This window comes from Dromiciops gliroides, chromosome 4 (assembly GCF_019393635.1).
Source record: "Dromiciops gliroides isolate mDroGli1 chromosome 4, mDroGli1.pri, whole genome shotgun sequence".
Classification (NCBI taxonomy): domain Eukaryota; kingdom Metazoa; phylum Chordata; class Mammalia; order Microbiotheria; family Microbiotheriidae; genus Dromiciops; species Dromiciops gliroides.
In genome coordinates this window covers 711311-1209188 of record NC_057864.1, presented here as the reverse complement: position 1 = coordinate 1209188, position 497878 = coordinate 711311, and the positions used below count along the sequence as shown (strand labels likewise).

At 47.5% G+C, this 497878-nt stretch overlaps 4 protein-coding genes and 1 non-coding gene across 14 annotated transcripts; 1 reads left to right on the top strand and 4 right to left on the bottom strand.

Moving 5' to 3' along the window:
- Window positions 1–23137: 23137 nt before the first annotated feature.
- PIGK (phosphatidylinositol glycan anchor biosynthesis class K) lies at window positions 23138–131978 on the bottom strand. Of its 5 annotated transcripts, XM_044004862.1 has the most exons (15): window positions 131815–131978; window positions 125205–125300; window positions 124845–124955; window positions 113299–113425; window positions 112715–112833; window positions 102760–102813; window positions 99119–99210; window positions 88806–88941; window positions 82961–83072; window positions 80981–81077; window positions 79608–79725; window positions 79394–79504; window positions 74902–75074; window positions 54309–54393; window positions 23138–23540 (listed from the first exon to the last, which is right to left on the bottom strand). In XM_044004862.1, the coding sequence occupies exons 5-15, from the start codon at window positions 112796–112798 to the stop codon at window positions 23424–23426; spliced, it is 1179 nt and encodes a 392-aa protein (XP_043860797.1). In that variant the 5' UTR covers window positions 112799–112833; window positions 113299–113425; window positions 124845–124955; window positions 125205–125300; window positions 131815–131978; the 3' UTR covers window positions 23138–23423. The 5 variants fall into 5 exon arrangements, with proteins under 5 accessions (XP_043860797.1, XP_043860798.1, XP_043860799.1 ...); XM_044004863.1 differs by lacking the exon at window positions 113299–113425; XM_044004864.1 differs by lacking the exons at window positions 124845–124955; window positions 125205–125300.
- A 1445-nt stretch (window positions 131979–133423) lies between these two features.
- Window positions 133424–328698, top strand: AK5 (adenylate kinase 5). Of its 2 annotated transcripts, none has more exons than XM_044004421.1 (14): window positions 133424–133864; window positions 142041–142227; window positions 149528–149623; window positions 155385–155554; window positions 155666–155779; window positions 189673–189864; window positions 245373–245463; window positions 257658–257728; window positions 298792–298834; window positions 299473–299517; window positions 313062–313225; window positions 315142–315261; window positions 317559–317735; window positions 327453–328698. In XM_044004421.1, exons 1-14 carry the CDS (start codon window positions 133805–133807, stop codon window positions 327519–327521), a joined length of 1599 nt encoding a protein of 532 aa, XP_043860356.1. In that variant the 5' UTR covers window positions 133424–133804; the 3' UTR covers window positions 327522–328698. The 2 variants fall into 2 exon arrangements, with proteins under 2 accessions (XP_043860356.1, XP_043860355.1); XM_044004420.1 differs by having other exon boundaries at window positions 149456–149623; window positions 327453–328697.
- Window positions 328699–333183: 4485 nt separating this feature from the next.
- Window positions 333184–426659, bottom strand: ZZZ3 (zinc finger ZZ-type containing 3). Of its 4 annotated transcripts, none has more exons than XM_044003850.1 (14): window positions 426534–426652; window positions 406644–406791; window positions 397222–397360; window positions 384698–386235; window positions 350655–350793; window positions 348119–348266; window positions 347912–348027; window positions 347473–347544; window positions 347281–347382; window positions 343926–344021; window positions 338119–338271; window positions 335982–336116; window positions 335229–335329; window positions 333184–334328 (listed from the first exon to the last, which is right to left on the bottom strand). In XM_044003850.1, the coding sequence occupies exons 4-14, from the start codon at window positions 386182–386184 to the stop codon at window positions 334184–334186; spliced, it is 2694 nt and encodes an 897-aa protein (XP_043859785.1). In that variant the 5' UTR covers window positions 386185–386235; window positions 397222–397360; window positions 406644–406791; window positions 426534–426652; the 3' UTR covers window positions 333184–334183. The 4 variants fall into 4 exon arrangements, with proteins under 4 accessions (XP_043859785.1, XP_043859789.1, XP_043859786.1 ...); XM_044003854.1 differs by having other exon boundaries at window positions 347912–348024; XM_044003851.1 differs by lacking the exon at window positions 406644–406791 and having other exon boundaries at window positions 426534–426659.
- A 12282-nt stretch (window positions 426660–438941) lies between these two features.
- USP33 (ubiquitin specific peptidase 33) lies at window positions 438942–492751 on the bottom strand. 2 transcript variants are annotated; one of them, XM_044001332.1, is made up of 24 exons: window positions 492611–492751; window positions 480542–480674; window positions 478645–478698; window positions 478196–478258; window positions 473610–473765; window positions 471926–472031; window positions 467318–467387; window positions 465290–465403; window positions 458580–458658; window positions 457221–457632; window positions 456290–456415; window positions 455576–455691; window positions 453722–453894; window positions 453525–453619; window positions 452013–452046; window positions 451346–451391; window positions 450907–451087; window positions 448202–448328; window positions 446155–446324; window positions 445801–445882; window positions 444493–444601; window positions 442537–442639; window positions 440787–440855; window positions 438942–440081 (listed from the first exon to the last, which is right to left on the bottom strand). In XM_044001332.1, the coding sequence occupies exons 2-24, from the start codon at window positions 480635–480637 to the stop codon at window positions 439924–439926; spliced, it is 2739 nt and encodes a 912-aa protein (XP_043857267.1). In that variant the 5' UTR covers window positions 480638–480674; window positions 492611–492751; the 3' UTR covers window positions 438942–439923. The 2 variants fall into 2 exon arrangements, with proteins under 2 accessions (XP_043857267.1, XP_043857268.1); XM_044001333.1 differs by having other exon boundaries at window positions 453525–453595.
- Window positions 462330–462436, bottom strand: LOC122726910. The gene has a single exon (XR_006352901.1). It is a non-coding gene; the product is annotated as a U6 spliceosomal RNA (small nuclear RNA).
- Window positions 492752–497878: the final 5127 nt, after the last annotated feature.

The following is a 497878-nucleotide window of genomic DNA, read 5'->3' as shown; positions in this document are numbered from 1 at the left end:
TCCAGACCATAGACCAAGTGCATTTACTACCTTGGTGCTTGTAGCCTACACCAGCAAGAAAACATCTGGATCAGCCTCCCAGTAATGTTCACAGCACATGTGATGAGGACAGACCTCAGCAGGGACTACCCGGCCAGAATCATTCACCGAAAACCTCATCAGATAGTTCAGTTGTAGGACGCCATATGCCTGACAATTCAGCCACGGTCAAAATCCTTTCCCAGTAAGGCTTTCCAAGCTTCAGAGGGTCTCCCAAAGGGGAAAAGGGAACAGATGTTACTAGTGTCTCCACTACATACCCTTGAGGGGAGATGGGTTTCAACAGAGCTGATCTCAAAGGCTCTAGCAAACACTATATCCACAATGTCCAAACCTGGACTGAATCCCAGTACATCTTGACTTGTCAGGAAAGTGGATTTCAGTTCTACCCACTTACTCCTCTGCCCTTTTCCTCACCAAGATGAGGATTCAATTCTTCTCTGGTAATCCCAGGGAGGGGGTTGTGCAGATGCTAAAGCGATCCAATTCAATCACCAGGAAAAACAAAGGTGATCTCATTGTGACTGTGACGACAGCATTCAAAGCTGCCCTTACTGCCTCCTGGAACTCGCTGGTTCCATATTTAATGGGATGATAGAATTGTACAGGAATAAGCTACATATCCCAGCCCCCTCTCACACGTCTCCCCTGGAGCCACGCTAGCAAGAGCTTCAAATAAACATTGTTTAAAGTGTATGAACTTCTGTCAAATAGATATATGGGCCACCTTTCCCATAATTTGAAGACACTGAGCTTCTGCTTGGGCTGAAACGATTCCTCTGCCCATTAAAAAGCTGTATCGATGACTCAATGGATAGAGCATGGGGCCCAGAGTCAGGAAGACCCAACTGCAAGCCCAGCCTAGCTTTGAGATCCTGGGCATCTGCCCCAGTTTCCTCATCTGTAGCAGACTTGGGATGACAGTAGCCCCTACCTCCTGGGTTCATTTTGAGGATCAAATGAGATCCCATTTGTAAAGCATTTCACAAACCCAAAGGCACTCCATCTAAATGTGACCTGTCCTTTATTATTCTTATTTTCAAAGACAGAGCTGTGAGTTGCATTGAGGAACCATACCCACCATCACAACAGCTTAAGAGCTTAAGAGCAAGATGCCATGGACAGTCATAAGGAGCTTGCAATTTGGAGTCCAAAGATCCTGGGCTCAAATCCCCACTCAGTGACCTTGAGGCCCCTTAACTGCTCTGGGACTGATTCCTCTTCAGAAAAGTGAGGAGAGATGACGTCTAAGCCCCTCCCACCTCTAAGTCACAGAACACACTAGAATGAAGCCCCAGGCTTTCAATGTGGATGTTATCTTAATAACAGGACTTCCTGCTCATGCTTAGAGACTGCTTTAATGTCTGTGGAGCACATGACATACATCGTCTCTTTATAGCTTCACAACATACCTGTAAGGCAGGTACTGAAGGTGTTATTTCTCCTGCCTGATGGATGGATGGATGGATGGTGGATGGATGGATGGATGGATGGATGGATGGATGGATGGATGGATGGGTGGGTGGGTGGATGGGTGGATGGGTGGATGGGTGGATGGGTGGATGGGTGGATGGATGGATGGATGGATGGATGGATGGATGGATGGATGGATGGATGGATGGATGGATGGACAGGTGGATGGATGGATGGACGGATGGACAGGTGGGTGGACGGATGGATGGATAGATGGATGGATGGGTGGATGGGTGAGTGGGTAGGTGGATGGATGTATGGATGCATGGGCCAGTTGATAGAGCCTTTATTAGGTGCTTACTCTATGTCTGGCACTGTGCTAACCATTGGAGGGATAACAACATGGTCTCTCCTGTCAAAATGCAGACTTTCTGGTAAAGAAAAGGAGACAAGATCTTGAGATGGAGTTGAAAAAGTGGGGGGGGGGCAGGGGAAGGAGGCTAGTGAGAGGAGCTGCTGACCAGAGAATGAGCCAGAAGTAAAGGGAGTAGTGCACCTGGGGCTCAAGAAGTGAGGCTCCAAGGCAGGAATTCAGAGTAGAGTCATACCCTTATATGTAAGGACATTGAAGTTCAGAGAGGTATGTGACTTGCCAGTGGCCATCTCATAAATGTCAGAGGAAGGATTTGAACCTAGGTCTTCCTGACTTGGAATCTAGACTGCTCTGCAACAACTTGGTACTCTCCTCCTTCCTAGGATTTCGAATCACAACACAACCAATTTCTGAAACTCCTAGATTCCCTTTGATGAGGAGCTAATAAAGACCTTTTCGAAAGGAGAAACTGTGGGCCTGTGAGCCATCCCAGTGTGGCCATGGATTGTGTGATCCACTTAAAAAGCCAAATAAGTAGTACCCTCACTGGCCATTTGACGGGCTCAGCAGAATGCCACCGAACCTCCCTCCGCCAGGGCCAGCCTTCATTCTGCTCCCTGTCATTAGGCACTTGTTCAGTGCAATGAGAATCATACCACGCATCTTACAGACATCAGTGGCTTGCTCCAAGCTCTGGGCACTTCCATCATGTGTCTGCCTTTCTCTCCCCTGTCCCTCATGTCTCTGCTCTTCAGAGCACAGACACACTGCAGGGGCCACGCAGATAGACAATTCAAGGCTTCTGCTATTTCCATGCCAGGATGCGAGGCTGTAACTGGTGCTCAGCCATTAGGGGCAAGGGAACAGAAATTCACAAACAGAAATTCATCACTCCAAATGGCTCATAAAAGAAGAATCTTGCGTTTCATATTCGGCAGTAAAGAGTAGCCCAAGAAAAGTTACATTAAAAGGACATTAAGAAATAAATATTCTGTATGCTGCATGGGAATTTAGCGGTAGGGTTCCCATCATGGTTAATGGGTGTTGGGCTACAAAATCCCTGTGTGTCTCCACCCCAGTGTTTACTCCCCCGGGCCTGATGGAAGGCAGCAGACATCAAGGCTGCCAGGAACATAACCTTTCCAAGCTAGACTTCCCTCTGAAAACAGGGGCACCCACGCACAAAAGCAATCTGCAACTGTAGCCTGGGGAAGCTTTAGGAATGGGCTCTTCACCTGCTTTGTGTTCTGAACCCCTTTGGGAGAATAACATTTTCAAATGCATAAAAAAGGGTACAGGAAACCAGTTATGTGCAACCATGCTCTCAAAAGATTTGCCAAAGAGGTTCACGGACCTAAGGGTGAGATTTGCACTTCAGGTCACGGATCCCACACTCCGGGCCTTCTAGTCCTGCCCTCTCGTTTCTTATGCCATGGGTGCAGAGCTGAGCTGGGCTTCCCCAAATACTCCTGGAGACACATTGACCCGGGAACTGTGCTATTATTCCCATTACACAGAGATGAGAAAACTGGGGCTTAGCGGGGAAGTGATTCGCTCATGGTGGCGCCGGTGTTCAGGCGTTCCCTTCAAATGTGTGGGCAGCAGATGGAGCCCTGGACTGGAGTCAGGAATCACCGTTGGAGCCCTGCCTGAAATACCCTGGGCAAGTCTCTTAGTTCTTTGGGCCTCAGTTTCCCTGCCTATAAAACTGGGACTGAAGACCTCTTCCAATCCCAGGTTGATCCAGTTCCATCGACTGAACAGTGGGAACCTCTGAATTTATGAAGTTGTTTTGTTTCCTAGAAACAAACCTGGACCCAAGACTTCACTGGGTGCAGAGACCTGCCTGCCTACACAGACGGGAGGCACATGGGTATAAGGAACGAGCTGGCCCAAGGACCCAGAGCCAGGATGGGTGTCGTGAGGGCTGGGACCCGAGTCTTTCTGACCTCTCTACTGACAGCACCATGTGGCCTCCACTGCTGCTTGGGATGCACCTTATACCCATTATCTCAGTGCAGCCCAGGAAGAGGCCACTAGAGCCACGGTTGCCCCATTTCACAGATGAGGACACTGAGGCCAAAGGGGCTTCTGGGCTCATCTGCTGTCACTCAGAGGCAGCCGTCGACCTCTGGAGCCTCCATTCCGTCCACACTCCATCCTCTAGCACAGGCTGGCTCTCTTCAAACCCTCTTGGTGGCTGAGATAGCTGAAGAAAGGGCTGAAAGGAGTTTGAAGGTCATCTGGTCCAACCGTAGCTGACAAGAATGAGGCTCAGAGCTTCAGTGACTTCCCAAGGCCACACAGAGCCAGTGACAGAGAATCCGTGTTCTCTCCCAAGACTGTGGCAAGTGCCAGTTCCCCTCTGGAGTGACGTGGATGCACAAACGTGCTTCTAGAAATTCAGCTGGGACCAGGCTGAAGTAGGAGAAAAGGCCCTAAGCACCGTTAAAGGGCATCACCACTGGGCCCAAGCGTGTCTGCAGATACTCCAGGTCAACAGGGAAACATGGGGTGAGCTCAGTGATGTCGTCAGCCCTTCCAGACCCAGACAGCCTCGCAGCTACAGCCCTGAGCACTCAGAGATCAAGGCACTGGCCTAGGGTCACTCAGCTAGTCTTGGAGTCAGGATTTCAACCCTGGTCTTCCTGCCTGTAAGCTCGGCTACATGCCACATCCCACTGCTGCCTCTGTCAGCTAGACACACACGTGTTACATTTGTACCTAGTATACAAATATATGTAAGTGTATGTGTATGTGTATATTTCCAAATCCATACACATATGTGCATATATGTATGGTAATTACACATATATATATATTATGTATACATATATGCCTAGAGGTGTCTGTGAATATATATGCCTATAAAGTGAAGATAGAGTTTGAGAATGTCTAAATTGCTCCCTTGAAAAGGGTGTTGGCATGTGGCGTTCATACATTTGGAGTTTTCCAGGCAGCCCAAGGTGTCTCTTCTCTCTTGCCCCACTGGAATCCCATGAACCTGCTGCCTCTCCCCTCCTGCCTCAGTGTCTTTTTCCAGAGTGTTTAGAGGCAAGAGTAGTAAGTGTCTCCCAGGCTGCCTCCCTCGTGGGGGGGGGCAGTTCTGAGGAAAGGGGGCCCCATTAAAGTAATGGCAGTGAGAACAGTCAGGGCAGGAGAACCCCAGGGCTTCATCCACACTGGGCAGGGAAATTTCAAACAAGACTGCCCAATTACAGCAGGCTGCACCAGAAGGGGCTTAGAGGTAACCCTGACGGTCCCAGTATTTGTGAAGACGAGGTGTGTGTAGGAGCCATCTTCATCCTTGGGTGAATGAGCCCATAGAAGGGAAAAACGTTTGAAAGATCAGGGATTATCGTCCACGTGCCACATCTGACATTTGTTCCATGTGCTCTCGTGGGTTGTCTTTGAACATCTCCATCTTGTGCGTCCGACCAGACTGGAAGCCCTCTGAGAGCAGGGACCGTGTCTTTTTGCCTCTTTGTATTCCCAGTGCCTAGCACAGAGCTTGTATACGGTAGGCTCTTAATAAATGTCTGTCATCAATGAACATTTCTGAGTCCTGGCTAGAAAGTAAATGTTTGGACAAAAACAAGCAACAGCTTCCATGTCCTTTTTTTTTTTTTTTAACCAAGCAGGGAAGAGGATAAGGGGTTAAATGATACAGTGCTGGAAGTTACAGCACTGGAAAGAATTAAGTGGGCTTGTGGGGTTGATCCCGGGACCTGTTCTGTGCTTAATCAACACAGCAGACCTAGAGAGGGGTGCGTGGGCCTGCAGCCAAACTCATTAAGTTTGCCAACAGGGGATGTTCTCACACGCCCAGGAGCAAGGTTCAGTGAGCTTTGCGTTGTCTGTGCTGCCGAGCAGGTCTGGGACAAATGAAATCTAATGCTGACGAATGTAATACTGTATATGGGACACTGAAAAGCACTTGAGACTTGTTCTCCCGAGCTGCGCAGAGAATGTGAGCCAGTGTCCCTGCCAGGGCAAAGCCAACTCCCATTGTTGACGCCCATCCAAGGTCAACCAGAACTGCTCTGTCTGGAGGATTAGAAAAAAAAAATCCTGTCCTCCTGAGACAACCAGTTCTTTCTCTTTCATCAGCATGAAGAAGGCTGGAGAGCCCCTCAGGAGAATATCCAGAGAAAAGAAAGTTTGGAAGAGATGTTTGTGTGCATGCATGTGTGTGTTTCTGTGTGTCTGCATGGTGTGTGTGCCTATGGTGTATGTGCATGTGTGTGTGTGTGTTTCTGTGTATGTGCTTCTGTGTGTGTGTGTGTGTGTGTGTGTGTGTGTGTGTGTGTGGTGGGGTGACTAATACAAGTACTTGAAGGGATGTCTCACGGAAGAGAGATTCACTGTCACCTGCTTGGCCCCAGAGGGCCCAACCAGAATCAGGTGTGGGTGTGAATGCAGGGAGACAAAATTAGTCTTGACATTTGGAAGAACTTTCCAGGCATTGGAGCTGTCCACTCCTCAGTGAAGGAAACAGCCTTCCAGTAGTGGGCCATAGGAGAAATGCTTGTTCCAGTGAGGGCTGGATTGGATGACCTCTGAGGATGACCTGGGATTCTGCAGGGGCTTATGGGAAGGGGCACTCAAGAAGATTCCCTGCCCCCCCCCAGCTCCAGGTGCCAAGCTGCCCTGGAAGACATGGCCAGCCACCTATTATTGATGAGGCGCTACCGGGTACAAAGATTGAGAGCTGGTGTCAGAGCCAAAGAAGGAGGTTCAAGTACTGCCCTTGACACATTCTGGCCCTGTGACCCTGGGCCAGTCCCCTAACTTATTAGTGCTCTAGGCAGCTCTCCCTAAAGTGCAGAGGGGGTGCTTACCTGGATTGGCAAAACAGGTTTCCTCATGTGGGAGGGCTGGTCCTCAACTTATACCACAATGCCCTATTAACTTTGAAAGATGCAATGAGAGGCAACGTGGAGTATAGAGTGGGGTGGCATCTGGAAGACCCAAGTTCAAGTCTCATTTGTGACCTATCCTGGCTGTGTCATGTTGGGTGAGTAACTTGCCCTCTTAGCACTCCAGGTAACTAAGACTCTAAGATGTGGGAAAGTTGCCAGCCTCGTGGAGGGATTTTCCTCCCCAATGAGTCCCTTATCACCAACGAAATCTCTGCCTCTAAGCTACTGAATCAAAGGAGACTTGGATTATGGGAGAGGTTATAAGGAGAGTCTCCTTAGTTCAAAGTAAAAAGGGGGAGGGGACAACCAAGCAGGAAGCAAAGGGGGAGCCCCACCAGGGGTGATGAGAAGCACATGGTGGGCATGAAGGTAATAGGGTGTGGTAGAAAAAGCACAGGTGTTGGACGCAGAAGGTCTGGGTTTGAATGCTGCTGCTGACTCTGATCGCTTTGACCAACTGGTGGCCCTGGGTTCCTCACTTGCCCTCTGGCCTGTTTTCCCCATCTGTGGAAGGAGAGGGATGGACTGGCCAACCTCTGGGGTCCCTCCAAGATCTGAAGGCAAGACTGCCCCATGACCAACAACAGACGATTGTGAAGATGCCAGGGAGAGAATGTGTGACCCAGAAAGAAGGGCTCTGGCCCCAAGGTAAGAGTAAAGGCTAGCTTGAGATCAGCCCACGTGGTATCCAGGTTGGATGAAGGGTTCCCACCCCCCACACACACACCCCACACTGCCTCCTCTAGCTTTCTAGTGCAACAAGCAACAGTACAACTATACAACACAAATAGACAATGAGACTACAAAAGAGCTCTCCGGCACCTTCTCCCTATCAGCCAGTTCTGTACTCTGCTCCTCCAGCACACATGTTCCAGACCATCACATACCATCCCCCTCTTCCTGGGCACATCCCAGCTTACCAGTGCCCCCTCACATGGGGCAGAGATGCAAACGAGCAGAGAAACCCCAGTGACCACAGCCTCCTGCAGCTTCCTGGTCTACCTGAATGTCATTGCTATTCACGTAGTCCATGACTGCGGAGAGCCTGCTGCTGTCTTAGAGAGGAGCCTGGCCAAATAAATTCCCCATATGTTTTTCATATGAGAAGCTGCCAAGACAAGTCTCCCACCTCGTGCATAATTTTTAAAAGTGAAATGCAGGACTAGGTGTCATGTTGTTGGTTTTAAATGAGCGTTCTAGCCTGCCAAGCTATTTTGACACTTAATTCTGTCAAAATTGTATAGGATTCTTTGAGAGGGAACAAAGGACAGCAGTCTGAAGACCCTCTGATGACTAATATTGGGCAAGGGAAAAACCCAAATGAACAGGGAGACATGCTACCCATAGAAAGGCTGTCCAGTGCAAAGTCCAACTGGAAGAATGGATTCCCTATCAGTCATCGTCCTGGTTTTATTTAAATTTTGGTTTTGAAATCATCTTCATTTCCAAAGGTAACCCCCCAGCAAGTCATCCTTTGTAACAAAGAATTTAAAGAGTGGGAGAAAGGTCATTTAGTAAAACTAACTGGACCCTAAAGTGGGTCTGGGAGTGTGGGAGGTATTTCACACCCAAGGTCCCCCACCTCTATAAGGAAGGCAAGAGGTGGGTTGTTTTTTTTTTTTCCTTTTTCTCTTCTCTTCTTCAGGAATGAAAATGACCATTGCTATTGACAGAGCATCCGCTTCAATGGGGGTGGGGGAGGGGAGCGTTCATTCTGTTTACATGTCCCATCCCTCCTGTATCTTGGTTTCCCAACTCGGCTTCACTCTGCAGAAGTTCATATAAATCTTCTTATGTTTCTATGAATTATTTATATTTATTGTTCCTTGTGGGACCATAATAGTCCATTACATTAACGTACCACAATATGTTTAGCCATTCCCTAATTGATAGACATCTACTTTGTTTCTAGCTCTCTACTAGAGAAAATGCTTTGGACTACCTTCTTTGGGGTAGATGCTTTAGCAATGGGAGCTCTTAACCAAAGTGGGTGGACATTTGATTCACCTTCTCTGAGTTGTTCCAAATTGATTGAAATGTTTGGACTAATTCCCAGCTCAACCAATACTGTATTCACGTGCCTGTTTTTCCATAATCCCTCCAACATTGACTGCTCCCATTTTTGGGACATGTTTGACAGTTGGCTAGGTGTGAGTTGTTTTGATTTACATTTTTCTTATGGTTAGAGACTCAGAGCAAAGATCAAAATTAGAAAAAAGAAGGAAGGAAGGAGGAAGGGAGGGAGGGAGGAAGGAAGGAAGGAAAATAAGGAGGAAAAAGGTGCAGTGTCCAATTGAAACTAACCCTGAACTATTTAAACAGGTAATCAAGCATCAGAAATAAGTCATGGAAGGGGCATCTAGGTGGCACAGTGAATAAAGCACAGGCCCTGAATTCAGGAGGGCCTGAGTTCAAATCCAGCCTCACACTTGACACTTACTAGCTGTGTGACCTTGGGCAAGTCACTTAACCCCCACTGCCCCACAAAAACAAACAAACAAAAAGAGTCTAATAAGTCATGGAAAACAGAAATGACATCGACATAGGCTATAATAATTTTAACCAGAAGTTTAAGCAATGTAAATTAATTGTCTTAAAAAATGAAAGCAGGGGGCAGCTAGATGGTGCAGTGGATAGAGCACCGGCCCTGGATTCAGGAATACCTGAGTTCGAATCTGGCCTCAGACATTTAACACTAGCTGTGTGACCCTGGGCAAGTCACTTAACCCCAATGGCCCACCAAAAAAAAAAAAAAAAAAAAAAAAAGCAAAGAAGTCCAAAAAGGACCTTAGTGAGCAAGCATCCTACTTACTTGCCAAACAGAGAAAGGCAGCTAACAATGGGCAAGAGCTCAGAAATGTTTGTACAATCTTCTAAAGAAAGATATCACAAGATTAGGAGTGGTATCGTCTCAGAAAGTAGGGAGAAATAATGAAAGGTAAAACCAGCTTTAAAAAAACACTTTCCAAGCTATCCAACTAAGCAGAGTCATCCCAAGGGCATGCAAGGAGATGAAAATGGGAAGAAGACTACAGGCAGAAAAACATGGGAAAGGCTGGCCAGAAGCATTGGGGGGGAGGGGAGGGAGAAACCAACAACCCCTTTCCCCCTTAAAGAGTAGAACGGCCACACATGGGCCCTAAGTGTCCCCAGTGTACTAATAGAAGAGGCAGAAATTCCATGAAAAGAGAACAAAGGACAAGTGCTCGCAGAGAGGAAACTTGTGCTGGAAGTGACACAACTGTGTCGGCACTCAGGGATGCATCAGCAAGGCAACTGAAGGGAGAAGATGGCAAAGACACAGAAAATACTCAGACCTTCTTGTTGAAGAAAAGGGAGCATGAAGTCAAGTCGTCCTCAGTAACGGTGTCACTGAGAAACCCCATTGTTTTCACTGTATAAATTTTTCTCCTGGTTCTGCCCCTTCACCCCACATCCAGTCATAGAAATCTTCTGAGGGTTTTCTGAAAGCAACCCCTTTCATCCTTTTTTTTTTGCAGGGCAATGAGGGTTAAGTGACTTGCCCAGGGTCACACAGCTAGTGAGTGTCAAGTGTCTGATGCTGGATTTGAACTCAGGTCCTCCTGAATCCAGGGCCGGTGCTTTATCCATCGCACCACCTAGCTCCCCCCTTTCATCCTTTCTTATGTCATATATATGTACCTGCCAGAACTTGTTCAGCCATTCTCCAGATGATGGGCACTTCTCAGATCCCCATTCTGTCCCACCTCAAAAAGGGCTATACATATTTGTGGCCATCCTTAGTCAGAGTTCGCTTTCAACACCAATTAAGTCAGATACTTTTCCTTAACCCCCCTTTCTCATATTCCCCACTGTATTCCTCGTCCCCTCTCTTTTCAGTCTTAAGATTATCAAGACATAACAGAAACTGACCCAGTCCTTGTCTGTCCTCAGACACTAGCTGTGTGACCCTGGGCAAGTCCCTTCCCCCTGTTTGCCTCAGCTTCCTCATCTGTAAAATGAACTGGAGAAGGGAATGACCAACCTCACCAGCATCTTTGCCAGGAAAACCCCAAAAGGGTCCCAAGAGTCGGACACGACTGAAACAGCTGAGCAACAACAACAAAACAGCAGCGCACTTGTGTGCCAGGCCTGTGCTAAGGACTCCTCATGACAATTCTAGGAGGTCAGTGTTTTGTGATCCCCATTTTTACAACTGAGGAAACAGAATTAACAACAAAGCAATTTACCTCAAGTGACTTGTCCAGGGTCCACAGCTAGGCTGGAGTCTTCCTGACTCCAGACCCAGTGCTCTGTGCACCGTGGTGCCCCCAGTGGCCTCTATTTGGCCCATTCTAATTTTCAGGGAATGTGTTGCCTGGACATGGTTTTGTGCCTCTTGTGCCAGCCAAGCCTTTCTTCCACGGTGCTCATTTCTTTTCCCCTCACTTCTCTGTCAGACTGTCCCCATCATATCATCCACACCCTGATCTTTTATCATTGGTTCCTTTCCTGCCGCCCACAAACACCCCCTTGGCTCTGCTATCTGTCTGTGCCAGCCAGAGCTGTGTCTCATGCTCCCCCCACCCCCCCACCCCCATAGATAAACTCCTTGAGAAAGACTTTTTCTCTTCTTCTCTCACTCTTCCACTCTGCCGTCTGGCCTCCCGCCTCAGCCCAACTGACATCGGCCTCTCCCCTGACACACATCATCCCTAATCTTGACAGCCTGGGGAGGACAGACCCACGTCGGGGAGAGCCCAGCAGCAGGGGAACATTCCCTCATTGGCTCTGAGGTCAGCACTGTCTGCCATGGCTTACCCAACCATCAAGGAGAAAGGAATCACCACAAGTTTGGCCTTGTAAGGGCCAAATTTTCATTGGGCGGCTCGCCATAATATTGGGGTTCAGAAAATAATGAGAGACCTCTAGGCCCAAAGTTTCCTCCCTTCCAAACTGCCTTTTTCAGTTATTTCTCCCAGACTAATAAGAAAGGAGATTAACAGCCTCTTTTCTACAAACCAACTAGGTTTTATTAAAGAGAACAAAATTTACAACACAGGTGAAGTTAATAAAGCCAGGGACAATGAGGAAGAGAAAATGAATAAGCTCCCTGGCTCTAGCAAAGACTGACTCGAACCCCAAACTTGCTTGCTGCTCAGCTAGCTCAAAGAGCTGGCCTCACGTCCACTCACCACCTGGGGTCCGTCGTTTTTCAATGAGAGTCAGCTGTTCAGTCCCTCTCTGGTTTGCTCCAAAGCTCTCTCACCCCAGAATGAATGTCTCTTCCCTTCCTAGTTCCTCTCTACCTCCCCCAAAGGGAAGGGCCTTCAAGCTGATTGGTTGAGAATGGTCTCTTGCTGACGGCAGTAGTACACCAACACAGCACTCAGGGCTGGCCAGGTGTGGCCTCCATCCAATCATCCTTAAGTAGGTACTTAGTCAGTTTCTCATTCTCACCCAATTGAAACAATACTAAATCAATCAGGTGGGGCCCCTGGGCATCTGCCAAATTCCATTATTTTATCATAGCCTGATTCATTTTTAGTAACCCTGCCCAGGCCCCACTGTCCTCTCTCTCAGGTGGCTTATTTGGGTAGATCTAGAGGCTCCTGGTGACCACATCCAGGAGCCTTTAGAGGCACTCCTGCTGCTGATGGGAGCTCTGGACTCCTTCCACATGGCCCCAGGAGGTCATTCATTGGCCTGGAGACTGGAGTTTTTCTAGACAGTGAGGTGGTCCCCTTGCATCTCCTTGCCCATCCCCACATGCTTCTCCTGCCCCTTCCCAGGGTGATGGTGGTGATGATGGGCAGTGAGGGGCTTCACACACAACTCTTGAAGAATAATGACAGAGAACGACAGGAACTCGGAGACACTCACCCAAAACAGGCATCTGCCCCTGTTGCTGACGCTCAGCCTCCCTCTGCCCAAATGCCCCCAGGGACCAGAACGTGCTGGTGGGTTTTTTTTTTATTTATTTTTAGTGAGGCAATTGGGGTTAAGTGACTTGCCGAGGGTCACACAGCTAGTCAGTGTTAAGTGTCTGAGGCCAGATTTGAACTCAGGTCCTCCTGACTCCAGGGCCGGTGCTCTATCCACTGCACCACCTAGCTGCCCCAGAACGTGCTGGTTTTGAGGAAACTTTCCTGTTATTGGACAGTGCCAGTGAAGTTGGAGAGTGTTCTGGCCCCTCTGAAATCTACCTGCTGCTGAGTCACCAGTTCACAATGTGCAGACAGACGGCTCAGTTTTCCAGAGCAGCTGTTTTCTCGTGTCCTTGCTGTTCTCTCCACTGCCCTCCTTCAGACCCTCCCCAATTCTCACCTGGACTGCACTAACAGCCTTCTCATCGGTCTCCCCGCCTCCAGCCTCCAGCATCTCCTATCCATGGAATGCACAACTGCCAAGGGGAAGCTCCAAAGCACCGACCCTGTTCAAGGACGCCTGCGGCTCCCCACTGTCCAACTGGCATTTACCAAAAGCCCTTTCCGGCCCGGCCCCAGGCTCCCCTGCATGACTGAGCCCCTCACTCTCGATTCTAGCCCACTGCCTGACTTGCTCTTTGGCAGACTCGACCTTCTGTCTCTGTGCCCCGCCCTGGAAGGCTCTCCCCTCCTGCTACCTCCTGGATTGCTCAACCCCTCCCAACACTCAAACAGGTGTTGCTGACTCCAGGAGCCAGAACCAGATTCCTCTCGGCTCTGGAGATCTTCCCAGGATGGCTCTGTGCTTGACACACAGATAAATGACAGGCAGAAGGACCGGTGGCTAGATAGACAACAGATGGATGGATAGATATAGAAATGGTGATGATGGATGGATGGTAGATACAATGATAGACATAGATATGATGTTAGATGGATGGGCGGATGAACAGATAGATGATAGATACATAGTTATAGATATGATAGGTGATGGATGGATGGATGGTGGCAAGGTTGTGAGGAGACCAGCTAAACAGAGCATTTAATGTTTGAGTCACTGGAGATGGAAGCCACACGGCCAAACCTACGCTGTGGGGACATCACTGGTGAATGTGTACATGGGCTGGATGGGGAGGGAGGGAGACCAATTCCAAAGGCAAAAACAAAACCGTGCTGGCCTTCAAGGAGCTTGTTTCTACTTATACATGTAGGTAAATATAAATGGGGTCATTTAAAGCGGAGAATCAGAAAACCCCCAGTGAGAAAACACTGAGTGAGCTAAGCCTGAAAAGGAGAGGGGGCTCATAAGAGGCAGAAACGTTGAGGGGTAATTCCGTGAAGGCATAGAGGTGGGGGGTGGGGGGAATGTTGAACTAAGGCCGCCGCTGGGAGCCCAGCTCTCAAAAGACCCTCTAGCCTCCTGGGTCTCCATAGAGGCAAGAGTTCATCAGGAAGAGAAATCGTGGCTTGGCTTTTCTTTCTTACACACACACACACACACACACACACATTTCCAATAGCAAAGCCATTAGCACTTATGGAGAGAGAAAAGTACTTGGTACAGTTGTGGATAAGAATATGTCATTAACAAAGCAAGATGGCGACTGGTAAGCTGCCCTTGCTCTAGAACTGGATAAAACCATAACTGGTAAGAAGTCACACATTTCTGTTTATTTCGACCCTGTGAGGGCTGAGAGGAGAGAAGGTCTTCAGTGTCCTCTGGATCTCTCTGGGGGAGTCTGGACCCAAGGAAAACGCCTTCCTGGAACCCTGGGCTGATGCATCCACGGGTGCTGTTAACTCACTCTGACTAGGGAGCACTCTTTAACCTCCCGGGGAGGAAGCTGCAGTCATCCCTGCATTGATGTCCTGGGTGGGGTAGATAAGCTAACCAAGCAGCCAGGTGCCTCCTGTCGATTTAGCCTGTGGAGGGGCCACGGGAGATGTGGTTCCTAATATCAAACAATAGGCAATCTCTTGTGGAGCACCCTAGGATGGAGGCTCAGCCCTGTGCGAGTGAACATTTTAATCACTGATGCTTGTAATACTTGCTGTTCAGTCGCATCCGACTTGATCCCATTTAGGGTTTTCTTGGCAAAAATACCAGAGTGGTTTGCCCTTTCCTTGTCCATTTTACAGATGAGGAAACTGAGGCAAACAGGGTGAAGTGACTTGCCCAGGGTCACACAGCTAGGAAGTGTAGGAGGCTGCATTTGAACTCATGAAGATGAGGCTTCCTGACTCCAGGCCTGGTGCCCTGTCCACAGCACCTCATAGCTGAATCTTAGCTAGCATTTATACAGCAGTTTGGGCTGTTAGGTGGTACACTGGATAAAGTGTTGGGCCCCACTGCACCTTCCAGCCGCCCAACAGGCCATGCTGGGAGGCAGTGGGTGATCCCTCCTTAGCGTTCATTAAAGGGCCTTGCAGCGTCCTCCCAACCCTGAGATTCAATGCTTCTTTGAGAACAATATGGGTAAGGACAGAGGTTCAGGGAGGATGACCTGCATTTCTGCTGAAGGGGGTGGGGGGGAAGGATTTCAGGCTGCGGGAGAGAGGAGGCTCGTGGGTAAAGACTTCTGGGGTTTATTGGAACACTCCGAATTCACGATTTCCTGAACTAACAGACAGGCTGCCATGAGTAGACACTGGCAGGGTACAAATACCAGAGGCTCACGGTGACCTCCCGACGGGTGAGTCAGTCAATGAGCGAGCCTAGAAAAGTCAGCTTCGCTGACCATGGTCCTTGAAGGCCGAGCCTCTGGATCACACACTCAGAGCTGTGTATCCTCAGCATCCTTCATCCCAAGCAGCCTAGGCTGGGGTCAGGTTAGTTCTGGGGCTCCTCCTGATGCGAGAAGGTGCCCACTCGCCTCAAAAAGCAGAGACAAGGGACGTCTCTCCCTTCTGCCGCTTTTGGGCAGCCACAACCCATCCCCATGGGGTAGTTGGCACGGAGATCCCACGTAAGGACGGGGGCTTTCGTTCCACACAATTTCCTGCTCCGAGATCACCTCCTTTAAGGGCCGAGAAGGTCCTGAGTCAGATTCCCAGCATCAGCTTCATCACTCCGTCCAGTGGGCGGGCCCTGCTGAGGACCAGGGGCACTGCACCAGGCCCTTGGGCAGCTGGGTTCTCCCTCCTGGGCATGAGAGGAGGCTCCTCCGTATTCTGTGGTTCTCTCGTCTCCCAGCAGGCATCTTCTTTGTGGAGATTCAGGGTGTCGCCTGTCGTCAGCTATGAAAACTTAATGCTTTTGACGGTGTATGTGAAAAATATCTTTTCTCTCATGAATTTAAAAATCTATTCTAATTATTCTATTGCTCCAGTGATGTGTGTTTATTTTATGTATAATCAACGCATTTTTAAAAGTACTACGGCGAGGCAACATTTATTGTGAAGAGTTTAGAAATACACAGGTCAGAAATTCAAAATGATGATTCCCATAGTAACTGTAACTCTGTTACACACGTACATTATGGAAGCGATGTTATCAACAAATACCATGGTGGGATATACCCAAGGAGCAAAAGCAGGCTGAGTTATGCTTGCGGTGGGAATCATCATTTCCAACTGGCCGCGTCTATATAAAAATAGAAACCATAAATGCATTCTTTTTTGCATTCAATTCTAATTTCACTCGATCCAATTTAATCAGTTTTGCGTTCAAAATACATTTTCCTCCCATCAAGCGCCATCATCTTTAAACCCACACCATCTTGTTTCCTTATTCCCGGGAGGTTAATCTTGCAGGTGGGTGTGCCTTGATCCGCTCCCCCTCCCCCAAATGCCAGGTTCTCTCTCCAGGGTTGCATTTATCTGTCTCCTCACTCTGAAGGAGACAAGAGCAGAGGAGGAGGGTGACTAAGCCAAAGAGAATACAAATCACGCTGAGGAGCCCAGAAATGAAAAGGGGGGCAATAGGATGTGGATTTTCCCCTTGGCTCTTCTCTGGCAGAAAGAAAACGCTGGCCAGCTGCCAGGTCCTTCTGGTTAGGGTTCAGGAACATTTTTGATGGCATGTTTAACCTAGAGAAGAGACGGCTTGATGTGGACAAAAGAGTCTTCGGCTATTTAAAGGACAGACAAGTGGAAAAGCAAAAAGACTTGTTTGGATGGTTAGAGGAAGCTAAGTGGCATCGTGGGTAGAGGATGAGACTTGGAGTCAGGAACTCGAATTCAAATGCTGCCTCAGACACTAACGAGCTGTGTGACCTCGGGCAGGTCACTTTCCCTGTCTGCCTCAACGTCCTTATCTGTAAAATAAAGGTAAGAATGGCACTGCCCCCACAGCTGTGGCGAGCATCAAATGAGTTTGCTTTGCAAACCTTAAAATACGCTCTCCTCACCATCCCTGGCCCCACCAGTGGGTGCCAGCTACTGGGAAGTCAGTTTGGGCTCAGTCAAAGGACTTCCTCACCATCTGAACTGGCCCAGAGTGGCCCAGACTGACTGCCTCTGGATGACTCCAGGACTGCCGAGATGACCAACCACGCGTCCATTCTTACGGAAGAGATTCCGTCACCAAGTCCAAGAGCCAGTCTTTCCCCCTCCCCCTTTTCCTATGCTAAAGAGTCAGTTAATGGCAGGAACAATATTATTTTGAGGTTCAAGAATTCAACTCTCTGATAACACTTCACATGCTGCTGTGTTTGAGCTTTATCTACCTCTGAAATGAGGAGAGAAGTGGCAAGAAGAGGCGTCGCTGGCAGTCTTCTCGCCTCCTTGCTTGGAGCTGAAGGGAGCTCCCCCCCCCCGCCGCCCCCGTCACCAGGGGACCCTGCTCTGGAGCGATTCACTGACCTTCACCACCAGCACCTCTCATCACTCCTTTGGGTACATGGCCTTGTCCCCACATTGAAGGGAGCCCCACCTCAGGACCAGCTCCCACTGTTTGTGAATCGTAAGAGAGATTCTCTGTTCCTGTCAGTGCAGAAAAGCATCTTCTTCCACAGGACTATGACAAGAACCACTGGGAACGATGCTAAGAGTTGAATGGGATGACGGGGTCCCCGAAGCCCCCCCTGGGCTCCCCCCCCCCTTGGCTCCTTTACCTGAGGTTCTCTCTTAATAGCCTGTGAGCTCCTTAGGGAAGGGACTGTCTGGTGGCTTCTTCTCGCTGTATCCACAGCTCGGCTCAGCGCCTGATACACAGGAAGGATGGGCTCAGTGCTTCCTCTTTCATTCATTCATCTGCGGAGGGCTTTATAACCAGCATCTACCCGGGTCCTCGCAGCGGCCCTGCACGCTGAGCGTTATTGGTCCAATTATCCTTGTTTCACAGCTAACCGACTGGGAGCAGGCACACAGTGGGCACTTAATGAATGCAAGCTCGGTGAGATTCAGAGAAGTGACTGATCCAGGCTCACACAGCTAGTAAGAGGGACAGACAAGGCTCAAACCCTGGTGTTCCTGACTCCAAGCATAACAAATGGAATGTCCCTTTCTCTGTATACCTACATTTATTAAGCACTATGGGCCAGAGCATCTAAGTGGTGCACTGGACAGAGCGCCAGGAGTCCGGAAGATCTGAGTTCAAATTTGACCTCAGACACCGACTAGCTGTGTAACCCTGGGAAAGTCACTTCACCCCATCTGCCTCAGTTTCCTCGACTCTAAAGTGGGGACCCTGGAAAAGGAAAGGGCAAACCCCTCCGTATCTTTGCCAAGAAAATCCCAAATGGGGTCACAGAGAGTCAGACAGGACTGAAGGACGATGTGCTGGGCACTCACGCTCCAAAGAATGGAAGAGCCCCTCTTCTCAAGGAATTCGGTCTCTTGGGGGAGGGAACGTGTTCACAGATAGTCCATGCAGAATGCCTGTGTAGAGGACCCCGGGGTCGGGGCACCGCCTTCACGCCCTTTCCCTAAGGTTCCGCTCGGCTCTGGAACCATGCATGTAGACCGGCCTGGGTCAGCCCGGGAGGCTCCCTTGTCACTCATCCCATCCCTGTATTCTGGGGGATGGGCTTCAAGCTTAGGTTGTAGCTTTCACTGAGGGTCTCCCCAGGAGGCCCGAGAAGAAAGGCACTTGGTGTATAATGTCAATAAGCTATGGGACCGAGAATTTATTCCCTGTTCCTGGTGAGTCATTTTTCAATCGTGTCGGCCTCTTCCTGACCCCATTTGGGACATCCTTGGCAGAGATCCTGGAGCGGTTTGCCATTTCCTTCTCCAGCTCATGTCACAGATGAGGAAAATGAGGCAGACGGGGTTAAGTACCCTGTCCAGGGTCACACGGCTAGTCCCTGTCTGAGACCGGATTTGAACTCAGGTCCTCCTGGCTCTAGGGCTGGCACTGTCCACGGCCACCTAGCTACACGAAAACAAAAGCCAAGACTCCCAGCAGGCAGTGATCAGCCTCGAGCGGTCAGTGACTCAGAGTCTGCCAGGGGCCGGAATTCCAAGCACCAGGCCATGATGCAATCTTGGCACCAGCATGTGGCCCGGCCACATCTCCCCTTGATTCTGCACTGTCCAAACAACTCCCGACGTCCAGGGAAGAGCCTCCGGTGAAGAGACTCTGGGCTGAGACCTCAGGCCTCTGTGGTCCCCAGGCCACTTCTACACTGGACCCCTGGGCTGAGAAGGACGTCAGGTCGCCTGCTCCGGAAAAGAGCGGGAAGCAGACGAGGCACGAATGGACCCAGGGGCACGCTCACCTTGCTGCATCCTGGGGCGTCTGGGAGTAATCAGAGGGCTGGGGCAGGGAGGTTCGTAACAGCAATAGCACCCACTTCTACAGCACCGACCTGCTCGCAAAGAACTTTATAAATGACATTTTATCCTCACGGAAGCCCAGGAAAATGCCATTAGGAACCTCATTTTACAGAGAAGGAAACTGAGGCGGCCAGAGGGAGGGAGGTGCCATTATTATCCCCATTTTGATGAGGAGGAACCTGGGGCAGAGGTGGAGTGACTTGCCCAGGGTCACAATAGCTAGGAAGTGTCTGAGGCCAGATTTGAACCCAGGTCTTCTGGCTCCAGGTTCCCCTGCTCTACCCACTGCACTGCCCAGACTTCCCATCACGAGCTGCCTCTGCCTCTTCCCCTCCCCAGCACTCTGCCCCGCCCCTCAGCTGCTGTGATGGGGGGTGGGGGGACCCAGGAGCCTGGCCAGGGTCTGCCTCCTGATGCCACGCTGCCAGCTCTTTCCCAAGCTGAGTCCCTCCCACGGATGTTCTGCCAGAAGCAGGGATGCCCGCTGCTCAGGTGCCCTATTCAAGCCTGTTCCCCACAGAAAATAAGTCCAAGGCAGAGGGTCAGAGAGGACACCAGCCGCTGAGGAAGGTGGAGCAGAAGGACCAGGAAACGGCCTACGGGAGATGGAGGCTGAGGTGACTTGAGGGAAACGGCTGGCCCAGCGGATGCAAGTGAGGAGGGGGGCGCTCTAGGCTTGGGGGATCGAAGACAAGGGCAGAGATGGGTCTCGAGTGCAAGGAACCCTGCCCACGAGTTCCCACTGCACAAGTCTGGGCATGAGGGAGGGGGCCCTGAGAGGGGCAGTGGGAGGGGACCGAGGCCAGGGAAGGCCCAGAACCCGAGAGACTGGAAGAAGGGCGGAGGGGCAAGGGCTGAAAAGGGACTGAGAGGAGGGGCGGCGGGAGGCGGGCGTGGAGGAGCTGTGGGGGAGCAGGTGCTTCCCCCGCGGGCCCTGAGACTCCCGTGACCCGACAGCCTTCGAGACCCCTGCTCCCCTGAGATTTCCCCTTGCCAGACAGAGGGCAGGCTGCTAGAGGGCAGAAAGTGCCTTCCTCTCCTGCCTGCACACCCGGAGCACAGCCCAGGGCCCGGCACACGCCAGGTGCCCGACAAAAGCTTCTCCCCTCACTTTCTTAGTATATGGAGAGGTTTTCAGCCAAGAGGATCATGGGCAGGGGGAGGCGTGAGGGTCTGGGCAGCTGGGGAGACACAAGCGCAGTGCCCGGTGCCGTAGGCGCCCAGTCACAGGATGCCACAAGCTGATGGTGGGCACGCCGGCTCCAGCCTGCGATTTCCCGGCTCCGTGCAGCAGCGCGGGGTCAGCTGTCGTCCTTTGTTCTGACAGAGGACCAGAAAGGCCTCCCTACGTCGGGGTCAAGGTACCCTGTGTCCGACTGGGGCCGACCAGACCAGCGCGAGCTCAGGGTCGGCACCAATAGTCCAAGTGAAAAGGCCCGGAGGAGGCCGACGACAGATCAAGGACTGGGCTCCGGCTTGAAGAAAAAGCCCACGTGGTCTGCCCGCTTTGTGTCAGGCGCGGGAAGGGGCAGAGCCCACCTCTTCACTGGGAAATAGATGAAGGGCAGCTAGTGTGCAGCGGGTGGAGCCCTGGGCCTGGAGTCGGGAGGACCCGAGTCCAAACCTGACTACAGACATTCACTAAACATGGGACCACTGGGCAGCCACTTCACCCCGTCTGCCTCAGTTCCCTCATCTGTAAGATGAGCTGCAGAAGGGGATGGCGTCTGCCAAGAAAGCCCCAACTGGGGTCACGAAGAGTCAGGCAAGACTGCAAGGACTCCACCTCAATAAAACATGGCTGACTGGATGGGTGGGCCTCATTCAAAAGAAATGGGAGCGGCCGAAGGGGGAGTTAGTGGGAGAGGCCTGGGATAGGAGAAAAGAGGAATCCTGGGAGCCAGCCCCGCAGTCCGTGACCATTCATTCATCCATCAGCAGACATGCACTGAGGGCACACTACCACATGCCAGGCCCAAGAGCTCACAGCCAAACACACACAGAACCAGCGGAAGGGGCTGGGGTTACCGGGGGTGGGGCAAGGCTTCTGGAGCGAGCCGCCCGCGGGATTTGGACCACCAGGCCCGGGGAGCTCCCCTTGTAAGGGGTCCCAAGGATGGGAGAGACACTTTTCTCCAATGATGCTAAAACAACGTTTTACACTTTTTCTAGGACTGGAGTTGCAAATTCTACCCAATCCAATCCACATTAGCCACACGTGGGCGGCTTGTGCTGGGCCCACAGCCGTGGCCCTGGAGACTCCGATAACCAGCTCGAGTTCTTGGACCATTGTAAGGGCAGCAGACACAGTCAGGAGGAACCGATGCGAGGAAAGTGGGATCCCGGGAAGGGGAGGGGGCGGGGCCGTGCTAGAGCACGCAGACACCTGAGCTGGGTTTTGAAGGAATCAGGGTGAGGGTCAGGGAGGAAGGAAAGGCTTCCAGCTGACAAGGAGTGGGGGGAGAGGAAGGAGCAGACCCCACGACCGCCAAGGAGTCACTACGGTGAGAGGCGCGAGGACGATGGAGAGTCACAGTGAGCGAGGACGACCTGTGTGACACAAATGGCAGCATGGAGGGGGAGAGGGACGACGAGGAGGGCAGGGTGATGGGGAGGGCAGCTGGGGGTTAGCCGGGGTGGAAGGGGCCTGAGAGAAGACCAGGGAGCGCCTGGAGCCAGATTGGAGGGGGGGGGGCCTGAAGAGCAGGATCAGTCCAGACCAGGAGTCCTCTCTTGTGGCCTGGGGTGGGGGAGAGCACTGAGAAGCTGTGAATGTACCCAGCATCTGGCCACCGGTGGCCATGACGCATGAGGGCTGAAGGACAGAGAGCAGGCCTGGGGAAGGGCAGGGATGAAGACCCACTCCCAGTGACCAATCATCATGAGGGATCTTCGGAGACACCGCTAAGTATCCGGAATGCTCCTGAGGAACTCCCAAGATGCCCGGAGGAGATGCCCATTCAGGAACTTCTTGAACTGCCTCTTCCCCAGGCCAGGGGTGCAGGGGGCACTGGCACAGGGCTGGCACTGTGGCTTGTGCCAAAAAACGCCTGGGGTGGTTTTCAGGGGCAGAGACGGCACACCCAACATAAACGGCGTCAAGGCTCAATCCCAGGGGTGCCTCCCATGGGGAGAAGCAAGAGCCTTGCTAGGGAAATGCTCCTGTTTACCTCTGAGACACACTGGTGCGGGCCTCGGGAAGCAACTCAGCTCCTCTCGGCAGCCCTCTGGAGACCATACAGTGAAGGAGAGGGGCCAGCCTGCCCTGGGAAAAGGAGGGAGCCCACACCAAGAAAATCCCCAGGCCTGGGCCTGACCCTCTGGAAGGTTGTAGCTCAGACAGCCTTTTTCCTTTCTGCTAAGCAGGAGGCAGTATGGCCAGGGGGTAGAACCCTGGCTCCAACCATCAGGGACATGCTTGGGGGTCCTGTCTCTGAGGCTTACCATCTGTGCGACCTTGTACAAATCAGCCTCTACACTGACCCACAGGCCTTTCCAGCTCTCCACGGACGCTCCACCAAGCAGGCAATGCCCGATGTGCCGAGAGCCCACACAGTCACACTTCTTTTTTTTTTTTTTGTGAGGCAGTTGGGGTTAAGTGACTTGCCCAGGGTCACACAGCTAGTAAGTGTTAAGTGTCTGAGGCTGGATTTGAACTCAGGTCCTCCTGAATCCAGGGCTGGTGCTTTATCCACAGCGCCATCTAGCTGCCCCCCACACAGTCATACTTTAACGAACAATCGAGCGTGACTCCCATTGACTAAAGATCTGTTAGAACCAGATGAGGGAGGAAGGTTAGTTTTCACATTTATTAATAAATCCAAAGTATTTCACACTGAAAAGTTACCATTGTAAACTATCAACCAAAACATGATTTACTCACACCGTCTTTAACACAGGAAATGAAAACTTCTTTAACAGCAGTCCGTGTTTCAAGCAGGGAATTGTTTTACAATGAAACACACAAGTCAGAGTGCAGAGATCCTCCTAGACCCTCCTCCCCCTTTCTCTAAGGTGCATGAGAACGGCCTTCCTCACTGTAACCTTCTTCAGCAGTCCGCCATCCCTCTAAAACACATACTTCATGTGCTTGATGCCATAAGTCTTGAAGAACACCATGAGGATGAGTGCCCACAGCCCCAGGATGAAGCCTCCTGGTGGATGCCAGTCCTTCTGCTTGGGTTTCTGCAAAGGAGGACAACATGGTGACGGTTCACAATGGGCACAGCATGCAACATTGAACTAATATTCAGCCAAGTCTTAGAAATGAATTTTATATCTAGAACATCTGCGGCCTGGAACTGAAACAGTAAAATAATCCAAACAGTTCTTAATGAAGTAGTCTCCCTACTAGAATAATGATAACAGATTGTGAAACAGCTTTCCCTTCTCATCCCTCCTTGGTCCCCAAGTTTAATTCATTAAACTCATTTAGGTATTGTTACTTTTAGTGTCTACAAAAAGCACTTAAATGAAAACATTAGGAACTACCAGCAATTCCTTTTTATTCTTTTTTTAAGTAACAAACATTTTTATTTATAATTTTGAGTTACAAATTCTATCTCTCCTCCCCTCCCCTCCCCTCCCCTACCCCTCTCTGAGGGGGTAAGCAATCGGATTTGGGTTCTACATGTATGATTATGTAAAACATTGACATTTGTCATTTTGTACAAGAAAACTTGATTAAAAGAAAAAAATGAAAGAAAGTGAAAGATAGCCTGCTTCAGTCTGTTCCATCAATATCAGTTCTTTCTTTGGAGGTCGATAGTCTGCTTCATCATGAGTCCTTTGGGACTGGCTTGGATCATTGTATTGTTGAGAACAGTTAAGTCAGTCACAGGTCTTCATCACACAATACTGCTGTCTCTGTGCACAATGTTCTGGTTCTGCTCACTCCACTACACATCAGTTCACACAAGTCTTTCCAGGCCTTTCTGAAATCATCCTGCCTGTCCTTTCTTATAGCACAATAATATTCCATCCCCATCATAGACCACAGCTTCCTTAGCCAATCCCAGTGGATGGGCATCCCTTTGATGTCCAATTCTTAGCCACCACAAAAAGAGCTGCTAGAAATATTTTTGTACAAATAAGTCTTTTTCACTTTTGAGGGGTGTCTTTGGGCTATAAACCTAGCAGTGGTATTGCTGGATCAAAGGGTATGCACAGTTCCATAGCCCTTTGGGCATACTTCCAAATTGTTCTCCAGAATGGCTGGATCAGTTCACAACTCCACCAACAGTGGATTAGCGTCCCAGCTTTCCCACATCCCCTCCAACATCCAATATTTTCCATTTTTGTTATATTTGCCACTCTGATCAGTGTGAGGTGATACCTCAGAGTTGTTTTAGTTTGCATTTCTCTGATCAATAGTGATCTAGAGCATTTTTTCATATGATTGTAGATGGTTTTAATTTCTTTGTCTGAAAACTGCCTGTTCATATCCTTTGATCATTCATCAATTGGAAAATGGCTTATATTTTTATAAATTTGACTCACTTCTCTATATATTTGAGAAATGAGACCTTTATCAGAGATATTTGTTTCAAAAATTCTTTCCCAGTTTTCTGCTTCCCTTGTAATCTTGGTTACATTCATTTTGTTTGTGCAAAAACATTTTAATTTTATATAATCAAAATGATGTATTTTACATTTTGTTTTACTCTCTTTAGTCTTCTTTAGTCCTAAATGCTTCCTCTACCCCATAAATCTAACACATAAATGATTCCATGCTCTCTTAATCTGCTTATGGTATCATCCTTTATGTGTAAATCATGTACCCATTTTGACCTTATTTTAGTATATGGTGTGAGATGTTGCTCTCTACCTAGTTTCTGCCATACTATTTTCCAGTAGCAAATGAATTATTTGCCTTCTTAGACTGGGATTTAATTAAGCCAGATCAGCCCAAACAGGCCGAGCTGCAACTCTCCCAAGCACTCAGGCCCTTCAAGGAAGGCCATGGGTCACCCGCCCCCTTTCATCTTTCCTGTGGGGATGATGGGGGGTGGGAGGGGCAGCCCCAACTAGAGATGACAAAAATGGTCTTTCCAGTGACAAGCTCTGCTCCTCCTGTACCAGGCACCAAGATTCTGACCCTTGGGTTGCTTCTGTCAGAGCCAGACCGCAAACAGCAGGCAAAGTAGAAGCAAACCCTGGCCTCAGTTTTCTGCCACAAGTGACTTCATCCCAAAGGAATGGAGAAGTTTGTGGGCATCTGTCAGATGACCTTTGGCTCTTTTCCCTACAGCTCTTTTCCCATCCAACTCCTGCCAGGATGCCCCTTCCTCCTTCCACTGCCCCACAACATGAGATGTGTTGCCCAAAGTACTAATTTGGAACCCACAATTTAAAATATTTGACAGTGAAAAGGCTATTTTTGTTTTAACAGGGATGAAGAACACAACAAACTGCTTAATAAAATGAAAATCCTACTCTCTACCTCGTTAACTTGAAAGCAAAAACAAGATTCTTCTTCATGGAAAGATGGAAAGATGGACGGCCATCAATGAGCTGACCTTTTCTCAGCACCCTGGTTCATTCTGCACAACAGTCATCTTATCCCTCTCCTTCTTGTCTCAAATTTAATTTTTAACTACCTGATTTTCTATTTGATTCAAATTCTTGTGGGTAGAAATGCTGGGGGCAATATGATGCACTTTACTTCTAAATCAGAACCTAGATCAAGCTCCAAGGCCTTCTGGGTGGTTCTTTCAATTCCACACAAAAGGGATCAGAGAGGAATCACATGGCCCATGGCCTTGCTAGGACCGTGGCTTCACGGATCTTGGAGGCACCTGGGTGTTTCCATGTTGTCTCTCTCCTCAGAATACGGGCTCCTGGGAGGCAGGACTGGTTTTGCCTCTTTCTGTATCCCCTGCACTTAGCTCAGGGCCTGACACACAGTAGGTGCCTGTTGCCTCGACTTTCTCTCTGGATACACCAGAGCCCCTGGAACTCTGAGATTAACACAGTAAGGATGATACCTGACACAGACTCTTGCCTGACCAGGGGAGAGCCACAGGATGCTGCGGGGTAGGGGTGGGGGGTGCAGCAGGAGGCCACGAGGCGGCAGAGAACTTTAGCACCCACGAGCCAGCGAGGTGACTGGAGTGGAAGGCACTCCCACAGCATCTGCACAGCAAACATCTCTAGCAGATCACAGAGCGTTCCTGCGGCGCCTTCCCACCAACGAGAGGCTACTGCTGTCTGAGAGAACCTCTGTTCAGAATCACCGGTTTTTCCACCCAACAAACTCATCCAAGACCCAGGTTTTCAACATTCTCACACATGTGCGCACACACACACACACACACACATGCACACACACATTCTGACGCATGCACGCGTGCACACGTACACATTCTCACACATGCACACACGCACACGCACACACACACGCACACACTCTCAACAGGCAAAGAAAAGATTTCCTTAACACACGAGCGTCTGTAACAGAGAAGATGGTAAAGGAAATATTCAACATAAAAATGCATCGACTGCTTCTGCCATGACCCCGCCTGGTCAGACTTATGTCATCAAGTCCAAACTTTAGCTCTCAGGGGTCGAGAGAGGGACCAGAACCAAGACTAAGCTATGATTTTACTGGCCTGGGGAACACCCAGGCAAGGGAACTCCCTCCACCAAGGGAGGTGAGAACCTTCTCTCTAAGCCCTTACAGTGTGAGGGAGCTGCCTGAGGCACTAAGAGGTTAAGGGACCTGCCCAGGGTCACACTGCCAATCAAGAGTCAACGGAGGGGGCAGCTAGGTGGCACAGTGGATAGAGCACTGGCCCTGGAGTCAGGAGGACCTGAGTTCAAATCCGGTCTCAGACACTTAACACTTACTAACTGTGTGACCCTGGGCAAGTCACTTAACCCCAATTGCCTCACCAAAAAAAACAAAAAAACAAAAACAACAAAAAAAGAGTCAATGGAGGCTTGAAGGGTGTGAAACCTGTCCTCACACCCAAGGACTGCCTGCTGTCTGTCCCGTTACCCATGTTTTCTTCCCATTGTTCCACCATTGCTTCACTCAGGCAGCTTTATAGAGTGCTATCCTTTTCCTCGTCTACAAAATGAGGGGGAGGTTAAATGAGAGGATTTTACAGTCTCACTTCCAACTCCAAATCAGTGGGTAAATAAGCATTTGTTCAAGGCCTCATGCAAACTACAGGGAGGATATGATGACCTTCCTGACCTCAAGCAGCTGATGATCCAGGTGGGGTGGGATGGTCGGGTGGCCAAGGCCTGTAGGCATGTGAATGGATGACTGGCTCCCATGGGGCACAGTGATTAGAGAGAATTCACCAGACCAAAGGAGAAAGAACAAAAATAAAGAAGCTGACACTGTGACTAACTGGGTAAAAGGAAGAAATCTGGATTATAAGGAATTCTTAACACTGAGGTGGGCTGCCGGGACACCCCAGAATCTCTCTCTCCTTTCAGTCCCACTCTTTTAGAAGGACCACAAGACCGCACTCTATGGATACGTGGATCACAACAGTATCATACACTAGGCCGTTGGCGGCGCTGTGAACTGACCCAGACATTCCGTAAATCCATGCCCCAAAAGTCCTAAGCAGGGCATACCTTTAGACCCAGTGACTGCACCAAAGAATCAGGAAAGGGACCCATAGGGTCAAAGGCCAGAGCATTCTTTGTAGTGACAAAGAACTGGAAACTAAGGGGGTGGGTTCCTCCCAGTCCCAGAATAACTAAGCAAAGGAAGTCTGAGAAGGAGATAGAGTCCGATGTGCTCCTTAAAAACATCCCAGGAAGGTCACAAAGAAACCTGCTCAGATAATCAATGAAACTGTAATTTCTACAAGAACAACACTGTAAACACGAAGCGCTTTGAGAGACTTAAGACAAAGCGATGGCCAACCGAGCTACCCGCCTTCGAATTCACAGCCTGAGACAAATCATTTGGGACATGATCCAAGGCAGGAATCTGATTCGATTGCCGGCGCGTATTTGTTAGAGGGGTTTTCTTTTTCTTTTTCCAATGGGAGGCGGTAGGAAGGGAAATAAATGCTAACAATTTCTCAGACCTCTCCAAAGATAGGACGCATTTTCTAACACGTAATAACTAGAACAATGATGAGGACATAGCAGGCTCTCAATAAATAATTTCTTACTGACAAATAGAGGTGAAAATACTAAAGTGATATAAAACTGGTCACTGAATTGATTTTCCTGTTTGAAGCAAATTTTTAATTTAAATGTATTTTGGTTCATTAAAGTCACTGATCAAAAAAAACTTTAGTATAAAGCATACACTACTTATTGAATGTTAGTAGATTCACTTGAGTGATACCATTCACAGCAAATATCCATGCTAATATATCCATGTGCTTGACTACTGGAACTTGAGATGTGAAGCCCTTTTCCAACGTCTAGAAGATCCTGCACAGGGCGCTGAATCCTGATATCCTTACTCTCATGTAGGGAAACAAAAGAAATAAAGGAGTTTGGGGTCCAATGGAAAGCCCAGGCCCTGGTGCTCCTGAAGGGACAAGGAAAGGAATTACCAGAGCAGGTTCTACACACACATCCAGAGGCAACGAGAACCAGCACTGGTGGGATATTTGGTCATCATCGTGTTGCAGTACAAACGATGCTAAACAGACCATCGTGAACATAAATGCTGTTTGTTCCTAATCTTTGTTTCTGAGGCTCTAAGAGGAAGTGACCGTCCTGTGAAGGCCTTGATTCCACTCAATAGACATAGGCTCTGATATGTGGCGGAAACAGAGATGGCCAAGGAGCAATACGGGAAAGTCCTTGGAGAAGAAAGTGCCTTGGAGAAGAAGGGCAGAGAAGGGCCAAAGCCTTGCAGATTACACAGAGGCCCCCCCTTTTATCCCAGCAACACTTACTTCAGTAAGAAGTTGGTGGTGGGCACGGTGAGGCCTAAAGAAGACAATGATCCCAAAGCAGAAGGGATTGTAGCAGCAAGAAAAGACTTGTTGCTGATGTGGGCCTCATCTCTGAATAAGCTATTGTGAGAAAATAACTATTAGTAATGAATTTCTTGGGGGGGGGGGCCCATAGATCAGTTTCAATCCTACACACACACGCCCCCCCCCCCCACCTCCCAAGAAAGTCCAATTCTTGACTGGGACAAGCCCAAGGGAACAAAAAAATAATGGGGATGATTCTTTTGTCGGGCTCAGGGAACTGATGGATTAAACCACACCCAGAGACTGGCCTTTGCCCTGCAGGGAGGGTCTCTCTCCCCTTCTGTCATCAGCAGAGTTCATTTTAATTGGCCCACCCTCAACTCACATCAACCAATGGAACTGAATGACGCTAACCAATGAGCTTCGACCGATGGATAATGGCCCGCCTCTGTCTACAGAGGATCAAACCCTTGGCCACAGAGGCTTCCTCTGGCTGGGGCTGCTGCTGCTTGGTGTGTGCTCTTCCTCTTAGGATCGGGTAGGTTCTGTAGGGCCTCTAAACTCTCCTCGAGCCCACGTGCTGTTTCTCTGAGACAGCCTGGGTCTTCTGGGGCTTTTCTCCCGCTTGGGCTAACTGCCACACAGTCAGTTCTTTACTGGTACGGATATGAATTAGTAATAAATGCTTACTGCCAAAACAGGTGCAATAGTCATTAATATACAAATGGCAATTAATTTATAAAATACAGTAGCCACGATGTTTTTTTAAACACACTATGGGGGCAGCGAAGTGGTGCAATGGATAGAGCACCGGTCCTGGATTCAGGAGGATCCAAGTTCAAATTCAGCCTCAGGCACTTGATACTTACTAGCTATATGACCCTGGGCAAGTCATTTTACCCTCATTGCCCCGCAAAAAAACCCAAAAACAAAAACAAAAAACTCACTGTGTAGTTATAGCACTAATTTGTCAGAACTTAGATCAGAATGATTTGAGAGAGACAGAGAATACAATGTGACTTACAAATGAAATGATTCAGCCCGGAATGGTTTAAGTGATAATCAAGAGAGGGAAAAGTCAGCAGAAATGACAATGACACTGATTCTTCTCATTTCACGATGTGAAGCATCTGCCACAACCAGGAGACCAAAAGCCAACAAGCTGGATGAAGAGATAGAGGAGATGCAGTCCAGGGTTCGAGTTCAGGAGGAACGGGCCGGTTGGCAGGTAACATTATGCTGATTGCACCAAGCCCCCTGTTGTTGCTGAGTTACTTTTTGGTCTTAGCCAATGCTCTGTGACCTCATTTAAGGTTTTCCAGGCAAAGATAGTGGAGTGGTTGGCCATTTCTTTCCTTTGCATACCTATTTTCTATACCTCTATACCTGGGGGCCCAAGAGGAAAAAGTGTAAGAAGCCCTGGTTTACATGCTTGTACTCTTACTCATAAAGGAAAATAGCCAGGATATGTGAACCTGCCATTTTACTTAAAAGACCTCTCCAGAAGCCGGGTAGAACAATTCCTCCAAGATCTACAAGTACTGTACCGAATTGAAGATGAGGACTCCTCCAGTGGTTTCACAGCGATCTGCTTCACACTCACTGACTCTGTCAGAAGGGCTCTTGATCGCTGTGGACTCTAGCCCACCCCCAAAAGGAAGCCTCCTGTCACCTGTCTCACAGGGAGCCATCCAGCCTCTGCCCGAAGACATCAGAAAGGGGGAGCCACTCACCGCCCCCAGAGCTGGTCCTCCCCCAAGTCTGCTCTCCACCAGGCTAACTGCCCCGGATCCTCATTTGTCACAACCATCACACACAGCCAGCGTCCATCTGGTTAAGTCCATGAGGTTCCCACCCTTGAATGTTGATTTCCTCAATGGTGGAGCTCCAAGCTAAGCATGCCCCCTGGTCTGCTGCACCCCTCTGAATGCAGCCCAAGGGGCCTTTTGCTTTTTGGATTGAGTGTCACATTGCGTGAATGGCCCAGAGTGAGCTTGCAGTCTGTCCGCTCACAGTTATCTTTTGCCCCTGCTGTTGGACACGCCGCCACCATCTTGTATTTGTGAAGCTGACTTTGGAGCCCAAGTGGAGACTTTGTATCGATCCCTATGAAATTCCATCTCATTAGATGAAGCCCAATGCTTTCTCCTGCCAAGATCTTTTGGGATCTTGACCGTGTCGTCCAACATTAGCTCTCTGGGGCCATAATCTAAATCATTGAGGAAGAAGTCCAATAGCCCATCAAACCACACCACTGACGACTTTGAGCTCGGCCATTTAACCAGCACCAAGCCCATACCTGTATTTTCACTAATTCTCCATCTCTTCCACAACAATAGCATGAGATGCTTTATCAAACACTGTTAGAATCTGAGTGAGCTTTATTTACAACACACACACACCCACCGTGATCCAGCAGTTTATTAACCCTGTCAAAATAGTCAGCAGACATTTATGAAGCACCCACTATGTGCCTGGGACTGTGAAGAAAGGGACAGGGGACGGAAGGGGAAGGAGAGGGGAGAGGAGAGAAATGAGGCTAGGAGGGCATGATGTGTCTATGACAACTATGTTGTCGTCATTACTCCCCTTTCCAGAGGTTCACTTCCCATCTTTTTTTTTTTTTTGGTGAGGCAATTGGGGTTAAGTGACTTGCCCAAGGTCACACAGCTAAGTAAGTGTCAAGTGTCTAAGGCCAGATTTGAAATCAGGTCCTCCTGACTCCAGGGCCAGTGCTCTATCCACTGCACCACCTAGCTGCCCTTGCCCCAACTCTTTTAAGATCCATCCTAGAATTTAAGTGAATCATGATGTCAGACTCACTGGCCCAGACTCTGTCAACTCTCTCACTTTCCTTTTTTGAAAACTGAAAAGATGAGCTTCCACATCCCAAGGTACTTCCACTAGCTAGCCCCCAACCACAGCTCTGCAATTGCATCTGCCAGCCGTGTCATTCCGGGACACTATTAATCTGCAAAAAGCCCTGATGTCTAAAGATGGCCCTCAGAGATCAGGGGTCCAGAGGAGGCCTAAGGAAGCTGAATGCCTTGCTTGCTGGCCCAGGTAATCTGTGGCCTCATTAGCCTACCTGGAATCCAGCCTCCCACTGAATTCCTTTGCCAAGGAGCATCCAGGCTTAACTTCTGAATCACCTACTCTTTCAGACGTGCTCATTTCATTGATCTTCTTGAGTTATCAAGCCCTTTTTCTTGGATCTGGGACAAAATGGTAAAGCAATGTAGGACTTCAATTGAGCCACTGAGCTTTAAAAGCCTCTGGTTTTCTATGGAATTCTATTCCATTACAGAATTTAAAGGAGCTGGTGAATAATTTGACCCTGGAATAAGCAGTGGGGACATGGGTTTCCAGCTAATGCATTTCCCATGAAATTTCATGCCAAGCTGGATCACAGTATGGATAACACCATCTTGACTTCCGAATCCATGGACACAATAATAATCTGTTCAAAGCTGACCAGCACTGGAGGACCACTGGGTGTGTTATTAAAAAGAATTTAATACCAAGCCAGCAAAAGAAAAAATAGCTAATAACAATGAAAATACATGCTCAGTGAATCATTCTGAAGATAAAAGATTGTAAAGAGAGAAAGAGCAAGTAATATTGAATGTTAAACTGGGCACACTTGAACACCACCACGATGCAGGTTTACAACTGACTTCTTGGTTCAAGGCTGGAGATGCTGGCCTAGCTAAGCTCCAAGGGAGAATCAGCATCTCTCCAAATAACATCCAAACTAGACAAGCATGTGCTGAGTGCGTCCTCTGTGCTGGCGCAGTGTCGTGGCCACAAAGGGCATGAATTCCACGGGGCAGGGGCAGCATGTACACGTGACATCCACGGAGCAGGCATTCTCTTGGGAAGGTTGGGGCTTCCTTCAGGACCAGGTGCCAGAGAGAACACTGGCAAGCAGCGGATCAGGGAAGAAGACATGGAAGAAGGGATAAGGGTTCTGAAGGATGGAAACGAGATGTGACATGCAGAAGCACAGGTGCCATCCTGGGCTTGGGCGACCGCATGGAGTTGAAGTGATAGGAAGGAAGGCTTTAAAGACGGGTTGTTGCCAGCGACGGGAGGGAAGGACTCTTGTTCGAGTAAGCCCCCCTCCCAACTTAGACATTTTGTGGGCCATGGGGATGGGAGAGGCTCCAAGCCATCTGGTTTGAGTAGCTGGGAAGATGGTGGCCCCTCAAAAGCAGTGCTGAAGTTTAGGGAAAGTGCAAATTGAGGGGAAAGATTCTCTTTGGGGCACAATGAATTTGAGGTGCCAGAGGGACACTCAGCTAGAGCTGTGGGAATGAAGTCCAGGCAGATGGGCAGGATTAGATAAATAGATTGGGAAGTCCCCTGCATGGAAGGGGAGAGCCTTAGAATTTTTAAAATGCATAACTTTTTTTAAAGTTCCAAGGGCACCAAAACTTCACTCTGAAGCTTTGAGAACAGTTACGGAGAGTAGCTGAGCTACAGGTCTGATCTGCGTATGTCAAAAAAGAAAGAAAAGAAATGTGAAATCATTTTGTTCTCTCTTCCCCTACCCTGATGACAGTAACTCGGTCATTTTGGAAACTGAAAATGAAGAATTCCTTTCTGCCAAGCCACAGGTGTGTGCCCTCCTCCCGAACCCTCTGGCTCGATTCTGTTTCGATTTATCCCACACAGGCTCACCTGTGTGCTCTGGGTTTCCTCACTAGGATGTTAGCTCCTTTGTGTGAGGCCCGAGCACAGGGCCCAAAGCACTGTGGGTGCTTAATAAATGCTTGCTAACTGACTGATAAGAAACTGGTCAGACAGACTTTGTTAAGCAATCTAAGAAGCGAGCGCCCAGGATGAGGACCACCGTAGCCTCCCAGAATCTGGAGGTCTTCTGCCTGCCTTGGGGCAGAACCTGCTTGGATGAGTTACTGCCCACAACTAGGATTTGAGTTCTTCTGGGAGCCAGGACTCCATGAATTTTTCTGTTTGTATCTGGTTTCATGCGTTCATTCATTCTCTTTATCTCCTTCCACAAGTTAAAAAGAACACACACAAATAAGAGCACAAAAATCAAAGCTCAGGCTCCTGAATCTACTACGTGTGGCAATAACAAGGGCTGGGCCTACCTCTCCTGGTGTGTGTGTGCGTGTGTGTGCGCGTGTGTGCGCAGGAGGGGTGGGCAGGGGAGAATGACACTAGCCCCCAACTTCCAAACCTACCTGCTCACTATTAAGCTTCCAAAATCAGGTAGAGCATTTAAAAATTAATTCAGTTCTGACAGTGTGCCTTCCTTGTTATTTCTTCTCTTGTTAATGGAGGGAGGAAGATATGAGAGAGAGAGAGAGGAAGGAGAGGAGAGGAGAGAGAGAGAGAGAGGAAGGAGAGGAGAGGAGAGAGAGAGAGGAAGGAGGGGAGAGGAGAGGAGAGAGAGAGAGAGAGAGGAAGGAGAGGAGAGGAGAGAGAGAGAGAGAGGAAGGAGAGGAGAGGAGAGAGAGAGAGAGAGAGAGAGAGAGAGAGAGAGAGAGAGAGAGAGGAAGGAGAGGAGAGGAGAGAGAGAGAGAGGAAGGAGAGGAGAGGAGAGGAGAGAGAGAGAGAGGAAGGAGAGGAGAGGAGAGAGAGAGAGGAAGGAGAGGAGAGGAGAGAGAGAGAGAGAGAGGAAGGAGGGGAGAGGAGAGGAGAGAGAGAGAGGAAGGAGGGGAGAGGAGAGGAGAGAGAGAGAGGGAGGAGAGGAGAGGAGAGAGAGAGAGGGAGGAGAGGAGAGAGAGAGAGAGAGGAAGGAGAGGAGAGGAGAGAGAGAGAGAGAGAGAGAGAGAGAGAGAGAGAGAGAGAGAGGAAGGAGAGGAGAGGAGAGAGAGAGAGGGAGGAGAGGAGAGGAGAGAGAGAGGAAGGAGAGGAGAGAGAGAGAGAGAGGAGGAGAGGAGAGGCGACAGAGAGAGAGAGGAAGGAGGGGAGAGGAGAGAGAGAGAGAGAGGAAGGAGAGGAGAGGAGAGAGAGAGAGAGAGGAAGGAGGGGAGAGGAGAGAGAGAGAGAGAGAGAGAGAGAGAGAGAGAGAGAGAGAGAGAGAGAGAGAGAGAGAGAGGGGAAGGAGAGGAGAGGAGAGAGAGAGGAAGGAGAGGAGAGGAGAGAGAGAGAGAGAGAGAGAGAGAGAGAGAGAGAGGAAGGAGAGGAGAGGAGAGAGAGAGGAAGGAGAGGAGAGGAGAGAGAGAGAGAGAGAGAGGAAGGAGAGGAGAGGAGAGAGAGAGAGAGAGGAAGGAGAGGAGAGAGAGAGAGAGAGGAAGGAGAGGAGAGGAGAGAGAGAGAGGGAGGAGAGGAGAGAGAGAGAGAGAGGAAGGAGAGGAGAGGAGAGAGAGAGAGAGAGAGGAAGGAGAGGAGAGGAGAGAGAGAGAGAGAGGAAGGAGGGGAGAGGAGAGGAGAGAGAGAGAGAGAGGAGAGGAGAGGAGAGGAGAGAGGGAAGGGGAGAGAGGAGAGCGAAGGAAGGAGAGGCAAAGAGGGACAGAGGGAGGCAGAGAGGGTGAATTACATGGCGACAAGGCATCGCAGAGCACTGGGCACACTCGGCTAAGGGCTGCGGGGAATACGATTCAAAGGTGAGAAATCGCTGGGCCCTGCTTTCAAGAAGTTTGTTCTCTAATGGGGAAGGACAATGTATGTCTGGGGGGAGGGAGGGGGGTATGGGAGGTCAATGTGGGTGCATCTCTGTGCTGCGGTATCTTAGACCACATGACAGCTCCCAGGACTCCAAGGTCAGGCAGGCCTGGGCAGGCTTGCAGGTGAGTATCTCCTCTTCCCCTCACCCACCACAAGTACAAGGCGGCATCCCCAGACTTGGCCTTTCAGGCAGATCATTCACCAGACTCTGGAATAAAACACCCTCCAATTCAGCCATGAGCCAACTTTTCTCAAAAGATCTCATTCCTCGGATTCGATTCCATAACCACCTCACTGTACACATGACTGCATAATTAATGAACTCCCTTGTGTAGTTAAAGTGACCATCGTTAGGAGACAGAGTCTGCAATTTGTGGGTATTTCAGGTGTCTATTGACCGAACTTGAAAGGCAGCTAAATAGTACAACAGACTGTTGGACTTGCAGTGAGGAAGACCTGGGTTCAAATCTTGCCTCAGATCCTTCCCGGCCATGTAACCCTGAAGAGTCTGAGTTTCCTGATCTATAAAATGGGGATAACACTAGTAGCTCCCTCACAGGGTTGTTGTGAGACGTGGAGAATCTGAAGGGCTCTGTGAATGCCGGCTCTCACAGCTATTACTATCATTGTCCTCATCGTTGACCTTCCATCTAGTCCCCTTTAGACAGAGGCAGCCCCTCCCCTGGGACAAAGTGCCTGTCCCGCTGATGCTGCTCCCAGGAGTCCTTTCACTCATCCACATGAACCTCAGCCTTCATGCAGAGAGCCTCTCTGCTGGATCCCACACACATCTGGTTTGTGCCCGGCAGGTGGCACTCTGAGCCCCTGCCTTTTCTCATCTCCTTAGCACCCAGCACCCAGCAGGCACTTCATACAGGCTTGTGGCTGGGGCGATGTCATCCCTGGACGCTGAGGAGCAGGCGGCAGACATCCTTCATGAAAGCCGCAAAGAGGCTGGAAGGCCCTGGCTCTGGCCCACGCTGATGAGAACTGGGGATGACTCGACGCTGCCCACGCCATACGACGTTATCAGAAATGTATCTTCCCCTTGAGACACGGTGGCCCCAGAGGGCTCCCTCCTCTCTAGGTCAGGGCATCCCCTCCTTGAGCATTACTGTTGTTGTTTGTCCTTCGTTCCCGACGGGGACCATGACATCGGGAGGGGATGTCCTGACTTGCGCCGAATTGAATTGAAGAGAGGCAGGGCTGGGCAGGGTCATCAGCCTCCCTCTCTCCTCCAGAGCCATCGGGGTCCAGTGGCCAGAGAGAGAGCAGGACGATGGTCTTCAAACAACCACCGCTGACGTTCTCCAGTCTGTCTTCGATTCTTTTACTGACAATGAAGTAACAGAGCTGTCTGACTGTGACACTGGCAACGACAGTTACCCTTGAGGCGCATGGCCCGAGCCTCCCCCCAAAATGGCTGATTTGGCACAGGGAAGGTGTTTGTTCCATAGGACAAGCCCCTACCCCCTAATAACAGCTAGGCTACACACGTGACAAAAAGCCAACCACATCACAGACAAACACTGAAGAGCGGAAGGGCCGCCAATGATTGAAATGCCTGATATTTTGAATTAAAAGGCAGGTAGCTTAGCAACAGTGAACTTCCCACTGTGAGAAGTACTTAGTCTCTCACTGTGGATGGGGCGAGATGCACATCATTACATGAAACTTCAAAAACCAGTTAGCAGAGCACGGTTCCAAGTATTGTAATTAAGGTAAGGATGAAACTAAGGATTTTGAAATTAAATGAGTCTATGGGGAAGCTGATGGAAACTGTCCAAGGTTTTCAATAAGGCCTTTTCATAAAGCATATAGAACGTAAAAATGCTATTAAAATGGATTTTATAGAAAGAAAAAATGATCAAGCAAATGTTCTAAAGGTACTGCTAGAATTAGTTAGAAAATAATGTTTTTTCACTCTCCACTGTTGAATCAGAAGGAGGTTATTAGAATTTCCACTCTACATATTTAACAAACAAAAAGCAACTTCCATTTATACAAGTCTGGGTTGAAAAAAAACCTGGCAAATGTGAATGAGTAAGAATGAACGAACGAACGAACGAACAAATGAATGAAGTGTTTGGTAAGTCCTGACTGTGCGCCAAGCACCAGAGGCATAAAGAGGAGCACTGAGCCATCCCTTCTCTCTAGAAGCTACAGTTCTGGAGGAGCAAACAATGACTACCCCAAAGTCCCGCTTTCAGGCCGCCGATTCATCGGCATCACCTTGTGACTCTGGTTCAGTAGGATCAATACGTGATGGGCAACACCATGCACATGTATGAAAGCTGTCTCGAACAAAGAGAACTGAGTGGAGCCTCAGTAAGAATAAAAATAAACTCCTTTTCTCCCACCTCGATGACATTAGTCATTTTTCTTCATCAAACAACGGCAGGTGTGACTGAAGCACACGCATTTTGAAGTGGGAGCCCGCACATGGTGCAGACACAGCCGAGGCTCCAAGCCACGGCGGGATCAGCAGGAGCAGGGCCTGACTCGCCAGGGCAGGAAAGATGGATGTGATGGCGGCCCTCCTGACTGGACTTCAGTAAAAACACGTGATGAGGGTGAAGGACGGGCACGACTCCCGAGGAAGCCTGAGGGCCCTGGGAGCTCACGGGAGGTGAACATCCGCCAGGTGAGGACAGAGCAGAAGGAGGTGCCTCCAGTGTCCCAGGGGTCACTGTAACTGGTGGCACAGATGTGGGAAGGTGAGAGGGGGCAGAGGGCAGGGGCCGCTGTTGGTGGAGTTGTGGACTGGCCAGGCCGTTGAGGAGAGCATCTTGTCCCCTTGATCCTGCTCTTCCGCTCCTCAGCCCACACCATCATGAGAGCATAGAGAGAATGCCTCTGCACCCACAGAGACAAAAATGATCGATTGTTATGGTTCATCTGTTTCAGTCATGTCCGATTCTTGGTGGTGTTCTTGGCAAAGGTACTGCAGTGGCTTGCTACTTCCTTCTCCAGCTCATCTGACAGATGAGCAAACAGAGTGAAGTGCCTTGCCCAGGGTCACACAGCTAGTAAGTGTCTATGGCTGGATTTGAATTCATGTCTTCCTGACTCCAGGCCCAGTGAAGCTTAGAAAACAACAATCTCCAAAGAATTTGGGATAAACATCACAAAGCGGGTAACAGAGAGGCATGAGGTAGGTATGAGCAGACTGCGCCAGGAACCAAAGAACAGGAATACAAGACGTCCTCCAGGAAGTGCCTCATAGGAAGAGCCAATGAAGTGGTCATGTGCTACGGTCTGGTGATGACCAGTGAGCATCTGGGGGGCTCTGGAAGGAAGGCCTCCCATACAATGGGTGGATCCCCTGTGTCAAACGAGTCTTACACACGGTGACCCCGGAATTAGTCACAACCTTTATCACTGGAGGGAACTTCTTTTTTTTTTTTTTTTTTTTTTGCGGGGCAATGGGGGTGAAGTGACTTGCCCAGGGTCACACAGCTAGTAAGTGTCAAGTGTCTGAGGCCAGATTTGAACTCAGGTACTCCTGAATCCAGGGCCAGCGTTTTAACCACTGCACCATCTAGCTGCCCCCGGGAACTTCTAATCAATGAGAACACAGACCCCCTTTGAATAATTTAGTAGAGAAAGTTACATTGTTAAGTAAAAGGTGCTTCTCAAGATGGAAGCATTTTTTACAATATTTAAGAACAAAACCCCAGGAAGAGTAAGAAATATCAACATCAGTAAACATAAGCACTAAATAAGTATTTGCCAAAGGATCCGTGATGTTCAATTCACTGGCTGAAACTCCATCCATCCAACTTAGTCCCATCTGCATTTATGCTCGATGTCTTATGGATATTCTGTAAAAATAATTGCTACTTGATTTTGTTTTTGATTGTCTGATTTAAAATGTAGAACTAATCAAGATGGAATAGAGAGCAGCTCAAAATAAATATCTCTATATATGGCTAATTAGATCAAAATAGGAAGCCTCCAATACGGCTCAGAAAAATGAATTCTATTAGGTCACCTATATGGCCAATGGGTTAAAAAATCACTATTACCGAGCAACTGGTGGCACAGTGGATAGAGCACTGGCCCTGGATTCAGGAGGACCTGAGTTCAAAGCCAGCCTCAGACACTTGACACTTACTAGCTGTGTGACCCTGGGCAAGTTACTTAACCCTTATTGCCCTGCAAACAAACAAAACAAAGCAAAACAAAACAAAAAAACACAAGCAAACAAACAAAAAACCACTATTATCCCTGTTAACAGGTGCAGACCCTCATCACCTCAGGGCTAGGGCCTGGGCTCTGCCCACCTCCAGTCTCTCCCCACTCCCTACTCACCGCCCCACCCACCCACTCAGCAAACTCCAGTGGCTCTCTACCATCTCCAGGATCCAGTACAAACCCTTCAATAGGTCTTCAGGCCTTCATAACCTGCCCCTTCCTCCTCTTCCAGGCTGCCTAAGCCTCACTCCCCACCACATACTCTCCTACCGGGTGACATTGGCCTCCTGGCTGCCCACAAACAGGATCCTCCATCTCTCGGATCTGGATACTCTCTCTGGCCGGCCCCAGGCCGGAACACTCTCCCTCCTCTGCTCTGACTGCTGATGATCAAGAAGACATTTAGGACCTTCTGTCCTTTGGGCTGGTCTTTGGAAACCGCTTTTCCTTTTCTTTTCTTTTTAAAAATGTAGCAAACATTTTTATTCATAGTTTGGGGTTCCATTTTTAATACCTCCTTCCTACCCTCCCCTAGCCCCTCCCAGAGGAAGCAATCAGATATGGGTTCTACATGTATGATTATGTAAAACATGACCAGATTGGTCATTTTGTACAAGAAAACTCAATTAAAAGGGGAAAAAATGAAAGAAAGTGAAAAAGAGCCTGCTTCAGGCTCTGCTCCGTCAATATCAGTTCTTTCCTGGGAGGTTCCATCATGAGTCCCTTGGGATTGGCTTGGACCATTGTGTCATTGAGAAAAGTCAAGTCATTCACAGTTCTTCACTGAACCATATTGCTGTCTGTGTGTACAATCTTCTCTTGGTTCTGCTCATACATGTTCATACACGTCTTTCCAGGCCTTTCTGAAGTCATCCTGCTTGTCATTTCTTAGAGCACAATCATATTCCATTGGGGGCAGCTAGGTGGCGCAGTGGATAGAGCACCAGCCCTGGATTCAGGAGGACCTGAGTTCAAAGCCAGCCTCAGACACTTGACACTTACTAGCTGTGTGGCCCTGGGCAAGTCACTTCACCCTCATTGCCCCGCAAATAATAATAATAATAACAACAATGATGACGACGACAATGATGATATTCCATAAGCATCGGATACCACAGCTTGATCAGCCATTCCCCAGTGGATGAACATTCCCTTGGTTTCCAATTCTTAGCCACCACAAAAGGAGCTGCTGTCAAATTTTTGTACAGACAGGCCCTTTCCCTTTTTCTGGGTCTCTCTGAGATAGAAATATTGATAATGATCTCTAAAAAGCCTTCCAGGGATAATAGTTTCTTCCAATTTCTCCCCCTACCTTTTATACAAAGCAGAGAAATCTGTTTAAGGGGTGCTCAGGGTTGGGTTCTGTTTACAGCCAATTCCTCAGTAACTCCTCTTTGGCACAAAGTGACCAAGAGACCAAACTTTCCTCCATTTTCCAAAGTTTTACACAGCTGCATTTCTGTGGTTTGAAAACCGCTCTAATTAATTCCTGAAATGTCAACCCTTTGGGATAGGTTGTCTGAAAAGGATGCTAACAGTGGCCAGATATTTGAATCTTGCTTCACAAGTGGTTTGTAGAGGCATATGTGCAACCTTCTTAAATCTAGCTGCTTCCCCCTTTCCCTCTGTAAGAGCAAATGGTCAAGTGTGGACAAGCACAGGGGTAAAGAATATAAGAGTGGAACTGGTCCTCTTGTTTTGGGACAAACTGAGAGAGTCTGGCGTACTTTGGGGAAAGTGGCACCATGTGTGATGATGATGTACCACCAAACATTTTTCCTGAATTTTTTTTGAGTAAAAGATGAAAATAAAGTTTAAAACCAATTCTAGTTTGGATGAAAACATTTAAAATTAAACTGTTACCAGTTAGGAAAAAAATCTGAAAGAAAACTCAAAAAGGTCTGCTCCTTCTCAAGCTCTCTCACTTCTTTGTCTCTCTTTCTCTGTAGAAGCACCGGCAGAAACACTCCCTGAAAGAATCTTTTAAAAATTGCCTTCACTGTCCACTGTATTCTGCAGTAAAGCAGGTGAGTTATATCTGAAGGAAGTACACATAGAGAGTCAACCTTGGGAGACAGGAGAGTTTTACATGGGAAACAAACATCTTCTATCACTTTCTGTTCCTTCAACCCTCAAAAGGATGGAAAATTGGCCTACACAGGAAACTAGAAAAGACGGCAATTTCCATTGAGTTTAGTATCCTTCATTCTAAAATAATAAAAGATGGGATTTTCCTGCTGTGGATGCTAAGTGAAGGCCTCAGACTGCCACCAAACTCCATCACCTATGTGCAGGCAGAGAAGATGGGAGGCAGGAAACAAACCTTTTATCGAGAGATGAGCAGTTGTTAAAGTTCGAAATCTGAGATTCCTAGAAATTAGGTTAATGTAAGACCACAAAAGAGATTTTGAGGAGTCTTTCTTGAGATAAGCAAGTATATCCTGCTCCATAACACTCGCTATAAGATGTTAAGTCAGAAATAAGAGCCAGGATTCCTCCTGAGAAAGTACCTGATTGTGACTTCATCTGATTGCTTAGAAATGCTCAGGACACCGTGAGCGAGCCGAGCACTATCTTGGCAACGGCATGAGATGCGACTGTAGCGGGGAGGTCTTTTGCCCTATTCGGCTCTGTCTGCTATTCACTGAAACCGTAGGCCAGGAATGCATCTCACGATGCTATCACCAAAGAGGAAAGCTCCCGGGGCATGTGAATTGTACTTTGTAAACTGAGTTGTTTTACACACACTCTGGCTATTGAAAGGGACCCTGAAGAGGGTGCTTCTGGTGAGCCCTGTCTCCTGAAATTATGTCTTGGTGCATCAAGGTGGAACTTATTTTCCTATCAGTGCAGAGCTTTTGGACCCTGGATTCAGGATCGAGCTATCATAGATGATCAGTCAAAAATGCAAAGACTTGATAAATTGTGAAGAACTTTCAGAGACCCCCCAGCTCTTTAATATTTTTTAGTGGTGCTATATGGTTGGCAAATAATCCCAAGAGGAGTGGAAAGATGTTTGGCAGGCATCATGGTACCAATGAAGACTTGAATTCAAGCAATGGTCTGAGAGGAATCACAGGCCTAGAATCTTAAGGGAAATGGGGTCTTTTTTGAAGGAGGATTGAAGGAAGAATGGAAGCTCAGGCCTAAAGGTATTATTATCAAAACTACCCGCTACTTGTTTAAAAAAAATACACCAGAAAAGTAGATCAATGGTACTTGACCAGGTCAAGAAGAATCAGGAACAATCAAACCGAGCAGCCCAATATTTGATAACCCCTCAACAAATGACACAGGGAAGGGTGTCTTACTTGACAAGAACTAAGAGGAAAGCTGCAAAGAAGCTTGATCCCAAAGGGTTCAGATGAGTGCCCTATGCTGTATACCAAAATAAGCCCCAAATGAAGACGTGATCTCTGTGAAAATAGTCACATCATTAAAACCTAGAGGAAAACAAGAGAACCCGCCTGTTATGCCTGCATCTCTGGGATGATTCTTAACCCAAAGAGGGTCAGGGATGAGCATAAGGGATACAACAAACAATCTTGATTACAAGACACTAAAAAGACTCAGCAACAAGAGGTAAAAAGAAACATTCCATTTAAAATAACTACAGTCAGTTTAAAAGATGAACACAATTGAAAAACACTTTTTACACAAATAAAGACATTGAAACAAGTAGAGAAATATTCATTGTTCATGAGTAGGCTGAGTCAATATAATAAAGATGATAATTCTACCTAAATTTACTTATTAGGTGCCGTGCCAATCAAACTACCAAAGAAATACTTTATAGAGCTAGAAAAAATAATGACAATTCATCTGGAATAATCAAACATCAAGAATGTCAAGGGAATCAATGAAAAAAGAAATGTGTAGGAAGGTGGCCTACCCGGACCAAATCTCAAACTGTATCACCAAAATAATCTGGTACTGGCTAAGAAATAGTGGTACATCAGTGGAATAGACTAAGTACACAATACATGGTAGTAAATGGCCATAGTAATCTAGTGTTTGATAAATGCAAAGACCCCAGCTTTGGGGACAAGAACTAAACATTTGACAAAAACTGCTGGGAAAACTAGAAAGCAGATTAGAAGAAACTAGGCACTGACCAACATCCCACACCACATACTCAGATAAGATCAAAATGGATAAATGATTTAGACATCAAGGGTGATAGCATAAGTAAATTAGGGGAGCATGGAATATTTTACCTGTTAGATCTAAGAGAAGAGTTTATGATTAAACAAGAGATAGAGATACAGGATGTAAAATGGATAATTTTGATTATATGAAATGAAAAGGCTTTTGCAACAAATGAAACTAATATAGCCAAAATTAGAAGGAAAACAAGAAACGAGAGAACTTATAGCAAATTGCTCTTATAAAGGCCTCATTTCTGAAACATAGGGAACTCAGCCAAATTTATAATATATATATGAGCCATTCTCCAATAGCTAAATGGTCAAAGGATGTGAACATGCAATTTTCAGAAGAAATCAAAGCTATAAATAGACACATGAAAATATGCTCTAAATTGCTATTGATTAGAGAAATACATAGTAAAACAACTCTGAAGTACCATCTATCTCACACTTGACAGATTGGCTAACATGACAGAAAAGGAAAATGACACGTTGGAGGCGATGTGGAAAAACTGAGATACTAATGCACTGTTGGTGGAGTTGTGAACTGTTATAACCATCCAGGAGAACGATTTGGGACTGTACTCAAAGGGCTCTAACTGCATATATCCTTGGACCCACAAAAGCACTATGAGGTCTGTGTGCCAAAGAGATCAAAGAAAAGGAAAAACACCTATATGTACAAAAATATTTATAAGAGCTCTTTGTGTTAACAAAGAGTGGGAAACTGAGGGGATTCCCATCAATTGGGGAACAGCTGAACAAGCTGCAGCATATGATTGTGACAGAATACTGCTATGCCATAAGAAGGGACAAAGTGGATGATTTCCGAAAGAACTAAGAAGACATAAGAACTGATGCAAAGTGAAATGAGAAAAACTAGAACATCACTGTATATAACAGCAATATCGTAAGAATGATCCACTGTGAGCTGTGAACTGATCCAACCATTCTGGAGAACAATTTGGAATTTTGCCCAAAGGGCTATAAAGCTGTGCATACCCTTTGACCCAGCAATACCACTTTGGGGTCTTTTTCCCAAAGAGATCATGGAAAATGGAAAAGGACCCACATGTACAAAAATATTTATAGCTGCTCTTTTTGTGGTGGCAAGGAATTGGAAATTGAGGGGATGCCCATCAACTGGGGAATGGCTGGACAAGTTGTGGTATATGAATGCAATGGAATTCTATTGTGCTGTAAGAATTGATGAGCAGGAGGAATTCAGAGAAACCTGGAAGGACTTGCATGAAGTGATGATGAGTGAGATGAGCAGAACCAGGAGAACATCATGCACAATATCAACAACATCACACGTTGACTAACTGCGATAGATTAGATTCTTCTCACCAATCCAACAGTACAAGAAAGTTCCAAAGTTCTCATGATGGAAAAGGCTCTCCAAATCCAGAGGAAAAAAAAAAGGAACTGTGGAATATGGACACTGATTAGACCATACTATTTCTTTTGTTTTTGCTGCTGTTGTTTTTCTTTTTTGAGGTTTTTCCTTTTTGCTCTGATTCTTCTCATATAACATGACTAATGCAGAAATATGTTTAATGTTATTTTATATATATATATATATAAAACCTGTATCAGATTACCGGCTGTCTAGGGGAGGGGGGGAGAGGAGAAAAACTTGAAATTGGAAATCTTATCTAAACAAATGTTGAACACTAAAATAAATAAATCATTAAAAAAAAAAAAAAGAATGATCCACTGTGGAAATTGGCTACTCTGATCAAGATAATGATTCAAGACAGTTCCAAAGGACCTATGATGAAAAATGAAATCCACCTCCAGAGGGAGAACTGACAACTACTGAATGCAGATTGAATCATACTGTTTTTTACTTTATTTTTCTTAGTTTTTTTTTTTTTGGTCTGTGTCTTCTTTTGCAATGTGACTAATATGGAAGTATGTTTTGTATGACTTCGCATGAATAATGAGTATAGTATTGCTCGACTTCCTTCAGAAGGAAGGAGGAAGAGGGAGGAAAAGAGAATTTAAAACTCAAAATTTTTTAAAAAATAAATATTTTTAAAAATTAGATGTAATTGGGAAATAAAACTATATTAAAAAGAAAAAACAAGACACTTAAGAAACTCTGATATAACCAAAATCAACACAGCTAGGCCAAGAAGAGAGACACAAGTGCAAAACTGTAACACTGCATTAAATACCACTGTTCCAAGTCTGACAATCAAGCTATTCAGGAATTAACCAAAACACATGACTGCAAGTCTTTCTCAGAGATAAGCGTCTATATGAAAACATGCTCCAAATCACAATGAGTGATATGTGAAATGTAAATTAAAACAACTCTGTAGTTCTACCTCATACCAATCAAGTTGGCAAAGATAACGAAAGACAGAAATAGTTAATGGACTACATGGGGGAAAAGGCGCACTAAGAAATTGTTGCTCATGCTGCAAATTGGTCCAATCACACTAGAAAACAAAGTGATGAAACTGTTCAATTTAAAGATCCCACAAGTCAGGGAGAAGGTGAACGTAGCCCATTGAGGGTAAAGACAAAAGGTCCCAAATGCACCAAAATATTCATCACGACACTTAATGGTGGGTGATGCCCACTTAAGAAAAGGTTGACCAAAGTGTGGTATTATATGAATAGAATGGACTATTTGATCTGTAAGAAAAGGAATGTGAGGAATTGTGAAAAACAAGCAGATTTCAATGCCCTATGGAGAGTGAAGCAGGATCAGAAGAGTATCTAAATGAAAAGAACAGCACAGGGAAGGCAAATGTGTCCCTGAAGTAGCCTTCGCTGACCCTGTCAAAGAGATGAGGAAATGTATCTCCTCCGTCCCTCAAGGAGGCACAGGCTTGAGGGTGCTGCCTGCAGGTCCAGACAGATGGGGTTTGTGCTTAACCGTCTCTTGGTCACAAAGGAGGGCTGCCTGGGGTGTGGGGTGGGATGGGGCAGAAGAGCATATGAGGAGATGAGCACAAGATACACCAATCAAAAGCACCAATAAAATCTAAAATTCCAAGCAGCTCCTTAAAGATCCTAGAAATGAGACTCAGTGCCTGGAACATGCTAATAAATGTTTGTTCCCTTCATCTTCTACAACCTTCTCCATCCCTTATTTGGTCATGAACTCATCCACTACCCACAGATCTGGAATGTCACTTCTTCCTTCTCTCATTTTTCTGATGTCACCTTTCTTGACTAATGAATTTCTCTCTGAGGCTCGTCTCAGTATATGGTAGAAGGTACTGGTTCATACTGAGTTTCCTCCAGGCTGCCTCCCAGCTATCCCAACACTTTCTAAGAGTTCTGGGTTCTTGAAGACGGTTTGGACAGAGCACGACGTCTGGCAGTTTCAATCTTGCTGGGAAGAGTTTGAGCATGGGCCTGGTGATGGACCACACCATCCACGTATAAATGGGGAGGCCTGTCATAGGATGATGGCCACTTGGTCGTGAATAAAGAAACATTTTAGAACAGTCTCCAATCCCTTTCTGCTGCAGCAGTGATAGTAGCAGAAATGGAGGCAAAAAACTGCCAAGCAGCAGCCAGTCCCCAAACCAAGTGTAAACATGACCTTACTGTAAATGTGAAATCTTCATGCAGTGACCAACCACTACTAAAATCGTATGTGGATATGACATCTTCACTGTGAATTAAAATTTAAAAGTATGTTGCAGCCAAGTGGAGGGGTAGCTCACACATCCAAACACACTGAGAAACATTGAATGTGATAGCTGGTCATTTCCTATTGCAGTGTTAATAATTAATATTTGCAAACACACTACAATGAAGATAACTGAAGCTTATAAACCAACATCTCCTCGGAGGATTAAAACAAATAAATAGAAAAATTCTTCAAAGGCCTTGATAAATTCCTTCAAGTTAAATTAGCTCCTTTTTTCTAACTTAGGGACTTGAGTGTAAAGGGGGGCAAAGGAGTGGGTAGTGAAGAGTGTGTGGGAAAGTAGGGTCCACAAGGAAAGAGTGAGAGGCAGAGACATAGTAACTCAGAGAAAAGCCTCACACCTCCACATCATGAATAATTTCTTAAGAAAAGAATCCAAAGGCGCGGGGCACCAAATTCCCTCAAAGAGCATCACAAAAAAAACAGAACTTATGTTTTAAAGGCAAGGAAACCATTCATTTTCAGTGGGAGAGTCATTCCTGAATCAGCTACCTATATACATTCAGATCCCCAACTTGTTAGAAAGATAATTCAAAGCGATGGAAAAAATAATACTATGGAGAAAAAATAGGCAACATAAACTTCAGCCAAGTTCAACCTGCCAACCAAGTTATGGGCTATTTCTGGTCTTGCCCTGCTTGCCAAGGGAATCTCAGAAGTGACCCTAATTTGCATTTCTATTGCTATCAGTTATTTGGGGTATTTCCCCCAAGTTTGCTGATAATTTCAATCAAGCCCATTCGGATCTATTAAACACCCATGATCCCAGGCCTGGTGCCGTGCAGGCCCTTGTGAGGCTCCTAAGCTTCCAGGACGTACAGAGAGCATCACAAACAAACACGAACAAAACAGATCCAAGTGAACCTTGGGGGGAAAGACACTTGCTGCTATGGAGAGAGGAAAGCTCTCCTGTAGAAGATGAGTCTTGAAAGGAACCGTGGACTCCAAGAGGTGGAGGTGAGGAAAAGGTGAATCCCAGGCATCCCTCACAGCCCGTTTGGCCAGACTGTGGAGGACAAGGAGGGGAGCACCAAGTAACCAGCCTGGAAAGAGGGGGGCCAAGGCCAGCTGGGGAAGGGGCACAACTGAGCTTAGGTTTGTCTCTGGCCGCTAGAGAGAGGAGACTCCATTCCCTGGAGTCTCCAGCACCCACTCGACAGTGGCACACTCAGGGTGCACAGGAGGGCAATCACGTGGGAGGCTGTGGGAGTAAAGAAAGGGGCTGCTGGGATAAACCGGGTCTATCCTGGCTGGCAGCTGTTGGAGAGGCTGGGAATCACGGGGTCTGTGGTGGGAGTGAAGGGGAGGAGTCTGGAATGATTCCAAGAGCCTGAGTGAGTAGGAGGCCACAGGAAAGGTGGCCTGGGAAGGAAAGAGGAGATGCCTCCAGGGCACAGAGTTGGGAAGGCCCCAAAGCAGGAGAATCGGAGGTAGGGAGAGAAGAGAGAGGCGTCTGCATGAGGAGGAGAGATCCCAGCGAGGACGGGGCCCAGGGCAGCCGCCCAGAGGCCAGAATCCAGCCAGTCTGCTCGTCTGCCTCGGAAAACTCCTTGTAGCTTCTGACGACAAAGTACCCCTTTTATGGGCATCAATAAAACACCCAATAGGTCTGTCAAGCCCAGACAAACACCTGAACTGGCCTCTTGGACTCTCTTCAATGACCCTTTCCTTAGACATAGAGAACCTCTCTATCTTTAGTGAGTCCCTTTCCACCGGCTTACACCTAAGTCTTATCATTTCCAGTCAGTTTGAGGGGCTTGACGGTAACGTAAACTGAGGAACCATACGGAGAAAAAAGAAGCAAACTGCCTAAAAACCCACGGGGCATGGACACGAAAGAGGCCACGCCAGGCCGTGGCCCGCATTCCCCTCCGCGCAGCGCCCCCAAGTGGGTACTTATGGAGCTTGTGCATGTGGATGGCATCTCTGTTTCAATGTGATAGATGGCCCTCTGAGAAATTTTAGGACACCTCGGGATAAAAGCAGCTCACTTTCATAACTACAAAAACTGTCATATTTAAAAGTAATGTAAAACTGTATATCACCCACACCATCTTATCCAAATAAAATCAGACTTAAGTAATCAGAGAAATATGAATTGTGTATGGGTAGGCAGGGCCAATATAGTACAAATGACAATTATACCTAAATTAATCTATTGATTCAATGCCATCCCAATTATATTGCCAAAAAATCATTTAACTCAGTTGGAAAAAAATAATAAAATTAATTTGGAAGAACAAAAGGTCAAGCATATCAAAGGAACTAATGGGATAAAAAGGAAGGAGCTTTAGCAGTACCAGATCATATTATAAGGCAGTGCTTATCAAAACTATCTGGTACTGGCTGAGACTTAGAAAGATGGATCAGGAGAACAGAGTAGACATACAATATACAACAGCAAATGACTATGGGAACCTTGTATTTGACAAGTGTAAACACAAGTTTGGGGAATAAGAATTCATTACTCGGTAAAAACTGTTGGGACAGCTGAAAAGCAGTCTGACAGAAACTGGTCACAGACCAATATCTTACACCATTTACACGATAAGACCAAAATAGATATATGACCTCAATATAAAGAGAGACATTACAAGAAAATTAGAAAACCATGGAACACATTACCTATCAGACTTATGGACAGGAGAGGAATTTATGAATGAACAAGAGATAGAGAGCATTGTGAGGTATAAAGTGGATAATTTTGATGACATTAAATTTAAAAGGGTTTATACAAATAAAATCAACATAGCCAAGATCAGAGGGAAAGCAGAAAATTGGGGGAAGGGGGAATTTTATAGATACTTTCTCAGATAAAGGTCTCATATCTCAGCTATATAAAGAACTTTGTCAAATCCATATGAATACAAGTCATTCTCCAATTAATAAATGATCAAAGGGTATGAACAGGCAGTTTTCCAATGAAGAAATCAAAACAATTTATAAGCATATGAAAAAATGCTCAGGGCAGCTAGGTGGTGCAGTGAATAGAGCACCGACCCTGGATTCGGGAAGACCTGAGTTCAAGCCCGGCCTCAGAGCCTTGACACTTACTAGCTGTGTGACCCTAGGAAAGTCACTTAACCCCAAATGCCTCACCAAAAAAAAAAAAGTTCTAAATCATTATTGATTAGAGAAATACAAATTAAAACAACCTTGAGATATCATTTTACACCTATCAAATTGGCTAAAATGACTGAAGGGAAAAGTAAGAGATGTTGGAGGAGATGTGGAAAAATTGAGATACTAATTCACTGTTGGTGGAACTGTGAACTAATCCAACCATTTTGAAGAGCAATCTGGAATTGTGCCCAAAGAGTTGTTAAACTGCCTACACCCTTTGACCCAGCAATACCACCACTAGGTCTCTTTCCCAAGATGATTAGGGGAAAAAGGAAAAGAACTTGTTTGTTCTAAACTGTTTGTAGCAGCTCTCTTTGTGGTGGCAAAGAACTGGAAACTGAGGGAATGCCCATCCACTGGGGAATGGGTAAACAAGCTGCGGCACATGACTACGATGGAACACCACTGAGCCATAAGAAACGATGAGCTCCAAGACCTTGGCAAAGCAGAGATGGACTTGCATGAAATCACGAGTGAAATGCGTAGAGCCAAGAGAAGGTTGTGTCCAATAACAGCAATATTGCTTTGAGCGACTAAGCTGCGTTTCCAGGGGTGACCCGTGCTCCAGAGAGGGCAACGCAAGAGGTGGAGAGAGGCCGTCCAGTTCTGGGGTGAGGCCAAGGGACAACAGAACACAAATGTCTGACAAGAAGGTGCCAGGCACAGTGAATGGAGACCAAGGACAGTGACTGCCCAGGGCCAGAAGGTAGAGAAGGGAAGCAGGGAAGAGGGGGAGGGGAGGCAGATCAGAAAAGGCAGGAAATGCAAGGGAGGCCCCGGAACTGAAGCTCCTTATCAGGGACCTGGGAGATGAAGACACCCACAGCCATGCTGGACGTGTTTGAGCCGCTTTCACAATCCCCTGATTCTGGGGAAAGAGGAACCCTGTCTCTCAGAGGCCAAGCACAGTCTGTCCCTTTCAAATCCTTACCTGATCTTACTTTATGAAAATCAACAACCGCTACGCGATGCTAATGACCTTTTTATTTTAACAGATTAAAGTGAAATGAACCCAAGAATAGACAAACAAATGTAACTGAACCCATCTGTTGGCCATTTCTTAGCAAAGACACAAAGAACAGTGTAAATTTTCCATTAAAAAGTGTCATCTTTCCGTCATAAAATCCATATCTTAATTCTAAATTTAAGCTATTAAGGAAGAGCTGAGTGGTTTGAGTTTAAAATTAATGGCTGTGAAGTAACTGTAAAATTTAATTATATTGAAAATTGTGCGTTTCTTCTCCCATCTGTCTCCCTGGGACAGTCCCCCAAAACAATGACTTGACTTGCTCCCTCTGCCTGCTGAGGCAAGGCCTGTGGGGAAATACCAGCTGGAGAACACTCTGCCCCAGTTTATAAAACCTCGAACCAAGCTCGCAGGAGCTGGAAGCCTGACCACTAGAAGAAACATCCAGAGGGAGGGAGACACGGCGAGTTGTGAACACCACCATGGCTCTGCTTTACGGGATGAGTAGGCTGAGCAAGGTGGGGGAAGTGAGCGCAGGGAAAGGTTCTGAGTCCTGTGACAATGAAAGTGCCAAAGCTTCAAGGGGAAAGAGCCTCCTTCTTGTCCAAGTGGGAAGTTTCACGTCATGGGCAGAAGGCTGGCATTGAAGTCCCAAAGGCTGAGTTCAAGTCCTACTGCTGAGCCGTGTGCGCCTTGGCAAGACGCTCACCTGACTGCACGGGACTGACGGACAGCTTGCGATCTGCGTGCACTGATGAGGCCTCCACTCCTTTCTGCATTCCCACTCTGCTCTCCCGAGAGTCCCAGAGAGCCATCCTGGGAACACGGCGTTCAGAGACCAGCATGTGCGGGGAAGACGGCATGTAAGCCAGCGCCCCTTGGTCCCAAAGGTGCCAGGGCTGTCAGTCGAGAGGAGGCCATAACTTAGCGGCCCGCCTCCACCTCCGTGAACTGAACCTTTAGAAGAAAGAGGGCGAAATGTCGCCTTCGGTCAAAGGCCTAATTCTAATATGGTGTCGTAGATGTCAAAATTCTTTAAAATACTACGCTCCACTGCTGGAAGGCAAAAACAGTGAGCTGGGATGTGGGACGCACCGGACGGCCCTCGCAGTCTACGCGGAATGGATGCGGTGCCTCGGGCTGTGAAGAGGCTGCTGACGTTGCAGGTGGGCTGGTTTCCCTCCCGGGGGCCCCTGCACCAGTCCTGAACAGCCCCACATTGCTCGCTGCTGCTCACTCACACAGTTAAGGACACACTGCCTTGCCAGCCACTCTGCAGCTCCCCCCATTTGTGAACAGTCAGCCAAGAAGAAAGAATTTTGAGGGTGACATTTGCCGGCTGTTGGGCCATCCAAAGCACTACAATAGCAGGGAGTTCCTGACATATAAACTGGACTTGATTTCCAACCCGAGTGTCTTCGCAAGGTACAAATTTCAGTCAAATGTTGCCCTGCTGGTCTCTATGTGTGTGTGTATTTTTAATTCCACAAGACACACTCTTAAAAAGAACACCCAGACTTAAAACTCTACAAGAGAGCCTGTTTCCTTTAAGAATTGGACACAGGCATGGCTTCTAGCAAACACTCAGCTAAAAAACAAAATGCTGGCTCACTGGTGATATTTGGGGAGACCTGACAGTACTAATCAAGAACCACCAGAGTCTGCAGAACTCTGGCGCAAAGACTTCTCGTTTGTCCTCTTGGCCCACAAGGTGAGGTCCAATGGCCATAGCCACAGTAGTCAAGAGGATGTTGAGAATTACGAGCACATCGGGCCCAGCAGGGCGGCAGCTAAGGACTGTTCAAACAACAGTGAGGGCCTAAGTCCCAACTCCAAACAGGGCGCTTCTTTCAGTGATTACGGCTATGCAGACAGCGTGGCAAAGTCACTAGAACTGGAAATGGAAAAACTGCCGGCGCTGCATTCACAGTTCTCCTTTACAGGGACTGATAATGGGGAGGGCAATCTCACCCTAATGACCATCTCTGGGCTATTCTACCTAGCCATTTAACAAGCACCATGCATTGGGCTTCCAAGTGAAAGTTTCTGGAAATTGAGCTTTGTTGTTTCGAAATAAATACAAAAGACAGGCTCACTTGGGTCTCGGCCTGTTTCGTATGGTCAGGCAGCGAGAGATCTGGCATTACACAGTCCCAGCTGAATCCTGGGCTCAGAATGGTGCTGGCCTAACGAACAGAACCGACGGGTGCCTTCAAGCAGCGCCCCGTCTTTTCTGAAAAACCTAACAAAAGCAGCTGTCTGGTCTATTTCACAAAGAGAAAGCATCAGACCAACCTGGTGAATGATCTGAGCCACTGGAAGCTGCTCCGCGTAATTAAGAGGCTCCATTACTTCCTCATCCTTTTGGCATTTGAGGTCGCTGGGGAAAGATGTGAAGACACAAACATGAGGTCAATGCTCAGACACATGAAATACTAACATTAGACAATGCAGTGTTAATATAACTTGCATGCTGGCTATTACTAAATTCAAATCGAATGTCAATGCTCACACCGCCCTAATTTTTAAAATTCACTGTTTATCGAACATCTCTGGAAAACATTAATAGCCAGTGGAACCTTCTGGCTGCCTCCTTCTCATCCTTCCTGTCCTCTATGGCCCCCAGCTCCTCTTCAAAGTTCCACATTAGTTACATGCTGCACCCATCACGCACCCTGCCACATGCAACCCCAGCAGGACGCTGGTATTAAAGAAACAGGTTTTGGTTTCAGAGGAAAGTCTTAAGGACATGAGAGGCAAAGGTAGTTTGGCCTGTTCTCCTCCCGGGCCCAACTCATCCAGCAGATGACGGGAGAAATGAAGAGAGTCCTCTAGCATATTTGGTGGATCCCTTGTGATAAAATGCAGGGACGTCATAGACAAGAGTCTAAGAGGATGAGCAAACATAGGCGGGTCTCAACCTGCATTCACAGGAGGAATCAACACATGGGATGTGACTGGGTTATAGATCCATCTCAGTGTCTGACTCTATGATCATGAGATGAGTGCAGATCCCATGGGATCTCCTGTTGGATCTACTACCGAAAGCATCAGAGGACGCCTCTAGGGCGAACCTACACTTGAAAACAAATACACTCTTCAATTAAGTGATTCTATGCAGTACATCCTATCGTTCTATTTAAAAGAATTTCTTAGTGAAAAGATCCCGCTGTGAAATAGCCAACAGAGTACGAGGCTGGAGTTGTCAGCACTCTCCCCAAAATAAAGATCATTCTGATCAAATTTTACGTATTCTTGGCCTTACTGGATATTGAGAAAGGCCCTCAACAGAAGAAAAACACTCGAAAGTGATTGTTTTTCTTTTTCAATGGATTTTATACTGATTTGTCAGGTCCCCAAACAATTTTTTCCAAGGTTCACGGAAAAATTAATAATGCAACACAACACAGTCCAGTCCTTGAGGTCCAACCTATAGGGAAAAGAGATTATACCTCTTTCTGAGAAGGAATAAAGATATTTAGATCAACAAGTCATTAGGAGACATGAATGAAGAATACTTTCTATTACCGACTAGAAGTTAAACTACTGAACGTATAGGCATGTGCACTATGTAAAAGCTAATGAAGGAACACCTCCTCCGTGCCAGGTACCGTGTGGGACATGAGATACAAGCATAAAGAATGAGCCAATCCCAACATGGAAGGTGCCACCAGCTTTCAGAACTGTATTCTACCACCCCAATGTCCTAAAAACCACCAATCTTTAAGGGGTTCTATTGCCATATATGAAGCTGCCACAGAAATTTCATTCCGAAACTCGTTATCGGTAACATTGAAATGTATGCTACCCATGAGCATTTGTGGCCACTCAACTACCTTTCTGTCCAACCGGTTACAGCTCATGGGTTCTCCTCAGTGAAGGAAGAATGGAGTTGTTGGAATCTGTCTCTGCACAGGCCCCAAGGCAATAAGCAGCCTCCCTTCATAGGACGGTGGGTCCCCCTGACTCCCAGTCTTCAGAACAACCACCGACAGACCACCATGAAGGAGACTACATCTTCTGCACAAACACTCAAGAACTCAGTAAGCTGCTTCAGCCTAAGTCACAGAGCCTCAGAGTGAAAGGGAGCTTAGAGGTCTCTGGTATAACCTCGACCTGACCAGAGATCGGCCAGGACAAGGCAAGCCAAGGCAATGAGTATTTCGGGCTGCCCGCCTGTACGAGTGAGGCCCTGTGACCACTGCATCGGAGCACCTCTGTGGCACTCTGCAGATGTTTGTGGCACTTCTCTGGGCCATCTCTGCACTGGTCCTTGTCTCCTCCTTCCTTGATTCCTGAAGGCTTTCCTATCAGGAGCCATTCTGGGAGAACACATTTTCTCCCTGCCCCTTTCACCAGAGACCTAATCAACAACGTCAGGTAGGACTGGGCATCAGTGCCGAGGCTGCAAAGCGGTTTTCTCTTTGGATTTATTTTACTACGCTGTCCTGGTTTCGGGCTCAATGCCATGTTACCATGACCATAATCCATTTCACCAACTCTCAGTGGTGCCTAGTATCACAATGACGGGATTGGAGCCGGGAAGACAGAATGGGAGCAACAAAGGGAGCTACAGAAACACTGAATCTGGAGTCCGAGGGCGTGGGTCCAGCTCCCGGCTCTGTGATTCCCCAGCTGGGTGAGCTCAGACAGAAAAGTCACTTTTCCTCCCTGGCCCTCATTCTGCTCCTCTATGCACGTAGAAGGCTGCACTGGTCAGCCCTAAATGTCCCTCCCATCACTAAATCTGGGAGGTTATAATCCTCTCCCATTCAGTCCTTGTCCACCTTCGTGGACACTCAGTGCCCTCAATCTCACCTTTTTGTCCCCATCAAAACCTGACTTCCATAATCCTCTGTTCTTGGGTATGAAGGCCTTTAGCCAGGATTCTCCATCCTGAGGCCTTCAACGTCCTGGGCACATCCTCTATGGAGGCTTTATGGTAAGAGCATGGACAAAAGTGACACAGGATAAGCTGGCATGGAGATTTCTGCCCACACTAATGAAATCACGGATCAAAGTATCAAAGTAATTTATAAAACTGCAACCTGACTTAATAATATAGCATGAGGGCGGAAGAAGGCAGAGTAATGATTTCCAACCAACTGCACTTTCTCTTGCAGTCCTTGGGAGCAAGTGAAGGGCAAGACAGAGAAAAGATAACCCATCCCCCACCACCACCTTTTCGAGGAGCATTTTAAACAATCGGTCCAGCTGACTGGAAATTGATTTTCTCTCTCTTCTCTTCCTGCTCTCTGGTGATGATGACAAACACTACGGTGGCCAACAGGGCAGTCAGAGGAGCAGGATTCAAATCTCCAGCCCCCCACCCTCCTCCTGCCGGCATTCAACCTCGAGCAAACACTTCACTTCGTGGTGGGGTGGGGAGTTTCCTCAGATGCAAAAAGCAAGGTCTGCACTCAGTGGCCCCCAAGGGCCTGCCGTGAGGATTTGACCGTGGCCGGAAGGACGAGTGAGCACAGAGGAGCCAAACCACCCTTCTGAGCCCTAAGTCTTTGTGCCATGGGCTTGTCGATGAGGTGTGTGGGGTCCGATGGGGAACGCCCTGGGGTGCATGGGGAGAGCCAGCTCTGAACTCAGACCGCCGCAGCAGCAGAGACGGCACCTGTGTGTGTCCCGTGGAATTCTGAAGCTCACAGTGGCTCAGAGGTCATTGTGATTTCTTCCACTCAAGCTCTCCTTGGACTGTGGGCTCTGCATCCCCTCCCAGGGGAGAGGCCTGTGTTAGCACAGACATACAAAGGAAAGAGAATGCCTGTCCTCCAGAAGCCTGCATTCCAAGAGGAAGAGGTGACACGCAAACAGGACGGTGGCCACGGAAGGGAAGGCACAGAAACTTCCATGGGGCCACAGGCGACTCACCAGAAATGTCTCATTCAGAAGTCATTCAGAGAGTATGAGGCAAACCATGGAGGGAAGCACAAGGCCGGAAGCTGGTCTGGGGCCAGCTCGATGGGGCAGATCAGGTGAGCCTGAGCTAACAGACTCATCAGTTAGGACAAACCAGCCCCAGGGGGTGGTTCAAAAGCTGAGGGAAACTCATCCTGGTCTGGAGAGGTCTAGTGGTTCAGAGAACAGAGCAGTGGCTGGGAGGTGGAGTGTGGCCTGGGAGGACAGGGTGGTGCGAAGGCCGTTGGGGGACAGCCAAAGTCACCCAGGGCCTGGGCATGCACACGGATGAGTAACTACAACGAGTACACAAAAGTATCCAAGTAATTTCAGGAGAGACAGCACAATAACAACTGGGGAGACTAGGAAAGGCCTAATGCAGGAAACCAGGAACCCCATCCAGTGCTGAAAGGCCTCCATCAGCTCCCATCTGACTTCTAGGCAGGCTGGTTGCTGTGTATACAGAAGGAGTCAGCCAGCAACTACCTGGGACTTCCACCCTCATGACGGCTCAGAACCAAGATATCTCTCCCTGACTGCTCTTCCCGCCTCGATGAACCCCAGTGATATCTTAAAGCTTCAATCCTCCCCTCCCTCCAGCACAGAGGTGAAAGCTCAGGATGTGAATTAATTTTTGGCTTCCATTTTGTTTATTTGTCTCTCCAGTTACCTTACCAGACCTCTTTTCTTCGGCTGTTTTACAAATTCAAGGTTGCTATGGAAACATGTGTCCTCCTTGCTCTGTAAAGCAGGTCTTCTTGAAAACCTGCAGCATTTTAGTGGTGGTCTGGGTGGATCTTCGGTCTCGTCTTTTCCAGTGTCTGACTTTCATATTAATGCCCTGGACAGAACTTAGCTCTTTGATGCCATCAGTAACCCCTGCTTTTCAACACTGCACATTTTGAGGCTCTCTTCATTTAACGCTACCAACCAACAGGCCAAGGTCCCAGCACTACACCACGATGTGGAGAGTGTTTTATCGCCTGTTGTAAAAGCAGGCGCCAATACTAGAAACAATAACAAAGTCGGACTCGGAGGCCTCATTCCAGGATGCAGCGAAAGCCACAGGCAGGACGTCCTATCATGGTGGGAAGGGCTAGACAAATCCAAGAACTAGCAGAGAGGTGTCCCACCAAAGCCCGGCCAGTCATGGTGATGGACTGCTGTTGACTAAAATGTCTGGGGCTTTTGATCAGTCAAGGGAGTAGAAAGATGGCGGTCAGAATGCCTGAAGCATTGGTGACGGAATCACTCGGCTTTACGCCGGTCTCTACTCTCAGGCTTTTCTCAGAATACCACTAAAAAGGAGATGGTCAAACTATAATCACCCTTACTTTACAGATGAGGTGAGTTGGGTGCTGAGACTCCCCCAAGACCCCCAGGGACGCCCAGGAGAAACAAACCCTCTAACAAGCCCAACACCACACGGCCAGGGAGTGTCAGAGTCTATCTGGAAGCCGATCTCTTCACTCTGAGTCCAGAGGAGAGGGTTTAAACAAGAGGACTGCCTACGGTTTTAGATGCTGCAGAAATCAAGGGTGACTAGGACAGGAAAAGGCCAGATGCCTAACGACCTTGGGACAACTGCCTCGGTGTCCTGGTAGGAGTGTAGACACTAGAATGAGTGGGTGCTGAGACAGCCCGAGAGGAAAGTGTAGACTGCTCTCTTGAGGCGACCGGCAGGGAAGGAGAGAACAAAAATCAGATGGGGGGGTGAGAGTAGTAGAGTCGTGGGTGTCGGCCTGGGGTGTTTTTGTCTTGGTCTGTTGTGTCTCAGGGTAAAGGGCCATATTTGTAGGCTCAGAAGAGGAGGAGACACGGAAGATACAGAAGTGAGGCAATGACGGATGAAGCCAGGTTCCAGAGGAGATAGGACTACGGTCTAGGTTAATGGGACAGCTGTGGCCAATAGAAATGAATGCCCCTTCTTCCTGGGGCAGGAGAGGCTGGCAGGTCCCAAAGCACCCTTTGGGAGTTAGGAGGCGTATAGTATAGACTGGTGATTCAAGGAGCAGTATCAGGGATCTTAGCTTTAGGGCCTCAGCCAGAGATAAAGAAGCCAAGGCCCAGAGAGCCTCAGAACCAGGCTCACAGTTCTGATTCGGACTCAGCTCCTGAGACACCAAAATCCGGCGTTCTGGATACCTCAGACACAGGGCACCAGGATTCCAGGTGAGCGTCTGAGTTTCCTGGGCACCGCTGTCCCCATTTTCTGGCTGAGAAAACTGCAGCCTTGCCAGCTTGGAGCCTCCCTGAGGCCGCGTGACTATTCACCAGACAGACTGTGGGGCCTCCCCCTACCTGAACAGGACGTCTCCCGTCCCTTCTCCTTGTTCCCAAGGCCTCCCCCTAGTTCAGACCATCGTCGCCTCTCCCCTGTTGAACCAAATTTCCACACAGATGTCCCAATGGCATTAGCAAGGCACAGGCCAGTGCACATCCGCGGGGCTGCCTATGGCCTCTGGGGCAAACCGAGGGGGCCTTGTGCCCTGGCTCTGACCGTCCTCTGCAGGCTCCTCAGACACGGCCGGCTCTCCCTCACTCTCCGGTGTGTCCAGGCCGGCCTTCCTGTGGCTCTCCATACACACCACTCACTCTGCCTACTCTGAGTCTCAGCAATGGCTGGTCCTGGGTCCAGCCCAACCATCCCTGCTTCTCACAATCCCAGGTTCCTTCCAAGGACAGCTCTGGCACTGCCATGAGGAGGAGGTCTCTCCTCACCCCCCAGCTGTGTGTGTATGGGGGGGGGCGGGGAATGGATGCCCCCAAACTGTCTCATATCTGCTCTATGCGTGCCTAGGTCATCGGCACCTCCCTCCCTCCCCCAAAGGATGGAAGCTCTTTGAGGTCGGGGCGTCTTTATTTTTGTCCTCCCATGCCTAGTGCCCGGCGCACACTTCACACCCAGCAGGCTTCTGATGAACGCCCATGGCATAATGGTAGAACGACTGTCGGAACCCTGAAGCACGAGCGCCATCTTGTGGCATCTCAGGAGGCTGCGGCTAAGGTCCATCAAAGCTCAATCAGCTTTCAACCAGAAGGCACAGAGGGGCAGTGAGGTGGCCCAGTGGGTAGAGCGCTGGCCCTGGAGTCAGGAGGACCCGAGTTCAAATCTCACCTCCAACACACACTAGCTGTACGACCCTGGGCAGGTCCCATCCCCCCTAGTGCCTCAAACATCCGGAGTCATCTCCGGTCATCCTGATGTAGATCTGGCCACTGAGCCCAGATGGCTGAGGAGGGGGGAGTCTGGAGCCCCTGCAGAGCCCTGCCTCCCTTCAGACCAGTTCACCGCGAGTCCCGGTCCTCTCCAAGAACAAAGGACAAACAACAGCAACAACACTGCCAAAGGGGAGGTCCTGGTCCTTGCCAAGGCCACCTCTGCAAGGACACTGGGTCTCATTCCCTCCCACCTCCTCCATCCTCCGTCCTAGTCTGACCTGGCTGCCAGCGGCCTTGGTTCTCAGCCACACCCTCCCTGGGGGGTGGGGCACTGTGGGACAAAGACCTCTTGCCCCCATTCTGACTCTCTCTGCCCTGCCCCCACCCCTTTTCAGCGTCATTAGACTAAAGCCCCTGGAGGGCAAAGACTGGCTTTCTTTGAGGAGCATCTGTACCCCCAGAGCTGAGCATGGAGCAGCTTTGCCAGTGGGGATGGCTTCATGAGCTGGCGGTCAGTGCACCAGCCTTCAGCCCAAGGGATTCTTCTGCAGCACAGACCTGACGCGGGATGAACCTCCTCGACCAACCCCAAGGGCTGGCCCCCTCGTCCAGTCCCAGGGGACAGCACTCCCCTGACCCCACCGTCTCCGCACCTTTGCACTGGCCATGTCCTGGCCCAGAGCGCCGAGCCGCCCCTCCTCGCCTCTGCCTCTTATTTCAAGGTCAATCTCAGGCACCGCTTTCTGCATGAAGCCTTCAGTGACTCTTCCTGCCCAAATGCCCTGAAGTTCACTATGGGTTGTATGTATCCGTACACATGTATAATGCCCGTGTGTAGCTGTCAACTTTAGATTCATGCTATATATAGATACACACGTATTCTCTCTCTGAACTTGAATATGAACTCACTGCAAACAGGGACCGTCTCACTCTTTGTACTTGTATTCCCACCCCACCCCAGCGTAATGCCTCGTATTGAGCACACGATCAATTCAATTCTACAGTGCCTGAGTTGAGAGAAAGACAGGAACTGCTACAAATGGCGGTGGGGGGGGGGGGAGGTGTTGATAACCAGAATAACGGCACACAACGTGACAACAAGAACTTAAGATGAGTCAACACTGAAAGGCACCTGCAACACAATTAAATTAAACATCTAGCGTCAGCTCTTGGAGTCGGATGGTGCGACGCCCTTCTCTTTTCTCAGCAGAGATGGGAAGGGCTCCTTTGTACCACTGGTACATTCTATATGTGGGTTTGGGGGCTGGAATTTCCCAGGAAACAAAAAACAAAAGTAAGAGCAAGGGAAAGGACGGGCTTAAAGAATCTCGGAGTCCCTGCAACCCTGGGCTGCCCTGCCCTTCCTATTGCCCATGGCACCAGCACTTTGCCCCCTGAGAGGGTCTGACATGCGGACTCGGTGGGAACAGAGGCCCTGGCTCTGATTACATCACACCTGTTTCCAAGGGAAGAAAAGAAAACAAAATATGGCCAAGTCAGATGCTGAGGCCCCGGGGCTCACAAAAACTCTGGTAGAAGGGCCCAAGTTCTGCTGCATTCTCCCTCTCTGCGAAGACCAGGCTCGGGCCATGGCAACAGAGGGCCTATCAGAACACTGGCCACGTCGGCCACGTCAACCACGTCAGCCACATCGGCCACATCGGCCACGGGCCGAAGGACTGTTAACCACAGCGACTCTCAAAGATCTCTGGAAGTTCTGAAGCACCTCCAAAAAGATCTTTCACATACTGAAAATAAATTCATCAGTCACTTGACATCAAACATACCTTTATGCTTCTCTTACGCTAGGGCCTTGGAATGCATCAGGGCCGCTATGAACACGTGTCATTATTACACCAAAATTATTATTATTAAATGTAGTTCATTTAATTTACATGTGAAATTAATTTAATTGTAATTAAATCAAAAAGAGCCATCCAATTAGTGAGTTACCAGGTCACAGGGAGTCTACTACAGCTGTTTGCTTAAAGGTCCAGGTGTACTCCATAATAACCGGGGCCATCCACTGTTAAACTGCTAATGATTCTGGAAGAAGCTCAGCTGCCACTTGGTTTTCCTCTGCACCGAGCCCAGGAGTGTTCTGTGAAGCATCAATAACTCAGACCACTTGGGGGAGTGGGGAGAGGACTCGTGCATCCTGGCTTAGTCAAGTCTTCACTGTTGCTCTTCATGACCTTGTTTGAGGTTTTCTCATACTGCAGAGGTTTGCCATTTTCTCCTCCAACTCATTTTATATATGAGGAAACTGAGGCAGACAGGGTACCATAGCTAGAAGTATCTGAGACGAGATTTAAACTTAGAGAGGTGAGTCTTCCTGACACTAGGCCTGGCACTGTTTACTGTGCCATCCAACTGCCCTAGTTTAGCCTGCACTTGGCACCAAAAGCACTGGGCCAGACATGAAGGAGATTATGACTAGACATATTCTTTAAAAAACATATAAAATTCATTCTTATATAGGGAACTGCACTTCCACACTGACTGTCATCTGGAGGAACTAAACTAAGAACATTTGGCTTTAATTAATTAATCTTAAAGTATTATGCTTAGGGTTATGCCCATTTACATAAAAGCCCAGTCTGCCCTTGGTCAATGTAGCCTCTTCAAGACTCAATATAGAACTCTTAAGCAGTCAAAGTAAGCATTAAAAATAAAATAATTTGAATTATCTAAATTTAAAAGCCCTTTGCACAAACAAAAGCAATGCAACTAGTCTAAAATGAGAAACTAGCAATTGTAGGGAAATTTCTGAACCAAAGACTTATGATGAAAATATAATATTCTACATTTATAAGGAATTGATACAAACATGTAGGATCAAGAACTGTTCCCCAGTGGGTGAGCCAAAGGATGAAAAGAGTTTTCAGAAGCAAAGCAAATGTTCCAGAACCACATAGGAAAATGTTCTCACTCACTAACAAAAGAAATGCACACACAATATCTCTGAGATTTCTTCCCACATACAGCAAATTATCAAAGATGATAAAATGTAGAAACAATCAATGTTGAAGGGGCTATAGGGAAAGAGGCAAATTAAAACAATTTCAGTGGCTGTGAATTGGGCCAATTATTCCAGGAAGCAATTTGCAATAAAGTGAGAAAAGTCCCTCATCTTTTATCCCCTCTGACACAGCCACCCCACTAGTGGGCATATAGTCTAGAGACATCAGTGACACAGAGGAAGGACTCATGCATTCCAAAACACTCACGGCAGCATTCTTGGTAGTAGCAAAATAAGTGAAACAAAGTAGGTGCCCATCGAGGGAGAGAGAGAACAAACTGTGTTACATTTATGTAATTAAATAGAAGAAACTATGAAAAAGAGGAATTCATAAAAACATGGTAAGACTTGCAAAAAGTGATAAAGCAAAGCCTAGAGGAAAGCACATATAACTAAGATAACACAAATGAAAACAGCACAAAGGGGCCACTGAACTCAGATTAACTGCAACAGTTCTGGAGAATAAATGACGAAACACAAGCCAATGACACATTCTGTAAGACATGGCTTTTCTTTGCTACAATGGAGAGTTCATGCAGGTGGCACATTGGGAAATGGCTGATGTTTCAAAATGTCAGCAATTATTAGATAGAGGAAAAAACAGGCAGAAGGAGAGGGAGGGAAGGAGGGAGGGAGGGAGAGACAGAGACAGAGAGAGGGAGGGGGAGGGAGGGAGGGAGGGAGGGAGAGAGAGAGAGAGAGAGAGAGAGAGAGAGAGAGAGAGAGATTGAGACTGACTTTGAGAGAAAGCAGTTGCTCCTAGTAACAAAAAACAAGTCATACCAAACCAACCCAATTTCCTTTTTGGGTACAGCTTTGGAGGAGGTAAAGAGAAGGGCACAGACGTTGTCAAATGTGTCAAGTGTTTGGCTTAACCCAGCAAACAAGCCCAAACTAGGTCAGCAGATCTATAAGGAGCAGGGTCACTGCAAACTTGCTGGGTGATCCTTGGACCCCAGACCCTGAACCACATGTAAAAGATGGAGAACATTCTTCCCGTCTCTGATATGCAAACACCTATTCCTTCTCTCCCCCTCCTCCCCCCGACCCCACTCCCGACTCCCCAGGACCCTGTGCCTCCTCCACACACCTGCTTGTTTTTCATATTTAAATGTTTCCCTGCATTCTGAGCAACTCCAAGTCTCCTCATAGGAGTCTTTGGAACAAGATGCCAACCTGGGCTAGATGACAGCGTGTAGAGGCTTCATCATGAGGCAAACAACCACTACCACAGTCAAAGATTATTGGCCAACGGGCTCTCCTGAGAGTAAAATGGCAGCACTGTGGCTTCAGCAGGAGAAGAGACTTCTATTGGTGACTAAAATAGCCTTCGACCCTATACAGCAAGATGCTCACACTAAACATTGTTACCACAACACCATTAGCCTTTGCTTAGGCAATGGCCCCACTGTGTACGGACCATACTTTTGGCACTCAGTCAGTAGACATTTATTATGTGCCCGGCACCATGGGCCAGGAATTGTGCTGAGGGCTGGGGATCCAGCCATGGCTGGCATCCCATCCAAAGGAGTTCAGATGGTGAGACATAAAGAGATGACCATCTGGGGGCCCTCATTAAACGAAGACATTGGGAGGAATGCTTGGCTCCACATGCCAAACACATTTATAAACCCAAACCCGTTTTCCTCACTGACCAATGATAATTTCAGAAACATGCACCTTCATTTCTAGTCCAACCTTGGTCGGCAGTTATTACTGAGGAGAATATCTTCCGTCCTTGTAGCTTTTCTACCGTGTCAGAGAAGTAAGATTTAAGCAATTTAACCAAGAAATGAAACGTTCTTTTTAAATGTAAATGATCATCCTCCTCCCCTTAAAAGTGATCTGTTTTGTCCATTAAAATCTAGCGTACTGGGTGCTCCTGAAGCAGATGTGCAGGTCGACACAGACCAAAACGCTTTCCCCGTTTTTTTGAAGCACGAACAATAGGCAGGGCCAAGGATCTTTTTCTCTGGTCAACAGCATTCAGAAACACATCTTCTATTCAGCCTCCAACAGCTCAATCTCCCACCTTTGTTTAAAAGGATCTACTCCAAGTGTCTGGAGGTTTGATGCTACTGCCACCCTCTGGCCAAAAGTGCTCTCGCAGATGTTTCTAGGGCCTGATCAGGTCAGAAAGCTAGGTCCTATCAACAAGTCTGACAGTCTGAATGAAGGGCAGCCATCTTCATGTTTGCTAGCAGTCTGAGTCTCTCGGCACCCTCCACCGGATCAAAGCGGTTCATTCACTCTTTCAGGACACTGCGTTATCACCCGGAAATCGACCCACCAGTCCACGCCCCAATGGCATGACGAGTGTCACAAAGCCACGGAGAGGCCCCTGCAGGCACATCCCCTAACCACTTCGCAGACTGGGGGGGCCGTGGGAACATCTGGTTTTGCAACATTTACTCTTCTGGAAAACAGACTATGTGGGACATTTGCTTCCAAAAAAGAGAACTCAAAGTCACTTTGTCTTCAGAATGTTGGTAGCTCCTTGAAATTAGTAATGCCTTGTCATTCTCTCAAGATACCAAGAGCTGAGAATTGTGGCCTTTGGCATCAAAGTCTCTGCAAATCCCTGTTCATGATTTTTAGCATGGCACTGAAGTGCTACGACAATCAGATCTCAATTTGCACCTTCACATCCATTTTGTTCATTTTTTAAAGTCACAGTCAACTATGAGTAAGACCATTTAGGGACCATAAGTAACAGACTTAAAGAAAAGTTGCCCAGCTGCCTCTGAAATCATTCAATTGCTCAAACTCATATTTTTTTTTTAAAAGTAACAAACAGCTGTGCAAGTAACAAAATCAAGAATTATTCAATGATCGATTTTTGATATTTTATAAATCAAGTAAGTGCATCGTGACAGTTGCTTATTCAATGAAATGGATAAATAAATGTAACTGAAGCTACATGTGGGAATGACAATAGGATCCAAATGGCCAGTGGCTGAGCTGCTGAAGGAAGACAAGACAACTGAGAGCGTGGACAGTTCATTCCTTGGAAAAGCAGGGTAGTATTCAGAAAATGGAAAAATCGGCCAGCTCTTATTCGGACACGTTCCAATGGACACGTTAGACATCGTCCATCGAGTTTTTCGGCCCCACCTTCAAATCTATTTCCACTGAGTTTCCTTTATATTTGGTGAGAGAGATTCTGCGGTGTTTGAATCCCTCCTATTGGCATTAAGCAAGTCTGCAGGTGACCTTGAATGAACAGTGTCCCATTTGAATTAACCAGCAGCAGCTTCTAACAGCACCAGAGCATTTCTCCTGGAGCTGCATCTGCCCCTGGAGGGCACTGCTAGCTTGGAAAGTGTCACAGAGCTGGGAGGGGGGGGACCAAATAGAGATTGCTGGTGTACTCCGTGCTGACACTGAACCGGGAAGGACTAAATCCATCTATCCAGCTGGTCATGAATGAATCCAATTGTATTCTGTCTGGTCTATACCCCTCCACCGTCTCCCAAAAGCTTTGTCACAATCTGGGTAAATGCTCAGCTTAGCATCAATCATGTCAAGGAAGGACATGGGGTAAGTCTGGCAGGACTTCTTCTTGGAGAAACTGCCATGCTGGCTCTTTGGAATGCCCCCTCCCCTTAACAGATTTCTGCCAAGCCCTGCCCAGAGTTCTCCCAAGTGGTCCACAGTTAGCAAACGATTCTATTCCCTTTTTTGGAAAATTGGGACAATCAATGTCTGCCCTTCTCTCATTCCGTGGGGCCTCCCACTGGGGGCACTGAGCAGGAATCCTGCAGGTTCCAAACAGGGAGCCTGTTCTGCTGCTGCAGGATCAAGACAGCCACCAACAGGAGCCCTGGCGCTGGACCAGGACACAGCCGCCCGGGAGCGCCTCCTCTATCACTGGGTCAGCGTCATCCGCACAGGTGTCCACCGTTCAGCAGGAACATGTGGAACACGTGGAACACGGAAGATAGTGTCAGCTGCTTTGAAAATGGCGTGTCCATTGGGTGTGTGGAATGTTCTCTCTTCTTCCTCTTTTAAAATTACTTGTTATAAGGGTTTGCTCTCCAGGAGGTAGGGGATAAGGGACATCTGGGTGGTTTTTAAAGATACTGATGAAAATCTTTTTGGAAAAACGGTTTCATTTGAATAGGAGCTGTCAGAACAATATGTCTGTCTCTCTGCGCTCCTGTCCTGATTTTAAAGGAATCCCAGACCAGAAGATGACAGTTCCCTCCAGTTTCTATGACTGTATTCGACTCAATCAGGAAGAGGTTGGTGGGTGACAATCACAAGAAGAAAATGCAGGGTCTCCCCACTCCCTCATTCCACAATAAAGGGCACCACAGTGGAAAAGAAGGAAACCCATTCCAACAGTTTTTAGGAACTTCAATAATATTTAACTTAAAATTACTCTGCCTGGTCCTCATCTCAAACTTAGTAAATGTTCCCCAAAACTCAGTCGAGAAGCATTCATTAAGCACTTACTATGTGCCTGGCACCGTGCCGAGTAGCTCCCAATCCAGGGCGGAGACAACAAGCAAACAAGTATCTACAAACAAGACACACAGAATTCACAAGGGCTGCGAAAGGCTTCCTGGAGAAGGTGGGCATTTGGCTGGGCCTTGAGAGAAGCCGGGGAGGTCAGGGGTCAGAGCAGGGGCGGGAGAGTGAGCCAGGCCCAGAGCAGAGAGCTGGAAGCACCTGTTCACCGGACAACCAGGAGGGGGGGGGGCACTGGATGGGAGAGTACGTGCCACAGAGAAAAGTCAAAGACGACTGGGGAGATGGGAGGAGCTGGATAATGAAGGGCTTTGCCTGCCAAACAGAGCACTCTGTATTTGATCCTGGACCTAGGGCAGCTAGGTGGCCCAGAAGACGGAGGGCAGGACCTGGAGTTAGGAAGACCTGAGTTCAAATCCAGCCAGGAAAGGTAGGAGGAGAATCAGGAGGAAGAGAGGGGTGTCCTGAAAACCTAGACAGGAGAGTGTCCAGAAGGAGACAGTGACCAACAATGTAAAAGGAAGGAAATAACAAGAAAATGCCAGGACAAGCACTTTCCCAACCGTTCTAAAGATGTTTAAAAAGGGATACTAATAACAGCAAGATTTAAAAAGTGCTCGAAGAAAAGAGCGCTGGGCCTGCAGTCAGAAAGACCTAGGTTCAAATCTGGCTCCAGACACTGACTAGCTGTGTGACTCTGGGCTTGTCACTTCACCCAGTTTGCCTCCCTTTCCTCATGGGTAAGATGAGCTGGAGAAGGAAATGGAAAACCACTCCAGTATCTTTGCTGGGGCCCAAATGAATGACAACAGGACGTGAATTCACAAACAGAGGCCTTGAAGTGGACAGAGGAGCACAGCTAAAGCCAGGGTGGGGCAGCTGAGTGGAGCTGTGAGGCGGCTTCAGCAGCCAGATGCTGCTCCACCCTCATGCGTGAGATGGACCAAAGGAGAGCAGAGTCCTGCGGTATTTGGGGGAGACCTAGTCCCTACATGCGCTTTCCTTCCGTTAAGCTCAGCCACTGCCCAAGAAGCTTCAAAAAGCCTTCCCAACGCAGTTAAAGCCAGTTACAGGGGACGCCCTGCCCTCTTCCACTAAACACACATCACAAGATGAAACTCATCACCTTCCAACATGATCTTTGAAAACAAAAGGACCACAGGAAGCGGTCCCAGCAGCTCGGGAATATGTGCACACAGCAAATACTGGCCAGCTCGGCATTGATTTGTAACCAGCGGAAGCAAAGGAGCAGGTTTTTAATTTGGTGGGAAGTCATGGGAAAAATCATTACCGGCAAAGCACTCCATGCCCACTGGGCTCTGAAGGGTCCGAGGAGCGCTCATTTTTAGAACGGAAAGCAAGAGCACAAGAGTGGGCAGGCTGCGGAAGGCTTGACCTGGATTTTTAACCCTCCCCTGCCCCAGATTCTGCCAACTATGCCCAAGCTCGGGACACGCAGGAGGAGAAGACGTCCTGAGTCTCAATCGAAACCCAACGGAAAATCTGCTCCCTCGAGGGCCACCTCATCCCAAAGAGGGAAAGGGAAAAGCAGATTATTTAACATCACTCTCCCAGGTTAGAGGAAGTTTATGGAGACTCTCAGGAGCCCTGAGGGCCCATCTAGGCCTGGCCCAGAAGAGACTGGACCCACTCCACCTCCAGCCCTTGTCTTTTCACACCAGCAATTCCCTCTTAGACATTTGGAACCAAAATCCCAAACTCAGCACTTCCAGAACAGAATCCCCCAAACCCATCCCTCTCCCAAGCACCCCTGCTACCCTCCCAGTCATCCAGATGAAGCGCTGCTGCTCTTCTCACTTAGGCACCTCATATAACCAATCCTTCTCCACTTGTCCCCCTTCCACGGTGACTACCCCAGAGTAGGCCTCATCCCATCTTGCCTAGACTCTTCTCTCCTACCCCAATCTATGTTCCAGACAGCTGTGGAAATAACTGTCCTGAAGTGCAGGTTAATCACGCCAGGCTCCTGCCCAGTGATCGAGGTCCCAGCCCCAAGAACCATCTACCCGGCCCTTCAAAGCCTGTCCCTTTCCCTTCTTTGTGGGCTTAGCCCTCCTCCATGAGCTCTACACTCCAAGCCCCCTGACCCACTTGGCCGTTCCTCACCCCGATGCTCCACATCCCATCACGGTGGCTTTTCATGGGCTGGTTCACACACACACACACACACACACACACACACACACACACACACACACACACACCCATTTGCTGGATCACTCCCTCCTCACCTCTACCTCCTTATACCCCAAGGTCACATTCTGGAGGAGACTTTTTCTATCTTCCCCCTCTAAGGAGACTTTCTCTACACCCTCTGTGTACCCCGTTTGAGGGCAGGGAGAGACTTGTTTTGTCTTGGTCTCCCCAGCACTTAGGACTGTGCCTGGAACACAGAAAGTACCTACTAAATGCTTGCTGCTCAATGACCTAGACAATGAGCCCTCTGCATCAGGCCAGAATCGGCTTCTTTGTGACTCCCGACCATCACTTCTATGGAGTCAAGGACAAGCCTCCTTCCCAGCAGGCCTCAAATGATGGTGGGCTTATGGAAGGGGAGGAGAAAGAAAGATCTCAATGAGGAACATGACCCGGCCTCACAAAACAAGTCCTTAGAGCAGGACTTCTCACCTAGGCTGTGGCCGGGCCCCTCTCAGGGAAGCCAAGGGAAGCTTCTCAGAGTAATGTTGTTGAATGCATAACAGACAGTTATCAATGGAGGAAGACGCCCCCCCCCCCATTGAAAATGCTGGCCTCAAAGGGTCCCTCCCAGCCCCACAGGAAGGCCATCCACTCTTCCCTGACCAGTTCTGATGGTTCTCTAACTATTCTCCAGTGTGGAACAGCACAGGGTAGCGGGGGTCTCCAGCGGTGCTTGTCGTGTTTACAGAGGAAACATGGCATGGGGAGGGGGGGTCCTCCTCAGCCCCAGCATCTAGCCTTCAGTAGCAAACACCTAGAAGGTTTCACCTCTTCCTCCTTTCTACATCATCCTCTTGCTTTTCAGTCCCTTACAACATGGCTCCCAATGCCAAGACAGGACCAAAGCAGAAAGAACATGGAGTGGTGCGGGAACACCTCGGGGCCAGGCCACAGGAAGACCCACATTCAAGTCCAGACTCAGGCTCTTGCTCAGTGGGTGACTTCACTGCCTCCAGCTTCAGTTCCTTCAAATGCAGAATGGGGATAACAACAGCACCTCCTTCCCAGGGCTACTGTGAGGCTCCAATGAGATCTTAGCAGTAACCACCTGGCATACAGTCAGCGCCACATCAACGTAGGCTGCCATCACCATCACCAACAATCCCTTGACTCTTCGGTCTGCCGGCCTCTTCTCACCGCTGCCCGCTGATACCCCTGTTCCCTTGACGACTCCCCCCAAAGGCTGCCCCCCCAAATGTCTTTCCACGATGGTGCGTGTAATCTGCAGACATGATGCCCAGCATCTTCCCTCTGTGCTCCCGTACCAGTCCTCTCTGCCCACAGAATGTGAGCTCCTCCCAAGCCTCTAGCACAGCGCCAGGCGCACAGCAGACACTTCAGAGATACATAGCGATTAACTCCCTGAAGCACCAGTGCTCTCTGCCCTTGCTCCCACAGCTCCCAGTCAGGGGCTCACCTCATCCCTCCCCTGCTCAAAAGCCCCGGGGGCTCCCCACTGGCTCCCCGGGGGCTCCCCACTGGCTCCCCGGGGGCTCCCCACTGGCTCCCCGGGGGCTCCGAGGCAGACACAAACCTCTTAGCCTGTCCCTCCACCATCTACACTCTAGACGCCCCTCTAGCCTTGTCTCAGCCTCACTCCCCTCTCACAAACTCTATGTTCCAAGCAAGCCACACTGCCCAATGTGCCCTGAGCTCCATCCTCCCTCCTCCCAGCATGCCCCTGGGCAGGCCACGACCCTTGCCTGGAATGCCATCGCCTCTTCCCTTTCCCCTCCCCACGATCCTCTCCCTCATCTCCACCAGTGGTCACTGCGCTCTCTCTTCGCCAAGTCATCACTCTGTACGAGCCTCATTTGTGCGTCTAAAATGGCCACTTGGTAGAAGGGAATGGGAGCTCTTTGGGGACAAGGCCGGCTTTGTGCCTGCCTCTCTATGCCCAGGGCCTGGCCGACAGTTAATGAAGGTCTGCTGAACAGAACTGAGTTAGAAATGGCGTGGACCCAAACCGTTTCGTGTTATTAAGTACACCCCACAGAGGATCTAAGAGGTCGCTATGCCTTAGACGCAGTCAGGGGCGCCCCTCACGGGTCAGAGAATAAATGCAATGACTTCGAGGATCCTGTAGAAAGGAGAGCCATAGAGACATCCCACTTTAGGACACTAGAGGGCGCAATGACCCAATAATACTGACGTCTGGCTTGGAGGCATTTGGTCCCTCCCTGGAGTCAGGATGAAGCTCCTTGATGTTGGTCTGTTTTCACGACCTGTGCATTTACAACCCAAACTTTCACAGGAAAACACCCCATTCCTCATCCAAATCCCAGTGCTCGTCTGGGTCTCCTGAAAAAGCCCAGATTAAGAGGCAACCAGCCCCTAGCCCTGAGTAATCGTCCCAGTGCCGCCATTGTGAATGGAGGGAGAAGAGGAGGGGCGATCAAAGGCAGGCCAGGGAGCCAGGAGGGCAGACAGGCGGAATGATTCAGACAGACTCCAGGCCGTGCTCAAGGAATCCTGCATCTTCTGATTTGTATTATTCAACGGGAATTTTAAAATGGCTCGGTAACATGCACAGTAACTGCATGTTTAAATCAGCTATTTGCTACAGTTAATAAATATTTTAGTAGTTTTTAAAGCAAATTGGAAATTATCTACACACCATAAATGTTATAACTAAAGTTTCTACTGCCCACACAAAATCTATTTCTGAGAACATGGAACTATAGGGAATAGAAAAGCCAAAACTTTATTTCAGACATTCAAAATGTGTAACAAGAAATAACTGATCGTGGTCATTTAAAATCTTACTAAGAATGCTCTGTGCTGCTTCTTTTGTTTTTAATCACTGCAAATGAACACCAATGAGAGACAAGTTTAAAAGAACTGTAAGAGTCATGAACTAGTTTTAAAAAGATGTCTTCAACACGCAATCTAAAACTTTTCCTTGGAGAAAAATTCCTAATAAGAGATACACCAGACACACAGAGCACAGCTTCACGGTGAAATGTGTGGAGTCAAATTACAATCAGAGACGTTTTTACTTCACTGGCTGTTTCAATACTCCTACACAACCACTTTGCCTTTAAGATACCATAGTAACAATGAAAAAATTCAATCCACAGGAATCGGCAGCCTGGGAAATAAGCGTCATCATCTCGTCACTCACCTGAAACTCCATCGTTACCAGTGGCATCTTAACTACTGAATCCAAGGGCCTTTTCCCATCCCCAACCCTCTCTCTTGCTCCCGATGCTGCAGAATGCCCTCTCCCCCCTTAGCCTGGCTCTCTTCCACATGGACTCTAGGTGCCCCTCCAGCCCTGTCTCATACTCACCGCCCTTCGCACCCCTGGCGCTGGCCTGACCGCTCCCTCTAAGTTTCTTTTGCAGGCCTGACATCCGTATCTCACTCATTAACTGTGGGCGCCCCCCCCCAGCTCTATCCAGGGCCCTCTCCTTCTCCCTCTCTACACACTCCCAAGCCCCCATGAATTCAATTATCTTCCTCCTCCTAGATCGACCCACACATAGCCCTCTCTGGAGCTCCAGCCCCACCCATCACAAACTGCCCACTGGCTGTTTCCAACTGCTTGCCCCAGAGACATCTCAAACTTGTTCACTGTCTTTTCCCTTAACCCACTGCCCCCGTGTCTGTCAAGGACACCCCATCCTTCCAGTCTTCCCAGGCTTCCCAATTTGGTGTTCTGTCTGACTCCTCTCTCTCCTTCACTCCTCATGTCTAAGCAGTTGCCAAATCTTGTCATTTCTATCTCCATGACACGTCTTTGCACGGGTCGCTGTCCCTCACATCTGGACTGTACTCACCCCCTGTCCATCCCTCAGAAGCCTCACCTATCAGCTGAAGCCTTTCCCAATGCCCCCGGCCAGTACAGCCTCCCAAGAAGCCTTAGACTTACTCAGACCCCCAAGCTCCCATCTGTCTCTGTATGACAGAAGAGAGCTCTCTGTCCCCTGCTTAGGAGAACCCTTGTACACAACCTGCAAGAATGAGCTAAACGGATACCCGAGAAAACCACAGGTTTTCTTCTCACCTGCAAACTGCTGTTTCTTTGAGGCTACCAAATGAAAATAGACTCGATGAAGCTGGAAAAGGCTTCGTTCATAAGCAAAGTAAGATCAATACCTGTACCCCATGGAGCTCAAATCCGGTTTCAGGGAAACAGTGTCCGTGGTAATTTCCACTTTCCTCACACTTCCAAAGAAGTCCGTTATTAGCACGTTCTGAGGATTTCTCTGAAAAAGATCCGTCCGATGTCCAGGAGTCGAAACACATAAGCTTTTGGGACACACCTGAAACTGGAGAACAACAGGAGCAATCAGCACCATCACAATCACTTGCACTTGTCGCACTGTTTCTGAGCCCGGCCGGGCCTTCCCAACCCGGCAGATTTCATGGGCGGAGCTGGCATGGGGGCAGCTCCCTCGGGGACATCCTCCTCAAGGCCCTATTCGTGTTCCTGACCTGGGTCCAGGGTTAACTGGCCTGGCCTCTGACCGGTCAGACCTGGGAGGGGAAAGGCCCCAAGGGCATCCCTGACCTTCCCGTCTCCAAGGTCACCTCGCTGTGAGCCAGGAGCACTTCACTGGAGCTAGTCTGCTCTGGTCACCTACAGGGCCAGGACATCAGCCAGGGCTGCTGGGACTAGGGCTGCCCTGAAGGAGAAGGCCACCTTCTCCCGTCTGACCCACTCTTGACCCATTCCACAAGCGGCTGTGAGCTGTGACCTCACTGCGGGTGAGCCTGGTCCCGTCCCTTCTGCCCCCAAGTCCTCCACGGTGCCCTGGGCCTGACAGGAAAGGTCCAGATTTCTCGGCCTGGAAGCCGCCCAGGCCTGCAGGGGCTTACACACTGGAGAGCTGGAGGTCGGCCACGGTCAGTCGCCATTTAGGGCCTATTCTCACACGGGAGGCACTTCGTCCACGTACGCCTCTCCTGTGTTCCAGCCTCTCCTGTGTTCCAGCCTCCCTGCCGCCGGCTCCCTCACTTCTCACGTGGCTTTTCCTCCCCAAAGCCCTGACTCAGCCCCTCAGAAAACAGCGAGCTTTGCTCCCACGGCCCGACACAGACCTTTGTGGACGCCTCTTACTCACTCGCTCTGCACTCGGGTCTCGTGGCTCGCCACACTCAAGACCAAGGCTGTCAGTGTGGCCCCCTCTCCATGGTCTTTCCCTTGTTCTCCACGGACCCAGCTCCTGACACAGTCTCTCCTCCGGGGCAGGGGAGGCTTGGACCTTCTTCATGCCCCATTTGCTTAGCACAGGGCTGGGCCCACAGGAAGTGTTCAATCAATGCTTATGAACTGACATCAGGTTGGACAAGTCACATCCTGCCTACCTGTCCCCTACAGACAACAGACCCCTCCCCACTGTCAATGAAGTCCAGACAGATGGACCAACAACTGCTACCACAACCCTGAGGACCATCCACTGGAAAACATTTATTAAGCATCTACTATGTGCTGGGTACTACGCTAAACTCTGGGAACACAAAAAGACACCATCGGGGCGGCTAGGTGGCGCAGTGCATGGAGCACCAGACCTGAAGTAAGAGGACCTGAGTTCAAATCCGGCCTCAGACACTTGACACTCACTAGCTGTGTGACCCTAGGCAAGTCACTTAACCCGCATTGCCTCACCAAAAAAAAAAAAGACACCATCTGCCCTCAACCTCAAGGAGCTTATAATCTAAGGAGGGAGACAGCAGCAAACAAATAGGCACAAACACACTCTCTACAGGATAAACAGAAAATAATGCACATCCCTTGTGTCTGTGTGTGCGCCCAGCATTCCTCCGGCCAGCGTCTCCAGGGTCAGGGAGCCGTGACCTTTCTTTCTGTCTTTGGATGGTACCAGCCAAATCACTGCACCAGAAAGGCCTTCAAAAGTGGTTTTCCCTTATGGTGATGCTACAAAAGTCAACAACATCGAGGCACTGGTGCGAGGCATTCAGGGTTAAAAAGAAAAAAAACTAAACTTTGCAATATTCCCCACTTGTACAACCTAGAGGATGAGAGAATGAAGATCAGGAAGGAACCTGCCTACTTTATCGAGTAAGGAAAATGAGGCACAAGGAGGACCAACCCCATCACAAGGTCGATGTGTTGACTTGTGCATGAACTGGACTTCAGTGAGGCAGAGCTGCACAGGGAGTCAGGGGTAAGGAGCCTGGAAAGGCAGAGGGGGGGTGCAGATAGATAATGAAGGGCCCTGAACACCAAACAGAATATTCTGTGTTTGATTTTAGCGAGGACAGGGAACCCCTGGGCTTTACTGAGCCTTCCCCACTAGCAAGTGCTGACACAGAAACTACACCCATGTGAATTCCGGTTCCCTCGTTTTCTAATAAATATTTCAAAAAGCAAACGTTACTAGTAGTACTAACTACTAACAAAGAGGTCTTTTTGAATCAAAAACCAACATGTTTGATTTCTCTGTTTTGCCTTTTACCCAATCGAGAAAGGCAGAGAAAACAGTGGCTTTCCCTGTGATTGAGTCTAACACCCTATGTCAACCACTCTCTGGATCATTGTATAACAGGAACCTAAAAGTGGTGAGAGCCGACTGCCTTCTGATAACTCTCAGCCATTCCCCCAGATGTGATTATTAGAAGCCCCGAACAGCTCCTGTCACTATGTTTCTGGGGTCACTGCCTTGGCGTGGGCGCAATCTCAAATGTACTTTATAGTCAGTGGGCAGGGTCACTACGAGGCTCTCTTACCCACCCAGAGCCTTTCTGAGAAGCACTTAGAGGTCAGAGTCTCCAATGAGGCAGCATCAGGCAAGCTGATCGAAAGTACATTGTTCATCTCTAGTGCCCCAAAAGTGCTTAATAAACACTTGCTGACTGAATGACTGACCCCTCTGTCCTCCTGACGGTACCAACTTTTGCCTACAGCCCCCCCCCCAATTCTGGAATTACGGTGATATTAATTTTAATTACTCTCCTGGAAGAACATAATACTGAGTATTTGCACCCACTGAACCCTGGAGAAATTAGAATGTAACAGGATCAAGCAATGTCGAATGGTGACACAGACTCTGTATTCCAATTTCATTAACCCAAGAAACCGCTTGAGTCCCCTCTAGGCGGGAGGGTCAGCATGTGTGCGCACACATCTACAGCACCTTTTGGCTGCTTTGAAAAATGGGTGTGCACAAGTGTGCATACAATGTGTGCATAAATATCTACGAATGGATGGATGGACACTACATGTGTATGAAGAAGTCAACTACTTTTGTAGAACAAAACTGTCAAGGAATTTTCGAAGCGCTCAGCATTGAGGCTCTCTTTGCTCCTGAAGCAAAGAATGGGCTTTCCGAGCCCGTTCTAAAGCTCTACTCATTGAAGCCGGAGTCTCCATGCCACCTCGCCCCGAGATAAAATGATGCAAATTCTTTTTTATGAACGTCACCGAAATTATTTTTAAATTAGCAAAATAATGATACCACAGAAGCACAGAAGGAACCCAAAGAAAAACAAGAGTGTTCCGAGTTCAGGAATGTAGGTGTCTACTATGCACATAAGCTCGTCTACTCTCGGAACAATGATTTATTAGAGCAATGCATCTGAAGACCAAGCTGCTGATAAAAGCCTATGACCATGTGAAAGCTAAATCTTACACCCACACACAAGGGGAAGGGAGTGTGGCTAGACAGCGACTGTGCTGAGCTAAGAGCTGGGAGGGAGGGTGGGGGTGGGGACAAGAACACTAAGCGAGCTCAGGCTGCAAGAGACATGGACAGAGCAGTCCAGAAGGGAGGGGGCACTGCGCTCCTCTGCCCTGGACAGCTGGGTTCTGCTCTGGGTGCCGCACTTCAGGGAGCATGCTGAGAAGCTACAAAGTGTTCATGGGAAGCGTCTAAGGATGATGAAAGGCAACATGCTAGCGGGAGATACTCAGCCAGTAAAAGAGAAGACTTGGGCAGGGGAAGGGGAAGCCCCCACTCGGACGGCAGTATCTGAAGGGCTGCCACGACTGCCTGGCTCAGGGCAGAGCCTCGGCAGGCAGCGGGGGCAGCCAGGGGAGCTCAGGGGTGCCCCAGGACAAACTCTCCATTCAAGTGGGAGGCCTGACGGGGCAGAGTGAGGCCCACCTTCATGCTCCTACATTGTTCCATCAACCCTCTTGCTAATGCCACATCATGGCCTCCGCCACAGAAAGGCTCCTCGCTCCCTCGAAACTCCATCTTCCTGGCCTAGGCTCCGTGGCACGTGAGTCTCAGGCAAGGGCCTAGTGGCCCGTCAGCGCCGCCTCCATTGGCAAAGGCTGGAAGAAGCAAGGACGCTTCTTTTTTCTTCCATACCCAACACTGAAAGACATAGATGGGATGAACAGGACTGGCTGGGAGCCTGTGGGATCTCTGGATGGAGGAGCTATCCTAGGTCCTGGAAGGGGCGCAGCAGACATCCTCCAGGCCCAGTCCCGGGCTCTGTGGAGCCCAGGGCCCGTCAGAGGCGGGGACACCTGCACAAAGCGCTCCCACACTTAAGAAAGGTCATCCAGACAGAGTGTGCCAGGCGACGTCCGAGGGGAAAGCCATCCGAGAGGCCTTCTGAAGGCCTCTGGGCCTCAGCGGGCAAAGGCCTGCGAGACCACCCGTGGAGATATACTTACAAGATCGTTCATGTTGGCTTGGCTGGCCGGATGGATTTCTTCTAAAAATTCCAGGACGTAAAAGGTGTATCTGTCCATAAGGTGGACTCCAATGGCGAGGTCAGGCTGATGCTGGACAAAGGAGAGAACAAGAAGCGTTGGCACCTTTCCCGTCTGATGGCGGCAGAGGTGCCGAAGCACAAAGCCAGGCCCGGGGGCGGGAACAGGTACTCACCGAGAGGGAGTCTTCTCCTACTTGGCTACTGGCGAGCGCCATGACGTTGGGGGAATAGAAGCGCTCGTACATGGACGCTCCTTGACAAGTGTCGATAATAAACAGCATCTCGTGGTAGCTGAAAGACAGGAAGAGGCGTGTTTGGGGGAGGTGTCTCACAACTTCCTCTGCCCTCCACTTTCACCCTGGCCCAGGCTGCTCCAGTCCATCAAGCTGATCCCCAACTACCTTCCCTTTCCTGCCAAGACTCTGAGTCGATCAACACTGATTAAACACTTACTGTGTTCGGGTCCTGGGCTAAGGACCAGGGATACAAAGAAGAGCGACAGACAGTCCAGTCCCCACCCTCAAGGAGCTCCCGGCGAGGGGGGGCTGGGACTGGGGAGGGAAGATGCTCTGAGGTGGGCGAGCTGCCCAGTTAATGGCATCTGGCAGAAGGATGAGTTTCTGGAGGAGAGCAGCCAGGTGCGAAATAAGGAGGAGAATGCCCTGGGGGCTGCCACATCTTGATGATTCCGTACCAGCCCCACCATCGCCATGATCAAACATCTACTATGGACTTGGCACTTTTAAGATTGTAAAGCATTTCACAAGCAAGTCACTGCCCCTCAGCCTGCCTCAGTTTCTTCATCTGGAAAATGGGGGTCATAGCAGCACCTGTCACCTAGGGCTGTTGGGAAGTGCACGTTGGCTTGATAAACTTTAAAGCGCTCTTATTCAAGCAATCGCCCTGCCTCTTTATGTGTCCTGGGCTCTGTGGCCACAGAGAGACCCTCTCCCAATCACCCTCAGGGACTCCCTATGACCTAATCAAGTCAGGCACCTGCCCAGGGTCTGGAACCCTGTCTCACAGCCCTCCTCCCCTGCACAAAGCTGCCCTTCCATCAAACCGTCCCCGCCATCTCCCGGTCCCCTCCAGTTCTTCCCTTTCCCCAGGCTTTGCTCACCACAGCTCTTGTGACTAGAGGGGACCCTTCCATAAAATGTTTCCCTTCCTTGAAGATCTGACTCAGACCCTGGACTTCTGAGCCAGACCTTCTCAGGGCGTTCTGAAGGATCAGATTATTTCTAATCTGTATTCTTCTTATTATTACTGAAATGCCCGCTGTGCCAACCTCCCAGAGGACCAGGGCACTTCCATCCGGCATATTGGTCAGAGCTCCCTTAACAGAGTGAGCATGTAACAAGCCTTGATTGAATTTATTTAAAAACTCACTCCAACGAGACACCCATCTAAGGGAGAACACGGGCCCAGGCTCCCGGCGGGGCCCAGTGCAGCCTCCCCGTCACTGCGTGACCTGGAACAGAACTGTAGCTCAGCATTCCTATGCCATTCTACTCAGTTTATCTCAGGAAAATCAGTGATCTCTCACCGTCTCTTCTGCCACATCTGTTCAAACGCATCAGCGAGCTCAACATTGGTGATTTCTTCAGAGTCCTGGAATTTCAAGAAGCCATTCCCACCGTGGCCTTGTGGGAAAAGAAGACAGTAAATTCCTGGACATGTGTGTGTGCATGTGTGTGTGTGTACATGTGTGTGCATGTGTGTGCGTGCATTTATTTTTTTTAAATAACAGGGAATTCACAGCCAAGACTCTTTTCTATGATTAATCGATGGGCTTTCGGATGTCCTTTTTGCCCCCAAAATAGGAAACTGCAAGAGGTGAACTGGATTTTCAAATTTTCATGCAGAAGGGAATAAAGATGGACAAGTAAATTATGAATTTCAGATCCCAAATCCTGAAATTACTGCCTTTTATGCTCAGTGTAAAGAAAACATACTGCCAATTGTGCTCAATTTAAAGAAGATGTGCCAAACAAGCAAAAAAAAGTACAGCAAACCCTCTTCTCTCACTGCACCCCATCACAAAATCAGAAGGGACTGCCCAGGGGCAGGGTAGGATGCCCCAACAGATTGGCAGATGGCCAAGTTCTAGGAAAGATGCCTGTTTGGAGGTACGTGCCAGGCACTGGGCACTGGGCACATCACAAACATCACCTCCATAATGATGTCTAAAGATGATCCCCAGAAGATTGAGGGGCCTGGATGCAGTGCGATAGGGCCTAGGCCTAAAGAGGGGGCGGTAGGGAGAGGGACGGGAAGAGCCAGGCCTCTGCAGCCTTGTCACATAAAAGAAGGCCTGGACAAGTTCAGCTGGCTTCCAAGGGCAAAGCTCAGAGCAGCAAAGAAGTTTTAGACGTGGCCGGTGCACAGAAAGCCACCAGCAGTCAGGCCTGGCCAAAACCAGAACGGGCCATGTTGGGAGGACGTGGGCTCCTGGGCTGTCAGATGCTGAAGCAAAGGCTGGCTCCACTTGTTTGCAATGTCACAGAAGAGATCATGGCCAGGGCTGCCCGGAGCCCCACGGCCTCAGAGGGCCCTCCCGCTCCTAAGAGGCCACCATTGTGCTCTCCTGGGAGGCCACCAGCCACAGATGGCACACTGGGCACCACAAGACGCCGCCAGGGCCAAGATTCCCGGGAGCCGAAAGGGGCAGTCTTGTTTTCAGCGCAAAAACGCCCGTGTGGGTTATCTGTAACCATCCAACTCCCCAGGATCAAAGGCGTGGGCATCATGTCTCCCTTCAAGGCCTAATGCTCGGGAAGAACGACCGCTTGTCCCATACGCTGGAGTGGGAGCTTAAAGCGCACAAAAGGCTAATGGCTAACACGAGGTCAGTAGGTCACCCTGCTCTAACATAAGCCATACGTACTCTGACCTGAAAAGTCTGTGTAGAGTATGTCAGTCGCTCATTCCCCAATCTGCTTCCTGCAAGTTCTATATTCTGAATAAGGAGCTGACTTAAAATAAAGAATGCCTTACATTGGGGCTGCTAGCTGGCACAGTGGATAGACAGCCAGCCCTGGAGTCAGGAGGACCTGAGTTCAAATCCGGCCTCAGACACTTAACACTAGCTGTGTGACCCTGGGCAAGTCACTTAACCCCAGTTGCCTCACACACACAAAAAAAAGAAGAAGAATGCCTTACATCACAGCAACATCATACAGAGTGACTGGATGAGAAATGATCCAAGGGATGGGTTAGCTCAGTAGCTCAGACACTACTTGGCTGAGTCAAAGTGTTTCACGTTCTGTTAAATGGGTTCACTGCTCCCAATCTTGTAAAAATGAAAAGGAGAAAATGGCAAAGAATGCCTTCTCAGCTTAGGGACAGAAATTCAAATAATTATGCACACATAAAGACACTGTAATACACAACTGTATAATAGCAAATTGATACTCAAAATGTAGCTATTTTTGAAGTCGTTTTCTATTCTGATAAAATTCTTGCCCTATGAGTTCAAAGAGATTCAACACAATCGACTCAAACCCACTTGAAATCCTTGACTTACCCGTCATATAAATCAGAATATTGCTTCTATCATCAGAAAGAAGACGTTTGGATCGAGGAGTGCTAGGCGGGACTCTCCCTGTTAACACTCGCAAAAAATTCTCCACTGTCACCTGAAAAATATAGATGTAAACTGGACCATTTCTAGCCCTAGAAAATAAGCCTAATGATTTTTTCTTCCCTCCTGCTTTTCTGCACTACTACTTTATAATATTATAATATTTATAATATTAATACTGATAAAATTTACTTTTAAAAGTATCCTTTCTTTTAGTCACTTAAGATATAGACATTTAATAGACGGCATCACCATCTATTTTATAAAACTTCTAAAATTATTGACCAGTGACTCTGGGGTACCAAGGAAAAGCGGATAAAGCCAATCAAATATGCAAATCACATGAAAAAGAAGCAGGGTGAGTTTGAAGAAATGCCTAAAACCACCTCTGAGCGATTCATCCACAAACGCCCACGTCTCACGACACGAATCCTCCCAATGCTTTCCTTACCATGGTGAGACCCAGAATCCCACAGGTAGATCACAGAGAGGGCTGCTGACACGAAGCTCTTCAAACGTCACGTTAGTCATTCATGCAATAAACAGGATGGGGAACATTTCCCTTTGGCTTCTCGATGCATTTATCTGCCCCTCCACAACACACACACTGTACAAACCCCACTAAGAAGAAGCCAGGAGGGGGCAGCTAGGTGGCACAGTGGATGGAGCACTGGCCCTGGATTGAGGAGGACCTGAGTTCAGATCCGCCCTTGGACACTTGACACTTGCTAGCTGTGTGACCTTGGGCAAGTCATTTAGCCCTCATCACCCCGCAGAGGAGGAAGAGGAGGAGGAGGAGAAGAAGAAGCTGGGAAGCCCCCCCAAGGGAGCACATGGAGAGACAGCAGTGGGAAAAGAGGGGCTCATTTCCAGAGGCCTGACCCAGGGCTTATGTCACAAAAAACGGGCCATCACATCACAGATGCTCCCTCAGCAGAAGCGCACACAGGAGAAATGCAGCTTCAGGAATGCCTGGAATCCACTCTTGGAGGGAGGCCACCCAGTCAAGGCCAGAGAGGGCCAGCAGGCTGACCTAACTGGCTTGGCACCTCTTTCACACTCCGCCCTAGAGCTGCCTCCCAAAGCCCCGGCCAAGACTACTGGCTGACAGGGAAGACGCTATCCAAAGGCAGAAGCAGAAGCCCCAGTCAGACACTCCTGTGACCATTCGTGCTGGCCCCCAAAGGGAAAGGCTTCAGTAAGCGCATGCACACAGCTTTGGGGGCTTTCTTTCCTGAGGATGGCTCACCAGGGGCGAGCTGCTCTTCTCCTGCATGGAGGTGACTGGGCCTCCCAAGGCTCTGAAAAGCCTTGCTGGCATCTGTTGCCCTAAGCCCCAGCTGGCTTGGTACATGGGAAGTGAGCAGAATGGATGGAATCAGCATTTAGAAAGCACCTACTATGTGCCGGTCACCATGCAGAGCATTTTCCAAACAGCATCGCAGTCACCTGGCCAAGAACTGTTCTTAGCCAGCACAGGCTAAGAACAGGGGAGCTGCCTGGGTCTGGAGAGGGGCTCTCCAGACAGGGAAGAAATGAGAATCTGCCAAGCCCAGGTTGGCAAGCTGGGCCTTGAGCTCTTGGAGGATTCCAGAAGGGAGGGGCTTAACTTCGGGCCCAAGCGTGTGCTCACCACACACCTCCTCACTGATCCGCTGACTGGTGAGCAGAACAAAAGGGAGAGATCACCGAAAGCCGGTTCAGCTTCTTCAAGGACAGAGCAAACCCAATGAACACACCTACTTCTTGTTACAGGGCCAGGGAGAAGCAGCTGACGTATCAGCCATGAGATGCTCACACTCGGCCTGCCGACAAGAGGCTCGATGATGGGATGATGGAGCGGATTGGAGACTGGCCCAGCGACGGCCCACAGAGAGCCATCACTAAGGGTCTGACGTTGCCTTGGGGACAACCCCACAATTAAAATACCAAGGAATCAGAACTATCTTTACCAAGGCCTCCTTCAATGTTTGCGTGGTACATTTACTGGGGTACAAAGTGGGGAGAGGGACCAGCCCGCCCAGCTAACAGGAAGCGGGACAGGATGGAGAGGATGCATGCAGGGAGCATGATGGGAGACTGAGGCAGCAGGCAGGCAAGTCGAGAGGCAAGAACCAGAGAGGGAACGGTAAGTTTTGAGCAAAAGAGAGACATCAGAACTGCTGTCGGAAGTGTTTTGCCTCCCGTGTGGAGGATGACTTAGGTGTGGGCAATATGCAAGAAAAAGCAGTGAGGCAGAGCTCCAAGTCAAGAGCCCTTTATTAAAGGGTCCGTGGTCCCCTCTAATGAAGTGGACCTCAGATTTTCCTCTCAATCTGAGATGCCCCTGCGCCCCAAGACCTGATTTTTATAGGGTTTGATACACAAATATGCAGAAGAGGCATGGTAAAACACAGACTCTCACTGGCTGATAGACCTTGTTCCCGAGGGCCAAAAATGATGCATTAGCAAGGGAGGACCAGGCTGGGTGAAACATCCTGTTGACTAAGTGCTCACAAGATGGGCAAAGCAACAGTCATCTCCAGTGACCAAGCGGTCAGAAGATGACCGCCTGCTCATGCTGGACAAGAGAGAAGGTCCACAGGTACAAAAATAAATCAGGGGGTTTCCCAAGGCCTCGAGGACTCCCGCCCACGCTGGGGCTGGACATGGAATTTGAGGGATCTTTGTCAACATTCTTGTGGCTGCCCAAGTGAGCGTCATAACTGGCAAACAAGTGGTGAAGGTGGGATAGAGTTTGAGGCCTTAGCTAATTATCCCTATGTGATTGATGCAAAATACCCAACTGATTAATACTGGCTGGAAGAGCACTGGGGTCCAGTGAATCATTTCCCATGTAGGGAAAGAAAGAGAAGCATCACAGCATGATTGCGATTGCCTGGACAAAAAGTGCCGAGGAACTCACCGAGGGTGTTAGGCATCTGAGTGGCAGGGGAATGTACAATCAACCAGTCACCCTTTATTAAGAACCTGTGGTGTAAGAGGTGCTGTGACAGGACCCTGGATGCCACTGGGAGGTCAGGCAAAATGGATAACTGGGCAGATGGAGAAAGGCCTCTGAAGGAGGCAGGACTTGGGGTCATCCTGGCCAGGGGACAGGGGCTGGGGGTAGGGGGGGAATGGGGCGGGGTGCAACCTCCAGGGTTACAGGGGGTCCAGGCAGGGGGGCAGCCTCATCCAACTACAAGGAACAGCGAGAAGGCCTCACCTGGCTGGTAGACAGAGAGGAGGCATAAGTGGTATCAGCCTACAGTGGCAGATTGGGGCCCGTCTGCCGAGGGTTTTAGATGCCACATGGGGGCTTTCCATTCACCCCAAAGGCAGCGAGGTGACCTGTGCATCGTCAGACTCCACAGGAGGCACACCAAGCTGGGGCAGTGGGAAGGAGCAACTGAAACCTGAGGTGAGGGATCACTTGGGCCAGATGTGGCGAGAGTCTAGAGAGAAAAGGGGTGATCGATATGGAAGGAGCTAAGCACAGGGTGCACTTGCTGCCACTTACAGAACCCTCAGAGGGGAAGTGTCTGGCCAGACTCTGAGCCAACCAACCAAAGGGAGCAGAAACAGGGAAGGTGGGAGAGCAGGGCAGGGCTTGAACTCTTATAGACCATCCCCTGGGAATGGACTTCGGCCGGCAGGGGAACCTTCACCAAGGACGTGTGGCAGGAGCACAGACGGGACGAGACCACCTCGACAGAAGAGGGAGGCGAGCCTCGGACAGAGCCCTGGGGAGCAGTGACCGACCCTGCAGAAAACGCTGAGAACCGGTGGTCCGGCAGGCAGGCACAAACCGTGAGAGGCCAGCGTGGGGCCAGACGTTCCACACTGCCCAGAGGTCAAGGAGGAGGAGGACGGGGAGGGGGAGGGCTGCTGGGTGTGACAAGAGCTAAAGAGATCGCTGGGGACACCAGAGAAGGTATCTTCAGTGGAGAGATGGCTAGGGGTGAAGTGGAAGGAGGGAGTCACCCTTACCAGGCATTCCAGGCATAGGGCACAGCCAAGGCAGAGGCCCTGACCACACCTGAGGGACAAGAGGCTAGTCCAGCTGGGCCAAGGGGCCTCCCAGACCATAAAGGAGAAGGGGTGGGGGGGCAATCGAGGGCCATGGACTGGTCAGACTGTACCGCAGGAGCGCTGCGGCGCACGTGTGAAGGAGGCACCAAAGGAGGCCTGCAGGGAAAGCAGCCAGGAGAGAGACTGGAGGGGCCCCTAGGAGACAGGCGCAGAGCACGGGTGTCCAGTGGAAGGAACACACCTGATGACCAGAGCAGAGGCGAAGGGGAGGAGGGAGGATGCAGAGGGCACTGAAACAATGACCCCCTCTTCTCTTTCCTGTCGAACACGGGCAGGGGCCTCTGTTGAACAGAAGGGGGAGGGGATATGAGTGGCCTGTGGACAGCGATGGAGGGAAATGAGCCACGGAGGACCGGGGCCCAAGCGACACAGCTGTACGGCCTCCTCCAGCCAGGCTCAGCAGTACCTGAGCAGGGGCAGAGAAGGCGGGTAGAGGGGCAATGAGCTGTGACCAGATGACAGGGCAAGGCCTTCAGGGGCTCAGGCGTCATAAAGCAGAACTGGCCAGAATGAGGGTGGTGGTCTGGGAAGGCAGCGGGACCACTGCTGCTCTCACTGAGGACAGAGGAGCGCTTCGGGGGCACGAGGCACAGCTGCAAGCCCAACGAAGGGACGTGGCCAAAAGAGAATTTCCAAAGTATGAACTGAGGAGACAGAACGCTTCCTGGGTCTGGGGCTGGGAGAGCGAATGGCTACAGGTAACTCATCCACCAAGAGGCAGGACCAGCAATAAAAGCTGGTGACTGGAGACAGGCAGATTTCACATCAGCGTGAGAAAGATCTGAAACACGAGAGCCGGACAAGGTTCCATCTTGCTGGGGGCAGAGGCTGCAGACCAGTCACCTGCTACACAGGAGAGGTGATGCCCGTGCAGGTGGCCAGAGGCCTCTGAGGAGCCATCCAATCCTCATTTCTGGGGATCTCTCCAGAAGGGCTATGATTTGTATTGTTGAAAGTCCTTCCACAGACAAAGGCATGGGATGGATCCTTCAGACACCTTCTTTTGTGCCGTCAATCTAACAGAAATTGAAGAAGACATCTGGACTCGATGGGAATGAAACCTGCTACTGCTGACTCGCCGTGGGCTGGGCATCTCGAGAGCTGGATTCTGGTCCTGACTTGCTAGTGTAAGGAGCCAGCCACGTAACACTGGGCTAAGTTCCAAAGGTCGACGGACCTCAGCGGCTCCAAGATCCCATGTTCAAGGAGCCTCATTTCCTAACTTAGGAGCCCAGTTCCACGCAGTGTGTTCCCTTATTCTCTGCAGATACACGGCTGCTTTTTAGCCTCCCTCGAAACAAGACTTAATCATTCCAGACTACAAAGAGATGCACATGTACACTGCTTAGCATAACAAAATATTAGAGAAATACTAGCTGGCTGGTGCTGATACCCAGCATCCTTAAAACTCAGGGGAAATAAAATGGATTTGGTTTCAACATTCGAATGGATTATTTTCATTATAAGTTCATTGAGTATGCACAGAAAATAACTTCAAGCTAATATGATAATAAATTTTGATCCGTTGTACTTGTGTACCCAGCCCTCAAACAGTGAAGACTTCCTGAAGTGCAGTGGAAGAATCAAGTGTGAATCTGGTACGGATTCTGTCCAATCAGCGGAATTAAAAACTAAGAACATATGAAAAACAATATAAATTTACTGTTCATTAAAAGGATTAAAAATGTTTAAGTATGTTTCTAAAACCATTTACCTCATAGCTTCTATAATCAACTTCCACATCATCTCCATAAACGTTCAGTTCCATGTTTTTGTGACTAAACACGGTTGCCGGCTTGGGGTTTCTGGAGTTGCACGCCATGTCATCAGCAAGCATCAGAACAATGTGGCTGGAAGAAACAAACAGAATTCTAACTCACATCCCACCGGAGAAAAAGACTGCAAAAGTCAGTTTTATCAGCAAGGGGATGCCCATTAAGTGGGGAATGGCTGAACAACTTGTGGAATATGATTGCGATGGAATATTATCGTACTCTAAGAAATGACAAGCAGGATAGCTTCAGAAAAACCTGGGAAGACTTACATGAAATGATGCAAAGTGAAGTGAGCAAAACCCAGAGAACATTGGCACGGTTACAGCAATACTGTACAATGATCAGCTGTGAAAATCTTAGCTACTCTGATTAAGACAATGAACTAAGATAATTCCAAAGGATTCAGAATTAAAAATGCTCTCCACCTCCAGAGAGAGAACAGATGGACTCTGAGTGTAGATTGAAGCAGACTTTTTTCACTTTTTTTGCAATATGGCTAATGTGGACATAAGCTTTGAATGACTTCGCATGTATAATCAATATCATATTGCTTGCCTTCTCAACAGGTAGGGGAAGGACTAGAGGGAGGGGCAGAACTTGGAATGCAAAATTTTTTTTTGGGGGGGGGGTGAGGCAATTGGGGTTAAGTGACTTGCCCAGGGTCACACAGCTAGTAAGTGTCAAGTGTCTGAGGCCAGATTTGAACTCAGGTCCTCCTGCCTCCAAGGCCAGTGCTTTATCCACTGTGCCACCTAGCTGCCCCTGGAACACAAAATTTTTAAAATCAATGTTTAAAAAAAAAAGGCTGACTATGGAAAAAGCAAACAGATGACAGCAAGTATGTATGTAGAGAGGAGACCCGAGCTGGCAGCAACACCGTTTTGTTGATGCTGAAGAGAGAGAGAAAGAAAGAAAAAAGGTGATCAAGAGGTCACCAATAACTACCACCCTCTGGGCTTCCTCACCCACCTCCACTGTGGTAAAAATTATTTGTGGTAAAGATTAATGTGGAAAGTTTTAGCTGAATCATTTGGGAGGGGCCACACCTGGCCCACGCTGGGATTATGTATGCTACTAAGAAGGACCTCCCCTTTTGGGGGAGGAAAATGCCAGACTCGACCGGAAGGGAGGGAACTTCCGGTAGGAGGGGGTGTTCAAAAGGCTCTCGGTCTTTTCGGCGCTCGGCTCGGTGGTGGGGTGTTTCGCGCTCCGTCTTGGGCGTGCTGGTTCTCGGCCCGGCGGGCAGTTCTAGACCGGTGAGTTTTATGAAGGAAAACCCTAAATTCCTTTGAACTAGCTTAACTGGGAACTCGCTGGGATCGCATGGGCTACGCTTAGAGTTAAGACTGTCCGTCTGTAGTTCTATTTCCTTATTTCCCTAATCGGTTCCACCTTTGTGGTCCGATTAATTCCCAAGCAGTAAAGCCTGATCCTTTATGAACTGAAGCTCAGAGGCTGCTTCTCTTATTGGCCTGGGAGGAATATATAAAAGGGAAAGTTCAAAGGGGAGATCAATGCTCCATATATCCAATTTTGGCCCTCACACCACACAATCCTAGTGAGGTCGTCTCTCCCTGAATCTAAGGCACCCTCCATGGGAGGACCCAGAGGAACAAGCAGGGTCTCCCAAGAAATACACCAACAGACCACATCGCTACCATCTCTCAGTACACTGAAAGATGGTAGACAGCATGAGATCATCATGATGCTACTGTTTGTTGCTGGCTGATGGCTAAAAAACACTGGATTCTGACAAATAAAACACCACCTTCAATAAGTCCCTCGAGCCTCCTGTGCCCTAAACGGATTTGGTCTCAAATGCAGACAATTCTTTAATTCAAGTATTCTTGGCCCAGGTGAGCTAAAGAATACACAGAATACACAGAAGAGCGCCCCGCCCCCCACCTTAGTGAAAGGCCCCCTGTTCATGCACTGTGGATTCAGAGGAAGGAACTAAAGAAATTCCAAGGGTGGGAGGGAAGATGCTAGAGGTGCCCAATGGCGGCCTTCCATGACCTTTGCACACAGAAAAGGGGTAAGGCCCCTTGCAAAGGGCCAGTGAGCAGAATTTGCTGCAGTGGGTAGAAGTTACTAAAGCAAACTTAGGCTTGAGATGGAAGAGTTTCCTAACAATTAGAGGTATCTCCAAGTCAAAGTCTAGGTGGCCACTCTTCAGGGTACTTAAGAGGGGAATCTTTTTAGGCACATGCCAACTAACATCCCTTCCGGCTCCCCATATCGGGGAGCAATGAGAGAGGGCATATCGAAGACTGGAGTGTCCGGGGATGCAATGCCCTGAAAACAGCACAAGAGTAAGAGGGCTACTATGTGAGGAGAAGGTTCCAGAGAGCACAGAGAACACAATTAGGGAGCAAACTTTCAAAACTTCAGCTAAATCAATATCAAAAGTAATTCTCATTGCTAACAGATAATAAACACCAGTGGGCATGAAATAGGACAACTGTTCAATCATTCAACCATAAAACCGGGCAGCCCAAACAGGGAATAAATTAATGAAGCATGTGTGATTAGCTTCAAGTAGAAAATGTTCTGCTGCATATGTTCAAGATACATTAAAGTTCAAAACTGAAACATGATTTTCTTGAAAATTGGCTAGAATTTTATTTTGAAACAAGGACTGCCAAATTCAAAGATCATCTCTTCAGCTGTTTCTGACTCATACTAACAAAGGGATATAAAATGATCCTTTCATAATAAAAAATATATCTTCTCCCTTATATATCGAAGCTGCTTCTATTGGAGGCTTAATTCTCAAAGAAGGGCAATTTAAATTGACCCTGACATTAAAACAAAAAGAAAGGGCAAGCTTGGTCCATTTCTGACCAAGACTTCCATCTTGGTACTGGATGGCACCTCAGTATCGACAGCACCATGGAAAGGGTCTTCATTCCATTTCAAGTGATTAATGACTCACCTATGTCCTAAATGGTGTCTCCAGGCCACAGTGCCAACATTATCTGTAGTGTGTTTTACTCACTACTATCTCCACCAAACCATCCTATCACATCTGGCCAGATGATGCAATAAGATACAATAAAGAAACCACTGAAAAGCATTTCAAGCAGGCTTCAGATTCTGATAGAAAATACATGCAGAGTGGGGCAGCTAGGTGGTGCAGTGGATAGAGCACTGGCCCTGGAGTCAGGAGGACCTGAGTTCAAATCTGGCCTCAGACACTTAACACTTACTAGCTGTGTGACCCTGGGCAAGTCACTTAACCCCAATTGCCCCTCAAAAAACAAAAACAAAAACAAAAACAAAAGAAAGAAAATACATGCAGTGTATATGCAAAACAAGGCCTAACGGTGGCTTTGGGTCACATTATCACACGATCCTGCTCTTCAAAAGAGAGAGACTGGCAGGTTACAAGTAGAGTGAATGGGGCAGAGGCAAAACCTCAAATCAGAACCTTATCTTTGGCCTCAGCACCAAACTAATGAACTAAGCTACAGAAAATCATTGGAAAACACACAGACCGTTCAGACATTTGGAGATCAGGAGGGCTGCTAAGAAATGAAATTTACAAAGGTAAACATAGTATAATTTCTTGGCATTAAAACATTTTGGTGGTGAGTTAGACGCTCTCTTAAGGGAAGGGCTACTGAGGGAAGTGAGCAGAACCAGAAGAACATTGGACACAGTAACGGCAACATTGTGTGATGATCCCCTGGGACAGATTTAGCTCTTTTCAGCAATACGATGATCCAAGACAACTCTGAAGTGCTTATGATGAAAAATGTTATCAATCCCCAAAGAAAGAAATGATAAAGTCTGAATACTGATCGAAGTATACATTTTTTACTTTGTTTTTCTTGGGTTTTAATTTTGGTTTATGTTTCTTTTTACAACATGACTAATATGGAACCTATATCAAATTGCTTGCCTTCTTAATGAAGGGAGTGGAAAGGCGGGAGAGAATTTGGAACTCAATTTTTAAAACAAATGTTGAAAATTGTTTTTACATATAGTTGGGGGAAAATAAAACACTAAATAAAAAAACAAATAAATACTAAATAAAATAAAATGTTTTGGTGGGTATGGGCTAATTTGAAAGTAATGCAAATTACAGATAATTACAAGTTCACCTTGGCCCCTGTAAAGACAGGAGTTTTTCTAGTCAACTGATGTTAATTACAAACTCATTCTAGCTGGTGTGCTGGTAAATATTTAACAACAAGCTCTCTGAAAAATAAAATAAAAACATGACACATTTTGAAATGTAAGCTGCATTATTAACATCTTCTCTATCACTTTCTGAAGTCTCAACAATGAGCAAAACAATCAACCAAGCCCTAATTTGCAGAAAGGTGTAAACACTCAAAATACACATTTTGTTAAACATTTCCCCATTAGTCATGTTGTGAAAGAAGAACCAGAACAAAAGGGGAAAATTACAAGAAATGAAAAGACAAAAAACAACAACAAAAGTGAAAATAGCATGCACTGCATTCAGACTCCGTAGCTCTTTCTCTGGAGGTGGAGAGCATTTTCCATCGTGAGTCTTTTGGCATTGTCTTGGATCATTGCATTGTGGAGAAGAACTAAGTCTATCATAGTCGATCATCACTCAATGTTGCTGTCACTGTGTACAATGTTCTCCTGGTTCTGCTCACTTCACTCAGCATCAGTCCACTTAAGTCTTTCCAGGTTTTTCTGAAGTCTACCTGCTCATCTTTTCTTACAACACAATAGTATCCCTTTATATTCATACACAACTTGTTCAGCCATTCCCCAGTTGATGGGTATCCCCTCAGTTTCCAATTCTTTGCCACCACAAAAAGAGCAGTTACAAATACTTTTGTACATGTGGGTCCTTGTCACATTTTTATGATATCTTTAGGATACAGATCCAGTGTTGCTGGATCAAAGGTTTGCACTGTTTTATAGCCCTTCAGGCATAGCGCCAAACTGCTCTCCAGAATGGTTCAATCCGTTCACAACTCCACCAACAATACATTAGTGTTCCAATTTACCCACATCTTCTCCAACATTTATCATTTTCCTTCTCTATCATATTAGCCAATCTGATAGGTACGGGTTGGTAGCTCAGAGTTGTTTTCATTTGCATTTCTCTAATCAATAGTGATTAAGAACAATTTTTCACATGACGATAGATAGCTTTAATTTCTTCATCTGAAAACTGCCTTCATATCCTTTAACCATTTCTCGATTGAAAAATGACTTGTATTTTTATAGACTTAACTCGGTTCTCTATTTATTTGAGAAATGAAAGGTGCTTCCCAGATTTCTGCTTTCCCTCTGATCTTGGTTGTGTTGGTTTTGTTTCACGACCCATATTTCATCAGTCACTCTTCTGATCCGGGTCAGGCATGCTCTGCCATGCTCGTAGCCACTGTGCAGGCAGCACTTTGTCTCACTGGTAAAGAGAGTTTTCCACCTTTGCCTTTTGTCTGTTTCAGCTTTGGAGGAGAAAGTATTGATTATAAAAAGAAAATCCCACTATGAAGAGAGAACTGTTGAAGTGAATGTTTGGGAAATTTTCCATTGTTGTGTGATTCTTTTTTTTTCCACCCTGAAAACAATGTATACCACCTGTCTTTCAACACACTTTAGAAACTTGGAGACAGAATCTTCTAACTTATTTACAAATCTTAAAATGAACAGTTTCAATGAGTTTTTAGGCCATTTGTTTAAAATACAAAATGCATTATCTTCCAAACAATTTATAAGAGCAACTGATAAACACTGGGGAAAATGGAAATTTACCAGCCAAATTCTAACAAAAATCTTTCCAGAATTGAAGGATAAGATTGAAAAATGAGTATTATGATTTACTAAATGCAGCCAGCGATGGACTTCTTCCATTGGATCCGTGTATCTTCATGAGGTATCTTCTTCAGCTATGACAACCTTTAAAACCAAGTACTGAAATGAAAGAAAAACTTTCTTCCTCCTTATCTCTGCCTCCTGACTCCCTCCAAGTCCCTGCCAATATCCATCTTCCACAGGAAGCCTTTCCCAATCCCCTAACTAGCAGTATTTCTCCTGTCTGTGGCTAGTCTGTACAATGCTGCTTGCATATTGTCTCCCTCATTAGACTGTGAGCATCTTTTCCATCCTGATTACTTAGCACAGTGTGTGACACTGGCTTAAAAAATACCTATTGACTGACTGACTGACTGACTGGATCACACAGCTGCAACCAAAGATTTCCATAAACAACAGGATACACAATCATATAACTCTCATTGAAATCACTGCTAATATTTACTGCAGATGTTTAACCAGTAATTAATTGATTTCAGTGTTTGTATTGAATGCATTTCGCCTTTAACTCATCATTGTCCAGGCATTTGAAAACAGACAGACACATATTCGAGGGTGCTGGAGACTTCTGCACTCCATCATGCCACCTCTCGGACAGGTTGATTAGAGTGACATAAAAGCTCATGCACGGCATAACAGTAATAAGCACTGATGATATTACATCATCATAGTGACAGCTTCGGCAAAGCACTTTACAAATTTTATCTCACCGGATCCTACCGATAACCCTGTGAGATGAAGGCTATCGTTACCCTCATTTTACAGTTGTGGAAACTGAGGCAGACAGAGAGGAAGTGACCTTCCCAGGGTCCCATAGCTAGGAAATGTCTGAGATTTGAACTCAGGTCTTCCTGACTTCCAGGTCCTCACCTCACTCCTTTGAAAACAGCTAAAAGCCAATGCATCTCAACTGAAAAGGAGAGAGAGAGAGAGCACACAATTCTTTGGGACACACCACCCAAAATGTGTGAGCACCTGAATGGATGTTCTCCCAAGGAGGAAGGACCACAAGGACCAGGGCAGCTGGCCCGAGGACCACCGCCATGCCCACTTGCCCTCTGCCCTGGTGCCCACTTTGAGGCTCTTTCCTGAAGGTGGTGGCTCACCAGGAGACAGAAACCAAGGAGGTGCTGGGGCAGCGTGGCAAAGCCAAGGGCTCCCATGCAGATGACAATCGCAGACAGAGCAGCGAGAAGAGCAGGGAAATAGCCAGGAGAGAAAAACAAGCACCAAGTGTGCACATCTTTGTGTCTGGGAGGCTGCTGAGTGCATCTGCACGGAGCCCCAGCCCCGGCCTTCCTGGAATCCTTGAGGCTTGCTTAGCGCAAGGTGAGCACATAGGGCATGCCTGCAGACAGACTGACCAGAGGCACTGACAGAGCACCTTTACTAAAGTGCCAGGCACTTTATCAGCCAGAGAGCTAAATATGACCTCACCAAAAGCCTGGGAGGGAGGGACAGTTATCATCTCCATTTTACAAATGAGGAAACTGAAGCAAGCAGCGTGCCTCACCTAGGGTCACACAGCTAGGAAGTGTCTGAGGCCCCATTTGAACCCAAGTCTTCCTGACTCACTGCCCCTAGCCAATCCACTGCTCTTGGAAGGTGAGGAAATTGGACCAAATTCATCTAAGTTCCCTCCAAGGACAAATCAAGGTCTGATATGATTCTTCTTTGTCCTTGTGCCTACAGGCCAGAGCACAGGGCCTGGCGCACTGGGGGCTAATCAACGCTTCCTGCTGATGAACTGATTTTCCCTTGTGTCCCTGTGTCCTCGTGGTCTGACTATCAAAAAGCAATTCTCCCGAGTGGAGAGCGACCAACTGACACTCAGCATGATGGCTGGAAACGCCTCCTCGGGAGGGGATCTCCATGCTGGTCTTGTTCCATAGCCCTAGACTGAGAGGCTTTCAAAATGCTGGCCTGGACCCCGGGGGCACCGAGGCAATGACTTTCCACTCAGCCCCTTCCTGACACAGACAAGCTCTGCGAAGTTCCCTGGCCAGCCACCACTGCTTCCATCGGCCACAAGAGCGGTGCCCTCTCTGCGGTAAAGGTGTCTCCTGGAGAGCAGGCGACTTCTCATTTCACGTCCATCTCCTGGGCCACACTCAGCTTAAGATCTGGGGTCGGCCACGCAGTGCTTAATAAAGGTTTACTGGCCGACGGACTGAGCTCATAGCACAGGGTTACGCCGTCCTATGAGCCTAGGCATCGTTGTGGTCGTTCAGTCCTGTCTAACCCCGTCGGAGGTTTCTCGACAGAGGTACTGGAGCGCTCGGCCATTTACTTCTCCAGCTCATTTGACGGATAAGGAAACTGAGGCAAACAGGGGGAAGGCACTTGCCCAAGGTCACACAGTTATGAAGTGTCTGAGGCAGGATGTGATGTTTATATAAGTCTTTTAACTAAGAAAACACAATTTTTTCCTACATTCTTCTGAGAACCTCATTTCCTTTTCTATAACCGATAGGCTCATGCCAAGACTGATCTTTCCAGGATATTATAAATTATCTCTTGTATATCTTTAGCTGCATTCAATACATTATGCCTTATGTGTTCACTGTGATGGCTGTTTGAGCGCTGTACTTTCCAAGTTTCACATCAAAGTATGATTTCTACGAGAATATAAATTAATCCTGACCTCCCCCAGCCCAAAGGCTTTTGAAACTTGGAATATGGCCCACAGTTTCTAGATGCCAGGAGAACTATGACATGGCATAAAAAATAATGATCACTAGCAAAAATGAGGTAGAATTCTTCTCTACCTGCTCTCCCATCTACCGCACCAACGGGCTGGTTGGTTATGTAATCTTTGGAAGCAACAGAAAAGAAAGTGGATTTTAATTGATTTTAAAGGAATCGCTACAACAAACCCGAATCCCATCATGCTTTCTCTCTAAGCAAAGACTCCCCTCATCCTGGCTGCAGCTTGAGAAGCAAAAGGCCAAGGGAGTTACTCCATCAATCAGCCCCACCTGAATGTAGACCGCCTCAGACGGATGGCGCTCTGCAAGAAGGAGCTATTTCTGACACAGCACCGTCTTTCAGGTACAAGAGAAATCCACTCCAGTACGTTTATCTCGTTCCCGGGACCCAGCCAGATTCAATGGGCACAAAAAGCAGCCGCAGTCACGTGCCTCGCTTGAGCGGCCTTATGTGATGCTGATGAGACTGAAGAGGCCATGGAGTAGGGGCTCAGAAGGCGGCACCTCCCCGCCTCCCTGCTCCCCTCAACACGGCACTCGCTTGGCTTGCTTTTCTCACGCGGGGCCTGTGAGTGTCAGTACAAATACCATCACTCCCACTGCACCCAGGCGCCTCTCCCGACCAGCCCTCCTCTCCAATCCACTCACCAGGGCTCTTGCCACAGGGCCCCGAGGCTCCCTCCATTCGGGTCCTTCACCTGGCCTACGACCGTGTAACTCCTGCTCGGGCTCCTCTGTTTGCCACTTAAATTAATAACAGACGATGCAGAAGTACCTCCAATGAGCCAAGCAGCATGCCAGGGAGATACGTTTACACAGAACAAGTCCCAACTCTCAAGAAGCTTCCATTGCAGTGGAGACAGCGGGAAGGTGCAGGAACGCATACAGAACGTGATCATCTAACAGCCGACGCTTCTTCTGCACTTACTACGTGCCAAGCAATGCATTGTGTGTTTCACAAATTATAAGTGGCTTGTGCAGGGTCATAGAACCAGAAGTGTCTAAGGTTGGATTAGAACTCAGGTCCTAGGGGCAGCTAGGTGGTGCATTGGATAAAGTACCAGCCCTGGATTCAGGAGGACCTGAGCTCAAATCCGACCTCAGACACCTGACATGTACCAGCTGTGTGACCCTGGGCAAAAGTCATTTAACCCTCACTGCCCTGCCAAAAAAAAAAAAAAAAACTCAGGTCCTCCTTGCTCCAGGCCCAGGGCTCTGGGCCCAGAGAGCTACACCCGTCTCCTCGCTGTTATCAACTAGAGGCTTGGGCCATTCCTCTGTGTTGGGCCCACTGCTTCACTGACTCCATCTGGCCCAGGACGCACCCCTCACAGCTTCCACAGGGCAGTCACATGAGCTGCCTGCTGGTCCCCATAACCCCATCTGCTCCTCTGCCAGGTCCACCCTGCATCCCTAAAGGTTCTCTCCTCACTGCTCCCCTTCTGAATCCCCCTCCGGTGGGCGCTCAGCCCCTCCGCTGAGGGTTATGGGGGACACAGGAGCTGGCCAGGCAGGAGACTGACCCCTGCCCTTTGGGAAGATGGCCTTGGCAGCTGCTGGAGGCTTCCGGAGGCCAATGAGCTGCCTGGGGCCTCCCCCAGCTTTCTCCGAGTCCAAACCTATGTGGGATGCCACGGTGCCTTTTTTGCTTTATCTATTTCACCCCAGGTTCTGTACCCACTTTAAGGACCCAACAGCAAATAGGGACCTTTGATTTATCTCAGATGTTCTCTCACCTGTCAGGAATGCCGAGTCTCTTGACACTTCTATAAACAGAGAGGGTGTTGGCCACATGGCGATAATTGAACCAGAATCTTGAAGTGCAGACCTGAAGAGTCAAAGCAAAAAAGGTGATTTTTAAAAACGAAGATGAGCCCTAATTTGTTCTTACTCAACAGGAGACAGATGAGATGCCAGAAGATAGAGCATGTCTCTATCTGTACTTGATGTCAAGAAATGGAAAGAAGGGAACATCCCCCAACTGAGAAATGGTCAAAAGATATGAATGGGCAGTTTTCAGATGAAGAAAATAAAGCTATCTATAGTCATGCGAAAAATTGTTCTCAATCACTATTGACTAGAGAAATGCAAATGAAAACAACTCTGAGGTGCCACCTCACACCTATCAGATTGGCTAATGTGACATAAAAGGAAAATGACAAATGTTAGAGGGGATATGGAAAAAATGGAATACTGATGCATTGTTGGTGGAGCTATAAACTGATCCAATCATTCTGGAGAGCAGTTTGGAACTATACCCAAAGGGCTAAAAAACTGTGCATACCCTCTGACCCAGCAATATCACTATTAAGTTTATAACCCAAAGATATCATAAAAATGGGAAAGGGGCGGGGGAGCAGCTGGGTGGTGCAGTAGATAAAGCACCAGCCCTGGATTCAGGAGGACCTGAGTTCAAATCCAGCCTCAGACACTCGACACTTGCTAGCTATGTGACCCTGGGCAAGTCACTTAACCCTCATTGCCCTGCCCCTCCCCCCCCCAAAAAAACAAAACAAAATAAAAATGAGAAAAGGACCCACATGTACAAAAATATTTATAGCAGCTCTTTTTGTGGTGGCAAAGAATTGGAAACTGAGGGGATGCCCATCCATTGGGGAATGGCTGAACAAGTTGTGGCATATGAATGTAAAGAGATACTATTGTGCTGTAAGAAATGATGAGCGGACAGATTTCAGAAAAACCTGGAAGGACTTAAGTGGAACCGATGCTGAGTAAAGTGAGCAGAACCAGGACAACTTTGTACACAGTAACAGCAACATTGTGGGATGCTAGGCTGTGACAGACTTGGCTCTTCTCAGCAGCACAATGACCCAAGACAATGCCAAAGGACTCATGATGGAAAATGCTTCCACCTCCAGAGAAAGAACTGTGGAGTCTGAATGGAATTCGAAGCCAACAGTTTCCACTTTTTTTGTTGTTGTTTCATTCCTGTGGTTTTCCCCTTTATTCTAATTCTTCTTTCACAACATGACTAATGTGGAAATATGTTTAACATGATTGTAATATACAACCTATATCGAATTGTTTGCTGTCTTAGGGAGGAGGGAGAGAAGGGATGGAGGGAGAAAAATGTGAGACTCAAAAATCGTAAAAAAAATGAATGTTGAAAACTAAATAATAAATAATCTTTTTAAATAATGGGGAAAAGAGAAAGAAAGAAGAGACAATGAAATCTGTTCTCCAGAGAAAGAGACATTGAAAATAAGCATCACAGGGTATTAAACGGAAACAAAAAAATCACTGGAGATTTTACTCAGGATGCGTCACTGCCCAATGATTTGTGAATCTGAGCTGCCTGTTTCTGCACTGAGGATGGGGATTGTGGTTTAGCTAAACTTTCTATGGTCCCCAACACAGAGCACAAGCATAGTGAGTATAGAAATTTCTAGGACTCTCTGACGTCCTCATTTCTCTGAGATTTCAAGTCCTGAGAATGCAAAGGGGAAGAGCCAAAACAGACTTGCTGGAATTGATAAACCCAAATTTTAATTCCTAAAAATCTGATTCCTAAAAGCTCCTGGAGTACTAAGAAGAGTAGCTGCTTCACACCAACGAAGAGAATGACCTCGCCAGAATCTCAGTGAAATAAAAGGGGGTGGGGGGGGGAGTAGGAGAGGAGGGGGCCCAGAAGAAGCAACCCAAGGAAGAAGGGAGAGGAGTTGTGAAGGCAAACTGGAAGGAGGCCAGGGTGCCCAAAATGAAGGAGGAGAAGGTGCCAAGAAGTCAGCTTTGGGAAGCACGATCCAATCAAGGGGTGACATCTAAAGTAAGGGGAGAGCCGAAAGGTACCTGTCTGGCCACCCGGGAGAGGGCCAAGTAGCCAAGTACTCTGCGTGTGGCTGAGAAGAACAGGGAGGAGCCAGAGGGATGGAGAAGAGCAAATGCCCTGATTTTACCCAAAAAAGGAACAAAAAGAGTAGCAACCTGAAGGTCAATGAGTCTGACTTCAATCCACCACCACCACCCCCTTCCCTGAAATTCTAGAGCATGCTATTAAAGGGACAGGATGGAAACAATGGTTTATCAATAACAGACTACACTTCTTTCCTTTGTGGCAGGGTTCTTAAACTGACCTATTAGGGAAACAATATAAATATAGTTTGCCTAGATTTCAGAAACGTGTGCAAAAGATGGAGAAAGGTTGGCTAGGAGACGGCATTATTAAGTACATTCAGAACTGGCTGCTCTGTAGTAATTCACATCATGTCTCCAGGGAAGACTTTCTTGTCTATTTTGCAGCTCAATTCATCAATCCATAAGCATTGATTAAGCACCTACTCTATGCCAGGCCCTGTGCTAAGGACTAGGAAGGAAAGCGAAGGATCCTGACAGGCTGGAATTAAGACAACATGTAGCAGGGATGGATGTCAAAGTCTCCTACTTTGGTCCAAAAACCGAGAATCACCAGGACAAAACGGAAGAGGTGCGGCTATCGCTTCATGGGGGGAGAAGCCTCCAAAGTCCGTATGGATCCGGAATGTCAGACAGGGCCCACAAACGCTGGGCTCAGGAAAGCCCCGCCACCCAGCCCTAGGGAGGCTGTCCTTTGGTGAGTCTGTCAGGCCCCAGAAAGCGTCCGGGATGATGAGTCTGGGGTCCATACGGGTCTGTGACCTAGGGTTCTTCATATTTTGATGACTGTCTTTCAGTGTAATTCATCTCCATGAGCCTCTGGCTGCCCGGACCACCCCAAGTATCCACGACCCAAAAAGTGACGACCCTGCTGTGTTCAAGGGCCCAGAAGGGAAGATGCTGAGGCACCTGAGGGCTGCCTCTGAGGACCTAAGGGTGCCACCCAAAGGGGAACAAAGTTGCCCTGCTCGGCCCAGAGAAAAGAGCCCAATGGCCATCACCCCAAGTGGGCTGCCCTAGAGGGGCAGGAGGTGTCCCCCCGTCCTGAGCCTAGCAGCAGCCTCCTCTGCAGGGAGACGCTGGACAGGGAGGCCCACCCCTGGAGTCTGGTGAATGGGGGAACCCATCTGGGCTGGACCTGCTCTGCCCCCTCAGAGAGCCTGCACATACTGACCTTTGATGGGGGGGTGAGGGGGGCAGCTGGGCCCCCTCCCCCAACCAGCCCCACCCCAGGACTGCCGTGCTTCACGGAGTGGGGTGGGGGGGCCTAGAGGCAGGGAGGGGGGGCCCAGGGTATGCTAGGGGGCCCAGGGTATGCTGGGGGGGCCCGGGGTGTGCTGGGGGACCCAGGGTGTTCTGGGGGGGCCCAGGGTGTGCTATGAGGGCCCAGGGTGTTCTGGGGGAGGCCTGGGTGTTCTGAGGGGTCCTGGGATGTGCTAGCAGGGCCCGGGGTGTTCTGGGGGGGCCCAGGATGGACAGAGGGGCCACGCAGGGGCCTCCTTACCAGCACGGCCCAGTTGTTGGTGTGCCCGCTCCTGAAAAACTGCTCCGCCCGCTCCTGCCACAGAGAGAGAGGAAAAGGGTAAGTCGGGCCCGGCCGCGGGCACTCAGAGGGGCCAGGCAGGGCACTGTGGGTCTAGAGGCACAGGCCCTGGGTTCAAATCCTCCTTGGGGGCTTTCGCAAGCACAGGTGAGGCTGCTCCGTGCCTAGCTCTGGGGCACAGCTCTCGAAGCAGGTCCAGCCTCCAGACCAGGCCACAGCCAGAGGAGGGGGAGCCCAAACCCACAGTGTATCCAGGTGGAGCCTACTATGTGCAGGGGAGAGCCCCAGGGAGGAGGGGGAGCCCTGCAGGGGGTGGGGGCTGGGGCCCACCTCAAGGGGCATGCCCTGCTCCGAGGAGGGGTCGCCCTCCAAAAGCTGGGAGGGGCTGGGGGGACCCAGGGGTAAACTGAGGCCCGGGAAGATCCCACAGCACCCACCCACCCCTGGGCGGGCTCCTGGGGGAGGGGAGGCAGGGGGCATGGGTTGGGCCCCACTGGGTGCCAGACCTGATCCCGCCCCCTTTTACAGGGGAGGAAACTGAGGCCCAGCTACTCACTGAATGGGACTTCTGGTCTGCACACAGCAGGCGCCTAATAAAGCCCTGCCCCCTTCTGGGCCCTGCAGCGCCGGCCCCGCCCTGGGCCTCAGTTTCCTCCTCTGCCAAAGAACTGAAGCCTCTCAAAGCGGGACTGGAGCCCAGCGGGGAGGCCCCGCCCCCGGGAGGCCCCGCCCCCGGGAGGCCCCGCCCCCCAGCAGCCGAGGCGGCAGCGCCCTCCCCGCCCCGCCCCGCCCCGCCCCTGCCCTCTCTCCTACCTCAATGGGCTTGTCAGCCGCGCCCCCGCAGCCCGGGGCCAGCAGCAGCAGCAGCAACCCCAGTCGCAAGCCGAGGCCGAGGCTGAGGCTGAGGCCGGCCGAGGCCGCGGTTCCTCGGACGGAGCCGAGACCACTGTGCGCCGCCATGCTCCCCGGCTCAGGCCTCCGCCGTGCGCCTGCGCATGCGCACGCGCCCTAGCCCGGCCTGTCAAGCAGTGCGCCTGCGCACTGCCATTCTGTAGCACCCGCCCTAGCCAAGCTGCGGCCCGACCTTGGGCGTGGCCGTAGCCTCAGCCTTCACCGCCCCGCAGCGCGCCCCCTGTGGTGAGTAGGGAGAAGTTCAGCTCCGAGCCCGAAGAAAAGCAAGGTTTCCCCCAAGCAGGGGCTCTCTCCCTCTCGCCAGGCTGCCTCTAGCAGAAGGTTATGGCCGCTTTACAGACACTGAGGCCAGGACGGAAAGGGCCCGGCTCACGAGCACGAGAGAATGGATGGGCTGAGGGGTGGGTGAGTGGGTTGGTGGTTGGATGGATGGATGGATGGATGGATGGATGGATGGATGGATGGATGGATGGATGGATGGATGGATGGGGCTTTCCTTCACACTCAGGATCCTCAGGGTGCTGGCCACCTTGAGATTACAATGGATCAAGTTGGACATAGGGGACTCTCCACTCAGGGTCCCCTTCTTGCCCCCCAACCACCATTCCCTTTTTTCCTTCAAGTTCCCATGGCACACATCAATTGGGGAATGACTGAACAAGCTGTGGTATATGAATGCAATGGAATACTTTGTGCTGTAAGAAATGATGAGCAGGCAGATTTCAGAGAAACCTGGAAGGACTTAAGTGGACGGATGCTGAGTGAAGTGAGCAGAACCAGGAGAACGTTGTACACAACAACAGCAACATTGTATGATGATCAACTGTGATAGACTTGGCTCTTCTTAGCAATACAATGACCCAAGGCAATCCAAAGGACTCATGATGCTCTCTACCTCCAGAAAAAGACCGATGGAGTCTGAATGCAGATTGAAGCAGAATATTTTCACTTTTGTTGTCGCTTTTTTGTTTTTGTTCTTTTTTATTCTTTCTTGTGGGTTTTTTCCTTTTGTTCTGATCCTTCTCTCGCAACATGACTAATGTGGAAATACGTTTAACATGATTGTCATGTTTAACCTCTATCAGATTGCTTGCTGGCTTCAGGAGCGGGGAGGGAAGGGAAGATGGGAGAAAAATGTGGAGCTCAAAAAATATCTTTGCGTGTAATAGGAGAAATTTTTTTAAAGATAAAATCAAGTTAAATTTTTTAAGAGTCCCAGGGCACAGAGGCGCCCCGCTTTGGCCCCTGTTTCATCAGGTTCAGCTGAACAGGTATAAAGAGAGTATAAAGAAAGACTGGCCTGTGCCCCCTCCATCCCATCCCAGGGCCAAGTGCCCAGGCAAGAGGCAGGATCCCCATCAGCCAGAGCCTGGATGTGAGGCTGTCACAGCCACTGCGCCCTCCTAAGTGTCCACACTCCAGGAAGAGTCAGACCAGAGAGGGGAGGCCCTGGCCTACCTGGCTGGGCAGTGGTCAGTCGGCTCCTGAGCCCTGGATTCTCCTCTCCTCTTTTTTCCCCTCTCTTCTCTCCTCTTCTCTTCCCTTCTCTTCTTCCTCTTCTTTTTCTCCTCTTCCTGGACCTCCCTCTGTGAAGGAATTAGGATCCAATTCTCATCTTCTGGCAGACAAACTGCACTGGTCCCACAAGTGGAGAGTGCTTCTGGTGTTCAGTCTCCCCACTTTGCAGAGGGAGGCCTGGCCCACTCAATTCAGCTGCCGCCTAGGGTCTCCCTTTGCTCTGGGCCGACTCAGCTGTGCTACCTCCTCTTCCTCCTCTCCTGCTCCATCGGCCTCAGGCTGCTGATCTCCATCACAACAAGGACTGCCCCCACCCCCCCATGTCCTATGGCGGATTAGAGTCCCACCAAGGCCCAAAATGATTCTGCTGGCAAGGTTCAAGGGGGTGCCCTCTGGGTGGCAGGTGAAGGGCAGTTCAGGGGACTGTAGAAGAAAAAGGAGAGTTCAAAGGGCAGAGCTCATCTCAGTGGAGGCCCCTGCACAAGCCATGACAAGCCCAGCAGAGAAAACCCTCCCAACTGTCACTGACTCCTGAGCTCTGGGCTGCTCTCAGGAAAGGAGAGGCTTTCAAGTCACAGCCCTCCATCACCAAGTCTGGTCATTTCATCCTCCCCTTCACATCCCTCCTCAGTGAGACAGAGGCTTCCTACTCCCTCCAGGGCCAGGTATACAGTTCAGACCCCCTGTCCCCCTCCTCGCTCTGACTGCCCTCTACCAACTCTGCTCACACACAAAACTCCCTTCTTTCACGTCCGTACAGTTGCCCTGCTTGGCCCCCATGCCCAGAAACAGGCTCTACCTCCTTCTGCCTTTTACTTTCCCCAGTTTTCTTCCAGACTCACCTCAGATCCTTCCTTCTGCAGGAGCCCTTCCCAAGCCCCTAAGCTTCTAGGCCCTTCCCCTTTGAGATGACCTTCCATAGAGTTGGCATACTTCTTTGTGTGTCCAGTCATACCTAGACTGTGAGCGCCACAAAGGCAGGGAAAGTGTTGGGAGGGGAGGGTCTCTGTTTCCCCGGGGCTATCGCACAGTGCCTTCATTGAGTAAGCATTTAATACATGCTTGTAGAATAATTTAAAGTAACCATGGTTTTCCCAGTGGGTGTAGGACAGGATGTCAGGTAACCATGGAAATGGAGCTCAGAACAGCTAGAACAGGGCATGCTGGACTAGAACAGGGAGAAGTGAAATCATACGTGGGAAACAGCCAAGGTGCACTGGAGGAGAGGTCACAGGTCCAGTGGAGGACACATCAATCATGCCCTTGGTGACCTTGGCAGTCTTTCAGTATCCCAAGTATAACTTGCCTCGGGACCTGTCTGTACCTTCATGCAGGTGTCCTGGACACATGGTTCTCCAGGGATATAAGAATCCTATGAATTAGTATGATGAGGTCCACTTGGGGCAGCTAGGTGGCCCAGTGGATAGAGCTCTGGCCCTAAAGTTGGGAGGACCTAAGTTCAAATCTCACCTCAGACACTTACTAGCTTGTGACCTTGGGCAAGTCACTTAACCCCAATTGCCTTAAACATCCAGGACCGTGTCCAGGGGTCCTGATATATATCCTGCCACTGGGTCCAGGTGGCTCTGGAGGAGAGAGTGAGGCTGATGACCTTTCACAGCCCTCCCTCACTTAAAGCCAATTCACAGTAAGTCATGATGCCCATCATGGTCCTCTTTGAGAACAAAGGACAAACAACCACATTATACCCATCAAGTGTGTGTGTGTGTGTGTATTTGTGAGGCTGAATTCAAGATTCATGGGAGAGCTTCTGTTATTGCTTTATTTACATTGTCATTTAATTAAAATGCCCCAGTTACCAAGGATGCCATCTGGCTGGTGAGGGAAAACTAAAAACATGTCAGTGGGGGATGTGAACAAGAAGGTAGGTGCCAGTTTGATTCAGTCCCCCGTTTTATATATGAAGACAGTGAAGCAAATAGAGGTGAAGTGCATGCAGTGCACCTCAGCTTCCTCAATTATAAAAGGGGGTGATCATAGCACCCAAATCCCACAGTTGTTGTAGGGATCCAATGAGAGAATAATTGTAAAAGTGCTTAGCACTTTTATCCTGGCACACAGTTGGCACTTAATAATTGCTTATTCCTCCTCCATTACAAAATGCAGAGGGTCAGGGTGAGGGTAACTTGCCCCCTTTATGCTCTGCAGACAAACAAAGAGATTACATCCAAAACATTGGCATGCATGATGTCCCATTAGACCTGTTTCTCTGGCTTATTTCAAAAACTCAGCAGGTGCTGGGTGCCTGGTGGATCCGCATTCTCTCAGAACAAGCATTCACACTCAGACTAGATGGTCCTTGAGGTCCCTTACAGCATAGAGACTCTGAGTCCCCACCACTCTGCTTAATTTTATTAGTCAGCCAAGAGCACACGTAGTTTAGTGGAAAGGCATTGAATGAAACAGTAATAGCTACAGAACTCTCCCCAAAAGAATCCTGAACCCTCACCCCCACAGATACATCTGCACCCAGTGAGAAGCACAGACTTCACACGCTTGTGGGGAGCCTGTGTGATCAGGCCCGGGGCAATCACAAGCACAGTGCAGCACGGTCAGGCCTTTCCTGGCCAAAGGTTTCCAGAAAGCCCTGGGCTTGCCCCTTCCAGCTCCCCTCAAGGCTGGTGACCATATCTCCATGGGCTGGCTCCTGGACATGCGCACAAGTTTTTTATTAGGTGATATATAGCAGATGGAGCACCTTCCGAAGCTAGGATTCAACCCTCTGCACCACAGGGACCCCAATTCCACCTCAGCTGTGTCCTTCTCTGCTATGCCCACAGCCATTTGCCCTCAGAACCCTCTGTCCCGCCATGTCACAATATCTCTCTCCAAGCCCTGTCCCAGTGTCTGGACTTCCACTATGAACCACCTTGGTGGCAAAATAGCCCCCAAATCAGACAGCATTTGGGCCCTCCCCTTTGTTCTCAGCTGGGAGCCCAAAGTCTGTCAAAACCAAGAGTAATCATAAGTCCACCCATCTTCTCAATAAGCCTCTCCCTCTGGACCAGAACCCAATCACTCTGTCACCTTCAGCTCCTCCAGCCTTAGGAGGAGACTCCTAGTTGGGAGCTGGGGCTGGGCTCCTGCAGGGCAGGTGAAGTGCACCATGACCCTGATCCCCTCAGCACACGGAGGCTGCACTGGCTTGTTGAGATGCTCTTGCCTCCCAAGGGTTTGGCAGCTGGGGGGAGGCAAGAGAATGGAAGTTTATGTCTACAGGTACAGACACACCCACATATTGTATGTCTACATAGACGTGGGTCTGTCTAAGCATCTAGTTAAACACCAATTGGCCCTTTCCTCTCGTCTAAGTGCACACAGCTAGAACTAAGATTTATTCCTCTGGCCAAGTCTTCAGAAATAAAATGTCTACATCAATTCTTTAACTTTCTGTCAGAGACCTTCCAAATATTTCCACCACAGCTTCTTCTCAACCCAGAATTGTTTATAACTGTGCTAGCACATGGGTCTGTCTTTGCACTTGCTGCCATACATTTCTGCTGGTGGATATTCCAATAGCACCTTTGCCCTTGATTTCTCCATGATTTCCCTTTGGGGGGATCTGTCTTTTAGGAGCAGAGGGTTAGTGGCTTAAAGAGTATCAATTTAGACCTCACAGTTCACCTCTTCCAACCTCCTCATTTTGCTTAGGGGGAAATTCACATATGGAGGGTGACTTGACTTGTACTAGGTCACAAAATAGTGAGAAGAGGGCTAGGATTTGAACCCAAGACTTCTGATTCCAAATTCACCAGTTTTCTCTCACCATGAAGGGAACTGGTTTAATCAAGGGCAAGCCCTCCTAATTTTCTGTTGTAAGAAGGTTGTTCTGTGCTTGAGTTAACACCAAAAATGCAAGGTTCCATATTAATGTTAATTCACACTGGTCATGAAAGGCCAGTGTCTTCTGCTGTGGTACCTGGAGAGGTGGTGGTGGTGAACTCAAACGCTGAGGAGAAGTGAGGGGAAGGGAAGCCCTTGAGCACCACAAACATGAGCAGACTGATAGACGCATGCAATGATCCACCTCTCACCCAGAGACTGTGAATGGTTTGTACCAGGTCCTTGAGAGAAAATAATGGGATTTGGCAGACACCCAGGGGCCCCACCTGAAGACTGATTTGGAATTGATTGAATTGGCTGAGACTGAGAGACTGACTGAGAACCTACTTAAGGTTGATTAAATCAAGACCACACCTGGCCGCCCTTCCTGGGGCGTTGTTCTCAGAGGCTTCGGACTATGACATCAACAGGAGGACCCCCCTCCCCATCAACCAATCAGCTTGAAGGACGGCCCCTTCTGAGGGAGGGGGACAGGAAGTAGGAGGTGAGGCTGGTTCCAGCTCTAGTCTCTTTTGTTCCTGGTCCTGCAGTTGGTGGCAGAAAGGAAAGGAGAAGAAGGAGACAATTCTGGATCCTAAGAGACATCAGCTTTTCTTTCTGTACTTTCTGATCGCCACATGTTCTCTCTTTACTAACTTCTAATATACTTCAATAAATGCTTAAGACCCAAACACTGTTGCTGAAGTTTCTGATTTATAAATCCTAGCTGGTTCCTCCCTGGGGGGGCGGTGAGGGGGGGGGGCGCAGGTGAGGACACAAACATTGGATTTTACTGGTCACATCCTGAAGTGGCAGATGAGGCACCCACACTGCCACTGCCTCTCCCCACCTAAGAGATCAGGGATCTCCGAGTGATTGCCTGTAGTCAGGAAGCCTGACCCCAGCCGTGGGCATGGGTGGAACTGAGAACACACGGACAGCCAGGAGGAAAGGAACCCTCCGATGCCCACGCAGTCTTCTTGGCCACTATCGTGAGGGCCAGGCCAGCGAGAGACTCGGACCCACGTGGATCCCCAGGCGGACTCCTATCAGTCCTGACCACATGACCTTGTCGTTTCTAGACCCAGGCCCTGGTCATGTTCCACATAAAAGATCGGACAGAACAACCATTTAAGAGCTTACTATGCGCCAGGTACTTCCAAGGGGAGAAATGTGAGCTGTACCCACCGCAGAAGAACCAAGAGGTGGGGGGAGGGGTCTACTACATGTCAGGAGAGAGGTAAGAGGGTCAGGTGAAGGAGATGGGTGCATTCAACCTGGAAACAAGAAGTCTGGGGTAGGGGCGGGAGCCTCGCTGTCTGCAAGGATGCAGCTTCATAGAGCAAAGCGAGGAGAGATGGGCGGGCATGACAGCCAGGTCCTCTTCTGCCTCTGGCTCTGTGGGCAGATGTCGGTCTCTGGAGCATGCACAGATGTCCCCCCCACCCCCCATTCCAGCCCAAACCACCATGTGGAAGCTCAGGGTTAGCCTCATTTGTCCAGGATAAAGAAATTGGGGCAGTGGAAACACACCAAGGACCAGAGAACACAGAACAAGAGTTAACCAAGGCCACACCAGGGAACCGGATGGTAGAGAGAACCACCAGCTTCAGACTCGAGACTCAAGGAGCCAATTCTTGAAGCCCAGCAGACAGCTGTACCTGAGAAGAATGTCACCAGGATCCTTAAAGAGAGAGCCGTGCTCCCGGGAATGCACTGGGAGGCTCTGCTTTGTACTCACGTGCCTCCTGATGCTTTTACTTTACATTTGAGCCCACCCTTTCCACAGATAGCGTCTGGGAAAGGGCACCCCAGGCTTGGGGGGTAGGATGGGGGAAAGGGGGATTTAGACCAAGTGTTCTCATCATGTCACATGGGTAAATACCTTTTCTGCAGATGAATTGTTTGTCTGGCTGCTGGTTGGTCAGGAGCCCACTGGTGGGAACCCAGGAGCACCAGTGCTCAAAGTGCAGTGTTCACCACCAAGCCACCTCCTCACGCTGGAACTTCCTGCAGCCCCTGTGGCCTCCTCATGCTGGAACATTCCAGTCCTGCGTGCCCCCTCTTCCATTGGTAACTTCTCAGGGCCTCTGTTTTGAGGAGGGACCCAGGCTCCCCTTCCAGCTCCCCCTGGGATCCTGGGGGGCCCCTCCTCCTCTTCACCACCATCAGCCCATGAGGATATAAGCTTCTTGAGGGCAGGCCTGTCTTTGTACCCCCGTGCTCAGCTCGGCTCCTGGTGCAGAGTAAGGGCCGAATCATTGCCTCACTCGGCCCCCACAATCGTGCCACCCTGGGGAGCCCAGGTGGGGAAAGTGACCTCCGAGGAGGGGCTCCACAGGCGAGGGCTTCGCAGAAGCTGGAGCACAGCACAGCTGGAGCAGGCTGGGAGTCCCTTCTGTGAAGGGCCTATGGGCACAAGCCGAGTGACTCGTGTTTGGTGGGTCATGGACAGGCCTCCAACACCGGAGCTCCTCCAGCCCACTGGGAGATGGATCTCGCAGCAACAAGTCTGGCTCCTTCCTGAATAGCTGCAGTGTTATGGGAGGGGGGGGCAGATGGCTCAGTGGGTAGAGCCCATTCTTCTGGAAGAGGCCACCCGATGTTATCATACAGGAGGGCCATGCCCAGTATTCTTATACCCTCTTGCTCATTAGACACTAAGGAAAATGAAGCTCCTCGCAAGTCAGTAGAGCTGGGCTCACATTTCCAAGAACGCCATCCACACAACCAAGATGCCCTGTCTCACACACACACACACACACACACACACACACACATATACCCCACACACCACACAAATATACACACCACATACTCACACATACACACTCTTTAAAGAATGAATTAAACTATCCCATCAGAGAAATAAAAGTGATGCTTAGTCAGAAGCCAGGGAGAGGCGGGGGACCGGGCTACTTCTTGAGGGAACAGAGAAAACTCAGATTTGTCCCGTTTATTATCTGGAGCCGACAGCACAGAACAGGTTGTCAAGAAAAATGGCACCCAACGCTGGTATGGGAGGTTTGCTCACCTCGGCCATGAAGAGCGCTCTGGGCCTTCTATTCACATGGTGCTGAATGGAAGGCTCCAGGAGAATCTCCTCTGCCAAAGGCAATCAACAAGCATGACGCAGCCTCTGTTGTGGGCCGGGTTCATAGAGGCACCATTTCCCCAAGCCTGGGAAGCCGCTCTCACTGCAGAGCTTTTCACTGAAGCCTCCTGCTCCTGCCCCTGCCCCTGCAGGGGCCTCGCTCTGCCCTCCCAGGCCCTGCAAAGTTCAGAATAAGGGCCCAACTTTTCCTGGTAGCAAAGGACTGGAAACCAAGGAAGTGCCCATTGATTGGATGTGATGCAGGAAAAGCAGCAGAACATTGCTATGCAGTGAGAAAGGAGGAAGTCTAGGAAAATCATGAGATCATGAGATTGCTGCAAAAGCTGCCCGGGTCACTGCATCACTTGAAGCCTGTCTGAAAAAGGAGGGGGTTTGGACTCAATTCTCCCCGAGATCTCTTCAGGATGCTGTGGTGCAGCACTCAGAGGAACAGGCTCCCAGGAGCCACGGGTCCTCAAGTCAAACCCTGCCTCTGAAGTGTATCACCTGGGGGGCCTTGGGCCAATGACTTCTCACCTGGAGAATCACCTGTTGGATTCCACAGCCTCTGAGGATCTTCCTAGCTCCAGAGCAGGGCTTCTCCACCTCCTGGAGCGTGGGGAGGTGGGGCATCTGATGCTCCCTCTGGACCTGCCCAGTATCACGTCCTAAATGCATAAAGGAAGATATATAGGAACATAAAGGGTAACTGTGCAGATACAGTTATCAAAGTGTCTTTTCAAGCTAGTCACTTAAGTGAGAGGCTTTTTTCCCCCAGCTATCCATGGCAAAGTTAACTCTTTGTAAGACCAAGTAGATGGTGCTAATAAATCAAAACAATTGCAAATGCTACCATCATTTTTTTTTTTTTTGCGGGGCAATGAGGATTAAATGACTTGTCCAGGGTCACACAGCTAGTAAGTGTCAAGTGTTTGAGATCAGATTTGAACTCAGGTCCTCCTGAATCCAGGGACGGTGCTTTTATCCACTGCGCCACCTAGCTGCCCCACCCCCATCATTTTTTCTGTCTGATAATCAGCCTAAGTCGAAGTGTGGATTCTATTTTCTAGTAATATCTTAGTAGGAATGATACAAATGTACATATTATTGTTATCACCTGGAATGGCTCTAACCTTATCTGACATAATCCCATCTCCAGCTGGGGTGCCAGGCTTTCCAGTAGCAATTTTTCAATTTTCCAAAGTTCTTATAAGTGCATTTGATTAATTTCGGTACTTTCTGAATGTAAGTTGATCTTGCCTGTAATGCAATAGAAAGTAATGAAAATTCTTCAAGAATTCTTCAATCATTAAAGCAAAATCTTGCAAGAAATCCCTGTTAGCTCATCTCTGCCAAAGCAGAATAAGGAGAAGGAGCAAATGTCTGTACACCTAGGTGACCCAGGCCACTGGGTGGTAGCAGCTCCAACTCTACACCCCTCCCATCTTGGTCCCAGGACTGGAGAAAGTTTAACCGTTTTGGTGTTGAGATCTCTAGCTGGAGCTTCTAGGCCAGCTTGGTTTTTGTTTGAATTCTGATATATAGGATATGTTTTATCCAGAAATGTGCTCAAACGATCCACTGGTTTTACTTCCAATTCTGATCACCAACTGACCATTGATTTCAGCAGGGCCAGGCGGTGATTTGAGAAGCATTTCCTGACTCCTTCGGAGCAACTCCAGACTTTCTTGCCAGCATGATTCGGCACCATCAGAGCAAAATGCAATTAAGTTTGCTTTAAAATATCCATGATTAAAGCCACAACCCACTTAAAGGACACAGCAACGTCCTGAAAACACCTGCTGTGGAAGACATCAATTCTTTGAAAGCAACAGATCCCGCTGCCCCTGCATGAGTTAGCTGAATAGCCCACCAGCTGTGCTTTAAGAACTGTGTTAAACTGTGTAGAACACTAACTTCACCAGTTTAACAACTGGCTCTTCAGATTCCTGAAAATGTCAACAGCAGCTCTGTTCAGCCACTCCAACCCACTCCACCACACCATTCGCCTAGTCCTGGACAGATAGAGTAGATCATGCTACTGATTCACACTGAGACTGTAGTCCACTAAAACCCCAGGATTGTTTTCCAATGCCTAGCCAAGCATCCTTCACCTGCTACTTCAAAAGTGGATTTTTTTGATTCTGGCATGATTTTACATTCATCCTGTTCAAATTTGATCTTATTAGGCTTGTTCCAACATTTTAACCTGGGGAAGATCTTTTTGAATCCTGATTCTGTCCCCACACCATCTGCAACTTTATGAGTACTGCTTCTATCCGAGTCATTGACAAAGCCATGACACAGCACAGGGAGACCTCCCAGGACCCTCAGTACATGCTGGCTTTTTTCTAGAGCCAGAGCTCTAGAACTCAATGGCTCCTGCTGCATTTTCTCTCCTGCTGCTTCAGAGAAAGAGGCTTTGGGCCCAGAGTGAACCTGTCTCCTTGGTAATGTTGACTAATTGGCCAGGAAATAGGTCCACTCTCCCATCTCATTTTTCTTGTGAAGGAACAACAACTGGTTCAAAGTTCCACCCTCAAAACTAAAAGGTTTTCCTTTGTGTTCTCTTTACTCACTACCACAAGTTTGCCCTGGGGCTGGGGGGCACCTGATCCCCTCATTCTAGATGTGGGAGGAGAGAGTCATCCTAGGTGGCATAGAGGGAGGAGGGGGCACTAGGATTCGAACCCAGAGCCTCCTACTCCCGAGGCAGCCTCTTCAGCACCCTGAATTTCATAAGGAGCCTTTGTTGTTCTGTGTCACTTTAGGGCTGCTGAAGGTGCTGAGTCTTGTGGACAGCGGGCACGGTGACTCTCCAAAGCACTCGGTGCCCTCCAGGCTTGTCTGGCTCATCTGGGCTCGGAACAGTGGCTCAGGTGGGATCTGGGTGGAAGCTGGGGCTCCTACCCAGCATGGAAGTATGCACGGGCTCCTGAGCTGGGGGCTCCCCTCCACCCCACAACCATGAAGTCCCTGAGAGGGATATAGGGATATGCCCCTCTCGGCCTAGTGATCAGATCTCAAGGTCTTAGAGGCCCCTCTCCCTCTCTCTCTCTAGAGCTCAAAAAGAACAGGAAGCTACTATTTCCCTGCTAAACATAGGCATATCAGCTTGAAAGTTGCCTCATAGGGTCTGCACAAAGACATTATGCAGACATGACAGAATGTTTGCTGAAATGGGAAATTTAGGATAAGTTGCAAAATAACCTATGGCTGGACCCCTAAGGTTGGAGCACTCTGACCTAGGAGAAAGATTTATCGCTGAACATATAGTTTCAACCTAACTACCGCATCCTGCTTAAAATAGATGTCTGTAAGGGTATAAAAACTGCTTGGTTCTTTATCTCTGCGTGTCACACCTCCTGGCTGCCCCAGTGAGTGTGGTGCACCTTTCTTTAGAAAGATATAAAGTCTGTGCTTTGACCTCTTTTCTCCTCGAGTCTCGATTATGGGGTCGGTGGGTGTATCTCCCATCCCACTCATCCCCATGCCTGGTCTGGAGGGCGCCTGACTCCCACCTGTGAGTCTGTGCCCAGGCCCCCTCTTATCTCTCCCCTGAGATGCCCATTGGACAGCGGACCAGACATGCCAGAGACAGCTCCAGTTCCACACATCTGGCCTGACTCCCCAAACTGCTCTGGATCTGCAAGGGTGCCCTAGCTCTCCCAGGAGCCCCAATTCATAACGTCGGGGTGGGCATCGAGCTCTCCCTCCCCCTGGGACACTCTGCACATCAATCAGCAGCTGCCACATCTTGCTGAGCCTCCCTCCATGACCCCTTCTTCCCATCCACATACTCTCCACCACGGTTCAGATCTTAGTCACCAGCTTTCTGGATTATTGCAATGGGAACCTAGCGGATCTCCCTGCCCCAAGTCTTCCGCTCCAACATGTCCCCCACATAGATGTCATAGGAGTTTTCTTTAGCCACAGATCTGCCTGCATTCCTGCCCAACACCACCCCAAAGCAGCCTGGCTTCTGCTGCCGCTTAGCCAGGGCTGTGCTGGAGCCGGCTCTAAGTGCTTCATGACAATGAGCCCTTGCGCAAGAGCATTTACAGCTCAGTCAAACTCTAGTGATCACTCGGCATCTAGGAAGGAAGAGGAGCGAAGGTGCATGGAGCTCCGTCACCCCTCACTGTGCCTTCTCCCAGGCTGTGCCCCAACCTGGAAGGCACTCTGTCTTTGGTCTCATCCCAAAGTCCCTCTCTTCTTTTGTGGTCCAGCGCCAGCACCATCTTCCACATGAAGCCCTTCCTGATGCCCACCACTGTCCCCACCCTTCCTGCTAGACAACTTGGAGTTTAACTTTGAATGTATTTTGTATCTATTCACTTTATGTTTATGCTGGAAAAGTCAACGTATGTCTTTGTTGTGCTCTGATGTCACTGGTAGGAATTGTCTCATTCTTTGACCTTGTATCCCTGGCACCAAGCCCAGAGACTGACACCACAAATGCTCATTGATTGAGTCAGTTAATAAGCTCCTGCTCCTTATTAAGTTTGGTGGCGTGTTATTTTTACTTTCTCTGTCAACTAGAAAAAGAATAAAGCCCAAGTGAACAACAAAACAAACAAACAAAAAGAATGGGCAATGCCTGGTGGCCAGTGTGTCCATCCACACCTGCCAGGCCCTACAGACCTGTGTTAGATTAGGATGCGTGGAAGCAGCCCAGGCTCAGAAGGTCTGGCTGGGTTACAATCTATCCTGCCTGAGCAAGCGCCTCAGGGACTTCAGTGAAGGAGGCAGTGGAGATGAAAAGAGGGCCTTGCCAGGCACCTGGGCTTCCTTCCTGTCCTTCAAGGACCAGCTGAGCTAAGGTTCAAGAGACCGGCCCCTCCCCATCGGGGTGACAGGGTGGGGTGAAGGGGCATCCGGAGGCCCTAGAAGTTTTCAAAGATCGTCTGCCAAATTGTACCAGGGTTCTGATATTCATAGGCCAAAGGAGAAACCACACAAGGAAAGTAGAAGATTCTTGAGGCATCGAAATATTGAGCTCTGAATTCTAACCTTGGATAAGTCATTTTCCTCTCTCAAACCTGTATGATTTTGACCAAGTGAATTTTAAGTAAAATTTTCATGATGGTCTGTATGATTATTTCTTTTTTCTGTATCATTTTCCTTTTTGATACTATTTTTAGTGGCACATTTTTCTTTTTAAATTTTTTTTAAATAAATTTAATTTTTTGCTCAATTACATGTTAAAACCAATTTTTTAATTTCTGGGGGTTTTTATGTTTTAAGTTCCAAATTCTATCCTTCCTTTCCTCCCCTCCCCCTCTGTGAGAAGGTGGGCAATCATGTAAAACATTTCCATATTAGTAATTTTGTACAAGACTCAGATAAAAGGAAAACTGCGTCAGTCTGTATCCAAACAATATCAGTTCTTCTCCTGGAGGTGGGTCGTGTGCTGCATCATGACTCCTTTGGGATGGTCTTGGGTTATGTTATTATGAGAATAGTTAGGTTCTTCATAGTTGATCATTGTTACAGTGTTGCTGTTACTGTGTACATTGTACTCCTGGTTCTACTCACTTCACTTTGTATCAGTTCATGTAAGTCTTTCCAGGATTTTCTGAAATCATCCTGCAGCACATTTTTCTTACATCATGTTCAGTCCCAAACATGTCCCTTCACCATCCCTAACTACTAAGCCAGGTCTTCTAACAAGATTTAAAAGTAAAAGGAGTGAAAAGGGAGCTTAACAAAAGCAAGCAACACTTCTAAGATATCTGGGGCCATATGCAATATTTCACAGCAATGGTATCCAACCTTTCCAAAGAAGTTAGGGAAGAATGTCCTGTCATCTCTTTTCCAGGACCACATTTGGCCATCATCATTTCACAGCATTAATTTCTTTGAGCTTTGGGTTTTCTTATTCTTTCCATTGCAGTCACTGTGCATATTATTGTCCTGGGTCCAAATCAGGTTGGCTTCAAATGAAACATGATTATGGTGGCTTTAGTAGAAATAGGTGGAATTGGGCTTGATTGTTTGATTGGTTCCATGGATATAGTGCTGGACCTGGGGTCAAGAGAACCTAAGTTCAAATCCGCCCTCAGACACTTACTAGCTATGTGACCCTGGGCAAATCATTTCACCCTGTTTGCCTCAGTTCCTCATGTGTAAAATGAGCTGGAGAAGAAAATGACAAACCACTCCAGTATCCTTGCCAAGAAAATCCCAAGTGGGGTCATGATGAGTTGGATACAACTAAACAGCAATAAAAAGGTATTTTGTCTGGCTCTGTAATGTCATTGGTATCAGAACCCTTCTACCAACTGGTCTGCAACTTGGAGCCCTAGAACAGTTGCCTGGGACCTGGAGAGATTAAACAATTTCCCCAGGGCCCCACAGCCAGAAATAAGGCCAGGCTTGAGCCCAGATCCTCCTAACTCCAAGATGGGCTTTCTGTCTACTGTACCACACTGCCTCTTAACAGGTTGAGTAGTCATCATCGTGGCAGAATTGGGCAAGGTAGAAAGATTCCTGCCAACTGATTCCTTTAGAATTAAAAATGATCATGGCCAAACCCCAGGGGCCAGACCTTTGGGCTTACTTGCTGAAGACAAGGTGACATAGGTCACTGGAAATAGGGCAAATCAATAATTCTCAGTCCCATCTGGTTCTTCTGTCCTCATGAAGATCTGGCTATAATGTCTGGACCATGTGACTGTTTCACAAAGAATTCAATTCTTCAGACCTTATATGGGCTAAGCTATTTATTTCAATAATGACTTCTTCTATTAAGGAACCGCTCATCAAACTATCCAAGGTGATACTAAGACATCGAAGAAGATCCAAGACACCTAATTTCTTTGCTTCTAATTTCTGGCACAACTCCCCAGTGTTGGGGAGCAGGTTCTCTGTTGTTTCTTTCTCCATGCTCAAAGATTCCCTTTTGGTCATTAGAAGAGTTGACATATATTCATAAACCAACTTCTGACAACTTTTAGGGAGATTCTTTTATTAATGAATGCCATCAGTCAATTAGCAATGAAGACAATGTGGTTTCTGTGAAAATAAGCCCTGATCATCACATTTAAAAGTCGGAGAGACTTGAAGACTAGCTCATCCGAATACCTCAGACAGTGATGGAGACCCTAGAAGGCTTGCCTTAGACAAACAACAATGCAGTGGTGAATCTCCATCTTGGCTTCGGGTCTTCTCACTCCTAGACCCGGGCTGGCCTTCGGAAGATTTGATGAGCCAAGGATGAAGATCTAAAAATCCATTCCTCTGAGTCAGGGCCCAAAGACACCTAATGAAAGCTAGGAGGTATATTTTCATCTGAAACTTGTGAATGTGATTAAGAGAGAATTATTCTAAAATGGAGGCAGAAGGAGAAAACTGACCACATGCAGACAGTAAACCAGACAGCACAGAGAACAGCAAGTGTGACCCAGGGGAAGCTAGCAGTATAGGTGCTAAGTAACTCAACAGGAAATAAAAACTAGGATGTTTCTATATCTCTGATGCAGGGTACAAGAACCAGGTAAGACGAGGGGAAGACCTCAACCCAAGGAGGCAAACTTGACCTCCATGAGATGGTGGAGGCATGAGGGAAGGAAGGTGTGGTAATACGAAGTCCGTGAATCAGAAGGGGAGGCATGAGCCCATGGGGGAGCAGAGTGGGAGGAGTAATGTGGTGATGAGAACAGACCACAGGGCCTTCATCCGAAGGAAGGGAGGAGGTGGGCTTCCGGAGGCTATGGCTGCAGGGGCATGCAGGCCTGGTGGGTGACTCCAGCTGCCCCAACATCTACTGAAAGAGGACTGATCTTCAGTTGCTGTTGGTGATACTTTCATTCTGGGTCTGGTTTTAACCTATAAGAACTGGTTAATCTGTAAGAACTGTGAGCACCACCTTAATACTCAAAGATGTATCTTAGGACCACTTGGGGGCATCTCACAGAGGGAGTTAGAGTTTGACTGGATGACCTTTGAGATCCCCCCAAACTCTGCCATTTCACACAGCAGAGAAGTTTCCTCAGACCCCTTATTTGCTCCTGGCCTAAGGATGAGGCCATGAAATCGGATTCTGTTTGCATCCCATCCTTCAGGACCCTAAGCTTGACCAATGCCCCCAGGGTCCCTGCAGAGGCCTTGCCAAACCCAAAGGCACAAAACCACACTCAAGGCCCTGTCATCACTATTCTCCCCCAATGATTGCTTCTCTGTTCCATTTTGCCCTAGAACGGAGGCTCATGATGTGTTAAAAATATACCAAATTGTCCACAATTTCAGTGGAACGGATGACTCACATTTTGAATCACATGAAGGGAGATGATTCTAAGTCAGCCGTGAAGTTACTGGTTCCAGAATCATTTGCCACACTTGCCTTCTCCGCTGACCTGGCACACAAGTGGTGTCCCCACCCCCTCAGATCCATAAGCATCCTGTAGTGGTCATTGGCTTAGCCCGATAAGGTCCCTCTCAGATTTCTGTATTTTATTTCCTCTATTCTAAACCGAGGAAGCTGTATTCCTGTTAACCAAATCAGTTCCTGCTCTCCTGCTGGATGCCCTGACAAGGTGATCTTTAGAGCACCCACATCCCACGTCCCACCCATCAGTCGTGAGCAGATTTGACAAGCCAGTGGCCGAGGGGAGAGAAAAGTGACTCTTCCCACTTTAGAAAAGGAACATTTCACAAAACACCCCAAGTGACTCAAGGCCTCTGAAGAACAGGGTCCATGGGATCAGAGAATCTCTAGTCCAGTCCTTCCTTTGCAGATGGGGAAACTGAGTCCCAGGATGAGGAAGAGACTTGCTCAAGGCCACTGAGGCATCAAGAATTAGAACGGGAGCCTTTGGCTCTTGCCACTGTATCCTAATGGAGACAGAATGGAAAAAGCAGCCAACATTTTTCTATGAAGACAGGGTCTGCACAGCCCTTTAGATGTGCTCTCTCGCCTGAGCCTACCAAGGAGAGGCTCCATCGGTTAATCCATTATCCAGGTCAGGAAGCTGAGGCTCAGAGAGGGTAAGTGTCATGTCCATGTTCACTTGACTTGGGATGCCCTAACTCCTGGTCCAGAATGTAGGGCCTGGTAGAAAATGTCCAAGATTTGTAGTTGGACAACCTGCGCCCCTACTATACCTCTCTAAGCCTGATTTTCCCTATCTGTAAAATGAATGAGCTGTACTGGATGGCCATGCTAGGAATTCTGATGCAGTACATTTAGAGCTGTCTACTCCTGGTGAAATTACACACATAGACTTGTATACACACGCACACACACACACACACACACATGAGAGAGAGACAGAGACAGAGATAGAGAGAGAGAGAAACAGAGACAGAGACACAGAGAGAGAGACAGAGACAGAGACAGAGAGACAGAGAGAGATAGAAACAGAGACAGAGTTAGAGAGAGACAGAGAGAGGGAGAGAGGAGGAGTGACAGAGACAGACATAGAGACAGGGACAGGGACAGAGACAGAGACAGAGACAGAGACAGGGTGTGTGACAGAGAGAGGGCATGCTTTTGTGCATGGGTGGCTGGAAGCTGGATACCCTTGGTTAGTGGCATTTTCCAGTATTTGGAAATAATAAATGATAACTTTTATGAGGGAAAAGAGCAACATGTTTTGGTGGAAGAAAAGTTGCATTATTGGGTACCACCACTGCCTCACAGCATGAGGATGGAGGAGACCTTTGGAAGTATATACCTAATTTGCCATTTGAATATATGGTAGTTGGTTAGAGGATTTTTAATAGAAAAAGCATGAATCCCAGAGACCATTTTCTAATGCAGACTATACTGCTAAACCCTATCTGACTCTGCCAGCCCAAGCCAATGGGAGCAAGCTTGATCCATTCCAATCCTCTCCAATTGTCATGGTCCCTTCCAGCTCCCTCTGTGAGGTCTAGGCCACACAGATCAGCTCCCACAGCCTTAACAATTGGCCAATTATCACCTTTTCAATAAAACAGAGCCCACTGGGCCCATCTCCTCTAGAACCCCAGGCTTGGGCACTTGCTCTGCAGCTGCAGCCCAAGAGCCCCATGAAGCCTATAGCTGGACCCTCCTCTATGTGATAGTGCCCCCAGTTAGAAGAGAGCATCCTGAGGGCAAGCATTGTGGCACTTCTCTACCTATGTCCCCTGAGTAAATGCAGAAGACTTGAGGCACAATTCTATTTGTTCATTTATACTTCTGCATCTAAGTCATGGACCTGGGGCCTCTACATGGGAAAGACCCCTGTCACCTAATGATCACAGGGAAGCAAATGTCCTCTACTCGCCTAATTCATACTGTGTCATTTCCCATGGTAGACACAGTGGATAATGTTTTATTTTAGAGGTAAAATTACAGGCAAAGAAAGCAAGATTTGCATTTAAAACTTTGCCCCATACCCAATGCAAGGATTTCTGACTTGTAATGGCTGTCCATTTCATAATAATTTTTCAAAATGAACGTGTTCTAATAAATCAGGCAGTTGTGCCACTGAGGTTTGCCAAGAGATATTTACCCATTTTCAAACCCAGTCACAGATTACTGTTATTCTTCTACATAATCTAAAATGTTAAAAATAATGTGGGAATTTGGCAGATGCTACATCCAGAAATCAATTCAATTAGTGTGTCAGCTGTGGCCTCATTTCATTCCTTTTACTTGTATCCCCAGTGACTGGCATACAAAAGGCACTAAATAAATACTCTGGATTAATCAATTAATGGATTGACTCCACTTCAACAACATCTATTAAGAGCCTGCCACCATGCAGCCCTGGGCTAGTGATGAGAACCAAAGACAAAGACCAACCCTCCTGGCCCCCACAGAGCTTACATTCTGATTAAGAATCACTGCCATCCAACACTAGAACTCGAGTCCAATGTGGATACCAGTGACCCACCTCCTTTCAACTGAAGTTCAACTCCAGCGACCCATTGGAGTGTGGAAATGACCATCAGCTCTTGATGACTATGGCCAAAGAAGCAACTCTCTGCTGGACCCAGCAAGTTGATGGAGTTTAAGTGGAGGCTTAATGATGTCCATGGACCAAGCTGGTTAGATGGAGAAAGGCTGCTCCCCATGATGACTCTCAGTCACAACTCCTGAAGGACCTCTACTAGTCAATCAACAACTATCACTAATGATGCCCCTACTCTGTACCAAGCACTTATCATGTGCTTCAGATACAAAGACAAAGATGAAACAGTCCCTGCCCTCAGGGAGTTTGGGTTCTACTGGGGGCAACATACATATACATCTAACTACATACAAAATGTGTGCAAGATCTAAGTTATGAAGGGCACGCCATCTGCACAGGCGAAGGAGCAACTGCACTGTCCAAATCCAAGCACCTGGAAGTGCTGGAGCATGTTCTTGGAGAACGATTTCACTCAGAAACACAGGGTGATCCTTGTCATCCTTGGATTACGGTGCAGTTATTAATTAAATAATCATGGGCAAATGGAAAAGACAAAAACAGTAGCAGATGTTAAATTCTGGAAAGTTTGATGACTCCTGACCCAACGTTCAGGAACAGCTCATTCTCTTCTGTTTCACTCATTCTTGCCTGATTAATGTATCAGTCACTAATGTGCTGCACATGAGGCATGTGCTGGGGGTGGGGGACGGGGAGACTGTAAATGCACAAAAGGCCATAATGAGGCTCTTGTGTCCATAGGATTCAGAAATTGCTGGCCCCATGTACCCTAGGACAAGCATCTGACCAGGATGATATAAATAATAATGCAATGAATTAGAATGTATCATGTATAGTCCATTGGAAGAATACATTCATTTCGTATTAATATATTCTCTGGACTTGGTCTGAAGACCCAAAAGCAGTTGCTCCTCCTGAGCATTCATTGTAAGATTGTCCAGAACCACAAGGACGAAGCAATTGATGTGTGGTTAGAGAACCCAGCTTTGAGTCCTGGTTCTGCAGTTTACAAGATGTGCAAGCAGGGGCAGCTAGGTGGCACAGTGGATAGAGCACCAGCCCTGGATTCAGGAGGACCTGAGTTCAAATCCACCCTCAGACACTTGACACTTACTAGCTGTGTGACCCTGGGCAAATCACTTAACCCCCATTGCCCCACCCAAAACCAAAACAAAACAAAACAAAAATCCTGTTAAAAAAAAAGAAAAGAAAAGTGCAGAGATGAGAAGTGGAGTGTGTGTGTGTGTGTGTGTGTGAAGGGCAGAAAGGAGACAACTTTGCCTGGAGTTTGGAAAGAGAGCAGGAAGAGGAGTCATTTAGAAGGCAGCAAAGGTGGGCTGGCGCCAGGTGGGGAAGGGGTTAGAAGCTTCTGTTTGATCCCAGAGGTACTGAGGAGCCCAGGAGTGTATAGAGCAGGAGTGTGCTGGTGAGGCCTGATCCGACACAGAAAAGCAATCCTGAGTTATGGAAATTGTCAAGGACAGTCGTGCCTTGAGCCTCGGAAGGAGAAATGGCCAGACATGGAAGCCAATTGGGGTGAGGAAAGGGGATCAGGCAACACTCAGTAAGAATGAGAACCTGAAAGCTCAGATACAGGATGCTTTTGGGGAGACTGATCATGGGATGCTTCGGAAGGGTTGGGTTTTAGGTGCTTGTGGGGGATCCAATAGGACACTGGGGAGGCAGGCATGGGGATAGACAGAGGCACTTGGGAGTAAATGACAGAGATGGGAATTAAACCCTCAGGAGGCGATGAGGTCACCAAATGACCTGGATACCTTGTCTGAGCTCCTGTCCTCTTCAGGTAGATTGAGGAAGGCTGGAGTTGGCCAGACTTCTTGGGGTATGGAATGCTAATGCCAGTGCTCGGCCATTTGGTCCTCGTCATGCTGAAAGCCAAGAACATCATAATGTCTCTGGGGAGTCCCAACCTTGTATTTCTCTAGCCAGGGGGGAGCTGCCACAAACCAAGAGTCGGAAATGAAAGTTGAGGAACCCTTCTCAAATCTTCAAGGAGCATCTCTGATAATAGAGCCCCCCCCCACCAAAAAAACCACTCTCAACCAAAAGGTTCTTCTCTTTCCTCAGGGTGAGACACACAACTGGGAGGTCCATGAAGAACTCACACGGACACTTACTGAAGGGAAGTAGTGTCAGACAGCATGAAGAGCCGTGTCCTGTGTCTGCAGATGACTTTGCCACCTCGCCTGATCTCTGGGCTTTGGTTTCTTCACCTGCGAAATGGGTACAAGAGTAATTGTCCTCCCTACCTGACACAGATGAGGTGAGTAAAAACTCCTTCTGAAAGGGCCATGTCCATCAGAGTCATCGGTGAAGCCATTAATGCCCAGGAACACAGGCCTAGGACTAGAAAGGACTGCAAAGGCTCTCCAACCTTTGACAGGGGAGGAAACTGAGCACAAGGTCACAGAGGCTGGAAGTCAAAGGCCAGGATTTAAACCTAGCTCCCCAGATTCCAAAGTCCAAAGGGCAGCTGGGTGGTGCAATGGCTAGCACCATGTCTGAAGCCAGGCAGATCTGGGTTCAAATCCAACATCAGACACTTTACTGGCTTTGCAACCCTGTTTGGCTCAGTTTCCTGATCTACAAAATGAGCTAGAGAAGGACATAGCAAACTACTCCAGTGTCTTTTCCAACAACACCTCAAATGGGATCATGAAGAGTCAGACATGACTGAAAAAAGACTGAACAACTGTGAACTCCAAAGCCATTGTTTATTCCATTGTGTTCTTCTGCCTCCCCAAGTGTGGTCTACACACAATTCTCATTGAAGCTGTTTATTTATTTTCCTACTGGCTGATAATGACATTGAACATTGTTCTGGAGGATAAAGAGATGGGTAGGTAGGCAGAGAAATAGAGTGATAGACAAGATACCTAGGTAGGTGACAGATAAATAGATAGGTGATAGATGGTAGAGTGATTAGATGGATGGATGGATGGATGATACTGATAGAGACAAGCATTTTAAGCACTTGCTATGTACCAGATACTGGGACAATCCTTTGTGGTACAAATACAAGCAGAACAGTCCCTGCCTTTGGAGAATTTATGCTCCACTTGAAGAAGGCGACACAGAAGTGGGAACTGGAAAAGGGGCTCAACAGCTGACGTGTGCCTTAAAGGGATCAGGGAAGGGCCCCTACAAAATAAGACAAAGCCGATCAAAGCCAAAGGACTCAGGGGCAGGGTCCAAGTCGAAGTAGGGGATGGGTGGTCTAGAGCAGCCAGGAAGTGTAGACAAAATAAGCCGGTATCTTTCTGCTGTGTTTAAGGGGTGTTCATAGGACTGTAGTCTGAGCCAAACCAGTGTCCACTGGACTACCATCCTGATGCCACAATGCCAGGAACTCCCACAATTCTTTGAGCTGAGACCCCCAAAAGCCCTGGATGGGTCAAACGACTGCTTTAACAAATACATTGTCTTGGGGTTTTACACAATCAGAATGAATTTTTCTGGTCACAACTTTATCCTATTGTTCTTGTGCATATTCGATCTTCCTTCTACCGTCTAGACAGAATCCCCATGAAAACCTGTAATTGGCTGTTTGTTTCCAGCAGAGGTTACCACCTCCTCAGTCAGCTGGAGGGGCACTAGGCCCAGTAAACACTTAGAAATTTCTAATGGGACAGCAGTCCTGTGGAGATGTCTACATGGTAGTAGAATGTTCAAAATGGTTTTAGAAAACTTTTATCTCTTGTTTGTAATTCTGCTGTACTCAAAAGCAGAAGTGATACGCCTGTGTAAAATATTATGACTTGGCGCAGCCAGGTGGCACAGTGGATAGAGCACTGGCCCTGGAGTCAGGAAGACCTGAGTTCAAATTCGGCCTCAGACACTTGACACTTACTAGCTGTGTGACCCTGGGCAAGTCAGTTAACCCTCATTGCCTCACTAAATATATACAATATGACTGATGAGTCCATAATAATGAATATTTATAGTAATTATATTATTGGAATTTATATGCTGCTAATATAAAACTTACAAACCGTTATCATATACATATAGACTTACAATAATCAATAAATGAGAATTGATTAGGGGCTTATGATCTGTGCTTTTACTTTTTAAAAAAATATTTTTATTCTAAGCTTAATGAACACCAAATAAAATGGGGTTTCCAGATAAGTTATAGGATAGAAAAAGAGGGCAGTATTTGCACTATAGCTCTCTGCTCTGTACAGTTTGTCTAAAAAAAGATGCAGAATGAGCTCAGCCAGTGGTTTCAAAGCCATCCTACTCTACTGTGGTCCTTCCTGGCCCTCCTGGTGTTCTATATCTGCATTAAAAAAAAAAACCATGTGTCAGTTCCCCTCTTTCCTTTCTCTTCTTTCTTTTTATATCCCCCTGAACCTTCTCAGCCCTGTTGGAAACAACCAAACAGCAGGATGTATCTGTCAGTCGTGGTTCTATATACTGACAATGCAGCATATGGAAAATGAAGTGATCCTTCCCCTTAGCCAGTTTACATTCTAAAGAGGAAGACAGTGTAGACCTATTTAATTGTGAACAAAATGTATAAACGATAAGAACAAGGTAAGGAAGGGACCTCGTGCTTTTGAGGAACAAAAGAAGCCTTGTGAAGATCACAATGGAGCTCAGCTTGGACAGTAACAAGGTGCGTTCCAAGCCTAGTCCAGAGGGAGCAAAGAAGAGGGCGCCCTTGCTTGGCGAAGACCAAGAACACAATATGACATCAGGCCCAGGGTCCTAGATGCAGGGCGGGAGTCAGCCTGTCGTCCGCCTTTGCTCGCCCTCCACTCGTCTTGGTTTGGGTTGAATTCGGTTGAACTGACTTGAAAAGACAAAGGACTCATGATGGAAAATGTTCTCCAAATCCAGAAAAAAAAAAACAACTATGCAATCCAGATGCAGATTGAATCATACTATTTCTATTGTTTGTTGTTGTTGTTGTTGTTTTTCCTTTTTTGCTCTGATTCTTCTTTCATAACATGACTAATCTGAAATATGTTTAATGTGATTATACATACATAACCTACATCAGATTACTTGCTGTCTTGGGGAGGGGGGAGGGAAAGGGGGGAGAAAAAATTGAAACCAGAAATCTTATAAAACAAATGTTGAAAACTATCTCTACATGTAACTGGAAAATAATAAAATATTTATATGGAAAAATAAATAAATAAATAAACCTGTATTTATTTGACTACAATAAGGCACTAGGGAAACTCCTCTGAAAAATATGATGTCTAGAGATAGAGGCATGTTCTTCAGCCACTAAATCAGGACAAAGATGAGTCCATTCATAAGCTAGCTGGTCAGCAAACATTTATTAAGTGCTTGCTATGTGTGGGCCAGTGGAACACGCTTAGGACACAAAGAAAGACAAAAAATGAGTGCCCATCTTTCCCATCCTTATTGTGAATGGCTGATGGGGGTGGGGAGGGAGAAGGGGGAAAGAGGGGGAAATGGAGGGGGGAGAAAGGGGGAGGGAGGGGGAGAGAAAGGGGAGGGGGGAGGAGAGAGCAGGCTAGCACAAAACGTCAGAAGAAAGCAAGGCTGCTTTGTTTATTATTCTTCCCCAGTTTCAAGAATCCATGATTTCCTTGGCTCTGCTATTCCTTTCACCAATGCAAATAGTTGCTGGATTGCCAAGAGGACAGTATATGAAACTATGGATCTTAGCGGCTGTATCAACTCACCCTCTCTGGTCAGAGTCTAATATTCACTGTACTGCCTGTATTTGGGGTGTACTGAAATGGAAGCATTCATGAGCAAGAAGGGGTATTTTTGTAAAATAAAACCAAGACCGGACCTGTGATTTCATTGACATAGGAAATGGTCAAATGAGGAAATTCCCTTTTCCATGCAACCCTGCATTTTCTCTGCCCTCCTAGGTTCAGGGAGCTGCCTGGGCAGCAGGAGGCTAAGTGAGTTGTCCCAGACTAAACAGACAGGCTATGCCAGAGGACAGATTCAAACCTAGTTCTGCCCAACAGCAAAGCCAGCTCTCTGTTTATAAATGTATTTTTTAATAAGTTTCTATTAATATCTTGTTTTTTACATTACCAGAATTTCTACCTGCATCATTTCTCATCCCCTCCCAGAAAGCCATTTCATATAACATTTTAAGAGGAAAAAAAGGAAGAAGAGAAAAAAAGAGCCAAATTGATCACCACATCTGAAAATATATGCAATGTCCCAGACCCATGGACTTCCCATTCCTGCAAAGAACTTGGGTAAGGACACTTGTCCCGTCTCTTTGGGGTTCAGCTTGTTCTTTGTAATTCTGCAACACTCACTTTGGGTTGCTTTCTGATTTTTTTCTTTGTATTTCCATTGTTGGAACCATTGTGCAAATTGTTTTCTTGGTTTAGTTCCAATCACTCCAAATCAGATCGTGTAAACCTTTGCTTGGTTTTCTGTATTCATCCTATTTGACATTTCTTACAGATCTTTGATAATCCATTACATTCATGGACCACATGAATTTGTTTAGCCTTTCACCAGTCAATAGGCTTCTACTTTGTTTCCAATTCTTTGCTACCACAAAAATTTTTTGGTGTTTATGGCACCTTCTTCTTATCAATTACTTCCTCGGAGCTTAAGCCCACTTAGAACCTCTGGGTCAAAGGATTTGGACATATTAGTCACTTATTTGAATAACTCTAAATTGCTTTTGAAAATGGTTATACCGTCTTCATCCACAGCTCCACCAACAATGCATTTGTGTGCCTCTCTTCCTATAACCTCTGTGACATCAACTATTCCTTTCATTGCTAATATGCTGGGTGTAAGGTGAAACTTCAGTGCTGTTTTGATTTTCATTTCTCTTATTTATTTGCAGGATTCTTTCATAGGATTATGAATACTTTGAAATTCTTCTAGTACTTAAAAACTTAGACTTGCTCCCTCTAGACCTCCTTCGTACTTATTTGTGTACATGTACCTCCCAATTAGAATGTAAGCTCACTGAGGACAAGTAGTCTATTCATTGTCTTTGGGTCCCCAGTGCCTAGCAGAGTTCTTTGCCCATAGTAAGTACTTAAACACGTTGTTGAATTGAATGAAACTAGAAAGTTGCAAAGATCTATATTTAGGCTTGATGTAAGGAAAAAACTTCCTATCAACAAGAATGATCCACAAATAGAATGCATTGCCTTGGAAAGTAGTGGGTTGGCAGACATCAAACAATGTTGGACATGATGACCACTCATAGGGAATGTTGTGGAGGATCAAATTAGAGAAGAATTGTAAAGCACTTAGCACAGTACTTGGTGCATGGTAGGTGCTTACTAAATGTGTATTCCTTTATCTTTTCCATGGATGGGTTGGACTAGAGAAAGGCAGAATGGTATGGAGAGATGTAGCATGTTGGAGTGGATGGAGTCCAGAAGATCTACATGAGTACAAGACCTGCCTGAGACATTGCCTAGCTGTATGACCCTGGACAAGTCTTCTCACTCCTCTATGCCTGAGTTTCCTCACCTGGAAAATGGGGCAATTGGACTAGATACGCTCTCAATTCTCTTCCAGTTCCATGACTAGATGTTCGACTCTATAAGATGGTAGCACTTCAGGAGGTTTGGGGCCACCTCTGGCCCAGTGGTCTCTTCAAACTCTGCTCAGCTGGTTCCAAGAAAACCAAGTATTTTACATGGTCTATACTCACAGCTTTCACAGCCTCGGAGGGCATAGTGGCACAGCCACTGAGAGCCCAGGGTCACAGACACACTCACCTGAAGGATTAGAAGTCTTAAATGATGAGCATAATTATTCAAAAGGGAAATAGTCAACAGTATGCCAATAAATGTTTAACAACAGGCTCCCCCCAAAAAAAAAGTAAGTTTAACACACTTTAAGAGTGTTATTTATATTAAACACTTGTTCCCTTCCCTTCCCCCAGAGATCTAAAGTTGGAAGTTACCTCAAAGGCCAATAGTTCAAATCCCCCTCCTTTTGTAGATGAGAAAACCTAGGCCCCTTAAGTTCAAGTGACTTGTCCAAAGTCACACAAATAGTGTCAGAGGTGAAATTTGAACTCTGGTCCTCTGACTGGTGTCTTGAGCCAGTGTCTCTATACTAGGCCACCAAAATGCCGTTATAGCCACTCCCTATCTCCACTCCAGTCGGAGGGTTAGCTCCTTATTTCTTTGTATCCTGTTGTGCCTAATACAGTGCCTGGTACACAGAAATCAATCAAATTCTGATCGAGTCGGTGGAAATGTTTGTCTGACCCGAGACAGAGTTCTCCCCACTGGCTGACGGCTCCTAAAGCTATCAGTGCAAGAACTCGAGGCTAGAGGCTGGACGAGGCCAATGCTCTGATGCCGGCTCCATCCCAAGGGCCCAGAAACAGCACAGGTTCCATTTCAGAGCGTCAGCTGACTTAGAGGCTCCGAAAGGTCCAAAGGCTTCTTGTCGGCTGGGCAAGTTCCCAGCTAATTAAATCCTTGCTCTCTTGCTCTCTCTCTTCCCAGGTAGAAAAGCCTGGTCTGTAATTAGGGAAGAGAAAAATAGCGGCTGTTTCGGAGACTGGGGGCTGGGAGGGACGAGAAGGGCGCCAAAGCTATAGGGGATCAAGGCTGGATTGGACACCCGCTGCAGGGTAGCTGCTGGGGGGCGGGGTGGGGGGAGAAAGGGGGAGGGAGGTTATTCTCGGATCTCTCTGCCATTTACACACGCACGTACGCACACACACACACACACACACACACACACACACACACCATACACACGTTCACGTCCACATAACTAACTCACCCTAATCCTGCACATCTCCGCATCTCCGCTCAGAGACCTGGGCAAAGCTCAGTACAGGCGGATGAAAGAGAGTCATTTTCCGCACTTGGGGTGAATAGCTCAGAATCACAGCAAGAGTCTCCTTGGGAGCTGGAAACAGGACCCCCCGCCCCCCACTCCCAAAGCCGACTGGAGCCAGTGGCTCGAGGAAGACGCGGCCAATTGCTAGAGGTGCCTACACGCCCCCCGCCCCTTCCCCCTCCCCCCCCCCATCTGCCCCCTACCCCTCTGGGGGCCAGGTTCACGCGCGGCTTCTGGACTGGCCTCACTGAGCCCCGGCCGCACCTCACTCCCCCCTCACTCCTCCCAGATTCTTCCAATGGCTCTCTCTGACGTCACGACCATTTCTCCGGCTCAGGGGAGAGTTTTCCCCCCAGTCCTACGGCTCAGGAATCCTGGACCTCTCTAGTGCTAATGACTTGCTGTGAGAGCCGCAGAGCCTTTCAAACCACCGGTCACCAAAGGAGAGCCAAAGGCGGGCTGTTGGGAAGCCCTCCCCTGGATCCCCTAGATTCCTCGCCTAAGATCTCCCGGGAAACCCTAAAATCCCTGGAAGAGGAGCTGCAGTCCCAGTGACCGGCCTTGCTGAGCGGGGAGGGGGGTGGGGTGTTCAGAGCGTAGACTGGGGGAGCAGCAGGTTCTGGGAGCTCGGGCGGGGCGCAGCGTGTGACTCAGTTTCCTTTTTTGGCACGTTCTCTTCCCCGCCAAGTCCGGGGTCAGGACTCCCCTGGGACTGCAGTGCCCAGAAAAGGTCCACCCTTCAGCAACTGCTTCCCAGAGGAGGGTGTGCCTGAAGCCTTCCCTTCCTCTCCTCCTCTTCCTCCCCGCTCCTCCACCCCCGCACTCCGTTGGCAGCCAGTTTGGGGCTGTCTGCACGGCGTGACTGGCTTCCCGCAGCAGGCAGGAGTTTGGGGAGGTGTGAGCTGCGGCTGAGGTGGAGAGCTGTGTGCTGCCATCCCTGTCTCTGCCTCTGCCATCCCTGTCTCTGCCATCCCTGTCTCTGCCATCTCTTTCTCTGACATTTGTCTCAAACAGCCTTGCCTCTGCCTCTGCCTCGCCTCACCTCTGCCCCGCTTCTCCCCAGCGAGAGAAGCTGCCAGGGACTGGGGAAGCCACTGCAGCGCGGACAGCTCTCTCCCAACTCCCTGAGGCCTCAGCTTAGGGGATCCGGAGGGAGGGAGTGCAGAGCGCAGGGGCGGCTGGGGCAGTTAGGGGGAGACCACGGACTGAGCGTCTGCAGACTCAGGAACAGGAGAGAGAGGAGAGGGGAGGGGAGAAGAGGAAAGAAGAGGGGAGGAGAGGAGAGGAGAGGAGAGGAGAGGAGAGGAGAGGAGAGGAGAGGAGAGGAGAGGAGAGGAGAGGAGAGGAGAGGAGAGGAGAGGAGAGGAGAGGAGAGGAGAGGAGAGGAGAGGAGAGGAGAGGAGAGGAGAGGAGAGGAGAGGAGAGGAGAGAGGAGAGGAGAGGAGAGGGGAAAGGAGGAGGAGAGGAGAGGGGAAAGGAGGAGGAGAGGAGAGGAAAAGAGAGGAGAGGGGAGGAGAGGGGAGGGGAGGAGAGGAGAGGAGGGAGGAGTGGAGAAAGAAGAGGTGGGAGGAGAGACCAGGAAGAAGCTAGAAGGGAGGTGAGGAGGGAGGAGCGCAGGGAAGGGAGAACCCGGCCCCTGGAGGCTCTAGAGACAGATTGAGTGTGGATTTTCTGGTGAGATAACGCGCCCCAGGGAGAAGGGAGAGAGAGAGGGAGAGAGGGAGAAAAGGAGAGAGAGAGAGAGAGAGAGAGAGAGAGAGAGAGAGAGAGAGAGAGAGAGAGAGGAGGCGGCTGCAGCGTGGACCTAGCGCACCAGCCTTGCTTCCTTCATCCTTCATCCCCTTCCTCATCCCGCCCTTCCCGGCGGCAGAGCAGCCCAGCCTCCTGCAGGCATCCCGAGAGCTTGTGGTCGCTCCTCGGTAGAGGCAGCATGAACAGCAACGAGGCCAAGGATTATCTGGCCCGGAGGGAGATCCCCCAGCTTTTTGAGGTAAGGAACTGGGACGGAGAGATGGGAGCCCATGCTTGTGTATGAGGCTCTGCGTGTGCGTGAGCGCGCGCGCGCACGAGCTGGGCTGTGCTGTGCAGTTTCCTAGCACTAGCTCAGGCTCATGGGCGGGGGCGGGGGGGGGGGGTCATCCCCAGTTCCCACAGCAATGCTGGGGATGGCTTCCCAGAGGCACGGCATCCTACCTTCCCCATCCCCCACCTCAACTCCCCACTGCTCAGCTCCTCTCCTCACCCAAGGCTGGGCTGGGAATCTGCATTCTGCAGACCAAGTTTCATACCCAGACCTAGGCTCTCCCTTGCCTTCCTCCTGTAGAACCCCATCCCCACCTCAGGTGGATCTGGTCAGTAGACTGCAGGCGGGGTCCTGGGCCATCTGTCTAGCCCGGGAGATGGGGAGGAAGACGAGTCATTGCTCGGCGCGCACGCACACACACACACTTTGGGCACATAAAGTGGGGGACTAGAGGTATTGCTCTTCTAGGCTGGCCAGAGAGGAATGGTCATGGGGGAATCTGAGTGGGGAGAGGGACAGGAGGAAGTACATCCCCAAATTGATAGATTTGCTGGGGAGGGGAGGGGGCAGTGGAGACCGAGAAGGAGGAGCGGAGCCTTAGCTGCCCTTTCAATGTTCTGCCCCCCCCTAGCGGCAGGGACGGGGGCCTCCCAGGTGACAGCCCGCCAGCCTGCCCTCCCTCCCTCCCTCTCTCTCTCTCTCTCTCTCTCTCTCTCTCTCTCTCTCTCTCTCTCTCTCTCTCCCTCCCTCCCTCCCTCCCTCCCTCCCTCTCTCTCTCTCTCTCTCTCTCTCTCTCTCTCTCTCTCTCTCTCTCTCTCTCTCTCTCTCTCTCCTGCGCTTCTGGTGAATGAATGAACTCCCGAGCACGTTTCCTATTAGCTTTCAGAGGCAGCTGATTTCCCCTGCCAGAGCTCCCTGTCTTCCGCAGCGCCTCCTTTCATTCAGTCTATCCAGAGAGACGAGGGATTGGATTATTTTACAGCCCTTTGCTCTATGTTCAGTTCGCATAATAGCATTTTCGGTGCCAGAGGTGAGAGAGGAAATACTGAGAAAGAGAGAGAGAGAGAGAAAGAGACACAGAGACACAGAGACAGAGAGAGAGAGACAGAGACAGAGACTGAGAGGGAGCCAGTGACAGAAGGGCGTGAAGGACGATGAGCATTTGTCGGCTCCTACTCAATCAAGGGTATTTTATCAAACTCTTACCAGGCGCTCTGGGGAGACAAAGAAAGCCAAACGGTAGCCCCTGCCCTTGAGGGGCTTACATTCTGATGGGGGGGGGCAGAGAGACAACAAGTAAATAACTAGATCCATACAAGATACCTACAGAATAGATGTCGATAATCGGAAAGGGGAGGACATTGGTAACTCACCCATATAGATCAGTTGCTTTTCTTTGCCCAGCCCCCATTTTTTCTCCATATTGGAAATCAAATCATTCTGAAGTCAGACTGATCATTCCTAAAGTAAAAATGGAAGGTAGCCTGTTGCATAGAGCTGATGACTGCTCAGCTGGAGTTGGAATTAGGGTTAGTCAATAAGGGATGACTAGGTGCTGACATTCTGAAAGATGATTGATCAGTAGCAAACATAAACATTTTGAAATTAAAATAGTTAGAACTAGTAGACTGCTCGTAAATAAATGTTTTCTTAAATTGCACCCAAATGTTTATAAAATGGGGCAGAAATATCTGTAAAATGCGACAACCCATCACGATACTTTGTAGGGTGTTTGATTTCCTCCAAGTGGAGAACTCCATCAGCTCTGAGGAAAGCTATCATTTTAGCATCCAAGTCCTAGGGAGTTGCCTGAGGCACACAGGAGGTCAGTGACTTCCCCAGGGGTCCCAAAGAGGATGCTTTAGACCTTAGTCTTCCTGACTTCCCACAAAAGAAGTGATCAGTCAATCAAACAACAAATGTTCATGAAGAATCCACCATATGGAATATTATTGTGCCATAAGAAATGAGAAGCAGGAGGATTTCAGAAAGGACAGGAAAGACTTGTATGAAGTGATGTAGAATGAAGTGAGCAGTTCCAGGAGAATGTTGTGCACAGAGACAGACATACTGTTGGATGAAGAATTGTCAATGACTTGACTGTTCTCGATACAATGATCCAAGACAATCCCAAAGGACTGGTGATGAAGCATGCTACCCACCTCCAAAGAAAGAACTGATATTGGTGGAACATAGACTGAGGCATGCTATTTTTCACTTTCTTTCATTTTTTTCTTTTATTCAAGTGTTCTTGTACAAAATGACCAGTACACTCATGTTTTACATAATTGCACATGTAGAGCCCATATCTGACTGCTTACTGCCTCAGGGAAGGGGTTGGAGGAAAGGAGAAATAGAATTTGGAACTCAAAACTTTAAATAAAAATATTTATTATCATAAAAAAGAATCTACAATCTGCCAGGCACTGTGGTTAGCACAAGGGATACAAAGAATGAAACCCACCATTGTGCCCATCAGCCTGGCTGTGAATCTTAGAGTCCCACCCTTCCTTTTCCTTCCTCTCCAATAGCCAATAAGTTGACTGCAGAGTCACAAAATTGGGGAATAAAAAGGGGACTTGAGGAGCCATTTAGTGCCGCTCCCATGGGAGAGGAATCTGCACTCTAACATACTCGAGGTGGTTGTCCAGCCTCTGCTTAGACACCTCCAAAGTGGGGAGCCTCCAACCCTGGGCTTGTTCATTCTATCTTCCCAGTAAGGATCCTATCCAATCCTTTCTCCACTCCAGAGGATGGGCACCACTCCAATTCAGAGTCTGGCCATCTCTTGCTGCGATTATAGCAACACCCTTCTCATTGGCCTCCTTGCCTCCTCTCCAGTCCATCCCACTCAGCCATCCAAAGCACAAGTCTGACAATATTCCACTGAAGCTTCAGTGGTGCCCCACACATCAAAGAGCTAGCCCCGGAAGGGACTTGAAAAGAAGAATGGCACAATGCCAAGAAGACCTAGTTCAAATTCCAGCTCCACCTGTGTGGCCTTGGGTAAGTCACTGGCCTTCTCCTCCATAACATGAGGGAGCTGTTCTAGATAACCTCCACAGGCCCTTAAGTTGGAACTCTATGCTTCCAGAGGTAACATGTCAAGAAGCTGAGGCCCCCAGCAAGGTCCCACAGACACTAAGTCACAGAGCCAAGGGTGGAGACCAGGTTCTCAGCCCCATCCCAGCTCCTCCCTGCACAGCACCACCTTCCAATAATGTAGGCCAACCCAATAGGATAGTCAATCAATTAGCAAAGATTTATGAAGCACCTACTATGTCCCAGGCCAATGAAATGATATTTGTTTAGAAAATGCCTGCCACATAGTAGGTGCTGTGTCATTGCCCTCCTACCAGAGGAGATAAGATCTACCTATATAAACACATGCAAACTAGATACAAAGTGACGGGGTTGGGGGGAGAAGCCCAGATCAGAAGACTTCCCATGGGAAGGTGATGTGGGAGCTGAGTCTGCAAGAGACCTAGGGAGTCTAAGAGGAGGCAAAGGGGACGCCTAATGACCAAAAAGCACGGAGATGGGAGAAAGTGAGGTCAGATGGGCTGGACCAGAGTAGTGGAGGGAGGGTGCTATTTAACCAGAGGGGAAAGGCTGGTTTGGGCTGGGGGACCAAGGGCTAGGCTGCCAACAGCCAACATTGATCTAGTGCGTTTGGGGGCGCAAAGCACAAGTTGTTTTTCTGTGCACCACCGAGGAGCTGATGTTGCTGCTGTGTGACGGAGTCTTATATTCAACCTGGGTGGGCTGTAGGGATCTCTCTTTGGTCACGGGTCCTTTGCCTTGGATCCTTGAGCTTTAAATATATATTATAGAGATAGAGATCTAAGCTACTTCCTTTGAAATACTATATATCTTATTTTATACAAAACATTCCTCTGAGATGGGGTTCTTGGACTTTCCACGCTGCCGTGGGGTGCATGAAACAGTGTGTGGAGGATGGATGGGAGAGGGGAAGTGAGGCACGGAAACCAATCAGGAGGTGCAACAATCACAGACTTCTCCTCTAGTTGTTTTCTTTTGGGGGGATGAGGTGTTAATGCAGCCAGCATTTTAGAAGTGTGCTCTCCACTTCAGAGAACTGCATTTAGTTTTGATTTTGTCTGACAGTCAACAAGTATTTATCAAGCACCTACTATGTGCCAGGCACTCTGTGAAGTACCAGAGATACAAAGAGGGGCAAAAGCCAGTCCCTGCCCTCAAGGAGCTCACAGTTTAATGGAAGAGATGACATGTAAACAGATACAAACAAGAGAGCGATAGATGCACACAGAATATACACACATACATACAGCTGTGTGTGTGTGTGTGTGTGTGTGTGTGTGTGTGTGTGTGTGTCTGGACACATGATATTTTGGAAAGAATCATCAGAGAAGAGGCGTTGAGGAAGGCTTCTTATAGAAGGTGGAATTTTATCTGGGCCTTGGAAGAAACCAGGAGGAAAAGCTGAGAAGAAAGGGAGGACATCAGTGAAATGTCTGGAGTCCAGAAAAGGGCTGGCTTCTGCCTGGAACAGCCACTAGATTGAAGAGTATGTGGGGCAAAGGAGGCAGAAGATGCCTGGCAAGGGGGGAGGGTCGAGTTATGAAGTGATTGGAGCCAGACAGAGAATTCTGTCTTTGCTGGGGAATGGGGAGCCTCAGGGCTTATTGGCCCCGTGCTTGAAGAAGATCCCATTGGGGGCTGAATGAAGCATGGCCTGCCGTGGGGGAAGGCTGGAGGCCAGCAGGCTCCCCAGCAGCCATTGCAATAGTCCAGGTGGGAGGAGAGGGGCAGCATCAGAGGAGAAAAGGGGGCATATTCCCAACCTGTTTCGGGAGTAAAATCAGTGGCTTTGGCAGAAGCTTGGCTGAGGGGAGGGATCTGAGTGTGTAAGAGATCGTGAGGAGTCAAGGAGGGACTGGGAGGATGGTAGTGCCCTTGACAGCGATGGGGAAGGTTGGAAGAAGGGAGAGTTGGAGGGGAAAGTTCAGTTTGGGACATGTTGAATGTGAGATGCCTAAAGGCCGCCGGAAACATGAGAGTGGATGTTAGGAGACAAGCTGAGGGTCACAGGCATAGAGATGGTGGTTGAGTCTTTAGGAACTGATGAGTCTTAGCAAAGGGAGAAGAGAGAGGTCGTGACAGAGCCTTGAGGGACCCTTGGGGTTGGAGGGCGTGACCTGGGAGGAGATTGAGAGGGAGCAGTCAGACAGGTAGGAGGAAAACTAGGGCCAAGTGGTGTCCGTGTCATTTGCCAGGTAAGAGACTGTTGGTCACGTTGGAGAGAGTAGCTTTGGCTGAGTCCCTGGCTTTATGGAAGATCTGGGCCTTTTATTCAGTCAAATATCCAGCTATCTAATTGAACTTTGCAGTTCTCCCCCACTTTTCCCTTCTATAGGCAGCCTCAGTGGCTGTGTTTGGTAGGTCTCATTTTGGAATATCTTTGTAGTTTTATACCATTCCATCATAGATTTGGAACTGCAAGATATCTTAGCGCCTACCTGAGGAAATGTCTTCATTGCACTGAAGAAGAACCTGAAACTGAGACAGAGAATGCCATGCCAAGACCCTAGGAGGCAAAATTTGAACTGAGATCTCTGACCCTCAGCTCAAACCTTTTCCCACCCTGCCACAAGATGAAAGGCTGTCTTCTCATTGCATTCTTTCTTGATTTTGATGTGATATTCTATCACTTGGAGCACTGTGCTACATGCCTTTGTGTGTGTCTCACAGTGGGGGTTTGCAAATAATATGAATGGTGCAGACAAGGGTTATCCATATCTGTTTCTGGATGTAAGGCTGTGGGCCCCATGTGAGAATAATGCTTATAAATGCATAAAAGAAAATACATAGGACTGCAATGGAAACCAAGGATGTTAAGATACAGTTATCCATCCATCCATCCATCTATCTGTATTATTGTTGTTGTTCAGTCACTCCAGTTGTGTCCAACTCTTTGTGAGCCCATCTGGGGTTTCCTTGGCAAAGATACTGGAGTGCTTTGCCATTTCCTTCTCCAGCTTGTTTTACACATGAGGGAATTGAGGCAAATAGGGTCAAGCAATATATGTATACATTTTAAAAAAACAAGTTCTTAGACCCCAAGAACCCCTGGTAAAAATAAGTGAGTCCTATCTTCAAAGGACCAAATCATATGAGTGTGTGCACAAGCACACCTATATACATGCATACACACACACACACACACACACTCACACACACACATGCACTTGCATCTCCTGGTGTTCCTGGCCACCCAAAGCAGCTAACAGACCTTTGTCCCAGGACACTGACAGAGGGTGGCAGGAGGTATGGCTCTATGGTCACCTGGAGGACTGAAGTATAACTTACCCTACAGGCAGTCCTCACCTGGTACCAGAGTATTAGAAGAATTGTTGCTTTCAAGTCCTGAAAACAGCTCTCCCAGCAGTCTGTCAGATGAAGAGGCAGGGTTCACACCAAAAAGATCACATGTCTTCCCCCTCCTCCCCCTTCATGAATGGCCTTTCCTGAGGAAGTTGGGGTATAGTCATTCATCTCCCCAGTTTTTGCTGAGAGCCTATTAACTATAGATATGGATTTCTCTGTTAGTCCTTCTCTGTTCTTGACCATCTGGCTGTAGCTAGCTACTTTGCTAGACTTTCTCCAACTCTACAATCCAGTCAAACTGACTCCCATTGTTATGCTGCCCCCCCCATACTTGGAGGGTACATCCACCTCACTCAGCCTGAAGGGTGACTCTTCAAAGTGCTGTCTTTCATCCACCCAGCTCCTTCCTCTCACCCTGAAATTACCCATGTCTGGTGGTCTCTTCTATGGCTGTGTGCTTGGTCACCCAAGAGGTCGGGATCCATTCCATTGTGTCATTAGTGGCTGGTCCAAAGCCTGGCACAGACAGAATGGTCTCTGAATAGCTCCTGGCTGAAATGAAGGAAGGAAGGAATGTGGCTGCTGCAGCCATGATAAGAGACCTCCATCTCCCCCTTTTCAGGAAGAGTCTCTTTTCAAGCTTGCTCCAAAAGTCTGGCCTGGCACACGGTGGTCACTTCATGAATGCTTGTCAGCTGGTCAGTCTATTGATTGAGGGAGGAAAAGAAGTCCAGGCTCTGCTCTTGAGGAATGTTTGAGTTTCAGTTGTGTTTAGGAGTGTGATACTCTAGTATGGTATGTGTGCATGTGTGTGTGTGTGTATGTGTGTGCACGCACATTCGTGTGCATGGGAGGGGGAGATAACATCAGTTTTTTATGTCCAAGAGTAATAAGCCAATGTGGCAAAGTGGTCAGAGGGCTAAGCATGAGGGGCACCCGTGTGAGTTGGAGACCCCCTTGGGTAATTCTTAGCGCTCTATGCAGGTCATTGTTATTACTCACATCAATGGCAGGAGTGGATTGAGGCAACAGTTCACCCGACAGGTCACTCTCCCCCATCCCCCCTCAGTTCTCTGCTATAGCCTGAGTCTATCTCACAGACACTTGGAGTGCTAGAGTGTGGGATCATCAGTCTAGAACCACAAGTTATCCTTACAGCCCACAACAAGTTCAAAGAGCCCCTTTTATAGATGAAGGGCACACAAGCAGTCGGTGGCAGAGCAGCGGGTTCAAGGTCCATGTTCCTCCTCTGCTGTCACTGTCTCCCTGCCACAAGTCAAGCCACAATGACCATTTTGGAGACTCCAGTTGTGTTATTTTGAGCCAAGTCTTGTCAAATTTAAAAATCCTTATGAGTTATTATGCTATCTTCCCAAAAGGGCTTAATAGAGGCTGAAATATGGGCACCCAAACTGTCTATAGATTTAAAAAAAATATTGGATTGAGAAATGGCTCATCTGGGGATTGGGGGGAGCTGAAAGAATGAATGAGATTGCCCCATCTTTTTATTTGTACCCCCAATAGCAACAAAAAGGCCAAGAACAAAAGAGAAATCCAGTCCAGATAATCAGCAACTCTGAGAGCTAGATATTCAATCCACAAACATTTATTAAGCTCTTACTCCATGCTGGGTCTTGTGCAAAGCCCTGGGCATGCAAAGACACAAAGAAACAGACCCTAACCCCTGACTTCTACTGGAGTGGATATCTGACCCTACTGAAATGAAGGCAATCACTAACAGATATGTCTGTTCTGTTTGGTCCTTGCTTTTCAGAGTCTGTTAAATGGATTGATGTGTTACAAGCCTGATGACCCAGTAGAATATCTTGAGAGCTGCTTACAAAAAGTCAAGGAACTGGGAGGACCAGAGAAGGTTAAATGGGACACTTTTGTGGGTCAAGAGAAAAGGACATTGCCTCCCCTCAATGGCGGACAGTCCCGAAGGTCATTTCTAAGAAACGGTAATGTATATGGAAACTCTTGGGAGATCTCATGTCTAGCATCCCTTTTAAAACTCAAGCTACATAGCACCTCTTAGCTGTGATGTGATTAATTGGATTTTGTAATGCAGCCTGGACAATTTGGAACATACTCTTATTTTTCTCATATTTCTACAGGAAAACCAAATAGCTGAACTTTTAAAAAATTAATAGGAGGAAACTCTGATTAGATTTTATATTACCGAGACTTTATTACTTTATAAAACCATAGCATGTGGGTAAACTGTCAATTACTCTTAATGTTTCAAATAATATCCTTCTAACTCAATGAATTACACATTCTTAATCATTATGAATGATCCTCAAATGGCTCTGTGATGATCTCATCTGGCTGCCACAGGAGAGGTAGATACAGATCACCCCACCTGTCCATGCCTGCCCATCCTCTGGCTCTTGTCTGTAAGCTTCCCTGAAATGCTGGGAGCCTCCCTCTCACATCAACAAGAGAGCAATGGGTTTGGGGGAAAGGGGGAAGAGCAGCTCTTGGTAATCCCTCAAGACAAGCTCAGCCCATCTTCTCTTCCCATACTACATCTCTTGCTACTTCTCTGGTGTGATTCTTTGTTTGAAATGTGCCACGGACTGCTGTGTCCCCTAATTATAACAATTACATAACAATTCCCAACATTTCATGAAACTGAGCCATGATTTATTCTTATTAATAAGAAGGGTGAATTTAGAGTTGTTGCAGGTATAAACACAAAAAGGAATAAGAGCCTTCAATCACACATTGGTTAAGCCATCCTTTTCTAGGTGTTGGGGGTCATACTAGAGTGTGTGGGCTTTGTTAAAAGTAGTGTCTTCTCACTGTCTGTGTGACCCTGGGAAAAGTACTTCTGTTCCATGGACCATTTCCCCATTTCTGAAACGAGAAGGGCTGTTCTTTGCTGAAGACAGGAGATTTCTTTCACCTTAAATCAAAAGCCTCTGGGCTTCCTAGAGTGCCTATGAAAAATTTCCCATATGCCAGCAATTTTCAAATACCACCACTGGCTCTACTAGCAGTACTTGTAATTAAAGAGTTTGTAGCTGAATAGTAATTATGCAAAGATACACTGGAGAAATAGAAAGTTAGAATAGAAAGCATGAGACTGATTTCTCATTGTTCTATGGACATACCTTACATGTGCAAGCAAATTCTTGTTCAATTTAGCAAACTTTTATTAAGCACCTGCTGTGTGCAAGGATGAAATCATGAGTTTAGACAAACCCTATATCTCCAAAGCATTGCGGTGGGCACAGGGAGAATGGATAAGGCCATGCCCCACTAGGAGCTTCCAGGCTGCCTAACACCAAAGCTCTGCTGTTTCTTCAGATCTCCTGAGGTAGCCACTCATTCCTATGGCATGATTCACTTGAGCTCACTTCAACTCAATTCAATTCAATCTGACAAACATTAAGCCTCAGTTATGTGCTGGGCACCACTTTAGGAGCTAAAGATACAAAGTTGAAGAACTGCCCAGTCCCCGGGAGCTCCCCACCCATCCACACCTTCTCATCCTCTGTGACTCTAGTTGATGTCTTTCTGGAAGTCTGCTACTAGGAGCACTCTCTGTGAAATGAATGCTGCAGAAGACATGCCCAAGTGGGTCCAGCTCAGGTTCTGTCCTGGGATGAAAGCTGTGAAAAAGCCTTGGGAAACCCAAAGCAAAAGGTCAAATAATCCAGATCAATTTTCCCCATGCACTCAGGGCCATTTTAATTCTTGGACTTTTTCTACTCACAAACATGGGAAGGCTGACTTTGGATTCAAGCAGAAGGCAGCCCCAAATTTTATTCGTAGACCAGAGAAGATTCTAATTCTCCACAGAACCAGGCAATTACAAACTGCCTCCAACAAAGAAGCATGGAGGGAGGGAGAAGGAGCCAATGGATTGAATTCAATCTCAGTTTAAATTGGGTCTTATGGAAGCCCCCTGAGTGCTTGATGGTTACCTGTGAGGCCCATTGCAAGGCACTGCTTAGGGGTCCTACTTAGCAAATGAACCTGTGAACAAAGAAGTGTCACTGTTGAGGGTGGAAGAGGGCCTACAGTTTCCCAAAGGACCCTCCTGGTTTCCTGGAGAGCACTTTTTTGGAAACTATAGCTCGGTCACCCATATGCACAGCCTCCTTCCATTTTCTTCAGTGTGTCTTAAAATTCTTGAAATAACTAAAAGGTTTCCTATTAGCACAAAGACAAGCTTTTAAATTGTAAATCAAAATTGCCAGCCAGCAGCAAAGAGAAACCTTGACTGTGCTGAGATCCTTCTAAAAGGCTCCCTCCTGTCCTTGGTTAGGAGGAAACTGGAGGAAGTAAGCGAGGAAAATTATTGGAAAATTTGGGTCAAGTTTGTGGTGGAATGAAATGACCTGTTCCTTCCTAGCCTCTTCTACCTCTGAGTGCTCAGCTTGAATGATCCCAAGGTGCTTTAATTCATGATCCACTTGCACCTTTTCCCTGTAATTGTCCTTGCAGAGTTCTGCATGATTTGGCTAATTAGCTGTCACGGTGGCTTCTATGTCTGGACAATATGGCGCCAGACACAGAAAGAGTAGCTCAGCAGCTGTCTTTTAATAAGTTACCAAAACAAAAACTGGGTTTTCTTATTATCTCTGTTATTGTAGATAATTGTTTCACTCGTTCATCCTGGTAGGACCTGAAGAAGAGTCTCCCTCAGTGGACATAGGAATAGGATGCAATCTGCACTACTGGAGGGAAGATGCAGTTAAACAAGTTCACAATCCACTGAGGGAGACTCTTCTTCAGGCCCTACCAGAATGAACGAGTGAAACAATTGTCTACAATAACGCATTTCCACCAGCCAATCAAATGATGGGCTTCATGGGTCTCATAATTATGTGACACTAAATCTTGAAAAAGGAGAATCCTTTCAGCAAAGCCTAGAAGGTGATTCTGATGTGTTTGGAGCCAACAGCTCTCATCTTCACCCAAATCCTGCTGAACATGGATTACATGTTAACTTGTACCACAGATTGCATTGGATTACAGATTACAGCTCCTCATTTGTGGCCAGGATGTTGCTACTATGTCCCTGCTCTTGGTAGGAATAAATAACTAGACTCCACATCACCTAGAAAGTGAATATGAAATAAAAGTACATTGTGATCAAGTGGAAGCAGAATCTGCACTTGGCGAGACTGCTTCTACCACAGGTGGGATAGTTAGCCACCAACCCAAACCTGTCCTGATGCATCTCAACATAAGTGTCCACTACTTGGCTGCCGATCGTTGCTATTCCTCTCAGGCTCACGCTTCCTGAAGGCTAGGGCAATATAGCACATACCCTTCAGGCATGATGCCTACAACAGTGTTTGTTGTCCAAGAGCCAGCCTGGCTGAGGGTGGAGAAGTCGGTCACTAGATGATTGCCTGCAAGGGATCTTTATTTGTGATCCTGAGACAGATGAAAAAACAACATCAACGTCTCTCAAATAAAATGTGATAGACCAGGGACAAATCATCGGTTAGCTGTTAGCTTAGGGAAGCACCTCACTATTTTTGTACTTAGTTCATCGTGGATCCTAAGGCAAAGGGAATCAGAGCTGCTTACCAAGAATAACCACAGGCCCAAAATGGGGTCTCTCCACAGAACCGGATGATTTGAGCATCTGGCCATCAGCTCAAACCCACCATGTCTAACAGCGGAGCAGCCCTCCTCCTGAATTTCCTGTCTCTGTCAGAGGCACCGTCATCCTCCTAGTCCCTGACATAGAAGATTAAAGCAGGACACCCAGGAACCCCTCAAGCTCAAAGCCCCAGTCATCCTTGATCCTTACCTAACCCTCAACTTTATACCCAGTTGTCTCTGCCAGAAACCTCCTCTCTTCTTACCACAACCACCCACCCACTTCACTGTCTATCCCAAAAGCATTTCTTAGGCTACTGTTTACAAGGTGTTGACTGGTGGAGGGAGATTCCACACTGGGAATTCTCTTCACTGGAGAAATTCCAAGTACAGATCCCTAAGTGAGTAATAGATCAGCAGACAAGATACAATGATCATAGGAGGGAAAAATAACTCTGGGGCTAGAAGTATCATGGAAGGCTTCATAGAGAACATACCATCTGAATTCTAGCCATACATCATCTTGATGCACACATTAAGATAGGACCTTCATCAGGTTACTCTTCAGTTCAAAACCTTTCAGTGTTTCCTGTTTCCCATGCCATGAGGATCCAGGCAAAGCCCTGTTCCTTACTGTTAATTAATGGGTCCTATGAAAATGCTATGTTAGGTGAAATGACATTACAAATGAGTAATTTAATAGGACCAGTGTAATAAATGAGCAGCAGCTGAACAATGTTCTCATAGGATTTTAAAACTTTATGATGGGGGCAGCTAGGTGGCACAGTGGATAGAGCACTGGTCCTGGATTCAGGAGGACCTGAGTTCAAGTCCGACCTCAGACACTTAACACTTATAAGCTGTCTGACCCTGGGCAAGTCACTTAACCCCAATTGCTTCACCCCCCCCAAAAAAAAAAATGAAAACCTTTATGATGGAGTCAAGTCAAGGGTGTGCTGCTAAATGTTTAACAACCTGCTCTTTTTAAAAAGTACACAAGGCATTTTAACATTTAATATGCATTATTAATATTTTCTTCATCGTTTTCTTAAGCTTAGACAGTCAACAAAACAATAAATCAATTCTTGATTTGTAGTGTTTTCTGTTTTCTGAGATGTAAATGCTCACAGTGAACATTTAACAATCTCTGAGCTGGCTCCTGCATCTCTGGGCTCAGGTTTCCCCCAGCTAGTTGTGTGTAGTCCAAAGTGTGGGGCAGTGTGAAAGGGTCTGAGTTTGGAGTCAGAGGAGCTGGTTTCTTGACTACTTCACCTCTTGGACCTCAGTTTCCTCATCTATAATATGAAAGGCATTGGATTCAAAAACATCTGCTTTCCCTTTCCTTAAACTCTCTCAATCCTCCAAACTTCTGCATTTCCTTTATCCTCATCCCTGGAGTTTATAACCTCAGAGACACCCTGACTCTTCTTCCTGGCCCCCAACCCAATGAGCATCCATGGCTTGAAGACTCAAACCTGTTCCCTTCTCTTTATTCACAGATCCACCAACCTAATAATCATTTCCTAATTGTTCTCCATATCCCAGAATTCACTGGGGCCAGCCTTACAAGGCTGTCAAAAGAACCTTCCCAGGGTCCAGATGCTACTGTCATTCTCCTGCCCACAAAACCTCCGTAGTTCCCTATTCTCTCTACATAAAATGCCAACACCTCAGTCTGGTGGTGAAGGCTGGGTCCAATCAGGTTCCAAGCTGCCTTTCCAGCTGCCAGTCACAAAATTCTCTTATACGTCCCCATACACACAGGTGAGTGCACATACACACGGAGCCAACTCAAACCCCAAACCACTGCTGTTTCTTGGATGCCATTTCCCTCCTCTCTCTGTGGCCCCCCCCCCCAGAATGTACTCCACCCTCCTCTCCAATGATCTGAACCATTATTTCCTCCTCCTCTTAGCTCAGGAACCACTTCTTCCGTAAAGCTTTCTTTGGTCCACCAAGCACTGATGCTTTCTCCTTTTTCAATGACCTCGTGTGAGTACGTGTCACATCTTCCCAGGAAAATGAAAACTCCTTGAGGTCAGGGTTCTTGAGACTGGGCCAAGAAGCCTGAGTTTAAATCTGGCCTCAGACATTTTCTAGATGTTTGACCCTGGGCAAGTCATTTCATCTCTACCTACTTCAGTTTCCTCAACTGGAAAATGGGGGATAATAATAGCACCGACCTTCCAGGAATGTTGTGAGGATCAAATGAGCTAATCTTTATAGAGTGCTCTGAACAGGGCCTGGCACATAGTAGTCATCCTTCTCTTTCTTCCTTTTCTTGTCTTCATGTTGCCAGCACCTAGCATGTTGTCCACCACATAGAAGATGCTTAATGAATGATCATAGGATTTAATTTGAGCTCCTTGAAGAGAAGCACTCCAGCTCATCTATCTCCCATCTTCCCTGGGCAATGAGCACTTGGATGTTTATCAAATGAATAAATGAGCATTACCATGCACACTTAAATCCAAATAGGAGACTTAAAGAATATATGAATTAAATAGTGAAAATTAGAATTCTGCCATTTTCCTGTCCCAAGTTGGGATTTTCTCAGCCTAGGGCCCTCCTTCTACCAATGTGGGCTGACAGCAGGAAGACTGAGGAATATGTAATCGTTATCCCAGGTGCAAATTCTTTCCCATCCTTGTGCCCTGCTCTTGCCTTTGTCCTCTGCATCTCTATGGGATGGTACTATATAGAGCACAATGCCAGCCACCCAGTAAGAACTCAGTTGAGGCTCATTGTCGACTGCCTACCACATAAGCATGGCTTCCCCCAACTCTTTATAAATATGTGAAGTCCCTTAAGTGAATCTCCCTGAAGGATAAAAGGCTTTGAGATTCTTTTAAAATAAGGAATTAACCAACCAATCAATTAATTCAAAGAGCTGTAACTAGCCATTCTGACCTCTAGGGCAAACAGCATAAATTACACGCTCTGGATAGCTTTTAAAGGCAAAGACAACTATTGGCATGGAGGCCTTGGGGAAGTTAAAGTGCTGCTGGGGAGGGGTGTGGAAGCCTAAAGAGTCTGGAGCAGGGCTGGGCTCAGCTCCGATGGGTCTGTGTAGAATCCCCCAGACTTCCTATTTCACCTAGTAAATGAGTGCAAATGATAGCAGTGCCCTCTAAATTTTGGTGCCCTGTGATTCAATTTAATAAACATTTATTAAGTGCCTAATATGTGCCAAACACAGTGCTAAGTTCTGGGGCTACAAAAAGAGGCAAAAGATGTCCCTACCCTCAAGGAACTTACAATCTAATGTGGGGGGCATGCAAATAAATATATACAAAGCAAGGCTCTCCACAGAATAAATGGGAAACAATCAGCAGAGAGAAGGCACCAGCATTAGAGGGGTTTGGGGAGGGGCTTTCTGTAGAGGGTGGGATTTTAGTTTCGACTTAACAGAAGCAGGAGAGGTTGTGAGTCAGGGCAGAAGAAGGAAAGCCTTCCAGGTATGGGGACAGCCAGAGAGAATGAATGCCCTATGGTGAGACCCTGATGGCCCCACCCTAGCTGTAGCTATTTGGTTAGCTCTTCTCGGACTTCTTGCCTTGGTGAGAAAGGTTGGAACTGAGCCCTCCTTTCCTGTTTCAAAGTAATCTTACTCTTTTGCAGTGATGCCTGAAAATTCCAATTTTCCTTACCGGCGGTACGATCGGCTCCCTCCAATCCATCAATTTTCCATAGAAAGTGACACTGACCTTTCTGAAACAGCTGAGCTCATTGAGGAGTATGAGGTTTTTGATCCAACCAGACCTCGACCAAAGATCATCCTGGTCATAGGTAAGAACACATGTTCTCTAGCAATGGTTTTTGCGTGTAAAATTTTTTTAACTGTTGGGGGCGGCTAGGTGGCTCAGTAGATAAAGCACCGGCCCTGGATTCAGGAGTTCCTGAGTTCAAATCCGGCCTCAGACACTTGACACTTACTAGTGGTGTGACCTTGGGCAAGTCACTTAACCCCCATTGTCCCGCAAAAAAAAAAAAATTTTAACTGTTTGATCTGAGAAATTATAACTATAGGCTATCTGAAAAACTATAATTGGCCTATAAGTCCCTTCATGGTCGCCATTCTGAAAGAAATTATTAACTGGTTTGCTAATCTGTAAACTTTTAGCTGGTGAAGCTATAGCTGGCTAGCTGTCTGTGGGGCTATAGGCGATTAGCTGTTTAAGCCAGTCTGTAAAGGCCATTTAAAAAATATCCCCCAACTGCTTCTCCCTAATTGATAAGAAAAAGATTAGGAAGCCTCTTTCAATTGACAACAAAAGAGGGTTTATTGAGATGAATCAATTTAGAAATAAGAATAGAAGTAGGATAATATGACCTGACTGCTTTTTAACTTTCTCTCTGCCGCCATGAAATCTCCTCTCATGTCTCTCACCAGTTTGGGGCATTAAGCATTTATTAAAGGATATTAAATATTTGTAAAGAGGCAGAGAGAGACAGAGACAGAGAGAGACAGAGACAGAGAGATGACAAAAGCAGACTCTGCAGGATGTAGCAGGTGATTGGACGTGGGGGCTGAGGGAGAATAAATCAAGAGAAACTTAGAAAGGAGCTGAATGATGATGTGTTGCTACCATTTTAATAGGGGGAGATGAAACAAGTGTCTCTTCAGAACCTTAATGTCTTCAAAGGGGAAACCCCCAGAATCTCCTTTCATTGGGAGGGACCTAAAGGGTCATCCTGAAGACCTTCAGTGAAGGGGATCATGACATCTGCTGAAGCTACAGCCCCTCAACTTTGAGGTGGCTCACTTTGTTAGCAAGATTTTCCCCAATGGCCAGGCTCAACATGGTGCTCACTCTTCTTAGCCTTGCCTGCTGGGACCAAGCAGAATTTGTCTGCTCCCTTTTCCCACTGAAAGCCCTTCAAACGCTGCAATGTGTCTACCACTCAGGCACGAAATCCAAATTCCAATGAACCAAGCTATAAGAGACATCTCTGTTTTCTAAATGGAAATAAAATATGAAACTGCTATTTATTTTTATCTATCATCTATTTAGCATCTCTCAGTTGAGCACATATCTATCTATTATCTACCTTATGTATGTGTGTGTATCTACCTATCTATCTTTCTATCATCTATCCATCAGTCCATCTATTTATCATCTATCTACTTCATATATATATATATATATATATATATATATATATACACATATGTATGTATGTATATGTTTATCTGTCGATATGGTTATCTCTCTATCCATTTATCATCTATCTATCATCTATCCATCTATCTATATGTCTAATTATCGTCTTTCTATGTCTATCTACCCTTTTGTCATATCTGGCTAGCTAGCTAGCTATCACCACGACTTTATGAGTAGGGCATTATGGGACAAGAGGTTAGAAAGGGACCGCCTAGGAAGCAGGAAATTCATAAGAACTGCCATTGTACAATGAACCACTGTTGTTGAAAGTGAGATTTTGTCTTATGGCTAAACCTTTTCAAATCAAAAGACAAAGAAAAGATGACTCATGCAAATCTGGTTTCATAGGTCAAGTCTAACTGAGAATGATTTCTCTATTTCCACCATGGATAAGTGGGCAATAAAACATCTTCAGTGAGTCACCTTTTACCTGGTGAAACATCTCATTGACTTAATGGTATCAACAATGCCCAGATAAAGGCTGTCTGCAGTGGCTGCCCATGAGCTGCCGCTTATTGGGATTTTATTACTACCCTGGGAAATTGGAGTTTGATTCTCTAGGAGAATAACCTCATTCATTCTCAGTTACCAGATGATCTCCATGACATAAACATGGGGACATTTTTAATTTGCTATGAATGTATAGGCTACTCTCATTTATATGCAGAAGACTCTATGTCCTTCCCTTGGAATGCAAACTGCTTGAGAAGATGCCTTTTGGGGATCTTTGGAGTAGCACTGACTAGCACCATGACAGGTCATAATAAGAGCTTTATAAATGCTTGTTGAATGAATGGATGAGATTAATAAGAGTTCAAGAAACACAAATTAACTGGAAAACTTAATGTTGGTGAAATGAAAACCCAGTGAGGGCAGGTCTTGTTTCATCTGAGTCTTTGTACCCTGCCACCTAGTGTGGGGCTGCTCAAACAGTAGGTGCCTCATTGATGCACACTGCATCCCTTAGAGTGCAAAGATAAAAAGCCATCTTCATGACTGCCCTGTGGCTTCTGGGTTCTGTTTTACAGGCAAATCAATTTGCCCCACAGACAAACAAACCAGACTGGAGTCTCAGTTCCCAAAGGCAATGTAGTCTCTCAGGTGTTACAAGACCTGTCACAAACCAAAAGGATTTCATTGAGAAAAGAGAAATCAAGACAGTTATTTTCACAGTGGAGCTTGACAAGGACATTTGTGGCCAATTCCTTCATTGTTTTAGGGTTACCCACAAACACTACATGCATCAATGCTACATTTCTCTTGGCCTAGGTTCCAAAAAACAGCCCTTATTCAGTTAAAGAGACCACAGAGGGGGCGGCTAGGTGGTGCAGTGGATAAAAACACCAGCCCTGGATTCAGGAGGACCTGAGTTTAAATCTGACCTCAGACATTTGACACTGACTAGCTGTATGACCCTGGCCAAGTCACTTAACCCTCATTGCCCCACCCCCCCAAAATTTTTTTTTAAATAAATAAAGAGACCATGGAATGATGTCTGAATGAAGAGGTCTTTTCCTAGGATTTAGCACGTATCTCTCACTGTTGTGAGGATCAAAGGAGAGAGTATTTGTAAAGCCCTTAGTAGGGCCCTGACACATAGTAGGTCGAATAAATGCTTAAGCAGCATCTCCTCTTTGGGGATGAATCTCCATTGAATTCAATGAACAGGTTCTCAACCCTGCCACATACAAGGCACCCACAATCCTCCACCTTCTGAAGCCGAATCTAGTTATGCTGGAATTAATGCAGAAAAACTTCCCAGGAACTACTGGAAAGCATCAGAGACAGGCACAGAAAGGAGCGAGCCGGGGAGTCCACTCATCTACACAGTACCAAGTGGCGGGGAGAGAAGGCTGAACTGCTTCGTGAAGCTATTCTAAACCCATTCAACTGATTGCTTCACCCTCCCACACTGTGCCAGTCACTAATGTGTTCATGTGCGTGCACATGGCCTAGAACATGGAGGAGTAAGGGGGTCTCCTTTGCTTTAACAAGATGGAGCCTGGGATTCCCAGGCTCCTGGAGGCCTTCTCATCCCCCACCCTCATTTCACAGCTAAGAGCTGAGGCCCCAGAGACGTTCAGCGATTTGCTGAAGGTCATTTTCTGGGTTCTTTTTTCTTTTGCTCTTGCTTTCACTTTGAAACAGTAACTGCTGCTTCCTTTGGGAGATGTCTCTGACTCCTCAGTGACTTAAATACGGAGACAGTGTCTCACTGCATAGATCTGTCAATAATCTCACTTTCTGTGGGTAATTAGGGGGATCACCCAGACTCCTCAAACTCAGACAGGCTTGGATGGTAGAGGGCATTGGAACAGGGCAGGACAGCCTCTCAGCGCTTCAAAGGAAGGAGAAACCGAACAGGCAAAGTAGCTCATGGAATTCACATTCTAAGAGTTGCTGGAACATCAGAAATCATCCAATCTGATCCATTTGTGAACAAGGATCCTCTCCCTAATATCCCTGACATGCAATCACCCAGTGATAAGGAATCCAGGGCCCTGACCCTTCCAGGAAGAGTGTCTTTGTCTCTTTGTCTCTCTGTCTCTGTCTCTTTCTCTCATTTTACAGACAAGGAAACAGAGGTGGTGTAGGGAGAAATTGTAGACTTTCCCAGGGTCTCACAGCTTGTTTATGTCAAAGGAGGGATTTGAACTAGGATCTTCCTGCCCCAAGCCCAATGCAGCAGGCAATGTACTATGACGCCTACTTCTATCCACTCCTGGCTGCAGGATATGCAACTGTGGAGAGAGACCTTATCTTCCAAGATTCCCTAACTTTGGAATAACCCTTATCAAGTACTTATCAAAACATCTCCTAATCAAGCTTTGAAGTGAACTGCCACCTAATCAAAGGCTACATCCTTACACACACACACACACACACACATTCTCCCTTTGAGAATGGGCCTTTCTAATCCCTTTTCCTCCAAATTCCTTCCCTGTTTTTGTTGAAATTGTATATAAACCCTTGCAATCTATTGCACGGTGTCCTATGTGGCAATAGGTTGGAGAGTACCCATGATCATGCTAGACTGTCTTCCCTGCTTAATAAAACCTTTCTTTCAATTTTTACAACCATTCTTTCTCTGGTTTCCTTCCATTTTAGGAAGAAGGAGATTTAAATCTTGAAAACTGTCCTGTGTATTCTCCAGTCTTCCCCTTTGGGGAAAGAGAGGTCTAAATTCCATTAAGAGAGTATGTGCCTCAGTTTACACATATACACATATACATACCTCAGAAAAACATTTTGTCCTAAAGCCTCAAAGCCAGCGCCCCAACAGATCTACCGGGCAATGAGTGGGCTTGGTTTTATTGTCAAAATAATGTTACATTGTGGGAGAATCGCCCATTAGGTCTCTGCTGACCCTGAACTACAGAATGCTGTTTTGACCATTTTTCTTGGTCAAAGCTATCACCGTTTTGTTTTGTTGTGTTTTTTTTTTCATTTCAAATCATAAAAGGATAAAAAAGGATTCTTTCAAATGCACTTTATAAAACTAGTTCATGGCTGGCAATGGAGCATCAAGAATGTTTCTCTCTCATGTGATACAGAAGGTCAGAGTGAGCCAACAATGCCCTTTCCATGTCTGTACATTTGATGGGCTCTCAGAGGCACTGCTGACCTCCCTGGCAATTCTGCAGACAGAGCTCTGACTCAGTCAAGCACTCACAGCCCCAACCCTTTCCTGGAGCCTTTTTGTGCCCAGGACAGACTGCACCAAAAGTGCCCTGGATCTATCAGTCAGTCAATCAGTCAATAGGCATTTACTAAATGCCTGTTTTATTTGAGTCACTATGGAAAGTGCTTGGGATACAAAGACAAAAATCAAACAATCCCCGATATCAAGGACTATCATGAGACTGACCCTCAAATTAAGTTTTTAAGACAAATGGAGGGGCAGCTAGGTGGAGCAGCGGATGGAGCACTGGCCCTGGATTCAGGAGGAACTGAGTTCAAATCCAGCCTCAGACACTTGACACTTACTAGCTGTGTGACTCTGGGCAAGTCACTTAACCCTCATTGCCCAGGGGGGAAAAAGACAAATGGACAGGGATCCCAGGATATTACCCCAAAGGAAAGAGACTCTGAGGCCCAGGGAGAGCTCATGGGGGTGGGGGTGGGGTGAGTGGCAGAGAAGCTGACTACCTGATAATTTCCTATGGTATCTAATTATTATTGCTAATTAAACATTAATCTTGGGCTTCTAGGCTTCATTGTGCTATAGGAGTATGATGTCAGTACCCTTTAAGTTTCAGCGCCCTGGGTAAAAGGTCTGATGGCCCCACCTCAGGTATGCCTCTTGCTGGACCTGTTTGAAAAGTACCAGTGTCATCTTTGGCATTGTGACAGCAGATTCCCTGTTCTTTGTTCCTTCCTAACAGGTGGCCCAGGAAGTGGGAAGGGAACACAGAGCTTGAAAATAGCTGAGCGCTTTGGGTTTGAATACATTTCAGTGGGAGAATTGTTAAGGAAAAGGATCCACAACACAAGCAGCAACCGGAAATGGAGCCTCATTGCTAAAATCATCACGACTGGAGAGCTGGCCCCACAGGTACCTCGGCAGCGTCTTGGCTTTGCCCATTGTTGAGTCCCTCCCCTTCCCTCCCCCTCAGCTGAAGACTGCGTTTTCACTCTCATTCCCTCTCTCTCTCTCTCTCTCAAGGAAACCACAATCACGGAGATAAAGCAGAAACTGATGCAAATGCCTGAAGAAGAGGGGATCGTGATCGATGGGTTTCCCCGGGATGTGGCCCAGGCGATATCATTCGAGGACCAAGTAAGCTTTGTTCTTTCCTTAGGCAGGACCTTTCAGCTTTCCTACATAAACTCTGCTCCCTAGATGCAGGGTGCTATTAGGGCCATAGCTTAGCACACACTAACTTTCTTGACCTGCTTTCAAAAAATGAAGCCTGTAAGAGAAAAATAATTCAAGCATATGACCAATGGCTGATGCACCCATCCTTATGTGAATCAAACATCTTTCAACTTTCACCCCAAACATTTCTCTAGCTATTCTTGTCTCCTTATAATGGGAAAAAAGTATGGTTGTGATTAAATTGTCAGGTTATCATTCTCAGAAAAATGGCACATTGCCCAACAATTAACTCTATGTTAATCACAGCATTTCTTACTTATCAAGGACAAGCCATCTTAACTGAATTGTGTGTGTGAGAGATAGAGAGACAGAGACAGACAGACAGACAGAGACAGTGGAGAGAGAGAGAAATTAAATCTATGGAAATCTGTGCAAATATTGCATCCAAGTAACAGACTTGAGTTAAGGAGCAAATACTTCAGTGCTGGTCATTTTATTTTGTATCAAAGCATAGATAAATGGGGGACTGATTTTAACTGAACTGGTTGTTTGACTGAAGTAATTCAACCAATTCAAATTCAAGAAATATTTAGTAAACACAAATGGAGGAGCTAAAAAGGCACCCTAAGGTCCGGCCCTGGCCCCCCAGGGAGCTGATGCCAATAGCTTTGAAGGAATAAGAATGCAGCTCCAGCCACCATTTTCTCTTGACCATAAATTCTACTGATTAAGAGGTCTAGAATTCCATCAGAAAACTATGAAATAGTAATGACTTTGAGTCTCTTCAGACTCATTTCTGTGCAAGACATTTCATTAATCTGATAATAGGTTACTTATATGTCCATTGATAAGACACTGGGATAAAAAGCTGATTTTTGTTTCTGACTCAATTCAGTTATATAGGCACTAAAAAAAGGTTAGATATTCAGTATTAATGTCAAGGATCTTGCCTTTCAGAAGTAAATCCAGGGGCAGCTGGGTGGCGCAGTGGATAGAGCACCAGCCCTGGATTCAGGAGGACCTGAGTTCAAATCTGGCCTCAGACACTTAATACTTACCAGCAGTGTGACCCTGGGCAAGTCACTTAACCCCAATTACCCACACACGCACACACAAAGCAAATCCAGACAGAGTATTTTTAATGTCTCAGCACCATACTGAGAACTTCTCTTCTTCATATTCTAAGCCCTATGACATTAGCAAAGACTGATGCCACAGTGGACCTGGAGTGGCATCAGTGGGTACATTCTGTGGACCAGGGCAGATCACAATCCATCCATAGCCTCTCCTCTTCTGCAGCTCTTGTTCATAACCTCCCAGAAATACCCCAGAAAGTCTCTGTTCACCATCCTGGGGGGCTTCCTCTGGACTTTAACAAAGGGTGGGTCCGGGGGCAGTGGATAAAGCACTGGCCCTGAATTCAGGAGTACCTGAGTTCAAATCCAGCCTCAGACACTTGACACTTACTAGCTGTGTGACTCTGGGCAAGTCACTTAACCCCCATTGCCCTGCAAAAACAAAACAAAACAAACCAAACAAAGGGTGGGTCCATCAGTCACCCTTTCTTCACTTCTATACCCAGCCTTCCTCCCATCCTGAGCAGACATTCCTTGGATGGTACCTATCTTTTCTTGTGTTGTCTCTAATATGCTACAGTCAGTTATAAATTGGCAGCTGCAGACAAGAGCCAGGCAAGAGACACCTCTGGGTAACAGAAAAGGGAGGAGTGGCTTTACTAGAAGGTAAAGGGGGCACAAGGTGTTCCACCAGGCTCTCCTCCTTCTGGTGCCTGGTCACCATGCAGCTACCCCCGTTCCCCCACAGGCCCTCCTGGCTCATCTCTGGCATCTGCTCCTGAAGGAAGCTGTTGGGCATCTGTCTCTCCTCTCAAGGGAAGGTTTCTCCTCCATCCCACTCCCTGTCTCTGCCTTTGCTATTTACTCTGGCTTCCCCAAGTTCTTTTCAATGAATGTCAAGGGTGTTCTGGGAAATCTTCCCTAGGTCATTCTTAAGTCCTTTAGAAACTAGATAATCCCCAGAAAAAGACTGCCCACCAGAAGACAGCCCCCACCTCTCTTTTCTCCATATACAAGCCTTTTGGCAGAAGTTCAAATGTGAGTTGCACACATAAGTATGTACACATATGCTTACATGTACATATCTAAGCATATATGTGTCTGTACATGTGCACGTGTATGTGCTCTCTCTCTCACTCACACACACACACATACACACACACATGCATACTTTTCTGTTTCCCTGGCTAGCAATCCTAATCACTTCTGAGCCCAGGGGTCAGCATGCTGACCTCCTGTCCTCCAAGAAGGTTCCTCCTCTCACACACACAGTTGGACTGGGTTCCCTCCTGGAGGATCCTAACTCATAATGAGAACGATTGAGCCCCCTTCCCCTTTTGATTCCTTACGACCTCCCCCGACCCAGTGCCCTGGAGACACTTTACTTTAGGTTAAGGTTTGGGCTCATCTCTGGGGTCTCTCCAAAGCAGGGGTGGAAAGGTACCACCCACGCAGGGGAGAAGTGTTTATTTTCTCCACACAAAAGGCCCTCTGCAGCTCAGATTGCCCAGAAGGCTTAAGAGAGGATTTAGTAAAGTTGTTTTGCAGTCATGGGGCATGGACAGAAATTTTAGCTAAACAAACAGCAGTGATGACCACTCTTGTACTCCACTGGGAGCTTGAGACTCCAAGAGGGAAGAATCAGACATTTAGGCAGAACATATTTATGAAGCACTTAGGATGGGCCAGGAGCTGAACTGAGTGCTTGGGATGTAAGTATAAGTGCTAAGAGGGGCAGCTAGGTGGCACAGTGGATAAAGCACTGGCCCTGGATTCAGGAGGACCTGAGTTCAAATCCGGCCTCAGACACTTGACACTTACTAGCTGTGTGACCCTGGGCAAGTCACTTAACCCCCATTGCCCTGCAAAACAACAACAACAACAAACAAAAAAAAAAAATAAGTGCTAAGAAAGACAGCTTCTGCCCTCAAGGAACTTACATTCTAAGGGGAGAAAACAGTACCCATAAGGAGGCTCCAAAGTGGGGAGGGGGAAATATACCTTCAAGGGACATGAAGTCAGAAGCAGATCCAGGAGAGGAATGAAGCATGGTGGGCCTGGGTCCATCCCCCAAATGGAGGCCTTGGGTGGAGCTCACCAGTGGGAAAAGGAAGCTGGAAAGAGAGGTGCCCTTTCAGGGTGGGCGAGGATACCTTAGGTGCTGAAGAGAGTCGCAGGGGAGAGGGCAGATCAGGCATAGTGGCCAAGTCCTGGGAGCCAGAGTCCAAATCAGGAGGGGAGGCAGGGTAGTGCAGGTGGCAGGGCTGTTGAATAGGCATAGATATGCTCCATCTCAGCTCTGCAGAGGACTGGTCTTGTCAATCTAGGCCAAAGCTTCCACTCATCCTCATGCCCGTGGGCATCTTTTCTAAGAGCACAGGAGTAGCTTCTGGCAACTCCCTCAGAAGCAAGGCCAGCCCTGGACCTCTTTAGTTCATAGAGGATCTTTCCTCACACCCATCTCAAGATCAGGGATGAGTCACCCAGAATCAAGCAAAAAAAAATCCTGTGAGTGACAGTCAAAAGGTCCAGCCCAGTCTCCCCTAGCTGAGTCTTCCTACTCTTGATGTGTTATGGGCATAGTTGCCACATGGCCAGGGAAGGTAAAGGGTAACCAGCTCTACCCTCTGCCCCTCCAGCAAGATGCCCGAAGAGCACTCATGTGCTCTGCATGTGGAAAGACGATCCCTTGATGGAGGTCCCCTCTTCAAGGTACTCCTCAGTGACCCATAAGGGGATGCTCCACATGTCCAAAGTCTGGCGCCCAGAAATGGGCAGGGCAACTCATGTAGCATTACACCAGGAGAATGTAAGCTCATAGAGGGCAGGGACTGCTTTTCCTTCTGGTTTCTGGAGCCCTAGAACCCAGTGCAATGTCCTGAGTAGAGTGAACACTGAAATGCTTGTTGGGTCCAAATCTCAGCTCTGTCACTGACTACCCATGTGACCCAGAGGTTCCAAGTCATGGAACCATTCTGAGCCTTGGCTCCCTCACCTGTAAAACAGAGACCATGCTGCCTTTTGTACCCAATGTACAGGCCTAGGGTGAGGTCCAATGAGTAAGTGTCGAGAAAGTGCTTTGCCAACCTTCACATGCAATAGCAACGTCAGCGTGAGGAGTCATCCCTGATTCAAGCAGTTTAGGACCGCACAATTCTCAGACCACCATGGCTCCCTTTGGTTTGTCTGCAGTCGTATTATGATAAAGACTTGGAAGAGACATTAGTGACCTAGCGTCTTGACTAAGACTCCATTTGGTCAGTTTGCTGAGGAAATTGAAAGCAAAAAATGGACCAAAGAAAGCCAAGAAAAGTCTTCATTCTGAGTTGTTTCTTTGCTATAGGACTAGTGGACTAGCCACGCCTCACGAAAGACACCAGACTGTGAAGCACAACTGATAGAATTTCATTCTATTCACGTGCTCGAAGTGCCCTTGAGGCAGAACACTAGGTGCTGGGGATGCAAAAGTCTCACACACACACACACACACACACACACACACACACACACACACACACACACACACACAACTCAAAGGTGACCAAGAAGAAAAATTTCAAATCCCCAAGGAGCTGCAGAAGGATGGTCCCACCAATGCACTGTTGGTGAAGCTCTGAACTGGCCCAGCTATTCTGGAAAGCATTTGAAACATCATCCAAAAGTCACTGAATTCTGCATGTCTTTTGACTAAAATGATGACTCTACTAGGCACATACCCCCAAAAGAGGTCAGAGACAGAGGGAAAGGACCAATGGATATGAAAGTTATTTGTAGCCATACTTTTTGTCTTGGTAAAGAGCTGGAAGCAAAGTGGGTATCCATTGATTGGGGAATGGCTGAACAGATCATTCCTATGAGAGTCTTGCCTTATAGTGCACTCTGAGAAATGACAAAAGAGATTGGGAGGGACCTGGGAAGACTGATGTAGCACATAGATTGGGACAGAGTATCAATTCTTCCTGCTTTCTCCTCCTCTCTCTCTTCCTGGGCTGGGGATGGCTTACTCACCCCCTCTGCCACCATGCTGGCAGGAAAGGGTGGTTCCCCAGAAGGAAGCAGCCATGCAGGGTCATTCACTGCTGGGGTTCTAGGGGAAGCCCTGTTGAGGGAGAGTTACATATCCACATGCACAGCTGTAGCTCTCAAGCCCCCACTGGTGTGATTTCCATTTACACAAATCAATAACAATGACACCATTACCTCTTAAACATGAAACATTACCTATAGGGGATAGCAGAAACAACCCAATCAGAACATAACATTTACTCAATAAAATCCAAAAGCAGGAATAATCAAAACAACAGTGCTCCTCTAAACTTGAGTCACACTCATGTGTCACAGGTAGGGGTGGGGGTGGGGATGCATGATGACAGAAACCTGGCAGTGAGGCACACGAGTAGGGAAACAACTCAGGACTCTGGACTGCAGGTCTGGATGTCACTGGTCCCTTTAGCACACAGCTTGGACCATGCATCCCTCTGCATCTTATGAAATTCTCTTTACTGTTGAGGAAAACTACTTATCCATTATTCTCAGGCCATGGAAGGAGAAGCGAGCTAACATGAATGGCTCCCATGGCCACCTTCAACCCTGGCTCTGAAGACCTTCCCAAATCTACTCTAGAAGTTTCAAGGTGTTTCTCTTCTCAAGCCATAAAGGGCAGTAAAGGTCAACAAAGGTAGCGGAAGAGTTCCTTTCAAACTGCCGCTGGCATTAGAGCATGAGGGAACCCCACCTCCAGCTCTGCACCCATGGCAGCTGGCTGTCCTTTCCTCTGGGAAGCCCTGTCCTCCAATCAGATCCATAGCAGCCCTTCTCTCTCAGCTCTCCCTCAGATCCAGCTCTGAGACTCCTGGCTTCTGGGTCTGTTTCTCCAATCTTCCTCCTGCACTTGGTTTCATTGGACCCTGATTCCTGATCAGCTTATTATTTTCTGCCTTCTAATGCCTCACATCAGTGTCTGCTCATGAGTGGAGCACTCTCACTTAGGCAGAGGAACCCCAAATCTACTTTGGGCACATATGACACAAATAAGAATTGTATGATATCTCCTACCCCCAAACAGGTCTTTGATTGGGAGTCTCCAGCAATGAACTCCCAAATCCTGAAAATAATGATACTCTAGTTAGCTGCTGGGAAACAATGCCCTGCAGCTCTTGGTATGTACAGCTACCTCAGAGGGAGGCTGTTCTCCTGCTGGTCCTCTCAGAATTTCCCCCCCGAAATGTTGCTTTTCTCTACATTGCACAAAAAAATGTTTCTTTTTCTGACTCTCCCAGAAAATCAAATGACCACACAAGAAAGGAGCAGTACCTTATGTTTGGGTTAACTGATGTAGAGTGATGTGAGCAGAAGTGAACAGTTTTAACAATGACAATTGTGACCAAGAAAACGACTTTGAAGTCAGTACAGTGACTGGCTTGACTTCCCAAAACTGAGGGCGAGTCATGCTCCCATTGTCTTGTCAGAGAGACAGTCATTTGGAGGCGCGCAATAAGACATGCTTTTTCAGACAGGACCAATGTATAAATTTATTTTGCTTATACATGCTTGTTAGTTAAAAGGGAGGGCTTGGGGTTTTTTTGGGGGGGGGGTTGGGGAGTATAGAATCATAATGAGTAGAAGGAACGTGAAAATGAGGGGTGGTAGCAACACACACACACACACAAAAACAAAGAAAATCTCAGAAGTGAAACATTTTTAAAATACTCAGAATGAAGTTCAGAAGGGGACCCTGATAGGCAGGGCATTGTTGGTCCCAGTATGTTAAAATGAGCTTATACTTTAAAAAAACAAGCTATACGTATGCATCTCTTTCCATTTTTAAAATACGGAAATATTTGTGTTTCTTGGTGTTTTTCAAGTTCATATTAAAAAAAGAAAAAATCTCAGCTATATAACTATAAAAAGAAAGCAACACAACTTCCTGCCCTCAGAAGGCTTGCAGCCTCATAGGGGAGGATTGATTATCACATGTCCATGAGTGACCAGGATAGGAAAAGTGGCATAAACTAGGAGGGAGGGATCCCATCTGCTGATCATGTGTATCTATCTGGAGAACCATAGTAGACGAGGTGGATGCTGCAGTTAGACCTTAAAGGAAGGAAGGGAGTGAAATGCTTCCAAGCGTGTTTGTGTTTGGGTGAGTGGGGGTGGGAACACAACTCAGTGAAGCACTGGGAGGGCAGGAGGAGATGAGGACAAGACCAATGACCATTTATTTGGCCAGCAGTAGGGAATCCGAAAGGAAGTAGTAAAAAAAAACAAAAACCTGAGGCTGGATTGTGGAGGGTCTCAAAAGTCGGGCTCAGGAACTTGTCTCATATCCTGGAAGAAATAGGGAGCCACTGACTATTTCTGAGCAAGGCAATGATTTACCTGTGCCCAGATATGCAGACTCCTATTGGGGCAGCAGCTCTATACAAGCTACTTTGCAGAGGAGACTCAGACAAGGAGTCCAGCCAATAGATTCGTCCAAGAGGGAATGAGGCTCTGAACCAGCTGAGGCAGGGAGATGATGACTTTTTACCCAAAAGTTGGCATGGTGTTTTGAGAGAGAGGCTATAATTTCTGCTCTTTGAAAGGGATTTTCTTATGGGAGTAGACAGGCCTGTGAGTCCATTGGGGGAGAACTATGAAATGTGGGGGGAGGGGAGGGGGAGGAGGAGGTTTGGGGGAGGCAAATCTGTCATTTTTTGGTATAGGGATCTCCCAGTGCAGAAAGCCCCTCTCGCAGTGCTGGTGGAGCTGTCCTGTACACTGAGAGATTATGACGTGCCCAGGTTCCATAGCCAGCATCTCTGCCTTTGGGGCCAAGCAACTCCTATCCAAGCTGGCCAGGACAGACTCTCTCCCTGTGAAATGAATTAGAAGAAATAGTTTGGGGAAGATGGGGGCTTATCACCAAGGGCGGCAGCTAAAAGAACAAGGGATGGAGGATCTGGTATCACATTCTGCCTCTGTGAGGACAGTGAGTCATTCCTCCTTAATCGTCATCTATTTGCTTAATCTTTGTTCCTAATTATTACAGTTAGGGGACTGGGGTGGGTGGTCTTGGGGTCTCTTCCAGCTCCATATCCAATATCCCAGCAGCCCCCATTCCTGCCCCAACGAGCTTCTCCTTGTGGCTTTAACTCAGTGAGAAGATGGTTTAAAGTGGACAGTTACTGGGTTCCAGCCAAACGCTGTGAGTGAATGTGCTGCGTGTCACAAAGCTGGCTGACTGTGTGGTGAGGCCCTTGGTGGAGATGGAAATGTCTGTGCTTCCTCTTGCAGAAGAAGCCAGGATGCAGACTCCCCAGATTTGCATCTCTTATCATTTTACATGTCAGTGTGGGATCTCTCAACATCTAGTTTTTGAGAGGATGAATTGTTTGTAAAAAAAGTTGGAATTTAGCATGTTGTGAGGGGACTTCAGCCGCCCTCCATTTGGAGAAGTTTGAAGAAGTAGTCCTCAAAGCATTGCTTGGGAATTTCAGATTACAGGAGAGTCATCTCTGATGCAATCCACAAACAAGACACTTACGTTTCTTACTCTTCCCTGACAAGTCTGTGCCTTCCCTCCCTCCTCCTCCACCCCCAACCCCCAGCCCCTCAGTGCTTTACTGTTTGAGAAGATCACAGACAGCCTTTTTCCTGAGCTGACTCAGAGCCGAGCTGCTTTGTCCTCAAAGGGTTGAGCAGTTCCTTTAAAATGTCTATGGAAGGGGCAGCTAGGTGGTGCAGTGGATAGAGCACCGACCCTGGATTCAGGAGGACCTGAGTTCAAATCTGACGTCAGACACTTGACACTTACTAACTGTGTGACCCTGGGCAAGTCACTTAACCCTCATTGCCCCACCAAAAAAAAAATCCGTTAATAAAATGTCAATGGAGAGATTTGAAAGAGGCCAGATGGGGGTTGTTGTTGTTTATTCGTTTTTCAGTCACGTCCTACTCTTTGTGACCCATTTGGTGTTTTCTTGGCAGAGATACTAGAGTGATTAGTCATTCCCTTCTCCAGTTCATTTTACAGATGAGGAAAGTGAGGCAAACAGGGTGAAGTGACTTGTTCAGGGTCACAGAGCTAGTAAGTGTCTGAGGCCAGATATGAACTCAGGAAGGTGAGTCTCCCTGACTCCAGGCCCAGCTCTAAGTGCACTGTGGTGATACCCAGTTGCCCTTGAGATGGGGATTAGAAACATTCATTTGATGTAATGATTCAAGTGTTCAATGCCCACCTCTAAAATTTGTGAGCTGCATGATGCTGGGCTAGTCATTTTACCTCTCTGAACCTCAATTTCCCTGTCAAATTAATGAGTTGGAAGAAATGACTTCTTGGGTAACTTTTAGCTTTTGATGTATGAGCTCATAATTTAACCCTTTATGAAGACCTATTATAATTTGTTAACCTTTTAAGAGTGAGGCCCTGTGCTGGGTTCCCTGGATACAAAAAAAAAAAAAAAAAAAAAACGAACCTTCGGTCCATCCCTACTCCTAAGGAGCTGAATTAAATACTTCACCAGACTGATCTTTTCTCAGTGGAAGCGTTAGAAGTTGTTAGGGCTGCAGATGGAGGAGAGATCAAGCCACATCTTGAGGGCACTGGTCTTTAACCTTAACCTGGCAGTGGGAGTTTGATTAGGGAACCTTTAATCACTAGGGTTACAGCCTCTGTTTGGGGTTTGGGGAAGGCAGAGCAGCACAAGGCTTAGGGTGCTGGGGGGTGACCAAACACCTACTGTGTGCCAGGTGCCATGCTAAGTAGTCTACAAAATAATCTCGTCTGATCCTTACAAAAACCCTGAGATGCAGGTGCATTAGGGTCCCCATTGTATAGGTAAAGAAACTAAGACAGAGGTTGAATGACTTGCCCAGGGTCATACAGCCAGGGTGGATTTGAACTTAGGTCCTCCTTACTCCAAGCACAGTGCTCTAACCACTGCAACACATGAGTTTCAAGTAGGGTCTGCCACCTACCACCCAGATGGCCTTGGGCAATTCGGTGAGACACTTGAGTCTCAGTTTCCTCATCTGTAAAATGAAAGGATTTGGACTCTAAGGTCCCTTGCAGCTCAGAATGTATGATTATCTAACCCTACTATGTGCCTTCTTATGAAAGCCTCCTCCGGGAGCTCTGGGCACAGCTTCCTCCTTGGGAGGATTGAAGACATCTCCTGCGGTCAGCCCCTTTTTGCCTTCTTCAGGTGTTGTGGCTTAGTAATCAAGCGTGATTGGTTGGCCTGGGTCTCTTATAGACGAGAGCTGTCCCTTTGGGCTCGGTCTAGAAAATGGCCCCCAGGGAGCCAGACATTTCAAAGACATCCAGACCTCAGTGCTTGAGGGGAAGCCCACAGACACACCGGAACGCTGCCCCCATCCTCAGCACCTTCTCCTGGTACCCTTGCAGCAGAGGGGCACGGCAGCATATATACTGTCTGTCACCTGGGTGACCGGAGAGCCAGCGGCAGGAACAGGTTCCTTCGTGAGGTGGCCCCAGGGGAGGATGAAGCCGTGTGTCCCAGAGTCTGGATCCTGGATCCAGCTGTGGACCGAGGCTGTGGTAGACCTCTCTGCCTGAGGATGACAACTAGGAAGGGGAAGCCCATGTCTGCACACGCTGGGTTCCTGCATCTCCCCTTTGGGAGGACCATGGAGAGTTCCTGACACGCTAACCTTCTTGAGAGGCTGCGAGCACTCCTGGACCTTGAGCTAGAGCAAGAAGCATGGGACTGAGCCATGGTGCCCAGGATGAGAAACTTCAGCTTTGCCCCCTGCTGATACAGTGAGTTATTGGGGGGCACGGGTCCCCTGAGGGGGACCTCCCTTCCGGCAGCTCCAGGCTCATCTTCATTCCAAAGAGGCTCCCAACATTTAACGTGGCCTTAGGCTGGAGAGCTGTGGTGATCCCTCCAATACATAGAAGACTCATCAAAATATTGGGGGAGGCTCTCTAGTAACCCTGGACTAGTTTAATTCTCTGAACTTCAGTTTCCTCAGTAAGGTGGGGATCATAATTGCACTTGCCTTAGGAGGCAGTTAAAGATTCAAACAGATCATCTAGAAAAACTCTTTGCAAACTCCAAAGCATTCTGTAATGTCAGCTGCTATAATTATGATGATTTATCTTAAAGACAAGTCCAAGCCATGAGATGGTGCTAAGAATAGGCACAACTCAGCAGGTCCCTGGGGAAAAGGGGGACCTTTGAGAGAGAAAAGAAAATTATATGAATCGTCCTTTGTGTTTTCTGCATTTTATGTGGGGCAAAATCATGGCTGTGCTATGCCTGAGAAGCATTGTTACCTTGACCGACTAGAGCTCATCCCCCACACAACACACCGTGGAGCCGTAGACCAAGCAATATTGGGATGTTTCCAGAGAAAACTTCTGGCCCAAGGCCAAAGAGCTAGGGAGCCTTGACATGGGTCCCCCAGCTAGATCTGGCCAGGAGCCATGAGGTTAGAGTGCCTCATCACAATCACCATGCAAATACTGGATTTTTACTCCTAAATTCATACATGTGCACATGTAGACATATGGGTATAGACAAAGAGTTCTGTTCTATCTTATTATTTCAAAGGCACTGTCGGTGTGAGAACAGGGAATTGTATGGTCCTTCCCAATTCAGTGTGGGAATCACCCAAGCATGGATTGCTTTTCAAGTCATAGACCAGTGGCTAAAAGATCATCTCTTGGTTTTCGTCTTCTCTGGAGAGTGATCACATCTCAGCATTACCATCTGAAAGGCATTCAAAACTCAATAAGGAAGAAAGCAATGGGCCAGTTCTAAAAGAACCACTAGTTGCTCCAGTCTGGGCTCTGCGAACTCAGATCATCAACATCACAAAAGATTCAGAGAAGGTCACCAAACCAAAGTGCAAAATAAGAAAATGGAAGGAGCCTTCAAGACAGTCTTGAAGCCCAGAAGCCCTGAATGAGCCGAAAAAGATGAGAGATGACAAAAATGCATATTAAGAAAGTTCGAAAAATGATTAAGGAGGAGATAAATCAGTTGCAGTACTTGGCACCGACAGAAAAGTGTGAAGAAAAAACTCTGGCTCCTCCTTTGGCTCAGTCTTCATGAAGGAGAATGTTCTTTAGACAATAGGGAATGAAACCCAAAATACATGAGAAGAAAATGAAAGAGGACCCCAAGTGCTTTCACACAAAGCAGGGTACGCAGGCCCAGACCTATTTCATCTTAGGGGCGGCAACAAAGTGAGATATAGGTGTGATTTGTAAAACAATTGTCAATAATCTTTGAGAAATTACAGAGAACAGGAAAAATTCCAGAAGACTCAGGTTGGGCACATGGTGTCCCAGTTTCCCTAAAGGTAGAGACCAGAAACTACAGACCAGTAAGTTTGGTGTCAATCCCTGACAAGACTTAAGAACACACTGTTTAAAGGTAATTTGTGAGCCCTTAGAAGAAAGCGGTAATCAATAAAAGCCAGTCATGCCAAACTAGCCTTATTTCCCTTTTTGATGGTGTGCCCAGGCGGGCAGATGAGGACGATGCCATAGAAATGGTGTGTGTTGGCTTCATCAAGGCCTGGGACACAGTCTCTCATGATATCCTTTTGCGTGGCCTGGCTGATGATAGAATTAGGTGGGTTCTGAGCTGACTTCACAGTCCAAAGAGTGTGTGTCATTGTCATCCCAATGATGCCCTGGAGGGTAGTTCTTGCTCCTACCCTATTTAGCATTTTTACCCAAATTTTGGATGAAGAGGAAAAGCATGTTTATCAATCTTTGGGGTAAAAAACAAAAAAACTAAATTGGAAGGAGTGGTCAATGCTTTGGGTAAGAAAATGAGGATTAAGAAAGACTTCAATTGGCCAAAATGATGACAAATTCTAACCCTGGGCTCAAAAGTGAGGGTGGGTTGGGGACATCTGACCTTGCAGTGATTCATGTGAGAATATTTGGAGGCTTTAGTTAAATACAAGGATACTGGCCCACAATGTAATTATACCCGCCTCCCCTCCATGGTAGTATTTAAGGAGAGCAGGATGATCCTTTATGGATATGGGATGGAGAAAATTCAGACTCAAAGATCTCTCTAAGGCCCTTTCCAGCTCTAAGAGCCTGTGATTGTCTGATAAGATTCGTTGAGTATTGTTTGGGGCAGAAGGTATGATACCATGGTCAATTAAAGGCATGATAGAAGAGCAATAGAGAAGCTTATTCCTATTCCTGGTGTATCATCCATGTCAAATAGTGAATCGATTTGGCCGAGTGCTTATGAATTTTGTCACTTGTAATGAAGGGAAAGCTGTTAGAGCTAAATGAATGTGATTGTTCTAAGCTTGATTGTTTTAATACCAAAGATTAAGAAGTGTGTGGAGATTCCCCAGGAGATACTTACTCAAGAGTTTATTGAAATTAGTTTAGTTATACATTTAAAGTGGCAAGCTTAACTCAAAAGGTTACAGCCTGTCATTGCCATTCCTTGGTGAGCTACCAAGTTTAGAGCTCTGGGGAGGTTCGATTCAATTTAACCAAAATGTATGAGGGGCCTACTTCATGCAAGGCTCTGTGAGAGACATTAAGGAGACAAAAAAAAACAAAAAGAAAATGACTGTTCATGGATTGTAGCATCCACAACAGATAAACAGATAAGTGAAGGGACAGAACTAACCATGGCTGGCATAGGGATCAGGAGCTCCCTCCTGGAGGGGACACTGAAGACCCCCAAGGAGGTCTTCCTCCCATGCTAACGACAGCTCTTGCAGCAACTAGATGCTGCTGGAGAAAGTCCCCAAGTCACATTGAGGCTCCACTGTGGATTCCTGCTGCCTGGCCTTCACGGAGCCCGGAGTGCAGCTCTGCTTGGCTTCTTGTCCCACGGCACCTGTCCCCAACCTCTTCTCTCCTCTGCTGCTGCACTCCCACAGCCTCATCCTGCCCGGCAGAGAACCTCACATGCTTCACTGAGAAGATGGCAGCTCTCATGTGTGAACGTCTGCCTCTTCCCCACCCTGCCTTTGCTTCACTCTCGGAGGGTAAGGCTGCCCCCTCACCTGGACAAATTCTGACTTAGGCCTTGAGCCCACCCAAGCCCTTCTCCCTTGGAGGATGCTTCTTGGACCATCCCTCTCCTTCCGTCTTCAGCCTCCGATCCTAATGGGTCATCCACACCACCTGTGGCAATGTACAGCATCTACCTCCCTCCCCTTCACCTTGCCACCCCTCACAATAGCTCCTCACTTCCACTGCTGCATTTCTAGGAAGAATGGTCTATACTCTCCCACTGCCACTGAAACCCCTTCCCGTTTGGCTTCTGGGCCCGTAACTTGGTTGACAACTGCTCTCTCTCAGAGGTCACTGATGGTTGCTGAACTGCTAAGTCGGGGGTCTTTGCTTGGGACCGCTCTGCAGCCTCCAGCATGATTCAGTGCTCTGGCAACGCTCACTCTCCCAGCTTCTCTGACTCATCTTTCTCCTGCTTTCCCTCCTATATGGCTGCTCTTTCTCAGGCTTCGTCCCTCAACCATTTTCCTCCTGTTTCCAAGGTGTGGGCATCTTCACCAGCCTCTGTTTCTGGCTCTCTTTTCCTCCACATCCTTTCATGGTGACCATATGTTCTCCTGTAGTTTTTAAGGATCATCTCTCTAAGGATGAACCCCAGGTCTATATTTAGGGTTACAACTCCCTGTTCGTCATCTCGGGATGGTCCCATGAGCACCCCAAACTCGGTGTCCCAAACTGAACTCACCTCCCCCTGCCACTCCCTCCCTCCTCCCGATGTTATTTCTGTAATGCCATCACCATACTCCCAGTTATTCCGGCTTGAAGCTTCACAGTCATCCCTCTTCCCCCATGCCCAGGTCACTCACTAAGTCCTTCATAAATCTCTCTTTTTTCTTTGCCTCGCCACTGGACCCCTTCCCACAGCCATGCTAAGGCATAGGCCTAACCATCTTCCTCTTCTCGAAAAACCAAGGACAAAGTAACACCCTTGGCACAATGCTCTGGCTCTGACTCACTTTTCCAGCCTCACGGACATTATTCACCCTCCCTAGTGGCACACTTCAGTCACAGGAGGCCGCTGACCAACCCTCAGACTCCGGAAAGCCGTCTCTTCAAAACCAGGCAGTCACACAGATCTTGGAATGCAAGCTCCTCTTCCTCCCTCCCTCCATCAGAACCCCATTCCTTCGAGGCTTAGCTCGAGTGTCACCTCCTTTCTGATGCCTGCCATCCACAGGGTCACTGGCACAACCTGATGACATCATAGGCTTACTGTGTGTATATTGTATTCCTTCAGTAGAGTAAAAGCTTCTTGGGGGCATGAATCATCTGCAAATCCCCAGGGTCGGGCAGAATGCCTTGCATATCTTGTTTCTGGCCAAACCTCTGATTTCTTTGGTGTAGTAGAGGCGTCAAACATACAGGCCTGCACACCATATAGCATCCTGATGAAAGGTAACAGGGAAATATTCAACAAGATAAGTAAAAGCACCATAGGGCATAGATAATGTTAACATGTGGTTTTCTAAGTCAGTGGACGAACTTCAGGGATCCTGCTGTACAGTTTAGCGGCCCTGGTGGAGGGAACTCCAGGCAAGGCAATTCCCTACACAGATGCCGATACCCACCGAGAGCCTTTGCTGCCCAGAGCACTGAAGAGTCACATTGAGGCAAGTCTCCCTGACCCCAAGCCTCCTATCCCTTAGGCCTCATCTCCTAGCACACTGCAGGTGCTTAATCAATGTTCAATTGAATTGAACAGTTTCTCCAACTAAATTATATACTTCTGCAGATACAAATTGTCTCATTTTTCTTTGTATTTTCCACTTCTTTGCACATAATGGGTCCTCGATTTTTAAAAAATTGTCTATTTTTGACTGAATTAAGTGTACAATGGCTTTGTTTCCAAGAGTGGGTAGCAGGAAGCTTTCCATTTTTTAACCCTTTTCTGATTGGTGATGCTGATTCACTAAGACACACGTTGCTGAGCTTCCTTATTTCCCAATCCCCTTATGTCTATAAGAGAAAAAGGCCAGACCCTTGAAAACAGCAGACGTGATGGCAGTTTTGTCTCCTAAGTAATCTGCCAAAATAGAAAGCCCAATTCAAAGGGTGGGCTGCTTTCTGACAGGGTGACTGTGTCTCAGCAGTTTTGGTGAAGAGCAGTTGCGTGACTTCAGCCTTACTGTGCATACATGCTCACTTTACTCAGTCTATGCAAATGTCCATGGGCATAACCCATTGTGAAATCTAACAGAACATGTGAAAAGCTGAGCCTAGAAAATGGACAAATCGGGGCAAGGGGTTATCCTCAGGAAATGGGATTCTTCACTTTACAGAGCTCCCCCACCCTTCCACCACAGAGGGGGCTTTTCACCTAGGCTCCAAGGACCTCCCTGGGGTTAAGGAGAGATTTCAGGAAGTCTGAGAACTTGGATAAAAAAAGAAAAAATCTTTTTTCACCAAATGTTGGGCTCCTTTGCAATACTTCTGGGGTGATTTTATGCATCTAAAAATGTTATTCGAAGAAGGGGCCCAAAGAGGCCACCAGACTGAGCGCCCAAGGGGTCTAGGACACAGAAAAGGTTAAGAACCCACTTTAAATCTACTGCTTGTATAATTCATATTGTCAAGGAAGCTATCTCTACAGTATGATTTGTGAGAAGGAGGATTATATACAAAAACATATTCATAAGATAGAATATTACATGGATAGTGACTTCTCAAAGACCAGTTCTCTCTGACCTCCATCAAATACATTGAGCTACACAAGATGTTCGCAGAACAAGCTGTTTCTATTTGTATTCATCAATAATCTGTATAAAATACATTTCCATGGGACTTTAAGGTTTGTGAAGTACTTCCACACATTCAGTCCTCACGACAACCTGACAGGCAGGTGCTATAGGTACCACCACACCACTTACAGGGGAGGTAGGCCTCTGAAATTTCCACCTTTGAGACCGACAAGGACTGGGCTGTGCTTCTTCAGGTGACTGAAGGCAGTTACCAGGTTCTCATCTTTTCTTTGTCAGACTGAGTACCCCCACTTCCTCCAGCCAGTCCCCAGAGAACCTGAGTCGAGGGGGTTGTTGTGCACTACCTGTGGTGGAGCCTTCCAGCTTGTACCGCTCTGATCGGCCACCGTCAGGCATGCCGTCCAACACAGCGACGTCACTTTGGTCCTCGATGAACACAAAGGACACCAACCAACCAGGAGCACGTGAATGTGGCTTCCTTCGTCTTTATCTGGATGACGATCCAACTCTGACACCATCAAATCTGAGCCATCATGTCTGAGGGATCTGTCCAGCTTAGGCCTCTTCTTCAGCCGAAATATCAACCTCTCAGACAATCAGGTGCTTTAAAAGTGGTCGCTGGAGGCACCTGTGATTTAGGGACCCAGAACCAACTGTCATAATGACTCATGTGAGGCAAGTTCCCAGGGACAGCCAGGTGGCATAGTGGATGGAGCACCAGCCCGGGATTCAGGAGGACCTGGGTTCATATCCGACCTCAGACACTTGACACTTACTGGCTATGTGACCCTGGGTGAGTTACTTGACCCTCATTGCCCCACCAAAAAAAAAGAGAGAAATTCCCATTGGAATCTGGCTCCTAGAAACCAAGAACTAGTTCAAGGGCATGGTCCAGAACATGGGCTCTTAAATTCTTTTTGTTTCATGACACCTTTGGCAGCCTGGCAAGGCCAGTGGGTCCCCTCTCAAAATCATGCTTCTTGCCAACATCCATGATCGAAGGAAATGCTAGATTTCTATTAGAGGTTAGTGAAAATAAAGGTGCAGTTTTTCCCACTCACATGCATGGACCCCTGAAATCTCTCCATGGACCCAATCTGTGGACCCCAGATTAAGAACCCCCTGATTCAGAAGAACAAGTCAAAAATTTCAATTCCATCTTCACTGAAGAAACACTTTCTAACCACCTGTTGTGCATGTGCTAAGTTAGGCACTGGGGGCACAAAGAAGAACTAAGACAGAAATAAGTCTTCAAGGATTTTACAATCTAATGGAACCTATGAGACACATGTACAGATCTCTGTGACACACCTAGGAAAACAATGCAGAGGAAAGATCCTAAGAGTGCGGTGAGAATTCTGAAGAGGGAGAGATCTCTCCCAACAGAGGGGATTGGGGAAGGCTTCATGGAAGAGGTGGCTTCTTGGAGGGACTTCAAGAAATCAAAAGGGAAGGGAGACAGGAGGGGAGGGGGTGGGGAATCCACACCAGAATGGATGATAGGATCAGAGACATGGAAGCAAGGGAGGAGGATCTGGGGAACAGCCTGTTTTCTAGAATGAAGGGAAGTGATGTGAAATAAGGCCAGAAAGGGGCTGCATCCAGACTCGGGGGAGCATGGAGTGGCAGGCAACAAGACACCAGGTCTTTGAGCCTGGGAGAAAAGAGAACAGGGCAGAGCATTAGAGGCAGTCATTGCAGACTGGGGAGCGCAGTGGATTGGAAGGTCATGGGTGACTGACCAAGCATGGAGGCTGCGCAGGTGGAATTTGGCGATGTTGAGGCGCTGACAGAAACAAGGCTGAGCAGATAACTGGATGGGGGGAGGGGGGGAGCAAAATGAACCAAAGGTAACTGATCACAGGATCTCAGAATTGAAAAGATGGTCACTCAGTGACCCCTGAGTCCAACCCATCATGAAAGGAGCTTCCGCCCCATCTCAGACCTCTGTTTGAAGGCCTCTTGGGAGGGGGAACCCACCACTTGTCAAGGGAGCCCATTCTGCCTTGGAACAGCTGTCATCACTTCCCCCTCTGCCCCCCCCCCGCCCCCGCCGCCCCCACTGCTTCTCTTTGCTTCTGGATCCTCCCCCAGGGAAGATCAGAACACGTCCACTCTTCCTGCTCACAACAGTCTCCCATGTCCTCCCCGGATCATCTTTTCTCCAGGCTAGACATGTCCAGTTCTTTCAGTCCCCCTCCCCCCTCAGGGACTCAGGACCCCGAGCCATCCTTGTTGGAGGATAGGAGGATCAAATGGCTGGATGGAGGCAGGAGACCAGGGCCTGGGGAACAACCCACCTGGGCTAGAATGTGGCACCCAGGACTCCAACTCTGTTTCTGGGACCTTTCCCTCAATGCTCCAGGATGACTTGTTGCCTGGAGCTCAGTCTCTTGGCCCGCCTTCTCTAAGCTCTAAGCTCCATTGCTTCTCGATGTTGTATGAGGGGATGGTCTTCCACCATCCTTCTCCATAAATTTATATAAACGAGTTTAAATGTGAGTGTTGCCCTTGGTGACAAAATGTCTGCTGGGTAAGTCAAGTGGTTGCTCACTGGGGCCTTTTGGTTTCCACCTTATGGAGCTGATTTCCATTGCTGACACTTCTGCATTGCCTATCCTTGGTGCTGATATCCTTCCTACCTCCACCTCCAGTTTTTTGTTTTTTGTTTTTTGCAGGGAAATGGGGTTTAAGTGACTTGCCCGGGGTCACACAGCTAGTAAGTGTCTGAGGATGGTTTGAACTCAGGTCCTTCTGAATCCAAGGCTAGTGCCTTATCCATTGTGCCACCTAGCTGCCCCTACCTCCAGTTTTTTAATGGCGATCCCATGTCTGCTTGGAGGACTCCAGTGGCACACTGTGTCCTTTCCTAGCCTTTCCTCTGCTGCCTTGGATCCTTCTTGGTCTCTTCTCTGAGTGTACAAAGCCAGTACTTTCTGACTAAGTTATTATCAGTCTTCTTTTCTATGAGGCTGCTCAGTACTTGCAATGTCTAGCACCTTCTGTTTCTTTTCTCAAATCATGTCATAGGCAGACAATTCACCAGTCTTTGGTCTCCTTTATGCCTTACTCCCAAATCACATTTTCCAATGTTTCTTTTGCTATTTTCATATTTCACTTCAACTTTGCTGGAAGTCACTGAGTTCTGAAGCATATATTGACTTAATTTGTAGGGTCTTATCAAGTTTTTGGAGAATTCCTCTACCTCTGCAACATTGTTGACCCCCAGCTAGCATTGTTTTCAAGGGGGTCTCTTCTGCAAACACTTCTCTTGAGCACTGCAGTAGAAGATGCTCAATAGCCCATGAAATGATGTCTCTTATTGTCTTTGAAATAGATGATAATATTAACAATAGCTAACATTGATTTGACAGTAAGGTTTACAGACTTCATATAGGGAAAGTAAGGAAAACCAGAGGGATGGGCAATGTGCTCCATTGATACCCATGTAATGCCAAGGGACCTAGCTAGAGTAAGGATTGAGGGAGGTCTATCCAGGCTGATGGGTAGACCCCAAGTGGAGGAGTCCGTGAGGGACCTTGAACAAGGATCACATTGCATAGGACCAGAGGGTGTGAATGGGTTGTGATCAGCACTGAAGGGAGGACCCACATTGGTGAAGTCCCAGATTTATTAAAGTTTGAAGGTTTCAAAGTATAGACATATATGAGTATGATTACATATGTATATCTACTCAGAACAGGTACCTGATTTCATCAACAACACAGATTCTGGCCTCTCTCTGCTTCAGTAGAGGATCTTTTTGAGATGCCCTGGCCAACATCATCACTAATGTTTATAGACCACTTTAAATTTTGCAAAGTACTTTATATGTATCTTTCAGGTACATGCTACTATTAAACCCCTTTTATAGATGAGGAAACTGAGACTGAGAAGTTAAGTGTCTCACGCAGGACCACACAGTAAATGTCTGAGGAAGGATTTGAACTCAGTTTAGCGAATAGTGGGATCAAGAGAAGGTTTTTAAGAAGGGATCTTCCTAGGTGTGGAAACAGCTTAGGTGCTAGGGAGCAGCAGCCTAGCAGTCAGGAAGACCTGGGTTCAAGTCCTCTCTGAGACTTCTCTGGCTGCATTTCCCTGCAATACACTGCTCACTCCTACCTGTCAGACTGCTCTTTCTCAGGTGCCATTGTGGCTCATTTCCCAAATCCCAGCCTCAAAGCTGGGGGCATCGAATGAGCCTTTATCTTGACCCTCCTCTTTTCTCTCTACACTCTTCCTGGTGACCTCATCAGGGGTTTCAACAATTATCTCCAAGCATATGACTCACAGAACTTTGGATCTAGCCTAGTTTTTCACCTCAGTCTTTCATCAACAACTTCTTGTTTGACACTTTGAAATGGGCAGCCCCAAAACATCTCAAACTCAACATGTCCAAAGCAGACCCTGTTATCATTGAGACATGGTTTTTTGGACATAAACAATGTAGGAACATATTTGACATGACTACGTGGATTTGTTATATGGGCCTTGTTTTTTGCCCCTACCCCACTGGTGTGAAATAGGGATGGAGAGAAACCAATTATTGTTCAATGAAAAATGTTTAATTGTAAAAAAAAAAAAAGGATAGGAATGACATACTCGTAACTAGGGATGGAATGTACTCAATAAAGGCTGGTTAGAATATATTTGCTGAGGGTCTTATAAATCTAATCCTAAAGCCTATAAAATAAAATAAATGGGGAAGAGAGGAGATAGATGTAGATAGAGATATAGATGCACACATGCACATATACATACTAATAGTGTATATGCTATATGTACATAATGAGTATGTATATATGTATGTGTGTGTTTACACACACACACACACACACACACACACATAAAGCTAGACACCATAAAGAGGAGCTACAATAAAGGAAGAATAGCCTTTGTAACACAAAGTTCCCAAGATACAAAACCCAAGACAGGAGTCCACAGTAAGTGATGGTCTCAACTCTCTATACCCCAAATGTAGGCAAAACTCAAGAGAGACCAGTGGTCCTAATCAAGGACCACTGGTGAGATGGTGAGATGAAGGCCAGATTGGAGAGGTATTGAGAAGGAACAAACAGTTCATAGATTCAAGTGTTGGTAAGGAAGAGATCTCTCGTTATTTTGGACAGCACAGTTTCCCGGGAGTGTTGAGTGGAGACTGAGCAGTGAGTACAAACTGGAGGCAGTCTTGCTGTGAAAGGCGGGACAGTCCTAGGTCACAGCTAGTTTAGGAATGGTTTGGACTCTTGTTCCTTCAGTGCATTAATAGCATTTTCTAACCCTCCTTGGAGACAGATACCAAGATCAAGTTGAGAGGATGAGCAAGAAATAGGGTCATGTGGACAGAACTACAGTAAATATATGTCAGCATTTACCCTTCCAGCCTCTTGGCCCCCACCAAAAGCAAGATATCTGCAAATAAAGGGAAAATATGACTAAAACTTTTTTTAAAGTCCTTTAGCATCCATCTGGCAACTCTTTATGTATTAAGACCAGGTAAAAATTTCCCCAATGACATTCCTTCCTTCTTCCTCTTTTTCTCTGAGTAAATCTGCCCTCTGCATATTCATGGGGCTGTCACACAATTTCTCATCTGTTTCATATTCCCATAGCACCAGTTAGTATTTTATATGCCCTGGAATTACATTTTCCTCCAAGAAATAATTTTTAAAGAGCCAGCGACATGTCTGGAACATTTTCAAAGCAGGGTTCTGTGATTTTCTTGGAGTGCAGGGGGTGTTTCCATGGGAAGCTGGCGTTCTAAAAGAAGGCATATTGCTCTCTCTGACAGAAAATCACTTTTCTAAGGCAAAAGGGCTTGACATTTCCCCTTTGCCCTTAGTACCACAATGTAGACTTTAAGTCAGATTCATCTTTGGGCCAAGGCAACATCATTTCAAGGAGAATTTGAGGTTTTTTAGGGTCATAAGTTTCACTGCTGAACCTGCCACCAAGTCCAGGAGTCAGAGCACATGGAGGTGGGCTTATCAAACCGGCAGATGGCATAAAGAGGGAGGAACAGCTGACACAGTAGATGATCAAAACTGGGATCCAGACAAATGTCAGCATCTTGCTGGAAGAATGGGCTGAACCAAATAAGATAAAATTGAATACGAATAAATGTAAAGTCCTAACACTAGACTCCCAAAATAAACTTTATCTGTTAAGGATGAGGGAAATTTAGCTGAGTCACAATTCATAAGTAGCCTACTGTGCCTGTCTAGGTACAGGCATGAGATAGGAAGTAAAGCTGAAGGTCAATGGGTACTTCTTCCCACCTCTGCCTTCCACCTTTGGAATATGGACATTGCTGGTCAAGTGCAGCACGGCCACCCTGTCTCCTTCCACTGAGCAATTCCTTTGGCCTGCTTGGGGTCCTCAGCTGCACCCTTTCAAGGGGCTTTATTTGGGTGTGTGTAGGAGAGAGCAGCTGGGTGGTGCAGCGGATAGAGTGCTGAGCCTGACGTCAGAAAAACTCACCTTCCTGAGTTCAAATCCAGCCCCAGACACTTATTATCTGTGTAACCCTGGGCAAGTCCCTTCACTCTGTTGGCCTCAGTTTCCTCATCTGTAAAAATGAGCTGGAGAAGGACACAGCGAACTACTTCAGTATCTTTGCCAAGAAAACCCCAAATGGGGTCACAAAGAGTCTGAAATCACTGAACTGCAACCACTGTAAATCTCGGGTTTATGATCCTAAGTTATAGAGAGACAGAACGGAAGGAAAACCTTCTCAATAGTTAGAACTCCGCTGAAGTGGAAAAGCCCATCTTGGGAAGGAGCAGGCTTCTTCTTGATGGAGGAAAGGCTGGCTGGTCACTTGCTGGGGTGCTGCTCCCAGGGGTGGACAGCGGAGCACTGAGGCTCCTTTCAACCCAGCATTCAATGGGGCCGCGACACTGAGCATGATTGGAACCCAGAGCTACGGTCTTTAGATCTGAGGGGTTTGTTTTCTTTGGCCTCATCTACAAACCATCATATAAGTGGAACCGGGCCCAGTGAAGCCATTTGTTTGTTTTCATTTTAGTCACTGATAACCCTAATGAATCATGAGCTAATCCCTGCTGTTCACGAATAATCTATCCCCATCCACAGAACGACCGGGCTGGACAGGTTGTCCTTTTTCTCACTGTCAGGATGTGTTTCATCGCCTCTTCCTGCTCTTTCCCTCAGCAACCTATTCCCCTCAAGCTCAGAACATCCTTGGCCTTAATTTTAAATATATTTTCAGAATGCTTGGCTTCTGTTAGACCCTTTGACTAAGAAAGAAAGCATTCACTTCAATTCACCAAGCACCTATCATGTGCTCAGAGGTACTTTCCTCGAGTCTGGGGAAGCCCAGATACAATGAAAGGAGACAGCATTCTCCCGGGACCAGAGGAAGGGAAGAAGGCATCACCTACACGGGACAAGACAAAGAAATCTGGAAAAGGGGAAGAGCACTGACAGTTGAGAGGACCACAGAGTGTATATTGTAGTGAAGGCCCTTCCAGGCGGGGGTTAGACTTGGGGGTCTCTGAGATCCCTCACACCCTGGAGATTCCAGAATTCTTCTCCCTATAAGGCTCATACAGGGGCATCCTTAAAATATAACCAGATAAACCTCTTCCTTCATGGGAACATCTAAGTAGGGTGTCATTCATGGTCCTATCATTCAGATTTCATCTACTAGTGAAAGTCATTTCTGTTTCTGCTTTGACTTGTATTATTGTTCCTGTTTGCTCCCTCTAGTTTCCACTATCCACTCCTCTTAGTAAAGAATAAAGCAATCCTAAACACTGGGCACGAAGAGTGGGAGGAGGATGGGAATGAAAGGGATTTGTATCCTGAGGCAAGGAAAAGTCTGCTCCTCACAAAAAGGCCAGAATAACGTTTTAAAAGCAAAATCCTCGTCAGGGATCAGCCAAGATTCTATCTGCAGTCAGTCAATGCTTCAGTCAATTGATCTGATTCAATTGGAGGAAAATGAGCCAAAGTGGGAGCTAATGCCCAGGAAAGCAAACACCTGGCTCGTCTCTTTTCCCATCATTACTTCACTCATTCATTCAGCCATCCATTCATTTCTTCTTTCACTCAGCAAATGTTTGTTAAATTTAAGAAAAGGTTGGCCTGAAACCGGCTTGTCGTGTCCTTGATCTCAGCATGACAGCAGTACCCATAAACTGTGTGACGACCAGTGTTTGCCTAATGATTTTTCTTGTTATCAGTCTCTCTTCACAAAGCCATTAGGAAAAAACAATCTTCAGCAACCTCCTGGAACTGTTTTATTTATGGGTTATTACTTCTTCAGGGCTGGAAGCCATAGGTAGAAAAAAAACATTAGCTGCTTCAGCCTTTCCAGTTCAATTTCACTGTTCCCCCACCTTCTCCCCCCGCCACACACACACACACACACACACACACCCTTTTTGAAGAGTGCAGGAACATGTGTCCAAGCTCGGCTGTCTCCGAGGTGAGGTTCCCCAGCATTGGCATCCTCTAAAAGTGCCCTCCAGCCACGACAGTGGCACAATTATGGCAAATCCCCATCCTTTCATTGTGTCCAACTCCAGCTGGGAAGCCTCGGGAGTTCCCTGTTTCTGTCCATGAAGTCTGCAGGAGCCTCAGTCTGGCATTCAAGGCTTTCCACATCTGACCTGAACTAATCTTTGTAGTCTCTAGCCTATCTAGATAGATGATCATCACCCCCTTTGGCTGGACCATCTCATCCCTCCCACGTCTGCCCTTAACCAAATCCCAGCCTCTTCCAACTCAGCTGAAAGGTCACACTCTCTATGCTCTCTGTCATTTCACACACATGTTGTTTCTTTCATAATGTCATGTTCTGTGGTCTGTGCTGTCACACATTATATTTATCTCATAAAGTCACACAACATTTCAGAAGCTGAAGAGTAAGCTTGGAGATCACTGGATTGTTATCTCCCATGGGTTCAACAACCGTCCATGCAGATGACTCCCCCAGTCTGTATACACACACACACACACACACACACACACACACACACACACACACCCCTCTCCTAATCTCCCAACCCTTACCACCTGCTGAACATTTACTAAGTGCATGCCCTGTGCCAAGCACTGTGCTAAGTGAGCACCAGGAATCTTGTCCTGTAAGGACCTCGTTCTTTGCTTGTCCACAATGGAACCCACGATTTTTACCCCTCTTCCTAATTTCTTTCCTAATATTAAGGGCTTCCCCATCATAACTGTCACCTGGGCTCTCACCTTAGAAGTCACCCTCTCACCTCTCTTCCTCCCCACCCCACCGAATCAATGCCCACATTTTGTCCATTCTACATCTTCCCTATCCATGCACTTCTCTCCACTCCCCCAGCTGCCTTTCTAAGGTCTGGTACTGCTCAATCTCCTTCCTTTACATTTTTTATTAGTTTCTTTGAAGTTCTTGACCTTTTGTTCTGGCAGAATATTATAAGATAAAATTGCACAGAGATAATGTGAAGACTTGTCCCTGGGTACAAAAGAAATCAACTTCACAAGTACAAGAGTATATGTGTGTGTGTGTGTGTGTGTGTGTGTGTGTGTGTGTGTGTATAAATCACTTGTTCTGAAAAAGATCTGGGTGTTTTAGTAGACCACAAGCTCAAAAGGAGTCTCCACTGTGATTTTTTTTTAAAAAGTGAATGTAACCTTGGGCTACATTCAGAGAGCCAGAGCTTCCAGAGACAGAACAGGATATTCTCATTATACTTTGCCCTTGTCAGAGTGTGGAGTATCACATTTGGAGCAACCAGTTTGACCTGGAGTCCAGTTCAAGTTGGGCATGGACAAGTGATGATTCAAGGGGGCATGAATGCTATCTTCAAGCATTTGAAGCACAGTTATGTGGACAAGGGTTGAGATGAATTCTGTTTATATCTAGAAAACAGAACCAGGAGAAAAAGGAATTGCAAAGAGAAAAACTGGATATAATTAAAGTGTCCAAGAGGGGGGTGGCTGCCTTGAGAGAGAAGGACTTCCCTCATCTTGGAGGCCTTGCAGCAGAAGCAGAGATTCTCCAATGGGTTACCCTTTGGTGCATAGTAGGTTGGACCAACAGACCATGAAAGGCCCCTTTCACTCTCAAATTTCACTTTTGTCCTCCCTTTTCATCATCTACAAAATGTGGGGGTTGGACTAAAAGATCTCTAATGTCTCTTCCTGACACTCCATGAAATAATGACCACTGACAGCTTACTTAATGTGGTACCTCTTCCAAGGCTGTTTGCATTTTGTCATGGGGCATTGGTATTTTTGGCAAAGGAATGAATCTCTAAGGATGAAATGTAAGGCTCTTGAGAGAACTATTTGTGGATAAGCACAGCCATGGTTTGGCTTTTGGAATTCCTCAAACCACATCACTAAGGCTTAAGCTTTTTATACTGGGTTCTGGGGAAGAATTCTTAGCTCTTCACCAACACTGAATTTGGTAACAATTCCAAATCCATCTCTTTCTGTAAATTCCTTCCACCTTCTCATTAACCCTGTTGGGGCAGAGTAGTTAAGCTGGACCCTTATCACAGAATGTCATTTCCCTTGGCACCCTGCTTGCATTCCTCCAGACACCCTCCAGCTCCTCACTCAGTGCCCTTTCCAAAAGATGCCCCAAAACAACCATGATGCTCCCATTGTGGTCTGACCAGTGAAGATCGAGCAGCACCAACCCCTCCCCTGTTCTGGGCATAGTGCCTTTGTAAGTTCCCTCTCAGGTGGCATTAAGCTCTTTCAAAGGAGGGTAACCCAGATGTCAAGGAGAATGGCGTGCATGGAATTCCAGGGCTGGTTCTTAAAATCATGGAGCTGGAAGGAACTACAGAGGCCATGCTTTATAACTTATGGGAAGGAAGAGAGGAAGGAAGGAAGGAAGGAAGGAAGGAAGGAAGGAAGGAAGGAAGGAAGGAAGGAAGGAAGGAAGGAAGGAAGGAAGGAAGGAAGGAAGAGGAAGGAAGAGGAAGGAAGAGAAGGAAGGAAGGGAGAAAGGGAGGGAAGGAGGAAGGAAGGGAGGGAGGGAGGGAGGGAGGGAGGGAGGGAGGGAGGAAAGAGGGAGGGAGGAAGGAAGGATTTGTTCATTGCTTCTCCTGTGACAAACCCTAGAGATACAGATAGAAAAATGTGACAGTTTTCTGCTGGGCAATGAGGATGCTGCCTTCCAAGGTCAGCAATTGCTGTTTCAATTGGAGTTGGCATACTGAATAGAATGCTGGACTTGGAGTCAGGAAAATCTGAGTTCAAATCCCACCTCATCAATCTACTATGTGACCCTGGACTAGTCATTAGCTTTGCTCAACCTCAGTTTCCTCATAGGTAAAAATGGGAATAATGGGAGCGCTTTCCTGTAAGGTTTGTTGTGAAAATCAGATGAGATGCAGTAGGCAGAGTCTCATATGCCCTAAGGTACTCTGGCTGTCTCACCATCTTCTTAATTATATGAACTTAAAGGCCCTGTCGTCTATTTGTGTTCAATCATTCCAGCCCCAAACTGATTTCTTTGGTAGAGAAAATGAAAGCAAAATAGAGTGGAATAACTTCTGTTCTCTGTTGTCCATTTCCATCGTCTCATCTGCCCTGAACATGGATTCTATCTTCTTTGATCTTTAGTTCGATTCAACAAGCATTTATTAAGCACCTACTGTGTGTGACGTGGCATGGTATTACCATACCAAGTATATAGAGAAGTGACCTCAGTATGAGGAAGAGCAGTCTTACCTCTGAGCCATTGTGACCCTGGGCAAATCGCCTAACCTCTCTGCCCCTGTGAATTCTCTAGGATGGTAAGTGGCCATGAAGAGCTAGCCTATGTTGGTAGAAGTGTGTCTTGATCAATGGAGGATTGTTTTGTGCTTCATAAATGGAAGGGGAACATGGAAGGAGCAGGGAAGAGAAAGTCTTATTGGGCAGAGATGAATGTGATAGGGAGGCTACACCAGGGGATGAAGCAGGTGGGGATGGGCCAAAGGAGCACTGCTGGGAATGTGCTCATTTAGGAACAACAACAGTGACCTTGCCTGGATCCACAGCAGAGGCTTCTGAGGCCCCTCCCGCCACTGAGAATCGGTGTGTCGAGGTGCCTTTTGGGCTTTGGCCAGACCTTGCTATTCATCCCCATTCAGAACTGATAAGGGGTGGTATAGTTGACTGTGCAGACTGAGGACCTGCATTCAGTTCCCTAAGGACGGATCACTTCCTGCCGAGCATCCAATCAAATTGAATTGGGCAACGAGGAGAAGAGGTCCTCTTATTGCTTCCTCTACCTGTCAGAGAATGAAATCATTTCCTTTCCTTTAGAAAAAAAGAGTTTCTGATTAAGGGGCAGTGGCACAGTGGATAAAGTGTTGGCCCTGAATCAGGAGGACTTGAGTTCAAATCCAGCCTCAGACACTTGATACCTACTATCTGTGTGATCCTGGGCAAGTAATTTAACCTTCATTGCCCCACGAAAAGAAAAGAAAAGACGAGAAAAGAAAAGAGCATCTCTGATTAACTAACATTTTTCTTGGTCTTTTAGCATAGATGTGTGATTCCATGACTGTAGATAAGACAACTCTGTGGTGAGGACACTCCTTCCCATAAAGGTTAGGGCCTGCTCTATACCTTACAGTCTTGGAAAATTGCCTGGGTTACTTGGCCATGTGTCTGAGGTGAGACCCAGACCCCTCTGACGCCACGTCCTGCTCTATAGCCCCTCTGCCATGCAGCCTGGCAAACGGGAATTTCTAAACAAATGCAGGGTTCTTTGCTAGCATGCTGGTCCCTGAAAAGTCTGGATCTGTCTCCGATCTTATGGTGAGGAATCCTATTAATTAGCACATTTGCCTTGAGGTGCAAAGAACTCTTGGAGTACAGGGAGCAGAAACAGGAATGAAGCTGTGAAAAATGCCCATGATCAGTCTCCTTGTGACAAGAAGCTGCACAAGTGTGGGAGGAGTCCCTTTGCTTTATAAAAGTGAGATGGAGAACAGATGTTTAACTCTGCAACATAAGAAAAATACGATTTTAAAGCTCAGAAAGTAATTGCTTAGTGTCAAAGATGAAGAAGGCAATGTTAAAAACTACCAAAAGGTTTCTATCTAGAAATTCGTTGTATATAGAATTTCTATCCTATTTATGTATATATCTATATCTATATCTATATCTATATCTATGCCATTCAGAGAGAGACAGAGAGGACTTGCGGATAGAAATTAATAGTGGTCACAGACTACATGCAATACATGTATTCGCAGACTGGTCAGAATCCCTCCATAATTACCTCTCTCTGTTCTATTCAACAAATATGGATTAAGCCCCCACTCCGTGCCAGACACTGGACACAGGAAGCAGGTCCTGCAGCAGAGACCTTGCCTGCTGCAGGTTAAGTACAAACCCGAAAGGTCATGGAAGGACGGTGAGAACTTCCGTGCCTGTGGGAATCAGGAAAGACTTTGGAACCATTCGCTCCAGAGGAGCATGCTGCTTCGGTGAGGGAGAACAAGCACTGCGTTCATTTTAGAAATTCAGAAAGGTTTGGCAGATGCCCAGAGGCTGTAGAGTGTGGGGAGAGGAAGAACACGAGATGAGGCTGAAAAGGGGGATTAGAGGTGGATCCCAGATGGTCTTCGAGCTGGGAAGAGAGTTTTTGCATCAGGCACGAATACATCTGTGCCTTGGGCAGACTATGGGGAAGTTTTGAGAAGGATGGATGGGGGAGAAGGAGAAAACCGAAGCAGGGAGACTCGTTGGAATTGTAGGAGCCTCGGTTTAGAGGGACCGGAACTACAGACATCATCCAAATCCTCATGTAACAGATGAGTAAACGGAGGCACAGAGAAGTGAGATAAGCGGTTCAGAGCCCTGGCAAACCCTAAAGTCCCGTATAAATGTCGCCATCGTTCATTATCGTTACTATTATTATTGGCCAAAGCACCACCGAAACGAGGATTAGAACTCGGGTGCGGTAGACGCCACAACTGTCCTTCATTTCACGGCTCCACGCCCCTCAGTCTGGTCCGGCTACCTAGCGCAGCTTAGAGGGAACAGGTCAGAATTAGGGCTCCTGGCCAGGTCAGTGAAGAGAGGACTGGGTGGAGAAGATGATGCCGAGGCAGACACCGCAAAGGGTCCAGCTTGGTGGATGAAGGAGGAAGGTTTGCATCTGCATGACAGAACCGAACCTCAGAAGCCAAAGTGACATAATCCAACCCGTCCCCGGGCAAGACCCCCCATCTACAAAGTGAGGTCCGTTATCTTTGCCAGATTGCCAAAGGGGCCCTTGGTGCAAAAAAAGGTTAGGAAGCCCTGCCTTGCGCTGAGGTAGAGGACAGGGAATTTGGATGGTTACAAAGAGCAACGGAATTTTTTAAAATGCCAATTCCCTCGATTGTCCAGAATGCTTATTACAAGCATAAAAATACTACTCCAGGGAGCCCATTACTGCTCCCTGTATGTTTTTCTTCAGAAGCCATTTACCTTATAGCCGCTAGGTGGTGAAGAATGTCAGGAAGACCTGAGTTCAAATGTGGTATCAGCTGTGTGACCCTCGGGCAGTCACTTTACCTCTGTTTGCCTCAGTTTCCTCATATGTAAAATGAGGATAATAATAGCACCTACCTATCAGGATTATTGAGAGGATCAAAGGTAATAACCTAAGTAAAGCCCTTTTTAGCCCTTAACACTCCATGTTATTAGCTATTTAAATTTAACAAACATTTATTAGAACCTACTATGTGAAAGATAAGAAGTAGTACCCTATAATGAATAGAGAGCTGGACAGGAGGAACTGATTTTAAATCCTGACTATGACCTGCTCTTAATGTTCCCAAAGGAACTCTCTAAGACCATCAATTTCCTTTTTTAATTTAATTTTTTTTTCAATTCACAAGCATTTTTTCTTTTTCCCACTCCCCCCCCCCCAATTAGGAAAAAAGAAAAAGAAAATCAAAACCCTTGTTACAAATATGCATAATCAAGCAAAACAAATTCGTACATTGGTCACATCCAGAACTATGTGTCTCCTCGGACACTGTGACTCCTCCACCTCTTTGCAGGGTTGGGGATGGGGGGGTGGGGAGAGGGCACGTTTCATCTTCACTCTTCCAGACTATTGTTTTCTCATTTAAAGCTCTTTTTCGTTATAATGTTACTGCATGACCTGCGTTCCTAGTTCTGCATCAACCTATACAGGTTTTCTTAGTCTCCTCTGAAACTGCCCATTTCATCCTTTCTTGTGGCATAATAATATTCCATTATTTTCATATACCCTAATTTGATTAACCATTATCCCATAAGTGGGCACCCTCGTAGTCTCTGGTTTGGCTCTATTATGAAAAGCAACCATAAATATTTTTGTACATGTGAATCCCTTTCCTCTTTGTAGTGACTTTGGGGGCACAGTTCCAAATGGCTTTGCAGAATGGCTGGATGAATTCACATTTCCATCAACAATGCATTGATGCTTTTATTTTCCCTGAAGCCCCTCCAACATTTGTCCCTTTCCCTTCTCTTCATTCTCATCAATCCAATGATAAATGGGAGAAAACCAAAATTCCTTGAATTTGCAATTTTCTAAATGTCAATGATTTGAAACATTTTTTCATATGTGCTAGTAGCTTGGATTTCTTCTTTTGGTAGTTGCCTATCTGCATCCTTTGACCATTTGTCAAAGGGAGAATGGCTTTTATTCCTATAAATTTGAATCAATCCTTTATATAGCTTGAAAAGGAGACCTTTCCCAAAGAATTTTTCCCAATTAACTCTTTCCCTTCTAATTTTAGCTATATTGGCTTGGTTTATTCAAAAACTTTTAAATTGTATGGCCTCAAAATTGTCCATTTTATTCTCTTCGATCCTCTCTACATTTACTTAGTCGTAAGGTCTTTCTCCTACCTATAGACGGAAACCTTCGTTATTGCTCTAATTTCAATGTCTGTCATGTATGCACTTGGAGCCAACCTCGAGATATGGTATAAGATGTTGATCAAAATGTAATTTCTGCCAGATTGCTTTCCAGTTTTCCTGGCAGTTTTTGTTGAATAGTGAATTTTTACCTCCAGTAACTTGGGTCTTTGAGTTTATTCTAGGTTTGTTTAGTTCTGTGTGTTGTATATCTAATGTGTTCTACGGATCAATCTCTATTTTTCAACCAGTACCAAATCGTTCAGAAGATTACTGCATAGTTTGAGGCCTGATATCATCAGGCCCCTTTCCTTCTCACTTTTTGTCATCATTTCTTTGAAGTTCATTAGTTTGATTGGTATGGAATTAAATAAAGTGAGGTAGTATTGTCTTGTTTACTATGTTGACTCAGCCCATCCATAAGCAATTCATATTTCTGCAATTATTTAAGTCTAGATTACCTTAAAGAATGTCTTGTAGTTGTATTCATATAGTTCTGTGTTTCTTGATAAGTAAACTCCCAAATATGTTCTACATTTTGTAGTTATTTTTCATGGATTTTTTCTTTCTATCTCTTGCTGCTGGGGTTTGTTGGTAACATATAGAAATATAAAAAATTCTGACGTATAGTAAGCACTCAATAAATGCTTATGGAGCGATTGACTAATTACACTCTCTCTCACATTGGTGCTTTTGCATGGGCTGCCCCCTAGGCCTGGGATACACTCCCTCCTCATTTAGAATCCACGGCTTCTTTAAAAACTCCACTCAAATGCCTCCTCCTACATAGGGCCCTCCCTGACCCCTTCAACTGTTTTCCCTTCACCAAAATTGCTTTTTATTTCCTTGGTATATATTCTCTGCCTCCTTAGAGTTCCAGCATCTGGCGCACACCCAGTGAGCACTTAATGGCTGCTGGTTGAGTTCGGTATTGACTGAGCTTGTGGCGCTTTCCTATCTCGTAGCATAGTGCCTGGTGTATAGCAAGTGCTTAGAAATTACTTGTGGGTTCACTGACTCTTGACGGCCACGGCTGATCTGACCTCTGTGCCCTGACACGAGCTCAGCAGCTGCCGAATCACCACCGTCTGCTGCGGCTTCAGCCTGGAAGCTGAGCTGAGCAGCTTCCACAGTAGGGAGCCGCCCTTGGTGCTGGCCGGTTTGACTAAGACGTGCCTGTTGGTGCTCTCTTCACAGATCTGCAGCCCAGACTTGGTCGTGTTCCTGGCTTGCGCGAGCCAGCGGCTCAAGGAGAGGCTACTGAAGAGGGCGGAGCAGCAAGGCCGGCCTGACGACAACGTGAAGGCTACCCAGAGGAGGCTCACCAACTTCAAGCAGAACGCCTCGCCCTTGATCAAATACTTCCAGGAGAAGGGGCTCATCATGACGGTAAGTGTGTCACGACGAGTAGCGATGCGCCAAAAGTCCTGTGTGGGCCTCCCAACTTCCACGGGCTTTGGGATCCCCTGTGTTTGAGGTTGGTTCCGTCTGATCTACAATCCATCACATGACCAGGGTCAGAGCTGGTTTGTCTGTCCTGGCTTGTCATTACGAGGTGATGATGAGGAAAGATACCTTCTGTGTTCAGGCGACAAGCATTAATTAAGCGCCTGTTGTATGACGGGCGCTGTGCTAAGCACTGATCAGGTTTGAGACAAAGGATGGAAGGTAAACACGCTGACCTAAAAGGATGAGATTCCATGGTTTAAAGACATTCTGCAGATGCTGTTCAGTCCTTTTCAGTCACGTCTGACTCTGTGACCCCATTGGGGATTTTCTTGGCAAAGATCCTGGAGCCCTCTGCCATTTCCTTTTCCATCTCATTTTACAGATGACGAAACTCAGGCAAACAGGGTGAAGTGGGTTGCCCAGGGCCACACAGCTAGTAAGTGTCTGAGGCTAGACTTGAACTCAGGTCTTCCTTACTCCAGGCCAGTCACTCTATCCACTACACTGCCTAGCTGCCCCATGTTCTGGATATGGAGTGCAAAAACCTGAGACTCCACTCCAGCTGGGGAAAGGACGTGCTGGTAAAAGAGATCACTGTCAAAAAAAACGGGCTTTTTTACTGGCCTCGAGGCACTCCATAGCGGTGAGTGACTTGTTCGTTTTTGGCCTAGTTGTCTGAAGGAGTTAATACAGTGCTCAGTATCTACATCATCTTTGAAAATGACTGAGCATAGTCATTGACCCTCCATTTACCTCAGTTTCTTCATCTGTAAAATGGAGATAATAATAGCACCTACTTCCCAGGTTTGTTATGAAGATAAAATGAAATATTTTTATAAAGCACTTGGCACAGTGCCTGGCATATAGTAGGCACTATATAAATGCTAGTTTGTTGTTGTTGTTATAATTATTATTATTATTAACACATTAAAGATCTAGTGATTTGAAAAAGAAAATGCCTGAGCATCACGATGCACGGATTCTATTCTTTCTGTGCCCTGCTGAAGGTAAGAAGGTAGTAGGGAATTCACTTCTGGTTAAATCTGTTAGTGATTGGGGCAGCTAGATGGCGCAGTGGATAGAGCACCGGCCCTGGAGTCAGGAGGACCTGAGTTCAAATCCGGCCTCAGACACTTGACACTTACTAGCTGTGTGACCCTGGGCAAGTCACTTAACCCCCATTGCCTCACTAAAAAAAAAAAAAATCTGTTAGTGATTAACAAGCATTCCTTTTCTCTCCTTCCTTCCTCCCTCCCTTGACCCAACTAAGACATAAAAGAAAACCTTTGTAACAAATACACATAAGCAAGAAAATCCCATTCCCACCTTGGCCGTGTCCAAAAACGTGTCTCCTTCTGGGTCCATCACCTAGCAGGCTTGAGGTTAAGTAGTGACGCTTTAGTGGAATCCACCCACCATCCTCCCGTGTGCATGGGTCGAGGGAAGGGCTATGGCTGTCTCTTCATCTCTGATCCCAGACGGTCTCTTGTATAGCGAGTATTTCCATGATTGATAGAAAGGGCGGCTGCAGCAGAGAGCTACACTAAGGGGGAGGCCAGGTCCTCCCTCGGAAGCACACCGACGTGTGGAATCTTCCCGCATTGTCCCAGAACACCGGGGTGGCCTTAGTCCGGGCAGCTCATCCCAGGAGTTCTTCCTACCCCCCAGAAGCCACAAGGACAGGCCATTGTTCCCCCTGCCCCAAAGTGAGAGGCCGCATGACATGGGGACAAGAGGGCCTGGTTTGACATCAGGGAGACCTGGCTTCAAGTGTTCTCAAGGGAATTAGGCCCATGGGGGGTACAAAGAGTAGTACATGGCACTGAGGAGTTAGCAAGAGCTGTGTTCAAATCCTGCCTCTGGTAACTGCTAGCTATGTCACCCCAAGAAGTCCCCTAACCTCCCTGACTCTATTTTCTCATCTGTAAACTGAGGAGATTGGACTGATCCCCTAATAAATATCTGGTGGTAAATCTCTTGGTTTATATGCCAAGAACTCCCTATGGCAAGGAGAGTCTGCAAAGTCCTTCAGAACGAATCTCATTGGATAACAGATCAAGTACTTGAAGGGCTGCCTTGGGAAAAGCATTCGATTTGTTCTGTTTGGTCTCAGAGGGACGTTTTAATAATTTGGGGGCCGTGGCCTCCTTTGGACGTCTGGAGAACCCAGTGGACCTTGTCTCAGAATCCTCTTTTTGAATAATTGAAGGAAATGCTCAATATCAGGGAGAAGTTGGTGAAAACAAAGGTTAATTTTTATATCAGCCCCTGAATCTATCTAGGGCGCCCTTGGGGGTTCATGAGCCCTGGGCTAAGAATGCCTGCTCTCAGGGGGAGTAAACTTCAAAGGGGCAGACACAGGCTGATGTCAAGAAAGCCTTGCTCACAGCGAGGTAGGAGGGAGCCCCTTCCGTTGATCAGTTTTCCCAGACATTGTCGGGCAGTGAATCCTTATCCCAGTAACTGTGCTTTTTGTGCCTATTGGAGGCTGTTAGGGTTCTAGACTCTTTGGCTTCCGACTGTTGCCTCCTTGGTCCATTGCTCTGATCAATCTCTGGTTTTTAACCAGCACTAAGTGACTTTGAGAATCCCTGCTTTGTTGACAGGTTTTAGCCCCGGAGCAGCTCACTCCCTTCCTTCCCACTTCTTTTCAGTATTTCCCATGAGATTCTTGCTCTTTTCTTTGTGTGAATTTCATTATTTTTTTCTAGTTCTGTAATCTTTTGATAGATTGGTTTGGCATGGAATAAGCAAATTAATTTCGAGAGAATTGTCATTTTATGATATTGACTCGGCCTACCAATGAGCAACTAAGATTTTACCAATGATTTAGGTGTGTTTCTTTCTGTAAAGAGTTGTTTATAGTTGTATTTTTTTAGGTTTTATGTGTATGTCGGTAGGCAGACTCCCAAGTATTTTATATATTTTGTAGTGATTTTAAATAGGATTTCTCTTTCCTCTCTTCCTGCTGGGCTTTATTGGTGTTACATAGAAATGCTGATGAGTTTTTGAGTCGGGGGAAGTGAGCAGAGCCAGAAGAATGATTTGTATGATAACATTGATAATATAAAAATGAACCATTTTAAAGACATAAAATGAAGAGGAACAAAATGAGCAAAAGCAGGAGAACAATTCATGCAGTGAAGGCCACCCTGTAAGACAAACAACTTTAGGGGCAGCTAGGTGGTGCAGTAGATAAAGCACCTGCCCTGGATTCAGGAGGACCTGAGTTCAAATCCAGCCTCAGATACTTGACACTTAACTAGCTGTGTGACCCTGGCAAAGTCACTTAACCCTCATTGCCCTGCACCAAAAAAAAAAAAAACCACCAAAAAGACAAACAGCTCTGGAAGGCATGAGAAGGGTGATTGACCCGTTGACCATCCATAGTCACAGAGGGCTCACCAGGAGCCTCACTCTCCAGCTCCCTGCAGGAAGGAGATGGGCTTAAGGTGGGAAGTGAGACGTGTGTGTGTTTTTGCCAAGAGCCATCAGGTGCTCCCAAGGCACCTGGCCCAGAGCAGGCACGTCATAGGTGTTCATTGACTAACCGCTCACCTTTGGGGAAGAAAAATGATAGTTCTCTAAGAAGGAGAAATGTGAGCGAAGACCCTTTGGCGATTTCATCGATCTTCTCCATCCAGATGCCATTCTAGCCCTTAGTAGATAGGACTTTATAGCCGACAGGATCAGACTATGGAGCCCAATCCCCTTCCTCTATAGCTGCAGCCCCAGAGAGCCCTGAACATTGGTCCCATCTCTGCCGTGAGCAGGACTTTGGACCAAACGCATCCCCCCCTGACTGAGCAGCCACCTCCCCTCAGGACCCTAACCAGAGTGTGGCTCCTCCCACTACATCGGGCCATCTCTACTGAAAGGGGAAACAAATACGCAAAACAATGGGAGGTGTCGGTCTAAGAAGAGTTTCTCCGTGGTGTTCACAGTGGCAGAGAAGGACCCCTTCATCCCACTGTCTACAGGAAGCCTGTCCCAGTCTCCCAGTTCTATTCGCTTCCCTCTGCTATTATTTTCTGTTTACTCTGCGTCTAGCTTGTTTGTACATAGTTGTTTAGATGTTGTCTCCCCGAAGGCCAAGGACCATTCCCTAGCCCTGGGCACAGTGCCTAGCACATAGTAGGTACTTAATAAATGCTTACTGACTGAATGAATGATGCTTTTTTAAACGTTATCCAAAGAGGTGATGTGGCAGATTTGATTTGATAAATGTTTGAAACGTTGTAGTTAAAAATAAAGCTCTGGGTAACGGAAGAATCAAGGAAATCATGGAGGGATTTTTTTTTCTTTCTTAGAAAACTCATTAGCCTGATTTACCCACTTGGTGACAAAAAGAAGGGAGAGCCCATTTGTTCCTGTAGACAGAGATGCACATGCCCCAGGCAGAGCCTGTTTAATTGGGGTTGCCAAGGCTTACCGGCATCACCAGCGGGCTTTGGCAGAGGCTCCCTGTGCCTATCTTGTCCCCACTTACAGCAGATTACTGAAATCCATGCACAGTGGCAAGGAATAATTGGTGTTTTGCTGGGAAGTGAAATGCTTTTGCCTCTGATGTAACAAGTCCACTGGCTGCTGAAGCTTTGAGAGAAAGGCCCTTGATGATGGAAAAGGGACACTGCATTGGAAGGTGCCGAGCCGGTCCTGGGGCTGAGCTCCAGGGCAACTGTGTAGAGAATGGACTGACTATGTATAGAAGATAGATAACATAAACAGAAAGACAGACGGACGGACCATAGACAAAGTAGTTAAACAGAAGGTATTCTGGGAGGGAGGGCACTAGGACTGAGGTTGAAGCACTCTACACACACTGTCTAATTGGAGACTCCACCTTATGGTTACACCCATTTTACAGATGAGGAATTAGAAGTTCAGAGAATAGATGAATGGATGAAAAGGTACTCAGCATGCAAAGAGAAAAAAATGAGACAGGCCCTGCCCTCAAGAAGCTAATATTCTAATGGAGAGTAACATCCCATAAAGGGGAGCCAGAAGGGGTAGGGGTGACTTGTAAAGTAAATGGTTTTGAAATGGGTGGGAAGTGATGCAGAAGCCTGCTTCTGAACAGCATAAATATGACCATAATTAATATTAACCCTTTTAGGACTTAGCTACTTAGCTTTGCAAACTTATGCCCAATTTGTATTCTTCCAATGAGGCTCCCTTTAATATTAACCCAGATTAATGGCAGTCCAGGGCCACCCAACCTATGAAAGTCAGAGGTAGGATTGGAACCCAGACCCACCAGACCAGCCGCATCCAGCACTGCACAGTGCTGCCCTCTGTGTCATCAGAGTCCTGCCCCAGTGAAATCATGGAATGACTGATTTCATAGCTCTGGACCAGGACTAGAACACACAGCGCTTACTCGGTTTGGTCTTTGCCAGTCAAAATAACCAGAAAAGCCAGGTTGGGGTTGGGCTGTTGGAATCTTAATGACATAGGCTAAATCATCGAGGACGCTAGCCATTTTCCTCTAGGATACAAAAAGGAAACACGGAGTCAGCTTGCCTGCTATTACCACGTCCATATGGTCAGGCCCCACAAGAGGGAATCCTGCTGACAGACTCTGAACAGTCCTTGGCTCTGCATCTGCACAGAACAGGGTGTGGCTTTCACCTGTGTCCACCTCGGGCTCTTAGCAAAGACCAGGCTTCCAGGAGCTTCTGGACCCAGGAGGAGTTTTATTTCAAGGATTATCTTTGTACAACCAGGAAGGCTGAAAGGCTTTGGTGGACGCTATTTAATGTCATTGACCAAGGGCAGTGTGTAGTCACTTACCAGCTTGTGTGGGTGGGAGTGTATTAGCTCTGAAGGCTGGTTTCCTTTTATAGGGAAAAACCCTCAGCAGGATGTGTACTGAGTGGTCGTTTTCCCTTTTATTCCCAAAGAGGTTTCTTGCTTTGTCCTGACCAAGCTGGATCCCTATTAGGAGAATTTCAGCTCTGGACTGGGGAGTTCAAGTCTAAAAAGGCAGCCTATCATTTCAAATGATGTAAATGTATTCTAAAAGAGAAAAAGTCCTGGTAGAAATGGGATAAAAGACTGTGGTGAAATGTAATGTTCAGGGGGTCATTCAGAAGTTACATTCCTAACCCTGTGTCAAGGAACTTTGTGGCCAATGGGAAAACCCTGAGTCTGTCCAAGAGCATGACCGAGTGTGGCTGAGCTTGGCTTTTTTGAGTTGTCTATTTTTAATTCTTGGTTTGTTTTCGCTTTGAAACATTCCCTGAAGTTAAATCCCCCGTTTGGTGAAGTTGCTTGTCCTGTGCCTAGAAGCTGGCCACGCTTGACTGAGGGATGTAAGGAGAGGAGGTTGGCCCAGATGACTTCTAAGGGACCTTCTAGATCTAAACCCACCATCCTGGAGTCCTCATAAGGGGTCTGCCCCAACCCATCCACACCCGCCCATCCTGCAAGCCTTTGTCAACGTCCCATAAATCCTATTCAGGGGCCTCCCCGAGAGCTCTCCACCTTTCATGGGTATCAATGGCTCCAGCAGCATCCTGGAAGTTATTTCTCCTTCCATTCGTAACCGGAGCAGTGTGTGCACACTCCCCACCCTCAAGCACTTTCTGTGTGCCTGGATGGTCTGCCAAACACTTTGGAGACAGAGAAAACAGAACCAAACTCTGAGCGTCCACTGGGGAGGCTACATGGGTATGAGTAGGTTCGCATGAGCTGCAGACAGAGGAGAGGAGAGGTCGTGGTTTGCAGCCCTGCAGCAGCCCTGGAGAAGTCCGGGCCTCAGATTCTCAGAGAACCTAGGCATTATTAAAAACCATTGCAATTCCCCAAGGCCACCGAGGCCACTCTCCTCCTCCTGTTCCACAGGGGATCCAGATCATCATCTCTTCACAGTTTGGGGCCAAATTACGCGGCTGGATGGACCAGCTCTATCCAATTATACATTGCAGCATGGACAGGAGGAATTCTCATCCACTTGGGTTTTCCTGTGTGGATAGTTAAGCCATTTCTTTTTGAGATTTTTATTCTAATTTTGGCTCTACGAGAATGTCATCCTCTTGAAACTGTGGGAGTTTCTCAGCTATTTTTCTCCTTTTACCTGTTCATCTGAATTCTGTGGAGTCATAGGACATGGATGCAAATCCTGTGTCACTTGCTCCCCTTGTGACTTTGGGCTTCAGACCTCCCTGGCCTTCAGTCTCCTCATCTAAGAAATGACCCATGAGGTCCCTTCTAGCTCAAGACCTGGGACCCTATGGGCTGCGGTGAGGAGCATTTGGAAGATCTCACCATCTATAGGAAAACCCTTTTCCACTTGGACTCTGTCCTGGCAAGCATCTCTGCTGCTTAGTACTAAAACTCACTGTCCTGCCCTGTGCCTTTAAAATGATGAAGGGGGGTGGGGCACATCAGCTAAAACACCTGAGTTTGAATCTGGCCTCAGACACTTGACACTTACTAGCTTTGCAACCCTGGGCAAGTCACTTAACCCTCATTGCCCCTCCCCCCCCCAAAAAAAAAAATGATGAAACAGCATCAGTAAAGTATCATGGGCTGCCTGTCTTGTGACCCTACAACAGACTGCCTCCAGGGACATCAGCACCAGCCATCTGGAAGACCCCCAGCAACAAATCCTGGGAGCCAGAAAGCCGGGAGGGATTCTGTGCAGGTCTTGAGAAGCACCCACATGGGAGAGAAATATCTCAGAATGAGTGACTGCCCAGAGCCAGTCACTGCAGGCTACTCAGGTGCCCATCCCCCAAACCTCCTACCTGTGCCTCTCTCTCCCCTCCCCCCACCCCTCTGGCACCCAGGCTCATGAGCTGCCCTTGCCCACACCTGTAGCCAATCAGTGGCCAGCCTTCTCGATGATAGTTCCCAGAATCCCTCAGCCCTGCCCCCCTTTGCTCTTCCACAGCTGCTTCCCAGGCTCAGGCCTAGTTGGTTTCTCTCTTCTCCTCTCGTTCATCCTCACTGCCGTTGCCAACTTTGTGTTCCTAAGCACAGGCCGACCCCCATCCCTGCCCTGATCAGGAATGGCCAGTGGTTTCCCATTCCTTGTGGGGTAAAATGAAAGATTCCTCAGCTTGGAATTAAACACCTTTCATGGTCTAGCCCTGGCTGAGTATCCAGGGTCTTCATGCATTTTCTATTCCAACCAAACAGATCTGTTTGCTGTTCCCCAACATGGGTGTTCCATCTCCTGCCCAGAATGCATCTCTCTGAGACTCCTCATCGGCCTAATTGGCCCAACTCAGCTCCCCTCCTCCCCTTCCTCCTCCTCTCCCTCCTCCTCCCCCTCCCTGTTCTCATCACAGTCACTCTAACCACCATTTGACACAGGTGATCTCATTGATTCTCACAACAACCGTGGCAGGGAAGGACTGTTATTATCCCCATTTAACAGATGAGGGAAGTGAGAGAAGAGGGAAGGTTAACAGGCCACGAGGCTGGTTTGAACCCAGGTCTTCCTGACTCCAGTTCCGTCATTCTATCCACCGAGGCACCCAGACACTTACTTCCTCCTGTGGCCTTGATCGATGGTGGTGTCGAACTAAACCATAGAGAAGGAGCCCTGTGGGCTGTACAATGACTTAGAAAACCACACTTTAACATTGCCTACATTCTGTTGTGTTTTTACATAGTTTGTTCAACATTTCCTAGTCACACTCTGTGACCTGTTTGCCACCTCTGTCCTCTCCCTCCTCAAACTATGTAAAAACACCCAAGACTGGTCATCTCTCCATCCAGGATCTGTGTCCATTGACTCGCTGTTTCATCTGTCTTTGCATCCCCAGGCGGTTGGGACTTTATGAATGTTCGCTGGATTCAGTTGGATGGGATGTGATGAAGAGGTACAGGCTAGGGCTCCTGCTGGGGTCTGCACCCTCTTGACTCACCAGCAGGGAGGGAGCTGGAAGAGGTGACTCAGCCACCTCTTACAGGCAGAGTTGGGAAAGCACCAGAGGACAGAGGTGGTGATGAGGTCACCTGCTGGGCTAAGTGCCTTGTCTGGGAGGAATCAGCATGTGGTTTGCCTTGGTTCATTTGGGTATTTACAGAGCCATAAAGGCAGGGAGGGGATGAGGAGACAGATAGCTTCCCATTTGTCCTGTTTTCCTCTTTTTGATGGTTTTTTACCACGAGATCTGTGCAGCTCTACTGGAATCCTGCATTGTGTTGGGAAGTGTGGCCATGCTTGAGAAATTTGGAGTGAATAGGGTGGGGCAAAGCGGAATCTGGTTTGTCCCAGTCAGGCCAACCACTGGCTCTTCTCCATGTGCCGAAGTGTGGATGGACAGGGACTCCATCCGATCTCGAAGGGTGGCAAGGCTGGCTCCCTTTGGTTTGTTGTATCGCCCCCCCAGGGATACCGAATCACAGATTCAGAGCTGGACGGGATGCAGAGGCCACCCCGGCCAGCTCCCCACACCTGGGCACACAGACATAAGTGACTGCTCAGGCTCCGGGAGCTGGTCATTCTCTGAGGTGAAATTTGAACCCAGCTCCTCCTGACTCCAGGTCCAGATGCCTCTGCTCATCGTGTAACACAGCTTCTCCCCAGCCTGAATCAAAAGGTTCGCATGCAAGCACACAGCGAGCAGGCTTTTGTACATGGCGCGGCTTGAATTTCACGTCACAGAAAGCACAGAGATAACCATGAAGGGCTCACAGCAGCACCCCCGGCCCAGTCAGCCTCCTCTCCGGGGGCTGCACTGCCGTCTACACAGTCACCTGGAAGAGAGAGGATCGGGACGTTGTGACACAGCCAGATCCTTCTCCCAGCGGAGAGCTCCCCCCAGCCTCTGATTCTGGTAGCAGGGGCTTCTACTGCTCATCAAGAAATACTCATGCATTGCTTAAGTGTTTGCTGTATTCCAGGCGCCAGATACAAAGAAACGGGCAGAACGGCCCCTGCCCTCAGGATGACCTTGGAGATGAAGGCACCAGCCGCTGGTGGGATCCCGAGAAAAGGACACAAAACCTTCCAGCCTTCAGAGTCCTCGCCATTCTCCTCTTCCTACAGCCCTGACCCCCACACGTATTCATCCATACAGCGAGCCCAGCCTCCTGGCCCTGTCCATGCCTCAGCTCTGGGCATGCTCTCTGGCTCACCCCCTGCCTGGAAGGCTCTTCTCCTCCACTCCAACCACTGACCTCCCTGACTCCCTTTAAGCCCCAACTAAAATCCCACCTATTTTTGTACATCATATTTTTTTTTATTTTTATTGTGACTTGACCAACACCAAATAATATGAGCATTTCCATATACAAAGTAGAACAGGAAAAGATTACATACGAAGTTGTAAATCTATATTAGAAGCATTTTACTTTGCTTTTTAAGTCTTTTTTAATCATAAAAGTATTTTATTATTTCCCAGTTACATGTAAAGATAGTTTTCAACATTTGTTTTCATAAGATTTTAGTTCCAAATTTTTCTCCCTCCCTCACTTCCCTCCCCCCTCCCCAAGACAGAAAACAATCTGATATAGGTTCTATAGGTACAATCACATTAAACATATTTCTGCATTAGTCATGTTGTGAAAGAAGAATCAGAACACAAGGGAAAAGCTCAAAAAAGAAAAAAAAACAACCGAAAAAGTAGAAACGATGTGGTTCAATCTGCATTCAGAGTCCGCAGTTCTTTTTTCTGGAGGTGGAGAACATTTTCCATCATTAAGTTCTTTGGAATCGTCTTGTAAATCCCATCTGCTCATGAAAGCCTTCCCCAGTTCCCAGCGCCTTCCTTCTGTGAATTATTTCCTGTTTATTCTGTATATAGTTTGCTTTTTTGTATTTGTTTGCATGTCTTCCCCATCAGAGTGTAATTTCCTTGAGAGCAGGAAGTGTCTTTTGCCTCATTTTGCATCCTTAGCAATTAACACAGTGCCTGGCGTAGAGCAGGCACTTACTAAATGTTTATTGCCTGACTGGCTAATGACTAAAGAAGGCAGCATTTGAAGTGAGTACAGGCTCAGGAAAAAAAAAAACAACAACACCCAAGACTGGTCATCTCTCCATCCAGGAGCAATAGTGAGTTGTTGCCGTATGAACTTGGGCAGGTTCCCCTACATTCCACATTCATCGCTGACTGAATCTAGGCTCTTCAAGGATAAGCACTCTGAACTCCAGGAGACAATGAGCCCGTCCTGAATGGTTCCCAGCTCCCAGAGCAAATCTGCTGACTCAGTCATTTGTGGAAGGCTTCGGTCAGCTGCCTGTGGGCATGTCGCCCTGGAGGGACTTTTGGGGAGGGAGGGGGGACATGCCATCACTGGCCCTTCCCAATGCTCAGGAAAATGACGTCTGCTTGTTCCAGGCGTGTTTCTGTGGGTTTGGGGCTGATTTGTCATGTGTTCTGAAAGGAGGACGAGGAGGATTCAGCAAATAAAAACTTTTAAAAACCTTCCCCCAGGGCAGCTAGGTGGCGCAGTGGATAGAGCACCGGCCCTGGAGTCAGGAGTACCTGAGTTCAAATCTAGCCTCAGACACTTAACACTTTACTAGCTGTGTGACCCTGGGCCAGTCACTTAACCCCAATTGTCCCACCAAAAAAAAAAAAAAACTTTCCCCAAATCATGTCCAGCCACATTGTATTGTATGACTCTACTTGGCCCCAGAACTCCTCGGAAGTTTCAGAGAGACTCATTTCAGCTCCATGAAGGAGAATTGTCTCAACAATCGGAACATTCCAGAAATAGAGCGGTTTGCTCAGGAGCTCCTATGCCCCCGCCCCCTTCCCCAGCCTTCAGGCCAAGGATGTATGACCATCTGGGGAGCCCTCGGTTCCATTGAACAAGCATTTGGGGCCTTCTTGGGGCCAGGCCCTGTGCTATGCCCTGGGGATTACAAAGACTGACAGGGAAGAATCCCTGCCCTCAGGAAGTTTCCCTTCTCCTGGGATAGTATAAAAGAGATTGTCAGGTGCTCTCGGGTTCCTTCCAGGCCCCTGATTCTGCAAACCAGGAAAGCAGACACAGCCATTCCTAAAGACCACATCTTCCAGTGGCCCTTTATCAACAGATGCTGTTACCAGAGCAATGAGACAGGGTACCAGTGCACAGACCCAGGGTAGAAAGCATTCACTCTGGGAGGCCAGGAAGGGAAGGCGGGGGTGGGAGTGTAAGAACATCGAATGCTATTGAAAAAACAGCACCGTGAATTCCGTGACCCTTTCCGAGTGTTAGCGCGTGAGAGGCACAGAAGGCCCGATCTGCAGCCACCTATTTGTGGTCGGGTGCCCGCCAGGGCTGGGCCGCTTTCACCCCACAGAAGCTGATGAGAGAATGGGAGAGGAGGGTTGGGGGACTGAGCAGAGAAGAAAAGCTATGGAATATCTGCTATGCAGAGTGGAAAAGCAAGTTGTTAGGGAGGAGCAGAATGATTGCATTGCTTCAAGGAGGACCCAGTCGAGATAAAATAACATAAATTTGTAGTGGAACCAATCAGTCTGGTCCCATAAATTCCCCTTCTTCTGAATGATAGCCCAGGAAAAGAAATGTAATGGGGGAAATGGGGTACGGGTTTGGGGTTCTTAGGAATTCCTCTTTAAAGAATGACACCCTCTTGCACACAAAAGCAGTTAGAATAAGGTGGTAGTTTATTTAGGGGCAAGGGAAGGGAAGGGTGGGGGGAGGGAAACCATGAAAGAAATCCTTGGACTTCTCACGGGGAGATAGGCACAAAGCACGTGGCTCAGAGGTACCGATCTCCTTGAGCAGGAGACTGGCAGGTACTTTTATAGAGAACTGATGGGGGTGGACCATCTGCCTGAGGAAAGTTCCTTCAGTGAGGGAGGACCATCCCCCACTGGTAGTGACTGGAGGAACTGGGTGAGGGGTGGCTACCATCTCCCTTCAGGACACAAAGGCCGCAGCCACACCCAAACTTATCTCCCCAGGGTAAGGGAGACCAGAATGAAGGGTGGGAATTCGAAGCTAACTCAGTCCATTTGGTTCCGCTTATCTCTCTAGGCATCTCTGCCCTCTGGTTTAGTTTCTCAAGGAGAAGATTCCTTGATGTGCCCCAGAGAACTTCTGGGGTGCTCTGCACCCCATGACAGAAGTAAAGAAAACTAATGGTTGGAATCCTCTGTGGCTGGGGTTTGGCAGAATCAGAGATGGGACGGGAAACAAGGGATCCAAGAGTAGAAGGGAGTATAAAATTGCATTGCTTCACCAAGAGGTTGAAAAGGGAAGGGAAGAAAGGTACCAGTAGAGGGTTGATGGCCCAGGAAAGAAATGAGTGAAGGGATGGGCGATCTCTCCAGGAGGACAGAGAATAGCATGGCGTCTGGGTCATCAGACCCAGAGGAAGGTGGAAGGACAAAATGCTGGCTTCAGAGAAAAGAATTTCAGGGTGCATGATGAGAGATATGGACGACTCTTGAGATCCCGAGAACAGCCGTCTCTGGGGGATGCTGTCTCAGTCTTCCTGCCTGTCCACCTACACTCCTGATGTTTCCAGTAGGAGTTCTTTTTGCAACACATCCATGAAGAACCGTGATCTTTCCAGACGGTGCCTTGACTACCTTTCTGTCAAAGTGGCAAGCGCACACAGCCCAGCACCCTCTTCTCCTTAATGCTCTCTTCAAGTTTTCGTGATTCTGCTCTCTCCTAGTTCTCCTCCCACCTGTCTGTAGCTGAAGTACAATGGAGTGGGTCAACGTGGAGAAATGTGTTTGAACCATCAGACATCACTTTACCTGTGCCCTCCCTTAATGCTGCCCACGATCGCATTATCTCCCCTGGATGCCATGTTAACCTATTAACCCATGTTGAGTTTGCAGCCCCCTGGCATCTCGAGTTGTTTTTTCAAACAAAATACTCTCTAGCCATGCTCTGCCCCCCCCTCATCTTGTGCTGATGGAGTAGGGTTTTTGAACATATTGTAATTAAGTGAATTTAATGTATCTTTGTAATAAAAACACAAGAGCCCAGCAGGGCACAGCTATTCTGAAAGGCCCCAAGTCAAGGCACCACCAGGCAGTTCACTATTCATATTCACACTGTCCTCCCTATTGTAGGCTGATTGTAGGCTCTCCCAAAGCCATAAGCAGGCCAGATGGTCATGGTGTGTGTGGATGTAGAATTTAGAGGGGTTGTCTTCCCAAGCGAGGGCAGCTTCCAAAGCCTCCCGTCGTAATCAGTGTCCTGCTAGGTTTAAGTTGTCTGCTGCTGAAGCTTTCACGTGGAACATTAGAAGCCATTTTCTCTTTATTAAGGGAAAATTGATTTTTCTCCCTCAGAAATTAGATAAATTTTCTGACCTCTGAGCCCCTTGCTGTTACTGTGTCTCCCCAATGTTTTTAAGATGCCGTAGGATGACTTAACTCTTCTCAGCACTACAGTGATCCAGGACAATCCCAGAGGACTAAGGGTGAAGCCCACTATCCACCTCCAAGGAAAGAACTGATATTGATGGGACACAGACTGAAGCAGGCGATTTGTCACTTTCTTTCTTTTTTTTCTTTTGTTTTCTTAAACAAAATGACTAATAGATAATTGCATGTGTATAATCTATATATGATTGCTTACTGCCTCAGGGAGTAGAGAGGAGAGAGAAGGAAGGAGGGATAGAACTTGGAACTCAAGACTTTAAATAAAATGTTTATTATTATTTTTTAAAGATGCCATGGGATGTTGACATCAATATTAGAGTCACATGGCACATTGAAAGTGAGAAAATAAGAGGTGAATTTTCTCTCCATTTGAGCAACACACACAATGCAGCTACACACCTCCTGAAAGGGACCTGAGCTGAGCTGATTTAATTTTTAAAACTTTTAAAAGTGTTTGCTAAATCACAGGCCATTCTAAAAATAATGAGGTTAATACCAGTGCAACACCTGCTCTCGCTTTTCTTTTCATTAATTATCCATCATCCGATTATTTGGTTGCTCTTGCTTCTTGTAATTTTCTTAATTAAATGATTTCGACCATGGGCTGAATTTTCGATTTTAAAATGGATCCATGCAGGAGAGCAAAATAAAAAAGAAAGATGAGCCATTGACATCAAGGTCCCCTCCAGCTCTAAGTCATGACGCATGATTCTTGTTGCTTCCATTAGAAAGTTCAGCAGCAATCTGCAACGTGCCAAGCCAGATGCTAGGAACTGGGGGTGTCTAGTTGCAAAATAAGAAGCCACATAATGCTTGCCCATGGGAAGCTTCCCCCCACCTTCTTTTTGCAGGAGCTTATCCCCCTGTCATCCCTACTCAGCCTCTTCTTTCCTGCTGCCTGTGGACCTGCCCATCACCTGAGCCAGCACCCCCATCCTCCTCCCCTCCACTACTTCCTTGGGAAAACGGTCTCCTCTGATGGCTCCACTTCTCCTCTCACCCCCTCCCAGACTCTGCATCTGGCTTCACCCTTGGCAGCCACCGGAACTCTTCTCTGATGGCCTGTTCTCAGTCCCTGTTCTTGACCTCTGGCAGCCTGTGGCACTGTGGATCTCCCTCTCCTCCTCTCTAGGTTTCGGGGTGTCCCCTCTCCAGGTTCTCCTTCCCTTTCTCCTTTGCTGCACCTTCCTCTTTCTCCTTTGCTGCACCTTTGGGGTTCTGTCCCCAAAGCTCTGTCTGAGGTCTTCTCTTTTCCTTCCATTCTCCCCCTGCCCCCCTGGCAATCTCATTGGAACCCATTGACCATTGGGTCAATCTGTGCAAGAATTTCAAATCTATAGACACTCGCTCCTGAACCTCAGTCCTGCATCACCAACTGCCTTGTTTTGTTTTGTTTTTGTTGTTGGTGGTGGGTTTTTTTTGGTGAGGCACTTGGGGTTAAGTGACTTGCCCAGGGTCACACAGCTAGTAATTGTTAAGTGTCTGAGGCTGGATTTGAACTCAGGTGCTCCTGAATCCAGAACCGGTGCTCTATCCACTGCACCACCTAGCTGCCCCCCAACTGCCTTTTGGATCGCCCCATAGAATTTCAAACTGATCACGTCCAAAAGAGACCAAACTCCCCCCTCCTTCTCCTCCTCCTGCCCATCATATCCCTGGATACCCAGGCTCACAGCTTCAAGATTCACCTTGCCTCCTCATTCTCAGTCACCCCAAATATGCGATCTGTCACCGATTCTCACTGCTTCCTTCCCATCCCTCACACTGCCATGGCTCCTTGGCCAGACCCTTGGCACTGCCTCTCTCCTGTACTGTCCCAGTGGCCTGACTGGTCTTCCTGCTCCAATCCAGCTGCCAAAGTGACGTTCCTCAAGCACCGACCTGACCACTGCAGTCCTCTGTTATTAAGTTCCAGTGGTTCCCTCCTACCTCCAGGACCGATCTCATCTAAAAGCTTCTGTTAGGGACCCGAAGCCCTTTACGCTCTGGTCCCTCCCCGTGCTACACTGGCTAGCTCGCCCACATTGGCCCCTCACTTCTCCATCTCCCATCTCCATGCCTTTGCATTTCCCTCCCTCCTCACTTCTGCCTCCCGGTTTCCTTCAGGTGTCAGCTCAACCCTCTCTTTTGACAGAGGCTTTTCTTAGTCCCTCCCCCCGCCCCTCTCCTCCAGTGCCTTCTCTGAGGTAACTCCAAATGATACTGTAAACATAAAGGCTCAGGTTTTTTTCCCCATTAGAATGGGAACCCCTTGAGGGAAGGACCTGGCATAGAACAGGTGCCTAAAACATCAGCTTGGCTGCCCTCCTCATGACTGTGTCCACACCTACTCATGGTTTTCATCACATAATAGATCCAGGGCTGGGGAGAACCTCGCTCAGACACTGTCCGGTCCAGCTCTCTCAGGAAACACAAGGCAGTGAAGGGACCTGCTCAGGTAGTTCCCACACAGGCAACAATCGTCTGCAGTGGAACTTGAACCCGGGTCCTCAGACCAGAGTAAATGCTCTCTCCCCTGACAGTGAGTGGAGTTAGAGCGTAATTGATAACTCCTGTCCAGGAGCGGGTCTGAAGCCAGATTTCATAATTCTCATGATAATAATAGCTAATATGTATTTAGTGTTCACTGTGGGCCAGGTGCTGTGCTGAGAGCTTTATAGTTACTATTATTGTCCCCTTTTAACAGGTGAGGGAACTGAGTCAAACCGGTTAAGTGACTTGCCCAGGGCCACATAGCTAGTAAGTGTCTGAGGCCAGATTTGAATTCAGGCCTTCCTGACTCCAGGCCTAGCAGCCTATCCACTGCAGCATGAACCGCCTCAAGAGAAGGTGCTTTCACCAATCAGAAAATTAGACACCCAGAACAGGAAAAAGAGAAGCAGGCAGAGAGGAAGGAAAGGGAGAGACAGAGACACAGAGAGACCGAGGCAGAGACAAATCGAGACAGCGCCCTGGGGTGGAGGTGGAGATGGAGGCAGAAGCCCCTGAAGCTGACCTCCAGATGAGCAGGACCCACGAGAGTGAAGAGACACAGAAGCAGCACAGTGAGCTCGGAAAGTCTCCTGGCTGAGACGCCTCTCGAGCTAAATGTGGCAGCCTAGTTAGCTCTTGGAGACCGATGGCCGCTGCACCACCCAGAAGTCTCTCTGTGTGTAGACGGGGAGCCACGCCTACAGCAATTCGCTTTGTATTTGTCCTTGCTGTCGCCTGGGGGTGGACTTTCTTTATTGGGGGGGGGGGGCTGTCATGCCCAGGCTGGAAGAACCAATCACAGGCTGGAGCGCAATCCTGACCAAGCCCGTTCCTGCTCAGGCAGCTTGGCGGCCGTCCATTCCCAGAGGCTTCCCACTGGACGTAGTGTGGATGCTCCACTGGCTTTAGCTCCACTTCGTGGGAAGACCGAAGGATCCAAGCAATTCACTAGCTCGGGGGGCCTGGCATCAGGAGGGGAGCACTCCGCCACAACCGCCAGCTTTCCAATGTGTCATCTCACCCTTTGGACAAGGCCCAACCACTGGCAGTTCACAGCTCTTTGGAAGCATCCAGGAGCCCATGGTGGCCACAAAAGAAAAATCAAAGGAGAGAGAAAAACAATCTTTTCCTTTTTATCTTCCTTCCGGCCTGGCCTAGAGGAGGAAACTGTCTTGTTCCCTCTGAACATGTCAACAGCTGCCTCTTCCAATGAGAACCTTTGCATCAATTATCTCCTTCAGAAACCCAATGCAGGGGTCAGCACTGAATGTCTTTGGCCCATTTGGCCTTTTTTGGATTCGAGCCAGGCCTTCCATCAAGTCCTGCTGAATGACCTCTCATCTTCATAGCCAGCGCCCAGGCCAGTGAAGTCAGTGCTTACAAAAGATGCTGAAAGCGCCCTGTTATTGTCAGCTGCAGCCGGGCAGAGTCTGCTCACACCAGGTGAGGTGTTCTCTTGGGGACAGAACAGCTAATGGAGCTTCCTGCTAACTGCCAACTCTTTGTCTCTGTTCAACGGATATTCCAGAGACATTCTTTAAAACTCCAAAGCCAGTGTGGTTCTTTGGCACAAGCACCTGTACCTCGCAAACTCCTATTTTCAAATGTCAAAATATGGGAAGAAACCTGAGATTCCTGGAGTCAGGGACCTAGTTCAAATCTCACTGCCTCTATCATGACCTCTCCAGGCCTCAATTCATTCATCTGTGACCAGCAAAACTGCTGTGGGTTTCCCCCCCCCCCAACTGCCCAGGCTCAAGCTTCATCCACCAGATACCAATGGAACTGTGAGACCTGCTCCAAGATCCCTCCAGCCAGAGACCCCCGGGAGCACCTGCACCAGAAGGGCCACAGCACCCATCCCCTTGTGGCACAACCCCAAACCCAGTCGGCCCAGATCCCAGCAGGTCCTTCCCCAGGACATTCCGAAGTGCCGCTAGCACTCACCCATCTAGGGCTCCAAGGCTTGTAAAGCAGTTTGCAAAGATGAGCTCACTGGCCCCTCGCCACAATCCTGCTTGGGAGGGAGGTGCTGTTATCATCACCATTTTACCAATGAGGAAACTGAGGCAGATAGAAAGAAGACAAGCAACTTGCCCAGAGTCACACACAGCTGGTGGCAGAAGCTAGGTTGGAACTTGGATTTTTCTGATTTCACTCTGAAGCACACCACAAAGGTACACGTGGTACTTATGACTTGCACAGTGCTTTACGGGAGCTGGCCTGGCCTGACCCCCTTGAATCCAAGGGCCTGGCCTGGAAGACCTGAGCGGGATCCTGCTCCAGACACTCACTAGCTGTGCAAACCTCCCTAGGAAATTGCTTGTCTTATTCTGTTTTGTTTTGGTTTTGCGGGGCAATGAGGGTTAAGTGACTTGCCCAGGGTCACACAGCTAGCAAGTGTCAAGTGTCTGAGGCCGGATTTGAACTCAGGTCCTCCTGAATCCAGGGCTAGTGCTTTATCCACTGTGCCACCTAGCTTCCCCCTGGAAGTTGCTTGTCCACTCTCAGCCTCAGTGTCCTCCGCTGGACCAGACCATGCAGGGGCTTGGTTTCAGTGGCCTTTCAGGTCCTGCCAACCTCAAGCTGTGATCTGATGAGCCATTTATTCAGGGGCTGCTGGGTGTCAGGCACGGTACTAGGCAGCACCGAGTCAAGGAGGTCATATTCTACCACCATCAGTGAGTTCAGGGGGCTCAGAGCCTAAGCTGGTGAAATCAGGGGTCTGATCCAAGGCCCTCCCATTCACATATAGATAGGCAGGTAGGTGGATAGACAGATGGACAAACAGATAGATGGATAAAGAAATGGAAAGACAGAGAAGCAGACAAATATAGAGACAGCAATGTGTGTGAAAATGTAAAAGGGGTTTAGGTGCAGATATGTGATGTATGTGCTAAGTAATTCATCCTTAAAAACTTGAGGAGATAAAGAGAAAAATAAAACAATCCTAAAGCTTTTCACCTTGAAGAATGTCTCTCAAGCTTTTAGCCTGCTGACACCAGGCAGCCCCTTTGCAAATCGATCATCTTCATTAAGTGGCCTCTCCTTTGGAAGGCCGAGAGCCCTCAGTTCTCTGCTGGCTCTCAGAAGACCTGAACCACAGGGTGTCTGAAGTCCCCTCATCTCTGACATTCTGTGGCTTCTCTGGGAGGAAATGGGGGGCAGTCTTTCTAGGCCATTTTCCTCTTTTTATTTATGACCCCCTTGAATCCAAGGTTTCATGACAGATTGCTACGTCCCAGGGACATTTTGTAAAATATCTTGATGAAGATAGCAGTAACTCTGAAATGACAAACTGAGACGGTTGGACTTCTCTTGATAGCCTGAGAGGCATTGCCTGAAACCAGCTGGCAAAGCCTTCTAGGCTCCATTTGACAGGGTCTCTCTTCCTCCCTCCCTCTATCCCTCTCTCTCTTTCTCTCTGTCTCTCTGTCTTTCTCTCTCTTCCCCTCTCCCCCTTCTCGCTCTCTCTCCCCCTCTCTGTTTCTCTCCTTTTTCCACCCTCTCCGTCTCTCTGTCTCTCTGTCTCTCTCTCCTCCCCCTTTCTCTTGTCACTTTTTTCTCTCCTGCTGCTTTCTTGACAAAACCTTTCAATAAAACCTCCAGTTGCCCTCCATCTGAGTGTAGACCTGGTAGAAAATAGGAACATCTGGTGGCTCACAGACACATCATTCATCATCTATTCTCTTCCGTCTCTCAGTCTATCACAGCAGGAGAGCATGCTGAGGGAGAAGATGAGAGAACTGGATCTAGTTCATTTTACAGATGAGGAAACTGAGTTCTGGAAACCACAAAGACATCTGAAAGCTAGTTCTGAGAGATCTTTATGGGTTTTTAATCCAATTCAACAAATATTTATGGGGGGGCATGACTGAAAACAGCAACATATGCCAGAAACTGTGTTGAGTGAGGGAGCTACAGAGACAAAATAACTAAACCAAGAGAAAATTTCAAAAGAGATTTATTTTAATGGAGGGGATTTTTTTTTGTGTTCAAGGAACACAAGTTAAGTGGTTTCAGTCGTGTCTAACTCTTTGTGACCCCATTTGGAGTTTTCTTGACAGAGATACTGGAGTGGCTTGTCATTTCCTTCTCCAGCTCATTTTATAGGTTAGGAAACTGAGGCAAACAGGGTGAAATGACTTGCCCAGATTCACACAGCTAGTAAGTGTCTGAGGCTGGATTTGAAATTAGGTCTTCTGGCCAACAACAAAAATTGTCTGGGAGTCATCCTCCAGTTGTCTGGGCACTTGGAGGGAGGCCAGCTCTCTCACTGTCCTCTGACTCTACCAGGGAGAAGTTGTACAAAGGATGTCAAGCCCAAAGATATCAGAGGAAGAAGGAAAGGACCCATATGTACAAGACTGGGCACAGCAGCCCTTTGTTATTAGAAAGAACTGGAAGCTGACAGCTGAGAAAATTATGCTCCATGAATATAATAGGGAGAGGAAGGGAATAAGGACTTATATAGCATCTCCTAGATCCCAGGCATGTATGAAGCACTTTGCTTATTTTGTCCCATTTGATCCTTACCACAACCCTGAGAGGGAGGTTATTATCCCCATTTACAGATGAGGAAACTGAGGCAGACAGAGTTAGTGATGTGCCCAGGGTCACAGAGCTAGTATCTGAGGCTAGATTTGAACTTGGGTCTTCCTTATTCTAGCCCCAGTGCTCCATCCACTGCCAGCTGCCTCAATATAATAATATCATTGTGCCATAAGATACAAAGAAAGGGATGGCTTCAGAGAAACGTGGGAGGATTTGTATAAACTGATACGAAATGTATATAACATGATACAAGCAGTTAGCAGAGATGGTGTGCTCAGAGCTTAGCACAGGGCAGGCACTTCAATATTTATTGACTAAGTAAGCAATCAGTGCAATGACCAGACTTGATACCAGAGGACCAGTAATGGAGCATGCCGCACATCTCCTGACAAGGGGAAGGGCCCCAGGGAGCAGAGGGAGGCAGATGTTGAAGAAGATCTCTGGGGGAATTGTTTTGCCTACTATGTATATTTGATACAAAGGTTTTGGTTTTCTTTCCTCAATTTGAGGGAAGAGGGAAGTCAAGGTGTAATGAGGGACTAATGATAAGGTCGCCAAAATGAAAAGGATGAAAAGAAGGTCATTACCACATTTTTGGATGCACAGAAACAAGTTAGTACAAAACAGGCAATCAAGCTGGGTAGGAAAATAACAGGCTGGATTTATTATATCTTTGGAAAGAAAACCCGGCTGGACGCAATCCAAAAGGCATCCAGCCTGACATCCGACCCTCTTTGTCCAGTTATGTGGATGGAAGTGCGTCTCTTCTTTAGGGCTTAGGTTCAGAACTTTTCAAAACCAACAACTTCAGAAAAAACAAGTCAGCAGGCTAGGCTACAGCATAATCGAGGTGGTGATGAACCTTCAGAGAAGGAAACAGCCAGCCCAGAGTTGACCGGGCTTCCTCCAACACCCACCAGGACTGACCGGCCAACAGACTGACCAACCTTGTCTTCTCTTGTTCACACTTTCCTGCCAGATCAGAGTAATCCCAAGTGTATGGTTTGCCCACATTTAAGCAAAGCATTGGACAAAAATCATGTTATTCTTGTGGAAAAGATAGAGATGTCAGCTAAATGAGTGTGCAGTTGGGTGCATGAGAAATTGATTCCCAACAAACCTGCCACTCCTCCCACCTTTTTCTGTCTCTGGGTCTTCTCAATCAATAGATTGATCAACAAGCAGTTGATAGACCCTGAAGACAGAAATGGGAGAAGGCTTGTCCCTCAGGGAGCTTACACTCCACTCAAGGGATCCAATGTGTTCACTAGGCAATGTTTATAAAATGAAAACAGTGGCTGAGGTAAGGAAAGCAGGAACAATGACATAAACAGAGTAGGCACTCTGGAAGATGGCATTTGAGTTGATTTGTGAAAAGGAATGGAGGGTTCAAAGAGGCAGAAGAGAAGAGAAAGTCACCCAAGCATGGGGCACAGCCTGTGCAAAGGCATGAAGGCAGGAAACAGGGTGTCTTGTTAGAGACCACATGTATGACATGTGACTCATGCTATCTCCCACGAAGTAAGATGGCACGGTGTCTGGAGCTCCAGGCCTGGAGTCAGGAAGACCCAAGTTCAAATCTAGCCTCAGACACTTCCTAGCTGGGTTACCCTGGGCAAGTCACTTCACCTCATTGCCTCAGTTTCCTCCTCTGTAAAATGGGGGTCATAATAGCCCCTCCCTCCCATGGGAGATCATGTTTGTAAAATGCTTTGCATGATAATATCCTGGCTATGGTGATTCTTGGCCGTCCCTCATCCCCATCCATTGAAATCCTCCCCAACCATCCCAGAGCACTCCAGCTCTCACTCTTGCAGCAAGCCTTCTTGACTGGTCTCCAGCACTTGACTGGTCTCTTTGCACTCTGCTTGCATTGCCTTGGTGTATTCTACACTCCACTTTATATTCTATTTCTTTCTGTCCACACTATAGTTCCCCCAACACGCACATTTCACGTACCCTCATTAGACCAAACCCTCCTCGAGAAGCAAGATGTCATCTCCATCCTTGTGTCTTCAGCACAGTGCCTGACCAGCCATGCACAGAGCAGATGCTTAATAAGCACTGGGCTGAATCGAACCAGAGAAGACTTGAAGCAATTACTGTATCTAAAGATTTGAAAGGTTGTTATGTGGGATTTGTTCTGCTTAGCCCCAGAGAGTAGAAGCAGGACTAATTAAGACATTACAGTTGGGGTGGAGGTGGGGTATAGGGAAGGCAGGAGGAGAATGTATAGATTCCAACTCCTAAGGAGATACTTCCTGGCAATCACAGTGGTCCAAAAATTGAATGAGCCGCCTCAGGATGGAGCGTGTGTCCCATCACAGGAAGCCTTCCACAGAGCCCAAGAGGCTGAATCACCGCTTGTCAGGGATATTGTGGAGGGGGTCGGACTTCTGATAAAAGGGGGACTAGCCGACCCCCAGGTCTCTGCCAGTCATAATTTGCTATGATTGTGTGGTGCCACATGAGCTGCAGATATCTCAGGAAGTCACAACTCCTGAGTTATTCATGGGAACACAGCAGTTTCCTCGCTAGATTCATTCCATTCAAGGACTTTATTCATCCGCCCGCTTTGCAGATTGGGATCTCAATCACATTCGTGCCAAACATGTGGAAAGACTCATAACTGGATTATTTGTTCCATGTTTACCCGTTATCACTAACGAGGCTGGGCTCATGAATCCAAAAAGCAGATGTGGCTCCCTTTGGAGATTCACGATGCATGCATGACCTTCCACAGTGATCGGGAACCTCATCACAGTCAGCTGGTCTCCATTTGTCCTGTTAGCCAAGGAGGATGCCCTCAGGCTGACTTTTGGTGCACAGCTTCCTTAGATGAACTGAGAGCCAAGAACACCATTTATTCTCCAAACAAGCAGATGTGGCCTCTTTCCAAGTGGCCTTTTAGAATCGCTTCTGCCTGGCATGCTAAAGGCCTGGGCTCAGCTGAAATCCACTTCTTTTCTGTCTGTCAGAGTAGTAATCATTCAGCAGCCCGGAAAGAATAGAAACTAGAGGAATCATTTAGCAATATTCCTCTCAACTCCCATCTTTTCTTTTCAAGAACCCCATTCCCTAAAAAGAAAAGGGGCATTTTAAGAAGCAGAGAAGACCTCAAAATTATGCCTGAGCAAGAGAGAATTACCACCTGATTGTAACATTTGAAGAGCAGACATGAGCAGTCGCTTTTCAGGAGGCTTGGTCAGGGTTTTCTCCTACCAACTAGATGAAAAGAATCCCTCCTGCTCCTATGGCTTAATAACAAAATGTAAAACAGACCAGATCAATGGCCCAGGACAAAATAAGCTCTGCCCAAGAGGAATCCAGCTGGGGGCACGTCGTCATCTTAATAAAAACAGTATTCATCAGTGACAGTCAGCATCCTCCTGTTCTCTGGGTGGGCAATGACTAGGGCTGCCTCATAGGCACCATTCAGTGCAAGGACACATTCAGAAAACACTCTGAAGGTCACCTGGCTGAGGTAGAGTTTCCCTGCAACACCAGCCCCCAATCCAGTGACCAGGAGTTACAACCTTCCACTAAGGGAGATCATTTGTGGAACCTGAAGCCATCCAGTCTTTCAGGATTGTCTGGACAGCATCCAATTCATTTTTCCCCAGGTCTCCATCAGAAAATGTATCAGTACTGACGAGCTGCAACTATTCCTATTAATAGCACTTCTATACTGTTTTTAGTTTTGCAAATTACTTTACATATATTATCCCATTGAGCTTCACAAAAACATTATCTTCTCAGATTTGAAAACTGAGGCTGGCACCAGGGTTAAGTGATTTGCCCAAAGTCACACAGCTAAGAAGTGACCTCCAAGCCCACATCTCTACCCAACTATGGTACTCATCGGGCAGACAGACAGCTTGTGTTCTCCCTCCCATAAGAGGCTTTCCTTGACACACATTCCCCACAAACAAAGTTATTAACACCTGCCGCCATTCTGAGACCACTTTTTGTCACAGTGCATACCGGCTTGTACACACGTCAGCCCTGACTCCCAGGTCCCAGTAGAATGTAGCCTTTGGGTTTTTTTGTCTTTGTACCACCAGTGCCTGGGATATAGAAGACACTTGATAAGGTCTGATCTCTTTGTTGCTTAACATTTTCCATTTCCAATAGTCCACTCTGCACTACTGTTACATGGCCTCCTGGTCAAGGATGCTCAGTGCTCTGCCTCCTAGACAAAAACCATGTTATTCTTGTGGAAAAGATAGAGATGTTTGGTAATGTGAGCACTCTGTCCCCTGGCCTCTTGGGGGAAGATGCTGGCGCCGACTCCCCTCCTGGATAAGTGCAGCCTTGTGGTAGATGTCGTTGGCATCTTTCTCACCCCCTCCAGAGCCTGGCACACTGCCAGGCTTTCAGCAGAGTTGAATAATATTACTATCATCACAAGCATCAAAAATGGGACGCTTCATTGTCCTGTCCCTTCCTCTGCTGATCAAACAGGACGTTTTCTTTCTTTGGGGCCAAATGTCAAAGTTAATCCAAGTCTGAAAATGTTTAACTATGGCTTGAGGGAGAGTAATGCAGGTCACCCAGTGAGCCCTTGTTCTTCCAAGAGAGTGATGGCTCCTGCTTAACAGCTGTTGTTAGGCTGGAACTTCTGCTCTATAAAAGGAATTTCCAGCAGTTCAAAGTTTCTTAAGTCCAGGATTTTGGTAAATGAATCTCTGCTAAGTAGAAGTTTTTGCTGTTGTTGTTTAGACTTGTTACTTTATCCATTTGAGCAGCGCCTGGCATGAAAACTCACTCCATGGACACAAATCACCACTTGTCTATAACTTACGTTCTTAGGGAGTTCCTGAGGGCACGGAGCATTTACATGATATCCTTGGTTCCACAGCCAGTTGGTGTCAGAGACAGCGTTGAAGGTTAAGTTCTCCTGACTCTGAAGCTGGCCCTCTGTCCACTGCAATGCGCTGTCTCTCCTAGTGAGGAACACCTGTATCTAAGACTCTATCCCAGTTCAAAAAATGGTGCCCATTAAGAGTTGCAAAGGAGCTTTGGGAAGACCAAGAAACGCCTGCCACCATTTTAACACTGGCTGCCTTACCTTAGCTGCTGTCAACAGGAGAACTGCTTTACAGCTTGAATAAGATATAAAAGGTAAATAACTTATGAATAATAGATCAGGATCAAGGTTAAGAGGATACAACATTGCTCTGACTGCTTCTTCCCAGGCTTGGCACAAATGTGTCAGCAAGTTCGTTGAGGCAAAGATTTTGGTGTTTTCTTTCATCTGCTTCTCTGGAGTGTCTCGGACATGTAGAGCCCCAGGTAGCTAATAATTATTAATGACATATCCCCATGATGCCAACTGTATAAGAATAGATGGGGTCGAATTCTTCCTCTTTTGGTTTGAGACATCGGCTTGGTGGAAGGCTTAGGAAAGCAAGGATTTCCAGGCCAAAAGAAATCTGTTCTCAATCTTTCTCTTTCTTTTCCTATCTTTCAATAAACCCTTAAAAAAAGGGAAAAAAAAAAGAATAGATGGGGTCGGGCAGCTAGGTGGCGCAGTGGATAAAGCACCGGCCCTGGATTCAGGAATACCTGAGTTCAAATCCGGCCTCAGACCCTTGACACTTACTAGCTGTGTGACCTTGGGCAAGTCACTTAACCCTCATTGCCCCGCAACAACAACAACAACAAAAAGAATAGATGGGGTCTTCTAAGGAGAAGGCATGTACTAGACAAGCAAGCAGAAAGGGGATGATGGCCAGGGTCGAGGTTGGCACTTGGCATCTACGACAACCATGCCAAGGATCGTGGTAAGAGGCAGTCGTGTAAAGCAAAGGAATCTGGAGGTGAGGGGAAGGACTGAAAGATGAATTAGTCATAGGAGAATGGACTCAGAAGGGAAGAGGACCTTTAAGTTTGCTTTAAAAAGATCTGGGGTCTTGGGTGAACTGCAAGCTCACCATGAGTCAACAGTGGCATGTGGCAGTCTTGAAAGCTTACGTGATCTCAGGCTATGTTTGGAGAGGCAGAGCTTTCCAGGAAGAAGGAGGCTGGAGCCTCTCACTAGTCTGTTCTGGTCAGGATGCATCCTGTGTTCAGTAATGGACACCGTAATTTGGGAAGGGCTTTGATAGGAGGGCAATCAAGATGGCGGGAGGCCTTTCGTTTGTGTCATCAAAGAGGAGATGGGGAAGTTGGAGAAAATGGAGGAGAGGGAGAAAGAGAGCAACACCACTACCTCCCATTTTGTCAATCAGCAAACTAAACCATCATGGTGCCGTGGCTCGTGCAGAGTCCCTTATCGAGTCATCACTGAAGCCGAAGTTCAAGTTTCCTGAGAGTTTTCCCTATTCAGAAGGGAAATGAAGAGCAGGTGGCTCCCCCTCACTGGAGGTCTTTAAACAGAAACTGAATGACTGACCACGTAATCTAGAAGGTATTCTGGGTAAAGTCTGGTTACACTTGATGGCCACCCAAAGCAGTTCCAATGCTGAGAAACAGCCCACCACACTCCACTGCAGTGTGTGCTCCATGCACTCCCTAACAGAAATGAAGCCTCACTGGGTCAGGAATGGTCAAGTCCAGAGGCCAAAGCTTCCTAGGTATTTGTTTATTTAGGGGATAGTCAGGCTCTGCGGGGGCTCCAGCCCAGGCTCCGCCCTCTTCTCTTCTCCTCCCCTATTCTGTCCCTTACTGATATTGTTAATCCCCCTGGCTTCAATGATCAGTGCTATGCAGATGATCCTCAGATCTCCTTAGCCTGCCCTAACCTCTCTCCTAACCTCCAGACACCTCTCCCACCGCCTTTCGGAAATCTCAAACTAGATGAGCCCTCGGCATCTCAAATGCAACGTGTCCAAAATAGATCTCATTATCGTTCCCCTAAAAAATCTTCCCCTCCTCCTAACCCACCCCAGTCACTGAGGTTTACAAGCTCAGTGTGGTCCTTGACTCCTCACTCTCACCCCCAATTCAATCTGTGTCCTGCTAATTCTGCCTTCACAGCCCTGGTGTGGACCCTTATCACCCCATTCCTGGATTGCTTCAGCAGCCCACGGGAGAGGGAGGTGCACTCACCTCAAGGCTCCCCTACTCTAGATCATTCTCCATTCAGTTGTCAAAGGAATCTTCCTGAGCCCAGGTCTAACCAAGTCCCTCTCCTACTCAATACATTCCAATGGATCCCTCCCTGTTACTTCCAGGATCGAGCATAAAATCCTCTGTTTGGCTTCTAGAACCTTTTACAACCTGGCTCCTTTCTTCCCTTTTAATCTCCTTCCTTTGTGCCCTCTCCTTAACACCCGCAAGCCAGCAGCGTACACTTTCGCTTTTTTACTGATAAACATGCCCCTCATTAGAAAGCATACTCCTTGAGGGAAGGGGGGGCGCTGTTTTATGTTTAAACACCTGTTAAGAAAACCCAGGACCTAGTAAATTTGTGGCATTGATAGAAAATGAATTTGACCTCAGATCCATCTCAGGAGATGTGCTGGGTCTCTTCTGTACAGATCTGAGCAAGACTCCAGGCATCAATGTCCAAGTCAATGATGACTCTGACATGATGTCCAGTCAGTCAATAAACATTTTGAAGCATCAACCAGATACCAGCAAATGTGCTAAGCGCCAAGGATAAAAGGAAAGGTAAAATGTGGTCCCTGTCCTCAAAAAGCCCAAAACCTAATGGGGAGCCACCATGTAAACAAATATACACAAACAGGGTCTGTACAGGATAAATTGGAAATCATCAACAGAGAGGAGGTGTTCGATTTTATCCTGGACTTGAAGAAAGCCTGGGGGGGGGGCTGAAGAGGGAGAACTTTCCAGCCATAAGGCACGGCCAGTGAAAATATCTGAGTCCGGAAATGGAGTGTCTTTTTTTAGGAACCACCTGGAAGCTGGGGCGGGGCAGTGGTGTAAGATGGATAGAGACTGGAAGGGTGGGGAGGGACCAGGTTGTGAAGAGATTCGAGTGTCACATAGAGGATTTTCTATTTGCCTCTGAAGGTAATAGGAAGCACTGGAGTTCTGAGCAGGGAGGTGACATGCATTTTAGGAAGATCGTTCTGACAGCTGAGTGGAGGCTAGACTGGAGTGGGGAGAGGCTTGGAGCAGGGTGGAGCAAGGGGAGCCATTGAAAATGTTACTGTGGGTAAAGGATAGTAGCATATGCAGACACGCACCACTTCCCTCTCCAGGACATCATCCCTGAGTCTATGCCTACTTCCTTCCCCGATTCCTACTCCACTTTCCACCTCTTTTTTCCCCCTTGCCAAGTGGACTTGCCATTCATTCTCCATGAACTTTAGCTTGAGCTCAGGCCTTTGGCACTTCTCCCTTCCCCACAATGAGGTCATCAGCGGTGTCTCATGGTGCATATTCAGGGAAATCAAAAGGTCTACAAGCCAGGGATAAGTCAGGGCTTTCACGAAGGCCATTTTCCATAGGACCAGAAGGATAATGGGAACCTTACAGAAGTAACCAGACCCACCATGATGTCACACATGTGTAGCCTCTCTTGCCAATTTTGAAAATTGGGTCTAGTCTAAAGGACAAGCACCAAGTAATGGAAAGCAAAAGAGTGAGGTCAGAGAGCAGTTCACATGTTAACTTCTTGGATCCTCTCAACAACCCTGACAAGTAGATACTGTTATTAGCCCCTTTTTACAGTTGGGGACACTGAGGAAGACAGAGATGAAGTAATGTGCCCAGGGTCACCCAGCTACTGGATTCCTAAGGTGGGATTTGAACTCAGGTTTCCTGACTCCAAGTTGAATTCTATCCACTACCGCCCCTGGCTGCCCCAAGGCAGAAAGCAAACACGTCACTGGCTAGGTTAATTAATATACAGGAAGAGATTCCACAGCTAACAATCTGGATTGTGTCACAATATCCATTTTTCTGGGGAAAATGTGAAATTTTATGAATTTGTCCTCTCTCATTGCCTCCTCATCTTTCCTCATTCTCCCCTCCCCGCCCCCAATTTGAAGACATTCTTTTAAAACTTAGAATCATGGGAGCCTCAACAGATTTGGGGGTTGAAAGGGAGCTTAGAAGCTTGTTACTCCAACTTGTGCCTAAAGAGAAATCCCTCCTGTGACTCATGCCAAAAAGGGTCAGCCAGCCTCTGCAGGAGCAAGGGCTACTTCCTAACACCCACTGAGGCAGCCTTACCTAGTCTGGGGACCGTTCTCATTAGCAGGAGTTTCCTCCCAACCTCAATCCTAAATCTGCTTCTTTTTGAGTCTGCCCCACATCACGCCTTGTCCTGTCCCTCTGGGATCAGATGGAATGAGGCACAACCCTCTTCCACAGACCAGCCTTTCAAAGTGCTTGTTAAAATGCAAGCTCCCTGAAGGCAGGGAGCTTCACCTGTCTTTGTACCCCAGCACAGTGCCAGGACAGAGCCAACACACACGACTCACATTTGTACATGTACTTCTTGTCTTCTCCCTTTGAGGGTAAGCTCTTTGCAAGCAGGGGTTGTCCCATCCCTTGTCTTTGCAGCCATGAGATGGGGGGATGCCATGACTCGCACTGAATTGGATTTAAGTGAGGGCTGTGCCGGCTCACTATCCTCACTTTCTCCTCCAGAGCCATCTGGGTCCAATGACCCAGGAGGACTGGCGATGACTTCAGGTATTTATGGCAATGGGGGTTAAGTGACTTGCTCAGGGTCATACAGATAGTAAGTGTCTGAGGTAAGATTTGAACTCAGGTCCTCTTGATTCCAGGGCCAGAGTTCTATCCATTGTGCCACCTACCTGCCCCCAACCCAATAGGCAAGTACTTGTTGATCCACCAATGAACTGATGATGGTGTGACTGAAGACAGCTGCAGTCCCCACCCCAATTCTTCTCCTAGTTCCTTCCATCTCCACACAAGTTCTCACCTTTCCCATTGTGTTGACCCCAGAGTCTCTCCTGCTCGTTGCTAACAAAGGAGCCCTGTCATCTTCGGGACAGCCCATTTCTCATCCACTTGTTTCCTCTTTCTGTTGCTCAGATTTGGATTTTTCCACCTACTTTGCTATAATGGCCCATTAACAGCTCCTATATCAAAATTCGGAGGAGCTGGCATAGTCTGAGAAGGTGGCCCTGGCTTTCGCCACAGACCATTCTGAACTGCCTGCTCTTACCTGTGATAAAATGTCCACTGCATCGTCTCACAGGCAGAGCAGCCTCTTCCCTTGGCCATGTGGTTTGCTCAGATGGCTGCATAGGCCTCCCTGGTGGCACGAGGATTTGGAGGCTAAGATCAGTGTCTAGATGAGAGATATATGACAGAGGGAGAAGGAAGGACGGAGCCCCAGCCCCCCTGGGCAGAGCAGGGCCAGGCGACAGTCTTTCCAGGGTTAGGGGGCAGCTTTCATACTTCCCCTCAAATTCTCCTCCTTTCTCAGTGAGTTATCCCCAGTTAGCTTCCTCTGGTTTGTCTCTAGCACTGGAGCCACAGTCATAGCCTCAGAGATCAAGAGCTGGAGGCCACTAAGTCTAGCACTGCCTGCCATTTTTACTAATGAAGAAAAGGAGGCCAAGGGAGTTAAATGACTCAGCCAAGGTCACACAGGCAGTACTTCTCAGAGGCAGGATATGTACCCAGGCCTTCTGACTCCATGGCTAGGGCTCTGGGGATATAAAGGCAGGTTACTTGTAATCCCCCCATGGGGCTCTTGTGAGGTCATTCTCTGTGTGAGATTATGCGGTGGATGTTTTGTCACAGTGAGACAATTGACAGAAAGTCTTCTGGAAACTTTAAAATACCATGTAAATGTGCATTATTATGATTACCTCAAGGTCTTCCACTAAGCCAGTCACTTTCCTCTCCACTACCTCCAACTCCTCCATGTCTTTCCTGTATCCAGAGCAAATCACAGAACTCTGGAGGGGATCTGAGCAGAGCAGAGCACGGGGGCTACTGATGCTTCCATTCAAGTCAGCAAACACTGATTCAAATCCTACCGCGTGCCGGAGCGCTGAGACTACAAAGACAAGTCAGCTAGTCGGTGCCTGCTGACATTCTGCAAAAGGAAGACAGCCATCAAAGGGGTCGGGAGAATGGTGATCCAGTCCTGGAGTGTATTTGCAAATGGTAGGGATCCAGGCCCTGGTACAAGGCACAACCTCAGTCATCAGAGCCCAGGGTCCTGGGGGCATACATGGCCAAGGTTCCGGGAGGCGGATGACCAGAGCAGGCAGCGAGGCTCCCCAGTGCCTGAGCAGGAATATTGACATATATAGATAGAGATTTACATTACATATGTCCACATATGCACAAACACACACACACACACACACACACACACACACACACATATATATATATACCTACACACTGCCTAGCACGTATAGATGTGTGTCCTCATAGGTGATGTTGATGAGGCTCCTCGTTCTGGACACCAGGCTCCTCTTAATCAAGTCTGGAGCTTCACCGGCGTTTTCAGTTTGCAAACACTCTGTTGACTCAAATAGAGCTCAGGGACCCCTTGCAATTTCCTGGAAGGTTCTCATCATCTCAGTAACTCAATCCCATGTAAAGTGGGGAGGGTCTTACCCTTTCTTTTGGTCTTTGGTGTATGATCTGCCTTGTGTAACAGGAAACAGAGAATTATGGGAGAAATGGTTTTAAGATCACCAGCTACATAAAGCTTGACATTTAAGTAAAATCATTACATACACTTGAACACAGAGAACTGCGAACAAGGAAATCTGCTGAGGCTTAAAAAATGGAATGAAAAGCCTGGACTTTCTTCATTTGGCCAAAGAAAAAGTGAAACCAGCTTGTGCCCTTTGAGTGTGTGGGGGACGGGGTGGGAGGTGTGAAGGGGAAGAGGATGTTATTATAATAGATAGACTAAGTCACGGGCCATGAAGGAAGGAAGAAGCCAAGTGAAAAACCCAGGAGGTCCGAGGAGAATTTGGAGATTCATGAAACAGTCGCCAAGGTTACCAGAGTGTTGGCGATTTGAGCCTTTAGGAAGACTCTAAAGGAACTGGAACATCTTAGCCTGGAGACCGCTGCAGGGCCACCTAACAAGGATTACATCCAGAGACCCAATTAAAATAGTGACTGTGTCTTCTTTATCTTCCCTGAAGACGAGTCTCATTGAATGAGCGACTGGTTCAGGGACGGGGTTTGGCCTTATGCATGAAGCCACTACATGGACATCTTCCCAAGAAAAGACAGACAGACAGACAACATTTCATGGCTTATAGAATGATATGCACCCCCTGCCTTTTGTGCTCTTCAGCTTTGTAGCCCTGGTTACACATATGAAGTGCCTACCTTGTGCCAGGTACTGAACTAGGCACTGGAGATACACAGACAAAAGTGGAATAATGGAGCATCGAGGGAGAAAACACATATAGGCGAACTAGGTGGCAGCTGGGTAGTGAAGTGAGCAGCGCTAGACTTGGCATCAGGAAGACCTGAGAGTGAATCCTGCCATTGACACTTAAATAGCTGAGCAAGTCACTTAACCACTCTCGGCCTCAGTTTCCTCATCTGTAAAATGGGGGTAATGACAACAGCTACCTGCCAGAGTGTTTATAAGGATCAGTTGAGAATATTTGTAGTCCTTTGCAAACCATCAGATGCTCTTCAGACACTGGCCCTTATTTTTCTAAGGTCCGATATAGAAGAGACTCTTGGTAGAGCGGGCTCAGACTGGACGACCTCTGCTCCTTCCCAAGTCGGAGAGTCTGTGACTCTGGAACATGCCCACTCCAGGCCTGATGGTCCCTGATTCTAGGAAGGATCCAAGGAGACTAACTGGCCACTTAACTCCAGACACTTTGGGAACATTAAGATGTTTGCTCTTAAGATGCTGGGCACAGAAAACGAGTCTCTGAGCACCAAGATTTTAGGAGGAGCCAGATCTCTAGCGGTTCCCATGCTGAAAGCTCTGCGTTGCCTGCCCAGCTTAATTGGAGATCATCACAGTGCTGGCCCAGGCTTCTGCAGCAGAGACTGGTGAGCTCTGACCACCTGCCATCCCATTTCACCTGTGGGATAGCTGTGCACAGCCTTCTTCTAGAATACGGTGGATGTGTGCGCAGAAGAGGTTTTTACAGATGGATGCAGACCTCACCCTCACAACCCCTGGACCAGCCTCTGCCTGGGTGGCCACTATCAGCAGGGAACTGTCTGGGCTTTGTCTCAAGGCAAGATGTTGGGAGGAAGTGGAGAGGCACCAAGCTTTTCTCCTGCCACAGTGGAAAGGTCACTTCCTGTAGCAGCAGAGGACCGGCCTCACATTCTTCCTCTAGGGCTTCTACTGAGTGCGTGACCTCGGGCAACTCACTGACCTCCCTGGGTCTTTGCTTCCTTGTCTATAAAAGGAGGGGTCTTCTAGCCCCTCCATACCTATAACCCTAACCCTGCTTTGCCCACTGACCTCCCTGGTTCCCTTCAAGCCTCATCTAAAATCCCACCTTCTATGGGAAGCCTCCCTCAATTCCTCCTAATTCCAGGGCTTTCCCTCTGCTCGGTGACTTCTGCTTTATCTTGGCCATGGCTTGTCGGGTATAGATTTGCTTCCATGTTGTCTCCCCCAGTAGATTGTAAGCCCCTTGAGGACAAGGACTGTCTCGCTTCTCTTTGTATCCCCATAGCTGGTGCTTCCAGAATATTTCCTGAATGAATAAACAGTCTTATTGTCCTGTTCTGGTCAGGACATCTCCTAACCCCATAAGGAAATGCCCAACCTGTCCCTCCCCTCCCCCACCCCCTCAGCGCTTCCCTTTCCTCCCTTCTTTCCAGACAGAATAGTCTCCTTCCACAAACATGATGCTTCCTACAAGGCAGGTTGAGCGATCCTCTAAAGCAACCGTCCCTCCCACAAGATCCTCCAGGGTTTCTCTGGTGTGGAAGAAAGATCATGGACGGGTTCAGAGAAGCGTGGGAAGATTCCTCTGAACTGATGCAAAGTAACCAAGGAAAAACCAGAACCATTTACAACCAAACCACCTGGAAAGACTTAAGAGCTGTGATCACCACATGGTTCTCAAGAGCAATGATGAGGAAAGCTGCCAGAAGGGGGTGGGCTGAGTGCGGCACGACCCGTATGTCTTTGGAAGAGGCCCATGGGGGAGTTACTTTGCTCTGATGATGCCTATTTGTTACAAGGGTTTTGTTTTCTCCCCTTTCCCACATTGTCAGGGTTGGGAAAGAAAGTCCTTATTAATCGGAAACAAAATGTGATTTAAAAAAGACAATGGGACCTCAATGCCAAGGCTTAGAGCAGCTGACTTCCAGGATCCTTTGGAACGCTGAGATTCTGTACTTCCAATCACAAGAGCAGGGCTCCTGAGCCTTGTTCTTTTGCCGGATGCTTTGGCATTCCGAGGAAGCCTGTGCGCCCTTTCTCGGAATGATGCTTTTACGTGCACACATTAAATATGTGGGCTTACAGAGGAATTCTGTTATCGTTATCCTGCAAATATTTGCGAAAATGAGTTTGCAGCTTCCAGGTGGAGAATCCCTTCTAGAGAAACCCTCCCTCTGCCCACGGACTTTGTCTTCATCACTTCCCACATGTCCTCACGAAGCTGAAAGGTCAGCAGGGCAGACTTAGAGCCCAGGGGCCTCAGAGGCATCTGCTTCACACTCCTCCTTTAACAGATGTAGACACTAAGCCCACGAGGTGATGGGTCGGGTCCGAAGTGCCCAAGCAGGACTTTGTCCTGTGGCTCCTGGACCATGCCGCCACTTGTATTCTCCCCAAATTCCCCAGGGGTGTCCCATGTTTCATGTCGAAGGCTGTCAAGGCTGCTCAGAGTCTCCTCTAGAAATGAGAAACTAGCAGAAGTGTCTTTGTGGGGCAGCCAAGTGGCACAATGGATAGAGCACTGGCCGTGGATTCAGAAGGACGTGAGTTCAAATCCAGCATCAGGTACTTGACACTTTCTAGCTGTGTGACTCTGGGCAAGTCACTTAACCCTCATTGCTCCACCAAAAAATAAATAATTAATGATAGATAAATGAATGAGTGAATGAATAAATAAATGAATGAATGAATAAATCAATAAATAAATGAATGTGTCTTTGGGCTGAGGAGGGGGTGCGAGATGAACACAAACACCTAAGTTACCTCTGGCCAGAGGTATCAGCAGCAGCTTGGCTTGGCTAGGTATTCCTCTGAGAAGATGCAAAGTGCAGGCACAGATTCCTCAGCCTTCTGCAAAGGTGGGGCCCTGGGTTCAGCCGGCCCTCCGTGTAGATCCCTGCTCCTCCTCCTGCCCAAAGGCCAGGCTTGAAGGCACAGACTTTGGCGAGGGTGGCCTGTTGGAGCGGCTTTAAATACATGCTCAGTCATGTGATGTATGAGAAATGTGTGTGCATGTATCCATGTACACGTATATGTGTACATGTGTGTTATCTATGTATGTGGGGTGGCAGAGGCAGTGAGAGACACAGAGAGTCTCCATCAGGAAGATGGAAGCCTGTGAGGGCCGGGACTATTTCTTCTTGTCCCTGTATCCCCAGAACCCAGAGCACAGTGAGATTTCAGCACCCCCCCCATAGGCTCTGAGTAGGAAGGGCCCTCGGGGGTCAGCCTGCACAGCCCACACTAGGACAGGAGTCCTCTCCACCACAAGGCTGACAACATCATCAGCACCCTCCTGAGTATCTCCAATGAAGGGAGAAGAACCCCCCCACACATAAATCCCCAGATTGCTAGATTTGGGCAGTGAGGGGTGTAGGGGGCAGAGTCCATAGAATGGGGCCTTGGTGTCCAGACCCTGCCTCACAGGCTCCTTAGTGTGTGGTCTCACACCCAAAATGGCTTCCTCTTCCTCCAGCCCTCCCAGGCCACCTTAGCTTGCACCCTCATCTTCCTCCATCACAGTCCACCTTGTATCACACTTATTGGAGGCATTAGGAGGATGTTGGATTTGGGGGGGTCAGGAGGCCTGGGTTCCAATCCTGCCTCTGCCACTTTACCTTGGATGAAGGCTTTGGGGACAGTGGATGTTCCATTAGACTCATAGTCCTCCCTGAGGACCCTCTCTTTTTCTCATCCCTGCCTCACTCAGCTCCAAATCTGGGCTCCTACTAGACTGGAATCTCTTGGAGGACAGGGCAGGGCCATTCTTGTCTTTGCATCTGGGCCCTAGCACATGGCCTTTCTTACAGTCTTTAACCCTGCAACACACACAGCTTTATTGAAAGTACATGAGAAGCTCATTGGCATCCTCATCTTACCCAAGTCAGTGTTGTTACAGCCTCCGCAGCTCATATGCAAACTTTCCTCGGGGCACCAGGTCTGACCTGGTAGGAACGCCCTTGAACTCCGAGAGGCTGAGTAAGCAGCTGAGCTCTTCTGACGGTTAAATACCAGTTTGCTCTTTGTTGTGAATAAGAGAAGTGGCTTCAATTGGTCCCATTGATTAGCATATGTGGGAAGGGAGGAGAGAGGGCAGTGTAGCTCAATGGAGAGGGCAAGCCAGCTTTGAATCAGGAAGACACAGAAGGAGGGGTGCAGGCAGAGCCTTCCAGGCCTGGGGGGTGGCCAGTGGGGGACACCTGGAGGCACGAGGAGGAGGGTTTTCTTCAGAAAACAGCCAGGATGCCCCCCCATCCCTGGATCGGGGCTAAGGGGGTGAGGTGTAAGAAGCCTGGAAAGGGAGGAGAGGACCAGGTTATCAAGGGATTGAAAACCCAAAGACTGGTAATGACAGGGGAACAATGGGGCTTTCCAATAGTCACTTTGGGGGCTGAGTGAGGATGGACTGGAGTGGGGGAAGACTGAGACAGGCAGACCCCCCCCCAGCAGCCATTGCAATAGTCTAGGCCTGAGGAGATGAGAGTCTGCACCAGGGTGGGGGCAGCATCAGAGGAAATACAGGGGCACATGAATAAAATGTCACGAAGGTAAAATTGACAGGTCTTGGCAATGGATTGGAGAGGGTGGGGTTTGGGTTAGGGAGGGTAAGAGAGAGTGAGGAGTTCAGTCTAGGTCATGAGCCTGGGTGACTAGGAGGAGGATGGCACCTTCCCCAGGAAAGACAAGAAGAAGACAGGGGAAAGATGGAAGAGAGAAGCCAGGAAGTTGTCTGAGTTCTCCCAAATTTCCCTCAGAAAGATGGTGACTTCAGTTTTGGACATGTTGAGTTTAAGATGTCTATAGGAGGGGCAGCAACGTGGTACAGTGGCTAGAGCACTGGCCCTGGATTCAGGAGTACCTGAGTTCAAATCTGGCCTCAGACACTTAACACTTACTAGTTGTGTGACCCTGGGCAAGTCACTTAACCCCAATTGCCTCACCAAAAAAAAAAAAAAAGATGTCTATAGGAAATCTCTTTTAAGATGTTCAGTGGTTGGGTGGAGATGTGTCTGAAGGTCAGGAGAGACATGAGGGCTAGAAGAGATCTGAACATCAGATGATTATTGAATCCTTGGGAGGTGATGAGATCAAGCAAAATACCGGTGCTGAAAAGTGCTCCCCACATCCAGAGAGGACTGATGGATTCTGAGTGCAGACCAAAGCCGGCTTTTTTCACTTTCTTTATTTTTCTTGCTCTTTTGCAACATGTCTTGTGTGGTTTCACATGTATAATTGATATCATAATGCTTTGCCTTCTCAATGGGTAGGGGAAAGGCTGGAAGGAGGGAGAGAATTTGGAACTCAAAAAAAATTTAATGAATGTAAAAAATAATTTTAAAAATTTTGAGAAATAATATAGAAAAGGAAGAAAAGAGGGCCCAAGACTGAGCCACAATTAATAACAAAAATATTTTTTCAAAATAAATAGTATAGAAAGGGGAGATAAGAGAACTTCTAAATGATCTACAATTGATGCCTTCACTTTCTTTCCCTTCATTCTCTTCTTCACTCTCTATAGTCTCCCTTTTGATCTGACATTTGCTCTTTCCTGAGTTGCCTGGAATCTCTTAGTTGTGAAAGCTAATGAAATTTCCTCAGCCATCCTCCTTCCTTCTGGACCTCTCTGCTTCCTCAGACACTGTGGATATCAGACATCAGACATCTTCTTGACCCTCTCTTCTCTCCAGGCTCCTGGGACATTGGTTCTCCTCTTACAGATCATGCTATTCCTTCTCAGACTCATTAAAAAATTTTTGAGTTCCAAATTCTTTCCCTCCCTCCAGACTTTCCAAGGGAGGACCAACAGGATCGTGACGTTACATGAGTATAAGTAGGAGAATCGTCTGAAGAAACCGAGGGCAAGAAACTGAAGGGAAAAAAGAGGAAGATTTTCTAGAAATGTGATGGCTCTTTTCAAGTCTATGAAGGACCAGCATGGAAGAAGGATTAACCTTAGTCTATTTGGCCCCAGAGCACCAAGTGAAGAGGAGGAGGAGGAAGAGGAGGAGAAGAGAAGAGGCAGAAGTTGCTAAGAAGCAAATCTGGACTTGATGTTAGGAACAACTTCCCAGCAGTTTGAGGCATCCCCAAAGGAGATGGGTCCCTGCCTGGCTGCCTGGAGGTCTTCAGGCAATGGCTGGAGGGCTCCTGGATGGGTTTGTGGTAGACTCCTCCAACCCTGGAACTCGGTGATTCTGTAAATCCTGTGATTTTAGGGTTGTTATGTTGTTCAATGAGTGACAGTGACTTCCCATAGACCTCTTCCTGGGCTTGGAGGGTTGGGCTGAATTCTCTGAGCCTTCCTTTAGTTTGCTCTGCCTGGCCAAAGGCAAAATCCCAGCCAGTGCAGCCACAGCAGTGTTCCTGACCATTTGGAGAAGCAGAATAAGTAGGTCATGGTTCTAAGCCAAAGGAAATATCTCTGTGGGAGCCAAAGGCCCTATTGCTTTTGTATACACTGAATTGCCCAAGTAGCTGTTGAGCGCATTCCTTCTGTGGGAACCCAACCTGGTACCAGTGATGCAGGCACCACGTGCTCTCCATTCTACGGTCCTCAGCCAGCAGGCTCTCCTTTTTGCTTTGACAAACAAGGGAATTTTCTTCTAAAGATGCCATGAGAACCCAGAAGCTGCTGTTGTTACTAGCAGGGTTCAGGGTAAGACAGAAGTAGAGCCTTGGGTTGATCTGATAACACAAAGACTTCCAGGAACAACAGTATACCTATTAACTTTTCCAGTGCCAGCCATTCAATAGTATTCATTACACGCCTGCTATGTGCAAGGCACTGTGCTGGATGAGAAGGAATGAATGAAAAAAGCATTGATTAAGCACTTAGGTTATTTGATGGTGTTATTCAGTCTTTTTTTAGTTGTGTCTGACTCTTTTTGACCCATTTGGAGTTTTCTGGGCCTGATGCTCTAACTACTGTGCAACCTAGCTGCCCAACTTGTGATATACAAGGCAGTAACTGAACAAAAATAATTGAATGAATGAAAAATCATTTATTAAGTACTTACATGAAAGGCATTGTGCAAGACAAGAATGAATGAATGAATGAATGAATGAATGAATGAATGAAAAAGCATTTATTAAGCACTTATATATACAAGGCACTGTGCAGGACAAGAATGAATGGATGAATGAATGAATGAAAGATCCTGGACTTTCTCCACCTTTGCCAAGCTGGTGTCAGAGATAGGGTGCACTGCCTCCTGTCTGTCCTGCCCTGAAGGACTTTACATTCCAGTCCTCCCTTCCCTAATTCAGTTCAATTTCACCAGCAATTATTAAATGCCTACTATATGCTAGGCTAGTCACAGTAGCTGACCTCAAGGAGTTTACAGGCTATTGGGAATCTGGTCGACAGCACACTCCCAGCCCTCCCTCCCATGTCACAGGTGTGCCCTTTGCCTTCACATTGGAGCCCTAGGCTTCTGGCACCTCACTGGTATGTTCAGCTCCTCTTCCTTTAGATTGATGATGTGTGCTGGTAGATTTAACAACCATCTGGGGAAGACAGGGATGTAAGTACTTTTAAGTTGAATCTGTGCCAATAACACTTCATCCAGGACTTTCTTAAGTCTGGACAATCAACAAAACAATAGATCAAGGTCTGATTTGTAACCTCTGCTGATTTCCAAAGTGTAAGCGCTGGGAATTTAACAATGGGCAGAGCGCCTTGGAGCTGACTCCAGCTTGCCCCGAATTCCTACCCTTGCAGTGTGACCCTGGGCAAAACACGTCCTCTCTCCACGCTGAAGTCTGCTCAGTTATAAAATGGACATGGCTTTGGAAATCAAAGACACAATGTATATATAGATCTTTGGAAAGCAAGAAGTGTTGTACAAATGTCCGTTACTGTTATTACATGCACAGATGCGTACCCCCCACAAGGGCAGTGTTTCTGTATACTCAGAAGCAGACAAGAGAGGGCTTTTTGCTCTCCTTCACAGCCCTGTTGAAGAGCTCATTCTACAGGGATTCCTAGCTCAGGAGAAATGAGAACAGCTCTGATGTCTATGCCCTCAAATTTATGAACCACTTCCCTCAAAGCAAACCTGAGGTTGCAGAGCCATTATTTCCATTCTGCAGCTGAGGCACCAGAGGCTCAGGAAGGTTAAGCATCTGGCCCATGATCACACAGTTAGTATGGCTGGACTTGAGATATGAACCCAGGCCTTCTGGCTCCCAATCTCTTGATCTTTCCAGGCAGGTTGTCTTGGCACCTTGGCCTCAGTTTCCCCCCTCTGGGGTCCCTGCCAGGTTTCTCTCTTCCTCATTGGCTTTCTCAGGTCTCTCCTCAGCCACACACTGATTGGCACCTGCTCTTTCTTCCTGTGCCATGGGTCACTTCCACCTTTCATGTGCTGCTATGACAGGCCCTAGGTCATGTGCATCCTCCCAGAAAAAGGCCAGAGCAAAGCTTTGGCTGGTGATGGGCTTGGTGCCCTAGCCTTGGACACTCCAGGACCACCTCTAGTGGGATGGAAGACCACACGATGTGTTGCTCTTCCTAGTTCTATGGAGATGGAATCCTAGTGACCAATCCCCACCCCCTGTGTGTACTAACTTTACAGAGAGGTCAGCCCCCTTCTCTCTCTCTCTCTCTCTCTTCTGGGCAATGAGGGTTAAATGACTTGCCCAGGGTCACACAGCTAGTAAGTGTCAAGTGTCTAAGGCTGGATTTGAACTCAGGTCCTCCTGAATCCAGGGATGGTGCTCTATCCACTACGCCCCTTCTCTCTTACTGTGGATTTACAGGGCTATTGCCTTTCCCCTTGCTCCACCCAAATCTTCTGCCTCTCCCCAGCAGCTCCAGGCCCCCACCCCTAAGAGCCTTGGACCGCAGCTCTGGTGCTGGGAAGGAATGCAGAGGCTGAGGAGGTCCAGGGAAATAAGATTACAAGACCCAAATTAGACCCAGGTGGTAAGCATCAAAAGGGAGATCCAAACCCAGGTCTTCTGCCTCCAGAATCAGTGCTATTTCCACTGTGCCCCACCCATAACACCTAGAAGATTTGAGGGCTTAATAAATACTTAATGATCGATTGATGTGTCCACAGCCTAAGATGTAGCTTTTATGAAATACTTGTTGAATTGGATTTGAAGGGAATACAATGGATGGGAGCAGAATGGGTTCTCCAAGAAACATTGTAAAGCTTTGAAAAGAGGAGAACAAGACGATCGCATGGTGGCTACAACTGCTTCACCCAAGACCAACCCTCCACAGCTACCTAGGTGGGTGGCAGCCCCCGGGAGTCTGGAGCAAGGCTCCTGAGTCATTGTCATTGAGGATGCTGTTGTTCCTACCACGCTCAACTTCATGGTTAAAAAACAATCCAGCCCGGGCAGCTCGGTGGCACAGTGGATAGAGCACCGGCCCTGGAGTCAGGAGGACCTGAGTTCAAATCTGACCTCAGACACTTAACACTTACCAGCTGTGTGACCCTGGGCAAGTCACTTAACCCCAATTGCCTCACTAAAAAAAAAACCAAACAAACAAACAAAAAAAAAAAAAACCAATCCAGCCAGGAAGCTGCTTACAGGCATGTTTATGTTCTTTGTATAATGAAACCTTGGTGCTTACAGCTGTTTGCGAAGTTCAAGATAGTAATGATGGGAATCACAGCCAGTGTTTATAGAGAGCTTTAAAATAGGATTTCATCTGATCCTCACAAACCTTATTGCCCCCTTTTTATAGCTGAGGGGACCAAGATAAAAAGAGGCTAAGTGACCTGGCCAAGGTCACACAGTTAATATGGAACTGAAGCTATATTCAAATTCAGGTCTTCCTGATGAAAGAGAGAAGGAAGGAAGGAAGGAGAGAGATCCTTCTAAAAGGGATGGGTTGGACCAGCTGGCCAATGAGGCACCTTCCAACTGATGAAATGACGTACTTAGCCCAGTGCCTGGCACAATGTTGTTGTTGTTGAGTTATTTCAGTTGTGTCTAGCTGTGACTCCATTGAGGGTTTTTTTTGCCAGAGAGATACTGGAGTGGTTTGCCATTTCTATCTCTAGCTCATTTTACAGATTAGGAAACTAAGGCAAACAGGGTTAAGTGACTTATGTAGGGTCACACAGGTAGTATCTAAGGCACATAGTAGGTGCTTAATAAATACTTGTTCCCCTCTTTTCCTTTCCCATATTCTGTGAGTCTGTAAACAGTCCCACCCACCTTATATTCTGTTGTGAGAAAAGAGCTCTCTCTCTCTCTCTCTCTCTCTCTCTCTCTCTCTCTCTCTCTCTCTCTCTCTCTCTCTCTCTCTTTCTCTCTCCCCTACCCCATTTCCCTCCCCCTTCCCCCTCTCCCCTTTCCCTTCTGTCCTCACTCTATTTTCCTCCCCTCTTTCTCTTCTCTCTCTCTTTTCACAGTTAAAGATGAAGCTTTTCTAGAGATAGGGAACATGGGAAAACCTTTGAAATGTAGGTCAATTTTCTTAAAGCCCGTTGGATCCATGAAAGCCTTCAGATTACTTTTATTTGTGTGATGAGGCTACTTACTTCCACTCTGAGGAGAGAGTCAGAGTTCGATCATTGTTCAGAACGTTTTCTTCCTAAGTGTCTGCTCCTCGAGCTTCGCTTGCACTCTGATTTTTGTTCTGAGAGCCCCAGCCCCCACTCTGCAATGGGAAGCCAGCTCACAGGAAGCATGGGAAGGCTCACTCCTGAGTCGGGGTAGGGGTTGAGCACATCAGACCTGCTCACGTATTACACATACATGAATTGGAAAAGTTTCTATTAGGATTCTGATAAAGACTGAAATCAGAAATATTTATTTTCCATATAGGAAACATAGCAATCAACCAACCAGAAAGTTAAGTACCCACCAGGTGCCTAGCACTGTGCCCTATTTGCCTCAGTTTCTTCAACTGTCAAATGGGGAGTGATAATAGCTCCTACCTCACAAGGTTGTGGTGAGGATCAAATGCAATGACATTTTAAAGTCTTATAACTTATAGCCTGGCATGTAGTAGGTGCTTAATGAATGCTTCCTTCCAAGGTCAATTCAATTCAACCAGCGTTTCTTCAGTGACCACCATGTTTCAGGCACTAATACTGAGTATGAGAAGACAAAAACGAAGCCACCTCTAGCCTTAAGGAGCTTAAGTTCTGGTGGGGAGCAGGTCAGCACAGAAAATCCTGTTTAAATACACAAATCAGGAATGGCTCTCATTGGGTTCAGCCACTCGCCCAGTTCCAAACTCAGCTGAGCATCTTGAACTCAGCTTCCCTCTCTTGGTCTTGTCCACAGGAGCAGGATGAGAGACTTGGTCAAATGCTTTGCTAAAATGGAAGCCGACTGTACCTACAACAGTTCCTGGCTCCGAGTCTCCTAGTGACAGGAGGGTGCAATTATGCAGGACATGCTCTTGGCGAATCTGGGCTGACTCTGCGATCCCCCATTCCTCCTCTCTACAGTCACCCCACCATTTCCTGAGTAAAAGAGTCTAGCATTGTTCCAGGAATCAAAGTCAGGCTTGCTGACTTGGAGTTTACATGCTCCACTCCTCTTTTGAGAAGCAGGAAAATTACCCTTCTCCAATCCTGGGCTGCTCCCATTAGCCACAATCTTTCACTTTTTAAAATAGATATACTTTTTATTATGTATTTAATGGTGAGCAATAAATGCAAACATTTTAAAATTCAGAGAACAGGAAAGAGGCTTGTATATGAACTAATAAACTTTTATTCCATAGAGTTTTGTGTCTATTAAATTTAAACTGGAAATAATGAATTACCCTGTTTATCTCTACTTGTGATATAATGTTGCCCAGAGAGGGCAAGAAGCTGATCCTGGGTAACACAGGTGACCGTTACTTCAAAATTCCCAGGGAATGCAAGCTAGGAAAAGAAGTCCATTGTGCCCCCCAATCAATGAGCAAGCATTCATTAAGTGCCTGTTGGGTGCCAAGGCTTCCAAAGTGGAATCCTTCATAATTTGGGAGGGGAATGGACTCACAAAGTTTCAAAAGATGATATTGTTCATGAGAGACATCCCCTCTACCAGTTACCTAACTACCCACTGCCTCAGTTTCCTTATCTAGAAAATGGAGGGAAATTATATTTGTGCCACCACCTCCCTCCAGGGAAGCCCTAAGGAAAATGCTTTAACACTTCCAAGTGCTAAATAAACGAGTCGTGTAGTTATTACACCTTTAGGTTCATCCTAATTCAAGAGTTACTGAAGAGGACATGGTGGCCATCTCCACCTATGTGTCCATGGAGCAGAGGGATCCAATTTTTCTGCTCTGCTCCAGAGGACAGAACAGGGAGCAGGGGGCTGGCACATTTCAAGGATTTCCATTTAGGGTTCATGTAAGGAAAACCATCCTAACAATGGAACTTTCTGAAAGTGAAATAGATTGCACTAGGAAATGCATTGGAGGTCTGCAGTTTGGGGTGTCTTAGAACCTCCCCCCTCCCTCATGGTCATCTTGGTGTCATTGTCTCCTTACTTCTGTCCTTGGCTCTCCAGAGCTTGCACATGCCCGGCACATAGTAGGTGCTTAATAAATGTGTATTGATTGAGTGAGTGGATTTTTGGCATGTACATGTGGGACTAGATGACCCTTGAGCAGAGCTATAACTAGGGCAAGGTGATGAGTGAGGACTTGATCCCAAGGGATGAAATTTCGAGGATTCTGGCAGTGTTTGGAGTCCTTTGGAAGAGCAGAAAGCACGAAGATTGGGACCTGACTGGCGAGAATATCCATGGAGATAGGAAGCTATGAAACGAGGAACCAGCTGGAATCTTCCCAGCCCCTGCCCCTGCCCTGCTTCCTCTACTAACAAATGATAAATCGCATTTGGGCTTTTTTCTATGTATGCAAGAAGCAAAAAAGGCCTTATACATCTACTCTGGGCCAGACACTGTGCAAAGCACTTTACCAGTATCATTATCTCACTTAGTCCTCCCAACAACCCTGGGGGGTATATGTTCTTATTATCCTCATTTACAGATGAGGAAACTGAGGCAGACACAGTTAAGTGATTTGCCCAGGGTCACACAGCTAGCAAATGTCTGAGGCCACATTTGAACTCGGGTCTTCCTGACTCCAAGGCCACCATTATATCCACTGTACCTCCTAACTGCCCCCATCACCACCTCAGGTCCCAGGATGGCCTGCCCAGCATCATCCTGGAGACTTCCCCTCAAGAGGCAGTGTCCACCTTCCAACACTGAAAGTGCTTTTTGGTACCTCTAGCCTGCCCTCAATGCAATCTGCCGTCCTTAGAGGTGGAGGTCATTCAGTGAGTCTGTAAACAAAGAGTTATTCGTACTGGTCTTTGTTAGATTAAAGCAGACACACTCAGCCCGGATGTCACCAATGGCGAGATTGATCTCTCTCCACTGAGCCCCCTCCCCACTTAGATGAGCTCATGTGGCATCCTCCCATTCAGAATCCTGGGCTAGCCACAAGTGCCCCCGTGAGGAAGGTCAGGGTGATGACATAACCGATAGAATGGGCTAGAAATGCAAGGAGAGAGCCTAAAGCACTTTCATAAAGGAAGAGAAGGAGCCCCGCCTTTGGGGTGCCCACCCTGTGGCCACCTGATAGAAAGTCTGGCCCCGACGGGGACATCCTTGTGGCTGGGCTCCCAGGCTACCATTAGAACTCTGAGCAGGGAGAAGCTTCTGCCCTGGGAAGCATGGAGCCCAGTAACTAGGGAAGGGAATAAATGTCTAACAGCCCTGAGACGTGGCTGCTGAGAACCCTAAATAAATCCCTGAGGAGGGAGGGTTTGGGGAGAGGTGAAGGCTTTCAACACACCCTCGTAGAAAGAAGAATGTGCCCAAGGAAAAGCTTCCATCAGCTGTAGTCACAACAATACCAATCATTACAGTAACTAGTATTTCTATGGTACTTTAAGAACTTTTCATGCATCTTATATTTTACATATACAAGATACGTATTATGTCCATAATATATACGTGAGAGAGACCTTATGTGTGATATATATAATCTTATATATGTGTGATATATAATCTTATACAATGCTCCCAATAAACCTGTGTAAGGGACTTGCCCTGGGCCACACAGCCAGTAAGTGTTTGAGACTGGATTTGAACGCAAGTCTTTTTGATTCCAAGTCTGGCACTCTAGCCACTAGCATCAGACTGTGTGAACTCCTCAAGGGCAGGGACTATCTTTTGCCCTTTTTTTTGTATCCTCAGTGCCCAGCCCATAGTAGGTGCTTCATGAATGCTTGTTGGCTGACTGACTAATGTTTCCTCACACTTTCTGTCACATTTAGGGTGGCCAGGCACCCCAGAGATGGCACCATGGGGTGGAGAGGGAGCCTTCCAGGTGAGGACACGGCCTCCCTCAGTGCAGGTCAGCATCTTCTCTGATGCTGAGGCTCAGGGAGGCACCTGCACCCTGGGAGGTTAAGCCACTAGCCCCAGGGCATCCCAAATCTAAGGCTGGTTCTCTAACCACTACTCAGGCTGCCTGCATATAACACAGTAACACCAACACCACCAACAAGAACAGGGAACATGTAGACAGGATTCTGAGCTTTACAAAGCTCTTTATGACTCTACTCTCCTTGGATCTTCACAACAACCCTGTGAGGTAGGCACCATTTTTTATCCCCATTTTATGGATTAGCAAACTGAGACTGAGATCGGTTAATCTACTTGGCCATGGCCACAAAGCTAGTAAGTATTTGAGGAGAGATTTGAATTCAGGTCTTCCTCACTCTAGGTTCAGAACTCTAGCCACTGTGCCACCCATAAAACAAGCTGCCTCATTTTATAGATGACGAAACTGAGGCCCAGACAGTTGCAGGCATTCAGCCAAGATCATCCACCCAAGGCAGTAATCCCCAGAGCCCAGTATTCACAATGAGGTCCTCCTCCCCTCCATTTAACACCCTTCTCACTGCAACTCAATTAGCCTTTAGAAATGGGTATTTAAGGGGCAGCTAGGTGGCACAGTGGATAGAACACCAGCCCTGGAGTCAGGAGGACCTGAGTTCAAATCTGGCTTCAGACACTTAACACTTACTGGCTGTGTGACCCTGGGCAAGTCACTTAACCCCAATTGCCTCACTAAAAAAGAAAGGAAGGAAGGAAGGAAAGAAATGGGTATTTAGGTAGCCCAGTGGATAGAGTCTTGGACCTGGAGTCTGGAAGTCTTGAGTTCAGATCTGGCCTCATACACTTCCCAGCTGTGTGACCCTGGAAATGTCACTTCACTCTGTTGGCCTCAGTTTTCTCATCTGTCAAACGAGCTGGAGAAGGAAATGGTGGAGCACTCCCAATATCTTTTCCAAGAAAACCTCAAGTGGGGTCACAGAGAGTCTTACACGACTTCCCTTTCCTCCCCTCCAAGGCTCACATCACCTCCTCACTGCCCTCACCCTAACACTCCTCGCCACTCGCAAAGCCCCAGCACGGAATGCACCAGAATCACCACTGAGTTCTGGAATGTCCTAGACCTCCGGAGGCTCACCAGCCTGTGGACTCCTCTCTCCTCCCCCCGGACACACGCCCCTCCTGCTCCCCTGTCCTGGTGCTCTTCCTGGCCCTGCCACCTCAGCTTCTTACCCCCCTGCACAGAACAGTCCTCATACTGCGCCTTGTGCCTGTGGATGTAGCCAAGGGCTCAGTCTTGGTGACCTGGTCACTTCCCATGGCTTAATTCTGGCCTCCACGCAGATGACTGCAGTTCTACGGAGCCTGCCTCCATCTCGTTCCACATGTGCAGCTGCTTTGGGGACACTTTGGCATGAGTGCACAGAGACATCTCAAACTCAACACACCCCAAAGAGCCCATGCTTGCCCCTCTGCCAGATGACTCCCGGGTCACAAGTTCGGCGTTATCCTTGGCGTCTCCCCAAGCGCTTCTTCGATACCCTCCTTGTATCCCTCCCCTCTCATGTCTCACCCAGCAGTGAGTCACTTAGCCCGGAACCAACCCTCATCCCCTCTGGCCTCATCTCTAATGGGTCTCTTAACCACTACAATGGGCTCTCCATTGAGCTGGTAAAGCACAGGTCTGACCAGTGCCCGGTCTCTGCACGGCCACTCAGTGATGCACAGTGCTTCCCCATCGCCTCTAGAGTAAACTCCAACTTCCTGACCTGGCTCACACCTACCGCCTGCAGCCTCCTTCCCGTGCCCTGAATGTCCTCTCATGCACTGTAGCATTATTAATCTGTTCTAATTGTGGCTTAATTAACTGTAGCATTTCCATAGCACTTTGGGATTTGCGAAGTGTTTTCACAAATACAAGTTCATCTGATCCTCATATCAGCCCTGGGCGTGATTATTTACACTTTACAGATGAGAAAACTGAGGCCAGGAGAGATTAAGTGTCTCAGCCAGGAGGCTCCTTAAGCAGGACTCACATTCCAACCAGGACTCTGTCTGGTGTCCTCTCCATAGCCCCACACTGCCCTATGTCAGAGCTCCCATCCCAGCTCTGACAGGTTTCATGGGTGATGAGGGGCCAGTTATTCGATTTCCCGTGCCTCAGCTTCCTTATCTCTGAAATGGAGATAGCAATATTACTTCCAGTGCACAGATCCTAAGAGTCAGGAAGATCTGAGTTCAAATCCAGCCTCAGACACTTACTAGCTTTGTGACCCTGGACAAGTCACTTAACCTCTGTTTACTTCGATGTCCTCATCTGTAAAATGGGGGTAAGAATTGCACCTCCCTCCCAGGATTGTTGTGAGGATCAAATGAGATGATAATTGCATGGTGCTTGGTTAGCACAGTTCCTGGCACACGGTAGGTACTCCATAAATGTGATGATGATGGGGATGGATTAAGCCCGTACTCCAAGGAAAGAGAGGTGATGGTCCTCTCTCTGGAGAGGACTGATGCAAGAGACCCAAGTCAGAGAAAAATGCCTCCGTTGCTAACAATGCCACAGCAGCACCAGCCTGGCCTCAGCCAGCAGCAGCCACAGAGATTCTGTGCCCGCTGCCACGCTCTCCTTCCCCTGGGCTCTAGAAATCGGCCAGGCCATTGGCCATTCGATGAAAACATGTTTTGATGTGCTGGGGGGCCTGGTCAGTATCCCCACTAAAGACTCCACGTGACCCCCATCTCTCTCCTGCATAAAAGGAAAAACAAAACAGCCTCTGAGCTGTAGAAACCATGGCCTGCATGAGCAACAGTTCTAGGCATTTGATACCAGGCTTCCTCTAAAATGCATTGCCTGAAATTATAGGGAGCTTAAATTATATAGAGGAAATAACCCATCGGAGAGCCAGCGTGAATACCTTTCCATTTCACCTTCAACGTTTGTTCAATAAACCAACATTTATTAAGTGTTTGCAGCTTGGTGGAAGGGAGAGAGAGCCAGCCTACTGATCATCATGCTCATTATCATTTTAGACATGCAGCATCTCCAAGGGAGGGGATAAGGGGCTGGTCTTGGAGCCGGGGAGATGTGTTTGTGTCATGAATTAAGAGCGGTACGTTCGTTGTGCAGCAGGCAAAATGCAAAAGACTCCCTCCCATATCAGGAAAAAGTCGTTTCTGCAGACAAGGTCCAGAAGAGGCTGCGTGGGCTTAGTTTTTGTTAAAAGTGGTCATCTTCTATAAGAAAAAGCTTATGAGGGGCAGCTAGGTGGCTCAGTGGATAGAGCACCGGCCCTGGAGTCAGGAGTAGCTGAGTTCAGATCCAGCCTCAGACACTTGACACTTACTAGCTGTGTGACCCTGGGCAAGTCACTTAACCCTTATTGCCTTCCCCCCCCCCCAAAAAAAACCTATGGCCTGATAAGTCCAACCCAATCCAACAAGCATTTATTTTATTTTATTTTTTCCCAATTCCCAATTTCCCAATCTTCAACATTTGTTTTTACAATTTTGAGTCCCAAATTCTCTCCCTTCCTCTTTTCCCTCCCCTCTCCTTGGGGCAGTAAGCAATTTGATATAGGTTATACATGTGCAATCATGCAAAACAAATTTCCACATTAACCATGTTATAGAAAAACACAGACCAAAACACAAACACACACGAGGGAAAACATAGTATGCTTCTGTCTGTATTCAGACATCATCAGTTCTCTCTCTGGATGTGGACAGCATTTTTCATCATAAATCCTTTGGGATGGTCTTGGGTCACTGCATTGTTCACAGTTGTTCATCATACAATATTGCTGTTACCATGTCCAACATTCTCCTGGTTCTGCTCACTTCACTATGCATCATTTCATATAAGCCTTTCCAGGCCTTTCTGAATCATCCTGCTTGTCGTTTCTCAGAGCACAATAATCCTCCATCACCATCGTAGACCACAGCTTGTTTAGCCATTCCACCACGAATGGGCATCCCTTTGGTTTCCAATTCTTAGCGACCACACACACAAAAAAAACTGCTAGAAATATTTTTGTCCTTATAGGTCCTTTTGGCCTTTGTTTTCCCTTCTCATTGGAAGAGAGGGGATACAAAATGGTGGGGATAGGGTGGAGAAAGGAGGGGAAGCAAGCACTTCTTTAGCACTTTACATATGTTCTCTTCTTCAAACATCACAATAACCTTGAGCAGCAGGCGTTCGTGTTAGCCCCAATTTACAAAGGAGGAAACCAAGGCTGAGAAAGGTTCTGGGACTTTCCCAGGGTCATAAAATTAAGTAAGAGCCTGAGGCTGGATTTGAACTCAGGTCTTGCTGACTCCCAAGTCCTGCTCTCTATCCACTGCACCATCAAGCAAGCAGCCTCAAAAAAAAAAAAAAGGTTAAAAAAAAAACCTTAATTTTAAAAAATGATGCTACCAACTGTGCATACCCTTTGATCCAGCAATACCACTGCAGGGTTTATGTCCCAAAGACATCCCCCAAAAGAGAAAAAGCCCTATTTGTACAAAAATATTTCTAGTAGCTCTTTTTGTGGTGGCTAAGAATTGGAAATCAAAGGGATGCCTATCCACTGGGGAATGGCTAAACAAGCTGTGGTGTATGATGGTGATGGAATATTATTGTGCTCTGAGAAATGACAAGCAGGATGACTTCAGAAAGGCCTGGAAAGGCTTATATAAAATGATGTAGAGTGAAGTGAGCAGAACCAGAGAACATTGCGCACAGAGACAGCCATATTTTTGGATGAAGAACTGTGAGTGACTTAACTATTCTTAGCAATACAATGATCCAAGACGATCCCAAAGGACTAATGATGAAGTGGACCATCCACCTCCAGAGAAAGACCTGATATGGATGGAACAGGCTGTTTTTTACTTTCATTTTTTTCTTTTAATCAAGTTTTCTTGTACAAAACGGCAAATATAGTCATGTTTTACATAATCACACATGTAGAGCCCATATCTGATTGTCTGACGCCTCTTGGGGGGGGGGGAAGGAGGGATAGGACTTTGAACTCAAAACTATAAATAAAAATGTTTATTATTTTAAATAAAATAAAAACGATTTATTATTGGAAAAAACGATGCTCCCATTGCCGGCATTTCTCTCTCTTTTCCCCTTGTGGCCTTTGTTTTGTTGTCTGTTGCTCTGACATTTGCCCCCAGCCAGGAAGGTGGTTCCTCTGTGATTCCTCCCTTCAATGTTTTCCTCCATGGAGGAAAAGAGTCGGACAGCCCTTGGCTGGCTTCCAGCCAAGTTTCTTCTGTGGTGGCCTGAAGGGATTTAAGCCACTAAACTCTACAATCCTGGGGCAAGCCCCCTTCTTCCTCTTGCATGTCCTCAGATCCCCATTGCCCCCTCCTAATGTTCCACTTTGCCATCTTTGTGACTTCACAGACCCTAACTCCCCTTCCTGGACACCACTCTCCAGTCTGTGTAGTTTCCCTTATTAGACTGTAAGCTCTTTGAGGGCAAGGATTGTTTTCCTTTTGTATTTCTCTCTCCAGTGCTTAACACCAAATGCTTTCTTCATTCATTTGCTTTTTTTTTTTTTTTTTTTGCGGGGCAATGAGGTTTAAGTGACTTGCCCAGGGTCGCACAGCTACTAAGTGTCAAGTGTCTGAGGCTGGATTTGAACTCAGGTGCTCCTGACTCCAGGGCCGGTGCTCTATCCACTGCAGCGCCCCCTAGCTGCCCCCTCATTCGCTTTTTATTAAGTAATTTCTGTTCCACATTGGAGTGAAAACAATTACGGACTTATTGTCTAAGGCCTCCTTATCAGCTTTTCCACTTTCCATTCTGGGATTGACCTTTGTGCTTTTCCAAGCTAGCAAATGGACTCAGAAACTTGATGTTTCAATCCAACCCAACAAGTATTTGTTAAATTAGGCATGAATCCCTGGGCCAGTACCTAAGGGTACAGACAAAACTGAAGGGGTGGGCAGAGCCAACCCTCCCAGAGCTTATCCTAGGGGTCAATGCCATGCCTCATTAAAATTAAAATCACCTGGTGAGTACTTGTAATACTATGGAATTACCTAAAGCATTTAGGCCTGTGTATTGTTGTCTATCAACAAGCACTTATTAAGGGTCTACTATGTTCTAGGAGCTGTGCTAAGCACTGGGGATACAATGAAAGTTAAAAAAGAAAAGACCCAGTTCTCAAGGAGCTAATGAGCTAATATCTAATGAGAGAGACAACAGGCTAGCCACTATGTGCAAGGTAAATTGGAGACAACCAACAAATTTCATATCTGCACTTTCTGTAGGAACAACAACAAAAACAACCCCAACGACCTGGGTGCCTGCCACCTGGGGAGTGTGAATGTAAGAGAACAGTGTCACTGTGACAAAGGTGAGGAATCAGAGAGATGTGAGAAGAGCTGAATGAACTGATGCAGTGTAAGATAATGGAACCAGGCGAGCAGCGCCCTCCAGTGACTATTCGTGGAAGTGAAATGATGACAGCTGCTCAAGGCAATCCTGGTCAAATATTTAAGGGAGCTCAGCTACAGAGAAGGGACAAAACACCTTCCTTCTCTCACCCCAGATGTGGATAATGGTTAACCTGCTGTCCCAGGCTGTGGAAGCACCTGTTAAAGGAGGAGGGGGGAGAATATCTCAAGAAATGATTAAAAACCAAGGAGACTTATCCACAGGTTCTGTTTCTCCATCATCTTGATTTTTAAATATGTCCCTCCTCCCCACCCAGCAAACCATCCCTTGTAACAAAGAATAAAAAAGAGAGAAAACCAACACAGCAACTTAGTCTGACAGGATATATAGGGATCCACATCTCTGCAAGAAAGGGACGCAGGTCCTCAACTTTGACAAAACCAATGAAATGGAATGCCTGAAATTATAATGACTGCGTTTGGTGCTAAAGAGGAGACAAGAGAAGGTACATCTCCCAGCTCCTTGCAGAGAAGTCTGAGTGTGAAACCCTGCCTATGTATGATGTCAGACTCCCTCCTCCATTCAGACCACTGACCTCCCTGGCTTCCTCAAGTCACAACTAAAATCCCACCTTCTCCAGGAAGCATCCCCCAATACCTCTTAGGTCCAGTGCCTTCCTTCTGTTAATTATGTCTTAATCATCTGATATGTGGCTTTGTATGCATCATTGTTCATTATCCTAGATGTAGGTTTCTTTGTATAGATCTGTTTGCACATTGTCACCTCCATTTGAGCTCCTGGAGGACAGAGACTGTCCTTTGCCTCTTTTTATATCCTGAGCACTTAGCACAATGCCTGACACATAGGAGGCACTTAAGTAAATGTTGATTGGTTGATTGATTTGCTCAACCGGCTTTTTCCTCTTGTTTTAATTTTTTGCCCTAACAGATTTCTCTCTGGCATGAGCATAGGAACAGGTTAGGAGATGCAGGAGAAGCACAGACAAAAGACAGCAAGGAAGCTGATTTTATAAAAGGAAGATGAAGCAAAGGGAACTGACTCTGTTTCTTATTTCCTCTAGTTCGATGCTGACCGAGATGAAGATGAAGTGTTCTATGACATCAGCGTGGCTGTTGGCAATAAGCTGTTCCCCCCAACAGAGGCGGCAGCAGGTATGTTCCTCGGAGCTGACAATGATCAGTGCTGTTGCACTGATCGCCTCTGTCATGGTGATCTTCGCTGTCCCAGCGATCCCCCAGGCAGGGCAATCCCACTGGCCCCAGTGAACGTCTCTATCTCAGTGATTGCCTCTGTTGTAGTGACTGCCCCTATGGTGCTCACCCAGTTTACCACGGGCTGCCCACGTTCAGCAGACTGCTACATGGTCTGAGGTCCTGGGTTCTCCCCCGAGCTCAGTTAGTTAGAAGGTCCTCTTATTCCTTTCATCCATGAATTCAGTCAGTCATTCTGTTGAGAAAAAAATGCTTACCAAGCATCTTTTGTGGGCAAGGCACTGGTTAAAACACTTCTCTGGAAGTGTAATGGATAGAGAGCTGAACTTTAGTGGATAGAGAGTCAGAAGATCTGAGTTCAAGTAGAGCCTCAGACACATTAATTATGTGACCCTGGGCTAGTCATTTCACCTTTGTCTGCCTCAGTTTCCTCAACTGCAAATGGAATGATAACAGCACCAACTTCACAGAGTTGTTTTGAAGGTTAAATGAGATGATCTATGGAAAGTGCTCTACAAACCTCTAAGGCACAATATAAATGCTAGCTATTGTTTTGTCATCATCGCTGTGATTACTGCATGTGGCTAACCCTTCCAAGGCTCTGTGCTCAGCCCCTTTTTCTCTCTCTACATTCCCTCACTTGGTAACCTCATTGATGGCTATATTCAGCTTTGATCATGACCTCTATGCGGGTTTTACATTCACATCCTCATCCTCTGCCCAGAGATGCCCAGTTCTACCAGGGTGCCCTGCAATCACCTCCACTTCCAAAAGTGAACTCATTCTCTTCCCCCCTCCCCCAATTGTCTTTTTCCTCTGGGTGGAAGCTGTAAAGACCAGGGCTTGGGCACCAGATAAAAGACAACATCCTTCCAGACGATGGAGCTATTCACAGGTGGCATAAGAAGCAGCTGGCCCCTCCTCACTGGTGTGGAAGGGATGCTTGACCAGACCCTCTGACCCAGACTGCACCTGGTCAAGAATCCACTCGGCAGCAGATCCAACAAATGGCCAGACTGCACTAATCATTAGGAAGTTATCCATTGCACTGAGGCAAAGTCTACCTCTTTGTGACTTCCACCCAGCACTTGTGGCTCTGCCCTCTAAGGTCAAGCACATCTCATCTCATCTCTCCTCCACACTAAATGTCCCCAACTCCTTCAGCCAAATCTCCTAGGACAACAGGCCAAGGTCCTTCATCCTGCTCATCTTCTGAATGCTCTCCGGCTTATGAGGGTAGCACTCCACTATGGGTTCACCGCCCCAACCCTCACTAGCACTGGGCATTTGGATCTTCCAAAGAACGGCTATTCTTACCTTCAGGATTTTGTGGGTGGCTAACTTCCTAATGCTAGCTCATTAGCCCAGGCCAACGTGCAGCCCCTTAACGGTCAGTCAATACACTCAGCTGGTCCTCTATCAAAGGCATTCACTCAAATAGTGAAGCAAGAACATGAGTTACAAAGAATTTTCCACCAAATCAGAGAGGACCCTTTTCTCCAAATCTGCACAGAGGCAATAAGAAGGGGGAAAGAGTGGGCACAAATTTAAAGTATAACAAATAGTGGGACCATTCACAGCTCCAGAATGGAAAGGCCTTGATGTCCTTCCTTCTTCTGGACAATTGTCACAAGTTACAGGGAATGGCACTATTCCTCACAGAGCACAGCATCTGTACTCATCAGAATATTGAGCTGGGCTTGCTCTTCATACGACATAGTGTCTCACCTGCATGTTTCAATCTGCTCCTGAGTTGGATCAAGCAGGTGCCTAGGCTGCCATGGAAGCTCCCCACCACACTCCACTGCTGCTGGGCTGGGCCAGGCAGACCACTGAGGCTCTGGGCTCTTCACATATTATGGGAAAGAGACAGAGGGAGAAAGGGAGGATAGAGGAGGGAAAAAGAAAAGAGAGGAGAAAGAGGAGAGAGGGAGAGAGAAGAGGAAGAGGAAGAAAGGGGTAGAAAGAGGAGAGAGGAGGGAGAAGAGAAGAGAAGGGAGAGAGAGGGGAGAAAGGGAGGGTGGGAGAGAGAGAGAGAGGAGGGGAGAAGGGAGAGAGAGGGGGGAAGGAGAGGGGGAGGGAGGGAGGGACAGAGACAGAGAGAGAGACAGAGAGAGGGAGAGAATGAGAATACAAATTCAAATACAAGCAAAAAGAAAGACACTCCCTACCTTCAAGGGGCTTCCATTCCAGTGTAGAAGACTACATGTCCAAGGGAGTTGAAAAGCCCAGGGCAGGAGGACAGTCCCTGGGCCCACAGTGGAGAGGCGAAGAGAGCCTTGGGCAGAACATGGAGAGCAGAGAAGGAAGGTGTATGTCTCGCTCAGGTGCTTCCTCAAAATGGAGGCTACAGGAAGAAGTCACCAGTCAGAGGAAGGGGCCACAATCCTCTTTCAACCTAAGCCAGATGTGGGAGCTCTTGGTAACCTAGTGTGTGTCATAAACATCCAGGGGTTCCACCCATATAGGAATCGTTCACTGACTGCTCAAAAAATCTGGTCCCTTTGGTGTCCATAGATGTGACAAAGAGAAATTCATCCTCTGTCCCAACAAAGTGATCCCAAGGCAGCTGCTGGGGCAGGGGCCCCCACACGCAGACCCCTCCAATAAAGGGGAATGGAGTCAGAGGCACACATACACACTCCTATGCCCAGATCCCAGACAAGCTCAGCTCCCTGTCTTGGGTCTGGGACTCATTTCATTCAATTCAGTTCAGCAAATATTGATTAAAGCTATGTGCAAAATATGGAGACAAAACCACAAGCCCTCAAAGAGGTGACATTCCAATGACCCTACTGAGCGATTTCAGTGGGGATCAGGGTTGTGCCTTGAGGGAAGCTGGGCATTCTATGAGGCTCGGTTGAAGACAAAGGTGCTGAGGCGGTCATTCTCGTCTCCCTCTTGTGTGGCAAATGTTGCATCCTGCTTGACCTGGCCACAGACCCCGGCTGGGTCGCAGCCCTTGAGGTTCCCTTGATTCTAACAACGTCCCCCTTATTCTCTATGAGGCAGGAGCCTGAGCCATTAACACTCACTTTCCGGGTTAAATTCTAGAAGATTATGCTGAAAACAGGCTGTGGTCCCTTCCCCACCTAAAACTTAAGTCAGTCTTCCCTCCCCCCAACCCCAGACTAGGTATCTAGCTACTTTTCATTGAAAGGCCACCCCTGAATATAGAAAGAAATAGAGTCATTGGTCAGAGGGGAGGGAGGAAGGGGAGCAGCTTGTTTCTCTCCCTTCAAATGCTTGGAGACCAGCTCTTGACTTCATGACCAGCTCCATGACGGCTCTTTGAAGGCAGTAAGGTCATTGCGGACATTATTGGTTGTCTCACATTGCCCAACAGCAAAGGAATTGTTATTCTTTTGCCTGCACATCAGGCCTTGAACTGCTATTTTAAAACCCATTTGCAACCAACTAAGGCACACACGTTGAGAGAAAAGGCAGATATTCACTTGTTATCCCCGGTTATAATGATATTCTTCGGCTGTTCCTCAGCTGCCAGTGATGTATTAAAAAACTGTTGCCAAGAGCAACAACTTGTCCAAAACAAATTCCACAGCTAAATGACAGAATTAAATTTGTATCAAAAGCACTTTTGAAAGGAAAATTAATACATTCTTCTTTGCCGTTATTAATTCTTTAGCAAACATCTCACCTGCCTGCTTCTGACCATGGCTCTCTAATCATCCTATCATAACCTGCAGTGCTAACATGCAAAACCCAGGAACTGGATTTTTTAATTACTTAATTGCTCTCCCATTGTATTTGATGAAAACAATCAGAAGCAACCAGTTGTTAATTAATAGAGAGGGAAGCTATGGCATGAAAGGAAATGACTCGGTCTTTCACCAGCTTCTTTTGGTTAATGCTCACTGGGTTGGGATCATTCTATATGGGCACCATGGACCAAAAGGGAGGGTATTGTTTGCATACATCAGTATCACATCATTTCACCTGGTCAGGGGGTTCTTCCATCCCTACCTACACTTCTCACAGACCTCACCCCCCCACCCCCAAGGCTGCCAGCAAAGCTGGTCTTCCAAACACCAAGATTGTCCATACTCACTGTTACTTCCATGGCCTTGAGCAAGTAACTGGGCCTCAGTTTCCCTGTGTGTAGAAAGAGAGTTTGGACTAGAAGGCCTCCAAGGTCCTTTCTAGTCTTAGGATGCTGCAAATGAATTATTTATCTTAGATTAGACCCTACAGGAAAGAAGACACATCGTTAGGTTAGCACGTTTTCAGTTATTTCCCTCATTGTATATTCTATTTTCCAAAATCAAATAAGTTACTGAGAGGTAACTATAACTTCTATATCAATCTAGAAATAACGATACCTGTAACCTCCACCTATCCAGTGGTACCTGTAACCTCTACAACTAGAACCTGCAATCAAGGTGGCCATTCCTCTACCCATGTAAAGACAAGCCCTCCATTGCCGCCCAACCCGTGCTGGTCTTTAGAGTCAGAGGTTCTATTCTGAGCATGTTGCATTTAATATGCTTAAGGGGCATCCAGGAGGAGAGAGCCAACAGGCAATTTGTCAGTGAAAGGGAGGAGAGAGACAAGATGACCATCTGAAGGCACAGCAAGGTCAAGTGATGGTATTCTATAAAAACTAGGTAAATGTGAGCATGTTAGTAGGCTGCTGAGAGGAGTCTAGTAGATAAGAAAGGGAGAGAGGGACAGAGGGATGGAGGGAGGGAGAGGGACAGAGGAAAAGAGGGAAAGGGAAGGGAGGAAGGAGAAGGAGAGAGAGGTGGAGAAGGAGGAGAAGAAGAAGAAGAAGGAAAAGGAGGAGGAGAACAACAACAAGAGAGAGAATCATGACACAAGTTCAGATAGGGGATAGGATTAAGGAATCAGACAAATATAAAGTGTTGACATTGGCATTAAGAAGGGCTGCCGGGGCAGCTAGGTGGCACAGTGGATAGAGCACTGGCCCTGAAGTCAGGAGGACCTGAGTTCAAATCTGGCCTCACACACTTAACACTAGCTGTGTGACCCTGGGCAAGTCACTTAATCCCAATTACCTCAACAACAAAAAAAAGAAGAAGAAGAAGAAGGTCTGCCTCCTTCTCAGAAAAGAACCTAGATCTAGAGGTGGATGGGACCTCAGAAGTCTTCTAGTATAACTCTTCACTTTATAGATGGGAAAACTAAGGCAGACAGCCCAGGTCACACAGATCATAAGTGTCTGAAGTTGAGTTTAAATGTAATCCTTCTGACTCCATTTCCATCATTTTATCCAGTGGGGAGGGGGGTGGGGTTGAAGTATGAATAAGACAGGGAGATGAGTTCAAATTCTACCACAGCTTTGATCAATCTGTGTGACCCCCGTCGGGCTCAGTTTCCTCATTTGAAATGGGGACAATGATGATACCTGCCTCCCAAGGGTGTTGTATGGGTCCAAGGAGATAACCCTAATGTGTTCTAGAAGTGCTGGCTGTTCTCATGGCCTTGGGGACTCCTGGAAGGGTCTCCTCCCCTACCTTGACAAGTGCTTTGGCCAGACTTGGGGAGAAGGTGCCCTGTGCCCCTGTGATCGCCTCCAGTGTGTCCTGCATGTTGGGATGTCACTGTTTGCAGGTTCTCTCCTAGGTTTGAATGTGAGCGCCCGCAGGGCAAGGACTTAGCACTGTTGGCCCACGAGAAGAGGTTCTTAAATCCCCTTGCCTTTATTCTCCCCACTCACTTGGGTGCAGGGCCCAGGGCGGGCAGGTCCGGGTGCCCAAGGTCGCCTTGGCCACAAGCGCCCCGCTCCCCCGCTCCGCCCTGCCCAGGGCTTCTAAATCCAAAACTTTTATGGGCCAAGCCAACAAAGATTGATTGCTAACGAGATGCTAGTAATTCCGTACTTACTGTGGCCAGGCAGCCGAGTGCTAGGAATTCTGGTCCCTGGCCTCACAGAGCTCCCACTCTAACTGGAGCATTCCACGGGTCAGAGGGAACTGACCGGAGTAAAGGAGGCGTCGGCCCGTGAGCTCCAAGAGTCAGAAGGGAGAAGGGAGGAGGGAGGAGGGAGAAGGGAGAAGGGAGAAGGGGCACCTCAGGGGCCACAAGGCTGCAGATCGTAGGCCTCTGCTTCCGTGGGCTACTGGAGACCAGCTGAGCCCTGAGTGCCCTGGCCGAGGGAGTCCTGACAGGAGCCCATCAAACAGCTAGGATGCCTAGAGCGGGACTAGCCACCACTTGGCCTCGGAACGCAGCCAACAGCACCTTTCGTAGCACTACTGACAGAAATGAAATTGCTGTTACCTTTACTGATGCTGTCGCTTAATAAGGTCAGGGGAGGGAGGGTGGATCAAGTCACCTGCTGGCTGAGAACTTTCTGATCTCTTCCTGGACCCAACACCGAACCATTTTCATATGCACGGAGCTGAGGAGCTGGAATGAATGGACTGAATGAAACCAACACCGGCCCTGGGGGCTGCGGCCCTGGGCTCAAATCCCACCCGTGCTAAGCAGTGCCTCCATTCCCTCATCTACAAGATGAGGGGGGTGGACTCCAAGGCTGCCAGCTCCTAATCTATATGCCTCTCCTCTAAGAAAGAACCCAAGGAGATCTCACTTGTTGCTTCATTTTACCCAAGTGATGCTCCATCCTCAGCTTGCAGACCTCCCGGGAGGGGAACCCAGCTTAAAACCACTGGAGAGCCCTACACTCCTCATTGATCCAGGTATCAGAGCACTTGAGGGAGGCCTTCCACACACTGAGTGGACTCCTTGTGTTGACTTTCTGAGAGGATGCAGACAAAAGTCACAGAGGACGGGCAGTGTTCTGAATCTGAGGAGGGACTTTCCACATTGAGGAGATCCCAGAGCCCTTGGATTACTGAACTGAGTTGGTTCTCACTGGATCTCCCCTCAGGTGTCTATACCCTCCTAAAAGGTCTCCTTGCTTATCCATCCTCTATTAATCCACTGCCAAAACAAAGTCCCACAGGCACAGTCTGACACGGAGCTGCCTGGAGGGCATGGACCCTCTTGTGCCTTTCTTAAATGGTGCTGCTCAGAGGTAGGAAGAGCTGAGTTCAAATCTGGCCTCAGACTTTTACTGTTTGACTCTGGACAGGTAACTTAAAAAAAAAAATCTCTGTCTGCCTCAGTTTCCTTATCTGTAAAATGGGGATACTAATAGCATCCACCCCCCTCCCCAGGGTTGTCCCAAAACTCGAATGAGATCATCATTGTGAAGCACTTAACACAACAGGGCAAGTGCTTAAAAATGATTTGCTGACTATTGACTGCTCAAAGATTGTTATTGGCTCCCTGTTGCATCAAGAATCAAATACAAATATGCTAATTCTCAAGATTATGTCGTATCTCTTTGTCATGTCTGCTGCTTTCCAGAGGCACCAGATTCGTAGCTGTTGCCTGTACCCAGCACAACATCTCCCACCATCATATATTCATACAGCCCATCTCGGACTCTGAGAATCACTTAACTTCCTTCTGGGCTGAGCTTGGCTCCTGCGTCGTCCATGAAGTTTTTCCTGACCCTTCATCCCCAACCCCATTCCCCCAAAAGACCCTGTTAGTGCACCCACACCATGGCCTAGTGGACACAGAGCTGTGTGGACACAGGGGTGTGCTGGTAAATGTTTAACAACCAGTTCTCTTCACCCCCACCAAAACCACAACACACTTAAGCTGAATTTGCATTCTTCCCACAGTCTCTATCATTTTCTTAAGTCCAGCCAGTGAACATAAATCAAGCCCTGACTTAAAGTGTTTGCTGACATGGAAATAGATATGGAGCCCTAGACAGAGACCTGGACTGTGAGTCAGGAAGCCCAGGGTCCTCCCTCTGGGACATGCCAAGAAGGGGCCAAGCTGCCTTAGTCTGTGTGGAGCTCCCAAGTCCAGCCCTGTCCCTTCCTCACCTCTGCATGCCATGGGTCCCTCCTTGAAGAATTGGCTCTTGATGGTAACAGGAGTCTCACGCTCATCCTGTTCCCCCACCCACCCACCCAGTGCCTAGCACGGTGCTGCCAAAGTAGTCAGTGCCTTAAATCTGACCAGCAGAAAATATAAGGAAGACGAGAAGGATCTCTGGAGCTCTTTGCAGGCAGCCTCCCAGGGCAGGTCCCACAGAGAAGAACCAAGAGCTTCATCTTCCTCCCAACAAAGGTGCTGCTTACTCTCCAGCCATCCCACATCGGAGATCTGCCCCAGCTCTGTCCTTGACCAGCCCCACTCCTTGATTCCCTTTTATTGGCTGGCTGGGTGAGGTCTTGCTCTCTGCAGGCTGGGCTCCTTAACCACGATCAATCAGGTGTACTATGGAGGTCTTTACCTGAAAATTAGCAGTTTCAATTTGGTCCTCAAGGATTGGCACAAGCAGGTTAATGTAGCCTGAAACCCTGGGAAAATGACAGAGTGCTTATTCTGGGACAACAATAATCCAGTGGGGAGGGGGGACACTTCAGATCTCAGGACCCGGGGTCCACCAGGGGCTGGGGAAGGACCTAAAGGAGATGGAGACCCTGGGGACCTTGGGTCCTGAGATCTATTAATAATTAATTCAGCCCAAGTTCAATCCATAGTTTGGAGATCCAGGTGCCCAACACCCTGAGAATAGGCAAATTTGGCTTTCCCAGTTCATGAGCAGCTCATTCCCAAGGGGCCACAATGAGAGATCTGGGCTAAACATGAACTCTCCATGACATCAAACCCAAGAAAATCAGACTCAATAAGAAAATACCCAAAGAGGTCCATCACTAGATAGTGTGGTGGGCAGAGTCCAGAAGAGCTACCATCCCATCGGTCTTTGAATCTGACTCACTGCATAATAACCACAGGAAAGCCATGGACCTTTCTCAGCCTCAGTTTTCCTCATCTCTAAAATAGAAACCCTAATACCTCAACTATTGAATCAGATGAGGAAAAGAGAGAGATGTACTGTAGTATGTATGAGCTCAGCCTGGGTTCCATTCATCCTCTAGGGAAATGGAAGGTAGTTTGCTTTGCTTCTTTCTTCCTGGGCCATGTTCACCTAAAAGGCCCAAGAACTATAAGAACATTTATATGACATTAGTTACTGCTTGAAGAGCTGTGAACCAAGGAAAATGAATTCAGGAAATAGCAACAACAAACCAGAATCCCTGCATGGGAGGCAAGGGGGTGTCCTGGGAGAGATGCTTAAAAGGATGTTCATAATATGGAACTCTGCCCAAAGGGCTCTAGAACTGTTCATCCCTTCTGATCCAGCAATACCACTGCTAGGTTTATAGCCCAAAGACATCCCAAAAGAGAAAAAGACTTATTTGTACAAAAATATTTCTAGCAGCTCTTTTTGTGGTGGCTAAGAACTGGAAATCAAAGGAATGCCCACCCATTGGAGAATGGCTGAACAAACTGTGGTATATGTTGGTGATGGAGTATTATTGTGCTCTAAGAAATGACAAGCAGGATGACTTCAGAAAGGCCTGGAAAGACTCGTATGAACTGATGTGTAGTGAAGAGAGCAGAACCAGGAGAACTCTGCACAGAGACAGCAACATCGTTTGATGAAGAACTTAGAATGACTTGACTATTCTCAGCAATACAATGATCCAAGACAATCCCAAAGGACTATTGATGAAACATACTATGTACCTCCAAAGAAAGAACTGATATTGATTGAACACAAACTGAGGCATGCTATTTTTTACTTTCTCTCATTTCTTTCTTTTAATCAAGCTTTCTTGTACAAAATGACTAATAGGGTCATGTTTTATGTAATAATACATGTATGAGGTGCGGCTAGGTGGCACAGTGGATAGAGCACCAGCCCTGGAGTCAGGAGGACCTGAGTTCAAATCCGGCCTCAGACATTTAACACTTACTAGCTGTGTGACCCTGGGCAAGTCACTTAACCCCAATTGCCTCACTAAAAAAAATAATAATAATAATAATAATAATACATGTATGACCCATATCTGATAGCTTGCCACCTCAGGAAGGGGAAAGGGGAGAGAGGAAAAGAGGGATAAAAATTGAAGCTCAAAGCTATAAATAAAAATGCTTACTACTTTTTTTAAATGAATGGATAAATGAATGAATAAGTGAATAAATAAATAGACAAATAAATAAATATACATATAAATTATTGAATTATTAAATAAATGTGTGATTGGGTGAATGGATGAATAGGGTTAGATAGATACATAGATGGATGGATGGATGGATGGATGGATGGATGGATGGATGGATGGATGGATGGATGGATAAAAGGGAAAAAAGAATGCTCATGCTAGTAAGACCAAGAATAGTGTTAACTAAACTACAATGTTCAGTTCATTTATTAAGCACCACCTGTGTGCAGAGCACTGTACTAGGGAAGGCAAAGACACAAGCATGTGTCAGGCCCTGGGCTAGACTCTCTCCCAATATCTCAGTTTGTCTAAGAGGCATCTGGGATGATAAAAAGATAAAACATGGTGCAGTCCTTGCCGTCATGGAGCTTAGTCTAGTAGAAGGAAAAGAGATAGGCAGAGACAGTTGTTATAGATAATATTACACATCAGGTATATTAGAGAATGGTGAAGAAAAGGTCCATACAATGTAATGACCAAAGAATCATAGATTTAGAACTTTAAGGGACCCTAGAAATCTAGTCTAACTCTCATTTTACAGGTAGAGAGGTGATTTGCCCAAGGCCATATAGCTAAAGTAAACAGCAGTGCCTGCATTTGAACCCAGGTCCTCTGACTCCAAGTCTACTCTACCACTCTTTTCATCATACCACCCTACCTCCGTGACCAATGGTCATTCCGACCTTCTTTGGGAGATGAGGGAAGGGAGGAGGGAGGAGATAACATTTAAGCTGGACTTTGAAGGCTGGACAGGATTTCAAGAAAGAAAAAGAAAAAGGGTGCACCCAAGAGAGGGCAGGGCACTTCCCAGCCATTCCCAAGTTCCATTGGATTGTCTTCCCCCCATTAGACTCTAAGCTCCATGAGGGCATGGCCGATCTTTCTTTTTCATTCGGGTATCCCTAGTGCCTGGGGCATAGTCAGTGCTTCATAAGTGCTTCTTGACTGACTGAACTCCAGTCACTGTCTTCATCCACCACCCACTGGAACTTTGTTCAGACCATGGAATTTCCCCCAAGGACTGAGAGTGAAGCCCAAAGCTCCACGTCACTCCCAGGTTTTCCCAGTGGAACATGAGCTTCTTGGGGGAAAGGACTGTCCTTCTTGTCTCTGAAGCCCCAGCCCTTAGCATGACTCCTAGCACACAGTGGGTGCTTACTAAGTGCTTCATCCTTTAGTCACTCATGCTTAGGTATGAGGAACAGCCAACATGCTGTTGCAGTGGGCAGAGTGCTCTGGTTTAGCTGGAGTTTAGAGAGGGCAGAGAAGACCAATGGGAGAGAGCCCTACAAAGGTGGAATGACACCCTTTTTTTGAGGAACTCAGATACCTGAGTTTGACCTTGTCAAATCAGGACCCTGAGGCTATAAAATCAGCCTGGGGAACTTGCCTTCTGCCCTACACCTAAACCCTCCCAAACACTGTCGCCCTCCCTTATTAAAGTCAGCTTAGCTGGGGCAGGATTGTCTTGCTTTTGTATCTGTATTCCCAGTGCTTGGCACATAGGAAGTGTTTAATATTGACTTTTTCATTCATTCATTCATTCATTCGTTCGTTCGTTCATTCATGAAACTGCAAGGCTGTCTGTTCCATTTTCAGTGTGGGTTCCAAAGCTAGCTGGGCTGTCACATTGAGGTCTCCACCCCACCTCCCATCCCCATCCCATCTGGCTGCTACTGAAGGCATCCCCATGCTTCCCAGAGAAAATGTAGAGACCCAGCCTGACCAGCCAACATCCAACAGAAATAAACAAATGGTTTCTCCACTTGTGCCAGCTGCAGACTAACCCTCAGACCAAGCTGGGTCAATGTGGGGCAGGAGGTGAGGGAGGGGAGAGGGGGCTCTCCCCTCATGGAGGTCTCTCTCTGCACATTCATCTTTCAGCTCCCGTAGACAGTTTCCAGAGCTTTTCCTCAATGAATCAGACTTAATAGACACATGGACAGAAATAACAGTGACCTCAAATGTCCCCTTTAGGACCTGGACAGAGGCAGACACTGTGACCGCTTATTTCTGCAGCAGAGCTAACCTCTCTCTTCCTTTTCTAACTAGGGCCAAGCGAATTTGACCTGTGTGTGGATGCTGGAGACGGGATGGATGCAGGGTCTGACCTGGAGGACCGGGTAAGAGCAGTTTCTCAAGGCCACCCTTTGTCTCACACGACTGGGAGTTTAGCCCTAAGAAAAATGCAAGGAGTTCTTAGCCTCCTTGTGTGCAGACTCTGGTAAATGCTTTACAACCAGCATAGGGAGGGGGCAGGGCAGGAAATGCACCCAAGACCCCTCTTCAGTTTCAGCTGCCATGTGAACATTCTCCATCACTTGCTCTGACTTGCCGCATTTGCTGATTTGTGAGGTATAAATGTTCACACTTTAACTTCACAATTGTCTCTCCTGAGAGGGCTGCTAGGAGCTGGCTCCTGCACCTCTGCCTGCCGTGGCCCTTGGGCAGTCTGGTGAAGCCCATGGGCCCGTCGCAGAACAAGGCTTTGAAGGGCATCAAATAAAACACAGATGATTACAAAGGACACCGATGATATTGACATAATGATGCCATTTTCCCATCTGAGTTCCCAGGCCCCTGAAACAGAGCCACACACTTAAAGATCCCCGATCTAATGAGCACTCTTCTTTAGGTTGCCTAAGAACAACGTTTTCCATAGCTCCTGCCAGGCAGCTGTCACTTTGTGATTATTTGTGATCTGTTTATACCTCTAGCCAGAAATGATTCACACACCCTTAATAGCTGGTTTGGCCCATAATTGAGAAAGATGCACAGGGTTAAGATGGGAGAAAGAAAATTGAGTTTTCTCAGCAAATGATTCTCCCAGGTCTCAATCTCTTGTCATTACCCATCAAACAACAATTCTTTACTGGGTCTTTACAGGAGTGGAGGAGAGAAGCATTAGCCCAGGAAGATGTGTGCATTTTTTGTTAGGGTAAAGCAAGTGAAGCCTTTGAGAGCAGAGCCACTAACTGAGAATTTGGGAGCTGAGATACATGGCGCAGAGTGATTGGCACAAAGCAGTCCCTTCACTGGGGATGGAAGGAGGGAGAGAACACCAGCACCATGCTGGTAGTACAGAGGAGGGGGAGGAAGAGGGGTGAGATGGAGACCCCAGGATACCAGAAGGAGACTGGGGGGGGGGGTTGACAGCAGGGTGTGGCTTCAGAGTTGGGGGGGGGCGGGGCGGGGCAGGGCTGTTCAGCAATAGGGAGGAGGTGTCGGCCGGCTGTCTGGTAGCTTCATATTTTCACTCATTATTCTTGTTAACTAGGTGCTAAGCCCTCAAGGTTCTGTGATGCTAAAAGAACTCTGAGGGATATTGGCGCTCTCTGAATTCAGCCTGGGAGCAGAACTCCCTCAACCCACTCTAGTTACCGCTCTGAAGTAGCTGAGTGTTTGAATGTAGGGCTTGGAACCCTGAGTTCAAATTCTGCCTCAGACACTTACTTAGCTGGATGCCCCTGGGCAAGTACCTTAGCTACAGTCTCCACATCTATAAAATATATAACCCTAATTCCAAACACTTCATGGGGTTCTTGTGAGGATTAAATTGGATAATATTTATAGAGAGCTTTGCAAAACTTAAAGTACTATATAAATGTTAGATAGTATTATTATCCAAGCCATTTTCACTTCGCCCAAAGGTCTCTAGCTGGTAGTGCTATCTCTCTGAGCTCACCCCCAATTTATCCTGTCTGCAGATTATTTAGACCTAGTTGTTTACATATTGTCTCTCTCATTAGACCGGAAGGGTACACAGTAGGTGTTTAATCAAGGCTCATTGACTCATTGACTTTTGCTTCAGGTAAAGTTAAACACTGGGTGAATGATCTGTGTTGCCCAACTTAGAAGTTTCTACATCTTCTTCAGGGCTTCTTAGCACTGCCTATAAGCGAAATTAACATTTTTCTTGTTGTTTTTTTTTTTCCCAATCTCAACCAAAGTTTACTTATTTCAAGTGGCTGCTTACTGGCGTCCAAAATTATGGCTGGTTAATTAGACTGGTGTTATTTTCTCTATTTCAAAAGGCAGGAAAAGGACAGATGCAGAGGAAATTCACGAATGATTGCAGTGTCCAGTATGTAGATTAAAGTTGAAGGTCATACCTGGGGTGGAAGAGAGCTGAGTGGTAGATATGAGCAGGCTACAACATGTCACTGACCCAAAAGAATGCAGAAGAAATGGCCCTAGGGAAGTGGTCATCAGAGAAGTGTGTAACCAGGTTAGAAAGTGGGCCAGTCAGGCAGCAAGAGTAGAGGAGCATCCAAGTGGCATTAGCTTTTCTGACTGTCACAGCCCACTGCTGAAGTCCACTAAAACAAAGACCCTCCACATCTGTTTTGGAACAACCACCAGCCCTTATCATAGACTTGTGAAGTTGGGTTTTTGTCCCCAAGGCCAACATTTCACATTTTTTCTACTAAAATTCATCTTGTTGAATTCAGCCAAATGCTCCAGCCTGGAGAGCCCCTTGGGTCCTGGCTCTGTTATCCCCTCCCTCAGCTAGTCCTCTCAGCTTTGTGTCATCTGTAAATGGGATAAGTGTGCATGCCTTCGATGCTCTTATTGACATCACTGACAAAAATGCTAAACAGTGTAGAGCCAAGCACAGCTCCTGGAGGTATTCCACTGGAGACCTTCTGCCACACTAACCCTGAACCATGAATAGCCTCTGGAATCTCAGAATCCAGCCATCCAACCAAACTCTGAATCCATCTGAATGATTTATTTTCTAATCCATCTTCTCCGTAGGGATAGAATGAGATACATCATCAAGAACTTTGCTAAAAGCTATGCAGACTCTATCCACAGCATTCCCCTCATCTCCAAGTTTAGTAATTCTGTCAAAGAAAGATGTTCTTCCATGATGTTCACAATAAGTTGTGAACTTTTGTGAATGAGGGAGAATCCTAGTGAACCTGGTTGTTGCTCCAACCATGTCTGAAGATGGGGCAAGAACAGAGGGTGATGGGATATCCAACCATGCTGAACTCAGAGTATGGGGGAATGGGAGAAGTACTAGAGATGTAAGAGTCACAGACTTTGGAGAGGAATGAAGTCATGGCTGACTATTGAGTCAGAAGAGAGGGCTGCCCATGTGTGGGATACAGAGAGTGGACAACATTCCCAAAGTACCTTCCTACTACCTCAGCCTTCCTCAGTCCCTGAAATTCCCATGAAAGAAAATACATGGGTTTACAAAGAAAACCAATTGTACTGAAATCGGTTATTCAAAAATGTTTTTAAATTCCCAGACCCAAGGTTAAGAACCCTTGCTGTAGAGCTCACCTCACAATCCAAGAACAAAAATAGATAAATGCGGGAGGGGGGCGGGGGTCAGCTAGGTGGTGTAGTGGATAGAGCACTGGCCCTGGAGTCAGGAGGACCTGAGTTCAAATCCAGTATCAGACACTTGACACTTACTAGCTGTGTGACCCTGGGCAAATCACTTAACCCCAACTGCCTAACCAAAAAAATAAATAAACAAACAAACAAACAAACAAACAAATAAATAAATAAATAAATGGGATGCCCCCATCATCCTTTGAGAAAAAGACCAACAGACAGCCTACCGTCACCAAAAAGTGCCCCAAGATGTAAAAATGTCTCTTCTCTAACATAACAGAGACCTGCCAGCACAGTGCCTCTCTTTCTAAATAAGAGAAAGCTAAGTACAAAATATGCATTGGGCCTCATTCTACCTGGCATCATTTGCTGCTGCCTTATAATTAATGATGATGAAAATGGTTTTTATGTAGCATCTTAGGGTGGGTTGGTGGGGGGTTTTTTAACTCAGTTCTTAGAGTATAGTTGCCACTCAGTCTCTACCTTATGTTTCTACCTCGTAACTAAGAAGCTAGTGCAAACAGGGCTTCCAGGCTCTGCCCAGAGGTTTTGATTTTATTATTCACTTAGGATGACCAAGAAAGCTTATCAAGAAGTCAAAGGATGGACCAGGAGCACTAGGACAAAAGACAGGCATCTTTCCTTCAGCTCAGGGGCTTTAAGCTTGGGGCCACAGGGGACTCTGGGAAAATTTCAGGATGTCCATGGTTGGGTGGGGAAAATATGACATCTTTATGTTCACTACCCACAACTTATCATTGCCTTCAATGAGGGGTGTAGACAACCAACCACAATGGTGTTTGCAATGCCCGTGTAATTTTGTCACCAAGAGAAATCACAGGTATTTCATGGTGCATTAAAGTTGTTGCAGAAGCTTGAAATATCCAACATGGTTCTCGCTGCTTTGAAATTAGTGCAGTTTTACAACCTGCTGCTGGATCACACATGAGTGCAGCCTTCCCATCTATCAGATGTATTTTAATGCTACTTGTTTCCTTTGTAATCCTATGGGTTTTACTTTATGCATCTAAAAACCTGATTCTGAGAAGGGGCCCACAGATTTCACCAGACTCCTGCCAAAGGGTTCCAGGACACAAAATAGGTTAAGAAACCCTTTCCCCCAAAATATGTAAGCATTCCACCCATGTTTGAGCTCCATCCCACATGACCAACCCTGGCTCTTTCTAACTAGTCTTCTCTACCTATTCTACATTCTGACCAAACTGGAGTGCTCCATCCTCTGTTCTCAACCTTCCACTCTCATCTCTATGTCTTGGCTCACACCATGTCCCATGCCAATTTCTATTGATGTCCTGCCCTTCCCTCAAGATCCAGGCATACTCAGCCCCTACTCCATTAAGCCTTCACAGACTATGCCAGATGAAAGCGCCCTCCCCCTCCTCATATTCCTCATAGTCCTCCACCCAGACCAAGGTCTTTGCATTGGCTTCACTCTTCCTTGCATCTCATGCATTTGTGGGCCTGCCCTTTCCTCATTCAATTGGAAGCTCTCTGGAAGCTAAGGCTGGTGTCAAATCTATCCATTCCTGACTTCTGGCCCAGTGCCTTGAACCTAGACAAAAATCAATCAACAAGCATTTATTAATTGCCTGCTGGGTGCCAAGAATTCAGCTGGGCTCTGGTGACAAAAGGCCCAAATGCATCAGTCTCTCCTCTCAGGGAGCGTGCACTTTAGCAGAGAAGATGACACATTCCTGGAGAGGTGGGCTCACTGAATTCAGCAGACTAAATTCAGCAGAATTAAATTCAGGCTCCCTTTTATCAGCATAAGCCCACCACCCCATCTGCATGCAAGCAAAAGTCCCAGGTGTGCAGACACTGCAGCCTTCACCATTCTAAATTAGCTTTTGGGCGGCCACCAGTCACTGCTGACTCGCCCAGAATGTGACATTCACTAAACCCCCAAACCTTCAGGCAGATGGCTTGCTCTCTGTTTGGGGTATTTTTTGAAAGTTCTATTGATGTCTTTTGTTTTTACACTGCATTTACAGATCACCCCAACTCCAGGAGAATTCTTTTGGAACAAAGCAAAACAATTAGACAAAATTCACAATACAGTGACCTCATCTGAAAGTGCATGCAACATTCCACATCTGTAGCACCCCCATCTCTCTATTTCAATTGCTTTTTTAATGAACAGAAATCTATTTTTTCTCCCTCTCACCTCCCACATCACTGAAAAAAAAAGTGAGAGAAAAGCAACAAATTCTTTATAACAAATATTCAGAGTGAAGCCAGATAGATCTCCTCCTTGGCTGCAGACAGAAAGACATACATTCATTCCAAACCCTCACTCTGTCACATCTCGTTATTGGGCAGCATATCTTCAATATTGGCCCCCTGGGATGGTAGGTGGTCATTGTATAACTCGTGGTTCTTCAAGCTTTCAAAGTTGTTTGTTGGCGCAGCATTGTTGTTGCTGTTTATTTTGTTCTCTGAGTTGGGCTCATTTTCATTCTTTAACCAGGTTATAAAAGTCTTCCAAATTGTTTCTGTAATATGGAAGTTATTGCATAAATCATTCTTCTTGTTCCAATCACTTCACTCTCCATTGGTTCACAAAACTTTCCATGTCTCTTTGAAATTCAATTCAATTCCACTAACATTGATTAAGCACCTACTGTGTGTTAAGGGCTAAAATTCTAGCTAAACTGTCTAAAATCTAATGAGTGGTCGCCAATAAATTATAAGCTTTAGCAAGAGTTAGACTTTTAAGCATTTATTAAGGAGAATAAGAATTTGGTAAAGAGAGAAGAAAGGCCTAGATTCCTCTATCTATTAAAGGGAGAGCACATTTCTAGCTGCCTTCTCGACCAGTGTCCCCAGGCAAGAGAGTGAGACCGAGTACCAGTCTCTTCCTTCCTCCTCCCACTAGCCCGCGTCACTTCCTGACGCCAAAGAAAAGACTCCTGGTCTTGCCCTCAAAGACCTTCACTTCATGGGTGGAACTCTTCTACAGTAAGTCTCCAGCAGGTGGCATCATTCCAATCGTTACATGTGCTAAGCACTGAGCACACAAAAAGAGGTGAAAAGCAATCCTTGAGGAACTTACAGTCTAATGAAGGAGACAACACAGAGCAAATATATACAAAGTGAGCTATACGGAGGATAACTAGGAAAGAATTCACAGAGGGCAAGCACTGGAATTCAGAGGGGCTGGGAAAGGCTTCCTGTACAAGGTGGGCTTTTAGTCGAGCCTTTTAAAAGGCCAGGGAGGTCAGTGGTCAGAGCAGGGAGGGAGAGCACTCTAGGCATGGGGGACAGCCAGAGAGAAGGCCCAAAGCGGAGAGGTGGAGAGTCTTATTCATGGAATAGCCAAGAGGTCAGGGTGTCCCTGCATTAGAGCATATTGGGGAATGAGGGGTAAGAAGACTGGAAAGGTAGGAGCAGACTGGGCTATGAAGGGGGGTGAGTGTCACACAGAACATTTTCTATTTGCTCCTAGAGAAGACAGGGAGCCATTCGAGTTCATTGAGTAGGAGAATGACACGGGAGAGATGCTGCAAGGATGAACTTGACAGCCTTGGGACCCGATTGGATGAGGGGCAGGGAGATGAGAGAGGGAGAAGTCTAGGAAGGCTCCTAGGTTGTGAACTTGAGCTGGTTGCAGGGTGGTGTTACCCTCTCCAGTAATAGGGAAGGTAGGATGTGCGGAGTGTTTAGGGGGAAAGATTATGAGTTCTGTTTGAGACATGTTGTTTAAATGCCTATTGGCCATCCAGTTCCAGATGTCGGAAAGGTAGTTTGGGATGTGAGGCTGGAGATCAGTGGAGAGGCGAGGGCAGGAAAGGTAGATCAGAGAATTATCAGCCTAGAGATGGCAAATTCATGGGAGCTGATGAGATGACCAAGTGACATCGTATAGAGGGAGAAGAGGAGCCAAAACAGAGCACTGTGGGATGTCTATAGTGAGAGGGCATGTTCTGGAGAAGAATCCAGAGAAAGAGGGGTCTGAGAGGTAGGATGAGAACCAGGAGAAAAGAGTGTCCCCCCAAACCCAGGGAGCAGGAAGGGGCCCCCCAGGGAACATTTAGCTGCTTGCAGGATGTTCTGTGGAGTCCATGCCAGCCAGAGCTGCTGATAGAAAGTGGGGCTACCTGGGAAATCCCTTCTTGTAGCACAGCGGTGAATTCCATCCCATTCACATGACAGTTTCATCAGCCATTCCTTAGGCAATGGCATCTCTTTAGTCTCTAGCTTTGTGCCCCACAAACCAAGCTATTATAACTGTCTTTTGTGCATGAAGGAATATTATCTACCAGAGCCCATGACTCCCATGAAGACCAGATGAGCTTTTGCTAAGGCCCCACCCCATGCATGCTGACCCAGTTTCTCCTCAAATAGTATTAAAACTGTCCTGGCATTTGATTGCTCAGGGAACTCAGGCACTAGCATTGATGTGGCTTCCTAGGCCCTTGAGAGCATAGTACAACACAATACACTCCTGAGCCAATCAAATCTCAAAGACAGTTTCAATGCCTTTTTAAAAAAATAAACATTTTATTTAAAGTTTTGAGTTCCAAATTCTATCCCTCTCTTCCCTCCCCCCTCCCTGAGGTGATAAGCAATCGGATATAGGTTATCTCTGTACAACTATGTAAAATATTACTATATTAGTCATTTTGTATAATAAAACTTGAATAAAAGAAAAATGAAAGAAAGTGAAAATAGCATGCTTTAGTCTGTGTTCCATCAATATCAGTTCTTTCTTTGGAAATGAATAGTGTGCTTCATCATTAGTCCTTTGGGATTATCTTGGATCATTGTATTGCTGAGAATAATTAAGTCATTCACAGTTCTTCATCCAACAATATTGCTATTTCTGTGCACTATGTTCTCTTGGTTCTGCTCACTTCACTATACATCAGTTCATACAAGTCTTTCCAGGCCTTTCTGAAGTCATCCTCCTTGTCATTTCTTATAGCGCAATAATATTCCATCACCATCATATATCACAGCTTGTTCAGCCATTCCCCAATTGATGGACATTCCTTTGATTTCCAGTTCTTAGCAACCACAAAAAGAGCTGCTATAAATATTTTTTGTACAAACAGGTCTTTTTCTCTTTTGAGGGGTGTCTTTGGGCTATAAACCTAGCAGTGGTATTGCTGGATCAAAGGGTATGCACAGTTCTATAGTCCTTTGGGCATCGTTCCAAATTGTTCTCCAGAATGGTTGGATCAGTTCACAACTCTATCAAGAGTAGATTAACAGTTTTCCCACATTCCCTCCAACATCAAATATTTTCCCTCTTTGTTATATTAGTCACTCTGATGGGTGTGAGGTGGAATCTCAGAGTTGTTTTAATTTTAATTTCTCTGATCAATAGTGATTTAGAGCATTTTTCATATGACTATAGATAGCTTTGACTTCTTTGAAAACTTCCTGTCCATATCCTTTGGCCATTTATCAGTTGGGGAATGACTTGTATTTTTATAAATTTGACTCAAATATGAGGTCTTTATCAGAGATATTTGTTGCAAAGATTATTTCTCAGTTTTCTGCTTTCCTTATAATTTTCATTGCATTGGTTTTGATTGTGCAAAAGCTTAATTTTATATAATCAAAATGCTCTTTATATCTTCTTCAGTCCTAAATTCTTTCCCATCTATAAATCTGACAGATGAACTATTCCAAGCTCTCTTAATTTGCTTATGGTATCATCTCCATTTTGATCTTATTTTAGTATACAGTGTGAGATGTTGGTCTCTGCCTAGATTCTGCCATACTATTTTCTAATTTTCCCAGCAGTTTTTGTCAAATAATGAATTTTTGTTCCAAAAGTAGATCTTTGGATTTATCATATACTAGATTACTATAGTCATTTACTACAGTGTAATTTATACCTATTCTATTCCACTGACCCACCACTCTATGTTTTAGCCAGTACCATATTGTTTTGATAATTACTGCTTTATAATACAATTTTAGATCTGTTATGGCTAGAGTACCTTCTTTCACATTCTTTAAATTGATTCCCTTGATATCCTTGAACTTTTGTTCATCCAAAAGAATTTTGTTATTATTTTTTCTAGATATACAAAATAATTTTTGATAGTTTGATTGGTATGGCACTAAATAAAAAGATTCATTTAAGGGGGATTGTCATTTTTGCTATATTGGCTTGGTCTACCCATGAGCAATTAATACTTTTCCATCAATACCTTTTAAGAGAAACTATACTAACATGTGTGGGTTGGTGGACACAGGGAGTAGGTGTCTTGGGAAAAACTAGCCTAGTCCCCTTTAGAGAGAAGAAAGGGCACTGGTAGATAATATTGTGCCCACCACAGAAAGCCTCCCCCTTCTTCTATCTATGAAGTTAATGTTCTGAGCCCAGGGGTTAGTTGATTCCTATTAAAATCATCTAATTGGGGGGGCAGAGTGGATAAAGCACCAGCCCTGAATTCAGGAGGACCTGAGTTCAAATCCAGTCTCAGACACTTGACACTTACTAGCTGTGTGACCCTGGGCAAGTCACTTAACTCTCATTGCCCCACCAAAAAAATCATCTGATTAGAGTTATCCCAGCTTTCTAAGCTGTCCATTTATTTTGGGGTGTTGATTCTAATGCAGGGTATAAGCAATCCCTCCTGGCTCGTGTCATCCACCAGAAAGTACTGATCAGTGAATGCTTTCTGGGCTCCAGACATTGTTTGGTGCTGAGTATGCCAAGACAATTAAGTCCTTTTCCTCAAAGAGCTTATCTTCATTTGGGAGAGGTAGTCAATAGTTACTGAGTTTCTACCATGTACCAGGCACTATATTAAGGGGTTAGGAATGCCAATATGAAAAAAACCAGTCTTGACCCTCAGGAAGCTTACTTGCATTCTAGTGGAAGAAGGCAATGCACAAAAGGAAGCTAAACTGGAGTCTGGGGGAGGAAGGTGTGGAGACCAGGGGCTTGATGGAGTCCTGTTCAAGGGGTGCAGATGAGTGCAAATCAAAGATGGTTGGCCTGGGAACCCTCCTAAATGGAGGCTTTAGGGGAAGTTTTTTGTCCCCCCCTCTAGTTCTCCAATCAGAGGAGCAAAAAGTCTGAAAGTCATAAGAGGGAGTAAGTGCCAAAGCTTTTGCAATCTTGAAAGATGATATACAGAGAAAGAGGAATGACCTTGGTGTATCTCCCACTCTCTTGAAGTAGAAGATATTTTTATATCCTGGGGAACTTTTTGATGACTCTCTCCCTCCCTTTTCTGTCCCTGTTGGTCTCTCCCCCTCCCTCCCTTCTCTCTCTCTCTCTCTCTCTCTCTCTCTCTCTCTCTCTGTCCCTCCCTCCCTCCCTCCTTCCATCCCTCCCTCCTCCTCCTTCCTCCTCTCTTCTACTCTCCCCTTCCCTCCCTGCCATTCTCTCTCTATCCCTCCCTCCCTTCTCTCTCCTTCCCTCCCTCCTTCCCTTTCTCCCCCTCCCTCTCCTTTTCTCCTTCTCCCCCTTCCCTTCCCTCTCCCCTTCTTTAAGAAGGGTATTTCATGAAGTGAGCTTGATGGCAGGGGTTCTTAACCTGAGGTCCATGAACTTTTAAAAAAATTGACAATGTACTTCAGCATACCTAGTTTCCTTTGTAATCCTATGTATTTATATACATTTAAAAACACTCTGAGGAGTCCATAGGTTTCATCAGACTGCCAAAGGGCTCCATGGCCCCCCAAAAGTTGCCCTATCATTTTATTCACATTAGTCAATATAAACAAAGTAAGTCTTTTTAGGAGAGGGTCCCTGGAGCTGGAGGGAGGTTGGGGGTGGGGTAGAGGATGGCCCTTGAAAAGAATTCAGAAGGAAATGAGGGATTCTAGAAGTCAGGAGCAAAGAGTTGAAGGGAGAGCCAGGGCCAAGGAACCAGAGATGCAGTGACATGTGAGGATGGGATTGGTTCTACTGCCTCTGACATTTATGGCTGAGAACCCACTGAAAGTCACAGAAGCCCCACTGGGAGGGTAGGCCAGGAGTAGGGGGGGGTGCCATCTGGTCTACCCTCTACCAGGTGCTCCATGGAAAAGCTGATTCTATGTTTTACCACAATGGCACACCCACAGTCACCTTCACACTCACCTCTAGGCTCATTGATGCTCATCTTCTCAGGTTCACAGAGACCTCTAAGCCCTGCCCTTCCATCAACCAGGAGAGCAACATTGACATGGCATGTCACCTCAGGGTCGTGGGGAAAGAAAGGAAAAAGATGATCATACCAGACATTCTCCAGGATTCCTTCCAGCAAATTCTTGGAAGTATTCCTTCTGGGATTAGAGCAATGCAGCATGAGGCAGGCCTCAGAGTCAGCAAGACCTGGGTTTGAGTTCCACCCCTGACACACTACTTGCTATCTGACCCTGAGCAAGGTTCTTAACCTCAGTGTCCCAAGCAACTCTCTAAGAATTAAGTCACAGAGAAGGGGCCAGTCTGCACCAGTAGAGAGAGTTTCCTCAGCTGGGAATTCCCTATACCAGTGAAATCATAGTCTAGTCCCTCTCCTCATGGGTAGGGAAAGTTAACAGGACTTTGTCCTGGGCACTGTAATCTAACTGGGTACAGACAGCATATGTATTCCAGCATAGAAACAAAGGAGCTTGGCACCAAGTTAGCAAGACTAGCTAAAAAATAAAGTTACCAGATGTCACCTGCTTCCTCCCCCACATACACACACACACACCAGCTGCACTCCAGGTGAGCCCTCCCCGCCCCCCCTTCCCTGAGGAGCAGTCTCACTGTGTCTTGGTGGTTTTGTCCCCAGATCACACATGCACAAACACACATACACACCCACTCACTCACACTCACACACAGAGTCATAAAAAGTTACTTAGAGGATCTTTTTCATGCTGCTCATCCATGAGTATGTTTTTGGAGGTTTATCCAAGGTATGAAAAATGCCTGTTTACGTCTCCAAATTTGGCAAAAACAACCACTGGAGTTCTTCCAATGTGTTCTTAAAGCCACAGCTGTTCCTAAAGACAACACACTTCCAATGTCACAATCTAGGAGCTTTTAAACTTGAGAGCTTCAGCAAAGCTGGAGCACACTATAGCTGTTCTGATGGGTCAGTCAATCTTCCCTCCTGAGCCCCAGCTGGGCCAGATGGACCGGACCAGATGTGAGGACCACATTCGTCTTACATCCCCACATGGAACAGCATGGATTCATGATGGAATCAGCTTTCTGCCAACAGCAAAGGTGAAAGCAAGGAAAGAAGGGGATTAAACCAGAGTAGGAGAAGAAAGCTTTCCAGTGAGCACTGAAAGCTGAAAATCATTGGTTGCTGTTTTCAGCAGCTGGACAGCAGCTGGTCCATCTTCTGTCTTCAGTAGTTTTGGGGAATTTGGATTGACTGATTCTGAAAGCAGAAATGCAACTACCATTTGAGAGAGAGGGAGAAGGACAGAGACAGAGAGAGACAGAGAAGAGAGAGGAAAGAGGGAGAGAGACAGACAGAGACAGACTGAAAGAGACAGACAAAGAGAGAGACTGAGACAAAGACAGAGACAGAGAGATAAATGATAGAGATATTAGACAAAAAAATAAATGGGTAGAGAAAAAGAGAAATAGACAGACGGATGGATAAGGGTACCCTTTCACCATTCTTGGATGCTATATTAGGAATGTTCTTTTATTTTCAGAATAAATGGTAATTACTTAGCCATGAAGCTTTATCACTTATAATGTTGCTTTTGGCCCCAAAGTTTAATATCATTTCATAGCATTTGGGTCACATAAAAGTAAATGTCTCTTCAGAGTTCATGTATATTTTCTTCTGTCAGAGAGGAATTCTAAGGAAATTGAATACAGAAGAAATATTTGCAGGCAGAAGTTATTAAATTTTGAGATCCAAACTCATAATTGTATCCCAGTGTGGGGACTTCTTCCATCAATACAACAAGGCAATTTGCTAGTCATGGGATGCCAGGTGAGAGCTAGATGGGGCCTCAGGGGTTGTCCAATCCAGCCCTTGGACAGACAAAGAAACTAAAGCTGAGAGTGGGAAATCACTTGTTCAGGAAGGTCTAGCTAATGTATTTGAGGCAGAATTTGAACTCAGTACCACCTGGCTCCAAGTCCAGTGCTCTATCTACTGTGCCACCTCACCACCTCTGAGAGCCAAGCAGTGAAATAACCTCCAGTGACTGCCCTAGTTAGTGCCCAAGACTTAATCCCAGGTCATTGTCACTCTAAGGCCAGCCCTCCATCCATGATAGTCAGTGAAGAAGCATTAATAAAAAGCTTACTGTGCTCCAGTCACTGTGCCAAGGGATGGACACACACACACACATACACACACACACACACACACACACATTCTAAAAGCTAACAAAGCTTCCAACAGCACTAAGTCTTTTGGGACATGCCATATATAACTAGCATTTTTCTAGGACTTTAAGGTTGAGAAGTACATCTCTCTCTCTCTTTTTTTTTTTTTTTTTTTTTTTTTTCGGGGCAATGGGGGTTAAGTGACTTGCCCGGGGTCACACAGCTAGTAAGTGTCAAGTGTCTGAGGCCGGATTTGAACTCAGGTACTCCTGAATCCAGGGCCGGTGCTTAATCCACTGCGCCACCTAGCCGCCCCGAGAAGTACATCTCTCTTAAAGAATCCAGAAGGGGGGCAGCTAGGTGGTGCAATGGATAAAGCACTGGCCCTAGATTCAGGAGGATCTGAGTTCAAATCTGGCTTCAAATACTTGTCACTTACTAGCTGTATGACCCTGGGCAAGTCACTTACCCCTCTTAGCCCTGCCAAAAAACAAAAACAAAAACAAGCAAGAATCCAGAAGGCCTCCAGGTCATATGCTAATGGGAAACACTGAGCAGCTCCCTCTTGAGTTCTTTGTATTTGCTTTGCTGTAAAATGACACAATTTCCAGCTGGCTTCAGCCTTTCTCTTTCCCTCCGGTGCTTCTGTAAATCCAGCTGTAATGGTGCAATGGATAAAGCACTGGCCATACAGCTAGTAAGTGACAAGTATTTGAAGTCAGATTTGAACTCGGGTCCTCCTGAATCCAGGGCCAGTGCTTTATCCATTGCACCTTTCAATCATAGGATGCTCAGTTTCAATAAGAAATGACTCTGAGGTTGAAAAGAATGGGATAATTGATCCATCATAAAATTAAGTCATTCAAAGAGCACTTTTCTCACAGGGCCCTTGTGGCATAGGTCATATCCAAGTGTTAGCATAAGCATTTTACATATGGGGAAACTGAGGTCAGTGTTGGTCCCCCAGTTCCTAAGTCCTAGAGCTGGATTCTTTCCTGAAGCCAAGCATGCTACCTTCAGCCTCCTTCACCACCCCACTTCTCCCAGGGCCAACTCTCAGGCTAGGCGCCTGCCTCCAGACACCTGACAGGTGTTCAGGCGAGGTCATCATCAGCCTGAATCTTAGTGATCTTCCCCCTCAGAACTGCTTTAGTGAGGAAACATCAGTCTATGACCTCTTCAGTTGGAGGACCAGAGCGAGGCCACAGTGCAGTCTCCATCACCAAAACTAGGCAAACACAGATGTTCTCACCTCCATGAAGTGAAATCCAAAGCAGGCCAGTGGATAATGAGACAGAAGCAGAAAACAGGATGGGGCCAGTCCAATGTTTTCTGGAGATGAAGGGAAAGTAAATGGCTCTGACACTGGGAACCTTCTGGATTTACAGAAGCACCAGAGGGAAAGAGAAAGGCTGAAGCCAGCCGGAAATTGTGCCATTTTACAGCAAAGCAAATACAAAGAACTCAAGAGGGAGCTGCTCAGATGAGTGTTACCAAAACAAAGAAACAAACAAATTAATCAAACCTTTTAGAGATGGGGCATACTGTCCCAGAGTGGGAGGAGGCTCAGCAATGCTGTTTACTGCCTGGGAGCCTCAGTTACCTCATCTGTAAAATGGATTAGGTGTCTCCCAAGGTCCCCCCCCCACTTTGTATCCAAGGATCCCAGAAAAGGAAGATAGGAGATAGTGAGTAAGACACTTGGGGCCCTGAATCAGCCAGCTGCCCCTAACTGTGTGCTGACATAGCACTTGGCTTCCTGAAAAACTTCCCAGCAACGCAAGGTGTCCCGAAGTGCCATCAGTCAGTTCACACGTGGTCATTAAGTGCCTACTGTGTGCTGGACACAGAAGGTATGAAGACGAGAAGCAAAATGCCGTTTGCCATCTCCTTTTTTCAGGTAAAAAAAAATGTTTTTTTTCTTCCACTTCTAGGGGCAGGATGTGGAACAAAGCCCTTCTCACATACATGCTTAGTTGAGTGACACAGGTCCCCAGATTGGCCATGTCCCATTCCACACCCGAGTCCACCACCTCTCTAGGCTCCTTCGGCAAGCAGCGGTGCAGACTGGGTGGCCGCTTTGTTTTGCCCCTCTCCTCAGTAGCTTTGCGTCTCTTGTGCTGCCCAGAGGTCTCCAAGCCACAACTGGATGCCTGCTTGTTGGGCTGTACTGTGAGCCAGGACCATAGGAACCAAGATTTAGAGGCTGGAGAGACCTTAGCGGTCACCAGGCCATGAGGGACAGAGCCAGAGTCCAGACCTGGGTCTCTGGACCAAAGTCTGGGGCTCCTCCCACTGCCCTCTGGTGGGATCCTTGTTCTAGGCTGGGCTGGGCTGGTCTGACGGTCTCCAAGATTCCTTCCAGACTCCATGATTCCAAGTGAGGGGATGGGTGAGAGAAGATCAAGCAACCAAAGCAGGGGACAGGATGAGGGCTCTATGAGGGTCCCACAGGAGCAGCTCTAAGGTTACTCTGTTCCTTTGTCTTGTCTTCTGTCTTTTCTCTATCTGGGCATCAACAACATCATTAAAAGGACAGTTTGTCTCAAACAATCACTGCGAAAGGCTCCCTGGGGAGTCACTTTCATTTGTTATTAATTTGGGGAAAACACACCTGCAAAAACTTGTAAAACCCTTGTGGCATATTGGAGGTATTTCCACTGAGGAAGCCGGGGGGCAGAGGTGCCCTGGACTCTGGCTGGGCTATGCCTCTGGTGCCAAGGAATGATGAAAATGGCCTCTCTTCACACATTACTATCATGATGATCTGTGGCTAAGAATGGGACCAATCATCAAAGTAAACTAGAGACCTGGAGCAAATCCACTGAGGAAGTATAACAGAGAGGCAGTGTTGTAGGTGTGGGGGCTGCCTGTCTCTTCTGGCCCCCAGTGAGGGGCCACACACAGGGAGGCAGGATGGTTCAGTGCAAGGAACACTCAACATATGACCCTGGGTCACAAGACCTGCCTTCTGCCTCCTACTGCCTGCAAAAGCTCCCAATTCCCCCATCTGTAAAAGGGGCAGAAGTTATTTTGACCAAAAACATGAGCAGGCAAAGTCATGTTAAATTGACTAACTCACTACTTGGAGCCTCCCATGGTGGAAAGTTATCAATTCCATTTCACACACCAATGGTTTGACACCATTTGTCATGGCACTATCGATCATAGTTAAGAACTGTATCTTGAAGGCTTCTAGGTTACGAGGCAGATGAAAAGATTCTCTCTCTGAAGCCCTGTGTAATATTGACTTAGTGGATAGGAGTGAACCTCCACAGAGAATCGGGAACTCCATTTTTCTCCAACCTACATGGCCTGGGAGGGCAAGGGGTGTCCTTGGTCTTTGTGTGTGTTGCTAATGTACAAATGGGTGGTTAATTTGCATAATGCAGCCCAGGGCTTCATGGGAGTCAATTGAGAACCAGTAGAGATGGTCTGGCAGTGTCTGGACAGTAAGGGGTAGGGTAGCCTTCAAGAAAGGGTAGCCTGCTTTCTTAGAAGTAAGACTGAAAAAAAAAGAAGTAAGACTGGAAGGACGGCAGGACTGAAGTAAGGCAGGGGTCAGCCTGAGGAGAGGCTCCAATTCTGTGACCTCCCAGGCAACTGCTGAGAAGACTGGTATTTGTAGATTGGTTTTTGAGGATGCCACCACCCAGAGCCTGCTTCCAGTGAATCTGCAGTAGTGCATGACCCGTTCCCTAAGAGATAATATGCAGGGCAGCAGATCACACAGTGAGAACTAGCAGAGGCTTCTGGGCCATCTCATCCACCCTCCTCCTTTTGCAAACAAGGACAATGAAGCCAAAACGGCAAAGCCACTTGTCCATAGAGGTTGGAAGGGCAGAGTCAGAATTCTAACCCAAGTCCTGTGAGTCCAGGTTCTAAAGCAGAGAAGATTCTTAGAACCTGACAGCTGGAGGAGGATTTAATGATCACCTGGCTCAATTCACTCATTTTTACAATTGGGGCAACTGAAGTCCAGGGCAGTGAAATAGTGAGCCTTAGCAAATCCTCCTCATACAATTGCTTTCAGCTTAGCCTTCTGTCACAAATGCACATTGTCCCTGGAAGGGGTTGTGAGAAGACTCCTAGGCTGCCCCAGAAAGAGCAAATAATTCCCCACTTGGATTTGGTAGAGTTGTCAGGGAACCACAAAAATAATTCCATGATAATGAGCAAGAGACCAAGAAAACCTCAGATCAGAGTTTTCCTCCTATGAACTTCATCCATCCAGTAAATGTTAATAAGCACCCACTATGGGTAAACAATCAAAAAATATTTATGAAGTACCCACTGTGTGCTACTGCCCTCAAGTAGGTTATGTTCTATCCCAAGAGACAAAGATGCCATGTACATATATAGGAATTGTGTTGTTTAAAATCTAAATTGTGGGTTCTAATCTGCGCCCCCAGTCTTGGGGGGAAGCTGGCTAAAATCACTGATAAATTCAACAAGAGTTTAGGCTTTTAAAGATTTATTCAAATATATAGTATAAGTTAGTAAAGAGAGAGAGAGATTGAGAACAGATTCCTTATAGCATGGAAATCCTAGCTCAGATCTAATTCGGTATAGCCAGAGAGAAAGAAAGCGATTTCCTTTCCTAGCAGCCCACATGAAATCTCTCACCACCACGCCAGTGTCTGAACAACTAAGAGGGCCCCCCCACCCCCTGTTCTCCATCTGCCGCCACACTCGCTCCTCCTCACCAAAAAGAGAGTTCTTCTATGAGCAAGCGTCCACTTCCTAGTTTCTCTCTCCCTGCCCCCAAAGGGGAAGTCCTTCAAGCTGATTGGTTGAGAATGGTCTCTTGCTGACATCAATAGTACACCAACATGTCACTCAGGGCTGGCCAGGTGTGGCCCCCATCCAATCATCCTTAAGTAGGTACTTAGTTTCTCATTCTCACCCAATTCAAACAATACTAAATCAATCAGGTGGGGCCCCTAGGCATCTGCCAAATTCCATTATTTTATCCCAGAATATAAAAATTATGTATGAAGAAAATACCAGAGGTTTGGAGAGGAAAGTGTTAGCCATGGGGGTATTAGGAAAGGCCTCATGAAGAAGGTGATACTTGAGATGAGCTTCATAAAAACCAAGGGAACTGGAAAGGAACAACAAGCACTGGAAAGCTAGCTCAGGACCACACTGTAAAGGAGGTGGTGAAGGGCATGAATGGTCTTGGAGGCCACAGGGAGGTGAGTGAAGAGGAGCAACATGGTAGGATCTTCACTTTAGGAAGTGGAGACTGAAAGGATGTATTGGACTAAGGAGAGACTCAGGGCAGGAAGAACAGGGAGCAGGAAGAGGCTAGTGCAATTATCCAGGCGGAAGGCAAGGAGGCATGTACTAGGGTTGCAGGCCCTATGACCGGAGAGAAGAGGCAGAAGGAAAAAGCTGTTGTGTAGACAACCTTGAAAGACTTCAGAACTCCCACCCACACAACAACCAGCATTGACTGCAGATGCTGATGATAACAAAACTCCTAACAGAGAGAGGACATGCACTCACTGATGAGCAGGATGAGCCCCACAACTGAGGACATGACCAGTGAGGGAATTCGTTTGGCTTGACCATGTATTCTTGTCACATGAGTTTTGTTTTTCTTTTTTTTTTAATTTTTATCAGTCTCATTTTGGTTTTGGGGGGTTTTGGTGGAGCAATGAGGGTTAAGTGACTTGCCCAGGGTCACACAGCTAGTAAGTGTCAAGTGTCTGAGGTCAGATTTGAACTCAGGTCCTCCTGAATCCAGGGCTGGTGCTTTATCCACTGCATCACCTAGCTGCCCCTTTTTTTTTAATTTTTAAAAGGGCAAAAAGATGTTGTGGAGATAGACTGACAATATTTAGAAAGTAACTGGGGAGTGAGGGAGATTGAAGTCAGAGATGGCACTGAAGCTGTCCCATCTGTGTTGATTTGGTAGAACCAAGAGAGTTGTGGGAGCATTGTGCTGCACAATTCCTAGAGAAGAGAGACCCTTTTCCCTTCCAAAGTGTCAGGAATTACAGAGGTGCATTGGCCAGACAAGGGAGTTACTAACACCATCCACCTCCCTGCATTCTGGTTCAATCTGCCCCCTTGTGGGGAAGCCCAGCCTTCCTCCACATTCTGCCAATCATTGGCATTTTGTACTCCTTCCCTCCCCCCCCCCCCACTCACCATGACATTTCTCTACTCTTGGCTTTGGACCATTTTCCTCTATGTATCTTAAAAGTCAAAGGAAGAGAACACATTCACAGAAGGGGGTGAAGGCAGATGAAAACTCCTAGAGAGCAGGGTTTTCATTTTTGTCTCTGAACCCTCAGGGGCTAGTATAATGCATGGCACATTGAGAACACAATAAATGCTTGTTGATTGGCAAAAAGAAAAGACTTTTGCTTTTGATGAAGAGGTTATTGGTAGCCATTGAGAGAACTCAGTGGGAAAGACCAGATTAAAAGAGGTTAAGAAGAAATTGTTTGATGAGAAGTAGTGGCATCATGTGTATACAACCTTGTAAGAATTTGGCCATGAAGGGGAGGAGAGAGATGAGACAATGGTCATCCAGCCTCCTATAGGTCTTGTTGGTTTTTGTCCTTTATTCTCCAAGAGGACCATGACTTCAGGGTGAGGTCATGACTTGAACTGAATTGGATTGAAATGAGGCAGGGCTGTGCGAATTCACCAGCCTCATTGTCTCCTCCAGAGCCATCTGGGTCCAGTGGCAAAATACACATCAGGATGACTGGAGATGGCCCTGGAAGTTTGGAGGCAATCAGGGTTAAGTGACTTGTCCAGGGTCACACAGCTAGTAAGTATCTGGGGTGAGATTTGAACTCAGGTTCTCCCGACTTCACAGCCAGTGTTCTATCCATTGCACCACCTCTCTGTCCCTACATAGGTCTTAGGTAAAGGAGAGTCTACTAGCTGCTAAGGCATTATCATTATTATCATGGCAGCTCAGTCCTCGTTGGAATGGCTCCTGTTTGGTAGGAAGTTTTTCTTGGCAAGGTGGGGATAAGTATTCTGAGTTACGGGCACTGGATTGATCCCATTTCCAGAATCTAAGCCTTGATCTACAGATCCCTTTGCTTTGTGATGCATATATTCTGGCCCAAAGGAAATATTGACATAGCCAGTGAAACAAAGCAAGTGTTCTAGCAGATACTGGCACCATTCCACGGCCTTCAAAGCAGCCTCAATGTTATGCCTTGTGATAAGGTCACAGAGATCCAGTTTTAAAACTCTAGAAAATGACCCTGACATATTCATTTCATTAATGAAACAGGCAAAGGACAAAAGCTAAGATAGTTGTCAAACAAGGTAAATATATGTGATGAATGGGGTCAACACAAAGGCAGAAAATAACTAGATGGTAGATAACAGGAAATTTTCCATATGGCCATGTCAAGAAACGCACTGAACCAAACTCATTGCAAGCTTCTCTCTTTGTAAAAGAAAAAAAAGATGGAAAATGTTTCAAGATAGCAGTAAATGTCACCAGAAATGAAAATAACAAAAGCAAAGAGAACACTGTGTGTGCATTGTTCCATTCCCTCCCCATCTTCAGGGACCCTACCCAGATAAGGGTGGGACCTGAATTTATTTTGTCACAAATATTACCCCCTCCCATAAAAAGGAAAGGATCTAAGTCATAATGGTTATTATTCTTAGTTATAATTATAATGGGCAACTTGGTGGCTCAGTGGATAGAGCACTGGGCTTAGAGTCAGGAAGACCCAAGTTCAAATCCTGCCTCAGATACTCCCTAGCTGTGTGACCCTGGGCAATTCACCTAACCTGTGTCTGTCTCAGTTTGTGAATCTATAGAATGGAGATCTGAACAACACCTACTTGCTAGGACTGTTATAAGGATCAAATGAGATAACATTTGTAAAGCATTGTGCAAATTTTAAATCACTATGTAAATGCATTTTATTATTAACTATTAAAGCCATTGCTTTAATCATGATCATCATTGCTATCGTTATTATTTACTGATGGTTACATAGCACTTCAAAGGTAGTGAAGCATTCTTGCCTAGAGGCTCTCATTTGAGCTTCACCACAACCTTGGGACTAAGTACCAGAAATGGTTTTATTCCCATTTTGCAGAGGACAAAGTTGAGATTCCAAGAACGTCCTTGGCCTGCCCATGGTCATACAGCTGGCATCAGAGACAGGATTCAACTCCAAGACTTGGGCCACTGTACCAAGCTCCATCTGCGACTTACATCTTGTACCTACTTTGGAGTTTAATTGATAGCCATCCAAAGAGGTTGTCAAAGGGCCTTGGAAAAGACCCTGGGGCTAAAACATGGACAGGAAGCTTCCCCCACTGGGAGGCAACCAACTGGGAAAATCTTTGCCTGGATATTTCAACGATACCTGAGAGTTAAAACCCCATTTGGGATATCAGAGAGAACGGAACAGCTGACTTGACATCCACTCCAAAAGAGAAGGGCCCTGTGCAAAGAGCTTTACACCTATTATCTCAATTATTATCAATGATCCAGGGATAATGTCATCTCCATTTGACAGCTGAGGAAATTGAGGTAGTCAGAGGTTAAGTGATTTGCCCAGGGTCACTCAGGTAGTAAATGTCAACCTGCCTCGAAATCTGAGTGGGGTGGAGCTGGGACAACCATCTAGCAACAGGACCTTCTGAGAGAAAAAAAGACCAGGATTTCCCTGAGGAAATGTGAGTCTTAGAATTGCTTTTAAATATCATAAAATCACAATCATTTGACCCAACTAAAGGGGGGGCAGGGATCAGCCCAAATCCCAGATTACGTTTCAATAAATCCTAATATTAGTTCAGAGTTATAGAGGGTTTAAAGACTCAAACACCACTTTGCTCACAACAACCACGTAGGACGTAGAGAGCTAACATTGCTGCCCCCGTTTTACAGATAGGAACATGAACAATCAAGGAGGCAACAATCAGCTAGGTAGTGTCCGAACAGGATTTGAATTCAGGTTTCCTCGAGCATCTCTTCCTACTCCACATTGTTTTCCAGTTCTTAGAGAGGCTTCAGCAGAACCAAAAAGGTTTTATATAGCATTTGCCCTCCAGACTGCTTTACCAAATAGAGGAGAATAATTTGTAATTAGTATCTTAATTCTATGTAAACCACTTCTTCTGCCATGCTTGAGGGGTTGTTTCCAAATTAGCATGACAAGAAACCAGCTGAATAAAACAAGTTGCTCTCTTTGCAAAAGCAAAAGGAAATGGGAAAGAGTCTGGAATCAGAGATCAGTCTAAAAGTAGGTTAGTCATTCCCCCTGCAGCCTCATAGTTACACAGCTGGTAACTGATTGTCTTATACCATACAAAAAGAAATCTTAGCCTGGTCTTGACTTCCAAATTAGTTGGACCCAAATAAATGGTTTTATTGTTCCTAATGAACATTCCACTAACATTCATTAGCGCTAACAGACAACACAATCCCGAGTCTCTGACTTCTCTCTACACCCAAAAGAGGCAGTTAAGGAACTAGAAGACTGGGAATCTTTTGAGGATGCTCACTGGAGTCAGAGAGGGTGCATCTTTCCCAGAAATCCTTGAAAATGGGAAGCCAAAGCTATACATTCGTTTGGGCAGGTTTCTGTGGCACCATGCCCAGAGACAAGCCTAAGGCAAGGGGGTAGGTCTGGGGTATCCTTGCAGCTCTTGGAATTGTTGTCTGATCGGCAGGACTCTGGCTTTAAGAGTCTGACCAAGAGCTTGGACCAGCCCTGTTGTAAAATCCTCAAAGGAGGAAGCTGAGTCCACTCTTTCCCTGTTCCTACCCCTGCTCAGTCTTCAGTGCCATTTGATGGGTGCTCAGTGCATGTCCCTCATTTTCTTCTTGGTGACCATCTCAGACCTTCTGTCTCTGGAACATAGTGTTCTCATTTATGAATGAGAGAAGCTGCTCCCTCAGGTTCCTAGATGTGGTAAGAAAGCCTCATCCAAGAAAAAAACAAATGTAAGGTTTTGTTGGGAAGGAGAAAACACATTATAACTTAAGGCAGATGAAAAATGTTGGTCTGCACTTCACTGAAGACAGAGAATATTCTGCTGATCTTGAGTTGCCATGGGAACTACCCAATTAAGTTCTAAAAAAAATCCAAGGGAAAAACAAGAGTGCAGCATTCTCTTTCCCTGAATAAAGGACTAACTTTACAACCTCAAAAAAGCTCTATCTTCATGCATTCTCTCTCTTATATTTTTGTCTCCCTAAATAATAGGGATTCTTAATCTTGTCTAAATACCACAAAAGGTGTGTAAAGCAATTAATGTCATTAACTACAACTGGGTTCAGATCCTTTTGTTACTCCAACAGCAAGAATCTCTGACTTTTTCATAAAATAGCAAGGCAGCTAGGTTCAAACCCCACCTTTAATATTTAATTATCCCTGTGACCTGGGGTGAGTCACTTAACCTTGGGTTGCAATTTCCTCCAGTGCCGAATAAGAGGGTTGGATTATAGCAATAGGGTCAAACTCATATAGAAACAGCAGCCATGGAACTGTACATGAGGATCCTTGTGGGCCACATATTGACTTAGAAAACTACATATGAACATTATCTATGTTCTATTGTATCTTTATTCTCTTCAATATTTCCCAATTACATTTTTTTTTCTTTTTTGGAGAGGCAATGGGGGTTGTGACTTGCCCAGGGTCATACAGCTAGTAAGTGTCAAGTGTCTGAGGCCAGCTTTGAACTCGGGCCCTCCTGAATCCAGGGCCGGTGCTTTATCCACTGCGCCACCTAGCTGCCCCCCAATTACATTTTAATCTGATTCAGGCCACATTCAGGAGTGTTGCAAGCCCCTTTGGGTGGGGGTGGGGAGCATGTTTCATACGTCTGGAGCATATGACCTCAATCTATAATCCTATGTGTCATGGGGAGAATGGGATAAGGGGTAAAAGCGTAGGGGTAGGGGCAGGGGTAGGGGTTTGGGGTTTGGGGTTCTTAGGAATTCCTCTTTAAAGAACTACACCCTCTTGCACACAAAAGCAATTAGAATTAGATGGTAGTTTATTTCGGGGCTGAGGAAGGGGAAGGGAAGGGAAGGGAAAGCATGGAAGAAGTCCTTGTGATGTGGGCAGGAATTTGGGGTCCAATTGATTGTGAGTCGTCCCAAAAGAATTACAAGACTCAGTGACTCAGTTTCCTAAGTTTTATTGCAATACTGTGGGTGACCACAGGGAGAGAACCAGAATATTGGAAAGGTATCTCTCAAATAGGGAAAAGAAAAACAATTATATTTATCGTATGGATAAATTGATTATCAGTCTCATTATAATAATTTCCACCTTGGGGAGGTACAGGGGAGGGCCTATCCTACTCATTATACTATTCTCCACCCAGGGGTGTTACAAGAGAGGGCTTATCCTAATTTGGAGTTCCTAGGGTCCTAAGCCAACCCCCAAGGCGGGTACCTTTTTCAGTGGAGGTGTATTTTGGGGGTTTACCCGTCATAAGGTGAATCTGGGGACAAATTTGTCCTTTTCTGTGCATGTTTCTTTCTGATTCCCATGGCTAGTTTCAAAATAGAATCATTTTTCATTAGAATTTCTATAGGTTGTCTTTTTCCTTTATTGTTATTTTGACCTGACCCGTTGTGGTCCATTATGGATGTTGATCACTATGGGTAGAAGAACCTAACATAAGTTATCCATTAACTGGGATCTGACTCCCTTTTAGAGCTAATATCTGTATTAGAGCTTGGGTCTTAGGTTTTTCTGTTAACCCTTTTTTGCCTCCTACATCACTTGGACTTCTCATGGGGAGAAAGGCATGGCACAGAGAGAGTGGCTCTGAGATACCAATCTCCTCGAACAGGAGACAGGCAGGTACTTTTATAGAGGACTGATAGGGGTGACCATCTGACTGGAAAGTTCCCTTAGTGAGGGAGGACCCACTGGTAGTGGCTGGAGGAATTGGGTGAGGGGCAGCTGCAGATCTTTCAAGCCATCTCCTCTGGACACAAAGGAAGCAGCCACACATAATCTTAAACACCCCAGGGTTGAGGGAGACTAGAATGAAGGGTGGGGGTCGTGGAGCTAGCTCAGTCCAATCTGGTTCCACTTATCTCTCTAGGTGTATCTGTCCTCTGGTTTAGTTTCTCAAGGAGAAGGTTCTTTGATGTGCCCCAGAGAACTTCTGGGGTGCCCTGGGCCCATAACATTCCCCACTTCTCTATATATAAGGAAAAGGGACGAAGATTCTTCTGAAACTGCTTCATGCTGAGCAGGGGTCGAAGAAATCATGGCACAAGGGAGGGGGAGAGGAGAAATGGAGAAGGCCTGGTCCCGAGTGTGAAGACCTGTGAGGTCCCAAGGGTGAGCAGAGACAACATAGGCACAGTGGGTATCTGCCATGAATCCTTGAGCCTAGATGGAACAGACTTAAACAAAGATTTTAAAAGAAACCAGGGCAAAAAATGGAAAAGGGTTTATCAGATAAGGAGTAAAAAGTGTGGCCACTTTTTTCCCAGTGGAAGCTGGAAAGGCTGAATGCAAGACAGAGTGTGGCCTGCCTTACAAGAGTTAAGTAATCAGATCAAAACTTAGTTCTGTGAAAGGCAGTGTCTGTCTACATTTTGGGTCCTTTCCGTGATCCCCATGGGTAAGGAGTTTGGGTAGAGGTAGGGGTAGGGGTAGCAGTTTGGAGTCCTTAGGGATTCCTATTTAAAGAATTACACTCTCTTGCACACAAAGCAGTTAGAATATGATGGTGGTTTATTTAGAGGAAGGGAAGGGAAAGCATGAAAGAAATCTTTGGATTTCTCGTGGGGAGAAAGGCATGGCACAGAGAGTATGGCTCTGAGATACCAATCTCCTCGAGCAGGAGACAGGCAGATACTTTCATAGAGGACTGATGGGGGTGACCATCTGACTGGAAAGTTCCCTTAGTGAGGGAGGACCATCCCCCACTGGTGGTGGCTGGAGGAATTGGGTGAGGGGCGGCTGCAGATCTCTCAAGCCATCTCCTCTGGACACAAAGGAAGCAGCCTCACCCAATCCTATCACCTCAGGGTTGAAGGAGACTAGAATGACAGGTGGGGGTTGCAGAGATAGCTCAGTCTGATCTGGTTCCACTTATCTCTCTAGGTGTGTCTGTCCTCTGGTTTAGTTTCTCAAGAAGGTTCTTTGATGAGCCCCAGAGAACTTCTGGGGTGCTATGGGCCTATAACATATGGATATACCATGATGAAATCTAGCTATATCTATCTTCCAAAAATGAATACCTGAAAATAGTTCTGGTTTCAGGGTAGTAGATAGGTAGGTAGGTAGATACATACACACTGTGCTAGGTTCTGAGGATACAAAGACAGAAAAAAGAAAAAACCCAACCCCTATTGTCAAAGAGCTTACATTTTCCTAGGAAGATAAAATGGGTATGTAAGTAAATACAAAGTAACACAAAGACTTTAAGAGGGAAAGGGTCCTAGTAATGAGGAAAGCTCTCCTACAGAATGTGGAACCTAAGCTATGCTTTAAAAGAAGGTGGGAATTCTACCAGGCAAAGATAAGGAGGGAATGAATTTGTGACTTTGGTGGGAGGGAACCTTGGCAAAGTCAGGGAGTGTGAGATAGAATGCCATATAAAGGGAACAGAGAGTGAGTAATGCAAAATATAAGACCAGAAAGCTAAGTGGGAGCTATGCTGAAGAAATCATTAAATGGATAGGAAAATGCTTTGAAAAGTCTAAGGCTTGACAAAGTACAGCACTCATTTATGCTAAAAACCCCTACAGAATATAGAAAGAAAGAACTTTTTTCATATCATAAAAAGCATGTGTCAAAAAGCCTAAAGCAAACATCATATGCAATGGGAATACACTAGAACCTTTTCCAACAAATATGAGAGTGAAACAAGAATGCCTACACTTCCCACTATTATCTGATATAGTTGTGGAAATGCTAGCAATACAAATAAGATAAGAGAGGAATAAAAAGAATAAATATAGGTAAAAAGGAGATAAAAATGTTCCTATTTGCTGATGATTTAACAGAATACTTGGAAAACCCCAGGAAATCAGCAAAGATACTGATTAAAACATGTGAGAAACCCCATTTGAAAATTTCTGGGACTCAGTGTTGGAGAAGTATCAAAGGTCTTTATTTATACATTAGAGAGAGAATGAGCCAGCTCCCTAATGGAAATGGCGTCAAGCAAGGGACTAGGGAGCCCTTTTATCTCAACCCACCTGGCCCCTCCCTTCCTCCTCAGTTACAATTTGTGCACCAAGACACTGGTGCCAAATGCTAGCCAATTGGATTGCAGTATAGTCAAAGGGGCAGCTCTCTAAACTCCTCCCCGACATGACCAGCCTTGGGTCTCTCTCATCATGTGATCCTGATTGCCGGGGAGGAAAGGAGCCATTAGTAAACAACCTTCTCCCAGCTGAGATTCACTTCCCAGATGTTAATTTTTCCCCAGACAACTTCAATCAGCTTTTGAGGTTGACTTCCCAAAGAGCACACACACACAAACTTGTATAGACTCAATTACAAAATGCTCCTTAAAGAAATAAATATGTAAATAGATGGAGGAATATTCTGTATTCATGACTAGGCTGTGCCAATATAATAGAAGTGACATTACCAAAATTAATTTACACTTTTAATACTATAGCAATCAAATTACCCAGGGGATACTTTACAGAATGTGAGAAAATAATAAAAGTCATTTGTAAAAAAAACAAAAGATCTAGAACATCAAGGGAAATTATGAAAAGGAAGCGGACATTAAGGGGGAATAGCATATTCAGACTTTAAACTATATTTTAAAGCAGCAATCATCAAAATCATCTGGCATTGGGGGCAGCTAGGTGGTGCAGTGGTTAAAGCACTGGCCTTGGATTCAGGAGGACCTGAGTTCAAATCCAGATTCAGACACTTGACACTAGCTGTGTGACCCTGGGCAAGTCACTTAACCCTCATTGCCCCACAAAAAAATAAAAACAAACAAAAAAATCATCTGGCATTAGTTAAAGAATAGGGAGATAGTCAATGGAATAGACTAGACAAGGAGGAATCAGAAACAATGGAACTCAATAATCCAGTATTTGATAAAGTAGAAAACATAAATTACCTAGGGAAAAGCTCTCTAATTAATACTACATTGTTCTGGGAATTGTAAAATGGTGCAAACACTTTAGAAAGCAGTTTGGAATTTTGTAAATAATGTGACTAAAAACTCCAGAGATTTGGGGCTTATGCCCCAAAGAAGTCATTGGTAGAAAATCCAATATACACCAAAATATTTATGGCAGCACTTTTTGTGATAGTAAAGAAATGGAAACAAAGTAGGTGCCTATTGACTGATGAATAGCTAAACAAAGCTGTGGTACACTAATGCAAAGAAATGTTGCTGTGCTCTAAGAAACAATGAACACCGTTGAATATTAAAATAAAGTTGGAGTCACAGGGTCACACAGCTATTAAGTGTCAAGTGTCTGAAGCCAAATTTGAACTCAGGTCCTCCTGAATCCAGGGCTGGTGCTTTATCCACTGCACCACCTAGCTGCCCCCTGGACTGAGGGGCTTTTACCCCTTCTTTTTTTTTTTTTTTTTTTGCTACAAGGAAGAAGTTGCTGAGGTAGGGAGTAGAAGGAATATGTTTGGAAATGAAGATGATGTGAAAACAAAAGGTAGCAATAAAATTGTAAATTATCATAATTTATTTATATATTTTTAATATATTATATATATATAAAGTGCCCTACATACATTATCTAACTGAGCCTCAAAACAACCCTGTGAAATGGGTGTTCTATGTATAATTATCCCCATGCAAACAGTGAGAAAACAGGCTCAGAGAGATTAGCAAGGCTCAAAAAGAAGGAAAGGAAGCTTCTCCCACTCCAAGCCCACACTCACCTCTGCTCTGTGCAAGGGGGTCTAGGGGACACAAAGGTATTTCTTTAGTAGGCGAAAAGCAAGTAGAAGGTGCTTGGGGAAAGGGGAGGATGAACATGTAGTGTGCAAGAGAGAAAGCTCAAGGGGGCTGTGGCTCAGTGGACAGAGCTCCAAGCAGCCTTGCACCTGAAAGGAGGTCTCCATTATCCTCTCCAAGTGGGATGATCACAGCTTCCATCCTGGCCTTCACATAAACAGATAAGAAGCAGCCAAGAGGACAGTGACGTCATCCCTGGCAGACATGGCTCAGAAGCCTCCAATTTGGTCCTGGCCACAGTCACAGAAGACAGAGAGGAACATTAGCCTCCAGTAACCATCAGGACCCTGGTTCCAATTAAACACCCGAATTCCTTTCTGAATTGCTCTGCAGTTGGCCAGTGGAGTCACATGGTTTCTGTGAAAGCACTTAGGCATAAATCCTGCACTGCTCCAGGAGATGCAGACATTTCCTTCACAGCACCTTGCATATATTTAAAGTCTCTCTTCATTCCACCTTCACAGCCTCCCCATCCCAGAGGAAGGTGCTAATTGGCCCTGTTAGAGCAGAGATTCTAGCCCCATACCTGCTGCCTCTAGGTGTGTGACCCTGGACCAATCCCTTTTTCTCCCTGAGCCTCAGTTTCCTTCTCTGTCCAATGGTGGGGGGAGAGGAAGCTGGGCCAGTTCACCTCTAAAGTCTATAATCCCATCCTCATCTAAAAAGATGTACAAATGGGGCATAAAGTGGTTCATTTACTGTAATGAAAGATCACAGCAATAAATAGAAAGCCCTCCACTTGGGCTTTAAAATGCCAGGCAGTGTGTGCCCATTTCCATCCATCTTGTCTGCACCCAAAAGAGGCAGTTAAGGAACTAGAGGACTGGGAATGGGTCTTCACCTTGGAGTTCTTCAAGCAAACGCTGCCATGTGATTGCCTGTTCTTTGGTTTGGTTTGGATTCAATGCCACTGAAGAGGTTTCTTTCAAATCTCAGATCCCTGTGATTTGGTGATAGTTCTAGTGCTGGAAGAAATGTCCAAAACTGTCTAGGGAGGTCCTATGGCCACATATGGTGAGAGCAAGAGAACAGTGCCTGGCTTCAGGTCAAACAGTAAGTTAGTGGCAGAAACAGGACTAGACGCCCAATTCCTGGAGACACAGGGAGACAACACAACACACACTTTGTGTATTTTCTGCACATAAAACTTCCCTTGATTTTTATCCGATTCCCTTTTTGAACCTTGGACACTTTTTTCCCCCAAAGCCCAATTCAGGCTGCTAAAAAGCCAGTGCCATTGAAGGTTTCCAGCCGTCTGTTCGTGCCTATTATGTAGCCTCTGGACCCTTACTCGTCTGCTTCCTGGCCTCAGAGGCTTGCTGGGCACTGAGTTTCTCACTGCCAACCTCTGCACACCTGTTCTTTGCCATTGCCAATAGGGCTCAGGCTGGTTTCATCTCAGCAGTCTTTCTGGCTCGCCTTTGTCCTGTCCTTGGGTGGGACCTTCAGAAGCTAGAAGAAAAAACAGCCGGTTTTCTCGGGTCCCTTTTCGCCTTTTGTTTCTCCTCCCTTTGAGGTATCCCCCAAATAGCGTTTGGCAGACTGTTTGGGCAGGCTCTGAGAATGTGCTGTCCGATCCGAAGGCACAGCCTTTGTCCAGGCTTCGCAGAGGGCTGGGTCACTCTCTTACCTGATCCATGATGCTGCAGAAGTGGCTCACCCACCCTGAGGAGTGTTGGGGAACATAGAAAGAATTGAGAGAAAGGTTCATTAGGCTTCGCCTGTGGGATCCTTAAAGGGGGTTTCCAAATAAGAAGTCTTTCCACGGAATCTTGCAGGAGGCAGGGAAACATGCTCTCTATTTTATTTCTTTTTTAGCCAGCACACTGACAGTCAGATTAGCCATTGAGATGCAGGCACAGGCCCCTCAAACTCCCAAATGCACAACCACACACCATCTATTTCATCGCCTTCCAGATGTGAAGTCCACATGTATTCATTAAATGTTTCTTCCATGCCCTTGATCCAATAAGCCTCATTCTCTCCCCACAAAGAGAATATATGAGCATTCTTCACTCCTGTCACATTCTCGCTGGGCATCGTTCAAAGGGCTAAATGAGAACCTGAGGGAGCATTTCCTATTGCCACATTGGAGCCTCACTGAAGGCACTTCCGGACTCTTTATTCCCCACTCACTGACCGCTCTCTAGCCCAGCCTCCTGAGCCTGAACTTGGGGGAGATGATTACTCACACTGAAGCAGAAGGTTCCATTTAGCGGGTCCTTCCAGCCTGTTGGGCCCCTCCCTTTGTGAAGCAGCAGGCCAATGGATGGGGTTGGGGAGATTGGAGGAAAACCCCTTGGGAGGCAGGGGAGGGGGTAAGCTGGCGCCAGCTCCTACAGGCTCCCAAGAGCGGCTTTTCCCCGTTTCCAGTGCAAGCACTGACACCCTTCCAAATAGGAAAAGACTAGAAATCGGGACTTGGTGATTGCTCTGTCGGATTCCAGATTTAAGAAAGCAGTGGAGAAAATGCAGATAACACTGAAAAATGTGCCGTGCGTACTTTTTTTTTTCCAGAGAGCTGGTTGCTCAATATTTACCAGAACATTGCTAGGTAGGTGCTGCTATTAACCCAATTTTACAGGAGGGGAAACTGAGGCACAGAGCGGTTAAGCGACTTTTCCATGGTCGCACAGCCAATAAGTGTTGGAGGCAGGATTCCAAGTTCAGGTCTTTCTGACGCTAACTTCCCCCATCTGATCTAAGAGCGTGTCTTTCTCAGGCAAGAGTCAGAATCTCAAAGGATTGAAACGGGATAGAACGATGGTTCCGATCTAAGACTATGGGACTGACGGAAAGTCCCCCACCGGTATGGATAGCCGTCTTGCGGGGGGAGACTTGACTAGACAGCTATTTGGTGAGAGAGCGGATGGACTAGGCATGGGGAAATGCTGACAGTGAGTCGCTCGCGTGACCCAGAACAGCTGTGCTTTCTTGGGATCTGTTAAGAAACACAGTATCATGTCTAGAAAAGAGGGACAGGGAGGGATCTGGGCGCCGCGTCCTCCTCGGCTCATTGACAAGATGGGGGTGCTGGGGCAGCTAGGTGGCACAGTGGATGAGGCACCGGCCCTGGATTCAGGAGGACCTGAGTTCAAATCTAGCTTCAGACCCCTTGACATTTACTAGCTGTGTGACCCTGGGCAAGTCACTTAGCCCTCATTGCCCTGTGAAAGAAAGAAAGAAAGAAAGAAAGAAAGAAAGAAAGAAAGAAAGAAAGAAAGAAAGAAAAAAAGAAAGAAAGAAAGAAAGAAAGGAAGGAAGGAAGGAAGGAAGGAAGGAAGGAAGGAAGGAAGGAAGGAAGGAAGGAAGGAAGGAAGGAAGGAAGGAAGGAAGGAAGGAAGGAAGGAAGGAAGGAAGGAAGGAAGGAAGGAAGGAAGGAAGGAAGGAAGGAAGGAAGGACAAGATGGGCGTGCTAACCTGGAGAAAGGAAGGCTTAGAGAAGACATGACCGTCTTCCAATAAGTTTCGATTCTATTTCTGACAAAATTCTGGAATCTCTCCGTGAAGAGGTGGTCAGCGAATAGCCGGAAAGGGAGCCGCTGGCGTGCTTTCGTCAAACACGGGTGACGCCCGACCATCCTGACTGCCTTTGCTGGCCAAGGCTGCTAAACTGGGAGAGTAGGCCAGGATGGGGAGTGTAGCTGCTGACCCAGGTTTCAGCAAAGTATTTGACAAAGTCCGTCACACTGTTCTTATCGAAAAGATGGAGACTTGAGACAGTGAGACTGTTCGCCAGATTTAGAAGCCGGTGGATACCTTGATGTCGGTGTGGAAGGAGGTCTACGGGGTAGGGCCCCGGGGTTCTGCTGCGCTGTGTGACTTGTATGAAGACAGAGACAGAATTAGCAGATGATGTCAAACTGAGAGGGAGAGCTCACAGAAGAGAAGACAGAGTCGGGATCGAAAAGACCTTGGCAGGCCGGATCACTGAGCGGGATCTCCTAAGATGAGACTCCATAGAGAGCAGTTCCTTTATCAGCCAAAAACATACCACAAGTTCAAGGTGGGAGAGTGGCTGGTGAGAATGGTCACCCAGACAGAGCTTGGTCTGAAAAGATCTGGGAGGGGGCAGGACTGCTGGGTGTGGCATTCTCCTTTGCATCAGGAGGGGAGGGGCTTCCAGAAACAGGGGGGTGGGCCCGACAGGCCAGTCTGGACACCCCGCTTTGGGAAGAACGTGGAGAAGGGGGCTGAGCTCTCTGCCGAAGAGAGCAGCCACCATGGCGAAGGGCGTGAGTCCAGGACGTCGGAGGGCTGATGGGAGGGTTAGGAGGAGGAAAACCTTGGGTTACCAGCTCGGAGTCAAAAGACTGGGGGCCCAATTTATGTCCAAACAAGAGAGAGAGGATATTATGAATTGCAAGATGGAAGACTTTGATTACATTAAATTAAAAAGGTTTTGTACAAACAGAAGCAATGCATTCAAAATTAGAAGGGAGGCAGAAAACTGGGAAACAATTTTTACAGCCAGCATTTCTGATAAAGGCCTCATTTCTAAAATATATAGGGAACTAAATCAGATTTATAATCCAAGTCATTCCCCAACTGAGAAATGGTCAAAGGATATGAACAGACAGTTTTCTGACGAAGAAGTCAAAGCTACCTATTGCCATATGAGAAAAAGCTCTAAATCACTATTGATCAGAGAAATGCAAATTAAAACAACTCTGAGGTACCACCTCACACCTATCAGATTGTCTAATATGACAAAAAAGGAAAATAATAAATGTTGGAGAAGCTGTGGGAAAATTGGAACACTATTGCATTGTTGGTGGAACTGTGAACTGATCCAACTATTCTGGAGAGCAATTTGGAACTATGCCCAAAGGGCTATGGTACTGTTCATGCCCTTTGGGCCAGTGGTACCACTGCTAGGTCTTTTTCCCAAAGAGATCATAGAAAAGGGAAAAGGAACTACATGCACAAAAATATTTACAGCAGCTCTTTTTGTGGTGGCAAAGAATTGAAAATCGAGGGAATGCCCATCAATAAGGGAATAGCTAAACAAGTTGTGGTATATGAATGTAATGGAATACTATTGTGCTATAAGAAACAATGAACAGGAGTTCAGAAAAACCTGGAAGGACTTACATGAACTGATGCTGACTAAGAGGAGCAGAACCAGGAGAACACTGTACACAGTAACAGCAACATTGTGTGATGAACAACGGGGATAGACTTGGCTCTTCTCAGCAGTGCATCGATCCAAAACAGTTTCAAAGAACTCATGATAGAAAATGTTCTCAACATCCAGAGAAAAGAACTGTGAACTATGAATGCAGATGGGGGTTAAGTGACTTGCCCAGGGTCACACAGCAAGTAAGTGTCAAGTGTCTGAGGCCCAATTTGAACTCAGGTCCTCCTGAATCTAGGGTCAGTGCTTTATCCACTGTACCACCTAGCTGCCCCATACTGTTTCTACTTTTGGACTGGTTTCTTTCCTTCTTTTTTGAGGTTTTTCCCTTGTGCTCTGATTCTTCTTTCACAAGATGACTAATGTAGAAATATGTTTAATGTGATTGTACATATAAAACCTATATCAGACTGCTTTCCATCTTGGGGAGAAGGGAGGGGAGGGAGGGTGGGAGAAAAAAAATTGGAACTAAAAATCCTGTGAAAACAAATGTTGAAAACAATCCTTATATGTAACTGGAAAATAATAAAATACTTTAAAAAAATAAATGCCACCTGTTACTGTTAAAAAAATAAATAAGATTAGGGGCTATTCCAAACTACAGCCCCTCTGTAACCTGGGTGACTACAGCAAGTGCCTCAGTGCCCTTGTCTGTAAATTAAGGGAGTTTGGATGGCTGACTTCTCAGGACCGGACCTCATGATGCTCTGATGACTCCCTCAAAGACCTTGAGAGGCTGCCCAGTGGAAGAAGAAGTAAGCTGCTTCTGTTTGGCCCCAGAAGGGCCTTCAAGGAAGGGAAGGTTCTCACAACCCTGAGAGATGGAGGTGAGAGAAAGTCCCTTATGAGCAAGGGCGTCGACATGCAACAAGTCTTGGGAGCCCACCTGGAGATTTGTGGGTGGTGGGTACAAGTCAGCACCTAAGGGAGATGAAGCCACAGTCACATGGCCTAGCGACCAGGGCCTCCCAAGTCTGGGCTGACCCAGCCTGCATTGTTTATGTGTAAGAGCCAGAAGAGACAGGTCAAACTGAACACCTCTCTGTGGCGGGATAGCTTAAAGTTAATATTGAATTAAATCAAATCTGACTTGATCTTCAATCTTCTGGGATTTCAAAAAGAAAAAAAAGGGGGCAGCTAGGTGGCGCAGTGGATAAAGTGCTGGCCCTGGAGTCAGGAGGACCTGAGTTCAAATCTGGCCTCAGACACTTGACACTTACTAACTGTGTGACCCTGGGCAAGTCACTTAACCCTCATTGCCCCTCAAAAAAGAAGAAGAAATAAAAACTAGAACTTTCCCCCAAAGCCTTATGATTCATCTCCTTTCCCCCTTCCAACAAAGCATCATATTTATAAATAGCCAAGGGAGGGTCTCTTGCATATGGCATTCCTCTTATTTTGAGGCAATTGGGGTTAAGTGATTTGCCCAGGGTCACAGTCTGAGGTCAAATTCGAACTCAGGTCCTCCTGATTCCAGGGACAGCACTCTACCCACTGCACCACCTAGCTGACCCAAGACGCATTCATTTGTTGTTGTTGTTGTTGTTGTTGTTGTTGTTGTTGTTTTGTTTTGTTTTGTTTTGTTTTAGTGAGGCAATTGGGGTTAAGTGACTTGCCCAGGGTCACACAGCTAGTAAGTGTTAAGTGTCTGAGGTCGGATTTGAACTCAGGTCCTCCTGACTCCAGGGCCGGTGCTCTATCCACTGCGCCACCTAGCTTCCCCATGACGCATTCATTTTTGAAAAGGTGGAAGTAGGAACTTGGACAAAAGCCAAAAGTAGAAACCATTTTTCCCCTTTTTAATTTGCCCTACAGCCGCTCTTCCTAGAGATTCATTTTTCCTATATCCTCATAGAGGAAAAGCAAATACCCATTAGCCTGGAGATATTCAGGAACTCCTTCCTGCTGAAAGAAATATTCTGAGACCCTGCCATTTAACCAGATTGAGGAAATGCTAGCCCCCCGTCCCTGAGTTCTTCCTCAGTGTTTACTCAATTACCAGGAACTTTGGTGGCTCTAAGACTTCTAATTGCCTCCCCTCCGGTACAGGAGAGCAGCCCCCCGTACTACAAACACTCAGATTTAACTAAATTACACACCATTTACCATACTTTTTTTTTTCAAAATTGCCAGTAACCTTAGCAGAGTTCTCCTCGAGACAAGAACAGTAAACAGAACATCTCTCCAGGACTGTGGGTCCTTCTTTTGATTAGGGTCCGTCCTGCTAATCTTCTCACATAGACCAAGGATTGGAGGGCCAAAAAGGTCACTTTCTGAAATTCCCTGAGTTCTTTTATGTTGAACACGCAAGAGTGAGGGCTTTCACACAGATCCCTGGATGGGCCTAAGCCAGCTTCACTCCCGCTCCCCAACGCAAGTAAAGGTCATGGCGCCTGCAAAGCTTACAAGACAGAGTGCTATCCCACCAACAGCTGCTTCCGTGTCTGTTCCCACCAAGGCAAGCCACTTCACCTGTCCTTGCCTCTGTTTCCTCTTATGTAAAAGTGGAATAATAAGAGACTTTGCAAACTTTGAAACCCACATGAACGCTGACTCTTTAGCCCCCCAGACACTGGCCAGCAAACAGCAGCTTGATTTCCATAAAGAGACAGTTCTGTCAGCTCCCAGAACTTCAGCTCTTTGGGAGGGCACTGCAGTGAGGCAGCTAATGAGAGCCCTGGGACATTTAGCCTGTCTGTGAACTCCTTCCTCCTTTTAGCAGATCATGGTCTCTGTCCCGAGCCTCCATACTTCTTAAGGCTAGAAAGTCCTTCTACTTTTTGTTTTTAACCACATGGGAATCCTCTGTCCCCAAAACCCATCTCAGAGAGCTCTGCTAAGAGTTCCCACTGGAGCTGTATACCAAGCCTGCTCTGTATCCCCACAAGATTTGGGGATTGGCATGCAAACGATTTGAGGTGAGAAGCTGATAGCCCCAGAGAAGAAATTAGCTTCCTTAAAGAAGTGGGGGACCATGAGTGCAGAATGTTGCATATATTCTCACCCATGTCAATCTGGTTTGTTTTGATGGCCTTTTACCTTTTGCAAATGAAGGCTCACTTGGTCAAGCAGTGGAAGAAGTTTGTCCCAAATGATTAGGATACAAAGGAATCGACTGGAAAAAAATCAAAGCTAAGTCAGCAAGGGAAAGTAACTGTCCTTCACCTTCTGCATCCACATTCCTGCTTCCCATTGTGCAAGTGTGGCCACCTCTAAGACAGAGTCATCCCACACCGGGAGAGAACCTGGACCCCCTACCGTGTCTATTTTTCACCTCAGAAATATGAGAACCCCACAGTGGAAAGGCCCAGACCTCTCGTCTGAGGCCCAAGGGATATAGGGCCATAGACAGAATAGTGAAGGACCATGGATGCCATCTTGCTCATCCCCCTCCTTTTCCAGCCCAGGAGACTGATGGGAGGAGCAGGGGCAAGGTTCAGACACAAGCCCTCTAGCCTCCAAAGCCACGACTCTCCCCTAGACAGTCCAGGTCTATCACAGTGTCAGCCTCTTGCTAAGTACTTACTACAGGTTCATGGAACTTCCTTCCCCTGATACATCTTCATGGAGTAAGAAGCCTGGCTCAGGGGGAGTCGCCCAACCTAGAAAAGGCTTAGGCTATGGGTGCAGCCCACACTGTGACCCATAGACTACAAATGAATGCATGAAAGGCTGATCAGGTCAAGTCAAGGAGTCTTTGGAATGTAAGCCTCCTGAAGGCAGGGGTTGTTTTTACCTTCTTTTGTATCTCCAACACTTTGTTTGGTGCCTAGGATGCAGTGAGTGCTTAATAAATGTAGATTGGTTTCTTGGCTTCAAGAAAAATCTTTGAGAATGGGAATGTAGCATTGTGTTGGTTTGACTTCATGACGGACTTACCCAGATCTGTACATTTCCATTAGAAAAATAATCTGGGGACAGCTAGGTGGTGCAGTGGATAGAGCACTGGCTCTGGAATCAGGACTACCTGAGTTCAAATCCGGCCTCAGACACTTAACACTTACTAGCTGTGTGACTCTGGGCAAGTCACTTAACCCCAATTGCCTCACCAAAAAAAAAGAAAAATAATCTGGGTGCCAACTTACAGGATCCTTTGAGGTGGGGACCTGTGATGTCTTTGGCATAGGAAACTACAAGGGTGGAAGCAACCTGGACTTGAGCAGATCAGCAACTCAGCAGGAATTGATAGTCTAGAGGGTCACTGGAACATTGAGAGATTGGCCTTCCCGTAGGCACAAAGCTTGGCTGTGTCAGAGGCAGGGCACAAACCAGATTCTACCCACCCCACCACGCTGCCCCTCCAAAAGATTGTCTTAATAAGCTTTGGCCTGACAGGGTTGTCTTTTCCAAAGCCTGAGGTTTATTTGAACTTTTCCCTGGGACTCTTGTGGCTACTTACCAACTTAGCTCCCCTTATACAGTGTCAGAAAAGATGCCAGAAGCAGGGATGTGGACCAAGTGTGATCTCCATGCCTTTTCCCCAACACAAGCATGAATCAAATAGTGGCTGTTTCTGACAAGAGTGTTTCTGAGTCATTCGTAAACTGCACTTACAGGAGAATTCTGTTAAGGAGTTCTTGTTGATATGTGCCATCTTTGTCAATTGCTCTGAATATCAAAAATGCCACTTCAAGACCCAGAGTCTGAACTCATCCTATAATAGACACCGTGAGTGCCCATCTCACTGGCAATCTAACACTCCAATCCCATTGTACCCATTCAACACAGAGCCATAATTCTGAGTAATAGGTAGCTAAAGGCTAAAGAGTTTGAGGGAGGGAGAAGGGGAAGAAAGGAAGGAAGGAAGGAAGGAAGGAAGGAAGGAAGGAAGGAAGGAAGGAAGGAAGGAAGGAAGGAAGGAAGGAAGGAAGGAAGGAAGGAAGGAAGGAAGGAGGGAGGGAGGGAGGGAGGGAGGGAGGGAGGAGGGAGGGAAGGAAGGAAGGAAGGAAGGAAGGAAGGAAGGAAGGAAGGAAGGAAGGAAGGAAGGAAGGAAGGAAGGAAGGAAGGAAGGAAGGAGGGAAGGAGGGAGGGAGGGAAGGAGGGAGGGAGGGAGGGGGAGGAAAGGAAAAAAGGAAGGGAGGGAAAAAGGAAAGGAGGAAGGGAAGAAAGAACAGGCAGAAGGAACCACCCCAGAGACACTCACAGTTGAACTTCCCAGTTGATGAGTTGACCATGCCCACTTGTGACTCATGGGGGCCATGGAACTGTGCCTCTGGAGATAATGACCTCATCTGAGCATTTCCTATCACCTTCCCCACCTTCTGTTTGCCTCCTCCTAAAATGGCAATTTCTCTCTTTGAGGTAGAAAAGTGAAGCCTGATTTGACACTTGAAAAGGGCAGAAGGCTCTAGTGCCACTGCGCTTACTTGGCAACAGCTCATCCACACCAGGAGTGTTTGTCACTCACCAATTAACAAAATGCCTGTAGTCATTTCAGAGACTGAGTCTATTTACAAAAGACTTGGAATCAAGAAGAAAAGTGTGGTGTTTCATTGGAAAATGGCCCCGTTTGTCAGAAGTCTCCTTCATCCTGTGTTTCATTTAAATAAAACCTGTGGCCCCAGCCCTTCGATATGGGCCAATTACAGAACCAGAGACCTTCAGGGCTGGAAGGATCCTCAGAGGCCATCTTGCTCCACCTAGACGTGAAAGAAACCTCCCCACCACAAGAAGCCCAAAGAATAGTTGTCCAACCCACTGCTTCCATGGTAGTCCAGTCATCTGGGAGATGATTCCAATTGTTTGGAAGCTACATTGTTCTTTTTTCCTAACATCCAGCCTAAAATGGCTTCTTTGTGAATTCCCCCCATGGCTTCTGCTCCTGGGACCAACCAAGCAAACCTAAATCCTTTTCAACAGATGGCCCAGCAGACACGTGCAGTCCCCCACCCCAGTGCCCTCAGCTGGTCCTCATGTCTTCCATAGGCTCCCCAACGGCTTCATAGGCAAGTAGCTCCATCGCAGAGGGGATGGATGCCTCATCCTGCCTCCTGTGGAGCCCCTTGATTTGGGAAGCTTAGGGCAGCTAGGTGACACAGTGGATAAGGCACTGGCCTTGGATTCAGGAGGACCTGAGTTCAAATCCAGCCTCAGACACTTGACATTAGCTGTGTGACCCTGGGCAAGTCACTTAACCCTCACTGCCCTACCAAAAAAAAAAAATCCTACCTCCTACTAGATTTGGGAAGCTTTTCCTTTCTCTTAGACACCTGGTTAGTATGGAGGCAGACATGATGTTGGCTGATAGAAACCACAGGCAGGTCTTTGGGAGACCACAAGGCTTCTCCTCATTGAGATTTGATGATAATAAAGACCTCACATTTTGAAGTTCTTTTCCAACCATCTGTCCCTGCCCCTGTGCATGAGCATCAAGGGGTAAGTTACTTCAGGGTCCAGCTATCCAAGTATGTTTCTGTGAGTCTGTTGAACACAAAGAAAATACATTTTGATCATGCTTATGATTCTTTTTTTTTCAATTCATAAATTATTTCATTTTTCAGGGAGATGATGAGACAAATGTTTTTGGGGAGGACACCATGGAAGGTAAGTTTTGTTCAATGATAAAATAGATGTATGTGTTCACTCACTCAACAAGCAATTATTAAGCACCTACTACATGCAAGGCATTGTGCTAGATGCTAGGGAGGGGTAGAGAGGGAAAAGTGAAGCTCCCCCATTCTCCTCTGGAAACCCCACACACAGACTGATAAAAGGTAAGAGAGATTCTTGTTCAGATGAGGTTTTGCCTGAACAGTCACTTGGATTCCTTCTGAAACTCAATGCTGGGATTCCCCAGTTAGCTAATCCAGCCAACACCTGCAGGCATGGCGCCCTGGTCCAGCAAGTTTTCATGAGGGAGGAAAAGGGAGCAACCTACTACAGGACATCTGAGAAGGGACGCTTCCCAGGAGGAAACCAGCCTGGGGCAGCCAAGCTCAGGGGGGGGGGGGGAGGGGGCAGCCAGCCCAGGCTGGGCTCCTTCAAGGTGGCTCTAGAAGCCTTCCCTATGCCGGCCCCCTGTTCCACAGCAAGACTGAGGAGGACCCTTCCCTTTTGGTAGGAGCAGGACCAAACCTGTCCTCCATACCTTACGTGCTACCCACATACCTCAGATCCCAAAACTCATGGTTCCAGATGAGCCTTTCCAGTCAAAGCACTTTACAATTGTTTGAATTTGACAGATTTTGCAGAAGACTTGAAGAAGTTCAAGATCATTTTTGTGATCGGTGAGTACCGCCCTTCCAGGTTCTAAAGCCTAGACCTCTTAGCTCCACATGCAGATTGGGGTTGAGGTTTGGTTTTTAGTCATTACGATGTCAAAACTTCTAAAATCTCCATTTGGGTGTTGGCCAAAAGCCCCCCAGGTTTGGCAGTTAGAACCTCTGGCTTTCGGTTGTTCAGCCTTTTTCAGTCATGTCTGTCTCTTTGTGACCCCACTTGGGGTTTTCTTGGAAGAGATACTGGAGGGGTTTGTCATGTCCTTCTCCAGCTCTTTTGGCAGATGAGGAACTGAGGCAAACAGGCTTAAGTGACTTGCCCAGGGTCACACAGCTAGGAAGTGTCTTAGATGAGTCTTCCTGACTGCAGACCTGTGCTCTACCCACTTCATCCAGTCATCACTTACCAGGTCACAGCTTGTTTGGGATCACAGATTTAGAGCTAACAGAGTCCTCGGAGGTCACCCACTCCAACCCCTCATGGTCCAGTGGAGGAAACTGAATCCTTGAGTGGCTCCATGACCAGCCCAAGGTCACCCAGGTGAGTGTGGCTCCGGTCCAGCTCTCCTCCAATGCAAAATGAGTTTAGAGGGGGCAGTAAGGTGGTGAAGTGGATAGAGCACCAGCCCTGGATTCAGGAGAACCTGAGTTCAAATCCAGCCTCAGACACTTGACACTTAACTAGCTGTGTGACCCCGGGCAAGTCACTTAACCCCATTGCCTCACCAAAAAAAAGAGTTTAGAGGCCCTGTGATTGTCCTCAAGTTCATGGCGTGTGGTCTTTGCCTTGTGTCTCCAATGTCTATGTAGCAGATTGTTGTGTCTTCATAGAGTAGACAAGGAGTTAACTACATTAACAGAGTCATTCATATAGAATAACCATGTGTTTTTACCGTAATTACAGCCAGGTACCTTCCACAACTCCACACACACATTCTTCCCTCCTCTTCCCTGAAGGACCAAGAAGCAATGAAAGAGTTCTTTTTTAATGTCACTTATTAAGGTGGAAATACATTGTAACTGAAAAAAGCAACCCTCGATGGTTGCTTATGACAATTGCAACAATTGGGAATTGTTAATTACTTTACCATACATCCAAGCAATCTGCTATTATGTTAATATCCACAAGGGTGAGTGATACAAAGAAGTCTGGGAAGAGCTCTGTTAACTAATGAAAAGTGAAAAGAGCAGAGTACACAGCGATCACCATCGAGCCAGACCTTGGGGCCGTGAACTTTTTTTTCAGAAATATTTTTATATAAGTGATTTCCTTCATAACCCTAGGTACTTATTTTATGCCTTTAAAAATATTTTTCTAAGAAGGTCATAGGCTCCATTGCAGCCACCCTGGGACAGACAAAGTGCCAGTGAATGAGGCGGGGAGGGTCCTGAGATGTCCCCAGTAGGAATGATGCTTTGGGCATGAGAAGTCCTGAATTTCAATAGAAAGAGCAGCTAGGTGGTTCAGTGGATAAAGCACTGGGGCTGGAGTCTGTAAGACTTGAATTCAAGTCTGGCCTTAGACATTTATGAGTGGTGTAACCTTGGGAAGTCACAACCACCACCTCCCTCAGTTTCCTCAACTATATAAAATGAGGATAATATTAGTACTTACCTCACAGGGGTATTGTGGAGATTCACTGAGATGATATTTGTAAAGTGTGCTATGGAAATGCTAGCTGTTATTATTATTACTATTACCATTTGCCTATGAGCCCTCCTTAAGAAGACCAGTGTGGAAGAGGGAGAGGGCCAAAGACTGTGCCTGAGCCTTGACAACCCCTAACAAAGATGTCCAGTGCAGCAGCTGCTGCTGGTCTAACCAGCATCAGCACAGGAATATCTCTGTGAACTCAGCTGATGAAGGTTGTTGGTCACTCGATGTCATTGGGACATAGGCAAAGCCCCACCGGTCAGGAGCAGGCCAGGAGGACATACACTGTCCAAAAAACCAAAGTATAATGAGAACAGGGTGAGCCCCAAGTTATCTGTGTCATCCTGTCTGCTGCTCCTGCCAATGGCTGGGGATGTTCTCTGTGAGCCCACAGAGCATGAGTTCCAGCCCAGTCCTTCTTCAACCACAAGAAGCAGGTCTATGGCCTATGGTGAGATGACTGATGGTAGAGGAGTGAGAGATGTCCCAGGGCCTGAATTCTATGGGCAAAGAGGGGAGGGGGAGGGGGAGGAGGAGGAAGAGGAAGAGGAGGAAGAGAAGGGAGGAGGAGGAAAAGGTGAAAAGAGAAAGGGGAAGAGGGGGAAGAGGAGGAGGAGGAGGAGAAGGGGGGAGAGGAAGAGGAGCCTTCTCTGAGCCTCAGTTTCCCCCTCTGCCAGATGAAAGTACTGGACCTCCTCTATGGTCCCTAAGCTCCCTTCCACTCTAGCTGTCAGACCTTCTCTGGGCCCCTGCCCCCAAAGCCAGCTCCCAGGGTCCCCCCTCCTGCACGTTGATGTATCAGATGGAAAGGGGAAAGAGCAGTGTATGAGAGAAGATTCGTTCCCAAGCGGCTGTTTCAGGCATTCAAGGTCCCGGAGGCTAAGGGGAGGCCAGAGGGAGGCCCTGGGCTTGGAAAGGCAGGGGCTCCTCTCCCTTGTGCTCCCACCTGGAGAGGTGGGAGGAGGAGGGGCGTGGTTGGTGATGTTGAGAAAGACGCATGGCGGGATGGGGGGGGGGGTGCTCAAGAAACAAACCTAATTTCTTTCCTCTTCCTCCTTCCCCTCCTCCTCCTCCTCTTCTCCTCTCCCCCTCCTCCTCCTCTTCCTCCTCCCCTCTTCCTCTTCCTCTCCCTCCTCCCCCTCCCCCTCCTCCTCTTTCCCCCCTCCTCCTCCCCGCCTGTCTTTCCTCCAGCAGCAGCCTTCCCAACAGTCTTGCACACTCCCCAGAAAGCAGGAGGAGGAGACGAGGGGAGGGGAGAAGAGGGAAAGAGGGAGGGGAAGGGGGTGTTAAATTGGAGAAGAGCTCTGGGAGGAACCAAATTGGGGAGGGGGGAAGGTGAGAGTCCCTGTTTTCTAATCCCCCCCCCATAAGGATAGTCCTTCCGCTAACGAGGGAGAGGAAAAAGCCTGGAGAGGCTGTGGGGAGGGGTCCCCGGCTCAGGTCCCATGAACCCTGGCGCTGGTCGGCGCTGGTGCCGAACGCGGCCACGTGTCTTGGTGACTTGGCACCTTTCATTCGCAAAGATGTCCAAGAGGCTTCACCCCTTCGCACAAAGCTAGAAGCCCAGCGGGCCTGAAAGCCGGAGGCTGCCGCTCTCGCACTCAGGACATAAAATGTGCCTGCGGAGATGCATGGGCCGGAGCAGGGAGTCTGGAGCCACAGGACCCGGCTTCAGATGTGTGCCGTGAACCTGCCCCGGTCCATGCAATTCTCCAAGCCTCAGTTTCCCCATCCGTAAAATGATAGGGGTGAGCCTAGAGGGGCCCCGAAGCCCTTTCTGCTCCAGATCTCTAGACTTTACACCAACGGCCCCCGAAGTGACCCAAGGTCACAGCCCACACTCCCAGGAGAACCAGGCTGAGGCTCGCTTTCCACATATCCACAAGCGATGGATCAACCAATAAGCATCTGTTGTGTTCCGGGCACTGAAGAGACGAAGAATGAAGCAGCCCATTGAGGCAGAAGAAGGGAGAACCGAGTAAGGGGCTCTAGTCATTAGAGCCGGCCTGAAGTGAAGACTGGGCTGTGGTGACCTCTGGTGGCCATCACAGGTCCTGCGAGCATGCTGAGTAGAATGGGGCCGAACTTTCCCTTCCAACAGAAACGGTAACCTGGAGGGTTAGTCTAGCCAGCCCGTGTTTCTGAACAGCTAGTGGCATGACCAATCGGGTTCTGGACCTGGAATCAGAAAGACCTGAGTGCAAATCCTGACCTGGACATCTCCTAGCTGAGTAACCCTGAGCAAATCACAAACCTCTCTAAGCTCTTCTGTTTCCTTATCTGCAAAATGGGGATAATCATAGCACCTAGCATCCAGGGTTGTTGTGACCAGCCGATGAGTTAATATATGTTGTGTTTTTCACATCTTAAATCATTGTGTAAATACTGGCTCTTTAATTGTGTGTAAATAATGGAGATTTTGTTGGTCTCTGGGGGAAGGTGTGCTACAAGGAGGAAGCTATTAACTGTCTGTGAGCTCCAATGTGTGTCCTTCAAGATGTAAATAAAATTGTTCTGTTTTGGAGGGGGGAGATAACCTCCCAAGGAAGGAAGGAGGAAAGGAAGGAAGGAAAGAAGGAAGAAAAGAAAGGAAGGAAGGAAGGAAGGAAGGAAGGAAGGAAGGAAGGAAGGAAGGAAGGAAGGAAGGAAGGAAGGAAGGAAGGAAGGAAGGAAGGAAGGAAGGAAGGAAGGAAGGAGGAAAGGAAGGAGGCAACCTTGGCTCACAAGTAGGACTCATGAAGATCACCAGGGGTCCTTACATCACATTTGGAAGTCAGGGATCATTGGTAAAGAGCGGAAAGGAGGAGACTTAGAGGTTACTAGTTCAATCTCCTCATGGTGGGGGGAGCAATTTGGAAGAGGCATTTTTTAAAAATGAATAATTGGAAAAATGTGAGCCAGGACTGAGAAAGGATCTGTGATTCCTTCCAGGCATCCATGTAACAAACTTCCACTATGAAATTCCCTCCACTGATCCAAGTTAGCACCTGTGCTGTAGAGACTTGCCTGGGGCCTGAGATCAAGTGACCTGGCTGGGGTCAGTGTGTGACAGTTCTCCATTTACTTACAGCTAGAGAGTGAGTACTACAGTGCACAGAGCGCTGGACCTGGAGTTGGGAAGGTGTGTTCAAATCTAGCCTCAGATACTTACTGACTGTGTGACCCTGGGCAAGTCACTTCATTTCTGCCTGTTTCCTCATCTGTAAAAAGAGAGCTCCGAGAATGGCAAGAGGACTATGAGAGAGGTGGCCTTGTGGACTGCAGAGCAGCTCCCAGGAGCCCAGACTATGTCCCCCGAGATGTCTCCTGGCTTCTAGCACCCGCAACCCCCCAAGGAAGCTGCGGGAGGGGCCACTCTGACCCCCCTCCCCCGAGGCACCAGCTCAGCATTCCACAGGCTTTCCTGGCATCACAAAGACTTTTCCCCTTTTGTGTGTTGGCGAGACCTTCCACATGAAAAGTCGCCTTTGTCCGTGGTTTCACTGTCGGTGACGTCACAAAATTGGATCCTCCCGTTATTTCCAGCCACTCATCGTGTCCCGACAACACAGCACCCTCTGCTCCAAGTGTCAGGGGTGGGGGCAGAAGGCTTCCAAGACCACCCACCCCCCGTCGCTTTTCCTTGAAGGCCAGGAGACGGTGGTGCCGCGTCTTTGCTACAAGAAGAGTGAAATGTCAGTTCGGCGCTAGGAAAAAGCCCCGAGTGTTTGTGGAAATTACTCAAGATTCCAGGGCTTCCCACGCTTCTGGGTAAACAACGACTTCCTACACACACGGTAGCCCTAGTGGCTGAGGATGTCAATGGTCAGCGCGGCTCCTAACCTCGCGACCGTTCTTGAGATGAAGACACCTGATTGTCTTGAGATGGAGAGGCCTTAAGTGCCTAGCTAGAGGAGGCTGAGACTGGCGCAGCCTCTGCGGCCGGGCCTTGGGGCGCAGCCGTGCTGGAGCTGCGGCCCGCGGTCCCACAGAGGTCGTTTCCAGGTAAGGGAGGTAGACACGCGGCCACCCGAGCCGGCCGCGCATTCTCCCCTTGGGCTTTTCCTTGCCAAAGGACTTCCGAAGAGTCCAACCCCATGCTTACTGCAGTGGTCTTTGACAGAGAGGCAGCCTCCCCAGCAGGGAGACCCCGATGGGCGTCCTCCCTTGGGTTCAGACTGCTGCAGGATTCTGGGCAAGTCCCTTAGCGACTCTGTGCCTCGGTTTCTTCATCTGTCAAATGAGGAGGTGGCCTCGATGCCCCCTAACTCTGTGATTCTATGACCACCCAGAGCACTGCACCAGAGAGGTCTCCCAAGTCGAGAGGGCACGTCAGACTCCGCCCCACTTTCCTCCACAGCCCCCAGGTCCCCCAAGACAACCAGCTACTTCCGCCCAAGGTTCTCATCATTTCTACTTCAGCAGCGAGAGTGGCGATTTTTCTTAACATTTCTTCCACTTAAAAAAATCCTTTTAAAGCAAGCGAAAAATTCATCAGCTACTGTTTTTACCAGAGAGACTTCCAGTAATGAAATTGCTCCCATCACTGCTGCTGTGAACACTCGTTCTCTACAGTTCCCTTGAGGTTGGCAGAGCACTTTCTTCCCAGGTATTACCGCTGATGAGACGGAGGTGCTCTGACTTACCCCATGATTTTGAGTCAGAATTTGAACCGTCTCCTGACGACAAATTGAGCATTCTAGATTATGGCTCCTTGGCAGCTTTATCTTTTTTCCCTGAATATATTATCTATTGCCATCTTCTGATCAAGGAGTCTTTACACACACCCCAAACATCACTTTCTTTTCCCCACATACTCCCTCCCCCAGACTTACTTTCCTCATCCATAGATGTCCCCACAAGGACAGGCTTATCTATAAGGCTTTCCCCTTTGTCTTGTCTCTGTTTCTTCTGTATATTATTCCATTGCCATATATATTCCAGTCATCAGTCACATCCCACCAAGTCTCAGTAATAACTGAGGGGTTGGATTCAGCTCCACATGGTAAAATCTTTTGTCCATTTTGCTCATGAGCTATACTCTGTTCATTTGTGTAGAGACACCAAAGATCATGAGTTTTAATGTCACCTCCTCAAATGTGCTTCCTATAAACAGTTCCCCTCCATTGATCGTCTTCTTTCCAAGGGAGACCTTCTCTTCTCTGTGGTCACTGGCTTGGTGTTTTCTCCTCCCCTCACGATATTTACATGATGTCCTCTTTGCCAAGGACATGTATAGCTAGGAATAAGCAGACTTCTGGTTGGAATGGAAATGGATGACAGTGGTGATAGCATTGATACAGCACTTGAAGGCTGACAACAAGCCCCACATGCCACCTCATTCTCCAGTCTGTTATTACTCATGTACCAAGGAGGACCTGAATCTCAAAGAAAAAGCCATTTCCCATCACCTGGAAACGAGAGGCTGTATAAAAAGGTAGCAAGGAGTTCCTGGAGGGAGAAGGGAGCCAAGGTGTGGAGTTTGAATGAGGTTTTAAGCAGGACATAAAAGAAACTAAAGAGGAGGGAGAGGGGTCAGGTCAGCCTGGTCACCAGGGCTGAAGTTGCCACAGCAGCCCTATGAACCAAGGGTAGGAAAGAAAGGAGCAGAGTAGAAGATGGAGTTGGAGGTGATCAGGAAGGAGAGAAGGAGAAGAGATGGACTTGAGAGAGAGTAAAGAGAGGAAGTCAGCCATAGCCATCAGCACCCTTGTCCATGAAAACAGTTGGGAACTGGGGCAACTGTGGCTAGAGTGATAGGGTGGGAGGGTGGGTGGGTGGATGGATGGATGGATGGATGGGTGGGTGGATAGATGGATGGAGTGGATGGGTGGGTGGATGGGTGGGTGGATGGATGGATGGATGGATGGATGGATGGATGGATGGATGGATGGATGGATGGATGGATGGATGGGTGGGTGGGTGGATGGATGGGTGGATGGATGGATGGGTGGATGGATGGATGGGTGGATGGATGGATGGAATGGATGGGTGGGTGAGTGGATGGGTGGATGAGTGGATGGGTGGATGAAAGACAGATGACTAGGTGCTTACTTTGTACTAGCACTGTACTAAGCAAGAGTGATCCCTATAAAAGCAAACCAGATAGTCCCTGCCCTTAAGGAGCTTACATTCTAACAGGAAAAACAATACATAAAGTTGGCAGTGGAAAGGGGGAAGGAGTGCCCATGTAGGGGCAGAGTGAGGAGGTATCAGGAAGCTGCAGGGATGCCCAATTTCCAGTTAGATAAGACAAGAGGCTCCTCTAGTAGAGCCATGGAGGCCAGGTGTTAAGTCCTAGTTTCTGATGGGGTGGAGATGGCCATGGTGAGCAGACTCCAGGAAGTGGCAGTAACAGATGTCCTCCATCAGTGCTGAACTTCCCCCTACCTGAGAATTCAATCATTCAAATGAGGAAGTGTTTCTTCCCCTCCCCTCCCCTCCCTGCCTTTCTGTCCCAAAAGACAGGCACCCAAAATGAAGTGTGTATTGTTTTTTTTTTCCTGTTCTTAAAATTGTTCATAATTCCTCACTTATTTGGAACTTTAGTACCCCCTTACTATAGATACTCTGATTCATCTTTGGTGATATGGGGGGGGGGGCTGTCTTGTGTGTAAAATAAGAGGACACAAAAGAAAGTGTCCCTGGTCCCTTGGTATACAAGCCAGAGCAGATAGTTGGTAGATTGGAATAATCCTGGAGGGGACAGACCCAAAAGAGTGATATGAGAAAATTATTTCTAATTTGTTCATTCTTATAACATCCTGATACAGTTAAAAACCTGGATCTGGGGTTTTCCCTTAGGCAAAACAAGTCATTTTCCACTTCTGTCTGGTAGGAGGCTAATTCCATGTTCCTCCCTCTCCTCATAGAGTCTTCCACTAATTCTGGCACTGTCTCGAATGTTTCTTCCTCAAAAGTCTTAACATCAGTCATATCCACACAGACAAGTGTAAAATTGGGGCAGCATTCCTTTCACCAAGATTTCTGTCTTTGCATTTGCAGTCTGTAGGGTTGAGGAAAATGTCTTCTTTGCTCGTGCATAACAGGGAATGAGCTGATTTTGGAATCCCTGAGAAGCGTCTCTGCAGAGGTGGAGGCAAGGGCAATGACCAGAGAGCAGGAAAGAGGGAGGCTCTGCACAGCTGGTAACATCCACACTCCAAGTGTGGGGGCCAAGGGGAGAGGGCAGGACCCTCCCCTCCATTTTTAACCTAACAAGGATCTAATTCTCCACATTAGAAGAAGCCTCCATGGTCACATGGTCCAACCATACATCACCCTGGTCCTTCACACCATCTGCAGGGAGTGTGCTGGAAGACCTTCCAAGGGAGGAGAATTCACTGAAGCAGCCTATTCCACTTGGATTCGAGTCTAGTTGCTAGGAAGTTTTCCCTCTTTGCCTCTTACACTCATTTCCTCTACTGCCATTATCTCCTGTGGAGGAAAACAAAACCAGTCTAATCTTCCTTTCCATTACAGCCCTTCAGGCACCTAAAGACAGCTGTCATGGTCATCTTCTCTTTTCTAAGCCAAACAGCCACGGGTCATTCAATTGACCTTCCTTTTGCATCATCTTGAAGCCATTCACCATGCAGATCTTTGTCTTTAGGGAAAGGTCTCCATCTTATCATTGTCTTTCCAAAACAATTAGCCAAACACAGTCTTCCAGATGTGGTCCAACAGGGGCAGTCTTGGCAAAGTTGTCCCTTCCGTGGTAGTATTGTATCCAGGGATGTACCGGGGAGTGTTTAACAACCATCTTTCTGGAGGAAAAATACATGTAGGACATACCTTTGTGAGATTTAAAATTGGATATAAGAGCATTAAACTCCCCTTTAACCTTTCCCTTATATATCTCCCAGACCAGTAAGAGAAAGAAACCTCTGAGCTTTAGTTAGAAATGGATTACTTAGCTTTTATTGTTTGGGAATTAATTAGCCAACAAACAAGGTGAAGCTGATTAGAGAAATAGGAAAGTAGAAATACAAATAAATAGTCTTAGATCTAAGCTTAGTCTATGTTCCGTATAGAACTCACCAAATCCCAAGGCCACCTCTAAGGCTGAGAATCACATCAAGCACGTGCTATTACGGAGGACCAGGCTGATCACCAAGGACCACGCCATCGAACCTGAGTCATCGTGTGTGTGCAGAGCGAGAGAACACTTCTGTTCTCTCCTTGTTTTTAAACTCGCACCCCAGAAGTGGAGTGCTTAGCAGACGCACGGCTGTTTGTCACAGTCTCCTCCCCAAAAGGGCGGTCCTTCAAAAACTGGTGTCCTTTAGTTATTGCTAACCAACTCTTAAATCTTAGTTAAAAGCTTTCACTTTTTACCACACTTTTAAAGTTAATCTGCATTATCATTCTAATGTCTACTACTATATCTACTATTGTGCTTGGTGCTCTCATTCCAGAAAGTTCCCTCCAAGACAGCTGTGCTGATTAGTGACTCCTCTCAGAATCTGAACGTTACCCATTTCTGAATCCGCCTCACTGTAACAATAGTCCTATAATCCTCTAATCCAGCACTTCAGTGTTTCCAAAGAACTTTTACACATATTTAATTCTATCCTCACAACAGCCCCATCCTTGTGTAATGATTGGAATGATGCCGCCTGCTGGAGACTTACTGTAGGAAAGCTCTGCCATGAGGAGAAGGCCTCTGAGGGCAAGGCCATGCGGTCAAGCTCCTTGGTGTCAGGAAGTGACGTTTGCTTGTGGGAGGAAGAGGGGGCGAGGCTGGCTCTTGCTCTCTTTCCTCAGGACTTGGGTGGAGAGAGGAGCTAGAAATGCACTCTCCCCTTAATAGATAGAGGAATCTAGGCCTTTCTCTCTCTCTTTACCAAATTCTTGTTCTCCTTAATGAATGCTTAGAAGCCTAACTCTTGCTAAAGCTTATACTTTATTGGTGACCACTCATTGGATATTTCAGACAGACTCGCCAGGATTTTAGCCCTTACACTTGTAACATCTGCATTTTGAAGAGGGGGACACTGAGGCGGGGAGAAGTGAAATGATTTGCCCAGGTTTACAGTTAGGAAACATCTGAAACAGGATTTGCACTCAGTTCTTCCTGGCTCTAAAAGTCCAGCTCTCTATCTACCAGGCCACCTTTCTATATTATCATCTATCCTGTATCTCTCCATGTTTTCCAAAAAAATCACATGGGAGATTTTGCCAAATATTTCACCGAAATCTGTGTAAGTGACACGGGTGCATTAAACTGATCAAGTGTAGCCACGTGCTCTTTCCTCTTCTCCCTCCTTCTCTTGGGGATTGATGCCCTGCTGGCCTGGTGGGTCTGCCCTTCCCCCACAAAGGCAGAGAGCATGGAGGGAGAAGGTTCTGTGGAGATGGGATGTGGGGCACAGAGGCTGGGAGGTGGTTCTTGATGTTCTCTCAATGCCTTTTCCGGTGTTAGTGTTTTTCCTGAGCCTCTGCCATCTTTCTCTCCTGAAGGTCTTTCAGTGCCCTCACAATGCAGTTTTGTCTCCTCCAGCCCCAATCTTTTGTAGGTAACTTAGTCCAGCTTGGCCCCTTTCCTTTTGTCCTCTTCAATATCTGTCATCTTTAACCCTCTCGCAGCACATTTGGGATTGTGTTCAAAGTGGAGGTGTGGTGGCTAGACTATAATCGATGGAGAAAACAGTTTAATGATAATTTGTGCAAATCTTTTTAAATTTTTTCTTTTATTTGTATTCCTTCCACTTTATTTTTTAAATTAATTTTTCAATTATAGAACATGTATTTTCTCTCCCCTGAAAAAAGGAAGACAAAGCTTTGTAAAAACAAGTTTGTAGAGTCAAGTAAAACCTACTCCCAGTGTTGGCAATGTCCCCGAAAAGTGCATCTGGATCTACATGTTCGTCATCTCGCTTGGAGGTTCTGCCTCAGAGCTGACCAAAAAGGACAGTGACCAACGCTGCCTGAGCTGCAGGAAAACAGGCACATGAATGCGTTGCTGCTGGCGGCCTTCAGGAATGCCTTCCACTTGGAATCGTGCCCCCGATGTTCCTCCTTCATTTTCAGCCTCGGATGGCTCTTGCAGAGGCTTGACTCAGTTAAATATCTTGCCAAGTGTTTTAAAACTTGCTTTCATCTCCCACTGTTTCTCTCTGTTTGATAAGATGTCCTGTTCACAAGCATCTATCGTCCTCCTTCTAAGATTGACAGAGACACTCCCATTTTCATGTTGCCTTTGCCGGACATCTCTCCGTTTGGCAAGTAGGAAGGAGGTCTACTGTTTGCTGATAAAGGAGGCTGGACCTGGAGTCCAGAAGACCTGGATTCAAATACAGCTTCAAACACTCAGCCGCTGTGTGACCCTAGGCAAGTCATTTCCGGTTGTCTGGCTGCCTTTCCTCACCTGTAAAATGCAGAGAATAGTAGCGCCTACCTCCCAGAGTTCTTGTCAGGCTCAATGAGGCAGTGTTTACCAAGTGTCTCACAAACCTTGAAGAGCCGTAAGTAACGTCAGCTTTTGTGTCACTGCTCCTAGGACTTGGTCTCCTTGTTGAGGCAGCTTATTTGCACTGCTTGGACTTCTGGGTAAAAGTGCGGCTGTCTGCATGAACTATTTCACCGGGAGCCCCCAAATGTCAGGGGCCCACTTGTGCCACTGTGCTGCCCCTGAGTTTCTGCAGGCGCCCCCCATTACCTTCCTTGGCTTCCGTCACCTGCACATTTGAAAAATCTGAGTTGAGTAATAAGTTCTGTGTATATCCACAATGCTCAAAAATGACAAACATTTTGTATTTAATCCTGGGGGTTATAGGAAATCACTGGGGTTTACTGAGCCGGGGCGGGGGGGGGGGTGTGGGGGTGGGATGTCTGGACCTGAGCTTTGGTAAAATCACTTTCATGGCTGGATGGAAAATTGACTGAGTGGGGAGAGACTGGAGGCAGGCAGATGCCGCCCCACCTACAGCAGCTATTGCAGTGATGAGAGCCTGTGCCAGGGTGGGGCTAGTGTCAGAGGAGAGGGGAGCCTATTGGGGAGATGCTGTAAAATCACCAGACCTTGGCAACGAATTGGACACAAGAGGTTAAAGATATTGAGGAGTCTGGGGCAGCTGGGTGGCACAGTGGATAGAGCATTGGCCCTGAATTTAGGAGGACCTGAGTTCAAATCCGGCCTCAGACACTTGACACTTACTAGCTGTATGACCCTGGGCAAGTCACTTAACTCCCATTGCCCCACAAAAAAAAAGACATTGAGGAGTCACCTGAGGAACTAAGAGGATGGGGGGTGTCCACAGTAATAGGGAAGGTTTAGGGGCAAAGGCAATGAGCTCCATTTGGGGCACATTGAGTGTAAGTTGTCCACGGGATATCCAGTTGGAGATGGAAGATTGAAGGTCAGCAGGGAGTGTAATTGTCCCAGGCCCTGCCTGGGCACTGAAATCTAAGCCAAATAATACTGGGGGCGGGGGGAGGGGAGGAGGAGGCACCCTAAAGTGTACACAGATCAATAAATCAAAACAAAGCCTACCCGAAGTAAAGATGAAGGAATTTGCTAGGGGTGAGTGAGAGGGAGGGATGGAGAAGCCTAATTAGTGGTGAGATGCACCTGTACTGAGCCCTGAAGGAAGCTGGGGCTGCTTCCAAGGTGAGGACTTGAGGAGGGGTAGCACTCCCGGCGTCGGGGACGGCCTGGGCAAAGGCAGAGAGGAAGGAAATGGGATGACTTGTAGGGGAATAACAGGCAACCCAGAGTGCACGAGGGTTAGAGTCGGTCGTAGGAAATCCCATTGTGAAGCCACTTTGCGAAGGGCCTGAAATGTCCAAAGAGGAAAGGATCCCATCGGGGGCGGGGCTGTCCGTGATCCCTCCCCTTTCTAAGCCCCCAAATGGAACTAGGAGAAAAGAAGGGGGACTCTCCCCGGCCCGCCTAACTCAGCCTCTCCCTCTCCTCCAGGTGGTCCCGGCTCCGGCAAAGGAACCCAGTGTGAGAAGTTAGTCCAGAAATACGGCCTCACGCACATCTGCACCCCCGAGCTCCTGAGGGGCGAGCTGGCTGCGGCCACAGGGAAGGGCCTGCTGATGAGAGAGCACCTGGAGCGGGGAGAGCCGGCGCCCCCGGTAAGCAGCCGGCTCCGGGCCAGGCTCGGGCCCTGCCGAGCGCAGAGTGGCCCGCCCGCTTGGCTCTAGGACCTCAGCGTCGGGGGGCGCCCCCAGCCCACCCAACCCCTCTTCCCCAGAGGAATCAGCCTCGCCTTGGGAAAAGAACCGGGTTCCAAACCCAGCTCTGAGTGACCCTGGGCAAGTCACCGAGGGCCCTTTCCGTGCCTCAGTTTCCTCGGCTGTCAAATGAAGTGGGGGCACTGAGGGACCTCTGGGCCCCTCCCGGCTCTGATCGATGCTCCTTGGGACCCAATCAGAGTCAAATGCCCCGAAGGAGCAAATCCAAGGGCGGCAGTAAACTCCAAGGTATAGACGGGAGCCTTTCTTGAAGACCCGTTTGGCGGAGGGGGGCGGGGGCAGGGCCGGGCGGCGAGGGGGGTCCCTCCACGGAAGGACAGACAGACACGGGGGCGGGGCAGCGCCGCTCCTCACCTACCTTCGGGGGAAGGGGAGGGGGCCTAGGGCTGCCACCTGGGAACAGTCCCGGGCCAGGACCGAATCCTGCCTTTCCCGCTAGATGGCGCCTCTTGTTCCGAGCAGCCCAAGCGCAGACGCCCCTTTCGGCGCTGCTCTCTTGTTCTTTGCAATCCTGGCAAGTGACGGGGCGGTCACCCTTCCGAAAAATCTCCAGGCCGGGGCCAAGGCCTGAGTACCGGACTGGGAGCCCTACAAGGGGAATGGCTGCCCTCCCTGTGATTGGCAGTGAAGCCAATTTACTTCGCAAGACTGATCTTTCCCCTCTCCATCCATCCTCCACGCAGCTACCAAAAGCATTTCGCCAGGTCACGGAGCTGACCGTGTCACTCCTCTGCTCAAAATTCTTAGGTAGCTCCCTATTGCCTTCAAGAAAAAATATACGTTCTTCAACCTGGCATTAAGTTGTGAAGGGTCTTTCTCTTAGGATCCTCCTTCCTCCCCCCACCCCTCCAATTCTGTCTGTCTCTCCTTATGTCTCTGTCTGTCTCTCTTTATGTCTCTGTCTCTCACACATACACACCATACCCTCTGTCACCATGCCTAGCTAGTTAAGGTATTTGGAGTTGAATTAAAGTCTGTCTCATTCCTCCAAGCAGAAACACTCGTCCAGCTTCAGGCTTCAAGTCAATAGTGATAATGGGGGCAGCTAGGTGGTGCAGTGGATAGAGCACCGGCCCTGGAGTCAGGAGTACCTGAGTTCAAATCTGGCCTCAGACACTTAGCACTTACTAGCTGTGTGACCCTGGGCAAGTCACTTAACCCCAATTGCCTCACTAAATTTAAAAAAAAAAAATAGTGATAATGACCCTGCAAGGGTTACAAGGCATCCCCATTTCACAGATGAGGAACAGAGGCTCAGAGAGGGTGAAGATGGGCCCTTGGCTAAGACATGGCAGAAGTCTGTAGCTAACCAAGCTCCGCCCTCCAAAGTTGCCTCTCAGTTACTGGGGTTGACCCACGTTCCAAGGAAGGACCTTTTCCAGGGTTCCTTAAGGGACTAAAGTGTCCAGACACCCTTCTCTGATCTCCTTCCCCTCCCTCTCCCCATCCCCCTCCTCCCCAGCTGCTAATGATTTCTCTGCCCTCCAGTGGTCCTGGATCCCTAGATTTTGTCCTCCATCACTCACAACCTTACTGGGCCTGTCTAGGCAGGTGCTGTACCCCTCCTCTTTAGCAGAATGTAAGCTTCCTGAGGGCAGGGACTGCCTTGATGTCTTTGTGTAGCACCTGGTGTGTGGTAGGCACATCAAAGAGATTTGTGGAGGTGAGTTACACTGGGAGCCAGTTTCATATTCTTCATTCCAATCTCCCATTAAGGGGCCCATGGCTGCCCCTCCTCCACAGATCTGAGCAGACACCCTCCCTCCTGAGTTCTCAAGGCCTTCTCTGTCCCGCAGGGAATCGTTCTGGGGCTTCTGAAGGAAGCTGTGGCTGCCCACCTGGGAGGAGACACGAGGGGGTTCCTGATCGAGGGCTACCCCCAGGAGGTGAAGCAGGGCCAAGAGTTTGAGCGAAGGGTAAGGTCCTGTTATTTACATTTGAATGACACTGACTTCTGCAAGATGCTTGGCTCCGAAAGAATCTGGGAAGGTGACTTCTGCCTGCTCTCCTCTGGAGGCTGAGAGTGGCTGGCTTGTACTCACTCCCACACACTCTGACTGTATCAGATCAAGCCAAATGTAGGGAAGAGAGGCTCACCCAGCTCCCACAGAACAAGGGCCACCCAGATGTGGTTTATTCACACAGGATTCAGCTGAGGGGCTGGGACACGATCTATGATGCTCCACCTGAACCCAAAAAGCAGGAGGGTCAGCCATGATTCAGACAAGGCCACAGTCAACGTGGGTGCAAGCAGGGAAATGATTTTATTCTTGATGGTACCATTAATGATGAATCAGTATCAGTGCTTAGTTACATTCACCAAAGAGCACAGCATCGAAATACTTAAAGAGTTCTTTGAACTGCAGGAAGAATTGAACTATGAACCGTTAATAGTGAGAGGCCTCAGTGTAGCCCCATCAGACCTAGGCAAACCTAACAAAAACAAAAACAAAAACAATACAAAAACAAAATAAGAAGTACCTGAATAGAACTTGAGAAAGATTAGAGATAACAGATATCTAGTAAATAATGAATGGGAGTGGGGCAGCTAGGTGGCACAGTGGATAGAGCACTGGCCCTGGAGTCAGGAGTACCTGAGTTCAAATCCGGCCTCAGACACTTAACACTTACTAGTTGTGTGACCCTGGGCAAGTCACTTAACCCCCAATTGCCTCACTAAAAAAAAAAAAAAAAAGCCCCCAAGTCTGAAAGGGGTACATCCTTCCTCTAAGAAGTGTTCTCCACAAGCCTGCTCTCTCCCCCCAGACAAGATCCAACCTGCTAATTGCCCTGACCTTGTAGACAGCAGAAGCAGGCATCCTCATGCTGCTTTTCAGAAGAAATTCAGGATGCACAGAGAGAGGGAGCATTTTGGAAACAAGTTAGGAAATGTTCCCATCATGTGATCTTGATGATAAAAACCACACAAATGTGTCCCCTTTAAAAACTCTCAAACCTACATAAGAAAACTTGAACACAGAATTCTCTAACTTGTTTTAAAATCTTCCAAATGGAGAGGTTTCAGTGGGCTGTGGACCCCTGTGTTAAAAATGTAAAAGTGCAACACCCCAAATCAGATTGACGATAGGGGAAGATACAAATGTAAGAGACAAATTTCAACACAAATCTTTGCCTAATTTGTAGGAAGGGTTGATAAAAGAGTATTATGATTTAATAAACATAGTAAGTGATGAAATTATTCCAGTTGACTAAGTATTTTTATCTTTTGATTTCTCTTTTTCAGCTCTGACAGCTCTTTTAAAATAAAGTTGTTAAATTTTTATGTGGATTTATCATTTAGATTTTCTTATTTTTATTTTAAAATTTTTTAAATTGTATTTAAAATAATTTAGATTTAAATATATTATTTAAGGGCAGCTAGGTGGTGCAGTGGATAAAGTGCGGGCCCTGGATTCAGGAGGACCTGAGTTCAAACGTGGCTTCAGACACTTGACGCTAGCTGTGTGACCCTGGGCAAGTCACTTAACCCTCATTGCCCCACCAAAAAAAAAGAAAAAAAAAGTCCTTAGCCTGACATCTGTTCTGATGGCATAGGCTACATTGAAGCCAAGCCCATATAAACTCTGGAGGCCCTTGTCCCAATTTACACCCCCAGGCGAGGGTTTCTGGAAGCCTAATGGGTTACAGCCCCCTTCAGAGTTCAAGGACCACCCCTCAGGAGCTGTGGGATTATTTTCTCAGGCCATTATGTTTTCCCTCATGTCAATCACCAGTGATTAGCAGCCCAGCTTCATTTAACAAATAATCACTGCAGATCGAGAGAAGTACCAACATTTCCCCCGAAAACTTGGGCCCATCTTCTTCCCTATAGTAACAACCCTGGTCAGAGTGGAATCAACATCCAAGCAGTTGCTCAAGCATTTGTACACTCCCTTCCCAGTGGGGAATCCAAGCTGAGTCCAGGAAGTGGTGCACCAGCTACCCGGGAAGAGCTACTGCTGGCCTGCGCCCCTCAGGTTCCTTGGCTGGCCTCCCCTCCCTGACCTTCTGGGATCTCATAAGGTCCTTGCCTAGTTCCCCGTGTCCCCAACATTCCTCTGGCCAGAAGAAAAGAACAAACACGAAGAGGAAAATAAACAAGTTCATTCAGCTTCGTGTCACCCTAAGTGGGGAGAGGGGGTCACAGGCACTGGCCCTCAGTCTCCCCGCTCATGGGCAGAGAATTGAGAGTTGTCCTAATCTGTCTCCCCAGATCGGAGAGCCCCACCTCGTGATCTGCATGGAGTGCTCGGCCGACACCATGACCAGCCGGCTGCTCCAGAGGAACCAAGATGACCGCCCAGAGGCCATCCCCAAACGCATCCAGGCCTACTACCAGGCCTCAGTGGCCGTGACTGCTCACTACGAGAAGAAGGCTCGGTTATACAAGGTGCATCTGGCCCTTCTCTGTGAGCTGGGCTCATGGCGGTGGGGGGATTGGGGGTGGGTGCAGGGAGAGTTTAGAATTGTTTGTAGCTGCTCAAAGCAGAGCTGGACTTGGGCTCTAGAGGCCTGCACTCCGACCTCATCTTAGATGCTCATGAGCCTCATCCGTAAACTGGGGACAACAACCCCTACCTGCTGGAGGTGTCATGACGTTTGTGGAGCGCTTTGCAAACCTAAATGCTCTACACGTGTGCTGGTGTTTGGTATCACTCTGCCCCACTCTTCAAAGTCCAGGTGGGCTCGTTTCCCCTTGGGCCACACGGCCAGTCTGGTGCCCACAGAGACAGGTTTGCTCCTTTCTTCTCCTCCTTACATTTCGGCCAGAGCTGTAATGTCACATGGCTCCCCCCAGGACAGGCTTACTCTCCAGAGATGCTCAGTGAAAACAGCTTCTCTCAATCTGTCACCAAGAAAAAGACACAGAGGCAGAGCCTGGCTCTTCCACTCGCTCTCTGTGTGACCCAAGTGACTGTGTGGAGTGATGTCCCCTGAGGTCAGCACTAGGGCTCCATGAAATTCTGCATCCTGGGAATGTCAGACCGGTCCTGTGCCTTCAGGGCACTGACACACAACCAGAGGAGAAAGGTGTCAGGACTCCCTGGGGATGGGGAGGTAGGGATGGCTAAGGGACCATGAATGGAACGCTGGGCCCAGAGTCAGTACTTGCCCCCAGTGGCCTCCCAGCTCCCTTCTAGATCAAAGTCATGGTCTCTAATTCATGCTCTGCCTCCAAGCATCCTGACTTGAATCTGAGCGTGGCTTTGGTCTCAGCTAGTTCCCTGACTCCAGGGCCTCTCCTGGGGCCCTGAAGGAGGAAATGATTCATTTACCCATGTGGTCACAACCAGACCAGAGGAGGCCTGGCTTCCTCTCTCCTAAGCCTGAAGGGGCACACCCCACCCGACGGAGCTCTCTGCTTGGAAAGGTGGGAGGCCTTTCCCTGCTCCTGGAAGGACCAGGCTTTGTCCAGCCACGATGGAGATGTCCGTGAGCAGAGTCCTGCGCTCCTCTGGCAGAGGCCCGCCCAGGTCACAGGCCCCTAAAGCACATGTGGAGGGGAGACTGAGAAGGCAGGCAAGGGGAGGCACATGCCCAAATTTCACCACTAACTGTGGACCAAGAAGCGTCCCAGACACTGGTCAGACAAAAAGGAAACCCTTCTTGCCCTCAGGAAGCTTAGGTTCTAGGGTGAGGGAGGTTGCAGGATTCCTACAGATTGTGGGACTCGAGCCGAGCCTTGAAAAGAACTAGAGGCTCTAAGAAGTGGAGGTGGAGGGAGAAGACAGGCCTGCAGGCCTGTCCCCGTGGGTCTGTCCTGCGTGGGGAGCCCTGGTGGTCTCAATCTCACTCCCTGCTATCATCCTCAGGGACTAAAGTGTTTTTGGTGTCGAACCCTTCAGATGTTCTCGATTCTCGCAATCTCCTCTAGACATGGTCCTCATGCCGAGGGGCCCAGAACATCACAGGGTCTTGGCCTCAAGATACACAGCCCTCAGAGAGATCAGTCTAACAATCCACACAGGGAAAAACCAAGTGGATGAAGAAATGCAGACTATTTAGACGGGCAGCTCCCAGCAGGTCAACAGTGAGCAGGTTTGGGGAGGCCTGACTCAGTACAGTCCCTTTCTTGGCTGCCATATTCCACTACTGATTCACAGAGTACTTGTGGTCCATTAACACCTTCAGATCAGCTTTAGACAAATGGCTATCTAGTTGGGCCTCCCCATCTTCTATTGGCAGAATTGATTTTTAGGTCAAGGGCAAGGTTTGGCATTTAGCCATTACATTTCATTTTATTAAGTTCTGCCCAAGGTTCTTCTCTGCGTGCCTGGAGGCAGTTCCCCTAACACTAAGAAAGACGTGGGTCTGCGGCAGGCGGATTTACTTGCTTAACCTCCTGCCCAGGTCATTGGCTCAGTCTGTCAGAACTCCAAAGGACATAGGACAAAAGACAGGAAGACTGTCCCTGGCCCTCCCACCGGCCCCTGGGTGCTAACACATCCGCTCCAGCCATTGAAATGTAGGCTGGAGAGGCAGGTAGTCATGGGAGGCAGGGCCCAGATGGCTGCGGAAGGGCCACTCTGATACATGCCACACATTTGATGGATATGGAACCACGTGAAAAAGGGATGCCCTTTTTTAAGGGAGAGCAGACCATTCTTCCCTTGAGATGTTCACCCAGAGCGGTGCAGAGGGCTCTGCTTAAGCAGTGGGAGTGGTACTAAAGGTGTCTCCCTAGGGGATCTGGCCAGAAAAGGAGTCGAACCCTCTGCTTCTCTCTCCTTCCCTCTCTGCCCCTTTTCTCTATGCTACTGCTGAGAGAAGGTAGGGGAAATGCACTTGGATTTGGGGTCTGAGGTCCTAGTGACCCCCTAGCAGCATCCCCTTCTCCCCTCCTCCATGCTCCTGCCCCTGCATGCCTCTTATCAGCCTTAGACCTGCCCTGTGGGAGTTAAAGGACTAGGAGACTAAGGCCTATTGATGTAAGCATCAGCACCCCCAGACTCTTCTGGAGGAAACCCCTCTGAGTCCCCAAACCACTGGGATGACCCAGAACACGGCTCCAGCCCTCCTCTCTCCTCAGATGACCTCGCCCACAGTCTTGTGAGAAGACAAAGCCTTCAGACTCCATTCCTCCAAATGTCTCTGCATCTTCACCCTCCCTCTCCACCTTCCTTCCAGCCTTGGGGATGGACCAACCCCCCTTCCTGGTCTACTCTTGCTCCCATCCCCCTCTGTCTCCTCTGGTATCAGGCACCTCCTATCTTTCCAACATCTTCAGGGTCTGCCTCCCTTCTGGGCTCTTCCCTTCAGGCTCCACATGTGCAGCTCTGTTCTGCCCTAACGGAAAACTTTCCTCTACCCCAACGCCCCTTGAGCTAAGGCCTCACTCGGTGCTCTCCCCCAAACCAGGCTTCTTTTTTTTTTTTTTTTTTTAGTGAGGCAATTGGGGTTAAGTGACTTGCCCAGAGTCACACAGCTAGTAAGTGTTAAGTGTCTGAGGCCAGATTTGAACTCAGGTCCTCCTGACTCCAGGGCCGGTACTCTATCCACTGCACCATCTATAGCTGCCCCCCCGCCCTCCGCCAGCCAGGTTTCTTAGAGTAGGCTAGCCTAGCGTGTGCAGGGTGTTAAAGTGAGAGTACAGAGAGAACTAGATTTGAATCCTGCCCCAGATCCTCGCTGTGTGACCTCTCTGTTTCCTCATCTTCAGGTGACTGGTGTGAAGAAGACATGAGACACCCAGTGTGTCCCAAAAGCCTTGGTGCAGTCTTGAGCTTTGGTAGATGGGGGTGGGGAGGTAGAAGCTATGTCCACAAGGGACGACACCCTCCTTCCTTTCATAGACCAGCACCGCACTAAGACTTCTAGGACACCCTCTGCCTTGGGAGGAGGAATGTTAACATCTGACTTAGGGGAATGGACCGTTTCCAAGCCCCTTCGAGCACACCGTCCCAGGTTAATTCTAAGAATTTCCATTCCCATAGCATCTACTATGTGCCAGGCAATGTGCTAAACTCTTTACAGTGATCTCATTGGGTCCTCACAACAACCCTGGGAGAGAGGTGCTCTTATGATCCCCATGTTACAACTGAAGAAACTGAGGCAGGCAGAGGCTAGGTGACTTGTCTAGGGTCAGTGCCTGAGACATCCATCCACTGAGCCTTGCATATTAAATCTTCACCCCTAACCCTAGGAGGTGGCGCTATTTTGTATATGAGGGAAGTAGGGTTCAGAGAGAGTCAAGGGTCTGCCCAGCATCACGTGGGCAGGACAGACTCTTGTCCTCTGACTTGCTTCACATTACTCCACAAAGGCCTGGGGAGAGGAGGCTGGAGATTTGGGCCAGAGAGGGGACGATCCGGGGTGCAGGCAGCAGGAGCAGGAACTCATTAGGAGGAAGTGGAGGAGCAGAAAGACGAGGAGGGACCATTGGAAAGGAAGCATTTTAGGCCCTGGTGGGTCCTGGACTGAGCTGGTCAGACGCACAATGGGGACCTCTCTCCCGAGGTATCACCCAGGAACATCCAGAGTCAGATGGCCAATTAATAAGCATTAATGAAGCACCACCTGGTGCTGGGCACTCTGCTAAGAAAGGCAGTCCCTGCCCTCCCGGAGCACAGTCTAACTTCTAACATGAAAACACAACCATGTACAAAGAAGATAACAGGCAGAATGAACAGGAGGTCTTCCCTCGAAGGTAGACGCAGGCACTGGGGGACTGGGGAATCATCTCCCCCACAGGTTATCTCTTCTTTCCCAGGATGGATCGGGTATGTGACTAGGTCATCTCATGCTCTGAGCATTTTTTTTTTCTTTTCTCATCCGGAAAATCAAAATAAGATTGCTTGAACCATCTGCTTCTCAGCCCCTCATGAGGAAGATAGCAGCAGGAGCTGAGGTCCTAAAGAATGATGGGGGGCAGCCAGGTGGTGCAGTGCATAGAGCACCGGCCCTGGAGTCAGGAGTACCTGAGTTCAAATCCGGCCTTGGACACTGAACACTTACTAGCTGTGTGACCCTGGGCAAGTCACTCAACCCCAATTGCCTCGCTAAAAAAACCAAAAACAAGAATGATGGGCAATTGTTCCCTCTGGGGCTTTCACAGTGGGGGGGGGAGGGGCGAGGGTGGGCTGTGCCAACCATCCCACCATAAGGGTCTTCTCTGACCCCAGGCTCCTTTTCAGGTAGTCTGGTATTTCCCATAGCCCCAGGGAAAGTAAACTCAGTTTTATAGCAATCCCCTTTCTTTTTTCTTTTCTTTTTTTTTTTTTTTGGTGGGGCAATGGAGGTTAAATGACTTGCCCAGGGTCAGTGTCAAGTATCTGAGGCTGGATTTGAACTCAGGTCCTCCTGAATCCAGGGCCAGTGCTTTATCCACTGTGCCACCTAGCTGCCCCCACAATTCCCTTTCTTGCTGACCACAGTGGACATACCCATGGGGGACAAGAGGCTTCAGACCATTCACTGCTGACCAACGTCAAGTACCTGTACTCTACCAAAGCCAAAGACCAATGACTTCACCCAAAAAGGCACCATTGGCAGCTCTGAGAATCAAGGACCAGTTGGAGAGCAAGAAGACTCAGGGCTTGAGGAGCCGGAAACATGTTGAAAGCTGTAGGTCTGGGACCCTGGAGTCCTCCCAACACCAAGGCCAGGCCTCTACCCATGACTGGACCTAAAGCCCAGCCCCCCACCTTCCAGGCTCTGGGGGAGAGCCCATGAAATGCAGGATTGACAAGAGGAGGAGCCCCAAGGAGGAAGAGACTTTCCCAGAGACATCCCCAACACAGAATCAAACCCAAGAGTCCAGTAGTCTTCCCCATGCGCTGCCCCCGCCTCCCTCGCCCTCAGTCAGTCCCTTTGGAAGCCACCTAATCTAACCTCAGGGTCTGCATTTGGCCTCAAACAGCTGGAAGGTTCTGAGTGTCCAAGGAGCTTCCCAGATCTGCACTGACTAGCAGAGTGGCAGAAAGCTTGAGACTCTAGAACAGCGGACCCGATGGAGCAACGTCTAATGGGAGAGTAATGCTGAGCCTTTCTCTGGCGCTTTACAAGTAATAACTCATTCGATCCTCACAACAACCCTGCGAGGAACGTATTGTTACGACCCCCGTTTGCAGATGAGGGAACTGAGGCAGACAGAGATGAAGTGACTGGCCCAGGGTCATAAAGTATGAGGGAGGTTTAAACTCAGGTGGTCACGGCCGAGTGCTGAAAACCTGCCCTGCTTGCCCAGGATGGAAAACAATCTCTGCTGAGATTTTCCCAAACCCAACATTTCACTGATTTGGATTACTCAGCTATTTACTGCACAAAACCCTGAGGTGAGAGTCAGAGAGCCGACCGTCCCTCGGCTGAGGGACGTTAGGAATGGAAGAAGCCTTCAAGATCCTCTGGTTGAACCACCTTCTTCTGAGGGGGAGTGAGCTATCCGTGACAGTCAGTAGATGTATTGGTTTCCAAAAACCAGGTAAATAAGCAACACGTGGATGTAGAAAAATCACTCAGAGGTGAAACTGTCAGCTGGGCACCAGGAGAGACAAAAAGAACCCCAGAAAAAACCCGCTGGACTGAGGAAGGAGCCACGCGGAGACCAGCTGGGGCAGAGAGAGTAAACAAGACAAGGAGAAGCAGAGGACAGGCGGGCAGGGCATTGCTTTGCCATGGTTGCAATGGCTTGTATCATGGAAATATTGCTATTTCCCTTGGAAATCATACCAGGAAGTGAAGTGGGATGGAACTAGTGAATCGATATAGGGCCCAGATGTTTTCTTGGCCTTGGCAAAAGGGTACTGAGGCAACAGCCAGGAGTTCTAAGTTTATCCTTTGGCCAGGGGACTCTCCAAATATGCATCCACTTGCTCTAGGGACCTTGTGGATGTAAGGGGAGGGTACAGCCTTAGTCTGGGGCGGGGTGTTCTGTCACCATAGTCCTCCCTGTATCTGCTCAGTAAATCCCATTTCTAAAGGTAAGTCGGCTGGCCGATCCTCCAGGGGCACACCGATGAGGGCTCATGGGCGACAGGACTAGAGTTCTCCTTCTAGGCGACTTCCAGAGCCCTGGGAGAGCAGTCAGTCTCCTCTTGCCATCCAGCCCAACAATGCAAGTGGAAGACTAGGAAGGAGATGCATCCCAAGAACCAAATCAAAGTCCCATCTCAGCACATCGGGCACCGGTTGGTCCTTTGCCTTCCCTCTCACTGAGAAAAAAGGAAGCAACAAGTGACTTGTCTCTGTTGACTGTTGGCAGGAGTGTGCTTAGCATATTAAATAGCCATGAAGAGACAATAAAAATGAGTGGCCCTGGCTCTGACATCAGAGGAGCAGGTGTGGTAATAGGGAACTTTTTTTCTGAATAAACAGTAGTAAAAAGACAGAATTCTATGCAATGACATAGCAGAACTTTCAGGTCAATGTGCATTTAGCAAGCACCGACTGTGTGTCAGGCACTCTGCTGAAAGTCTTCCTAAAATGCAGCAACCCAGTTTCCTTTGAGCTATGCTGTCATGAAGGCGATCGCTTCCTTTGAGGATGGAGGGTCTGCAGAGACTTGGAGTTCTCTCCAGCTCTACCTGCACCATCTCGTAGCTCCAGGGGACGGCTGGGCTGAATCCTTGATGGCCTTAGGACCTCCCCAAGAAGTTGTTTGTTCCTGTGGGACACGAGGACCATTCTGGGTGGTTTTTTCCCTAAATCTCTCTCATCGATTCACAGAATCAGAAAGTTAGAGTGATGGCAGGATAGCTAGCGTTTACACGGGCCTGTCAGCACAGCAAATGTGGACAGCATCTCCATTTTACAGGTGAGGGAACTCGAAACTCAGAAAGGGTAGGGTTAAGGTTGGCCCAGCCTTGTTCCTTCTTTGCCTCCTTCCACCTCGAGTCTCAGAAATACCAAATGTCTAGGCCACAGAACTTTTCTGCCCCACAATCTTGGAACAAGAAAACTACCAGTCACCCAAGTCCTACAGGTTAATCCATTACAATAATAGCCATCACAACAGCTAGCATGTCGACAGCACATCACAGTTGGTCAAGAACTTCATTTAAAAAAAATAATAAACATTTTTATTTTTAAAGTTTTAAGTTCCAAATTCTATCCCTCCTTCCCTTCCTCGCCTCCTCCCCCTCCATGAGGTGGTAAACAATGAGATGTGAGTTATACATGTGCAATTGTGTGAAACATGACCAGATTAGTGATTTTGTACAAGAAAACTTGAATGAGAGAAAAATGAAAGAGAGAGAAAACAGCCCGTGTCAGGCTGTTCCATCCATATCAGGTCTTTCTCTGGAGGTGGATGGTCCACTTCATCATGAGTCCTTTGGGATTGACTTGGATCATTGTATTGCTGAGAATAGTCAAGTCATTCACAGTTCTTCATCACACAATATGGCTGTCTCTGTGCGCAGCGTCCTCCTGGTTCTGCTCACTTCACTCTCCATCAGTTCATACAAGTCTTTCCAGGCCTTTTTGAAATCATCCTGCTTGTCATTTCTCAGAGCACAATAATATTCCATCACCATCACACACCACAGCTTGTTTAGCCATTCCCCAGTGGATGGGCATCCCTTTGACGTCCAATTCTTAGCCACCGCAAAAAGAGCTGTTAGAAATATTTTGGTTCCAATAGGTTTTTTACTCTTTTGGGGGATGTCTTTGGGCTATAAACCTAGCAGTGGTATTGCTGGATCAAAGGGTATGCACAGTTCTATAGCCCTTTGGGCACAGTTACAAATTGCTCTCCAGAAGGGTTGGATCTTTTCACAACTTGAACAAGTGGATTAGCGTCCCAGTTTTCCCACATCCCCTCCAACATCCAATATTTTCCTTTTTTGTTATATTTGCCACTCTGATAGGCATGAGGTGATACCTCGGAGGTTTCAATTTGCATTTCTCTGATCGATAGTGATCCATAGGGTGGCACAGTGGATAAAGCCCTGGATTCAGGAGGACCTGAGTTCAAATGCGACCTTGACACTTGACACTTAGTAGCTATGTGACCCTGGGCAAGTCACTTAACCCTCACTGAGCTCCCCCGCCTCAAATAATGATATAGAGCATTTTTTGATATGATTATAGATAGCTTTGATTTCTTTGAAAACTGCCTGTTCATATCCTTTGACCACTTATCAACTGGGCAATGACTTGTATTTTTATAAATTTGACTCAGTTCTCTACAAATTTGAGAAATGAGGCCTTTATCAGAGACACTTCTTTCAATATTCTTTTCCAGTTTTCTGCTTTCCCTTACATTCTTGGTTATATTAGTTCTGTTTGTGCAAAAGCTTTTTAATTTTAATTTTATATAATCAAAATTGTCCATCTTACATTTTGTGTTGCACTCTATATCTTCTTTGGTCCTAAATTCTTCCTCTGTCCATAAATCTGACAGATAAATTACTGAATGCTCTCTTAATTTGGTCAAGTACTTTAAAATGTCATCTGACCCTCCCAAACGTAAGGCAGGGGTTATTCTTCTTGTCCTCATTTTTCAGAGGCTGGAGAGGTCAGTCTCACAGCTGGCGAGTGTCTGAGGCCGAGCTCAAACTCAGCTCCGTCCTCTCTATCACACAGCAACCTAAACACAGCCCCTCCCTTTCTTCAAAGGAGTGTGGGAGTCAGGCAGTCACAGACCTTTGACACTGAGAGGGAATGTGAAGAGCCAGATGAAGACAATGCAGGTCCCAAAGGCTAAAGGGATTTGCCCAAGGTTAGAGAGGGGGCAAGTGGGCGTCAGGAGTTACTCACACGTGGGAGGCAGCAAATCAGCCCCGCCCCAAGCATTGACCTGGTGCTGGGCTAGGGGCACAAGGACAGACAGGACACCAGAGAGTCCTGTCTTCCACTATCTAAGGGCTTTACATCAAAGGATTGTGGTTTCATGTCGTCTGATGGTCAAAACCAGGCATCTCTGAGGCAAATGTAGTAAATGTTGGTTTTTGCGGGGCCATGGGGGTTAAGTGACTTGCCCAGGGTCACACAGCTAGCAAGTGTCAAGTGTCTGAGGCCGAATTTGAATTCAGATCCTCCTGACTCCAGGGCCGGTGCTCTATCCACTGTGCCACCTAGCTGCCCCCCCCCCCCCCCGTTGTCTTTTAAAAACCCAAACCAACCGGATTTCTAAACGTCACCTGATTTGCTTTTTCTCAAATCACAGATCAATGCGGAGGGCAGCGCTGAGGAAGTCTTTCTTCACATCTGTGCAGCTGTTGACTCCATCTTCTGAAGGACAGGGGGATGGACAGGAGGATTCCAGGCTCTGTGTCCTGCCCAGATCACGGTCTATGTACAAAGCTCAGCCTCCATGCCCCACAAGCGTCCTGGCCGCAGGGCTGTCCGAAGCCTGGAGGGTGGCTGAGGTCAGCGTCTGGTGTTTGGTGTCATCCAGCCCCCTCCTCTTCTGTCCTCACTGACCACCCCCACACCTGCACATCTGTCCTTTCTCCACTGTTCCAGGGCACAGAGGTCAGCGAGCGCCACCTGGGCAAGCCCCCCCCCACAGGGCCCTCAGCCAGGCAGCACAGGTGGGCAGGGGCACACACCTGGCACCCTACGGGAACTGTGGCTTAAGATGCTTCCCCTCTTCGTTGTGGTCACTGGCATCAACACAGGCCTCACCCGCCCAGTCATCTTTTCCTGTCATTCCGTCCAGCAGATGGACAAGACCTGAAAAGCTGGCCAGCCGTTGGCAGCCACAGGCAGCTGTGGCTGGTGAGATGGAGATGGGAGGTCTGGCCTCTGACACGCTCTAGCTGCGTACAGGCCCTCAGTGCAGAGGGTGCCAAGCTGCACTGACAGAAGGAGTTGATGACATCATAGGTCCAGTCTGGTGCTGGACGCTGGCCAGTGCTCTGAGGGTCACCAATGCTTGTGAGTGCAACGGACAAGGATTTCCTTCCTGCAAAATGCCGCAAAGTGGGCCCTCCGTGCCTGACTTGGAAAACCTGGCACAGAGCTTAGTAAGTGATGCCTGAGAACCGACTCTACCGATGGCCCAGGAAGGCATGAACACAGAGGAGCCAAGGGACCGCCTCGTCAACGTCTCCTTTGGCCAGCCACCTCTCAACATCTGCTTCACCATTGTGTGCTTGTTCACCCCCATGAGGAGGTGCTGGGGGTGGGACCCCTCGGCAGGTCTTGGCGCAGCTCTGCACATGCCTCTGGAAGACCCCTGCTCTGCCGGCATCCTCTGTGCTCCTGCTGGTCTGGTCTAGTGTCTGTCACAGCTCCTGCTTCTCCCCACCCGTCACTGCCAGCGTCCAGAGTCCCCACTTGCATGATCTCTCTTCTTGCTTCATCTAAGATCATTCCTGGGGCAGATCTGCATTTTTAAAGTTGCTTTTCTTGTAATGACCATATGACAAACCAATAAAGTTAAACAGAAGACAAAGAGCTGTGACTTCTTACATACTGGCTAACCCAGAAATCATTGCAGAGCTGGGGCAATGGGCACGTCAGGAACTCTGAGGGAAGCTCATAGAAATGGTGAATGGGGAGGGTGGGAAGCAGGTGCCACCTGGAGCCCCGTACAACAAACCCAGGGAAGGCTTTGAAGGAAGCCCCAGGCTACTTGGGGGATCTTGGGTGTTAAGGGCTAAAATTCTAGCTAAACTGTCTAAAATATCCAATGAGTGGTCGCCAATAAATTATAAGCTTTAGCAAGAGTTAGACTTTTAAGCATTTATTAAGGAGAATAAGAATTTGGTAAAGAGAGAGAAAGGCCTAGATTCCTATCTATTAAAGGGAGAGCACATTTCTAGCTCCCCTCTCCACCAGAGTCCAGAGGAAAGAGCCCCAGAGTGAGCGCCAGTCTCTTCCTTCCTCCTCCCACCAGTCCGCGTCACTTCCTGATGCCAAAGAAAAGACTCCTGGTCTTTCCCTCAAAGACCTTCGCTTCATGGACGGAACTCTTCTACAGTAAGTCTCCAGCAGGTGGCGCCATTCCAATCGTTACATGGGCAAGGCCCCAAACCTCACTGGCCCTCAGCTTCCTCCATCCCTTCTCCTGCCCTCAGGTGCTTCAGCTGCAAGAGAAGTGGTGGACGAGGTACCCTAAGGTGACAGGAAGGGCCAGACGTCTTCTAGCTCAGGATCCATGACCTAATGACACCCGTGGTCCAGTTCAGAGCCCCCTGCACATCAAGTCTTATCCTGAGCACTTCCAGTGTTCCAAGGCCATCCATCCCACCCTCAGCTCTAAGGAACAGAAGGTACTCCTGCTGGCTACCATCTTCCTTCTCAGCCAGCCATTTGACGCTCTGTCAAAGTCTGGTTTGTAGGTCTCAAAGTCCTGACCTTGGTTTCCAATAACATCCATCACGTCACAGCCACATGCTAATACTGCCGCAGGTTAGAAGCATTGAGGAGGAACCGTACACTGGATGAGATGGCTGTCTGATACCCCTGAAACTCTCCTGCAGCTGCAGTACATTCATACACAGAAATCTCTCGTGGGACCCTCACTGTGATAGTTTAGTAGGGAAATCTCTGGACTGGTACGTACAGCTGAGGAGAAAGAGCCTAAGCCCCAGGCTGTGGGACTGTAGACTACCAAGATGCTTGACTTCTCTGGGCTTGTTTTCTCACCCTTAAAATGATGAATTGGGGCTCCATGCTGTCCATGGGCCCTTCTGGTTCTTTTTCAACTAACAAGCATCTATTTTCTCTTCTTCCCACCTCCCTCCACCATGGGTGGGGGGCGGGGGGGGGGCGGGGAGAGAACAAAACAAAACCCTCATAGTAAAGATGTGTAGCCAAGCACAACAAATTCCTGCCCTGGCTACCTCCAAAAAGAGGTGATATTTTGCACCTCCAGTCCTCTGTCAGGAGGTGGGTGGCATGCGCCATCAGGAGTTTTCTCATTGTCAGCTGGGGGGGATCCGCTTCACTCCTACCCATCAGATGGGTGAATTAGTGAATGTGTCACTGGTGGAGCCGTAAACTGGTACAGCCACTCTGGAAAGCAATTTGGGCCCCCTCCCACATTACCAAACCCTCCATCCACCAAGCTAAGCAAATTCAGGCTTGTATCCCCCAAAGAAGCAGAAGGACAAAGGCCCTAAGTGCTGATAGAGGTAGAAACTAAGGGGTGCCCATTCCCTGAGATGGACAAACTGCAGTATATAAATGTGCCACTCCAAGAGTTTGGGAAGATTGTACAAACAACAGATGCAGGGCGAAGGAAGCAGCACAAGCTCGTGCCATGAGGAACCACAGTCACTTTCTGTTCTATGGCTGCTTCGGTAAGAACAAGGATACCGTCACAGCGCAGCCTCAAACCCGGCTTTGGGGATTTAAATTAATCTTCTCTGTGCCTATTAACTAACCAGTTTTTTTATTTTTTTGGTAAGGCAATTGGGGTTAAGTGACTTGCCCAGAGTCACACAGCTAGTAAGTGTCAAGTGTCTGAGGTCGGATTTGAACTCAGGTACTCCTGACTCCAGGGCTGGTGCTCTATCCACTGCTCCACCTAGCTGCCCCAACTAACCAGTTTTTTAAAAAAGAGGCGCCTGACCCACCTCGCAGAGCTCACATTCCTGTAACCGTAATGACGGCCTAGGCCCCCCTCGTTGGTCATCCTTGCCTCTTCAGGAATACCTCCCTTGGCCTGGCTAGCATATTTTTGTTTTTGTTTTATGGTGAGGCAATTGGGGTCAAGTGACTTGCCCAGGGTCACACAGCTAGTGTCAAGTGTCTGAGGTCGGATTTGAACTCAGGTCCTCCTGAATCCAAGGCCAGTGCTCTATCCACTGTGCCATCTAGCTGCCCTGTTAGCATTTCTCTTTTAACCCAACACTGCATTCGATTTTTCAGCTTCTGACTGTGTTCTGGGAGGGGCAATGTTAATGGTGGTCTACAGAGATGAAGATCAAAATGCTCCCTGGGCTTGCTGCGTTGTTGAGTTACTATCAGAGTGTGAAGCAGCCAGAGCCCGGGGAAAACTTAAAATGGATGCAGCTGATCACGAATCTCACCTGAATGTAACCCCTTCTGGAATCAGGCAGACCTCCGAAACCGTCTCTGCAAACTGACTGCCTCGCATCCGCTCCAGGAAGCAGTGGCCAGATGCGTACCAGCCGATTTTTACAGTGATGTGCGAAGCAGAGGTAGAGGAAGGAGCAACATTAGGTCAGAGCCTCCCTGTCTAGTCGCACACCCCCAGGCCCTCGCCCTTCTTTTGACAAGACTTGTTTGATTAGTAGTTTTTTTGGGGGGAAGGGGGCTCTATTCTCCAGTCCCACCTAGAATGTCACCGTACGCCCCCCACTGCAGTGACTTCATATTCACTCTTAGTCCTCACAATCCTGTCATGCATATTCATGAGAGAAGGAAGCCCCCTCCCCTGATGAATCACAGCTCATCTATGACTTTGTACCTTAGGGTTCCTTAGGGGTAAGCCCCAGGGTATTTCCTAAGGCACAGGGAAGCTAGACCCAGGTCTCCATGACCCCAAGCCCCTCATGTCTAGGGCGCTGAGAGGTGAAAGGACTTAGCCAGGGTCACACAAGCAGCACGTACCAGAGACTGGACACACACACAGGACATATGCAGAGCATATAAATGAAATGCACAGAAAAGTGGTTTCATTGCTCCCCAGAGGGATCCAATCCCTATTAACCCTCCACACTCCAGAGGTCCGAAGGGTAACAATCAGGCCTGCTCTCCTGGTGTCCAGTCATTCATATAGAATAGCCATGTGCTTTTACCGTAATTACAGAGTCAGGTACCTTCCACTCCTCTTTGGACTTGCGCATTTAGAAACAAGCCTGTGTTCTGCAGGACACAATCCATCAGTCAATACAAATAAGGAAAATTCTCCCTCCCAGTTTCAAATTCTTAGCACAAAGGAATTTTTCCAAAGAAGGCAGCTATACAAGGCAAAAAATGTGCCCCAACTTCTTGTAACATTGTTAGATGTAGTTAAAATTCATAGAAGTGCGTCAGGGACACAGCCTGGCCGGCTCCCGCGTACAGTGCTTTACAGTCTACAAAGTTTCTCTTCGCATTCAGGAGAGGCAGTCTGGATTGATCTCTCTCTCTCTCTCTCTCTCTCTCTCTCTCTCTCTCTCTCTCTCTCTCTCTCTCTCTCTCTCTCTCTCTCTCACACACACACACACACACACACACACACACACACACACACACACAAAAGCTTTGTACAGTGGAGCCACCCCTAATTTACTTTGGATGGCCATAAATAATTCCCCATTTCCCAACTTCTACAACCTCCATCCCCATCCCAAAGGAAGATCAATACAGCTTGCTGATCATATCATACATAGACCTATGTGAAATCTAACCTCCCAACACTTAAATACTATGAGTGGGAAAATGATGATCATTCGTTGCCTGTGCACCACCACTTCCTATCACGTTGAGTATATAGGTTTTATGATGCATATGTAGGAATGAATGCTAGAAACACATGTATATATATATATACATGTATAAGTGTACACACACACACACACACACACACACAAATTTTTATTCAACAGAATAAACTCATTTCTGTTGATGGTATTTACGACTGGAACACTACTGTCTTTGTTCACTTAAAACAGGAAGTGGGATAAGGATAATTTCCATGTGAAATAGCCTTAAAATTCTGATCACACACCCCAGCCATCTCCAAGTGGGTTATACCCCTTAAGCAGAGACTATGTATGTAGTTCATGTAGTAAATATTCGTGTGAAATGTTCTCCAAACAGAGTTCTAGTCAAATGATGCCCCCTCGTTGTTAATTAACGCACCTCAAACAGCACAGTTTTTTTCTTTGCGGCTCCCTTTAAAGACCGCTTGGGGACAGTGCAGAGCCTCCTCAAGAGGCACATAAGGAAGCGCGCATGATCAGTGTGCACGGAAGGAAGTCAGGGCAGCCACCCTCTACTATAAACAGACAGTATCCACATTGTTTATTTCTCACAGTTCTCTTGACAAATGAACATTATTTAAGAACAGACGGTATACACAGATCAGAAGAAACATACAAAATGTCTTAAATGATGCACAACAGAATCCAGCAGTACAAAAAGGGTGCTCACTGCGCAGACGAAGTGCAGCCACTCGTTTAAATAGTAATAAAAATACAATCTCTCGTGGATCTGGGGCAGACTACAAAAGGGGGTTATTCCCGTACAGACAGATGATTCTCTATTAGGCAGTTTTCTTTGCTGAGTCGCACTGACAACTCCAGACACACACAGAGGCAGAGGCTGTGCATTGGCAAGGAGTTAATGTGGAGTATTGAGACTGGACACAGTTACCACCACTGGCACGTTCACCAAAGTTTGTACACATCACATGATCAATCTTAGAGAACATGACATTTAAAAAAAATCGATCGGCAGGACGACCGGATCACACTCACGCACCGTGACCGTGAGCCGGTCCCGGAGGCGACGCCGCTTTGCGGGCCTCTGGTAGTGCTTCACTGTGGGGAGGGGAAGGGGATAATCTGAGGGACCAGTCACTGTGGTTAATGAAGCAGCGCCGACTGGATGGGGGCGGGGACACGTTTGTAAGAAGAGACCCTAGAAGCAAATACCATCACTGGTTAAACTTTGTCTTCACAACAAAACTGCAGCCTAGAAATGGTCTTTCTATAAATACTTTGTCTTCTCGATACTGTCATCGTGACCTAGTCGTCTGAAGCCTTTGGGATGGACTCTCGATGGGGGCTAGCCCCCTGGAGATGACCCCGAGACAGGGAGACGCGCACTGGAGGCGCGTGTGGCCGGTGGGCAGTGGCCCGCCGAGAACCCCGCCCAGCAGGTGGTGAGCCCCCTCGGGAGCGGTCATCGCAGAGTGTCCTTTCAGGAAAGCCGAGAGAGGCCGGTACCATGGCTATGTGTGGAAGAGGAGCGTGGCCCAGGGTCTCTCCCATGTCATCTGTTGGCTGGGAAGTAGTTTGGGTCCAGGTAACTGTAGCTGGTGCCCTGAGACACACAGTAGTCTCTGTCTAAGAAAGTCTCTGCCCGGTAAATGGGCTCTAGCTGGTGATCCTCCTTGTGGAAGTCAGTCTCGTAGAGGCTGGAAAAGATGCACACAAGACAAGGCCGTCACCCCCACAGCTGGTTTGACCATTCCAACTCGCTAAGCCAACAGCACAGCCTCAGACCCTGCACAGTTTATCTTTGAATGTTTTGTTTTGTTTTGTTTTTTTGCAGGGCAAAAGTGACTTGCCCAGGGTCACACAGCTAGTAAATGTCAAGTGTCTGAGGCCGGATTTGAACTCAGGTACTCCTGAATCCAGGGCCGGTGCTTTATCCACTGCGCCACGTAGCCGCCCGATCTTTGAATGTTTTTAACATTCATTTTTTTAAAAATCCAAGTGACAAGTTCTCTCCCTTCAGTTCTGCTCCTACCCACTGAGAAGGCTAGCCACAGGATACCCATTCTACATGGAAGGTCATGCAAACCATTTTCGAAAAAAAGTTTGCTTTGTTTTATCATCCAGAGCCTGTCAGTCTCCTCTCTGGAGGGGAAGAGCCTTTTCACATCATGTAAGTTTAATTCAAACACATGCAGAGTGATTTGCAAACCTGAAAATACCATCTACATGTTGCTGTTCCTGTCAGTATGGCCTGTGGAAAGCACGGAGAGTTAAGCTGATGTGCTTCCTGGGAGTCAGGCACTGGGCCAAGTCCCTTTACAAATATGATCTCCTTTGATCCTCACAATAACGTGTTGGGGGGGGGGGGGGTGTGCCATTATTAACCCCATTTTACAGAGAAGTAAACCGAGGGAGATGCCTGGGTCATGAGGCGGGATTTGAACTCAGGTCTTCCCAACCTGAAATTGTGGCACCCCCCCTGGATGACCCAGAGGAATGGTGATGATATTCTCATTTCTAAGAAATCGACTTAACACATCCCTGGGGTTCTAGTGGAGGCCACAAGCTGTTAGGGTGTCTGGAGAGAAGCCCCTTACCAGTCTGAACAAGAGTCGCAGAAGTCCAGGGACATTTCCTGGGGGCAATCCTGGCAGTGCCACCGAATGCCCTGAATGGGCTCCATGCCGCAGTTATCACACTAAAAGGAGGTCAGAACAAACCAGGTCAGGAGCGTCCTCGCCCCGGGGTGAGGGGGGAATGGGGTGGGGTGGGGTGGGATGGGGGGGAGGCAGAGCAGCCCAGACACGAGGCATCCCACACGGGAATCAGGGCCTGATATCCTGATGCCGAGACCACCCTCACTCCCCCACCTTCCTCCTGGGCCTCCTATCTTCGTCAGCAGAAGCTAAATCAATCTGAGGCCTGTGGCACACTCGCTCTCAGAACACGGAGGAGGGAAGAAGACCCGGGGTCTGTCTCACAGGGCAAAGGACCAGGGGGTCAAAGCACCCTAGGGGACAGATTTCGGCCCAGAAGGACAGAGGGAGGGCTCTGTACGGGCCGATTCCCGTGTGGGAAAAGGCCAGCCAGGCTCTACCACCAGTTCTGCCACATGCGTGGGTGGGCCCCCGCAGGGGGCCTCAATCTTGGCCATCTCAAGCCTTCTCGGGGAGGAGGCCGCTGTAGATGGCCGTGACCACAAACAAGGCATGAGCCGTCTCGAAGGGCGGCGACTGTCACCGGGGAGTGAGGCCCCAGTGGCCTCTCCCTGGTAGCCAGGGAGTCATCCCTGCCCCTCTCCCGTGCCAGGAAGCCCCTCTGCCCTCACCAGCCCCAGCTCTCCCAGGTACCTTGAAGCCGGCGTGCTGCACAAAGCCACCCTCGGCCTGCATCCGCTGCAGCTTCTTCTTCTTCAGCTTCTTCAGCTCCAGGAGCTCCTTGTACTCGGGTAACTCCCGGCACGTCACAGGGATGCTCTCTTCGTCCTGAGGGGAGCAGCACAAATGACACTGAGCAAGGGCTCCGCGGTGCAGAGGGCCGGCCCCAGGTCGGCTTCCTGGCATCCTGGTCCCCAGTCCCGGGTCACTCACTGGCCCTGCCTACAACATGAGGCCGGGGGCCCCAGTCTAAGAGGGCCTGGCCCTCTACTGGCAGGTTGAAATAGCAGGGCCAGAGGGCTGAGCACAACGACGCAGTGCCGGTGAAGCCATCTCTGTTCTTACAGGGCTGGGGACACGCATCACGCCATCCTCCCAAAGGGGGCACTGGGAATCCCGGCCCAGAGGATGCCTCATGAGGCCTCCATAACCCCAACAAAGGGACCCAGGCCACGAAGCCCCTCGGAGCGTCTGGCGCAGAAAACGTCCAGTGCCCTCAAGGTCTCCCTGCTCACTAGGCCTCAAAATAGAAAAACTCTTCACAACTTTTCCCAGAAAACCCCCGTGAAGCCGCAGCAGATGCACCCTGGGATGAGGCCAGCCCAGCTCCCCCTCAGGGCCTCTGGCTCCTCCCCGACAAGGGAAACAACAGGGGAAAAGTGCATTGGATCCAATCTCTCATCGAGGAGGATGAGCCCCAAACAGACGGACAACTACCTCCCCCTCCCACCCACCTAAGTACGACCAAACGCTGCTCTCAGGCCATTGGATGAGTGGTCAAAGGCCATGAGCCAGGTTCTCCCAACCACAGGAAATAATGCTCCGAATCATCCATAAGAGAAATGCAAACCCAAACAATCCCAAGGTTTCAGAAAGTGCATTGCTGGTGGCATTGAAAATCAGTGAGCCCACTTGGGAACTGTGCGGGAAATGCCTCAGATGTCTGCACCCTTTTCCCAGCAGACCCCAGGGAAGCCAACATCCTCATATCCATGCTCGAAAAAAATGGGGTGAGGGATGAAGACAGAGGAGTCTAGGAAACAGCAGGCACAGGGACCACAGCCATGGCTGGGCTGTGGAAGGGTCAAGCACCAAGAACAAGGAAAGGGGAGAAGACCCCTCACCCCCCTCCTTGGCAGAAGGAGGAGCTCCGAGATAGGAGCACGGCCTGTTTGTTCGGACACTTTTGTGCACTGATGTATCTGCTCACTTTTTTCTCCTTTTTCGTTCTCTCTTAAAAAATATTTGTTACAGGGGCACAGCTGGGAAGGCCTGGGAGAAGGGTGCTAGGGGAAACTCTAAGTACTGCGAAACCAAAAGACATGAACAAAAACCGACCTTTGAGTGGAGGAGATGCCGTCCATCTGTTCCTCCCTCCCAGGCCCATGGTCACAGTTATGCACCTTTATCACAAGCCCATGGACAAAGGCTCTTTTTCCTAATGATGCTGCAGCAAGTGAAAAAGCCCTGCTGTCTGGAGATCAGCCTTCAAAACCATAGCTGGAACTATACTGAGAACAAGCCATTCCAAACACTATTGCTCACCTTCGAGCATAACAAGACACGGGCTCACCCTCTCTCCCCAAAAGAGGCATCGAAGGGCAGCAAAGGGAAAGGGTGGAGAGATGGCAGCACCTGCCACCATGGTTTGTGTGCACATCTCATCAAGGACATGTGTGGCCAACAAAGGCCTGGGAAATGTGTTAGTTTGTGGCTTTCTGAGTGCGTGTGCAGCCCCCCCGGATCCCTTTGCTGTGAGAGCCCCAGGAGGGAGAACAGAGAGCTCTTTGCGATCCTGAGGCTGCCAGAGCACTGGGCCAATTCTCCAGAGAAGAGGGGTCTGTCCCGGGGGAATATGAGGCACCTCCTACTTTTGTAGGGCTGCTGTCCGTCGCCTTGGTTAACCCCACTGAATTCAAGCTTGGGACCTCTGGACAGGAATGCTGCCCAAAAGGGAGATGGACGATGCCAGAAAAAACAGAGGTTCTCGCCACATTGAAATCCTGTGAAAATCTACACTAGGCGAGTCCTTCTTCCCTCAGGAGAAGAAAGAGCTCACATTCTCTCCAGGGGCCAGCCTGCCCCAATCATACAGGATGAAGGGACCTACCGAGGCCTCCTCTGCTGTAGGGTCCGTGTGGCTGTGGAAACTGGCCCTGTCGTCATCCTCATCCATATACACTGGCGGCTCATGGGAAGTCATGAAAGTGGAAGGCTTGAAGAGATGCTTGTTGAGGGGGTGTTGTCGTCTGCTTGTTGAAGACTATATCAGAAAACACAAATTCCAAGAGAGGTCGAGTCAGAAATCACTCTATAAGGTTTTTTAAAATATCATCACATCCAAATCAGCTTATCAGTTCATGTAAGTCTTTCCAGGTTTTTCTGAACTCTGAATGCCCATCATTTCTTATAGCACAATAGTATTCCATCACATTCCTATACCACAACTTGTTCAGCCATTCCCCAACTGATGGGCATCCCCTCAATAATCAATTACCAAAGTCAAAAATATTAACAACCATTTTCAAAATAGACTGGGTTGGTGTCATGGTTCACACTTTAGCTCCAGCCTTCCCTCACACACACAGGAAGTGGATGAATTAACAAACCACCCCTAATATCTTACCAGGGTATTATGGATAGAACATGGATGCCTAACTGTACTGAAAACAGAAAAAACCCCAAAAACCACCAGGCAAAAGGATGGGCCATAGGTTTTAAAGAAAGGGTAAGTTTGCATTAATGTGAAGGTCAAACCCTTCTCACTCACCTAAAGCTATGAAGGAATGGTCAAATCGGAAAAATGGGGAGAACTAGTGAGACCCAATCAACATCTTCACCAGTCACAGTCTAAGAAGCCAGGGTTGCTTGTCCTTCCTCTGGAAGAGGACCAGTGACATTACAGGGTGTGGATTGGGCTTAAGGGAGGGCGAGCTGTGTATTCTCCATCCAGTGACAAAAGTCAGGATGGGGGGCAGCACTGGCCCTGGATTCAGGAGGACCTGAGTTCAAATCCGGCCTCAGACACTTGACACTTACTAGCTGTGTGACCCTGGGCAAGTCACTTAACCCTCATTGCCTTGCCAAAAAAAAAAAAAGAAAAAGAAAAAGAAAAAGAAAAAGTCAAGATGACCAGCAATGGCCCAGGATGCAGGTCTAAGTTCTAAGTTCTCCACAGGGACTGCTTCAGTTGTCTTCACGGACACTTACACAAACCGTTCTCCTCTGCCCATTTCCCCTTCGGGTGGCTTGGTGTAAACTTCTGCCCAATTCACCAATGGGCCTGAAACCTCTCAGTTGCCCTCAGCCTGTCTGCTGAAACAGCTTTCCTTAGAAAACCCATGTTGTTGTGTAAACACCCCATAGAATATATTTCTTTTATAAGATCTGACCTCCTAAATAGGTATTAAGCCTCTGGATCTTTTTTCCCCTGGAAATTCTTTTCACTTTGTAGCTTTCTGGGTAAGCCATGATTAGTCAATAACGTGATATTTTTATATAATGGCATTTATCAACTAGCGAGATGTTTGAAGTAAAAAGTTAATTCCTTTAGTGCTTTGCCCTCAAATCTTGTTTTGCTTCTATCATTGATTCAAAAGGACACAGACACATAGCATGATTTAAAAAAACCAGACTAATACCTCTTCTGTTTAACAAGTTGGAAACTAATGATGAAATTTGTCAATTGCCAACCCTTCTCAAATTATACTTGTAAGAGATATAGAAAAACAAACTGTTCTAAGCCCACAAAAAAAGAAAAACAATCTGTGATCAGATAGGAACCAATGACTTCATGAAACAAGAAATATTCAAAAAATAGTCAAAAGGATGAAAATAACTGACCCATAAAACAGACTGAGGAGAAAGAACCACTGTACTATCTGAAAGCCATGACCAAAAAAGGGGAGCGTCATCATCCTATTTCAAAAAATCTTCAAAGAAAACCGCCAGATCTCTTAGAAACAAAGGGCAAAGGGGCAGCTAGGTGGCGTAGTGGATAGAGCACCAGCCCAGGAGTCAGGAGGACCTGAGTTCAAATCTGACCTCAGCCACTTGAGACTTACTAGCTGTGTGACCCTAGGCAAGTCACTTAAGCCCAAATGCCTCACCAAAAAAAGAAAAGAAAAGAAAAGAAACAAAGGGCAAATCAGAACTAGAAAGAATGCACTGGTCACTCCCTTTAGGACATCTCCAAATGAAAATTCCCAGGAACATCACAGCCAAAATCCTGAGCTTTTAGTTACAAGAAAAAAAAATACTTCAAAGAAAAAAGTAATTCAAGAACCAAGCAGCCACAGAAAGGGCCCCATAGGATTTAGCAGCCACCACCATGAAGGAGCAAAGAGCTTGGCACGGGATATGGCAAAGGCAAAGGACACAGGCTTACAGCCAAGAACAATTTACCCAGCAAAAGTGAGTATAATGTCACAGGGAGAAAAATGGACCATTAATGGTCTTCTATTAGAGCACTTCCAAGAATCCCTGACAAAAAGTCCAAAGAGAACTGGAGAGAAATTTGAAGGTCAAACACAGGAGTCAAGAGAAACAAAAAAGGAAAGGTGAATGAACAATGGAAAGGTTTACATTCTGACACAGCAAGATGATCCATGTGGCCCCTGAGCCCTGTTATCATCAAGGGGCATAGAAGGAGGAGTCTAATTAGACAGAGCCTGGGATAGGTTATGTCTTGATGATCTTAAGAGAAGAACAGAAGAAGAATAGGGAAGGGGGAGTGTTAAAGAAAATTATCCCACATATTGAAGGCACAACAGTAGAAATCTATAGAAACAAGCAGGATAGGTCAGGGGGAGCAGCTGACACGTCAACCTCACTCTTTTCTGAACTGATCCAAAACACACATACAGATACACAGACAAAAAGTCAGTGTCTGTCTGTCTGTCTGTCTCTCACACACACACACACACACACACACAGAGCTGGGTACAGAAATAAATTTCAACAGGGAAAGAGGAGAAGGTGGAGGGAGAATTAGAGGAACTGTAGATTAAGATAGAGACCGATCCTAAGCAAAACAAACTCTAAATATATATAAAAACATTTAGAGTCTTTTTTTGAGGTGGGAAAGGATGGGAACATGAGGTGGTACCGACAAACTAAAGTTTAGATGAACAAGGGTTAGGTTATATAGGCTATGATGGAATACCGCTATCTTAAAAGAAATGATATAAGAGAAAGCATCAGAAAAACCTAGGAAGATCTGTGTGATGCCTAATGAAGTGAACAAAATCAGGAGGACAAATGATACAATCGTGTAAAAGTACACAGCTCTGAAAGGCTTAGGAACACTACTCAGTGGAGTGCCCAACCAGAACTCCCGAGGATTGATGATGCCTCCATCTCCTGAGGTGAAGGACTCACAGTACAGAAGACACTCTTATTGAACAAGGCCACTGTGGAAATTGGTTTTGTTTAACAATACATGTCGGGAGCAGCTAGGTGGCGCAGTGGATAAAGCACCAGCCCTGGATTCAGGAGGACCTGAGTTCAAATCCGGTCTCAGACACTTGATACTTACTAGCTGTGTGACCCTGGGCAAGTCACTTAACCCCCATTGCCCCGCAAAAAACCAAAAACAAACAAACCAAAAAAAACAATACATGTCTGTAAAAGGGTTTGGCTTTTCTTGATTTCTCAAGTGGGGGCAGGGGATGGGGGAAGGATAAGACAGATTTTTACACACACACACACACACACACACACACACACACACACACACACAATTTTAAAATATATAATTTTTTAAAAAGAAAGAAAAGCAAGCTGCAAATCCCAGGTAGTAACTCTACCATTTCTCTTACTCAGACTTTTGGAAATGACAGTTGTTACTTGTGTCCTCCTAAAAACACAAAAATAATAATAAATCTCTAGTTAGCCTTTCCACACCAAGACTCCCAGGGCTTCCACATCCCCCATGCATGGCTAGCCTATGGCAGTAAGTGAGTTGCAATATGAGTAAATGGTAATATATCCAGGCATCCAGGGGGATGAACAGATATGTCTTACAAACAATGGCACTAAGCCCAAGGGATCTAGAAGATACCATTTTAGCAAGTGGCCAAAGAGCCAGCCAAATTACTGGGCACTGTTAGGAAAGGAAGTGGAAACAAAGCAAATCATCGTGCTACACTTGGACCGAATAACAATATGTTCACCCTTGGAATGGCATTTAAATAGAAGTAGGTCTGAATGTTCTGGAGAAAATGAAAATGGCCAAGTAGACTGGGGGTGGGGGTCAGGAGGGGAAAACTGGTTGTGCACAGATAAGGCCGACAACAGAGATGGCTAATACCCATCAAATCATCCATCAGTAGGAGCTGATCAAACAGGAACCTAGTACCAGCCTGAGAGAGGAATGCCCATGACAAAAGACAGACCACACTGGGCTGAGACGCACGTGGTGGTACCGGCTACCAAAGAGAAATGGCCTCTACGAAGTCGAATTCATGAGTAATAACACCTCTAACGACGAATACAGAAACCCGTTGGCTCGACCTAGGCCTCCAAGACAAGAACTGCTTCTAGCCTGGCTTCATGAACAAAGCAGGAGCTGCTGGTCCAGACTGGGGAGGGAGGGCAACACTGACTGACCTCCTCCAGCAGTGTAGCCATCCCCAAGTACCACCTCTCTCCTGGGCCTGCCTGATGAGAGGGCGGACAACTGTGAGCCTACAACTCTGCCAGGGCACCAAGCCAATAAGAACAGTCCCCTTTAGACCTCGAGTCCCAGGGCCTGGTGACCTTCATGCAGCCCACAATGAGTCAGTCACCAGCAGAGAGGGCGGTGCCAAAGGGACCACAGCCAGCGAGCTGCCTGAGACTTCGCCTTCAGGCCCCATCTTGGTCCCTGCCTCTGGTTGTGCCAGGTGCGGACAGGCCTCTTGCCCATCATTCACAAAGGGCCCCTGTGGCCCGAAGCCGTGCACCTTCTCTCCTTCAAAGCCGACAGCACCAGTTCTTCTTGAGGACACAGCCCTGGCCTGCCAGCCTCCAGACCCGAGCCCATCACTCTGGTCCTGTTGGGCTCACGGGGTCGCCACGGCTGCCGGTACTGACACAATGAGCTGGGCTCGCCCAGCCTCCCCACGCTTGTCCCTGCTCGAAATCATCCAAACTCAGGCGTCCGTTTTGGGTCCTGACACGGCCCCGCACCTTAACAACTCTTCTGCATTAGAAGGTGAACGAGCCCAAGCCCAACCATGGTGCTCACTGGACTGCGGCCTAACCTGCCATCCCCCACAAAGGCCAACAGCCTGAGAAACAGCCTCACTTTCCCAAAGAGAAAAGGGGGTTGGGGGTTACAGGGACTTCCAGGGAATGGGAGAGGGGGAACCTCAAATTCCCAACTCCCTTGTTTTGAGGAACTACAGCAAGGTGACCAGAAGAAAAGAGAGAGAAAAAAGAAAGGGCCTTTCTTCAGCAGCCGATCACCCCCAACCCCAATCTGAGGGATTGTCTCAGAAAGCACAAAGCCCAGAGAGGTCAGACAGGGCCCACTCTGGCTTTGACAAGTGAGTGGGCAATCCCTTTACAGACATGAGGGGATTTGGGTCAGGTTTTTACATCCAAGAGCATTTATTCCCTTCTGAAATATTGCCTACCGTATTTGGGTACATTTTCCTAAACTGGGGGTTGGAAAAACATGTCCTGGGGTGGCTAGGTGGCGCAGTGGATAGAGCACCGGCCCTGGAGTCAGGAGGACCTGAGTTCAAATCCAGCCTCAGACACTTAACACTTACTAGCTGTGTGACCCTGGGTAAGTCACTTAACCCCCATTGCCCTGAGCAAAAAAAAAAAAGAAAAACATGTCCTTGTCCAGTAAGTGAATTCTAAAGAGGACGCACTCATTTGTCCTGTGGTTTTTTGGGGTTTGTTTTTTTTTTTGGGGGGGGGGGTTACCTTTTTGGAGTACATATACAAGTTTGGGGTCCTGCCTGGAACGGGAATGCCGGCTTTCGTCAGCTTTATGAAATACTTTTGCACTCGGCTAGCAACCTAAGGGAAAGAAAAAAAGGTTTTTAAAATAGTCAAGTGGCTGCTGCTTACAACTTCTATGGCACAGAGAGATTGTACAGCGGCATCAGTGGGGTAGAACTAGAAGCAGGTATCTTCATAGGGGTCGTCTACTATCAGCGATTATGTCACATGGTCTCAGACAAATTTCAGGTGAGGACAACTGGAGCCAAAGATAAAGTCACTAATCAGCCTATTGGCGGAAGGAATGTCCAGGGTGGAATCCGTTTTGGAGAAACGGAACGAGATGCCCTTTTAGCACATGGCACTTCCTTTCTGCTTCACGACCGCCTCTTCAACTGTTTTGACCGCTCAGTTGCCCACGTGTCTGTATGAAGTGTGGGAGCTCACTGTCACCTCTGCTAGAGAAGCTACCACCTTCCTGGTCGGCCATGCGCAACAGGAAGTATAACTTCACTGTGTGTAACCGTAGTGACACCATCGACACAGTTTCTGTTCCTTACGTATTCTGATATTTTGTAGCTGAATTGGAAGCTATGAACATCAAAGTCAAACTTGATGTCATCTAACTATTCTGTTCTTCCTATCTTGGTCTCTCAAGGTTTTTGTTTCAGATATATTTTCCATTTAAATTTATTTTTAATAAAAAAATTTTGAGGGGTGGGAGTTGGAGAAATTTGAAAAAAAATAGTAAAGTGGCATCTCAAACACAGTTAACTCTTTTGTTGTTGTTGTTTTGTGGGGCAATGAGGGTTAAGTGACTTGCCCAGGGTCACACAGCTAATTAAGTGTCAAGTGTCTGAGGTCAGATTTGAACTCAGGTACTCCTGACTCCAGGGCCGGTGCTCTATCCACTGCGCCACCTAGCCGCCCCCATAGGTAACTTTTAAAAAATCAAAATCGGGCAGCTAGGTGGCGCAGTGGATAGAGCACCGGCCCTGGAGTCAGGAATACCTGAGTTCAAATCCGGCCTCAGACACTTGACACTTACTAGCTGTGTGACCCTGGGCAAGTCACTTAACCCCAACTGCCTCACTAAAAATGAATGAATGAATGAATGAATGAATGAATGAATGAATGAATGAATGAATGAATGAATGAATGAATGAAAACCATCCCCTCAGCTGGGTGCTGCAGGAGAGCTGCTACTCTACCCTGGGAAGAGGAGTCTCCATGCCCAGAGTTCTCTACACCAGGCATGTCCCACTCCAAGAGAAACAGACTGACTGAGAAAAGGACAGGCCCACACACATTCTTTAGGCAGTGCTGTGTACACCCAGCGCTCTGCTCCACACTAATCAAGTCCGGACCAAACAAAAGCCGTGAAAGCTACTTTGGACCCTCTGTTGGATGTTCTCCAGACCCTCACACCTTGGAGGGGGAGTCCCCATGGAAAAAGGGCTTCTCTGACCAGTTCCATTTGTCATGCTGTGTATTCATTTCACATCTTCACAGAAATGATTCTGAGGAAGAGGAGAGACACACCAGAGGGCCACAGGGGCTCTGAACCCAGAAAAGGTGAAGAGAGCTTGCTGTGTGAATGCTGGCACCTGCCCCATACCACACGCCCAGGCCAGAGCTGTGTAGTAAAATAATGGAATTTGGCAGATGCCCAGGGGTCCAACTTGACTGATTTAGTAGTGTTTGAATTGTGAATGAGAAACTAAGTACCCACTTAAGACGATTAGATTTTTAGCCACCTAGTTTAAACTTGGCCAACCCTGAGGAGGACTGTCTTCAGAGGCTGTGGACTGCGTCATCGACAGGGAACCAGTCTCAGCCACACTACTTGAAGGACCTACCCTTTGGGGGAGGGAGAAAAAGGTAAAAAAGGGGACCCCAACAGGAAGTAACACACCCTCTCACTCGCTCTCTGGCCTTGAAGGAGCTTCGGAGCAGACTGGCTGCCATAGAAATTATGGACCCCTGGTGGTGAGTTAAATCCAGCCCTTTGAATTAGCTGAGCTGGAAGCGAGTTTGGGGATTGTAGAGGCTTTTGTTAGAGTTAGGGGGATTATCCATTTTCCTCTTACCCTATTCCCTTGTCATTGGCTTAATTAATTTCACCTTTGGTGTGTATTTTATTCCCATTAATAAAACCTGATTCGTTTGTGGAAAAGAGGCTGTGAGGCTCCCTTCTTATTGGCCTGGGAGAAAGATCTAAAAAGGCAGTTTGGAGGGGAGGAAACCTTGTACCTAGAGGTCCCTCATTATTTTCTGAACCCCAATATTACAGCAAGCCACCCAATTAACTCTCCCCATATTAAATTTGGCCCCTACGGTTGGCCTGCACCCTTGAAGTCATGGGTTCAAGCCCTGTATCTGACATAGCCTGGTGACTCCCACAGAGGAGGTGTCTTCCCGTGCCCAGGCGCCACTCCTATGGTGGGCTGGTATACAGAGCACCCAAGGAAGGTAGAAGGTATGGGACAGGCACATGATGGGGGTGGCGGGCTACACCAGGCCACCCACCAGGAGCTCCTCCAGAGGAGAGCAAGAGCAGAAACAAGTTATGGAGGGTGTGCATGTGCGTGTGCGTGCGTGTGTGTGTGTGTGTGTGTGTGTGTGTGTGTGTGTGTGTGTGTGTGTGTGAGAGAGAGAGAGAGAGAGAGAGAGAGAGAGAGAGAGAGAGAGAGAGAATGTCTGGTGTGTGTACCATGTGAGTCAGGGTAGAGTGTGTGGTACATTGTGTGAGTGGAGGGGTATGTGTGAGCAGTGTATGGGACCATGTGTGTGATGTAGACAAGTAAGAGCGAGTTTGGAGTACATTTATGAGTGAGTGAGTGAGTGAGTGAGTGAGTGAGTGAGTGAGTGAGTGAGTGAGTGAGTGAGTGTGTGTGTGTGTGTGTGTGTGTGTGTGTGTACACACACAAATATGAAAGAGACAGGGACAGAGAAAAAACACTCAAGGAGCAGGGGGTGGAGCCAGGTCCAAGAAGGGGCAGGAGAGAGGCACAACAATGTCCCTGGTCTTCTCTGAGTGCCTAGGATGGACAGCGAGGGGAGCTTGCCTCAGGATGGGCAGCCCTGCCTGGGTCTGGGAGGATGACAGAGCTTCCTGGGCCTTGGAAGGAGAGCCGCAGGGAAAACCCCCACTGATCCCAGGGCGAGCCTTCGGCAGACACCCAGGAAGCCACAGCAGCAGTGCCAGGTCAGCTCCCCCAATGAGGAGTGCACTCTGCAGACCCCAAACGCTTGGCTCCTGGCTCCCCTCCACCCCCACCCCACCCCGACTCCTCCCGCCCAGGGCAGCAGAGGAGCTGGCCTCAGGCATGGTCACCTGCTTGGCCGTCCTGTTGCCCAGCTCATCGGCGATCTTCTGCCAGCGCCGAGACTCGACCTCCTCTGGCGGGTATTTCAGGAGGAGCTGCTCCAGTTTTTTCTAGAGAGAAGACAAGGGTACGCATGTGATGGAGGCCAGGGGCTTCCTCCCGTCCCAGCATGTCTGTGCAGTGACCGGGAGCCTCCTCACCTGCTCCTCCACGGTCCAGAGCTGATTGAACGTCTCTGGCTTGGTCTCGTCACACAGGCGTCCTCTTATCATCTGGTCAGAGAGATGAACACAGGGAAGGGCTTAGGGAAGAAGTGGAGGGGACCCTCGACCAAAGACCTTTCTGACCATGCCCATCCAGGGGACCACAGATCACTTCTGGCTTTGAGGAGGCAAGGGCAGAGCCATGGTTTGGTAAGGGTTTAAGGTAAGGGTTTGAGGGGCCAGAGGGCAGGAAGGGATCCCCCTTCCAGAAAAGCCTCACGAGGCCAAGGAAGGGCGTTTCCGAGACCATGGCAAACCCCCAAAGCGTCCCTGTGAAAAGGGGGAGTTTTTATGATAACCCAACAAGGGAAAAGGTCTTCTCCAGTTAGTGACTTCTAAAGGCTTTGGAAGAAAAGCTCTCCCATCTTTTCCTTACCTGGGGCCGGCTGCAGGAACCCTCGGGACCATCACTTAAAGGCAGCACAGAATAGGAAAAGGTTTCCCCGTCCTTTTTAGGATCTAATGGACTTTTCGGTCTGGCAGGTAAACCTACTACAAACAATACCAGAATATGGAATTATTCCCTCAAAACCCAGTATGAGATTTCCCACTTAAGCCTGGGCGGACGCCAACCATGACTGACCTTTATCAAAGACCAACTTCACCCGCCTCGTTTTGCGTTTGCGGTTTCTAAATTCTCGCTCAAAGTTTCCAAGGGTGTTGGTGTATTGGTCCCACGCAATCTCTGGTAATTGGACAACTCTCTGTGGAAATGGAAGCCCTATATCAGTCTGGAAAACAAAAAAGCGAGGAACAAAATTTAATGCAAAAATATTCAGCACCTGTTAATAGGCACAATCACTTCTCCTCTACCACCATCAATGTAGCCACTGAAAAGGGAGAGGGCTGGAGAGGGGAGGGAGAGAGAACCAAACGGTCCCCCTAAGCCTCCACGAAATAGCCAACGGCATGCTCAGGAACGGAAGCGAAGCTTTAAGCACCACACAACTTGTTAAAAAGAGAAATCCTACAGAAGCACACCCATTACGCTTTGTCACACAAGTCCTAAGGAAACAGATGCACTGCAACGCCCTCACCAGCCTCACAAGACGTGACTACACCTCATCTTCCAACCTTCCCTAACAAACCAAAACCAACAAGTCTGAACCAAAGCAGAAGCCTACTGACCCTTGTCATGGCTATGGCTGTGTAAGCCGGAACTGCTCCTTCCTACACATCCTGTGGAGAAGAACCCATTACGAATCCTCCCCAGACACAGAAAACCCACTGCACTTTCTCCTCTGCTCACAAGTCAGATGTAAGTTTGTTGACGCTGTCCTTCCACCAAGCATCACATCACCTGCCCTCACCCTGTCCCCCAGGGCAAGGAAGCTGAGCCCCATTCTACAGTGTCCCATAAGGCCATGGGGCTGCTTTCCCCTACACATGGAGTCCCTCTAAGCAAACCACGCATAACCATGAAGCCACCAGGTACCAATGAGGAAGTGTGAGATAAGTGAAGCAGACCCCCCACCCCCTGAAGGGACCCCAACCTCTTCCTTTGACAAAGGAGGAAACTCAGGCCCAGAGTGGCAAATGACCAGGCCTCTGATGATAAATCTACTACTCTTACTGCAATGCCAGGTTTGGTTTTTGAAAAATCCTTCTTGCTGTTGTTCAGTCGTTTCAGTCACATCTGACTCTCCGTGGCTCCATTGAGGGTTTTCGTGGCAAAGATACTGGAGTGATTGGCCATCTGCCATCTCCTTCTCCAGCTCATTTTACAGATGAGGAAATTGAGGCAAACAAGAGTTCAGTGACTTTTCCAGGGTCACACAGCGACTCAGTGTCTGAGGCCAGATTTGAACTCAGGACACTGAGTCTTCCTGACTCCAGGCCCCGTTCTCTGTGCACTGTGGCACTCGTAACCGCCCAATGAACATCCCTTACCCATGAACAAAGAAGTTCTGTGATCACGGACATCTAAAATTCTGCATGGAAAAACGAACATCTGCCAAGTTCACAGCGCAGAGTTTAGAAAGGAAAGAAGGAAGCAGTTACCAAGAAACCCGCCTCACTCAAATCAAGGGCTAAACAACCATGGCCGATCCATGACTCCACGGAGGGGTAGTGCCTGGAGCGGTCCTGATTTCAGGGCCAAGAGGCCCAGGTCCAACCATGCTGCAAAGACCCTGAAACCCACCCAAGAAAGGTCCCCCATGTCCTGAGCACAGAGACGCTGCCAAGCCCCCAATCTGCTTCCCATATTACGTGGAACTGAGCAGCACATGAACACTCGGGGGCCCATTACAGTCAAGTACTGCATCTGAATGGAAGGAAGATCAGGATCAGCCCCACCCCGGCCCCCAATCCTCGGGATCGCCTCCAGAGATGGCCTCGGGAATGCTAATGACCCAGGCGGGTGACTGGGTATGTGTCTACAGGGAGCATGAAATCTCATCACACGCACAGAGCTTAGAGCCCGCCAACTATGACAAAAGGTTTGGGAGCTGTTCTCTTGACACTCCGATGTGGAGGAAATGCCATTCATACACACAGAGTAGGGATAATAAAGAATAACCAGCATCTACAGAACATGGGTTGTGAGCTAAATCCTCTACAGAGATGATGCCAGAGTCACACAGCTCCTAAGTGTCTGGCCTTGCTGACCCCAGACCCAGGGCTCTGGGCACCATGCCCCGCCCCATGCTCCCCCAACCGGAGGGGCTTGTCTTTCTCTAAGACCAAAATTCCATTAGTTCATACTGGGAGACTTTCCCTTTTTGTCAAAAAAAGGAACGTGGAGATTAAAGTGTCGAGCTTTTTTAACTAAATGCCACAAGGACTTCCACGGGGCTGCTGTTTTTGTCAATAGGAAATGCTTTCTCTATGCAAGGATTTGTAAAAAGAATCAGATCCCAAAGTCTAACCCTTCAGGTCCTTTCCCAGCAACCTCATTCATTCTGTTTTGCTCAGATGACTCCACCCCAGGCACCACATGAGCTCTGCAGGGACAAGTGTCTTCTCTTCTGGACAGGGCACCAACAAGAGCTCGGCCTCAGAGGAGAGGGGATGGGCCCGAGGAGGCCCGCCCAGGTGCAGGGAAGGAGGAGAGGGGGAGGAAGCTTTAACAGCAGAGAACAGATACCAACAAAGCTTTAAAAACACCCACTCGGTACCTTCTTCTGGAGTCTTTCCACAAATCCAATGGGATTTCTCAGCGCTTCTCTCTGGTGTCTGCCTAAACTTTCGAGGTCTTGGACTGCTTGAGTACGTTGAGCCTCGAGCACAGCAACCGTCTGTAACAGTCTCTGATAACTACAGAGACAAAGGGAGACATCTCACCAAAAGGCACGAGCAACAACAAAGACAAACTGAGTGCAAACCGTGAGCGACCCTTACACAGTCTTGTAAAGGTGACCTGAACCAGGCGAGTCAGCCAAGTGTTGTACTTGGAACAAATGAGGTCTTCCCAAGGTACGGGCAAGCCTCCCACCCACCCACTAGTCCAGATGCTCTGACACCATTTTACAACCACGTGCCAAAACAACTGCCCAAGTGCCTGAGGTGGGGAAGAGTCACCCTTTAACAGAACATGTCCCAGCATGACCCGGGCCAAGCCTCTCATGGGGAGGGCAGGACATCACCCCACCAAGGCCACACACACGTGAAGCTCTCCACAGGAAAGGGCAGAGCCTGGGCAGTGTTAACAACTTCTAGGGGGCAGGGCAGGGCAGGGGAACCTTCCTACCCAAAGCTCAGGCCTGGGCTGAGGAGGACACACAGTCTTGAAAGGAGTCCTCCAATCTGAAGAAAACAAAGTGGGCAGAAATGCTCTCTCCCACTGGCTACCCCGATGGAGCGGTTCTGGGAGCGTTTTCAGGAATGCTCCTCAAGCAAAGGGCTTTACTTGGTACCCCTAGAAACTAGCACACGGCCCAGTACCTCGTAGGGGCTAAACAAATGCAAGCTGAATTATTCTAATACAGGAAAGGTGACAGGAGACAAAGCAGCAAAAACAGAAACGGGCTCTTCTCAAGGAATGTGCACTTCAGGGTTGGCTTGAATTTGGGTCCAGAGTTTGGAGAGAAGATGGGGAAGCCCTCCCACCCACACTGTCCCCCCCCCCACCTCCAGACATGCACACGCACGAACACACGCACGCATGCATGCACGTACACACACCCCACCCCACCCCCAGCCCAGTCACCAACTCCCTGCAGTGAAGACTTGGGACCTGAGAGTCAAGGGACCTGGGCCATAGAGCTGACCCTGCTGTTTCTAGGACATGTCACCTCAAGTCCGTCTGTTTCCCTGACTCCATTTCCAAGGGCCCCTTGGTTCTAACAAAGGTGACCAACAGCCTCAAATGTTACTGCAGCTTCCAGGCAACACATAAGAAGAAATAAATCAAGCCTTGCCACCTCTCAAAGGCTACTAAGGACACGAGTTCTAATCTCAACTCCAACACTTACTGAGCATGTTATGTGAAAATCTTTGTGCAAAGCAGCGGAATACCAGACGAAACGAGGCAGGGAAAGTGAGATCCCACAAGTCTATCTCTGTTCGGCCGCATGCCCCAGGATCATGAAGGAGCACACAGCTAGTGTGGGGAACCAAGGAAAGGGGAAAGGTGGAAAATGAAGCCTCGTTAGATTAGCTCTTTACATGGTGCAGCTGATGGAGGGAAAGTTTGGAAGTCAACAAGTCTGGGGACCAAGCATCATTTCCAGGATGTTGCAGATATTCCCTCACCAGGGATTCCCTACACAAAAGGAATCTCTGGTCTGACGACCACAACGATGACCAAGACAACAGGATGCTCTGAGTGATGCAGAAACCCAAGTTCGGGAGGCGCCAAACCTAGGCAGTCCCAGCCCACAGGCAGCCTCACCATCTTCTTGCCGTTCACCCTGGCTTTTGGGAAGGACACAAGAAGGGACCCAGCTATGGCTCCACCGCAGACTTAGCTTTCTTTGGCCTGTGCCTAATCTCTGGTTCCCAGGGCTGAGCACAATTTGGCACACGATCAAATGAAGTGCCTGAACAAAGTGCTGTCCCACTCCCTTCTTCCACTCCTCCACCAAAGGGCCGAGGAGCCCAGCACTGCAGAGGTCTGGGGCAGCGTCTCACAAGTCTTCCTAGGACCGCCCGGGCACTGTCACAACAGGGAAGAGGGGCTTGCCAGGGTCCCACAGGTAGGCTCACAAACAGGGCCTCAGCTTTCAAAGCCAGGAAATGAGAAGTGGGGAAACCAGGTGGGAAGCTGTCTCTCCAGATGCTAGCAGAGAAAGGGAAAATAAGATGTCACCTAGACACTGGGACAGGGGACGTGGTTAGACCAAAACAGAACCTGGCTGCGATGAGCAGGAGGGAAGGGAGGACAAGGACTCTGACACCATTAAAAGAGATAGGAATGGGGGCAGCTAGGTGGCGCAGTGGACAGAGCACTGGTCCTGGAGTCAGGAGGACCTGAGTTCAAATCCAGACTCAGACACTTGACATTTACTAGTTGTGTGACCCTGGGCAAGTTGCTTAAACCCAACTGCCTCACCAAAAGAAAAAGAGAGAGAGAGAGAGAGAGACACACACACACACACACACACACACACACACACAGGAATGAGTTTAAAGAATAAATCTTGCCCTTCCTAAACCATTCATTAAATAATTCCTAAAACTATGTAAAAATGCTGTGAGGCTTTTTTCTATCATTGCTCTTAGAATTCGTTATTTTTACAGCCTTGCATAGTTACCAACCATTTCTAAAGCTGTTAGTTTAACTTGTATGATACTTGACAATTAATTTTTTTTTTTTTAGTGAGGCAATTGGGGTTAAGTGACTTGCCCAGGGTCACACAGCTAGTGTTAAGTGTCTGAGGCCGGATTTGAACTCAGGTACTCCTGACTCCAAGGCCAGTGCTCTATCCACTGCGCCATCTAGCTGCCCCTTGACAATTAAATTTAATATTTAATACAGTCTACTATGGACAATGCACTTCCTAAGATCCACGGGAAAAAAGAAAACATAGATAAGCTGCCCCCACAAAGCTTAGGAGCTTACTGTGGAGTGCATGCGTGCCAATTCGGAACAGAACATTAACTTTTTTTTTTGCAGAGACTGATTAGTTTAAAATTTTTCCTCACTGTTCACTGTCTGATCAAAAGGCCGAGTGCAAAAACATGCAAAGAAGGGATACTAATTTTTGACAAAGAAATCTCAACTTTTTTTTAAGAAATGAAAAAAAAGTCAGCCACGTTTATATCTAAAAATAATAAAATCTTTAAAATTCTCCAAACTGAAAAGCTCAGAGCCTTCTGTTTTCTGTAATGTGGCTGAAAAAAATCTTTATTTTTACTTGACTCTAACTGAAGTTTAACATATGATAAAAAAAATGTTACTCAAATATTATTCTGAGAAGAGGCTTAGGTTCCAAGCTGCCAAAGGGGTCCATGACACCCACAAAAGTCAAGAAGCCCTGATTCAGCAAAGCTGGGTCACTTCTTGAATTATTCGCTTTTTTCTAAATCCATATTCCCAAATTTCCAATGCCAGAAACAACATCAACAAGCAAGCAAAGCCCTAGACACTCATGGTTGCCATTAATGTAGTAGTACCTACTACAGAAAATCAAAAACAGAAGAGCACCTCACTCCAGTGTCAGGCTGTACTGCGGAGCTAACCAGAAATTACATCGATGCCGAGAAATCAGCAAACGCTGCCGATTCTTGGATGCCCTAAACGCTGTCCCAGAGTATTGGGGTATCTGGGTGTTCTGTGGCGTGAGAACTGCTCATCCAACTCTGGGGTTCACTGCACACACCCACCTCCCAGCTGTAGCTCCAAGAAGCTGCAGCATGAGAACGGGGCCACGCCCTGGTCAGAGCATCTGTGCAGATGAGTCGAACCAGGCTGAGGATAACCAACAGGCGTCAGACGCACAGACGAGTAAGGGAGGCATTTACCCCAATCACGAGAAGACTTTCCCCAGAAAATGGGCTAATGAGAACAGTTTGTTCCTGGCCACAAAGGCGGCTGAACCAGGAACCATGGAGTGCTTCAGAGCTTGCTCAGACATCGAAGAGGACAAGGCCATGCACCGCAACCTGGGCCGTTGTCCTGGTCTTGACTTTGTGCAACTTTGTCTCACGTAAAACCAATTCACCTACAAATTAAGGCATCATCCATGATGTCATTGGTCCTCACTGAAAACGAAGGGCAAACAACCCCTGTCCCAGTATCTGCTTTCCAAAAAACCTGCCTTACTCGGTCTCAAGAAAAGCCCATCCAGACTAAGCAGGAGACTGCCACAGGAATCCATGAAACAAAGGAAAACGGAAAAGGGCTCCAGTCCTGAACTTCAGCAGTGACAGTATCAGAACAGAAAAGAGGGCAGAGGAAAGAAAGAAAGGGTAGTTTTTAGACAACTTAAAATACCCAATCAAGAGATTCTTGCCTCACATGCTTACTACTGAAGGAATGGAGCTTACCAATTTTGATATTCTCATTAGAAGTGAGGCCCAGGGGCACCTAGGTGGCGCAGTGGATAGAGCACCGGCCCCGAAGTCAGGAGAACCTGAGTTCAAATCCGACCTCAGACACTTAACACTTACCAGCTGTGTGACCCTGGGCAAGTCACTTAACCCTAATTGCCTCACCAAAAAAAGAAAAAAGAAAAAGAAAAGAAGTGAGGCCCCAAATCAGGATGCAGTTGTAGTACACAGAAGCACAGCCCCCAGGTTCGCCTTGGCTAGGCAAAGACAGAGAACTTTTTATCCTAGTTCTGAAGGCAACACAAACCCTAATTCCATGAGATGTTTGGTCAGCTGGTCTTGTATTCCTTCATCTTGGTGAAGATGTGCAAAAATGAAAATAATGACAATAATTACAGCTGACAGACCAGTATCTGCTGCAGACAAAGAGCTAAAGCCATAGAGACTCTCCCAATCAAATCACTGTATGTTCTGATAGCTGGTGACTCCAGTGCAAAAGCAGGTTAGAGGTGAAGATAGTGGGAAATACGATTTAGGAATGAGGAATACAGGAGGCCGGAGACTGTAAACACCAAATAATCGTGTAACATCTCACATCTCTATAGCCTGAATGCTTTTCCCAGGAGGTACTAGACCTGGGGAGCGCCCCATAACATGCCCAAAAAAAGGAATTATATTTTATAAGAACCAATGTTACTGATGTGGGAGTCACTGCTGTGCAGGCCATGAAGGCAGAAAACTGACTTCTTAGTGCAAAGAGCAAAATGAATACAAGTCTAGAAAAACAACAATGGGGACAATATCTGCAACATCATTAAAAAGACGTCTGGGGGCAGCTAGATGGCGAAGTGGATAGAGCACCAGCCCTGGATTCAGGAGTACCTGAGTTCAAATCCGACCTCAGACACTTAACACTTACTAGCTGTGTGACCCTGGGCAAGTCACTTAACCCCAATTGCCCCGCAAAAAAAAGAAAAAAAAAGAAAAAAAAAGAAAAAAAGAAGTCTGGCTGATTTAAACAAGTTACAATAATAGAAAAAGACAAATGGATGGGGGGAAACAAATCCACATAACTGAAAATGTCATTTCAAAGACAAACACAAATCAAGCATCATGACACGAGGAGAAGGGAAAAAGAAAATCTATTAAGATTTTTTTTTAAAACAAACTTTTCCTTAACCTTTACCCTTAACACCATAGGTTTGCATGTCCATCTTAGGAAAATAGGAATGGTACAGATGTAAACAAAGCATAAACAGAAGAAATAACTTCTGAGGGCACCGAAGGACAAATTTTCATGGTATCTGAAAGACGGGAAGATGCCAAAGGAGAGGAAAAAGATCTCAGACCTTATTTTTCTTGAAATGGTAACTAAGAAACTACCAGTAATTACTGAACCTCCATCCACATGTGTAGGGAACAAGGAACGACTGTTCCATAGCAAATCCTATGTGTTCACTCACAACGGACAATGACGATGGTTGAAAAGCATTTAATTTGGGAGAGTGGCCCGGCACCTGCAAGATTCCCCTCCAGGAGCACGTCTAAATCAAGCATGGTTCACTGCAAGACAGGACATAGTCATCCTTGTTCAGCCTCATCAGTGGCAAAGTCCTGTGGGTGCTCCTGATGCGGATCACCTGGAGCTGATGTCATTCCTTAAGCGTGTGGTCCGACTATCCACACAGGAAAAACCAAAGGGAAGAATCCTTTTTGTCCAAACTGTTGTGTGAACTTGGATAGAGAGACCCTGTACAGTTTGTTTAGGCATGTGAATGCAGGCGCTCGCACGCACACACGCACACACACGCACACACACACGCACACACACACGCTGTTGTTCATCGAAGAGGTCCAATGACATATCACAGCTGGTGTCCTGTCTTATGAGTGAATGGATCTCAGTGAGACAGAGTTGCACAAAGTCCTCGGCCTCACTCTTTCTTCCAGAGTCCGGAGTCCGGAGTGCAGACAAAAGCCAACATGACTGGCAACAGCCCAGGATGCAGTAGACTGGCGCCTTCAATGTCTGACCAAGCTCCGAGTACTCCCCAGCTCTGGGCTCAGCCCTCTCCAATGCTGCTGGAACAAAATGTTCTCATCTGCCCCTTCCACTGGGGCAAGTCTTCAGCATCCCCGGCCTCACCAACAGGTTTGGTTTGAGGTGCTTTTGCTGGGTGTGGCTCCTGCACGTACTGCAGCTCTTGGAGCCCCAGGTGAGGCAGCTCGTCCTAGATCCTCCAGATGACCCACAGTACTCTTAGAGACAAGGCCCCATTCTCAAACGCTAACACTTCTTCACTAGTTCTGTCCTATGTCTGGCGATCACAGACTATTATAATCCTCCCCCAAAATGGTAAGTTGAAGATTACCCAGAAAGGTAATGGAGAGGCAGATGGCAGGTGTGAGCAGGCAACACTGCATCACAAATAAGGAGTCCTGCAAAAGAAGTGCTACAAAAGGCATCATCCATTCTGAAGGAATTATGATCAAAATGCTACCCATTCCAAGAGAAAGAACTGATGGTGTCTGAATACAGATTGCAACATACTTTTTTTAACTTTCTTTTTCTTGCAGTTTTTTGATCTATGTTTTATTTCCCAACATGACATATGGAAATGTTTTGCATGACTTCACATGTATAACCTATCAGTTGAATTGCTTGCCTTCTCAGTGTTGGGGGGGAAGAGAATTTGGAACTCCGAGTTTTAAAAATGAATGTTTAAAAATTGTTCTACATGTAATCAGGGAAAATAAAATGCTAAATATTCTTTAATTAATATTAAAAATTAAATGGAGGGGAGGCATCATCCAAGAAATGGACAGCCCCCCAAATGTCAGTCACATGCTAAGGACAGAAGGGAGAAGAATCCTGGGGCTCCATGGGTAGGCAGGCAGGCCCCCCAGATCGCGGGGGGAGCCCCATGATGACAGAGAAGAGCACAGACAAGAGTCACCCATGATGGGCAGACATGAAGAGCAACCACCACATCAACAAGCTCACTTCTATACTGGCAATTCCATTAGGAAGATACCAGGAAAAGAAAAAGACCAAATAACGTCTCTGGATAGTCCCTTAGAGATCACTTATACAAAAATTGGTTCAATGTAGAAATATGCCGAATGGAACTAAGGATGAGGCTATGGGTCTAATGTTATTGGGCAGGACAGAATTGAAAGCCACCCTAAAATACACACCTTTAAATGTTATGGACAGAAGCCTTTCCCTCTGCACTCAACGTAGATATAGCAACATTAAACACATTAAAGAAAAAAAAAAAGATTCTGAATTCAAGATATGATCCAAAGATAACAAAACACTAAAGCGAAGTCATCGGTAAACCCGATTTCTTCAATCCTCTCCCAGTCATCAGATCCTTGGACAACAGATGATGTCAGTGAGTTGATGTGAGGCCACACTGAAGCTTTCCTCCCTCAGACAGGAGGTCAGAGCCTCAGTCTCTCCTGCCAGCATCTCCTGAAGAGCCCAGTCACCTCCATGCCACACGAGGCATGCACCAAGGGTGGACTCGGGAGATAGAGGCAAAATTAGATGGATACAAATCCTTTCCTTATGAATCTATGCAGACAGTGACATGAAGCGAGATGATCGTGGTCTGTCCTCACTGAGAGACTGAAAACTCTTTCTGGGAAAAGCAGGACAACATGCAAACACAAACAAGACCTTGTGTGGTACCCTGGTACAAACAGGAACAGAAAGTTCAGCGTCTGGTAGGTTTGCAGCAGGCTGGATGTCCAGGCGGCAGGCCTGGCTTTCCTTTCCTTCTCTGTCAGAAAGCCAAAAGCAAAATGGTTCCTATCTTTGCAGCCATGGATTAACACAGACTGAAGGCTGAAGGCAACTAGCGAGGAGGCCACATGGCCCTGTCCCCCGAATCCTCATTCTAATGCTACAGAAGGCATGCCAAGTGGGTCAACGATAAGAATCTGGGTCAGCTTTTAAGAGAGATGGTGAAAACAAGAGGAAACTATATGGAACCCTACAAGACTACACTATAGACATGAAACAGGATGAAATCTACACAGCCAGCCTGCTCTGATGAGAAATCACTGTTCTATCATTTCGTTAACATTATTTTTGGTTTTGCCTATTTTAAAAATAAATTTATGATATTAAATATGGCTTGTTTACATATGTACAAGTAGAATCAGACACATATGCAAGATCAAATAGTCTGTAAAGGTTGCCTCAAGAGAAGACACTGGTATTTTTAGGTTTTCTGTTTCCTTTGGGTCTGTCTAGATTGGCCCACAGGAAATGAAATTAGCCAAGCCTTTCATTTACACCCAATACTGCTGCATGCATGGAGAAGCAACTTTTCAAAAAAGGTGACATGGGAATCATGATCACACCAAAGTCGCTCACCCCCAAACTTTGTCATATCAATCTGTTAAGTCTTTATACCATATCGTTCCTTAGTTAGCTATTCTTAATGTCCAAGAATTGTATTGTTTGTGGTGCTTGTGTTGATCACGTCACTATTCCAAAATGAATTTCCTATTATTTCCTCTAATATTGTACTCAAGTATCTTCAATAAAATTGTGTTGCAAATTGCTCCTTTTATAAGAAAAAAAAAAGACTACACTATAGAGGGGAAAACAAAAAAATGTAAAGACACACATAACCTGCAACAAATCTCAAATCAACTTCAAAAGTACCTTTGTATTCTGGCTCAGTCACTCAGCCTTTCTGGGCCTGGAGCTAGACATTCACCCTAGGGCCTAAGAGCTAAAGAACATCATTCCCTGACTTAACAGCCCAATAGTCCTGTTGAAAAAGGAAGAGATTGATGCAAAATGAGCTGCTTTTCAGAGGTCATCATTGGCTCATGGCAGTCACTGCTTACTTTCCTAGATGTTTACTAATCACGTTCCAATTATCCAAAGCATGCTGATTGGCTATCTCTTGGGTGACACCCACCTCACCCATTCTCCACAATCCCATCAGCTAGTGCTTTCGGGATTCAAGGACACAATTTATAAGGCTCCTGAGGACCCTGGATGCTGTTAACCCTTCTCTGCTTATCTTGGGCTGGAATTGCCTAGAAATCCCTTCAGTTCCATCTTCCAAGGGTCATTCTACATGAGAAAAGAGGCTGTTGTGCACTGGCCACAGTCACCATCCCCTCCACCCCCGTAGGGGTCCTGGGCCTTTTCCCCCAACACAGCGATCAATCTAATGAAGAAATGAAGGAATGAACAAAGAAAGCAAAGTCCATCTTTTGGCTATCCTTGGCTTTCCTTGCTAGCATCGAGCTCCATCTCTACCTGACCTTTCACAGCCAAGATGCTCGGGACTTCCCTGCAGGAGCAGCGGGGGTGGTGCCTCTGGGGGTGGGGAGGGAGGTGCACAAAAGCCAAGAGTGTTCCGTCTCTCACAGGCATGTAGACCATGAATCAGTCTGTCGCCCCCACCGCAGATGGGAACACAGCAGGAATGAGAGGAGCAGGAGAGGTCATCCACTCCAATCCCCCTTTTCAAGATAACGAAATGAGGGCCCACAGAGGCGACTGCCCTGGGTCACACAGGCAGCCTTCCAACCAGGGTCCTCTGACTTCAAAGCCAGCCTTCCTCCTTAACCCTAACAACAGGCATGGGTAGGAGTCCTCTCAAGTTGGCAAAGAGCTCTGTGGTTCTCATGTCAGAGCATCCTCACATCGGCCATGTTAGATACGTCTATTATTGTGCCCATGTTATAGATGAAATGGAGGAGGAGGGCACTTAAGTGCCTGGGCCCAGGTCCACAGAGCTGCTGCTGCTGCTGCTTGTTCTTCATCCTCGAAGAGGATCATGACATCAGGCTGATGTCATGACTTGCACTGAACTGGATTCAAGTGAGGCAGGGCTGTGCAAGGTCACCAACCTCATTCTCTCCTCCTGAGCCACCTGGGTGCAATCATGAAAAATACATCAGGATGACTGGAGATGGCCCCGGATGTTTTAAGGCAGTTGGGGTTAAGTGACTTGTCCAGGGTCACACAGCTAGTAAATGTCTGAGACAAAATTTGAACTCTGGTCCTCCCAACCTCAGGGTCAGTGCTTAATCCACTGCACCACCTAGCTGGCCATGTAGTCCAATTCAGAATCCCCTCAGGCAGGAAATGCCCATTATTTGAGGCCCAGCAAGGACTCCAGAGAAGCTACTTGGAGTCTATCACAAAGAACACAGGGCAGGGTGGTGCAGTGGGCAATCCAGAGGGTCTGGAATGGGAGTCAGGAGCCAACCACACTTCTAACCCACATATCACAACCTATAGAATCTGAATCAGCACACTCGCCCTGTCTGGACTTGACTTCTCCCCTACAGAATGAGAGGGGACCCCAGACAATCTATGGAGACAAAAATCAGAGCTCAGAGCCTCGGCGAGCCAGGCCTGTTTATTCACCTGGCAGAAGTGATGATCATCCTTGCATACATTATCGTGAGCTAAGCATCCTGCAGAGCCCAAAGTGACAGACACTGCTGCTATTATTAGCCCCAAGCCCTGGAGCCATTGCTATATGCCTTAGACTGGGACTGGACCCAAGTTTTCACTGGAATGGGGAACTCCAGGTTGAAGTTTTCTCCCAAGGCAGGACAGCACCTTGCCTGCACTTGACAGCCCCAGAGAGCTGCCCACAGCCCTGAGAAGGCATGGGACTTTCCCAGGGCCACACAGCCAGGACCTGACTCCAGCAGGATGGCTCTCCCCACACCAGCCACACTGTTCAGAACTGTCTCCCAAGTGTTTGCCAAACTGAACTTCAGCATGGGCTTGGCTGCACTCTGTGCCATCACCTTGGAAGGCTAGAGCTCAATGAGCTCTCTGTGACTGTTCCCAATAAGACCTGAATGTGATGAACCACAATGGTAGCCAAGCAGCAATGAGTGAGGCCCCCACTCACCCAGAGGCAGTGGCGCCGTCTCTGTTGACATGGCCCCTCGCCTTCATGGCTCCAGCAGCCAACTTCTGACATGACATTTCAGTGACCGTCTATTTATCTCCCTAATACCACCATACTGTCTCAACATAAAAGCAGATTGTAAACTTCTCAGCAGCAAAGATCGATTTGACTGTCATATTCTGGGGAGCAGGCACTTAAACATTTGCTGAGTTTTTTGCTGAGTTTAAAAAATGCAATGATGCTATGAAGCCCCCAGTTCCTGAGTGAACCCCAGGAAGTGAAGCCACATTCAGGGGCCCCAGGTTGTGGTGGGCGGGGCAAGAGACAGAGCTGAGCACAGATGCCCACTGTTTACTGCCTCCCCCCCCCAAAAAAGAACAGGGGGGATGGGGAGAGAAGTGTCAGGCCACACACCAGAATAAAAAGTTCCAGAGAGGGGCAGCTAGATGGCGCAGTGGTTAAAAGCGCCAGCCCTGGATTCAGGAGTGCCTGAGTTCAGATCCGGCCTCAGACACTTGACACTTACTAGCTGTGTGACCGTGGGCAAGTCACTTAACCCCCATTGCCTTAAAAAAAAAAAAAAGTTCCAGAGAATCAACCTGCTTACCAACCCCTTTAGACTATTATTGCAATGAAACAAACAGTTCCCCAAGGCTATATTTTCAATACCAATTAACAACATTAAATAGACATGCCTGCAAACCACCACTAAAGGAAAGCCCCCCCCCCAATCCACAGCAAAAAAAAACAAAACAAGAGCAACAAAAAAACCCTTCAACTATCATTTTAAAGCACTAGAGAGACGTTTCTTACTATCCACTTTGAAAATGGCTGTTTAAAAATCTACCTATTGCTTCAAACATTTTAGCAGGACAAATATCAGGTGTCTCTGCAGGGCCGTGATGCCATCATCAGCTCTTCCTGCTTCTTACAGGAACAAGAGCCTGCAAGATGGTTGTGGAGTGTAGGGGCCTAAAATTCTAGCAATGATGTCTAAAATCTAATGAGTGGTCACCTTAAATTAGAAGCTTTAGCAAGAGTTTAGACTGTTAAAGGATTTATTAAAGTACATCAGAAGTTAGTGGAGATAGAGAGGGGTAAAAAGCAAACTTCATCTAACTATCTAAGAGACACCAGCATCTGACCCACCAAGCCCAAGTCAGGAACCGAAAAAGCCTCACTCCTCCCAGAAGTCTCCTGTGAAACAGGAATCAGGGCTGTCCACATACAGCTCCAAGCTAATTGGTGGGTAGCTCTGATTGACAGGACCCACAGGGCGGCAAACATCACTTCCTGATGCTGATCTGACCTTCAAAACCCCAGAAAGATCACTTCCAGATGCTAAAGTCACATGGTTCCTTTTCAGGCCAGCGCTCACAATGTCCCTCCCAGCAATGGGTATCATTCCAGTTCTCACAGGGGGCAAAGTCTGTTTGACGCGTCCCCAAAACAAGGCAGCTGAGGCAAACAGTGTAAAGTGACTTGCCCAAGGTCACACGGCTAATCAGTGTCTGAGGAAGAGGAGTCTTCCTGACTCCAGGTGCAGTTCTCTATGCACTAGGGCACCAACAGCAGCCCTATCAAAGCTGGGTGAACTGTACCCATGCACATAAATGTACCATGTAGGAGGGCACAAGGCGTTAACGTAACCTCAAATAAGGAGGAAAGACACAATCTTGCCATTTTCTCCTAGTTTCTCTACAGACCCATCAGTTCTCCGAGCAGACACTCCCCTGCTCCCTTCTACACACAACAGAACACAAGAGAACTCCGTCTCCCTCTCCATCACTGATCTGAAAACAAACCTAGCAGCCAAACCCTATTTTCTTTGTCCTCCTAGCACTTCTTACCCAGCAGGGAAAAACTGACCAAGTCTAGGGAAGGAGCTCCAGACGATGTCTGCATTTTGGGCCAAGAGACAGCTAAGCTTCATCAAGTCATCAAGGACAATAAATAAAAGACGGAGGAAGACAGGCACACAAACACACTGTCTGGGAGCCTTGAAGCAGAGCAAGTCGTACAGGAAAGAGATTTAGAAGAGTCTTGAGGAAGCCAAACTGCCAAAGTGGCAAGGCGTAACCCAAGGGGCATGAAATATATTCAAACTGTCAGGAGAAAACAGCTTTCACAGGTTAATGCAAAACAGAAATTAGGTGAAAATCAAGTAAGGGACACTCAACACAATCAGAAATGGAAAACTGGATAGAATGTGCTCGAACTCCAAGAGCAGGAAGGAAGAACAGCACTATCGTGTTTAACCTCTGTCCTGGTTACTCTAATAAGCTATTGAGGTCCATTGTTCATTCAAGAAAAGAATAAAACAGCAACACAATATTCAGACCCAAACCAAACTATGAAATTATAAAAACAAATTAGGAGTTTAGATTACAGTTATAGATTCTGTTCCCATTTTATTGCACCAATTAGCACGCACTTCCCTTTTTAGTCCACTTTTAAACAAGGGACAGGGGCCAGCTAGGTGGTGCACTAGAGGAACCTGAGTTCAAATCTGCCCTCAGACACTTGACTCTTACTAGCTGTGTGACCCTGGGCAAGTCACTTAACCCCCATTGTCTCACCCCAAAATAAATTTAAAATAATAATAAAAAAACAATAATAATAAAATAAAATAAATAAGAGGTAGGGCAGGGCAGGAACAGAACTAAACCAGTCAGTTCTTTGTATGGAAAATTCCTGGATGAGTAAATTACATGCAGCCATGCAGTTTGGCCTCTTCTCTTAAAACCTTAGGCTAGGAGAGCAGCCCAAGCCTAAGCAGTGAGAGGCAAAGCCAGTTTGGGCTGGAGATGGAACCTGAACCCCAATCTTGGAGGCAAGTCTGTCCACACCACCACACCACCACACCAACCTCAAGCAGAAAGAGCTGAGGGAAAGGAAGAGTACCCACAATTTACAAAGGGAACACTTTAAGTTTCATAGATTTATAATCATTTGGTCCATGCCATTGTGTGACTCAGCTAAAGCTGGGGGAGACTGTTGTTACAGTCTACCAAGACAGCCCAGGTGTTGTTACACATCCCCCCAGAAGGGGGAGTGAAGCTCCTCACAGAATTTTTCTATGAGGATATGGACAATGAGAAGGCATTAAAATGGGCCACAATAATCCCCACATTACACACAGCTCCCACATCAGTGATACCACAGACCAACCCAATGAAATAGCCAGTTAACACACAACAAAGAGACTGGCTCATTATGTTTTAACTATTTAATTTTTGTATTTATAATTTATTTGAATTTTATATTTGAGTTTATATTAAATTTAAATGAAAAAGACCAGATGTAAAAATGATTAATCAATTTTAAATTGCTGGTGGCTCCAATGGTCTGCTGAATTTGTATTTTTAAATAATCCTAAGAGCTTAAAGCAGACTATCATGGGAAGGTGCCAAATGTGAATAAACTTCAAGTTGCTAGCATATTATCATATGCCTTAGACAATTAAGAACGGAAATGGAAAAAAATAATAAAAAATGTTGGATGGGATGCGGGAAAACTGGGACACTAATGTGCTGCTCTTGGAGTTGTGAAGTGATCCAACCATTCTGGAGAGCAATTTGGAACTATGCCCAAAGGGCTATAAAGCTGTGCATGCCCTTTGACCCAGCAATACCACTACTAGCTCTGTATTCAAAAGAGGTTTTTTAAAGGGGGAGGGGAGGAGTTATTTGTACAAAAATAGTTCTTTCTGCAATGGTTAAGAATTAGAAATTGAGGGGATACCCATCCATTGGGGAAATGGCTAAACAAGTTGTGGTGTATGATTGTGATGGAATATTTCTGTGCTATAAGCAAGGACAAGCAGAATGATTTTGTGAAAACCTGGACTTTATGTGAACTGATGCAAAGCAAAGTGAGCAAAACCAGGAGAACATTGTACACAGTAACAGCAACATTGTACAATGATATTATGAATGACTCAGCTCTTCTCAGCAATCCAATGATCCAAGAGAATGTCCAAGGACTCAGAATGAAAAATGCTACCAACCTCCAAGGGAAAGAACTCATGGAGCCTGAAGGCAGAATGAAATGTACTATTTTCCACTTTCTATATTTTTGTTTGAGCAAAAAATTACTAAAATGGAAATGTTTTACATGATTACACAAGTATAACCTATATCACATGGCTTACTATCTCAGGAAAGGGAGAAGGGAAAGTGGAAGGAATAGAATGTGGAACTCAAAACCTTTTTTTAAAAAGTTTAAATTATTTTTACATGTAATGGGGTAAAATAAAATATTATTAAAAATAAAGTCTAGGGGGCAGCTAGGTGGCACAGTGCAGGCCCTGGATTCAGGAGGACCTGAGTTCAAATCCAGGCTCAGACACTTGACACTCAAGTCACTTAACCCTCACTGCCCTGCAAAAAACGAAAGAAAGAATGAAATAAATAAATGAATGAATAAACAAACAAATAAATGAATGAATGAAGTCTTGCCTGTAGATGTTCTCACAGAGAGAAAACATATAAGAATCTAAATGGCCAAAATGGAGCCTGATTACTCAGATCATGAAAGAATTACTTACTTTACAAGAAAAATGCAACATCCATCTCAATGCGACATCCAGGAGCTGCCTTTTTAATGAAAAATACCATCTAAGGGGCAAGCTAGGTGGCACAGTGGATAAAGCACCAGCCCTGGATTCAGGAGGACCAGAGTTCAAATCCGGCCTCAGACACTTGACACTAGCTCTGTGTGACCCTGGGCAAGTTACTTAACCCTCATTGCCAAGGAAGGAAGGAAGGAAGGAAGAGAAAATACCATTTGATTTCCATGTGAATAGGTGAGCCCAAATTCAAGGTCTGCCTCCTTCAACTCATACAGATGGGCTTTTACCTTGAGTGAGACAATTAACCTCTCAGTACCCAGGGCAACGCTCTTAGACTAGACAGAAGAGAGCAGCAGTTCCTCTAATGTGGAAATCACTGAGACTGGACAGCTGTGTCCAGGTCAAGCCTGACTGTATCTGCTCCCGCTGACTTTACATGTGTTTGCCACAAGATGAGAAGGAACCCTCTCCTCCCTCGGCAAGGTCATCAGCTACTGCTCAAACAGGGCCTTCGCCCCTCCTGTCACCGCAGTAGCACCTCAGACATCACTTGGGGCAGTTAAGCCCGAGCCATTCAGAGTCTTGTCCAAGATCCCAAAACAGCTTCCAGGCAGAGGCCAGTTTTCCTCCATCCTTGCCCTGTGTTCTTTCCATGATACCATGGAGCCCTGGGTTTAATGTGTGCCTGCATCATTTCAACAAGTTTCCCTCGAGACAGCACAGACTTCAGGAGATCTCGGTTGGAGCTTTCCTACAAAATGAAATAACTGCCTTTGGTCTTCTTCTTGTGACAAATGTGGGCTTTTACCTACTTACTAAGACTGTGCATGAAAACCCATGGAAAACGTGTGACGTGTCATAGGAAAACAAAACGTCTATGAAAGCGCGTGTCTCTTTAAACCAGGCCCTGAGAGTAAAATAATCGTCATTTCTGTCCCACAGAGCCAAGTCAGCACTGCAACTATGTTAGGTCCTACTTTCTTTTTAACCTGTATTTAGTGAAAGAACAATGGTCGTTACTGGGTAGGCAAATCAATGAAAATTAGGGTGGCTCCCATTTTTGGTTACGACCATGTAAATGCTTCTTGGAAATAGAACTAGCTCCAAAATAAAAGTGAAGTTGCCACCGAAGTCAAATCCTTTTGGAATGTGACTTGGAGCAGGGCAGAAGGTTGCCTGCTTTTTTTCCTTAATTTCCTATCACGAGTATTCAAACACACCCCCACCCGCCCCTCTGCCCTCTACTCTCCTCTAGCCCAGAGGCCAAGTCTCCCACAGTGCTCTCAACTTTCAGAAGGATGGCACAGGTCTAAAAGGCATCATTCTAAGAAATTTAATAAAATAATATTACAGAGAATATTGGGTAGAAATCATGAAATATATATATATATATATATATATATATATATAGTTGGTTTTTTTTTTTAGTAAGGCAATTGGGGTTAAGTGACTTGCCCAGGGTCACATAGCTAGTAAGTGTTAAGTGTCTGAGGCCGGATTTGAACTCAGGTACTCCTGAATCCAGGGCCAGTGCTTTATCCACTGCGCCACCTAGCTGCCCCTAGAAATCAAGAAATATTACAAAAAATTGCAATATTCTAATTGCTTGAAATTAAATGCTAAGTAATGGTCTTAGCTCTCTCTATACACACACACAAGGCAGTATATAACATTCATAAAATCTAAAGCCTGAGCCAATTAGAAAAGTTTATTATAAAGTCTTAAATTATATAGAGTAAGATATTGCTATAACAAAGAATGTATTTTGTTGCTCTTGTTTTTAAGCAAATATATTAGATTTGGCTAAATGTACATGAGTGTCATCCTCAAATGAATTCATTTGGTAGATTAGACACTTGCCATCTAGAGCCATTATTCAAAACATTTGTGCAATTACTTTTTAATTTCTAATCCACGGGAGTATGTTACTCACTTTGTATGTGACCATATTTGGCTCCCAATGACTATGGACCAGCCCAAGAAACAAATCTACCCTTGGTTGCTCCCACAAGTTATCTCCAAAAATAATTATTTCAATGGGAAGGGGAGTTTTATTTGAAAAGGGATGTAACTTTTCAAGGTGTTGCATTCTCTACAGGCGTAAAGAAAGAGAAAAAAATTTAGATTTCAAAAATGCGTCGTTCTCATAGCCATCAGACTTTCTAAAATGATAAAAGGGGAAAAGGACAAACGCTGAAGGAGATGTAGAAAGACTGGGACACATACATGCTTGGTGGAACTGTGAACTGATCCAACCATTTTGAACAATCTGGAAATATGCCCAAAGAGTTACAAAACTGTATATACCCTTTGATCTACTATTAGGTCTACTTCCCTAAGTGATCAGGGAAAAAGGAAAAGAATTTATGTCAACTATTTATACAGCAGCTCTCTTTGTGGTGTCAAAGAACTGGAAATTGAGGGGATGTCCATCAACGGGGGAATAGCTAAACAAGTTGTAGTAAATGACGATGATGAATTACTGTGCTGTAAGAAATGATGAGCAGGTTAATTTTAGAAAAACATGGAGGGGCAACTAGGTGGCACAGTGGATAGAGCACCGGCCCTGGATTCAGGAGGACCCGAGTTCAAATCTGGCCTCAGACCCGTGACACTTACTAGCTGTGTGACCCTAGGCAAGTTGCTTAACCCCAATTGCCTCACCCCCCAAAAAAAATTCTTAAAAAAAAAAAAAAAAGAAAAGAAAAACATGGGAATATTTGCACTAAATAATGAAGAGTGAAATGAGCAGAACCTAGAGAACATTGGATAGAGTAACAGAATCCTACTAGAAGAATAACTGTGAATGACTAAGCTATACTGAGTATTATAAATATTCAAATCAATTACAAAGGACCTATGAAGGAAGAAGCTAGCTACCTCCAGAAGAAGAACTGATAAATATAAGCATGCGCAGCATGGTTTTTACGTGAGTGTGCGTGTGAGTGGGTACATGGGTGTGTAAACCTTCCCTAGTTTAGGCTAGAGAAGGAGGGAGGGAGACAGCTTATAACTTAAAATACAACCCCCCCAAAAAAGGGGAGAGGGGTTAAAGTGCATCTTTGAAAAATTAGGGTTTTTTTGAACAGGCAATTTTCCTTTAAAGGATCCATCTGCCTATGATTACTTTTACACTCAACTCCTAACTCAATCCTATAACTATGCCCAAGCTTTGTATGGGAGAAACAACCAGGCATGTATTAAAATCTGTAATTATGAGGTGACCAAGTAAAAGGATTTCTGAAAAGCAAAATGACAGAAGCAGCATAAGGGTGAGAAATGCCCAAACTAACATCTTCACTTTCAGTCTAGCGCAGTAGCCATCTCTCCCTCTTTCAGAGGAGAGGACAAAGCAAAAGGACTCTCAAACATGTTGACCACCATCCTCTACTCTTCAAAGTACTGAATTTCTCAGCCCCACCCTCCTCTCAATCTACTGAACAAAGCTGACATTACACTGGAATCACTGCCTAGTCACATTTTAGAGAACAAACAAGAATTTAAAGAACATACTATATAATCCCAGCACGTGATAGCAAGGAGATCTTTAAACTATAATGTAACAGCTATTAATAAAAATTCCAACTCACTCAACATCATTGAGATAAATGAAAGCAGCTGGTCTTGCAAACCCCCGGCCATGGATCAAAAACTGATGACAGAAAAGAGCTCCAGCTAAGTAGAGCCCCACAATGCTACAGTGTGCTCCGCTTTCAACTTTATGGAGGAAGAAAGGAGCTGAAAACTCCTGGATTCAAACTGAGTCGAAAAACAATCATCATGGGGCAGCTAGGTGGCGCAGTGGATAGAGCACTGGCCCTGGAGTCAGGAGTACCTGAGTTCAAATCCAGCCTCGGACACTTAACACTTACTAGCTGTGTGACCCTGGGCAAGTCACTTAACCCCCACTGCCTCACTTAAAACAAAAAAAGAAAGAAAAACAATCATCGGCTTTCAGGAATCACTTGAAAGGACTCCAATTTTTCTTCTGCAAAACAGACCAAAAAAGGATACGACACTTTCCTCAAAACACTTAACCACGGCCTTCAAGTGCCCTCACAGATCGTTTTCAAGAAGGTATGTTGTCACAGGAAGTAAACAGAGTCAGCCTGCTCCCCAGGGTCTCCAGCAGCCAGAGTCAGAAGCCCAGGTTGAGAACGAATGCCATCCTCAAAGGGCCCTGAGACCTGGCAGGGACCTGACAGCCCCCTCCACACCAAGATGATAGGAAAGGGAAGGGCCTGAGGAGAAAGGCAGGCAAATCAAGCAGGAGGCTCCGGATTCCCACATAGCAAATGCTCTACTCAGCATTACACTGTTTCAAGAATACTTAATTGCAGCAAGGCACTGGGAAAGGCAGGCACAGACGCAACCTGTCCCACCTTTATCATTCAGTGGCTCCACAATGCCTCTTCTTACAGCTTCCCATCAGTCCTGACCCTCCTGCCTCCAAACCATAGAACCTCCCTCCCTCTACAGCAAGGCCTGCTCCCCGGTGACTGCTTCCAGCTTTTCGGCTTGTTTTATGGGTTGTCTCCCCTTTAGATGGTATGCTCCTGGAGGGCAGGGACAGTCTTTAGCCGCTTTCTGTATCCCAGTGCCTGGCATACAGTAGCTACTTAATAAATGTTTGCTGACTATTGACAGAGTAGATGCAAGGTAGTCTTCAGAAGGAGACAGCAGCTTGGGAGAGGACTGAAAAACTCTCCCCAAGAGGACGAAGCCTTGGGGGAAACTGAGGCTGATGGAAAGAGGCAACCTGTGGAAAGACCCCATGTGTGAGAGACAGCATGGAGGCCAAGGGCTGGACCACAGAGAACATGGAGGGAGGCAGTGGGAGTAATATTGGACAGAGAGGAAGGGGTTGAGTCACAAAGGGCTCTGGATGCCAAAGAGGAATTTCTACTTATCCCAGAGCCAAGGGGGAGCCTCTGCATCTTCCTGAGTTTGGGCTGCCAGGTACAGGGTGTATGACAGGAGAACTAAGAGACTTGAGGCTGGAAGAGCAATTAGGGGAACTTCCACAACAGTGGGGGGTGGGGTGGGCGTTGCTGAGCTAGAACAAAGCGAGCTGTTCAAAACCCCAAGGTTTTTATCCAGTGAGAAGAATGGGGCACAGGGATGGAACTCCTGGAGGAGGAAACCCCCAATGGAACTGGTCTCTTGAGCCTTGAGTCTTGAGTCTTAGAAAGCTGCCAGCATGGGCCAAAGCAGGACTCGGATGAACCCACGTCTTCCCAGCCCCAAGGCCAGTTCTCTGTCCAATAGGCAGTGCTGCCTCTCACCCAATCAGGACAGGGAGAGGCCTCAGAGGAGAGGTGGTAGCAGCTGGGCATCCTCCAAGAGAGATGTCCAGGCAAACAGTTCAAGAAACTCAATACCCCACTGCCCACTCACTAAGTGCTGCCCTTTGTAGGAAAGCTCTGGGGCACTTGGGAAGTGAGCAGAGTAAGTCTGCTTTCTCCCATCCACCATATGCCATTCCCTGTTGCTCGACGCTCACTCCCCAACTGCCCCAAAGCTTCTGTATGGAGGGGCCCAGAAAGGTGCCCGTAAAGGAAGCAATGGGTATAGGAGTAAAAAGGTCTCCTAGGGCAGCTAGGAGGTACAGTGGATAAAGCACCAGCCCTGGATTCAGGAGGACTTGAGTTCAAATCTGGCCTCAGACACTTGACACTTACTAGCTGTGTGACCTTGGGCAAGTCACTTAACCCTCAATGCCCCACCCTCCCCCCAAAAAAGGTCTCCTAAAGAAGGTGGCCCTTGAGCTGAGTGTTGAAGGAAGCCTGGGTCTCTAAAAGGCCCCCGGTGAGGAGGCCCAACCTCACAGGAGGGTCAGCCAGTGCCAAGAGCACAGAAGGCATGGCAGGAGGAACTTCTAAGGTGACTGAGGACTGCATGACTGCAGAGGAGGCGTCAAACACCACAAAGCTTAGCAGCGAGTGACATCCGAGAAGGACAGAGTCGTGGGGAGAGAAGGGTGAACAGCCCGAGACGCCTGCAGGGCGTCCAAATCACAACGAGCCCATGCAGACCAACAGCCAAAAAGAAGGGACCACAAGAAAGGCAGCTCACACGCACATGCAAGTGCAGACACATCTCCCTGTCCACATTACATCACACAATCTGTTCAGAAAAATGACTCCAATCAAGCGAGAACCTTTTAAATTTTGTCCAAAATGCTATTCACTAAGGCAGGAAAGGGTTTAATATTTGAGAGATATTTCTAGCAAAACAATTACCCAGAAACGTCTTGGACTTCTCTCAACCCTCTCCTTCCCTGAGGACATGGGACAAAACTTATTGCCATACGTGATGACAAGCAACCTGAAGCTTTGTACCTGAACAGGTCCAAGCACCCAAAAAGCTCAGAGTCCAGGCACTCACGCTCACACACTCACCTGCATTCAGTCTGTTTACTTAAAACTTTATTCCATGGTACTACACCTGCTATTATGACGTAAGAAAAGACACTCAGATCATCGTATTTTGCTGAGAGCTCTGCTACATGCAACACTGGGGTTGACAAAATCCTTAGGATGTGTTGCTAAGCATTTGAAAAGGCAGTTGGGGTGCTTCTTTCCTTGAAAAGTGAGTACTGTAGGGGCAGCGAGGTGGCACAGTGGATAAAGCACTGGCCCTGGATTCAGGAGGACCTGAGTTCAAATCTGCCCTCAGACACTTGACACTTACTAGCTGTGTGACCCTGGGCAAGTCACTTAACCCCAACTGCCTCACCAAATAGATAGATAGATAGATAGACAGACAGACAGACAGATGAATGAATGAATGAATAAATAAATGGATAAATAAATGGATAAATGAGTGCTGTAAAATGAAGTTCCACTGAATGACCCATGTAAATCCACTTGTTTCAATGAGCTAAATACAGTACGGCAAAGTACCAGTGTTCAAAACCCAGCTGAGCGAACTACCAGCTGCCAACTTTGGGGAAGGCACTTCAAACCTCCAACCTCCTTCAAAATGAAGGGGATGGGGAAGGTGTTCTATCAGGGTTTTCATGGACCTCTCACCTCATAAGCAGCCTAGCTTTTGCCAACTTCTCTGTGTGAACTGCAGGCCCACTGGACACTCATTCCCCATGTGCCCAGGGGCTAGGGGCCCCCGTTCCACCTCTGGGAGTGCCCCCAATCCTCCTCAACTTCTGCCACTCCCTCCAACCTCCAACCTCTCATGGTGACCTCCCAGACCCAGTCACTGGCAAACTTCTTCCAAGAGTGGTCCCTGCTACTGCCCGCCCTCCTCAGTTGTGCCTTCAGTGCAGCAAGGAAGCAGCTCAACAGGATAACCAGTGACTTCAACTGCAAAAACCAACCCGTGCCCTCCTTCAGATACGTGTGTCACAGCTCTGCAGCCAAAGGTGGGTCTCTCCTGATCTCACTGACTACTCTTTTTCTTGCAGCCACCCACACTCCCTGCTGCCACGACCAAAGGCAAAATTTCTCATCCTCCAAACCCTCTTCAACAGAGAGATTACCCACTCCCACTCGGACAGTTTCAATCACCACTTCTATCTCCATTATGGCTTTTATGAGTGCCTGCTGCATCTTCTACCTGGGGGTACCACAAACTCAGGGAGTTCCAACCAAAGCCCAGCATCTTTGCTAAGAAAAAAACCTTCCTTCTGATTTCCCTATTTCTCTCTCTCTTTTTTTTAAATTTTCTTTTTTTTAGTGAGGCAATTGGGGTTAAGTGACTTGCCCAGGGTCACACAGCTAGTAAGCGTTAAGTGTCTGAGACCGGATTTGAACTCAGGTACTCCTGACTCCAGGGCCAGTGCTCTATCCACTGCGCCACCTAGCTGCCCCAAATATTTATAGCTGTTCTTTTTTTTGTTTTGGGGTTTTTTTTGCAGGCAATGGGGGTTAAGTGACTTGCCCAGGGTCACACAGCTAGTAAGTGTCATGTGTCTGAGGCCAGATTTGAACTCAGGTACTCCTGAATCCAGGGTCGGTGCTTTAACCACTGCGCCATCTAGCTGCCCCCTTCCCTATTTCTCTTAACCAAATAATTATCACTACTACTAGGCCTATGCCCCAAAGAAATTTTTTAAAAAGGGGAAAAAGAGTGTACAAAAATATGTATAATGTACAAAAATATTTATAGCAGCTCTTTTTGTAGTAATAAGAAATGTGAAACTCATGGCAGCTAGGGGGCATAGTGGAGAAAGCACTGGCCCCTGGATTCAGGAGAACTTGAGTTCAAATTCAGCCTCACACTTGACACTTACTAGCTGTGTGACCTTGGTCAAGTCACTTAACCCTCATGGAAGGAAGGAAAGAAGGAAAGGAACATGACATTTAAAAAAAATGTGAAACTCAGGAAGATGTGTATAAACTGTAAAGTGAGCAAAACAATGCATATAATAATCACACTGTAAATCATTTTGCAAGGCTTAAGAATTGTCATTAATTCAATGACCAATCAAATCGGGACTGATGAGAAAGCATGCTCCCCATCTCCCTGATTCAAGATGCAGAAAAAGACAACCATTTTTGGACACACCAATGCAGGAATCTGTTTCGTCTGACCACTGAGAATTGTTACAGGGATTTTGTTTTTCTTTATTTTTTTCCTCCATGGGAAGGAAGGGAGAAAAAGAAGTGGTGGGGAAGAAGGAAGAAAATCAATTCCTGTTCATTAAAAAAAAAAAAGAAATTTTAATTTTTTTTTTTAAGTGAGGCAATTAAGGTTAAGTGACTTGCCCAGGGTCACACAGCTAGTAAGTGTTAAATGTCTGAGGCCGGATTTGAACTCAGGTACTCCTGACTCCAGGGCTGGTGCTCTATCCAGTGTGCCACCTAGCTGCCCCTTAATTTCTTAATAAAGCAAAAAGGCTTTTCTAAATTTCAATTGACTTCATCAAAAACATTCAGTTAATTTTCTTGAAACCTACATTAATTGTCAGAAAATTCTGAAACCTCCAAATCATCTTTAACTTTCTGTTCTCATTCAGTTTCCAAAATCAAATGGGGGAGGGTGAACTAAAAGGAGAGAAAAAAAATTGCCTGTCACAAGAAAAAATGCACAAAGTAAAACAAGTGTTGAGTACTAATTATTCTACCTCTACAAAATCTGCCTCTTCTCCATTTCTGCCTCAACCATCCCGTTCAAACCTTCAGTTAGCAGCCCTCCAATCACCCTTTCTGCCCCCACTCTCTCCTCCACACACGACTAGCAGATTCATCACCCTAAAAAACAAGTGTGCTCAGGTGTCTTCAAGAGAGGCCAGACACCTCAGCTAAGCCTTCCACCCCTCCCCATCCACCAAGCTCTGTTCTCCAAGCTCATTTTTCCACTTGATGACCCAGCCAACAGAGGGCCTGTGCTCATGTGCACTCACTGTTACTGTACGAGGCCCTCACCTGCTCCTTGGAACTTTCCCTGATGTAACCCAAGACTGGATGGCATCTCTCAACTCTAAGAAACTTAGATCCGGGGCGGAGCCAAGATGGCGGAGGAGAGGCTGTGACTCCCACAAGCTCCAGATAAACCCGTCCATTCACGCCCAAATAATGTGGTAAAAATCAAAACCCAGAACAGCCTAATGCACATAAGAACAGAGTGAGACTATTTCTCCACAAAAGAGGGCAATTCTGATCACCTACTGATCAGGCTGAACAGCTCCGCGCAGTCCGGACCCAGCCAGGGACACTGCTTCCAGCGCATGTCAGAGTCTTCAGCACCAGCAGCTTGCAAGGCTCCAATCACGGACTGGTGAGGGGGTTCGGAAGTAGGCCGGGGTGAAGCGGAGGCAGTATCTACTGGAGTTGGGGCAAAGCGCCCTGGGTCTGAACCAGTGGGCGGAATCGAGTGGTGGTGGCCCAGTGGGGGAGGGGTAAAAGCACACCAAGCTTCCGACCATAGAGAACCAGAGTTCAATCAGACTTCTGTTTCCGGGTCAAAGAGAAAGCGGCTGTGATTACTCACAAGCCAGTCAGGCTGAGAAGGAGCCCAATCACCCCCTGGGCCACGCTGTAGCACGAACGGTGTGTCCAGGAAGCAGCGCTACACTTTAAGAAGGAGTAAAAAGCCAAGAAATATTAAGCCACGATGAGTAGGCAGAGAAAGCAGAAGACCATCGAAAACTTCTTTGGGGGAAAGGTAGACCACAATACATCCTCAGAAGAAGATAATAATAGGGTCAAAGCTCCAACATCCAAAGCTTCCAAGAAAAATATGAACTGGTCTCAGGCCATGGAAGCTCTCAAAAGGGACTTTGAAGAGAAAGTAGGAGAGACAGAATGAAGATGTAGAGAAAGAGAGGAAGCAATGGAAAGGGAAATGAGAGCAATGCAGGAGAGTCATGAGAAAAAAGTCAATAGTTTGAAAAGCCAAATGGAAAAGGAGATTAAAAAACTGTCTGCTGAAAATAATTGCCTAAGAATTAGGATTGAACAAATGGAAGCTAGTGAGCTTATGAGAAACCAAGACACAGTAAAGCAAATCCAACTGAATGAAAAAATAGAGGGCAATGTGAAATATCTCCTTGGAAAAACAGCTGACCTAGAAAATAAATCTAGGAGAGATAATTTGAAAATCATTGGACTACCTGAAAACCATGACCAAAACAAGAGCTTAGACACCATCCTCCAAGAGATTGTGAGGGAAAGTTACCCTGATATTCTAGAAACAGAAGCTAAAATAGAAATTGAAAGAATCCATTGATCACCTCCTGAAAGAAATCCCAAAAGGAAAACCTCCAGGAATATTATAGCCAAATTCCAGAACTCCCAGGTCAAGGAGAAAATATTGCAAGCAGCTAGAAAAAAGGAATTTAAATACTGTGGAGCTCCAATAAGGATAAAGCAAGATCTAGCAGCTTCTACATTAAAGGACTGGAGGCATGGAATATGATATTCCAGAGGGCAAAGAAACTGGGACTACAGCCAAAAATCACATTCCCAGCAAAACTAAGCATCATCTTTCAGAGGCAAACATGGAACTTCAAGGAAAAAGAAGACTTTCTGGCATTTGTTATGAAAAGACCTGAACTGAATAGAAAATTTGACTTTCAAATACAAGACCCTAGAGAAGCATAAAAAGATAAACAGGAAAAAGACTTCATGAGGGATATTAAAAGATCAAACTATTTACATTCCTACATGGGAAGATAATACTTCAAACTCATAAGAACTATATCAGTAAGGATTTAATAGAGGACACAGGTCTGAACTGAATACGAAGGGATGTTATGTTTTGTTCTGTGTGGGGCCGGATGTGGGCTTGGGGCCTCCTGATTCCAGGGCTGGTGCATTGTCCACTGTGCCACCTAACTAACCCATAATGACATCCTTAAAATAGGGTTGAGGTGTAGGAGAAATAGACTGGGGGAGGGGGAAGGGGAGAGATGGTCTGGGGAGAGGTTGTTCACATGAAGGAAACAAGAAAAAAGCTTATGGAGGGGAGGGGAAGAGGGGGAAGGAATTGGGGAGTGAGTGAACCTTAATATCATCAAAATTGACTCAAAGAAGGACTAACATACATACTCAAGTAGGTATAGTAATATCTTTTTGCCCTGAGGGAGGGGAGGGAGATGGGGGGGGGGAGGAGGGAAGGGCAGATTCGGGGAGAGAGTAGTAAAAAACAAAATACTTTCGAGGAAGGTAAAGATGTTCTGCATAACGGCACAAGTATGAAATATTGAATTGCTTGATGTCATAGGGAGGGTTGAGGAGAGAGGGAGGAAGAAAATTTGGAACATAGAATTAGCTCAAAGACCTTAAACTCATCAGAGTTGGCTCATGGAGGGAATAACATTCACACCCAGTTGGGAGAAGTAATCTATTTAACCCTAAAGGAAAGTATGAGGGGAAGAGGATAAGGAAGGAAGGGTGAAAAAAAAAAAAGGGAGTACAGAGTAGGGGAAGGGACAGTCAGAAGTAAAACACTTCTGAGGAGGAATAGTTTAAAAGAAGATGGAAAATAGAGTAAATATCATGGGAAGGGAATAGGATGGAGGGAAATAGTTATGATGACTTTGCTGGGCTAATACGAAGAAAATTCTTTGTCAAGTTTAAGATACTTTATTTAGGTTATGATGAACAGGATACTATTAGAAAAACCTGGAAAGACCTACATGAACTGAAGCAGAGTGAAATGCACTGTATACAAATTAACAGCAATAGTGTAAGATGATCTGCTGCGAAGCATGTGGTTATTTTCAGCAAGGCAATGGTCCAATATAACCCTGAAGGACTTATGAAAATGGCAACCCATCTACAGAGAAAGAAGTGATAGTATCTGAAAACAGATGGAAACACATTTTTTTCTTTTCTTTTTTTTTCTTTTTTGGTGAGGCAATTGGGGTTGGGTGGCTTGCCCGGGGTCACACTGCTGGTGGGTGATGGGTGTCTGGGGCCGGATTTGGGCTCGGGTGCTCCTGGTTCCAGGGCCGGTGCTCTGTCCACTGCACCACCTAGCTGCCCCTGGAAACACATTTTTAAAAAAAAAAATTTTTTTTCTCTTTGACAATTCCTCAGTCTGAAGTTTGGGGAGTTTTTTGACTGTTTTCTCTCACAACCTAGCTAATGTGGGAATGTTTTCCATGACTACTCATGTATAACTTATTTTGAAATGCTTGAGTTCTAGTGGGTGGGGGGTGGGAATGGAGGAGGAAGAGAAGTTGGAACAATTTTTTTAAAAAATTGATGTTAAAATTTGTTTTTACATATATTTTGGAAAATAAAATTCTATTCAAAAAAAAAAAAAAAAAGAAACTTAGATCCATGTTGGAACCACCCCTGCCACCACTACTGGCTTGCCTTTACAAAGAGCTTTACAACATGGATTAATTTAGGGTTATTAATTCACTTGATCTCATTTTATAGATGAGGAAACTGAGGCACACAGAAGTTAAAGGACTTGCCCAGGGTCACACAGCTAGTATCTTCCTGCTTCCAAACCCTGCACTCTAACCCCTGCACCACCTGTCTTTAAAATCCCTTGCGTTTTTTTAAGCCACTTACCATGATCCTTCTACTGAAAGAGTGCTAGCTTTGGCAACAGGAGCCCATGTGCAAACCCCACATCTGCCCCCTGCTACATGGGTGGTCTTGGACAGGTCATCTGACCCCTGAGCCTGTCTTCTCAGCTGTAAAATGGCCTCTGACAGACTGCTGACTACTGGTATGCAAGCAGTGGGAAGGATGAGCTCACAGCTAAAAGAAGCAGCGATCCCACCTGAGGACAACCACATTCACATTCCTTTTCCTGTGCATTCACTCAGGGTCACCCGGTGTGAGATTAAAATTGGATATTAGATCATAAATCTACCCTACTTAACCTTTCCCTTAATTTATCTCCCAGACTAGTAAATGGAAGAAGCTTCTGGTTTTCTAGATAGAGCTTTTATTGTATGGTAGTCACAAGGTGATGTTGATTAGAAGGATAGGAAAGTAGAAATACAATACAAATCATCTTAAGTCTAGGCTTAGTCTATATTCCGTATAAAACTCACCAAAAGCTGAAGGCCACCTTTGGGGTGAGAGACCGAGTCAAGTGTGTGCTGTTAACCGAGAGCCGGGCCGAGTCAAACTCCAGTCCGTGTCTGTGCAGCGCAGCCAGGAGACCAGCGGAGCAGGAAAAAAGAAAGGCCCCACTTCCGTTCTCTCCTTGCCTTTTAAGCTCGCACCCCGGAAGTCGAGTGCTCAGCAGGCAATCTGGCCTGCGTCGCAGGCGGACTGGTGTGCGTAGCTCATGCTGTTGGTCTCCTCCCCAAAAGGGTGGTCCTAAAAAAAACTGGCATCTCTCCATTATCTAATCGACTGTTTAAACTTTTTACCACACCGGCTAGACTTTGGGTCGGCCTGGCACTCTGGGCACACCCGAGAGGTACCGATGAGACAAGTGACTTCCAGTAAGTCACACTTGTCTTGTCAAGAAGTCAGCACTTTCACTCTCCATCCACTCATGTAGCTGAAGCTGGGAAAGACAGAGTGCTCTCATTTTACAGAGGAGTAAAACTGAAGCACAGGGCAGCAAACCAACTTACCAAGACCTCAGATGTAGGACTGAAGGAAAGAGATAGTATTGGAACACTGAAGGAGTTCCCAAAAAAGAGCCCCTGAGCCTGGCCTGGAAATACCAGCAGGATTTGGAATGAACAAAGACCCAAGAGAGTGGTGCAGAGTGGGCATGAGGGGGATCAGAGGGGGCACGAGTGGACCAAGGATTCAGAAGAGAAGACGCCCAGGCTGCCCCTCTACAACACGAGAAGCTGGGGGCTCCTGTGGACGATGAACATTTTAATGGCTATAGGCTTTTCAGAAAGTTGTGGTCCCTCCAAGAAGCACAACTGTGCACCCCTGGTCTTCCCAGAAAATTACGAGTGTTGGGACAGAAGAGGCCTTTTAAAGGCCATTCGGGATGGACCAGAGACTAGTGTAGGAGGCTATCTAACCAGGTGCTCATGGAAGAAACAAGGCCCAAGAAATGCCCAAAGACAGGTGTCTCTACACAAATTAATAACACTAAAGAAAAGATCTGACAAAGAATTGTTTTTCCCTACTTTCATCTTCAGTTGGTGCTTATTTACAAGGTACCTTTTTTTTTATTGTTTTTGTAGGGCAATGAGGGTTAAGTGACTCACTTCAATTCATGAGCAAGTCATGACATCACCTCCCAATGTCATGGTCCTCTTTCACAACTTTTTTTTTTTTAAAGTGAGGCAACTGGGGTTAAGTGACTTGCCCAGGGTCACACAGCTAGTAAGTGTTAAGTGTCTGAGGCCGCATTTGAAACTCAGGTACTCCTGACTCCAGGGCTGGTGCTCTATCCACTGCGCCACCTAGCTGCCCCTTACAACCTTTTTAAAAAGCAAGCACTCACCCCTGCCTCTGGAGGAAAAAAACTAGAATAATGTCAGCATGATACCCTATGACCCAACAATACCACTAGTACTGGGTCTACATCCCAAAGAGATCATAAAAAATTGGGAAAGAACCTACATGTACAAAAGTATTTATAGCTGCTCTTTTTGTGGTGGCAAAGAATTGTAAACTGAGGGGATGTCCATCAATTGGGGAATGTAATGGAATACTATTGTGCTATAAGAAATGAAAAGCAGGCAGATTCCAGAAAAACCTGGAAAGACTTAAATGGACTGATGCTGAGTGAAGTGAGCAGAACCAAGAGAACACTGTACGCAGTATCAATGACACTGTGCAACGATCAACTGTAATAGACTTAGCTCTTCTCAGGAATACAATGATCTAAGACGATGCCAAAAGGGACATGATGGAAAATGCTCTTCACCTCCAGAGAAAGAACTATGGAGTCTGAAGGCAGATCGAAGCACATTACTTTCACTTTTGTTGTTGTTTATTCTTTCTTGGTTTCTTTTTTCTGACTTTTTTGTTCTGACTCTTATATGGAAATATGTTTAACATGATTGTAATATATAACCTATATCAGATTGCCTGCTGGTTTCTGGAAGGGGAGGGGAGAGAGAAAAGGAGAAAAACCTAGAACTCAAAATTTTACAAAAGTCAATGTTGAAAACTATCTTTACATGTAACGGGGGGGGGGGGGGGGAGGAGAAAGGCCAGCACAAAGCAGGAAGTCAATGAACAAGTGCAGAAGTTGGAAGAAATAACCCTCTAAATAGCAGTGCTCAAAGGATGGCTCCAGCCAAGCAAAGCCCAATGTTCTGACCTAAGAAAAGTTTCTTTGCTATCTGAAAAGAAGAAAAAAAAGTTGGGTGATGGAAAGATGCTGATCCTGAGAACTCCAAGAGGATCCCATCAATAAGAGAAAAGGTGATTGCTTAAAGCATGAGGAGGTATGGGATAGGAAAAGGCCCAACTGCCACACTGCCCTCAGAGAAGGCTCACACACCAGGCACACGGCCTCTGGCTCAGAGATCCGCGGCTGGGGAAGCAGCATGATACTCAAACTCCCCAGGGGCTCTGAGTCCTGGTAGGTCTGACCTACTGCTCCGTAGTCCACTTCTGGAATGGCCATCAATGTCGCCAAAACGTGTGCAGTCACAGGAGAACTTAGAAATCTTAGGCCAGCCCTCCTGTTTGAGAGGAGGAACCCAACTGGTCCAAGGCTGTCCCCAGAACCAATGCTAAAGAGGGGCCTAATTCAAGGCTCCTGACGCTACACGCTCACGGACCACTCTCTAATGAGGGCTTTTCTGAGGTGATTCTAGATCAGACACTATGCAAAAAAAGAAGAGAAATGTAAAAAGCAACTTCAAAATGGCCTACCCATCAGCAGGAAATAGCTTCTCCTTTCAGTGTAGTCATATTCCAAAACTTCATGGTATGATGGGAATCAGAGGAAGAAAAAAACCTATCCCAGCAAGTCACAATTTGGGGAAGTACAATTATAACTGAAGAGCCATTATGTCGCACCCAGATCAGCAGACTAAAAACCTGATGGCTTCTGTTCACTGTCCCTTCATTTTCACTCAAGTCTGCATTTCTCTGTTTGGAGAGAGAAAAATTCTCCTCTGTGTCCTATAGGAACATGACCCCAATAATTCAATGAATTATTAATATATTAACTAATTTGAGGGGAAAACTTCCACACAATAATTTAAAAGAAGATGTTTTCTAAAGAAAGGACATCGGTTAAGGAATAGATTTAGCAGAAACTCATTTGCCCTCTGAAAATTAGCATAATCCTTTCTTTAGGTCCACCTATGAAATTTGTGACTATCTAACAACGTCTAGCCCAGGTAGAATTCCTTTTTTTTTTTTTTTTTGGTGAGGCAGTTGGGGTTAAGTGACTTGCCCAGGGTCACACAGCTAGTGTTAAGTGTCTGAGGCTGGATTTGAACTCAGGTCCTCCTGAATCCAGGACCAGTGCTCTATCCACTGCGCCACCTAGCTGCCCCTCACAGGTATAATTCTTAAGATAAGATCTTTCCTTTTTGAAATAAGGCAATAATGGTCAAAAGGCCCTGATTTCCCACTATTTAGTAGAAATTATATCAAAATCATTTTCCATCTCCAACTGGGCTACAAAGCAAATGCTACGAACATATCCACAACCTAACAGTTTCAAGGTTATATAAAATTTCAAGGGAAAAAAACCTCCTATGTAAAAATAACACTGATAGATACTACTAAGACACAGTTAATAAAACTATCCATGCTGAACTTCTACATAACCACACTACAAATTCTAGACTATTATGTGTCCAACAAGATGCATATGAAGTCAAACCAAAATGTCTATTTTCTCTGATATCACGCTTATACCAGCAATCCTCACACTACAAAAATTCTAAGCTCGACCTGGACATTCTCAGTCAAAAGAAGTAAACCCCACCCACCAAAGTCTCCCTGTGATTCTATAACACCATAGAGCGGATGAGCTGTGTCACCCCAGAGAGAATTTACACATTTTACCTCATTCTGAGGGGACAATTATCTATGACTTGTGGCTGCCAGTGTCCCTTCCATCCCATAATTACTTCATCTATTTACAGAAAGCCAAGTCCAGCTCAACTGCACAGACACCTATATAAAGGACAACATTTATGGAAACTGGTGAGCTTAAATATGCAGAATCCTCACATAAAGGTAGGTAACAGTCTGGTAGGTTCATAAGGCAGATAAAATTATGTAATTATGAAAACTTCTTGAAATAGTAAAATATCTATTTTACACAAAATTATAATCTATCCATCTACTTATATATGTAGATAAAACTTCACATTAATTAATAATCAATAGCATATTTATACAGGAAAATGTCATTAAAAAGAAAGATTATGCAAAAAAACCTTTTAGTTGAGAACTAAGTAAGGAAGTTAAAAAAGAATGCCAACACTTTCTACAACAGTTTGATGATGAATGAATGACCAAGAGCCCACTGATCTTTCTATAGAATATCAGTCAGGCAAAAACAATTCCATAACTTTCAATCACTGGGCACTTTAATAAATGAAGGTAGATCAGGGGTTTTTTTTAATTGGTTTAAGTTTCTCATTTCCATCAGAAAACACAGACAAAAGCAGTGCTTGAACATCCTTTCCTCCTTCAGAGGAAAATTCATTACATATCAAAATGGGGTCAGCTACCTTGGTTTTTCCCTTTAGACTACATTATGGGGATAGAGAGCTGGGGAATAAAAGCAGAGAGAGGAGTTAAATCTGGCGGGATCCCTGAGATAATGCTGTCTTCCTAGCTCCAATGAAAGCCCTAGAGCCTAGGTGGATGTGGAACATGACAAAGCAAGCAGAATTCATGGTTACCATGGTTACACATACTCTTTGTTGTGTTTCAATGCCACATGATCTGACTCAAAGTAATACACGTCAGGCTCCTCCTCGTCCTCCTCGGGGGCTCGCGGAGCAGCACTCTCTTTGGCAGGCGCCACATACCCAGGAGGGAGCCTGGCCTCCAAGGGTGGCGATCCAGGCTCACAGCTTGTGCCCTTTCCAGTCTGAGGAGCCTCCTCAGAGTCTGTGGGAGAACCATTGACATTAACACTAAGAGTGACATTCTTTTCTGCTGGACTAAGATGGTTCTCCTCCATTGGTCCATTTTCTCTACAAGGAGAGTTAGTTTTTGTGGGACTACCTTTGCTCGGGGCAGCCCTCCGTGGCGAAGTTCTCAATGTGTAGCGGTGCTCTTGGGGTTCAGCTAAAGAGGTCATTGGAGCAGAAACACAGTCCAGGGCAGAAGCGGCGGGTACAGGCTCTCCTGAGACGGGAGCCCTCGCGTGACCAGCCCCGCCAGTGCCGCTGGTGTTTTCATGACACGGCTGCTCCCGGGAGGCGCTATCTCCTACCACATCAACTTCCTCCTCAGAATCCCTTAAAGATGGCTGAGTTTCAGGCAAGGGCACTGGAGCTGGCTCAGGAGTCAGCTCGTTATTGGGCTCCTCGGACTGACAGGCAGCTCCTAGTCTGTGGTCCTCCAACTTGACCTGCACTTGGGAATTTGTGCAAGGCACATTATGGTCTACAACACTCTCTTCTTCCCTACTCTCAACCAAACAGGAGGAATGGGTATCTGCATTCCCATTTTCAGCTACCAATTGTTCCTGCAGTGTACAGGAAGCAGGACTGTCCTGTCTGGGGTTCCCGTCAAGCTGACAGTCATCACAGTGGAGAAGAGGAGAGTCACTGTCATCGACCCCATTAAAAGCGTGATAGCCTGTGATTTCTTCAATGACAGCTGAGTTTGGGGACACTTCCCCGCTAGCATTCACCTTTTTAATTTCCCTTTTCTCACAATCAGCCAGTAGAAGGCATCGACAAGCTCCTTTAGCCCCTTGGGGATCAGCACCATTGTCCACTGTGGGGCGACTCCGCTCTGGCGAGCCCTCCTTGTCACCTTTCGCAGGGGACTCTTCCTCAGAGCTGCTCAGGGCCTCCGAGCGGAGACAGCGTTTCAGTCGCTTTAGAATGGGGGAAGCCGCTTCACTGGGCCTTCTCTCACAGTTTTCTGCAGTGGGTCTCTCGGCATTGTCTTTTTCCGAAGAAGAAAGCCCTCTTTTCCTCGGGCTGACCCACGGGTCCCGAGTACTCGGCTGTCTTAGGTCGGCGGCTCTCCCGCTGTTAGCCCCTTTCTGAGCTTGCACAGACTCGGGTCTCTTCTTTGGTGATCTTGAGCGCACTTGACAATGGGGAGATCCTTCTTCAGGGTGAGCAATACTACGATTCCTTAAAGTTCTACCACAAAAAGATTCATCCAAGCCGTTTAACCCCACTGTTGATCTTGTGACACGAGTAGATCGAGAAGCAGCCATACTATGGCAAATCCCTAAATTACGGTCATCATGATCCACTCATTGGGAAACCTTCAAAAATGTAAACAAAATAATGAGAAAAAGGTAATAGTTAATATACCCACAAAGATTATATTTAAAGTTCTAACTTTTTAATGGAAGTTCAACTAACATTAAATTATCAGGTTACATAAAAAAAAAAAAATCCTTCATTAACATTTCCAAGTAGATCTACATGGGCACTAAGTTAATAGTGTTCTCCCAAAAGCTGTTTTGTTTTTTTTAATGATCAAGTTAGACACTATTCCATACTAGTTTTACCATCATCTTGAACTTATACAATCAATTTTGTTCTTCTACATTTTTTCCGATCAGTTTTTAACTGTCCTCACAATATCCCTGGCAGGTAGGTAGAGGGACTCTGCTCTTTTTGATTCTCCCTTACTCAAAGTGAGTTACAAGTCAAATCCCATTACAACAAACTCCTAGGCAACATTTAGAATAGGGTTCTTTCCACTGGAATTTTGTTGCAATTAGGTGGTTAGGAATCCCATTCCTGGCCTTCAGTGGTTAGAAACAAAATTACCAGCTCAGTCTCTGCAAATGGGAAAGAGAATTAGTCAGTACAGAAGTCCTCCAAAGAGAGTACAGACAGAAACCTCTGATTTCAAGATGGAATCAACATAACATCCAGCATCTCTCCTGGATCTCTGGGGGTGCCAAGGTTACCCTAGTCTGGGTCCCTGGGTGGTTTGGCTCTTTTTCCTGGCAGGGACACTGGGACATATGAGGGAAGCAGCACCAGAAGCCAATCCCCGGAGGGGCCATGGAGGATGTAATACCTTTCTTCTGTATTGGTATGTGGTGCACTATGGCTTTACACCAACTTCCAATGGAAGACAGAGAGAGAGGGAGGAACAGAGGCTAAGCTCCCCTTCTACTGCAAAGCTTCCAAGCACTCTCAAGTAACTAAGTGACTGAAAAAAGAAGCCCTGTACCAACACTCCCCCTGGAGCCCAAACTAAGAACCGCAAGAGATCCAAGTATCCATCAACCACCACTTCTTAAGTACCTACTATGCGCCAGACACTATGCTAAGTGCTGACGCTAATGAGAACGCTGTCTGAAAGCAAACAGAGAAGAACCAGGAAAGGTCTATACACAGATGTTTTTTGTTCCACAGTACACACTCCTCACTGAAGTTTTGTTGGCAGAATGTTAAACGCCCACAAAAGCAGTGCTGGAATGACACTCACAGCACTGTTGCTCCCCACATTTTTAAAGTCAGAATTCCAATGTTAGGAGATCCCCAGGGCACTGTTATCTTAGGCAGAACATGACAAGACAATCACTGTGGTCAGTCTTTCAATGCTGTGGTTTTTATTATAATGGGATCCGACCGATAATTTCCTTTTGTTTCATGTCTGCACAGGTAACGTCAAAATTATGATCTATTTTTTTTCCCATTCAAAAGCGATTAAAACTGAAACCCTAACAGTAAATTTCAACTCCATGAAAAAAAAGAAATTATGACAAACTGGAAATTTCTTTTCAAAGAAGGGGGGGAAGAAAGGGTGAAAAATATTCAAAATAATATAATATTCTTCATAAGCCCATGAATGAGACTCTTTAATCGGAAAGTGATAGATACTAGAAAGTACTAAAAGCAAGAAAGAAGGTACCAAGGAAATATAACATTAAACTTAAGCTTCAATTACAGAACCTACATCATTAACAAAGGCAAATATTCACAAATAACACCAACAATTCTATACTGTTCAGATCCTACTGGCTCTAATTCTACAAATTAATACAAAAGTATGTAGCTAGCTCATTAGTTACACTTCTAAAGTAATGCTAAGGGACGGAGCCAAGATGGCAGAGGAAAGGCAGTAAGTACTCAGAGCTCCTGACACAATCACTCCAAAAAACTCCAAATAATGCCATAAGACAATTCCTGGAACCCACAAAAGGACAGGCTGAGACCATTTTCCAGCCAAAGATGGCTTAGAAGTTTGACAGGAAGGGTCTGTTGTACCGGGGTGGGAGTGAGCCCAACCCCATGGTCATGCCAACATAGATCCAGCCCCAGGCAGGTTGGGCCAAAGAAATTTACCCCCAGAGCCTCTGAATCGGCTGCAGCACCAGCATCTTCTGGAACTAAGCTCATGGTCTAGTGAGAGGGCTAAGTGGTTGGCAAGGGGGTTGGCTAGAGCTGAGGAGGATTCAGTTATTCTATCCCAGCAGGGAACCAGGAATAAATCTTGAGTGGCAGCAGCCCAGGTGGGGAGGGGCACAGGCTCACCGTAGCTTTCAACCCAGCGAAACCCTTGTTTTCTGGTCGGACAGCAAGTAGGCTTGGGGTTATTTACAGACCACAGGACAGGACAGGAGAGTGAGGAACCTGCCCCTCCTTAAATCTTACCACCTTGGACCCCCTGAACCTTATTGCAGCCTGGAAGCAGTGCTCCACTTTAAGGAGTTAAAATCAAGAAATAGGCAGGAAAGATGAGCAGACAGAGAAAGTTTTTTAGTGACAAGAAAGATCGAGGTGCACCTTCAGAAGAGGATAGCAACATCAGGGCTCCTACATCCAAAGCTTCCAAGAAAAATATGAATTGGTCACAGGCCATAGAGGCACTCAAAAAGGACTCTGAAGATAAAGAGAGGTAGAGGAAAAATGAGAGTGATGCAGGAAAGTCATGAGAAAAAAGTCAACAGCTTGAAAAGTCAAATGGAAAAGCTCTCTGAAGAAAATAATTGCCTAAGAATTAGGATTGAATAAATGGAAGCTAATGACTTTATGAGAAACCAAGACACAATAAAGCAAATCTGAATGAATAAAAAAATACAGGTCAATACCTTGGAAAAACAGCTGACCTGGAAAACGGATGTAGGAGAGATAATTTGAAAATCATTGGACTACCTGAAAACTATGAACAAAATAAGTTTAGACATCATCTTCCAAGAAATTATCAGGGAAATTTGCCCTGATATTCTAGAAGCAGAAGGTAAAATAGAAATCGAAAGAATTCACCAATCGCCTCCTGAAAAAGATCCCAAAAGGAAAATTCCCAGGAATATTATAGCCAAATTCCAGAGATCCCAGGTCAAGGAGAAAATATTACAAGCACCTAGAAAAAAGGAATTCAAATACTGTGGAGCTACAGTCAGGATAACACAAGATCTAGCAGTATCTACATTAAAGGACCAGAGGGCATGGAATATGATATTCAGTAGGGCAAAGGAACTGGGACTACAGTCAAAAGTCACCTACCTCCCACCGCCCCCCCCCCCAAAAAAAGAAAAAGAAAAATCAACTACCCAGCAAAACTGAGTATAATTTTTCAGGGGGAAAAATGGGACTTCAATGAAAAAGAGGACTTTCAGGTATTTGTGATGAAAAGACCTGAACTGAATCGAAATTTTGACTTTCAAATACAAGACCCTGGAGAAGCTTAAAAACGTAAACAGGAAAAAAGAAACCATAAAGGATATTAAAAGATTAAACTGATTACATTCCTACACGGGGAAGATAATACTTCTAATTCATAAGATCTTTCCCAGCATCAGGGCAGCTGAAAGGAATACACTTAGACAGAGGGCACAGGCATGAACTGAATATGAAGGGATGATATCTGTAAAGCATTTATTTTTTGTTTATCCTTGTTTTGTGTGGGGCAAGCAGGGTGGGGTGGCTTATGTCTGGGGCCAGATTTGGGCTCAGGACCTCCTGGGTCCAGGGGCTGGTGCTCTGTCCACTGTGTCACCTAGCTGACCCATGATGACATCTTCAAAATAAAGTTATGGGGCAAGAGGAATGCAACAGAAGAAAGGGAAAGGGGAAGATGGACTAAGGAAAAGTAGCTTACATAAAAGAAACAAGAAAAAGCTTATGGAAGGGAGGGAAGATTGGGAAGGAGTGGGGGAGTGAGTGAACCTTACTCTCATCAGAATTGGCTCAAAGAGGGAATAACATACACACTCAAGTGGGTATAGTAATATATTGTGCCCCCAGGGAAAGTGGAAGGGGAAGGAGATGGGGATGGTGAAGGAAGGGCAGATTGAGGGAGGGGGCAGTAAAAAGCAAAACACTTTTGAGGATGGATGGGGTAAAGGAAGATAGAAAATAAGAGTAAATATCATGGGGAGGGAATAAGATAAAGGGTAATACAGTTAGCAATAGTAACTGAAAGAAATGATGAGCAGGATAATATCAGAAGGACGTATGAAAAATTCAAACCATCAACAGAGGAAGAACTGATGGTATCTGAATATAGATTGAAGTATAATTTTATTTGTTAACCCCTCTTTCTGAAGGTATTCTGTCTCTTTTCTTTCACAACCTGACTAATGAGAAGATGTTTTGCATGACTGCACATTTATGACTTATACTGAATTGCTGGATTTTATAGGGAGGGATGAGGAGAGAGGGAAGAAGAAAATTTAGAATACAAAGTTTTAAAGAATCCATGTGGGGGCAGCTAGGTGGTACAGTGGATAAAGCACCAGTCCTGGATTCAGGAGTACCTGAGTTCAAATCCAGCCTCAGACACTTGACACTTACTAGCTAGCTGTGTGACCCTTGGCAAGTTTCTTAACCATCATTGCCTCGCCAAAAAAAAAAAAAAAATCAATGTGAAGGGGCAGCTAGGTGGCACAGTGGATAGAGCACCAGCCCTGGAGTCAGGAGTACCTGAGTTCAAATCTGGCCTCAGACACTTAGCACTTACTAGCTGTGTGACCCTGGGCAAGTCACTTAACCCCAATTGCCTCACTAAAAGAATCAATGTGAAAAGTAATTATGAGCAGGAAGAGTTTAGAGAAACCTGGAAGGAATTACATAAATTGATGCTGACTGAGGACAGAACCAGGAGAACATCATATACAGTAACAGCAACACTGTGTGATGAACAATGGGGATAGACTTGGCTCTTTTTAGCAATACAATGGTCCAAAACAATTTCAAAGAACTCCATGACAGAAAATGTTCTCAACATCCAGAAAAAAGAACTGTGGTTTATGAATGCACACTGAACCATACTGTTTCTACTTTGGGGCTGGTTTTTTCCCGTGTTTTTTGAGGTTTTTCCCTCATGCTCTGATTCTTCTTTCACAATATGATTAATGTAGAAATATGTTTAATGTGATCGCACATATCTAACCTCTATTAGATTGCTTTCTGTCTTGGGGAGGAGGGAGGGTGGGAGAAAATTTTGGAACTAAAAATCCTTTGAAAACAAATGTTGAAAACTATCCTTATATGTAACTGGAAAATAATAAAATACTGAATTATTAAAAAGAGAAAAAAAGGGGCAGCTAGGTGGTGCAGTGGATAAAGCACCAGCCCTGGATTCAAGAGTACCTGAGTTAAAATCCGGCCTCAGACACTTAACACTTACTAGCTGTGTGACCCTGGGCAAGTCACTTAACCCCAATCGCCTTACCGGAAAAAAAAAAAAGAGAGAGAAAAAAATATTTTAAAAAACACTGTCTTCTAAATACTAAAAATGTTTCTATTCTTATTAACTAGAATGAACTCCTATGTCCAACTGTGCTACAAATAAAACGATGTTTCACTGGTACCTGGTATAGTCAACTATGTTCTGCTCTGTGTGGTCACTGAACTATAAATTAGGACATTCCGATTTCATACCTAAACCACATATTTATTGCTATTAACAAAAAGATTATAATAAAGCTAGGATCTGATGGGTTAAGAAAACTTAAAACGAAGGTGTCTATCAAGGCCAGAAGAGCTTTCCACTGAAATTTATATGCCAATCACATGTAAATTATGTACAAGATATCTCAAACGTATTTTTTAGTTAACAATCTCCCTCTTCTTGATTCTACTTTTGCTTCCACTCTCCTGACCCTCATGAAAAACACACAGATAAGGAATGTAAGGTTACATCTACATTTTATGGTGTCAAGGACCAAGTTCAAACATCTCAATCCCCCCAAGGGTTGCTATATCATGACTGGGAAGGGAGCTCCCTTCACATCTATTGGGCAGAAGAACTAATTGGAGAAGCTCTTGGGGTGACTGAAGGAGTTATCAATAAACATCAGATAGGATGGGTCAAGTTCAAATCTGCCTAGTCGGCAATATTTCAGCCCAACTTCCAAGAATCAGAAGTCAGCACAGTGGCAGCAGTCTGCCCATACTCCTGCAAGAAGAAGAGCATTGCTATGGAACTAGAAATGCTACAGCATTAGGCCACAGAGGACTGTTGCCTGGCAAAGTAAACATGGATGATGCTCAACATGGAGCCAGATTCAGACTAAAGCTCTTTCCTGATAAACCTAAGAGAAGCATATCTAAGAGAGACAACCCCCAAATTTCTATCTTGTTGCTGAACACATCTAATCAAAGAATTAGTTGGCCTGTGAAACTTGGGCCTGGCACTCAGCCATTAGAAAATATCTCCCACTTTTTTGAGTTGCTCAAGACCCCTCCATAAAGCTGTATTGTAGTCTTGCCTTTCTCAGATATTAAAACAGAATTCCAAAAGTCTCAGAAAGTATTCCTCACTCTCTGTTTCTAATTTCAACTCCCCCTAGGAAGGTAAATTTCCAAGTGAAATGAAAACCTGTTGATTACAGCCTCCCATAACCAGTACCAAGATTATCATCATATGGGAGCAGGAAGAACATGGTAAAAAGTTGTTGAAACAGGGAACAGTTGCCAAAAATCACAACTGCAAGGCAATTCTTTTTAAAAAGTCTCTTAGATAGACAGTGCTCTTGGTATAATCTTTGAAACGGGCTATGAAACCGCAAAAGGCAGTTGGTGAATAAAAGTTAAAAGACAATGCCTATGGTTCCTTTGAATTCAACTCCAAGATCCCCACAGTGATACTGATGAATGATCTTGCTTAGAGGTCAGATTCCATGTGATTGTTTATGCTGAATTATATCAAGTGAACAACAGTCTAGGCAAACTTCCTGCATTCTTGTGAAGATGGAAGTGTGGAAAGGAAGGAAGATCTGGAGATAAGCCTCCAGACTGGCTGCCAATACAACCTTGAAATTAGTTAATAGCCAGGGATCCCCGTTTGTGAAAATCAAAAGGTTAAGACCAATTTTTCCCCTGGAAAATCAATCTGAAACCTAGGAACAACATGAAGCCCATATCTACTGCGCCATTCTTTAAAGAGGGCATTCTTCAAGCTAAACTATGTGTTCGCCTACATTGTTTTTCTGAGTGTCCATCTCTACAATTCAAATCATGCAGCAGTGAATTCCATCCACAAAGTGTGGACACTTGTTTTTGTTTTATTTCAAGGGCCCACACTCCCACCCTCCCTACTGATAATTACTGCAGGGTCTCAAAAGCAGACTATAGAAGCCCAACCGTGGATCTGGCTAGGACTGGAAGCTCCCTAGTAACAGAAAAAGAACTAATTCTACTTACAAATTGCCTAGTCATTTGCACTGCACCTTTAATGGAAAGAGTTTAACCCCAAAATAATTATAACTTTACATTTCTACAATCTACTTGTCATACTTTCTACATAAAGGAGAGAACTGAAAAGCCATATATACTAATATGATCTTCAGTAATTCTCAAGGCATATAGATAACTTACCTGTACAACCAAAGAGCTATTATTTGGGGGAAAATCATATCTTTGGAGAGTTTTCATTTTTTGCTATCCAGAAGGATTTGGACCCAAATAACTGAATAAAATTCAGGCTTCACTGAATGAACCTTTCCATTTCAGCCAAGAGGTAATTAGAAGCTCTCAGATTCCTTTATTTAAAAGAGAAAATCAGTTCTGAAACGTTAGCCAATGCCCTTAGTCAGGGGTAAGAGAAATCTGTCCACAAGATGAGTTCTTTGGAAAATTACACAAAGTCAGGGTGTACACGATTTCAAGAACAGAGTATCACCTGTAAGTGACCCCCAGTCTCAAGAATGCTGAATGACAGATTACGTAATCATTTATTCAGAAACCAACAAATCTCTAAGCAAAGTTGGCCACGTAAGTAAGATCACCGTGCAATAGCTTCCTATGTGAATCTAAGTTCACTTTCAGTCAAATAATCGCTATTCCAAGATCAAAATGTACCAGGGCACCCGGGTCACTTAGAGGCAATTAATAGCTATTCCAAAAATCAAAATGTGCCTTCTTTCTAGAAACTGCCATGAAACAACAATTTTTAAGAACCTGAAATGATGACTGTCCATCACAAGATAAAGAAACAAATCTGGCCTCAGACACTTGACACTTATTAGCTGGACAGGAATCAAGTAGGGTCAGAACTGAAAGACCCAACACAAAGAGTGCCCACAAATGGACTGATGGATGCTCCAGAACCATGATGAGAGTCAAAGACTGGGTTTCAAACCCTAAGCGGGCCATTAATGAATGTGACTTTTAACTAGTCACTGCAGTTTATGAGGCCTCAAGTGGCAACCAATAAAAAGAGGGCTAAGACTTCTTCCTGCTCTAGAAAGATGAGGGTTCCTTTAGACAATATTCTCGATCCAGAATTGTGGCTTCTGCCATTTTTATCACTTACAGATTTACAGACGACCTGAAGCTGAGGAGAATGAAGCCACTGAGTGACAGAGGTTTAAGTCATTATTCAGGATAACCCACGGGTTGAATTTGACATGATATAACTTAATCCAGACAAACATAAATGTCCTGTATTGACGTTCAGAATACCAACTGCACACATCCCTGAAGGGAGAAACGCGCTAGGAAGACGTGGGACATTTTGTGGACCAGCAACACCGCCGTCCTACAGAACTCCCTGGGACTCAACAACATGATTTCACTGGTGATGAGACTCCTTGCACCAGTGGAGGTCAACAACTGTCATGTGATTCACAGCTTTACACAACTGCCCAAGATTGGGTGAATTTTCCTGCCTTGACCACCATACATGTCAGAGGAGAAACGTGGCTTGGTCCAGCTTCCTATCCACACCACCCCACATGAAGAAAATGATGTGGTAGATAGAAGATGCACTTATATTGCAGGCATACTGTCCAGAGCTAGAGGAGGAGACATACCCCTGCTATAGCCTCCCCTCATTACACCATATCACACAAGGGGGGGGAGGGGGGGAGGGGGGGGAGGGGGGAGAGGGCACAGGAGGTTGCACTGTGCCCAGGTACTTACTTACTGGGCCTAGGGTCAGGGAAACCTGGCTTTGAATTGGCCCTTTGGTTACATTTACTTTTAATATTGGGGGGGAGGGGGGGGAAGAATGAGTGTTAAGTGACTTGCCCAGGGTCGCACAGCTAATAAGTATCAAGTGTCTGAGGCCAGATTTGAACTCAGGTCCTCTTGCATCCAGGGCTGGTGCTTTATCCACTGCACCACCGAGCTGCCCCTGAATTGGCCCTTTGGACACTTACTAGTTGAGTGACCCTGGGAAAGTCACTTAACCTGTCTGCCTCAGTTTCCTCAAGTGCTAAATGAGGTATAATAGCTATCTCCCAGGGCAGCTGTGAGGGTAAGATAGGATACAATTTGTAAAAGTGCTCAGCACATTGCTAGCACATAGTAGGCCCTATATACAAGCTTCTTCCTTTGCTTACCATCACAAGCAAACAAAATCAAGGCATAAAAGAACTGGGGAAGGGACAAGAACATTAAACCATGAGCACAGCACTGAGATCCTGGAAAGGAAAGGGTGGCCATGAACAAGTGAAATGAAGACTCCATCTTCTTAGCCTCTGAAAGCAGAGGGCAGACTTGGGGTCAACACAGGGAGAACCCTGCTCACAACTAAAGCCTTTCAAAAATGAAAGAGGTGGCAGCTCCACCCCACCCTCGCACCCCCCTGCCCCATCCCAATCCAGCGGGGAACTGGAGAAGGGAATCCTGCTCCAAAGACTGGTGAGACAACAGACTCATCTCTACGTCTGCAGGATCTTCACAAACTGCCATCTCTGGCCTCTCTGCCTTGTGAAATGGACATCTACAAGGTCGCTACAGGCTCGACCCAAGTAAAATTGACTTCACTGTCTACACTCCCTCCACTCTCAAGACAAGCAAACTATGGAGCCACGCTAATATCAGAGAGGATTAAAAAAACCTTCTCAAGTCTGCCAAGGCATGCACCATCCGGGACAATAGAGGAGCCTCACTTAATGAACAAGAGCTTGACTCTACCAGTGCTTCATCTTTCTAAGGTAAGGAAGAAAGGCATTTTAGAAAGAATTTCCAAACGCTTAAGAATAGATGTTTTTCTAGGTGATTCATTTAACCAGGAAAGTCCATTTATGGGGTAGGAGGCCAAAGAGAACATTTCCCAAGGAACTGGTTGATCAGAGTTGAAATTTATGATTCCTTTGAATGTCATTCTTTTCAGAGGTAGAATTCTATTATATGACACCAAAGAGGAGAAAAGCGGTCTAACATGAAATCTTGGGTCAGACCTGGGATAATTAAGTAAGGCTATTACTTTTTAAAGCTAGTCAACAGAATTACCATTTCACTTACATGGGAGAGCAAATTCTCTTTAAGCTCTAAAAGCTAGTTCACTTTAAGCATAGAGCTCAAACTGTGTCCTAAGTTCATTACCTGAAAGACCAATGTATTGCTATTAGAACTAAGGAGAAAGGAATTGAGCCTGAACACTTGGCCACTCACAAAACTGCCCTAAAGCCTGCTAGAAATTTTCACCAAGAAAAGTCTTTGGCAGGTAAACTGTCTAGCTATGAAAATTATACTGGCATCTAAGCTAAGTTAATAGTAAGGAGGAAAAAAAAGAGCTAGTCTTTCAAAAACATAATCCTGACCAAATGCATTGGCTGGGACAGTGAGAGAAGGTATTATTCTGTTTCACTATTGGAGAAGAAAGGGCTCAGTACTTCCCAGTGTCTCTCACAGGACATAAGGACCAATGGAGAATATTAAGTCTCCATTCTAGCATTCTAGGTCTAGAACCTAACGGGCCTACCTCATTTCAACAACATTCTCAATTGAGGAAACGTACCCCACAGATATGTCCATTAAACACAGTTATCTCATGATTCTCAATCATTTCTACTAACTATGCCCAGAGGGCATTAAAGTCCTATTTTTCTTACCTTTGGACAAGTGCTTCACTTAGAACGTGATTCCCAGGCTTCTGTATTTATCCATATCATCAATGTTAATGTCCATGTTACTATATTGAGACTTCAGATTCTTAATTATTTATGGGGTTATATTAGCACAGCTCGATATCTGTGAAGGAAAACCACAATATAATTACTAAAAATGTCATTTTACAACAATTCAGAGAAAATAATTATGGCATTTAAGATTTACATAATATAACATCTCTGACAAACTTTACAAACATGATTTTTTGCAACTGTCTATGAAATACGTGCTGTCTTCATATTAGGGCTGATCAGAAACAAAATAAAGTGAATTAGAAATGTACTTTCAAAGGGGCTCTCATTATAAACACACATGCATAAATTTTTGTAGCTCAATGAAATCTAGGGGATCCAGTACATTTTGAAAAATCTGTAATTCCAAACTTTCCTTTCTGGCCTCTAATATAGGCAAATGTTTTTTTGGGGGGTTGTTTTTGTAATAGAAGCAGCAACAGCAGAAGGCTACAGTTATCCCCCTATTTAAAACGGATCACACATCCTATCTCTTCTAATGTCAAGTGGACAATCATTGATTATCATGAACCAAGCCATGTGCTTAGCAATGGGAATAAAACAAGCCCCTGCTATCAGCAAGTTCAGTCTGTTGAGAAGACAATGTGCAAAACAACTCCACACAAAGAAAATCTACACAGGCCAAATTGGGGAAAATCTCAGAAGGAAGGCATGAAGATTCAGAAGGACTAGGAATGGCTTCCTGCCCAAGGAAGGGTTTGAGGTGAGAGCTGAAGAAGCTAGAAGGCAGAGAGGAGGAGAAAGAACACTATCTAAGTACTATCAGAGTAAAAAAATCATATTTTATTCAGGAAATCTTCTGGACCTATACTATCTTTTCAAAAGCACACTAAAAATGGATTATGTGTAAGCTTAATTGTGGTGGAGGGAGAGAGAAAGAGGGGAAGTTACCACTACCACACTGTCACTCTGAGGTTATATTTTCTAAGTGTGGTAAAGAGAGGTGGCTGTAAGGCATAGTGGATAAATGGCAAGCCTGCCAGGAAAACCTGGGTTCAAGTCCAATTTCTGGCTCCAAATGACTGTGTGACTCTGGGGAAGTCACGATCTCTCAATGCCCTAGTCACCTCTCTCAAATTAGAAACTGCACAAGAATTTCCTTGATATGAAATCAAACATGGAAGAAATAACAAAACTTAGATCGCACCTTCCCAAATCCCACCCTCACCCCTAAAACAATAAACAATGATTTTCTTATATTACTTTGAAAGTACAGAAGAATGGCTTCATAAAACACTGATGAATGTCCTAGTGATTTAGTCTTTCCCACTGGAAAATATCATCAAAATTATTTACAGAGATAAATGGAAAAGAAGTTTGATTTACAGACTGAAATACAACTGAGTACAAAGAATTTGGGATCTTAAAGATCATCTATTCCAACCCATTCATTACAATCGAGGCAACTGAGGTTCAAGAGATGTTGACTTATCCAGGTCACTCAGGTAAGGAACAGGAGAGTTGGGAGGTCAACCCTCGGAATCCTGGGAAGGGCTCCTTGCAATATGGCACAATGCTCTTAGTGGATTGGCTCAATTTAACCTCTCATATACTCACTAAGATGTCATCAAATATTCTTTTTCTGGTGGCAAAAAATTGGAAATCGAGGGAATGCCCATCAATTGGGGAATGGCTGAACAAGTTGTGGTAAAGAATACTGTTGTGCTGTAAGAAACGATGAGCAGGCAGATTTCAGAAAAACCTAGAAAGACTTAAGTGGACTGGTGCTGAGTGAAGTGAGCAGAACCAGGAGAACACTGCACACAGTGACAGCAACATTGCGAGATGATCAACTGTGATAGACTTAGTTCTTCTCAGCAATACAACGATCCAAGACAATTCCAAAGAACCCATGATGGAAAATGTTCTCCACATTCAGAAGAACTGTGGATTCTGAATGCAGATTGAACCATACCATTTCTACTTTGGGGTTGTTGTTTTTTTTCTTTTTTGAGGTTTTTGCCTTGTGTTCTGATTCTTCTTTCACAACATGACTAATAAAGAAATATGTTTACTATGATTGTACATACATAACCTATATAAGATTGCTTTCTGTCTTGGGGAGAGGGGAGGGAAGGAAGGGAAGGAGAAAAATTTGGAAGTAAAAATCTTATGAAAACAAATGTTGAAAACTATCTGTAACTGGAAAATAATAAAATACTTTTATGATTTAAAAAAAAGATATCATCAAGGGATTGCCACTGGTGCAAAGGTAAGCAATTCACCAAAGGGCCACGATCCCCATGTAACAAACGATCCTAGGACTGAATGGCACATAAAGATCCGGCATGCCACTGTACCCAAAATCCCCAGTCTTAGATAGTTCTTTATTAACCAATCTAATTGTTGGTGCAGATGGGAATGGGAGTGACACCACCATTTAGTCTATATAAGAGAAATAAATAGAGTTTCTCTTACACCTGTTTTAGGGACATCCAATAGGACACCAGCTCCTTCCAAGCAGTGACTGTTCCATGTTTGTCCCTGTGTCCCCAAAGCTAAGCACAGGGCACTTGGCATTTTCTCACTGATTGACTTGGGAGAAGTTTCCCTGGAAAGTTACTAATGTACCCAGTCTTCTCCATGCAACAGAATGGAATTAAAACTATTTGGTAGCAGCAATACCACTCCTGAGATCATAAAAAAGGGGAAAGGACCCACGTGTACAAAAATATTGACAGCTGCGCTTTTTGTGGTGGCAAGGACTTGGAAATTGAGGGGATGCCCATCCATTGGGGAATGGCTGGACAAGCTGTGGTATATGAATGTAATGGAATTCTATTGTGCTGTAAGAAACAATGAGCAGGTGGAGTTCAGAGAAACCTGGAAGGACTTGCATGAACTGATGATGAGTGAGATGAGCAGAACCAGGAGAACATTGTACACAGTATCAACATTATGTATTGATCAACTGTGATAGACTAGATTCTTCTCACCAATCCAATGGTACAAGAAAGTTCCAAAGGACTCATGATGGAAAAGGCTCTCCAAATCCAGGGAAAAAAAAAAAAGGGAACTGTGGAATATGGATGCTGATTGGCCAAACTATTTCTTTTGTTCTTGGCATTTTTGGTTTTCTGTTTTGAAGTTTTTCCTCTTTGCTCTGATTCTTCTCTTATAACATGACTAATGAAGAAATATGTTTAATGTTAATATGCATTTATAACCTATATCAGATTGCCTGCTGTCTAGGGGAGGGAGGGAGAAAAATTTGAAATTGGAAATCTTATATGAACAAATGTTGAAAACTATTTACATGTAAAAGAAAGTAATAAAATACTTTTATTTAAAAAAAAAACTATTTGGTAGCCACTAATTAAAAGCCAATGATGTTTCTGCTTCAAACCCTAGTGTTGCTGTTTTCAGTTGTGTCCAATTCTTTGTGCATTTGGGGTTTCCTTGGCAAAGATGTTGGAGTGGTTTGCCATTTCCTTCTCCAGCTTATCTGACAGATGAGGAAACTGAAGCAAACAGGGTTAAGTGACTTGTCCAGGATCACAGAGATAGTAAATATCTGAGGCCACATTCTAACTCAAGTCCTCCTGAGTCCAGGCCTGACAATTTGTCCACTGTGCCACCTAACTGCACCCCTCAAACCCTATACAGATTCTAAAATATTTTTAAGGCAGTTCAAGTCTAAAGATTTACATATTTAGAGTTAAAAATTATAAACAAAAAATACTGTTGCTTATTTCTAATCTAGGTATTCCTAAATTCCTTTGAAGAAGTTTCCATAGTTGCTAGAATTAACAGTGAAGCTAAACCAGCCAACACTCTAATAATCCTCCAGTGTGTTCCAGATTTCATTCACTGTGCACTTCAAACATAAGCAAGGAGGCCAAATGCTATATACAGCCAATCCAGAACAGGGCCCCAAAAGGTGAACATTTCACTTCAGTCTAAAAAAAAAAGGAACCTATATTTGATGAATCTTTAAAAATTACTGTTTCTAGAAACATACCAAAAGAGCAAGCCAGACAAATGCTATCCCTCATAGCTGCCTTGTTTGTTCCTTCCCACAGAGCTCTGCTTGTTTCCATGGACTAATCAAATTCACTTGCTATTCAAACATTCCAAAAGGCAATCCAAGAACCATTCTTCACCGCAAAGAATTACTTTTCTTAATACTCAGATTCTAACACTGGTACTTCTGTGTTAGACTCTAAGAGCTCAGATTTGTGTTCATATGATACATTATTAGTATGATGAGTAAAAACACCAGTGTAACTGTCTCCAAGTAAGTCAGGAAGTGGTATAAAAATAGTTACAAGTAATGCAAAAAAGTATTTACAGATTAAAAAACTATGAAAAAGGGGCGGCTAAGTGGCGCAGTGGATAAAGCACCGGCCCTGGAGTCAGGAGTACCTGAGTTCAAATCCGGCCTCAGACACTTAACACTTACTAGCTGTGTGACCCTGGGCAAGTCACTTAACCCCAATTGCCTCACTAAAAAAAAAAAAAACCAAAAAACTATGAAAATAATTTCTAGAAGTTGTCACATGAAACTTGAATATTTAACAAACTGCAAAAAACTGCATAATTATAAATAAACTTTAAGGCCCATAAAAAATCAAATCTATGTCAATGGTCAAGCAGCAATAACCGTATAGAGCCAGTAAAGAAAGACACCACCTCAATTGGGAAATGGTGAGGGCTGGGGAGGGGGGAATGTTTAATTTTGTTTTTAAGAACCTAACACCAACCAGCTACCAAGAGCTTCTCTGAGACCCTCACAACAATATCTGGAAGACAGATAAAGAGTATGACTAAATAACACATATACCTCTTGGAAAACATTGCTGATTGGAGTGAAAGGACCTGGGTTCAAATTATAGTTGTGTAGCTTATTAGCTGTAACAAATTAGAGCAGCTAGGTCGTACAGTGGATAGAGTGACAGGCCTGGAGTCAGAAGGATCTAAGTTCAAATGTGGTCTCAAACACATACTAGCAGTGCAACGCTGGGCAAATCACTTTACCCTGTTTGCCTCAATTTCCTCATCTTTAAAATGAGCTGAAGAGGGGGCAGCTAGGTGGCGCAGTGGATAGAGCACCAGCCCTGGAGTCAGGAGTACCTGAGTTCAAATCCGGCCTCAGACCTTAACACTTACTAGCTGTGTGACCCTGGGCAAGTCACTTGACCCCAAATGCCTCACAAAAAAAAAATAAAAATAGATGAATTTTGTAAAAAAAAAAAAAAAGAGCTGAAGAAAGAAACACAGCATACCATTCAAAACCAAACCAAACCAAAAACTCAAATGGGGTCACAAAGAGTTGGCCACAACTGAAACAACCAACCAGTCACCCAAAGCACCAGTGGGAAAGGACTGGACAGCTCCATGCTCTCTTGCTACATCTTCCTGGTCATTCTCCCTTCTCTCAGACTCTTCAGCTCTTCCTTTCTCCCCAGGCTGGCCTCCAGACTTCTTTCTTCATCACCTGTGCACATTTGCTTTGGGCATCTCCCCCTCCCCCCCCAATTTTTCCACTTCTCTTTGTGGGTAATGTTCCCATTAAATCTTGAGCTCCCTGAAGACAGGAACTGTCTTCTGCCTGCCTTTGTGTCACCAGCTGGCATACATAACATACAAGGTACTTAATGTTTACTCACTGACGACCTTCCTACTTCTAGCCCGAGTAATCTTCATATCGAATCATATTCCAACCCTGCTTTTAAAAAATAAGGATAACAGCCAGAATCTGGAAAGTGCCTACTCTATGGCATCTGCTTTACAAATATTATCCCCTGATGCACACAACAACCCTGGGAGGTAGATGCTATTATGGTACCCATTCTACAGTTCAGCAAACTGAGTATTTGAATTCCAGTCTTCCTGACTCCAGACCCAGTGCTCTGTGCACCGTGATGCCAGCTATCTGCATCCAAAAAAACCCAAAAAAACCAAAAAAGCCTATCTATCCACGAACTTTCCTAAATTCCTCGGGGTTAGCACTCAAGGTCACTGCACTCTGGGTTACGTCCAGGTTTCCTTCCAACTACAGCCCTCGCTGCATTCTAATCCAACTCCCTCTTCTGCTTTCCTGCATTTCCGCATCTCCAGGAACTCATTCTCCAAGATGAAATCAACTGGGGAACTCATCCCACCTCCAGATCATTTCCCACCAGCTGCCCCATTAGAGAATGAGCAGGTCCTCAAGGGGAGGACGGTCCCTGGTGCATGACTCACCTATTCTGGGACATCCAAAAAGGAGCAGGAGATTTGTAACCACAACTGAGGAGACATGGAATGGATACATACATACATACAGTGGCAGGGAATCACCAGTAGGAAGATGATGGAGTTGATAAAATCCCCAAATGAGATCATAGGAAGAAAACTGCAAAGACAGTCCAGGACAAAAGCTCAGGGAGACTCCTGAGTGGGTACGATTGGAGGACAGTGAGAAGCCCCAAGAGTGAGCAGCAGAGGAAAGCCTATCCAGGAGAGCTGGGCAGTGGCAGAAGTGGCAGATCAAGGAACAGGTTTAGCAATTAAAAGATCACAGCTAACTTTGCAGAGTGCATTCAGATCAAAAGTGCCCAACTCAAATATAACAAAAATGGAAAACACTGGATGTTGGAGGGGATGTGGGAAAGCTGGGATGCTAGTCCACTGTTGGTGGAATTGTGAACAGATGCAACCATTCTGGAGAGCAATTTGGAACTCTGCCCAAAGGACTATAGAACTGTGCATACCTTTTGATCTAGTAATACCACAGGTAGGTTTATATCCCAAAGACATCCCCCCAAAAGAGAAAAAGACCTATTTGTACAAAAATATTTCTAGCAGCTTTTTTTGTGGTGGAAATGAATTGGAAATCAAAGGAATGCCCATCAACTGGGGAATGGCTAAACAAACTGGTATATGATGGTGATAGAATATTATTGTGCTATAAGAAACGACAAGCAGGATGACTTCAGAAAGGCCTGGAAAGACTGTTAAGAACTGATGAGTAGAGGGGCAGCTAGGTGGTGCAGTGGATAGAGCACCAGCCCTGGATTCAGGAGGACCTGAGTTCAAATCCGGCCTCAGACACTTAACACTTACTAGCTGTGTGACCCTGGGCAAGTCACTTAACTCCAATTGCCTCACTAAAAAAAAAATAAAAAAAGAAAAGAAAAGAACTGATGAGTAGAACCAAGAGAACATTGTGCACTGAGATGGCAATGCTGTTTGATGAAGATCTGTGAATGACTTGACTATTCTCAATTATACAATGATCCAAGACAATCCCAAAAGACTATTGATGAAACATAGTATCTACCTCCAAAGAAAGAGCTGATATTGACAGACCACAGACTGAAGCAGGCGATTTTTCACTTTCTTTCATTTTCCTTTTCAAGTTTTCTTGTACAAAATGACTAATATGGAAATGTTTAATATAATTGCACATGTCTAACCCATATCTGATTGCTTACTGCCTCAAGGGAGGGGGGAGGGGAAAGAAGGACCTTCCTCCTCCAGAGATGCTGTGATTCCCTCAGTGAACCTCTATTTATGAGGGTGTCGAGTTGGTTGGAATTAGCTATCTGCTATTGTTTAAAGGAGGTCATGCCAAAGTTTGCATGTGAGATAATAAGATAATAATTTACACAGCACTTTAAGGCACTTTTAAGCCCTTTATACATATTATCACCACAACCTTTGGCAGGGAGGTGCTATTATTATCCTCATTTTTACAGATGAAGAAAATGAGGCAGTCAAAGGTTAAGTGACATAGTTATCCATTTCTGACAAGTATCCCATTGGGCAGATCTTTTACCAATCTAAATGACAAAATGCAGAAGCAGGTCCTATAGCTGAGGAGAAGATGCACAAACACATTTGCCATTTTCTATCTTGTATCTGATCAGTTCAACACTATAAACAGCAGGGCCCCTAGAAGCCAACCCATGTCAAGGAAATATCAAGGAAAGCAACAACTTGGGATTGGCAAGAAAGCAAATTCATTTGAAGAAACAAGAGAATCTAGAGTATCCAGACAAATAATGAAAAAAGCAGGAAATGAAGGGAAACAATCATCCAAATCTCAAACTACAATATAAAGTAGTAGTCATCAAAAATAGATGTTAGAGGGGCCGCTAGGTGGAGCAGTGGAGAGAGCACGGGTCCTGGAGTTAGGAGGACCCGAGTTCAAATCCAGCCTCAGACACTTAACACTTACTAGCTGCGTGACCATAGGCAAGTCACTTAACCCCAATTGCCTCACCAAAAAAACAAAACAAACAAACAAAACAGATGTTACTAGTTAAAAAAATTAAGTAGATCAATGTGAACCCCAGTAATCAATAAATCTGCTAACATGAATTACCTAGAAAAAATGCCCAATTTGAAAATAGGGAAATTGGGAAGTAGTCTTGAAGAAATCAAGCTAAAATCAATTTCTTACACCAAATATCAGAAAAAATTCAAAACGGATGTAATATGAATATTACAGATCATGCTTTAAAAAAATTTTTTAAAAGCAGATTTTACATTTTCATAGCTATGAGTTGGGAATAAATTCTTAATTAAAGAAGGGACAGAGGCAATTACAAAAGAAAAACTATCTTGATTACATGACATACAAAAGCTTTTTTAACAACCAAATTAATGTGTCTAAGATAAGAAAGGAAGCAGACCACTGGAGAAAATTACCGTAGCAAGTTTCTCAAATAAAAGTTTGGAATCCTAGATATATAGACAACAATCATATATGCATACAACAAATATGCCTATGATCCATTCATTCTACTAGATAAGCCAGAGGACACAAACAGTTCTTTTTTTGATTTATCATATACTTTATTTTAATAATAAACATTTTTATTTAAAGTTTTGAGTTCCAAATTTTATCCCTCTTTCCCCCCCTCCCCTCTTCCCTCCCTGAGGTGGTAAGCAATCAGATATAGGTTATACATTTGCAATTGTGTAAAACATTACCATACTGGTCATTTTGTATAAGAAAACTTGAATAAAAGAAAAAAATGAAAGAAAGTGAACAACAGCATGTTTCAGTCTGTGTTCAATCAATATCAGTTCTTTCTTTGGAAGTGGATAGTGGGCTTCATCCTTAGATCTTTGGAATTGTCTTGGATCACTGTATTTCTGAGAATAGTTGTCATTCACAGTTCTTCATTAAACAATATTGCTCTCGCCGTGCACAACTTCCTCTTTGTTCTGCCCACTTCACTATATATCGGTTCATACATGCCTTTCTGAAATCATCCTGTTTGTCATTTCTTATAGCACAGTAATAAGACAGGGACATGGTCTTTATTCCCAGATATGACTGTGATATTAAAAAAAAGAAATCAGACATTTTCTGAAGGCCAGTCTGTATCTTTTCTTACCAAACTTTGGGAGAGACTGAAGATGAGTTGGAAAAACAATCCGAGGAACTCACGGAGCTATGACTGACTGGCAGACTAGAGGCTCTGGAAGTCAGTATTGGCAGCCACAGCAGGGATCAGACCGTAACACTGTGTATGTCAAGGGTGCCTGCAAAAATAATGGAAGAGAAGGTGCACGAGGAGGTATTGGTGTCTAATGGGGACCAGACCAAGATCTAAACATAAGTGGTACACATCCTGGGCGACAGACAAACCAAAGAGCATCATTAGAAGCTGCTGCCAAAGGGATTGAGCAAGCAAAGGCCCAAAATATGGACAAACTCACTGTGTGCACAGATAACCAACTTATCACCAAAGGTATGAATAAATGGATTAACAACTGGAAAGAAAATGGCTGGAAAACAAGTAAAAATTCCAATGTCGTCCACAAAGACGAATTCATTAAGCTGGATAATATGACCCGGGACATGAATGTTGAGTGGAAGTATGTTCCTGCTCGGTCAAAAGGTGAAGGCAATGCTGAAGCTCAAAGATTAGCCAGAGAAGCAACTAGAAAGAAGTGAAAAGACTGGATCAGTACTTGAATGTCAGATATTTAAAGTGTCACTGTTTAACATACAATATAACCTCCAAATCATTTTCTCTTTACCTTTCTCCCCCTTGTGTTGGATCTGTATTCATTGCATGGCTCTAGTTGGCCATTTTTTCTTAATATGCTCTCTCAGTTTTTCAATGTGCTATTTTTGAATAATACAAACAAAAGAAATCATGCTATAAACAACTGTAGAAATCGTTCATATGTACTAAAAAATAAGAGAAAGGCAGAGATCCTCATCTATCAGATCCAACGGAATTTTGACTTGTTTAACTCTTGCCCCAGACCACCTAGGAACCAATCCAGACTACTTGACTGCTCACATGACTTGAGTTAATGAAAGTCACCAACTTTTCCTTCAGGTAAGATGGACTGTGAGATAAACCTGGCCATCTGCACTGACACTGCTTTCTAAGGACTTCCTGTATTTACCACTTGACCCTGCGCTTCTATGCCCTACAGTTTCCCAGTATCCATCTGACCAACTGACCAACGGACCACCTAACATGTCTGCCTGGACCATGCAAAATGCCCCTCTGGTGCATTCTTTTGACCTTTAGGACTTAGAACATTTATAAGTCTTTTCATTTTTACCCAGTAGCTGAACACTTAATATGTTGTCCTTCCCCCAAAAGTGTTAACTTCTGACCACAGACTGTCTTTCTCTAGTTGTTATCCCCCAGTGCTGAACATACTGCTTGCAATTTAGGAATAGGAGTTCAATAAATGGTTTTTTCATTTAAAAAAAAAAAAGAAATCAACAAAATGTGAGGTTTTTAAAAACTGACATGCCTCACTTAAAAAAAAAAGGGGGGGGGCAGCTAGGTGGCGCAGTGGATAGAGCACCAGCCCTGGAGTCAGGAGTACCTGAGTTCAAATCTGGCCTCAGACACTGAACACTTACTAGCTGTGTGACCCTGGGCAAGTCATTAACCCCAATTGCCTCACTTAAAAAAAAAAAACTATCTGACAAAGAAGCTTGTGTTACCTAGGTGTACTTATTATCCAGAGTTGTTAGTAACATCCCAGCCCCATGCCAACATGATGCAAAATACACATCTTCAAATGTCAAGGGGGTTGAATTGAGGTGCCTTGTTTCTGTAAATAAGGGAAATCTTGATAAAAGAGACAGTCTCCCAATAGAAAATCACGTCCAGTCCCAGATCAAGCAAAATGGTTCAACAACCTGTAGCACAGTAGGTACATGAATATAATGTAGCAACAATTTACCCAAAGAAATGATGACTGTGAGGAACACAGAGAGTTATGCGAAGTCTTATATAAAAGAGCAAAGTGAAGTAAACAAGCAGAGTCAGGAAAACAACATACACAGTGGCTAAAACAACACAAATGAAAAGGATGCCCAAATAGGAAATTCACAAGGGAAGAAATCCCATCAATCAGCAGTCTTATGAAAAAATGCTCTAAATCACTAATAATTAGAGAAGTCGCAAGAAAATAGCTCTGATGTCCCTCTTCACATCAGTCAGACTAGGCAAGACAGAAGATGACCGTGAGTGGGTGCGAGCAATGTAGAAAGTTGCTACAAAAAGAGAGAAAACCAATATACATGTGGAAATACATTCCAAGCAGTTCTCTGGGACCCAGCTTATGAATGGAAATGACAAAACAAAAAACAAAGACTTGGCTGAACTCTAGTCAATGTGGCAGCTAAAATGAGAGGCAGAAACACCTACCTCCCATGTAGATATACCAACACAAACCTAAAATTCACTACAAACCAAACAGTAACTGAGAAATCCAATGAGAACTTATAGGAAGTGACATCATACACAGCAGAACTGGAAAACGAAAGGGTTCTAGAAATCCCCAAGCTAAATTAGGAAAAGGGTCACCAACAAAGTCACAAGAGCCAAGCCAGATACAAGAGCCTTTTACAAAAAGCTCTGTGTCCCAAACTAGGAGGAGGGTTAGGCTCCCCACAAGAAGCCTGTCCTGGAGTGGAGATCTTGGGAGCCTTTAGGAGCAAATGCTCTAGAGCAAAGATCTTAAACTGTGGGTTGTGACCCTAAATGGGTTGAGTAACTGAATGTAGGGGTCATGAAAAATTTGGCAATAAATGTTTGATTTGGAAGCAGCTAGGTGGCACAGTGGATAAAGCACAGGCCCTGGATTCAGGAGGACCCGAGTTCAAATCTAACCTCAGATTCATGGCATTTACTAGCTGCATGACCTTGGGCAAGTCACTTAACCCTCACTGCCACACACACACACACACACACACACACACACACACACACACACACACAAGCAAAAAACAAACAAACAAGAATGAACATATTTCATGGGGCAGCTAAGTGGTGCAGTGGATAGAGCACCGGCCCTGGATTCAGAAAGGACCTAAGTTCAAATCTGACCTCAGACACTTGACACTAGCTGTGTGACCCTGGACAAGTCACTTAACCCCAATTGTCCCACCAAAAAAAAAAACTGAAAGAAAAAAGAAAAGAAATGTTTGATTTGTATACCTATCTTATGTATCTATATACCCAGTGTTGCATAAAAACTTCTCAGGCAAAAAGGGGTCACGAGTGGAAAAAGTTTAAGAAGCCCTGCTTCTAGAGCAGCACCCAAAGACACTAAAGTCACCAAGTGTCCTGAGATGCCAGAAGGTCCTGAGGATCTAGCTCACCTAACACCAGGACATGGAGGGACCCCCCAGTCTACCCAAAAACACAACAGGGAGAAAAGCCTGTCTGGAATAAAGTAAAGCCTCAATTCAGGAAATAAGCCTAGAGAAACGAGAAACGCAAAGAAAACACTGAGTAGTATAAAAAATTACTGTCAATATAAAGATTCCCCCCAAAGGGGCTAATAACTCTGTAACGACTGCAAAAAATATGCAAAGGAGACAGTGGGAGTGGATTTTCTACCAAAATTACATGAATAGAAGAAATGGAGACAAAAAATTAAAATAAAAGCTTTGGATGAAAGAATTGGAAAGAGAATAAAAAGCTTAGAATAAAATATGGTAAACCTTAACCCAAGAATTGAAAACCCTAAAAACTAAAACAGACAAAACAGAAATCTATGATATATTAGAACATGATCAAAAATTTGGGGGAAAAGTTAAAGATAAGGTAAATTATATCAAGAAATTAAAGAATCACTTGACTCCTTAAAAACCATGATTAAAAAAAAAAAAAGCCTGGCATTATATGTCAAGAAATCATAAGTGAAAACTAACTAGATCCATCTATTCAAAGCAGAGAAAGTAGATCTCAAAGTAGAGATGGAAAGAATCCACTGATCAACTCATTAAAGTCCCAGGAATGTCACTGCAAAAATCCAGAGTTCCCATGTCAAAGACAAAATACACTAAGTGTCCAAACAGAAGCAGCTCAAGTACAAAAGAACCACAATCAGAATTACACAAGTCTAAGAGCTTAGAAAAACTATTTCAAAGGCAAAAAGGATAGTCTTACAATCAAGACATAAATTACTCTGCACAACTGAGTAACATCCTTAAAGTGGCCAAGGGGTGGGGGCTTGTGGGGTTACCCTTAATGGAGTATAGAACTTTTAAGCATTTATAATGAAAATACTAGAACTAAGGGGGAACTTTGATATATAAACACAAAGGACCAAAAGAAACCCAAAAAGGCAAATGTAATTTGAGCATCTAAAAGTGGCTACAGGATACTGTTGCTATTGCATTCTAATAGAAAAAAAAATGAGCCTTCCTTCAGAACCTTAATGTTTTCTAAGGTTACTGGGAGAATTAAAGAAAGCTGAAAATCAGAGGGCCTGGGGTAGCTTAATTCTGTAACTGGAAGGTTTGTAAAAGGACTACATTAATACGGAAAGAAAGACAACGAGGTAGAACCTGCTATTTCTGATCCCCAAGAGGCGTGAGAAGAAAAGGACACAAAGGAAGGTATAGCGGAAGACAGCATCAGATGAATCTCACTCTTAGCTGAAAGAGACAGAAGAATGAACACACGCAAACTGGTGTGGAAATACATCAAACTCAACAGGGAAACAAAGAAAGGAGGAGGTGGTAAATAGGAAGGAAGACAATAGCTGGGAGGGAATCGTTCCAAGCCAAATCAACTTTCTTGATCCTGAAATGAAAAAAACAACAATAATCTGTAAGGAAGTGTTCATCAACTAAAGAATGGCTGAATAAACTCTATGGTATATGAATACAACAGAATATTAATGCAGCATAAGAAATCAGAATCCTGGGTAGTATGAACTGTTTGTCGCAGAATGAAATGAGCAGAACAATAAACAAAAACAATTTACACAAAAACGTTAAAGAAAAACAACTTTTGAAAGACTTAAGAGACCAATACAATGAACAACTGTGTCTCCAGAGAAGTGATGGTGAAACATACTACCCACCTCCTGACAAAGAAGTGATGAACCCAAAGTGCAGAGACATTTCTGTATACAGCAGCTGTGGAGATTCTCTTTGACTGATTACTTGTCAAGAAGTTTTTCCCACCTCATTCTCTTAAATTTCAGTGGAAGGGGGGGGCGGGGGCGGGTGACCCTGGACAAGTTACTTAGCCCTCACTGCCCCACCAAAAAAAAAAAAAGAAAAGGAAAGGAAAGGAGATTACCCCCTGTCAAGAACCGCCTTCTCTACAACGTGTACTTACTTTATCCCATATCCCCTTCCATCTTCTCCAGTAGACTGCATGCACAATCGTCTTACATTCCCTCATTTTCAACCTCTTATCATTTAGTTTCTCTCCTATTACCTTCAAACATGTCCAAGACACTTCTCCATCCTTAAAAAACTTTCACCAGACCCAGCCATTCCCTCAAATGATGGCCCCACATCTCTCCTCCCTTTCTCAGCCAAACTCCTTTAATAAGCTATCTACTGGGGCAGCTAGATGGCGCAGTGGTTAAAGCACTGGCCCTGAATTCAGGAGTACCTGAGTTCAAATCCGGCCTCAGACACTTGACACTTACTAGCTGTGTGACCCTGGGCAAGTCACTTAAACCCCACTGCCTACCCCCCCCAAAAAAAAAAGATTCCCTGAATAAGCTATCTACTGAGGGGCAGCTAGGTGGCACAGTGGATAGAGCACCAAGCCCTGGAGTCAGGAGGACCTGAGTTCAAATCTGACCTCAGACGCTTGACACTTACTAGCTATGTGACCCTGGACAAGTCACTTAACCCCAACTGCCTCACTAAAAACAAAACCAAAACCAAACCAAAAGTTATCTATGTCCCCTTTCATTCTCCACAATCTTTTTCAATCTGGATGTCAACCGAATCACTCAGCACCCAGTATCTGAACCCAGGGTTTGTAATTCCCACATTCAGCACTAAGACTAAATAGATAATCCATCTAGAAGTCATCTGTCTGTACTGGGGAGATCACTGCACCAGTGGGAGTTGATAGGAGCTCTCACCAAGTGAGTGCCCAGAGAGAAGAAAGAAAAGGGCCCAGGACAAAGCTCTTGGGGTAGAGCCACAGTTAAAAGGTGTAGCATGTATGGTGATTTAGCAAAAGGAGACTGAGAAAGAACAGCATAGGAGAACCAAGATAAAGTAATGTCATAATAACCCAGAGGAGAGCTTATCTAGGAGCAGAAGGTGGCCAACCCGTTTCAGCTCTATGTTGGACATGCTGCAGTCAAGGTGCTGACTGGAAAATCCAAATGGTGATTTCTTTTGTGCAAGGAATGCTCTAAGTCTAGAGCTTGGAAGAGAGGTCAAGAGATGAAGCTTTAAAAGTCAACTCCAGGGGCAGCTAGCTGGCGCAGTGGATAGAGCACCGGCCCTAGAGTCAGGAGGACCTGAGTTCAAATCCGGCCTCAGACACTCGACACTTACTAGCTGTGTGACCCTGGGCAAGTCACTCAACCTCAATTGCCTCACCAAAAAAAAAAAATTTCCTTTGTTGTTCCTCAAAAATTTGGGATATGGAATACTGTATTTGTGAGGTAAGGAAGAAGACTGGAAGAAAAGAAAGTAATTTTATAAAATACTATGCTCAAACTAGTTTGAGATTTGGGCAGGCTGAGGAAAGAACACTAGAAGTAAATTCTAGGGCAGAATTAATCTTAAATATATAAATGGAGTGTACATATTTGAATATGTAAAATGTTGGAAATGATTTCCCATTTTAACACATCCCTCCAAATCTAATAATTCCCAAATAAGAATTTATATATTTAACTCAGTCTAAAAATCACACAATGAATTAAACGGACTTGATAATGGATTGTATAATGGATAAGAAGTTTAAAAAAAAAAAGCCAACATGTCAAAATGGAGAGATTAGAGAAATGACAGTACATAAATAGTTAACTCACCAACAGAGCACTAGGATATACCTACATTACAGGGTCAGAAATAAGGCTAAAAGTTCTCCTGCTCACATTTTTGTGAATGTCTGAAGTGTATAGTTATGTATATTGACTGCTCTTTTATGACTAGAGCAACTTTAATTTTTTTGTACTAAAGAAATAGTGTGAAAGTTTTAGTTCCTAGTTTATTGGAATATGTGAGAGGCAATTCAGAAATTAGTTTAATGGCTTATAATTAAACTAAAGGCTTTGGACACTTAAGAGCTCTATATCCATTGTATATAAAGCTTAGTTTGAGTGGGTTTTGGGTTGGTTTTTTTTTTTTGTGGAGAAAAAGGGTATGATCCCACCCACCCTTTTACAACTATAAAAGACAGCACATAAAAGTCAGTTACTATTGGTAATAAAAGTTTTGAAAACTGAAAAAAAAAAAAAAGAAATAAGGCTCAAAGGCCAAAGGAGAACTACTGGAGGATCACAGTGTGCCTAAATCCATTAAAAGAGCTAGTATTTAGAAACAAGGGGTGGTCAGTAGTGCAGAAGTTAAGGATAGGGGCAGCTAGATGGCACAGTAGATAGAGCACCAACCCTGGAGTCAGGAGGTCCTGAGTTCAAACCCAGCCTCAGACACTTAACACTTACTAGCTGTGTGACCTTGGGCAAGTCACTTAACCCCAATTGCCTCACCAAAAAAAAAATTAAAAAAAAAAAAAGAAAGAAAGAGAAATTAAGGATAAACCCATCTAACAATAACCCTTCTGTAATCTTGACCCTAAACCCTCCCTCCAAGGTTACCAAGGATCTCTTGGTTACTAAAAGCAGTGACCTTTTCTTAGCCCTCCATCATGACCTTTCTGCAACCATCTCCCCTATTAAATGTTCTCCTAATCAGCCTAATGAAAAAGTGCTGCAAATCACTAATATTAAGAGAAACAACCTTAAGTTTCACTTCACACCTACTCTCTGGCTGCTCCTCAATTTGCTCTGCATGATCTCAAAGCATCCTCTGCTCCCCAAGCCTGGGGGTACCAGAGCTCAGTGCTCAGCCCGCTTCTCTACGCACTCTAGGATCAATGTTTCTTAACCCATAAACCTTATTTCAGATATCATGACAACTGCATTTCACTATAATTGGATTCTCCCCCACCTCCCCCACTGGAGTGAGTGGAGAGCTCCTCTCTATTTAAGGAGAGCAAGCAGGGAATTCCCCTCATCATTTCCTACCCTGCTGATTCCCTGGAGTTCATCATCTCTAGAAACTCATCATTCTGCAAGATGAAATCAACTCTGTTCCTCATCCTTCCTCGGATTCTCCTGCCTAGCTGGCTGCTGGCATCCCAAACCGTTCCTTTCTCTTTCTATGTCTATGGTGAGCACCTTGAGGGCAGGGACAACCATATTATACCTTTCTTTGTATTCCCAGCACTTAGCCCAGTGTCTGGCACATAGTAGGTGCTTAGCAAATGTTTATTGACTGTATTTTATTTCATGCATTTCAAACCAATTCTAAGAAGTCCACAGGAGCAGCTAGGGAATGAACTGGAAAGAGCACTGGGCCTGGAGTCAAGAAGACCCAACTTCAAATCGTACCTGTGTGACCCTGGGCAAGTCACTTAACCATCTGCCTCAGTTTCTTCATCTGTAAAACAAGCTGGAGAAGGAAATGGTAAACCACTCCAATATCTTTGCCAAGAAAACCCCAAATAGAGTCATGAAGAGTCAGGCATGCCAAATGACTGAACCATCAACAATCTCATCTATGTAGTGATTTAAGATTTGTTAAGCTCTTTCCATGAATTCTCTCACTTGTTCTTCCAAGTAACTCTGTGAGGCAGGTTCTATAGGTATCACTTTTCCCATTTTACAAATAAAGAAACTGAGGCTTTAAGAGATGAAGTCATTTCAATCCATCAGCATTTATTTATTAAGCTCCTACTAGGTTCCAGGCACTGTGCTAAGCACTAGGGATACAAAAAAGGCAAAAAACCAGCCCCTTCCCTCAGGGAACTCAGTCTCATCATGTGCCCATGATCACACCAATAACATCAGAATTCGGTCCAGAGCATGTACCAAGCACCTTCTGTGTAAGAAGCCCCTTCTAGAATAAGGAGAAAAAGACAAAACTGGACACCAGTCCCCGCCCCCTGCCTGACTCCAGATCCACAGCCCTAATATGCCTCTTCCCTGGAGCCAGCAAGGCTACTCAGGAAGTCTGCCTGCAGGTGCCATCACACTCATTTTATCCAGCCCCAGCAGATTGCAGAACCTCCTCAATGAGATCAGGGAAAGGGAGATTCCAGAACTGATTATTAGAGGGGGAATTTATGAAAATTTGGCAAGAAATCAGCGATAACAGAAAGCTACCAAAACGTCTTTAAAAACAGGTCAGGCATGTGAAATGTGTTTCCTTTTCCAACAGTATTTCTAGACTGGCAGATAAGACTAGTGACAGCTGCAGCAACATGTTAGCTACATTTTAGCCCAGCATTTGAAAAAATCCCTCTTGGTACATTCACAGAAAATATGCGGAGAGAGGGTCTAGACATGGCAAAATTAAATGGAATCAAGCTAAGACCTATGTTGGAGTGCTTCTGAAATCTGCCCTTGGCCCCGCCCCCTGTCATTAATAACATTTTAATACTGACTTGAGGAAAGGTACAGAAAGCATGTTTAATGAATTTGCAGAACACTAGAAGCTGGGAGGGATGGCTAACATATTGAACGAAAGAGGCAAGTTCCAAAAAAAAAAAATCCTGACAGGCTGGAATATTAGACCCAATCTAATTAAATGAAATTTCACAGGGATAAAAGTTCTAACTTGGATTACAAAAACAAGCTTGCACCATTTAGGATGGGAGAGATATAGATGCAAAGAAGTTCATCTGAAAAAGATGTGAGGGTTTGCAGCAGCGCCCTCGGCAAGATCAATCATTCTCCAACAATGTAGCAGCTACAGAAAGACTAGGGAAGAATCCGAAGTCTCAGTCCTGTTTAGCTCTTCTCTGGAGTAATGAGTTCAATTCTAGGCAGCCCGTCTTAGAAAAGCTGTCTCTCTGATGAACTATGAAAGGCAACAAGGATGGGAAATGGCCCCACAATCCCACCCAAGGAGGAAAGGGAAGTTTAGCGTAGAAAAATGGCCTCTGAGGTCCCAAGTCAGACTCAGATTCTCCTCAGGAGATGGCGTTTTGTCAAAATGAACACTATGAAGCTATATGAACAGATAATGCAGGAGAATAATAAACGAGACCAAGAACTGAATAGGAAGGAGAGAGAAGATTATACTGCATGGCTCTTCATGACTCAAGTAGAACCCTTTATTTCTAACAGCACTGAGTCTCTCCCATTACATGCTACTACAGTGCAATGGATTGAGTTCACAAGAGCTGCAGAGGCTCAGGGGCTGTGTCTGACAACTCTGGCAGCAAGAATTTGACCTCCCATGCCCCGATCCACTTTCTAAGACTATCAATTCCAGAGTGGGCACTGACTTAAGCAAAATGATTGGTCACACTACAAATCCAAACACCAACCCTCCCAGGATTCTTTAGGGCTGCATGTTGCATCAGTTCCAAGGAATCACAGAATTGCAGATTTGGAACTGAGAGGGATCTCCCAGGTCAGAGATGCAGAAGTGGGAGGGATATGAAGTCGCAGATAAAGATATCATTTAAGCTGGAGGCATAAAAGTAAACAGGGCAGAGCCTACAGGATTTGAATCCAGTTCCCTCTGACTTCCAAATCTTACATTCTTTCTACTGAATAACTAATTAACTGCAGGTCATCCAGAGGGCAATGGAGAAATATGAGGAGGGTTCATGAAGGAGGAACAACCTGCAGACCATCACGTGGCTGCTGAGTTGTGTCCAACTGTTCACAACCCCACTGGGATTTTCTTGGCAAAGATACTAGTTGGCCATTTCCTTCTCCAGCTCACTTTACAGATGAGAAAACTGAGGCAAATAGAGTTAACTGACTCTCCCAGAGTCTCATAGCTTCTAAGTGTCTGAAGCCAGATTTGAACTCATGAAGATGAATCTTGCTGGTTCCAAGCCCAACACTCTGGCCACTGTGGCGCCACCTAGCTGTCACCAACCACAAGCTGAATTTTTTTTAAATGCATATAAAAACACGGGAGATGCATGACAGGAAAAGGAGGTAAACTCAGGTTCCTGTAGAGTGCCAATAATAACAAAGTACACACCCTAAAGTTAAGAGAGCTGTCATTAGAGTCTCCAACACCTAGGTCAGCACCCTATGGAGAGCTCCTGAGAAGACAGAAAGGCATGGATGGGTGGCTGGATGGATCCACGCTACACCATGAAAGAAGTGTTCAAGAATACCAGCCTCAAAAGGAAGCGCCACGAAAAGACAGCAGCAGGGCAAACATCACGGCAATCCCAAGAAGCAGATTTGACTTGACAGTCGCTAGTCAAGACCAAAACCAGCCTCTCAAGCCATGAGGAGAAATTTTTCCACGTCTCACCTGAATCTGCCTGGTTAGGACTTCCAATCACTGCTCCGGTGCTTAGCAGAGTACTTGGCAAACAGTTAACACGTAAGAAATGCTTTCCTTCCTCTATTCAAGCACAGCAAGCCTGGAGACAATACAATCCTCACCCATGCAGAGGACCTGACAGAGGCAACAATCAGTCAACAAACATTAACGTTTATTCATGAGATACAAAGACAGACACGAGATAGGCCCTGCTTTCATGGGGAGCATGCAACCCAACTGCAGACAGGATAAAGTGAAAATAATCAATAGAGGAAAAGCACTAGCATCTGAAGGATTTACAAGGCTTGCTTGTAGAAGGTGTGAGCTGAGCAGGGACTCTGAAGCCAAGAGGTAGAGATGAGGAGGGATGGCATCCTATGCATGGGGCACAGTCAGGGAAAAGGCCCTGAGTCAGGAATGGAGTGTCTTGTTTTCAGGAACAGGAAGAAAGCCATTGTCACTGGATCATAAAGGGGAGTATGGTGTAGGAAGCCTGGGGGGGGGGGGGTTAGATTACAAAGGGTTCTGAATGCCAAAGATTTTTGTATTTCATCCTGGATGTCACTGAAGTATACTGCATAGGAGAGTGACACGGTCAAGCCCACACTCATATATCATCATTTCTCAACTCCCAAGAAAGGAAATGGCTTTTCCTTAAATTAACTGCTAAAGTTCAGTAGGTAGGAAAGGAACCAGGCTTAAATAGGAAACAATCATGAAGAACTATGTCCAAAGAAGCTTGAGTATTTTTTTAAAAAGGAAGGCTGGAAATCAGCTCAGAAGTGGAGACATTGCCAGTCTTACTTCCCTAGAGCCCCCAACATGGTCCCCACAGCAGTGCCCCTCAGTCCCAGTCCTCCCATGGGGTAAGTTCCACAGAGGGAAGAGAGCTATGGGTCACCCCCCACCCCCAACACTTCCTAATTCTGCTGCCCTCCTCATCTCTGGCCATCCTTATCTCCCCCAAGAGAACTCCAGATGCTGCCTTGGAAGGTGAGCTTGCCAAGCTGCACTACCATGCGGGCACTATCACCAACCCCAACCTAACGCCCCCACTGGAATGCACACTCCCAGAAAGCAGGGGAAATCTCTCAGGCCCGAATTTGTATCCCCAGGACTTGGCACTGGACAAGCATTTAATTCATTTTTTATGGTCAAAAATGAAATGGCTTTAACTAAGACTTCCAAGGCAGAGGAGACGGTGTGACAAGGAACACAGTCAAAAGCACACAAGAGGCAAGATGCCCCAACAGAGTGTGGCTTCTTGCTCCTTCTCCCCACTCCAGCCTCAGGTTGCTGCAAAGGTCCTTGCTTCCAGGTTCTCTTCTCTCTAAGCAGACCTCCAAATGAGCTGTCTGACCAAGCACCCTAAAGGGAAAGGCTAATGTAGTTATTCCCTTCTCAAGCACCGACGGAGTACCTCCGTGTGGCAGGCACTGTGCACTTACACAGCCCCCATGCAGGGCCGAGCACTGGGCAGAAGCCTAAAAAGTGCACCTTTGATGCCTGGCTCTTCCCAAACTACTCCCCACACTCTACTCTCACCTTCGGTCTGGAATGTTCTCCCTCGGCTTTGGCTCCCACCTCCTGGAATCCTCAGCTTCCTGGCCCAACTCAGGCACCCCCTCTTCCTTCAACAGGCCTTCCCAATATCCCCAGTTAGCACTCTCTTCTCACTAGACAATTATTATCTGTGGACACTTCCTTTTCCCTCAGTAGCATACAATAAAAGAGAAAAGTTGGAACAGGCTCGCTGATCAAAGAGGAATTATTAGAAACCGCTTTGAATCCAGAGAACAAAACTAAGAGTACACCTGGAAGTAACAGAAGAAGATTCGGGGTCACTATAAGAAGAAAACTTCCTAAACTCCTAATGTGGTTCCAAAAGTGAATTAGGGGGGCAGCCAGGTGGCACAGTGGATAAAGCACAGGCCCTGGATTCAGGAGGACCTGAGTTCAAATCCGGCCTCAGACACTTAACACTAGCTGTGTGACCCTGGGCGAGTCACTTAACCCCACTGCCCCACAAAAAAAAGTGAATTAGGCTCCCTCATCACTAGCAATTAAAACAGTCTCGAGGGAGGGAATTCCCGGACAAAGTAGGAAGAGGAAAGAGAAAAAATCATGAGACAGCAAATTTCAAGTGTTGCACTGTCTCATTTATTCTTCATTCGGCCAAGCAGAGGTAAATAGCAGAATAAAACAAAGATGTTGCACATAATTCAGTAATATCTTATTTCTCTGCCATCTTTCAACAAAGTTATTTGACAAAAATGTATTTTTCACATGATTGTGGATCTTTCAACAGTAGAAATTGAAAACTTTTTTTAAATGGTGGTCTAAAATGTTATTACATTACAGACTTCCCAAAAAAGCTCCTGAAAAGAACCTGTTCTTAGCTCTGGATCATGATGACCACAAAGGGCGAAAGCTTAACTTTCCGCTGCCTCAATACTTACTTCAGAGATGAGCAGGCTGTGATTGCTAGACTCAGTGATTTAACCAAGGTAACACAGTGATTCTCAGATCAATTGTTGTCCTACGCTGCAGGACCAAGGTGTGTCCCTGACTACTGATGCTTTTATGAATTCATGTGTTTACTTAAAAAAAAAAAAAGCATAGAGGCAGCTAGGTGGTGCAGTGGATAAAGCACTGCCTCTGGATTAGGGAGGACCCGAGTTCAAATCCAGCCTCAGGCACTTGACACTTACTAGTTGTGTGGCCCTGGGCAAGTCACTTGACCCTCAATGCCCTACCAAAAAAAACCAAAAAACACAAAGATCACCCCATGCTCCAGGAGTCTCCACTGTGCTGAGGGAAAGAGAGCTGCCTGGGAACATGTGACTCCATACTGGTGAAGAAGGTCAATACTGGCCCTGCTCCCCATACTGGAATTCCCCCTTCAAACACCACAAAGCAAGTGGGGGAATGACAACTTGCAGAGCTGCATGGCATCCAGGTTTTTCCTCCCTGGACACTGGTTCCAATGGTACATTTAATGCCAACATTCCTGAGTCACTCTTCTTGCGACACTTTCCATAGATGGGCTTACTCCTCTTCACTCTGGCTTTGCAGACTCCTTTACTGAGTCATGCTCAAAAAACTAACCCTGTGTGGCCCCGTCCCCTCCCCCCTTCTCTTCCTCCTCTTGGCCGTCTCCAGCTCCCATGGATTCAGTTATCATCTCTATGCTGATGATGCTCAGATCCATTCAGGGGGCCTGCACCTCCCTCTTGACCTCCAAAAGGCCACTCACCAGACAGCCTGAACTGGCCATCTCAGACACCTCAAACCCAAACGTGAACTCATCTTCTGTCCCTTTAGGATGTCTCCCTTCTTCCTAACTTCCCTGTTACTGTGGATTGCAGTGTACCACTTCCCTCCCAGTTCCCTAGGCCCAACCTTTCAATGTCACTACTATCCAGCACTCAAAAGGGCAGGGGAACCCTGGGAATGGAAGGCCCTCCCAGACCACAAATCCATTCTAGCCCTCCCAGTCGCTACACACCAGACAGGTGAACCAGCCTAGAGGAAGCAGCAGAGTAGCCTGAGGGAGAGACGAGACAGTCCAAAGGCCACCCTGACCATCATCTCTCCTAAGATTGCCAGCCCAGTGCTCCCAACCATCATCTCAGAAAGCCACTGCTGTGGAGACTCAGGCCAGGAAACTGCTCCTGCAGGGGTTACAGCCACAGATCTGCAGACCCAGGAAAGAATGTGCTCAGCCCTGCAGAGCCGCTCAACTTCAGATAGGGAGAGGATTTCTAGCAGTGGAAATGGCATTAAAGGCAAAGCACAAACCTAAGGACCCTCCCCATCAGAATGTAAGCCCCTGAGAAGCACTGATTTCCTTATTTCTATTTCTAGCCTTAGCACCGTGCTTGGCACAGAGCACTGAATAAATTCGTTCTTCATTCATTTGACTCTCTCAGCCAACAGCTGTCAAACCTGTTGATTCTAGCTTCCTAACAACTCTCTTATATACCCCCTTTCTCTCCTTTGACACTGACATCACCCCACATCTGGATTTCTTCAACAGGGGAAAGGAACAAACATGTATTAAGTTCCCACTATACGCCAGGCACTGTGCTAAGTGCTTTACAAATGGGATCTCTTTGGATCCTCACAACCACCCTGTGAAACAGGTGCTTTTTATTACCCTCATTTTAGAGATGAGGAAACTAAGGCAGGCAGGGATGCAGTGACTTGCCCAGGGCCCCACGGCTACTAAAGTGTTAGATCTGAACTTCAGCCTTCTTGACTCCAGGTCCACATAAGCTGCCTCTTGCAGGCAAAAAGCCTGCTAGTTGGTCTTCTGCCTTAAGTCTCTCCTCATTCCAGTTCATTCTTCATAAAGCACAGGCCTGACCGTGTAACCCCCACCCCAATAAATTCCAATGGTTCCCATCACCTCCAAGATCCAAGACAAACTCTTCTGTGCTTGGGCCCTGTTCCCTCCTTACACCTCACTCTCCTCCACATACTCTACCGTCATCCTAGGACCTCAGCCTCCAGGACTCTCCACCTTCCAACTCCAAGCACTTTTTACTGGCTGTCCCCCACGACCCTGGAATGCTCCCTCTCCTAATAGCTTGCCCTGGCTTCCTTCAAGTATCTGCCTTCTCCAAGAAGCCACTGCCAGGCCTACTTAATTTCTGTGCTTTCCCTCTGAGATGACCTCCAATTTATGTGTATTATTTATATGTTGTTGTTTGCATGTTGTCTTATCACACTGTGAACTCCTTGAAAACAGGCCTTTTTTGTTTCTCTGTATCTCAAGCACTAAAGGACAGTGCCTGGCACATAATAGGTACCTTAAAAACTTGTTGATTTGACTTCAAGAAAAAAACCGGGGGGGGGGGGGGGCCGCTAGGAGGCGCAGTGGACAAAGTACCAAGCCCGTAGTCAGGACCACCTGAGTTCAAATCTGTCCTCAGACATTTGACACTTACTAGCTGTGTGACCCTGGGCAAGTCACTTAACCCCAATTGCCTCACACACACACACAAAAAAAGAAAAAAACCAGCTTAAAAATGTTTTTTCAAAAACCTTTTAAAAAATATGAACGACATATGAAGAGGTAAGCACTTACAATATGAACTAAGACTCCAGACAAGTATGCATCTTTTAAAATAGAACCATAGCACATAGTGTTTCTGGGTATCAGAGTTCATTATTTCAACTGTCACTTCTGTAACAGAGTGTTGGTTGGTAAGAAGCTTTATAAGTAAACTGTTTGGCTCTAACTTCAAGATTGAGGAAGTAATATGTTAATTTTAATTCTTCTGAGACCCACTTCTTTCAACTTCTTTGGGAAAAGTTTACACAAGTGGCGCCCTTCCTGGCAAACCAAGGCCAACAGATTAAACGAGAGCCAAACACCTGAGTTGGGCCACCACTGCTATTTTCTCCTCCTCCTCCTACAGAGAGAATTTCCAGAGCCCCTGAATGTGGCAGTGAGCCACCCACAAGCAGCCACACTCAAACTTTAGAGGTAAGAGACCAGCACTGGAGTCAAGAAAGCTGGCAAGAATCTAGCTCTGTTACTTTATGACCTTGGATAAGTCACTAGGCCTCAGTTTCTGCAAACAAAAAATGCATAGTTGGAATAAATGCAGTAATTTTGAAGGTTCCTTCTAGCTCTGCAAAGCCCTAAAGAAAACTGCTTGAAGCCAAGAACAACAGGGTTCTCACCTGCTATCTGATAGCAGTGAAATGATTAGAGGAACAATCAGGACCAAAAGGATGGAGGCCTGGGGAGGACACCAGGACAGACTCCATACAAATCACCCACCTTTATACCGCAATCTGTCTTACAGTCCAAAAGGGTTAAAAGTTCTCTAGAAGACAGCAATAGTGTTCAGTGAAGAACTGCGAATGACCTGACTATTCTCAATACGATGATCGGAGACAATCCCAAAGGACTCTTGATGAAGCAGACTATCGGCCTCCAAAGAAAGACCTGATATTGATGGAACAGACTGAAGCAGGCGATTTTTTCCACTTTCTTTCATTTTTTTTCTTTTAATCAAGTTTTCTTGTACAAAAAGACAAACATGGTGTGATGGTTTACATAATCATACATGTAATATCCCAAATCTGATTGCTTACCACCTCAGGGAGCAGGGTGGGGAGGTGGGAAACCAAAACTATAAAATAAAAATGTTTATTACATTTTTTTAAAAAAGAAAGGAAAAAAAGTGCTCTAGGAATGACACAGGAGAACCCAGTAAAATAAACGTCTGAAGGGGAATGAACACAAGCTTAGCAAGCCGTCTTTTCAAGTCACCAAGTGTTCCTTCAATAGACCACAATAATAGAAATCCAATCTATACAAACCACATTACTCTTTCTCCCCTGGGTTTCCAATAGTACAGTTTAAAAAAAAAATCTCTTTTTTAACCAAATCAGCTAAAAGACATCGAACTTTAGCAGGCTGCTCTGAGGAGGCCCGCCTTCCTCCTGACCCAACGACATGATAAGCAAGGAAAGAGAATGAAGCCTATGCCCATCTAGGCCAGAAGCAGCCCAGAAGCCAACCCACAGCTAAGTTTCAAACTCGAACCACATTCATCATTCTCATTCTGTCCCTCTCTCAAAACCCAAAACATGAAACTTACCTAATAGCCAAGTCAGTCACTTTTTTGGCTGAAGTGTTGGGCACCTTTTGCATACATCAAAAAGGAGAAAAGAAACCGCCTGCTGTATATCGTAATGCGCACTTCTGAACCAGCGAGACCACTTCTGTAAGCCCCCTCACGGAGAGGCTTGGACACCCTTCAGATGCCCCGAACCCCTCTCTGCACCACAACTCTACACCCCCACAACACCCTGGGCAAGTCGTTTCTACACTGTTTCCCTTTCCTCAGATGTGAGTTTTGGTTACGAGGTTTGAGAAAATACACCAACTGGGGGGGGGGGGGCCCTACAAAAAGAGTCGTGGTGAGAAGGCGATCGCGGTTCAGAACTCTCAGGCTCGTACGGGCCTCTGCGGGTGGACACTCGTTCTGGCCAATACTTCACAAGCTGATGAACTTGAACTCTCCGACGCGGCCTCTCACACCTCCCAGGTCCCGGAGAGGCTCAAAGCGCGCAGGGGCGCTCACTTCTTCCGATCCCCCCAACGCCCCCAAAGGAGAGGAGGGCGGGAGAAGGGGGAAGGAGGCCGACTCCCAGGGTCAGAGGTCTCATTTTGGAGGAGATGCCTCGTTACCACGCGCAAAGTCGCCTCGGACTCCGGGGCACCCACTACGACAGCCAAGCCACAGCTCCTGCCTCCAGCCCGGCTTTAACGAGGCGCGGCCCCCGCGGCCGCCCCACTCGGGTCCTTCCGTGGGGGCCCAGACTCGCCCCCCCCCGGACCGTGGCCGAGGGCAGCCGGGGGCGGGGGCCGCTGTGGCGGATTCGAGGCGCTCCTCTGCCTCGGGGTGGCGGGGGGCACCCGGGAGCCCCGCGGAACAAGCCCCCTCCCCACCCGCAAGCACACGGGCCGCTCGTCCGTTCTCAGACACGGGAGAGGAAATGCCGAGGAGCCTTCCCGACCGTCGGCCTCAGTTTCCCCATCTGTACGCGATGACAGCCCTCCGAGCTGACACGTGAGCCCCTGGGCAGCCTCCGCCTGGGAAGCCCGCCCGCGCCCTCCCTCGGCACCCAGCAGGCGCCGCATAAATGCAGGCTGCCGCCCCCGCTGGGCACGTGGGAGGGGCCGGCGGGGGAGCGGAGGAAGGCCCCCCCCCCGCAGGTGAGGGGCTCGGTGAGGGGGCGACGAGCCGGAGGTCTGTCCCCCTCCCCCCGCGGCCTCTCCGGAGTCCGGGCCCCAAACCCCCGCCACTTGCCTGGTCTGCAGAGTCGCGGCTCCCCGGGCCCCGGGAACCCAAACAGCGCCGCCGTCCAGGCCCCCGGTTTCGGCCGGCCCCCTCCCGCGAGAGCCGGGCCGTCTCGCGAGGCCGCCTAGTCCCATGAAATCTCGCGAGGGTGGGCTGGGGCCAACATGGCGGCGGCAGCACGATTTCCGAACGGGAACTTGCGGGGCTAAACTCCCACGCTCCTCAGCACGTGCCGGGCCGCGGGGCCGTCAGGGCTCTTCCCCGGAGGAGGGGATGAGGAGGGGCGGGATACAGAAAAGAGCGGAACGCGCGCGACGCAGCCGCGCGGCCTGGTTGAAAAACGTGAAGACTCAAGTTTCACGTTAAACCAGCGGAGCTCCCGACGTGTCACGTGGCCGTAAGCGCCCCGCGTGCACATCACGTGGGCCGAAACCCAAAGAGCGCGCGCCCGGGGCCCCGCCCCCAAGTAAACGGCGGTGACGACGCAAGCTCATGCGCGCGCACCCCGCCCCACGTGGGGGGGATCGTGACTCACAGCCGTCGCCCCCTCCCCTCTTCTCCCCAACCCTCCCCTCCCGGGATCCAACGCGCCGCAGAATCCGGGTCCCGCGGCCCCTCCCCCTCCCTCCATCTCACTCCCCCGCCCGCCACGTGCCCCCAGCGGCCCCGCTCCTCACCTCGGCCGCCGCGGAGCTGACGTGAGAGAGCGGCCGGCGGGCGGCCCGTGGCCGTGGCCAAGGCCGAGAGGGAGGCCGCCCCGCCGCCCCGGAAGCTCGGCCGGCCGCCGCACCGCGGCCCCCGCGCGCCAGCCCGCCCGCCCGGCGGCGCTTCCAGGTGGGCCCGCCTCCCGCTCCTGCCACTTCCCGCGGTCTCCCCCGCGCCTCCTTCCGGCCCCTCCCCTCTCCTCCCCCTTCCCCTGCCCCTCCTCCCCCTCCTCCTCCTGCTCCTCCTCCCCCTTCCCCTTCCATGCCTTACTCCGCGGGTTCGAATCCCAGCCCGCCCCCCCCCCCCGCCCCGTCCAATTGATAATGGAAGCCATAATCATCTGTAATCGTGATAATAACAGGAAGCAGCTGCCGCTGTGGATCGGTCCGTTTGATCTTAGTAAACGCCTACTGTGTGCCCGGCCCTGGGCCGAGAGCTGCTTCATTAAAGAGTTCCCAAGACCCCCGAAATCACACTTGGAGACCCTGGCCTAGCCATAAATTAAGTGACTAGAGCCCTGGGGATACCAAGAAATGAAAGGCCTGGCCCTCGGGAAGCTTTCATTCTGCCTCTGGGCAGCGCCCCCGAGCACCGAGCCTGGGGTCAAGGAGGCCTGGGTTCGAATGCCTCCCATCTCGCCCTTGCTGCCCCAGCCAGTTTCCTCCCCTGTTAAATGGAGACGACAGCAGCGCCCCCCCCCCCCCATCGTCTCATCATCCTGGGGAAACAGCCCGGGAGGAGAGATACAAAGTAACTTCTTATGGTCCGTAATTTCCTCCCCCGGGCTCCGAGGGTAACGCGCTTCTTCAGCGTCCGCTGCACGTAACTGCCCGGAGAGCAAAAGCGGCGTGGACAGCTCCGGCCCCTGGCCGAGGAGCGGGTCGAGGGGCTTTTTATTCCCACGAACCCACGAGCTTCCGCGGCGCCACCGCTCTCCTTAGGACCCAGGAGAGCCTCAGAATGGAGCTTTGTAGATGAGGAGGTTGGCCCAAAGACCACCCCAAGGGTCCGCTCTTCTGGGCGCAGGACCCCGCGGTATGACTTTCACGGCGAGAGGATCAGCCACTGGGGAGGTGTAGGGGCAGAGCTTAGACAATGACTCTCTCCCCGAATCGGGCCACAGGACCCTTGTGGGGTCATGTTCCCCTTGACAGTCTGATGAAACCCCTGGGCCTTTCCTCAGAATGTTATTTCAATGCATAAAATAAAATGCATAGCCTTATAAAGGAAACCAATCACAGTAAGGTAGTTATCAACGTTTCTTAAAAACATTCCTATCCCTAAATTCACTAGGAACAAACAGGAACACACACCCCAAGCCCAATCAAGGATTCCAGAAACGGAGCCTTCCCCTAACAGCTAAACCATGTGTCTGTTATCTGTATTTGATGTTTGAGAAAGGGTTATTCAGGCATGTGGCTGAGTTTCTTTAATACTACTCTTAAAAAATTGTTTTCTCATATTTATGTTAGTCGAGAGGCAGAGTTCTCTATTCAACAAAACTGGAGAGCAATTGGAGAATGCAGAGTGTTCCCTTTTAGAATAGGAGTTAGGGGGGAAATTCTTATCCAAACAAGGGCCAGAAGTCGTCAAAAAAGAAAAAATCATGAAGCTGAGCTGCATGAATTTTTTTTTTAAATGCCACCAATAAAATCACTGTACCTAGAATTTGAATAGTGATCTGGTGGGGGAAATTGGGGATTTGGATGGGGCGGGGTGTAAAATCAAACGTCTTCAACAACAGTCTGATATCTAAGATATGTAGGGAATTGACACCATGGTCAACATGATACTGAGAACTACCAAAGGCGTACAGTGTTTTATTTATTAAGTGCTTAGAATGTGCTAAAAACCCTTCCATCTTCTGTCTTATACAGTCTGGCTTCACATTCCCATAACTCTCCCCTGTATCTCATTGCTATTTCCTAAAAGCAACATTCAATGCCCAGCTCTTGGCCTTTACTCCTTGACGGACTATCTTCTGCCTGATTTTAGGGCCCCTGCACACAGTGCCCAACATATAAAAGGTGCTTCTTAACTGCTCATTGTCTGATTGGCTGGCTTGCTCTCGGTTCTCACTTTCTGGCCTCACCTCCACTCTCCCCTTTGGCTCATGTGCTGCTTCATACAGGATGCTATTTTCTCTAAGTGTTGGTGCTTTTTGTATGGACACCCCCACCCCCAAAGAATAAGCAGTCTGTATTTGCAGTGTGTGTGCGTGTGGGGGTAGGGCATTGACTCATCTGGATACAGAGTTTGTTCTTCACAGAATGTAAGCTTCTTGAGGACAAACATTTTCATTTTTTTGTCTCTGTAACCCCCGGCCCTACCTACAGAGCCCGACCTCGTTTCCCCCTCAATGTAGCCTGACTTGAATTCCTAAATCAACACAAAATCAAATGAGATAGAAAATGCTACAAATCGCTAATAATAAGAATCATAAAGTAAAACAACTCCACATAGTTACTTCTCACCAGTCCAATTGTACATGTGAGCTGAGCCACTGCTGATGGAGTTGGGATCTGGTCCAGCCAATCTAGAGAAAAGTGATTAGACCATCATTCCCTATACCCCAAGGAAGCAGGTCATAGAGATAAAGGGCCTGTAGACACAAACAGTCCTGGTAGTACTTATTAATACCATCAAGGCATTGAAAAGGGAGGGTGTTAGCCCACTGGGGGACAATAACAACAGTAATCATCCTAATGGTGCCAATTCCAAACATGTAGGGCCTACTATATGCCCAACACTGCAGTAAGCACCTCGGGGAGGTAGATGCTATTCTCATCTCCATTTTAGAGCTTGCTCCAGGGGCACCCAGCTTGTAAGTATCTGGGGCTGGATTTGAACAAACTTTTTCTTTACTTTTTTTTTTCCAGGGCAGTGAGGGTTAAGTGACTTGCCCAAGGTCACACAGCTAGTAAGTGTCAAGTGTCTGAGGCCGGATTTGAACTCAGGTCCTCCTGAATCCAGGGCCGGTGCTTTATCCACTGCACCACCTAGCTGCCCCCCTGAGGCTGGATTTGAATGCAGGCTCCTGAATACAGCACTCTAGCCACTGCTCCACCTCACTACTTCCAAGAAATGGAGAACACTCTATCAATGGAGTAAAATATTCACTGTAAGAAATTACGGGCATGAGGGGCTTGGAGAAGCTTGGAGTTCTATGAAATGGCAAGAATTCCATGAAATGAATCAGTTAGTAGAGCAGAGCCAGGAATACTACCTTCAGAATGACTGCAGGAATATCAAGGTTCAAATTATCTGTGGTGTCTAGTGTTGACTCCAGGAAACTGCTGGTGAAAAATCCTTCTTTCCTCTCAGCAGAGAGTTTGGATTTCATGGATATAGGTCACAAATATTGTCAATTCTGCTTAACTTTCTCTTCCTAATAATAGAGAATTATTGGGGGGGGAGGGAAGCTACTGGGAGTAACTGTGTAATAAAATATTAGAGAAGAATAGAGAGGGAGCTATATGCTCCCATTCCCATACAAAGGATAATCTTGTATGCTGATAACCTCCCTTACTGGGACTTGGGCAGGCAGTACACAGAACTGGACGGAAAGTCAGAAGAGACTGATTCCTTTTGAGGCATCAAGGGGGCACCACAGTGTGCATAGCTTGGGGCCAGGGGTCAGGAAAAATTAATTCCTTGTAAGGCCTCCAGGGGACACAGCACTGCACAGAGCACTGGACCTGGAGTCAGGAAGACCTGAGTTCAAATCCAGCCTCAGACATTTACAAGCTGAGTGACCCTTGATAAGTCACTTCACTATGCTTGCCTCATTTTCCTCATCTGTAAAATGAGCTGGAGAAAAAATGGCAAACCACTCCAGTATTTCTGCCAAGAAAACCCCATATGGGTCACAAAGAGTCAGACAACTGAAAGAACTAAACAAAAAATGGAGATTATAACTGCTCCTCCCTCTCAGGGTTGTATAAGGATCAAATGAACTATGATTCGGGAAGCACTTAGCACAGTGCCTATCACATAGTAGATATTTAATCAATTTTCCCTTTTGTTCTCAGAAAATGTTCAAGTTGACTTGCTCATGGCCCTCACAGCCAAAGCCTCTTAAAGGTCAAGGTCTGAGCCCAAACTGAGACAAAGCCCCGATGGGGTTGTCTCCTTCAATTCGGCAGCACAGGGAAACTTAAAATAATAAAACTTGTAATCCTAGCATCCCACCTCTGGTATTATGGTTGACAAGGATAAACTGTGGCCCAAAAGTAGCCAGGGCAGAGCTAAGATAGCAAGAGGAAAGGCAGTAAGTCCTTGGAACTCATGACATGATCACTCCAAAAAACTTCCAAATAGTGCCATAGGACAATTCCTGGAGCAGCAAAATCCACAAAAGAATGGGCTGAGATCATTTTCCAGCCAAAGACAGCTTAGAAGATCAGCAGGAGGAGGCTGTATCAAAGGGATGTCCATCAACTGGAGAATGGCTAAACAAGCTGTGGTATATGATTGTAATGGAATATTATTGTGCTATAAGAAATGACAAAGCAGGATGATTTCTGAAAGTCCTGGAAAGACTTGTATGAACTGACATATAGTGAAGTGAGCAGAACCAGGAGAACATTGTGCAGTGACAGCATTATAGCTCTATGAGCAATTGTGAATGACAACTACTCTCAGCAATGCAATGATTCAAGACAATCCCAAAGATCAACCATGCTCTCCACCTCCAGAGAAAGAACTGATATTGGTTGAACACAGACTGAAGCAAGCTATTTTGTGCTCTCTCTCTTTTTTTTTTTACTTGAGTCTTTTTATGTAAAATGACTAATAGGGTAATGTTTTACATAATTGCATATATATAACCTATACTGTGTAGGGGTTAAATTTAATATATGGAGAGTTAATTGGGTGGCTTGCCGAAATATTGGGGTCCTGGAAATAATGAGGGACCTCTAGGTTCAAAGCTCCCTCCCATCCAAACTGCCTTTTTAGATATTTCTCCCAGACCAATAAGAAAGGAGCCTAACAGCCTCTTTTCTGCAAATGAATCGGGTTTTATTAATGGGAATAAAGTAAACAGCAAAGGTGAAATTAATAAAATCGAAGACAAGGGAATAGGGGAAAAGAAATAAGGATAATCCCCCTAGCTCTAACCTAAGTCTATACAATCCCCAAATTTGATTCTAGTTCAGCTAATTCAAAAGAGCACAGTTGGTATTTTAACTCACCACCTGGAGCTCATGGCTTCAATGGAAAGAACAGCTTCCACCAGGCTTGAAGGATTCGTCTGCCGCCGCCGCTGCTGCTGCTGCTGCTGCTGCTGCTGCTCACGCCACCAGGTGGAGAAGACAACTCTGCCAGATCATCGAGCTCCCCTCAGTGAGCTTCCTCCCCCAAAAGGGGAGGTCCTTCAAAAACTGCCTATGGAGAGGTTTCTCCTTCTGACCTTAGCAGCATACGTCACTTCAGGGCAGGCCAGGTGTAGCCAGCCTCTCCCAATGAGTCAGCCAAATTCCAATAATCTTAGCACAACTGATTGCTTGCAACCTTGGGGAGGGGAGCAGATGGGGACAGGAGTGGGTAAGGAGGTAGGAATAGAATTTGGAACTCAAAACTTTAAATGAACTGTGGCCCAATGTATCCTCTTTGTTAACAGAAGTAACAAAGTTTGTGTTGATAGTTACATAGAGGTAATTTAATACTTTTGCTTCTTTATACATTGTACTTGATTTTCAACCATAGAATGTAACTCTTTCCTCCAACTTTTCTTATTACACAAAAAACTGGTTTGTACCCATGCCTTTTTGTATTTTAAAAACTCATGGCACAACAGAGTGCCAGATTCCTCCCCACACCCCAACATTTAATAGCTCTGACCATTAGCAATTTATTTAAAGTCTTAGTTTTCCCTAGCTGTAAAATACAGATAACTCCTATAAATAGCATGTACATTTATTTGCAAAATTTAAAGCACCACATGTTATTATTTCATCTATAAAAATTGGGACAAACATAATTTGTTTTGTCAAACAGGCTCCTTTGACATTCTTCAGTCCTATGACAAAGTTCTCTTTCTGATCAAATATACTTATTCTGCTCTTTTGGCACACTGTCTCATAAAGGGTCCAAGGAAGAAGAGTGAGTGGCGATGGCTGGTAATCCCAGTTCAGAAATACTGAGGCACCTCTTTGTTGATCTGATAATGACCCGAGGAATGTCTGTTGTTTTCCTGGGGTATGAATGAACAAATGAATGAAAACCACTTTATTAAGTGCTTTCTATGTACCCAAGACCTACAAGACATAACAGAGAGCCTCCTATGGCTTATAAAACCAAATGGGTACTCCACACTTCTGGCAATTTATGTAGGCATAAATGATACTGCTAAAAAAGAACCTAAAAACATTGCCAAAGATTGTGAAGGCTGGGACAAGAAGGTAGACATTGTCAGGACCCACGTTGTGTCTTCCTCTTCTTGAAAATAAGAACTACAGAAGAGATAGTTTGATTTGGGAAGTGAACAAACAGTTAATGTGATGGTATCTGAAAGTAGAATTTGGATTCCTGAACAACAGCTTGGAATATAAGAATGAAAGATGCCTGATCAGGAAGGGAGGACACTTGACCAAGGCCAGCAAGGATATATTTGTCTGCCTTCTTTCAAAAGAGCTTTCAAGTCAAGAGAATTCTGACTCCATCACCCCACCCCCATCTTCACCAGATTGCTCCCACTCTCACCCCCTCTCCTCTATCTTGGGGCTCTCACCCTGTCTACTGGCTTCTTCAAAGATGCCTACAGAATGTCCATGTGTCAGCCCATCATTTAGGAAAAAAAGGCTCGCTTGGTTCTACCATACCTACTCACTAGTCATTGGCCCATAGGTTTCTTTCCCTTCACAGATAACACTCCTTAAGAAAGGTATGCAGAGGGGCAGCTAGGTGTTGCAGTGGCCCTGGATTCAGGAGGACCTGTGTTCAAATCTGGACTTGGACACTTGACACTAGTTGTGTGACCCTGGGCAAGTCACTTAACCCCCATTGCCCAGCCAAAAAAAACCAAAAAAACAAACAAAAAAAGAGAAAGGTATGCAGAATGGGACATGGGTTTTTTAATTTTTGCCCAATGTGGAAATTTGTTTTGCTTGTGTAAACAGTGACTGACCTGGCTCCTGAGAGTCAGCTGTTACCCTTCACTCCTGCCCCAGGATTCTCCAGTATCCTTTTTTTTATACAAGTTTTATTATGATTATGATTATGATAATGAAGGTTAAGTGACTTGCCCAGGGTCACACAGCTAGTAAGTGTCAAGTGTCTGAGGCCAGATTTGAACTTGGGTCCTCCTGAATCCAGGGCCGGTGCTCTATCCACTGTGCCACCTAGCTACCCCGCAGATTGGTGTTGTTTTGTTTTGTTTTTTTTTACAAAGGAATATTTACTTCTGCTATATAGCAAAAATGAACACGCAAGAATTCTTCCACATCTCGGGACGTGATCCCCTTTATGCCTCTTGTCTATAGGGAGAGAAAGGAAGCTAAGTCCAAAGGTCCTGGGTCTGTGTGCTGACACCCTAGCCCCTCTGGGCTTTTCTGCTGCTGAGTATTCTGGCTCCAAGGCCACTGTGGCTCATGCTCCCAGGGCCGGCACTCCACTGACCACCTAGAACTGAAAAGGACAAGACCAGGACCCCAAGTCCATTTGTGGGAGTCACAGTGGATGCTTCCATCATCAACGTTCTGGGTGTGGTGCAAAGGCCCATTACACTTGACTGTATGAGCCTGCTACAAGGTTTTATTTGGATTTTGTCCACTTTTGCCTGCTTTCTGCCAAGATGGAGCACATGCATCTTGGCACCAGTCCATGGTGACAAGAGCCAACGTGGTGCTGTGTAGTGCCTGGATGCAGGAAAGGTCCTCTGTGCAGCATTTGACACCTCTCCTCATGAATACTCCCTCCTCTCTGGGCTGTTCTGGTCCTCTGTCTACCCATCTGACTACTCCAGTGATTCTTCATGACCACTCACCAAAGCTCTGTCCTGGCCCCCTCTTCTCTTTTTCCTCAATTCTCTCCTTTGGTGACCTCATGAGCCACTATGGGTTCAAATAGCATCTCTATGCAGCTGCATTCCCAGGTGTCTATATGTATGCCTAGTCTCTCTTCTGAGCTGCAGTCCCTGTAACACTGAGTACCCTGGCCCACACTACCTGGAAGTTCAGATAGGTTACATTTCACCACTTCCCCCAGTACCCTCTGGCAGCCCACAGGAATTGAAAGGTGTCTAGGTCTCACTCAAAGGTTCCAGTCCCCAGCGATGGTGCTCAAGTGTAGGGGGTGGCCCCTGTACCCCAATTCCCTCTAAGCTCTAATAATCCTATTAGCTTTTACAAAGAAACACTTTCTCCAAAAGATAGAATCATAAATATATCCGTCTCCTCCCAGACACAAAGGAAGCATAATCCTCCTCCCCCTTGCACCAACTTTGTCTCTGGAGGAAGATTAGGTCGAAGTGTGGCTCAGTTCCTGTATTGTCCCAGTTCCCAGGTTAACCCACCTTCGGGCTTGAGTTCCTGCCAGCCTGGCTTCTCAGGGCATCCTTGCCCAGCTGCCCAGCTACAACCTCCTGCCTGGGATCCTGGCCCCAAGATCACCACTGCCCAAGTGGGTCTGCTGAGGATCACCCCTGGTACCTGAAACTAAGGAGGATAAATGACCCAGAGCAGAAACCAATATGCCCAAGCCCATTTCTTGAGTGGACTAAGAGAGGGAGAGTCCTGAGCTGGGACCTACTGGTTCTAACCAATCCTGGCAGCATCATGGGGGTGAGGGATCATGATTAGTTATATTAAGGGGGCATAGGTAGTGCACAGGATCAGGGCCACCCCCTCTGTCTCTAAGGAATGCTTTTGTCCATTACTTGTGAAAGCTGCAGCCTGGGGCAGGTCTATGCCAAATCTAATCAGGGTCATAGGGTAGAGTTGCTCCCTGCTGAGAAGCTAGGGAACACTGCCCAAGGAAGTGAGGAGGGGGCCTTCCTAATCAATCAGTAAACCTTTATTAAGCCCCTGCCATGTGCCAGGCATGGTGCTAAGTGCCATGAAGGTGAAAAGAGACAAAAGATAGGCCTTGCCCTGAAGGAACTTACAATCTATTGGGGAAGACAACATGCACATAAGTATCTACAAACCAGCTTTATAGAGGCTAAATAGGAAATAAGGAACAGAGGGAAGGGGCTGAAATTAAGAGGGGTTGGGAAAGGCTTCCTGTAAATGGTGGAGTTTTGCAGCAATGAAATGATCCAAGACAATTCCAAAGGCCTCTTGATTGGAAAATGCTCTCCACCTCTGGAGAAGGAACCACAGAATCGGGATGCACATTGAACCAGACTGTTTCCACCTTTTTTTTTTCCTTTTTGAGGTTTTTCCCTTTTGTTCTGATTCTTCTTTCACAACATGACTAATGTGAAAACATGCTTTCTGTCTTGGGGAGGGAAGAGGAGGGAGAAAAATTTGGAACTAAAAATCTTATGATAATAATTGTTGAAAACCATCTTTACATGTAACTGGAAAATAAAATACTTTTATGATTAAAAAAACAATTTAAACAAACAAACAGAATGTAGTCATGGTGTTAGGCCAAATTGAAGAGTTTTCTAGTCTTTCATGCCAAGATCTGTCTTTGAACATTATGGTCATCTTCTGTTATGGGTCTTTTTAGAGAATAAGCTGGATAATGAGTTCTATCGACATCCCTGCTGATCTCTTTAGACAATTCCCCCCTTTCCTCCTAATCATCTGAATTCCTTCTTTCTATTGTCAGGATCTTATTCTTGGAACTTCTTATCCCTCTTGGGCTCACTTGTTTGTAGAGTTAAGGTTAGGGTTTTGAAGTGTCGGATCCTCCTGCCTAATGTGATAAAAAAAATGGAATTTGGCAGATGCCCAGGGGTCCCACCTGATTTAGTATTGTTTGAGAAACTAAATACCTACTTGGGATGATTAGATACAGGCCACACCTGGCCTGCCCTGAGTGACATATACTACTGATGTCACCAGGGGGACCACTCTTGGCCAAGCAACTTGAAGGACCTCCCTTTTGGGGGAGGGAGAGAAAAGGTAGAAAAGAGAACATTGAGGCTGGGAGCTCTCTCTTTCCTGTTGGTGAGCTTCCGAGAGGACTGGAGAGGAGCTGCCCAGCTGACTCCCATAGAAACTACAGACCCCAGGTGGTGAGTTAATAGAAATGGGGCCAGCTCTTCAAATTAGCTGAGCTGGAAGCAAGTTTGGGGATTGAGTCAGTCTTTGCTAAAGCCAGGGAGCTTATCCATTTTTCTCTTCCCTTATCCCTGGCTTTATTAACTTCACCTTGTTATGTATTTTATTCCCATTAATAAAACCTGATTTGTTTGTGGAAAAGAGGCTGTTAATCTCCTTTCTTGTTAGCCTGGGAGAAATAACTAAAAAAAGGCAGTTTGGAAGGAAGGAAACTTTGGACCTAGAGGTCCCTCATTATTTTCTGAACCCTAACATTACAGTGAGTCACCCAGTTCTCTCTCCCCATATTAAATTTGGCCCTACACTAGTCTTCCTCTGAATGTTCTCCGTAAGTCTAGGGTCTGCACAAATGGATGCCATGCTCTGCTCTCATTATCTTTCACAAAATCTGAAAACAAATGCCTGCTTCCCACCAAAGTTCTCATCACTTCTATTTCAGTCCTCCATCCCTCTTTACTGGCAGAAGCCAGCTAGAGACGGGAAATGAGGAGCACAGGGACAGAACCGATGCATGTGAACCACTGTGTCAAACAGAAATAGGGCCCTGCCCAAGGCAAACTGACTTTAAAAACCACACCCTGTGACATCATCTAGGTTGCCTTGTACTTTTTCTCCCAATTACACCAGTTAGTCAGGATTTGAATAAAAGTCACAGAATTGCAGACCTAGTGCTAGAAGTGGGCATTCATAAAGTTAGTCGACACTGAGCCAGGAGTCAGGAAGACCCGAGTTCAAAATTGGCTTCAGATACTAATTAGCTGCAAGATCCCAGGCAAGTCACTTCTGTTTGCCTCAGTCTCAATTGAAAAATGGGGGTGATGACAGCCCTTCCCATGCAGGATCGTTGAGGGCACTTTGCAAAACTTAAAGTGCTATATCAATGGTGACTATTTTATAATCCTTTTTTTTTTTTTAAAGTGAGGCAATTGGGGTTAAGTGACTTGCCCAGGGTCACACAGCTAGTAAGTGTTAAGTGTCTGAGGTCAGATTTGAACTCAGGTACTCAGTCCTGAATCCAGGGCTGGTGCTGTATCCACTGTGCCACCTAGCTGCCCCCTATGGTGACTATTATTAAAGGATTCTGGAGAAGGGACAAGGAGAAAATGTGAGGTCAGGCAAGGCTTCTGCATGGGGAGGAGGCACATGCTCAGAAGGAAGGAATGGTCACAGTGCCCAACACGGTTGCAGCAATTAAAGGCTACACTAGGCTAACCATTGGCAGAAAGTGGTTGGCAAGCATTTCATGCTTTCCCCGTGAAAAAGATGGAAGAATGTGTCCTGATGTCTCAATGACATGGATTCTGAACCAAATAGCGGTGGTGACAGCAGGCATCAATAGCTCCAGGACAACATGGAAGGTGTTGGGCACCGTGCCCTGGGGACACATGTGGACAAAAGTTCTACCAATTCCCTGGACAAAGGCACAGGTTGCACCCTTTGTCCATCTACTGGGAAGGATGGATCTGTCAACAGGGCCAAGTGTCACACCCACTGAAGAATGGTCTTCACAAAAATCACACATCTCATCTGTAAAGGATCAAGGGCTTAACAGTCTAGAAAACTAACGAGGTCTCCTTGTCGCATGCATCTCCAGCACCTAGGAGACCCTTAACAAACGTGCACCGACTCTAAAGGGTTGTACTGCGGACAGCTCCCAGGAGTGGGAAGCTGCCTTTTGCCCATGTCAATCCCCTCAAACACTCTGTGCTTTAGGGAACCCTCAATTTGAGAAGGGCGCTACCAGAGATGGTGAAGAGTTGTATACCTATGCTGTGTGAAGACTGGACACGGAGCTCGGGATATGTGGTTTGGAGAAGACTTAGGGAAATTTCTGAAGGTCTGAGCTCAAGAAGCCACTGGTGATCTTCACTCCACAATGGGGGGAAGACCAAGAGGTCTTCCAGTGGAGGCAGGAAGGCCCCTCACAGTGAGGATGCCTTTTGGGAAAGCTGCTCAGGGTCTCTGCACCCTTTCTGCACAGGGCTTTCTCTTGCCATCTCATCTCTTGCATGAGCCCCATAGGGGAAATCAACTTTTCATTTCCCCCTCTTCTCATACCTAAGGGCCTCAGGCCAAGCAGGGGACCTGACCAGGAACATTGTCCTTTCATTTTTTTTCCCCACAAACCTTCAGAAGACCGTTTTTACAAATCACTTTATTGAGCTGGTTCAGAACATTGCTTGAGCTGTAGCAGCAACAAGTGGTCCCTCCCCCCACAACCCCAACCAGCGCCTTGCAACATTCCCGAAGGAATCACCCGGCTCGGTTTTGCCATCTCGCCATCAGCCCAGCTTTGGACATCATGTATTCATGCTGCAGAGAGAGGTGCAGAAAATTATTCAGGAGGGATGTTGATGCATGTAAGAGAAAGCTTCTCCAAGCGCTCTTCAGTGTGGTCAGGGGTACTGATGTACATTACACACTGCATGCTCTCAAAAGAAAAGTACCCTAAAACTGGCTGGCGATTCTACAGCCACCGCCACAAATGCAATGCTATCTGGGCTTGTAAGCATTGACACCAAACACTGACAACATACAAGCAATTCCATCTGCTGACGAACCCACCCAAACCAATCGTGTTCATGACACGGCCAAAGGAGAAAGCGTGGCCAAGGTTTCCATGTGCAGTGCCAAAAAGGGGTGAGGGGTTACTTTTCCTGAGTTTTAGGAAATTCACACAAATCCTCCAGTTCCGACCTGAACAATTTAAAGGGGCCCCGCAGAGTCCATTTCCAACAGGCGCCCTTGATGGAGCACTCAACATGGGGTCGGAATCATGGGATTTGGGGATGAAAACCATCGTAAAAGCCATTTTATTTGACAAGTCTACATGTAAAAAAGATCAATGACCTACTGTCCGCTGATTGAACAATTTCAAGACACGGAGCTCGTCCCTTCCAAAACGTAACATCTGAAAGATTTCACAGTAAATTATTTAGCGTTAAACGCATCACCTAGAGTAGATCCCAAGTTGTGATGCGCTCACCCACAACTGTAATGCCCAGTGAGGGGGAAGGAAGGGGGCAAAGGTAAAAAAGCAAGAAAGTCAACATGCTTTCAGGAATGGTTTTTTCTTTGTGCAAGTGGAATTGATTTCCCACGGACATCATGATCAGTATCCTTGTGGTCAGAGGGCTCGAGTCTCGACTTCAACGTTCTCCTCTGTCTGCAGCATGTCAGGCTCTACAGGGGCGACGGGTGGTCGCAAAATGACCTCAGGACCCCCCCCGTAGATGGAATGAAGGAAATTCCACGTTTCTTCAGAAATCTGCCCCGAATCTGCCCCTGGGGAGGAGTGCACGCAGAGGTTAGGGTGTCTATTGTCAACTAGCCCTGCCCTGGGCTCTACGCACAGGAACAAGCTCTGGAACGGTCCCGTGCCGTCCCAGCACAGCTGGGTGCTACCATGCCGGGCCCCCCCACATTTCAGACACGCCTGACTCAAGAAGCAGCCTGTGATGTCACACCTATCCTACTTTGGTGAGAAAACAGAAGGGGAGAGAGGGCAGAACTGAACAACAAATCTAAAACTCACTTCTACATAAGACAGAAAAACAAAATCAGAGGGCCCAGAAGCCTTTGATCTCCCCTCCTTATCCAACATTTCCACCTGCATTTTGACCCTGTTCCTTTGCCCAAAAGCATCCAATCCCCTATGGAGTGAAGATGAGATTGCTTTGTAGATAGCTTATCATCTATTACTAAAAGACAGGCTGAAGATGCGTCCACCCACCTGTCCATCTAACCTTCTATCCATCTGTCCATCTGTCTATCCATCCATCCATCCGTCTATCTATCTATCTATCTATCGATCCACACACCCCCCTCCCCCCCAGCCTATTAGCCCAGGAGCAGGGAAGCCCAGTGGGAGGAAGGACGCTCCCCTTCAGCCCTCCCTTTTGGGAGCCAATAAATGGCATCCACGACACTGACAAAAACCACATGTGAACAATGAGTCTGACACAGTCAGGTATGTAACGCTCAGCTTACCTTGTTTGAGGACGACACTACCACCCTTAGTGACGGCAATCTTAGTATTATCAATGGGACCGGGGGGATCTAGGGCAGCAAGGGGGAAATGGTCAAATGTGATCTTCAGAAGAAATGTTTTTTCAGATTTATACTAAATTAACTGTCATTGTGTGGCTAAAAATCATAGGGAAGGCAGAAGACAAGACAATGGGACCTCCCTTCTGACCTCTGCCTGCCCAGCTGGTGAGTGCAGGACAAAGGCTTGGGGGGGCATCTCGGCTGGGGAGCGATGAGTGTGGGAAGTGTGTTCACAGAAGTGATCTCTCACTAGTTCTGTGAAGTCAGTGGAGCGGTTGAGTCCAGCAAGGGTCCCAGAGCCAAGGAACAGCCCGATACAACCTCCTGTGACACGGCTCTGTATTACACCATCATGTCACTAGAACATGCCTGGTTCTAAGGCAGCAGGTGCCTCAGAGCCATCACGAAGCCCCCCACGAATGGGGGGATGGGAGAGTGGCCCTAGAGCTAGAAGTTGAGCCCAGCTCACGTCAGGGTCTGGGGGCTCAGAGCTAAGACAGGAGCCAGACTCTGCCCCGCTGCTTGAAGTGGGGCTATGAAAGCTTAACATGGGACTTGATAGAAACCTGAAGCCATCACCTGGTGGGAGAAGCTACGTTAGATTCCAGAGACTGTTATTACCAAAGGAGGACAAGGGAAGCAGAGGGCCAGGGACCGCCTGAAGGCGGGCACCAGCTGGCTTTCAAAGACACTGAATTCCTTCAAATGAAACAAAACAAAACAAAACCCAGACAAGCACAGATGCTAGATGGAGCCGAGTGACCCCAAATCCCCACTTGGGAAGGCTGGAGGAGCTTGGCTCCTGACTGGACTAATTCTGAACTTCCTGAAAACCCTCAAGTGTGGGATCCCCCCTTGACTCTGGAGAAGCAGCCCTCATGGATGGAGTACCCAGACATGAAGGGACCCTTCCTGAAACCTAGAAGGGCAGGACTGGTCCCCCTTCCAGGGGGAGCTCACCCTTGGGACCAAGGGCCATCGGCAATGGTGGCTGCCAGGGGTGGTGGGTTTCTTTGGCCTTTCCTCGGGATCACCCTGGGCTTTGGGGGTCTTCTTTCTGAATCCCTCTTGGGCAGCCCTTCCTCTGGCATGATCATGTCTATCACACTCATGTCCCCCAGTTTTCCCACCCTTTTCCCTATCTATGGGTGCCTGCTCCATCCCCAATTTTTTGGGGGGTGGGGCAATGAGGGTTAAGTGACTTGCCTAAGATCACAGCTAGTGTCAAGTGTCTAAGGCTGGATTTGAACTCAGGTCCTCCTGAATCCACTGCACCACCTAGCTGCCCCCATCCCTAGGTCTTACAGGGAGTCTCCTGCCTGTCTCTGACCCCTGGTCAAGTTCACATCTGTACAGTTGGGTCACTTTTTGCTTGTCTAGCACTCACTGGCTGGTGCACCACCAAGTCACGATCACAGAAAACAAAAGCATCCATGGTCCAGGCTGCCCAGAGATCCTCTCGGGGGGAGGGGGGGCAGGAACCCCGGACCTTTAGTTTGGGGCCTTTCATTAGCCTGGGGGAGCAGCCAGGAGCTCCAGGTCACTTGGTCCTCGTGAGGCTATGGGACCAGAGCCTCCCGGGCCAGAAACACGGCCAGAAAAGGTGCCCAGAGCTCCCAGACTTCTGGAGAACTGGAGAAACCACAGAGGATGGTGAGGGAAGTGAAGCGCGGGCCCCCCACTGACTCACCTCCATCCTTCCCTTTTACAAACCCTTCCCACTCTCTGAACCACTGCATGCTGATGCAGAAGAACACCGCTGGCGACTCCTCTTCTTGGAAGGCCCGGTTCAGCTGCAAGGGACAAATGCTGAGGCTGCTAAGGCGCCCCAGGCCCACTCTCTCCCCCTCCCCATCTCGCCAGGCCTGACGACAAGGGATCCAACACCGGGCACAGGGACCCTGGAGCCCGGCCTCTCCTCATCTCCAGCCTCTTCCTGATCCTCAGTCTCCCCGGTCTGCTTGGGTCCGTGGTCCCCGCTCCCTCCTCTCCCAGCCTCTCTGATGGCATCGTTTGGCCGGGGGTGGGGGGGTGCACATGGCACTGCTCCTCCCCGTCACCCACACCCACCATCCTCCATCCTCCCTGCCATTCCCTGGCCCCTCTTCTGACCTCGGTGACTCAGTGACTGGCTCTTGGCCCTCCTAGCACTGTCCCTCTGCAGACAAGTCCCAAGTCCAGGCCCACCTCGATGCCGACCATGCTCTTTCCCCCCCAATCTTTCCCTTTCTGACTCCTTTTTCCAGCCCCACCCTGTGCATAACCCAGATGCATACCCCCCACCCAACCCATCACCAAAGTGCCATTTCTGCCTTCCGCTGTCTCCTTGGCAGCCCCCTCTCCCCCGATGCTGCCACAATCCTGGAGCAGACCCTTCCCCACATCTCCTCACACCTCAGTGATCGATCAGTGCTGGGGCATCTGCCAGTCTCCAGTCTCTCCCCCATGAGTCCACCCCTCCTCCTCACCCACTGAAGTCATTCTTCTCAGAGTAGGTCTAAGCATCTCTGCCCCTCCCTCAGCAATAAATCCCTGCTCTGTTACTCACTATGCCAAGACCCTTCCACTCACTGAACCCCTGGGGCAGATTCTCAGGCCCTAGAATCTGCCCCAGCAGTTCCCACATCACCCTGCAAACAGCAAGAGCTGCATGCATGAACTGAGGTACTACCCAAAGTCATCCAGGCCAGATTAAATGGGGTTCACTACGAGCTTCCCTTGTCCTTGGCACAGGAATTCTGTGGGCCACAGTGTGTCCCACTGCATGGTTTCAGAAAAGGATGGATGATGCCACTGAACAAGTGAGCTGCAGTAGCCAGGCATAGCCTGCCAAGTCACTGGCTTAGCAACACCGGAGGTTAGACAAGGCGTGCCCGGGATGGAGGCAGGGCACCCTGGCAGGTGTGTTGCCCAACAGCCACGGTGAGGATGATGAAGGCATCACGGTATGAGGGCGTCACCAGCCCCCAGCCTGAGGGTCTCAGTCTGCCTGGTGAGTGGGACCCGCACGCATCCCAGGCTTGGCACTGCTCTCCATCAGAGGGAGAGAGATGGCACCCTGGGGGCCTTCCAAGTCTGGCGGGTCCAGTTAAGAAGCCACATGATCATAGAGTCCACGTCTACACAGGACACATCCCACCAGCGCCTTCCAGGTCAGGAGGGGCTCAGAGGAAGATCACTCCCCTCGGGAAACATCTCGTTGAGGGTCTTACAACACACCCTGCTGGGCGTCACTCGCCTTGGGTCATTATGGGATTTGTGTAGAGGAAACCCTGTTCTTGGTTCAAGTCTCTCCTGGACAAAGAGGCTGGTGCAGGAGCCAGAGCGAGAAAGGGGCAAAATCTGACCGAAGACTGTGGCAGCAGCAATGTGCTGGGGAGGTGTGTGGTGGGGGGTGGCTTGGCGTGGCCCTGGGCCCAGCCTCTGGGACTCGAGGTTCTGTTCTCACAATGAGAGGAGTTGAACCCGGGCCTGAAGAGGTCACTGAGGCGGATGCAGGGGAGGGGACAGAGCAGCGCCCAGTCATCTCCAAGCCGCGAGGTATGGCTCCCCCGCCATCATCTCCTCCTCCAGCCCTCTCAGCACGTGCTCTGTCCGTGTGTAACTGAACAGGGGAGGACGTCTGCGGGGAGGGGCAGAGACTCACCCGGATAAACAACTCCAGCTCCATCTTCCTTCTCTTCTCTGCTCTCTCTGCTTCGATCTGGCAGGTGTGGCACACGTACAGGTGGTTCACTGCAGGACCTCCCCCGTACCTGAATCACAAAGGGCAGTGCCACTGGAGTCTGGCAAACGCCTCCCACGCCCTCTCAACGATGCGCCCCTGACCCCTAGAGCACCAACGGTGCCAGCATCTGTGACGGTGCCAGCATCCGTGACGGTGCCAGCATCCGTGACGGTGCCAGCATCCGTGACGGTGCCAGCATCCGTGACGGTGCCAGCATCCGCGTGGGAACCCAGAGCCCTTGGCAGGGAAGGGGGCATGACAGGCGCCCCCAGGGAGCCCCGACAGGGGGAGGGGGCAGGACTTCTGCCTCATCTCCACTCCACGGGTCTAAAATTCCTACTATTACTTGAGGGAGCACAGAGACAAATTCATATGGGCTCACTGGCCAGGCTTCGCGGCCGTGACCTCTTAGCAGAGTCTGCCTTTGGGACCTGCCTTAGTTTACCTGTGCTTAATGACCAAAGAAAGTGCCTGCAAATATAAAAGTAGCTTCAAAATTAAAGAGGCGGGGCAGCTAGGTGGCACAGTGGATAGAGCACCGGCCCTGGATTCAGGAGGACCCGAGTTCAAATCCAGCCTCAGACACTTAACACTTACTAGCTGTGTGACCCTGGGCAAGTCACTTAACCCCAATTGCCTCACCAAAAAACAAAAACAAAACAAAACAAAAAACAAAATGAAAGAGACACAAGTAAACATTTTATAAGACAACCAGGGGGCCGTCCTCTGGACACTGTCCTCATCGGCCCGGCAGAGGGACGTGAGAAGACAAGATGCTCGCTGGCTCCTCCCCTTCTTCCTTCTCTCTCCCCCAGTTTTTTCTCTTTTTCTCTTTTTTCTCCTCTTTTTCTCTCCCCTCCCTCCATCCCCATCTCCTTCTCTCTTCTCCTTCCTCTCTCCCTCTCCATCCTCCTTTCTTTCTCTGCCCACTCCCTACTTCTTTCTGCCCTTTCCAGTCATCCCCACCCCTCACTCCTCTCCCCCGCCCTTCCCTCTCTCCCTCCTCCCCTTTCTCTCCCACCCTCTCTTTCCTCTTCCCTTCCTGCTCTTTCTCTCCCCCTCCCCACCTCCCCTGACCTGTGGTCAGTCACCACTCATTTCTTCACCTCCACAACCTGTTTTCCTAGAAGGTGGTGGGAGAGCCTGGGCACATGCACACTGTGGCTCGAGCAGCTGCTTCCTGACTCCCCCTGACCCCCCATGCTCAGACTACAATGAGGGGGGTACCTGCTATATAAGTTGTCCCAAATGTTCTGAGGGAGCATCACCACGAGGTCTTCAATGTAGCTGGCTTTGCGTGGGGGGACCCCTGAGGAGAAGGGGAGAGAGAAGTCTCAGGTTATCAGAACACACCAGAACGAGGGCACGTTCATCCCGGGACCTCACCCGCATCAGAGGCTTTGTCCTGAACGGCGCAGGAAAAAGACAAGCTCCGAGATGGGCCCCGGCAGGCTTGCTGCGCCAGGAAGGCTGACGAGGGGACAGAGGCCTGACTGTCTGGCAGCCCCGGGCCTGGCTCAGCAGAGTCCTCCAGTACCCCTTGAACCCGAAGCCCCCCAGAGAGGGTCCCAGACTGCTCACCTCCGTGAATACAGAGAAAGTCATGATTGGAGATGGGGCCGGGCTCTGCGAAGGTCTTGAACTTGTTCAGCCACTGTCGAGAGACGTAGAACTGAAGAAGGCTCGGCTCCATCATGTTCAACAAGTTGGACACCCGCCGCCTCTCCTTTTGCGCATCCTCACTGCTCTTCCTATGAGACAGACATGCTTCCTGAATGAGGGGCAGCACCAGCCTCCCACCTAGAACCCAATCACCCTCGACCTCAGTCTCCTCCTGTCTGAAATACGCTGCTTGTGTGGCTAGCCCAGCCACAGACTTTCTGAAGATCTGACCCAGCCTTGGAGGTCACCAGGGGGTGCCACAGGCCACAGCGTGCTGGGCCTGGAGCTGGGAAGTCCTGTGTTCAAATGTAGCTTCATACTTGTACTAGTCCCCAGCTGCCTGCCTCAGTTTTCTCTTCTGTAAAATGGGAATAACGAAGACTGGCCTCCCAGGGTCATTCCAAAGCACTTTGCAAACATTAAAGGCCATGAAATTTGGAGCAATGCCCAAAGGGCCATGGGCCTGCACATGCCCTTTGACCCAGTGGTAGCACTACTAGGTCTGTAATTCAAAGAGATCCTAAACAAGGGACAAGGACCCACATGCACAAAAACATTTCTAGCAGCTCTTTGTGGTGCCAAAGAATTGGAAATCAAGGGGATGCCCAGCAATAGGGGAATGGCTGGACAAGTTGTGGCACATGAATGTAATGGAATATTATTCTGATGTAAGAAATGATGAGCAGGAGGAGTTCAGAGAAACCTGGAAAGACCTAAATGAACGGATGCTGAGTGAAGTGAGCAGAACCAGGAGAACATGGTGCACAGTAACAGCAACATTGAGTGACGATCCACTGGGATAGACTTGGCTCTTCTCAGCAGTGCAGTGACCCGAGACAATGCCAAAGAACTTCCAGAGAAAGAGCTGTGGATTCTGGGTGCAGATTGAACCACACTGTTTCTACCTTTTGGTGGTTGTTTTTTTCTTTTTGGAGGTTTTTCTTGTGCTCTGATTCTCCTTTCACAACATGACTAATGCAGGAGTGTGTTTCATGTGACTGTACACATATAACCTATGCCAGGTCGCTCGCTGTCTTGGGGAACGGGGGGAGAACGATTGGGAACTCAAAACCTTATGAAAACAAATGTTGAAAACTATCTTTACATGGAACTGGAAAACAATCAAATACTTTTATGATTAAAAAAAAAAGGCCATGAAAATATGTGCCAGGCGGCCCTCATTCTCCCTGGTCTAAAACCTATGGTCTCCTTTGCCCTGGGAGGATGTATCATGGCCAGACCCAAGGTGGGAGAGAAACCCCACACGGAGAATGCCCGGCAGCCTAAGGAGGCCAGAGAGCAGGAGCCCGGAAGAGCAGAGGGCCACTGTCCCAGCCAGTGTAGACACGCCCTGTGCACACAAACCTCGTGGCCCTTTGCCCAGTGCTTGGACCAGACCTCAGCAGCCCCCCTCAACACTGGCCCTGGGTGGGGGCAGGGGGGTGGCCACCATCCATCCCTCCAAGGGGCCTCTTTGCTTCAGGAGCCTGAAGCCAAATATCCTTGGGTAGAGGGCTGGACCCTCCACACTGAAGAGCCTTTGATAAGATATGAGACCCCCATCCCCCAGGTATCACAGAACAAGAGAGAGAGGGGACTGCTGAGGGAAAGGCAGGGGCTAAGGCAGGAGCCCCACGGGCCTGGAGTCAGGAAGTCCTGAGGTCAAATCCAGCCCCAGACATTGACCCCAGGCAAGTCACATCACGGCTGCCTGCCTCAGTTTCCTCCTCTATAAAACAGGGGTCGTGCCAGCACCTCTCTCTCTGGGTGGCCACGAGGCTTGCAAGTGCTTAGCTCAGGGCACACACCAGGTAGCTAATAAATGCCTGAGGCAGTGCACCCCCCCCATTCTCTCCCTTTAGCCTGGGGCATGGACAGGCTCCCCAGAAGACCCATTGGGATCTCTGGACCCCCGGGGGGGGCTGTGACAGCCTCCAGGTGCAGACCCCCCAGGAAAGCCCCTTACCTGTAGAAGAGCACATAAGCTTCTGCGTTCTGGACAGTCGCTTCCGAGACTTCGGTCACGCTCTGATCGTCGAATTCGTACCACCGGTTATTGAGGTTATTGCGGCAGTAGGTGATGTAATGTCCACCTAGAAGGGCCAGGGGAGAAACGGCTTAGTGCCAGGAACGCGTCCGATGACCCAGTTCTGTCTCAAAAGGGGGCACACGCTGCAGGCAAGCCTCCCATAGTCGTCACGTGAGGCCCTGGATCAACTGAAAAAAGAGACCTTCCTGCCCAGCACTCACAGCGTCCTCGGGGTGACTAGCACCAGGGAATGGGCTGGGCCCACAGAGGGGACGAACGGCCATGGCTGCCTCACCCCCCAGCCCCGTGCTCAGTGCCAGCACACGTGCTGGGAGTGAGGGGCAGGGTGCCGTCAGAAAGATGCTTTTCACGCCAGGCTCATCCCCTAAACGATGCTCAGGAGAGGATTCGGCTCCCGCCAGAGGCTCTGCTGCAGTGGACAAACAGACTGGCCCCAGGCCAGGGTTGGAACATTTCCAGAGGCTCAGAGAAAGGTCAGGCAGGCCCAAGATGACCCCCAGAGGGAGCCACGGAGATGAGGCCACCTGAAGCCTAACCCAAGGACCTGCGTCCTAACAGTAGTGTGCCCACAGGGGTCCTGGTGGGACAGTTGGCCCTTGTACCCAGTGGGAATGGTGGGGGCACTAGCGTAGAAGTGAAGACATTGGCGGCCACGTGTGCGCTCCCACGGCTGATCTCGGAGGGCCGTAAGCTCCTCTGCAGCCTCAGACTCACTCAGCATTTTCTCTCCCCTGCACCGAGGATGCCAATGGCACGGGCCCCTGCCGGCTCTTCCTGCCCTACCCATCCTCTCCTGAAAAGACGCCTCTACCACCTCATTGCTCCCTTAGTGAGAACGTTCTGGGGTTCTCTGCCATCCATAGTGGGAATCCTCTTCCTTTTAGGGGGAGGGGACCCTTGTTTAATCTTCCTAAAGCCTGGAGGTCAGCAGGCAATACGTAGAAGCTGGGGATGGGGGTGGGGGAGGTGCTGGACAGACCAGTGGACTACCCAGCCACAGCCCCCCAATGCCCAAACCAAGCTCTGAGGGGGGTGGCTGTTACCGGGTCATCTGCCTTGAGCCAAAATGGAATCCTGGCCTTTGAAAGCCAAGGGCAACAAAGATGGCCTTCCAAGGACAAAGGTCTCCAGTGGCCTCCGCCTGGACTCTGCCCGGTGCTGCCTGCTGGGCGAGCAGGAAGACAGAGCTGGTTTTGTGTCCAGTGCGCTCTTGGCCCGTGCTGCTCCCTCTCCCTCCCCCCCACCACTTTCCCCCTCCCTCACTTCCCCCCCCTCCCTCTCCTCCTCTTTCCCCCTCCCTCCCCCTCTCCTTTCCCTCTCCCTATTTCTCTCTCCCTCCTTCCCCCACTCGTCTCTCTCTTCCCCCAGAGCTAAAGGAGAAGCCTTAGAGCGCCTTCAGCTCTCTGGGTGATTCCGGGGCAGCCTCAGTTTTTCTGGGGGCAAAGGAAGAAAGCTGCTCTTCTGCCTGACCCAAGGAGAGAGGCTGCATGCCTGCCCTGCCCTGCCCTGCCCAACGAGGCCCAGAAGAGGTCACCCGCCCACTGCGATCCTGCTTTCAGAAGTAAGGGGGCTTCACAGCTTCAAGCGGTTAGGGGTATCTGTGGACATCTGGAAGGAGCAAGCACTCACTGGTCCTCAGCATCCCCAATGGCCTCTGCACCCAGCGCCTCCCAAGGCTTCCCCTCCCCCTCTGTAGCCGCTCTTCTCTGCCTGGCTCCTGCCCGCTCTAGGTACCCTTGGGCGGCCCCCTCTGCTTTCCAGCCCCCATTAGACGACAGTCCACAAGGGCAGGGCCCTCCTGCCTCTTCCTGCCACATCCCCCGGATTCCACACAGGGCCTGCCACAGAATCCCTGGACATTCCACACATGTTGGGGCATTAAGTTAAGCATGAGCTCCAATGGTCAGCGTCCGTGCGATTCCCTGAGCACCGGCTGCCCTCTGCTCTGAGCAGACGAGAAGGATCTCCAGAGGCATTGATGCAGGTCGGGTAAACCAAGGCAGTGCCGTGAAAAGATGGGACGCCCATTCCAGAATGGGAAGTGTCCTTGGCTGCAGGGAATCCCATCCTCTTTACCCAAACGAGCAGATCCACACTGAGCTGGAAGGCTCCTCTTATGTCCTTTCCCTTGGGATGGTTCCTGGTGGTGCAGTTACAGTCCCTGCACCCATGTGCAGAGTCATGCTTCCATTCATGGTTAATTGGAATAAATGCATTGAAGTATGCACCATGCAGTCATTTTTTTTTCTTGGCAGGGCAATGAGGGTTAAGTGACTTGCCCAGGGTCACACAGCTAGTAAGTGTCAAGTGTCTGAGGCCAGATTTGAACTCAGGTCCTCCTGAATCCAGAGCTGGTGCTTTATCCACCGCGCCAGCTAGCCGTCCTCCATGTGGTTGTTTTTAAAGCAGGACCCACGGCAGTGGTTGAGACATTAATACACGAGAGCATGAATCACACAGAGAGCAGACACGGGCTGGCACAGACCAGCGTGAGCCCTGGGGCATTCTTGCATGCTTTTGGCTCGGTCTGGCCGGCGAAACTTTGAAAAACAGATTAGTGTTCACGCCCACCATACCCTTGTTAAAAACCCAGAAGACAGTGGCCAAGCTGATGTACTCACTGCTTGCGGTTCCGTGGTGACAGATGACCGACAACAGGTCATAGGTCACGATCTGTGCAGGACTATCCTTGGCAAGGAAGGGCTGAAGATCCAGACTCTCAAGAGGAAAAGACACGTGGGTGCTGATTTTGGTGGAAAACATGAGCTCGTGCCTGAACCTCTTCAAGTGGATGCACAAAATCTGCAGGGAACAAGAGCCCCCATTACTCGCTGCCTGAGGGGGGGAATCCGCTGTCTGATCAGAAGAGCCAGAGCCTGCAGGGGCTGGCCTGCCCAGGGGACGCCCTCCCGTTGCTCATGTGGGCTCAATGTCACTCAGCTCAAGCTACCAGACACCCCCCCGCCCCAAAATCTGGTCCCCAGAAGAGCCCCCCCATCGCCCCTGCACCCAGGGCTATAGCTACAGTGTGAGGAACAGAGGCAGAAACAAGTGACCCACCTCAGGAAACTTCTGCACCTTACAGAACTTAACTCCGTTCCTCAGTCTAAGTAAAGAAGGGGAAATTAGGTTACGAAAGGTCCCCAGTTAAGACAGCAAGATCGAACGCTCCACTATTCAGGCCAGGGCGGGGGTGGGGGGGTGCCCCTCCCCCAACAGCCTGTCAGCGGCAGGCTCTAACCACTGGGCCACCCTACCCCCCTGCCAGGTTACAGAGAAAAACGTCAGGAAGGTTTCCAGCGCTTACGCTTGGGCTTAGGCCTAGGTCAGTCCCAGGGAGCATGGTCCTGTAATTACTTGCTCCTGCAGTTACTCAGACTTCTTTCTCCCTGGGACCCCACTCTGCTATACACATGATACCCTGTGCCTCCCACCTGCCGCTCCCCTACCCCACCCCCCCACGGCCCTCTGCCCGAGCTCTCATGCCAAAGCTCATTGGGCTTCCAAAGCCACAGAGGACACTGAACTCGTGCCTACTCCCCTCCCGGGGTGGCCAGAAGCTCCCCGACCCCAACTAGGCAAACAGACATCTGAGGTCCTCTCACTGCCTCCTGCCCCCTGACCTGTAAACACCTAGACAGCTGGGGACCTGGTACCTGTCCCCACCCCCGTCCCCCACTAAAGCTGGGGACTTTTCTGAGAGCAAACAGGGGCTTCTTGCACTTACTTTTTGCATCTCTCACAACTGTACATGTTGTCACCTGTAGACAGAAAATGCCTTGAACATCACTGCAGAACCAAATTTGTTCCCTTTTTTTTTTTTTTTTGGTGGGGCAATGAGGGTTAAGTGACTTGCCCAGGGTCACACAGCTAGTAAGTGTCAAGTGTCTGAGGCCAGATTTGAACTCAGGTTCTCCTGAATCCAGGGTCGGTGCTCTACCCACTGCGCCACCTAGCTGCCCTCATTCCTTTTGTAACAGAGTAAATGGCAAGCTATTTCAGTGCCTCCAAAGCCCCTCTTCTGGGCTAAGCCTGGGCAGCTCCCAAGGCAGAGGCAGAGAAAAGCCCCAGGGAGGCCTCATACCCAGAGAAGCCTGTGTGGGTCTGTGTGTGGGGAAGGGCCGCATCCAGGTACAAAGAGGAACTCCCTGAGGAAGCCTGCCTCAGCTTGGGGGCCCGGGGGAGCAGAGCAGGAGAGACACCACTTGAGGTGAATGTCTAACTGCCTGCAAACACCTCCCCATGCTGACTGCTAGGGAGACATGAAGGAAAAGACAAGTCCAGCCAAGGTGACCAAAACCTGAGAATCCAGTCGGCCCCAGAGACACAGGCCCTGCTAGTCTCAGAGACAAGGGGGCAGGAGGGGATGAGCAGAGTCCCAGAGGACACCACCCCTGCGATGATGGGGACTTGGAAGCAGGGTGCCAGGCCCTTGTTGGGTTGAGGATTACGTGGGCGGGAAATTTAACTTTACAACAAGGAGCCACAAGGAGAAGGATTTAGAAAAGCTCAAAGGAAAACAATCCTGGGCTGAGGAGAACCCATCGGGTTCAGCAGGTTCACGTTGGCTCGGCCTTGAAGGCATCTTCAAAGTCTGAGATTCTGTGCCTGGATGAGCTCCTGGGTGAGTCTGGATGAGACATGGCTCCTGTTATGCTCACAGACGGTCTTCGCTGCCTCTTGAGAGGACCCCAAGGGTCGGCACTGGCAGCAGGGACAGAAGCCACGCCACCAGAAATGGGAGGCAGGAGGGCACAGAAAAGGCAGAGAAATGAAGTACAAACTGCTCCTTAGGCAAAGCCACCTGAGGGAAGCCATGCTGGTGGCCGCCTTTAGGTAGGACAGAGGCTCAGATCGGAGGGCAGGGGTCACAGAAAGGGACCTGAGAACAGGGAGAATGGCAGCCAGGAAGAAAGAATTAGGAACCTTTTAGCGCTAAGGATAAGATCTGAAAAAGGCCACGGTGGCCTCCCTGAAAGAGAGAGCGCCTCACTGGTTGTAATCCCAGAGACGCCTGGCAGGTTGGCATAACCCAAAGCAGGAAGAAGCATGCCGGCTTTGCCCGGCAAGGAACAGAGGCGCAATTGGGCAAGGGCGCCTCTGGGTCCTTGGGAAGCCCGCACCAAATCACCGTTGACGTTACCATCCAAGCAAGGGACCTGCCCACCCCCAGACCAGAGGCTGCCTGCGCCGCCTTCCCAGGACTGCAGGAGCTGCCAAGGTGAGGGAGTCGCCTTACCTTTGAGCTCATCTCTGGCGAAAAAGGCAGCGAGACAATCTTGCAAGGTCACTACTGGGCCCCAAAACCAGCTAGGGACACAGGAGACAACAAACCTGGAAAGTCATTGACAGAAAAAGAAGGGCCAGCACATGTCGTGCCAGCCACACAGAAGCCACAAGAGCCCCGAAGAACGCGGCCGACAAAGACAAGCGTACCTCCGCAAGTACTCCACGAGCAAGGCCAGCCAGCCCTGGGGCGCGTAGGCCTCCCCGCAGGAGCCGACTTTCACCACGGCTGTCGGGTGACTGGATGAGTGTAGCCGGGCCAAGTCCTCCTTTCCGGGGATGGGCAACGACAGATCCTGGAAGGTCTCGAGCGTCACCGACACCTGCAGTGGCGAGATGTGGAACGGGATCCCACCTAGCCTCCGCCCCAAACCGGAAAGGGCGGTGTGCACAGTGGTGCCTGCTTGGGGCCAAGCCTCACGCCCCAGTGACGCCAATGGAAGCGAGGCTCCTGGACACCTGGGTTGCTGAGAAGACCAAGCTGCTGGCACCATACCCGGGCCCCAGCTGGTGTGTCGCACCCCACCCAGGGCAAGCTCTCATAGGATGGCAGAGGCTCCAGCTCAGAGAAAGTCCCTGCCTCGACCTGTCTGAGATGGCTCAATCGTCCTGGCCTAGTGACCGGTGTTGGGCCTGGGTCTGACTCCTCACTCCAAACTGACCGGCTCCCTTCATGAGTCTCCTGGGTCCCACAGGCCCCTCCTGAGAGCTCCCCCCCTCAGCCTTGTGGAGGCTGCATCGTGTGTAGAAAGTACTGCTCTACTGCTCCATCCCCCGATCCACTGGATCCCCCCGATCCGCTGCACTGGCCTATGGTTCCCTGAGGACTTGTCACATGCAGAGACCCTAAGGTTTTCAATAGTGGCATCTGTGTGGAATCCACCAGAACACCCTCTGGGGCTGTAAGCTCTAGGATTTCCCGCCATTCGGCTCAAGTCAGGTTTGTTGGAAAGACTCGGCACCATTTTTCTGCTTAAATCTTATTGCCGTGGGGTTATCATTTATTTTAGAAATGTAGTTGCTGTGCTCATGGGTGTGTGCACACACGCGCATGTTCATGTACACCTCCATGCACACACACGCTCACCCGCCCCCCCCCCCCCCCCCCCCGCAGTGTTAGCGCTCCCTCAGAGAACAACACTCAACACTTTCCAATCGAGCTTGCACTTCTCTCACATTCTGGATTCTGCACAAACATGTCACTCTTAGCCCACCTTTTCACTTTAAATGTTCCCTCTAGCAAACACTGCTGGGCTGGCCTGAGCTTTGTAAGCCATTCCTATGGGTCTCTCTGGTCATGGGGGAATTCAGTGCACATCTTTGGGGGGAAGGGCTCATCACTATGTTTCCTAGGGGCTCAGGCCTGGAGCCAAGAAACTCGGACGATTCTGGATGAGTCTAGTTCTTCTTGCACTCCCTGATGCTCCTTAGTGACCAGTTAGGCAGTCACAGGAGTCAAGACTGTGTCCTTCTGGCCAGAAGACAGGAAGCCCTCAGACATTCACCAGCTTTGTGACCCTGGGCAAGCCACTTACCTGCCGCTCATCTCCATTTCCTCATCTGTGAAATGGGAATATTAGTAGTCCCTACTTCCTCAAGTTATGGTCAGGCTCAAAAGAGATCCTCACTGTAAGGCTCATCACAGTGCTTGGCACCCAGCAGGTAAAACATAAATGCTGGCTATTGTTATCATTAGGCTGGGGGACTTTTAAGGACTGAGTTCAAGAGTAAAAACAAGCTCCACTGCGAGGCCCACGGCTCAACTTACAAATCCCTAAATCACCCATTAAAACATGAATGCCTGACTTAAACGTAGTCCATGGCATATGAGCGTCCTCCTCCTCAGAGCAAAAGCCCAGACTCCTTTAGGATAGCAGAAGGAAGCCTGCCTACCCAAGGGGCTTGGGGGTGCCTTCCCTGGAGATCCACGGGGGCGTCACGTAGCGGGCTGAGGCCCCAGGGAGGAGCGGCCCCTTCCCGTGGACACTCCTCCACAGCACTCACCCGGTCACAAGTCAGACACTGCACGGAGCTCACGATCGTCCCATCGAAGATGTCCGAGATGATGCTGCGGTATCTCTTGGGTTGTTTCTTCCTCTTGGGAGATGAGGCCGGCAGAGCTAGGGCACAGACGGGAAGATGAATTGAACGGGGGAAATGACAAACAGGCCCCCAAGGAGTCGAGAAGACACGGCTCTGGTACCAGGTCTGGCCTCAGCCACTTGCCAACTGTGAGAGCTTGGGCAAGGTCCTCCCCCGCTGCTTACCTCAATGTCCTCCCCTGGGGAATGAGGGGCTTCTGAAGACCCAATGAGATGCGGTATGTGGGGTGCCTTGTGAGCTAAGCAGATAACCCTGGACACCTCCCTGAACTTGGGGAGTCCTATTCAGACTCTGGGGCCTCCCGAGCCCCACCCCATAAAGAACCCTTAGCCAAGCATGTGCCTGGTCAAGGGCTGTCCATCAGCAGAAAGATGGATTATTTAAGGAAGGAAGGAACCACGCATTTATCAAACGCCTACTATGTGCCAGGCGCTAGACAAATGCCCCCATTGTACAGATGGGGACACTGAGGCAGACAGAGCTTTAGACCCGCCTGGGCACACACAGCAGAGCGGCCTCTGGGGCTGGACTGAACACAGGGGTCTCTTGATTCCATGCCGGGGGCTCTGCGTGCCATGGCTCCCCCAGCAGCCAACGGGACGCGTCAATGTTCACCTCTTTTGTGGCCAGACATGGCTCCTGGCCACAGGGAACTGGATCTGGGAGGGCTGACGGACAAGCGTGGGGCGCCTCCTTCACTCGATGGGAGATGGTCATTCGAATGACTATCGGACGCATGTTCTGGAAAGAGCAAATGTCTGTGTTAGCAGCAAATCAGCAAGTCTTCAGAAAAGGGGGGGCTCCAGGAAGAGCAACAGAATGACAAGGAGGAGAAATCACCCCAGAGCCTTTTCCTCCAGCGCCCAGGCAAATGCTTCAGCGGTCACATGGCCTCACCGGACCGCACAGCCCTCATGTTCTGCATCCTTTCTCCAGGAGAGAGAGGATGGGAGAGGGAAGGGGGTGGGGGAGGGAGCAAGAGACAGAGGAGGAGAAGGAAGAGCAAGGCAGAAAAGGCTCTGAGGATGGCTCCAGCCAGGAGCCATCACGCCCCTGGTCCAAGCGCCCTCCATCAGCATAAATGTCCAGGTGCGCCCCCTTTCCATGCTGGAATCACACATCGGGAAGCATTCCAAAGCCTCTTGTCAGCAAGAGGGTTATGACACAAGCACCCGAGGGGGCACCGTGGCACACCACACCCAGGTGAAAGAGGCCTCGTGGCCCCTTTGGCTGGGGGGTGCTCACCAAGGCCAAGGGCTGACCCACTGAAGGCCGGTTCCTGCATCCAAGCAGGGGGCGGCACTACACCATTCTCCATCATCTGCCCACGGGCCTCTGTCAGCACTAGGACGCCCTTCTCAGGGCACTAGCACCGGATGGTCAGGCAAACCCAGAGCCCAGCAAGAGACTGCTGCCCTTACAGACACCTGGGGCCTCCCATTTCTTTTGGCCACACAATGGTCTCCACTCACCACGCCACCCTTCCCAGGCACCTCCTGCTCCGAGCCACCCTGCACCACTCCCTTCATCCCTTCAGGCCGCTCACCTGGAAGCCGGCTGTGTATCTGCACTTTGACCGTTTCCTGGCTGTTCACAACGTCTGCTATCTCTGACAAAGTATCTGCATCTTTCTCCAGGTCGTCCTCGGGACTCTTGGGGATCGCCTTGTTAGCCAGAGCTTTCTCTTTGGCCACCTCGGGGTTGTTCTCCTCTTCCTGGATTAACATGGCCGTCTCCATGTGGTCTTCCGCCAGACCTCGGGAGCCGGCCTCATTCTCGGCTTTGTCGCTGCTCCCACACGACTCACATGACTGGAAGTCCATCTCCGACGGGCTCTTCTCGTCCTCGAGGCGATCCTCGGCTGGTCCCGGCGGGGCCCCATCCTCTGTCTCCATGACCTGCTCTTTGAGCTCCTCATGAAGCAGGTCCATTAAACATCGGAGGAATTCCTGGGCATCCTGGACAGAGACAGGGAGGGTGTTTCAGGGGACTGGACTTTTCTGCTTACTCCCTCTAAGTCACTTTGATCCACCTGCCTCAGTTCCCTCATCTCTAAATTAGGGATGATAGCCACAGCAGTGCCCACTGCCCCCCCCCAGGCTGCTGTGAGGACCCACTGAGCAGACCACGTAGCTCCACGTGAGTGGTCAGCAGCAGCAGCTCTTCTGGGCCCTGGCCTTGAAGCACTCGAGCTACACACAGACTCCCACAAAGGCCCCTCTGGCTCCTCCTGATGGCTCCTGGGCCAGCCTCAGGCACAAGCAGGTGCTTAATAAATGCTGACTGCTTGTCTAAGCACAGATGGGTGTGCACTGGCAGCACATACATTTCTGCCCTATTTTTCCAAAGGACGGAGAGGTCACTTCTGGGATAGCAGAGGAAGGGTGGGGTCGTACACCTCTTCTGGCCCAGAAAGGTCCTGACAAGTCCAGAAAACCCCCCCTCCTGGGCTGGTTCCAGGCCCAGCTGCAGGTCTCACCACTTGGTCCTGAAGCCTCAAGCTGTCTCTGCTTCAGGACCACTTTGCATCATACTCTGGATCTAAACCTCAGTCACAGAAAGAACCACTTTCGGTGACCTTGAAAATCAAAAGCCAAACTGCAGAAACTCACTGTGAATCCTACGCTTTCCTTGTGAGAATACTGCTCACTGAGCTCTTCTTTTTTTTGCAGGGCAGTGAGGGTTAAGTGACTTGCCCAGGGTCACACAGCTAGTAAGTGTCAAGTGTCTGAGGTCGGATTTGAACTCAGGTCCTCCTGAATCCAGAGCCAGTGCTCTATCCACTGCACCACCTAGCTGCCCCCCATTTTTTTCCCCTGAGCTTTTCTAAAAGGAAGTTAGTCTCATTATAAACCAGTCCAAGCTTCTTCCATCACCAGGAAAAATTCAGTGACAACCAACTTACCTGTTGGGAATAACCTCGAAATGCTGGGTTGACAGTTTTAATTCCTTGAAACAAATTAGTAGGAACGACAGATCCAGGCCTGGGGAAGGGGGAAAACATTCTGAAATGGGTATATTGCTGAGATTTGCATTTCCATCTTAGTAACTTGTAAAACTAAGAGGCTAAGAACAATGGTTTTTGCCCATTTACAAAATACTCCAAGGTGGAGAACAAAGCCATCACTACCCTAACTCTTTCTTCTTCTTCCTAAGACTAGGGAAATTTCTTCTCTTAGAAAACCAGAGGTCAGTAACAGAGGCCACTGAGGGAGGGAGAGTCCTTCATTCTCACCTTTACAGGGACTTCAGCCCAGGCCTAACTGACCTCTCACACCCAGACCTCCCTAGACACAGATACAGAACCACCCAACACCAAGATGTCTGCTCTGTGCTGGGGCCCCCAGGTCCCACTGTCTCCAGGTGCACTAGTTAAAACTGTGGGAGGACCCACTTACAAACACCAGAGTCAAACCCAACACAACCAAGAATGTTAGCTTGGGGCTTTCTAAGTCACTGTGCCCTGGAGTGAGGAAGGATCAAGGCTTGCTTCCCAGAGCCTTCTCTTTTTCCTCAGACCGCTGGAAAATAAAATAAGAATGTGTGTGTGTGTGTGTGTATATATATATATTTTTTGGTGAGGCAATTGGGGTTAAGTGACTTGCCCAGGGTCACACAGCTAGTTAGTGTCAAATGTCTGAGGTCAAATTTGAACTCAGGTCCTCCTGACTCCAAGGCTGGTGCTCTATGCACTGCGCCACCTAGCAGCCCCAGAATATATATTTTTGAATAGCAAGATGTGAATGGAAGCATCTCCTACTCAAGAATAGGGGCTGCTTTTGCAGCAGTGTCCAGCCAAGGGCCAGGCAGGGCTGCCACTCGCTGCAGCCATGGAACAGCCACGATCTGCACAGTCTCAGGACAGCGCCCCACCATCACACCCCAGATCCTGCAGACATCAAGGGCTAAGCTCTTCAGCTTTGCTTTGGCTTCACTTGGTAAGAAAGACAGGCTTCCCAGAGCCTTCCTGCTGAAAAGGCCTGGACAGACACTGAGCCATGAGAAGCCATCCTTCTGTAAAAGGTGGAAGCACCGTCGTGGATTGAGGATAAGCCACGTGGGACTGGGCAGCCTTTTCCACTTACAAAATGTTTTTTCAAACCTGCCTGCGGCCCTCAAAGGAATTCCATATACAGGCCGCATCCAAGACCACCCCAGTTGCATTTGTGGCCAGTCACAAGTGACACTCACCTCCTCACTGTCTGAATCTTGCTAACAGATGGAGGATCTGTGGCCAGTTGATCCATTGGCATCCCCCAGGGACCCAACTGAGCCCTCTACAGTCACATGCACATGCACCCTGGAAGATACCCCGCCCCACAATTCACAGCCATGGACTCCAGCCAGGAGGGGAAAGATGGGGAGTGAGGGCAGCACTTCTGCTAATGCAGGACCCCCAGTCTCAGAGAGCTGCCCAGCGAGGATAACTGGAGGCAGGGCCTGGTCCAAGGCCCATGTCTATGTGGATACAGACACAGAGACAGGCCGGTGGGACCCCCCCCCCTCCAAAGTGAGATCAGCCTCCTATGCCACTCAGTTCTGGACCAGACTTTCCATCTACCCATGGGGCCTTGCCAAGATATATTGAAGACCCATCTCAGTGAAGTACACATCATCATGTGGACAACCTGTGACCTCTGTGGCTTGCCAGCAGATGGCCTGTGTCCTCTGTGGATCACTAGCAGGCGACTCGTGAGCTCTGTGGATCACTAGTGGACAAGCCACACTGTGTGTGGATCGCGAGGCTGATTTGTCTTGAGTAGCCACCAAGTTCCTTGAGCAGACCTTTGTCAGAGGCCCACCCACTCAGTGACTCGTGGCAATCCTGAGACTGCATAGAGCAATGCAATTGACACAACAGCCCCGAGAGGGCGGTAGTCGTCATTCCATTTGGAGAGGAGGGGGTCAGTGCCCAGCACAAGTCCACAGAGGACAACACCCAAGATTCTCTCCACTCTGGGTCTCATTAACTGAGCTGATTCAGGCAGAAAACAGGGGCCTTCAAGAGGACTCCCAGGGCAGGTCAGCTTCCCACGACAAACAGGGCCTTCCTTGGGAAAAGCAGGGTCCTCTCCACTCCCGAGCCTCAAAGGTGGCAGGCCCCCAAGTGCAAAATGCGGGATAGAAACAGTAGACGGGGCCTTGGGAAGGCATCCCAGCTGGTTCTCTTCTCTGTGGGGGGTGAGGGGTGTGGCCCAGGAGAGCAGCCTTAGTAGTTCTAGTGGAAGAGCAGACAGAAGCCTGCCCCTCTCCCCTCCTGGCCCCCAGGAGTCTGCCGGTCTGCACTGCCTTCAGTAACAGCAGGTCTGCTCAGGCCTAGGCAAGAGCTCACAGCCAGATTCCCTTCTGACATCAATGCAGACCTAGCATCTGGGGCGTTCTCTATTTTTATCAGAGAGGAATCATCTTTTCTATTTTCTTCTGAGAGTTTTTGTATCTCCTTTTCCATTTGGCTTTTCAAGCTGCTGACTTTTTTTCATGACTTTCCTGCATCTCTCTCATTTCTCTTTCCATTTTTTCTTCTACCTCTCTGTGTTTTCAAAGTCCTTTTTTTTTTTAAAGTGAGGCAATTGGGGTGAAGTGACTTGCCCAGGGTCACACAGCCAGTAAGTGTTAAGTGTCTGAGGCCAGATTTGAACTCAGGTCCTCCTGACTCCAGGGCCGGTGCTCTATCCACTGCGCCACCTAGCCGGCCCTCAAAGTCCTTTTTGAGCGCCTCTATGGCCTGAGACCAAGTCATATTTTTCTTGGAAGCTTTCGATGTAGGGGCCCTGAGGTTGTTATCCTCTTCTGAGGGTGCACCTCAAACTTCCTTGTTGCTAAAGAAACTTTCTACGGTTCCCAACTTTCTTTGCTTGATCATCTTGCCTGTCTTTTACTTGACTTTTAACTCCCTCTTACAATGGGACCCTACTTCCAAGCTACCCTGTCCCAGGCTTCAGAGGGCCCCAGGTGTTTCGGTTTAAGGAAGGGCAGGTTTTTCACTCACCTGGCTTGTTCTCTGGTCCAAAGAGAACCTCAAGCAAACCCGCTAATTAACCAGGGAGCAAAACTTGGTGCGCTGTGGTTGTTAGCTCCAACAAGCCTGCACCCCTCCTCTACCCGGCCTCCCACCACTCAAGATTTCTTCCTGCTGGGCTGGAACAGTCCAATTCCTCCTTAGGTCCCTCAGACAGCCCTGTATCCCCCCCACGGCCAGCCGCTCAGCTCTCTCACTCGACCATAAGCGCAGCTCCAGAAGACGCTGGCGCTGCAGCTGATTCGGAGGCTCAGGGGTAAGTTTTTCTGGTGTAGCCTACCCAGGGCTGGGTCTGTGTTGGTGCGATAGCAGTGCTAGATTCCACTCCCAGCCTAGCACAGGGGCTCCTCCTGTCGAGCTTCTAAGCTGTTTTTGGCTGGAAAATAATCTCAGCCCATCTTTTTGTGGGTTCTGCTGCTCCAGAGGTTGTTTTATTGCTGTTTGGGGGGTAATTATGACAGGAGCTCTGTGTGTTTAATGTCTTTCCTCCGCCATCTTGGCTCCACCAGAATAATCTTTTCTAACAGACTAGCAATTTTTTAAAAAAGTTTTCAATATTCATATTTTATAAGATTTTGAATTCCAAACTTTTTTCCCTCTCCCTCCCCCCCCCCATGGCAAGCAATCCAATACAGGTCATACATAGAACGCTTCATGAATCTGCGTGTCATCCTTGCACAGGGGCCATGCTAATCTTCTCTGTATCATTCCATTTTTAACATATGTGCTGCCAAAGAGAGCACATACATGTAAAACCATGTTAAACATCTTTCTATATTGGTCATGTTGGGTAAGAAAGAGACCAAAAGGGAAAACACACACACACACACACACACACACACACACACACACACACACACACACACACTCACAGTGGAAACAGTCGGCTTCAATCTACATTCAGACTCCATAGGTCTTTCTCTGGATGTGGAGAGCATTTTCCATCAAGAGTCCTTTGGTGAGGGCAGCTAGGTGGCGCAGTGGATAAAGCACCAGTCCTGGATTCAGGCGGACCTGAGTTCAAATACAACTTCAGACACTTGACTCTTACTAGCTGTGTGACCCTGGGCAAATCATTTAATCCTCATTGCTGAGTATGATGATCACAGTTGATCATCATACAATGTTGTTGATACTGTGTACAATGTTCTCCTGCTTCTGCTCCTCTCACTCAGCATCAGTTCATCTAAGTCCTTCCAGGTTTCTCTGAAATCCGCCTGCTCACCGTTTCTTATAGCACAATAGTGTGAGAATTAGAGTGCTACCAACCTGTCGATAAAGATATTGCAGGGAAGCTCCGCCATGAAAAGAACGTATGCGACTTAACGTCTGGAAGTGACCTTTTCTGGGGTTTCAAAGTTCAGATTGGCATCAGGAAGTGACGTCTGCCACCCATGGGTCCTGTCAATCAGTGTTACCAGCCAATTAGCTTGGAGCTGTGTGTGTGGATGGCCCCATTTCCTGTTGCACAGGGGGCTTCCGGGAGAAGCGGCAGAGGAGCGAGGTCTTTTCGTTTCTGGACCTCCTCGTTTCCGGACCTCAGCTTGGCGGAAGGACAGATGCTGGGCTCTCTGATAGTTAGATGAAGTTTGCTTTTTACCTCTCTCTCTCCCTCTCTCTCTCTAACCCCTAATATACTTTAATAAATACCCAATGCCCAAAGATTGGTGCTATACATTTTCTTTTTTTTCTTTTTGTGAGGCAATTGGGGTTAAGTGACTTGCCCAGGGTCACACAGCTAGCAAATGTTAAGTGTCTGAGGCTGGATTTGAACTCAGGTCCTCCTGAATCCAGGGCCGGTGCTCTATCCACCTCACCACCTAGCTGCCCTTACATTTTCTAATTTAAGGTGACCACTCATTAGATTTTAGACATCACAGCTAGAATTTTAGACTTTACAATAGTATCCCTTTACATTCACACACCACAACTTGTTCAGCCATTCCCCAATGGATGGGCATCTCCTCAGTTTCCAATTCTTTGCCCCCACAAAAAGAGCTGCTAGAAATATTTGTGTACTTGTGGGTCCTTTTCCCTCTTCTAGGAGCCCTTTGGAATACAGATGTAGCAGTGGTATTAACGTGTCAAAGGATATGCACAGTCCCATAGCCCTTTGGGCACAGTTCCAATCTGCTCTCCAGAATGTTGGATCAGCTCACCATTCCACCAACAATGTATTCATCCTGCAGAAGATGTGCCACCTCTCTGGTCCCCGATATTTATCAGTGGAACGTGGTCCATTTGCTGTCCTTCCCCTCCTTCTCGCTCTCTTCACCAGCTTTCCAGACCCACACAGCCTTGACAGTCAAGGTGAATTGCACTGCCATGACCTGATCCACAAGACCACAGCATTCTGCTCCAAGTGAAATTGGAATCCTCATCACTGTTCCATGATTGACATCCATACAGGCCATCTGGAGAACATGGAACCCTGGAAGCAGCTCTAGGCAGCCCCCCAGTGGCAGCCAGCATGCTCTCCTCCAAGTCAGTTCACGCACTGACGGCCTTGTCTACCCTGAGCTGCTCTGTGTTCACCTTTCCTCAGAGAGCTGTCTGTCTCTTTGGAAGGACCACAGGCAACCAGCGAGATCCACTGAAAGGTTCCCCTCCTGGTCCTTGGCACGCCATCCTCTCATGCTGCGGTGGTGGTGGCCCTGACATCCCACAGGCTCTCCCAGCCCAATCCAAGCTCAGGCTGCAAGCGCTAAGCCAGAAGGCTTGAAAGACAGTTTACATCTTGAGCCAGGGATGGTGAGTCCACAGTGCCACGCAGCTGGCCACTGACCAGAGGACTCGTAGGAAGTCATTCATGCCAAATGAGGCATGTGCTCACCTCTAGGTCCCACTGTAGGGGGGCACCTCCTGTGGAGATGCCCTAGATGTGCCGCCAAAGACTTCTCTGTGATTTCACAGACAACAGTTTAACTGCCTACTCTGCAAAAACCAGAGTCAAGGCAGAAACTGTGCCTGGGCAGAATGGATGAATGTGTGGTACTTTCATGGATCCAGCCACTTAGTGAATGCTACCATATTGCACCTCAAGGGAATCCTTGGGCCACAGAACTGGAGGGCAAAGGGACAAAGGACATAGACCGAGGGCCTCAAGCTGTCTCCAAATCTGTGCGGCTCCCACTGAGAATCTGAACCGTTTCCCAGGATCAGAAGTGGATCCCTCTAGATGACGCTGTGGGCTCATGGCACCTCAAACCACCAGAACAAAGGAAAAGCATTTTGGCTGCAAGCGGCCCTCCCCTCGGCCACCAAAAGTGCCACCTCCTCGGCCAGGATAGCCAGGGGAGATGGGAGGCCCACAGAAACTCAACAGGGCCCAGGCTTGTTTCCGGCAGGAGGGCTGGACAGAACCAGCCTCCAGCAGCCGTCAGGAGAAAGCTTCCATCAACCATAGGAAATGTCTCCTGCCATCCAGCTTCCAGAGGAGACAAAGGTGGGAAACACGATGCTTGGTGCAGCTCCCCCAAGGTCGCACTGGCCACGAGCGCGGGTCATCCCCCAGAGGTCGCACTGGCCATGAGTGCGGGTCATCCTCTGCATGACCTCCCAAGGTTAGGGACACAGCCTGATAGCCAAGTACATACCTGCTCTTGTGCCACAGCTCTGTCATCAGCTTGAGATAGCTCTTACAGATGGCTGGTTTCTTATCTGTCCGGGCTAGTCCTCCACAGTCCAGAAAGAACTGGGTCAAAGGTGGGCTAATAGAAAGGACAATGAGTCAAGAGAAGTGACCAGGGGGCAGCTACGTGGCGCAGTAGATAAAGCACTGGCCCTGGATTCAGAAGGACCCGAGTTCAAATCTGACCTCAGACACTTGACACTAACTGTGTGACCCTGGGCAAGTCACTTAACCCTCATTGCTCCACTTAAAAAAAAAAGAGAGAGAGAGAGAAGTGACCAAAGAGAAGATCCTGGCACTGTGCACCACCTTTTTGACCAGCAGGCCCAAAAGGTGTCTCCATCTCCATCAGCATCTTGGGGTCCGGCTATTTGGCTGCCAGCTCTGGGAGGGCCCAGGGCTGCCTTCTACCTGGCACATAGCAGGTGCTTAAACAATGTTGACAAACTGGCCAACAGAAAGCTATAAAGCTATACTGGTCAGAGGACAAGTCAAGGAAGTTCAGGAAGTAGCTCCTATGAAAATAAAGCTATGACGTCAAAGGTGCTGCCGCCTTCCGACACCAAGCGTCCCCAGACTTTTTTTTTTTCTGGTGAGGCAATTGGGGTTAAGTGACTTGCCCAGGGTCACACAGCTAGTAAGTGTTAAGTGTCTGAGTCCGGATTTGAACTCAGGTCCTCCTGAATCCAAGGCCGGTGTTCTATCCACTGTGCTACCTAGCTGCCCCCTTTATTCTTTTTTTTTTTTTTTTTGCGGGGCAATGAGGGTTAACATCCCCAAACTTTTAAAATCATGTCCGTGGTGATACCACAGGTGCTAGCCACTGGCCAGCATTTATAGAGCACCTACTGAGTGCTCAGGCCTGGGGACACAAAAAAGGCTTATTATCTAATGCTACGAAATGGAGACACTTAAAAGAACAAGTGAAAAAGAGCTGAGACAAGGCTGAAATCACCCTTGATCCTAGAGCCCAAAGCAGCCAGAGCTGACCAAACAGGGGGCAGGAGGAGGAGCAGGGAGGGGGAAAGTTGTGGTGAATGGTCGTCAAGGAGGGCCACTGCTCCTCTGGCATGCTCGCCTCCTGCTCACCTCTTCCATCCAAGGAGAGTGATTTTTCACCTTTAACCTCAGGGAGGATGAGACCAGGAGTGGGGTCTCAGGCAGAAGGCAAGTGAGCGAGGGGAGGGGGTGCTACAGAGCAAGAGCCCTGGTGCCCAATGGCTGCTGAGGAGTGAGAGCCTCTGCTGCCACCCCTCAGGTCTTGTTCACAATCTTTAGGACCCTGTGTGCACCTTATTCTGGGGTCCGTAAACTTGATTTTTATGTATTCTGAAGATGGTCTTTCCACCTAATAGGCTGAGGGGTCCAGGACACCCTAAAAATGAAGAACCCCCCGCCCCGAACCTCAGCTCCTCCAGGGCAGGGACAGTCACTGAACAGATGCTCGATCATGTGGGACCCTGGGACAGAAAGGTGGGGGGGAGGGGTGCCTCTTGGGTATTCTTTAAACCGTAAGAAGGTGTAGCCCAACCTGAAAAGACTTGGAAATAAATATCAGACAAGAAGACACACAGCCTCTCTTACTCCACTAGGCAGATGAGGACAGACAGACAGACAGGCATCCCTAAAAGCCAGCAATGGACTCGGACGGGGAGGGGCAGTTTTCTGCTTCCCTTTTCTGACATCGTGGCGTGTCCAGATCAGCCCTGTCCTCCCCACTCCATCTCTCCACTTAACAAAGACCTGCCATGTTCCCTAGGAACACAGAGGCCCCTCATCCTGACACTGGGTCTCCTCCCCCCTCAACCCTGCTTCCAGCCACCCAAGGGCCACAGGTCTCAGGAACCCTGGTCTATGACCCCACGCCGAGAAGCCTCTGGCCAGAGGCGGTTCCTTCCCTCCTGTGGGCTCCTCTTACTCTTTCAGTCGGGGTGCAGAGAGGGAAGGATGGCCTCGCTCTGGCCTCAAGCTGATCTTCCCCATGGCCACTCACCAGTTAGAAAGAGCTTGCAAAGCAGCATTCATATAGCAAGTGTTGCCAATGTTTTTCAAGCCCGTGAGACCTGTAAGAAAAAAGAAACTCGTCACAGACTCAAGAAGACTTTCCGCAATGGGAGGGCAGGCAGGGTGGCCTCCCAGGAAGCAAGATGGCAGTGGCAGGAGCGGTGTTAAGCCCCCACCAAACCGTATCTCGACAGGACCCTCCAGACCCCTCCAGCTGCAGCGCCTGCTCCCCAGGCAGCATGTCAGCCCCTGGCAAGCCTCCTGCTTCTCCCCACCCCCATCATATTTTCGTCAGCACCATGCCCTAATTATTGCCCAATTCTCTCCAGGAAAAGAATGTGCACAAGCCTTCCCCCGACTCTGCTCTCCTCCCCTCCTGGTCTCTAGACCTTCTCCCCCAGGCCTTCCCCAAAGCCAAGGGCCTTCTGCCCAGGGGTCCTCTGCAGCTCTGGAAAGCACTGAGCGCCTCCCATGCTGGATGGACTCCCCACCCTAGGCTCCAGACACACCTCGGGCCTGCCTCAGCCCCCTCATCCATGATGGGAGAACAGCAGCAGCCACAGCCCCGGACAGTCGGGAGCATCCAAGGAGGCGACAGAGACGCGCCCTGCTCTCAGCTCTTCCTTCGGCCTCCTCCTCCTCTAGTTCACCCTGCTCTTCCTCAGCAGGAAGGTGGGGACAGCGCTGAGGCCTCCACGTTCACAGAGCACGAAAAGGGCAGACGACTGGGCAGGCGGCGCTTGGGAGAAAGCCTGATTGGAGAGCCCAGGGGGGCAGAGATGCAGCATCACCCTGGAGAGAGAACGGCCACAGAGCCCGGCACAGGGATGGCAAACAGCAGAGAGCAGCTGGTCCTCCCTCGATTCCTCTCACCCATGTCTCCAGCCTTTCGGACACAGAGAAAGCCCCTGAGGGGTTGGCCTCTGGATCTGATTCCCAGCAACCAGAGGGAGATGTGAGAGGAGAAGATCCAAGCAGGACCCTTCGTAGGGAGGATCCTTCAAGCAACGCTCTGTGGAGGAAGTCGGCCAGGATGGGTGATGTCCTCAAGGCACAGGAGAGACGCCAGAGCTCGAGGAGGGGCGCAGGGCCCGCCTTGATCCCGCCAGGATGCTTCTTAAAAGACAGGCCCCGAGCAAGAGGGCAAATGGGAAAAGACAGCACAGTCCTGTGGGACTCCTGATGGGGGCCGGGGTGGTGAGGACAGTGCAGAACACGGGGGTGAGGAAAAGAACCTCGGCACAGTGTTGACTGGGCTTGTTTTCCCTGGCGAGGAAAAGGACTAAAATGAGCACTGGACGACAAACTGAGAGCTAGAATAGACCCGAGAGACCATGAAGTCCAAGCCCTTTCTTTTCCATTCAGATGAGGAAACTGAGGCAGGGTCACACAGCAAGTAAATGTCCAAAGCAGGATTTGAACTTGGGTCTTCCTGGCTGCAGGGGCACTGACTGTCATAGGGCGTCGATGCTCTGCAAGCCCAGTAAGGCTTGAGGATGAGAGTGGCCAGCAGTCCTCAGGAGCCTGAGGTGAAGTAAAGAGGAGGAAATTAAACCAACCATCAATTGTGACCTCTGAAGATCATGGAGAGTTCTCACAAAAAGCAGAGGGAAAGAGCTAGCGCTGACGCCTTCAAAGACAGAAACACGGACAGGCGGCCTCCTTTCCTTTCCGGGACGAGGTCTCTACCCTGGCCGATGCGCAGCGCGCTCCCCACGCAGCTCACTGACTCTGCCCTCCTCCTCTTCCCAGGATGCTTCTTCAGACATCCGACACGTCCGCCTGTGTCCTCCGGCTCTCCTCAAACAAAGCTCTTCCAAGGCATTTAAACTTACAGACTAACTTGAGTGCTACAATCGATGGTGTATGGAGGCTGATGACAACACGACCAAAACTGCTGAGAACAGGAGACGGGAGCACAGAAAACCCGCCATGGCCCAGCGCAATCTGCCCTGCTAACGCCGGGCCAAGGAAATCCCCAAACCGAGCAATCACAGGCTCAGCAGTCCACGAGAGCCGTATAGCCGGCACGCTCCTCGGGAAAGAAGCCCCTTGGGGCCAAGCGCTCAGTGACCAGCCATTTTGTGCCCAGACAAGCGGGTTCCCGTGTAGGCGGGAGAGAAACCCAAGCCCTTCAGCTACGGAGCTCAGGCGGCCACGTCCAGGAGCCCAAGACCACAGAGTCCACTTCTGTTGCTGGACAAGTGGCCGACAAGGGAGGGGGGCGGGGAGAAAAAGAAGCCCTGCCCCAGCAGCTACCCTGAGGGGGAGAGCCAGCTAAGCCCCGGGGACTCGCAGCCATAGCCCCGGAAACCTCGGGTGTCTGCCTCCAGGCTCCTTCCCACACCCACTTCTCTTCCACAGGTAAGGAGTTAAGAAAGTCTGTCTGTCTCCTCCTGTGCCCTGCATCCCTCCTGTCAGGGCACCACTGGCCACTGCCTGGACCTCTGGACACCCTTTGTCTCTGCAGAGCAGCCAATACCATGGCGAGCACCCCTGCTCTTCATCAGCGTCAGGCCGTGCAACCCAGGCGGCTCTCGTGCCAACTCAGCTCTCTGGTCACAGAGACCACCCCGGATGCAGCCACCTGCCGCTTTGTGATCTCTTCCCTTTAATCTCCACCTTCAGTGGCCGGAAGATGGCTTTGTCTGTGGCACCTTCCTCCCTCCTCCATCACACTCCACCAAGCCTGGACAACAAACGCGCACACACTTTTCTTCACTCCTTCTTTGTCTGTTTTGGATCAGCATGAAGTTCACCGGATGCCCACTCACCCATCCCTTCCTGCATGCCATCAGTGTCTCCTCTTTTTTTTTGCAGGCAATGAGGGTTAAGTGGCGTGCCCAAGGTCACACAGCTAATAAGTGTCAAGTGTCTGAGGCCGGATTTGAACTTGGGTCCTCCTGAATCCAGGGCCAGTGCTTTATCCACTGTGCCACCTAGCTGCCCCCCAGCATCTACTTTTAGCATCTTTTCCAAATCCTCAGAACAGCTAATCCAGCCCTAGGTCCTCGATTTTTCTTACACCCTCAGAAGACACTAAGGTTCTCGAAGGACACTTGTCTCCTCCATTAAAAAGCTAGTACTTCGGGGCAGCTAGGTGGCGCAGTGGATAGAGCACCGGCCCTGGATTCAGGAGGACTTGAGGTCAAATCCAGCCTCAGACACTTGACACTTACTAGCTGTGTGACCCTGGGCAAGTCACTTAACCTTCATTGCCCCAAAGAAGAAAAAAAAAAAGCTAGTACTTCATCATCCTACAACCCCTTCTAGTTGCTCAAATAAATTTACCTTTCTTTTAGGTTTCTTTTTTCTCTTATGTTTGCATTTTAAAATCCCTACTCAGCTCCAGAGTCTTCATCAGAAATGACTGAAAGTCCTCTATTCCATTAAAGATCCATTCCCCCTGTTGGCAGGATGAATTCTTCTGAATTGTAAGCCCATCCTTTTGGGAACTGTATTCCAAGATCTCCTCTCATCGCCAGTAAAAGCCGCCAAGTCTCACGTGAGTCTAACTGCAACTACTCTGTACTCAAACTTCTTTCTGGATGCTCGTTGCAGTGTTTTTTCTTTGACATGGTAGTTTAGGATGATGGCTGGGCCATTCCTAGAACGTTGTCTTTTTGGGGTTCCTCTCAGAAGGTGATCAGCAGGTTCTACCTTTACTCTGCCCTCTGGTTCTAATAGCTCTGAAGTGTTCACTTATTTCCTGAAATAGCATTCGTAGACTTTTTATCTTAACATGGTTTTCAGGCAGTCTAATGATTCTTTAATTATCTCTTTGGGGAATTTTTTACAAATCAGTTGTGTGGTTTTTAAAAACCAGCTTACATTTTCTTCTACTTTGTCCATTTTTGGTTTTCTTCTAACATTTCTTGCTGCCTCAGGGGTCACTGACTTTTATGTGCTGTAGTCTAGCATTTATTCAGAAGGCTCTTCCTTGGGAAAGTCTCTTCTTTCTCTTCCAATTCTTTTCTCACAAGTTTTTATTTCATTATTTAATCCTTTGTTTCATTCTTCTAAGTATTTGTGAAGTCTCTTCTGAAGTTCTGTTGGCAGCATCTTGTTTGGTTTCTCTTCTCTTTAGCTTTGGGTCCCAAATTAGGGTCCCCCTGCTTCCCATGTGGGCAGAGAATCAGCTCTCCTAAGACCAGTTCCACACAGACCACTGTGCCTCAGACTCTTCAGGGCCCTGCCCAGAGTCTGCAGACAGTGCCTAATGCATCAGGATCTGAGATTTTCTAGGCCACACCAGTCACCGATGTTTCCCTGCTCCCCCCACCCCCCACCCCAGTACTAGGGCTCCCTAGGTGTGGGCCAGTGGGACCAAAGTCCAAGGAAGTGAAGCCACTAACCCATACACAAGGTCTTAGAACAACACCTGCTAACATCATCTAGGCACGAGTGTATTGTTGTTGCTTTTGTTAACTATTTTCCAAATCACATTTTTCATCAGCTTCCAATTTCACCGCTTTTCCACAGCTGCCCCCGCCCGCCCAGCTGTGTCCCCAGAGCTGCCAACAGCTCTCTTCCCTTTAAAAGGCCAGGGCTCCCTACGAGCCTGGAGAGAAGTCGAGATGGGAGCCCCCTGAATTACCTCTCGCCTTCAGCCCATCCTCTTCCTCTGCGTCCCTGTCCGGGTCATCAAACACCGCAGCTAGAGGAGTCTGGAGGGCAGGGTGTGGCACCTTGAAGTCCTTGCTCTGAGAAAACGAAAAGGAGATGTGCGTTCAACCTTACCTGATGTCAGCAGCTACACACAGGCCACACACACTGGTGGGGCTGCACGCCTGCTGCCCAAGGTCACAGGGCTCACCTCCCAGAGTAGTTGGCACAGGCGCCAGCGGACAGAAGTGTCACCCTGATGAATCCACAGATCCCCTAAGGGGCAAATCTGGTCATGGAAGGAAAAGGCCTCAGTGGGGCAGGGGTGGGGCAGGGACAAACCCCCCTAGGACTGCCTTAGTTGACAAGGGAGGGGAAAAGAGCCTCTGAAAGGTCCTTCAGGACAAGCAGCGGGGCTCCAGGATGCCTGGGAGGGCCTCCACCTGACCAAGAACTCGACCACTAGCATGGGGCACCTTTATAGGCACAAGGCCTGAGCCCTCTGAAATGAAACACCCAAGAAGCGGGGTAACACCCATCTGGCACAGTGGGCACCCCGTTCTCCAGGAGACGCCTTGTGGCCCCCAAGGTGAGTGGACAAGTACTGGGCCAGTCGCTGTGGGCCTCCCTGGTGCATCTGTGAAATGTACTCTCTGTCGTCTCCCCTTGGGACTCTTCCTGAGGTCACAGGCTGTGAGGGGGATCAGGAGACATGTCACTGACCGCCCCCAAGAGCCTGAAGCTGAGACTACAAGACAGTCCCAGAACCCACGCCTGCCCAGAGACCCAAAAGAGCCTGCAGGGAGAATAACTTGTCTGTGGGCACAGGGCTCATCAGCAGGTCTTAGGGTTCCATGTCCCGGGCAAAGGGAAGCAATGAGAAAGCATTGATGTAGCTCTCTCCATGTACAAGCACACAGCACGTCAGCACGGCTTGGCCCAGAAACAACGTCGCCTGCCTGCCTGTCTAGGTGCAGCATCATCTGGAGAAGCGGCAGCTGGCACTCACGTGTGCCCACCAGCCCCTGAGACAGCTTCATCCCACCTCTCTTTTCTCTAGCTGTCGCAGCAATCACAGCCATTTCTTGGTCCTACTGCAGCCTCGGGAGGGACAACCCATGGGAGACCAAAAATCTCCACCTGCCAGACCCACAGCCTTTTCTCCATCCTCATCCTTCCCGACCCTCTCTGTAGCCTCTGCCCCCATCAAAGGGCACCACTGTGCCCACAGCACCGGGCCACTTCCCAGCGGTGTGAGCCTGGCAAGCCACCTCAGGATGCCAGGAGACTCTATTTGTAAGCGTCTAGTCCAGTGCCTAGCGCACAGTAGGCTTCCTACAAGGCAGTGTGAACACCTCGAGGGCAAGGACAGGCTCTGCCAGCCCTCAGCCCAGTGCCGGACCCTGAATAAAGGCTGACTCCCCCCTGGAGGCTTGTCTCCCATTGTTTCATATGCATAAAAAAGTCAAGTTACGTGAAGTTAAATAGAATTTGAGGGCACACAAGTCAGAGCTCTCTGGTTCTGCTAGCCTGTTCTGAGGCTCCTCTGGGCACGTGTCCCTGACAGAGCCACAGAGCAGGTGGTACCCAGCTGTCATCCTGCCTTGACCTTCTACATTTCTTCTCTAAGTGACAATGGGAATGGCTCCACCCCCACCAGTGCCCCCAAGGCTCACCTGGATGGTGTTTTCCAGGGCTGTGGGCGGAGGTCTCAGTGTCTGTGGCAGGGAAGCGGATGCCCCCAGCTTCCTCTCCAGGAAGACTTCTTTGGTGCAGGCATAACACCAGACTCGAAGTGTGGTGAGGTTTACGGTGAGATAGTGCTTTGTCTCCTGTGGAGATCAGAAAGGTGCCACTCAGGAACGCCCTGACAAGGGTTCCCCTTTGGGCTTCTATCAGGGTGCTAGATGCTTGTTAGACTCTGAGAGACCCTAAGGACCAGGCCTTACCTGATGGACCAGCCCATCTGAAAAAATCCCTGGTGCTAACACTAGTACATCTGCACACGCAGCACAAAGGGGCAGGGAACGATCACAAACCAAGCCCAGCGACAGGTCGGGAACCTCCGGGGGCCCCTGCCCTCGGACATCTTGGGCACCAAAGAGACACGCACGTTAAGGACTGTGAGGCACTCCCACCTGGGGCAGGACTAGCAGAGAAAGTTCCAGCAGATGGAGGGAGACCAAAGCAGAGATGGGGAGGATGGGGGGGGGGGTCACTGGGCAGAGCAGACAGAGACAGAAAGGCTAAAATGGTATCCGAGTCATGTTAATGAGGAGGCAGACATTAGCCCTTTACTCTTCACCTACATCGAAAAGGGGAGGCAGCGAGGTGGCTCAATGGATAGAGCACCAGGCCTGGAGTCAGAAAGACCCGAGTTCAAATCCAGCTTCAGACACTGATGAGCTGAGTAAACCTGGGTGAGTCCCTTCACCACTGCCTGCCTCAGTTTCCCCAACTGTAAAATGAGCCCTTACCTCACAGGGTTGTCATGAGGATCAAAGGCAGGTACCATATGAATGGTTATTCTCTCCCTGTCACCTTCCCTTCCCCCTTTTCCTAAAGGACATCACTCCCTGTAGGGCACACACTCCAGGGCCTCCCAAATACCGAAGATTATTCTTAGTAAGAATAATACTTCCCCCCAATTGAGAAATGGTCAAAGGATATGGACAGGCAGTTTCCTGATGAAGAAACCAAAGCTATCTATTCCCATATGAAAAAATGCTCTAAATCTCTAATGATTAGAGAGATGCAAATTAAAACAACTCTGAGGTACCACCTGACACCTATCAGATTGGCTAAAATGACAAAAAAGGAAGATAATAAATGTTGGAGAAGCTGTGGGAAAATTGGAACACTAATGCATTGTTGGTGGAGCTGTGAGCTGATCCAACCATTCTGGAGAGCAATTTGGAATTATGCCCAAAGGGCGATAAAGCTGTGCATACCCTTTGACCCAGCAATACCACTTTTGGGTCTTTTCCCAAAGAGATCTTGGAAAGGGGAAAGGGACCCACATGTACAAAAATATTTATAGCTGCTCTTTATGTGGTGGCAAGGAATTGGAAGTTGAGGGGATGCCCATCCATTGGGGAATGGCTGGACAAGTTGTGGTATATGAATGTAATGGAATACTATTGTGCTGTAAGAACTGATGAACAGGAGGAATTCAGAGAAACCTGGAGGGTCTTACGTGGGCTGATGATGAGTGAGATGAGCAGAACCAGAAGAACATTGTACACAGTATCATCAACATTGAGTGTTGACCTACTGTGATGGACTATATTCTTCTCACCAATGCAATGGCACAGAAGAGTTCCAGGGAACTCGTGATGGAAGAGGATCTCCAAATCCAAGAAAAAAAAAAAAAGAACTGCGGAGTATAGATGCTGATTGAACCATACTATTTCTTTTGTTTTGGGTGCTGTTGTTTTTCTATTTTGAGGCTTTTCATCAGTGCTCTGATTTTTCTCTTATAACATGACTAATGCAGAAATAGGATTAATGTTATTATGTGTGTATATATATGTGTGTGTGTGTGTGTGTATAGATATATATATCTATATCTATATGTATATGTATATAGATATAACCTATATCAGATTACCTGCTGTCTAGGGGAGGGGGAGGGAGGGGAGGAAGGGAGGGAGAAAAATTGCAAAGCTTATATAAACAAAAGTTGAGAACTATCTTTACAAGTAACGGAAAAAATAAAATACCTTATATGTAAAAAAAAAAAAAAGAATAATACTTCCTTGGGGCAGCTAAGTGGCGCAGTGGATAGAGCACCAGCTCTGGAGTCAGGAGGACCTGAGTTCAAATCCAGCCTCAAGGGGCAGCTAGATGGCACAGTGGATAGAGCACTGGCCTTGGAGTCAGGAGTACCTGAGTTCAAATCCGGCCTCAAACACTTAACACTTACTAGCTGTGTGACCCTGGGCAAGTCACTTAACCCCAATTGCCTCACTAAAAAAAAACAAAAAAAAAAACAAACAAACAAAAAAAAACAAATCCAGCCTCAGACACTTGACACTTACTAGCTGTGTGACCCTGGGCAAGTCACTTAACCCCAATTGCCTCACCAAAAAAAAAAAAAAAAAAGAATAATACTTCCTACGTCTTATCTCAATAGGGTCTCCCAACAACCCTTGGAGAGAGGTGGGATCACCATTCCTAATTTACAGATGAGCTTAGGTGCCCTTCCCATAGTCCCACGGCTATGAGATGTAAGGCTAGATCTGAACACAGGTCTTTGTGACTGCAAGCTTAAGAATCAACCCACTAGGACCAAAAAGAACTTTCTCTGCTGGATCCTGAAAACTCTTCACAGCCTGGCCCTACACATGCACACAGATGCACGCATGCACAGGTACACTAAGCTCTAGCTAGCCCAGGGTTCCTCCCCCTCCCCCCTCCCCCCCCACACATACTATCCTCCAGCTAGCCTGGCCTATCTGCCCTTCCTCACCCACGCCCCTCCCTACATCTCTTGGCACAGCCTGGCCCCCCCCCCACACACACACACACTCCTGGCTTGTGTCAGACAGCTGTGACTGTGCCTTCCACAGGGAGCCCGAAGTCTGCACTGGCCACCTGGGAGCTGGGGCCTTCCTGACCAGTGTATACAGAGATGCCTCCTAGGAGGCAAACTCCTTGGGGCAGGGACTGGTCTTGCTCTTTCCTTGTCCCCTTTGCCGGGAACCTGGCACACTTAAGCACCTGATGCCTTCTCATCTGCAGTAAGCCCGGTCCCAAGATGGTGAGCCCTGGGAGCGAGGAGCCGACAGGAAGCCTAAGGAAGGCCCAGGCCAGATACAGAGCAGGCCAAGCCTCCAGGGCCAATCAGTGCTAGGGAAAGGGGGGAGGGAGAGAGAGGAAGGATGGAGGGAGGGAAGAGTTAGGGAGCTAACCCTAGTGTACAACCCACATCCCTGAGATGCCCTGATACAGGGAATAGAGATGGTGAAGGGGTCCAGGAATCAGGCCAGAGTACTTGTGAAAGCTTGGAGTAAGTGTGCCCTCAGACCAGGAGGGGCCCCCTAGAACACTGCAGCCCAGGCCCCGGACACCCCCTGGTCTCTCCCTTCCCTTTGCGCTTCTGAAGGGATCAGCTGTTGCCCAGCTCGGGGGCCAGGGCCTCCCTTTGTTGGCCGACAGCATGAGTTTCTAGTGAAGTCCTATAAACTTCCCTTAAAGTGAACAAAAAAGGCCCAAGTTGTGATATGAAGACAGTCCATGGCAAAATGAAGCTGCTCTGGGGAGAGTGATGAAAATTTTACTGACGTCCCAGCTTCTAATGCAAACCAAAAGCCAAATCGAACAGAAATATCGGTGTGTGCCCTCCCCTTCTCCCCTCACCCTCCCTGGCTAAGCCCCAACAAGGCTGTTCTTCTCTGGGGCCTCCCAGGAGCCTCCTGATTACTAAAGTTACAAAGCACTTAGGGAAGGTCTAGTCTGTGACCCCAAACTCCTGCTACATTAACCCGAACATTCACTCTCCCTGAAAAGGCAGCCAATCTACGGACAGCGAAGAAGCAGCTCTGCCCCAACTGGCAGCAAGACTGAAGGCAGATCGGAGGCATCGGACGGAGCCTGCCCGGATGAAATCTCTCAGAGAAGAGTGGCCCCAATGAGGAGGTAGAGTGCCGCCTGAGGCGAATGATCAACCCAGGGTCATTCAGGCAGCAGCCCGGGGCAGGGATCGATGAGAAGGGAAGAGTTGGGTCCCAAGCCCTGGGACCTCGGAGGAAGTACATGGACCCCCAAAGAAGGCATCAGAGCAGACATGTGGTCCTACCTCAGTGTCTAAGGTGATGTGGAGAGCAGGAGAGCGGCCTGCTAAAGCAGGATGGGGGAGGAATGGGGAGAGGGTGGGCCTTGGCATCTGGAAAGCCTGGGTCCAGCCCTCACTGCCCCGAAGGCCCCTGGACACACCGGCCTGGGCAGGAGCAGTGGCAGTGAAGGTGCAGGAGGGGCCCATCTTGGCTGGTTATCCAGAGTAGAACAGGGTTGCCCCAGGACATGGCTGGCTTCCCACTAGTGGGCACCTCTCTGCCATGATGTGGCAGACAGAGGGGATGCCCATTCCATGAAGGAATTCTGGGCATGGCACTCAAAGGAGACAGCTCTCCCCTCAGAGCCTTCTTACGCTCTCCTCTCAGAAGGCATCTGTTTGCAATATTCATGGACAAAAAGCCTGCGGCCGCCCATGGCTCCCATGAGAATCCCAACATCCTGGAATTGTAAAGGGTGCACATACCTGAGAGTGAATGGTACTGTGGTCTACATAGGCCTCGCCACAGCCAACGTACGTGCATCGGTTCTGTGGAGAGACGGAAGTGAGTGAGCTGTTTTATGGTCCCCCACAGAAAGCTGAGTCCCACCCTGGCCCATGCCCATCGCTCGAGCCAGATCTAGCTACACAGTGTCTGGAGCACCATGAGTGTTCTCCTGTTAGGATGAACGGTGACCACCCAGTCATTCACAACCATTTCTACGCATGCATATCTATTACAAGCCCAAGTGTCAATCCCTGCACACCTGACCGTGGCCTTTTAACTCCATTTGCCTTTACAAATGAATTCTCTGAGCTGGACCCATCTCTCTATGTGCTGCACTAGCACAGAAACACTTGGACAGATGAGCAATAGCCAACTTAACTCAGCTGCTCCAGAAAGCGCTGGCACCCTATCACTCTCAGCCACATACCTCGAGGCAGGCCCAGAGATTAGGTCCTCTGACTTTACAATCTTGGCAGGTACCCTGTGAAGAGAGACAAGGCTTTTAGGAAACATCTGACAGCCACGCGAGTTCCTAACAAAGCTCACTCCAAGCGAATGGATCCAGCCAAACCCCAATAAAACAGCAGCAGCAGCAGCAGATGCAGCAGCAGATGCAGGCAGGGCCAGGAGAGCCAGGTGGGAGCTGCAGCCACGTCAGACACACAACCCCGAGTGGGTGATTCTCCCTTCTTAGGGTCCCCAATGTCTTAGTCACAAAAGAAGAGGGCGTCACATTCAGACCTCAAATTTTACCTCCTTGAAGCCATGTTCTGATCTAAAATGGGCATTTGTAGTCATTTTCATCTTTCTTCTGACTCAGGAATCCCACAACGGGTCAGAAAGGCCAAGGCCATTCTGTGGGGAACCTGAGGCCATGGAAAGGGGGCAATTTCTAATCCCGCTAGGTGGCCGTGTTCAGCGTCAGTGTGGCGATGGGCTAGACTCTATGTTCTTTCTCTAAGGCCCCTTCCAGAACAACTTCTCTGAGTCTAGTGACAATGAAATCGGGGCCCTTGCCCCGCCTGCCTTCTAGGGTGAGCACCCACTGGAGTGACCAATGCCCACGCTTAGGAGCCCCTCTCTTTCATCAGCCGCTTCTGGTATCCTGCTGGATAAAAGAGTGCAGAACCATGCAACAAGAATGACAACCACCACTAGCACTTAGGGAGCACCCACTGTGTGATCCCCACCCCCACGCTGGGAGGCAGCCTACAATGTCATATCATCATTCAGTTTTCAAAATGCTTTCCTCCCAATACTTCCTTGAATGATGCATCATCAGTTTGTCCCCATTTAACAGATGAGGACACTACCTCAAAGCAGTTTGGAGGGTTCCGGTGGCAGAACGAGGTCTGAGGCCCCTCAGCCTCAGGCCCACAAGCCCAGGGTTCTCTCTCTTAGGCCAGTCTCGGGCCTCCTGGTTCCCTACTCATGCCACCGCTCACTAAAATGACATACCCCGTGCCCAGAGAGCCTTCACAGCCCCTCCAGGACAGCTCCGGAGCATCCTGGTGGTGGGTACTCTCAGGAGCCATCCAAGCTGTCTTCTTTGTGACCCCAGAATAACCACCCACCCTCGGGCCAGCACACTGGCCTCTAGAGCCGTCGGAGTTTGTCTCCATCTGGCCTCCGTCTCAGACAGCTCCCTCACAGAGGTAGCCTCAGGAGACCTTTCTGTAAGTCGTTCCCATCTCACATGACTTCTGGGTTCACAAGGGGGCCAGGGTCTTGAGTACACATCGAATTCCAGTGGGCCTCCCCTCTTCCCTAGCCTTTCTAAAAATGTTAGTGAACCTGGCAGATTTCCATAGGCACCCACAAAACAGTCCAATTTTCTCAGACTTCTCAATTATGCAAGCTGATTCTCTTTCCAGGATCGGCCAATGCCGACACAACACAATAGAATCTGGACCACCCCACCTACCATCACACCACACAAGCGTCAGACACATCGTAAACCAAGGAGTTAGGACAAAGCAAGAGCACAGAGCCCTGTACTTAAGGAAGATGACGTTTGGTAAAGCGGACATAGCCGACGCTGACAAAAATCACCTTACTTTATTCCCATTCTGATAAAACCAGTTTTTCCCAATCAGGATTCTGAGGCTTGGTTTTTCTTGAAACGTTTCTTAGTAACCATTTCCAAGACTCATTTCACTACAGATTCATACACATATGGCTCTCTCTTGGGAAACTATCAACGGAAAAATAATTCAATTACCATGGACACTGTCAAGATTCATCTACACGCTTGGTCATTAACAACAAGCCTTGAAGCAAATTAATTGTAGGCAAATAGTAAAGTCATAAAATGTAAAGCTTACAAGAGATTTCTGTATCAAATTTTCTTTTGTTATTTCACCCACTGACTCCAAATGTGGACAGTCACTGCTGAGTGCCGGCATTTCAACGGTAGGCATTTCTTTAAATCCGGGAACTTTCAGGCCAAGATAATATCTATGTGACAGAATAAAAACACACACACACACACAAAATACAGATTAGGGAGCTGTCTCATGACCATATCAGGTAATAGTACAAATTGAACAAACAGCAATTCATTAAAATTCAGGCTGCATTTGACTAAAAAGCTATAAATACACATTTAGCCACAAAATCAGTGACCTGGCCAGCCAGATTCCTCTGCCCACTGGAAACCCAAATCCTTACAGAATGTCTGGATGCTCATTTATTATCACTGGACAGGGAGCTGGTCCCTTTGCTCCTCTTCTTCCTCACTTCCAGCCTCTTTGCTTTTCAGAGTTTTGCAAAAGAAAAAAGCAAATAAAACTTGGTGAATTTTGAAGCTGATGCTCATTCTCACCTCTTGCAAGCTGATAATCTCACCTCAGAGAGGCAGCTGGTGTGGGGCGAGGAAGGCTGAGCTTGGCTAGACAGAGCAAGGCCTGAGTCCAAGCAAGGCCTGATTCCAAGGCCTTGCTCAGACACATACCAGTGGGTGATTCCGGACAGTGGCCTCACCTCTCAGGGACCCAGGCAACTGGCCAAGATTCTGAGCTACAAAGAGGGAGTTGCCCATTTGCATTAGAGGTTTTCTATTTGGTTTTTTAGTGGACTGTTCTAAGAAAAAAATCAATTAAAAATATGAAAATGAAAGGTGAAAAAAGAAAGCCTCATTTGCCTATCATTTACAAATGAATTTACTATGGGTTTAAAAAATCTTATTATTAACAATAATATCTAGCAATTATATAATGCTTTAATGTGCACAAAGCACAGTACAACGACTACCTCAATGTCTCCTCACAACAACCTTATCAGGTAAATGTTATTATTATTCCAATTTTACATATGAGGAAACTGAGGCAAGCCACATTTAAGAGGCCGAATTCGAACTCGGGTCTCCCAAGCTGGAGGCCCAGCATTGTAGCACTGTGCCATCTGGCTGTCTTAGTGTAAATCAGGTTCTAGAGCTTGGAACACATTCTTTTATAGAAGCAACCAATCACTCAACATTTATTAAGCCCCAATTCCTATGTGCCAGACCTGAGGCCTAGTGCTGCCAATCAGTCAGTCAACAAGTATTAGGTATCTGTGCCAGGCAGGAACCGGGAAAACCCAGACAAAGCGGAGCCGCCCCTGCCTTCCAGAAGCTTATGGTTCATCAGGAGAGAAAACACTTCTGAGCAAGACTCTGCATAGGGCTGGGGCTGGGGGGAGAGGCCCTACTGAGGTGACAAGGTCAGGAAAGAAGACATTGGAAGGATGCTGGGGGCCATGGTGGGCTTGAACCCAGCAGACATCTGCCACAGCTGTTTCTGCCCACATAAGGTCTTTTTTTTGTTTGTTTGTTTTGTTTGTTTGTTTGGTTTTTGTTTTGCGGGGCAATGGGGGTTAAGTGACTTGCCCAGGGTCACACAGCTAGAAAGTGTCAGATGTCTGAGGCTGGATTTGAACTCAGGAACTCCTGAATCCAGGGCCGGTGCTTTATCCACTGTGCCACCTAGCTGCCCCCCCATATAAGGTCTTAATGATAAATTCACTCTTCCAAAGGGTGGCAGGGAACTATGGAGGAGAGAGCGCCCTCTTCTGGCCTGGAGGTCTTGGGTGGGGTTGAAAAGATCAGTGCCCTGGATTCCTGGGAGGAAGGGCAGAGAGAGCTTGCTTTCCAGATGGTTTTCTTCCCAGCCTTCTCTGAAACCACCCCATTTCTCCCTTTTGAGGGTCCAGCAGTGCTGGAGTCACTAACACACCACAAACGGTCACCATTCCCCAGAAGATGGGCACCTCAAGAACGCCAGTCCTTTGCCATCACTAGAAGAGCTGCTGTATTTTTGGACCCAAGGGTCTGTTCCCTCTTTGACCTCTTTGCAGTTTATAAGCCTAGTAGCAGCATCACAGGGTCAAAGGGGACACACAATTTTGTAACTTTCTAAACAATTTTAAGTAGCTTTCCAGAATGACTGGACTAATTCATGGCTCCTGAAACAGTTCAATAACATACCTGTTTTCAGGTACATTTCAGAGGTGGTACAGCAGACAGAGCAATGGGCCTAGAGTCAAGAAGACCCAGGTTCAAATTCTGCCTCAAACTCCTACTAGCTGTTCATCTCTGGGCAAGTCACTTAATAGCTATTTGCTTCAGTTTCCTAAACTGTCAAATAAGATCAATAATAGTACCTACCTCCCAGAGTTGTTTCGAGATCAAATGAGAGAAATCTGCCAAGTGCTTAGCACAGTATCTGGCACATAGTAGGTGCTGAATACTTATTCCCTTCCCTTTCCCCATTTTCTACAGGCCCTACAACATACCACTTTGCTCTTTAGTTAACTTTGCCAATCTGACAGGTGGAAGCTAGAACCTCAGAGCCACTGTAATTTCCATTTCTTTAATTATTAGTGATTTGAAGCATTTTTTAATATGGTTCTTGGTTGCTTAGATTTCTTCTTTTGAAAACTGCATGTTCATATCCTTTGATCATTTGTCAAATGGGGAATGGCTCTTATTCTTATAAATTTGAATCTATTTCTTATATATTCTGGAGATGACTTTTATCAAAGAAACTCACTGCAAAGACTCCCCCCCCCCCAAGTTCTTACATCCATTCTAATTTTAGCTACATTTGGTTTGTGTAAAGGCTTTTTAAATTTATGTAATCAAAATTTTCCAGTTTTTCTTCTTTGGTCCTCTATGTCAACCAACTTGAATTTAAAAGACGTGAATAGAAGATGGAAGTGAGGATAAGTAACCTACCAACCAACAACATGTACTAAGGTTCACCATGTGTCAGGCACCAGGGAGAGGAAGAGTAAAATAAGTTCTTTCAAGACAACAGAGATAAATCCACGGTAACTTTTGAGGGATCAGGGAAGGCCCTGACGAAGTAACCCATGAGCTGAGTCTCAAAGCAATGAGGAGTTCTGAAAGAGTGAGCTGAGGAGGGGGTGCCTTCCAGGCAGTCTCTGTTAAAGGTCAATGTGGGGCAGCTAGGTGGTGAAGTGGATAAAGCACCGGCCCTGGAGTCAGGAGGACTTGAGTTCAAATCCAGCCTCAGACACTTAACACTTACTAGCTGTGTGTGACCCCTGGGCAAGTCACTTAACCCCAGTTGCCTTACCAAAAAAAAAAAAAAAAGGTCACTGTGGTCAGACCCAAAGCTGTGGAAAGGGAAAGTATGTAGCAAAAGAGAAGCTCAAGTCAGGCCTCACAGGGCTTTAAATGCCAAACTGTAGCTGATCCTATAAGAAGCCACAGGAGTTTACATAAATCATCAGCATTTCCACATATTGCCAACAGTCCTGCAGCCAGATGGAGAAATTCAATTGAAAATAACTGCAGAAAGTATAAAATACTTGGGAGTCTTCCTGCCAGGATGCACATAGGAACTACATGAACATCACTGTTAGACAGAGTTAGAGCAAAGGGTGAAGATTCATGGCTTCCTCAAACTGGGGAGAATGGAGGAAGGTTGATGGAGGAGTCCTGCACAGGCTGGACCTGATTTATAGCATTCATTTTCCTCCATATACAAGTCAAGAGTCAGCCTACACGGATTAGGCACCCGCTAAGTGGGGGGAGCTGGGAGGGGAGAGGACAAATCAAAAGAAGAGCCAAGCCCTGCCCTGGCCAAGGAGCTTACAATCAGACTGGGGAAGACAACACACAAAAGGGCCTGGGAAGGCCGGGGAGAGCGGAGTTCCATTCCTGGCTCCATCCCCCAGTGAAGATAGCAGAGGGGGGTGAGGAGGCTGGGCTTCCTGGATCATAAGCAGAGCAGCCAGACAAGATGGACCCAGGCAACGGCGGGTACGTTGGAGCGGGTGTCTGTGTTTGTGCATGCGTGTGTGTAAGAAAGGTTTCAGGTCATTTTCTTTAACTCTCAGTCACAGAAGGACGGGGTTCACACCCCACCTCAGGAGCTCCTAGTACCCAGGAAACGATGAGCAGGCCGATTTCAGATAAGCCTGGAAAGACCTAAATGAACGGATGCTGAGTGAAGTGAGCAGAACCAGGAGAACATCATACACAGTGACAGCAACATTGTGTGATGATCCACTGGGATAGACTTGGCTCTTCTCAGCAGTGCAATGACCCGAGACAATGCCAAAGGACTCGACGGAAAATGCTTCCACCTCCCGAAAAAAAGAACTGTACAAACTAAATGCAGATTGAACCACACTGTTTCTACCTTTTTTTTTCTTTTTTGAGGTTTTTCCCTTTTGTTCTGATTCTTCTTTCACAACATGACTAATGTGTAAATATACTTAATGTGATTGTACATATATAATCTATGTCAGATTGCTTTCTGTCTTGGGGAGGGGGAAGGGAAGGGAGGGAGATCAATGTGGAACTAGAAATCTTATAAAAACAAATGTTGCAAACCATCCTTACATGTAACTGAAAAATACCCCCACAAAATACTATTAAGATTGGAGAGAAAAAAAAGACTTGAGTTACAGCAGGAGAGGGTAATGGATTTTGGGATGCCCAGAGGCCCCTGCTTGCTCGAGAACCCACAATGACTGGTTCATGAAGTGTTTACTAAATGCTCAGTCGCTCTCGGTCTCTGTCTCCGTTTGTCTTACTCTCACCTACCTATCTTACAAGGTAAGCCATTCTACTTTTGAACATGTTAATTGTTGGTGAGCATGTCCTTACATCAAGCCTAGATTTGCTTCCTTTGAACTTCTACCATTGCTCTAGTTCTATTCTCTTGCACCAAGCAGAACACAACTAGTCCTTTTTTTTTTTTGAAAATTTCAAATACTTTTTGTATTTCTATTCTTTTTTAAATTTCTTACCATTTTTATTTAAAGTTTTGAGTCCCAAATTCTCTCCCTCATTCTCTCCTTCCTGAGGTGGTGAGCAATGAGATAGAGGTTACACACACACAATTATGTAAAACATTTCCATGTTAGTCATTTTGTACAAGAAGACGAGAATAAAAGAAAAAACATGAAAGAACCAAAGTGGGGGAAAAAAAAGGGTGGAATCAGACAATGCCAAGCAGAGGGGTGGGCACTTTCTCCTAATGATACAAGGGAACCACTGAGGCTTCTGAAAAGCCAAAGGACATTTACGGATGGTTCTAATTTTAACTAGTTTTCCCCATCCCTTGTTCCTGAAAGGGCAACCTTGGGGCTCTCCTCCCCCGCCCCCAGCCTGGGTCTGGATGAAAATGTCCCTGGGCCAAAAAAAAAAACAAAAATTTTTTTTTTTAATTTAAAAATAATGACGGGGGGGGGGGGTGGGGGGAGGCGGGGGGCAGCAGCTAGGTGGTGCAGTGGATAGAGCATCAGCCCTGGAGTCAGGAAGACCTGAGTTCAAATCCAGCCTCAGACACTTAACACTTACTAGCTGTGTGACCCTGGGCAAGTCACTTAACCCTAATTGCCTCACCCCCCTCCCCAAATAAATAAAATAGAAAATGTCCCTGGGCAAGAACTGGAGCTGGCAAAGTACAGAAAGGCCATTCCCACTGAGCTGTGACATGAAGACCTCACTCGTGAAAGCAAGATCTCACTGCACCAGGCTTGGTGCTCCAGGTCTCCCCCTGCTGCTTTTGGTGAGTGCAGAAGCTTCACAAACCAGAGGAAAGGAACCCCCGAAACCCACGTGACCCCTTTGGACAGTGGGATGAGGTACAGATGGATGGATGGAAGGAAGGAAACATGGTGCCCAATTGGTCCTGAACGTCGTCAGTCACCAAAGAAAGCTGTTTGACTGATCACACCAAGCGACTGCGGAGTCTGCCTGCTGGTCAGGGGCTCCCCACCACGATGCCAAGCAGCCAACATCCAACCAGCAAGCTCTCGATAACAAAGCACCCACTCTGTGCTGGGCACCAGGAACACACAATGAGAGAAGACAACTTTGGTTAAAACCTCCCAATCTGAAATGGTTATCTGGGCTTGGGTTCAGTCTGTCCTGTACAGGTGACAAGCAGTGGGCTAATCAGCAAGCTCTAAGGAAATAAACCCTTAAATCATGAGAGAAGAATTAAAAAAAAAATTAACAGATGCTTCTCTTTTTTTGAAGAAGTGCAAAATAGAAAGAACTTCCCTAAATCACTAGGTAATCATGTGACCGATGAGGAGGACTGATTGCTAACGAGGAGGACTGGCGTCTGATGATTGATTATTGATGACAATGACAAACAGATGATACTTCCTTTGCTGGGCTATTGTGAAGAAAATTCTGTGTCCAGTATAAGGTACTATATAAATGTTATCTATTACTGTTGTTGCAATAGATCACTAGGTAATCACACCTAGGAATTGTTCAAATTCTCTCCTAAGTAGGGAATGCAAATTCAAACAAGTGTGACCACTAACCTGCCACCCATTAAACTGGCAACCGTGGTTTTAAATGATAAGAGACAACACTGGCAGACAGACATTGGCACAACCTTTGAAGAAAGCAGCATGACGCCAGATACTAGGAGCCTCGACTTGACCTCTCTATGAGTACAATGACACAGAGGGAAGAGGGCTGGAACCCAGTTGGGGCACATCTGTCCTGAGCAGCCAGAAGTTGGGCAGCTCTTCACAGGGTACCTGCATAAGGTATCTAGGGCCCATCTGCCTGGAATCCATGGATCCTAGCACTGAGCCTCAGGAAAGGGAGCTGGGGAGGGCTCCCTGGCAGCCTTCCATCAGGACACCAAACAAAAGAATGGTTTATTTTTTTGGGGGGGGTGAGGTAATTGGGGTTAAGTGACTTGCCTAGGGTCACACAGCTAGTAAGTGTTAAGTGTCTGAGGCCGGATTTGAACTCAGGTCTTCCTGACTCCAGGGCCAGTGCTCTATCCACTGCACCACCTAGCTGCCCCTGTCATTATTTTCAAATTTAAAAACCTGAGTTTAACTTTGCCAAACACACCGTCTCCTGTAAGATCGCACACCTTCCTCTCTGCGTTTTTAAATTGTCTGAATTCTAGGAAGTACAATGAAACGGTATCTAAGGAAGGAGGGATGGCCCCTCGCTGTCCAGGGAATTCACACCCTTCCAGGGGTCTGGACAAAGGGACCTCCCACTTGCCTTCCAAGTCCAGGACTGCAGATGGTCGCGGTTCCTGCCTAGGCTGACGCCGACCCTTTGACTGGAAAGGGACAGAACCCAGGCTGATTTCTATGGTGTTTCCATCATGCAGATGCAAAGGGAGACATGTGGATGACTGCTCTAAAAGTAGTGACCACAGTGACAATACTGCGATGGAAGCTGGAGGGTCGACTTGCTGGGGTCAACTAGACAGTACTCTTCCTTTTGGGAAAGCACAGCAGTTCATCGACCAGATAAGCAAACAGACAGAGGGGTCAAGGGTGCCCAGAAAATGAGGTGCCTTAAAAACTCCTAGCAGGGGGCAGCGAGGTGGCACAGTGCAAAGACCACCAGCCCCGGAGTCAGGAGGACCTGAGTTCAAATCTGACCTCAGACGCTTAACACTTACTAGCTGTGTGACCCTGGGCAAGTCACTTAGCCCCAACTGCCTCACCAAAAACAACAACAACAAAAAACTCCTAGCAGGAGCTTCATTGAAAGCCTTCCTTCCTTCCTTCCTTATTTCCTACCTGACTAGGCCCAGGGAGTGACAATGACCCCTAGTTAGGCAAGCATCCCACTCCCTAATAACTATAACTTAACCCCTCCTCTAAAAGCATTGCCTTCCCTCTGGCTCAGGGAAGATGTACACCTCCTCCCCTGGAGCACATCCTCTCGTGCCCAATACTATCTCTGATCAGAACGTGTGCCAAAGTGAACTCTTTAATAGAGGGCTGTCCAGAACCACTGTTTCCCCACTGTGACAACACTAGGAAGCACTTGTGCACTTTATGGTTTGCAAAGCACTTGATCTTCACAACAGCCCCATTTTCCAGTTGAGGAAATGGAGGCAGAGTGAAGTGACTTGCTCAGGGTCACACAGCTAGGTACTCTTATTAACAAAAATGTCGGGGCAGCTAGGTGGTGCAGTGGATAGAGCACTGGTCCTGGATTCAGGAGGACCTGAGTTCAAATCCAGCCTCAGACACTTAACACTTACTAGCTCTGTGACCCTGGGCAAGTCATTTAACCCCAATTGCCTCACCAAAAAAAAAAAAAAATGTCCCTCATGGCTTCAGAAAAACCTGGGAAGACTTATATGAACACATGCAAACTGAAGTGAGCAAAACCAGGAGAACACTGCAGGATAATCAACTGTGAAAAACTCAGCCACTCTGGTCAATGACCCAAGATGATTCCAAAGGACCCATAAAGAAAAATGCTATCCTCCAGAGAGAGAACTAAACTCTGAGGGTAAATGAAAGCAGACTTTTTTGGACTTGATTTTCTTGGTTTATGTGTTTGTGGTGCAACACAGCTAATATGGAAATGTTTTGCATGAGCTCAGTGTATACTCAAAATAAAACTGCTAGCCTTCTCAAGGAGGGAGGGGCAGGACAGAGAGTGAATTTGGACCTCAAATTTTTAAAAATGACTTAAAAATGTTACATCTAATTGGGAAATATTTGATGAAATAAATAAAAACAATTTTTAAAAAACAACAAAATTGTCCTTCCTATTAAACCTGTGCCATCCTCCCTGGAAATTACTTTTTATATATGCACTTTATATTTCATTTTCTAAGGACCGCTAGGTGGTGCAGTGGATAGAGCACTGGCCCTGGATTCAGGAGGACCTGAGTTCAAATCTGACCTCAGACACTTGACACTAGCTGTGTGATGCTGGGCAAGTCACTTAACCCCAACTGCAGAAAGAAGGGAGGAAGGGACAAGGCCTGACAGGAGCAGATGCTTAATACTTTTTAAATTGAAGTCAACTGACCAGATTTTAATCACCAAGATCCCCTGCAGTCCCTAGATTTGATTCATCACTTTTAAGATATTCAGGCAACTGTCCTAAAACAAACTTATCTACTTCCGTCATTGTCCAAACTCCCGCTATGGAGCAGAGGACTTGACCTGTTTCACTGGGGCCTGGGGCCACTGGAGGGGCATTCTCTCAACTTCTCCCTCCTGCAATCCTCCAAACTTATCAGTATCCTCCCATTTCTCCTCCTGGCCCACCTAGGGGAGGGAAGGAAAGAGTACTGGATTCTACCCAGGAGAAACTTTCATTCATGCCTGCCTGAGCCTGCTTCTTCACCCAGAGAAGGTAAATGGTACCATACTTGCCTGAAATCCCCAGCAAGGGTCCCCCTCTCAGCCCCACCTTCTTTCCTGGCCCCTGGCTTGCAAGGACCTCCCTGCCCCTTTCATCTATCCCATGTGGGCTCGGACGTCTCCCCATCCAAATGAGGGGGGATGGGCAATGCTGTTGTCCCCAGTGCCTCTGGGATCCTAGCCCAGCAACCAACCCTTTCCCTTGGGCTTTTTCTCCTCTCCACAGGCTGCTTCTCATTTGTCCAAAACCAGTCCTAAAAAGGACTTCCCCGAGAACTCAAGCCGAGGGACTCCATTCTGAATTTGGTTAAGGCCTTTAAAGCAATGTGCATCTCTCAACAGGGAAGCCAGACTTGAATCCAGGGCCTGCTTTGGCCACCGTGGCCTCTAGAAGCCTGGCCTGAGTCATTGCCTCTGTAAGACTGTCCTTGTTGCAGGACTGACCAAGGCCTCTAGCTCAGCTGGGGGCTGAGAGAGCCTACATTGATATGAGACTCCACCAGCCTCCAGGGAGTCCCAGTCATTAAACGCTCACAGATTCAGCCCGATGGGCTCCAGCTCTCTGCACTTGGGCCCCCACGGGGTGGTAAGCTAATGCCCATCCCAGATTCCCCACTTACTAATGACCTCTGTGAAACCGGAAATAAAGCTTTTTCCTTCCCCATGACTAGTTCAGCCAAGTATTCTTATTCCTCTTCTTCTTACTGGACAGTATTAGATTCCTAACCAGTCCTGACTCTGATGAGTGAGGACAAACACCTGCTGCAGCTTTCGATACTCAGGAAATGCAAAGGAACACCGAGCAGCTCTGTAGGCCGTCCAGCTGTCACTGTCTCCCTCGATTCAGCAGGAAACTTCCAGGAAGAGTTGTGTACAGTGAATGCCCCCCAACAGCTCTCAGAAAGGTCAGCAATGGCCTCCAGAAAGCCCCGGGCCTTCTTCCAGCCTTCCTTCCCCTCCATCCTTGGGCAGAACCCCATCCTCCAAGAACACCCTTCTCTTTCTGGCTCCCTCCCTGGCCCATCCCTCGGTGGGGCCATTCTGTGTCCTGGGAAATCTCCCGTGTGACTTCCACTGTCTCCCGTGCAGATGACTCCCCACCCTGCTCCTCCCTGGCCCAGCCTTTGCTTTTGGTCCTGTCACATTCCCAACCTGGATGTTACTATCTTCCCCCTCGATGCCCATTCAGACTAGAGGGATACAGGCCCTCATTACCCCCCACCAGCATCATCAGGCTCCCACTCTCATGCCATCCTCTTAAGTGTGGCACACAGACACCTGCTAAGGGTAAAGTTCACATTTCTGCCTTTCATTCAAGGCCCTGAGCAGTCCAGCATAGGAGGCAGGCACTCCTTGTGAAAGAGAAGGTCTTGGGGGCAGCTAGGCGGTACAGTGGATAAAGCACTGAACTTGGATTCAGGAAGACCTGAGTTCAAATCTGGCCTCAGACATTTGACACAGTAGATGTGTGACCCTGGGCAAGTCACTTAACCCTCATTGCCCCTGGGGGAAAAAAAAGAGGCCTGCCCATCTGCTTTGCTGCAGCCCCCTAAGGACCAGAAAATTCCCCCCCCCCCACTAGACTAGGAGCTCCTGAAGGGCAGGGTCCATATTGCTGCTGTATCCACAGTGCCCTCACCCTGCTAGCACAGCCATCATAAGCACTTAATCAATGCCATTCATTTTCAGGGGCCTCAGAGCAGCTTTGCCTGGCCCCCATCCCAGCTGGTGAGCACCTAAGGTGGGCCTTGGACCCCCTACAGAATTAGTCTTCAGTCAACTTGTAGCCCCACTGCACGCCAAGCCCATAGCCCCACCCCCACCCCAGTAAGGTCCTTGAGGGCAGGGGGGAGACACTCTCCCTGGAAACCTGACCCCTGAGACGTTAGTCTCTAGCTTCTCCCCTCCCTTGCACCCGTGGGCCGACCAGTCATGCTGGCCCCCTGACTTCCTCGGGCCCATCACCCTTCCGGTCTCCCAGACAACAGAGCCAGCCTTCACCTCCTACCTGGAGTCCCTGCCTCTCCCCAGCTGCCAAAGGGATTCTCTAGGAGCAGGGCCGGGGCTTTTCCAACATTCCTCTGCAGGTGCGGCCCAAATAGTCTCCCTGGTACTCCCAGAAGGGGCTGCCAGTGGGGTCCCCCAAGCTCAGCCCCCACACCTTGTTCTCCTGTGGGTGGGTGAGCGCCTAGCACAGCGCCTGCCGACCCAGTGGCAAGGTAAGGGCCTCCACACGGGGAGAGGGTACGGGGGTGGCACCAGCAGCTGCAGGAGGTCACACCTAGAGCTGGGGTTCTTAACTGGGGGTCCCCGGAGGGACGGGGGAGGCGGGATCGGACTTCGTTTTCATTGGCTTGCCCGGTCATCTGTAGCCCCACAAACGAGCCAGAAGGAGCTGGGCCTCCTACCTTGGGGCTACAAGCACTGGAGCAAGCCCCCCTCCCATCAGCACCTGGGGAGGCCGCCGCTCACGCCCTTGGGCTCCGTTCCCCGCCCCCCCCACCTGGGGCCACTCATCGCCAGGGGGAAAGGCGCCGCCAAACGCCCACGCCCCCCCTTCCCGGCCCTGCGGACCCAAGCCCCCAGCGGGGGTGGCAGGGCAACCGCTCGCTCGCCGACTGCGGCCTTCCGTCCCTCGCACACAGCAGGCGCTTAATGAGTGCTCGCGCGGCGGGAGCGAGGGAAGGCGGGGCTGCGGCCCCGGCGCCGGCTGTCATCGCCCCCCTCCGCGCGCAGGTGCCCCCGCCCCGCCCCCCGCCGGCGCCGCTCACCGCTCCCGGTCACGGTCACGGTCACGGCCGCTCGCGATCCGCGCCCCGGCCCCGGGCCCGGCCGCCTGCGCTCCAGCCCGCCGCCGCCGCCGCCGGCGCGGCCCCGCCTCCAGCGCCGGCCACGGCCCACGGCCCACGGCCCGCGGCGGGGCCCACGTCTCGTCCCGTTGCGTCGCGTCCCGCCGCTGCTGCCGCCGCCGCCGCCGCCGCCGCACCTGCCTCCTTCCGGGGCCGCGGGCCCAGCCGGGAAGGGCGGGGCGGGGCGGGGCGGGGCGGGGGAGAAGGGGGAGGGGGATGAGGGAGGAGGGAGGGGAAAAGCCGGACGGAGGGTGGAGGGAGGGGGGGAAAGGGAGCGAGCCCCGCCCCCGGGCTGGTGGGCAGGCGCACACGGCCCCGAGGGAGGGAGGGGGGAGGGGAGAAAGGAATGAGCCCCGCCCCCGGACTGGTGGGCAGGCGCAGACAGCCCGAAGGGGGGAGGGGAGAGGGGAGCGAGCCCCGCCCCCGGACTGGTGGGCAGGCGCACACACACCCGGGGGCGGGAGGGGGCGGGGAGAGGGGAGTTAGCCCCGCCCCCGGACTGGTGGGCAGGCGCCCTCAGCTCCGAGAAGAGGAGGGGGGAGGGGAGAGAGGAGCGAGCCCCGCCCCCGGCAGGTGCACACGGCCCTAGGGAAGAAGGTGGGGCGCAAGAGGGGAACGAGCCCCGCCTCGGGGCCGATGCACATGGCCGGGAGGGAGGGGAGGGGAGAAGGGAGCGAGCCCTGCCCCCGGGATGGTGGGCAGGCGCACACAGCCTCGAGGGGAGGAGGGGCGAAAGGAGAGGAGAGCGAGCCGCGTCCGGGCAAGCGCAAAGACCGTGGAGGGCGGGGCCTCGGGAAGAGGCGGGGCTCTGGAGGGGCGGGGCACGGAGTCCCACCTCCTCCTCGTTGGTCTGGTACCGCCTTCTTCTGTTCTCGGCCGTTAGCACGTTAGCTCCGGGTTGGATTGTGCGCTCCTTGAAGGCAGGGACCGTCTAGCCCTGTCTTTGGGTCCCCATAGAAGGTGCACAGTTAACGCAGTCAGGGAAACGCCCCCCAGTACCCCTCCCCATCTCTGCTTTTCTTCGGCCCGACCCTTTCTGAAGCGCCCGAGACCTCCTGGCCGCCCTTGGGCGCCAGCTGTGCGCCAAACTCTCAGTCCCGTGGCCTGGGGTGACCGTGCCCCACTTGGGTCCTGGGGCGGGAGATGGAACCACAGGCTAGCTCAGTGTCGCGCATGGATAGAGGAGATTCCGTCTCGCCGGGAGCTGCGTCCCTACCCCTGGTCTCCCCTTGGAAGAACACTGACTGTAAGAGATCCTAGCGTTTATGTAACATTTTGGGGTACTCCGAGCTCTTGGGCTGGGGTGAGCGTAGGCGGGGGGGGGGGACGCTCCAGCTCCGCTACTTAGCGTCCATGAGCTCGTACCCACCAACAGTCCCTTGGAGCCCAGAGCAAGAACAAACCCTAGACACGTCCCCCCAGACCCTGGTGTCAACGGCATTTATCCCCCCCCCCCAACCCGGATAAGTCCTCATCCCACGGGAGCTCGGAATTGGGACCAAAGTCAATCAATTGAGAAAGGGCTGGACCCATGCATTTCTGTCCAGGCATGTGATGAAGTAAGCACTACCCAGGAGCCATGAACTCGGGAGAAGCGTGGAAAGGTGTCCGTGGATTGATGATGCACAGTGAAGCCTGCAGAGCAACCCGGACACCCTGTGACTACAACAGGTGTGAGCGGAAAGAACAACCGGGCAGTAAAAATCCAAAATGAGTGAACAAAATTGTAGAACCGAGAAGACGACCTCTTGGTGGATGTCCACTGGTCTTACACATGACCAGAGCTTTCCTCTCCCCCAAAATACTATTTGTCATATCGGATAGCTCTCGGAGAGGGGGAGAGGGAGGGACACATGGGATACTATGGTGACATAAGAAACAAAATATAAAAACATATGTGTATGTGTATATGTGTAGGTTTATACATATACACATACATTTACATATACATATACACTGCTGAGATGGTTTCAGAAAAACCTGGAAAGACTTAGATGAACTAATGCAAAGTGAAGTGAGTAGAACCAGAACATTATACACAATAACAGCAACACCATGTGATGATCAATTGTAAATGACTCAGCCCAGCAATACAATGATCCAAGATAATTCCAAAGGACTCGTGGGAAAATGCTATCCACATCCAGAGAAAGAACCGATAAGAGTCTGAATGCAGACAGAAGCACACTATTTTTCACTTTGTTCTTTTCATGGTTTTTTTTTTGGGGGGGGGGTCTGTTTTTTTTCACAACATGACTAATATTGAAATATATTTTGCATGATTGCACATGTATAACCTATATCAAACTGCTTACCATCTCAGAGAGAGAGAGGGTAGGGGGAGGGAGAGAATTTGGAACTCAAAAATGTTTTAAATGAATGTTAGAATTTGTTTTTACAGGTAATTGGGGGAAAAACAAAATATTATTGAAAAGAGGGAAGGAAAGAAGGAGGTAGGGAAGGAAGAGGGTGGGAGGGAGGGAAGGAGGAAGAATGGAGGAAGAAGGAAGGAAGGAAGGAGAGAAGGAAAGAGGAAGAAAGGAGGAAGAAGGAAGGGAGGGACAGAAAAAGGGAGAGATGGAAGAAGGAAGGGAGGGATGGAAGAAGGAAGGAAGGAATGATAAGAGAATGGTGATCATCAGATTAGGAGAGAAGATTTCTCAGCCTGGGAGATGAGGACAGAATGCAATTTATCCATGAGGGAAGACTTGTAGGGTTGTGTGAAGGCAAGCAATGAAGTATCAAGTTTGGGAAAGGATTGTTGTCCACTTTGTTTGATACATAGAAAAGGGCAATAATATGGAACAAACAGGGACAAGTAGGTAACAGTCATATTGTGTTAGTCCATTAATGGTGGGGGAAGGAGATTGCTTTTGATCCTGTATACAGAGTGCTGTACATTGGGGGGAAGGTTTATTACCCATGGGACTATGCAAAATAACTCCCTGGGGGTGCTAATAATTTAGACTCTCTATTTCATTCCCTTTGGGCTTCCTGTCCAAAACATTCCTTCCTGACCACATTTAATATATTGATGGGCATTGGTGCCCTCACTTGATCTGGTGCTTCGTAGGAGGCCTGGCACATAATAGGCAGTTAATAAATGTTTGTTCACTGACTGACTGTGGATCTGCACGTCAGGCAGCTGAGTGTCTCCTGAGGGAAGAGTGGCAGCTCCACAGCTCATTGGTGGAGGAACTGACAGTGGTGTCCTCACTTCAAGTATGTTACAACATAGTTACAGTTTGTGTATAGCCAGTGAAGTGGATTTACAGATGGCATTATCTGGTTTTCCCTAAGCCAGCTCTCATAAAGGAACTTTTGGGGAAGTCATCAAGATTCCTGCTAAACACACACACACACACACACACACACACACACACACACACACTGAAGCAGGCAGGCCTTCCAGGCTTTACTAGGGTGGTGACATTCCCCAAGGGGTTGGAGTGTTCCCTTTCTTTGGCTGGGGGAGCTCCCATTCTATGGGGGTTGCTGGGAAGAGTTGAACCCCCAGGTCCATTTAACCAATTGACTTCAATTAGCTTTGTCAAAGAGATATTTGCTTTGAAGATACCGCCAAAAGGCAGCTTCTAATACCTCAGGGGGTGCACTCTCCCCCATCCTGCAGGACAGCAGACTCAGCTTTGATGGGGTTGCTGCACTGCATTGTTCCCTGGGTGTTCATGTTCCTCGCCTCCACTCCCACTAGGCAGGGCCCCAAAGCTGCCCAGGCTGGCTGCATCCCCAGGCATGGACTCTACTCCTGAACCTCCACTGGCTCAGGTCATATCCTTGTCTTCTCCTAAAATGAAAAAGCAAACAACTACCTCGTTTTCACTGCCAAATGGATGGGGAGGGCCAGGACTCTCCCCTCATGGCATTGTCCATTGTCATTCCCTAGAAAGCCTCCAGAGAAGAGAAGCGACGCCAAGGGAACCAGGCTGAAGTCAGCCTGGTGCCCTTGAAACTCATGCGGCCAAAGCCAGACCAAGGGGCTCCCGTTTGGCGCTCTAGGTGCACTGCACATTCAGCTTGAGAATTCCAGGAGCTGGGAGGACTGAGCTCCTTGGCTAGCCAGGCATTGCTGGCCTCAGGCTGACTCAGGGCCAGAGAGGCCAGTACCCTGCCACAAAAAGACAATGGCAGAGGTGACATTTTTCCTTCTCCTTTATCAGCCACACAACAGTGTAAAAATAACCCTGATCTAATCTGAGGAGTCAACCAAAAAACCAGCAACGATCAAGGCTATTTGAGGCAGGATCAATGGGTACAACCTCAAAAAGAAACCTTCCCCGTGTAAATTGTGCCTGGAGACCTTAGCTAAGGACCGTGCTTAGTAACACACTGAAAAATGGACGCTTTGTAGCCCTTGAAGATGACCCGTGACAACTCATATCTGTATACTTTAACAAAATAAACTTGAGAAAAATTTCTTACCTGTTTCAAAAGCTTCCCAAGGAAGAGTCTTTGTTTGTTAAAAAATATAAAAATACAAGATGAAACTCTACATGACAGGTGGGTGGGGCTCAAAAATGAGTTTCTAGGGCTATTATTCACACCTACCTACACTTCCTCTAGGACCTGGGTGTTTTTGTAAGGCTAGGAGGGTGGGTGGGGAGGGGAAGAACTGTAATACATAACAAACCCTGAAAAATAAAATAAATGAATGAAGATACAATCCAATACATCAAACACCCCTGGAAAGTTCTACTGGACTCGGAGTTGGAGACAAAAGACTGCCAGAAACCATTTCTGTTGCTTCCCAATTATTCTAACTGCAAGCATTGTTCTGCTTCGATGGAAAGTCCACACTGCCAAAGTTCCTTCACCCCTGTGCACATCTCTCTACTCTTTGGAAGTCCCAATTGTCAAGATTTCTGAAGGAGAAATGGTCTACAGTCAAAACTGACAGTTCAGTTAACAGGGTACTTCATAAAACACGACAATAGCTTACCCTTGGAGAATAATTTTCTTTAAATCATTCATCCCCTCTTTGACCACTCCCTCCAAGATTTCTCCTTGCCAGCTGGCCAAAGGTGAAATTAACTGAAGTAACTCAAGTAATCCATTAACTGAAGTAATCCAAAAGTCATCTTTGCTTTGACCCTTAACTTAAAGCTCCAGGGCCTGGGGAGAGAGGGGGATGTTCTTAGATGGATCCCCATGTCCTGTCTCTGGTCCCGGAAT

Coding starts and splice junctions, on each gene's coding strand:
- PIGK (XM_044004859.1), bottom strand. CDS start 103,758: ATGGCGGCGCACAGTGGTCTCGGCTCCGTCCGAGGAACCGCGGCCTCG. Junction 79,726..80,980: donor CAGATGTGGCAGAAGAGACG/GTGAGAGATCAC, acceptor CCTGTCTTTCAG/CTACCACGAGATGCTGTTTA. Junction 79,505..79,607: donor TAGGAGAAGACTCCCTCTCG/GTGAGTACCTGT, acceptor TCCTTTGTCCAG/CATCAGCCTGACCTCGCCAT.
- AK5 (XM_044004420.1), top strand. CDS start 133,805: ATGAACAGCAACGAGGCCAAGGATTATCTGGCCCGGAGGGAGATCCCC. Junction 133,865..142,040: donor AGATCCCCCAGCTTTTTGAG/GTAAGGAACTGG, acceptor CTTGCTTTTCAG/AGTCTGTTAAATGGATTGAT. Junction 149,624..155,384: donor AAAGATCATCCTGGTCATAG/GTAAGAACACAT, acceptor CCTTCCTAACAG/GTGGCCCAGGAAGTGGGAAG.
- ZZZ3 (XM_044003851.1), bottom strand. CDS start 386,184: ATGGCTGCTTCTCGATCTACTCGTGTCACAAGATCAACAGTGGGGTTA. Junction 336,117..338,118: donor CTACAGCAGAGGAGGCCTCG/GTAGGTCCCTTC, acceptor TGCTCCCCTCAG/GACGAAGAGAGCATCCCTGT. Junction 334,329..335,228: donor TGCGACTCTTGTTCAGACTG/GTAAGGGGCTTC, acceptor CATCTTTTCCAG/CCTCTACGAGACTGACTTCC.
- USP33 (XM_044001332.1), bottom strand. CDS start 480,637: ATGCCTACCGTTGAAATGCCGGCACTCAGCAGTGACTGTCCACATTTG. Junction 455,692..456,289: donor CATGTCTGGCCACAAAAGAG/GTGAACATTGAC, acceptor TCTGTGCCCTAG/CTCTGCCGGCCTCATCTCCC. Junction 448,329..450,906: donor TCACCACGGAACCGCAAGCA/GTGAGTACATCA, acceptor TGGCCCTTCTAG/GTGGACATTACATCACCTAC.